The sequence below is a fragment of the Pagrus pagrus genome (genome assembly GCF_965226575.1).
Source record: "Pagrus pagrus genome assembly, chromosome: 12".
In the NCBI taxonomy this organism is placed as follows: Eukaryota; Metazoa; Chordata; class Actinopteri; order Spariformes; family Sparidae; genus Pagrus; species Pagrus pagrus.
The window spans coordinates 20620971-21104590 of record NC_140196.1 but is presented as its reverse complement, the minus strand read 5'-3'; the positions used below and the strand labels follow the sequence as shown (position 1 = coordinate 21104590).

The window sequence follows — 483620 nt, the reverse complement described above, 5'->3', positions numbered from 1 at the left end:
TTATTTTTTTCTAAACGAGAGGTACCGGATCTGCCCAAATAAGTCCCGGAACACAGGCAGGCCAAAACCAAATTAACCCCTGCTTCCAGGATAAGCAAGCCTGCTAACAAGACTAAACAAAATGTTAATTCAACTTTAACTCATCTGTCAACATCTGTGACCAAATCAGGTCAGATAGATCTTTATCAGCAAAGGTTTAATTAATGTTAAATGGTATGTTCCCCACCTGGGAAGCGAGTTTGACTGTGGGATCATTTGGGTTTATTTGAGTGACCTGCCCTGTATTCATTTGCCCTAAACAACCAGATTACTACTCATACTTACTACTTCATCAGCACACACCAAGTGTAAATTCAAGTCAGCTCTCACTAAACTCGCACTCACCTGAGTTCTGTTTTGTTTCCTCCTCCCCTTTCTGTGATATTGTTGGTGTTTGCTCAATTTCTCAATTCAGTCTCTCTCTGTCTGTGTCTGCCTTAATCACACACAGTCAGACACAGTCCTGCAGTCAGAAGGACTCAATTTTCATTATTGCCTCTGAGAGGTGAAGGTAGGCAGCGTTTAATTTCCGTGAAAATGTGTGGAAAAGTGTTGAGCAGTCAGCTGCCATCCTCTCATTCAAAATGACAGTGAGTGTGCACAGTGTTTTCTGAATGTCATCATCACCCAATCTCCGGGATATGTCACCTCTTCACACACAGTGATGCCACTGTGAATCTGGCTGAGGGATGTCAGGTGTTCATATTTCAGGAAGTATACCATCTCTCCTCGGCTTCCAAAATGTCTCAAAGCAGTTTTCGCTCCCTTTTTTTTTATTATCTCTGCTCCTTTTCCTGCCAGCCTTCCCTTCCCTCCACACGATGTCGGCCAGTTTGTCATTGTAAATGGTTGATTGATTAATGGTGCATTTGATTGTAGTATCCTGACAATGCCCGGCATGGACAGGCTTTGTTGTTTTTGTATAAATCACAATGGGAAATGTTTCAAAAAAACGATATAATAATTGGTATCCGTGAACAAATATCTTCATTTAAAAAGCTGAATAAAAGAAGCATTTCCTCTCCTTTTGGAGATGTTTACAAATGGATGTTTACTCAGACTTGGAGGTAAAGGTGTTACAAAGTGTTCGAAAGCTTTGAAGCATGAAGTCTAAATTACTGTACAAATACTTTACTTACTTTTGGAGCACAGATGGCAGAAAGAAAAATATTTCCAAGCATGCAGGAATTGTCAGTATGTAGCTTGTTTATGTAACCGAACAGATATGCAAAATTCACAGGACAACCTCTGGAGGGTTTTTTGTACAAAATTACATCTCACTTTTCTTCTTTTCTTCTGTGTGTTGAAGGCTGTTAATATTTCCATATATCTACATAATTTATTTGAAAACTTGTAAAATTCATCGTACCATTTTATGCAAGTGATACTGTAATCTATTGATCAACACCTTCAGTGGTACAAACTCTTAAATTCAAACACACACACACACATGATTATCCAAAATAATGTCGATTTTAAAATGGCAAGTAGTCACCTTCTAAACCTTGTGAAGCTCTCAACTGTCCGACAGGTTGTCCTGAGTAGTTACTAAGGAACAAGTGAGGAATTAATCAGGAATGATTTGATAATTAATGAATCGTTAATGAGTAATTCCTGTGATTCCTGTGAACTGTGATTTGAGGACTGTCGATCATGATGAGTTACTAGAGAACAGACTGGGAGATACTATATGAATGAATCATTAGGTAATGATTAGTTAATTAATATCTGTGAACAACATGTTTACCACTTTCCTCATGAGTTGTTCCTGATTAACTATTAATGAGAGCACAAACCACTGACAACTGATTAACTACTAATAACTTAATTAAAAGTCACTCTTTTTGTGCACCTTTAAGTTAAGTGAAACATAACGCTGAGTACTCATCAAGCAGAGCTAATACTTATTACCTGATCATTAGTAATTAATAGTTATTCACTGAGTCTACTGTGTCACTCAGGTACTGGTTCATACTTAGTCTTTATTGTTAATGAAAACTTGCATTCAAATCACACAGTGAAAAACTTGCAAGCTGAAATTAAAATTACAGGTGGGATGAGCGATTCTGGGGAAACATAGTCGATTGTTTCCAGAGCTGATGATTGCAGTGGCCAAGAAGTGTGACAGTTGCACATTAGCAGTACTGGTCAGAGAGCTGGCAAAGATTGGGCACTGACAAGAACGACTGACAAAGTGAAGGTGGTTACTTTTTAGATATCTTTAACTTCAGTCTCTCTTTCGTACTTAGCACTGATTGAACAAAGTTTGAGCGCTTAGTACGAAAGAGAAATGAATGGAGCCAGGTGGAAAAGAATTAAAGGATAACTACCGTTTTTTACAACCTGGACCTTTTTTCTAGCAAAATATATGGTCATTTACTCACCCAGATAACTTTGGTGTCATTTGACGTCGTTCGGACGAAATTAGATCCAGTGTAGCGCCGATATATCCTTATAATGCGAGTAACGGGGCAGCGACACACAGCCTCTATATAACGCATTATCTGCCACGAAACTAGTTCATTTCACTAATATTTTGTTACGATATGCTAGCGCTATTCCCCTCTGAGTCCGGGCTCGTCCGTTATCAGCATCCGGGGTCAAACTAGCAGTAGCAGCTACAGGTAAACAAGCCGGGCTGTCGCGGGTGCGCGCGCAGCTCAGAGACGACATCTTCCAGGTCAGAGGTAGTAGCTCAACCTACAGACCCCGGATGTTGACAACAGACGAGCCCGGACTCAGAGGGGAATAGCACTAGCATATCGTAACAAAATATTGGTGAAATGAACTAGTTTCGTGGCAGATAATGTGTTATATAGAGGCTGTGTGTCGATGCCCCGTTACTCGCATTATATGGATATATCGGCGCTACACTGGATCTAATTTCGTCCGAACGACGCCAAATGACACCAAAGTTATCTGGGTGAGTAAATGATCATATCTTTTGCTAGAAAAAAGGTCCAGGTTGTAAAAAACGGTAGTTATCCTTTAACAAGCCAGCTTCCTAGCCAGCACTTCATAGCATTGCACCTCACAAGGTGCAAAAATTAGCATGTCCACCCTGGTGTTGTGTTTCCATCCAGATTAATCTGAGCTGGAGTCGATAAACACCCTGAACTACTGCAGGGTCAATTGACCTGGGCGGGAGTGAATGCCTATTGTGCCAATTTACATTACAAACAAAAGCCAGATGTTAGTGACTGTTAGTGGGTTTGTTGTCCAGCGTGAAAGGGGTATTTGAAAATCATACCTGTTCATGCATCTTGGATTATCGTGATACGTATTCATTTGGATAAGTGCCAGAAAATGATCATCATCATTAGAACGTAGTTTTAGGTTAGAAAAGGACAGAATAGAGAGACAGAGGACGAAGAGAGAGGCCAAGAGGTGGAAATCTCTTCATTTCTCATCTTTGACTTTGATCTAGTCTTTTGAAGTTTGTCCCAGAATGGTATAGGGCAAACATTGCTAAGCATACCAGGCATATTTTCTTTTCTCCCAAGCATCTGAAAACTCATCACGATCTATGCATTAATGCAAAATCCAATAACTACAGCACCTCTGCCCTGGAAAATTCACATTAACACACCAGGATTTACTCTTCTCTCTTGTCTCTCTGGGATTCTTGCCACCAAATATACCTGACCAACAGCGTACACTGACCCCTACCCAGCCAACAGTTTGTGTTTGTGTCCACACTTTGACAAGAAAGTCCTGAAAAACCTGACAAATACTTTCTCCACATGGTTGCTTTGTGAGTACACCCCACTTACAAAACAATCTTTCTCAAAGAATATCTGCTGTATTTTCAAACTTGTATCTGCATTCGACTTGAAACCACATCAAAGTGGCACGACTTGAACAGGTATGACTGAAGCATATTTGTATAGTTCTGAGTGCTGTATCGTAGGCAACTGGACTTGTTTCAGTTTCTTGAAGACGTTTCACCGCTCATCCACTGGACTTAGAATTACCATGACCATGATGACTGAGAACATTCATCAACATTTGTATATTTAGACAAACAAAAATAATTTGAAAAATAACTACATTTCATTCAGGAACACTCTCATCATTGATTAAAACCATTTATTGCAGCAAATGGCATACAGTTAGGCTTGGCACTGAAGGCTCCGCTCCAAAAGCTCCCTGGGTTTGATGAGCAGCATGCTAAGTCACTCCAGGGAGCGCAATGAATGCCCCCCGCAGGAGTAGATCGAAGCAACTAGATAAATTGGAAGCCATTTTAGACTCAGACTAATCAGGTGGAGGCTGGGGTGGTGGTGGCAAGCTTGCCGGCAGCAGAGTTGTGGGTGCAGCAGTGTTGAAGGAGAGATCAGTGTATGACAGCTTAGATTTAAATAGACCGCCTTATTCAAAAGAATGGATATGATTGGTCTGTGACTGATGCTGATCTGATCAGCTGACTACAGCTGGGGCTTATGACTTCCGTGTCCTGCATGAATTTGCGCTATACTTCATTTGTCAACACAATGTAAAAAACAAAAAACACTTATGATGTTATGTCAAAGCTGTCTATGTATTGTGTTACAGAGATATCTAATGTGGTTAGCATACTAACCACCTAGCCCCATGCCTGTTTTTACCTCAAGAGTTGATAATCCGATACAAAACAACACTAACACTCCCACAGTGCTTCAAGCTCCCAGTCCGGGCAGAGTCACCTAATAGAGCTTACTAGCTAACGGCGTTAGTGGTTACTCTGGTGCCATGCTGCGCCCTATTAGGATGACTTTGACGGGTGGCCAATTCTTACATATTGCCTCTTTATGTGCTCTTCAGGGGTGGACTGGGATAATAATTCAGGCTGGGAATCTTGTGTCAGTCTGGATTAAACTCTACTCAGACCCTACTGCGTTTTTGTTAAATTATTATTACTGTTTACTGTTCATGCCAGTCACATATCTTTAAAATCACACACATATTTTAAAACAGCCAGTTGTCTTCAATAGATATCCATATATCTTTTTTGTACACTTTTGGAGTGATTGTTTTGCACCTGACATTTCCTTCAGCTCTGACTGGACATGAATTTATCATCATGACACTCTGGTTACTCTGAGTATTTGGAGGTACTTCCACCTGACAGAAAATAGTTGGCTGTCCTGGTCTCTTCTGCTTTACACAATATGATTATGTTCTTATAACATAGAATCAACCCGGGAAAGGTGGTTGTGATATGACATGATGAGGGTATCCCTCCAGTGTTTTTTCCTCTCTTAAACACCAAACATGTCCTCTTATTGTGATGATATCCGTAATTTACAGAATTTAGTGCCACTTTCCTCCCTGGCTTTTTGCCTTTTTATGCATTCCCTTTCAGATCTACTTTTTCTCTCGTTCTCTCTCTGCTCTCTTCACCACACTGCAGCCACTGGCACTCCACGCATGGACTGAATGATGTGTACACACGTGCAACTAATCACATGTGATGACAGACAGATCAAACCATCAGGTTAAAAGCAGGTGGGGGGCTGATGGTTGACAGTTGTGAAGGACTTATTGGCCTAACACTCCAGGCCAGGACTGTGTGTCACTTGTCTGTCACTCATTGGCTGTTGAAGGCTCTAGGGCGGGCAGAGAAGCTCATATATGCTCAAATGAGCTGTCAATCAAATGGCTGCTATCTCAGGATGTAGCTGGTGTAGAGGGATAATTGTGTCTGCTGTGAAGTGAGAGTCTTTTCACAGATAAAAGCATGAAAAAGCTTCTGCGATCACCATTTAATTTAGTTTTAGACTAAATATGTTACTGAAATGGATCCACTGGACCAAGGAGGAGACTGTTTTTATTTGGGGTTTATTGCACAACAGAAACACCCAGACACTTTATTGGTGAGTTGACAAAGCTTCAAAAATGCTAGTTTGTTAGCTTGTTTGTTTGTTGATTGTACCTTGCTTGATGTGGTTTTATCCTGAAATGGTTTGCATGAATAGAGAAGTGAATGAGAAACTAAGCTTTCTAACTTTAATTGAAGCAGTTGCCTGTTTGCTAAGCTGTGTTTGTAAAGTTTGCCGAACTAGCCGAACGACCCGAGGAGCTTAACGAGTTTAATGAACTCAAAGTAAAAAAAAATATTCCGACGTGACATGAATGTTGAATGGATGGAAGTCCCTGACAAATGAGTATTCAAACAAAAAGAGCCAGCCCTTTAAAATCATAAATACATACACTATGCACTGCACTGTATACCTGTTCATTCAAACCAGGACATTTTTTCCCTTTTTTTCCCTCTCTCCACCGTTCTCTTGCACATACACACCTATAAACCCCCCTGGGATGATACGTTAGGCAGATCTGGTCCAGGCATTAAGGGACACGTGCTTCCATAATCACCTCTTTCATTTACTCTAGAGCTCCATCCTGTAGTGGTGAGGGGGACCATGTGATGAGCTGAGGGCAGATGGCCCCACGTGTGCTTGTGACTGGGATAAGTGGTATTGCCTGTGTGTGTGTGGTTGTCCCTGTGCGTAGGTGGTCTTGTTGAATGTAAGGAAAGGAAATCCATAAAGTCCATCCCTCTCCAGGTTACAATTTTCTCATCCGTTGTTTTCCCACCCCTCCTCCTCCTCCGCCTTTTCTTCTCTGGCTGCAGTTTCTTTGGTTACTGGTGAAATGGCCTTTCGCCGCAATACTATCTGAGTTTATGTCATGGCCCAGTGAACCATACATTCACTCCCAGCTGATGATGGAGAGCCAGACAGAGCGCAATGAGGCCTGAACCGTGTTTCCAGTCTACTGTATACAGTACCAGTCCTTATAGCTGGTCTAAATCGACTATCGATTCACAGCCATCCACCCACACAGTACAGTATTGCTGCCTTCAAACAGGAGTGTGTTTACTGCGATCATGATAATTTGATATGCTGAGCATCACCAGTCCTGATTTGATAGTCATATGCTACTCTGATTGGTCTATCTGCAAGTCCGTCTGGCGGCACACCAAGCTCACAAAACCCAGATCAAACTGTGAAACTAGGCAGCTGATCAAATACTGATATGACACTGCCTGTTGCTTGCTTTAAATGTTTCAGAAACACATTTTAGCATCCTTTTTAGCTGTAATAAGACATTTTTTTTCCTGCTTGAACTCCAACCATCCCAACCTGCATCACTCAGCACTATGTCGACCCATGGAAATCAAAAATGAATTGAGAGGGACCAGACTAATTTGCACTTGTGAAAAATGGTAATTGGCGATGCCAGGCAGGTCATATTGTAAACTTAAGATTTCCTGCATTATGTTACCTGCTCATTAGCTCGCTAAAGTGCAAGCCTCTGTGGCTTCTACATGTAGACTTGATAATAGGACTAGATACTGAAGGCAAAGATGGCGGCCATTCAATCCAAAGGGAATCGCTCACCTGGTGCATACGGCAAAAATGTTCTAGCTTCGGGGTGTAATTTCTGATTATGTGGCTCTCTAAATATGTGTAGTAGAGTTTCTCTCTCAACTTCCTTCTTGGCTCAAAGACTTTACATTGTGATGATGTCACAGCTTTTTAAATCACTCTCCCAGGCTTAAGGAACGTTTTTCTAACATAAAACCTCTAAAAACAATTTAATCAGTGTGGCCAAGGCACCGCCTGGCCACCCCTTGGTGGCACCACTGTCCTTGGTGAAAATGCTTTTGGGCCGTAGGGTAATTGTCACTGCAACTTACCACTTGCCAAAAAAATTGGAAGCAAGACTGAGCAACCCCGCCGTATCCAGGATTAAATAGATTCATGCCTCTTGTCGCCTCGTCATGGTGTTCTCACAACTTGAATGCCGCTTGAACACTAAGCATATGGTGTACACAACTTCCCATGTGGTAACCACAAGCCACCACGTTCCATTCGAAGGCAGCATTTAAACTGTGAAAACAGTGTATACCGTCTTCACATGAAAGCATTCAGCATGTTTTTCATCCAGAAACAGATAAAGTCTGTTTTGAATGTCTTGTGCTGTAGCACGCTGAAAGATGAGGTCAAACAGAAGACAGGAAAATAGAGTGCCATTACCCTCCCTCTGATTTTCATGCTCAGCATCCACGCTCACATGTCCACACATCTTTGGAAAATCATCTTTGAAGCCCTCACTCCGGCTTGATTATGCTATTCAACCTGTCTGCCGATTTCGCACCTTTTTTCCTCCCTGCCTTTTGAGCGTCGCTATTGATTACTTTTGTCCTGCCCGCATGTAACTTCGCCATTAGCAGAGTAATTTTGGCTCCTGCTTTGACAGGCGTGCAAAAAACAAGTCATGGCTAATGTGGGCTGACCAGCTGAATGATTGCTGCAGAATGCAACGCGCACAGACCGCCCCATCCTAACCGAAGCACAATCAATGATAGCAAACATGTCACGCATAAACACAAGCAGAAGAAAAAGCATCTAATCAGTGAAACATGAAGGAATTTGATATTGATTTCCAAAAGAAACCAAGGAGAGAAGAAGGGGATAATGAGGAGAATGACCGGCAGGAGCGAGTAAGGGTTAATAGATGACACCTCACCTCTGTGCTCTGACTAAACACTTTGTATATGCTGTTGTTTATGAAATGTGAAGATAGATGGCTGTTTCTACCATCCTCATCCCTCCTGTCACCAAACTGCTTGGATGAATCTGAACAGCGCATTAAAAACCTATTGTGAAAGCGTCAACTCCTACAGTACAACCCCCCTCTCATTTTCTCCCTGTCTCTCCTGCACCCCCTCTCTCCAAGAAAGATATGTTAAGAGAGAGGGAGGTTGATGAATGGCCGCATGCTTCTCTGATGAACTAGGGAAACGTATACACCACCTGCACTGTCGCCATTATATTTTGAACAGAGCAATTAGCTGACATGCCTGACCTTATCCTCTCTGAGGGACCAAAAAAAAAGTCCCCCCCCTAAGCTGAAGAAAGAGGAGGAGACTCAGAGTCATTTACCTGAGTCGCCTGCCGGTCTTTATCATGCGAAGCCATTTGTTCCAATAGCGTACATAGTGGCCAATTGTTGATGAAGGCTCTCAGTCATCCCGGTCATGGTAGTTCTAGGTGCTGTATCGTAGGCAACTGGACTTGTTTCAGTTTCTTGAAGACGTTTCACCTCTCATCCAAGAGGCTTCTTCAGTTAACTGGAGGGGAGTTGCAGGCTTTTAAACCCTGTGTGGGAGTGTCCTTACAGAGTCGTTTGGGCCACTTGTGAGTCGTTGACCCAACCAGCCTTTATCTGGGATGTTAGGGCTAGGTGAGCCCAGGTGTGAATGATTGTTAAGCTGTACTGAGTTCCCTCCCCTTGTGAATTCTGCTTTAAAGACAATACACTCAGATGTGTCTTTCCAAGTGTCAGTTTTTGGCAATTTTGGCAAGTGGCCACTCACGGTATTGTAGCAGTCTGTTTTCATGTCCTGCCCTGTGTCTGAAGTGCGCCGTAGCTGTTTAAACTGTTTCAACTGATTTCATCATTTACACCAAATCTATTAAAGAATATAACATATCGACTGTAAGTATTCCAAAATGTACAAATACAGTAAACAGTAACTAATAAAGGCTAGTTCTTTGAAACCCAAGGGGAAAAAAAAAAAAAAAAACGCGACTTATTGCGTTCGGAGACAGTTAAACACTATTATTTGGGCCTACTTGTTAATTTGGCAAATGTTATAAATAAAGATATTTCTTTCTTAGTGTAAAACATCCGTTTTTCCAGTGATGTAGGCGTATATTTGCTTATAGAGTGGGGAGGTGAACCATAAAAGAGACAACAGGAAAGTTAAGCACGAAGTTAAGCAGGAATAGACATAGTTTATCTCACAGTTAAAGTTCTGCTTTGACATCACGTCTCTTCCTCTTCTGACCTTCGCTGGACAACGTCACCACTCTTACAATTTGTTCACGCATCAGTGTGATTTCCCTATTGTTGTTCACAATTGCCTGGTTGCCAAAGGGCAATTGGCAAAAATAATTCAGGCACCTGAATCCCCGCACATGACTGAAACATCATTGCTGCTCTGTGCCCAGTAACAGGAGATTTTTTTGCAATCGTTCACTTTAATTGGAGTAAGATCCATGTTAAGACATTCTCCCTCTGTAGCACAGAAATTATAATTACCTCCAGTTTCTGCTAAATTGCTACCATACCATATCACCAGCTATGAAAGAAGAAAAGATTAGCCGCCACTGTGGATTACATACCTTCCCATCATGCCCCATTTTACCTGCTGCCTTCCACACCTTAAATCACCACAGTCCTCAGCCCTCAGCCCAGTGATATGTAGCATAATGTGTTTTTTTCCTTCCTCACCTGCCTATTGAAATGTCTCAACATTTCAGAGTTAATGAGTTGAAACAAGACACAGATCTGCAAGAAAAGAGGAAAGAGGTTGCAGGTGCCCCTGATGATACCCAAACAAATCTCACACTGATGGATGCTGTTTAGAACGGATGGCAATGTCCGAGCAGGCTGCACACATATCGTGGTATTCGACATTGGACCAATGTCCAAAAGGATCACATATCACAATCACTCTGAAAAAGAAAGGTTGTAAAACTAAGACTGACAAATTTGCCATTTTTAATGTCAGTGACTGCCTGTTCTTCCTCTCAGCAGACGTCTCATTAAATCCATGTCTGTAAATGACAACACCCTGCAACAACACAAGTTTGACAAGAATAAATCCAGACATGATGCTTGCTTAATTGGCTGCCAAAAGCATGAATGAATACTTAGAAATTTAGATACGCAGACTCAAACTTCTTGGTTGGACAGATTTTTTTTTTGTTGTTGTTTTTTTTTTTGCTTATGTCATGCAGGGTTCGAGTTATAATCTGAGCTGTGTGGGGGTCTCTAAGATAACAAACCCTTACTAATATTAGGGTGAATATAGATGGAATGAATGAATTGTGGACACCTTCTATTCACATCTGACATTAAATGCGTCTTTAGGGATCACTTGTGATTGGATCTCACTTCCCCGCTGTACAGTATATGCAAATATAGGCCGATACCTACATCATTAGATTTAGATTAGATTTTTGCCCAATGAACAAGTAGGCCCAAATACTTCTGAATGTGTTGTAGACGGCATCACAAAGTTGAATCATTGTCTCCTAATGCTCAAAATTGTTCATTTTTTAAAGGAGTCCGGTCCTTCTGCCTTCTGTACTTCTTCTCTCCAAAGAAGTAACAGGCAAATTGTGACAAATAGACACTTTTTTCAAGTAGAGAAACATCTAAGTGTATTTTACTTTATGCCGAAATTACAAGAAGGCACTAATGAGTTCAAATTTGCTGTAGCCGTTTCACAAAGTTACGTTTCCCCTCAGGTAGCAACTCTTAAAATCACAGGATTTGTCAGGGAGACTGGGATATTGCCATTTAGTGACTTCGCTTCATAACGTAGTCCATATCCATGACTTTCACACACACACACACACACACACACACACACACACACACACACACACACACACACACACACACACACACACACACACACACAGCAGCCCATTTCTTGCAACAGTTGTGTAAAGTAGATCACGTCACCAATTAACTGTTTTAAATATGAAATATGACAGCGCACACCTCAGAGAGAGAGAGACTTACACGGTTATTGTAACAGTCATTCACTGCATAGTTGATCTGGAAAACATGTTTTATATCATTAATATAAAAAATACTCATTATATCAAAAAATTCATGATTTATGATTAAAATAATGGTTGGTAATGTATTACAGACCCCACAGCTGTGTGATTTTACTGTTTCATGGGAGCTCAGACCCGACCTTATGGAAGCTCAGCTCCCATTGGCACCCACATATCTCTGGTGTCCTTCAGTATAAATCCTGCAACCACAAGTTGCATTTCTTTGATCATTTATGCTACAAAATTAAAAAATAAAATAAAATGGTATCTATACATCATATTGCCCACACGTGTTATCAATATTGCAAATATTTAATACAATGTTTCAAATGTACATGAGATATCTTGAATATAGTGATTTCAATGAAGCTTAGCTTTGTTTATCTTTCCTGACAAAAGTGTTCGTCACACATAATTTGTGAATGGGCTGTTGGATATGTGGAAACTGTATGATCATTTCTATAATTACTGTTTTGGGGAATGATAAATTGTGTAATTTTGGTGAGTTTTCTTTTCAAGAAAAACAAACCTTCCAACCTGCTGGTGTCACGCTGAGATTGGAGAAGGTAGACCCAAACAGAAGATAAGTGGCAGACCTTTATTTCCGCAGTTAACATCAGGAACTGATAACAGAACAGGCAAACACAACAGACGACTCCACAAAGGCTGAACTGAAAGACTGAGCTTCAATACAAACTAAACTAGCAAGGGGATGAGGTGCAGGTGGAGAGAGGCGGAGAAACACATGTGAGGCTAATGAGTAAGGGATACAAGAGAGCAGGGGAGGAGCTGAGGAAGAACACTGGGAACAGGACGGCACCATGACAACCTGCGTGTTGTCGGGTCCAGACGGGTAAAGATTAGAACTAATTCAAACCGATTTTGCAAAACAAGAGAAGCTGTTAAATTATTGAAAATTAAAAGGACACAATATATAACAATTAATGTCAAAGCAAAGCAGGTGAGTCTCAGACACATGTGTACTCACACTCACACACTAGCATTAAATGTGCACTGTGTACTACTCTCACACCCTAATGGGCAATAAGGAGAAACCTATACTTTTCCAGCATAGCCAAATCTGTGCATGTGACGATCCAAGCAACACTCACATGCTCTTTAACAGTAACCTCACAGCCAGGGATAATTGTGTTGAGCCTCATTGTTTATGGCTGTTCAGGCCTGATCAGGGCCGACCCACTCAACAAGAGGGAAAGCAATTATTGAAGTCTTTCTGTGTTCAACTCTCAGTGGGTTTGAAGCTAGTCACTGAATCTTTGTGGTTGGACTTTGGCGTCACACCCACATACCTGCTGGTTTCTGTGCTGCGAACTGAAGATTGCCTGCAGCTTTCCACTGACATCGATAACAATGTACCTTGCAATGCATACACAAATCTTAATCCAGCAGAAAAGATCAAATATGAAATGCAGTTGCCTCCCTGACACATGACTGGCATATAAATTCAGCTAAATTCTTGGAATTAACATTCAAACTGCAAAATGACTTGGTGAGGAAGGAGAAAAGAGAGATTCTACATCTTCGTAATGTGTGATTAGCCGACTTCCTGATGAACAAATCATCTTTATTCCAGGACAACATCGTGTTTCCAGCTGGGTAAAGGCCATCAACTTTGAGCAGGTCAGGTCAGATTCAGACGCAGGGTGAGAGAACCCGGCTGGTGGAACAACACCAGCCTGCAGCTCAAAGGCGACCCACTATGAACTTCATTACCCTTTATGGCCCGAGATCCATTGATGTCGAATGGGCTTTTTAATGAGGTCACATGTAATCTCACGTTGTTTCATTGTGATATACAGGTATAACAATGTTACAATCTGGGAGAAATTCCTTCCACAGTTAGCAAGAAGATGTAACCAGGACTCAGTCATATTTAAATGAAGTCTACAGCGACAAACACAGAATGAAACCTGGACTAAATTTTAATCAGAAGCGTAAGAACTGATTTTTATGCCTAAACAAACTAGATAAACAAACTGTCTTTGTTTTCATGACTGAATGAACAAACTGACAACACAATTTCATTCTGTTCTACTTATATTCGGCGGACCCTGCCACCTTTCTAGCTTCAAACAGTGTTCTGGGGACTATATATTCCTTTGAGAACAGCTTGTTTATTCAGTTATGGGAAAAAAAATATTATTACCTCATTAGAGTTTTAAATTATTTCCCAAAACTACATAGTGCCCCTTTAAGAAAACTGGTATCATTGTTTTTGCATTATTTTGCAACCTCTTTGAATTAAAAGCTTTTCGCCATTTAAACTGATGATGACTTGCAACCAACACCGCAAAAGAAAACAGACTAGCTATTACATCTGCCAAGAAGCATATTCCACCTTTCATTTTTGAAATTAAGACTCATGCTTTTTCTTCCCTTTTTCTTTTCTGTCTCCATCAGCAGTGGGGGACGGTGAGGATGAAAATTAGACCAAACATGTGTAGAAGTGGAGTCATCCAGATGGAAAAAATGTAATTATGATTCCTTGGCCATACAAGGCCATGATGATGAGGGAGAAACAAGCGTATTTTTCAGATATTACTGTCTACAACAAAAGACAAAGAGAAGAAAGATGATTAAAGAAGCAGCAGCAAAGGATAGCAAAACATTTAGAAACTACAATAATTGGGATGACTTGCAAGTATAATGTCCTTCAGCCTCGAACCAAGAGGAGTAACGCTATTATGAGCGGATGCCTGACTAGCCAAATTCAATGTTAGAGTTTGAAAAAGCTTTCCTAAAGCCACTGGACACTGTACCTGCCAAACACAGACAGACAGACAAATTAGCAATAAGCTGGTGACAAATGTTGAGGAGCATTTAGCAGCTTAAGAGCCCGATGTTTGATCCAATCCATGAATCCATTTAATCACAACCCTAAGTAAGTGTGTTTACCGTTTGCTCCTGCTGCTCAAAAAGTGGCCACAAGATCAGTTAATACAGGTCGTAGTCCAGGCATGTCCCCTGTATTACCATTCAAGCTAGAAATCATTATCCTGCTACTAGGACATGATCCTAGAGTCTCTGGATTGCCTTAAAGGAACAGTGTAATGTTTTGGTAAATTAATGAACGTTCTTTTGCGAGAACAGAAGATTAATGTCATAACTTTGTACTAAGTAGCCTCCAGTGCTACAATACAGGTGGTGGTCAGCCTGGCTTAGCACAAAGAATATAAACAAGGGATTAAAAATCACACCAAAACCCTTAAAGCTGGTAAATTATTGCACATATTTGTTTTTGATATCAAGACCTACTTATTATTAGCTGTTAGCATTTGTGAAGCTAACACCCCCTGGTGGTCAGAAATTGCTTACTACAGTTTTAGGAAAAGTTACATCATAAAGGTGCTATATGTAAGAAATGGCCTTCAGTCAGACTGGGAGCAGAAAAGGCGTAGGTCTGTCTTTCTCTCAACAAATAGCTAACTTAGCAAACATATTAACACAGTCGGTAACCTTTAACAGCTAGCTACCTTAAGCTATCGCTAAATAACCAGTGTTAGCAGCTGTTTTGGCTACTTAGGAGCATTGCATGTCCGGAGAGCAATGTCAATGTTAACTGTTGTCTTACTTCTATCTCTCTCACTCCTTTCTGTTGCCGCCAAACATGACTGCTTGGCGGGAGTGGGTGGTAACAATATGGCCTCAGGGCAGCCGAGATAGAAAGTGGCGTTAAGAGACAGGACAGACTGAGGCTAGCTGGTTAGCATGCTAACTTATGTAGCTATCTCTTTGACATCACTTAAAAGCTGTTATTTCTTCACATCCTGTTCATTTGTAGTTATTTTTTGGATGTTTTAAAGCAGAATCCTTACATATAGCTCCTTTTATATTATGAAAGACGGACAGGTTCAGGTTGGGAAGAGTGGGGAATACTGAGGTCAATATAAGTGCTGTACCAAGTTTATTCTGCCCCTCTGCTGAAAGCACACCACATCATTGTAATGATGATGACTGGTTTCCAGTCTGACCTCTGGCCTTCAGGAGATTCTCAACTACTGTAATCCTCATTCCACACACTCTCCCACCTCATTACTCATGCTGATCACGGTCCCATCTGGCTGACATAAACACACAGTTGCTCGTACACATACACACCATTGTGAGGACACACACCACACCACTGAAATACATACTGCCAAGAAACAGTGGAGTCATTACTGTAACCTCACTTCATAGTTAAACAGCTGGTGGCAGAACAATGTAATGTAACTTCATTTGAATATTTTTAGAGGAGCTCTTGGGAAGAGTTGTCCAAGGTTATTGTCATTAGTGCTCCTGCAGCAGTCGAGGAAGAAGTTGCTTCTGGCTGGAGTTCTCTTTTTTTATTGTTGCCCCAGAATATAATTTTCTTTTCTAGAGTTGGTCCTTTATTTTACATAATGGACTTAAATCTCATCTGCAGTAATCACACACCAGCAGCACTCCTGAGGAGGTGAACCAGGCAGTCACTATAGCAACCTCCAAGACCTGCAGAGGTACCAGTGGTCTTAGATTTGATCTTAGGACAAAGCCTTGAAGAGTGCTAAATTTCACAGAACAGAAGGTCTTCATTTTCTCAAGGGTGAGAACTCTCACGTCAAGAGTAGCTGTCTAATAATGTGTGTGGCTCGAACAATGGAGCTTCAATTAAACTGGTGGACTGACAATTTCATCTTCTGAAATTCACCTTTTTGTCTGCTTCACCTGCTTGATTGTAGCATAAAAGGAACCTGCATGCATACATGTTTATTAAGGCAGGAGGTCTATACACAATGTCAATAATCAAAACTGATTTTCAAGTGGTTTTAGTTTGTTACAAAGGCCAGACATGTATTTATGATTCAAGATATCTGGTTAAATTAAAGGGCATACACACTGTATCTTATGTAGACAGTAACAGTAATAGTTATATATATATATATATATATATGCATTTTTGCATTGAAAAATGACGTAATTTTATGTATAAAGGGAAATAAATGAGGAGTTAATTAAAGCTCCTGTTGGTAGAAAGTAATACTGACGCTTTGGGAGTGTAGGTTGGATCGGCCACCAACTATCTTACACACAGGAGCTTTAAAAAAGGACTTACTTACAACAAACAGTAAAGTTAAATAAATTCAAGTCACACATTACGTACAAAAGATATATCCAGTATATCAGCAGGGTGGAGTGGAGTTGCAGCGAAACAGCTGCACATTCGGATAAACCAAATCTCACAGTTCGTACAAATGAAAATAAATCACCAGGGCTATGGCTTGAGGATGCATCTTCATACAAGAGTGATGACCAATACAATTACATCAGTATCGTAAAATAACCTTTCACCTGTAAAGTGTTATCCCCTGTTGCTTTGCTTTGGCAATTCTTTCTTTAAAAGCAGCACAAAAGTCTGGAATTATCTTTTGAACAGGAGAGAACACATCTGCAAGATGGTGGCAGCACAGACACATCGCACAAGCCAGACATGGCATCTACTGTTTACTGTATATTGTGGTGGCCAAACAGAACGCCAACATCATAAACATGTTTAAAGCAGAGTCACAGAACACCCAGCTGGGGCAACAGTGAGGACCAAGGCTGGAATCTGTGCTCAAGCAGTAACAGCTGTTTTCAGGGATGCAGTGCAGCACCTGGCAAGTTAACAGAGGACGGAAAGCTTAAATACACCACCTTAAAGCAAGGTGTACCTTAGATACATGTTGTCACCAGCACAGGTTGTCATGTGTTAACTAAGGCACACCAATTATCTCTAGCTTTGCTGATGATTAATATTTTTTAAAGCAACATTATGTAACTTTTTACCTTAACCCCATCACATTGCGTCTGACAAATTACAGGTTACAGACCTGGGATTTGTATTTACAGCAGTGGTGTAGCACAGTGGGGGTTGCCAAATTTTGCTTTACATAGCACACTTAAAAGGAAACAAACAATAAAACAACACAGTAGTGGTAGTAGTAGTAGTGGTATTAAGGAGGAAATATGTGAAATATGTACACTATTATTATATATTTATTGTCACATGCGATCATATTCATTCTCATAAATAAGCCTGGAAGGTAGGAAATCAACCAAAACATTTATGGTATGCTTTGGGAAATGGTCAGCAGTAATGCAGGGTGTATGCAATTTGTAGTTAATGGGCTAAAACATGCAAAATCACTCATACGGTCCATTTTATCAGCATTTTACTGTCACTTTTATTGGCATCAATCCTTTAACCGTGATACAGCCAACATTTTCCACTGAATTATTGCACCAGACCTTGCATGCACACTGGTAGATCTTGATGCTTTGCTTGCGGGAAGAACCAAGTGCTTTTTTAGGGCCAATCAGAGGCAGATTTGACAGCTTAACAATTCTGTCCATCTTCTGAACAAGCACAATATTTGCACAGCCGGTTGTGAAAAAGGCCCCTCGGTCACAAAGTTTACCGAGCTCCATGCTTCCCCACAGTCTCCTCCCGTCAGTCATATGAGCTGTCAGCAGCACACCCAGATACCTAATGAACACGGGGTCCGTTCTGTCACCCCTCCGTCCATCTCTCCGTGTGCCATCTCTTAATCAGGAAGGAACCTGTGGGGGCGTAATGTGGACATAAGTCTTTTTCTAAGCGAGGCACACAGTTTGACAGCGGAGGTCGCCTTTCCCTTCAATCAAAGGAAGTCGACACACAAGACGTACACATCCCATCCACACATTCGCCTCCACCACCAGCCTCCTCCAGAACAGCTTATATTTATATAAATGTGCAGACATGCATGGACACAAATTTAACTTCTTGTGCTTCTGTTCCATCTGTCCTGGCACAGCTGATTGGGAAAGTTAATTAAAGCTGCTCTAGTCTATTTCTTTATACATCTTGATAAAGTAAGACATTTCCTATTGTAACTGGGGCTCTCCACTCTTCTGCCCATCAGATAGAGAAACTACTCGAGGTCCCGGTGAGAATCCACCAAGGTGATACTGAGGCTTCCTCTTCTGTATTCAGCTCGTATATATCTTGTATTCACGTGGTCCTTACTGGACTGTATAATGTGAGGTGATGGGGCGTTCGCACAGACAATAACATTGTCCTAGTTTTCAACCAAGTTTGAACACATCTGTTAAGTGTGACCCCATATGCAGCCATGTTGCGTGTGTGACACATTGCTAAAATTAGCAAAGAAGAAAAGCTGAAGAGACCCTTTATACCAATCAGGTGTCAACACTTTGGAGGTCCCACTTGTAAGTTTATCACATTTCCCGCTTGGCCAACTTAAGCGCCTAATTAATTCAGTGATATCCAACTCTATTAGGGGTTGTGTCCCCGCCTGTTTACCTAATGGGCCTCTTCTTCCTCTTTTTCACCACCTGTCTATTGTTCTTCACCCCATCCCTCTGTCTCCTTGTGTCCCTGAGGATGTGATTAGAAGTGTCGGTGGTCCAGGTGGGAAATCACTCGAGTTGCTGCTGGTATGTCTACAGTGACAGATTTGGCCCAGGACTCTCTAGCTGCTAAATTACTCCGGGTCTGAAGGAAAAGGTAAGATGAACGAGGAGGAAAGGGAGATGGATGAGGAGCCGGAGCAAAGGGAGAAGGAACAAGAGGTTGATGTGTGGAAAGAGGTGTACGGTCAAGAGGGAGTACTGGAGGAATGTGGAAACGGAAAAGCAGAAGGAGACGGCAGAGAAGAGGAAAGGCAGGGGGTGACAGAGAAGAGGGAGATATTGATAAATTGACGTGGAGCCATGGAAGGAGGAAGAAGCGCAAATAGGAAAGGAAAAATTTACCAAGAAGAAAGGGAAGGGGAGATGATAAATGAGAGAAGAAACAAAGAAGAAACAAAATAATTATTAAAGAAAAAGCTCTCACAGCCTGCATACCATACCTGAGGCTGTGCAATCCCCTAAATGTGTTGTTTTAATAATAAAATGGTTAATTTTGTACTCTGACTGGATCATCTGGATCTAAATCTTCACCAAAATAGACATGGCGAGAGACAATGACGATTTTTTAAGTTGATTTTGAGAACCTACAACAAATTGGATTGGCTAGGGAGTATCAAGGTTTTGTACAATACATCGCGATATGATACAAAATTATACAATACGATAAATGATGTTGGAAATTTTGGTGCTGATTTTACTGTTAATACTGCTGATAATTCTGCACTCCTTACAATCTTGAACATATAACATATCACATAATATCCTCAGCTCCAGATCCTATTCAGCAGCAACAGGATATACTTATGTATAAAACAAATCTCAGCCTGTTGTTGCATTTAAAAGGAGTAACTCCAAGGATGGTGTCAAATTTCAGGTAGGTCAGACTTAAACCTCTGAATTCTGACCAAATAGTCATGTAAGATCATAAATGGATGAGATCGCGTCTAATTCTGTAGGATTGCTAAGATCTTATATGTGTAAATGTAAACTTGGATGCATTTGCGGTCTAATGAAAGCTAGCCTTACTGATCTGTTTGTTAATTACTATATAATAGCATTGTGACATTGCAAAAAAAACAAAACAAAATCATATTTTTTCTAGGTCATCCGAGATGTTTCTATTGATATTTTGCACCCTTGTGGAAACAGGTCACATTGGTATCCATTGTAACTGTGTAAGTCCATCCTCACCACAGCCTCTGTGCTCAGGGACACACTACAAGTGCATCACTCAAAAAACATTCATATAGATTTTGTGCAGAATATTCCTTTAACACTCCCCTCTTGGAGTTCCTACAGTGTAAGCATATGCTCCATCCACATATTTCATTTGCACAACAGTGAGCAGGCCCCGATAGCATGAAATTAATTCAAACTTGATAAACAGCTGCTTTTATTGCCATCTGGTTGAGCAACAAGAGCATTAATTCTGGGAGGCAACTGTATTTTTTGTGCAGTTTGTGATGAAAACACTCTGTACTGTAGTAGAAATGATACTGGAGATATTGCAGTCAATAAATGTGTCATGATCTCCCTCTTTTATTATTGATGTGCTGATGGATGGAGGACGGATTGGTCTGCTTTCCATTTTATATTCATTTGTTCATTCCTCCAAAAGTCATTTAAAATGCATAGCCGACAGTGTAGAGAGTAGGAATATTCCCGGATTGACTGGGAAAATGTGGTCTCTGGAAATGATAAGGCGGCCATAGAGGTGAGGCTGAGGTGCTCTGTGACTAAGAGTGAAAATTGTGGTTTACCTGGCTGCTCCCAGAGGCAGAAATGTGTCACACTCACACATACAGCTTTTTGTATCACAGGGTGTGTATGTTGTAATGCATTACACCTTTAGTTTTGAATATTACAAGACTAAAAGAGGGAAAGCACAAACTAGCCCCTTTAGTTAGCCTACTGATACTTTGCCTTAGTTCAGGCCAGGGCACAAGTACAGTTTATGACATTGCAGCTGTTGAAATTGTAGATATAGCAGACCTTTCAAGCTTGACAATATGAAACATGGCAACGCCGGTCGTGTTTAACAGGGTACCGCAGTGTCTTCAAGAAGCCGACAGCAAGGACCACAGTACGCGATGTTAGGTTTTATTTCAACTTGAATTGAGGCCAAGTCATTCCGGTCTCAACGAAAACGAGAGAAGCCTCAATCGGTAATTCATGTCAACTTAAAAACATGTCGGCAACCAACCTATCTGTCCTTTTCCAAGTATTTTTAACGTTGCCACAGAAATAAGGATGCAGAAAATCGGCCCATTATAAGTTTGTTGTTAACTAGTGTTTTGCTCGCATTAGCTATCTAAGATGTGGCTATATACCTGTACAATGTGATGGATCTGTGAAAATTGTGGCATCAATATAATGTGACTTTACATTGTAATGTTACCTTTGAACAAATGAGGTGTCTTTGTTGATATTGCTGATGTTAAGTTGATGGTGATGTATACCACACAGCCTAATCCACTCTTTACATTGGCAAAAAATGTGACTTCGGTTTTGGGGACACAATAAATAAAACACCTGCCACACGATTTTGAAACCAAAGCAGGGATCTGGGGTCAACAAGTGTACTGCAACAGCATTTTTATGTTAAATACAACCCATTTGTCAGCCTTTCGATGGTCACTGATATTGGTGCGACGCCTGTGGCTGACAGAAAAATCGTTGCAGCAGATTTTACAAAATGCACACCCCGGGAATTCTTATTTCCAGGATGTCAGAAATTGCTTGATTTTTTTTCTCTTCTCCATTTCTCTGTCTGTCTGCTATTCACTGAGGATGAGTAGGCGCGACAGTACAGTAGACCACACGCTGTACAGTGCCAGAACTGGGTTTTGCTAACCAAAAGGGGAAATTGTGAAAATATGTAAATCTGGAGAGATACAGGAGGATTTTGACCATGGAGGGCTAAAAGAACATGAGTCTCCAAGGAAGTTTGAGAGGGTTGGCAAGTATGGTTGTGCCTTCTTCAAGTTTCGAAGGTATGACTGGATTGTTTCCGTTTCCACTGTTTACTGTTACTCTACTTTCAAATGATAAAAGGAAATGCGCTTCTCTAAACAGCGACAAATTGATTCATGTTGTATCAAAACCAGAAAACTAAAACCATTTGAAAGAGAAAGTATTCTGCCAAATCAATGTCAAAAGAATAAACAGATTGCATTGTGTATGAACATGTGACGTAAGAAGATATTATTCATATTTCAAATGGTGACATGTTCCCTGGTTTAGGGGTGCTCTCATCAGAGCGCTGTGCACAGTGCTGCTCACTGTGGATTGGTTCATTAAATAGGCGCTGACAGAATTTATTTCTGGCCTTTAACAACAAAGCAGTGCGTACTACTCTGTTATCTTATCACATGACTATTAATCTCAGCACCCAGTTGGATTCACACCTCCCCTGACAAATTGCTTCATTCCTTCACTGCCAAATAACAGCAGCGCTGCTCTGTAATTTCGCACTCCCCAATATCTGTCGTGTTTATCAAAGGGCGAAGGAGCTCCCTCAGGTAAAATGATGAATAATTGCATCACATTGATACATAACAGATCCGTGCTTCCTAAGCTTGTCGCTTCGAAAATGGCTGTTGATCAGTGATGTTGGTGGGCACAAACAGAGGCAGGGCCCTCGCCGCGCTGGCTTCGCTCCTCATATTGCCAGTGACAAAGAGTAATGACTGTCAAATGAAAAGATGATGCTGCAGGAGGGACATCGCTCCCAGGAGGGTGTAACTGAAACACGTGGCCCCTGCATGCCTGGAGACTCACGCACACAAACACACATCCCAGATGAGAAATTGAGAGCTGTGCGGCATTTTCATCGATTCACTGGTTCCATAATAGCAACATTTCATTTAAATGGAAACTATGATTGTCTCATGCAACTGTGATGTGTGCACTGCTGACTTAGCACAGGCATGCAGGCCCTTCTGCTGCCAGGTTATTGATGGAGACAAACAGCATATCCTGCGATCATATTACTCCGCTTTTAACTCATCTGTGTCGGCTTCCTGCGCATTTTAATTTTTGAAAACAAACCGATCATTTCATAATTCAGACTTCTGGCTATGGAAGAGAAATGTACATTTCAGCCTGTTCTCCCTCCTCCTCCTTTCTAATTTCATTCCATCCTCTGAACATTTTCCACAACTCAACAATGGACAAGGCCACCCGGGAACAAACAGGATCACAAGGCCTTTTGTCCTCAAGCAATAAAAGCAAACGACAAAGCGATATTATTGTACAGAGCTACAGCACTCAGAAGGATGATAAATCACCTCTCTGATCTTTATGTCTTCCGCTCGCTGCTGTAATTAGCCAGCTTTGTCGTGAAAAAGTGAACCGTAATGTTTATGTCCCTTCTCTCAGCTTTTCATTTAAGCATCCACCCATGCAGTTTCTAAACCTTTGCCACTGAAGCAAACGCCAGTATGTGCTGCATGATAATCTTTTTTTTGCTTATTTGTTATTCTGTAATAACATTTTTCATACTTGCAAGTTACACAATTATTTGTCCATTTGAATTTTTTGTCCACTGACATCTATCCTCTAGCTTTCTCTCTCTCCCACACACACAACAGAACTATTTAACCTATTGAAAAGATTCAATCCCCGGCCGGACATTGTTTTCTTTCACTGCTCACTGCTTCAGATCCAGTCTCACTGATTTGCTGAAGATTGGTGCTTCGTCAGCCTCGAAAACAAGAGATAGATCATTTGAACTGGAACATATTAATATTCATTGGTCATTAGTTATTTATCATTTTACCTCCCCAACAATTATTAGTAACAATAGAGACAAAAAGAGGTAGCTGTCTTACATGATTTTCAGGAGGAACCCTCCTGGTTGGAAATCTAACAAAACCTGAGTTGATGGATCACATTAGGAGCAGCTTCATATGTCTATAATCTATAATAAATGTACAATGATTAGTTCATGTGATGAGCTATGATTCACATTTCAAACCCTTCTTCAACAGCTAGCACTCACAAGCAATGAGCCTTTAAAGGCCATATTTATATTTTTCACCTTGTCCATGAAAAGTTTAGACACGTCTCATCCAGTTTGTTCAGAAATGATGCACCTGCTTCACGATAAATAAAACAAAAACAAATCCAAATTATGAAGTGCCAAAATTATTGATAAAAAAGTTGAAGCAACAAAGAGGAGGATTCTCAAAGTGCTTCTTTATTTCAGCATCTTAAGGAGTCTTCACATAGATATGAATAATGGATATGGATCCTGTGTGTTACTGATAGGAATTGCAGCTCTTGTACTCTGGTTAATATGCCTGTCAGCTGCAAACAGGTCTTTTTAAAAAGTTTGTTGGAGTCTGTAGAAGATGAGGTAAAAAGGAACTCTATCAGTCCCGAAGGAAATTCTGGTGCTAGAGATTGCTCTGAAATTACAGTCAGAATGAAAACACTTAAGTAGTAAACATATATTGTCTAAGGAGTTAATAAACACAAGTGCCTAATAGAACAACAACAAGAGTAAATGCATGTAGACGCCTAGAGAAGTAGACTCAAATAAACAGAAAAAAAGAAGAAAAATGGCTGAAATATTATTGAAAAGTAGTAAAGAGTAATACTGTGCATAATATTGAAAGAAAAAATCATACTGCACAACATACTGGGAACTAATATTGCACATTATGTTGAAAAAGTAATATTGCACATGTTGTTGAAAAAATATTGTACATGATGTTGAACAATATTATTGCATATAATGTTAAGTATTATTTCCTGGGATGTTGAAAAATAACATTACACCTGATATTGATGAGTAATATTGTATGAATATAGTATGATTTTCAGTTTTTAATGTTTTAACTGTCCTTCCTGCAGAAGTGGGAAGAGTTATGGTCACTTGGAAAAGACCTCCTGTGGTGCACCCTGATTCTCTTCGTCTGAAGGTGCTCTGATGTGACCCCAGTGTCCATGCAGAGGGTGAGAGGCATTTTCCATAATATTAAGTAGACTTCAGTTCCACTGTCAGGACAGAACCAGCCTCCCCAGTGAGCCTATTGAGTCTATTAGCATCAGCTGCCTTCATGCTGCTGCCCCAGGACACTACAATGCAGAGGATGACACTGGCCACCGCCAGGTGATCGAACATCTGCTGCAGAGTTCTGCAGAAGTTAAAAGATCGAAGTCTCTTGAGAAAATTCAGCCGGCTCTGACCTTTCGCTGTGTTTTCAGTTCAGGCAATCTTACTGTCTTAGTGGACGCCCAGGTACTTGTATTCCTTGACATGTCCACCTCTGTTCTCTACAATACTGATGATACTCATGAATTTGCTTCCCATGAGCTCAACATGACTCATTGTTGGAGAATGAATAACACAATTGGATGTCAAATAGAGGACATGAAACGAGCTACTTGGGATTTTAAACTATGGGTGACAAGAAATCTATAAGCATAAGTTATTCAAGATCCTGCATGCTTTGTTTCCCCCAGTGTTGTGGAAGAATCCAATACAGATGGGTGTTTCTACTGCTATTGAAAGATCAATCACCAGACTTCTTGCCATTAAGTTAGATAACAAATAAACTGCTTACAGTGGCCTAAGAAATTGTTTACATGATTCAAACACATACGTCATTTGGAAATACATCACTCTTGTGTTATTTCTTGAACTCTGGTAAAGGATCTGTCATTACAGGGATAAGGGCTCTAACCTGGTGCTAGCTGGCTTCGGTGGTCGCAAGGCTGGTTTGTACATACACTGCTGCGGATGTAAAACTGCACTGCATACTCAGTATCAAATTATTGACACTGCCACTGCTGACATACTGTCTGCCTCCCCAGAGACTCACAACTTTTAATGAAAGGGAAAAACAGTGAGTGGGACTGCACAAAGATGGACCACTGAGGCTGTGCAAAGAGTGAAAGGGTGCTTTGAAAACACACTGATTGGGCAAACACAGTAACACTGCTAGACTCCTCTCCAATTTGCATACAGACACAGCAGAGGAGTAGAGGATGCTTCTCTAACACTACTCAGTTATCTATAAATATCTGGAACTGGATAAAACACATGTCCTCTTTATATTTGAGGATTTTGTTTCCACAGGATTTGCTGCCATTTAGCCTCAAGTTTTAGCCCAAAAAGTTTTAGCCCAAAAAACTTCCTCCTTACAAATATAAAGGTGAATTCATGAGCTATAAAACGCACTATTGCTCAAATCAGTATATTCAGGGGTTTTACTGCTGCAGCCTGCAAAACTGCTGGGTTTTTTCAGGCAGAAAAGTGCTGGTGTGACTGACACTTCACCTTTATCTTTTAACCATCTCTTCATTTTCTATTTGACATCATTTTGTTGGTTGTGTTCTTTTTACCATGCCCACCAAATGAAGGCTGCTTGCCCTCATACTTTGCAGGAACGATGAGGTTAATAATAGTGATTGCCCCGCTGTCATGTCTCCAAGAATACGCTGAAAATCATCGCCTCTTCCAAGAAAAAGACTGGGACGTCACCAGTGCCTCTCTGAAAAGTTCAGAGATTAGCAACTCGAAGCACTTGGAGCAGCTCTGACTTCTCTCGTGTGTTAAATAGTAGTTTATCATTTAGCTAACTCACTTTAGCTAATTGTTTAAGGGGGCAGCCATTGACAGTGTAAAATATGGACGGAGCTTCCAGGTCTGAAAAGTGTGGAAGTTCACTGCTGCCTTCCTTCTAATGGCCAGGTGGGGCCAAAAGAAGTCTGAGTCTATGTAAGCTAATGAGAAAATGACCCTACTTCTTACTTGATATATTACCTAAGTAACAGTTTCCTGATGAGTTTATGGTCTTAGTTGCTAGTTTCAAGTCTTATTCAACAAGGCACGATGCTCAGGATTACAAATAATTTGAGAAAAAAAAAAAAGACATGTCACCCCCTAATGCCTGCAAACACTACAAAGCAAACTTTTCGTTCTTTTCTTCACAAAATGCAAGGCAAGCAGATAGCACCAGAAACTTTAGATCGACCTTTGTCAAAACACAGCAGGTTATAATTACAGTATGAGGAGGAAATAGCATGTTCCTGGCTTTTAATTTGTTCAGTGGTGTCATATTAAACAAAAAGTTTTTGCCATTGTTCTCTTGCTAAAAATGGCACTGCAATTATCCAGCAAAACACCATTAAGAGCTCTTCATGTTCGGGGTTTACTTCAAAGCTGTGCAGTTCTTTCTACATCCAGTCTACTATAGATAGATGCATATGGTTTAGCAGTGTCTATCTGAAAACCCCTGATGCCAACAGACTAAAAGTGCTGTTATTAAAAGACGGCATAGCAGTCTAAATGTGTCTTTGGAACAAAATGTGTTCCCACTGATACCAAAAATGTAACCTCCATCTAACTAGCAGCTACGCATACATAAAGATCTGTTAGGCTTTGACATGGTGCCATATTGTAATGTGATGGAAGCGCTTGAAAAACATTATATTCAACAAATATTTTTTTTGATGTAGTATGAAAAGAGGTTTCTCTACAATTACCAGCCAAAGAGGCACTTCTCATTGCTTAGTGCTTTCAGCACCCCGTCCATCTCAGACTGTACTTATAGCCTTTCTTCATTCAGTGGTTGCTGACCTGAAAAGGGGTTCAGCTGACAAAGATTTTGAGGGTGATCTCTAAAAAGGTTTTAATGATGAGTGGACTGACAGAAAACATAATGTTCCTCCCGGGGTAAGAGGTGAGGATACTTCAATTAAGACACCTGAAAGCACACATTTCTGAAACTGTGAGAAAACTGCACATTTTCTTTTGAATCTGAACGCTGAAAGGCTTAATGTGTGATGTTTAAAGCCTCAACACCCATTCCCACATAATGGATGAGAGTGGATTGAGTCTGGAGTTCTTGAAGTACATCAGAAGTAGTTTAGATGACAGTAATGATTTGATCAAAAAATTCTTTGAAGGCATTTGAACTTCAGTTGGACTTGGGCCAGTAGTCACTCGAGCGTTGACCCAGGTTCATGTCCTTGTGACACTGCCAAACCACCCTCAGAGTTTCTGTTTTCCAGACACCCTGACCTCTTTGTAAAGAGAGACAAATACAAAAGACCAACTCTTTTATTGCTGAGCTCTTTATGGGTGTTAGCATGGCCGCTCATCAGCATAAATGACCAGTCCAATTAACCTGCCAAGTCTGTTGTTAGACTGAATTACAGGTGGACCTTTATCTCTAAAGCCACTCTGGCCTACCTTGTGTTTGTGTCCTTTCAGTTTTTGTAAAGCCTTTGATATTAATCTGTGCCTGGAGTCTCAGTTACATTAGTCATAAAGACTACCACATGCTGCTCTCCCTTTTCCTTCCGTCAAGCGTAGTTAACATTGAAAGGGCTTGTCATATTTCAATAAGAAACTGCCTACAGTATGGTCTGTTTTGCCAAGAGCCATTTACTCTTGGCTCAGTATTAAATCCACTGGACTGGAATTGGCGTGCTGCCCTGCTGCACTGTAGCAACTGAGAATGTTTCAACTCAGAAGTAGTGTTAAGACTGGTCTAAATGTGATAAAATGGTCTTTTAAATGGTTGGGGAATTAAATTAAGCCCATTATTGTAATAGCTCATGGTCCAATGATCTTGTTATTACATTGACAGAGGTCAACATAGTGGCGCAGTGGCCACCTTACAACAAGTAGGTCCTGGCAAACGGTAACATCAAGGCCTGAATAAAGATGCTAACACAGCTGGCTGCTACTAAGATGATGAAATCGGTACCTTATCCCAAGTTTCATCGTTAATTTCAATGTTTAACTCACCCTCCCATGATTGTTTTATCGCTACCTGAGGTTGACCGGTGCCCAGTTCTCAGCTGCGGAGCACCTATCCATCTGTCTCCGGTGAGTGGCAGTTTCTTAATTGGTGTGTTAAAATCAATAAATAATAACTGTGACCAGCAAGTAGACATACACCGAATTAATGATGATGACTTACCACATCGGTATGAACCCAAAACGAAGCAATTTTGCTGTGTTCTGACTGCAATAAACGGATCAAAAAGACGTTGAAAAAACATCAGAATGCTGCCTTGTAAAAAAGCCTGAATCCATGCTTCGTCAGGTCTGTCGGCCAGACGACAACCAAAACATCTTTTAAAATGCTTGTTCCCTGAATGGAGTTCGGGTCGATCAGAGCTTTGCTGTGTTGAGACATAATTCTATAACGTCCATGTCAGCTCCTTTTTTGTCCTGTCTTGGTACGAGTAGATATGTGATCGTACAGGCCGGGGTGTCTGCCAATGGCCATGATTAGTGATAATGAAACCTCTCCTCCATTGTTGTTCATGTTCAATGTCCGGCCATCAGATGACGCCAGCGTCAATGGCGTTAGGCTTTCGCAACACAGCATCAATATTTTCAACTCACGCGAATACATCGTAATTAGTCTGCCAGTGGATTTGCTGGTACGCTTAACCAGGCACTGCTCAGATGGCCACAGGGAGCTTTACAAAGCTCTTCAGAAAGCAATGGGTGGTTTCACAGGGACTATGTCCATGGACGCAAATCTCTGCTCTCTGCGGAGTTCATGTTGTTTCCTCACAGTTGACAAGAATAGGTTGTCTATGGCTTAAATGTGTTTGGTAAGCAGTAGCGTCTATAATGTGAATTCCTGCATATTTAATGTTAATCTGCAATTTTCTGTAGCATTTCCAATAATATTTCATCTCAAAGTGCACTGAAGTAGCGGATCAAATGACATGGTTGAGCTAAGTTTCAGTAATAAAATGTTATAATCGCAGTTGGAAGAACAATACTTTCCACTCATATCTTAAGATGTTTGATTTGAAAGAGAATATATTCAAATTATAATTATACCTTATATGATTTTGTGTTAACTCACCCTGCTCCTTGATCCATTTCTGTTTGCAGGATGTCTCTCATTTTCCTAAGAGTCACTCTGTGTTAAGTGTTTTGTAAGACTCACCATTACTTTGGGTGCTTTAACTGTGTGCTCTCCCTCATGCCTCTCCGAGCAGGGAGAGCTACTTTCTCTCCACGCATTGCCAGAGTATGGACTGGTTATTGATTTCTCATGGGCGAGGCAGGTATTACTTTGGACTTTTGGGTACCTGACAGACCCAGTAAGGCATGGACCACATACTACTTGTTTGTTTTTTATGACAATGGACACAAACTTAGAAAGAAAATGGGACAAGGGTAATTTGTCACATTGCTCTCTGCAAGGACTGACTGCTATATATGTAGGATTTACCCAAACCACAACTAAGTATCCATCTGACTATATACTATATATACTACTATATATCTGGCCTGAAGACAAAACTGCTCACGTGATTATGAACATAAATGTGAGTGTGGCTGTCCACCCTCCACTTATTTAGGGTTTGTCTTAGACTAGGAATTAGCAGGTATGGAAATCAATCAATCATTAAGAGGCAATTACTTCAAGTAGTACAGTAGAGTTACTTTAACACGGCCACTTATTCTGAGTAGTTTTTTGTTTAATGAGACAGTTCCCATTCCAAGAGCCAATTTTTCAGCCACTATGGTCTTGAACTTGCATTAAAATGCTGGGCTTGTGTGAAATACATAGCACTGGTTGTCAGAAATGAAAATTCTCAGTCACTTTCACAGCTCACTCTCCTCAAGAACTCAGTCAGTCTGATAATGATCAGCAACTCTGAGAATGAAGACAACTAATTCACACTGGGAGAAAAGCCATTTCTAACCCTTCCAATAGATCCTTTGGATGGTTTTGGCTGGGTTTTAAAAAAAAAATCCAATCCAGTCTCAACAGAACAATGGCAATAAAAATGAAGAAGAAGAAGAAGAAGAAGAAGAAGAAGAAGTAAAACTTCTAGAGGAAGCAGCTGGAACTGGTCAGACGAGGGATTACACCGATCCTGTTAATATCTGCTGGGCATCTAAAGAAAACTTTTATCCAACACCAAATGGAGGCTGTTAAAAAAGCTTTATTAAAAGACCTGTATCAGAGAATATTGAAAAAATATAGTCCATGCAGCTGATTAGAGACATCGAGACATTTACTTTATTGGATTATTGGTACTATATTGGTATCTTGACTTTCCAAGAGCTAACCCTTTCAACAAGTTTGTGAGCTCATGATTGTTTCCCAGTATGGACTGCATTTCTAGCACTTTCATCCAAAGCCCTTTACAATAGACCGTACTCACACAGCAGCCATTTTGTCACACTTAGGATGGGACGCTTGAATGCTGGGATAATGTTATGCGGCTGTGTTCAACGTTCAAAGTTGTTTAAACATGGGAAATCTGACAAATTGTTAACATTTCACCACTTCCTGATTGATAAGCAATGGAAAATGACCATCAGGAGGATCTGTGGCCATGCAGTGCTTAAGGACACTTCGACGTGAGGACAGGAGGAGCCGGGGTTGGACCGCCAACCCTGTGATTAGTGGACAACCCACTCTGCCCGAACCTGCTCATCAATAAACCCATTAAGGTAGTTATAGCTGGGGAGAATCTGATCAATTGTTCCACTGAGGTGCATGTGTGATGATACCACTTCACTATTCCTGAAGTCCTGATAGTTGTTTTCATTCTGACTGCTGCGGTCAACTGTATACAGAAAGGACAAACACCGCTGATCCTACTTCAACTGACTGTCACCCTTTAAGATATATTGTAATGAGAATGATCCAAAAGTCATCCTGCTAATTTAATCAAGCTTGTCTTATGTTATCTGGGGAGTTATGATAATGAACCATCTGCACAAAAAACATGTTTTCACCTTTAAATCACCTTAGAAAAATAAACATAAAGGCTGCCGTGTATAAATGGATAATCCGTTACAAAAAATCTGCTGTTGTGTGGCTCTTTAGATTAAGACCTCGTCCACATGCATATGGGTATTTTTCCAAACAGATATTTTTGCCCTCTGTTTAAAGAAAATAGTTTTTGTCTGTTTAATCCTTTGTTTAAAGTTATAATATGTATTAATTCTGCATTAAAACGTTTAAAAACAACTAGATGTTTGTTATACATCTTGAGTTGCCATGCAAGAGGCCAACTGCTCATCAGGAGCAATTTGGGGTTCAGTATCTTGCTCAAGGACACTTCGTTATGCAGCTGGGGGAGCCGGGGTTTCAAACCAGCGACCTTCAGATTACTAGACAATCCGCTCTATCTCCTGAGATACAACCGCCCCAGTGGTGGTTGTTTAATGGCGTATACATCAACAGTGAAGCGAGTTTGACGACAGGAACATTTGTGTTACTCATGCAGTGTTAATCTGCTCCAAAAAGCCAGTGGACTTCACTATACACTAGCTGTAAGATAATGTTGATGAGCAATGGTACACGCCAGGTGTGTGTGTCTGTGTGGTTAAATGCAGCACAACTCAGGAATTCCGGTGATCACCAGAGACTCCGCTTTTCTTGTAAAGTACATTTCACTCCAGCTCCAGTCGGCATAAACACCTGAAAACAGAGGTCAGCTCCATGGATCGCTGCTGCAGTCAGGTTGATAAACAGGAGCGAAGATAAATCCACTTTTTCATACCAAAAGTAATCTCTGAGCTCTCCTTCCGTCCGTGAATGGTTCTGGATCAGAGCAGAATCTGAAGTGTCTGACTCTAATCCAGAATCTCTAGCCGGCCCAAGCAGCTGAGCAGCGACTATTGACGCCCTCTCCACCGGGCCCTCCACACACTCTGCAAACATCTCTCTGCTATAAAATATGTAAATAATAATAAAAACAAAATACAGGGGTACATACACAATAGAAACACATTCAGTGGAGGTTTAAGAGAAAAATATAACAAATGTTTCAAAAGTTTATTATATTGTTAAGGTTAAGGTTAATATTTTTTGTTTGGGAATAAAAATTTTTTATACATATAGAAATTTAATTAATCTGATATTCAGAGTACCAGCTTCTCCTCATTATATCATTTCACCTGCAGCTGTCTCTGGAAACCTGTCTATGCCTGGTCTGAAGGATAGCAGATAACACTTTCTTCCTTTATAAATATCACTGTCTGTGTGTATGCCTGGGTTTTGTGCGTGCACATGGTTTATACATCTGTCCCCAGGTGTTTTGGCATTTAACAATTGTCAGACAGTCTGCAGAAGTAGTATCGCAGCAGCTTTCTGCCTTATGATGTTTTACTCCTTCAGGATTCCCTGTTCTTGAAGACCTAAAACAAGTTAAGGGCAATTCACAGTCCAAACATGTTCACTTTAACCTCCTCAACAGCGATGAAAACGGACGCAGGAGCACAGCTGTAATATATAAGGTATGCTCTGCCTCACAGTACACTCTGTTCAGATGATACTGGCTTTAACAGCAACTGTTGATACAATATTTGGAATGTTTTCACTCAGTGTACAGAGCCAGTGCCACTTGTTTGCTCCGTCTGAATATCAGCCTGAAGGCTACACCTCAGGGGTTTACGCCCCTGGCAGGTTTGACCGTGTCTGGACAGTTTTCACACCAGGGAGCGAGATGCACTTTAACAACAGGAGCAGAGGGTCAACTTTCTGTTTAAGTCCATATTTTTCATATATTTATATGCTCCCGTGTGTCTCTCCTGGCTCTCTGTGGAGTGAGTCGACTAACTAATTGTTGGAATATCTATGCACCACAAAGAAACCCAACACAGTGCTGTGTGTGCTGTATGTCCTTGTCTTCCTTGATACAACATGTGAGGTTGTAATGAAAGAGAGGGCGATAACTGCCATTGATTTGAACAGATATCGACTGACCTGCAGAGATTTTTTTTATAATAACAATGAGATAACTGTACAGCATGTTTAATATTCGAGGGGTCACAGTGACAAAATGAACAACTCTGTGGTTCATCTCAGCCCTCTAGCTTATTGTTTCGGTAACGGGCTGCTCTTAAAGTGTCTTTTTTGGTCTAATAATAATAATAATAATTATAATGACAAGGTCTGATAAACCCACCATACACTAGCTGATGAACAAAGTGGAGTTTCAACAGCTTAAGAGTCAGACTTTTCCATTAGGAGTCGGTGGAGACCAAAACCAGAGCTAAACAGAGAGTCTGACTCTGGCAGATATATTCCATCCAAAGTCCATTATGCCAGCGATGGCAGTTGTATGAGATCACTTGAGTGAGTTTGGGCATTCACAGCCACGAACAAATGCTGGTATGTCACAAGAGAAAAACAAAACTTACATTAGGTTGTATTTGAGAAAAAAATACAGTATAAACATATTTGATATTAGAAGTCAAGGTCCAGTAACTAGCGTTCATTGTGGTATGGTTCAGAGCGGATGGATGCGCTAAAGCCAAAGTTGGGGACAGACATGCAGGCACATGCACTTGATGTGACACCTGTCAGCCTGCCACAGGACGCTGTGTTGAATCATGAATCGCCTCTCACATGTCTCTCACAATGAATTCTCCGACAGCTTTTCCTCTCCACCTCTCCCCACCCATCATCCAAGATGTATTTTCCTCTCCTGTATCATGTCATGACAGGCTGTGTGTCAAGCATTTAAAGCATGGGGCTCGAGTGACACAAGTGTCCAGATAAACTATAGGGCTGCGGCGGAGCCGTGTATTAGACCTGTGGACAATAAATCTATATGATCCATGATACTGCACCTCATCCGAGCTTTCCTTAAAGCCTCGGGCATATTAAGTTGCAGAGGAGCAGCGGCCACTCTCCCAAGGTCAATGTCAGGGGGGAGGGCAGCGGTGATGGAGGAGGAGTGGAGGGGGGAGCACAGAAGGAGGGGTGGAGGAGAGGGACGAGGCAGAGCAAAATGCCAATGTGATGGGGCTTAAAACACACTTTCACTGGAGAAGAATGTTGTGTAACAAAAAACATTTGTGTACCAGCTGTAGCTGACTCTTGGACACAGCAGTACGCGACTCACGTTTGACGACCTTTCTCCACATCCGCTCACCAACGTGCTCACTTTGTTCTCTCCCTGTTTCCTCCCCTTGACTCTGTGAGATGTCATCATGTTTTCTGCCCTGACAATATGGCAGTGGTTGGACCACATGCATACAAAGATCTTGTGCATACACCCTGTTTGTGGCCTATTTGAATGCAGGGCGGCGATACCTGGTGACACTTCTACCTTGAGTTGCGCATCCTTTGGGGCCGGCATAATGTCGACACAAAAAAAAAGCACCAAGGCCTCCATAATCTTTTCTGCAAGGCAGGATAAACAAATCAAATGTGCCGATTCCAGGCCTGATATTTAGACAGTCTGGAGGAGAAATTGCAAAGATTTATAGAAATACACAAAGATATGAAACCAAATTGAAGAGACAATTTCCACAATAACCATAAAAACACAAAGAGGAAAACAAACATTACCTGACGTTATGTGTGATCATTAAAGTTAGTGTAGCTCTCAGGTTAGAAGAAATGAATGGGTTTCTGCGTCTGACTTACAACCACCTAACTGTTCCTCCTCAGTTATATAAACACCAATATCAAGAACCGCTATAGAAGGATGAGTAATAGATGCACTGTACATTTTGTCTCTTTTCAAAATGTACTGTGCACTCGGGCGATGATATCTCGGTCTAGCTTCCTGGTCTGGCCCGTCTACAGTTTCTGTGTATTCTTCAGCTGATGGACATTCTTCTAATAATAATCTACAATTATTAGTTGATATGTGTACGTCTGGTTTCTATTCAACTTGTCGTGATTCTGTTTATGTGCCTGTGATTTCCTGTTTTATTTTGAAGCTTTACCCTCATGCGTCGTGTTTTGCTGACATTTCCTCCTATCGTGTCATTTCCCGCCCTTCTTCTGTGTCCACCTGTGTGTTGTCAGTCAATCAGCCCTTGTGTGTATTTAAGCCCGTTCTCCCTGCTGTCTCTGTTGGTTCACCCTGTGTTACTCGGGCGTTATCCTCCTGTGTTTTTCACCTGCGTTATTTCCCTGAGCCTCTTCCAGTGTCCTCTGTGTTTTCCCCACAGTATGTTTCTGGTTTTCCTGTTCCTCGTGTTTTTACTGGTTTGAACTCTGCTTTTGGTTGGACTTTGTTGCGCCTTTTGTGTTGCTACTTTCTGTTTTGGTGTTTGCACTTCTTGGTTTTTGGATTATTTCAGGTTTTGGTAAAATAAAGCACACAATTTTTTTTACACGTGAAAACAAAATGCCACACTGGAACTGGGTATTTTCACAAGTGGCTGTTTTTTTCAGATTAAAATGTCCTTACAAGAAACTCACATGTAAAGAATATGAATTTGTTATTTTCCTTTTTTTTTTGTCCTCCAGCAGATAATTAAGTTAAGAGCAAAAATCCTTTTGCCACATCGTAATGTTTAATGTGCTTTTGAAATGTCTCAACAACTATTAGATGGACTGCTGTGAAATCAGGCCCCAGGTCAATGAGATCACAATATGTATGTCTTTAATACTTTGGTTTATGACCAAATACGTGCATGAATAGTGACATTTCCACTAGGCTCATGTGCTTTGTATTTAGTGCTAATGAGCTAATGTTAGCATGCCACCCCACACAAATAAATCATCAGCATGCGTTGTCATTGTGAGCATGCTAACATGGCTGTAGACTCTTGTTATAATGTTGTTGAAGACTGATAAAAGGCACATAAGGATGCGTTTTTGTCCTTATGTGCCTTTTATCACGCTTCAACAACATTATAACAACAACAAATACGTGAGAGAAGGCGACATTTAGAGCAAGAGGACAACGTGTTGTCCCCAGCAGAGCAACATGACCTGTGTTGCCCTTGGTCTTTTGTGGGACTTAATAAAAATGTCATTAGAAATGTTGAATCTGTGGTTGGTCTAACTCAATTTTGCTTGAAATCTTGATGTATAATTGCATATTTAGCTGCAGAAGGGCACAGGAAACTACATGATCACAATAAACAAGGTCATTAATGCAGAAACATGCACTTTAATGGCACAATTGACGTACCAGCAGTCAGAGAGCCAGTTTATTTCATTATTGCTTAAATGTTAACTCTGGCTACTGTTGAAAGAGGGATTTGGTGCACATGGGATCGCTCTCTGCACATGAAGGCAGCATATGTGGCACTTAAATTCTGGGTAGAACGAGCCAAGACTTTAAGGGGAGGCTGACAATTTACTTAAAAGTCACGCCGGTTATTAGCAAATGAAGCGATTCATCTATCGCAGATCGAGGGTTAAGATAGTGCGGCTCTTTCGGACAACAAGCCTGATTTAATGTGAACAGTCCAGATCAAATCAAATACATGGGATACGAAGCATAAAACAGCATTCTCCACGTTGACCTTCTTGCCCCATTTGTACTTGTTCTTCCTGAACATTTTCCCACAGCGCAGCCACCCAGCTGACCAAGAAATCCAACTAAATACCAACTGCCCAGTCCCACTGAGATGATTAAATAGGGGTGGTATTCACAATAGAACCCAAGTGTCTCAATTCAACCCAATTACAGGTAGGACCGTATATGTGGAAGATGTCAGAGTAAATGTCACTGTGCAGTTTTCTTGGGTAATTACCTTGCTCCAGTGTGACGAGTGGGGAGGGATTAGGACATACCATAAAGGGGAAGAGCAAGTTTCCCCATCTGGTTCTGTCACTGAGTCAAGTGTTGCAGAGGGCACATTCTCACCCCCATAATTAAGAACATTGTCTTAACACCAAATGCCAGCGCTTGACCATGAGGATTTGTTTTTAATTACCAGCTAATTGCTGACATTTTGAACCCCTGCTTGCCTTTTTTTTTTCAAGTGGTGCATCATATTGTGGGTTTCTGTGCCGCATTTTATAGGTGACACAAACACGATAACACAAACAGCCACTCGGCTTCTGTGTTACGTGCTGCCAGATGCAAACTGCTCTCTCAGGAAGCCATTAGAGCGCTTTTGAATCTGCTGTCACATTACTTTTGACAAGATCACAAAATTCTCAACAGGACATGCTGTTCTACAAAAAAAGTGTAAATTTGGCAACACTTAATCCGTCATCGATCCTTGAAAATGCTTGAATTTTAGCACCGTGTTGTCAAAGTCTGAAACGTGCTTGAATTTTTGATAAAGTACTTGAAACTGCTTGGAACTGAAACTGCATTACTTTCATGAAATATTGTGACCCAACTCAATAGTCACATTTGTCGATAAAGAAATAAAAACGCATATAACAGCTACCAACAGACTGGCCCAGCCTCATGCTGCACTTCTGTAATAGGGACAGAAAACTGATCAACGTTTTATCTGCTTTATAGTCTGCCATTCACTGAACATGTTTCTTTAGAAACGTATTTTCTATGAGTGGATTGAACTCAATATAGTACATTAATGCAACTCATTATTTCAAATCAAAAGCAGAATTTGTGTTTATAAGTTCTGAAGTGGTCTGAAAATAAAAAGCTTTAAGTTCAATCAACTTGAAATAAATAAAACTTGTTGATTCACATTAAAGGTGCGATATGTAAGAATTGACCAACTCAAATTCATACTAAAATAAAAAAACAAAAACAGTTACAGCCAGCTGCTGCTAAATGTACCTGTCATTAGCTATTTAGCTCAGTTAGCAGTGCTGCTAACATTCTGGGCTGTGTTCTCAGAGCTCAGGGGACAGTTGGTGTTTACAGCGCTAGCAAGAAACCTTTGGGTCGGGACTCGCGGGTTGGCATGTTAACATTTGCTTGGAGTGAATTCAACAGGACCAGATTCTTACTTACAGCTCCTTTAATATTTAAATGTTGTCAACCAAAACTCTTACATATTGCACCTTTAAGTTAATTAGACAAGTTGATTCCACTAAATTGGGTTTAAGACTCTTTTACAGTGTAGAAAGAGCCGCTGCTTCCCTCAGCCCGTGGTAGAAAATATGGACACCATGACATGGAGATGCCTGACACTCATATTGTTTAAGCATTTCGCGGCTCCTCATTATTCCAGCCCGAAACCTCCATCTCTGGAGTATAGGTTTGCAGACCTGACAGATGGGGGGGTGATGATTAAATTTCACAGATAGAATTAACCATAACAGAAGAGAAAAGGAGCCATCGGACAATGGAAAAATACTTAAATTGATTTCCTCTGTGGAAAACAGCCGCACACTTGGTTGTGTGACAGCTCAACGTCCTGCTGAGTTTAAGTGTTGCATGGGGCCCCAAAGTGACCTCACCACCATCATCAGGTCTAAAATACCCCAAACTTGATTCATCTTTGACATGGGAGTGATTCAGCCTCCTGTGTGTGTCTAGATCTAGACAATGAGTCAAGGCCTCATTTCCTCATGCCAAGACTCCCTTCCATGCCAAAAAAACCCAACAATGTACTTCATCTTAAAAATACACTTAAGGAGGCTGTGGTGGCCGTGATTCAACCCCCTAATTACCAGTCTGACCTCTGAGCAGCTCACCTCGCACTTTTTATAAATGACACTGAGCTGGCACTTGTGTGGTAAATAGTCCCGGATTCATGTTTTTATAACCCCAAATCAGAGAAATAAATGCTCTCAGCTTCTTCGATCATTTTTATTGACAGCAGAAACTGCGATTAAAATGCGCGACGCACCAGAATAAACAGTTTGATCGGTGAGTCCCCCGCTCGCTCCTCGGAGAGCGCGTTCAGCACCACGGACAGAGGACGTGAGAGCAGAGGGTGAGGAGGGTGAGGAGGAGGGGGTGATGAGGCTCGTGAAACTTTAAGGTGGACTTTGAGGAATCGAGCCATGGCGCAGTGTAGTGCTGGAGCCACATGATGACGGTCTGATTGGTCTCCATGCTGCTCTCTTTCCCACCGGAGCGCAGCACAGCTCCTCCTCTCCTCCTCTCCTCCTCCTCCTCCGCCGGACGTCAGCTGCCGAACGCGGGGAACGCTGGTTTAAATACGGCCAGAGAGGGAAGGTGTCCGCATGACAGAGACAGGAGCGTGTCTGGCACCGGGTGAGAGTGTGCGCTACAGTCTGCCACACAGTGCAGCAGGCATCCAAACTTTTCCTTTCTTACTTTCTGTCTGTTTTCTCCTCACACAGCCCTTCTCCCCTCGTCACCCCCTGAACTGAGTCACAAAGTTTCCCAGCAAAGCAAACTTTTTCAACTTCCCCACATTTCTTCACTTTTTCTTCTTCCCTTGTCCTTTCTTGAAGAGCAACAAGTGTTGCTGGAAAAAAACCCAAACCCGACAGCTAGTTTGTATTAGTTTTAACCACACACACTCTCTCACACACACACACTGTGGGAAAAAGAAATGCCAACGACACATTAGCCGCCGTTCGGAGCGCCGTGGCCGCCCGCCGCCGTGACACTGGGCTGCGATGATCGTGTCCAACGTGAGCCTGAGCGGCTGCGCAGGGTTCAACAGCGCGCTGTGCGCCGGAGCCGCGGAGGGGCACCAGTGGGGAGGCTCGCACCGGACCACCCTCACCCCGACGGGGAACCTGGTGGTGGCCGTGTGCCTGGGCTTCATCGGCACTTTCGGACTTCTCAACAACCTGCTGGTGCTCGTGCTCTTCTGCCGCTACAAGATGCTGCGGTCGCCCATCAACCTGCTCCTGATTAACATTTCCATCAGCGACCTGCTGGTGTGCGTACTGGGGACTCCGTTCAGCTTCGCGGCCAGCACGCAGGGACGGTGGCTCATAGGAGATGTGGGCTGCGTGTGGTACGGCTTCGCCAACTCCCTGTTTGGTGAGTAGAAAGAGGAGATTTTCACGTTTTATCTGCTGTAGTGTGCATTTTTATGTGAGATGTGGCTGAGTGACGGTGTGCTGGATGATGTGATGCTTCAGATGGGCTCGAAATCGACGCTGTTGGGAAATCGGTGGTATGTTTGACTGTGTCTCTGCGCACAGCCCGTCGTGATGTGCGAGGTGCGTCTTTATGTCCGTGTAAAACTTTCAGAGAAAAGCCTTGAAAATGCGCGTAGCTCACATGGAGCGATGTGAACATCGATCATCGCTTATGCGCCAAATTACTCAACACCAAGCCTCTTATTCGGCTGTGCGCTGAGGTTTGCATGCCTGTGTGTACTTGAACTTCATCTCCGGCACCTTTTTTCCCCCTTAATTCTGGGTGTGATCGTCCTGCAGTGTGACCGCTGAGGTGCACATTATTTTATCATCTCTCGTTGACTGTGGAGAAGACACGCAAGGTAATGTAGCAGGGCGAGGAGACAGACGCGCACACACACATGCAGATGCGCACACACACATGCAGATGCGCAGGTTGTGTCCAGGTGATGAGTTGTAAAAAGCAGTCCTGTGCGGCTCTTCGCTGGTCATTATCTCCATCTGTGGCAGCATGACAGACTGTTGAATCACTCTCAAAGCTACACGTGCATCCATCGCCGTGGCACGGGAGTATTTGGGGATCATATCTGGTGCTCAGCTCCCTCACAGCTCGGTCATTTGCTCAAATGTCATTAGGAACTCTGAAGCCCTGTCACGCAGGACTGTCAGCGGGTGATTTGGCTGCTGCGCGTCCTGTGTGTGTGTGTGTGTGTGTGTGTGTGTGCAGCCTGCTATTAAATGGCTGCTAAATGCTTGTAACATATAGTTGAGCGGCTGCGCCCCGAGGCAAAGGAAGCCTCATCACCGTTCATATAGCTGCCCGCGCAGGTCCGCGCAGCGGGGACATGGTCCAGGGATGATGCTTCAGCAGCGTTTGTTGCAGAATAAAGTCACCCGGGGGAAATCTGTGTCGTGGACGGGAGGGGTGAGGGGGTGTGGGGGGGAGGGAGGACTCAGGATAGGAGTGCTGATATCGATGCAAATTGGACACAATGATGCAAGTGAGAATAAGGTACTTACTCACTCACCTGGAAGCGGGCCAGGCTGGGATGCTGAGCCAGAACAAAAAGGCTTAATGTTTATTTGTTGGAGGGGCCAGGGGTGCTGTGAAAAAGTTGCAAATAAGTAGTTTTGCAGTAAACCAACATAAACGACAGAATAATATATGTCGTCCCCTAAAGGGGCACTGTGTAGTCCAGGAGAAAAAACTCTACAAACTCAGAAATATTTATTTTTGTCCAGAAAACAATTTAAAAACAGCTGTTCTCAGAGGAAAATAAGGCCTCCAGAACACTGTCTGAAGCTAGAAAGGTGGCAGGGTCCGCCACATATAGGCAAAGCAACACTGAATGAACTTGTGTTGTCCTTTAAGGTCAGTTTGTTTATTCAGTTATGAAAACAAAGACTTTGTTTCGGCATAAAAACAGTCAATTCAGATCTCTATCTCCTCACCTCACAGTTTCTTCTCCAAAACAACACAGTGCCCCTTTAAAACCTGAACATGCTCTGCTATTATCAGGAGTCTTTGAGGCCTGATGTAAAGATCTTTATTGAACAGGGGTCCTCGCTATCAAGTCCCACTAATTGCTTTAAAAGCTTTCGAAGCCATCCAAACAACCGTTGAGGACGAAGCAGGCTGAAATGTTGGGTTTTTGAAATCACCAATTCCCCCACTCTTTGACATCAGCACGGTGTAACTGCTGTGAATTATTACTGTTCTCGCTTTCTGTCCAATAAAAGTGCATATTTCAGAGAATATTTGTCACTTTATGAAACCAACCTTTTACACTAATAGTTGCAGGATACTTGAAGAAAAGGCAGACAGGAGAAGAGATATAGTTGGTAATTTTAGACCTCAAACTGCTGTAATTTTGTGTTTCCAGTCAGAATCAGACGCCCTCAGACTTCTCTGCTTCACACTGAAGGCCTTGATTGACTGACTCTGGTGAAGATTACATGTCAGAAACTTCAGTCTACATGCATATCATATAGAATTCACAGCATTAAAAGTGATAAAAAAAGATGTGTCAAACTACACAAGTGACATCTGTCACTCCTTTAGTCACGTTTAAATAATTGATCATGTTTTCATTACTCTTTTCTCCTCCACCAATACGGCCTACATGAATTAATCAAAGCCTTATATTCATGGTCAGCTTCTTTCTAAAATGACTTCCTGAAGTTCAGTGGATATGGGAATAAAATATACGCCAACTTTGTGAATGGCTTCTCACAGGATAAAATATTTAGAGCTTTTCAGAAATAGAGACTCCCCGCTCCCTTCACAGCTGCACACTGACTGCACATTTCACGCTGGACGTGTCCGCAGTCAGCGGCCGTAGCTTCGGTCTGATGAAGTTTGCTTAAGCGCTCATGATTCTTGCACAAAGGGTTTCCTCTCACTCACTTCAGTGCATGTAATCTCCAGATGTTTAAAGCCTTTCTTAAAGTGGAGCGGCTATTGGTTGCCACCCACGATCTCAGCAGCACACTGGCTAAATGTCATCACTTCTGAGACCTGTTGTAATAAGAGATCTGGGGCATTTGTCCTCGTCTAGAGCAAGATTATCTCCTGCTTAGCCACCTGCCTGAGAGTCCGACTGATGTTAAACAGTTGGTGGAAAAGGTGAAGTAAAAGAAAACTTCTGAGACTAAACATAGAAACTGATTTTGTGCTTGTTGTTTATCTGCACCTTTTCTGACTCGTTGGACTGTGTATTCCAGCATTGACAGCAGAGTGTGGATGGATTGTGAAACAAGTGGCCCCTGAGCAAGCTCTCCTCTGATACTGGGGCAAAACACCCACATCGAATGAGACAAAAAGACGAGAAGAAGTCGATTATGTCTCTTTGAAGTTGTTTCGCGACTCTTTGTGGATCACATTTTGGTGGTTTCATATCTTGTTGTACACATTTTGTGTCTCTCTGGTGTTGTTTTGCATCTCATAGACATTTTGAATATCTTTGTGGTCGTTTTGCATTTTGAAGGCATTTTGTGTCTTCAGAGTCATTTCGGAGCACTTTGTGGCCCTATTGCATCTTTTGTGGTTGTTTCATATCTCTTGCTTGTTGTTGTGCGTCTCCATGTGGTCGTGTTGCATTTAATAGACATTTTGCATCTCCTTGTGATTCTTTTGCATCCCTTAGCAGTTGTTTTGCATCTCTTTGTGGTCATTTTGCATCTTTTTGCTTTCTTTCTGGTCTATTTATAGACTTTTCACACCACTCTGTAGTCGTTTTACATCTGTTTCTACCCGTTTTGCATCTGTTTGTAGTCATACTGCATCTCTTTGTAGTCATAATGCATCTCTTTGTAGTTGTAATGCATCTCTTTGTAGTCATAATGCATCTCTTTGTAGTCGTAATGCATCTCTTTGTAATTGTAATGCATCTCTTTGTAGTCATAATGCATCTCTTTGTAGTTGTAATGCATCTCTTTGTAGTTGTAATGCATCTCTTTGTAGTTGTAATGCATCTTTTTTTAGTCTTTATGCACCACTTTGTTGTCGTCTTTGCACCACCTTGTAGTCACTTTGCATCTCTTTGTGTTCATTTTATATGTTTGTAGTCTTTTTGCTCCCTCTGTCGATGTTTTGTGCCACTTTGCAGTCATTTTGTATCCCTTTGTGGTCGTTTTGCGTCTGTTTGTTGTTTTTCTGGTATGTTTGTAGACTCTTTAGACCACTTTGTGGGCATTCTGTGTCTCTTTGTGGTTGTTTTGCATCAATGGCATTATGCAGGTGAAGTCTAGGGGGCCTACTAACCCCCTACATATGTGCCTGATAGGCTAGATAAGTAATCCATCCATGCAGCAGAGAAACGATCTAAAGATTTAGATATGTTACACTGAGTGAGTCAAATTTAAGCAGTATAAAAGCCCAGCAGGCTTTTCCCTCTCTGGCTGTATCCGGGCCACCCTGCTGATTTCCCTGATCTACTGCTAAAATTTTCACACAGTACGGTTAACTTACCTAAATTGAATTTCCTTCGTTTACGAACCTCTTGAATCTGTCAAACTTTTAAATTGAAAACAGACTCCGGAGCGCTACTTCCTCTTCCTCTGGGATAGGTTGGCACTTTCCAAAACCAGATTACTTTATTTCAGTCATATGGCAGAGAATAGAGCCAGCCAATAGAGCCTGGATGTACTGATTGTATCAACTGTCTCACTAACTCTGGTGTTATGCGGAGATTAAGCACTTTCTGGAGATGTGTAACACTGACATCCACAAGGAGCCAATTTATTAAAAACTGTCTGACAGGACTTTGGCTTCTACAAGCTAAAACAGAGCAGGAAGAGAGACGGAGTGCGAGAGAGGGAGATGGCTCGCAGACATCATTAGAGCCTCCATTGGTTATGGATGAGTAATTCCTCAATGGGCTCATGAAAACAGAGTGAAAGAAAGAATGAGGGAGGGTCAGAGAAAGGAAAAGTGAAATTGATTGTTTAGATGAATAATGCTGGGCGCAGCTTTGACAAAGTGACTGTGTCTGTCTTCACCAAATCTCTATAAAGCTTTCCTGAATGATCGATGTTCCCTCAAATTAGAGGGCATCACTGTCAATGACAAAAGACATTGTTAGCTTGCTGTTAGGAGATTGTATTCCTGCTCCCCTTTCACATCGATTTCTACTTTTTGCTCGCTTGCTTTAAGCCAATAACGTCTTAGATTTTTTGAATGACTGAACAATTGAAGATTTACTGCTTTGACTTTATGCCAGGAGCTCAGACTGAAGACAATTTGTGGAGACATTTGTGTGCGTGCCAATACACACTCACCCTGAACTTTTTCCATTCGCCATCAGGCTCCTGGCACTCATTTAGCCGCTTCACCTCTCCTGCCCACCTCTTTGCATTTTCTTCACTATCTCACAGAACTTTTATTGTCTTCAATTATACTGTGGAGGAACAGGAGACGAGCTTATTTTATTTTATTTATTTGACACCGGGTCTGCGTGTTCCTGCATACTGTCAGCTGCCTCCCTCTGCCTCTGCCTGCACACAGTCACTGGATTAACCTTGCACTGCAGCGTCCACTCCCTGCATACTGAAGTCAGATTGCCCTCCTGCACACACACGTTCACACAGCAACCGGCTCAGAGATGGACGCGAGTGTACAAAGGAGAGGGGGTGCATATGCATGTGCATCACGCAGGAGCAGGCAACACCTGACCTGAGTGATGTTAATTTGCTATGACGGCAAGAAGAAGTCTCAGCAGGGAGAAAGAAAGCAGAACAATGGCGCTAAGCCATAAAGGTCAGAGTGAGTGAGGCAGCTAATGAGCCTGTGTAATAAATAGTGAATTAGGGACTCTTAAAGCAGAGGCAAAAACACATATTGTGGGTGAAGGGTGTCTGCTTTGAGTCAGACATTAGTATGAATAATCGTCTTTGTGCACAGAGAGCAACTTGCAACACATCTGCCTTCTAATAAAAGGTGTTTTTTTTTTTTTTTTTTACCTGTTAGTGGTGTCACAGTAGTTCTGTGCACCTGCGATGACTGAGATGAGACACCGGCATGGGATTTATAGAGCAAACACAGCTTTATTCAGTTCTGTGTTTTTCATTCAAACTGTCTTTTCCTGGATACGCCGAATCAGACAAGTGATACCGAAGAAGATTCTGTTTGTATTTTTTTAACAGACAAATAAGACAGACGCAGAGAGGGAGCATCACGGTGACAGATGCAGAACAAAGGTGCTTCTTTGTTTCATTTCAGATATTATCAGATCATGAGATGTTTCATTTTGGAATATTATATCCAGCTGCTGTCCTGGCGGAGGGCTACGAGATGGTCGGAGGGTGAAGTTTGAGTTCAGATGCTGTGAAGTTGTACAGGTAGATATTTAACTGTGACATTACATTACCTCGAATACAGACTTCCGTGTCACTCATGTACTGAGAGGAAGAGCTATCAGAGACGGTGATGCTTTCATATTAAAAGTGATTAATCACCATCAAATACAACCTTTTTGTAGAGCCTCAGGGATACACAGGTGACTGTAAATTGGTTCAGTAACATGATGGCTGCCTGCATCAAATTCTGGTATGTTAGCCATGGAGGAGAGCTGCTAATTAGCTTCTGCAATTTTCAGAAAGTGTAATTTGATTTGGCTCCTCAATCAAATCTGGTTAATGGACTATGGAGACGTTTGTACTCGATGTTATCATTCTGTCATCCCGCACTTCTTATTGTCAGAGCACCTCCTGCCTCTGCTTTTCCTGTCACTGAGTTTGTACATCAGGAAATCAAGGTGTGTATTGTCTTGCTCATGAAGGGATCCAATACTGACCTTATTAAGCAGTTCAAGTATTGGCCAGATGTGACAGATACACAATAAATGCAGTTGTCTCTGTTAGTTGCTATTTAAAATTGTTTTTGCTGTAATATTATTACAGTCACGCCAGACTGCCGACTATTAGTACAGGTGCAATCCCTGGCTGCATGTTACCGCACACAAAAATGATCCCAGTGAGTTCCAGGTACTGAGGTGTACAGATCAGATTTTAAATTGAACCTCTGTTATTCGATCAGTTCTTGGAATCAGCAGACAGGTTGAGGTATCATAGAGAATCCTTATGTATCATGATAATAACAGGCAAAGACAGAAGCTGTATCCAAAGCATCGTCAAGTTTTAAGCATGAAAAAAGTTGAAAGATGAAAGTCTGTCCTCCTCTGGAGTTGCACTAAACCTGCAGATCTCCAAGGTTAGTGGCCTAATGTAACTGTGCACATAGGGATCGTTGCCTTTTGTTCAAATTGTACTTAACATAATTTTTGCTTAGATTATATATCAACAAACCATATCACAAAAGTAACCTGTTCTGGAAAATGAATGACAAGTCGTTCAAATAGATTAAGGAGTTCAACTCCTTTGCCCAGGGATGACCACATGAGATGTCCCAGTAATGTATCTTTTTAGTGAGTCTCAGAGCTGCGTTGGAGGTGTACTTTTAGGTTGTTTTAGCAAGTCAGAGAAGACTGTTTTCTGAGTGTGGCCAATTTCATTGACCCATTATAACTTATTACATATCCAAAATCAATTCTGCCTCCCTGCTCCAAAACATACTGGGATAAAGGCTACTTCTCTCAGGTTGCACATTGCTGTGCTTACTTATAACACCTGGCTATATATAACACGAATGCAAAAATCTTAGCTGAAAGATGAGATCAGCCAGTACACCTGTTGTGATGAGACACCTCTGCTGTTTCATTTTGAAGACAGAATAACAGAGGAAAATTCAGAAGCCGAATGCAATAGGGCAGCGATGAGGAAATCATTTTTATCAAAATATATGTGAAATCTGTGTGGGATTGGTTGCTATGAGTTGGCGAGCCCAGATCAAACAGAGACACATGTGGGTTGTTGTAAAACTCTGTTGACTTTGTAATATTGCAGTAACAGAGCTAATAAAAACAAGGAGCTAAGAAGTCTTTGCAGGAAAAGCAACATGAGCATAATATCTGGGGGCAACAGACGAGCACGGCACGCTGTGCAGAAGAGCCTTTGCAGTCAGGGGTCCTTTCAATGTGGTCTGTGTATTTGCACAATGTGAGTGCTCACAAAAACATTCAGTGTAACCATCGTCTTCAATCACAGAGCTAAAATTTGTTTCCATCCTGATCTACTGGCCATAACTTTTTCTCCTCCTCACTTTTCACCTTTATTCATTCATCGTGCTGAGTACCCGTGGTGTTGGCACAGCAGTGAAAACCCTGGACCGCCCTCTTAAAGGAGAATCCAGTTCAGGTCCGCTTCACTGAAAATCAATGGGCATGAAGGATGGCCTCTTGGATCATAATGGCTTCAAAACAAATAACGCACAGGATAAAAAGGCTGAGGGGTCAGCAAGAACACTGAACTCCAGGCTCCTGCGGCCCTGCCTCTGACATACTGATATAGAAAGACACATATTGAGGTACAGTGTGTGTGAGAGAGAGACAGAGAGAGAGAGAGAGAGAGAGAGAGAGAGAGAAAGTGAGTGAGTGAGTGAGTGAGTGAGTGTTTAATAATATTATTGGACAAGACCTTAAAAGTATGTTTTCTGCTCTCTTTGTTTTTTCACAAAGACCAGAAACAGAGGTCCACACTTGGCCAGTTTAGAATGAGAGTCCACTGTTAGTATGTGTATGTGCGCGTGTGTGTGTATTAAGTGGTTCGAGCAAGATAAGAAAGATTTTCGGAGTCTTCGTTGTTGTGTTTCACTGCATTGCTGCTAACAAGCACGGACCCTATACAGTAGGTGGGGCCACTGTTTGTGATTTACACCAGTGTTTATCTGTTGCAGGCCCCGGCACGTGATCTGAAAATATAAGATGATTTCTCGACCACCGTCGCTGTAGTTTTATTATGCCACCCTTTTCACTTGAGCAAATATTTTTCGAACTCGTAACTCGCCCTCTCTATGAAGCGCTGAACCATAAAGCTCATTTTAGCTGCACTTTGATTTCAGAAAGAGCCATGAAGCTTTATATCACAGTGACATGTTTTCCTCACTAGACTAGATGAACATTTGGACAGGAGGTGCATTTTCGTCTCTATTAAATTGCCCCATTAAAGGTGAAATACAGTAGTCAGGGTATAAAAAGGAAGAACACGCCTGAACATGCTGTCTACAGTGTTATGCTTCTGTATTGTATTTATGGGCGCAGTTCACCTCCAAATCAAAATACAATGCATATTTTGCCTCTTACTTTTAGTGCTATTAATCCATCTAGATCTGTTTCTCAAACTTTTTACACCAGAAAATATTAGGCTCTCCAAGTAGCACCATTACTATGAAGCCATATAACCTTACTGTCACTTGCTGCTAACAACAGGAAGTGCTGTCAGTGCTGGAAGTGACTAATTACAGCTACTAGAATTACTGTAATTAAGTCATATAATGGAGGTACTTTTTTCAAGTTTGTAATTTTACTTGTACTTAAAGGTCATAGCCTATTGATAACATTTTTATGTAGACAAATCATCTTTTAAAGATAATAAGATCTACAGAGCTTGTAGATAGTATAACATAATAATGTTAAAAGGTTTCTCGGTCCAGAATTATTTTTTTGTTTATGTCTGTGTAAGAATTCTGACCGTTGGTTCCAACTTCTGCCAAGGTTTGTGAGCCAGTAGTAAAACGCTGTTGACATCACTTGCTAACTGTGTTTTGACAACGATCAACAGAATGGCTGATTTCTACCAAGCAATGCTAGCAGATGTTAGCTAGCAACCGTAAGTGGCTGAATGTTATCAGTAACACCTTTAAGTATGCATCACTACGTGTTATCTACTTAGTTACTTTTATATAACTAAGAACTGAGTACCATTTGAATTAATATGTAAACCTTTAATCTGCATTTTTCTATCAAAATCGGGTCAATGAAAATGAAAAACCTGACCTGACATAAAAAGAACTCTACAGTAGGTGTTAGTTTGGACTGGTGACCACAACCGCTGAGCAGGACAGATCAGGAGTTCTGAGTAATTTAGTCTGAAGATCTAGACACCAGAAACCTCTTTGATTGAACGCCTGCTTTTGATAATGCATTAAACATCAATGGTTAGAAAGTAACTAATACTCTAAGTAGTGTTGAGAAGAATACTTTGTAGTTTTACTGCTCAAATCGCCCAAAAAATACATTCGAAAAATGGCCGCCAACCACCTCCTTAGCTGAGCTGTTATGTTAGCTCGCTGAGTTAGCTTGATTAGCTTGTCTCCTGTCCATTGGTAGATGCATGGGATATCTCCTAAATTTGGCCACTCATATAAAACCATCTAGATGGTACAACAGGTCAGACCTTGGGGCAAACTGTCCCTTTCACTCTTTTTGTTCACTGTCAACATGTTATGTTTGCACATGCTGCGTTGTGTTCCTACACTGCGTGCAATGTTACCTGTGTGTGTGTGTGTGTGTGCCCTGTCTACCCTGTAGGCATCGTGTCCCTGATCTCCCTGGCTGTTCTCTCTTACGAGCGCTACAGCACCATGATGACCCCCACTGAGGCAGACTCCTCCAACTACTGTAAAGTCTCGCTGGGCATCACCCTGTCTTGGGTCTACTCCCTCATCTGGACCATGCCTCCACTCTTTGGCTGGAGCAGCTACGGCCCTGAGGGTCCCGGGACCACCTGCTCTGTCGACTGGAAGGCCAAGACAGCGAATAACATATCTTACATCATCTGCCTGTTTGTCTTCTGCCTCATCGTGCCGTTCCTGGTGATTGTGTTCTGCTATGGGAAGCTGCTGTGCGCCATCAGACAGGTGAGGCATTGTGGGGCTTGGGAAGGATTCCACTAAAACTACAGTACATACACAAGTGAGCCTAGGTGCACCTTCAGATACCTTCAAATTTGTTCCAGTTCTTAGAAATTACACTTGTCAGCTGCTCTAATCAGCATGTTTGAATGATGGATCGAATGACTACATGTATGTGAAAGTTGTTGCTTGTACTGACAAACCCATAGATTTATCGCCAAACTCTATAATTCTAGTAAGCTCTATGGGGCGTTTTAGCATCTTGCAGCTCTTTGTTTTGGTGCCCCACAACTTTATTGTTTTGGTTCAATCACCACTCTCATGAACAACAGAAGGCAGCTGTTTTGGGCAAAAATGCTCTAAAAACCCACTGTACACTACCCACCAAACGGCAGACAGACATAGTTAGCAACAATTAAATATAGTGAAATATTTAGCATCTACATTTCCCTCAGGAGTTGTAGGAGTCCGAAACAGAGCTAGAAGGAGAGTCGGTATGAGACTTGAACTGATCAGTTGGCATTCAAATAAATGCCAATGTTGCTCCATGCCTGCTGTAAACTTAAAAAAAGTGAAACCACATTCAAACACATTTATACTTCCATCACTTTTGTGACAATAATGCTACAATAAAACATAAAGCTCTTACATAATGGCATCATTGCTTCCATGCCTGCTGATTCAGCAGGCGCTGAGAATCTCACAATGGCAATCACTTAAGAGGAGAAGCAGCAAACAGTGGAAATAAAACTACATTCTGTAGGCTTTAGACGATACAGCTAGAAATTAAATAACCAAAATAAAAGTCATAGCCACAAAATTGACTCATGCGCTCTCAACATCACAAGAGACAATGTTCTCCTCTTTATTGGTACCGGTGCTCCAGACTGCCTTTGAAACAATGTTTGCTTGTGCGGTGCAGATGTGTTCTGGGTTATGAAACATTTTCATTGAATTCAGGCAGGTCTTACAAGAACAATAAAGTTTTAACAGAGAAGCACGGGGTGTGTCCCAATAAGCCAAATGTAATATGATTATTGAATAAAGTTTAATACATAAGACATGCATCATGATTTCATTCTCACACCTTTACATACCATGTATTGAAACTGTACCAATTCCTTGGCAGCATGCTTCACTATCATTTCCATAGTTGATTATATGCACATCAACACTCTATTTTGTTGTTGGGTAACTAAATCTGTCCTCTAAACACTTCGCCCTCTCTGTTATTTCACTGACGTCCGGCGGTTAAACCAGTTTTTCTCCCAAAGCTGTGAACCAGTGGACCAAAACCTGCAGCTGCTCCACACTCCACGCTGATTTTGGACTATTACGTGTTTTTTACAACCCTTTATTCAGATGCCCGTTTTATAGCCGAGCTAATTATGGCTCTGAATCGTAAATTGTGGTTATATCACACTAAAATTACCATCAGCGCTGTCACCGTGAGTCCATAAAGTCAGAGTCAGGGTCTTTGTCAGTGAAGCTGCTTTTTGATGCTTCACACCACACACACCATTTAGTCTAAATCACCTTAAAAACATAATGAATGCATTCAGTTGTTAAATATACTGGCCTCATATTCAGAATGAGCTCATATTTATCGAGCATGCCAAAGGAAACAAGTCTTAACTCGTTAAAGGTTATGAGTGAAAGCTGCTTGGCAACTTTTGTTACTTAGCAAATCACTTATATCTGTTGCAATGTTTTGGAAAGCTCTGTGTCTTTGCCTGTTAGGAGACCAGGAGATGGTGTTGAAGCAGAGGCATGCGAGCACACGGGATGAGAGATGTTCTCTGCCAGCCACTGTGGTGGAGTTACAGGCGAGAAGGCTGATCTTGGGACAATTCCCAGTCATGATTGTGGCAACAAAAAACAAATATTTTTGAGGGGAAGTCTGGACATTTCCAGCCGTGTTTGTGCGGTCCACAAATTTTAAGCCAAAACATGATCATTTCCAACCCTAATCAAGTGGGTTTTGAGCTCCTCACATTGTGACAGCAACAGGGGAAATGTAGCATTTGAGAAAGTGCTGATTTGAGTCTGTCACTCAACACGTTCTGCTGTCATAAACCAAACTTTTGTGACTCGTACAACTCATCAGATAATGCACAGATTGATTAATTTCCTACCACTCAGCGCTAAAAATATAGAAATAGGCTGCATTCACACAAATCATAGGTTTATTTGTTAAATTACAGATATTTTATTCTGTATTTCCCTACATTAGGTAACACTGCCGATGTTTAAATGGACAGATGAAGAAAATATATTCTATGTTTTTAATAGAGATGTGCTGACTGTCCATTTGCAGATGTAGTGCTAATATAGGCAGTGTAAAATTATGTGGGACGACTCACACAGCTTAATCAAATGATCTGCTATTTCAAGTTATTCATACATTTATTGTTAAAGATATAATATGTAACATTTCTACCTTAAATTCTCACCAAAAAACAACTGTAATTATACTTTTGCAATGCATGATGGGTAATTATTTGGCTTATTACAGTAAGCTGCCATGAATTTGAATTTGAGCGGTATTCTGAAGCAACAAAGCAACAAAAATGGTACATTACAAGAAAATACTGTAATTAGGGTACAGCACCATACAGTAATTAAGTGATAAAATATTGTACTTTTACAACAACAAGCTAACAGGCTAGCATGTCAACAGGCTAGCATGTTAACAGGCTAAAAGTCTTACATGCTAATGGGCTGACATGCTAACAAGCAGCATGGCTGGGTTAATGTGAAAACATATTACATTTATGTAATATTTTACCATAAATTGGTATATTACAGACTACAGATGCTTATTACATAAATCAAAATACTGTGTCAGGTAAACAAATACATTAGCGTGATGTAATGACAGTATACTACTGTGAATTTACTGGAATTATTGCCAAATTATTTACTGTAACATTTACAGTAATCATTTTTACAGTGTATATTATCCCAAATGTTTCCAACAATGTTAAAACCCAGAAATATTTATATAATATACATTTATTCAAGGTAATGGTGTGTTTCATTTGGTCACCTTTTGCTTTAACTTGTGGAAGACAGTCAGAGTGAGCAAGGAACTGTGAACGAGACTAACCTGAACATAAATATATAAAAAAACATAAAAATATTTTTTAAACGGTTTACCACCGTTTAAAAAATCCGACCGCAACAATTAGAAAACTACAACATGTCATTATAATGTAATAAAAACAGGGACGTCACACTATGCCCTTGAAATCAAACCTCTTTTTGATGAAAGTCAGTTTAGGAAGCTTCATAAATCACTCTTAACTTCTACTGAGACGTAGGAGTGTTTTAATCCCTGGCTCACTTTCACCTTCATTCCCACGAGTGATTCTGAGATGCATAATAAATGCAGGCCCAGATTATATGCATCAAATATTCAGCGGTAGATGTCTGCAGTGAGGTGAGGAGGACAACTGATCATCCAGAGGATTTGTCGTGGGATTTGCCTCCCCACTCCCTCACGGCTGTGAACTGTGGCATGAGCTAACCAACGTTACTGATTGACTGGAAGAATATGAGGGGAGACAGTGTGGAAACCCAAAACACACGCATGCACGCACGTGCACACACACACACACACACACACACACACACACACACACATAGCGGCACAGCTTGCAAGAACAGGTCCCAGAGCATTTTTTCCAGGGCTAAAACTCACACTCACACTCTGTGAGCATCATCATGTCTTCTCAGGTAAACAGTATTGTGCGTGTGTGTTTTTCGTCTGTGTGTGCATGAGCACGCTTGTACCCCTCTGATAAACTGCTCAGCAACCGTGTGTGTTTACTGACACAACAATGAGCAAAGATGAATAACAATCAGTCGAGTAACAACCATGTGGCTCTTCCGTCTCCCTCTCTTTATCATTTTGCATCAGTTTCTTTCACTTTGTTCTTATACTGTTGTCCTTTTTCACACTTTATCTATTTGCTGTCTTTCATCTCCAGACAACACACACAGTTCTCTGAATGAATGAAGAAGGTGGCGAGGAGAAGAAATAGTGTTTAGTTCTTTCTCTTTCTTTGTCTTTGTCAGACTTTCCCTCCCCTCTCTTTCTCTTCCTCCCAAACTATTTCTCTCACATATCTATTATATGTCAGCTCCAGCCTCTTTGTCCTGTTTTCTCGTCCTCTGTCCCCTCTTTGTGCAGAGCTGCATCTGAATACTTTATCTTTGCACATTTTAATGGCTCCTCGTGCTGTATAGGGTCATTCTTCTCCTTATTGACACTGCTTTGTACAGCAAGTCTATAAGTTTAATTGTCAGGTCATGTCAGGTATCACCAGCTGGGACAGATAAAAGAAGTTGAGTCAACTGAACTCCCCGATTTAATAATGTGACTATCAGGGGAAGCAGTCCAGATGGGGACGACTGAGTCAACATTGGGGTTTGGTCAAATTGATTCTGCTGCCTCGTCCTCATTCACTGTACACACATCCATCAGAGATGAGGGAAGACACAAAGTTCAGTAGGATGTGGCTCTCTACGTTATACAGTATATTAAAATAATCGACCTATTTTTATCAATTCAAAACTGTTTGGGAACCAGTTCAGTATCATGTTTTACCTCGCCATGGTGTGGTTCTTCAAACACTTGCTGGTGAGATTTTCATAAAGAGAGAACGCAGACAGACAGATAAACAGAGCTCATCTCTTGCTTGCGCATGCTTGTAACTGTCTGTCAGCGTCGTCTTGTTTTCCTGCTCCTCCTCTGTGAGGGGAAATTGAGGTCTCTATCAGTGCAGAGGACAGGAGCTGTGAGAGAAGCGAGTCTGTACTCGCACTTCAGTCAGAGAAGAAGAAAATGAACTCTGTGCCATTTTGCCAGTCTCTGTTTCAGGTTCATGTGATATTAAGTGATCAGAGATGTATTGACTCCAGGATGGTCAACATGTCCCCACTTCCAGCTCGTCAAAAAGGGCCGCTTGGTCAGTTGCCTCATTTGGACCTAATCAGGCACTGAAGTGATTAGTCGCAGGGTTGTGCAACAGTGTGCGAGTGTCTTTCCCTGGCCCGTTTGTGTGATGTAATGCTGTGAACTTCAACCTCGGCTGATCCATAGGGTGATGGTAATGCATCTATGTTGCTTTGCTATGAGCATCCTAGTCCTAGTGACCATTTTGACATATTAAATATTACAATATTAAACAACATAGTAAACAACCAGGCTGTGAGAAGTGTCATTACGGTGTGTTGAAAGTGGGGCCCAAGACCAAACTAAGTGATAACAAGTAAAACATAATGTTACAGAGTAATGTCCACTGTGTTTCCCCTGTAGCATTTAGCCATGCTACTAGCACGCCACGTCATGCGTTCGCCAAAGGAGGATTCGTGCTTTAAGTGTGCCGGGCCTACGGTGATTGTCCACATTAACAAATGAAAAAAGGGGTGTTAATTAGATTAGATTAAATTAGATTAGATTAGATAGGCTTTATTTATCCCACAATGGGGAAATTCACTTGTTACAACAGCTCAAAATGCAACAGTACAGGAAAATGATTCATGTGTCTCTACAGTGGCTCTCATGCCCGTGGGAAAGCAAACCCGTTCTTAAAACGTTTGCAAATCGAACCGACTTTGAACCAGCAGTAGCACCAGCCCAGAACCAGCGCTTGGTTAGCACTTCAAAAAGGGGCATGTGTGAATGGGTCCTTCAGCCTCAAACTATGACGCTTCTAAATATCCAACGTTCGGTTGGACTTTAAAAATAAAGTTTGCTGAAAGACATTTCACATTTAACATGTTATGACTTTTGGACTATCACGGTTTTGTAAGGTTGAGAAAATAATTACCTTCAGTCATGTCTTATTAAACCTTACCCAATTTACATATGTTAACTTACTTAACATAACTTGATGGAAATCAATCTTCACTCTTGGTGACACATGCAGAACCCGGTCTCCTGGTGGGAAAGACCTGTGTCTGACCCATCTAACCACCTTGACCACCCCTGCTCTTTGACTGCACTAGAGGGGCATAGTGCATGATACAATTAAGTTCACATACACATAAAATGTGTAAAAGTTACACCTATACTACATACCATAACAATTTAGGTAGCGCAGGAAGAAAACATCATTAGTAATAAGTAATTGACTTGTTGCTAGCAACTTTCATTGTCTGCATCTTTTGATCAAGGAAATCTGCTGATGACTAAGTCAAATGTAATCAACAAATGCATCAATTTGACACATTTAAAGCATCATTCACCTCATTACACACACAGTGTCATGGTAATTAGGTTTAATACATCTGTGCAATCGACAAACAACACCTGCTGGAAGCGTACATTGTGTCTTTTGGAGATTTCAACAGAAATTAAGCACAATTTGCAGATGTGTTGTTCCTTTTTCTTTACTTAGCACATGTTGTGTTGTGCACACAGAATAATGAGACTGAAGGCATAAAGATCTAAAACAAGCAAATAAATCTTGTACATGCAAATCAAATACAGCATGCTCACGTAATGTTTTACTGTTTGCACGCAACGCTGTCTATTGGCATGAATGTAGCAAACTGTGGCCTTGGCTATAATGCCCTCGCAGGCACTGCTGTGCTCTGTGACCCTTAAACATAAGGCGTTACTCCCACGACGTCAGAAATGTCTTTAACTGATACTGTGCAAGTCACCCACAGCCTCTCAAACAACATTAACCAAAACATCAACACATTAATACGAAAACCGAAGGTGTGAAATCGTGCTTTGAATGTCTCCTGGTATTACAATGAGAACATGTGGGCATTCAAAATGTAAAGCTGTGCTTTGATTTTGATTCAAATGAATATTTTGGAGATTAAAGCTGCAGTTTGATGTTAGAAGCAAACGCTAATCCCCCTGTCTGAAATCCCTAATGGCTCTTTTTGACCTCAACTGCAAATATAGCACCAAAACTGGACTCACCGTCAGCTCCTGACGTAATGACATTTTCAGCCCCAACAGGCATAAACACAATAAAATATAGCTGCAGTGATGACTGCAGTCCGTTGGTGCCACATGCTGTCTGGTTAATTAACCTTGAATTAATTATACAACAGTTGTGTTATCTCCACTAGTTCGGGACATGTAAAATTGGCTAAACCTTGAACGCCTGGATGTTTTTGTGAAACAAGTGAACTGAGCACAAACTGCGGGGCAGTTCCCTGCACCTGGACCGGGTCAGTCAGGGTCGCAGCAGAATGTACCACTTTGTTTTGTGTCTTTTTACACTTCAGTTGAACACAGCGTGCCCAATTAAACCCACTAAAAATACAAAACACACTGTTATGTATATTATACTTGCCTGATCACTCAAACAAACTCACAAAACTGGAATATAAATCTGGATAAGGACACTTTATTATGCATTTGAACAGCCATTACATTTCTCTACTGGAGCTCCAGCGGTATTAAGACACAATTAAGTGTTAAGACCTGCATTACTCATTCCTGAAAGGCTGTCTGATTGAACTCTGTTCTTTACCGGTACCAATTGAATTACGTCAGTACTATTAGAGCACGAGTATCATATAAGTAAAATGTGTCTATCTGTACTCGTGGTGGAGGAAATATATCATCAGCTGTGTCCACATCATTCTGTGCAAACAAGCACTGTGCAAGATCTGCTGCACCACACACACACACTCGCACACACACACACACACAGTCACAGGCAGCCACTCCGTCCGGCGTCCACAGGGATTAACGACTCTCCTCTCTTCTCTGCTTCCACACCAGGTCACCTCTTCTTCCATCAGCGTGCTCCTTCCCCGGGTTTGTAGACTAACCTCAGCTGAACTCCTCTTGGGCAGTGCAGTCGCAAGTTACAGCTGGAAACTCATGCTGCTTCTACCAGTTATATTTTGACCCATAGGCTGCTTTAACTTTGGTTTTTCAAAATACCTCCACTCAGTGCTTTTCACAAGAATACAATCACAGGGCTGAAGGTGTTCTGCACACACACACACTCTCTCTTACACACACCACATAATTAACATAGTGTTTTACTTTGTGTAGAAATAAAAAAGGAAACGCCCTGGCTTCCAGTCTAAAATATCCAGTTTTTGTCACCACAAACACGTCTGAAATTGTCTCGAGGTATCCTTAAAAACATAAAAAGTGTCACGCTTACTAATGTTGAAACAGCTTAGTTTATTCTTACATGTTTATAAAAAACTTAACATAAATACTGAAAATAGTTTTGTATATGTAGCAACGTATCATCAGCCCATATCAGCTGGAGTGACAAGAGCAACATAGCAGAAATGCTGGTGTTTCTTCTTCTCTGGATGAGACAGATTGCTGCACTCTACCGCACCACTCTACTCTATTGTAGTCCAATACTGTGCCGATATTCCATCAGTTTCTACATTTTAGTCCAGGTATCCAGGTTGAGTAAAGTGTACACAGTGAAAACAGTCACAGGAAGCTGCTTCCAATTATGTGAACAGTAATCTCTTTGGAGGATTTCTGGTTGGATTGACTTTCTTATTTTTATGCCTCTGGGAATTTGGTACAAATGTTCACTTGGACTCAAGGAAGAGCTGATTAGATTTTAGTGGCCAAAGGTCAAAGGTCAAGGTCACTGTGACCTCATGGCGCCCCATTATCCTGAACACTGATCTCAAGAATGCACTGAGGGAATTTCTTCAAACTTGGTTCAAATGTTCACTACAACTGACAAACAGATTAGCATTTGGTGTCCAAAGGTCAGAGGTCAAGGTCACTGTGATGTGACAAAACACATGTTTGACCATTACTCAAGAAATGATGAAGTAATGATATTTGATATTGAAAAGGTCAGATGTTCTAACTCAGAACTGAAATTACATTTAGTAAAGTACCTGAATAATGTCTGCGTTCCAAGTCACCAAGATAGCTAACAGGCAAAATGAGGCAAAAAAACATCATGAGGAACAAGGAAAACACCAGCTGTTCACTTCACGGGCTGCACATGTACATGAACACAGATGCCTTTGTGTAAAATTTGAAAAAAAAGAAGAGAAAACCAGATTTTTTTACAGTGATTACCTTTGTCTTATGTAATTTTACATAACTTGGTCACTCACATGATATTTCAGTCAAAATCAAGATGACAGTCACTAAATGAGATGCACATTTGTATTTGGTTGACCAGTAAATCGTTGCTTTGATGACCCTTTTGCTCTGATGGTCCATGATGAACGTATCTCAGTTCATCACAGTTATGAGATCTCCTCACCCGAAGACTTTCTGTCCAGTGTCGTCCATTCAGTTAGCCTTCCCAACAAAGACGCCAGATTAACATTAGAAAGTGGCATCTTGTTGGAATACTGCTTCAAGTGAAGTGAATAAACTTTTCGCTATAATTGAAATAATTTGAATTAAAACAAAAAAGGACAAATTATGCAGATGAACACAAACATACACACACACAGACACACATCAGGCACTCTTTGGTTAGATAACCAGCGGCTCCCTCCCTTGTCTCAACATCTTTACCCTTGGTCTGAATTCATTATGTGACTCATATGTCCCCATGGATATCTAGCGATACTCTCAAGCGCTACAATATTTCTCCAACATGCTGTAGGCGATGTGGCACAGAGGTAAAGCTGGAGAGAGCGTGAGGAGATGGAGATATCAAGAGGAAGTGAAGGAGGCACAGAGATGAAAGGAAGAAAAAGAGGGGGGAGAGTGACAGACTGTGACTGCTGGGGGCCTAATTTTGTGCCGGCCTACATCAGATGGGGTGACCTTGCACTGGTCATGAGGTAATTTCATTGGCCACAAGCGCATTTTTTTCTGCCTCTGCCTTTTTGGTAACTTCGTGACCTGCAATCATATTACGCAAAAAATAGGCATGGAGTGCACCAGAGGGGAATTCAATGCAAATTAGTTGGTGCAGTTTGGATTAATAAATTACACCTGGGCCCCAAACTACTCTGCCGGCATCCATAAAGGTACTGCTACGAAGTATCTCTACCTGTTCTAGAAACGGACTCCATTGCAGCCTGTTGACCACTGTGGGGAAAGTGCATTGGTGGGAAGCCAGTGAGGGATCATCAAGTGATTCGCTGAGTTTTCATACTTGCTTTCAACAACACATTCTCAGGGACAGGTGGCTGTGGTGCAAATAGCGTTGTTATTTTAATACGACTGGAGAATTAAACAGTAGGAGGAACATCAGAGTCGACACCAGACACTTTTTTTTAGGACTTGCAAACATAAATATTAATTTGGCATCACTCAAGAAGGATTAGAAATCAAACCAAATCAATGAATTGGTAAATCAACACAAAGAATTGATAATTTCAGTAATTTTTCAAGCAAAAATGCCAAACGTACATCACTGTCGATGAAATGTCTTTGGTCTTTGGACTGTTGATTGAGGAAAACAAGATATCTAAAGATGTCAGCTTGGGCTTTGTGAAATTGTACCGGGAGTTATGTTTGACTTTTCAGAGATAAAAACAATCAATCGATTAATTGAGAAAAGAATGTTTGATAATGAAGATGACAGACAGCCACAGCCCTAACACTGCTAATAGTAAAAAAAAGTGGCAGCTGTGAAAGACATTGTATAAATACATTATTGGGGACAATTTTTCAAGACTATCCACCGCGATCTGCTGCTGACCTTTCCTCACATTCTCATACACTGACCAGCATCTTGCATATGCTTCATTACATCCTGTGGACGCATAAATCATTATGATCCGAGGATTCACACAAACTCTTTGGAGGAATGTGTGGATTTATTTGTATGCTTGGAAAACATCATGCGCCTGAAAGCAAATGGTAACACTAAAAGCAAGTATGCACTGAGTATCCAGTTTATTAAGGGGTTTTAATGTTCATAGGCACTTTTTCAATTTTATGATGATGAGGCTTTGGTTTGTGGTACTGTTGTTAATGTTTTATTATACTGAGAGATATATGTAATGTTTGTTCCACCTCATTTATATCAGTGAGGGCAGACTAAATATTTGAAACGCCTCCCAGAGGGATTTTTGTATTAGATTGCAGGAACAGATCAGAGTCAAGCAACAGCATAAACCCTCTGCATTTGTTACAAACTTGTTGAAAGTAGATTGCAGCAGGATTGAGTGCTATGACCCAGAAATAAGTTAGCATTTTTGCACTTCCGATTCACCTGTCCTATTGTCAGTGGGTTTTTCTAGTCTTCACTAGTCCGTCTTTACAGGCAAACTATACTGACTCTAACTTTACAGCTCATAGGTTGATCAATTTATAGTACAGTGTCTATAGTGTAGTGTAGTGAGATGGTGAGTGGTGGTGACGTTGAAGTCGTGGTGATAACATTTACACTTCAAAAATGATGGTAGTAGTGGTGTTCCATTATGTTGTTGAACAACAAGTTATCATCAACTTATATAGTATATTTTCTGCAATAATCCAAAATCTTATTGAATTTTTTGTCAAGGGAACCGGGACGATGCTAACTTCTGAGTTAGCCTACACTTCATCTCTACAGCACTCTATAGAAGCTGCTGGTGGCTACATGTGTATCAGGACTTTACACACTGTTTCCACACACTGTACACTGTTGCATGTGTCAAGGCTTATCAAAAGTCCTGGACCAGCACCAAACCTCCAGTGTGACAGCAGCTCTGTGTCACATTCCAAACAATCGTGTCCAAGTGTTCTGCTGCTACACACTGCGTTTATGTTTATGTCCATGTCTTTGGTCACATTAGTGCCCCTGATGCTCCTCAGCACAAAAAGTAGAGTAATTAAAAACTCATCACACACACACACACACACACACACATATACAGTACACACAAACAAGGCAGAAACAGAGTTAGAGAGAAGGGGACACAGCTGTGAAAGCACTTCTTGCCAAACCTTTGGATGACAATTGCCAGCTCTTCTCCCTGATACGAGCTCAGTGGGGAAGTGCACTGGCGAGAAGCTGGAGGGCACGGCTGCCGCACCGCAGAGTGGGCTGCATGCTCGAAACACAAATTAGTTCTCTGTCAGATTGGCTCCAGGATGAAGCTCTTGTTCTCTCTGTATTGAGCCACAAGTGTGGCGTCTTTGCTCATTGTCTTGCTGGGTCCTTGATTTTTTACTTATTTTTTTTTCTCTCTTTGTTCCCTCTGCATCCATATCCAACTCAGTTTCCCTCTTTTGACATGTCTTTGGCTTATCTTGCTTGTGCGTGCTCTTCATTCTCACGTCTGCACACATTCACACCCTGATTGTCCCCGTCAGTGCCTTACTTTCCCGAATCTGTGTGCATGCTCCCCCAGTACAACGGCTCATTTCGTCGTCTGCAGTGACTGCTCCACTCCCTGCTTTCACACTCGCCTTCTCACTCTTTCTCTAATTGTCTTTCTCCATCTCCCAGCCCTCCATGCGCCCTCCTCGCATACTCTTTCCCTTTCACTACACCATTATCATCCATCTTTTTCACCTTGGTTGTCTCGGTTGCCATTATCACTTCCATCCCACATCCACCCCTCATCACTTCAGTAAAAGCAACCCGAAATGTGCTGTTTTTGTTTAACAATTAGACCGATTTTGACTCCTCATAGTAAGTAGTTGCTTGTGAATACAAAACAGCAAAACCATATGAGGTGGGAAGCCTTTGTTTTGAATGATGTGCATATGCCCAGATGCCCTGTTTGGTCGTGCGCTCCCACCTGATACAAACACTGAATACGTTGGGCTTGATTTAGTGGTGGGTTCTTTAGAAGTCGTTTCTTTTTGGAATTAACTTGATCATTTGTACCCTCATGTGTGTCACATTGTTCCTTCTGCTCAGTTGCTTTATGACCTGCTGTCAAGAAATTTTAATTATCTCATGAGGAGGTTTGTCCTGTCCTGTGAAGAAAGAGATGGTAGAATAGATTCAGGAAACGCAATCGCAAGAAATGCATGTTGGCAACGTATGTTTCTGCAAAAACATGTTGAAACGTTACATTTCTTTAGGTTTAATATACAATTTTATCTTGTGACAACGCTGTGCTTATGCTCTGGTAGGCTTAGGCTCAAGAACTACTCAGTTAAATAAATATATCCAAAATATCCAGTGGTTTCACACTTAGAAATATTGAAACTCAGTTATGGACTGTGGTCACTGGCTTGCTAACTCCTGATATGAAAGTTAAGTCACAAACATGAAATGGTAACGTGATATAAAAGGTTTTGTTGAAATGTCAGTAAGGTACGTAGCTTATGACACGGAAAACTGTGAACGTATGAGTGATTCAAAGGAACAACAAGTGCAACATTTTGTCTTGATGACTGGGCTGGATGTAAAACCCAAGCTTTGTTCAACGTTTTTACCGCTGAATGATCATCAAGTTGTCATAATCTTTATAGTCAGTGAGAGACAGAATCATTAAAGTGGTATTTTTGACCTTCCTCTTAATCAGACATCATTAAATACAAGTATGTTTCCACTTTGCACTTAAGAAATATAGACATGAAGATAACTTGCGATTTTAAAATAAATGCATCAAAATTAAAATGTGTTGCATCACACTATGTTTTATCAAAGTCCTTTTCGGGAAGTCTTGCCACTCAGCAGCCATCTTGGCCACACCCATGGGCAGACATTTTGGGCTAACGAGACCAGGCTCCTATCTAAATGTATATTGAGGGGGCTTCACTTTTAATGAAAGTGCATGTATAGAATAAAAAAAGGATAGAAAATAAGGTTCAAAATACCCTTTTCCACAGGCTACACTTCTATACTAGCTATACTATACTAGGTTTTACAAAATACAATGTTTCAGTGACTTGAAGTCTTCACCTCCTCACTTCGCTGTTGAGGCTATAGAAACTCCCAAAAGAACACGTAGAGCAGAGATACTATTGTGTTTCCAATACCAGTATTTAGCACTAATGAAGGGTGCAGATTGCTTTACGTATCAGACTGTCAATAACTGCAGGTACAGCGCTGAACCTTTCAGCTCTGGGATCCCTGACATCTGCCAACCCCTCACTGCCAATCTGTGGACATATCAAGAGCACACGCCGTCTGCACTTACATCCAAGCTGTGAGACGCCATTAACCGCTGATGCTTTAATTGATAACCTCACCGAGGAGCACTTCAAATTATGTTCAAAAGTGCAGCCAACCTCCAAAATCCATTAAGAAACCTGAGAGGAAGATTGGATCTGGCGGGAGGGGGGCTGAAACCTGGTTCGAGCTGTAAAATTGATAATGTGCTCATCAGCAGCCACAGTCCAGTTTATGAATGTTTAAACTAGTCCAGCGTATGTGGCAGTAAAACCACGAGGAGCCTCTGTGCATCAGCAGATGTTAATTGTCGTTCAGAGTCGGGGCGGGCCTCGTGTGGATCAATGGTTCGGTTTATAGTGTCCTCAGAGACAAAAACAGCAGCAGTCAGGTCTCCACCAGCCCATAGTTAGTCCAGTTTTTACAGAGGTCACTGAATTCAGGCCACTCTGTCCAAACCCAGAAGCCACCAGAGTCTGTGTCCATTTTTAGCTTACTAAGCCAAGGAAACCTCTAGCAAGCCCCCCGACCATTTTATCAATATTATACAACATGCTCAGCAAATGTCACAGCCTTGTAGCACAATATCTTGTTCAATGTGGCTCCGTCTTTCCTATTTAGTATGGAAGGTGATACCTCAGGTGTTTTTGGTGTTAGGGTACCTAAGCTATTATGACATTGGAGACAGAGGGCTGAACTGTACACACTAAAACCTGCCAAACAGCCTTAAATTACATTCACAGCAGTAGAAGGTTGTCCAGCTCAGAGCTGAGCTCATAATGTCATTAACTTGTTGTTTTCTCTCCCGGATTTCAATACTAATTAAGTATATGGCTCATAGACATGAATAATTAATATTTTTATCTAATTTAGACTAGTATGAATTATTACAGCTGTATCTTTTATTGAGAGGCACATGCCTACAATCCTGACAATTCAACAGGAGTATGATGCAGAGGGCATGTACGCTTTTTAAAGGAATGGTAAAACATGTTGGAATATACATTTGCCGAGGGTTTCAGTAGCTGAGAAGACTGATAACACTCTCATGTCTGTGAGGCAAATATGAAGCCTTCACCAGCCGTCTGTTAGCCTAGCTCAGCACAAGCTTGTTAATTCATCAGCTTTGAAGATACTTGCAGGTGGATTTTGTTAACTTTTGGCAATGCCAGGGCAAACTCTCAGCTAACTCTCTGCTGGCTGTAGCTTCATATTTAGTACAACAAAATGTAAGTTGTATAGTCCCTTAATGCAACACACAAAAAAAAACGTGATAGAGGAGTGTTGATGAGGATTAGTTCAGGGGTCTCACAGTCTGAGGAAAGAAGCTGCTCCGTAGTCTGGCGGTACAGCCGTGGATACTTCTGGCCAGCAGCAGGCTGAACAGACTGAGGCTGGGGTGGGTGTTGTCTTTTTGTGATCATCAATATCAGCGATGTTCTGGGAGGTTTTACCACCCACTGTACAGCCTGTTCTGGGCAGTGCACCAACCAGTTTGTGATGTTACCAGTCAAAACGCCCTCTAAGCTTTTTTCTTGCCCAAGTGTCAAAAGCGACTGGGCAGTGCAATTACAGGATGCAAACAAAGTCAACTGTTCAACCACCACAGCAAAGCAGTCTCAATGCCTAATTAGCAATATCTAAGACGACCACAGCCATCTCTTAAATCAACACTCGCAAGCGCACAGAGTCCCCTGTGAAAGAAAACCATCGATAGAAAATAGTTTGTCCCCGTTGCCATAAAACGTTGCCATCACTAAGCACTTTTGAAGCAAGCCTGCTGCTGCCTCAGCACACAGCACTATATCTATTTTTCTCATCCAGTCCCCACCATTGAGTACCTGATGTTAATTTGTGTGTAGCTTCTATTGTGTTTCTTGTGTACAGTTCTTGTCTCAGTGTGTACTGTTTGGATGTGATATGTTGTGTTTTTAATGTACTCTTTCCCCGTACATGCGAGTAAAGACAAATGTTATGCCTTTCGTACATACAAGGTAGATAAAGTCTTTTTCTAGAAACAATTGCAAAGAAAACTGCATGACAGCATGTTTTTAACTGTTTTGTTGCACACAGTATTACACAGTATTACATTACTGTTTCTCAACTTGAAATCAATCTATGAAATGTTGTCTGTGTGCAACAAACACTGTAAAGACACTCTTTTCCTGTATTTACGATGAAATATTAATTGATTAAAAATATGAATTAAGACTATGGGGGACTACTACCCCTTTGAAAGGCAGGAGGAGGATGTATCATTAGTTTAATTCATAATTGAGATGTGCTCATTTGATGACAGCCCTGGAGCCATTTATTTTACTCCAGACATTAAAACTGGTTATAGTAGATTTGAAAGCGCTAATGTTTTTAATGGCTGTCAGAATAATGACATACAGAATATTAGAAGGGACAGATAGCTAAATAGAGTGTTATTTGAGATGACGGTATTAAAGTACAGATGTAATATAACATGAGCCTCTTTTATCTCCAATGCGAATGTCTCTCATTCATTTTAATGACCTTCTAATGGAACCTACAGTATGCAAGAACAATCATACCGATAATTGAGAAAACGGCATTATGAAACAAAAACGTTATGTATAATTGAACATGGTTTAAAAGCTTCGACATAAGGAGGAGTTACTTCACTGACTCACAGATTTTGAATGTACAGCTTAAACAAAGGATCCCTGTGCGTATTATTGACCCAGTAATTCAAACCACATCCACCCCATGGGTGAGCATGATTAAATTATTCATTATCACTGAGTTAATTATATAAATTTGACCCATAAGCCTCAGTTAGGACACAACTTTTTGATGGCCTGTCATCAAAATGCCATACACTGTACAGTCAATATGGATCTTGTGGCTCCCGTTGTATTCACTTCCAAAGCAAACTGGGACAGAAAGATCTGAAAATATCAACCCCAGTTTTCCACTTATAAACTTTGATGTTGGCATCTCAAGAGGGAATCGAAGTGCAGGCATCAAAGTTACTGAAAAAATGTAAACTACAGAGGCCACAGTACTCGTGTTGTATCACTGAACGCTGTGCTTTTGGGTAACACTTTATAATAACCATCATTATGAAATGGTTTATTGGTTGATTAATAAAGTTTACAGTTATTTCACTATTAACAAACAATGGAATGCTTTATAAACTATTTATTAAACAATTGCAGAGGTTTATAAACCACAGTCACAACTTTATAATGGCCAACCACATAATGTTTATAGATAAACTACACAGTATTCATTAACCGTTTACAAAATATCATAAACATCACTTGCAACTTTAGCTGGATCATATTTAATTAGAGGGTTGAAGAATTTTCCACAACCTGGGGCCTTATGATTCATGTCCACTGGCAACATTAAGAGCCAGTCTGTCTGTGCTGAAATTCTTCGAATATCTACCCGACATTTTTCCTAATATGTCTAACCAAGTTGCTGACCACTGCATGAACATTTGCACACAGTGTAGAACTGATAGAGATCAAAAGTTACTCTTTTATCAACATTCTTAATTGAAGAACCAGAAAAAAAATGTTGCAACTTTATGTTTCTTTCGGGTACATTTTTTTAATTTTATCTTGTTTCAACACTTTGCTTATGGTCTGGTTTGGGTTAAGCCCCAAAACCACCGATGTTTTGGCCTATAATACCTGGGTTTGTCATCACAAACCCTTGTTCCAGGGTCTCCCTAAAAATATCCAGTGGTGTCATGCTTACAAATGTTGAATCGCCATGTTCCTTTGCCAAAAATATCCATTGATTTGACAAATGTTGACATGCAGTCTTGAACTGCAGTCACTGGCTTGGCAACTCGGTCCTCTGTATACAAAGCAGTTTTCTCCTCAACAACTACAATGGCAAATATTTGTTGACAATGTTTGTTTTCATAATGAAAGCTAGGCTTAACTGAATATGGATTAACCATTTATAATCAAAAACTTAATGATAAAGCACCACAGATTATGTTATCTTATCTAGCGTTATCAGTTCTTGGAAAAACAGATTTATGGACTTAATTAATCAATAATCCACTTAGAATTAGACAACTCAAGACTAAAACATAAGGTTATGGAGGTTGGGGAAGGGAATAGACATGCAGTGTACTTGACTTTACAACAGAAGACCAGAGTTTGCATCCTGTCACGAGCCTTCAATTGATTGCAAATGCTATTGAGAAGAAAGAATTTAAAAAAATGGCATTGAACATAATCCAGAGTTTCGCAGAAGAATGCTTCTTGTGGTGTGACCGGGATCGAATTTAACAGTCGTGACGGTACTGTAACAGATCTCTGCATGTGGAAAGACCTTTGAGATGGGACGCCCGAACTGACCCATTACAATCATGAAACTTTAAAGGAGAAAGCCCTGAATCGGGACACAGCTGAAGGCCGTCTTACCATAGCCACACCAGAAAATGACGTCAAGCGATCTGATCAAATCACAACATGATCACCACTCTGATGCTCTCTCTAAAAACACACAGCTGACTTTTTGTCTTTTGAAAATCAAGTGCTGTTTCCCCTTAAGGGTCTGTCTTTGGTTAACCTAAATGGTACGGACACTGGCATGCCAGGAATGTAATTTGGCCAACTCGAGGAAATAATTGAGTAGAAGATGAAAACCCTGAGGAGATGCTTATCATCTGACAGAACTGTTAGTTCCTAACAGTTGCCTACAAAGTGAGAAGCCTTCATCCATGTTTTTGTTTTGTGTGTGCTTGTAATAAAAGGGACTGCTCTGACAGTATGGTGGCCATTGTTTCTCTCTTTGCTCATATCATGGGCTCTCCGCCTGTCCTGACCCAGTAAGCCATGGCCTAATTGGAGTATCTGAGTGTGAGGCAGCCTCTCGTCTGGCAGTGCCAGCCTCTGCAGCCATCTGTCTGGAGGATGTAGCAGCATTTCACTGCTGGCTCAGACACATAGTTTCATTCATTAAAGTCGGGATGAACAGCAATGCGTTCCTTGAAATACAGCAGTCGTTCTTTGCAATATTTCACAAGCCACAGGTTTATCGAGGATGGCTGCCTGCTGGTAAGACGGCGTGTGCTTGCCCTGGCTCTGCCCCATCTGTGTTTCTCCTAAGGATATAAATCTAACACACCTCTTGAGAATTCTGTATTGGAAATGGAGCAGCAGCAGCAGCAGATATATTACCGCTCTGATTGGGTTCTTCCTGACCCATTTTCAAGTGTTCCCTTGTACCCTGGCCCTCCCCACTCATGCTCATGGATTTGTTGACTTCTACTGGAGAGTTCCCAACAAATTATATTTCCTTTAGAAATCAAAAGGTTTGTAATTGGACACTTTTGTCATCCGCCCTCTGATTTTGTAGTTTCTTATCATCTGCTGTTCGTACCATGTCTGTTTCTCTCTGAATCTTGAAACTCTGTTGCAAGTTGGTCCTTCGAGAGTTGGATCACACCCTTGAGCTTCAGCACAGCTGATTCCCTTTAAGGTTTCACCTTTGAATGCTGGGCAGGAGTAAGGTCCCACATGTGGCTGAGGAGTAGAAGATCCAAAACCTTTGCCTTTAGCCTTGGGGTGGGATTGCAGCAGATCATGATCATGACCATGATCATCAATCATCAGCACTCCCATTTAACTTCTGTTGGCTCCTCTCACTACATCTTCTCTCAAACGTCATGCCTTATTTAAGAAAACCAGAATGTAATCTGTAGCCCTTCAGTTTTATTGTAGTTTTTGTGCATTTCCATGTACGGCAGTAAACAACAGATAATGAAAGAATCTTCTCTGCTCTGTGGGTTACCTTAAAGTTTAGAGTAGGGTCGCCATGGTTTCCAAGGTCATCATCAAGGTTTTTTTTATTGTTCCTTGCCTCAGACTCAAAATTTAAGCAGACTATGGTTTTATTTCTGTTATTTCATCTCTATTTTGTCTTTTATCATTTTACTTACTTGCTTGCTTCTTCTCCTCTCCATTTATGTCTGCTTATACAAAGCTATATGCAAAATTAATCTAGGTAAGCTGATTTGTCATTAATTGTGTTGTTATTAATTAATGTTATTATTGTTATTAAAGGACAAGGCCACCCAAAAATGAAAGTTCAGTCATTATCTACTCACCCCCAAGCCGATGGAAAAGGTGAAGTTTCATTGTCTACAAAACATTTCTGGAGCTTCACGGCAAAACAGTGTGGCAGCATTCTCCTAAACAATGGAAGTTATTTCGGACTTGATTTGAATTAAAAAATTAAAGAAAAAACAGCAAAAAAAAAAAGGTTTGAAAACATGTTATTTACACTCTTTTTTTAAACCCAAATCATTCACTATAGCTGCTCAGCTAATAGTGTTAGCACACACCCCATCTAAATCAAATGCACTAGCTCAACTGTGAATCAAGTGTGTAAATAAAGTATTTTCAAATCAATTAAAAAAAAAAGAAAAGAAATGTAACCAATGTTAGAAGTGAGGGTTCTAGCCACTTGTGTTAGGTCACACTACCATCAAATAAGCCTCCTTTGTTTTTGATCTGAATGCATTTTACAAATCATTTTATCACTAAAACTAGCCCCTTAGGCTGAAAGGAATTAAAGTGTGTTCAGAGGACTCCCAGATCACTAATACATGCTTCGTGTGGGACCTCCATTGATCATGTGTTTTGGCATGTCCCACAGATGGTTGATTGGATTGGGATCTGGGGAATTTGGAAGCCACCTTGAGCTCTGTCACATTCCTGAGGCTATTTCTGTGAAGTTTTTGTGGCATGGAGGGGCATTGCCATGAGGGGGGTGTACTTAGTCTTGGTGTTTGGATAGGTGGTACTTGCGAAAGGACACAACTGCATGTCAGGATTCAAGGTGTCCCAGCAGAATATTGCATTTAAACAAGATGATCAATGTTATTTGCTTCACCTGTTAGTGCTTTTAACATTGTGGCTGATCAGTGTAACAACAGCAGGGTCTGCGTCTTAGTACTCGCAGTTCATTTAGTAAAAGTTACTGTCAAAAGCTTTGTGGACACGACTTCAGAGGAAACTCTTATCAACTTTCAACACTGTTTAGGAGGACTCCTAGTTGAACAAAAGACGGCGCCCTTATTTTTAATACCATCTTGCTGTGATGTGGTTCTCTTTAAATAATTCAACTCTAAAAAGATCCTTCACATTTGTTTTAATCTTAGCAAGTTGTATCACACGACTGATGATAGGAGCAAGGGTTTGCATTCTGAAATAGTGGGGTCGCTTTTGCACTAATGATGACATAATATTAAAATACACCATTTTAAACTACCAACATTGAACCCTGAGGGTGGAGAAAATATAAATCTAAATCTATCTATAATTCACATCTGCAGTGCTGCACCTTGGCTAATTGCTTTTTTTCTTCAACTGTTTCTTCAGACTTAAAATATTCATGTAGATAATTAATTTGCTGTTGGAATTTAATGTCCCCCCAATGTATTAAACCAGAACCACACTGGGACAATCAATAATATTCACACTGAATGTGTTTAAAACCATACAGGGGGGTTCCTCCTGGTAAGGTGTGTGTGTGTGTGTGCTGGTCTTTTAGGCAGTTCTAGGACACGCTGAGCGATGAGCTGTTAGCCCCCTGCTGCTAACTGATGAAACACAAGGACATAACAAACAGTCTTAATCTGCAACTATGTGTGTGTGCTTCTAACATGTAGGTGAGTGTGTGTGAGGGGGTAACATTTTACAGCATATGGCACATGGAAGTATATAATGGTTTAGCTGTACAGGTAGATTAAAATGGAAACAGACAACTTCCACACACTAGTGTTTCCAAGTGGTATTTTTAATGATGCCGCTGTTGCAACTACCAGCAACACGGGACAAAATGTGAGTTTATTAATTCATTTAGCCCATGATGGAAAAGTGAAATAGAAATGGTGCTGAGCTGCCAGCCCTCATTTTCTCAGGAGATTTCATGCCCAGACAGACAAAATAGCATTGTAAAGCAGAACCAATCTAATTGCTTTGCTGAATTATTTTATAGCCATTACATTGCACAATCAACATTTATATCATACTGTTCTCTTTTGCTCTGATGGGACTTTTAGTTTTTTACAATCCAACAAAACAACGGTGATGATATCATCAGGGTTTACCAAAAGACATTGCTGAATTGCAGGTGTCTATACCTAACCATAACTGATCTTTTCCCAAACCTAACCAAGTAGCTTTTGTGCCTAAGCCAATCAAAACTGCAGCTACTGCACACTATTGAAACTACTTAGTCACGTACGTAGGATCATTCTTTCATTTTTCATGTTGTCAGGTACTGTGTTGTTGGCAACAGACATACCTCCTGTTTTCAGTTAACTCATACCACAGACAAAAGTTCAGGAACACCCAGCAGGGTGAACATACTGTGGCTGGGGTAGCCGCAGTATGTTCACCCTGCTGGCATAAGAGATACAGAAGTATCCATTATAGCCTGTGCTGAAGAATGACATATAAACATACTTTAATATCTTGGCCCTGTTGCTTTAATTTGAACATTCATTTTTATTCTGTCTCTTGTTAACCCCGCTCCAGTGTAATTATCTTGCAAGACCAAATCCCTTTTAACATCCTGCTGTGTTTTATAACCACCCTTAAAGAGTATATTTTCAGTTTTAAGTAAAATCCTAATCCTACAAGTGCCCTTCTGCACTTTTGGTTTGGCTGTCATGACACTGGAAATACTGTGTTAATTGGGTTCTAAGGGATATGACCCCTGACCAGGACTCTTTGAAAGCTCTGGCTTTAAAACCCACTGAGGTCATTAAGTCTCCACTGATTGCAAGGTGCTGCCAAATTTCTCTTCAGTGTCTCTTTGGCTTGTTTGTGTTGAATGTAGCACATTATCAAGTTGTCTGCAGTGTCAGAAGAAGCTTGAACCTTCCAGAAATCCTTCCTCAATGGATGCCAGTTTTCTCATTTACCACCACTGTTGTATCACAGATGCCAACATTCAAGTCCATAGATGGATATATATGAACGCTTTAGTTCATTCAATTAACTGGCAAAGCTCTTAGTGAGTGTGTCAATGACCAAATCCATTTTAATCTGTCTTTGTCTGTGAGTCACATCTTGTGTCAGTGAGTGTGATTGAGCGTCTAACTCAGGACAAACCCACCAAATGAGTCAGAATAAAACGTTCACTCAACACAGCCTGTCAAACAAATAAAAGCTTCACTTTAGGCTCACTTTAGTTTCAGTTAAGTTTGTTTCCTCACTGATCTACACGTTATAGCATTTCTTAAATTAAATGCAGGTAGAGGTTGGTACTGAATAGTTTAGGATCAGGATGTGAAGCATTCTTGATGTCAGGGACATCAACTGTGTTTACTAGAAGCAGGCATGTGTAAGGGCTGCTATGAACTCATCTTTGACACTGTGCTCACCCCCAGCGGCTATAGTTCTGTTTTGTTCTCTCTATTTGCTGAACTCTATCAGGGACTTCTGACATCGGGTGAGAACTTTGACCTCTTATATTCTCGTTCTCCCCTCCCTTTCTCAATCTAGAGTCGCTTTAGATCCTCGGGGGGTAAGGCAAGGACAAGAGGCAGGATCTCCAGATGTTACCAAAAGCAAACTAACTGTGAAAAAAGTCCTTCAGGTCTACAATTTAACAAGTCAATTCTACATCCTTTGTACAGAGCTGCTGTCTTCCTTAGATCCTCAGAGTGATGTTAGTCCAAATGAAAATAAATGTCCCGAACCCCCCAAACACACATGCACCTGCACCATCCTTGCATTCACCACATCCCATCAGAGCCTCACCCTCAATTTTATTCCTGATTCCCTCCCTTACAAGTTGTTTGTCTGTAGAAAGCAGCTGCCGATGCTTATTCCCCAGCGATGCACACATTTACTTGACTCTCCACCTCATTCAGTAAAAGTTACAATCATGCCCCTTTTTTTTGCGCGACCTTGCAGACACCTCAATGTGGCGGCTAGGGGGGAAGAGATGGAGGGAAGGAGCGCAGGGATGGGGAGAAGGGGGGGAAGGGGTGACGGAGAAGGAGGACGGTGAGTGTTTGTAAAGCGACTCACTGGAGCGTTGAGGATTCTTGCTGAGAGAGGCCCTTTGATGGGCGACAGGCAGGCGGAGTGTTTGGCAGGCCACAGGAGGCTGGTGGCGTACAGGACTAAAGCAGCAGACACAAATCCTGCGATCAATCATGTTTAGCAGCCAACAACTACGCTGGCACAACATCCGGGACGACTCAGGAGCTGGAATGCTGAGGCAAAACAAACCAGGCGAAAGTGCTGCGCCTATGTCTTTTCCCCTCCAGGGTAATGTGTTTGTTTGTGTTTGTGTGTGTGCACTGCTGACTACTTGTCGGAGCGCCCAGGTGTGTGTTTAGATGTAAAAACTATGTGTTTGACTTGACTGCCTTATGTTTGTCATGTTATATCTGGATGTATCTTGGTGTCTATTTTAACATATGGAAGTTCTAGAGACCATATTTTCAAGCATGGTGGATGTACACATCTGAGGTATATTTCTGTACAGTGTGCGTGTGCAAGTTCCCTCTTGGCAAAATGTAAAAAAAACAAAACACATTTGCAGTCATATTATGGGAAAAGACCCTAAAAGTCTATTCTATTTTTTTTTGAATGACCAGAAACAGGTCCACACTTGGTAAGTGTAGAAATATAGTCCACTGTTGGCAATGTTGACGTGTGTGTGTGTGTGTGTGTGTGGGTGTGCAAGCAGTCTTGGCTTCAATAGCCATCCCCCTTCTCTCTCACACACACTTCAAGCAAGTAATTTCAGAGGAGAGATGTCACCATCATCGTCGATGTCTCTAATGTGACTCTCAGCATTAGTTGAACGTCTTGTCTCTGTGACTGCACTCTTCCCCCCTCTGGCAGAGCGGGGGTGACGATGATGGAAAGGCGAAAAGTGCGATCAGATTGGTGAGGATGTAGCTTTCTGAGGCGTTCATGTTCTGATGTCAGGATTCAACTTAGCTTTGATACCGTGCAGCAGTTTCAGCTGTCACGGCCCTGCAGATGGGAGAGAATATCACTCGGTACAGAGGAATTTTCCAAACAAGGTTTTGATTTGATCAGTTAATACAGCGACGCCTCAAACAGAACGGGACACTTTTATTACATTCACAATCCCTGTACTGTAGTTCTTGAAAAGCCCCAGCGTTCACTCAGAAGCCAGAAGTAGGGAGTGTTTTGAAGTGACACATGGTATGCTTGTGTTTAATAAATGTTTAGAAAAAGAAGCTCCGGCTGTCAGTTGTGAGGCATTTTTATGAGGGTGAGTTGAGTCAAGTGCTGTGGCATTACAAGTTCAGAAGTTTCCTCCTCATTAAATGAACTTTAAGAGAGCGTTGCCCGCCACGATCGTGTATCTCCTATTTTGCTCCTCTCCTCATAACTTTAGTCACATTCAGCAGTCACAAGATAAGTTTTCTGGCTTTCAGCTTTTCAAAGTGAGAGTTACAGACTCGAAAATGGGAAAAAGGTCTGTGTGAAAGATAGAAGGAGATAAGGAGTCAGAATTTACAGTAAAGGCACTCAGAAAATTGCTTCTAATCTTTCCTTCCGGGTTGAGGCGGTGTAGTGTTGCAAAGCTGCTCTGGCTCACCTCTCCCAGGGGTTTCTCAAGTGTTGGTAGTGCATTCACGAAAAAAAAAAAATCTCTAGATACTTATTATGCGGTTTTCCCAAGAGTCTCTGAGAGTATGTGCGCTTAAAAAAGACATACAGAGCAGGTTGTTTGATTTGACTTGCTTTGCTGAGTGCACTAACGTGACAGCCGTCTCTTTTCAGGATCTCCAGGAGCGTGTTCATTTACCTGCCAAGACGAACATGGCTGCAGCCGCCATGCGTTTCCCGAAGCCAAGGTGAACGCCAGCCAAGCTGGAAGCCTCACCTGCTAAATTTGAGCGCCGGGCAAACTCCCACAACAACCTCCCAGAATAAGAATAGAAAGACAAAAGCGGGAGAGGGGGAACATCACACCAGCACTTTTAGTCTCTCTGCTGAATCACCTTGGACCACTGAACAGTTGGACTCACAAGAGTCTCCATCAGCATAGATGACTTATAAATCTGCCTCCTTTGTATTTCACTCTCCCTCCTCTCCTATCTTGCTTCTCTCTGCTGCAGATCCCACTCCTTCCTCCCATTTTACCTCTCGCGAACAACCTCTCCCCACTCCCCCTCCATCTCCCTCTGTCTGTTCTCACCTCCATGTCTGGCTCGCACTGCCTGCTTCCTGTCGCATCGCCACCACCACCAATCTCACAGTCTAATAGCCAGTGTCTGGTTGTGGGTGGGGGGTGTGGTGGGGGGCAGGCAGCAGCTGGGGAATGCACAGGAAGTACCGACTGCCTCCAGCATCCCAGAGCTGAGGTGATTTTTAGCAGCCGGTCTGGCAGCTCCGCTCGCTCCATCCATGTAATCCTGTTAGCCGACCTGAAGACTCCAAATTAACTGATTATGTGGATTAATTAGGAACACTTAGAGTGCACTAATGTGGTTGTGTGTGTGGTGGAGGGGAGAGGAGGAGTTGTGGGCGTGTGTGTGTGGTGTAATCTTGGGTCACAGGCAATATGAACAAGTTTTTTCTGTTACTTTTGTGATGAATGTCATAGTTTTGCTTCAAACTGCGTTTTCATGATACAATTATAGATATGAGCAAATGAACACAGGAGCGTTTGTAGCAGAGCTAATGCAGAAAGAAAAGACGGAGACAGAGGGGGAAATATTCTGATAACGTGAGACAGAGAAGAGATGAGGAACATCTGGATGAAACTGCACGAGTGGAGAGCTGAGAACAAAGCAGAACTATACAGAGCGAGTACTGGAGAACGTGTGGAACCAAAGTGTCGTATGAAAGTGCAGCTTCTGAAATGGAAACATAGTCAGAGTCGTGTGTTGATTTACTTTGCCTGAGCACTGCGTCAACACGGCTGTCAGTCTGTCTGGTCCGTCGACCTGCACACCAGTTTGCTGGAGGTGACTTACCCTCCACACCGGGGATCTCACAGATGCCTGCTGGCCTGATATCAAACACAGATTTACGCTCTCCTGCAAAAAAAACAAAAAAAAACACTCTAAGAAAAGATAACCTCCACCAAGGGCAACAGAGTGAGACTTAAATATCTAAATGATAACCTCTATCATGTAGCCTACTGTTATTTTAATCCAATACAATTTTTATTGTCTTAAACTCCATCCTGGCAGATGTTAGACTACTTGACAGGAAGAATAAATGCAGGTTAAGAGTCTATTTAACCTCAAAGAGCTGCTTGCAGCTCCATTCACTCCATCATTTGATTACACGGATATAAAAAGCAGCTGATCCCACCAGTGTGTCGTAAGGCTTCACGGAGGACTGCCACTGAACAAGAAGGCATATTGAGCCTGAAGTTTCACACTGCTTATTAAATCCAAGCCCATAATTTGAGCTTTTCATGCATGCTTTGAAATAACCTGCTGTTGTTCACCACCTGTCTACAAATAAGGATTATCCAGCCCTCAAACTGAAAGAAGTTGAAGTGGCAGTCAAAATACAAATCTGACAGATTACCAAAAGGTGGTTTTAAAAATGGACATATTGACAGACATTAATACTTCAGATTAAGTGTTGTAGCATTTAAATGAGATGAAGCGTCAATTGTAAATAAATGTAAGCCCTGAAAAGATGTGGATCCCTATTGAAGGGAGTTGAAGTGTTGGTTGACATGGCAATTGATTAAAGGTGCAATATGTAAGAATTGCCCACCTGTCAAATTCATACTGAAATCAAACAGGGTCAGCATATCATTAGTGTAACCACTAACTCCTGCAAACTGTACTGTAGCTACTGCTAACTAGTTAGCTCCGTTAGCCATTCATGTAACAGACTGAACTGCGAGCTCAGAGCACCAGGGGAGTGTTTTTTGTTTACACCGCTGGCAGAGGAGCTTTTGAGTGAGATGGGCTGGGGCTAAGTGTTAGCATGCTAACATTTAGTAGTTATGCCTGCAACACAATACATAGACATCAGAACTTCAAAACTGTTATAGAAATTGAAATTGTGTTATGCATTGCACCAGAGTACGCAATTTCCCCCTCGGGGATCAATTAAGTATTTCTATCTAGTTGTCAAGACTGGGAGCTCAGGGCATTAGAGGAGTGTTGAGTGCTGGTTAGCATGCTAACCTCAGTAGATATCCCTGTAACACAATATATCGGGGAACAGCCTGACATTCCGAAACACCTCCATTGCGAAACCCCTCCATCCCGACACACCCCACTCCGACACACCGCTGTTCCAAATCCGACTTTCAACTTCTGATTACTTCCCAATATGGTTAGGGTTAGGGGTTAGGGGTTACGGTCAGGGGTACCACAATAGCCTTTTCGGAATAGCGGGGTCTTTAGAAAAAATGAGAAACCACGCCATTACGATGAATGGAAGTCTATTTTCAGAACAGCGGGGTTTCGGAAAAGCGGGGTGTAACCAATATATCGAAGTCATAACGTGTATTTCTTCACATTCTGTTGATAAGTTTAGTTAATTTTAAAATGTTCTCAACTAAAATTCTTACTTATTGCACCTTTGATGGAGCGAGAGGGTTCAGTTGAAGTGGAAATTGACTTTTACATAACTGAAAAAGAAGATGCCAGTGAAGTGTCATTTGAAGAGTAATACATGAAAGCAGTTGAACTAATGTGATGTTATAAGGACAGGCTGGTTTGAAGTTTGCGTAAAGTTAAATTGAATTGAATTTTTATAAGACTGCATCTGGACGTAATTTAGAGAAGACAATAATGACCCGCCTTGATTTCCAATAAAAACATAATTCCTTGTGACCCAGTCTGTCCTCATAAACTATCATTTTATGGCCGACTGTACTTGGAATTGGAAAGAACAGCAAGCAGGCAATCTAAATAGAGTCAGCTCTGAGTCCCTCTTGCCAGTTTTCTGTATTTGATTTGTCTTGCATGGCAAATTAGAGCCAATATAAATGTCCGTCTCAGTATTTTTCTTTGTGTGACCCTCTGCTTGAATTCATGAACTGCAAATATTTTCTATAATCTATATATTTCTCTTGAATGAAGCAAGAACCATGGTTTCAGTCAGAGCATTTAATATCCCTTTTTCAACTCTTCAATTCAATATACACAGAATAGGCTGTAGAATATGCCAAATACAGGCTCTGAAACATTCTCCTTGAAATATAACAACATTAAAACTGAAATGGATGGATGTCAGGACTCTGCAGAACTTTCCCCCTCTACTAGACCTTTCAATCATCATTGACAAGACTTTTAACGACCCCTGCCTGAAGCCTGCAGGAGCCCTGACTTCAGTCTAGACGAGGAACTGTTATACAAAGCCCACAATGCAGTCACAACACAAGTATGTGGGTTCACTCTCCCGAAAGAAAAAAACATAAATCTCCCATAAATCAATCAAATCTGATCTTTCCTCACCCAGGACTCTGCTCGGCTCTTTGCTCAAACTTGAATCAGCCCCTCCTTGACCGCTGCAACACCAACAGTAGCCAGGCTGTTCAAATATTCGTTTAAACCGAAACTCATCCATGATTCTCCCAATTCTTGCATGTCCTTCAACTATTCCCTCCACGAAAAAGGCTGATAATAATGGAGCTGCAGTGTGAAACATGCGGCCCATCCAATGCTCTAAATTCTGCCTCTACCTGCTGTGTTACCCTCCATGAGACGACCTGGTCAACCCTTCTTTTGGCTTGGTTTCGATCAGCCTCTCTAGTGTGGAATAACCTTCTGTTTCCATTCAGCAGAGCCAAATAACTTCATTTCTTAAATCTCTCCAAGAAGGACAGCGTGTGCTTACCTCCCAATCTTTCCTCTCTTTAATGTTCGAGGCCTGTACAGGAACTGATTTTAACATTCAGGCACGTGTAAGATCAGCTAAATGCCTTCAGTAAAGTGTAACTGTCAAATCTCTCAAGTGACACAGCACACAATCAGGTTTATCAGACTCCCTCGCTTCACACACCATTATTCATCCTCTTAAATGTGACGCGCTGTGATTAGAATAGATGGCTTTGCCTACAGACAGGAAATTTCTACAGTGGATGTCAGTGTGACATTACGAGTCCACAGAGCGACTGCCTTTTCCCACAGAGGGACGACATGGCTGACACGTATTGAAGGAAGGCTGTTAATGTCAACTTCAGTGTCATCTGGAAGAACAGAGCAGTCTGGCAGAAAACACACATGCACGCAAGCGTTTAGACAGGCAAAGAGACGTCAACTCACTGTCGTGCACTTCTTTCCTGTTCAGGCAGCCACACTCAGCAGTTTTTGGATAATGATAATCCGCACGTACTACGTGTCACGCTTTTTTTTTTTTTTTTAACAATTACTCGGGTGATATGCTGCCTCATGTTTGTTTTTTTCTGTGAATTCAGGAGGTGGCCAATTCTTACATACATGTATTGCACTTTTAAGGTAGATTACTTGTAACAAAGGTATAAATGGCAAATGTAGTGAAGTAGAAAGACGATACTGGCTCAAAAGTATACTCAAGTAAAGAGTAGAAGCACAGTTTTAAAAAGAGGAACAACATGAAAAGTAAAATCTTCTTTGTGCACAAAGAAGATTTTAAGTAACACCTGGGATTTTCCTACTATGACAACCAAAATATCCACGGTAGAAAAAAAGACATTTATTTCTGGTGCATCTCTCTCTCTCTCACACACACACACACACACACACACACACACACACACACACACACACACACACACGTGTATATATGTGGTACATTAGCAGAAAATGTGCTCTTATGTGTGACAGATAAAAGACAAGCAAACTACAAAAGAAGAAGCACACACAGATGTGCACAATGAAAGCGCAAAGCCATTAAATGTAGTGACACCTTTAACTTTATTGTATTTCCAGGCTGTTCCTTTCATTTTGCCTCAGAACTAATTTTAACATCGCAGCACACTGGCCAAATGATCTGTCAAAATAACTGACAGCCCGCCAGGGACTGAAGAGGAGACAATGCTCCTTCTGTCGTCGCAGAGGAAAATTAGCCATTGGATATTTGATTTAATCAGTGAACGCTGCAAAGATATTCTCTCTTGACAAAGATTTCCCGTCAAACAGTTCTTGACAAATTCTTTCCCACATGTCTGTCGACAGTCTGTGAGCATCAGTGCCGCGTTGGACCACTGCCCATAATCTACAACTCTATTTCAGCTTGTCACGATGGTGCGGCTGCTGTTCTCAATTCACTGTCTGCTCAGTGCGACATCATGTCGTCCATCATCGAAAAAAAAAGTCTTGTTATTTTGATGCTCATTACCAGGCCTGTAGTTCTAGTAAAAAGGCTGCAACGGATTTGAGCCGTCACACGGACGCAGCACATAAATTATAATTATTTGGCTCTGGGTTCTGCTGTTTAGCATACAGTATGAAACAGTTTCTCTGTAAGGGCAGTCAATTAGTAAGCTAGCTCCTTTAACCAGCAACCCAGCAATCATTCAGCACTTACTCTCCATCTCCTCAATTTGTCTGTGATCTCTGCCACTTCATTTATTTAATCAGAGCCAAGATTGAAGCTATTAGCCACCTATTCTCCAGAGCTGACAAAGTGAGTCTATCGGGTGGAAACAGAGCCAAACTGGAAGTAAAGCTGAAACTTTCCTGAGCTCAAATGACAGGTGACTCTTTCGGTTTAATGCTGAAAACTTTCAACACACAGGAAGGTAATAAAAGATAAAGATGTGTGTACCTGAAGGCAGGTTAACTAAAGTGTCAGGAGAGCTTTTTTATAGATGGCACTGAACTGTCACCCAGCTCTTGGCAGGAATTCGTTCATGGATATATTGCTGGAATCTAAAGTTATTTTTTAATCGGTTTGAGTTTATACAGGCCTCTTTCAAGCAAACAAGACAAAAATCAAACTGTCTCCTCAGAAGCTTGTTTATCTGACTTTTTGTCCCGCTGGTGTCCCGCCAACTTAGGGATTTGATGTCAGAGTTAGTCAAAACAAATTCATTAAGTCCCAGTGGCTTCAGTGTCACAGTCTCAGCTCTTTGCCATAATTGAGTGTTTACTCAACCCTTACCCCAAACAACAGCTATAGTCAAACCATAGCTTAGTAAACTAGTAATGGCAGGTGTGTTGAGCTTTGGTTTTGTAATAATGTTGAAGCAGGGGGAGGGTTTTTTCACTCTTTCCAAAACCAAAAAGAAAAAAGAAAAAGTGTATTTGCTGCTTCCAACATAATCTGAAAACTTAAGCATGTCTGGCTACCTAGATTACTATTTACAGTGGCCAAGAAAATGTTACTTCCAAGGAAAAGGAGCATTTTAAACTACATAATGTTGTGAGGTTAAATGTTACATTATCAAAGAACTGTTCACAATAACGCACCGATCTTACATTTTCCTTAACAAACTAGTGCGATACCTATACAAGGATCATTAAGTGAAGTCAGCTTGAATTATTAAAGGAGACACACTATGCTCATTTTCAGGTTCATAGTTTCATTTTGGGTTTCTACTTGAATAGGTTTACATGCTTTAGTGCATCAGTTTTCTCCTACTACGCAGTGCTGCAGCTCTGTATCCCCCCTCTGTCTGGAACTCTCTGCTTTACCTCCTGTACCTTTAAGGCCCCCCGTCTTCTCTGATTGGTCAGCTCACACGTGCCTGACCCAGCATCGCTGACATTAACAAAGCAACTGTGCTAAATCAATTCTTATGTGCCAAACTAGCAGCTCTAGGCATTAATGATGCAAATGTATGACTCTGTGACACTGCGATGTCACAAAGTCACAGAATTAATGGCGGGACTACTAACGGGGCGTTTTAGGAGCAGTGTTTCCTGCGGCAGAGAGGAGCTTCTGTTGGTGCAGATTTTGACCTTTTTAACTTTCAAGATCTTTTACAAGCAACATATAAAAGAACAATGAAAGAAAGGAAAAAAATGAAAAAGTGTAATAGGTCTCCTTTAAAAAGACCAGTCGCCAACTCATGGAGTAAATGTTACTGTAGCTTGTCGATGCTTGTTTGTTCATTATGAGGAGCGTTCTTCTGTCCACTTCTGTCTGAAATCTTGGAAACATTGCCCAAAAATGACTAAGGCGGTAGCCTATAAGAAGCTAAACTGAGAGTAAGCACTGACGAGTTTGAATACAGTGGTCTAAACATGCTTTGTATGAACACACCCTAACTTCCCATTTGCAGACTGGTGGGAGTCTCTGAGGGCCTGAAATGAGCCAGAGTCTGTCAATCATGGCTTGATTAGTCTGCCACACTGGAAAATCATGTATTTGCTTTGAGTCATATTATGTCAGTAATGCAAACACTCAGCCCGTCTGGTGAAAGCTGGGTGGCATATTAATGTGTATATTCATGCAAATGCTGCAGCACGAGCGGCAGCATGGGCGCCTACAGGAAAGCAGTCAGTATAACGTGAACTGAACATTGTGGGAAAAGAGCACCTAAACATACTGTATCATTATTTATAAACCCTTACAACACATACATACAACATGTAGACACCATACATGTGGCATCTGCTAAAATGAAACTGTCAACAAATATATATAGAGTAGATTTATGCAAATATGGCAGTTTCATTTGAAAATTTGAAAATAGTACACCTACTATATGTGTACAGTATATCTACCTACTTATAATACCACCATCACTTCACCTCCACCTGAAGTGAATAAAAAGTAAAAGAAAAAGAAAACCTGCCACTGCTGGAGCCTTTCTGAAAGTGGTTCCTGTCAGTGTTTGTCTGCATGCTGGTGAAGTTGAGTGACAGCCACAGACATGTGGCCATCAGGCAGAGATACAAATGGGGACGGCTAAAGTTCATAGAGAGTGTTTTTCAAGTTCAATGTGTGTGTTTGTGTCAAACTTAATTTGATTACATGGATGTTGATGTGTCAGTACATACATGCTTCTGACATTGTTGTTCGTTTTAATTACTTTGCCAAAGATTAATATCAGTTTTTTGCACAATGGGTTTAATTTTCAGTTATAACAGACAGATTGGGGTCAGAAACATGAGCAGTATTACAGGTTGTTATTTTAGCCAAATGTCACTGATCGTTTCACTTCAATGCAATTCTTGTGCAAACATCAGGTTTTCTAGGTGACTCCTGTCATGTCTCATAGAAACATTCATTATGTACAGAAGGTATCAAACTGTTACATAATACAGCGATATCCCTGAAGTCATGGTCTTGACTGGTCTTGAAATAAAATAAAAAAGTAAAAACATGATCGATTCTGAGACAAGACCTTCAACAAGACCAATTTCAAATACTACAGTACTAGCTGAAACAGTAAATTTCTCCCAAGCATCTTTTTCTGCATAATAATCATAAAAAAAACAACTTTTAAAATTGGACAAAATATACAGCAATGCAACTATATCTGTGATAGGCCAATATCGACTGATAATATCGGTCATGCTCTAATTAGGAAAAATTGGAGATGACTGGGTTCATCCATGTGCTTTTGTAAAAGAACCAAAAACAAAGTGTGACCACTTCAAGGGTTTTCACCAGTTAATATTTGTGTCTGAGATCAAAATTCAGTAAATCCAATGATCAACAACAAAGCACTCTCAGTCATTTTCTTCCTCCACTGCCTCTGTCTCCTCTCTGATTAGAGACCTTCTGAGGAAGTTCAGATGAGTTCCTCTGCCCCCATCTTCAGTCCATTTCCTGCTCTCTCTGCCTCGCTGTATGCCTTTCAATCGCTCCCTCCCCCCTGTCTGACCTTATTTATTTTATGTTGCACCTGCATTTTACTTCCTAGACTCCTCTCCCAGCAGCTCTCTCCCATAGGGGAACATTAAGATGTCTCATGGCAGCAAAAGTCAAAAACTTCTAAGTCTGAACTAAGGCTGTCAGTACAACGCATTACATTTTGATTAATTCATTACAGAAAAAGTAAAGCCTTAAAAAAATAACACAGATTAATCGCACTCTTTGACGCCCCATGACCAACATGATGGTGGCAGATGACTAAATGCTGCTGCGCAGAGGCCTACTGAGTGTAAAAGTCCCTCTGCTGCCAGCATTCTTTCTCAAACCAAGAATGGCATGTGTTAATTATTGCATTGAAAATGTTACTACAGCGTCACCTCTGCCTGACATGCACCTCTCCAGAAATGTAACACAAGGAATGTGACTGGTTCACTCAGAAGGATCACTTCTTCCAGCTTCTCCTCCTGATGCTTAGCAGCGGTGCTAATAACGGAGGTCGTGACCTGTAGTTTTCCCAGTAAAGACACTGCACTCCAGACCGGCTGCTGCTCGTCTTGGATTACACTCCTCTTCACATGCCGATGGAGAGTCTCTGGGCTTGAAAGAGCAGACAGGCTGAACGTCTGAACAACTTGCCGGAACCAAGTTGTTCAAGCTGGGTTTGTGTGTAGCCACGGCCACGGTCCTGCTCTCTCTAGCCCAGAGAAAGAGTTTTAACGCCATCGTAGTACTCCAAGTCTGAGATATCACCTCCTCCTCTTAAAGTTTGGAATATCCATTTGTTTATTAACTCACTTACTTATCTACCAAACACATTTGCATTGAAATGTTTTTAAATGCTTATTGTAAATAATGCTGTGTGCAATTAATTTTGATTAATTCATCAGAAGCTTGTTAATTAGATTTTTTTTTTAATCGCTTGACAGCCCTAGTCTGAACACATCATGTTGCTCAATGAAGTCTTATGTCTCATCGTCCTCTTCTCCCTCTTCCCATCGCTGTCTCCAGGTCAGCGGGATCAACGCATCGATGAGCAGGAAGCGTGAGCAGCGGGTGCTGTTCATGGTGGTGGTGATGGTGATCTGCTACCTGTTGTGCTGGCTGCCGTACGGCATCATGGCCCTGCTGGCAACCTTTGGCCCACCGGGCATGGTCACGCCCGAGGCGAGCATCATCCCCTCGGTCTTGGCCAAAACCAGTACGGTCATCAACCCGATCATCTATGTCTTCATGAATAAACAGGTGAGAATAAGAAGGAGGGAGGGAGGGCTGTGGCTGAGGTCAGTGCCTTTCATCATTCGCTGTCACGCAGCAGCAGGTGGAGGTCGTCCTGCCCACTGAGGCCAGTCATCTCTGTTGTTTTCACAGTGGTTTGATGTAATAGAAATGAGCCATTGTTTTATATTCCTATCAGATGTTACTCAGTGTCTTCTTGACACCGAATAATCTAAATGATTTACTTGTGAATAATGAATAAGAAGGTGTTTTTTCACATTTGAATTGAGCTATTTGTTACAGATTTGAGGAGAGACGCTCAAGCTGCATAACGCACATCCACACTAAAAAGATAATCAGTTACTTTTTGACATGCATCTGACGGATATCTACCTTTGTAAATGTACTAAGCATATCACAGGATCCAGTAAGATAATAATCTATCAAATGACTTCAACAACTGAATGAGAAGAGACAGGAGTCACTCCCTGGGTGCACCTTGATCCAAGTTTGCATTTGTTTCTCATGCCATGTTTAACAAATCTAATCTATTCTTAAGTCGCCTTACCCAAGCATTTCACATGACCCTAACCAATTCCTGGCACCTACTCACCTGATTGTTGCTTATTTAGTCACAAAAATTTGAAGGAGTAGTTTTACATTCGGCTTAGCTGAGTAACATGCAGAAAATCCTCTCCCATCCAACCCATAGAGGTTGGATTTCGCCTTTGTATTGATTAAACAAATAAGATATTACATGTTATATAATGAGATTTAAAGAATCTGGTAGGTGGATTTTGAACACAGCCAGGCCGAGTGGTTTTCCCTTTTATGCTAAGCTAAGCTGTAGATAAGCCTTAGATTTACCAGACATCTATAACTCATCTAATCAAATTATCCACAAGAAAGCAAGTAAACATACTTCCCAAAATTCCCTGGTCTGTTCTGTCTAAAAACTCAGCGGGTGTAGTTTAATCAGATTTGGCTGACAGTGAAAAAACCCCCGAACTGTCATGTCTGATCCAGCTGGTACTAAATCCTGATTGGTGCATGTAAATACCTGACATTGGCTTGTTCCCACTGACTTCTAACCAATTGGAGCACAAAAAGACAAAACAAAAACCACAACTGTTAAATATCCTTTTTGGTAAGAATTTTGGTATTCTTAGACCTGGGCCCTAAATGTATTTGAATGAAATCGCTCCAGTAGACCGCCTCAGCCGGCAGTCGCAACATGGCTGTAATAGCTACAATGTAATCCTTTAGGTCAACTGCGACTGTCAAAGTTATGGCCACTAAAAGTGCTTGTTTTTGTCAAGGTCTGTCTCTGAAGGAGTGGTTTCTGTGATGTTGTCAGACACTTATATCAACTTCAGCCTGTCAGTTGCAAAAAACAAGCACTTTCTGTGGACGTGACTTTGAAGGTCGTAGTTGCCCCAAAGGATCACATTGCAGCCACTGCGGTTGGGTGCAGCTGCTGGCTGAGTTGATCTAGTGGACCCATTACAAGACTTTTAGTAAGTATGAATCATAAGATATGCATAAGATGCTCATAATGAAAAGTTGTCAGAGGCTTTGATAACGTTCGATAACGTCAACTGATGATGCTTTCAAGTTTTTTTTCTGAAAATATGGTGTGGCTATAAGTAAAAATAAGTGATACATAATATTATGTGATGGACCTACTGTATGTGGGCTTTATGTCCTGTTGGGCAGGGATTCAGTTTTATTTGTTTCTTAACGCTTTGAATGCAACACAGAGGCTGTTCCTTTCCAGGCGGCAACATTCACTCAGCTCACATCCATTGCGTCAGGCTTGAGTCAAATAAAAAACAGAACAGGTTCAGGACACAACTCTCTTTTGGGTTCGGACAGAAACTCAAGTTTGCAACGCTTTAGAAGTTTGTTGAAAAGAACGTGTACGTACATTTCTCTTTCATACACACACTCTGGCAGTGAATCCACACTACGAGATCTATGAGTCTTGCGCATCTGGCTCCTGAAAGTTCGACACAGCAGTGGAGAAAAAGCTGCAGACACATGACTGTGCATCTGTCACAAGTTGAAAGGAAAGACAGACAAAAACTTTCTGGGCCTGGACAGTGCGGGCCCCACTCGTGCATTTTTGGCTGGAGGGCCAGAGAGACAGGAGACAGGATAAAAGGCAGGGAGTCGGGCAATCAGGGTTGGGAAGTGAACTCCAACATCAGACGTTTCATCAGTCATTCCTCGTGTTATGCCTCTAGAGGCGAACATGTGGAGAACCACATCTGATTATGAACTAGCTGTACATACATACTGAATTATTGATTAAGGACTAAGGAACTCTAAACCTTTGTATTCAAATTATTAATCACAGCAGACCTTAAAAGTGGTGTCGCATTTATCATGCAACTCTCGCCTGTTTGTGTTATTTAATTAAATCCACAGACTGATGGTTGGTTGTTGACTCATTCCACAGGTTCAGCCAAGATGGAGATTAGAGTCCAGAGCGATGCTTGAAATGGATCCGAGATTCTCTCTCCCGAAAATTAGATTTGACTATTTTCAGCAGAGGTCTTTGGTGAATGTAAATCAGATTTAATGAGACACATCGCCTAACCAGGAGGAGTACTGATGCATTTTTGGCTCAAAGGGATAGGCTCAGAGGACAGGTACTGTGTAATGGATGATTCCAGCAGGTTTTAACTTGGCCCTTGTTTCCCGGTGTTTTCTGTCAGCTGATTGCATTTTAGGGTTAGGTTAACCTAGAATCAGTTCACTGATGTGCAGCCACAACTGTTGGGTCCTAAAAGTGATTCAAACATATAATTTCAAAAGATTTTTGTTGATCGCTTTGTTTGATAAATTGAATCTAACAAATTCAAGCTTCAATCATGTATTTAATACCTTTGTAAAACATTGTTTACCAAGGCTGGACTACCAACTGGGCAGAGAGGGAAACTGCCTCGGGGCTCTGAACCCTTACTTGTGGTTCTCGACATGTGGGTCGATAAATGTGAGGGTGCGCCGGTTACTTTTGTTCTCGTTTGTTTGTAAAATTGTGGATGCATTTACAAATTTAGGCTCATTAAAATGATTCAAATAGAACTGTCCATTCAGAGGAAAATGTGTCACAAGTACACGGGCCTAATTAAATATGTCAGAAACTGTGAAGCAAATTGTTTGTGATACTCTGATGAACTCTAAATTTGTTTTGTAACATTGAATGCATCACACAAGTACCACATGAGGCCTTTAAAGGGCTCTGTGAAACTACTGGAAGGTGGGAGGTGGGAGTAATGGAGTGGTCAATAAAGGCCAACAGCAAATGTATTGCCCCGGCGCTCCCCTGTGGGTCAATCCAGCCCTCAAGTTCACACTCCTGTATTTACTTTTCTTGCTGCCATTGTGTTGCATTCAGTTTTGTTTTTTTCTTTAGTTTAAAGAATACATTAATCAACGGGAAACCACTTTCCTAAATCGCTTATGAATATCAAATCAAACACAATTTACTTAGCAGGCAGGCTACTTGTGTGCACAGCCACTTCCCCAGGTGTGTGAAACAGCAGCTGCAAAACTGTCCTCAGATCCTCATCCAGGATGTCGACACAAACGCGTTTTACTCGTCGACAGATTGTGTTTACAGAACAGCTTCCTGCGTGACATCAACGCAGCATCAGCATTCGTAAGCAGCCGACCGGTATATGTCAGATACCTTATGCTCAAACATGCAGGCAATGGGTAATCAAAAATGGGATTCTGGGTTTGAGATTGTCTCGGTACTCTGGGTGTGCGCTGAGCTCTACAGTGAGAGAAGAGACTGAAGTTTGAGTGCATCCACATCTTGGACAAAGTATGGAAATAAGTGCCTGCTTAAATAAAGTCAGCAAAACTTTTCTTTGCTTCCCTCTGAGTGTTTGTGTCTCACTGCATTTGTTTTCGGATTTTTAACATCCAACTTATATAAGAGCACAAAAGCTTATCTCTGTGTTCAGTCAGACAGTAACTATTTGCTGTGTTTTCACCTGGTTTGTTATTTCAGCTCACACAGCTTCAAAGTGTAACACCTCAGTAAAGGAGACCAAAGTTGTTAGATGAAAAACATGAGCTTCCTAAAGCAGATTTGAAGAACTTCAGACAATTTATAAAATGACTTATAGCACAAATCCAAGGATAACTTTTGTCCTTGGTTGAGAGAAGATAACAATACTTACACAGACTGAATACCAAGCAGAACTAGACAGCTTTTCAACTCCCCGCCCCCGCTTTAGCATGTCCCTGTGGTATTACTGTTGTTCCCAAGACAGCATTAGCAACATGGCTACCGCTAGCAGCCTGGCAAGAATTCCAACACCAGTGCTCTCCATCGAATGGATGACTCTCCGTCCAATCTTGTTTTACCTCGGTTTCTCTAACCTTTCCTCGCCGTCTTTTTTGCAGCCTCTATTTTGCAGTGAGTTTCCATGTTAATCCGGTTGTTCCACCCTTACCTGGGGATGGTGACCATGGAAATCAATGACACTTCCTGTTTTGGTTCCAGTTTTTCTGTGAATCTGTATATCAAAGTGAAAACCAGGCTTATAGGGAACAAATCTACATGGGTGGTTCCATTTTTTTCTCAGCCATTAAACTGTGCAATCAGTATTTATTTTAGAGTGATAAGTTATCGCAAAAAAAGTTGTCTATCGCCAGTTTCAAGTTGTTCAATGCGTATGACCATGATTTCGGATTCATAGTTAGGATGTAAGGTGGTCTGGACCTTAACTCAAATTTGACTTTGTGCTTATCAAGTTCTTCTCTCAAGTAAAACTGTTTGTACAGAACAAAACAACCGCACACAAGATTTAAGATGTTTTGTTCCTTTGTGAAGTGCAGTTCATCATGGTGAGGAAAAAATAACAGGAGATAAGATAATCCCTCTGGGGCCGGATGATAAACTTTTCTCCCCAATGTAATCTTTATCATCTCATTCGGTTGTATTAAGTGAAGCACAAACTGCTGTGTAAGGTTTTAAAAAAATATTCCCTTTGGACTCTGGAGAATTATATACTGTACTGTATATTGGAAAGCAAATCTTATCACAGTTTCCAAAGCCATCCAAGTGTAATATTTGCTCTGGAGTTTAAACTTTCCTCACAGAGTTACCGTCAAGAGCTATTTTATTGTGAAGCTGGAAATAAACTCAAAATTACACCCTGTTCCAGATGTTCTCCTGTCATCTGGAGGTACAAGCATGCAGTGCGTTCCCTCTGACACTCCCTTCCTTCTCCAGCCCCCACCACAGCAGCGGCAAACTCATGTTACAGGGATATTTTAGCCCACACATCATCTACTTCATGAGCCACAGCGGGAGAGAGGGACACCGAATGTCCTGTATGTCTTTTTCAGTCTTCAATTCCTCCCAGCCCGTTACTATGGAAACTGTGAGTTGAGGCGAGTTGAAGACTAAAAATGCTGTACAGATACAAGTAGCAGCTGGTGTGTGTTTGTCCCATCAACAATCGGCGGAGCCCATGGCCAGGAGGTCTGAGGTGGAACCTGCACGGACACACCCAGGAATTATGGGTAAGTTTACTCTGACTCACCTGTCTGTCTCTAGTGAATACATGGTGGTTTGTACTGAATGTCTGCTGAGAGCAGACGAGAGACTTGCTGGGAAACTGTTGCAAAAGTGATTCTAAGTGCTGAATCGTAGGCAACTGGACTTGTGTTTCACCTCTCATCCAAGAGACTTCTTCAGTTCTGACTAACTGGAGGGGAGGGTTTCAAGCCTGTAACTCCAAAATGTTGAACTATTGGCTTAAATTAGGTCAAGTACTAGTAAGAAACCTGGTTCCTCCCTCATATTTTGATTCCACTTTTTCAGTTTTGCATGACAAAGTTATGAAATGTTTTCATTTGTCATCGCTGTATGGATTGTCTGAAAACTATTTTTTAGGTACTTTCAAGTTGGATACTTGTTTCCAAATGTTTTATAATTTTCAGTCTTCAGGAATCATCAGATGGTTATCTTTCAAGAAATGTTGTTTCAGACCTGGATAACCACATTCTGGATGTTTGCCATCAGTCCAACTCTGGGAGAGGAGTGGTGGCACAGAGTCTATGTACCATCAGGTCTTAAGTGTGTTTTCATGCTGAACCGACTGCAATTGGGGCATAGTTGACTGCAGCTACTTGTCAGAACTCCAATCATCATTTGACCTAAATGGGAACTGCTTTTGTGACATGATTTTAAGACCCTTTAGGCTGATTTACCTCAAATCTGTAATGCCTTATATTATCTTTATATGATCATCCTTTAATTGGAACATTTAAGTAGAGCTATACTCTAATTGTAACCCTTTGGCATCACACATAACATTGCATATGCACTGTTGTCTGTGTTGTTGCACTACTTTCATGTCCTACTTGAAGTGACTCTCAGACAAAATACATAACATTTTTGTTATGTATCTTGTATACGAGCCTGAGTTTTCCATCAAATTCCATGCATTATTCCCTGAGGAAACAAACACCTTATCTTGCAGTTTTAAATCTGTAAGTGGTTTTTGCGTAATCCTGCTGACGAATCTGGGGAAACATAACCTCCTTGGCGAAGGTAGCAAAGTTTAATCCATTATCTGACACTATAATTTTGTGGGGAACATTTTCTGTTCAAACAAAAGATAACTTATAAAAATCTGACCTATCATTGCAGATGGAGACTGTAGGGATCACTGTGTTGATGAAGTATAGCAATAATGTTGTGATAAAGGTTATGGACTTATTGCTTTTTTTCTGCCCCCTCAGTTCTCATAGCACCGTTGGAAGCTCCCTCTAAGATTTCTGTTTTAATAAGTGAGAAATAAAACAGTGTTTCAAGCCCAGATTGGCTCTTCATCAGGTACAGAGGTATTAAAACAAAGACCAAGATGAGGAGCCGGTACTGACTCAAAACTTTGTACTTTTTCTGATGAAATTAAACAGAATTTCAAAGAGAGTGTCTTGGCAAGCAGAAATAACAAGGGTTTTCTTTCCTCTCCCCTGAGCAATGAAAGCTTATTTAGTTGGCGACCGAGGCTTATATGTTGCTAACTAATATGGCTGCATTTAATCATGGTTTTCCTTGAAAAAGTTGTAGTGGGAAACAGAAACCATCAGCATCGGTGAGGCATTACTCACCATTGGTTCTTCACAATGCAAACCATGGTTTGGACGTTTGTTTGGCTCCTGCTTGTTCAACCGTATCAGTATCCTCTCACTCCTCAGGCCACTTGAAACAGGAGCTTGGATATATTTGTATTCTGAAGAACCATGTTTGAGGCAAGGTACTGATGTATTTTGTCAATGGCTCTCACCATCACAGGAAACAAGATGTTGCACCAAATCTTGACTGTGAGACTTGAGAGTTCCAGCCACTGATTGCAGTGTGCGGAAATAATTGATATACACGATATAAACACACTGCAGCCCTTCACTGAGTTGAGAATGTGCCAGGAAATCCCAAGAGGGTATCAGATGATTGTCATTCCATTCACATGCCCATGTGGCACTCATTGTCTCTGCCGCCTACAGCACTCAGATCTTTTCATATTTTTATTACCTCCAGTGGTCTGCTGGAGATTTCACAACACTGGGGAGTTCATTGTATCAAATTAAGTCTCACACTTTTCAAATTAAGTAATGGGTAATCTGCTGACTCCTATAAAAGAAAGTTAATACTTCCTGCCATTGACTCCGTTCAATTAGATCCCTTGAACTGCATTTTGTATAATGTATTGAAGCGATTGACTGTCCTTGATTAAACTCGTCTTCTACTGTGATGAGAACAATGCAGAGTTTTAGATATTACTGTCATAAAGAAGTTGATTAAAAGAGTATAATCTCTGGACCGAATCACTGTGACGGTCAAAAAGAGTCGCTAAGACAACTGGCGCATGATTCGTATTGCGGAAATATGTGAAATCAGAAAAAAAAGTTTATTTCGTTGTCATTTTCAGCCGAGACTGTAACGTTTATAGGTGTATAGTTAAACACCTGACCTTTCTGCTGTGCTTATTTTACGAACTGTGTCGCTTCGTGTCTTGGATATCTACCCAACGCCCAACGCGTAAATTAGGTTTCCAACTTAATGTTAGTGAAAGTCTTGTTATTAATGAGATATACAAACATCAAACATGCATTTTAGATGAATGAGACTTATTCACTTACGTACTCGACCCGGATGTAATTGTAGACTAACATTAAGGTTGGCTCTACTCCCTTTTTTTTGTACCCAGCTCTGCAGTGCAGATATATATATCCAGAGATTGCATTTGACCCAGATTCCAAAGAAGCCGGTACACTGTGTAAAATGTCAATAAAAACAGAACGCAAACAAACTGTGTCTCATGGCAACGATGTTACAAAGTGTTCCCGAGCTAATAGTATCCTTTAGACGATCACGGTTCCACAAAGTGGTGAACCTCGCCCCATCCTTGCTTGAGAACGACCTTTTGAGGATGTCACTTTCATTCAACAACTTCGTTTCAACTTCTTTTGAGGTCCAACTTGTTTAAAACGTTTATTTTTCAACAATCAATGAATTTGATGAGGTAAAACTTTAAATAAATTGTCTATTGTACTGTTTTTTTTTGACTTCACGTAAACCTGGTTGACAAACAGTTAAAATATTATGACATATTGTGACTTTTGGACTCTTTTTAATGTTGTCAAACAGTCGCAGTTTGGTTAGGTTAGGGTATCAAAAATAATTGGTTAGGTTTAGGAAAAGATGATACTTAAAATTAAAGTGAAAACTGAAGGTTAAAATAACTATGTTCAGTTACGTCACTCACATAATGTAAGTTAAGATATTTCCGTAAGTAAACTTACTCAAGTGACTCAAAACAAATTTCTCTTGACTCTTGGTCTCAAATTGGACGTGAAACCAGTCTACATAGCAAAAGTCCAGAGTATAGTCCATCCAACCACCTTGAACACCCCTGACTTTGACTTTTCTTGCTCTTTATATTACTGCACTGGAGAGGCACTTCAAGAAATGAGGCTAATGGGGCTTTTCCCCTGGTACCTGTGGCTGCTGCTAATCAAACCAAACTGTGCCAATTTGCAGTACCATTACCTGTTTTACTGCACTAAATTGAGCCAAGCCAAGCCCAGGATGGACATTCTCTGTAGTAGGTCCAAAGTGTGCCCGCCATACCCCCAAGCTTGGCTCATGTCGACCCCTTTCTCTCCCTCAAATAAGTCTGTGTAGTGAGAGTAAACCTATCTTAGCACAGGAAACCTGAGAGAAAGACGTTTTTAGTTTAATTTCTCTCCAGTGTACTTTCAGATATCTGCTGTATTTCACCATCACTTGTGCTTTCAGCTGTTTCAAGTTACTGCTGATGAAAACCCAACATTTCCTGATTTTACTGCTTTATAATAGAAGTTAATATATAACCTAATAATGGAGGCGTTTTAATGTGAAGAAGTTATAGGAAATTAAACGTGTTTGCCACCAAATTACTGGAGCTTTGTTGGCGGCTCTTCTCGATAGTGCTGTGGGGAGGAGTGTTTACAGCCACTCCTCTGACCAATAAACCAAGCCAAGCACATCAAGACCAACCAAGCAGGTAACCCTAATAGAGATGCAAGTCTCAGTCCAAGTGCCGAGTCAAACCGAGTAGAGCCAGACCAGCAAGTGTAATGGAAACACACCAATGCAGTGTCAAATTTGGACACTCAGGGTCACTGACCAGGCTGCTATATCTGACACTTGGGAGTGAGAAGGGGCTGCCAGTGCATATTTTTAGACTATGTTGGAATTTTATATAACAAACAAAACTGCAAAGCCAACGTGATTGAACTGCTAATGAGAGTCTCCTTGTGTACAGTCACGTAGAACCAGAAAAATCCTGGATCCCTGCAGACGCCCCATGCTTTAAAATATAGATGAAGGCTTTATTGTTTGAGATGATGCCTGACATTTGACCCTCTTGTTGTCAACCTCTACCCATGCAGCATCAGCCCAGATCACAGAAAGCATCACCCCAGCCTGATGTGAGCAGTCTAAGATGACCCATCCTGAGTCATCCCCCACCCTCTCTCTCCAAAACACTCCCATCTCCCTGTCATGCTTTATCTATTCATCTGTCATTCCCTTCACCTTTCTCTTGACCTTAGCCTGGATGCCTCTGTGTCTTAACTAACTTCATCCTCTACAATTTGTCTGTTGCATCCACCCCCCCCTTTCCTTTTCCTTCTAACACTCTTCAGTGTGTTGTTTGGACAGCTGAGGAGAGCAGGGAGCGTGCATCAGGAGCGCAGAGAGGTGTTGATTGTCTCGTTTCTCTGACGCTACTTGCTAGCCTTCACTCTTAGGTGACCTATAGGTTATTAACAGACTGACAAAGGGGACGAACGTGAAGCACAGAGATACACCGTGAGGAGAATTTTTGTTTATGTCCTGAGGCATTTCTCTCTCGCTCTCGCTCTCTCTCTCTTTCTCCCACTCTCTCTTCGTACCCAGCAAGTATTTGACTGACAGTGATAAGCAGGAGAAGTTCAATGTCGAGTCAAATGAATACAGAATTCTCACCAGATGCGTTCATGGTGCGGTAAAAGATTCATGCTCGAGACAGGTTTTTGAAACGAAAAGAACTTAAGTTAAATGGTAAGTAGCAATGTTCTATATTTTTGTTATTTTTACCAAATCTAACCAACAAGATGCTCATCCATCCATCAGTACTCTGACTTCACCAGCCTGTCAACGTCTCTCAGTCCCAAGCCCATAGTTTATTCATGAAGATGTACATCTTTTAAACCAGGTCGTTGTGTTGCCAGCCTGTCCTCATCAGAAAACCATTTATTGTAGGTCGTCGGTGAAAGCAGTTTATTACGACCCATACCGAGGCTTCTTGTTAGGTGGTTACCTTAAGTGGGGGGTGTCATTATTAGAGCAGCAAAGGGAGGAAGTGTGGCGAAGTAGTATAAAGAGCAAAAAAGTCTGATCAAGGACAAGGTCGGCGATGGATAGCTAATGGCACCGACATAAACAAGCTAATAGCTGTTGCCTTTTCTTTCACGCAGATTAAGCCATTTTTAAGCCAGGGCTCGCCTCCCCACGTGTAAACCAAGTTTCTCCCAACACTATTTTGCAGGGGCATCGCCTCCCAGGATGATTGTGATTGGTTTGAAGACATGCAAACAGGCTAGAGCATTTTTTTCCCCCTCCCAAAATGAGAATTAGTGCCGCCAGACCTTTCTCCCGCACTGACTCAGTGATAGGTCTGACTAAGGAAGACTGTGATGATTGGGGTTGTAAGTGTTGTTCTGGGAGTCACTGGCAATCCACCTTTTCAGTTTTTTAGGTATGAGGACGTGTTGTATATGGAAAGGGTCACAAACCTTTATTGAGACTGAGAGCTACCGGAAAAGTAGAAATTAGTATGGAGGGTTTTTTGCTTTATATAATCTTTGGAATAATCTACATTTTCTCCAGTGTAATGGTTTCTCTGATCTGTCATACATCATCTTTGTGACATCTTTGTACAATTCATCAAAAATTATTTTGAAGCTGTTATTTTAAGGTGAAAAAGTTACATAATGTTGCTTTAGAGTTTGAAGCCAGTTAGTAAATTTGAGTTTTGATGTTTCAAAGGAAATCACCTGACTGGTCTGTAAAGGTCTTTGAAGGAGAGGCTCAGCATTGCGTACTGATCACAAGGTCATTTTTAGAAAAGGCTGATTCACACAGATAGGTTAAACCAGGCAACTGTCATAGATGCTGTGCGTACACCTTTGTTCTGTAGTGGCTCCAAAGGCAACAAAAGTGTGGTGAGCCCTGGTGGGCTTTGCGGTGAATGTCACTTTGCAACATGAGAATTTCCATCTCCACCTCACCAGCATCCGAGCTAAATGCTGCACTCAGATGCTCAGCAATGCATGTCATGTCCACTTACAGTGAAAGGATTTGAAATGAACTACAGAAATGGCTCCAGCTCATTAAAGTCAAAGAACTTGTCTAACTCTTACCCACGTCTATCTATGAGTCGAGAGTACTTTTCTGCAGCCCGTCCAAGGCGCCAGATGCAGCAATGTTGTCATTCAGCACTGACTGCACAGAGGGAGAGTGCAGCAATTTCTTTCTCTGTAAATGCACCTAGAAAAGATTAATATTAGCTTTTGTCAATGACAGTCTTACATTTAGCTTGCAGTTTACAGTTTAAATGGTTTGATTTATTTGATTTTCCCTCAAAAAAAAATTCTAAAAAAATGCTTCAATATCCTTCTCCTGCTAAGCCTTTAGATTTTGTGTGTGTAGTACCAGGTCACCATATTCAGCTGTTTATGATCATCATGACCAGAGTCAGTACATGATGAATGCCCATCATTGCACTTATCGCCTGCCGATGAATGGTGCAGAGGTAAAGTGGAAATTACCGGATGTTTGGGTCACCTTGACATTGTGCGACAAAGCCTGTGTGACGGCCAGTCATCACATCATCTGTTGTTGTAGACACCAGCAGACACCAGGGTTTTCAACAGGGGCAGGAGTGTCAGGAGCTCTCTTTCATGGAGAGATCTTGGAGTACTATTCTTAGAAGCACCATCAGCTACACCGTACTGCTGGGGTCCACTGGCTCGTCGCAGAGGATGCTAAACCACCTGTATGTACTCGGATGTCAGTCCAGCTGCTCTGAGAAGTTCTCAGACTTACCCAACACTCTTCTGACTGTCGCACTGTCAGAGAGAGCGAAGAGGACTTTGGTCCAATTCATGTCATCCTTAAACAAGGTGTTTACGATCACTGTCATTACTTCTTTCAGTACATCGCCTTACAAAAAAGGTTTCTTGTTCTTTGTTGAAAAAAGGTTAGACTAAGGTCTAAATTAAGCTTCTTTTGCTGCTTGAAGTTTGGGCCTAAGGTCACCTTTAATTCTCAGTCTTTTTGCAACATTAATTAGCTTCTTGCTGGGCAGCTAGCACTGAAGCTCTTGCATGTACTGAAGATCTTCTCTATGTTGTGGCGCTCCACCGTCCCCACATTCCTCGCACAAATGACACATACACACATAACTGTTGTGAAGAAGAACTCTTCTTCTCACTGCTCGTGCCATGTTTTTCTCTTCTGATGTAAACCATAAACTTCAACCTAGTTAGCTCAACATCATAGCTACAGTATGCTAGGTAGATGGCAAAGAGTGAATATGTGAGGAAAGGGGGCGTGTTATATAGCATTAAGCTTTGCCCCAGACAGGGTCAAAGTTCTTAAATAATGACAAATTGATTTTTAAATGTTATATCGAATGTTAAACTAGTTATTTTTAGTGTTTTAAAAAAAATTATATTACCACATCGCACTTGTATACCTCCATGCAGCAGTCAAGTTGCTGTTCCGAGCTGTGGTCCAGAGTAATGGCCAGAAGATTTTTTGCAGAATATTATGATGTCAAGGTGCATTTAACCTCTGACCTTTTGGATATCAAATGTCAAAACTTCATAATTTTATATGACATCTGTGTGTCAAAGTTTATTCTAATTATCATATGACTTCATGAGAGACAAAAATGTCTTTTGTGAGGTCCAAGTGACCTTGACCTCTGACCTTAGGCCACCAAAATCTCTCTTGTTAAAAAGGCTAAATAATTTGCCTACAGCTGGGTACTGTAGTACTGTAGTTCTGTAGGCTCGTTTATATATATTTAAATAGATTTTGGACAACAATGAATCTCTACGGCACAGATAAATAAAATATATCAGGCTTCGGCTTCACAAGGAATACTTGTTATTGATATACTGTTGGTTTTGGGATTTGACGAAAATAAAAAATATTGAATACTAACAGACTTCTCCTTTGACAAGAGGATGCTGGTAGGAGCTGTTGCATAAAGGTGCACAAGGCCGCATCAGCATCACATCTCTTTGTTGTTACAATGTTTGCTTCCTGTTAAACTTCCAATTATTTTTATGATTGTATTTTATTCATGTTGTTGTCCTTTTCTCTCTCTGACTAATACAAACATTTTTTCAGATTTTAAATGCTTTCAGTGTGTGTATTTCATGCTTGTGGCATCTCTACCCTTATCAGGTGCTGTGAAAGAGTTGCGTCATATTTTGCACTCATGAGAAAATGTAGTAGACTATAAGTATACATGTAACTGCTGAAGTATACTAAGTATACTACGTTTACTTAAGAGGGGCATCTTCTGAGTCCTAATTAACTGGAGCTGAAGAAGAAAAACTTGAAAATGGTCTAAATTATCGTCCGATGCCTTCCTGTGTTGTGAATGTGTCTTGGATGTGCCTGGAAATGCCTGGAATTTAAAGTATAGCCAAATACCCTGAATGCATTGTTATGCTTTCAACCTGAGGCTGGGGTCCTCAATTATTCAGAATCTTCCTATCTGTCCATCAGCACATACCCGGACTTTGAGCTGGGCAGCACAGGGGCTCTATTATGTGTAGAGGTTGGCATAAAACAGGAAGATCTGCATGAAATCACAATCCAGAGGCTTTCAGATCTGTTTCTTGTATTGAAAAATGTATCCAAGAGTCCATTCACTATTTATTACATGCTGACAGATGATGTATACGTTCCTCTGTACCTCGGAGACGACCTGTCCTTTCTATCCACAAAATATTTTGATTTGTTCTGATTCTTGCTGGTGGTTATAGCACAGTGGAGGTGCAGCCCTGTAACATTTCATGTGAAATCACTGAAACAATTATCAGTTTTTGAGTTGATGTGTCTGAAGGTAACATGTCTTGCCAGTGGTCATGCCTGAAATAATCGACATGTCTTCCACAGTAGATTTTCAAATTAAAGCCTCCCTTTGTGGTTGTTTATCATCATGTGTAAAAGGAAGATGTCAAAGGTTTCTCTTGCGGCTTGCTTATATTCGTACGTTAGTCGAATGTGGCTGCCTTGTTCTCTGGCTGTGATGTGCAGAGAAGCTTGTCCTATTAGGTATAAAAATATGAGGCTCAACTCCTATACTCCAGAAAATAATGGATCAGGGTACAATGGGACAATCTGGCTTTGGATGAATTTCAATTTTAAAGCCGAGAGTAAGTAACACCTGGTTATTGGAGAGAACTTTTGAGGTGCGTGTTGATGCTGGTTGTGTTTACATCCTGACGCCTGTATGATTGTGTGCTATAATATTTATATTTGATTAAAAAGAAATCCAGTTAATTCTTGCTCTTCAGCATATGAGGCGCTTCAGATATTTAAGTAGATGAAGCCCATTTGTCACACGCAGTGGCTGTTACTAATATGCCAGCAAGAACAAGGATCCACGTTAAAGGTTCCTCCAAACATACGTGGAAACTTATCAATCCTTTTCACCTGACAAGAACATTGATACTGAACAATTTGGCAAATTATGTTCAAAGAAAACTATTTTTGCTTTCTGCGATATGGGCACATGGCAACTAGTGTATGGTATAGTTAAAAGTCCAGGGGTTAGGGGTAGGGGTAGCCCGACCCAACCTACAATCCCAAAGCGTCAGTATTTGACGAGTTGGGAATGAGACTCAAAAACTAACTTCTCAGAAACTGGACCTTTAAGGCTAGGTAAGAATTAGGCTATGGCAAGAAAAAAAAGAAAAAAAAAGCTAAGGTGAATCAACTAAACACGTGGTTAGGAAGAGATCAAGATCATGGAGGATAAAAATGTCAAATTCCGGTCTGCTGCAGAGTCTAAGTCAGATGTGCTTCATGCTCAACCACAACCCAGATCTTCACTCACTAAATAAAGGAAAACACTACAGCAATGGAGGTTGGCAATGGCTGTGAATGGTGAGCTGCAGGATCGTCCAAAAGCTTCCGTCAATGCTTTCGTATGAAGCTCCGAATGTCTGTCATCACCCTAAAAAAGATAAATAAATCCTCCGACAATATCCTCAATCTTATTACAGCCATTCATTGGATTAAATGGAGTGCCAAGCAGCGAGCGAATGCAGAGACATAATATGATCTTTTTATTTTGTAACAATTTAAGTAATTTACGATAATAGTGTTAGAGCCAAAATTGATTTTAAGTTACATCATTTATGGTGCTGTCAGATAGCTGCCAGACTGCTCCACTAAAGGTGGAGACTAACAGGCGGGACACACTGGATGCCTGTGTGCTGCGTGGCGGCTGCGTTGCTGAGCTGCTGCTGCAGATAATTCTCACCAGACCCAGCGTGCATAGTCGTCATGTGGAAAGATCGCATGTGGATTTCCTGCACTGCCGCAATGCATTTTGGTATTGCACTTGTGGGAAACGGCTTTAAAGCTTCCAACTATTCAGTACAGCTCTGCCTACATTTTTAAGGATATTGGGCTCCTTTAACAGGCACAATGGGTTTCGCCACTCAGCACACTGGGTGCACGGCTGCAGTCAGAGCAGGTACCAGGGCAGTATCTGTAGACAGCAGCTTACGAGTAATCCGGTCAGCGCACCTGAATGACTGTTAGAGGGGGACATTGAGAACAACTGGAACATTGAGGGTCAAAGTGCTGATCGCCTTTGCCTCTCGCGATGTAAAAAGCGTTTCATCAAGGGGATGGCTGTGGCTGACCACATTTCTAGCGCACCGGAGAGGAAGAAATTGCTGAAGTACACAACTTAGAAGAACGTGACAGGTCCTAATAGGAGTTGGTGGTAAGAGAGAAGTGACTCCAAAGGGCAGGTCAATGGGTTTAAACCTCACACCACTGCTAGAAGCTTAAGTATTTTGCAAGGTCGACTGAGCACACACGCTCTGAAAGTTGGGAAAAGGAACTTTTCTTAAAAACTGGACCTTTAATATAAGTTCATTAATAACTTTAATTAAATATTTCAACTGTAAGTCTACATTTAAAATAAGCACAAAGCAGCATACACAATGAGCTGGTTGTCTCTGCCATTATTATCATTTTAAGTTTATTTGATAGGAAAGGAAATGGGATAAGAGAGAGGGGGGGATGACATTCAGTAAAGGACCACAGGTAGGACTCGGACCCTGGGCCTGCTGCAGGGAGGACGCAGCCTCTGTACATGGGGCTTACACTGTACCAACTGAGCTACTGTGTATACACTGTCCAGCTTACGGTGTCAGCTTTTTCTCCAAACTCTTTGGAACTCGCCTCACAAAAGACTCCTTTGACACATAAAATTGCACAGTGAAAATTGTTCAGCACATAATGAAAATCTTGGGTGGTTAGCGTGCCCAAGAGAAAGTACCAGGGTGAAATTGGCAGTCTCCCATTCTCAGTCTCTCTTTCTCTCACCCTCAACTTGCCACTCTTTATAAGCACACATTAGCAAAATCACTTATCCAATTGAAAAAGCAGCAATTGTTCGCACTCGTGATTGAGACTGTAATTAGTCGAGTATTTAATTTCCTCGAGAAACTTTGCAAATAATTTGAGTCCCTTGGCGTTTTGTTCCACATGAAAAGACGACACAATAACCCCAATGACAAAGGAGCACTGTGGGTACAAAGGAGGGCAAGGAAAGAGAAGGGGGGTCTGATCAGTGGTAATAATTTGTAATTTGCCTTAAGGTTCACTAGAGAGAGAAAGATGGGGAAATTCTGAGGCAAATTAACTTCCCATCAGTAGAAGCAGCAGCTGGAAGGAAATCAGTTGATATCTGTTATGGATGTAGGTTGATGTAGGAACATCTTAGAGGAATGCTCTCCATGGCAAGACATGACTTGATCATGTGTTTGTGTTGTATGCTTGCCCCAGTTTTACAGATGTTTCCAAGCCCTGCTGCAATGTGAGGTTCCCCGACGAGGCTCCAGCTTAAAGAGCTCCTCCAAGGTCCCCACCAAGGCCATGAGAGGTGCTGCAGTCACCGGTCCCCGCCGCACCAACGACTTCCTACTTATGGTGGCCTCCCTGGGTCACCCGGCTGCCACCATGCCCCAACTGGGCCCCTCCTATGAAGCCACCAATGATGTCACCAAAGCCGCCTCTTCAGACGTCAACCAACCGGTCGTAGTATCACTAGTGGCCCACTTTGATGGCTGATGATTGGCTTGAACCATGAAGAGTCCCAAACACCCCATCCAGGAAGTCATTAATAATGAGAGAGGTGGTTTAACTGAGGCTTGGAGAGCAGCAGCATGTCAGTCCAGGTGGATTTAATGCAGCTGTTGCATCAGCTCTGCCCCAGCCAGTACAAATGACGGACCAGTAACAAAGGCAAATCTTGGACTGCCTCTGGACAATATGAGCAGAATTCAGAGGTAGAAAACCTGCAGAAGCTGGCAGTCTGTGTTTCTCTGCAGAGAAAAGGTCTTGCTAGGAATGGGCATTTGAAGAATGTTCTTATCACGGTTTTTGGAGAAAGCACCGTCAGACGGTTATTAAGAGGAATTTTAGGGATCATTTATTTCGTGCAATATCTAATGTTTGGCATTCACTCTCATAAAATGTCACAACAGAAATGTGTTCAGAGCGCAGGGAGAGGGATTACATGTACTTTTGTACTGATAGCTGTGGTTACAAAGTGAGCTAGAAGAACACACATTGTTTATTACCCCAAGCATTTTAAAGTCTTTTGCTGGAGTAGAAAAGATTACAAAGACAAAGTACCCTAGACTAAGAATAGTATGAGAATGTATTGGTAATGACTTTAAAGTTTTTAAGCTGTTATTCCCTGCCAGTCATTTTCATTTAACTCATCACTTGTCATTTTGAAATGCATACGTGGTTTTCCATTAAGTGGTTTAATAAGTGGTTTGTTAGACTTTTAGCATTGCTAGCATGCTAGCTGCATTAATGTTTTTCCAGGTATAGTGACTTTGCGGTCAAACAAATAGGTGCATGTTGGAGAGTTACTGTGTAGGTCCATGCATGTGCACTGTTGCAAATATGCAACACATAATATGCAAATGAGGTCATAGAGATATCTGGTAATGATCAGTGGATATCACTGACTTGGTATTGTAGGAAATTCTGAAAATAAATGCCTCTCTGGAATTATAATTGGCCAATTTCATAAACCTGTGAAATCTGTGTTTTAAAGCTTGGTCAAATTCAAGTGCAGTGTCCTGTGTCCTCAAAAAGGACAGAAGACATAGGTCATTTAATGTAAAAGAGCAATCTCCAAACAACCTAATGAAATTATTAGCAGTTCAGTGCCTTATCCATTGGCACACAGTCAGCAGTGCATGTGCAAAGACATCAGCCTCTACTCATAATTTCTGTAAAAGTCAAAAACTATTTGCTTCCACAACAGTCTGCTGTGTTTAACAGTCTTTGAACGATCGACATCCCCGGAGGAAATCCTAACAACAAACACAAATTCTTTTCCAGTGTTTCCCCGAACATAACAATGTGCTCTACTTGAGGCAACGAGTATCTTTTAGATGGAATAAGTTTGTTCTGTATATATTGTTTGCCATGTGCTTGTCTGCATCTTATTCAATTTTTTGATAACTGATTTGACACAGTTTCCGTCTTGCAGTACAAAGATAAATGTGCAGTTTTCTGAAAGCAGTGCATCAATGCTGTGTTGTCAGTGAATGTCTAAGCTATAAGTGTTGTGGTCCTTTTTCGCCACTGCACATGATTACAGTGTGCAGTTGTTTTGGTATTTCACTTTTAGCGCACTGTTTTCTATGTGCTCTCAAGATCTTGTATGAACTAATGTACATGAGTTGATACCAAAGCTGAAGAAATTTTAATATTTTTTGAGGGGTGTTCAATAAAGGTTTTTTATATGGTTAATCAGTGTGCAATGTTTTTTGTTTTTTTTAACTAGGACCTCTTTGAAAAGTGAGGAGGTCCACATGTAGGAGGTTCAATATGCAATGTACAGAAGATTAAAGATTGCGATATGTAATATCTGCTTTTTGACTCCAGGTATTATTGACTCCCAGTTTTGATTCCAAAATAGTAAAAACTGTCCGTCCTTATCAGAGAGAGGAACAAATAGGTTTATTGTGAAAGCAGCTTATTACAACCCGTATTTACATTTCTTGTTAAGCAGCGGCCTCTAGTGGCCATAGCAATTGTTACGGGAGTAAAGCAGGAAGTCGGGTAAAGTAGTGCATGCACAGGACTTTCATCAGGGAGACCGCTGTTCGTGTCTAGTGTTAACGGTAAGTTGTTTTAACTAACATGGTAAAATTACAACACGCACAACTGAAGTTATATAAGTCACATAGTTATTTTAACTAAAACCACAATTGATAATGTAGTGGGTTTTTTTGGTTTTTTTGGTCAAACTTGCAAACGTTAGCATGTCTGGCTAACTTTGAAACAATGAAACACGAGTCTGATTTAAGACTTTATCCCCCGGATAATACTAGCACTAACCTGACAGGCAGAGAAATAGTATTGAAGGGAAGCGGGTCACAGCAAATGCTTTGTTCAGAATATCACCATTAAGAGTGCAGTTGAACTTTACAAAAAATGTAAATAGAGAACTATTCGATGAGCCAAATGATCTATAAACTGACTGTGTGTACAGGTTATCTAAGGTGAACCTAGCTGCCAGCTGCTAATTCAGTCACTACCTATAATGTAATCAACATTGAATTGAAAAGGACTATATTAAATTTCTGCCTATGCCCAGCTAGTCACAAGATTTTATTTTATTTGTTTAGATCCGCGGTCAAGCTAGAACACGAAGCCGAACCACACTTTAAACTCTCACGAAGAATCAAGGGGGTCCTGTGACTGTCTAAGTGCCTGAACTGAGACACCTGTGTCAGTTTTCCAAATCAAGAAGACATTATCTTCAGTCTCCTGCCTTCAATCTGTCAACATACCTGTATGATTTAAAAACACTTTTTCCATCAACACTGAGATGACAGCAGCCAAGCACAAATAGAGTTAGGTGTTTTTAACCACTGAGTAGTTCCTCAGGGACAGCTGGAGATGGATGGCTAAAGGGGCAACTGGGGGGCAGTCGTTACTGAATCATGTTAATGGACATCTTGAAATGAAACCAGGTGTAATCAGAAACACAGGGAAGAGAGAATTGTTTAAACACATAGTTATATGATCGTCATTAAAGTGAGCAATCAATTATTACTAAAACAGTTACAACGGCTCTAAACTTCTATTTTCCCAATATGTGCAATACTTGGGGCCCCAGTGCTTGTTACTGGTTGTACTGTAAATATTTTGGGAGCAATCTCTGGCACAAGAACTTCCTTTTGGGATTAATACATTTCTATCTTAAATTATAACAGGAAGCTACTATTCTCAAGACTGGACTGGGGTTTTGGCAGCCGTTCCATCTGTAACAAGGAGGTTATATTGTATTATGAACAGCAGATGTAATATTATGTACAATGAGAGAAGTCGCCCTCATGAAACTCGTTTGACACCGAGAGATTTACAAGAAATGCACAAACTCACCTACTGTATAAGCACATCCACTGGAGGCTTGAACTTAAATTGGTCGTGGGCCTACAGGTTTTACAAATCTGTTTTCAGAACTGATTTTAAATCTCTCTGGCTTCAGGGGTGTTATGCTAATTGTTTTTGTGTAATGCTCGGCCCTTTCTCTCCACTGTTTACTATGAAGCCCCTGGCGAGCGGAGATAAGAGAAACACCTCAATAATCAACAAGGCTGCGAGACAGCGTTGTGGGGATGGACTCTGGTTTACCAGAGGCTCCGGGGTGCAATGTCTGATTAACCAGCTGAATGGCCAGAAGACTGGACTAAAGTTGGGATGAGTAGAATCCAAAATGACCTTTTGTTACCAACCCTTTCAGCTTTTTGTCGAAAGTAAGAGCCAGTTAGTTGATAAGGCAGTCGCCCACGAAGGGCCTGCATCAAAATTGATTTCCTTCTCTCTCACCTGCAACACCTCTCCCTGTCTCTGTCTCTGCCTCTGTCTCTCTGACTTTTATCAGTGGATGATGTCAAAGGCCTCTTTATTCAGTGAGCTGAGTGAAAACAGATGGAATGGGATGAAAAGTTGAGCTCTGGCTAAACAGAAGGTTCACCCCTCTTCCAATATGGTGGAAACTACACTGATTGTCTTTCACAGATAACAAAGACTTGCATAAAATCATTTCTACTATGAGAGATGAGAGAAATGGAGGGAACTCAACTGTTCCTGTAGACATCTAAGAGGCACTTCAGAAACATGTTACAGCTCCCCACATCCATTAATCTGTAGACTTTAAACCTGTGAACAATATTTTTTCCTTTGGTTCAAAGACATCACAACACAGCAGACCAACTCCACAGCGCCTGTGATCGCTGCGCCAGCAGCAGCATTGGCAGGGGTTACACAGGAAATATGTTTAATTCTGTTGCTTTTCTCACTGACAATGGAGTCTTTGATTGCAACACAACCTGATTAGGAACAGCTACATGTTGTTGCTGGCTCTTGTTCTCATCATTTATGGTGGAATTAGCTTGTTGTTGCAGTGTTAGGGTGAAAATGAAGCAGCAGGACTAAACATGAGTCATCAGAGAGACTGCAATTCAACTAACAATGTTTTTTATTAGATATAAGTCGATAAACTATTTTCTTGATTCATCTATAAAATGCCGCAAAATAATTTCCTGAAGCTCAGCATGATTTAATTGAATCGCTTGTTTTGTCAAACAATCCAAATCCTGGATGTTCAGTTTGAAAATCAAATAAAAAGAGAAAATTGCATCAGTTGCGTTTGAAACTGATGCAATTTTTGGCATCTTTGCTTCAACTATGACGATAATTTTATTATTCTATCAGCTGCTGAGTAATTTTCTGTCAATCAACTAATGGATTCACGCAGCCCAGTGGCCATGATAACTACCAGCTACTGATACGCTCACATTTGTATGCGTCATAGACTACGTACCATATTGGCATATTGACCAAGTCAGTGACTACTGGTCTAGACTGTGTTTCAACAAGTGCAAAACCAATGGAAATTTTTAAATTGAACTTTGGACAATTTCCATCCAGGTTTCTGCCAACAAAGCAGGGTGTTTTTGATGAAACATCCTCGGCTGTATTTGTGAGAACCAAAACAGGTGTTTTATGCCCGAACACGATCTTTTCCTAACCATAACCCAGTGTTTGTGCCTAAACCTAACCAGACCACAAGCACTCGGCTCTCACAAGATTATAAAGAAAATTGAACACAAAGAAACATAAAGTTTCAACATATCCGAGGTTTGCAAAAACGTCCATCGCTGACAATTATTACGGTGACTGGGTTGATTTAGATTGATTGTTTCAGCTCTAGACTACAGTCTCATTAAGTTTATAAAATGTAAGTGCTCATGGAAGACCTGACCACAACAACGGCATGTTGGCACGCAGCATGGTCCAACAGGGGATGTCCATTTGCACATTTCCACATTGCTCATTCTGACTCTCTAGGTTCGCTCGGACTACGTGCCACTGCATTAAAACACTGACTCCTCTTCCACAACTGCAGCTCAATGTGACAGGATTCACAAAATGGTAAAATGGGATAAACGAGGAGTTTTAGCAGCTGTCGACCCCCTGTGTCTATCTTGAGTGAATTGAGGACCTGTAATCTTCTGCCTGCAGATAGGTTACAACTTTAATCTCTTGTTGAACAGCTGAAGCTGCTGAGAAAGTAAGGACGAGGCAGGGCTTACAGCTCACCTTACCTTTACCTTACAGCTGAAAGAACACTGTACATCGATGGACCTGATTAATGCAGATAAAGACAAGGGAGACACGATATGTCAACACTGACTTTAGCCCTAATCACTCAGAATGATATTACCAGGGAACCTCATGTGATTTAGAAAACTACCACCCCATGGGGAAGGCATTAGAACGGGATAAGCAAAGTCTGTATTTTACTTGTTTAATTTATTCACATTATCCCCCAGATATGATGTCAAGGCAGCAGCGTTACATTATCGTTTCAGAAGCGACGCATCTGTTCTACATCAGCCTCATTAATAATATTGTTCAGAGTTGTTTTGCTCACTTTGTGAATGTGTTAGAAGCACAAATACACACTAACAGATCCTAACCTTCTCATTCATCAGTCAATTTAAATGTCGACACAGCTGATCTCAACAAATTACAAGCTGCAATCAAATTAATTAATTGTTCCGTCGTCTGACAACAGAAAACAGATGTTAAGTAAAAATGCAACCTCAAATCACTACATACTGATTCACATGAGACTGATATAATCGCATGACCTCCGTCATTGGTTTTGGACTTGATGGACTATTGATAGACAAGCACATTATCTTTGGATTTATTAACCAGCAAGATTTGATCACACGATGGCTGATGTTGATAGCTTATCACATTTTAGACAAATTTAATCATCTCATCAAAGTCGTATATGATGAAAGCCATACCCTTCACGCTACGAGACAATGTGTCAGCTCTCCTGTTCTATTTTTCCTCAAACCCGGGCACAGTCCATCTACTTGAAAAACTCCCGTCAAAGGCAAATCAGGATGAGAGTCTTCTTTCTGCGCTTACATCTTAAAAGAGAGCAGAGCTACTTCCGATCTGGAGGCAGATGATAGAGAAAGCCTGAAGAAGAAACGCTTGGCATCCATGGCAGCGTTTCTCTGATGATATGTCCGTCCATACATTAAACAAACTGGACAAACACTTAACTGAGTGATCTATAAGCACAAAGGATATCTGTTTCTTTGATGCTAATGGTGGTGTTTCCTGCAGCACAGGTGGTAAAGTGTTCGTCTGTGACTCCTGCCAAACAAGCCAGACTAAAGCGATTATAATATCTGGCAGGCTGCCCTGTGACCAGTGGGGCTGGCCGGCCGGCACGGTGATGAAAAAACACACAGTAAATGAGCGCAGACAGCACAGGGGGTTCCATGCTTAACTGATGAATAAAACCAATTGCCACAGATGATTATGATTAGGTCATAAGTTCTCATCATTAAAGGTCCAGTGTAATATATTCATGTTATCATTAGTGTTTAATTACCTGAAACAAAGGATCATTCTGTTTATGTTAGCTTAGCTTTTATATCTACGGAGTCCACTATGTTGCATCACCGTGTTTCTACAGTAGCCCAGTGTGTATGTGTGTTTAGCAGCCGCTGTAGGGGAAGTTAAGATGAGGGATGTTCAGTTGGTTGCAATCTGCTACCTTTCTACTATGTTCCACTCAATCCTACACACCGGACCTTGGAAGAATCATGAATTTTCTAAGTATAGTTTCAAGGCAATCAGTCGTGATTTTGATAGATTTAGATATTTCTTGTGCAGAGGAAAAAGTTTTGACTTCAGAGAAAAGGTCAAGGTGATGCTTATCGTTAGGATTGATCTTTTGGGGGATCATGATTAGTCTTCAATAATTTAAAAACCCAATTCCAAAAAAGTTGTGATGCTTAGTAAAAAGAGAATGTGATAATATGCTAATCCTTCTTGACTTATACTCGGTGAAAAATTATTTTAACAAGCAAATCGCCCAAATCTCCTCTGGTTTCAGCCTCTTAAATGTGAGGACTTGCTGTTTTCTTTTCTTTGTATGTAAATTTGGACGGCTAGTCTTGTTTTTATTTAAAGTTTTTTTCTGGTGGTGGTGAGGGGGTTATTGGACGTTGCCTTTGTTTTTTTGTTTTTTTTGCCATTTTACATTACTTTATGACTTTTCTTAAAGCAACAAAATAACTTCCTGACGAAAATATGGCTGCCAACCCAAACCATCACTATTTGAGTATGTGGAGATGAGGAGGTTACATTACATTGCTTTAAACTGACCCATCAATACTCCTTATAATAAGTCATTATTAGTTATTTAGTATGAAGATGTATTTCTAGATGATTTTTCAGATGACAGTTTGTATCCTCCTGCCTGGTTTTCCAGTAAATCTACTGTTATCATCTCACATTTAAAATCCTAAGCCTCACCTTGCTATTCAACCTTTTTTGTCTTGTAAATTTACTGACAACATCGCTGAATTATCCTCCTAAAATAAAAACAAACATGCAGTGCACTTTATAAATAGGGTTTCTGCTGCCTTCAGCTTAGTTATGCGATGCATGTGTCGTCCTTGGGATCCCAGCTTTGTATTCTGAGGATGTGCTGCTCTTGGACGAAGAATGGGTCAAGTGTTCAACAAGCCACTGAGTGAGGTTGAGAGGTGATAGCAATAATAAAAAAAAGTTTCTATAACTAATCACCTCGTACCTCCTGTTCTCAAGCTCCTCTCCAGCTGAGTGCCGCTCTCAACCTTCCCAGTTCTTTCGAAAAGGTTCTCAATTTATTTTCGTCACTAGCCCTCGGCCGGTTCACTTCAAGCCTGCTGATCTTTTCCTTTTGGACCCTGACTTCTCTGCCCTCCAGATGCAAGGTTTGAATTGCTAGTGTATTTTAATTTGTTCAATTGATTTTGTCTATAGAGCTAACCAATGAAGGTTCCCTGTATCATTGTCTTTGATTAATTTTTAAGCAATTCAATAGGATCAGATGAAAAAGGTGTATTTTTCTAATCAGTTACAGTTAGCAGCCATTAGCAGCTACGCTGATGGTATGCTAGCCCCTATTTGTTTGGACTATGAATTTGACAGGTGGCCAATTCTTACATTTTGCACCTTAAATAACAGTTTTAAAAAAATGTATTAAAATTGGTATAGTAGAACCAGAGATTCATTATTCCACACATTCTTCTTCCTTTTCAAAACCTGGCACCTACTTTACCCATAATGCAACTTCTCCACTGGGTGACATCACTGGAGGTGATTTTTCAGATTACATGCAGCTTCCTCTGGTCCACAAAAGGCTTTATACTACTTTTTCACATGTGAAGTAGTTCTCTTCAAAACATGTAAATACACTTAAATGTGTAAAATTGGTGGACTTACCCTTTAATCAAAAAAAGAAGCAACCGTAATGATTAAAACTATTGATATGATGATGGATGTAATGTGTTATCGGAGGTCTCCTGGTCCCTGGTGACACTTTCTGACCTGCTTTTGTCAAAGTTAATTATCATATCCATCTTTGAAACTCAGGTGACACTTGGGCCCAAATGAGATTCATTAATACGATAAAATATTTACTGGGTGGGATTTTCTCTGCCAAGGTGGCCCATGACTGAAGCACACCTCGTTATGGATTGCTGCAGGAAATGCTGAAAGGTGCTGGGTTGTTAGATTTAATAGAAGAGCCTGTCCTGGTTTGGGTGATTGGGAGCTGGCGTCAGGTCATGATGGTTAAAATACTGGCACCATGCTGCAGTGTACATTGAAAGACACTTTACCATATACTAACACGAACACCAATATGTGTCACTAATATGACAACAAAGCATCCCACAGGTTATCTCTTCATGGCTACTCATATTCAGCTAGCCACACAAGCTTTCCCTCTCTCCATTGGTGGAATGCAACTCAAAGTGTGTTGCATTTAGCGTTGAGACCTTTTTCACCACATCTGTCACACACTCGAGGGATCATTTCTCTCTCATGTCCTCTCATCACTTATGGGCCTAACGTGAGCCAGGTTTGGTTACTGCTTTCATTGATAAGAGCGGATTCCCTCTTCAGAGATGCCTTTTCATTCCCTTGTTGCCAAACGCTTTATTCAGAGAACACTGAAGCTTTTAGGTGCCTCTCTGTTGTGAGTCAAGGCCACGAGCAAACATCATCTGTTTGCATTTGTTGCTGCTTGTCAGAGCAACAGTAAGTGGTGTTTCAATGAAAAGGGGCACAAGCTATTTCATACAAAAATCACACATTTCTGTAAAGTATGTGACATTCCACAGCTGCACTGTTTGTCCGAGATGAATAGAGAAAGAAGCTGAGTACAATCTTCTCCTCACAGAAACTATTTTACTGAAGGGTGTAGTACAAAACGTTTGCTGAACAGGAGCAAGGGGGCACTCAGCCAACAAAAAGCTGAACTACAGCATCTACCAACATTAAATATTACGCCTCAACGATATCCTTTAGTGTGATTAACCACAGAGAGGTTTGTGGGTTGGTAATACTTTTTATTGCGATATCACTGCGATATGCTCTCTTCTTCATGTGCACCATGCCAGTCACCAGGATATAGTTTCTGCAAACTGTCACAGGTTATGTACAATGTTAACAAACGTACAAAACATGCCATATCAGGTTCACATTACATGGGTTTTCACATCTGGCAGGTGGAGCGGATGGTGGTGCAGTTACAGGCAACAACGCTGCCAAATGGTCGAACGCAGTTCCCGAAAATAGGTCAATGTGCTCACATCGTTTCAACATTTGTAAGTGTCACACTGCAGGATATTTTTAGGTAGAAATAAAATCAACAAATGGAACAATTTTCCACCTTGTTTGTTGCGGTAAAAAACAGAAGTTTTTTACAGACAGTAGGGCCATCTCTAGCCACGTTAGTGCCGACAAAAGCGGGTGTTTTAAATTTGACATCGGAACACTGCCACCCACATTTGTGGCGACCAAATCAGGTATTTAACGCCGCACCATGATGTTTTTTGTATCTAAACCTACCCAGAGCATAAGCACAGCATCGTGATGAGATAGAGATAGAAAACTGAACCTAAACAAACAAAGCTTTAACTTATCTGTGGTTTTGCAGAAACGTGCTAAGCTAACATTTATTCTGGCGACTGGGTTGTGTACACAGTGATGTTTGAGTCTCCAAAGTACTTTATCTTCATTCATCTTCAGGGAGTGTGTGTGTGCTGGACACACACAGTTTTTTTAAATAACATTCTGTTCAAAGATTTTCGGCAATTCAAACCTTTGCTTTTAAGCCAGAGTCATTTAATGTGTTGGCTTTTATTGTGGCGCAATCACAAAAAATGCAATGGAATTTTTTTTAGCAAGGTTACCACGAGAGCGACGTTTCACCAAAAAGGAATTATCAAAAAAGTCATTTTCATCTTTTTTTTTTTACAGCAGTCAGCATCATTTTAAGATATGGTCGACAGTATTGGAACTAGGAGGACCAGGCACAGTCAGCTGTTAGTCTGTGGCTGCTCGTGGCATTATGGAAAATGGCCAATCATCTTTATTATAACAGTGTCAAGTTGTTTGGCAGCAGCAGTGTAAACAGACACGTCAGTGCTGCCTCCAGAATTTGGCACCTTTAATATTGAACCACACCAACTGTTATAACCAACTGTTGCTCTGTCTTCTTACATATTGTGAAATCATGCTGCGCATTTTCAATATAAACAAATATTCTCGAACATTTTCTGAGGTGAATATTGGAAAGAGTTGACAAAATTCTCCACTGTTTCTAATCCTTATCCCCTACTGACATTATTGATAAACATAGAGCTATTCCTGTTTCTGATAACTGACTCACCATTTGAGTGAGTGAGTGTGGCCAGATGTGCCAGTGCCATCTAAATCTAAAGCTGCCACACCCAGAATAAAGAGGGAGAAACTGCGGTCACCAAATGTGCATCATGGGCTCTACGTTGAACTGATAAAATGAAAAGTAAGTGGGGGTCAGTTCTCTACTCCTGTCCTAAAGACATTTTTTACAGATATTAAATGTTTACTTCAGGTACTCATTACTCTTGGCAGCTCGCTACTCAAGATCAAAACAAACAACAGGGCTGTAATTGTATTATATTCACAGGCCGACTGAACAGAAGCTAACAGACACTCTGGATTATGGTGAAATGTTTTCATTGTTCAACACCGAGCCCAACTGCACTGTGATGCTGTGGTATGTATCTTACATTGCTCCGTCAGTCTGCTGACACATGCAAGTCATACAAACTGTTGTGTGCTTTTTGCATGAATTGTGCTTGATTGAGTTTTTAAATGGCACACGCTGGTGCAGCCTATTGATGGTGCCTTCTCACCTCCACCACCTTATTTCTTGCATAGATATCATATGTTGCTCATGAACAGTAAACAGAAACAATGGCCCCTATAAGCAATGGTGACTCCGGATGTTTGAGGGGAAGAGATGAAAAAAATTTAAGGGAACTTGGGGCAGGATCAAGAAATATGACTCAATAGTGACACGACGGCCGTTGCGGCCGTTAGGGTAACTGCAGCCATCAGCCAAGCTGGCGCGGGAGTGTGCATGAACTCTTCACAGCAGTGCAGCTGATGTCTTATCCCCTACACACGCGAAGCAGCTGGGAAGCCGGCTCACCGTGTGTAGCGACACACAAGCGCGGGGATTTACCGTTACGGTTGATGCAGTCTGACAGGCACAGGCGAAAAGCAAAGACGGCATATTGGGGTACAAAAATATCCTCTTTGATACTTACACACGATTGCTGTGTGTAAGTGGCTAATGTTACTACACAGACACAAACAAACCGTTAGCCTGTGACTACATCCAGCTGCTAACGTCACCTCCCGGGTAACAGGTTGGGCTTTCGGTCCCATATATAAAGGGACATATTTCTAACTATTCGGTTTCAGACTAAAGGACCGTGGAAAATGCGCAGTCTGTAACTATTCAGTGTTACACAGCGGTGGACTAAGTTACATGTTTGCAGCTAACGCTACTTTGCACGTTAGGTCACTCCGAGTCCTCGGTGATCTCATATGATTTTCAAATCAAGCTCTAAACATGACCTGTAATGTTTTCTTACCTGGTTACTAGGAAATGAGTCATGTCAGCATCTGTTCTCAGTCCCAATTCAAGTTGAAGCTGCCTCCATGAGTCAAACGCGTATCCGATGTTTATTCAGGTGCCAGCCCGGCTTTGGTCGTAATTTCGTTTCGACTCACGACATGCCGCTGATAAAACCTTCGTTTTCTTCTTAGTATGACTTTTTAGTGGACTTTGTGTGGTGGTGGGTCGTTTGCTGGCTGTAGCAGTATCCATTACTACCCAAACATTAGCTTGGGTCCACCGTGCTTGTCTTCTTCCCATATCCAAGGACGCGCATTCAGCGTCACCTGACGTCACGTCCGCAGGACTGCGCGGGAAATGCGGACACCGAATTGCAGTACATTATGCAGCACACAGCCTGTTCAAGGCAATAGAGAGATACGTGGGTGGGCTCATTCTTTTTGGTTTTGAATGCTTCATCACCCATTAGCATTAAAAAACTTAAAATGCATGTTTATTTTCTCACAAATCCTGCCCCAAGTTCCTTTAAAGGGGCACCAACACACAGAAAGGGCACTTCACCATATTTTCTCCACTGAAAGGGAACCCAAGAGGGCTCTTCATCACTTTTAGCTCCCTGATAGAGCACCCTAAATAGCACTACACGCTGTTTTCTCCACTGGGAGGGCACCCAAAAGGGCACTTTATCACATTTTGTCCACAGGAAGGGCAGCCTTGAGGGCGTGGGGGGACCAGGGGGAGCGATCACCACCAGGTGAGTCAACCAGTATAACTGTTATTTTTCCTTGGATTTTTTCATGCACACATTAAATCCCACAGGCCCACCTAAATTCATATTTCTGGCGATGCTACTGCTTTTAAGTGCCTGCTGGTCCATTGTGAACTTTTTAGCCCACACCCGACTTTTGACAGATCATCTGTCATTAGACTGTACCATATGCTGTAGTTAGTTTGACAGGCTTGCAGCACACTTAAGCCCAATTATAAGACTCTAATTGGGGCTATGGGAATCATTAAGGAGGCCAAGTGGACAGTATCAGGTCACCTTTCCTCTGAAGTCAAGACGGACTATCTGCAAATAGATCCCACATAAAGATCTCTGCTCTGCAGCGAGCTCTTTGAACACTTGTGCCTTCAGTTCTCTGTGTTAAAAATACAAATGCTCTCCATCAAAACTCATTAAAAGCACAGGCAGTTTCTATTAATTCAAGAAAAAAAATGAATACTAGCATAACAATTCACATAAAGATATAACTTCTCCATCTGCGCTATTTTAAACAACACAGCTTGTGTGACACAAGAATAGGTCTGGCCTTTGAAGACGGGAAACGTCAGAAACAAAATCCATTCAAAATGTGAAAGGAAAATAAGCGAGTCAGCTTCCTTTGTGTGCGTGTCACAGTGATATGTTGAGGTTGCACTGTCTCTGTAATCATCCACGAGCACGGGCCACGCTCCGCTATAGAATTTAATTACTCAGAGAGCGGCTGACGGGGATTAACTGAGGAAAAGTGACAAAAATGGAAGGCTATTACGCACACGGCCGGGTTAATTATCCCAGCTGGCATTATAGAAATCCACGAGTAAATCCAACACGAAGGAGGGAAATGAAGAGCCAAATAAAACTTAGAGGACATATGACTGCTCTCTGCAAGCTCTCCTCCTCCCAATGATAGCATGGTTGGATGGATGGACGCGGTAAATTGTAACATTTACTGTGTAGCTCTCTGTAACAGGAGCAGGCTGAGAAATGAAACTGAGGGTGAAACAGAGTGAGAATGAAACAGCACCTTTTCTCCTCACCCACTGAGAAAAGGTGCTGTTTCTTCTCCATCTGTTCAAGCTCCTCTCAAGACTGACTGAACTCGGGCTGAAAGTGAAACTTCATCACTGAATTTTTTAAAGCAGTTCTGCTTTTTATGAATTCATGTTGCTGGATGATCACAGCTCACATTCAAATTTGTTTGCGCTGTTGTGTGATATGAACTTGGCATCACACAGAAACTCTAGTGATTGTTCAATAACTCTTGTTGTTTTAAAACATCTATTTTCTGTGGCAGTTTTCTTTGTATTTGCAGACTCAATAACTGTGTATGTGTGTGTGTGTGTGTGTGTGTGTGTGTGACTATTTAACTATTAATAACTAGATGAAAGTGAAGATACAAGCCTTTGGTCAATACGCTCACCATTGCATTGAAATTATTACGAATGCACAAACGCATCCGCACATCCACAAACAATCAGAAGCCAAACATTCAGGGGCTCATGAAATTCAATTTCAAACTGAACAGTGTTGCTGTTTGACAACAACTAAAACCTGATGATTGCAAAAGCAATCCAAGCAGTCCGAAAAAGAAAAATATCAGGAAACAAGGAAGGATAAAGCCTTTATTGTAGTGGCTAAATCATTACAAGGGCAATAATTAAAAAAGCCAACACGTTTTGACAATTAGGTCTTCATCAGGGCTACAAACAACCAGACAACATCATGTGGCCTCATATATATATATATATATATATGTATATAGTGGCCACAGCCAACTGGAGACATGACACAGATAATGATCAGTGTTGGGGGTAACGCGCTACAAAGTACTCCGTTAGAGGACTCGGATTACTTATTCTGTTGTAACGAGTAATGTAACGCGTTAGTTCTGTAATTCAAGTAATCTGTTATTTAGTCACTTTTCCATAATAATAAAATTTACTTGGGATAATTGCTCTTTTCCTTTCCTTTTGTCGCCACAAAAAAAAGTCAATCCCTGAAGCATCTGCACTGTTTGTGTTTCTCTCCTGCTGCTCAGCAGGCAGCTGCGTGCCAGCAGAAGGTAAACCTACAGTTGTGGCATGCGTAGCGAGATAATTCAGTGTAGCGAGATGGCAGAGAGGACAGCATTAACTTCATGGAAATATTCCAATTGTTTTGAATTTTTGGGCGAAAAGGACAAGAACAACATCTTGGTGAAATGTAAGTTGTGCCTGGAGGATAAGGGGCTTGTTGTTTTGTTTTCACTGAAACAGCTGTGCCTAAAACTGTTTCCCTCTGCTGTCAGATTGTCAGCAAAATAAAGAGCTGTAAATGTCACATTGCGTCTGTCGTTCCTGTTATTAGGCTGCGGAGTGACCGATTGTGGGCCTGACTGTAGAGTCAATACATTCAAGTTAATAAAGCAATGAAACAACAAGAGATGAGAGGACACAAAAGGTTCACATGCTCACAAAATAGACACCTATACGTATATAATAAAATGTCCCCAAAAAGGCTGCAAAAAAAAAAGATTTGAAGAATAATAAGATTGGTCATCGGAATTATTTTGAATAAGTGCAGTTTGGCATTTAATTCATTTCAAGAATGAAGCTTCTCTTGTACAAACGGCAAAAGGTCAGATTCAAGCCATACTTCACTCCAGACAGCTAAGTTGATTAGAAATTCCTCGAAAACTCAACTAAAGCCCTTTTCCCACAGAAATAATAATTTCTAAATCACTTCATGTGACTTTTGTGTGTCACATTCGCATGGGATAAGTGAAGTCTTTATTTTGATCAAAATTAATGACATTCTACTCGGATATGATAACATCAGCTTTCAGAGGCTGAGTGTCTGTCCTTACGCAGCCTGTCCTTAAAGTACAGAGTTGATTTGCCCACTTTCAGCATGTGTCACAAGCATGTAACAGATGCTTTGTGGCTGCACTTGAACACAACAACCCTTTGTTGTATTCATCACAGCCGATCACAGCACATTTGACGACTCCGATTCAACATAGTTACTATTTATCAAGACATTACTAATCTGCCCAACTCTAACCCAGACAATCATTTTGAAGTCATTGTAAAAATCAGTCCACTGGTCTCGTTTTGAGCTCCCAAAAACACTGTTGAACTCATTATTGACAGTTTAAAAAAAAATACGAGCAAAATGGATACTGCAGAACAACAAGATATAAACTTTTTGGCACTAAAACAATGGTGGGGCTGGGGCTTCATCTGCTGAGTGTTTCAGTTTACTGCCATCAAACTAGAGGCATCTGAGTGTCCCCCTGTGCATGAAATGTGCCATATAAATTAAAGGCTGCCCTGCCTTTTCTTAATTGCCTTGCCTTGCCTGTCGTGGCGACGCACATCCAGAGGAATGAGCCTGCACACCAGATGGTGGTCCCTGCCCTCACTGCCACAGGCCATCCATTGCTCCTACAAACAAGTAAGGAAGACCCTGTTGAAATGCCTCAGTGGGATTTCAAAATTGCACAAACAGCAGGTCACTTTGACAGTGGGGTTTCTGTCTCTTCTCGCTGAAGAAAGAATGTGCAATGTTCTCACCGGACAAGTTTTAAGACTTCACTGCTCTGCAGAAACAAAGAAAAAGGCAAGAAAGGCAGAGAGCTGGAAGACCAAACAACAATCACCCCTGGAAACCTCAGGGTGCAATAAAACAACTGTACTAACTTCTGCTAAATGTGTACGTGACAATTAACTGCTAATTAAGCATTAGTTAATGACTAACTCCTAATCCAATTTTTATAAAGTAGCTAATGATTAGTAAATTAAGAAACAAATGAGGAATTAATCAAGAATGAAAGGGAATAGACTTGTTAAATAATGGAACAATAATGATTCAGTACTCCGTAAGCACTCAGTATGATGCTACACTTCACTTGAATGATCAGGGCCGTTGTCGGGATTTTAGAAATACTGAGGTCAGGAGTCCTAGCTAGTGAGGCTCGAGGGCATGTTCCCCCCAAGAAAAACGTGAAGACTTTGGTATATATCTATGCACTTTAATGCATAATGGAAGTTACAATAATTTCTTAATGTCAGTGCCAACCCACAGAAGGGAATTGGGCTAGAATCCAGCATAAGAAATGTCACAAATATGGTCAATTATCCAGCATACTGCCCAGTTCAATGCATTTTTTTTAGCCAGGCAGCGATGGAAAAGAAATATGTTAAATGTGGTTGTTGCTCCCTCAAGCAAAAATGGTATCTTCAGTCTGAGGAAAGAAAGAGGTGCTGGAAATGTTCTGTCTTAGAAAATTGCACTTTGATTCAAATTCTGTGCAATAAATAGACAGACAAACAAAAAATAATATACTAACATTCGTAAGATCCAAGGAAGTTGTACACAGTTGTTTAGAAGACACATAGGCCTTTTATAGAACGTCTTTGAATTCGAAGTATACCAATACATATCTCCTTTAAATGTTGTAAATGTAATTCTTGTTTGCAATTAAATAAACATGAGGTATTTCTCATCAGTGATCACAGTGATAAATGGCAACTAAGTAGTTTTAGCAATTGAGCGTCATTTTAATTGAACATTTTAAGCAATTTATACATATATTAAAACATTTAAAAGATCCAGAAAATCTACTGAGGACCTGACACAGTGTCCTCAATGGCAGCTTCAGGCCTGTTAATGATTAAGTAATGAGGGACTACTTATAAAACTACTCCATATTATGTAATATACTGTTATCTATTCTGTAGTCCTCCATTAGGAATTATTATTGAGGTACTTATTAATGACGTTCCTCACTCCTTTCTTATTTAAGTAATCATTAACTAATAATTAGCTACTCTATAAAATGTATTCAGAATTACTCATTAACTAATGGTTAGTGAGCAGTTAGTTAGCAATCATTTGTTCCTCATTTGCTCCCTGGTAACTACTCAAAATCCTGTGTCCCTTATTTTAAAGTGCTACAGAGGTGCTACATTATTAGTCTAAACTGTGACGTCATGATAGCCCATGAAGCAAACTGAAAAAGCATAAAATGTATCCTAAGTTTCAAATAAGCTTCAGCCCGGTCAAGCAATGAATTCCTCATGGAATGAAAAGAATATCTGTAGTGGGGCACTGACTTAAAATGAGGTCTTCCACTCGATATCAAGCATCTGTCACATCTCACTTAAGGGCACCAACTGATCTAGTTTTTTTAAATTTTCACTCTCACACATGGTCCAAATTGCATGGCACTTTCATGAACCAGTGCTCCATTTATAGGAGACAGGTTCTGTGTCCCTGAGCTGCAGGAGTTTGATTATATCTAAGAGCAATCCCTGAAGTCAGCTATCCAAATCAAGGGGAAGTAGCTCTCTTTCATTCCCTACAAAATCATGTAAAATATACACAGGGGAGATTAATGGCATGTATTTTGTTTAGATGGAAAAACACTTGCGGCAGCCCATGTGTGTCACATGAGGTTATCCATGCTTATTGTGAGCGAGTCCCTTCCCACAGAGGTCACACATGTCTGGTGGCCGAATGATAAGTTACACGCAGTGATTTGAAGTTCGCACAACAAATTCATTGAAGCTGAGTGTATGCTCCCCCCACCTGTTCGTGTCAGAAGCAACTGACACATTGTCTGTGCAAAATCAATACGTGGTGGCTCTGCATGAAGTCACAGAAGTGTCAAGGCCAGATAAACTGTATACACTTCCAAATAATTGATGTGGGACCGGCTCTGCATGGCTGGCCACATACTGCTCACTCTGCTGGTGCTCTGATGGAACCACCAACAGGATAGTAAACACGTGGGGGGAGCAATGGGCGCTTGAGCCCATCACCAAATAAATGGGCTACTGGGTCTATATTCTACACCGTTTCCTCAGTTAGCCTATATTACTACAATATGCAAGTACTCTACACAAGCAATTGTCTTTTAATGGGAAAATGCTACCAAGGCTGCATTTATAAATATGTAATTTAGCTGACGGTGATTATGTACATTAGACATATTTTATTTTAAATATATTACCAAGGTGATACAAGCCATGGTCATAAGGATTGTCTCGTCTCATTAATGAATATGAGACTATGAGACTATTCTGTAAAACTGCTATATTCACATTCTTTCATTCACTGTGAGCTGAAGGCTTGCAGGTGAAATTGTTTTGCCAGAAAAAAAGACAGCTGGGTCTTTCTCAACTTTGGTGGCTACATGGATTGGCTAAATAGCCACGGACGAGGCTTAAACGAGGCATCATAAAAACCATGTAGCAGTGAAAGAGAGAGCGAGAATGAACGCGTCTACATGAAATTAAAACTGTCTTTGATCATGAAGCCTAATTGTTACTCTACATTTCTATACTGCTCACTGGAGTCTCCGATAAAAGTAGCAATCAGGTGGATCCGCGTTGTACGTCTCAATGAAACATCTTTACACTAACTATGCTGCATCGTCATGAAGTATGCGGCTGTTTATCCCTGGTATTAACGTGTCTGTGGTAATCCATGTGCTTTCACATAATCCTACTCTGGCACTGTACACCCTTAAAAAAATGTGTTTTCAAGTACTGGCCACCTGTCGAATTCATACTCATAACCAATAAGGGGCAATATATAACCACAGTAACCACTAATTACTGCTAACTGTAGCTGCCATTAGCTAGTTAGCTCAGTTAGACGTGCAGCTAGTGGTCCATGTGATGAGCTTGGAGCACCAGGGGAGTGTTGGTGTTTGCACCACTAGCACAGGAGCTTTGGAACAGAACAGGCCGTGGGTTGGTTGTTTAGCATGCTAACTTTCGTATATATCTTCTTAACATAATACATATAACGTAATGTCAAAACTGTTACTTCTTCACATTCTGTTGATAATTTTTGTTACTTTTTGAATGTTTTCACCACAGAATCTTAGGTATTGCACCTTTAACATTAGGGTGTCAATCTGTATAAACACTATCATGGATATAGTTACTGTGAACACAACGAAAGGTAACACTGGCAACTTAATGACTTAACACCACTGACTGGTATTTTATGTCATCTGTGAAGTCTGAAAATCATTTCTGGACTCTAGAAATCTGGTGCAAGGAGTGTATTCTGTTGTTATGTTGTTATCTCCCCCTTAAAGAAAGAATTAATCAAACTAAAACCTTTTGTTTTTGAAACTACAAGTTAATTCCCCAATGGTCTTGATAGTGGAAAATAAAACAAACAGTTCATATTGTTCATCACGGTTCAGTGATTCAGTAATCCCTCTGGATGGAGGTGGCAGTAATGTTTACAAGAGATAGCAATCATCCCAGCTTCTCCCTCGTGTCCCATGGTCCTCAACCTTGTGTGATAACACTTCATCACCTGTCTTCCTTTACCTTAATATCATCTCCACCTCCTCCAACTCTCCCTCTTTTCCGCTCTTTCAGCCAAGTGCCTCCAGTTTCTCTTTTACCATCATGATTGTACCCCAGTATCAGCGGTGAATTGGGATATTCCAAATTACTGCAGCTGCCTGGAAACATGGATTCAGCGAGAGTTCAGGAAGGGCAATCTCTGAGGCTGGAGAAGAGAAGTTCCCAGGGAAAACAGATGGCATTCCACTCTTCATTAATCATCAGACTGGATGGCAGCTAGACTAAATTGGAAAGGCAGGGACCCTGATTCGCTCTCCATCAGGCTCCCTCCTCTTTTTCTTTTACACACCTTCCTCTGTCTTCATCAGCTCTACCTTTCTCCACTTCAATCCCACCTCTCTCCATTTTCTTCATCCCTTCCCACGCCCACTTTGTCATTGCTTGTCTTTACATTGACCCCAGCTTCAAAGACACGAAAAGAAGAAGAAGACATTGACCCCACCAGAGCGTAATAGAGACCTTTTCCCCAAATGGCACGTGTCTTTTGCGACTGTTATTATATTTTTATAACATTGTCAGTACATGCGGCTATTTGTGCACTGAGATCATATGACGATGAGTGTTGTGAGCTGGATCTACTGTTACATTTGCAGTTGTGGACCTGTCCAGTGTTAAACTATTGCTGTCACAATTTGTCTTTGGCAGAAAAATCAATGAGGGTCACCCCATCCCTTCTGGCCACTGTAGTGTCTGTGATTCAATCAAACCCGGCGTTATGGGTAGGTCCCAGGGTGCCGGGCCCGCTCATCCAGGAGTTTGGCCCTGCCTTTAGTTTTGATTTATTATTGTCATCATTGTTTTCATTGTATATATATATATATATATATATATATATATATATATTGTATATATACATATTAGGGGTGTGCAGAGCAGCCGATATTTGTATTTGTATTTTTATTTGTTGAGGGGGGAAAAGTATTTGTATTTGTATTCGAGTAAAATTCAAAATAGGCGTAAAAATATATATTTTTTTGAGTTACACTTCTAATTTTCGTTAAGGTGTGTTCACACCGGACCTTTTATTTTTGTCGCTGACGCTCGTGTCGCTCCAAAAAAGTCACTCTGTTGCTCAGCTGCAGTCGCTTGTTGGCACAATTCAACAGATCGCTCTGATAACGTCATTCAAGCGATTCCAGTGAATTTGACGTCGCTCGGAGGCGCTCATTTCTTCCCGTTTTCAACGGTATACACAGCTGACAACGGCCCAATTTGACGAGCTGTTGGCGAGAATCGGAGGCAGGAATTGCCCGGAACAGCGGTGTTTCGACCCCACCACCCCCACCCCCGACTCCTGAACGTTTGAAGTATTTGTTCAAAATAAGTATTCATAAAAAACACGTTATTTGTGCCTTTCCGAATACCGTATTTGGGTTCGGCTCCACCCCTAATATATATATATATATATATATATATATGTACACACTAGGGCATTAGTGACTTCAGATTTTTTCAAGTCGACTTATCCGTCAATAAAGTCGAAGTCGAGTCGACACGTCGTTTGATGACATCATCACATCCATCACTTCATCCGCGGACGTCAAGATGAGCAACTGGAAAGCCGCCGAGATCCGGGAGATGCTACCATCTCCTCGGTCTCTGCAGCTGACAGCTAGCGGACACAACCAAACAGCTAGTAGCTGCTGTCAGCTTGTTGTGTAGCGGCAAGCTACGAACGGTCGCTACTTTCAAATTAAAAGCCCCCTGCTAAGAACCCAGTTCTAAAATCCAATGGGATGCAATGTAAAGCTCTTATTTTGAAGACAAATTCGTTGTCACTGTTCACGGCCCAAAAAAACCAAAAAAACAAAAACACGGGTTGTCGACCACTCTCAGGGGTCGTCGACGCGTCGACAAATCGGCTTTTCTGTTAATGCCCTAATACACACACACACATATACATATGTATATGTGTGTGTGTGTGTGTTTTATCCAAATATTTATTTTGTATTTAACTATGTTGCAACCTTAATGTATAGAATGTCATGTTTTTATTGTGGGATGAAAGTCAACAAGAATTGGTCCACTGTGAGTACATCATCTGTGGGCGATCTGCTAGACTGAATTTGATTTGGGTGTAACAGAGCGAGTGACGTGAGCCTCCTGAGATTTTTTAAGTCAGCAGATGCTTCACTTCAGCCACCGTCTGGTTAGCTTAGTTTTAGTATCAGCAATCATATTTCTCTGTCTGTCTTTGAAGAAAAGGTGCTGGTGGTTCCTTAGCTGATGAGGAGAGTGTTGTAATCCCAATGTTGAACAGTGCTGTTTTTGCTGTGCAGTGTCCAATGAAAGAAAGTGGATGGAGGGAACTGGTCGCTCCTTTTCTCTGCAGGGATAGCAGCTCGGTGCTTACTTGCTGCGTGTTCCTCGGATTTTGGAGTTAGCTAGCAAGCTTTGTGTCACAGCTGCTGGTGCTAACTGAGCTGGAGTACTAGCAGGACCTCGCGTTTCTGCTGTGGGGAGAAGTTCTGTGGGCCTGCTGGATCTGCAGCTGGCAGCTCTCAGCAGCTGTTTGGCCCAGAAGAATCCAGGAGAAGAGCTGGGGGCAAGGCCCAGTGGGAGCAGAGCTGGAGAAGAGCTCTGAAGAGCGAAGAGGGCAGGCAGCCTGGTGGGATAAGAGATGGAGAAGAGAGAGAACAAATGAAGGAGCTACAGTTTTAATTACCTGGTCAGTGGGAGGTCTGTCACCCTGACCAATAGCTCAAAGCTGGCTCTCCTGGCAGTCTTTGCACCTAGGTGTGAAGACTGGGGAATTCTGGGGAACTGAATTCAGTTCAAAGTCCACTTTGAAATCCAAAATGAACGACTCCATCTGTGCACCTGAACAAAGAGTAACAATACTTTGGCTGCGAGACGCACAAGATACAAAAGTAACAGGCAGAACAAAACAGTCAGACACATCTTTCAGCCCAGTCGCCAGGATACAACTTCAGTAGGTATATTTTATGCTTTAATGGGCTACGTATTGTATTGACATTTCAACAAAACATGTGATCACATTCACATTACATGTTAATTAACCGACTTTCATGTCAGGAGGTGGAAGTGGCAGTGGACATTTTTGACAGGGAACTGTGTTGTTTCAATATTTGTAAACATCAAACCTATAGATATTTTTGAGTAGACCTTCCAGCTGTGATTGTGGCAAAAAACAACAAAACATCAACACTCAGTTGTTAACACACAGTTGGGACATCTACAGCCATGTTTATGAATACCAAAAAAGGCAGCCCAAACAGTTTATTTTCCTTATAGCCAAGTGTTTTTGTGCTTAAACCTGCCTGAGCTTAAGCACAGCTTTATGACAAGAGAAAAATAGCGTCCTTTGTTTTAGATATAGCTAATAGCCGAAGCCACAGCTCTGCTAGAGGACCTCATTGGACCTTATTAGTGAAAACATTTGTACACTAGTCAATAGGGAGAAACAAAAGAAATGTTGATCCCATCTGAGTTGTGCCATGATTTACATATATGTTAATCAATTAAAACAATTTCGTTTCAAGTCAATAAGGTCGCTGTTTGTCGATGTCATCTAGTTTTGTGTGAAACCACTCAGTGAACTACATCCTCTCGCTTAACATACATCACCAACACGGCTGCCATTGAGCATATGTCAATTCCAGATGAGCTTTGGGTGGATAAACCCAAACAGCTACTTCTCGATAATTTTACTATTCATCTCTTTTGCCACTGCATGGTATCAGTGTATCAGTGTATATTTACTGATATTGAGTAGTAAAAATGTCTAATAAAATGTTCCCTGAGCTGCAGGCTGTTGTAGTTTTGCTTGTTTGATGTGTAGTGCTGTCTATGGTACTGATTCAGCTGTCACAATGTTATGACTAACTGCACTAATAACTGACTAAGGCTGTATGTTAGGGTACAGTTTAATAGTAGGATAAGACTACAACTTTAGCAAACTATGCATTTTTTTATAAATAACACAGCAAATGTGGTTACATTAAAACCTTTAAAAGCTTAGTCCATAAAAACAAGTTTTTTTCTGGATTTGACTGGATTCAATTCATAACAGCTATGTATTTAATGACAATAAAGCATGATTATTTACTTTGTTTGACATTACAGCTGAGACCAATTAAAGCCATGAAACAGGTGGAATTGTAGGATTACATAAAGTGAACCTTTTGAATTCATACTCCAAACAAATACAGGGCTGCATATTATAGTAACCTATAGTAAGCTAGCTGCAGGGCTAACTGAGCTAACAGCAGCTACAGTTAGCAGCAGCGGTCTGGACTGGGATCTCAGAATGGTATTACAAGACAGGATGGGCCGAGGCTAGCTGGTTAGCATGCTGACTTAAAGCTGGAGTGTGTAAATTATTTCTGGTGTCATTTGGTCAAAAATCAATAATAACCTTTATATCATTTTTATAAGCTTTTGTAATTCACAGTGTTATGACAGAACACTGGACTTCTGTGTCTCCTCTTGGCTCTGTATTCAGGCTTTAAAAAATCAGTGCCGTGACGGCAGTGTTCAGCCAATCACAGTTCATTTTACAGAGCAAGCTGTTTTGGGCGTTCCTATTGGTTGCTCGACCAAAGTTGATGCGCGTTCACCTTCCATCGGTGGTGAAGATGCAATGGCGGACGTCCCGGCAGGAAAAGCCACTATCCCGGCATTATCAACAAAGGCATACACGGCTAAGCAAGCCAAAAAAAGGAAGACCGATGTAGAGAAACGAGAGTCTAAGAGGGAGAGTGACAATAGACGGAATAAATCGCGTGTAAACACTGGACAAGCATATCTGAGGTGGAGAGAGCTGAGCCATAGCATCGGGCTGAAGTTGGATACTATGCTTGCTGTTCTTCTCCTGGACAGGTGAGCCTCCAATACAAGTTTTACATAGCTGATAATCTAAATGTGTGGTAGTAATTGGCTGTGTAGTTGAAATGACTTTGAATCTAATAAAGCAGGCGGTTTGTGGTCACAATTGATGAGTAATGTTGTAAGTTGATTAGCTTTATGCTAACTGTAGCCAAAGGCTCACGACAGTTACAAGCAAGTCAGAGCCAAAGTCAACGTCAAATGTATTGTCAGTAGCGTTATATATACACGACATACAGAGGACGTGTGTCGTGTAGATATGGATGTGACAGTTATTTATTTATTTTCAGGTTGTGGAGAATTGACAAGTAATGTTGTGAGTTGATTAGCTCTATGCTAACCGTAGCCAAAGGCTCACAACAGCTACAAGCATGTCAGAGCCAAAGTCAACGTCAAATGTATTGTCAGGAGTGTTATATATACACGACATACAGAGGACGTGTGTCGTGTAGATATGGATGTGTCTGAATAAAGTGGTTGTCTCCGATAGTCCGTGCATGCTGGGGTAATTGACGTGAATATTCCTAGCGCTAGCGCGCGTCCGTGAGAATGGAAAGTGAAAGTCTGGACCACGGAGTTGAAACAGGGAGGAGAGGGGGGAGCGCAGTTGTTTCCATCCCAGTCTCATGGGGTTTTTCACATATTCTACAAACTCCAGCTTTAAGTATACATCTCTCTACAGGACATACATAGACATCTCTGATATAATGTCAAAACTATTATTTCTAACATTGTATTGATAATTTTAGTTATTTTTTTATTTTTTTTAACTAAAACTCTCTCCCCTTTAAAAAACCATAAAGGCGGAATGACTGTTGTTATATCTGATTGAAAGATGTAGCCTTGATCCAGGACAGTCATGCTACACCCACACACTGCTGAGCACCATCTTAAATCATTTTCTTGGTTGGAGTAATTCATTCTTGTGATGCCTGTATGATCCCTTCCTCTTAGTTGCTGAGTAGATCCCTACCCTCCAGTGAGGGTTTTGGTGCGTAACAAATTACGGTAACAGGAAATTGGAATTGTGGGTAAGGGATCAGAAATGTTGGACCCTTATTTACATTTTCTGTATAAAAAAAATATTCAAATGTCATTTTTTAACTTAATGTCACAAGTTTGACATAGGAATATATGACTGCTTTGCAATTGCACATGAAAAACAGCACGTTTCTGTCAAACTGCTGCAGCTTCTCATTTCAGCTTTGACATGTGCAGCACACTCTCTTTCTCCTTGTCGTATCTCCCCTTTCGACCCCTGCCTGTAACAAAGATGCACAAATCTCACATACACTGTTTGATAAATTAAGACAGGGCTTTGGGGAGACCCTTGAACCTGAGCTCTTTCATCATCCAGAGATCATTACTCTCGAAGAGACCCAGGAAACTGCATCACCAAGTGTAGTTAGTGGTGGTCATGGATAAGCTGATGTTGACTTTGAACCCTGTCTCCTTGAAATTACATTTCAGCAAACATGTCTTCAGGGAAACATGCTGACCGAATTATGTTTCTAGTCGCATAATGAGGAAATGTAATGTACCTGGCAACTTGCAAAAATGTTGATTGTAAAATGCTTTTTTCAGAACAATAGAGCTCAACTTGTACATTGGCTCGATAGATACTGTTGTCAAATTTTAACTTAACAGATATATCAGCCCTCAAGGAATTGCAGTGCAGAAATGCTAAAGGCTTGCATTTGAATTTAGAAATAGCAGTGTTTTTCCACAGGCTTTTGTGAGACTGGTGTGGGTGGACATCAGATCCTCTAGGGGGAAAATGTTTCCACATTTTAAAGTTACATAATCAGTTACAGCAAGTTAAAGCATCAGTTGCATCAATCTGTTGCACTTTGAGAGCAAAATTAAGAGGCTAGATCCATGAAGAACTTGTTCTTCTTAACAATGTTGTGTTCTACTAAATGATTCAATCATAAACACATTGGTTGTATAGTTATAAATGGTAATGAAATGGCAAAAAAGTCACACCTCGAAAGTATGGTGAACGAGACGGGATTGAACAGAGATCACAAACAGTCAAAACACAAAATGGACTACAGCACATACTGGATGTGAGAAATTAAAGAAGGACCTGTGTGGAGCTGGTTTTTTTAGAATATTAAAAAACATACTCGATAAGGAGGAGCAAGCCAAATTTGGAAAGTAGCCGACCGGGAAAAATATACTGCCTGACTACTGCATCCTAGCTCCTGTGCTGGACAGCTGGGAGATGTAGCCTATTAGCGGCTAGTTCACTACATTCGACACACTCTTTTTGGATTTTTAGACTAATACATACATAAACAAAGAACTATGTTCAATGCTGAAATGCCACACTCACGTGAAGACAAGCAAAATTGCCGTCGTGAACATACCTCAGTTTGAAAAGTCTGCCCAGTGCAACAGTTAGCCTACTCTGGCTAATGCTTGTATAATAATTAACCAACCCTAAATATAAATTGATAAATTTCAAAACTGAACATAGATGTAACAGGATCTTTGATATTATTTATCATATTAATTTATTCCAATTGTCATTTCACCTTACCAATTTATTTAGATTTTACCAATATAAACGTTTGCAATTTCTTATATTATGTCTGCTTTTCCTTTGATTTTGAACAAAAGTGTGACGAGCATCTGATTATATTCATGTCTCAATTCGTGTCTCTTGACAGAGAAGGTTTTCCTCACCATACGAGGGGGAAGTGTAAAGTTCAGAACACGGGGTCACACATTTTGTAATGATCCCATAATGTATCAATTGCCCACTGACATGTTCTCTACTTCCTGACGTCCGATAATGGAAGCATGTGATGTGCCATTATTCCAAGGTCTTCTTGGGGTCACTGCGAGTTAATTAAGAAAACAAATGGTTAATTATATGGTCTGTTTACCCCACAAATTGGGATGTGTTGACGAAGGGCTTTGGCATGTTGTTTAAAATGCTTTTGATGAACGTGGCATACTAGTTTCATTGTGAAAACATCAAAATGGCTGATTAAATTCAATTAGATTTAATGAAAAATGAGTGAGCGTGCACTGAATTTCCATTTGTGCACGGTTCATGTCGGCCTGATACGATTATTTTCCTTGTATCAATTAATGTGTTGAATTTTTCAGATGAATAAATTAAAGGTTTAGTTAAAATTTTGGGGGAAAAAAAGAAACCTCTACATCGACCACAACGATCCTAAAGCTTTTAAAGTCTCGAGAATCCAAATGACAAAATTGTTGAAATTTTCTTTTCTCTCAACTATCTGCTTATTGCTCATTATCAGCCAATCATTTCAGTACAAATCTCACGTACAGTAATGTTTACCATTTTGCTACTTAATTTCTCAGAGTATAAATTTAATTTGTTTCCACTTGTGCTCCAGGAACATAAAACCTTGGTACATCTGAGCTGGGTGCTTGGCCAGGTTGTGCATGTGTGTGTGTGTGAGAGAGAGAGAGAAAGAGAGAGAGAGAGAGATTGAGTGTGTGTTTGTGTGTGTGTGTGTGTGTGTGTGTGTGTGTGTGTGTGTGTGTTAACGCACTTATTCAGAGCAATACTTAGTTGCTTCTGCCAACTCCTGACTGTTTTAGTTCATCTGTCTGTCTATTCACTCAGACTAGAGTTCTCAACGGGTCGGGTCGGCCCGACAAACCCGACGGGACCCGCGGGTTCGGACCGGGTTCGGGTCGAAAATATAAGCAAGTGACTCGGGTCGGGTCGGACCTCGGGCTTAATTTTTTCCGCTCAGTGAAAAAAACAAAAAAACAAAACATTTATTAATCATCGCTGCTGTTCACCGTAAAGAAAGTCTGGCAGCTGTGTGCAACGTGCATCATGTTTGTATTGTTAAAAGGCGTGAACATTAAAGGTTGATTTGAATTCCCGTCTGCTGGTCATGATAATACGTGTATGAGAAGAAAAAAAAGGTGTGGGGGGGTGATCGGCGGCGTCGGGCCGCGGGCCGGGTTCGGGCAGATAATTCATGTTGATGTGTCGGGTTACATCGGGTCCGGGCTTTAAAAGCCACGGGCCGGGTCGGGTCGGGTTGTAATTTTCAGGCCCGTTGAGAACTCTAACTCAGACGTGTGTGTCGGACGGTTGTCAACAGGTGTCCGACCATTAGATAACAGTTTAGTCTGCTGCATAGATCCTTGAAGTAAAAGTTGTATATTCTTGAACAGTGAACCACATAAAAAGATTACCTGTCCCCGAGGTCTTAAATCACTTCTGGTTCTAAAAACTTTGGCCCCTCAACTCATTCCATCAACATGTCATTTATTTTAAACAACGTGTTTATCACACAGGATTTGTCCCAGTTACTACTTTCTGTCCAAGTACTTAAAGTTTTAAAGGTTAATGGTACAAAGCAATGTGAAAATGATGCAAGTGGCTGATAACAAGTAAAAGTTAATGTGAGGTAAACACTCAACACAGTTTAAATAATAAGATCATTTAAATTGAATTAAAATGGTAAAACAATGAATATGAAACAAATATTTACACTGAGGACAGGAGGCTACTGCTGATTTAATGTAGCTGACAAGACACATACATACTTTCATCATCTCTCGAAGTTTAATTATTTTGCTGGCTAGAATGAATTATCATAGTCTTTAAGTCAACAGTTAGTATCGCAAAATAATTAGGTTTCCAGAGCTGCAGTCCCAGAACTGCTGCCTCCTCTCCTGAAGGAACATAAATATTGACAACAGTAAGACAAATAGACAAACAACAAGACAATATAGAAAAGCATAAATCCAACAACAGCTAGCACCAAACTCTAATCAGTTCATCCTTGAGTGTATATAGATTTTTTTGCCAAATATAATGAAATTCCTTCACAGCGTTCTTGAGATATCACATTTACAAGATATGAGGTTCCAGTGACCTTTGACCTCCAAAATCTAATCAGTTCATCCTTGAGTCCAAGTCTGAGTTTGTGCCAAATGTGATGAAAATCCGTTAAGGCATTCTTGAGATATCAGTTCATGAGGCAGGAGGTTGCTGTGACCTTTGACCTATGACCTCCAAAATCTAATTAGTTCATCCTTGAGTCAGAATGGACATTAGTGCAAAGTTTGAAGAAAATTCCTCAAAGCGTTCTTCAGATACCACGTTCACAAGCATGGCCCGGACTAACATGAGCAGTGACCTTGACGTTTGACCTATGACCTCCAAAATCTGATTAGTTCATCCTTGAGTCAGATTGGACATTTGTGCAAAGTTTGAAGAAAGTGCTGCAGTCCTGGAACTGCTAAATACTGACAACAGTAAGACAAATAGACAAACAACAAGACAATATTAAAAACATAAATACAACTAGAACTAACATCAAACTCTACTCAGGTCATCCTTGACTGTATATAGATATTTGAGCCAAATATAACGAAATTCCCATACAGCGTTCTTGAGATATCGTGTTTGCAAGATGTGAGGCTACAGTGACCTTTGACCTCCAAAATCTCCACAGTGGACATTTGTGCAATGTTTGAAGAAAACCCCTCAGAGTGTTCTTGAGATATCGTGTTCACAGGACTGGCCCGGACTAACATGATGTCGCAGTGCCCTTGTCCTTTGACCTTCAGAATTGAATCAGGTCATCCTTGAGTCAGAGTGAACACTGGTTATTCTCCTCTTTATCTACAACCTTGTTTCCTCAGCTCCTTGTAACACACATATCCATTTTTTTTTCTCCATAAAAAGAATGAATGGTACCCATATGGATTAAAAGAAAAACAACATCGAAATAAAATAAGCTATGAGGCATTTAACATGGAGCACGTATACGTTAAGAAGTGCTTCTTTTCTTTTCAGAAAATTAAATGAACAGTTTAGGGTTTAGAAGTGAATATAGCATGCAATACCTCATTACAAAATTTTTGGCATGAATTTATGACTTCATGCCATGTGTCTGGAATATTTTCTTTAAATGGTAAAGTTTAACTGGAGTTATATACTGGTTTTTCACATTAGCCAATTACATTTTCACAGCTTTAACCTTGTATTAACCGTTGGAGTATCGATCTCTAAGACAATAACCCGCTCTTCCAAGGAGACCTCCTCATGCACATCCTCCCTCCAGGCATTCAGCCAGTCTACAGAGGACTGAGAGGCTACAGAGGCTGGAAACCAACATCTTGTACAAAAAGGAAATTTGCCCTTTACAATACCAATAATAAGAAATTGCTCCCCCAGAGGAGACAGAGGGAATATAGTTAACTTTTCACTTTGGGCTGCAGCAATGAAACTTCTCACTTGCTAGTTTTTGTTAGGGAAATCAAATGTTGCTTTAATTTCCTCAACTGTCATCCTAACCTCGACCTTGTACAAATCCCTGATCTTATCTAACACGTAGCTAGCTCCTAAATGAAGTTCCTCATCAGCTCTTCCAAGTTTAAAATGGTCGTTTCCCCAAATGAGGGAAAGCTGAACAGAGGATGTGCGTCTTACCGCAGGAGCGGTTGATTCCAAACCAACCTTTCTTGAAACTCCACTCTATGACTTCTTCTACAAATCCATACAACTGCGAGGAGCCATTTGTTTTGCTCAGTTCTAATGTCCTTAATGGCCAATAGTATACCATCAAATGTTTTAGGGAATTACATCTTTGAGGATATCACCGAAGCTTGGTTAACTACAACAGCGCCAGCCTACTCCTTGGTGCCTCTATGGCGTAGTGTGGTGTCGTTAGCTTCTTTAGTGCCTTCATTTGTCTCAAACCAACATACGACCGCCAGGAAATTCTAGGTTTAGGTAGACCCAGAAGTTTAGGACTCGTAGATGTGACCACTCTGGACCTTCTATGCAGTATCGGACTGCTACGCCGGCTACATCCAGCGGCCTATGAAGCAGCAGAGACTCGCACCAGTGGTGTCCGCCAGCGGAGGAGACAGAAGCGGTGTGACAGGAAGCAGAAGCGAGGATGTCGAGCGGGGCTAACAGCTAAGCTAAAGGCTAACCCACAGAGAACACCACTTCCTTCCATCCTACCTTCTAACGTCCATTCCTTGGAGAACAAACTGGACTACCTGAAGCTGGATTTAACATCAAAACGGGAGACAACATTCTGGTCGGATAGGATCAGCTCTCTCACCGGTAAATCCCAGGGTGGCGGTGTCTGCATATACACCAACAACAACTGGTGCAACAACTGCTCTCCTGATGTAGAACTACTGGCTGTAAAATGCAGGCCTTTCTATCTACCAGGTGAATTCACTGTGATCATCCTCACAGCAGTGTACATTCCCCCCAGTGCCAACACCAGAGAAGCCCTGAATATTCTATACCGCTCCATCAGTGGACTGCAATCTACACACCCAGAGGGAGTTTTCATTGTGGCAGGGGACTTTAATCAGGCCAAAGATGAAAACTGTGTTTCCTCACTTCCATCAGTATGTGGATTTTGCAACCAGGGGAGAGAGCACGCTGGACCTGGCCTACGGTAACATCAAAAAGGCATTCGGGGCTGCACCCTGCCCCCACCATGGCTCCTCAGACCATCTCTCTGTGATGCTAATTCCTGCATACAATCCCCTGCTGATCAGAAAAAAACCCCCACAGTGAAGCAGGTGAGGGTTTGGCCCGCAGGAGCTATGGATGCATTATAGGACTGCTTCAAGCGCACGGACTGGGACATGTTCAAGGCAGCTGCTATGGACAATCAACACATGTGGGTAGAGGAGTATGCTGAGTCTGTCTGCATACATTCAGAAGTGCATGGAGGATGTTAGTGTGGTCAAAAACATCTCCACACAGGCCAACCCTGAGGAGAGTAAACACCCGGAAAGCAGCAGGCCCGGACGACATACCAGGACGGGTGCTCAAGGAATGTGCTGACCAGCTGGCCGGGTTCTCACAGACATCTTTAACAACTCCCTGATCCAGGCTGTGGTACCAACATTATTAAAGACGGCTACAATTATACCGGTGCCTAAAAACCCACAATCTCCTCCCTCAATGATAACCGCTCCATAGCACTCACTCCCATCATGATGAAGTGCTTTGAGAGGCTGGTAAAGGACAACATTGTCTCCAGACTCCCCCCCACATTCAACCCGTACCAGTTTGCTTACCAGCCTAAATGCTCCACAGAGGACGCCATCTCCTCTGCACTCCACCCGAGCTTAGAACACCGAGGAACACACATGTGCGAATGTTGTTTCCTGACTTCAGCTCGGCATTCAATACCATCATCCGGCAGCATCTGGTGAGCAAACTGGCCCCCCTTGGCTTCAGCACCCCCCTGTGTAACTGGTTGCTTGACTTCCTCTCAAACAGACCCCAGTATGTGCGGGTGGGCAACAGCGCCTCCAGTGTCATCTCCCTGAGCACCGGCTCCCCTCAAGGCAATGCCTCTGATTGGAAGTCCCTGCAGAGGGTGGTGAGGACAGCGGAGAAAATCATTGGGACTTTTCTTCCTCCCATCCAAGTCATTGCAAAGAAATGCTGCCTGACCAGGGCTCATAACATCAGGAGTGACACCTCCCACCCCCACCATGGTCTGTTCTCACTGCTGGACCTTCGAAGCAGAACAGCCAGGTTCCATAACAGCCGTGAGACTGCTGAACAGACCCCCATCCTCCCTCACACACCCACTCAGGACTGCTTCACTTGACTATGCAATATAATAATACACATTGTGCAATATATATTTTTATATTTTCTATAGTATTAATGTGTACAGTTTTCATTTTATTTATTAATTGTAAATACTTGCTGCTGTCAATATCCTGTGCTATACTGAGCCAAATGCAACAAAATTTCGTTCTGAACTGCACTGTGAGGTGTACTTTTGAATGACGATAAAGAAAAGTCTAAGTCTAAATCTAAGACTTAATATGCAGCTGACCTGGAAAAGCATGAACTCTGAGCACCCTGCCCCAGCCAGAAGTCCCAATCAACATAGAAAGATCAACACTGAATTCTGTCCATTTACTTACAGGCTGCAGTGACAGACAGTTGGAATCGTCTTCAATTGAGACAGATCTGCTAAGTATTCAGTTCCGTGATTACAGGCACTCAAGTGGAGGCCATTTACGGACTAGACTTCAGCTGCTGTGAACGAGTTTAGAGTTGTAATTTTGTCCTGTCTGCCAAGGAAATCAAACAATTATGCCTGCTGTTAGTGGCATTTCTGTCAGAAAGGAAAGGCAGCTTGTTCAGTGGATGACCTATCTTTCCTGTTCCTGTTGAGTCTTGACTCTGTAAACGTTTTATCACAGCAGCATGATGATCTAACTTATATTTCAAACCCAAAAAAACCTATGTTCAGGTTGAGGCTTAATTCCACAACCTTAAACATATTTGAGATAATCACAGTATTTCCCCTTAATCATCCTTTTTCCTATGTGTGGAAATTTTAATAAATTATGTATTTGCAGAAACATTACATGTTGGTTGGTTTTTAACTTTTTAACACTAACCCAAGTAGAAACTGTATATCTGTGGTGATGTCTTCCCTGAAATATTTTGTCACAGAGGTGGTATGTGGAGTATAATGGGAATACTACAAGCAGCAGTGTGAGAAAATATGATGAAGTTGCTGCTTGTCTGGAGAGTTGAAATGGAGCACTTGTGTTCCTGATGAGTTGAGCTGTGTCACCAGGTGTTTATATGCAAACAAGCAGCTGCTTTTCAGCTTGATGCTGACTGACTCCAAGATTGAAAGCACTGCATTTCAGGTATTGAGAAATATTGATCCATTGAATTACTCATTCATTTTTTTTACATAACTATACTGCATCGTTTATTTATTTTACAGGCTTCTAAAATGAGAATTTGTCACATCTAGTCTTTGAAGAAGGAGAGAACGACAGCCAAACTAGTCAAAACATCACAATGGTATGCTAATGAGGTCTCTGTAGGATGCTTCTCTCCACCGAGTGACCTTCCTCTCTGAGCTGGACACATCCAACACAACACCAAACAGGAAGGAGAGACAGCAATGCAGCACAAAGTTAATGAACAGCCTTCACGACTGACAGAGACTGTTTGTAGAAGCGGACACACGCACATACTGTATATAAATGGATGCACAATCATGCCTGTGCCTGCTGACAGACCCACAAACCATCGACAGGAATGCACTCACAGCATCACCAATGGCCTTTCTGCAGCAGCCCGTGGCCTCCCATCCCATTTTTTTCTCCACTTTTTCCTCCCTGATCACTCAAAAAAAATCCAAGGAAGACATGGCTTGAGAATTAGACAGCGGGGAAATCAATGTGCTGTCCCTGAGGTCCTGAGAAAAAGGGGGGCTGTGGTTGTTACAAGTGGGAGAAAGAGAGCTTGTCATTTTTAGACATTTAATTAATTTCCCAGGTCCCCAAGGCTGAGGGCCGTTGGATTTGGAGGCCTGGCAGTGGTGAGGGAGGGATGGACTGATGTAAGGTGAACAGGTGCCCTGGTGAGATTTTTATGATGCATGCCTCACATCTACTTTATATATACCAAACCTCTGCAGGGCAGGACAGGGCAGGCTGCGTACACTGTTCCATTATTTTCCAATGTGCACTTTTCTTTTTTCTCCTCCTACCTGTCTGAAACTAACGTGAGGTGAAGACAAAGAGTCGGTACTGTGGTGAATTTGGTGGCCATTGATTAACAGCACAATGACGGCAAAGCGCTTCATTTTGGGGTATGTTCATCCGATAATTTAACACACAGCACATACATTACGGAAGTAAAGGTTCGACTCCAAACCAGGCGTTTCAGGCAGTGCAGGAGCAGTGTTTTGACAGAGAGTAACTCCCTTTGGCGTGGACTTTGGGCTTTTTTACTTTGCAGACCTTTTACATGCACAAAAATGCTGCATAACACAACAAAGGAAAGGCAAAAAGCCCAAAAGCAGAATATGACCTCTTTAAGTTTTCTTTTCAGAGCATACGACTGACAGAACTGTGCTACTCAAGTCGACATCATTCCACTGCCTCCTGTTTCTGATCCCCATCACCACCATGGATCTTCGCCTTCATCATCCATCTTCAGTCCTCATCTCCACTACTCATCAGATTCAGCTGCTTTCACCTTCTTCTTCCCTTGGGAGACAGGATGGACAGTCTCCCTTCTGGAGGATGGTGGTAGGCCAGCTGTGGGTGCAATTTTGTTCATGCTCAAGGTGCAGAAAATCTGTGAATACTGTACGAAATGAAAGGTGTAGTGACCTTAAATGAAAGAAGATGTGCAAGGTCATTGTTCTAACTGAAGAGGAATAAGACAGAACAAAAAACAAACCAACAATAATACATTACAGTTGAACCAAAAGAGTCAGAGAGAATCTTTTTGGCCTTCTGTAACTACAAACTGGGCTTGTTTTGCATATTTTTATGTTTAGCACTACATGAATTTCCTACGCTAAAGATTCAGTACATCGCTGTGAATACATTATGTGAACCCATTAACTTTTTTTATACCATTTTTGCTATTAATGCTTAAGAACCATATTTTACTATTTGCAATCGAAACACAGCGAGGTCTCTGGATTATCCCGAGTTACCAGAACATTGCTGCTGAAAGGTCACTTGTTGAGGTTTTCAGATGTGTTTTTGCAATGCTCTGAACCACAAACAAAGTTTCATTTACTTTTGATATGTTGGAATGATGGCAGACGTTTCAGGAAAAGTTAACTTAAAAACTTAAAATGTCAGCAGAGTAAACCAAAACCAGCCGTATGATAGGCAACCAAAGGGGTGACCTGCCCCTTTAATGCTAATACACTTACTAACTTAATGTCAAATGTAGCTAGAAAAAATAATCAGTGTTGTTTATTTATTTTAATAAACAATTTTTTTCTCTTTTCTCCTCATAAAACCTAATCTTCTTGAATATGAAACATGTAATAACTGACGCCTGTACCTCGTAGCTGTCTGACAAACTTTCCTCTCTCTCCAGCAGACACATGTCTGATTTAAGTGTGGGGATTTATTAATTAAAATGACCAGCACCTTCACATCTCATTGTGTCTCACATAATGACATAATGGAAGCTCCTGTCCACTAATTCTTTTTCACGAGACACTGAAAGAAAGTGTGCTGATTGAGGATGTAGCTTGACGGCAAGGCCTGAAATACAGCCACACTGTGTGGACGTGGATCAATAATCCATCTGCATACAGATCAAAGTATCGCACTAGACATGGCCGTATTTTTCCTGTCCACATCACTGTAAATCAATTTCCCCTCACAAGCACCCACCATTGTGCTGCCACAGCCGGGCTGTAGAATCTTGTTAGTACAAAGCTTCATAACTTCACACGTATCGGAAATAAGAGTTATAAAATTTGTTTTACATATTTTAAAAATGCGGTTTATTATAATGGCTCATTTATGTGCATGATTAAGACATTATGATTACAAATGAGTTTAATCTGTGTTGCAGGAGATACAGTAAGTTAATTGTTTTCACTCTTATCCGTCTATCTAATCCAACTTTATGGAGTTAGTTTTCCTCTGGGAGGCTGAATGACTGGCAGTGTGTGAGTGTTATGAATGGACTGAGAAATTGGAAGTAAATAAAAGCTGTGCGCATGCTGTACCTCCGCTCTGTAACCCTGCAGCGGAGGGTGGATGCCTGTGGAGCTGAAATATGGAGCTGTCAGGCAGAGGCACAAAGCAGCAGAGAGAGGACACTGTGACCCAGCCAGCCACTGTGGTGGAGATGTGGCAGAACTGCTTTAGGCTGCCTGATGCCTAGTACCTCTTTGCCTCCACCCCAGTCTAAATTAAAAAGCCTTGATCATTTTCTGGAATAAACAGCCACCATAGCTGAGTAATCAAAGACAGGACTGCCACTGCAGAAACCCCATCACCAGGAAACCTAAGAAAGGATGTTTCAGTACCCACGCTACTGAGAAGTGAACTCTGGGAAGTGAAGTTGCCAAACCGCCGACTGCAAACCCGCTGAAACATGTGGTGACTTCTTGAAAGTCAATATAATAAGCTGTACTCCTATAGCAAATAAACCCTCAGTTGAACTTGTCAATTATGCTCTCTGACTGTATGGCCTCAAATTCAGCTTTCTCCTGTTCCCAAACTTCACTGTGTGCTGGCACTCGGTAGTAACAAGGTCATAAAATATATGCCTTAAAATTTCCGGGTAGTGGTAATGAGATACTTTAACAACTAGGTTTGAGTTGTCCTTAAACAAATTCTGAAGAATGAAGCAGTGATATTGTATGACAGCCCCTAAAAAACAGACCACACACTACAGGTGAAAGTAAAAACAAGAGAAACGCTGCAGATTTATTTTGCTGGTGTTTTGATTTTACAATCACATATTAGTTTTTCATGTTCACTTTAAAATATGTAAGAATTTTAGTTTGAAACATTGAAAATGTAACTGAAATTATCAGAACAATAACAGAATGTGAAGAATGAATAGTTTTGACGTCATGTCAAAGACGTCTATTTATTGTGTTGCAGAGATATCTACTGAGGTTAGCATGCTAACCAGCTAGCCCCAGGCCTGGAAAGCTCTTTTTCCCAGCGGCTCCGAAGCTCCCACGTAACACTCCCCCAGTACTCTGGCAAGCTGCACAGCTAACTGAGCTAACAAGTTAACAATAGCCACAGTCATGGGTGTATAAAGCAATTACTCTGGTGATATGCTGTCCCTATTCATTGGGAGTATGAATTCAGACAGTCTTACATATTGTACTTTTAAAGGAATTGCTTGACATTATGGAAAATATGCTTATTCATGTTTACACCAGATGAGAATATAGATGCCACTTTTAAATATGTAGCCTACTGTACCCTTAATATAAAACTACAGGTACAAGTATCTGGTTAGCTTAGCATGAAGACTGGAAAGTTCATGCTAAGAAGCAAAACGTCTAGCCTGGTTCTGTCAAAAGGTTACAAAACCATCCAGCACCTCTAAAGCTAACCAATCCAAATGTGTTACGACCCAGCTCGTCAAGGGGAAGAGAAGTAACATAAAACCAGATGTATTTGGTCATTTAAAATGATTTAATCAGCAAAAACCGGAATGTAAACAAAATACATACAACAGAGGCAACTCTACAAAGATAAAGGGCCTGAGAGTGCTGTTTAACTCAAATAAACAAATAAAACCAAGAGGACCTGTAAAAGGCGAGTTACTACACTTAACAGAAACAAAAAGGAAAATAAAACTTCCCTGTCTATTTCCAAAACAAAAACAGTCAGAAAACAGCACTCCTGCACCTAAATACAACTGCAGGTGTGCGAGATCAATGTCTAATTACACTTTTACCTGGCCCAGTACCCAGATAATGCTCTAGTGCCTAATTTTAAAACAGTCTAAATCGGTATAGTTTTCACCACAGTTTCTATATCGATTACGAGAGACACAGCTGGCGTGCTGCTCAAGTGAAATCACAGCCGCCGCAACTGACAAACAATCCAGAGATTTAAAGCTCCCTCCACAAATCGCTCCATCCGATTGGTGGGTGATTCCCGGTGCCGCTCCAATCAGGATCTGCAAGAGGTCGGCCAAGAAGTGGGAGGAGCACCCGAGTCCTGATGTCACATCCCCTGCTTGGCAGGAAAAACGTTACACCAACACAAAGAGAGCTGGGATTTGGCGACGGCCGTCACAAAATGTTACATCCTGTTTGTTTAAAGGTGTAGTTTGTAAGAAATGGCCAGATTTCAAGGAAGCTCCAAAACTATAACCGCTTACTGTTGCTCAGTATACTGGACTAACTCTTTGCTGTAGCTATCTTTGGCTGTAGTGTCTAGCTAATGTTAGCAAGTAGCTCAACGCTAAGTGGCCCTACTAACTGTTGGATACCGAGGGAGTCACCGTGGGTGGTGAACACGGCAGGACACCAGACTGGGACTGAACAAACCTCTAGAGAACGACAGATGTCAGTCAGAAGACAGGGGATGTAGTATGGAGGCGATTTACAGGAGGTGTGACAAGGACTATGACTTTGTGGATGAGAAAACACAGCAGTTGGAGACGGGAGAGGTCTGCAGTGTCAGAGGACCAAAACAGAGTCAGACAATCAGTAGTGGCAGACAACGGTGTGTTGATCATGCATATTTTGACATTGATTGACTGAGGATTTGTTTTGACAAAAACAGACAAACCAAGACCGTCTTTAACATGACGTCGACGCTATTGTTTCTTCACACTTTGTTGATAAAGTTAGTTCTTTTTTTGAAGGTTTTACACTCTTTTGGCCATATCTTACAAATTGCCCACTTAATCTAAGGAAAATCAATGTCTAAAAAAACGAAACATGGTTTTATGTTGAGTAATGAGCCAGACGATTGTCCTCCTAGAGCCCTGTTGGTAGATTGCAAGCCTACCAGAAGAGACTCCAGGGACTTACGACGCCCATCTAACTCTCAACAGGAAAGTGATTGAATGTAATTCTCAAAATCTTGAACTGTCACTATATTTTTTCAAAGAGTTGTAGTTCAAGACCAGCATGAGTGCTGGAATGGAAAATGGAAATGAAGATTCAGTCATTACCTACCCACCCCATGCCAGTGCAAAGTCAGTTGAACGTGAAAACAAAAACAAACGTGAATTAATTCAGAAGATAAACAAGAGCACCGACAAATTACAGTCAGGCTGGCTGATTACACACGAGACAAATGTGTTTCATACAGGCTTTGCTTGTGAACAGGCCTTTTGAAGCCCCGACCAGAGACCAAGAAGGGAGCAGCAGTGGTCATTACAAGAGTGAACAGCCATGTTTAATGAGAGTGTCAGGACATGCTTCACGCACTTAATGAAGCCCATTTTCAGGTTTAGCATGCTCCGAGCCGATGGTTTATAGCACGAGCTTGTGCCCTGGAAGGGATTTAAATGAATGCTGAGCGGCGCACCTTAAGTGTTCTTAATTAATCTCCTGATCAGAGTAATGGCTAAATCAAAGTATCGAACCGCTGAAATCAGGTAATGAAACATACCTCTCCAGCGCAGCCAGCACAGGGATTAATCAACACTGAGGTCCAATGGGTCAATGAGCACACTAGTGAGTGTGTATGGGTGGTGGAACTGCCTCGCTGCATGGTACACAGTGAATCCATATCCTACACTGCCTGCTGGCCTCCGCACCTTGAATAATTACTTTAAGAATTGCAGAGGACGTTGCAATCCAGAAATCTGAACTGGAGGATGCAAGATTTCACGGTGCAGATTGAGTTATTAGCAGTGCTGAATGGCCAGTAATGAAACGAAGGTGTTTGCGTGGTGTACAGTAGCTACATGATCGTGTCAACCACAGCACATGAATGTGTAAAAATGCATGCATGTGTGTGTGTGTGTTTGAGGAGTAGGTGGCGGAGCGGGGCACGCTGTGGCCAGGCGATAACAGCAATGAATAGCCCTGCCAAGTATCTAATGAAGCATTAGTGACAGACTGAGGGAGGACGCTCTTCACCTCCTCTGCAGCCGATGCACTCTTTCACATTTTTCATCCAGCGTGCGGAGGGACCGGACTGGAGATAAAGGGATAAATGGAGGTGTGGAGAGCGGCACGGCGGAGGTGCTTTTCACGAGCGCTCACCTTAAGGCGGCGGAATGTCAGCTCAGCGAAAGCTTGGAAAGGCGGCATCTCATTTATTACATTCGTTAGCAAGGAGCGTTTGCTGAATATGCAAAATCCAGTCCGCCTCGATGCATCAGAAGTGACATTATTGGGTGTTGCGCGCGCGTAAGAATGGAGGTTACTGAAAAAGCATGTGTGGATGTCACCAGCTAAATAAACAGTGGAGATCTAGTCAGATATATACAGTGTGAGTGGGGAGGCGGGAGGTGAGCGCTCTTTTCCATTCATTCTCCTCCTCCTCTTCCTCCTCCATCATAACAAACAATGGTGGGACTGTTTTGAAAAGAGGACGTTCTCATCTGCCCCCATAATCTACACTCAGCAAAGATCTTTCTTTTTAAGGAAGCGGGAAAAGTTTAGCATATCACAGAAAAGTGTGATGTTAGTAGTATCTTGGGAAAAACTGTGCGGTGTGGCAAAATGTTGGCTCAAGCATGGGATATTATTGGAAAACTTTTATTATTATTGAGCATTAAAGCATGTAAAGCTCTTCTAGTAGTAACCCAAATACAATTATGAACCTTATAATGAGCACAATATATCTCCTTTAAGCTACAGAAAAAGGGAGAAAAAGAGTCAACAATACTCTACTCACAATGACTACTTTACAATAACTAGTATTACACCTCAGACAGCCATTATCTCAGGCCTGAATAAGACACTGTAATTAATGTACACAGTGGTATACATCATAGTTGGTTCATAGGGCTGATAGCACCCTATGGTAAGGAAGGAATGGTTTTATTTATTTATAGTGTTGTTATTCTTAAACAGTGTCGGGGGTAACAGGTTACAAAATAATCCGTCAGAGTTCCCATTGTATTGAATTTTTGGCTGAAAAGAATAAGAACAACATCTCGGTGAAATGTAAGTTGTGCCTGGAGGATAGGGGGCTTGTTGTTTTGTTTTCACTGAAACAGCTGTGCCTAAAACTGTTTGCCTCTGCTGTCAGATTGTCAGCAAAATAAAGAGCTGTAAATGTCACATTGCGTCTGTCATTCCTGTTATTAGGCTGCGCAGTGACCGATTGTGGGCCGTTAAGCAAAATGACTGTAGAGTCAATACATTCAAAGGTACATGTACAGTTGGCTACACGCTGTCTGGATAATATAACCGACATGCACAACAAGATGCAAAGTATTTTACGAGTTACTTTTAAAAGTAACTTATTTTATTTCTCAGTATACTTGATGTTTGTGGTGTCCTAACATTTCCTGGTTATTTTATTTTCATGAGAGCTCATTTGTATAATATGTGTGTGTTTCACCTGAGCCGGTTCACTCCAGTGTTCTCCAGCATCTCATCGTTTTACCCCGTGGTATGTTTCTGTTTTGTTCGTTCCTCTTGTTTTTCCTCAGTTGTACTTTGTTCTTCTCAGTTGTTACTTTGTCTTAACTTTTGGTTTGCTACTTTGTATTTTTAGTATTACATTGTTTTTTGGGATTTTTGGCTTTTCATTAAAAGCTTATTTTCAGTTCCTAGCCTCCCGCGTGTTTCTGCATTTGTTTCCTCACCTTTTCTCAAATTGCCACAATAGCAATTAATTATTAAATCTTGAGCCTTGATAACAAAGAAGGCTAATATAATGTTGTACACACATAAAACTGATGGATTGCTCCCTTTTTAAAAGCACAGTTGGTCATCCGTTATTTCAGAAGTTAAGTGCTTCTTTTCCATCACGCCCTCAGAATAAAGTAGAGCAGAATTATTACATCAGCCTGTTGCAGACACCATACAGGTGCAATTTGGTACAATTCTTTAATTAATATTCATAATTACAATATTCCCTTTTGATGACCAAAAAGTACATTTTCACCAAAGGTATAATCATTACACAATGTTTTACGCTGTGCACACAAATGATAAACCCACACAGGTGACTTTAATTACTTTAATTAGATCTCTTCTCAGGACTGTGTGGGTGTGTACAAACGATGTGATTAGCACCTTTTGTTGCGCCTGTTGGTGCAGGACAAATTACACCTTCATCATTCTTATTAATACACCGAGTCTGGTGACCTCAGCTCAACTCATCACAGCTCACTTTAAACCTGAGCAGAGGTCTGATCAGTTTTAATAACTCTTAACACTTGTGTGGGTGTGCGGGGCATACAGGAACACCAGAGTGCTCCTTTTTATGAATGTCATTTCTGAATGTTTATATATATATTTTTTTTTTCCAAATGTGGAGTGCCTATTCGCTCCTGTACTACATTCTGTGTTGCTTCTAAATCCCACTTTTGTCTTGCCAAGTTGCAAGTAGAACAGACTAAGCAGTAAGATCACCAATGACATGGCATAGGAAAAATTATGATGAGCCAATGAAGCAAAAAACCCAACTCAGGCTGTACCATTGTTATAATCGTTATTTAAAGGGTGCCCCACCAAAGAGCACAAAAAACACCTGTGCACCCCTGGGCCTGGTGGTCTTAAAGTGAGGTGTGGTCAGGCGCACTGATGGCAGATTGCTATCTTGAGGCAGCAGAAAGCGACAGCACCATAGACCAACAAAAAGCTGGTCTAAAGACAAAGGGCGCAGTCTGTTTCCTGCTATTTAAAGAGAACATTATTCAGACAGCAAGATGCTCCTACACTCTGATTTTATGATTTGAGAGGCTGCTTTCAGATTTTTTAAACCATTTCCATGAATGCAGTAATGTACTGTGACAAATACTGTGGAACATTTAATCAACAAAACTGAAAGCTGCAGAGGAAACTCTCCAGAGAAAACAGATTTACACTTTTAGCTTCTAAAATAATTATCTTTAGACAGAATCTTAGGATTTATCAGGACAGCAGCTTCACTCCAACCTATTTTTCTGGTCTGTGTGTGTGAGTTTTCAATAATCAATTAAGTTGATCGACTGTTCATTGTAAGAGATACACATATCATTTCCGCTGCTGGAGGATCGCTGCAGGTAAGGTTATTAATATTTTTCTCATAAAGGACGATGTCACCCCTCTCATCCCAGCCGTTATTTATCAGGATGATGACCCGTCCCGCCTGATCCACGGACTGAGAATCGTGCACCGGGATGCAGCCGCGCTCCTCCTCCTCCTCCTCAGTTTAATATCAGTGAATTTTTTCATATGCAGTAAACAGAGTTGTTGTGAAACGGTGGGGCAGAGGGTCCACCAGCCGGACACCACATGTCCCTCAGCAAAGACGAGTGCGACTGTTTCTTATTAATTACAAAGTCGGCCTACTATCATCTTAAAAATATATCCAGGATAAAAGGACTTATGTCTCAGCAGGATTTAGAAAAACTTATCCATGCATTTATCTTCAGCAGACTCGACTACTGTAACGGTGTCTTTACAGGACTCTCTAAAAAATCCATCAGACAGCTGCAGCTGATTCAGAACGCTGCTGCTCGAGTCCTAACAAGAACCAAAAAAGTAGATCACATCACTCCAGTTCTCAGATCTTTACACTGGCTTCCTGTCAGTCAAAGAATAGATTTCAAAATCCTGTTGTTGGTTTATAAAGCACTGAATGGTTTCGGGCCAAAATACATTTCTGATCTGCTGCTATGTTATGAACCATCCAGACCTCTGAGGTCATCAGGCTCAGGTCTGCTTTCAGTCCCTAGAGTCAAAACTAGACATGGAGAAGCAGCGTTCAGTTACTATGCGCCACACATCTGGAACAAACTCCCAGAAAACTGCAGGTCTGCTCCAACTCTCACCTCTTTTAAATCAAGGCTGAAGACCTTTCTGTTTGCCACAGCCTTTCACTGAAGCAATTTTAAGTCTTTGAACTGCACTGTGACTTTTATTTTTTCTCTGTGACTTTTGTTTTCCTATTTCTTAACTTGTTTTAATGTTTTGTTTTAATGTCTATTTCTTAACTTGTTTTAATGTTTTGTTTAAATGTCTATTTCTAAACTTGTTTTAATGTTTTGTTTTAATGTATCTTAAATGTTTTACTGTAATTGTATGCGCCTGTAAAGCACTTTGAGTTGCCCTGTGTCTGAATTGTGCTATACAAATAAACTTGCCTTGCCTTGCCTTGCCTTATGTGCCAGGCCCTGGTACACCTGGCTCTTAAAGGGAATGGGAGATGACACAAGGATTGGTTTGATTTAAGTTTCACCCAAAACACACCCATGACTAATTCAGAGTCTAAATGCAACCAATTTTTGCTGTGCACCACACTTTGTACCCTGATTATCAGCCGTTTAACTAGCAAAATGGACTTGGACGTGCCCTGAACACACTAGCGCTTTAGACCGTCTAAATAAGGCCCATTGGATTACATTACATTGGTGTCAGCTATGTTTCTTTTCTCGAAACAGCACACGTTTCATTACAGCTGGCTCATTCACATCAGAATGAATCACTGTATGTGTGAATCTTGGACAAAGTGCCCTTTCTGCACTGCAACCTTTTCCCTCGACTCATCCCGGACCCTGCATGACATATATCAGAAAAAAGCCCACACAGCTCTTGTTTTTTTACTGCCGCAATAATTTATATATATGTAGGTCACAGAAATTATATGTCACATAAACACTTTTCCATCCCCCCTACGCAAGATGCAAACAGATGAGGTAATATATATGTTGTTATATAAGTTAAGACCTGCACAATCCTGGAAAAACAGAGAATTCAAGTTTTTAACATGCTGCTACAACCCTTGAGGTATTTACCTTTCAATTATTGAGTATAGTTTATAAGTACGAATCAGCATTTCCTCTATGTATATTTAATACCAGTTTGTTGCACTTGTCTTGCTAAACAATACTTTTGATGGCAGCTCTGCTGTCCCCCTCAGGAATTGCTTTTGAGAAAATTTCCTGTTTGTTGTCCGCCCCAAGAGTGAGTAAGTAGGAAGTAAGATATCCGCCCTTGGATAGGAGAATGATATGGATATGAAACAAGACCATAATTAGCAGCTGTTAATTAACCACTTATTAAACTGTATTCTGTGACTGTAGTCCTAAAATGGAACGGTAAATAGGAAGGCACCTGTTTCCTGTCAATACACTGATAATGACACTATTGGAAAACGGTTACAATTGTGTCATCTATGAACTATGAGCTAGTCGCTAACAAACCATCACGTTGAAAACTAAAATGATAATTTCCATATATTGAACATTGACACAGTGTTTACCTTTTGCACCATCTGCCGACCACAGGAAACATGAATGCTGAGCTTTATGAGCATGCTTATGCCAAACGGCGAATCCTCAGAATCAATCAATCATCAGATTTCTTACCTGGCTTTTGTCTTTCTTCTGTTATACTTCTGGTAGAGTACACTCTTTGGGTGGTAGAGTGGAAAGAATAGTTCAGGGTGATGATAAATAAATGATTTGAAAGTAAAAAGTAAAACTGCCAACTAATTGACATTAAAAATGTTCAATTCCAAACACCATATTCAAAGGTCGGCCCACTGAACCTTTTCCGAAACAAGTTTGGAGGGGATTGGAGAAATGGTGGGACGTACACTCACACAAGGCATTATATTACACAAACAGCTTAATCCAGGCAGAAAAGGAGCATTATATCACAAAACACCTGCGCAATAATCATATACAGAGGCACAACGCCATGGAGAGAGAGGAGGAGGAAGATGTATTAGAAGCAACACCTACCGGTTTCTGAGGAGGAGGATCCATAGATGTAAACAATGTCCTTAATGGCATCAAGGTGTCAAACAACCACACTCCCTCTGTCACACACACACACACACACACACACACACACACACATATGTATATTTCCCTGTGTGAACTTGTAGTGTTCCCTCTTTTTCTGATGTTACACTGTTTTAAAGAGTATTTCTATCGTAGCTGGGTCTCTAGTCTGATTCTCCATTCAATCCATTAAACACAACTTTGGGATGTTGTTTTGCACCATTACTACTAGCTAACATTGCTACTAGCTAACTAATCACGTACAGTAACTGCCAACATGAGCAACATTAGGAAACTTTGCTATCTCTACTGGTTGTTTGGGAACTTTACGGCTGGCATCTTCACATTTTATGTCCTGACCATTAACAGCTGTACTGTGGAATGAAGCACATGTGATTGGTAAAAACTGACTAGGTCAACATTTATTAAATGTCTAAAAAAATACTGGAACTTTGTTATATATTCTGTTGAGTTGTGTACTTACACTACACCATGTTTCCAACAATGTTCAAACTCACTGAAATCCATAAGTTTACTGACGGTAACGGTGTGTTTCATTTGGTCACTTAAACCTAACAACATAACTTCTGGGAGAGAGTCAGAGGGCGAGGAAGGACGTCGACAAATGTTTAATTTTGTAGGTACTGCTTGTTTCTCATGTTTTACGTCCCACTTCCTGTCTTTGTCTGTTTTCCCACACTTTTCCCAAGTGACCAATTAGTTGGTTGTGGAGCCAAGATCGTCTTTGGTTCACTATAGTTTTTTACCTTTCTTTCAGGCTGAATTTTTACACATTTTTTACCTCATAATATAAGAAAGTACTTGGAAACATACTTACTGTAGAATTAGAAGTATGCATTTGCGGTATCCATGGCCCATTAGTAACATCTATTTTACTAACTCTCTGGTTTGTGGCCAAACAATAGAAAATTGACAACAAAGTATGAATTCTTACTTTTTTGTTTGTTTGTTTGTTTTTTTTTGTTTTTTTCTTTTTTTACCTCTCAAAAAATAAAAATAAAAACATGACAGGATGCCTGTTCCTGGTGCATTACTATTCAGTCTTATGCACACAGAATGGATACTTGCAGTTTGAGACAAAATGCAAAAATTCTGCGTAGACAAGAGAAGGTCACAGCATATAATGGCTGAAAAGACATGAATGTATAACACAAAGCCGGAGTGAAATGATTGCCACTTTTGAAAATGTCACCTTTCAAGAGCTCGGGGTGTTAGTTGTGCTTTGGAGACACTTCTCCCCTAACATTTCAATCCACATCCAGTCAAACATGTGATTGTGCTCCTCTGAACAAATGACCTTTGGATTGGTCAAAGAAGTCAGAGAAAAGCGCCGGCTTTGATGGTGCAGATGAAGGATTTTGCACAGGGGCAGGTTTGAAGGAATAACAGATTCAACGGATTTTGTTCAGCTCTTTGATAAAACAACACAGACAGACTTTTTTTGCTGACATTATCGTCTGCATCTACATTTTATTGATTAAACCTGGCTAATCGTGTCCTGCACTAACCCCTGACCTCACCGATCGAGGAAATAGAAATCATGAACTTGGGGTTTGCTGTACTCTCTACCAAAGCATTTCACACCTTTTCTCAACGTGAAATCCTCATCCTGCTTTTTCAGAGTCCATCTTTGTTGCTGAGGATAGGCAGGTTCACTGGGGAGAGAGCGGAAAAATGGATGGACCATGCTTTGCTACCTTTTCCAACATCTCTCCCCCCTTTTTTTTTAATCTTCTCCCACTCCTGCTTCACCTCTTAAGCTTCTCCTCCAGAATGCAGACCAGTCAGCTGAAATGAGTAACGGCTGGCTGTTTCTGCAAGATCGACATACGTTACCATACCATCCATCAAGCTGCTGACAGCTCTCCTATGCCTTCTCCTGAGGAAGAGTCCATACCCATGTGCACAACACACATGCACACACACATACACACACACACCTACGAACTCCCACTCTTAAAATCTCCCTTCAGCCGTTTTGAGTTCCCTTACCCAGCATTAAGCTGGCAGGGATGGGACTGAGGGAGGGAGAGAGCTGGATAGAGAGCTGTAATGCAAACTGTAAAAGCACAGTTATGGATGGGATGAAGGTGGAGCATATTCTCTGCTGATGCTGTTTTGCCGAGGAATAGAATGGGAGCTGTGTTGTTTTCTCCATCTATGATGATTGGAGAGTAAATCTCATTGTTTCCAGTTTGGCTTAGATGACAGCAGAATTGCAAGGCATCAGCACGCTACGGCCCTTCAGTCCCCTTGTCAGAAACTTCTCCCCAATCACTTTCCCCCTCCCTTATCCGATGTCCCTCAGACAGTCGGATTCATTTTTTACTTGCATGTCTCGCGCAACATGTTCGCTCACATTTTAGGCTCTGTGCAGGCACGTGTCTCAGCTGCATCTCACAGACGTACCTACAACCTGAAGCAATAATTTACTTTTATTTATTTTTTTATCCATGTCAATGCGAGGTAAATGCCTGTTAATGAACAGCCACTGAACAGATTTCATTCTATTCTTTACAGCGCAGTGTCAAATGTGTAATTTGGACACGTGACACCTTCAATATTAACAAATTTCAGCGAACAGCGACACCGCTTTGGCTTCATGGTTCTGCAGAAGAAGCTGGGCTCACACTACAGTACTTTTAGATTTCTAACCGATTTTAAAATCGGGTGTTGTCACAAAACATAAGACAAACTCCAATAATGGCTAAACACACACTTGAGATAACGTTATTGTACCAGAGGACACAATGCACCACCTCATGCGACCCCTTTCATTGGATCTCATGGGGGAAGTAGACGTAAACAAAATGGAGATTAGCTTGGTAGTAACAACAAGAACTGGTGGTGAGAATGAAAGCCTTTGTCAACAGTAGTATGCTAGCAAACGGTAGCCTCATTGGCTAGAATGTTTGCAGTTGCCAATGTTATCATCTAGATTTTAAATAGTCCAAATCAGATATGTTTGATTTTATCAGGGTGGGCACCGATGAGTGTGTGAGCACTTCTGGCGGCTTAAGACTGAACCTGGAAACCTCTCAAATTACCAGATAATCTGTGCTGAACAGCATGTCACATCAGCTGATGTATCAGATGCGTTAAAAACACAGGTTACATTTATAATTTAGACATTTTAATTTGGACTCCTAAAGGCTTTCTTTTCATCATTCTTTCAATCTCTCCCCCAAGGACTTTCACCAATTTGAGGCCACAATAGAGTGTGACGAGGGAGAGCTATTTCAGTTCAATATAGCCTCCAGTTTTGTACTTTCTCAAGCTCCCTCGCTTTTAATTTCTCTGTTTCTCCCTCTCTTTTAAAGCATCATACCTTCCAAGGGCCCAAAGGAAGTGTACCTATTGCATCACCCTGCACCCACCTCTGTGCTTTCTGGGCTCTCGAGCCGTTCATCCAGTATGGTGAGTATTATGTATAGGGATAAATTACAGGTGCTTGAGAAACACTGTAAGCATCTCAGAGTGGTCATTGAACATTAACTCAGTCGAAAAAATTAATCATAATTCAGCAGACCTGAAACATGCTGAACAAGAAAGAGGAAAAATAGACCTCAGACACCACTCGCACATAATTGTTTTACATCATTATATTCTCTATTTTAGTGCATTTTTCCACAAATGACAACAAATATGAGAGTTTAGACAATTTGCCGACACTAATTCAACTCATTATCTCTTCGCTGAGCTTCAAAACATCATCAGCCAATGGTATTTTCTCATTTGTCATGGGGCAATTTTGTGTCCTAGAAATAAGGTCAATGTGGTATGATTTTGGTTTTTTTTTAATCCATTTTCAGGACCACCATTATTGACCATAATTGCTGCCTGGATTTTGTTCCTTGGCAACGGATTCTGTGTTCTGTGGCAATATTTCTTCCCACATGTGATAAGGTTCAGCCAACAAAAGTTGTGTACTTGCAGTATCCCGGATGTTTCCAACAGTGTTAAACCTAGAGAAATCCACAAGTTTACTCAAGGTGTGTTTCATTTGGTCACTTCTGTGATAAGAAATCTGCAAACGAGACTAAACTTCACATGAATGAACCTTTAAAACTTGACATTTATGCTTGTTTAATGGTGTACACAGCCGGATTACTTAACTTTACGTAGCCCTAAATTTATGTTATCAAGCAAAGGTGCACACCAATTCAGCGCTCTGGTTCTTTCCCTTCTCTTCCCCTATCCTTTCTCTAGTGTTACATTCATGAAGTGAATCAGGAAGCAGTGAACTTTGCAGTACATAAACACCCGAAAATGGAGGTCACCTCTGCAGATAGCTGCCTCAGTCAAGGTTGATAAATTAAATCCTGAAACCTTAAAAGTAATCTCTGGGCTCTCCTCCCGTCAGTAAACAGCAAAATCCAATGTAAAGGAGGCTGTTTATTCCTTCAGAAGCTTTGGCTCTTCAGCCACTACTTGATCCATTGTCACTGCATTTTGCACACATGAGAGATCTCCATGACAACTGAGTGTTGAATGAATGAACAACAAAGCATTTTAAAGCCAATTAAGGACTCTTTGGTTCGTCTTGGCTGATTCTGTATATTCCGCTATAGAAATGCCATTTACCATTACCATTTAAAAGGATTTAATACAGTTTTCATCACAAAACATCCAACTAAGACGAAAAAGAAGTCTATTTTTTGTAAAAGCTCTATTTGTATGAAAACTGTAAACCTTTTCATGTTGAGGAAGGCAGGGAGCCGAGACACCATCGAATAATCCCAAATTAATAGAGCTGCAGTTTGTACCTTTCTCACCAGCTGAACAGTTCGGTGAGAGGAGAGTTGTTGGTTCCTTTATTTTTTCCCCACAGCGGTCTAACTCAATCATAATCACTCTTGATATGAAACACTCAACTCTTGCGCAATTAAATAACAACAGAACAGAGGGGAGCGAAATGTTTTGATTGATGTTATTTTAGTTGCATCACTTTGACAGAACCAAATTGAGGATTCATGTCGAGATGAATTGTGTGGCTCCAGCAGTTTTCAAATCCGTGCGGAAATTGCATTTCATGCTGTAATATATGAATAGAAGGGTGGCAGAGAACGCATTAAACTTTCATTCCTCCTTCCCTCACTCTCCTTAAAAACTCTCTCAAAACTCACTTCTCGTTATTTAAATAGCACCTTTAAAACAGAGTCCTTTGACAATCAAGCAAAAGCAACTCGGGAAGACAATATTGCAGAATAAACACTCAATAGTGAAGCCAAACACAAGGCAGTCTAGTCTAAGGCGAGTTAAAACAAGCGGGCAGAACAGTATGTAAATGTAAAAACACAAAAAGTCAATATGAGTCATTACAGGTAAAAGGAATAAAAGTGATGAGACAGGCAAAATCACAGAAAAGGAAGAGCGAGAAAAGAAAAATGCATGAATAAATAAGTTGAAAGAAAGAAATGCAAAAGTAGAAATGAATTAAAGAATAAAAACAATTAGGGACAATCAGAAGACAACATCACATCAACGGAATTAAGAACAGATAAAAAATTACGAGCAAAAAAGGAATAAAGGAAACGATTAAAAAGAAATAAAAGCAGTCAAGCGCGCTAAGAAAAGTGAAGAAGACATAAGGGAGGGATAAAAACAGATAAATAGTCTAAGAGCAGTAAAACGAATGAAAGATGAAAATTCAGTTTTAAAAGGTTGACTTCACATAAAAGCAGGCCTATAAAAGTGGGTTTTTAGAAGTGATTTAAAGAAGTTACTGATTCTGCGAGCCTTATCTCCTCAGGTAGGTCGGTCCACAGTCGAGGGGCCCTGATGGCAAAACATGGTCACCCTTAGTGTTGAGTCTTTACTTAGGAATGACCAGAGGGGTCCCACACGAGGATCTAAGGCTTGCAGCCTAGGCTCATATGGGGTCAGCATTTCTATTACGTAGCTTGGGGCAAGACCCAGACGAGCTTTAAAAGTAATCAGTAAAATCTTAAAATCAATTCTTAAACAGACAGGGAGCCAGTGAAGAGAAGCTAGGATAGAGTGGCGTGATGTTGTCTGTTAAAACCAGTAAGAAGCCTTGCTGCTAGATTATGGACAAGTTGGAGGGAGTTGCAGTAGTCCAGTCGAGAACAGATGAGTGCATGAGTACGTTTTTCCAGGTCGGAGTGTGACAGTATTGCTTTGATTTTGTGATTGTTCTTAAATGCATAAAGCAGGACTGAACAACTTTTTTGATGTGTGGTTCAAATGAAAGATCTGAATCAATTATGACACCTAGATGGCAGCAGGCTTTATGTTTGTCGACAAGGGACAAAGGTATGACAATGACTTGAAGTTTCACCATTCCTTCCAAACCCAGAAGCGGGCTGCCAAAAACATTTAGCTTTCATTTTATTTTCATATGCCGCATCCCTCTTTATACCTAGTATATTAGCGTATCCTTGAAAATGCTTTCTTTTAACTTCTTGGGGTGCCCCTGTGGCCTGGGGGTCTTTGTGGCTTTTTCACTGGCACTTAATATAATTGGATAAATCCAATGCTAAATGTCTTCTGTTATTATTAACCCATTTTCCATGTTGAAAACAACATTACTGTTGTTGTCACCCTCTTCCATGTTAAAGACAGTTGAATGAGGGTTGTTAATTATCACCAGACCAGTGTCGAACCCAAGCTTTCCATAGGAAACATTGCAGTCCCTTACTGAAAAGTGCATCAGTCTTATGAGCTCATTCCAGTTTACTGTTAATTTGGACCCCAAGGTAATAACAAGAGCCCACGTCTGAAGTTCATTTGTGAAAATGGTTTTAGTTTCCTCCTAAAATTCTTTTGGACTGCCCTGACTTCCTCATGGCCCCTTGCCATGAAAGTTTGGTCTCCTTATTAATGGTTTATTGTTTGGGAGGCAGTGAACCTTTTTGGATGGTCCAATGCTGTCCTCACAGAAAGTGCTGTAGTCCACTATGCAATGAGAGAAAACCTCAATGTCATCCCCATGGTCCTCCTGGAATAGTTCCCAGTCTGTGACATGGAAATAATCCTGGAGGGTCTTCACAGTCCTGCTGGCCACTTGTTTCTCCTCCAGTAGTTTGTAGGTGGCTACAAGGTCTGTCAGGTCAGGTTGTGGTCTGATAAAGTACATTTTGAACTTAAATGTATGTATATTATGTTTTGAAACAGCCGTGGCTTGCATTTTGGTCCTGTCATGTTGTGTTGGGGAGCAGTGATCGTATTGAGGTAGAGCTGTAGGGCAGTTACTTGAGTGGAATAATGGCTCTCAGTAAAAAGTTTGCCCACTCTGGTCCCGTATCATCAATATTTCTGGAACTGGTGGTTAGCTGGATGTGCAGGTTCAACAGTAATCCTTCCTCACCATTAGGGTCACCCTGGTGACAACCTCCTCTTTCACTCTCATGCAGAGACAGGAACATCTGAATGTCTGTGCCAGTCATTTAGAAGTACATGTGAAACTTTAGAGTAATCCCTCTCCGTGTCATTTAAGTAATACATCGGCCGATGCAATAGAAGAAAAGAATCGTGTCACGAGACTTTACAGGTGTGTTGTATATCAAAATGAAAATGTCAAAATCCCATTGCAGGATGGTCTGTTTTTTTTGTTTCTGACACAACTGGAGCTTTACCCTGAAACTGTGAACACACAGAATAGAAAGAAAGTGAAGAGTGGATGTGTCTATTTTTCTTGTGTTGTGAATTAACCTGCTGGGGGCCCTGAGGCAAAAATTAATTAGGGGCCCTTTTTTGACCCCCATATTTGTCCCACTCTCTGTGCATTACCTGTATTGTTCAAGGGCCCATCAAATGCAGTTGACACAGGAGACTACACATGGCAGCTTAATTATATTTTGCCTTAAGGCTGAGAAACTGACAAGTACACCTGTGCTGGAGTACTACCTGGCTACGGGTTTGCTATGTGACCATCCATATGATGTAAAAGAAAACATGATTCATTAGACCAGGCCGCATTCTTCCATTGCTCTGTGGTCTAGTTCTGATGCTCACGTGCCTTTCAGAAACCTTCTCAGGCTCAGCGTCCTCCTCACCGAAAGATCTGTTATAGCATCTGAATAACAGCTGACACCACGACAATACATCTGTTGATCCTACACTCTATTTTACCCTCATTCATAAACAAGACCTTGTACAGTGAACACCTTCACTTAGGGCAGTGACTTGCTCCCAATCGTAAGGAGTAATTCACTGTCCTCTGGCAGACTTGGAAGTGGTGATCTTCGCCCCGGCCATGAACCTGCAAACCGTCCCAATGTGCTGTAGAGGCAGCTGAACCGCTTCACCTCAAAAAGCTAAATGAAATCACGAGGTAACCTTGACTCGCCACACCTTGTCTTCACCTTAAGATTCTGTTCATGAAAAGCACAAACAGAATTGGTAAGAAGGCACAACCCTGGCAGAGTCCAACACCCACTGAGAACATGCCTGACTTCTGGACAAGCATGTATATATTAAGGTATCAAAACTAGAGTTTGGAGCAGGTCCCTATGATTCAGTTGACTGTTTTGCTTAATAGTGCATATTTCTGAACAACTTAGCAATGAATCATGATACCAAACCAACCTGTGGCCACTGGACTCCCAGTGGGGTCTGGGGCCAACGCCACTGCCCACTTTGTCCACTTTGTCCACTTGATATTCCAGCCTTGGTTCTGAGAGAATCAAAGAGTTCATGTAAGGGTACCCAGACTATTCAACTTTATCGTCACTTTCGGTATTCAGTCCATGTTCCTGGTGATGCCTGAGGCTGGGTGGTCCTGGAGACCGCCAGTGTAATCAAGAAGCTTTTGGTATTCTTTTATTTCCCCCTCAATTTTGATCCTGGAGGAACCAACCTGATCCCTCCGACTGTCACATTTAAAAGTTATACTTATATTAGTTGTGAAACTTGTCTTTGTTCAGTGTGGGTTCTTTGGAGGATTTAGGAAACCCACAGAGAGGTGTCTGTTTGTCACCCACTGAACGAACCTAAGAGCACATGGTGAGTGTGAGCGTGTTTAAGAAGTGTCGAGCAGTAATATGGCAGCTTGTTTCCTAATGTAGGGGGACAAGCCAGAGTTGCAGCATCAACAATATGCCTCCTTGGAGACAGAAAGAGTGTGTTGGTCATATGGCTTGCATCCAAAACACGCCTCCGTGAGTCTGACAGGTGAGACGTGAGATTAATGATGTCTTTTTACTCTCAAAGAAAGTCATTGAAGGCCGTGGTGATTGGCAGAGAGATTCAAGGTCATAGAAGTCTTTTACATGTTAAAGGTGAAATGAGGTTTGGAGCATAAAGTAAAAATCGATTCTAAGTCGCTTTGAACTGTGTTATCTGAACAGCTACTGTGAATTTGCATTGTAGCAGATTTCACTGCAAAAAGACATTAGAGGGCAACAAACTTAAAGGTGCAATATGTAAGAATGTATGATTAAAACATAAATTAAACATCATAACACAAATGTATAAAAACTATCAACAGAATGTGAAAAAAAATTGTTTTTTGAGTTTTGATGTTATAGACGTCTATGTGTTGTGTTGCAGATACCTACTGACGTCAGCCCTACCACTCCAAGCTGAGCGAACGAGCTAAAAGCAGCTGCATTTAGCAGCAGTTAGCAGTTACTAAGGTGGTATGCTGCCCCCCACTTGCTTGGGGTATGAATTTGAGAGGTGGCCAATTCTTACATAATGCCCCTTTAATGTTACTCCATCATATCTTGGTAATTTTTACTCAACTGTAGCAAAGTCAATCCACATTATACAAGACACAAAGGGGGCAGCTGTGTGACACCGTGTGACCTCACAGCTCATAATACGAGGGTCCATCCTCAGCTCCTGCTGTGCTGAAAGTTAGCATGTTCTCCTCTGGTTCAGAATTACTCCACATGCTTCATGTCACCCTCCTCCCAAAACAAAAAGACAGCCTTGAAATTGGCCAAAGGTGTGATTGTGAGTGTGAGTGATAGTCTGTCCTCCTGTGTTAGCCCTGGAGTGATGTGTGACCTGTCCCGGCAGGTCATTTTGTGAGCTTGTAGGCAACACCTTCTTTCTGAGGAGATTGATTTTCTCGAATAATCATCTTGAATTGTAGTTTACATGTTGTTTCTGATGACATTCATCTAGCTAGACAGACAGACAGATAGATAGATAGATAGATAGATAGATAGATCTGTGTTGAAGGGCAGTTAATGTCATTTAGGTCATTGTCATCAGTATAGTCCTATAAAATTACATTGTTTGAAATATATTTTTCTTTACTATTATTTATGCACATCGCATGGACAGTAAGAGAGACTTTGTCTGGGTATATCTGTCTCATTTATGAAATGTCTGTAACTGTGCTGCATTATTAGCTGTCGCCATCACCCAGATGCCATCTCACTGTCGCACAACTGTAGACTAATTAACAGACTCTTAAAAAACAGCGCTGTTCAAGTGTTCGAAGTGTTGAACTTGATTGTTGTTCCCTTTTCGTTTTCTCTGAATCCTTTGTGTTTTACATGAAATAAACTTCACAGTTTGAAGTCCCTGTACATATCATTGAGACGCCTACTTGTTTTATGAAACACTAGCACTGCGCCGTTCAAAACCCAGCTGACCTGAAACAACCTGAGAGGCAATCTTAGTCAGATTGCCTGCCACCCTCCAAACACTGCCCGTGCCAGGGGAATAATGGCTGTGGCCTTTGGCTGTAGAGAAGGCCTCTCTGGATGTGTGAAGCTCATAGATTCTGCAGCTGATGAGCACATGGGTGTCAGGAGGAGGCAGTTTCCTGGGATTTATATGCCAGGCAGACGAGGGCTAGCTGACACTGGCTGAGGACAGCGGTGTTGTTTTAGATGTCACAGCTGTTTGTTCTCACTGGTTCAAGGCGTGAATCACATGTCTATCCACCTGGGCAAACCTGACTGTGCTGAATAAAGATAGATACAACAACAAAGTCATGAACATCAATCTACCTTTGTTCTCATGAGGACCTATACTCCATACTACCATTAACAATAAAACACAGTTTATCATGAGATTTGTCTGTATTCTGACTGAGTTTAGATGTGTTTGCAATCATTTCATGTTATGCACAGTGTGAGATGAGAATCTGTGTAAGCTCACACTCAATGAAGAATAAATAATGCTCAGTTGCTTTTCTTACAATGGCTAATGGAGTTTATACAGTGTTTTTGACAACTAACAAATATCCACTGACATTTTATTTTTGTTACACATAATAAACATCCCTCATCCATCCCATGTTTGTAGGCAGTTATTCCATGTTTGATAAACACTTGAACAAAGAAAAGCTGTCCGGTTTATGTTTCTGGCATTATTTAAGTTATGACATGCTTGGTTATGTGTGTCTACATGAGAAATATCTCCAACAACTTAAATGTGCAATATGTAAGAATTGGCCACCTGCCAAATTAATACCCAAAACGAATGTAGGGCAGCATGTCACCAGAGTCACCGTTAACTGCTGCTCACTGTAGCTGCCATTAGCAGGTTAGCTCAGTGAGCCGTGCAGCTAGCAGTTCAGACTGGGAGCTCGGACACCCAAGGAAGTGTTGGTGTTTTTTACTGCTAGCACAGGAGCTTTGGCCCAGGACAGGCTAGCTGGTTAGCATGCTAACGTGAGCAAGACTGCAATGCAATAAAAAGTAGTTGTGACGTCAAAACTGTTATTTGTTCACATGCTGTTGATAATTTTAGTTAATTTTTAAATGTTTTTTTTCCTTTTATATAACAACTGATTTAAAGTAGATAGCCTACATCAGGGTTCCCCAATTAGTTTTCCAAGTTAAGGGCCAAAACGACGGGGTTGTCCTTTTTTCATTGTACCAATAACAGTTGTTGCTGCTACTAGTAATTGTAGAAGCATTAACAAACAATATAATTTGTTTTTATTTTTGCATTATTTGAATTAATTTTTATATTTTTTTCATTGTCAACTCATCGTGCGATCCATTTTTGATATCAAAATATTAACTAATGCAGCTTTAAGTCCATTTAGCACAAATTCCTTTGCTCACACACACTGGTGTCACGTTTTAATATAGTAGTGTATTCACACTGTGAGAACGTTGAGTGGACAGACACTCCACCACGAGTCATCATTGCGCTGAAAACATTCATCTGTCAGGAAAGAGACCAGCATTTAAAAGCTGACTGGACGATATGGATGTGATGCCAGATTGGCGACACATGTGGATTCAAGCAGCAGAGGCTGAGCTCAGAAGAAAACCAATAATCCTGTAAAGCGTGACATTTGTTTATTCAGTGATTTCAGTGTAATATCTACGTGCTCGAGCATTTGATGATTCTGTCATTTTCCATTTTTCAGGGTGAAAGCGAGCAGTTACATGGGTCATTTTTCTCTATGCACGGCACAGTTGATGTCAGTCTGTTGTGCGAACGAATCATTCAGCAGCCTGTTGTTGTGGGATATTGTCACGTTGCTTTTAGCTTTTCAGTATTACTTTATGACGACCACAGGAAGGAGGAAAACCTTTTAAGGTGGAGTTTTTTCTCAGAATTTACCTAAATGACACATCAGTATTTTTATTATTCATTTACCTGCTAAATTAAATATCTTTTTCGGATCTATATATATCATGACTCTTATTATTTTATATCATTACGGTCATCACTGATCCATCAACTCAAATACAGCAGTAAACAGCACAAAGGTCAATACAAAGTTTTAAAAGATACAGTTAAACACATATCGCAGTAGGTTGTAGTCTGAGGTAAGGTAAAGTGCATTTAAGTGAAACATTACTACAATAAAGTGCAGGTGTCTATCTATTCAACAAGCTAACAGCTGTTGAAACAAACAAGTGCTTGTATCTATTTGTTTTAATCCTCAGAAACTTTAAAAGTTCCCGAGGGGAGAGCGTGAAACTTGAGTAAAGTGGGTGATCAACATCAACAAGGATGGCACAGACTTTCTGCAGGGCCTGTCAGGAGCCGGTCTGATTCCTGTAACCTTGCCGCAGTGCTTCGCCATATGGCCAAGAGCGTTTCTACTTTTCACACAGTTTTCTGAAATCATCGAAAAATCCAATACTAACTGAATAAAAGATTTGTTAAACATGGTTAGTGTCCTATTGACCCTTCTCGCATTACACATCGTCCTTGATGGTTGAATATATAGGTGCCAGGGGTTTTCAAAATAAAATCAATGGACATCTGCTTGGTTTTGGTGTGCAAAAAGTCCACACTCATTTTATTGTATTGTTGAGAGAGGGCACTTTACCACATTTTGTCCACTAGAAGGGGAAGCTAGAGGGCACTTAATCATGTTTTATTTACTATTTAGGGTATCCATGAGGGCACTTTCACAGCGTTTTTTCGAACATGGGGCGATTCCCGAAAACTGTGGCCTGTGTCCATATTTTACGCACTCTGATGTGAAAGTAACATTGGAAATATGTTACAGAAAAGCTGCTTGGCACATGACTTGAGCGGCCACCCCATCTTGCCCGAGGCTCGTCTTGACTTTGCCACGCTGCAAGGCTAATCACATTTTGTTCATCAACAAAAGGGCCTCCAGACAAATAACAGTTTTATCATTTAATAGCCAGAATCTGTGTCAGTGTGTCTGCACATGTCAACGACAACTCCCGAGACCTACTGGGAAAAAAACGCTTTTCTCATTAAAAAGCAAGCAAGATATGAAATGTTCTCATCAAAAGTGGTGTTTTGTGATTTCTGTAAAAAGTCCATCCTGAGTTCATCCTTTATTGTGTTTGCATTGACGTCGCCAAGTAGTTGCATCAACCCTGTGTAGTCAACAAAGGAAAAAGTATAATTCTATATTTCAACAATATTGTCAGAAGGGATTTTAAATAAATGTTCTTTAGACATATCAATGAACATAACAGCTGGATCTTAAAATAAAATACACAACAGAGAGGTTTAGAGAAATGTTCCTCTTAAAATAAAGTGCTTGATGTTAGAAAAAAGAAATAAACAGTCTCTTGAGTTTCCCGTTTTCTTCTTTTTCGTCAACTCAACTTTCTGAATAAAAACAATCATTACCTGCCATTCCTCCACTTTCTCTTGCTCAGCGAGAGAAGGGAGCTTTAGCTTCTCCTGCCAGGACTTTAAATCTTGGCTGTTTCTCAGATTCTCAATAAACTATTGGTTATTGGTCCGGATAGGATGCGGTCTGGGTTCAGAACTGGACTGCGGTTCGCCTATTAGTGACCAGTGTTCTAGATCATGTTATATTAAGACTAAATTCAGGCCAATAAACTCAACTATTATTTTGCCTTTTTGTGTTTTATCCATAAAGTACTGTAAATACAAACATATACTGTGAGACACTCCGTTTATTATCCATATATACACGGAGCTCAAACATCTGTGGCCGCCCATATCTGGTTCTACATCCAACCTCCTGTTTGTCTGACAGATGTCAAGACAGCAAGGAAAAAACACAGTGTCTGTGTTTCAGTGTAGCGCTCATGAGGATGCTCAAGATATTTTTAAGGTCAGTTGACGGAGGGGCCTTGAAAATCAATGTATGGTGGTTAAATTTCCCCTGGGTGGTGCAGAGGGTGCGCTGCTCATCAAGTAACTAACAGCCACAGAGCCCAAATGAATAACACAGAATTACTTTGAGAAAATGAGAGCTCCCTCCAACCGTGCACGCCGCCCAAACCTGGACCAGTAATGACTACACGGAGGGAAAGTCTGGAGCGCGCTCGATCTCCGGCCTGCAGGGCTTCCAGCAGTGAAAGTGAACGGGATGCGGTGTGAGTCAAATGAAGGTCAGAGGAGTGAGTTCCAGATTCAGCAGCGGCTACGTGTTTCTGTGCACAAGTGGCAATCAGCGCTGATGATTTTTTAAACCTTCAACAGTTTATGTTCAATTACTGACTTCATATCTCTCTCTGTGGTCTCTCATTCGCTCGCTCTTTCTCTCTCTGATTGACTCTCCTTCTCGCTCTCCCTCCCTCCCTCCCTTCCTTCCTGTCCTGTCCGGTCTGTACTGGATAAATGAAAGCCCATCAAGAAGATATCAAGATAAACATAAAAGTAGTCTCGGGTTGACAAGAAAATAAGAGTCATCCATCAAAGGGCTCGGCTACTTACACAACATGTCAGAGAAACCCTTGGGTTCTCAACACACCGCCTGGCTCTCTTAAATTCAGGACACTGAACCGGATCACCACATCAGGCGGCTGAGCAATGAGCCCTGAAGACAGGAGGAAAAAAAATGTGTTTTTTTTTAACATTGCTGACCAGTTCGGGGTCCTGGAGAGTGTCGCACCCTTTCAGGGAGCTACAAGAAAAAGTCTTCGTCTTCATATCACACCTCTGGAATCGGCATCATCCCTCTTTCTCCAGGTTTCCCCTGACACATCTGACGTCAGAGCGCGGCGCTTCTTAAAAACCATCAGCCTAATGTCCCATTTTGCCTGCACAGGTGAATTAAAATTGGTGAGCCACATCATTTCTTGTCACTTCCTTTGTCACAGATAAGCCTGCGTTTATACAGTTTTGCCCTCTCTGCTAATGTACACCACCATCTTGATACGAATGAGACCTCGTCCACGACTTAATCTCACTTTACGCCTGGTTATAAATCATTCCATGTGGCGCACGCTGTTGCAGCACTGGTCACTGGTAGCATCCAGTGGTGCTGGACATGAAAAGGAGGACAATTGTACAAATCAATTTACAGGGTAATGATGCAGTTTATTAGGTTTGGCTACCTGAGAATTCAGTGTGAAATGAGGAGGTCATTAGAGAAGGACGGCTTCGCCCCCGAGCATCTCTGAGTCACATTTACTTATCTTTTCCTTTTAGTCGATACTTCATTATGATAAAGTGTTAATACCGGCGCTGTGGACAAGATCAGCATGTAGCTTCAGTAACCAGCGATGAACTCCAGCTCCTGATTAAATTGGATATTAGACGGAGCAGGTGAAGTGCATCGCAGTGGCTGTTGCTGCCCCGCTGTGCTGCTACTTTCTGACTACGCAAAATTACTTTTCACACACACTGTCAGCAGTCCCCAGAAAACAAATTACATCTGGCCGTGAATTAAAAATATCTGCAAATGAATCATTTTGTTGTGGACTGTGCCTGGCAAAAAAAAAAAAGAGAGAAAAACTCAAACTAAGTTTGTGTACTGAGCACATTTGCTGTGTTGTACTCTATTTGAATATATTACATAATATTAATGACATAGAATAATTTATTACGAAATATAAAACTGCACATTTACTTATATTAAACTATTTAGAGCGTGATAAAGCATAGGAGTGGTGACAAAGTCAATGTTTCTGACCTCTTATACAGGAAACTAGATTGATGGTCTACAGACACTGCAGGTGTTATCTCAGTGCAGTGGTCAGGATAAACTGTTGTTGGCACAGATTTCCTCAATCTGATTGATCTGTCACGGTTAAACAAAGGGGACCCATCGCAGATATACAGGCAGGCAGGTAACTTAACAAAAAGCGACCTTTATTAACAAAAAGCGACAAAAAATTTGGCAACAAAGAGCAGAAAACACAACAGGAAGAAAACCAAGAAACAAAAGCAAACAATGTACTAATCAAAACCAGAGCCAAAAGCCACAAACACAAGACAGGAAGATGTTCCTGCTTTTGTGAAAAGGGCGGGAAAACAGACAAAGGGAGGAAATGAAAAGCAAAACATGACACATGAGGACAGAACTTCAAAATAAAGCAGGAACTAACTGAACCACAAACTCAACCCATGACAGAAATGATTCCAACTAAACTGCTTACATGGATGCTGAAAAAGTAAACTGATAAAGGTTTGAGTTTATACGCCCCAAGCATTTAATCAGAATATAATTTGTTTTTGCCCATTGTGAGGCATCAAATCTGCTGGAAATATGACAGAATAAGTTCTTTCCAACTGTATTGACAATATTCAGTTCCTTCATACATTTGCTTCGTCTATCGATACACTTCTCACGTTCAGTTTTTTTGAACAAATGTAAGCTAATGTTGTGACGTTAGCTGCCAAGATTGAATTTACCAATAATGCTGCCGTCCTGAAGAGCCTCAGACGAGTGCTCCTCAAACCCCACATCCACATCATACTAAGTCATGTTCACCAATCGTGGCTCTCCCATTAGGTCATCCATGAGTCTGTCTGGGTCTGAACCACTTTTGCCGTTATGATTTTTAGCCTTGTAATTTAGTTAGTAGGCAGTTAGTAGGCTGCCTTCAAACTTCTCCGGCGGTTCTTGATTTGGTCAATGGTTTAGTTCTTCTTGTTGTAACTTTTTGTTTTGAGCCTTTCAACCATCTTCAACTCCTTTAATACCTCCAACAAATAAGTTGTATCGGCCACAGAGCAGTTTCGTTTTGCTCCCGCCATGTTTCTCCTGCTGTCCACCCAATAGCTGTTGACTTTTCAACCTGGACAAAGTGCTGGGCTGAGAGCACTGTTGCTAGTGTGCAAGGCAGCGTCCTGTGTCTCATTAATATGGAATCAGATCTAGTCATAATTATTGATTTAATATCCGACACTGCAGCGCCTCAGGTATTCCTTTTGTTTTAGTCCAGACTGTTGAGTCATTAATTTAGTCATTATTTCTGCACAGTCAGTTCTCTAATGAACCTCCACAGCAGTGCCAGAGGTGGTTGCTTGGTAATTTGGTGACATATTTTGTAAGTCTTAATGTCCCCTGTTTTAAAATGGAGATATATGCAAGTGTGCGCAGTCTGAGGCAATATTAGTAGGTAGGTATGTACATTTTGTAACCAGAGAAGTGACTCAGCAGATAACAAACAATGTAAAAGTAATGGTTCTGTTTTCAAAAGCTTATTTAAGCAAACGTATTATCAGCCTGTATTTTAATGCAACAGTACTCATTATGCAACAAAGTGGACCCTGTGCTATCATATATTAACAAATTATTGGCTTGTTGTTACATATTAAAGAAAAATAAAGGGCAGCAGTCCCATCAGACAGTTTGATGGGACTGCTGCCCTTAATTTTTCTTTTGTTTATTCACTATAAGATGGATTCAGCACTAACATAGCCCAAAACCACGACTTACGTACTTACTTAAGCACAGTAAATGCACTAAATTACATTCCACAACTGTAAATATAACAACATTTATGACAAATTAAAGGAAAGCCCTAGGAAAACACAACAAAATAACAATTGAAAATGCTTCCATACAGGGCATGAAGGGTCACTGAATGTTTTGATGAGTATGAAAACGATGTGAGCATCGTGCTCTGCAGTGAGGAGTTGGACATCACTCTCCACCAGCATCATCAAAACACCAAATGAGGCTATATACTGAGAAGAATGAGCTTTGTCCGTGCATGAACTGACCCTTCCCGTAGATGTCTGAGATGTATTATTAATATTATTATTATTTACCCGCAGGAGGCGATTTGAGGGGAGAGGAGAGGAGATGCCACCCCCCCTTTGTTATCCTCTCCATTCCCTGGCATGGGAGAGAGAGTGCAGGGTCAGAGGGGTTGTTCAGTTGAATATGTAACTCTAGGCCAGTCCGACTAACTCATTAATCCTTTATCTGACTGAGGTTTGTGCAAGTCTCTAAGAATCTATGGCTCCGACCAAGATTATTGATAAATCCATGGCGCTGTACCTGGTGCTGAGGAAGTAGATGAATTTGTAAGTGCTCCTTCTTCTTCTTGGCTCTACAATATTAACTAAACTGTTTATTGTAAAGACTCAACTCCTTCCTCAACATATTGTAGCCTATGAGTGGAATCACCTTCATGGTCACAGCAGGAAGCAGCCATGTGTAGTCGCAGAAGAGCGAGAAGATCATAGAGACACGCTGCTGCTAAATAAAATATTCCTAAAATATTTCTGTGATCATTCAGTAGCATTAAAAATTAGACTTCTTGTTTATATTTCCACTGCATCTCAATGAGAGGAGGATCCAGCTGCAGAGTCTTCCTCTTCCTCGGGGATCGTAGTTCTGTGAGCCAATAACAGAACACAGTGCACCCAGGAGGGAGATGAGATCTGCAGCATGTCAATAACATTTAATGAAAGCCCTAATATTGATACTAGTGACACTCAGAGCTTGGTTTTTAGTCTGAGTGTACACAGGCAGCAGCAGGCTCGAGGCTCGGGTAAGTATTACCTTGGGAGCAGAAACTGGTTGGAGGCTCAGGAACAAAAAGTGGAGCCTAGTTAGAGGGCTCAAAACGCACAAAAATGTGGTACCTGAACCTCTCAAAATGTTTTTGGTTTCCTGGAAAACGGCTGGAACGAGTCATTAAGTCCAAGCATAAGCTAACATCATGTCAGCATTGAATGTAATGTCCCAAAGCAAACCCCTCGCATGGCATTCTCTCCTCGGTAGCTCTGATATCCGTTTCTATCTCTCTCCGGGGCAAATGTAAGAAGTTGTGCAGAGTAAAAGTTTCTGAGAAGTGCAACAAAAGGCTGCTTCTCTAATTGGTCTCCTTAAGGTGGCAAATCCTATGACAGACAGGTCAGGATAATGAGCCCAAATAAAGAAGAGACAGAGCAAGGCTATTCGCATCGTGACTCTTTGGCAGTGGACAAAAGGTTTCTGCCACTGGCTGGAAAAGAGATCTTGGCAGAGGCACACGGTCACCTTTTAACCCCCTATCTGCTCTACTCTCCACTACACAGCTCGCCTCTCGTCTCACCCATTCATACGAAATTAAAGTTATGTTAGATAACGCCTAGATCCGTCACACGTGGCACCATAACACACCCTGAGCCCTGATGATAATGAAATTGCCTTGCGGCTGACACTGAGCGGCAATCCTACCATCAGTCACGTGAAGATAACCTGGTCCGTTGCCATGTTTGCCAGCACGTCACACACAGGGCTGAGGAAAAGCCTTCCCCGGCTGAGCGCATGCTTTGAGTGTAGCTCGGCTCACTTCAGCCCTCCGATCCTCCAACTACACTGTGATAATCCTAAAACCACATCGAGGGCCTACAGCAGCATTCATCACTGCCAGGTTGTAGGCCGCAACCCATTAGTTAGGATCCGTTCACCCGTCCACACCAATACTCACCAGTGGGAACAACACAAGCAGCAGGTTATAGTCGCCCAACTGCTGTGCCTGAGGGTACGCGACCTGTAAACAATGCTATAAAAAGGGGAAGAGGTAACAGTTCTGGTCAAAAAGGGAAGTTTGTAAGTCCTCGTCGCAATATAAACTACACGCATTGTTGCAGCACCAGCGTACGGATCACTTGATCACATCCTGCCAGGAGGAACAATTGATTATTGAGCGAGCCGTGCGTTCATGTGTAATTAAATATCCAACATAATTAGTTAAGAGGCAGCTTAGAAGTATAGGGGCCAATTAATCAACCCTTCCCTTATTTGTCCGTCTGCCACAAAAGAGATTTTGGCATTTGAGCTCATTCAGGTTTGCCTCTCTAAGCCTTTTTCTATCTATTTTGCTGTCGACGAGAAAAATCCAGGCGCAGAAGGAATGGAAACAAATGGCTTCTATTAGCTGTTGCGATTTGAGGTAATACATCAAAAAAAAAAAAAGCATGGCACTATGAATGAAGAGGGGTCAAAGGTGGTATTGTGTGACTAAAGCGATCATTAAATGAGGTGGAAGCCGCACTTCTTTTCTCTCCTCGGCGGTGCGAGCAGTGATCCGAGCGTCGGCCAGAAACAGGAGGAGTGGGGGGGAATAAACCTGCAGCACCCTCTTTTCTTCTCTTTTTCAACATAATTAATTATCTTTAGTAAATTGGGTGGAAAAAGGCTGCTTGAGACTGAAACAGAGGGGTGGGATCCCCTCATCTGTCTGCACGAGGAATCTTGATGTCTGTCAACTCTAACTGTGCCAATTAAAACAAACCAAAGCAATTATGGCGAGTAAAATGATTCCGACATTAAAAACTAATTTGCAGTCTTGTTAATGTGTGTGCGTGTGTGTATGTGTGTGTGTGTGTGTGTGTGTGTGTGTGTGTCTGTGCGTGTCTGTCTCTTCATGTCCATAAAACATGTAGCACATGTGTAATAAAATCTGACGACCATGATTGTGATTCACTGTAGACGAGTCCTTCAGGGCTCATGTTTGTGGCGCATGGTGCATGTAAAGATACGTGGGGTAATAAAGGACGAAAAAAAGTTTAATTTTGTATTTTTTTCAAATGAAATATTATTTTCTTTAATTATAAATAATATCAGCTTTACAGTTTGAATAAAAAGTAGATTTTTTGGAAAAATGTCCATGAATTTCAGATTATCTTTTTTATTTGGTATTTCTCCCTTTCGCTTTAATGACAGACTGCACTCGAGCTGGCATGGACTCCACAAGTCGGTCCTTTTCTTGTGATGTCACAGAACGCTTGGCTCTCTCAGTCTTTAATGTTCAGTAGGGTCGAGGTTAGGTGACTGTGGAGGAAAGTCCGTGACATTGAGGACTGCTGGGTCCTCTTTGCTCTGTGTCTGGGTTCATTATCCTGCTGCTGGATGAATCCTCCTCCACAAAGATGCAAATCAGAGGGTAGAGCGGGAATGACGACGGGAGTGAGTTTCCTGCTGAGATGTCACTGCAAGTCGTCCATCCGCAGTGCACTGCATAGTGGCTTCATGGGAGGTTTAAGGACATTTAATGGTCACATGGGCTCCTTTGCCCAAATGTTTTCATTCTCCTGGTTTGCCTCTCCTGACGGTGCGCCTCTGAAAACAGCTTCCAGTGTGTTTCACATGTAATTACATCACATATAATCGACGTCCTTAATTAGTACATAAGTACCTCATAATTGCAGAAATCTTTTTCACTGTTGGTGCCCCATGACGATGTAATATAGGGCTGACATACAATCAATGTAGAGACATCAGCTAAACAAAAATGAAAATGAAAGGGAACCTAAACATAAGGAACGACCACCCCTCCATCTTCTTCTTCTCCATCTTCCTCTCATGTGCACATTTGCTTTGCCAGCTCAGGGGAGATCAATACATAATTGAACATTCAGCCATCTTCAACAGTACAAACTTCATTTGATTATCAGTGATTATCATAAGAACAATGTGACTTCTTGCATTATTTCCACAATTAAGAAGAAGAGGAATCTTGAGGTCCATCAACTCTAAATGTGCTGATTAAAACAAACCCAAGCGATTATGTTGAGTAGGATGACTCGGACATTACAAACTAATTTGCTGACACTCTCTCATGCAGTCTTGGTCACAATTGTGTACAAAGAGCGTGGCATGAAGTCAATGAGGGGAGAATGACTCAAACCTATTTTGATTTTTACTCCTACCCCAAGTTTTCGAGTGCCCCCTGCCCCTCAGAGCAGAGGTACAAGGGGTAGTGGCTGAAATCTCCCCCTATAAAATGAGACACCCCTTTAAGGCCCTCATACGTCTTCAGGAGTCATAGGAAATCACTGACACTTGTAATTTAATCACAACTTCATGATTTCAATCAAGTCATCAAATCAAAAACAACTGCTTCATTACCTGGCCATTAGCAGTGCTAACATAAACAACCCTGCCAGTCTGCAGCGATATTAGAGGAGCGGTGGCAGCCTATTACACCCCCCACCTCCCACAATCAAATCTACTTTAGTGTGCTGTAGATTTCTTACCGGCAGGATTGAACACTATTTAAAGATTCTGGACATCTTTGCAAAAAAAAAAAAGCACCAAGTGCTGTCAGAAAGCCTGCCTGGGTTTTGAGTTTACTCCTGACATTTTGTCGACGTTGCTCTGTGTCTTCACCATGTGTAATTAAGCCACCGCTTGCTCGCATATCAACTTTATAGGGCCGTATAGCGTCGGTGCTGTGCGCACAGTTTGTTGCGTGGCCCCCAAGAGGCCAATGAAAGAAAATCAATCACTGCAGCTTTTAAGTTTTCAGCGGGCTCAATATTACAAGCAAGCTGCCACAGATGAAACGAAAACAAATTAGTGGAGTTATGGTTATGGAATATGAGTAACCGTTCGATTCACATTCTCAAAATGATGTGTTTACTCCACAGATACGTAGCTACAACGAATACAGCTGTCCAATATTGTACTGTGCCATATAATTGATCTAAACCTATTATTCTGAGGTATCCTGTGTGATCTCTACCGTGCTGTCAGTCATAGATGTTTCATAGGTGGCCTGTAACACTAATATTGTAAATCAGGACTGAAATCAGAAGTGTCTAATCAATGTATGTATTCAAACATCCTTATTCCCATCTCAGACATGTGGCTCTTAACAAGCATGTGGAAGCATGTTTTTTTTTTTAAAGGTATCGATGTACGTTTGGCAGAGAGGTGGCCTCCGTGCAATTAAGCCAAGCACAACTAGGATTGTCTTCCATGGACAGCCACTGACAGGATTAGCTATAATGAGGACCTGTAGGGACGCGTACCGAGGTGGACGCAGTAATACATTCCTCGCGATGATGCCCTTTTTATTTATTCAGCACCCCGGCGCCGAGGCTGAGGAGATGAGCCGTATCTCTCCTCAGGTCCATGAGTAAGGGATGTCTAGGAGGGGATATGAAGCGCTGTTTAACACAGTCGTCTTTACAAATCTTGGAAGTTAGCTAAACGTTTTCTCTGGCTGCCCTCAGTTTGTATCACAGTGTGTTTGGCACTATGTTACACAAAGCTGTCGGGGACGATTGTGACTGAATACTGGAATTAAGAATATAGTGTATTTTCTGCACATGCTGCTGTCCATATATCAGAAGCATCTGTTTTGCTCCCTGACTTCCCACAAATGAACAGACCAGGCTGAAGGAGCCAACACCTGCAGGCAGGAGATGATGGGATCTTGAATAAGTACTGCAACTGAGCCGACCACACCATTTTTTATGTGTTGTGCGCACACGCTGATGGCACACGGTGGATTTATAAGAGCGTCCATTCAGGGTTTTCACCTTGAAGTCAGATTCAATTGTTTGTCACATGAGATGAAAACAGAATTAAAGCAGGGCTCAGTTTACTGTGTTGCCTACACTCACTGGATTCTCAAGTGACAGGGGCATCGATGTTTCGTTCCCATTATTCGGGGAAAACTGTGCTGGAAGGGAAAATCCTATTCAGCTGTTTCAAGACAGCTGGGCTCTCCATCTTCAGCTCAGCTCGCATCATGGAAGCAATGTAGCTGACGCCGGAGAGGCGTCAGCTAAACGAGGGAAAAACGAAAAAGAAAGCAAACCTAAACATAAGGGACAGCCTCCTCCTGCTCTTCTTCTTCACCTCCCTTCTCGTGCACGCTTGTTGTGCAGAGCTCCCAGCTCAGGGGAGATCAATACTTAATTTAGTTGAGCATTCAGCCATCTTTAAGAGTACACACTTCATTTGATTATCAGTGATTATCACGACAACAGTGTGACTCCTCGCATCCTGAATTACTCTCACAGAGAAAACATTTTTTTCCAAGTTTAATTTTTGTTCTTTTGTCTCTATCCCTGTCTGTGTCCAATCAACCGAATCACCAGAACAAATGTTGGTGACGTACATTTCTGCACAACCACAGGTAAGTTAAAGGGGCTCTGTATGGGGCTGGAAGCTGATTGATTATGTTGGCAGACTCCTTTTGAGACGAGGCATTAGAGAACGTGCAGAAAGTCAAATCCTTTGGACTGTTGTGGAACCGAACCGAGTCCTTCACCAAGAAATCCACCGTCGAGCAGCTTGTATAGGCAACAGAGAGAGACGGGGAAGGTCTCATTTTTACGTCATATTATCATCCGCTCAAATCTAAAAAGGTTATTAATACACATGAACCATTACAAATTGTTACAAAGAGCCCCTTTAAAAGTTCTGTTTCTTTATGTTTCTATAGGTCAAGTTCTGGATTTGTCTCTTGTCAACGATGTGCCTGTGATCTGGTTAGGATTAGGCACAAAAACCCCTCGGTTAGGGTTAGAAGAGCATCAGGTTTTGGCTTAAAATATCTGTTTTGATCGCCACAAACACAGCTGGAGATTGTCCTGAGATCTACTTTAAAAAATCCAGCGGTGTTGTACTTTCAAATGTTGAAACGCAGTCTTGAACTGTGGTCGCTGGTTTTGCAGCCATGTCGCCTGCAACTCCACCAACAACCCCTCCACTTCACGATGTGAAAGTCAGTAGGAAACATGTTTGATAGAAATGCCAATACCTGTGACATGTACAAACTTGAATGTGATTGCGGTTGTTCGGAAATGTAAAAGGTGTTATTGATAACATTCAGCCACTAAATGTGGCATTTATCTCCCCCTTCAACACTGCTGTTGTTCCAATCATCTGTCCCATCAAGTCGTCGCCCGTTTGTTGCACTAGCTAATGTTGCTAATGCTAATGCTAGCTGGCAAACGTTAATGTTGCTAACGCTAGCTAGCAAACATTCACGTGCTAACAATAGCTAGCTGAAAGTAATGTTGGTAACACTAGCTAAAGTCAACATTGCTAACCCTAGCTAGCTGACGTTAGGGCAGTACAGTAGGTGCAAACTGTAGAACTCAGCCATTTTTAGGTTTTTTTCCACAAATTTGCAAAGTTACAAGGCTGTTGGTCACTGACGAAACATGGATAGCACATGATACCGAAAGGTGTTATACTACTGGCTCACAGACTTTGTCAGAAGCTGGAACCAACCATCAAAATTCTTGCACAGACCGAAATAAAAGAATAATTTAGGACCCAACAATTTTTCTTTATTAATTATTAATTCACAAACATAATAATGTTTTTAGGAAAAGAGATATTTTGACTCTGCACCTTTCTACAAGCTCTTAACTGTTAAAGCGTTTTCCTTGAGACTTGGCTGGTCTAATAGAGCGAGAGAATATTTTGAAAGTATCTCATCACAGTCAGATATCACTGCAAAAGGAAGTAATGGATGCAACATGTCAGCAAGTGTCCAACACATGTAATTATGTGGCTGCAGTATCTAACACTATCTAGAATCAGCGAAAAACAAAAACCATAAATCCAGGCTGACTTTGAATCTAAATCTTTCTTACAATTGGAAGCACAAGTGATCTTATGCCAGCACTGCTGCTCTATGCATTGTGGAAGCAAGCCAGATGCACGGCAAGGCTTTTATTTTGAAGTTAAAAGTTCTTTTAAGCCAGCAGAAGACTCAAAGTTTATTGATAACACATCCACACAGAGACCACAAAGAAGTCTCTCCTCAGTTCTGACGGTCACAGACACAATAGGCCCTGTGAGTCTTCCTTTTTCACTGCCTCAAAGCTTTCCTCCCATTCTCTCAGCTCCATTTTGTCCAGTCGCGCCGACGTAGGCCGGTCAGAGGTCAGGGAGTGTTTCCAAAGTAGCTCCACACTGTGATAAGTGTTTTGTTGTTCTGCTAAGTGTTCCTCGCAATCAAATTGGCTTCATCAGGCTATTGTCGTGCAAACCTGTAATTTGCCATCAGGACTACGTAGTCTGAGTGAGATTGCTGGTGTGGTGGCTCCACAGACACATCACAATGAATCAGCATTTAATGTTTCATTGTCAAACGATCAGAGAGCACACACACACACCAAAAACTCACATTCGAGGGATAATTATTCAGTCCTTTTCTCTGTTTCCCCCGGCGGCCTTGGTTCAATCTTGCCAGAGTACAAATCACAAAGGGACACGTTTGCCATCAGGGCCAATGATTCTCATAACTCGAGAGCAGTGTATCATCAGTACAGCCAACACAGTATCCTGGCTCGCTAACCCTCGCCTGATGCCAAGTTTTTTTAAAAAAAGCTATATTCTCCCCAACAGTTTTTGTTTTTCTCCAAGAAATATATTTATTTATGACAAACAAGGAGGGAAGAAGGAGGTAAAAGGAGGTTTTATATGGGATAGGTCGAGCTGCAATTCCTTTCCAGTGTGAAGTCAGCCAACATTTGTTCAGAGGTAAAGGAGCCATGATGTACGGTCAAAGCAACAGAACTTCTGATTGAGCCGTTAAACAAGCCATCTAGCAGAGATTAAGACAAACCTTTTATATTTGACAATCTTTCATTTTAAAAATCTCTTAAATCATGTTGAACTGCACTGACTGCTGAAGCCTAAATACATGCAACATTTAGGGCCGGCTGTAGGACTTCAATCATACTAGGGTTTGCTGGAAATCAAACCGGCGTAAAGTGGGAGGGGATGTGCTGATTGGACTGCACATTGCACAGCTCATTGATATTTATTTATGTGATGACATAAAGACTTGATGAAAAATCCTTTTTGAAGACATGTAGCATTTATCACAAATAATCACAAAGTTGTGTGGTATAAAAGAGAGACTTTGTACCTTGTAAAAGAGAAATAAGTTGATACCATGTGCAATAAAACGCACTCTTGCTAAAGTTATCGTTGTTAGTTTTCCATTATCACAGCACATATCTGTGACAGATATACCTTTTTTCTGAAACAATGGATCTTTAATTTGAGACAAGGGCAATCAAAACCAGCTCCTCATTTCTAGAAAGAGACGGGTGAATATACTGGCTGAAATGACAACTGCAGCTTTGTTAGCAGCAGTTAGCTCATTAGCCCCAAGTTCCCAAATTGATTTGAAAATATGATATATATATATACACTTGACACTTAGTGGAGAGCTGTCATTTCATTGCTTCCTGATTGAATAGCAACTATAGACAGACAACAGCTACTGTTAGCATTCAGCTACATACTAGCTAATGTTACTGTTTGATGCGACACCATTAGGATTCAGAAATATCAACACACATCTTCGAGATCTTCGTCTAAACCTGGAAGTGAAACACACAGGATGTTATCAAATGGTACTGTTAGCCAGGAAGTTGTTGAATGCTAACATCAGCTAACTAGTTATGAAAGGGAGCATGCGTATGTTCCCTCAGCCCTATGTTCCCTCAACCCTATGTTCCCACAGCCCTATGTTCCTACCCTAACGACTTCCCTTTCCCTAACCACCTCCTCTTCCTTAACCCTAACATCTTCCCCTTCCCTAAACCCAAACCTCTTCCCCTTCCCTAACCCAAAAAGTGTGGGAACATAGGGCTGTGGGACCATTGGGCTGTGGGAACATAGGCATGACCCTTTTATGGGAGATGTTGTTTTACCTTGAAATATGGCCAAATGTGCCTCCAGATTTTCACCTGGAACACAGCAGCATTACCAAGCATTCAAGTTTCCTATCCTGAGCGTGGCGTTGGAGGAAAAGGACTCTGCATCAATATGGTCTATTCAATACACTCAGGGCATGGAGCTATTAGTACTGGACACAGCCCTCACGGCGGAGCCCCATTCATTCCTATGAAAGCTGCTCAGTGGCACCTGTTTCCTATAGATCACCTTTATAACAGATTGTCAGCAAAAGTGTCAACTCAAACTGTGAACACAGTCAGTTTAATTCTTCCTACTATGCACTTGAACACTCATAAACAAACATAATGGACCCATGGGTATGACTACATTGGTGGCTTATTTTAGTAAATGTGGTGGCTTATTTTAGTAAATGTGAAGTAGATTAAGCTTGATATTGCTGTAATTGACATAAATGGGTCAGTTTTATGATGTTTTAGCATTTTCCATTACCCTGTAACTGCCACTTGTGGCCACAGTGCTCCCAGTTCACATTTTAAAGTCAAAGAGGGCCCACTGGTGAGGCAGCAAACTCTTGACTGCTGAAGCACCTAATTATGTTTCTCCCAAAGAAGAACCTTCCTTCGTCACACTAAGCAAGTTCGAGCCCCACGAGCGATACGAAAGTGCTGCAACTATTTTAAATAATAACAGTTTGTGCATTGCAATTATCCCCTAGCTAATTGGCCATTGTTCTCACAAGGCTAATTGGTCCGGTCTAATGCTGCTCCAAGCTGCCTGAGGATTTCCCAGTTGTTTATTGTTATTAGGCATTAACATTCATAGTCCAGCTGTTGGGTACAATGTTGTGGCATTTTCGGTTCCCTCAATGTACCCCTGTCAGCTCGGGGGGGTTTAAAATGACTGAAACACATTCTCATGGTCTAGGTTGGAATGACATTATTGGTCGTCATTGGGTATTGGTTGGGTCAATGGTTACTGAAATTAATCAGCTGTGCATCTGATGTTTTAATCCCTGCACGTAGTTGATTAGGTTGCAGGATTACAGTGATGTTACAATAGAGGAAGTGGACAGAGTTCATGTGGGAATATACGGTCCAGGCAACCTGGAGGTCCATGTAGGAGCAAGAGAAAGTGTTTTTGTTGTTGTTGAACAATTATTAAAAACAAACCACGTATGACCTTCTTATAAAATAAATCCTTTGAAAGGTCAGGAAAATGCCACATATCTTGCCTATAATTAATCACACCAACTATGTGGTGTGTGTGTTCAAAACCTCCTGTTGTTAAGACGGACCACCCTGCAACCAGCACTACTCCTTGAGTAAATGCCTGCCTAACACAGATATGCTCTCAGTGGCTCTTGACTGTATGTACTATACTATATAAAGGTGAAATAGGACAGAATTCTCTAAACTGGCTCTTCTGTCAGTGTTAGACTATTAATGGGTAAGAAAATATGCAAATGTCAATACAAAGGCAGGCAACAGCAGCCTGCAGGAAATCACGTAAATCTATGAAAACTCGACTCCTTCCTGCCTACCTTAGATTTATGCATCAGATAGAAAAAAGTCTTTCCCTTGTTGAAATAAGCTCCAACGAATATGATTAAGCAATGTGATAATCTAACTATAAAGCCAGGAATCTCCGTCTGTGTGTCTGTCTGTGATTCACATATCTCAAGAAACACTCATCTGATCTAATTCACACTTGGCAGGTTTGTTGCTGAGGACACGAGGAGGCGCAGTGTCGAATTAGGTGCAGTCTGGACACATGACACGATCGATATGAATACATTTTGAATAAATAGTGAACACCACTCTCGACAGCTATCACGTCATCTTGTGGGGAAGCAGACATAAACACTTTCTGTAGTAACCAGTTGCAGTGAGAACAAATAAAACAAAGCAGAAGAGTCTGAATGAGTGGGGAGATAGTCAACACAGGTTTTCTATTCTTCAGTGAGAACTGGAAGTGAGATTTGAAGTTGTACTATGTAGTGTTGAGGAAATTCAGACTCAGAATTTTAATATTTACATTATTCATGAGGTTATAATATAAACTCAGAAATATGTATCTTTTCCATAACTGAGTAAACAAGCTGTTCTCAGAGGAAAATAAGCTCCCCAGAACACTGGTGGCAGGGTCCGCCACACGTAAACAAAGTAAAACGGTATGAAATTGTACTAAGTGCTATATTGTAGGCAACTGGACTTGTTTCAGTTTCTTGGAGACCTCTCATCCAAGAGGCTTCTTCAGTTGTAACTAACTGGAGGGGAGTCGCAGGTTTTAAACCCTGTGTGGGAGTGTCCTCACAGAGTCGTTAAGGACACGTCTGAATTCTGAGTTTCAGAGTCGTTAGGGCCACTTGTGAGTCATGAAATTGCGTTGTCCTTTAAGGTAAATTTGTTTATCCAGTTTATCCAATCATGAAAACAAAGAAACTTTGTTTGTTTAGTTTGTTTAGGCATGAAAAAATCAGTCAGTGATGATAGAACAGGACAGAATTCCTTCCTGTTCCTATTAAGACCATTAAGATAATGGAGAGACCCTATTCTGGACACATACATGCATCCCTCTCACTCAGTTACTTCCTCAATGGTCATAATCATAATGTTTGATGGGCCGCCTGCCATAAGCACAAAGCATGAATCCTCCACTGTGAATGAGGTGACAACAGCTGTGATTCAGATCCACTGCACCCTCCTGGGAGCACCTGACTTTCCTGCTTCGCTGTTCAGATCTTTCTGGTTTCATACAAATTCAATCTCTTCCCTTCCACTGTAACATCTTTATAGATTCATGTGAACGTCCAAAGAACATGAAATCGACAATATTGCAATACAGACGAGCCTTGATCTTTCTTTTCATGTATTTTTAACTCCTATGTAAAAACCTTTTGCAATTCTGAGGCTGCCCTCAGGCCAAACACAGACAGAGCGTCTGATAAACGTCTAAATACTTCCATGTTCATTGCTTTTTTCTTTTTATAATGCAGTTTAAGCACTAATTTCCTCTGTGGAACCAGGCCAGACAGTTATTTGCTCTTGGATGTGATCGACTCACACTTGGATCAAAGCAGCCCACGAGGAGGTTTCTGTGGAGCTTCATCAGGAGGTCTGACCACTGACTAACAGCACTCCCCTGTGGTGACTCTGTATTGTTACAGTCACTCATAATGAGACTGACGAGACCAACATCCTGCCAAGCTGCACTGTTCGCACCTTTCTATATATGCCTATGTTTTATTTATATATGCATTATGTGAGCGTATCCTCTATCTTGCACACGATCAGGACTAAGGTAAATGTATAAATAAGCAGGTTTATATCAGCTCATATTTATCTGACTGACAGGTAAAGAAATCCACTGCTGCTCTAAATTGCACAGCACCTCTGCTTTATAGCAGATCTAACTCATTATCCTGAGATGTCATTGCCAAAACATCTTGCCTCTGTTATTTCTGAAAAACTGTATTTTCCGAGAATGGTTACGCAACAGAATCAATCTGTGCAATTGTGGTTTGGGGCCAAAAGTCATCAACTCTCAGAAATAACTGGACATTTTTATACATACTGTGTGCAAGTCATTTAGATAGACAGATTTCAGTGGTCCCCAGGCTGGCAAACGTAGATTAGTCTGGGAAATAAATGAAAGCAAATAAAAGATGCATGCAGACAGTTGCAGAAAGGCAATTCCAACTGCGAGTGCGATCATTGTAATACTTAGGTGCTTCAAAGGCACAGAGGGGATGAGTTGTGATTTGAATATTTTATGAGTCAGTGTTTCCATCTCTCACCTCACTGCAGAGATCACACAGTGCATTAAAAAATGACTTTTCTGGGTGTGAGTAGGTTATGTTGTCACGTGACAATGTACGGCATTGTCATGTATTACTGTTGTGTTACCACTTTCTTGATGCTTTAATGCAACTTATCATTTAATCTTAAACCCTTGAGTATTTGGTTTGTATCTTAAGTAAACCTCTATGAGAGTAATTATTCTTGAAAAATGAATAACATTAGTTTAAGATAATATTGATAATAAAAAAAATATTACATCTACAGAGCTTGTAGAAAGGTGCAGAATACAATGATCTCTTTTCCTTAAAAACATTATTATGAAAGGATGTCAGGTCCAAATGATTGTTTTGTGTGTGTCCGTGCCAGAATTTTGACAGTTGCTTCCAGCTTCTAACAAGGTTTGTGAGGCAATAGTATGAACACGTCGGTATCATGAGCTGTCTGTGTTTTGTCAGCATTAAGAGTGTTGGTAGTCGCCAGTCTGTGGAAAAAAATGTGAATAATGGTTAAGTGCCACATTATGCGCTTAGCATACTGTACTGCCTGACATTAGCTAGCTAGCATTAGCAACGTCAAAATTAGCTAGCATCAGCAATGTTAACTTAAGCTTGCTAGTGTTAGCAACATTAACGTTAGCTGGCAGTAGCAATGTTAACTTTATCTAGCTAGCATTGGCAACATTAGGTACTGCAGCAAACTAGCAACCACTTGAGTTGGCAGATGATTTAACGACATCTGTTGAATGTAATGGAAGGTGAGAATGTTATCAGTAACACCTTTAAGTTGTTGCTTTAAGGTAACGTGAAAAAATGTACACATAGGCCTATTACCTGCTGTCCTCTGCCATGTAAACACATTTTATAAAGGTTTTGCATCATATATACGACGTATACCTCGCAAACATATTTGCATTAAGAGTGTCAACCCCCACCTGCAACCATCAATCCACAAGTTTTAACATTCTTACGAGAAATGATAATCAAAGGTAGCGTAGCCTGCGTAGTGACACACGTCCCACTCTCACCTCACATGTCTCAATGACAGTCTAAACGATGTGAGTTTTAAAAGGCAGTGGCCATCAGGCCTCTCATTTATCAAAAAGTTTCACAAAGTCAACCCAAGCGTACCCCCCTTCGAGGTTGAGTTCAGTTTGAGGGGAGATCGGTCACTTTAATGTAACCCCCTCTGGCAGGGACGATGGGAGAGAGGAGTGGTAGGGAGTCAATGATGTCGGGGGGCGTAAATGGTCGGTGGAAGGGTGAGGAAGATGACAAGGACGGAGGGAAAGAAAGGAGAGATGAGTGAGATGAGGAGAAAAGCCAGGAGGTTGAGACAGAAGAGCGGTGAATAGAGAAACAGGCTAATGGCCGAGCCCACAGCTGGCTCACTTGAATCAAGAGGACCCATAAATAAACATGTGACAGTGATAAATATAGTGTGGCCTCTCATCAGTGCAGTTACCCATGCCCCCCAAGGACACTGCTGGCGTGAGGGGTCATAGGACACGGAGACTGACCGGTGTCGCACTCAGCTTGACTGATGAGCGGCTGATCGAGGGCCAGCAGACATTACACAGATCCCCAAAAGAGGACAAACTTAACACTGAGCACATAAAGATGACCTTCGACCTGCAACCGTGTGGCGCGAGCGCTGAGGGATCGAAGGCTGGAGCGATGGGATCTATCAATCAACGGCTGTGGAGATATATTGGCTGTTATATAAGGTGTCAGTGATCAGGCCGATCAGGGTTTAAGGAATGATGAAGTGGGATGTTTTCTGAGAGGCCTCGTGGGCAACAAGGGTAATATCTTGCAGTACCTGTGACAGGATTTGAAATTCCTGCTGACTTTGGAAAAATAGTTCACCCTGTTAATATAAAGTGATGAAACCGGTCAGGGAGAGTTCACTTAAACAAAAGTGAAAATAAGAAGTGAGATGGTAAAGCACTCGTATGACATACATTACTTTACATTGCGGTAGTTTTTAATTGTTTTTGTATCAACATTAGGTCGCACTTTATAATAACCATCATCACTTTGTAAACGGTTAATTAATGCTGTGTAGTTCATCTATAAACATCACGTGGTTGGACGATATAAAGTCGCATCCGATGTTTATAAGCCTTTACAAAGTGTGATGTTAAGTTTGCTTTGCAAGTGCAGTTGTAGTATAAACTATTAAACTAGTAGTTTAATGAGAGTATACTTGAGAGTATACTTCATTCAACTAAAACATGGGCTAGAAGTATATGTCAGTACAGCTCACAGTATATTTCCAGTTAGTGGCAGACTCAGGATGTGTGAGGGACGGGGGGGTGGGGGATAAAAACGACATCAGCGAAGAGAAAGTGCACTGGAAGGGCTCTCTAGAGGGCACTATATCATGTTTTGTCCACTGGATGCAGACTCTAGAGGGCACTGTAATATGTTTTTTCTGATGGAAGGGCACTCTAGAGGGTACTTCATCACCTTTTGTCCACTGGAAGGGCACCTTGGAGGGCACTTCATCACCTTTTGTCCACTGGAAGGGCACTTAAGAGGGCACTTTATCATGTTTTATTTACCATAGGGGCATCCAAGGGGACACTTTCACATGGGGGCTCCACGAGAATTGATTAGTGGTTGCAGTAAAAAAATCAACTTTGATGTAAACTAGTCGTGTACTCAAAGTTTACTACTCTCACACTTCAAAGTAAACTTTGAAGTATACTTTCATTAACTCAAAAGTGGGCCAATTTACTTCCAAGAAGCATTGAAGTTCTACGCTTATATGTTCACTGCTAGTACACTGATGTTAGTGTACTTATTACATCAAATATACATCTGAAATATACGTGAACTTTATTTAAGTAAACTTTAAGTATTCTTCTTGTTTGTAAGGGTCAAGGACCTTGTGACAGCTTGTATGCAGCACATGCCCATTTCAAAACTACTAACAAATCTGGCTGCACACATTTCTTCACTCTCCACCTCAGTGTTGACCCAGTGTTCAGGAATGACAGAGCTGTGGTAGTTACCTTAGACCAGCACCATCATCAGGCCTCGGCATCAGTGACGGATGAAGCCCGTAGAGAAGCGAGGTTAACTTTCCTTCTGCATTAACACGGGGAAAGAACATTTAGATGTATTGCAAAGCCTGAGATTCATTATCAGCTATGATTTAAGAGGGAAGTATAAATGTACGTGACCTAATATAAATCAGTGAGATTCTACAAACACAATGTGTCACTGTTGTAAATGGTCAGAAAGACAGATACGACGCAAACAGGGAAGAAACAACTGCCTGACTCCTCGTCAGTCGGAGGTTCCCTCCCGGCACATCATCATTTTGTTTGGCCGTCTGATAAGGATAAATAAATGAGATAAGTAAAGTCTTCATTATCCTGGGTCAGAACAATCCCAAAAGTAACGGGTCCCTTCTGAGTCGTAGATCACATAATGAAACAGAGAGATGTGAGTTGTGTTTACTGCTATGCTAATGATGAGGAAGCGGAGAGCGTTGCAGATGGGTTTATAATGAGAGCCGCTCGCTGCTCGCTGCTCGCTGCCCTCTGATAATACTGTATATGAGGACAAATGAAGCAGCGGTAGTCGACACATTTGGTGATCTCTGCATATATAGCTGCTGATGCATCAACTAGAAAAAAGTCTCAGACGTTTTACTCTGATTAAATGATAATAAATGAAGTGGAGGGGAAATTGTGAATACGCTTTGCAGTTTAAGAGATGATAACAAAGATGAATTGGCTCCAACTCTCAGAAGGGGCTGATGCTGACCAGAGCGAAAGTGTAGAAAGGTTTTCATTCGTTGGACGTAGAGTCCGAAACTTTCCCCGCAGCAAAGAAACAAAGTAGGAACATAATATATAATATATAACATATTCTGAGGGACACTGACATGTTGCTCATGCTCGCTCTTGCAAGTCACTGAAACTGAAAAGGGATCAAACATGTGAACATGAGACACAAATTGAATATTTTCAACACATCAACCACTCGAGCTGGTCGACCTTGAAACAAGAATCCTCAAGTGCAGCATTTCATTTGATGTATTAAAACTCTTCTTCACTTCACATGCGGTGTGCATGCTTTTAAGTTGAAAGACATGATTGAATTTATATGCAAATAGAAAAGTAATATTGACATAAAAGCATATCTGCAGTCTGAACGTCTCTAAATGAAATGTACAAAAGGGTTCAAAGGGTCAGTTCACTGAAATTACCCAAACTTTCTCTCAGTTACCCCCTAGTGTCGCTGAGCCGTGTAGGACAACAGTGGGGTGTCACCATCACAGGAAAAGTTCCCTGAAAATGAAAAGTCATTCATAATCTCCTCGACTCCATGCCAGTGAAGTCTCTGGAAGTCCCGAGATCTCGAATTGATTTGAAAAAACTATATTTGCACAATCTTTTAAGCAAAAATCTTCACTGCACCCCGTCTAATTGTATATAAATATTTTGTCTTGGGGCTTTTGGACACTTGGATTACACCGGACAAACTGTATGAAGCCATTTATTTATTTTCATTACAAAACAAGTCCCAAACTACTTCAGTTGTCGTGAAGCTCCATAAATGTTTAATGGACTCCAAAACTTCACCTGACTTTCCATCGGCATGTGGTCCAGCAGACAACGACTGAATTTGAGTTACTACTCAGTCACATTAACGCCCCGAGCTTCTTTCGCCATCTGTTCTCAGCCATTTAAAACTTCCAGAGCTAACTAATACATGAGACAAACATAGGTGACATATTTTCCATCATGGAAAATTAGCGCCATTAGCTGTTTATCTCAATGAACCAACTCCTAATATTTGCAAACAGTAGTGGGAGAAATGTCTTTCATTTTCTTTTGCCAATTTTCTGGAAATTCAGTTCAATTCATAAAGTTTGTGCTACATTTAAAGTTTGCCTTTTATTTGCTATAGTGGTATAGATACGAGCAGATGTACGTTCAGGGGTGACAAAGCAGAGGGCTCACAAGCTCACAGCGGAGCTGTGTGAGCAGGAAAAGCTGCTGATGCGTTCAAACTAAAAGGCCAAATTCAGTGTCATCCTATCCACCACTCTGCTGAAATATTCTGACATTATGAACTCCACATTTACAACAGTTTTTATCAGGCTCTTGTCTTGTCAATCAGCAGCTGTTTTATTATCATACATCATCTGTGTACCTTGTGTGTGTGTGTGTCTGGCTCAGAGTCATATCACGGGTCGCCTCCATCCTGATTTTATCCGGCCGTCTGCTTTGGTTTAAGCTACATTTTAAGCCTGACATGTACAGTAATGGGTTTTTAATCTGATAGAGCAGAAACGCACACATAAGCAGAAACAGATTCAAGGTAAGATTGCTCGCTGTCACCATCTTGTGGCCAGAAATCAAACCGTACTCAAACACTCATACACTCAGCTTAAAGGTGCACCATGTAGTTTTGGGGAAGAAATTTTATTGAATTATTTTTTTATACCTACACAAACTAAAATAACAAACTGTCTTTGTTTTTATAACTGAATAAACAAACTGATGTTAAAGGACAACACAATTTCATATGTGGCGGACCCTGCCACCTTACTAGCTTCAAACAGTGTTCTGGGACCTTATTTTCCTCTGAGAACAGCTTGTTTATTCAGTGATGGGAAAGATGAATATTTCTGTTTGTATTACTCAATTACTCAACCTCATTATTGTAAATATTGAAATTCTGAGTTTTAATTTCTTCTGCAATACTACATAGTGCCCCCTTCAACCTGTTAAAGTTTGAATTGTTTTGGTTATTTCACATCTGATGAATAAAAAACACTCGGGTCAAGGTCAAGGTCAAGACTTGCAGACTACAAAATGCAGTAGGCCTGACAACCCTATTTAGTCAAAATGTAGTTAGTTAATCTGACCCACTGACATTTATTTTCACAGAAAACCTTTTAATGCCATAAAAATCCAGAATTTCAAAGAAAACATGTTTAAAGGCGCAATATGTACGATTTCTTACTCCAAACAAATAGGGGACAGCATATCACCAGAGTAATTGCCAACTGTAGCTGCCGTTAGCCAGTTAGCGGTCGTATTAGCGAAGTCTGCCTGGACTGTGAGCTCAGAGCACTGTAGAAGTGTTGGTGTCGTTTACTATTGGACCATCACTTCTTGAGGTGCAATGTGGCTAGGGGCTAGCTGGTTAGCTTGTCAACTTAAAAAAAATACCCCTGAAACACAAGACGTGTACAGTTTGTCTTTGACATAAATCGAAAAGGTTTTCTTCACATTCTGTTGATAACTGTAGTTAAGTAGTGAATGTTTTAAACTGAAATTCTTACAAATAGCACCTTTAAACAAAACACAGCCATAAACCAAACTGTCAACTACACAGCTAGCTAGCGCAAGACAGCCAAATCCTGCTAAAGCTAGCAAGAGATACACACAGCTAGGTTTGATGACAACCACCCAGCTGGTAAATCAGCTGATAAATATATACATTTTGGTGAACTAATATTTTGTAATCCCACATAAATACCCATGTGCAATTCACAATTTGGTTTGGTCGAGCTACTTTTAAAACAGCCCGTTTCCACGTTTCCAGTGTGTCAGATCGTAAGCTGCTCCAAACTGACGCGAACCCCGGAGACACCTTTACCTGACGAGTTATTGATTAAGTGCAGTCTGATCTCATTGCACACAGCATTTCCCAAAGCTGTCACCCTCACCCTCCTCCAGCTGCATAATTATCCACTTTTAATTTAGCAAAATGACAAAATGCATAATTCATCAGGACATTTACTCAAGGTATACAGCACACACACTTAATCAAAACTGAGCAGTAAGTAAAAGTCAAGCAGTAGTGTGGTATAATATTTTATTCTCATATTTTATGGAATACAAAGCCCCCAACCCCACCGCCCCACCCCTCCCGAAAAAAGTGTGCACATCAGATGTGGTGGAAACTATTCAAGGGCGCGGAAAAGAACAGCCGAGAGACAAAGGAAAGTTGCTTTATGTGTGTAGAAGTGTACGACTGCAGTTTAATGTGATGTTCATAGAAAAAGTAGACCCTCTCGTCATGAACAAACCTTTTTAAAAAAAGTAGCCAAATCCGGCTGAAGTCAGTTTTGATAAAAGGGCCACAACAGCTGAAAGAAAAAAAAACTATGAGATTGAAGGTGGGTTTCCTTTTTGAAAAAATAAATCGTCTTTCCATTGATCTTTTCTGTTATGACTACAAGGACGTAATCAATCATGTACGACAATAATTTAGCTTTTACGTGACTGCAAATTTAGTCACTTTTCTTTTATCTATTGCTAAGCTGCACAAAAGGAATGAAATATTTCCCCAAAGAGACTCGGGGGAGAAACAAAATGTCGACAATCATACCAAAGAAAAAGACAAATAGCAGAAGGAATAAGAAAACGGCCAGCAGGGCTACAAATGAATATAACCTCATATGTACTAGCAGCCAACCTAGGTCCAATAATGTAGGCTTTTTTTTCAAATGGCTTTGAAACATCTGGAGTGTTTTTGACATAACTAGCCATGACTTCCTAGTGACTCTGAACCACTGGAACCAGAACGCAGATTTCCCTCAACTGGGACGAAACAACTGAAGCACATGTGAGTATTTTCTGGCTGAAGGTCTTCAAGGTCTTCGCTAATGTCATGACATGTAAAACCAACCAGCTCGAAGACACACTGGGATGGCGAAAACCACTGACAAGTATAGTGAATAAAAAATAACATTAGTAACATCACTGCCATTGAATCCATACATTTCAATGCATGACAAAGTCCGTTGTCAGAGGCCTGCGGAGCGAATGAGTTCGTCCGAACCCTCCTCACAGCTGCATCACACCAATTATCATGAGATGGTTTTGTTTTAGTTGATTTTTCCCAGGAATGAATTGTAATCTTTTCCTGACCACTACACATCAAAAACACACCAGAAAACAAGTTAACCCAACACAATACACACAATCCAAGGTTCACAGTCCGAAAAAGGTGCTGTTTGAAAAGAGCCTCAGTTCCTCTATGTCCACTAGTTTAAGTGTCCGACTCGGTGAACCGTCAGTTTCACCTTTCAGCGAGAGAAATTCATGTGGTGGACGCTGGAAAAACTGATTTCTTGAAAAAGGGAAAGAAAAAAAGACATGTTCAGGATGATGGAGCTTCACCTCGTCAGCCGCCGTCTCCTTTGTCTTCTAACAGCTTGTCTCGCTTGTTCTACTAGGGAGAATAAACAGGATGTGGCAGCTCGCTGTCCATGTCTATTCCTCTTTTAAATCATTATTTGAATCCATCCCTCCCAGTCCTTTCTTCTCTGCTCGGCTCCTCACACCATGTACGAGTTCTGGTTCTTCAGCTTGTCCAGCTCTTTGCTCTGCTGCCTCAGGAACAGGATTCTGTGATTGAAGAAAGAAAAAAATAGGCGTATGACGGTGTGATGTGAATGTCGTCACTGGTGAACGTGGGTTTCTGTGTAAGTGTAATATTGGCCTCACCTCTGCTCTCTCAGTGTGGCCTGAATTTCACACACTCTGACCAGGGAGCGCAGGTTTTTCATCTCCGTGCAGAGCTCGGACATGTACAAGCTGCCCATGTTGTGGATGTCCTCACGCAACCGAGCCGCCTGACGGAAAGTGACAAATGATTATTGTCGAGTCACGGCTAAATATTTGCACACATTCAAAGTAGTGTATTAAAACAAAGATCAAAATTAGCTTCCTGATTCTGAATTTAAAGGTGTACAGTGCATGTTTGTATCTGGAAAAAAAACAAAATAATCCCTCTCAATCCTCACTTGTGACTGACTAGAAGTACGTGGCAGTGTCTGTATCTGCAGTGTACATATCTTCTTAATATTTTGGCAGGTCGGCTACTTTTCTCACAAATCCAGCAAAGGTTGCCTTTAAAGAAACCTCAAAGTAGAACTGAAGGTAGAAGTTTCACAGAAAGGACCACTTACTTTATATTTCTAAAGCTTTCAACAACAACTAATGGCCTTCTTTTGCAGAAGGAGTTCCTATTCTGGTTCATTTCAACCTGAAACACCAAGTAACCAACCTTGTGATTGAATCTTTTGTCAAAGACTGGCAGCTTCGTGAATGACTAAACCCACCAACGCTCTCAGCTTCTGTAGCTCCATGATGATTCTGACCCGCGGTGAGCAACTCGCATGTAACATCACTGTTTGTTGGCAGTACCTGTTTCTCAGTGTTCTCTGAAGGCCATCCTTGGATATGTCTGATGAGGTTCTCATCAAAATGAGCTGCCAGGGTGGGGGTGTAGGAGCCGGGGTTGTCAGCCTGGGTTTGGCTGGTGCTGCTGGAGGGGACGTGGGGCAACGCAGCACCAGATATGTTTGATCCCGTGCACAGAATCTCCTGGCTGGTGGAGCAAGACAACTGATTTACTGTCTGCGGACAGTGTAACTAAAATCCAACTACATTTTGATGTTTAGTCACAGTTACTGTGGATCGTCCTGTTTATAGCATTTATCATCATCTCAGGATAACTTAACCTTAAGCACTGAACACATGATGAGTTCAAGTAAGGCCCTGTGAAGTAACATACTTTAGTCCAGGGAACTTCATAGTTAGAAGTGGCGACAACTGGATACACATTTATTTAATAGTAGGTCTCCACATTGGATTTATTTAGCAATAAATTGTTTTTCTTATCATTACTCCACACAGGGCTGTTGGAACTACTTTCTACTAATCAAACACTCCCTATTTGCCAAATGTGTTTTTGTAATTCAGGTGGACTGTCCTTTTAGTTTTGAAAAGCCTTCTTGCTGTGGATTTGTTTGCTTTACCTCCAAGCAATCCATCATCACAAACAAAGCAGTGTGTTGAAGTGATTTCTGATGGTGTCTACCTTCTCTGCTGGAGAGTTCTGGGGTCCTCTGGACGCTTCTCTGCGCTCTGAGACAGGGGGACTGGTCCTTGTTTACCTGAAGACATACTGCCCTGAAGAGGGAGAATGGACGGCAAGAGAGGAATGAACACAAAGACAAGAAAGAACGGGTGAGTAACAAACAAGAGGAGATACTCATTTATTCGTCAAATTGTATCTTTCTTTGTTACTTTTGGTTGTGCAACTCACCCTTGATTGCGAGGATGTGATACTGCCGGGGTGCAGGCCCAGGAGAGACTTCTGGTTGCTCTGTGGCGTGCCGTTCCGCGGTGAGACGTACGGTCGCGGTGATGATGCATCCGACGTCAGAGAGACGGGCGACTGACTGGAGTGCTGGGCTGAAACAGGAAGACAGAGTGAGTACGGAGGAAAAGAGGATCGTTACGATGCTATATCTAAATATATATCCGCACAGGAACTACCAGTCCTCAAAGCCTGCAGTAATTGCCTTGATTGTAGCGGAGACTAGTACATGCTTATAGGCAGCAAACAAATTATAAGGAGACAGTTACGGAAGAGGCTTTCAGGTCGAGTATCAACTGTTGTTCCAGCAGAGGAAGCTTATTGAGATACATGTGAGAAGGTATTCTGTCTCTTCCACACAGATGTAGTCAATCTGAAAACTTTTAACTTGATATATGCAGTTAACTTGCATAAAATGCTGGATTTCATTGACTGAAGGTCATCTGCTACACATTGGGCATTACCGCATTTAAAAAAAAAAGATTTATAGGGACAGGGAGAAGAGCATTCTTTATAGAAACAGGAAATGAGTTCGTGGAGCAGATGGTGAGAAACAGCGAGGAGGCCGTACCTTGGTTGGAGTGCTGAGCAGCTGAGAGCAGAGCAGTGACGTTGAAAGCAGGTCCAGCAGTGAGGAGCTTATGAAGCACAGACCGCAAGGAAGCTTGGGTGACAGCAGCTGCCAAGACTGGAGGGAGGAAAGGGGAAAAGTACACACACACAAACACACACACAGGTGAGTGAGCAAGGACACACAACAGGTGAGTGCACAAACACGCACGGTTAAGTCAGAAAACACACAGTTAAGATAAGAAACAAATCAGTGGAAAGATTAATCTCTTCACCAGCCGCAGGAGCCGGTTCACTTCAATGTCATTTCACCCGCAAACAGCTGGAGGAACTTCAACGACAAGCGCACGAGTTGTCAGGTTCACACAGGATAGCAAGAGATTCATCTTAAGTGTTAAGCGAATGCTCAGGTTAGAAACAGCAGAGTCACCCAGTCACCCGTGAATAACACAATCAAAACACACACAGATAAGTGGTGGAAAGATATTGACATTTTGTTGCTGTAAGAGCACGGACCGTATGAGAACACATGGTGTGTGAACACAAGCTAACATATAAGACAACCTCCCTTTTACAAGCATTTGTTTTTGGGAAAAAGACTCGAACACTTTCACAGGAGTCCTGCTAGGAAACCTTCCTTCAGGTAGTATAAATCTGTGAAGAGCAGAGCCCTCGTCCCTGAAGCACTTTCTGTCACATACTGACACATTCTCCTGTCAGACTCTTGGAAGCAGTCAGAATTATTTTCTCCAGCAGTTAGCATTTATCTTTGTCTTTCTCGGCTCCTTGTCGTCTGTGGCAGTGGTAATTCTTCACTGCTCCTCAGACACATCAATTCAGTCCACTTCTGCACTAAAGATATCACATGTCATGTAAGTTAGACTGGGCTTATGAAACTATTTTAGGGCTGAGGGCTGACACTAAATAAACTATGAACAGACTTGAAACCACTTGCCAGCTTAGCAGTAATCAGGCTGCAAGAGTGAGTGTTGTCGTTTCCTGGTTTTGAAGGCTGCATTACAGTAAAGTCAGTGTTTCACACAAACTAACTAGACACTGACGGCCCGCCACAGTGTCATAATAATCCATCACACACACACACACACACACACACACACACACACACACACACACACACACACACACACACCCCCCCAGCTGGAATGTTGAGAAAACATAATTGTGTAGTCGCTTAATATAATAGTAACAATAAATCTCTTAGATTCAAGCAAATAAGGACACTTGATGGCCCCAGTGTGCAGTAGAGCTTCTAACTAGCAGTGTTAAAGTAATGTAGTAGCCACTTGTGTCATTAATTTGTTATACCAAAGCGTAAAAGAACAGTACCAAAGATGTCATTATGTGTGGAAGTGTCATTTCCTCACCCTCGTTGAGCTTCGCCATGTCCATACTGCCGTTGTTCATCTGCAGGGTAGCCTGCAGAGCCGGGAGGAGCTGATGCAGCAGAGCCGGGTCCTGCAGCAGTGCTGGTGAAGGAGACTGGACAGACTGGGGCACCTGCCCCGAGGAGGAGGAGGAAGAGGTGGAGGAGGACATGGTGGAGGGGGTGGAACCTAAAGGCCCAGGAGCAGAGTTCAGGCTCTGAGAAGAAGAGGAAGAGGAGGAATGGCCGGAGTTGGATGCTGTGGACTGGTCCCCTGATGTGGTCTCTGTAAAGACAAACAGACATTACAAAACACAATATGTTGTTGTTTCTCTAAGTAACTGAGCAGCAGACAGATGTAATAAATTATAATAAAAACCCTTCTCTGTATCCAAGATGTTTATCCAAAAAAGGTATCAACAGGAGCTAGCCCCAAAAGGTGTCTACAGGTATCAAACACTCAAATTTGACTAATTCTAAGTTAAGGTTAATCTATATTTTGCCAACAGGTAGGTGCAAATACAAAGTATGAAGACAGTATTTGTTCCAGTCCGTTTAAAGATTTTGGCCATCACAAGTGTGGACTTTGATGCAGAAGTGCTTGACTTACTTTGACACACGGAAAGTAAAAGATGGCTAAATTAAATCACATAAAATTAATACCATACAAGTGTAAACTGAAGAGTATTTAATGACTTTTAAGGCCAAAGAAAATACAACTGAAAAAGAGGCGCAGACACCCTGCTTGTACCACATTGCTTATAATCTTAATTAAGCCACACTTACTCGTTGTGGCTTTGTCCTGCAAGGCCTCTTGTCTGTAGTCCATGTCCCTGGGGAAACTGTTCGCTGCCATCTTGACTGAGTCTTTCTGTCGTTGTTCCCTGAAGCAGAAAAAGCAGAAAGCAACGGTGACTATGTGCGGGATGCGTGCTGCAGTTAGACTCTGGACCCTAAGTTAAAACTATTCTGTTAAGACCGGTGCACTGTGTGATCTTTTAATGTTTGACTCTGCATGAAATTGAGAATCTCGATTACTTGAATTCTTGAACTGAATAGTGTTGCAGAGTTCATATTTAGCATTTAAGTGAGCTTGCCTCTCCAACAGGTCCTTGGGCTTCTCCCACTGGGAGACCTCAGTTCTACAGTTATAGTAGTACTTCTTCCCAGAGGAGCTGATGTGTTCTGTCCAGTCATCTGCTGGGTCCTGGTGCAGAGAGAGACGAGACAAGAGATGTTAGAGAAGGAAATCATGACAAGTTGAAGAGCACCACTGAGAAAGATGAAAGCTGCCTGACAAAACTTAGATTTTCATACTATACGGACGTGAATGTATGTAAAAATTTTGAAACACTGCAGCACAGTTGGAAATAACGTCAGCAGCAGTGTTGGGGAAAGATCTGCATGTAACTGGGCTTCAAAAAGGACACTTAAATGAGACATTACGTCAAAGTACACATAAGTCTATGTTCCTTAAGTGGGTAAGCATCCCTCTCTTATCCAGCCATAATGGCTGAGGGCTTTTCAGTGTGGATGGGAACTGGTGTGTTTATTATTAATGATCATGTATATACCCACAATTCCAGGAAGAGAACGTACTTCGCCTCATCTTGTTTTTTCTATTTACAACTGGACAGATTTCATTACGGACTGACTTTGCAGGAGGTTTGCCCCAGTAACACATTATTTAGTGCTGCTCTCTTGAGGGAAAATAAATTGATAGTCTTAACTGAGACAAATATGGCTGTTAGTAGTAAAAGTAGATAATAGCAGGGTCCTGGAATTACTACCAAAAAACAGGAATATGATTTGACATTTACTCCTGCCACAAAAACAGGTTTTACTTGCACAAATTGCAGTTTAAGATTCAGCATTAACTCCCAACAGAGATCATCTTGGTGCCCATGTTTACAGGCTGGAGCAGCAACATAGCTTGTGTGAGCGGAGCTTCGTCTAAAGATTTGGCATTTCACCTAATTTTTTCCACATCATGTGGAAATACTCGGCAAAAACAGGCAGTGAAAATGATCTGCTGACAGTTGTATTAATATCGTATCTTGGGCGGCTTGATATGGGAAAAAAACTGACACTGTGATGTTTTGATTTTCTGCAATACAGATTGCAATATGAATGATTTGGTTGACCCTATAGGGGAGTGCATTTTATCAAAAAAACAAAGTAGACTCTGCTTAGTTCGCTTAGTATTCAGAGCAGAGCCTGCATGTCACTGATAACAAACAACAAACTCCCATGAATGCAACACTTAAATGGGACTAAATTATGTAATATCAAAGACTTCTCTTGTAGATTAGTCATGGAAAATGAAAACTGTGCAAGTTAACCTTTTGTATCAAGCAGCATAAAAATTGAAGCATAATGTGTTTGAGTTCATTACCGTACTTGACAGTGAACGTCCTGTGAAGCGATTACTTAGCATGCACACATTGCAATGTCGATGCTGAAATAATACACTGTGCAGCCCGAATAACACCAGCGTTCACTACAGTTTCAATGTTATTATCTATAGAATCTGTCACACACGAAAAAAATGTAAACATCCAGTGAAGGGCAGTATTTTTCCAGTCTCTCTGTATGAGAGCTCATGTCATTATCATTATTAAAAGATAAACTCCATGGAGAAAGATAGGGCTGGTATCAGCAGCGCTGTGGACACACACACAAGCCTCAGCAGTTCAGTGAGGTAGCAGTCATACAAAGTAAAGGCAGGCAGTGTGTCCTTGGTGTCACGGTTTAATAATGTTATATACTGTATGATCTGATGCCCGGGGTCTTGAGGACAAGAGATGAGGTGAGTTAGGGCTTTGAGCAAGTAAACAAAATGAGATACTAAGTTATTTTTGACACGTGCAACACACAAAACTTTCAGGCTATAAAAAGGAAAAAGACTCCTGCACACTGTCCACTTCACTTGCAATTAAGTTTTAATGACGACAACGTTTCGGTTGTCATTAAACTTAATTGCAGGTGAAGTGGACAGTGTGCGGGAGTCTTTTTCCTGATTTTGTTGGCCCTCGGTCTTCTCCTATGCACCTGTCGATCTTAAGGTGTGCTGTACTTTGAACAGGAACAGTTTCTGACTTCTGGTCTACAGAAAATGGACAGCTACCTATGCAGCAGCTAATGGCTAACATTTTCCACTGTTCTCTCTCATGATGAATGAAGATGAACAAATGGGGAAAAGGGAAACCCTCTGGTTTGGCTACACATCTGTCATTACAAGTGTTGCATATACACCACTCTCCATTTTCAACTCAAATAAAAAAGATCATAACAGCGTACATCAACACCATCAGTTTAACAATACCATGTTAAATCTGATGATCTGTGTTTATTATGCTCATAAACCAGTGTGTCATGTCAAATATTGAGCTTTACTGCTCAGTCCATCCAGTGAGATATGATAACAAGATGATTAAATCTTGTTAAGAAGGAAGTCTACAATCTATTCAGACCATCTCCTCTCTACAGGCAACCTGTTATTTAAATATGAGGTTTAAATCATGCACCGTTGTGGAGACAAAAATGCCTTCACACAGAGACAAGAGAGATGCCTCCATATAGTATCCCGCATACCATGTTCCAAAGTACAGTGACGGCAATTTGTGCAGGAAATGCTGAGGGAATATAATCAGATATGCTGGAGGACGTCTTACCCTGTCTGCAGGCTTGCTCTGAGTCGCATGTGAGTCGGAGCCATGGTGGGAGCTGTTGTTGTGAGTGTTCTCCTGAGGAGAGCCGCTGGTCCCTGCAACACAGCCATTCATCAAGTCACAGAAAATACACAATGTTCTGCAGAGGACTGAATCCTCTTTGTGAGTGTTCTAACTTTGCATTGTTGACATTTGAGCAATAATAGCTTGATTATGACTTGTTGGCAGTGAGATGACAAAGAAATCTAAAGCTTCACTTTTGTTGATCAGAAGACTTTGCTAGTCATTTAAGAGAATCAGTTACAATAAGTTGAGGCTGAGAGTCATGTGCATCTGATGTTTTTCTGAAACAAGACCTAGAAGACGTGTTTTCCTTATAACAACACTGTTACGTAAAATTTAAAATTGCATGCATGTATAAAACCACCAGATCGGGGCTTACCATTTTTCCCTCTAACTGTGTGAGAGGTTTTTGCTTTGCCGTGTCCTGGGCCGTCTCCGTGTCTGCTGACAGGACTTTCGTCGGAGCGTCGCAGCATCTTGTACGGGGGCGTGGGGTCTGATGAGCCATCACGCACCTTGTCGTAACGGTGAAGGCTGCTGGACTGGCTCTTTGGCTGAGATTTATGGGTCTAGATTGAATAAAGCGCGGCAGAAGGACTTGTTGGGATGTGCTCAAGCTTACACGGATGTCATTGTCTTCACACAGTTCATACCATCATTAGCTTTTCTGGAAAACACACTGGACGAAGCAGGCTTCATTGAGGAAGTGCTAGAGACTGATGACAGTGAAAACAGAATTGATAGTCTCAAAAATAAATTGCAGCTCAGTGTGGGAGTGGTTGAATGTAATATGACTGAGCTCATGGAAGTAGATGTGGTAGTAAAATTTTGCTTCCTGAAACAAACAAATTCCTACTGTAGAAATAGTATCAGTCTGCAGCATCAAACTAGATTCTTTATACAAGGATTTGCTTAACGTGTTTAGATTTTTTAGCAGCCATTGAGTAGCCAGTGGTAGCCTAAACTCAAAAGTTGAAAAGTTGTACTATATCACAACACACATACAGACTCTACATAGCAGCTAGCTAGGTTTGGTGATCTTGTCCTTATTGTGATTGAATAAATATCATCTGTGTTAGATGTTAATGTCTGCAGTCAATGTTAACATTTGAGTGCACAGCTAAGCTTCTCTGTCTTACGGCTCAAATGTTGCCTACAGGAAGTCATTAAGGTGTACACATGTATCCTACTTTGACAAGCCTGATGCTATGTCACTATAAACTGAATTTAAAGGCAAAACTTGCCAAGAACAATAAACTAACTGCCACAGTATGTCCTATGGAAGGTTAAGCCATGTAGAGTAATGGAAATAACATCTTTAATAGCTGTTTAAGTTGTTTGACAGGTTTTTAAAGGGACTATATTATTGGGAGTTTAACTGGAGTTGTGTTAGTGACACCTGCCTCACACCATAGATGTGAGAATCCAGCTATTTCTGAGTACGGTTGGTGCATCTCTGAATAAACAATATATTTGATTTCAGATTATCATTTTGTTGTAAAAACTACATTATTATATCTTGATTAGCTGGATTAGTTGAGAGTAATGACAGATGACTGTTAGCAAATTGACAACATCATACCTGATAGGATTGTGAATCCCTTCTGTCGTTGCACCTGCGGAGACAAACGGGACAAACGGGGTTAGTGGATGTTAATGTAACAGTTAGGACGGTTTTCTGACCGTAGCAACACACTTTCTGCAATATATTTAGCTAATTAGCTGCCGTTAGCTAAGTTAGCTAGCTAGATTTGCCACCATAGCAACAGCCGACTGCTCTTTATGTCACTGGTAGAAAATAACCGAATTTGTTAAAAATATATACACGTCGACAATGTGCCCTATATACGCAGGGTTTAATATTAACACGTTAGCTAACGTTACGTTAACGTCAGTCGGCTAGCTACAGGAAATAACCAGAACCCGTAGCTAACAGCAGGGAAACTGCTAGCTAGCTGCTAGCACTGGTAGCTAACAGATAGACGCAGACATAAATACGCGGCCTACAAATAAAAAAACGCATAGCTTTCAAAATGTTAACGTCGGTGCTTGATTTACCCATCGCTGACTCTTGCTGGTTTCCTTGCATACATCACCATCAAGGCCGTGGTGATGTATGTATGTGTGTGAGGGGGAACCGTGGCCTCCTGTCTGACTGCTCTACCAGTTCTCTTTTCTTCAGCTTCCTGATATCTAGACTCCGTCTATCCTGACAAACAGATACCTACAAGCCGAGCGCCGGGCACCAGCACTGCATAGCGGGTGGTCTTTATTAAAAACCACCCTCAGTGCATCATACGGTATGTAGTTTCGGTATGCGCTTGGCTCGGCCGATGTAGCTCAGCGAAAAGCAGCAGAGTCAGGAGGAAACGGAGAAGACGGACTTCTCGGTAATGTTTAGCTAGGAGGCGAGTTTCCGGGTTTGCCTTTCAAAATAAGAGTGTCTGCTAAACCCTTAATGAGTGAAGAAAACGCCACAGTGAGGAAAAACACATTAGATCAACTTGTAAAAACTTGTGACAGTTATAACTACAGTGTCTTATAAAATACATGCTTATACCTGTGTCAGGTAGGCTCGTGTATTCGTGAGTAGAGCTTTTTTCCGTCTTCTCCTTTATTGAGTATCAGATGTTTACAACCCTTCACAGTGATAAAGAACATTAACTTATATACGAGGCACATTAGATAAGAAAGAAAACATAATATTGCAAAGTAGAACTGCCACACATGGCAAATACAGTCACGTTATTCCTACATAGCTAGTTAAACGACCTTTTCTTTTATATTATATAATCAAAAAACAGTATATTTATCCTGAATGTATATTTAACAATATTTTCTCAATTGTTGTTAATATATCGAAAACATTTTCGCTTTAGCGTGGTGGAGCAGAATAGAAAGATGACTGCACGACAGTCATTTGTTTCTCACAAGTGGCGGAGTTTAAAGTTTGTGCTGTTATTTTGAAGTAAGTAGCATCATTTCCGGTATTAGCCTAGCTGTCTCTGGATAACGTGACGCAGCTGAAACACAGCTCGGTGCTGAGGACTCCTCCTCTCGGTCCACATCCCGTTGGCTGGACGTTTTATGGGACACACCCACGGTCTGTCCGCTGCTTCTGCTCCGTTGTCTTCAGACATTAATGCTCAGAGAAGAATATATTTAATAATGTCTTTTCTATTATTTGAGTATGTTGTGTGTGGATACTAAAGACTCTCCTGTTGCCTGGTCAAGTGTTCAGACGAGCAACAGATGGAGCCTTGTTAGCTCCATCTTTATTAAATAGACCCTGTGCAGTTTAATATAATCTAATATTGAGCCATAAAGTCTACTTTTATGACAGTTAGAAACACCTGTCAGTGTGTGTAGTCCAGAACAAAACCTCCTTTGACTCTGAGCTCGGTAAAAACAAACACAGGCACTGATTTTACATTTCTAACCATGTCAACACAACCTGAACTTCACAGACTGTGCACATGAGCTGGTATCAGACTCTACAGGTGGAGGCTAGAGGAGCCACTTTAGGCTCAGTTATCTTACCCACACAGAGGTCAAAGGTCAGATTGACACTGAACAGCTCACTCAGGATCACGGCCCTCATAGAAAGACTTGAACACCTGTGACAATAGGTGTAACTGGATTGACACTGCGAGCTGCAGCACCCCCAAATCTCACCTGCTGCTCCTATTAACACATATCTTGACACAGTGCACCTTTAAAACCTCTAGGTATTTTTTATCACCGGAGAGAAATCAGTGTTTAAAAGAGAAAAAATAAGGGTGTTGAAAGGATGCATCTGCTGACCTCAGCTTCAGTTAAAACGGTGACAGTCATGTGTGGGAAGTGAGCCGGTGCAGGCTGACATTACGCCCCTCTGCTCTTTGATTGCTGCATTGATTGCCCGCTGGCTTGATTCAGGTCAGACCTGACACATATCGACCCGATAAGAGACAGTCTGTTTTACAATCCGGCCAGTCGAACACTATAGAGCCTCTCTCGACAAGTGGATGTTCAAATGCAGCTCATACTCTTTAGACATTAAGCGATATGGCTCGCCTGAACTGGGCCTAATGGACTGGGCAGTCTGTGGTGAGTGCATTTTAAGCTTTGTTTGTTTGTTTGAGCTGAAGTGGGATTTCCTCTGCTTAAAATGTGCTGGACATAAACTTGTGTGTTACACTTCTGATCTGAGATGAAGCAGTGAATCCAAATTATTTTAACAATAATATCATTTATTATGGGCTATGGAAACATTAAAATTACTTTTAAAAGTGTGGATTTTGTGTTGCATTTATTGTTTACAGGTCTTCATGCTTTTATCTTTCTGTTAAATCAATCCTCATGCTTTTAAATGGAATTCTGCATATTTGCATACAGTGGTTAAATTATTTTAAATGAATAAAACTAAAGAGACAAGAGAGGACAAACAATACATTTTAGCAAAGGATATCCAGTATGTATTCTGTCATATGAGGGTTTTTTAAAATCTTTTGTTTACTGTAATTTTAGTAATACTCAATCAAGAATGCAAAAATGTTAATTTAATTAGTTTAATGTCATAAAGAAAAAGAACTGTGAACCTTATTGATTAAACATTGACTGATTTAATAATTTATTGACCTGCAGGGGTGGACAATGTGCCCCTCTGGCTCCCTGTGGCTTTGACATTTTACATTGAAATGAACCGTTATTGGCCCACAGTGGTTATTACATTCTCCCACAGTAAAAACACACAGACTTGTATCTGTTCTATCAAGTTGTGATTAATTGAATGATCCTGAGCTCATAGTGTGTTTTATGCTCAAGCCCGAGGGTTGAGCAGTATGTGGCTGAGGATTTAAGGAGGAGTAACTCACACTGAAATGGACTTTAGTCTTTTATAGACTTTTTGTTTTTTTTACTTTTACTGTTTTTATACTAGGCTGCAGCTATATGTTTTATTTATGATCAAAGGAGACTACTTTTTATTTTGTACATTTTTACAAACACAGGGAGGACTTAAGCAGGCCTGTGTATATAGTTCTGTATTGCTACTCTATTTCTTTTCATTGTTTTATTGTCTTATTATTGTTTTATTTATTGTCTATTTTTTTATGTATTTATTTATTTCATAAATGCACCAAAACATGGCATCATTGAAATGGAAACGCAAAGTTCAAGTACCTTATAAGCATAAGTAGACACATCATGTGAAAATATTAATGAATGCTCATTCAGGCCTGTTTCCACTTTCCAGGCTGCGTTACCTTCATTATAACACACAAATATGTGTTGCGGCTCCAGATAGATTTTTTTTCTAGTTTTTGCTCGTAAAGGTTGCTGACCTCCCTGACCTGGTGGAAGAGTGTATTACCTTAATGTTGAAATATTGCATATCAGCATTAGGGGGCAGTAATATCTCATAAGAAGCATCTTTAGAAACAAATACATTTCCTTTCTTGCTCTAGTCATTTCTCTGTCTCTGTCTTGGCTGATAAAACCAAAGAAAATCTGAAGCAGATAACTCACTTTGAATATATGAATGGTTTTAATATTTGTTGAAATTGTCTTTTCATTTCTCAGAGTGAGGAGGATGCTGAGCAGAACAGAACACAGAGGTATGTGCAAAGTCCCTTTCCACCTCCCTTGTCTTGGCCCTAATAGATAAAATACTCACACAACTGGAAAATAAAAGCAATGATCCCCGTAACAGTGACTCTTGTAAAGGCTGAACCCAGGGGAGGCTTTTCATCACACCCTCCAGTTAACCTCTGACCTCTCTTCTCTGGCTCTTGACCTCAGCTCATAACCTTCGAAACAGGCACTGTAAATGTGTAACAGGCTCAGGTGGAGTACTTATTGATGTGTGTGTATGTGTGGCCATGTCCTGCACCTCCTCCTCCTCCTCCTCCTCCTCCTCTTCCTCCTTCAGGCGTGTGCAGCCTGCTATCATCAGTGATGTCTGGAACAGAGTCTCACACAGACAGAGAGGAGGACTACAGGTTCCTCCACAGCATGCTGATGGAGAAGAAGCTCCACCTGCTCTTTAAGGTGAAGACACATTCAGGCTTGTTCGCTGCCACTAATTTAAGTTACAGCGTCTAGTTTTTAAACAGCAATATTGTCTGCAGGTGGAAGTGTTACATAAATAAAAGTAATGAAGTATTAACAGCAAAATGTTCATAAATGACCCAAAGTAACCGTACAATACCATGATGTTCAGGAAGAAGAGCTTCTTATGTAATTACTCAGCGCTACTAAGAAGTACTAGTAAAAGTAAAAGTAGAAATACCACAGTGTAGAAATACTGAATACTGAATAAAGTCATGCATTCCAAAACATTCAAAAGTATTATTAACATCAAAATATACTTAAAGTAAGTCAAATTATTCAATATGCAGACAGGCATATGTCAGAATAATATAATATAATACAATACAGTATATAATAATATTATATTATTGCATTATAATTATTGATGCACATAAGGGGCATTATGTAGATTTGGGGAAGAAATTCAAACTCAAAATTCTAATATTTACAATATTAATGAGGTGATAATACAAACTCGGAAATCTTATTTTTTCCATAAGTGAATAAACAAGTTGTTCTCAGAGGAAAATAAGGTCCCAGAACACTGTTTGAAGCTAGAAAGGTGGCAGGGTCCGCCACATATAAACAAAGTGAAACAGTATGAAACTGTGTTGTCCTTTAAGGTCAGTTTGTGTATTCAGTTTATTCAGTCATGGAAACAAAGAGAGTTTGTTTATTTAGTTTGTTTAGGCATAAAAAAATTCCAGTCTAAGTGAAAGTCTTTCTCTGATTTAAATGACTTCCCCAAAACTACATAGTGCTCCTTTAATCACTTAGATATTGAAGGTGGTAAAGATGGTTTAAAGGTGCAGTATGTAAAAATGAGCTCAAATTATCAACAAAGAGTGAAGAAATAACAGTATTGATGTTGTGTTAAATATGCCTCGTATTGTGTTACAGAGATACCTAATGCTAACCAGCTAGTCCTGGATTGTCCTGGTCCAAAGCTCCTGTCAACAGCAGCTAAAGTTAGTCAGCAGTTAGCGGTTATTCTGTTATTATGCACTCCGTTTGTTTTAAGTATAAATTCGGCAGGTGGCCAAGTCTTACATGTTGCATCTTCAACTGTCTTCTGGGTAGCTTGAGAATTTCTTCTCGGGGGTCAGTGAAGTTTTATTTTAATCAATAAACATCAAACTATATCTGCAAAGTAGTAACTAGTATTCATATACATGTAGTAGAGTAGCTCAAATTTGTAATTAGTAGGCCTAGTAGAACAGCAGTAGCAGCTTTGTACTAAGTACTTAGTATTTGCAGTAGAAGTTGCAGTGAGTGCCTTTTTACTGCAGAGAAAACCTTTATTGTGATACTTTCCTGACAGATCCACGAGCGTCTGAAGCGTTTCGAGAAGCGGAGCCCCATCCCCGTCCAAGAGCACGCAGCGAGTCTGGCCTCAGACGTAAGCGACTCCCTCCAAACATCTTTTGCAGATAGACACGCTGCCGAGGATGACAGCTTGACGGCAGAGGGAACGGGGAAGATTTTTCATCGCTCAAACTGTTTCCTCTGATACACAGACGACTTTCCTGTCACACAGAAGCACCAGTGGAACGCGCATTCCTCCCCATGTGTACTGAATTATGAAATGTTATCGCAAAACTCTGTCACCTCGAAGATTATTGCCTGAAAGGCTGTGTTTGACAGCAGATATCATTCTGTGACTGTGTGCCAGGAGTGAGGTCACCGAGGACAGTGCCGAGCAAAGGGCTGCTAAAATCATTTTGTGTGTAGTCTAATGTTTCAGGTTGGAGGAATATAATTAATTTCAGATTTAAGATGAAGTGACAGAGAGTACTCCCACTACTGCTGTGACTGAAAACGGCACGACCGGTCTCTATACCCTTCATATTTCACTTTCCAGTCCTCTTCATTTCTGTTTCCATCTCATCATTCTTATGTTTCCATCTCATCCCACTATCTTCTATCGTCATGTTCCAGCATCATTTCCTCATTTTTCCCCTCTTGTTTCTGGACAAAGTGTTAAACAAGGATGTTCCTTTAACACTTTTCCTTTACGCTGTGCTTCCATCTTTTCCTCTCTCCATCCCCGAACCACCCTCTCCTTCCATTATCCCTTTTCTATATTCTTTCCCCTTTGTCTCCATTTCTTTCCTTTATCTTCTCTCTAATGTAAACCCTACGTAATGTAACTCCTGCCATGTTTCCATACTGTCTATCTACCCCTATCCTCTCCCCCCTCACCCCTCACCTCTCTCCGTCTCCTTCCCTTCACTCCCTTTGCCTCAGATTTGGTTCGACAGCCACTCTCTGCCTGGCTTAAATCATCAGGACCTACTGGAAGGGCCAAACCATAGGTCTGTTTCCCCTCAGAGAGGCTTCTGTTTGCTCACAGTGGAAACTAATGACCTTCATGCATTGTGTCTCTGGAGTGTGCCTCGACATCTTGAAGCAGTAGAAGTCATTACAGTAATATGCTTGACAAGACGGGCGACTGCACACAGTCACCCTCCTCCGCCTCTTCACTTGCCGCTGACAGTCGAGACTGCTCTGTTTTAGCTGTCGCCACAGCTGTCGTGTAGCCTTGAACATTCGGGAGCTTTTTTCCGACAGTGGCTAGAAGACACAAAACCGAAACAGGAACAGGGACAAACGGTCAACACGAGGAAGAGAAAAGCAAAGTCCCAATGAGGTGAATGGGGCCGTAGGACAGTGTAGAAAAAAAGGACAGCACTGATGATGTGTCACTGCACATGAAGTTTCATTTCACGAAACCTTTTTGCCTCTCCGCGCGTTTCTCTGTCTCTCTTGGCTAGCACGATGTAGACTACAGCAAACCTCATTTAGGCCATGATATAAATGTATACCTCTAATTATAAAAAACATATCCTGCCTCTCCTCTTTTCCTCTGCTTCCAGTTGGCCGAGGAGCTGATACACCAAGGCTGGAGAGATGAAGTCAAAGAACTGGTTGCCCTCTTTTCCAAACCCCACTTTAAGGTGAAGCGTATTTCCTCCCTGGTGATGTGATCCTTTAGCTTCAAACACGTGTGTGTCGACCTACAACTCCCTCAGCCGAGTCCTTTGTCCAGTCAAATCACATCATGGCTAACACAGGAGCACACTAACACAAGATCTAGATCATTTTAAGAAACGTGCCTGTTTACTTTGTTGCTTAGAGTTGGCAGAGAAGGTTGATACCACTCCCCTCCGTGTACAATAAGTATGAAGCTACAGCCAACAGCTAGTTAGCTTAGCTTAGCACAAAGACTAGAAATAGAGAGAAGCAACCATAACCTTTTTAAAATACATTATTGTATATATACATTTTTGATCCTTTCGGTAGATAGATAACCGTTAGCAATGTGAGCTAGCCTCACGCTAACGTTAGGCCACTACAGCTCGTCTTTACACTCAGTGCTCAGATGAGCTGCCAAAAATGAAAGTGACTCACGTACACCGTCTTGTGAAAGCAAACAGTAAAGCTCCGACCTCGTTGCTGGATTAGGGATTTAAATCACATATCAGAGAGAAGGAAATTATTATGTGTACACGTTTTTAGGAAGCCAGCTAGGCTAGCTGACAGGCTAACCTTGTTAGTTAAAAACAACTATAAAAACTCTATATACAGAAACAAACAGTAAATTATTAACAATATGTAATGTATGTGCAGAAATCTGTCTCTTTTTCATTTCCTTGCTGAGAGCTAGACAAGAAGATTCTGCTCCCATGCTAGCAGGTGGAACAGCTCGCCATGCTCTGTCCAAAAGTAAAAAAACAGCTTTGGGGCGAAAAAAACACACTCTGTTGTTTTTAATACTTTGCTTTTTGTATGAATTATGGGTTTATATATATCTACTGAGATAATTTTGTTTAAAACATTCAGTGGAGACCTTAATTATCAACAGAATGTGAGCAAACATCAGTTTTGACATTTTGTCAAAGACGTTTATTGTATTGCAGCGATATCTATTGAAGTTAGCATGCTAACCAGCTAGCCCCGGTCCATCCTGTCTCATAATACCACTCTGTATCTCTAGAGGTGATAGTGGCTACTTGAATCCACTTTGGGCAACTAGCTGTGTGTGGCAAATTTTATTATGTTGGACAGAGCCAGGCTAATGTTTCCCCTTTTCCAACCTTTATTCTACGCTTATTAAGCTAACTGGCTGCTAGCAAAAAACAGACATGAGAGTGCTGTCACCCGTCTCTGCTCTTCTCACTCTAAGAAAGCGAATAAGTGTGTTTACCAGCCTGTTGAACGATTCCCTCACATGGCTTCTTAATCTCTGTCATTTTACCCCAAACTGTGCAAGAGTTCAGTTTTTTTTTTATTACTGAAGCATATCCTATAATTGCCATTCACATGGACCATTTATGAAGCAAGAACGTTATTCACTCTGAAGACGCTGTTTTGCTCCCTTCAACTTTAATGCCCCGATGAATCATTAGAAATAAAAGAAACCTACCCATGAATGGTGTGGTTCAGTCATTTCTCTTGACATGGCTGACACTGGAGCCGTAAACTAATTTACCATGCACTCACGCTTCATCCGAGCCATTCTGATGCTGTTCAGGAGACTGAACACACACATCAAACGGCTTGTAGTATTTTGTTTCCTACATTCAGCTCTCATTTGGGTCACACAAATTGACAAATTAATCCGACTGTAAATTTTATTTAAATTGATTTCACCTCATCATCGTTCTGCCCGCTGAGAGGTGCTGACATCCATTAACCACACTGGCATTGAAGCTAATCTACTCCCTGGTTATGTTTATTAGTGTTCGCTCATGCGGAGGCCCAGACTACTCAAATGCATGTTTCCTTATTTTAGATGTGCTGACAGTCATATTTCAGACACACACACACACACACATGCACACACACACACACACACACAGTGTATGGTTTTCCAGTGAGCTGCAGAAGTCGTGGCTTTTCTTAATGAGGAGCCGAAGCCAGCCGAGAACTAACAGGTTTGTTTAAACAGTCTTAATGACCTGTTTGTTCTTGGCCTCGTCGCAGGCGCTCACACATACTTATGAGAAACTCCAGGTTTAATATTCTGTAAATGAATGTTTGTTTTTTGAAAACCTGTCTCTGAAAGTGGCCAGAGACACATTGCTCACGCGTTGGCAGCTTCTGAGCAGAGCGACTGTTGATGGACACGGGGATAACAAGTAGACTAACTGACAGATGGATTGGCTGATTGTTAAAATTGAGTTGATGAGCAGATGTTTCCCCCCCTCTTCTCTTTATTTCTTATTACAGTAAATTCACTTTCTGGGGGGAATTGTACTCACAGCGAGAGATTAACGTTCATCCAGAATATTGTTTTTCTGCAAACAAACCTGTTTTTGCGCTGCCAAAGTTAACAAAGAGTGGACTTAAACGAACTGTCTGGGCATTGATAGTGAGTCATATATCAATTCACAGTCCTGCATTGGAAAAGGGGTTTTGTCATGTTTGAGCAGAGCCAGCGCGGCTGCAGGCGGAGGCACTGTCAGAAGTGTGGGGGGTTGATTTCAGGTGGCCCACAGTCTGGCAGCGTATCACAAATTAAGTCAAATTTGTCATTTTGGCATGGGCAAAGGTGAAGGTTTGCCACCAAGAAGAAAAGGCTGTGTTTGGATTCAGAGTGCAGAAACCACAGACGTGTTGGAATTTAACCCAGTCACCTTTAATCAGTCAACAGGGATCGGTTGCATTGGTTGCATTTGTTGTTTGACCTAACCGGTCACATTTAACCATCTTTAGCCCGACCGGTCGATCTAAAAGTTTGTTTTGAACCTGCTCTGGTAAAACTTGTGACATTCGTTCTTCAATTTGTTCACAATGCCAAACTCGACAGCAGCCTGACAGCCAACACCCCAATTTCCATTTTGTTCCGAGCGTGCTGCCGGCCGCAGCCAGTTTCCATATAAAGTGAGTTGCTTTAGAGAATACTATCCCCAGTGTCACATCTGTTCGCAGCATCTAGGATTTAAAGTGACTTATGGGAATGCAGATTAACACCTTCACTGTATTTGTGTTTCCTTTGCAGAGTCTGCTGTCGGTCCTCGACACTGTGGCTCAGAGAGACTTTGAACCCACTCTGCCACCGATACCTGATGATGTGCTGGACGAGGACGAGGATTCGGTCAAAATTGTCAGTCTGGTCAAAACCAAAGAGCCCCTGGTCAGTACACATGTCTTTTAAAATGTTAAAAACAACAAAAACAAATCTTGATACTACCAGAATGAGATATCGTGTTATAATGTGTAAGCTTTGGTGCATTTGCTAATTCTGTCTTTGAACAGAGCCAGGTTTCCCCCTTTTTCCAAATCATTATTTAAATATTATTATGCTCAGCTAAAATAACCACCTGAGCAGCATATTCATGTTATTGTACAAACAAGTAAGTGTTTTCATCTTATTTCATCTAACTCTTCCAAAAAAAAGCAAATAAGCCTATTTTCCAGTAGATTCATGTGTCAAAAGTTGTTTTCTTCCTTTGTCACAGCTCGTGCAGCAAGTCTAGTTAACCCTCATCAACAGAAAAATGTATTTTCCACTCTCCCAATGCAAATTCTCAAAAATCTTCTTAAAAAACAAGTACAACTGTACTCGACTACGTCAGCCTGTGTCTAATTTGCTCTACGTGGCCTTATAATGCACAAAAAACAAACGCAAATGCTTGCATTTAAGTTAAGACAACCATGTAACAGGGAAAATGGACTTAAATAGTGTAATTTGTCCATCCAAAAGCATCTGACATACACAGGCAGTTCAAAGCAATAAACATACCCCAGGGACTCAGCTGAAGTTTTCTGTAATGACTGAACTTATGTCATGTTGTCAAACAGCGTGACTGCTCGAGCCCTGTATGCCAGCGTGTAGCGGGCCCACGGGCTCTGGAATGACAGGAAACAGAAGTAACGGTTCCTGCAGCAGCCTGGATCACCTTTGGGTCTGGCCCGCTGCTCGACCAGGAATCTACATCGTCAATTCTTCCACATCTTTGTTGCCATATATCTGCTGCGAAGCACAACATAGTTTCAGCATTGTTAGGTGTGTTTCTCTCGGTGTTCGTGCGTATGACGCATGTGTGCGCACTGCAAAACCTGAGTTCTTTAGAGCGACTGAGCATTTAAATGGATTGGGATGATTTCTCTTCTGTTTCTGATGGAAATCAACCCGTTTCAAAGTCTTTAATCATAGCTCATTTTCAGCAGCCTTATTCCAAGCTATTGTCACTTATTTCTGTAGATTTCCTGGATCAAGTGAAACTGGACTGAAAACCAGTCAAAGTACAAAGAGCGCAGAGTTTCGCCAAATGCTGCAAAATCCTCTAAATTTGTTATTTTAATAATAAAAGAAAAGTTTCTGAATTTTTTTTTTTTATCTGCATCTGGATCAAAATCTCCATAAAATTCAAAGAGTGATGGACAGTTGTGGGGAACATCTGCCAGATCTCTTTCCATTCAAGTGGGTCCAGTGGTTCATTAAAATATATCAGAAATGTTCAAAAATGCCCTCGAGCACAAAGTTAGAAATTCCTTTCAAAAATTCCTGGACCCACATCAGAAACGAAGCATTTGTTTCTTCGCCGTTAGTCTTACTTTCCACCAAATTTCACTGAAATCTGTCAACAAGTTTTTGAGATATCCTGCTAACTGAAAGACAAACAGGCAGCAGCCAGAAACACAACCCCTGTGGCGGAGATGAGCCCAATCTGAGGAAGAAAAATGTGTTCTTAGGGGTAAATGTGAGAGTAATTGACTTAATGATGGACTTTTTTTTCAGTGTATGTATGCTGGTGCGTTAGTGGTTGAGCTCTCGGGGGAATGTGCAGAGGACCAATAATAAAGAACACACTTTTGTATTGATCCCAAAACTAGATTGGAAGGGGACTGACCTTTGTCTGACACAGTCTCTTTGATCGATCCAGCATGTTCCCGTTTTCCAGACAACAGGGTTACACCCGAGCGTGAGCTGATTGTAGTCAACTACATAAGATGCTCTTTCCATTGCGATTTGCTCCACATCAACAACATCTGTTGAAAATAATGCTGATTTGGATAACCTTTTCCAGCGCTTTGTGTGTTACATGAAGGCAGCCGGCTAAATGGTCCCGTCTTGATACAAATAGCCTTCAGTGGAATGAAGAAGCTTGTCTGCGCTGTAATCAAACCAACATGTTGTTTTCACTGTCCATGCTTGACCTCTTTGCCTCTGTGCATCATCCTTTTTTTTTTTTTTTTTACCAATCACTATCTTCAAGGGGGCAACAATTAAGAAAGATAAATCCACCGGGGCTATTGTCGTGGCCAGGATCATGAGAGGAGGCGCAGCTGATAAAAGCGGTAAGCTTATGATAAACTTCCTTTACCAACCTGTACCTTCCTGTACCTTCACATCAGGGTGTAGTAACATTGTTATGGTGCATAGTGATTGTACATGGCATAGAGAAGAGCGTGTGGTACATACTTCCATATGTATTTCCAACACTTTGAAGGCCTGATCCATGAAGGAGATGAGCTGAAAGAGGTGAACGGCATCTCCCTGGAGCACAGGAAGCCAAAGGAAATCCTTCCTCTCCTGGTGAGTCTCACCTGTGCTGTTCGGTCACATCGTTTTCTTCAGTGTTGTAAAGATAAGGCTGGCTGTTCTAGATTTTTCCGTATTTTTCTTTTGCTCGAAGCATCAGTCCGTCTGTCAGTACCTTTCAATTTCTCTCGCAAGTCTGTGGCTCTCAGCTCCAACTCCTCTTTTCTTTTTTTTACTGTTGAAGATGTGAAACTTTTTGAAAAAGTCGAATACGTGGACTCTTTTTCTAAAAAAGGAAAGGAAAAGAAAAAAGAAAACAGCTGGCCACTGCAGTTTTTAGCTAATGTTACTTTACATTAGCGTGTTTGTTTGGGACTACTTCCTGTTGTGGACTCATCTACATTTGGTTTATTGTGAGTGTGCAGAGGAGCAGGATGTGTGTTTGTGTTGATTGGGATTGATTCTCAATAAACCACAGTGTCGATGGTAATGATAATGAAGGAACATGTCGCCCTCTGCAACACTGTGGATCATTGATTTTTTGGGACAACAATGGAGCTCTGTGACACAGAGAAATAAGATATATCAGATTTTGGCTGCACAAACAATGTTTGTTAGTGGAGTTTTTTTCATTTATTTTCTGTCTGACAATATCCCCAGTCCTATCCTGGAATGCAATATGAGGGTGGTGATGGTTAGCTTTGGGCCCGTGTCCACACAAGGTGTCCTTCTAGCAGAAGAGCGCTGGCAGTGTGCTGTAAACACTGTGAGTTTTAAAAGTTGACTTGACTTTAAAAAAGTCAGGAAACCAATCACCTCAGAATTACCCAGTAAAGTAGACTAATAAATTGAAGTTGTACAAGCTAAAAAGTTTTATCAGCTCAAAATTATTAGTCCGCTCTAATTGGTCACTTTGTCAGATTTTATTGTGACACACACTATAGAATGTGACTTAGTGACTGTACTTAAAAAACTGCCTTCTTCAAAATTACCAAGTAGGTAGACTAATAATTCCAAGTTGATACATTTTTTTAGCTTGTACAACTTAAATGTATTCGTCTACTTTAGCTGATAATTCTGAGGTTATTGGTTTCCTGATTTTTTAAAGTGCAGTCAACTTTAAAAATTGACACTGCAGCTGACAATGTGTACGTTGAAAAAAGCACAACACTCACCGGCAACATTCAGTGTTTGGACGATCTGCTCCCACAAATGAGCTGCTCTGTCTCAGTTATGATAGTTTCTGTCTGATAAAGCTCAGGAAAGTTCAGAGCAAACTTCTCCTCCAGAAACTAGAAGCGCTTTTGACGAGGCGGCCACATGCTGTTGCAGACGCTTTCTCCTTATTGGTAACAACTGACAAAAAGACACTGATGAAAACATTATGTGGACACGGGCCTTAGCTTAAATATAGACTAGAAATAGGGGGGAATAGTTGGCTCACTACAAATCTGCCAAGAAATAAACTATTTTACTCTCCGTTCTTACTCTTCCATTTTCAAGAAATGATATTAATATGTTGGTTACTAAACTGATCTGTGCTGGTATGCTCTTCCAGCCCTTTCCCCCTGCTTCCATTCTTTATGCCATGCTAAGCTAAGCTAATCGGCTGCTGGGTGTAGCCTAACATTCACCGTATAGATGTGAGAGTTGTATCAGTCTCTTCATATAACTCTCAGCAAGAAAGAACAGGAACGTTTCCCAAAATATCAAGCTCATACTCCTCATTACTGTTCTTTTGCAGGCTTGTTCAAAGGGTGAAGTAAAATTCAAAATCATTCCTGCCTCCTTCAAGGAAGAAATGGCATCAAATAAGAAGAAGGTAAAGTAAATGTTATTAACTACACATATTTCGTGCTGTGAGTACTTTGGTTTAGCATGCAACTTGACTGGATGGAGAAAGCTGCCCACCTGGTTTCAGTAAAAGAGATGAAATCAGCGGTATCTTGTGTGTTTGGTTATATTTTGTGTTTTTGCCACAATGCTGTCAGGACAGCAGCGCGTTGTCAAGAAGTAAATTCAGATCAGACAGTCAAGGTTAAGACACTCACCAACTTCGCCACAATTTACAGCATTTTGTGACACGTCCCAGCGCGTTGAGCCGCATCAATTTAATATTAGCGATGAATCCAAACGCTGTATGTGGAAAAAAGTTCGACTTCCACACGTCCTCTTTGTTTAGGATGAATTCTGGAGCCCTACCAGCACATACATGCAGTGGATGTCCAAGCTGGAAACTGTTAGAGCAGGGAGCATTTGTAAAGGATTAAGACAAATTATTTGTATGATCACCGCCATTCCTCAAAAATGACACCAACACATGATAAAAAGCGCCAGACGAAGTTGTGCGTTCGTCGCCAGGGTACAGAGGAAGTTCACAGAGCTGCGGTAGGAAAATAAGAGAAGAATGAGCAAATACATAGAATAGGACATTTTTTCACCTGTTTGTCTGTTTGAAGGCAAAAAACTAATAAGATTTTCTTTCCCCAGCTGTTTTTGCGAGCTCTCTTTGACTACGATCCCGATGACGATCCCGCCGTTCCGTGCAAGGACGCAGCTGTCGGCTTTAAAAGGGGCGACGTCCTCCAGATTGTCAGCATGGAGGATGACACCTGGTGGCAGGCCCGTCACCTCGGGGACAGCAAGGCTCGGGGAGGGCTCATCCCCTCGCGGCAGCTCCATGAGAGGTGATGTGGTCGTGTCTAGTCTTTCACAAATACTTTCATTTATTTAAATAAACTGCAATAAAATATCTATAATACATTTTTAATTTCTACAGGAGAGTTGCACTACAGCGACCCAAAGCCCTGTTCAGGCCTCGACGAGTCAAACCACCAGGTGATGAACCAACATTTGTTCAATAAAACCACAGCACCTGAAAAGAATAAAACCTTTTAACACGTCCCAATAAACATATCAGAGCTCCTTTAGTGCTGAGCTGTGAGGTGGACAGGTCATGTCTGAGGATCACGGCCAAGGTCACGGGTGGGCTGCGCTGCCCTCCTGTTGTACTCACTGCTTTTGTTTTTCTCCACATGCTCCGCAGATGAGGGCGAAGGTACTGTCTGTTTGAATTTGGCTTTTTAAAACTCACCTTCAGCATAATTTTAGATGATATCATACGCGTGTATATTTGAGGTTTTGGTTTGGGGTTTTTAAAGATTTAAGAGGTGTATTATCCAACAATAATAGTCGTGTAATGCTCCCCGCACCACATTTCCAAAATGGAAAGGATTCTGTTAAATGTTCCTCAGTTGTAAAGAAGCAGGTTTAAAGTGCAGCCCGCTGCAATGTGCTAGTTTTTTTTGACTAACAATCACTTTGTAAGAGTAAAGTTGTTATTAATAGTTCTAAACTGTGGATATCATTTCTACATAAAACTATTATTTGAATTTCCAAAGCAAAATATTAAGACATTTAGGTCAGAACATATGTTAATACTTTGAGTATGAAATTTCAGAGCAACACAGATATCATGCCCCTGTGGTTTGTGTCCAGATTTCCTCACTCTTTCCCTTTTCTCTCTTCCTGTTATTCCAGTCACGGAGGATGTCGACTACAGCGCTATAACAGGGATCCACATCGGTGAGATGTTCGACTGAGTGATACTGGAAAAGGGACGAGTGTGATAAGAGAGTACACAACAACACGTATATATTGAATATCAGTGGTCGAAAAAGTATTCAGATCGTTTACTTAAAGGATAGCTCCAACAATTCTACACACTTGAGTGTGTTTACAGGTCTTGGGGAGTACGACTGCATATGTGAGAAAAGTAATATAAAGCTTTTTGTGGATCCAGAGGACGTTGCCTGGAATAAACTGCCTTCACTGATGTCACTCAGTGGCAAAGTTGCATTGTGGGTAATGTAGGTTTGTAAGTAAGAGGAACGTGTGGAATAAAAAAAAGGGTGATATCTCTGGTTTGTTTTTAAACTGTGTTATGTTACAGACGTACAATGTTAAACCAGCTTTCAAAACCTGGTGCCTACATTAACCGCTGCAACTCAGCCACTGACCATTTTATAATACTTTTTTCACATATGAGTGAAGCAGTACCAAAAACATATAAATATGTTATTAGTAAAGCATTTAAAATTTTACTACAAATGTGGCGTTCGATCTCCCACCTTCCTTTGCATTTGTATCAAAACACAGCTGTTGTTCGAATCATCAGCCCAAGGACATTACATTAAAACATGGACACAGCCATGGATATGGAGCCCCGTTCATTCCTATGAAAGCTGCTCAGTGGCGCCAAAATGGCTCGACTTCCCAGCGATAAACATACCCGGATCTTCAGTGTTGTGGGCCAATAGAGCGAGTGCATCAGAGCCTCCTGCCTACCGAGCCGGCTACCTTTCAGCTTAGTGCCGGCTAACTTGAATGTGGATACAATAATTTAATCGTGCTGAATTTGTACAGCAACTAAGAATTAAAGTTATCAGATAAATATAGTGAAGTAAAAACTACATTACCCTCTGAAATCTACTAGAAGAAAGGAGTGCGTACGAGTAAGACCTCAACTGTACTTGAGTAAATGGACTTTCGCCACTGCTTCAAACTTAGCAATAAAAATAGATGGAGGAAAAACCAGCAACAAAAGGAGCCCTGGTTATATTTTCAGTACAAACCGGTTCATGGGATGATGTAGTTTTGTGGTTTGGAGATTTGTGGGAGACGACTGGAACAGCAAATGTGGTTTTCAGCCTTCCCATTTATCCCATTTGTCTTGATCTCATGGATTGGATATGATGTGCTTGATATAATGTGTGTGCATACGAGCCGTGCAGGATGTTCATATGGGGGCGCACACTTTAGGCTGATTGTAAAAAGGCTCCTCACGTTTGTACAAGGCAAGGTAATTAGAGGCGTTGCATTGTATCAATCCTAAGAGTCATGTGCATTTAATAATCCGCAGTTCATCTTACTGCAGGCCAGGTTCCACCTGAGGACGTGGTTCAGACTCTGTTTCCTCTCTGTCTGGCATGTAAACCCTTATTGATGCCGCACGACCCGATGACTTCATGCAGGGTAATCAGAGGAGAGAGTGAGTGAGAGAGGGGAAATAGTTGAGCGCTATGTGTAGATGCACAAGTGAAGGCAGGAAGAAGAAGAGAAAAACAGACCAACAGCTTGTGTCCTACAGGGTCCTTTTGCAAACTGATTTTTTGTTTTTGATTTTTAATGGTTATCTGGCTGGTCATCAGTAATAATTCGACCCAAATGGGAAATGATTTTATTTTCTCTCTTTATGAGAACTAGATGAGAAGATTGAAACAACTCTTATATCCGCCTGTTGAATATGAAGCTACAAGCAGCAGCCAGTTAGCTTAGCATAAAGAGTGGAAGGAGGGGGGAGTTTTACACATAAGTTGTGCCATGAATTATACATATGAATTTGTCCAAGAGATAGACAGATAATTTTGCAAGTCAAGAAAGTCACAGTTTGTTGTAAAGATAGTAAAATACCATTTAGTTTTGTGTAAGACCACTCGGTGAACTACAGTGTCTTGCACCAACATGGCCGCCACCTGTACAGAAAAGTACTGAAAACAGTGAAAATAACAACAACAGTGGTTTCAGTTAAGTGAGACGTCACTTACGCGACTGTGGGATGCATTGTCGTCCTATTTATGTACTTTTATTGTGTAATTGTGTTTATTGTGCCTTATAATGTCTATTGTATTGTATTGTAATCGTCTATAAAAGCACTGATAGACATTATTTTAAGCCAGCTGCTAGCTGTTTTACCTGCTTCCCAGTCTTTATGCTAAGATAACCAGCTCAAGTTGTAATCCTTTGTCCCTGTGATAAATGTTTAGTTATCTCTTATAGTTAAATGACTGATGAACCTTTCGCTATCTGGCTATGATGTTAGTGGCGCACCGAGTCCTGTTGCTACAGGTGCGTCCGGTGTCTGGGCTAAGTTTGCGTCCACACTTTTCACTGAAAAGTTGAAAAAATGTCAAAACCACCAGAAAAACGTGGCACGCTGAGCAAGAGAGGAGCTCGCTGTACTGAAGGAAAACAATGATTTTACTGGCTACTTATTTGTAGCAACACATCTCGGTGTGATCGACTGCTAACTCCCGTTTCATCGTTACTTTAATGAACAGATAGAGTTGTATCATTTTCTCATCTCACTCTCTTTCTATCTGATAATGGTAGGAGCCCTGAACGGTCTCATGTAAAACTGCAGGCTGCGGCTCGTATCATATAATCTCGACATTATGGCCCATTTTATATGTGCTGCATGTCATCGCTCTCCTCTCAGTCTTATCTCTCCTCTCAGCCTCACTCACTGTCAAGTGGAGCAGAAATATCTTGTAGCATTTCCAAAGAAGAAGTAAGATTTTACGGCTGAGAGCACTTTCAGTAACAGAGGAGAATTTAGCTGCCAGAATTACTTAAGATTGACAATTGCATAATGTTTTCCTCTCGACCTTATTCCGTTGTAGGAACTCAGAATTCTCATTGGCTGTATAACACCGGTTTTAAACACAGTGTGTATCACCTTTCACATTTCTGAGTGAAATCATCAGTTTTAAATTCCACATAAACAAAAAGTTTGAAATCTCTTCTCATAGTGCCGTGTTTCTCAGAATGAAGCCCGGAGTGGAAATGGACGGATATGCTTACAAAGTGAAATTACAGCTGACGTCAAAGAAAGCCTGGCAGCGCTCCATCACTTAGCAGCAGTTAACATCATGAAGGAGAGTGGGTCTGCCAAGCCAGGCCAGACCACAGTCGCATGGCAGACGCTGGCTGTCAGACGGCCTACAAGCGATGCGTTACAGACTGAGTTGCCGTGCCTTGAATATGATTTGTGCTGTTCATGGTCGTGCAGGATATTTGGGTGCCGGTGCTGATGGATTCTCACAGTGTGATGTGCTCTCAAACTGTAGCTCTCCCTTCCGTTATCATCTGGGTATCTCTGGTGGTTGTTACTTTCATCAAACAGCACAGACATAGTTAGCCACTGCTGGTGAGCTTAGCAGCGCATTAAGCAGCTAAAGAGCCAGTTATTTCCCTCAGAAATCAGTGCAGGACAAAAAAAAAAGAAAAAAGATAAAAGCAGAGTTAATAGTAGACTTACATCCGCCAGGTGGCCAGAAATGTGACTAAGTGAATGCTAATGTCGCTCTCCATCTGCTGGATGTTGAAATTGGTAGTGGATTGTTCCCTAAAACATTCGCCTTATCAACTTTATAAGCTGCCAATATGCCAGATGTTGTGTTGTGCTGCATTTTAGTGGCCAAAAAATCAATTAATGCAGGTTTTAGGACTGTCGTAAAGAGAATATCCTCTTGTGAGCTTTTTAATAACACACCTGGGAGGTCTAAAAGTCCATCTCTCTCTTATCCAGCTGGTTTAAGAAGGAGTTTCCGACTTGGAAGAAAGAGCAGTCGGGCAAAAGAAGCGGCGCGGCACAGGAGGTGGAGCACAGGGGTGCACGGCTCCATTCGTCCCCCTACCTACATAGAGGTGATCCCCTACCACAGAGACCCCGAGGAGAGGCACCGTCTGGTCGTTCTGGTTGGTACGTATAAGCTTAATAAAGAGGCGACCTCCCTGTGAGCAGCTAGAGTGGTAAACTCTGTGCATAACATGCTTATAACCTTCATCTTATAACGTGGGAGTTACTGTGGTAACATGTTCAGTATTGCACGTTGTGGTCAGTCGTGTTCTGTTTTATATTATCCCGCTGCCTTTTTTTCCATTAAAAAAAAAAAAATCTAAATAACGTGATCCCATTCACTAAAAGGACAATATTCCTGAAGCTGTTGTTGATCAAAAGAAAACGTAAAGCATTGATGAAGATTTATGTTCCCACTCTTGAGTGCAAGAACAATCCTTTCCCATCAGAACCACGTAAACACTGTCAGAAAACTCCAAGTCAGAATATATTGTGTTCTCTTAAGTTACCTTGTGGCCCACCCCAGATTCACTTCCCTGCCAATCCTGCAGGCCTGCTCTATGTATTTTTTGAGCTATATCTCTCCCCGGGGAATCTTACACTGAGCCCTGCTGCGGGTCTTTTTAATGTCATATTACGATACAACTGTAGGTCATCTGTGACCGGAGAAAGAAGAGGAGAGACGGAGGATGAGGGAAGGAAAATTGCGAGTGAAAGGCAGAGAGGGGAGAAACACAATGAAGGTGCAAAAACAAAACCAGATAGAGAGGAGATAAATGATCGATGAATGGAGAGAAAGGGATGAGTGGATCGTGAATCAGATCCCTCATAATGTCAGCCAAGTGCTCCATCATCAGACTAGAACAGTTAAGACAGCTTGGATTTAGATTTAGACCTCTATAATTGAGTTGGAGCTAAACCCGACCCTGGATTACGTTTTACTGTCTGCTCTGAAGCCTCTTCATTGACCGGAGGTCATCATTAAGAATATATTCTTATTGGCAATGAGAGTTATAGACAGGAAAACCAAAACCTGGATCGTTAAAACAGGACCAGCTGGATAATGTCCTACCAGGTTGAAAATATGTCCTTTTTTTGTTTGCATGGCACACGCACTTTGAAGGAAACAATAGGCCGTTATGCCCCGGGACCGTTGGTGAAAGTGACTGCCAGCCGCTCTAAGCCCTACAGATCGTGTGACTCCTGAAAAAAAAGGTCAGGAGAAAGTATCCACAGAGCCTGATGATGCTCCTCTCCAGTTTGCTCTGTGGCACAGCTGTGAAAGACATCAGCAGTGTAAGAGAGCACAGTCTATAAACTTGATATTTTGTAATGTATCGAGCTCATGCAACGCTGTGATGGAAAAGGCAGGTATGTCAGGAATCCTACTTTCAGACGGCGCTCCATTAGAGGCTGATGCAATCTGGGGCTGCACAGACCTACTTTAGGAGAAAATCCCAGATGCTGCAGCGTGTGTGTGCGTGTGTGTGTGTTTCATCCTGTGCATCCTACACTATAATGACACTGATACTGTGTGACTTTGCAGATGTCACATTTAGATGGGATGCTATGGATTTAACAGAGGGCATACGAGCGTTTAACATAGGAGAGAAAGAGCGAGGCTGGTCGGAGAATCATTTTCAGACTGAAATCAGGATGAAATCAGAGCTCCGTCTGTCTGTCTGTCTGACTCTCTCCTGCTCCCTTTCTCCCTCTCTGATGATAAAGACAGATGTGTCACCAGATTGCTATGCCTGTTTGATGTTGTCGTGAAGAAAACATTAGTGATATTGGGAATGAATACCCCGGTACAGAGCACAGTTCACAGTTTGATCTTTGTCTCCAGGGCCCGACGGCGTTGGCGTTAATGAACTGAAGAGGAGGCTCCTGCTATCCGACCCCGACCACTACGGCGTCACCGTACCACGTAAGACAGACGGCTTAAAGTGTCACCTTTACCTCCCGCGCACACAATGGTTTTTCTCATCTTTGAAAAGCTGTCGTCAGCCTGCCGTCTTGTTCTCCTTCCAGACACCACACGTGAGAAGAGGAGGCAGGAGAAGGAAGGGGTGGATTATCATTTTGTATCAGTTCACATGTTTGAAGAGGACATTCTCAATCATAGGTGCGCTCTTGTGGTTTCCTTTCCCATGGTGTTAAAAATAGTCCCACTTGTGTTTTCACTCACTTTCCCTCTCCCTTTTCATGAGGGTGAAGTCCGCCATCTCTACTGCAGTCTGATTACCGTTTTATACCATCTTTCCTGTCTGTGTCTGCCCGTGTTTCTTTGTAGGTTTATAGAGTATGGGAGATACAATGGACACTACTATGGAACAAGTCTAGACTCTGTGAACAGAGTGATGGCTGAGGGCAAGGTGTGCCTCCTGGATGTGCACCCTAGTGTAAGTAAAGTACGATGACATCAAAAAAGATCATTTTTGGCTAAAGTTGGTGCTTTACACAAACACAAACAATGTTCATTATAAATATTACCTTTCCAGAAATTTTAATATTTTATTATATGACCTGTTGATGTTTAAATAACACAAATAAAGTCTCCAATGGCCGGTGTGTCACCACTACATTGTTTAGTTCCTGGCAGCGGTGCTTCCCTCTTGGCTAGGCCGTCCATCGAACACTGACCGGCAGTCAGGAGGGATCGCCTCAACCTCCACATGTGTTAATCCCTTCCAGTTAAAGTCTTTGCTAACAAAGTTGGCAGTCTTCACCCTCAGGTCAATAGTGGGAATTAGCAGTTATGTAGTAGTAAGTAGTAGGGAGTCAGATATTAACCTTTCAGACATAATCTCCGTCCATTCATATACACCTGAAAAGGTGTTGAAAACATTGCCAGCAGCCATTTTTGTCTTTCTTTCCCACCACTGTATTATCAATCCCCGTCACCGACTACCACGGCTCAGTGATAAAGTAGCCTCTGAAATCCTGCTAGAGGATGTGAATGCAGCACTAAACACCATACCTACTGAATCCACAGCCGAAACCATCAGGCTGATATACACCACAGCAACAGTCATCCTTGAGATGCTCGGCTACAAAATGAACAACAGTAGAAACAGGATCCTCCGGGGTGAAGGTGGCTAGAGGTAAAAATCAAGGCAACATGGAGAGAAGTGAGCCAGTTATCACCGGGTGATACCGGGTAACAACATGGTCAAGTAGGAGATAAGACCTTCAGAAGAGACCAAGACTGATCTCAACTACTACAACACTACCCAGTTCACATTTGCCAGTGATGCTACGTACACTGATAAGACGCAACCAGAAAGCAAACGTGGGTGTGTTCATCATTGTTACCATTGTTATCTCAGTGTCAGCCTGTCCAGACATCAACACTAACAACTGAGTTTGTGATTATCTTGACCCTGCAAGAAGTTTTGCCAAAAGGTCTGTTTTCAGTGACCCAAAACATCAGTTACATGTGTTCGAAAGACCAAAACACACAACAAACCTTTGTTTAAGTGTGCGTGTGGACCGGGCCTTAGCCAATAATGCTATTTAAATCATCAATATTACCAATCCTCTACACAGAGCAACCACAGTCCGTTCCAAAATGAAAGTTCAAAACCTCTTTCAAGTTTAATACTAGTAGATTCAAACCATGCATTGGTCTCAAGGGGCTGATCTTCTCAAATAGTGTTTCTGCATTGTTTAGACAACTAATTATAGGATAAATATTGACTTCTGCCTTCATCTGCCTTCTCTCTTTTCTATCTGTCCGTTACTACAGAAAATAAAGCACGTGTACACATGTGAATACAAACCATACGTGGTGTTTGTGAAGCCGCCGCGTATCGAGGAGCTGCGCCTCACCAGGCGGAGAGCTAAATTCATCTGCGGGGAAGAGGACAAGAGCTCGGTCAGGGTGTTTTCGGTGAGAGAAACTATGACACATCAGGTGCATGTGTGAAGTCAGGTGCTTGTTCCATGTCTTGTAACACGGAGGGCGGCGTGAGGTCGAACATCCACAGACGTACACACACCTAAACCCCCTTACTCATGCGTGCGCCCTGCTTACACATGGTTGACCCTGCGGTGAGCATTTAAGAGACGTTTAAGAGACGGGGGGAGTTACAAGGCTGCTTGGTGGGTGGCGTACAGGTGAGAACATTTTGTCCAGGAGGTGAAGGCTTGCATCTTGTATGTATGTGTGATGAATTGAATGAATGAGTCAATGAGGGGAGGGTTCGTATTTGATGTTGTACTGGAGGATATTAAAGCAAAAGCATCTGTGTTTGATGGCAGATATGTTTTAGACGTGACAAAAAGATGACTTTCATAATCCCCATCTGGCTTCTCACTCACCGTTTGACCCCGGCTGCCCACGTTGCCCTTATTAAACCCACGAGGTCACACACCTGTGTTACAGCCCAGCTGGAGTTTGCCCAGTGCCCGGCGCCGCAGCCCTCAGATAGTTCAGGCATAACTTACAGGACTGTGCTTTCACCTCACCGTAACAGCTGGTGTGAAAAGGCCTCTTATCCTTTACTCTCAGCATGTAACGACGTGTTACGCCTTGGTCTGTATAGCTGAACGGTCATGTGGATCCGTTCCATATCTTGTTACGTTACAGTATGTGCAGTTTATTGTAAAACAACTTCCCAGAGGATGTTTTTTCTCAACACATGGCCGTGTTTCAGCAGGTCCATCAGCATTCCATCAAAAGTATTAACAATGAAATCATCGTTGATCATTAATTGCTGTTACTGTGTGTTTTAGTGCTTATGTGTGTTTATCTTTTGCTTGACGGCCAGTCAAAGGACACACAAATCAAACTATTAAATGTAAGTGTATTATGTGATGCTATGGTGATCTCTCGTCACAGGAGGAGGATTTTGAGGACATGATCAGCTTGGCTGACGACATGGAAAGCCAGTGCGGTCACTTGTTTGAAAAGGTGATCGTCAACGGAGATATCGCCATGGCGTTCAGAGAGCTGAGGGCCGACCTCGAGAGGGTTGAACAGGCAGAGGTCCAGTGGCTTCCTGCAGAGTGGATGTGCTCATCACCAACGAAAGCTCGGAGAAGTTGTGGTCACTTGGATAGCTGGATTTGAACTCTGAAGAAGAACATTTTTGAAAAAGAAAAAAACGTAATTATACGTACGCAATGAAGTTGGAATTTTTGTCATATTTTAGAAATTTTTTCGATTTGTAAACAACTCCTGTGACTGCAACAGTTTTCCATCATGTCCCTCAGCATGTATCTCATTAGGCAAATAGAATCCATCTCTCCCTCTCCCTCCGTCTGTCTCAAAGCCAGTTTTTCTGTTGGCATTTGGCTGAAATAATGTCGGCTCGCAGGACCGACGAGAAGAAGAAGAAGAAGAGGAAGAAGAAGAAGAAGAAGGGAAAAAAAGGAAACTCTCCAGAGCTTGTGGCTGAGTGTAATCCTTCCCTGCCAAGTCGCAAACATCAGCATGTAATTATTCTGACAGCTGCTGCACTTCAATTAACTGTAATGTACACCAGAGAAATATTATTAGTAGCAGTCAGGCAGACACTTTGCCAACAACATGCTCTACAAAATCGGGACACAAACAAGATGACAGTCAATTAGACCCTCGATGAAGGACGAGGAAAACCTGTTTTACACATGCAAGTATCAGAATTATGTATACTGTAGGTGCTTTAACCAGCCTGTGTGTTTCAGTATATAACATAGTCTGTAGAAACTCAGTTGTCAGTATTTTTTAAGACTTATTTTGAAGATATAATTCAGAACATTTCTGCATTAAAATGTCTACAGAAAACAAGACCTTTGTTCTGTATTTTGTTGAGTTGTGCACTTACATTAAAGGCGCAGCACGTAAGAATTGGCCACCTTTAATTGAACAACCAGAGTAACTGCTAACTGTATTATTTTTATAGGCAACATCCATGCGAGTAGCTGCTGTTAGCTTGTTAGCTTAATTAGCCATGCAGCTAGCCAAACTGCCAGGTAGGCTTTGCTGTTAACAACGCTAGCACAGGAGATTTGCTGGGAGAAAGAGGCAGGGGCTAGCTGGTTAGCATGCTAACTTCAGTATACATCTCTTTAACGCAATACATTGACGTCTTCAACATAATGTCAATTCTTTCATTTCTTCACATTCTGTTGAAAATGTTTTAATATATTGAACTAAAATCGTTGCATATCGCTCCTATTGTTCAAGGTAAAACTTGAACACATTACCTCATCCGTGAACATTTCTGCTTGAGTCATTTCGGATTTCATTGACCAAGGTGGTTGTTCGACAGCTCCACGTTAATTCACAACATCATCTTTTGTTTTCACTGTTTTGATTGAGCGGCAGAAATTACATGCACATTTAAGCACCCTATGCTAAGAACTAACTCCATTATGGACCATTAACTGTGAAGATGTTTGACAAGATAAGACAATTAAAAATAATTGGCAGAAACTCACCATTACTGACTCACTCCATTAACAAATACTCAAATTTGAGTGTCACAGCCGTCGGGTGCACTTTCTACTGTTCTCCTTCGCCCAGGCTGCTTAATCTACTTCTTTTTAATGGCCGCATTCCTCTACATTCATGGTGTTTCCTTCCTCTTCTTGGACGCTGTGCTCAATTGGGTGTGAAGGAGTGTTAATGTGTCTATCATGTCGTGTTTGGGAGGAAGAGGGAGCTGCATGATGTGGGGAGACGGTAATGGCTTTCAAGGGACCCGGGCCTTCGCAGACGTACGGAGAGAAAGTTACGACCGCACATAAAAGCTTATTGTAAAAGCACGGTGAGGCTTTACATGGTGGATTAGGCTGCAGGGATAAAGAGCATGGCATTTATTTGACTTTGGCAAGCTCAGAGAAGACACTAACACAAATCGATGAGTGGAGATGAACTCGTTGGTGTGTTTACATGTCTCCCAATCACCAAGACACACAGACTGTCAGGACAACAGTCGCACTTCTGCCAGGCCTGAAGCCAGACCTTGGCAAAAGCGTGGCAGTATAATTATATCACACCACTGAGAATCTGCAGGCACCCTCTGAGATCATAACGATGCCATTTAAGACACCGGAGCGATCCAATGAAAACCCACCGTTTTATGTTCGCAGCAGCGCCCACTTCAAACATTACACAGAAGTATGATGTCAATTGGTCGCGGATAATTTGGCTCAATCATGTTAACTGTCTATTGGAAGTGCGGAAAATAAATACGACGGATGTTAAACAACATCTTCATCCTTGCGTGAGAGATCCATAACTTTTAAACAACCAACACAGCACAGCGCATGCTGAAAGGATGTGGGGGTTGATTATGAAAACCTAAAAGCAGGAAAGGGAAAAGGGTTTTGGTTTGGTGACTGTAAATTAAATCAACTCATCAACTCATTCCTATTTTCTGATTAGCTGACACATTAAAGTCAGACTATGCAACTTTTGAAAGACAAAATAACAATATTCCTCTTTCAAACACATGTTGAATTCATAAGCAATAACACTTCATCGCTGAATTCAATACAGTTTTGAAGCTACAGCCTCGCTTTGTTCAGTACGACCAAAACGTTTGGTCTGTTAGCTAGTTAGTTCAGTTAACCGGATAGCGAGCAGTCATATTAGCTGTGAGCACCGGTGGAGTGTTGGTGTTGTTTACTTAAGGACTAGCCCCTTGAGGTATAAAATGGCAACGGGCTAGCTGGTTAGCATGCTAGCTTCAAATGATATCTCTGCAACACAATACATAGACATCTTTGACATAACATCAACACTCAGTGTTATAAATAAAACAAATCTCACATATTGCACCTTTAAGATGGTGCTGTGTAACTAACAACTGACTGATTTTGCAGCTTTTTGACTCTTCAATAATTGGTTCCTTAATTACTAAGTGTTGAACTAGCTGGTTGCTAGCTTTGTTAGTTAGCTGTGTGGTGTTAGGTAGCATACAGTGAGTTCTTACCAAGCCCCCAGGAAGAGCGCTCGGCTTTGAAGCCAAGTTTTGTCGTGGCCAAACAGTGTAATTACAACGTTACGTGATGCACTGGAGCCTGCTTACATTGTGAAGAAGTGGCTGTAGAGCGGTGTACTTCTTTTTTAGTGTCACAACCCCTGCAAAATGATTCATTTCAATATCATAATTTGAGCCATTCGGTCCATTAAAATATGAAAAGTCTAGAAGAGCCGCAAGATTAAATCATTTTATCTCTATTCAAGTTAGCTGGGTGCTAAACCAAAGGTTAGCTGGCTCGGTCTGCAGAAGTCTCTAGTGCCACACAGCATGGACGATCCAGGTGATGTTAAAGCCAGGAGGTCGAGCTTTTTTGGCTTCATGTGCCACTGAGCAGCTTTCACAGGAACGAATGGGGCTTCACCTCCGAAGATGTAGCCACAGCGAACCAAAACAGTTCTGTTCTAGGCAATAAAACAAAAACAATGAGCTGAAAGACAATAAAACGCTTCATGGAGCTGATGGGAGAGTTGTGGATAATTCTCTCACGTTGCAGCGATTTGATGCATGAAAATATTGATTTGTGCAGCGTTAAGTATTATCAATAATCCTCAGTTTGAATCTACTAAATGGTTAAAGCAATAACACTTCTTCAGGATATTCAAGTTCACAGTCAGTTTCTCCAGCACAGATTTTGGCCCCGTGGACTGGGCCTGCAGTTTGTGAACCTGCGAGACACACACACACAAACACCAACACACACACGAGTGCCAAACTATCCAAACAAAAAGAGATATATGTCCTTCCACTGTGTTTTTTACAGGTCTCCTGGCTGCCGAACGTGGGTGTGTTCCCAGCTAATATCAACAGTGAAGTCGGTGAACACATCACAGAGGGACAGGAGTAAATGGTGTGTGATAGCATGTAGCATTCTCCGACCACGGCCGAGGAATGTGAGCGAGGAATTTACGGCACCTAACGGGGATGCTTCTGGTCCATGTGTTTTTCAGCTTTGAAACCATTGAAACTCAACCTCCCCACTGATACTGCTGAATTATGAGCAGGGATGAGAGTTACGGGGTCCTCTAATATGTTAAACGGTTGAACAAGTGCTGCCATAACCTTCAGAGGCTTCATCAGTTGGCCCATTTTATCACATGTTTGCTTAAAGATGATTAAGTTATGAATGCGCATGGCAAAGTCATTACTGTAGATCCAAACAGTCTTACATAAGAGTGTTTGGATGTCAAGAGGAAAAACATACGTGGTTGACAACTACAGCTGAACCACAGAGTCCTCGAATACTGGGCCCGGTGCCCGCATGTTCTAATATAGTCACACTAATGACGCTGCCGAGCTTCAGTCGGACCCAGTTTTTATAATTGTTCATACACCATGCTGCTGCAAAATGGAGACAAACAGGCAAATCTGAGCATAATGGTTGGATTAACCGAACGCTGACTGTAAGAGATGCACAATTCTGACACTCAGACGCACATGTTAACTCAAGAAACTGTCAAAGACACGTGCAGCGCCGGTTGAGGATTATATAGGCGAGGATCGGTTTCATTTTCCAGTGTTTGTGTTGAATTCATTAGGAGCCAATTTGTACTGAAATCCATTTCGGCTCAGCAGGATTCGCTGCCTAACACGAGGCACAGCTTGGTGGTTTTGCTGGTTATTAGCAACCGTGTAATTACACCCATAAATTTCCAGAATCCCCTCTTAAAACATGTATTATTTGCTGACCCGGTTTTTGGAAAAAACCACAAGAGATTCGCATGCCTCATGTAGAAAATATGATAGCGCGTGGAACTGCTTAGCGCAGGCTGCAGTCACAGCAGACAGAATCTCACTAGTAAATCCGATGACCACATTTGCCGATATTCTTACATGTGCAATATTTTTCATACGGTTTTGCTGAGGTGCTACTGGGGCTGCTGCTGCTCTGCAAGCTTTTTCCTCACACAGCCCTGCAGAGGAGTGATTGGACGGCGGGAGAGCCAATAGGCAGCCGAGCAGCAGGTTATTTGAACTCTCCTCACACAGCTCAACTAAACCAGACAACATCCCCTGACTTTTCAAACATTATTCTCTCAGAAGAGTCTGTCATCAACAAGTGTGCTCAGTCACGGCTGCGGTGGAAAACTTTTTAACCCTTTTCTTTCTACATTTCCTTCACATCAAGTGTATCCAGGATGGGAACCTGCTGTTTCTATTTACATCTGGAAGTCTACTGATGCACCTGTTGATTGAGGAAGACGCTCCGTGTTTAACCATGAACAAAGTCGCTGTGATGAAGTCTGACACGCTGCTTCGTCTGGAGGACAGCAGGAGAGCGGAGGCAGAGAGGAGCAGATTGGACTGCGTAGACTTACCTCAGAGCAGTTTAACAGACGGCGACAACACAGACCTGCTGCGATGCCAGGACGCCAGTGAAAACAGCTCTCCTATCAAGTACAGAAGATATGGGTACGCCCTTGAGCTGGAAAATTTGTTTTTATGGCATGATGAACAGTTAAACAGCTGTTCATGTGTTTTATTAGAGTTGAAATGTGTATTTTAAAGGGGCACTGTGTAGTTTTGGAGAAGAAATTCAATATTATATTATATTTACAATATTAATGAGGCAATAATACACACTCAGAAATGTGATTATTAACTGAATAAACAGGCTGTTCTCAGAGGAAAATAAGGTCCCCAGAACACTGTTTGAAGCTAGAGAGGTGACAGGGTCCGCCACATATAAATAAAGTAAAACAGTATGAAACTGTGTTGTCCTTTAAAGGTCAGTTTGTTTATCCATTTCTCAAAGTTATTTTTATTTTGTTTGTTTTTAGGTATAAAACATCAGTCGATGAAGATCTTTCTCTTCTGATAAGAATTTCTTCCCCAAAACTACAAAGTGCTTCTTTAATGTAGTTCTACTTAGAAAACTGAAGATACTTCAGATCCAACCTGACAGTTTGTCATGCTAAAATGTTTTTTGCTCTGCCTTTAGATGCATGATTGAACAGCAACTCTTAACACTGATAGTGACGTATAATTGTTAGAGTGGATCATCGTTGGTCTTGAATCTATTCGGCTGCCTTCTGCCTCCTCCAGGTCTCGTCTGGGTGGGGTCAAAGTTCGCCACAAGAGACAGGTGCTGCAGGACATGGCCCGACCGCTCAAACATTGGCTGTACAAACACCGGGACAACCCCTATCCCACCAAGACCGAGAAGGTCCTGCTGGCCCTGGGCTCACATATGACTCTAGTGCAGGTGAGAGACCAACTCGAAATTTCGAACACAAAGGTTGTTGTTGTGTTAAAATGAAGCAGATGCTTTAACGAGGTTCACATGTGCAGGTTTCGAACTGGTTTGCGAACGCCCGGCGGAGGCTGAAGAACACCGTGAGACAGCCGGACCTGAGCTGGGCCCTGAGGATCAAACTGTACAATAAATACATCCAGGGAAACGCTGAGCGGCTGAGCGTGTGCAGTGATGACACCGACTCAGATGGTACGAGCCTCAGTCTATATGTTTATAACTCTTTTTATAGATGTGAGTCAAAAGACTTTATTAAAGCAGCACTATGTAGTTTTGGGGAAGAAATTTTAATCTTCATTAACTGATTTTTTTTTTTTTATGCTTTAGCAAACTCTCTTTGTTTTCATGACTGAATAAACAAACTGACCTTAAAGGACAACACTCATACTGTTTTACTTTGTTTATATGTGGGGGACCCTGCCACCTTCCTAGCTTCAAACAGTGTTCTGGGACCTTATTTTCCTCTGAGAACCTCCTCTGTTTATTCAGTGATGGAAAAAATAAATATTTCAGTTTGTATTATTACCTTATTAATATTGTAAATATTACAATTCTAAGTCTGAATTTCTCCTCCAAAACTAGATAATGCCCCTTTAAGATCTAAAAACTGCAGCACTTATCATAGTTAAGTTATGTAACATCTTATATATTCAATCTGAATCATTCGAGTCAAAATGAAACCAGTCTAAGTTTTGTTTCCTGTCCTGCAGATGAAGAGTGTCCCTTACAAACACCCATCAGCCAATCAGATTTTGGCAGGTCATCTTCTCACAAGAGCGTGCTCCAGAAACAGGGCAGCGTCCTCGCCATGGCGGACTCCGCCAACAGTGACGACAGCGCGTCGCCTCCGTCCAAGTACAAGAGCAGCTTACTGAATCGTTATCTGAACGACACCCTGCGGCACATGATGGCGGCGAAGGCCGATGGCGTCACATCGGCCCGCAAGAGGAGGAGCCACTCCGAGTCGTTCAGCTCCAACGAATGTGATCGAGATGTCGTCTCTCCGGCATCGTCCTACGAAACTGAGGCCAACTTCGTCTACCACATGGGTGAGACACGTCAGGTTTTTTTGTCAAAAATAGGTGGAAAACGTTGCGTTAACACCAAAATATGTGTAAATAAAACCACTGACAGCATGTTAGAGTGCAAAAACTGCATAAAATCATGACAAGTTAAGCAAACAGACCAACATAGAGGGCAAACTGGGAGGAAAAGAGATGCTAGCACCCCCTGTCCACAGAAATCATTAAAGCATCTTCCTTGTTAATTGCAGATTTATGTTGAATGCGAGGTAAAATGACACTTTAACAAGCCTGCTTCCCCTCAGTTCAGTTTTAACACACCACAGTGAACAGTAAAATAAGAACAGACCGAACAGAAACTTCCACACGGCTCCTCGGAGCTCCCTGACATTAATAAATCTCTGGCATTCCAGCTGAAAGTCAGAAGCTCTGCGAGATTCAATTATAAAGTTACAGCGAATCTGGGAGGGAGTTTGACACCTGGGTGCCCTTTCAGACCTATAGGGAGCACAGCGCACTGACAACCCTCAAATCCGCTACGGTACAGGAGCCAAAGCCTTTACAAACATCACTAATAAAGACTCATGCAGACGTTGAAATCCCTCATTTTAAAATTGGATGGAGCTCGTGCTGGCCGCTGCTGCACACCGCAAATATCATTTCCATATACTAGAATGTGCCATTTGTTCCGCTTCAGCTTCTTGCCATGGTGGAAATGTCCAGTCCAGTCTCAAGGACAATTACAGAACGTCTGAGACTTTATTCTTCCCAGGGTGAGAAGTGGAAGCCTCGGCCAAATGTAAAAAATGGAGCAGTCTGTCAGTAAAGCGCCGAAGACGTCTCGTAGAGCGACTGTCAGAGCTGCCACTCAGCAAAGCGAGACAACGCAGAGCCAGATCGCTAATATCCACTTGGCTCTCCCCGCCAGTGCTAAGGGTGCAGCTTAGCTTCCTCCACCCGTGTGCTTTGGCGGGCTGCTGCTCCCAAGTGTTACTTTCCGACTCAAAATCAATCTAAATTTACATTATATCATAAGAGCTGTGAAAAGATTTTTGTAACAGTTGTACTTTTTAGCATTTTTCCTGAAATCAAACAAGGCATGCTTTAAGTTCCTTTTTTATTATTTTGGCACCACTCTCCTGGCAAACAATTCATTCTTGTCCCAGTCTAAAGGTTACTGAATGGATATTATCATAGTCTGTGACGGAGCTCCATCTCCATCCAGGAAAACTCAATTCAACCACAAATTGCCCGACAGATTGGTAATTTAACAATAATTAGGACAATTCGTAATGTTGACATGCTCGTACTAATAAAACAATTTGTTAACCAATGAAATGTTATGGGTATACTGTCCCGCTTAAAGATGCATTATGTAAGAATTGGCCACCTCTTGAACAGCATATGACCAGAGTAACCGCTAAGTGCCGCTAATTATAGTTGCCATTAGCTAGTTAGCTCAGCTAGCCATGCTGATAGCAGCCTGGACTGGGAGCTTGAAGTGGTATTAGGCCTATGAGGAAGGACGGGCCGGGGCTAACTGGCTAACATGCTAACTTCACTAGTGACTTCTGCAACACAATATATTACAGTGTTTCTTCAAATACTGTTGATATTTTCGTTATTTTTTACATTCTTCACACTAAATTTCTTACATATTGCACCTTTAAACTATTCAAAAACTATGATACAATTTTACAAACATTTCACTGAGCATTTAAATAGATTAAACGATGGTAATACAGTTATTTTCACTTACCTTAGAGAGTTAGATGAGGAGATAGACACCACTCTCGTGCCTGTACGCTAAATATGAAGCTACGGCTAGCAGACAGTTGAGTAAGCTTAGTATAGAGACTGGAAACAGACGTAAACAACTAGCTTGCCTCTGCACAACGCTAACAAAATCCGGCTGCATCTCAAAAGTTCCCTTTTCACCCCTGACGAAAAAAAAACCCACTAACACCTACAACCATCTGGCTTTTATCTTCAGTGGGAAAGGCTACAACTGGCATTCATTCCTGCGTGTTTATCGTCTGCTCCGACAGGCAGTGATGGAAACATGACAACCTGACATGCTAATGTCCGCAGTGACGAGCGTTGGAGTTCCAGACTTTGGCGCTAAAATAGTTTTCCACCCGTGTTCATTCAAGCAGCGCTCAGCCATTGTTCGTCCACGTTGAGTTTGAAAGACAAACTCAAGTATAAGATATAAAAAAAAAGTAACTACCATAACAAAGTTACTGACCTCCGTGCTGCTAGCCCACTGCTGTCTGCTGTCCAAGCTAGGCACGCTGACTTTCTTCCTTCTCATTTTAAACCGATTAAGCAAATGAAACACTACATATTTATAAGTGAGTTTATACATGTTTGTCTGGTCAGCTGATTTTTGTTAACTTTGGACAGAGCCAGGCGAACCGGGCTGCCCCCTCCTGTTTTCAGTCTTTATGCTATGCTAATTTAAGATAACAGTCTGCTGGCTGTAGCTTGACATATAGTCTACATGAGGGTGATATCAATCTTCTCGGGCCAGACAGCAAATAAGCGTATTTCCCAAAACGTTGAAATATATTCCAAAACATGTTATTACTCTCTCGTCAAATCATATTTCTTTTGGAGTATTTGGGGGTTCTTGATGTCATCACACACTGTGTGAGCAGCGCCGTTGAAATGTTTGTGCAAACTTTTAATGCATCCCTGCTGGTCACATTAAGGGTGTTTGCAACCCAGTACGGCAAGTCTGTGGAGGTGAAGTGGAAAGTCAAGCTGCCAAATTCATGACAGGCACTAACACCATTAACACGTTTATACTCCGCCCAGGAGACGACTAAAACAGTCACTAAACCTCAAGTGATGGGCTAATAAGTGATGCCCACTACACGGTGTCTTATAACTACACTTTAAACATATCAGTCTGAATCCCACAGGCAGTAAAAGTCTAATGGAATAGTTAGTATATGTTAGTGATGTTGCTATTTACTGTGGGCCCGCAGAACTATGAGGATGGCGACATTTTATAATATGGTACTCGCATCAACTTCTATGTTTCCCTTAAGAAAGGCTGGAGAGCCATAAATGTGACCAGCATCATGCTTTATTGGACGCAGAGCGCTGAAAAACATATCTGGACCGACGCCTCGCTGTGTTTTCCACCCATTTCGCTTCAAATAAAAACACGCATGCTGAGAGGGGAGTCTCTTGTTCGCGAACGCACATCCGCGTTGAGGAAGTAAGGTGTGACAGTGTTTTCTTAGTACACAGTTGTTTTCCAGCGTGGCTCCTAATGACACACCTGTGAGATGACTGTGAGCAGGTTAACTGACCGTGGGTCGTCTGGATATGTGGGAGAACATCCAGGAGTTAAATCAACCCGCGCAGACGTTATGTCACTGTGAGGCAATTAGGACGCCATGAGACACAATTTATGGTGGAGGAAGTTGAATACCGTGCATAGCATGCAGGAAAAATTTGGAAATTTCGTACAAATTTGAATACGCTTTCTTGCCGAGCGTTAAATGAGAAAAGGTCTCGTATTGGTTCATTATTTAAGAAGCTGGAGCCAGCTGACGTTAGCTTAGCTTAGCATAAAGCGAGGAAGTAGGGGCACACAGCCAGCCTAGCCTGAGACAGAAGCTAAATGTCTCTAAACCTTGCTAATTAACACGTTATATGTTTGTTCACAGGGGGTTATGTGCTGCTTTTTGACTGTTGGAAATAATTTTTTTTACACTTCAGATTTTAAGAAACAGATTTCCTGCTTAGTGAGAGGTGCTGGTAGCCGTTTCCCCCAGTGTTTATGCTAAGCTAAGCTAACTGGCTGCTTTGCTGTAGCTTACAGCAGTATTGGTTCCCATTTAACTCTCAGCAAGAAAGTTAATACGCCTATTTCCCCCAAATATTGAACCTTTCCTCATCTGTTAATAAATTATGTTCGATGTTAGCGACATTAACAACGCCAGCGTTATTGCACCACTGCAGCACGATGTTATAATAAAGGAGCAGCAGCTTCGTTACCTCTGTAAACTTTTGTTGTAAGTGATCCCTGCTGTAAATTTGAGAATCACCAGAGGTAAAACAATGTTTTTTTTCTTGCTAATAAATACAACAGAGGTACTGTAGTACTTTCTTGGCAAAGCATGTTATGGCTAAAGAGAGAAAAGCTCAGGGACGTTCAGTAGCAAAAAAGCATAAAACAGCAAAATGATTTACTATCAATAAGTAGTTGCTCTTGGCCGAAGCCTGGCTAAAGAAATCAGAGATGGGGATGTTTCGGGCTGTTAGCATTGAAAGACTGTGTTTCACAGTGGGCCTCTAATTTCCCCGTCTATTGCTCTCTGAAGAAAAATGTCGACCAGCTTCTATCTGCTCCAATGAAAAAAGGCAATACTCCAAAACTGAAATGGAAAATATGTTCTACATATCATGCACGCTTATGACCAGACCGCAAACTGAAATTGCACAAGCAATATAACATTTCTCCAAAGTCCTATTTATCCTGCTCAGGCCTCTGAAATAGCCAGAGATACTGAAGTTCAGGGCTTTGTGAAATAAAGACGGATCCTTGCTTAGATTGCGTTTGGGTTCTCAGGTATTCATTCATCAGATACTCCCCTGTCTGTTGGTGAAATTTAATTAACTGCTCAGGCACAAGATTGATGTGCAGGGACGGCTCTTGGAAAAGGGATGGCACACAGTGGTCCGACTCTACAGGTGCTAACAGCAGGGGCGCCCCCAGAATCTTTTCACTTCATTTCTTATTTTCATAATGTATTCACTGTTAATAAATATTACCTAATGTCAAATAACAGAAGCATATTATATGCAACTCACTAGGGGAAGGGCAGGCACTCGCGTTGGGGACGCCCCCTCCTAGCAGACCTGGAAATGTGAAAACACAGCGTCAGTCCTCGTGACACGATGCAGATATCAGATTTTTTTTTCTCCCCCCTTTCAAAAGCTTTAAGAGGAACTCTGCATTGCATTTGTCTTGGCCGGGGTAGCTGAGCGCAGGCGGACATGTGCACTTGACTGAGTCAAACCTTTCTGGCGCCGTAAAACACATCTAGAAAGACAAATAGTGACTGTGAAATGTTCTAATATTCAGACGCACGCACTTGAAGTCTGAAGCACCCTCACATGCACAGACAAACTAAATCACCTACACTCACACACTCTGATGCATTAATACTAACTTTCACTAACATGTGGTCATGAAGCCTAATCTGCCACTGATGGTTTACAGTTTCACTGATATCAGGTAAACTGATTCATGGCATGTTTAACTGACCCTTTTTCTTGTCTCTTGCAGATACGATGGACTATACTTCAACTAAATGTGATAGGTAGGTTTAATTATTCATTTCTCCATCTGCAATCAGATCAGCTCATTGCACTTTTCAACTTTCATCAGTTTGAAAAGTGACCCTCTTTCTATTCTCCCGTGAAGGTTGTTCTTGTAACTGAACCACCACATTTAATTCATCCATATTATTCGGGTTTTCTATCAAGAGGAGATATCCAAGCAAACGAATGCTTTGGATTTCTTTTCCAGGTTAATTAAAGAAAGATGTGAAATAAAATCCAATAACTGACGTCAAAAACAGCTGTTTTTCTTTAATATATTCACAGGGACCAGCAGCAGGGCCGAGGCCAGCCGAGACGAGTCGATCAAGGCTGGAGGGAGATCCACGCCGCCGTGGCTCTGACCAACTTGGCCCAGGGACAGAGCTGCCTGGCAGACCAGAGCAGCGTAATCGTACCCAGCGCTGCCACAGGGCAGAGCTGCACCCGAGAGCCCTACTCGATTACGAGGACCACTATCATAGACAGGATGTGTGTCACAGGACCCACCGCTGCTCTGAGGCAGAGCTGCACCGCGGGGCCCACTCTCACCAGCCGCATCATCCAGAAGTCCTCTCATATCGCTGAGGTCCAGACTGTTAACGTGGCCCTGGCAAACAGCGTGTAGGCATTTAATATGAGCATCTGGTCCAGGCACATGGTTCCATATGGGAATACCAGATGCTTAAGTGCCTTGCATTATATGTACAGCCTCTGTTATTTTGTAATGCTGATAAATTTTGACATTTTCAATCATTTTTACATCGTAAAATGGAAAAACTGACCTAACGCAATTGAATATTTTCTACTGTTTTTGCCATGTTTTTCTAATGTCTTCCTATTGCCATCTGTAGCAGTAAGTTATATTAACTTCATGAGACTGGATTATCATCCAATGCTAAAGTTTGACAGCAGCTATTTGAATAAACCCAATGTGAAATCTTTTGACCAGTCGTTTGCTTTAAATCACCCCTTTGCAGTGGCTGGATATGCATAGCTATGTTTGACTGAGCTGTATTTAGTGGTACTTTTCATGTGTGCAATTGTGGCTCTCGCAGTTTCGTTATATCCTTTCAAATTGCTTTTTAAAAGCTTGTAATATGGGCAGAAGGGTGGCATCCTGGACCAACAGCGAGACAGTTCTTCGAGCAGGGTAGACTGTGGTCGATGTTCTGCTGAAGAGCATCGATCAAGGATTCGCGCTGATAGTTGGACATGAGCGATTTGGGAAATTTTGTGCGACACATGTCAATAAATCAGCATGGAAGTCCATGGAATAAAATGTACGAGGCTGAAACTTGCAGGGGACAAGTTCATAATAGCATCATTATGAGCCACAACAGGCAACTTTGAAGGTGTAATATGGGCAAAATTGTAGTTTTAAATTTAAAATAAATGATCTGACATCATCAACAGAACTGACAGTCTTGAAGGTCAAAGGCGTCAACGTATTGGATTGCAAAGATGTCTACTGAGCTAGGCACGCTAACCAGCTAGCTAGCAGCTAGTTAGGGTTAGAGCTTCAAGCCAGTCTAGCTGACTAGGGTCATACCTGCAGGCTAACTGAGCTAACTAGCTAATGGCAGGTAGTAGATACAGCCAAATTACAGCCTATTTGTTCACGGCCAGGTGGCCTTATGTTAAATGTTTTACCTCAAACTGTTCAGAAAGAAAAGATATAAAAACTTAATGGGCTAATTTTTCAGCACCAAACTGCAACAAAGTTGGTACCTTGTGAACACAGAGCATTTTGAAGCTAGCTATTCCTAGCTAACAAGCTTTTCCTCAAGAGTTAGCTTAGTGGGGTTAGAAAAACAGAGCTAAAAGAAAAGTAAACATTGCACTTATTTAGTTAGGTCACCATAAATGTGACTAAATAATGCTAACATTGCTCAACATGGACTGTGTATGTACATAGCAAGCCAATTTGACAGTGGCCAAACCTACTTTATACTTTATAGCAAATAGGCTAATGCGGGAGCGTACCTATGTTCCCCGGGTCCTATGTTCCCCCATCGGGAACCATAACCCTACCCCTAACCCTAACCCGGTCACATACAAAGTGGGGAAAATAGGACCCGGGGAACATAGGGATGATCCCGGCTAATGCTAGCCAACAAGTTGCCGCATCAACATAAAAGGTGATCAGTGTTGGAATCGTATTGTAATGAAAGAATATTTTTTACTGAGCAAAATCTTTGTTTTCTGTGTTTTCTTCAGCAGCAAACATTTTTACAATACACACAACCATCATCTGTTTTTGATGTTAAATGAGATCTCAGGAATTTCATGACCTCATTATGGGGTCAACTACCAAAAACTAATGTTAGTGGAAATGCAGAGAACACGATAAGCCTCGGGGGAATGTCTGGTCCTCTGGCACTCTGAGGAGAGGCTTGTGGGGAGCATCTTGTTCCATCTGGGGACATCCTAACACCAAACATCAGCTTGTAATCACAATCTGTCCTCCGGGACCGTTCAACTAGACATGATTAACAGGATTTTTCCACTCATGTCCCAGTTTTGGTCTGTTTTTTTTATATTTTGTGCAAGGAATGTTTTCAGTCTTGCATGTGCGACAGGCTAGTCATCAACAAAGTATTATGGAAAGAGCACCTCACTCCTGATCCCACCCTAAACCTGCTTTTGATTAGGTGGGCTTCGACACTACACGGAAACTAAATGGCAGCTCAGAAATGGTACTTAAAAAATGATTAGACTTGAGTGACGGCATCTTGAGGTTGTGGTTTATTTCAGTTTGAAACAATACAAACGTTACTGGACCATAACCCTAATGCAAATGCCATTCAATGTTAAGGCAGATATCATTTTAACATATTGCTCCATGTGATTTAAATAGGTGCACTGCAAAGGCAACAGGGGAAAGTACAGGGATGAAGGGAGGGAAGGGCCGTTATGATTCTCAACAAGAACAAAAGAAGTCAAACAAACAGCAACAATACATCAAACACGTCTTAGGAATGCTCTCATACCGCCATGTGTGAGAAATGCCTTTGATAAGTCAGTGGGACATTATATAGACCACGACTTCACACAGAAACTGCTAAATAAATGGGGAGAAAACAAGCTTACAGGGCCAAGCTGAGACTAAATTACATTTTGCCAGAGCGACTCAAGTTACTAAAAGAGTATATTTTATTGCAAGAGCTGTAAATACTGTAAACCTTAGACTTGTAGCTGTGGGAGTTATGGTCCAGGTCAGACATGCGAGGAAAAAGACAGGTTTGGTTGAAGAAAATCAGGAAAAAAAACAAAAGATGATTACTTGTCTTGGATTTTTACATGGAACGAGGAAAAAGAAAAAAAGGACGTTGGTTTATTCTTCTATACATACAAAGATGGAAACCACCATCAAACAAATAATGATTAGATTAACAGCAGAGATGAGCTCAGTAACGGGTGGGGGGGCTTTGTGAAATGTCTTACTTGGCATTCACAGTGTTCTGGTGCATGTTAACGTTAATGCTAACATAACAAGTCTCCTCCGCCGCTGCCCTCAATCCAATTCATGTGTTATGCCTGAAATAAATCTTTCAAATACACATGAAGTGGAACGTTTTGTACTTTAACTTCGCAGCTACATATAAGCCAACATTTACAGGGAACTAGAGACTTCTGCATTGATTATAATAATTCACTGGGAGTAAAATTTGACAAGCTCTGTACTGTAACCTACAAATTGGTTCATGTTATAGGCACTACGCTATCAACCTGATGCCTTAATGTACAACAGAATCACTGCTGCCATTAAGATAAATTCAGACCAGACATGTACTCCTATGACGCACACTGTGCATGGTTATGTCAATTTAAAACACTATACTTCCTTATAGGCAAGAGGCTGTTTTTTTTCTTCAAGTTCCTTTCATTCATGTTTTAAAAAGAAAGAGGTGACAGGTGATGGTTGAAAAGGAAGTGTGCAAACAGCAAAGTCCTTTTGACTGACAGGACTTCTCCAACTATTTTTTTTTTTTAAAGTTCCACCTCTCCCTCTCTTTCTCTGTTTTCCTCTCTGTTTCTGGTCCGTAGTCGTTCCTTTCAGGTTAGTGCTTTTGTTTGGTTCTGTCCAGTTTCAGGGTATGGAACAGTATCCTCCACACGCCCTGCCGCCGTCCTGCTGCTGCTCCCCCAGACGCAGCTTCTGACCCTGGTGTTCGCTCTCCCAAAGCCCCGGCGTCTGCAGGATCTTCTCCACAAGCTCCTCAAAGGCACACTGGACGCCATCTTTGGTCTTTGCACTGGCCTCTGTACAAAGGAAAAAGGGTTACCAAGATTTATGAGATTAAGAACAAACTGCAGAGCGCTCGCTAAGAACCCTACACGTCAGCTTTTAAATCCAAAACAGAGCAGAACATCTTTCTTTATATAATACATTCAAACTCCATGACAGAGATTTAAAAGTATGTGTTGACAAACATGAAAATAAAGTATGAAATGACTTCATTTCGGAAGCAGCAGACATCCAGTGGGATGAAGACATCCTCGCAGCGGATTCGATCCACGACATCTTCTTGCCCAGCCCTTTTTTTAAAACCCCTTAATTTAGCCGTTCTAAAATGGAAACTCCACAGAAACGTTAACCTAATTTTACAGATTGGAGATGAGAATCAAGAACACGTGTAGACATGGATCCGATAAAATGAAAGCCCGCTAGATTTTAATCATAATGCAGTACTTCTGGAGCGGCCGCATCCTTCAGTGCAGCTCTGACAGCACAGACTCACTAAACGCACGACTTTCTGAGTGATGTCTCGACTCGTTCCAACTGCGCAATTACAGTTTCTGACTTTAGAGCACAGCACGGTATGTTTTAAAGGCTCTAAGTTGCATTTCATGGCTCTATTAGTTTAAATGACCATGTCTGACCACGTCTGATCTCACTGTGACATTCAGACTTACCAATAAAAAGCATTGAGTGTTTCCGAGCAAATTTCAGCCCCTCATTTCTGTCCACCTCTTGGTCGTCCTGAAACAAATAAACGGGCATCCGATGTTATTTTATCTGTATGGAGTACATGTTGTTTGACGTGTACAACACAAGTCTGACACTGTATGCTGGTGAGATTTGTAAAACACTTTTGAGCATTTCTGGTGCTGCATTATTTTACTTTTTTTATTTGTATTTAATATGATGGAGGTACAATATGAAAAGGGGTGACTTGTAGTCTTTGGAAAAGAAATTCAAACTTGTAAACAAAATTTACAATATTAATGAGTTCATAATAAAACTATAACTAAAAAGACATGTTTATTTTTTCTATAACTGAATAAACAAGCTGTCCTCAGAGTAAAATAAGGTCCCCAGAACTCTGTTTGAAGCTAGAAAAGTGGCAGGGTCCGCCACATATAAACAAATAAAACAGTATGAAGTTGTGTCATCCTTTAAGGTCTGTTTGTTTATTAATTCATGAAAAAAGAAAAAAAAATATTTCCCAAAACTACATAGTGCTTCTTTAAAGACATTACTGAGTCTTTATACTTGATAGCCTGAACATGAATGACTTGAAAAATCCAACATCTGTTGAGGAGAACGGTTTAAATTAGTTCTATGTGTCCGACTGGCACAAGCTTCACACTCACCTTATCAATTTTGTTCCCAACGAGCATTTTTACAATGTCATTGCGTGTCGTGTAGGTTTCCAGTTCATTCAGCCAGTTTTCAAGCTTCGTAAATGTGTCACGCTTTGTGACGTCATATACTGTCAAAACCACACAAACAGAAAAAAGGAGTTTAAAGGGAATAACTGATTTAAGGACAATAACATCTTCCTTACAAGCAAAAGGCAAGAAGTGACAAACAGGATGTCCGTGGCCCTGGGAGGATCATGTGGGAAGAAAGTGGAGAGACAACATTGTCTCTAGGTCCAGTTAAACGTGTTGTGTGGCTTTGTAAGCATCAGTGTTTACCAAGTATGACCCCTTGTGCACCGCGGTAGTAGCTGGGCGTCAGGGTGCGAAACCTTTCCTGTCCAGCTGTGTCCTGCAAAAGTAAAGACATTAGAGATCAACAGCAGCAAAAAGACTCCATGATAGCAAAGTTTTAAGACCAACTATAACCCTCACATCTCATTTACACCTGGTGTTGCACTGTGAGCCGTATCCGGACACATTATCTGGATTCATGCAAATTGTAAATGCAGCGTGATCAGAATGTGATCAGATGTGCCGGCCCACATCTGGAGGAAGTCTGGTCTGCATTGTGTTCAGATCTTAGGTAGGTGTTAATGCATTCATACGCAACACATTACGGGCAGCATTAGCTCAGTCCCTGGTGTGCCAGTTAGCCTCCTGAGCACTGCCAAGGTGCCCTTGAGCAAGTCACCGAACCCCTAACTGCTCCTGGTGCCTCATACAGCACAGCGCCCTCACTCTGACACCTCTCCATTAATGCATGCTGGTCCCATATAGGTCCTGTTTTTGCATGTGTGTGTGTTTTGGGCCTGTGTATGTAAAAGATATAACAACAGAGTGGAAAAATAAAGTACTTCTTCTTCCTTCTCCTCTACATAATTTTGATAGACATTTCTTTCTAGCTAAAATAAAATAAAGTTTGTTTCTCAAATTAAGAGAGAGAGCAAGCAAGAAAGCTGAAAGAGACGTGGCTCTAATTACTCAGATAACTGATCTGCTGATGTAAGGATAGGCCATCTGTTGAATTCATACAACAAATACAGGCAGCGCCACCAAAGTAACTGCAAACTGCTGCTTACTGTACTCACTTACTGTAAGCTAACTGGACTACTGTAGTGTGGGTGTTTACAACACTAGCACAAAGAGGTTTACAGGCATGCTCACTTCAGTAGATATCTCTGCAACACAATGGACGTGTGGACAGTGTTTCACAAAGTTTATAAAGTTTCCCCCTAACTCAACAACTCACTCAACTCCAGGTGTAAATGCATAGGCAGGACTGGATCCTTTATTAACCAGATGACACATCCAGATACAGATCCAATTTTAATACAGGTGTTAACAGAGTGAGACAGACTCTGACTTTGACTTGTGCTCCAGATAATGCTGCCTCAGGACTTGTCCTACGAAACTGGCCTTTATCTGAGGAGTTCTTACAGACTACATCCTTCATACTGTTCCAATATTTAAAGAAAAGATGAACAGGGAAGTCTTAGAAAAATCTATTTTTCATTCAGTTGTGTACAAGTAATTTTTATGATGTTATTGATTTGTTTTCATCCAATTACACAGAACAATATAATAATATACATACAACTATTTCATTTAAAAATAAACATCAGATGTGTTGAACTAGACACATTATGAGCAGTGTTTACCTCAGCCCATGTGACTTCACAAATAATAAACTGTATGGTAGTGTTTAGAGCTTAGGTTGTGGCCTCGCTGTGTATGGTGTGTTTTCATTGGACATTTGGACCGGGCCACTTTATGCCCTGTGAAAGGAGGCTTAACCTGTTTTTCAGATTCTTTCAGTGATTCTGGCTGTGCAATGTCACCATCTTGTGGAGAAACACTATAGTTCATCATGTTTTTCCTGACAGCACAAACAAACTGTAGACAATGCCTGAAGTACTTCAGTCTTACCCATATGGCCAGTTTTGCTCTGTTCCCATCGATTGCGAGTGTCTTTACTTTGAAATCCACACCTGATCAGTCATGAAAGAGGGAAGGGGGAAAGAGAAACAGCTTTAAATTATCCATTTAAAAATCTTTCCATTTACCAGTGACTGTGTATTAATGTACGTGTGTATAACCTATTGTTGCTGACTGCTCTGGATCAAAAGTGTCATCTGTGAACCTCAGGAGGAGACTGCAGGGAAATAGAGATAACATGGAAATAAGCAGGGCGGACAGGACAATAGGCTTTTGTGAGTTGACTAAAGGCTGCATCAGCCTCTACCTCTGTAAGTTACACGGAAATGAACACAACTGTACAGTTTTAATGTTGACAACTGTCTGAAGATGAGCAACACCATCTCTAAGCAGCAAACAACACACCAGGAAAAGTTTTACAGCTTCATATGTAACGCTGACGTCATGTGTCACCTTATTGTTATCTCGTTAGCAGTAAGTATTTGGCCTGAACTCAAAGAAAAGGACAACAACAACACCACCAGCTAGCTGTAGCAACAGCTGCTGAGCAGCGGCTAATAAACTTACATAACAAGAAGATATCAACATTCACAACAGGCTAGCTAAAGGCTCGCTACAAACAGGGACACACCTCGACTTCCCGACTCCACTTTCGCCAATTATCAACAGCTTCAGAGTCGTCAGCACGTCGTCGTCCATATTCCTGTAGGAGTTAGTTTGACTTCCACTTGGCGACGGTTTTATTCTTCAGTTTCACTTGTTTTTAGGGCAGCAGGCGGCTAGCAGCTCCGGTGACAGCCTGCTGTTCACGCAACTTCCGGCAAACCTGCGACGCGTGACGTCATGGGGGTCGACAACGCTACATGTCACGAGGTGGAAAATAAAATAAAATCAAAATAAATAAAATAAAATAAAATGAAATAAAATTAAGTGAAGTAGAATAAAACAAAATTAAATAAAATAAAATAAAGTGAAGGTAAATAAAATAAATTCTAATTAAATTAAATTAAGTTAAATCAATTTAAATACCATAAAGTGAAATAAAAATAATTAAAGTTAAATTACGTGAAATAAAATTGAATAAAATAACATCAGTACGTGACCAGTTGTCTATGTTATTACTGTATTCGTATAGACTTGGTTTGGTACCTGTCATTGTTCGGTATCTATTTCTTTATCTAATTGAAAAAATTGAAAAATAAAATAGAAAATAACGAAAACTTACTTTTTTTGAATGTCTTTAGTCAATAATTTCCACACTCTACTTCTTTGTTTAAAACACTGAACACCTCTTGCATCTTAAAACAGATATATTTTTTATTATTACATTTTTTTTTTCTTTTCTCTTTGCTATGTATATTACACCAAACTACCAACGCAAGTTTCTTGTGAAACCAACTTGGCAATAAAATAAGTCTCTTGCTCATGTTGGCCAGTTGACCCTGGAGCAGAAGTGGAGGGAGGGGAAGTCTACTATAGAGAATAACTGTCAGTTGACAGGTAAGACCTCTGAATAGTCTTAAGATCCACATTATAATGCCTCTTTGTTCTGAGTCTTAGCCACATGTCATCAGTCCTCAACAGCCCCAAATTTTAATGTCACCTCAACCATGAGAAGGAATCCCCTGGGGGTGAAGCAGTTTTTAACTAGTGACAGTATTGAAACAGAGCCAGTGAGCCATATTACACCTCCTGTTCTTCAATAGGCTCTTTGACTGGGTCTTTCCTCAAACCTCATCTGCTCTGTTCATTAGAGAGAAGGCCACCCTGTTATTATGCAAATCTCATCTCATGAAGGAGCTGAAAAGAGACTGCAACACAATAAATACAGCTTGTATGGAAAACTTGCAGCTGTCTCTTAGTTAGTCTGCAGTTTGTGAGAAGAGGTGCAGCTCTTTCTTACCTCCCTGAATTAGTTTTTTATTCTAAATGCCGACCATGATGGCCAGACTCCACACAGACTGCATAGAGAGACCACTACGCATCTGTTTTCAGATGACGGGTCATTTTATTGGATCTCATCCCTGGTTGTTCTGCATCACCCCCCTTATTCTCTCAACGTGTCTGGGGAGCGGATTTTATCTCCTAAAGGACAGGATGTCAAACAACATCGAAGAGCAGTTCACACCTGTCGACGGACGAGCCAAGATGGAGAGGAAATACATCCAGGAAACTTTTCCAGGAAATTGTTCCATGTTTTCACCTTTAAGACTGAGCACGGATGGAAACTATGCGGCTCTCATAGCCACAAGTGACAGGAATGTTCTGACTGTGGAGGCACTTCAGGACATCCTCCACTTGGACCTTAGAGTTAAGAGTATGGTTGTGCAGTTTGACAACCAGGAATATGAATATGTGGATGTTTGTGCTGAGGTGATGGGATCCTGCACCTCTAATGACATTTTAGATGTCATTCACTATAATGCCGACAATATAGATGCAGTCAATTTGACATTTCCGTGGTATTACTCAGATTTCAGGAGCTCTGCTTTATATTTAAGTCTGGGGGGTGTGAAGTTGGTCAACGAGAGCTCAGTTGTTGAAAGTGCAAAAGCCATACAGCTCCATTACTATTTACATGAAGACAATAAAACAAAAACTGACCTTTGGTTGGAAAGCTTCATTCATTTGGTCTCAAATGCATCATCAGCTTCCATTCAGGTAAGCAGAATCACATTATACTGTTTAAATGGGAGATATGTCAGAAAATTAGTTAAAAACGTTTTTAAAAATTAACTAAAATTATCCACAGAATGTGTAAAATAGCAGTTTTGTCATTATGATGTAAATGTATTGTGTTTGCTGTGATAGCTAAAGTTAGCATGCTACCCAACTAGCCCCGGCCCTTGCTGGTCTAAAGCTCCCGTGTAAACACAGACACTCTCTTGGTCCCCAAGCTCCCAGTCTAAACCACTAGCTGCATGGCTAGTTGAGCTAAGGCAGCTACAGTTAGCAGCAGTTAGCCATTACTCTGGTGATGTGCTACCACCCGTTTGTTTTAAGCATGAACTTTAGCTTTTCATTCATTAAGTAGCTTCTTCTACTTTCCAGGTGTCGTACTCCACCTCCACGTCAATGCAGTGGGAATTTGAAAAATCTCCAGCTTCGGTCGTCTATTTGTTCTCCATCACTTATGCCATCGCCATTACATTTTCCATCATATCATGTTGGAGGTTTGTTAAACATTCGCAAATCCAAAGAATGTTATACAATGGATTTTGGACGCTCGGCTCTGTTTGATCCCTGATGTTCTTTCAGGTTGGATAATGTGAGGACAAAGGTGTGGGTGGCAGCCTGTGGAGTGCTCTCCACGGGTCTAGCAGTTCTGAGCGGTTTCGGTGTGCTGTTGTTGCTGGATCAACCTTTTGTTATGACGGTTGCCTCCTGTCCTTTCATGATCTTAGGTAAGTCCTGTCTAACATCCAGATCCATGAGATCCCACTGTATTCAAAAAGTACCTGAAACACAATGTTGATGAACACGATACATTTCTTTTCATGTCACATACTGCACCTGTAGATGGATTAAACAATCAGGGGACCTATGGACAAACATTTGCTGTTTGGTCCCACAGAGAGACGTTATAAAGCAGAAAGTGATTAAATAACAGTTTTGACATAATGATGTTTATGTATTATGTTGCAGAGATATCAGAGATATACAGGTTTATGTGACTTTGTTAGATGGCTGATGATGCATCAATGTGTAGCATTTTACTGTTGTAGCTGTTTGTGGAGGAGCTAGTTGGCACTAGTCTGTATACAGTTTTGGATCCCAGCCTGAGGACCGGGCCCCTCCGATGGATCACCAGATAACTTTGAGGGGTCATTGATGAGATGAGAGAAAAGAGCAAGAAGCAACACATTTCTGATGCACAAATCTGTATTAATTTTTAATGTTTCTTATAATTAATAAACGCTGTCAGACAAATGTAGTGCCCTGATTGGATAAAGTGGGCAGGGATACCAAAAAATAACAGAGTGTTCGGACAGAGAGTGAATAGAGGTGCTGCAGCAATGGACAGTATGAGAAAAATATATATTTTTTTTAACATCAAGGCATGCAAACATTTTTTAATAGACACACAAAATAAAAGTATGAACATAAAGTTGAACATAATATGGGCCCTTTAAAATCTCTCTCCTGTGACTGAATGAATTCAAAGGTATTGGACTGGATGACATGTTCATCATGATCTCTTGCTGGCAGAGGACCTGTGTTCTGGACAGCGTCCCCGACCGGCTGGCTGACACCTACAGGGATGCTGCAGTCTCCATCACCATCACCACCCTGACCGATGCCCTGGCTCTCTTCCTGGGCTACAACTCGCCCTTTGGTTCGGTCCAGTCCTTCTGCCTGTATGCTGGGATTTCGATTTGCTTCAGCTATCTGTACAGCATCACTTTCCTGGGGGCGTGCATGGCTTTGAACGGACAGAGGGAAGCAGAGAACAAGCACTGGTTCAGCTGGGCCAAAATCCCAGAGGACTTACCGTCCAGTCACTCTAGAGCTTTCAGCATCTGCTGCGTTGGAGGGAGTTACGATCGAATGACTGAAAAGGAGGAAACTGGGCTCATGAGTCACATTTTTGAGCGGTTCTACGGACCATTTCTGACCCAAAAACTGGTCAAAGCATGTGTGTTTGTCATTTACGCAGGCTATCTGGCTGTTAGCATCTACGGCTGCTTTATCTTAAAAGAAGGACTCGATATCAAGAATCTAGCTTTGGATGACTCCTACATCATCAGTTACTACAACGATCAAAGACAGCACTTCCCAGAATACAGTTGTAACGTGATGGTTGCGGTGAAGCAGCCCTTGCTTTACTGGGATGAGGTCGAACAGAAGAATCTGCGTTCATGCATTTCAAAGTTTGAAAGTTTGAACTTTGTCAACAGCACCTCTGCTTGGTTTCTTTCCTTTCAACGGTACGCTAGTGCGACCAATCTAAACACAAGTTCACGAGAGGCTTTCCAAACACATCTGCGCCGTTTCTTAGAGCTCAACCCCATGTTCAAACAAGACATAAACATGACCACAGACGGTGAGATTCAAGCCTCTCGCTTTTTCATTCAGACGCTCAATAAAACCGCAGTGGAGAACATGATGACCGGACTCAGGAGAACAGCGGAGGATTGTCCAGTAGTGCTCCTGGTGTTCCACCCTGCTTTCATCTACTTTGACCAGTATACTGTCATCGTGGACAACACGGTTCAAACCATCCTGGTGGCTGTTGTAGTGATGTTAGTCGTCTCACTCGTCCTGATACCCAGTCCTCTTTGTTCCCTATGGGTGGCTTTTGCAATTTGTTCAGTCCTTGTTGGCGTGGCGGGCTTCATGGCGCTGTGGGGTGTAAACCTGGACTCCATTTCCATGATCAACCTGGTCATGTGCATCGGTTTTTCTGTCGACTTCTCAGCTCACATTTCTTACTCTTTTGTCTCAAGCCCCAAGAGTGATGTCAACGAGAAGGCCACAGATGCATTGGCCCGTTTAGGCTATCCCATTCTGCAAGGAGCACTGTCCACTATTTTAGGAGTGGTGGTGCTGTCCATATCTGGGAGTTACATCTTCAGGACGTTCTTTAAGATTGTGTTTCTTGTGATCACGTTTGGGCTGCTCCATGGTTTACTGTTTATTCCAGTGTTTCTGACACTGTTTGGGGCCTGTGGGAAGTGTTGTAAAGGACCAATTTAGGGATTTAAACTGAAATTTAAATTATTCACTCTTTCTGTGTACAGAAATGTAAGCTATTGTGCATAATTTACAATTTTCAAATGTTTTTGGACATGTTTGTGGACCCTAACCCTAACAATGAACCAACACTAAGCCTGAACCTTTTAATGGAAAAACGAAAAATAAATCTTCTCCTCCCCCCACAACCCAAAAATCAGTTGTTTTTGTTTTAATGTAGGCTTTTTATTTATTTCAGCTGCACAAACATTCATCAACTATTGCCGTCACATTGTCGAGAGATTTAGTCAATCAACAGCAGAGAGCCATTCAATGTGTTTAGAGCATAAAAGCATTCCTATACATCTATGTACAATGTTCCCACTCCCAGTCATATATACAGCTAAACACAGCTAAAAGGCTAATAAACAGAAGAGATAGTGTTGAATTGAAGCAAAAGTTTACACTATAAAGTTGAACATATGCTGGTGGTAATCTCGACAAGAGCTACACCTTGTTCCAAAATGCTAAAATATGGATTACATACACTGTTGCTGCTGCACTGGAATACTGAGACATTCAACATTTGAACAGAGGCATTACTGCAAGTCTACCCACAACTGTCAGAATCAAGGATGTCAATTTACGATTAGACTTGCTACAGCTTAACCTCCTTTATACACAGAGCAGTGCCTGTGAGCACTGAACACTGGCATCTTTCTCCCTCTGTACTGTGCAAAATGTGTTGAGACAGAAAGGTAAAGAGCACTACATGTGAGACATCCCTCTGCCTTAAAGCGATGAAGAAGGAGACAGCAATGGACAGCTAACAGAAACGGCCTCGTTGTTTGAATAATCTGAAGATTAAGAGTCTTTAATCCACTCGTTTGCAATCATCACAAACTGATATTTTGCTGAAAGGTTTTTTCAGACCATTTAAACAACAGGCCAACGTCGCAACGTTAAAATCCTAAAGATCCCAACGCTCTATCACTACATAAGCACAGCTTGTGTTTGCCGCATGCTTCGTGAGGCTGAGCAGCGGTTTTTTGATCCATCTGTACACGCAGCATACATGAAATAAATTACATGAAGAGTGCATAAGTGCTTTTTTTTTGTACACTTACCCAAAGTGCTGAGACGCTATACACGTCCTACTGTACTTCGAAAAGAAAAAGGTTCACACTCGCAGTACATTCCCCAAAAGGCCACCTTTAAAAATAAGCAACAGGGACATTTGCAGAGGGGTAGAGCAGGACAAGAGAGAGTCGGAGCATGATCTTCAAAGAATCAGCACCCCATCATCACAGTTCTGGGAGCTGGATTGAGAAGCAACAAGCTAAAGTGGAGTATACGACCATAAACACTGGAAGACGAGTGACAAACAGGAGTTGAGGGTTAAAATCTAGTTGTCATGACACAGTAGGGTAAGGATACTAGTGTTTTCCATTGACAGAATAGGAATCCATGAACACCTGGCTGAGCAGAATGTGACCAAATCTAACCTTTTTTTTGCTCATCCGTATTATTTCCTCCCACCAGCCGATTACGTGACCTCACCAACATCCTCATCCTCAGAACTCTGGAGCGTCGTGTTTATGTTTCGTATAACAGAACTACTTATCTGGGAACACTGATGAGATTACACAAAGGTGACAGCATGAAGATACGACACAGTCCCACATGAGAATTTGTCAGTGTAGGCCGTGAATTCATCCTCCTCTGATTCGCTGCTCGTGATTGAGTCCACCCTGAGCTCTTTAAATCTGACCCCTCCCCAAGCCGTAACCCCCGACTGTTGCCGTCCTTGCTGGTTTCATCTGGTTTCCAGGGTCTTGCCCTCCAGCACCAGCTGGATCTCTTTGGCGTCCAGCGTTTCATACATGAGCAGAGCGTCTGCCAGGTTTTTGTGCTCTTTGGCGTGTGACTTCAGCAGGGCTTTGGCTCGCTCGTAAGAATCCTGGAGACAACAAGAGGAAAGTGGTAAGAAGGAGGGTTTATACAGGTTTGTTTTTGTTCAGCTGTCCTAAAGAAGCTGATACAGACCTTCAGTAACACCCTGATTTCATGCTCCACGGCTGCTTGTGTCTCTGGGCTCTGGGCTGTCATGTCAGTATAGGTCATCACACCCAGCTGGGAGATAAGAGGAGGAAACAAATACATGTATAAAATTATAGCAAAGCTGTGGGCAAACATTATGAAAAGGCTTATGCAGTTCCGGAGAAGGAATTCATAGGCAAAATATTAATATTTACCAAATAAATAATAGAAATAGAAATATTTTTTTCCATGACTGAATGAACAAGCTGTTCAGGGTCCAAAGTAAAACAGTATGAAATTGTGTTCTCCTTTAAGGTTCAGTTCGTTTATTTAGCTTATTCAGTCGTGAAAACAAAGACAGTTTGTTTATTTGTTTCAGCATAAAAAGAAGTTACTTTACCTTTTCACACATTCCAAATCTGGTCACCATCATCTTAGCGATCTTTGTGGCACTATCAAAGTCACTTGATGCACCTGGAGAAGAAGAAACGCGGCCTTTGTAAAAATTCCAGCCTGCCAACCACCTTCCCTCGTGTAAGACAATCAAGATTTTTCTACATTCTGCCCCTCATTCATGTTGAAACCAGTTTTGACCTTGTCGTCCATTTTAAGGAACCCTTTCTCACCGGTTGTGATGTCCTCATGACCGAATATGATCTCCTCTGCCACCCGGCCGCCCATACTGACGTCCATCTGGGCGAGCAGCTGAGAGCGAGTCTCACTCCAGCGATCGTTCTCTGGGAGCATTGACACCTGGGAAAAAAAGACAAGGAAGAGGATTGAGAAATGATCAGAGGGAGAACAGAGTTTAAATAAAGACAGCTTAGTTTACAAGCTCTATGTTTCCTTACATGTCCCAGACTGGGGCCTCTGGGCATGATGGTGGCCTTGTTGATCGGCATGGCATCTTTGGTGTAGTAAGCTACAATGGCGTGGCCTGATTCATGGTACGCCGTGATCTGCTTGTTCTTTTTGTCTATTTCTGCACTCCTTCTCTCAGGGCCTTGAGGAACAGAGAGAGGGTGGATGAATTAAAGTAAGAAACATGACGATGGATGGGATTTTAGTCATAAAAATATGCTAGATTAAAACATGAAACCTAGATAAGGATTCTTAGAAAGATAAAGTATACCGTAAACATTGCAGGGAAGTAATGGAGTGGTCTTTCTCATAACTCACCCATGAGGATTTTGTCTTTAGCGAACTCCAGCTCCTTCAGTGTGACCATGTCTTTGCCATCCACTGCTGCCTTCAGGGCCGCCTGGTTCACCAGATTTTCCAGGTCAGCGCCAGAGAAGCCAACCGTGCCCCGGGCAATAATCTTGGCCTCGATAGCTGCAGAGACAACACGCAACATTAACAGTCAGTCTGGGCCTCAGACTGGACTACAGTTAAAGCAGCTTAAAAAGACAACACATACAAAAATTCTTTGGGTCGTGTCCTACAGTGGTTAGAATAACATATACCACATTAATGTGTTTGAGAAACAATTCTCAGACCTGGATCCACTTTAATCTTCTTCAGATACCAGTTGAGGATCTCTGTGCGTCCTTTCACGTCTGGTTTGGGGACAGTCACCTGCATGTCAAAACGTCCCGGGCGGATCAGGGCGCTGAAACAGAAGATCAGTTGGTCAGTAAAATACTGAAAGTGTGTCACTGCAGTTTAAACCCACTTAGTTTGGTCTTTGTTATTGAAAGGGAAAGCAGAGACTCAGAGGCTTGTTGACTTTGACATTTGTGAATGTGTATTGTAAGCACTGACATTTGCACAGGCACGAGACACAGAGGTAAACATACTTATCCAGAGCCTCCGGGAAGTTGGTTGCTCCGATGATGATCACGCCTTCATTTGGTTTGAACCTACAAATAATGTTACAGGGTAAAAGTCAGTGTCTGCAACGCAGTGACTCTTATTTTCTGCCAAGTTTTCTCACCACAGCGTCCTGCAGATATTCATTTATTCTTCTGTTTATTCTGACTGACACTGTACTGTACTGTAAGTGCTTGTGATTAAAGCTGGTTCTTTATTCTCTAAAGTTGCAAACTAAATTATAGGAGTTTTGCGTCATTCATTCATTCAGTAAGTGGATTATCTTAAAAACACATCACAATACAGTTATTTTATCTATGGATAGCTTCTTAATTCAATTTCTTTAAATCTAGTATATCACTATATATAGTGTAATTGCAGTACAGAAGTATACATATCATGACTGAAGATTTCATTCTTTTTATTATATCCAGGGTTCCCACCAATCTTGAACATTAAATTCAAGGACTTTTCAAGGACTCTCCAGGTCTAATTCGCTTTCATAAAAAGGACCCAATGCTGCATAGCTTGAGACATGGATCAAGGTGATTTACTGTTACAACACTAAGAATTTTTCATAATGAGAACTAGCAGACGTTACAAAAGCTCACAGACAACCATTCATTTGTCTTGTTAATTTTTAATCTATTTTTAAAAACTTTCAAGGTCTCAACTGTTTTCCCTAAAACTTTTAAGGATTTCAAGGTCCTGTGAGAAACGTGCCTATCAGCACACGCATGCTGTGCGAACCCACCAGAATACCAGAAGGATTTGCCAGATTTGCTTTAACCTGAATTAAATCAACTCTTCACTCATCAGTTTACTAAAAATGTAAAAACACAACAGATCCTTTTAGAGATTACCCGTCCATCTCAGCAAGTAGTTGGTTAATAGTCTGTCTGGAGTATGGGTGCATGGGAGACTCAATCCTTTTGCCACCCACACTGTCCAGTTCATCAATGAAGATCACACAGGGAGCGTTGGCTTTAGCCTCCCCTAGAAAAAAGACACAACATTTAGAGAGAGAAACGTTACAAGCGTAGATGGACCCAAGGAAGGAAAAGGCTAACAGAAAGGCAACTTTTAATAATAATATTGAAAAAAGTCCCACTGAAAAGGTTCCTGATGCGGCTGGCTCCCACTCCAACAAACATCTCATCGAACTCAGACCCAGAGGCGTAGTAGAACGGAACATCTGCCTCTCCTGCCACTGCTCGGGCCAGTAGAGTCTTTCCAGTACCTGGAGGGCCGACCAGCAGCACACCTACAGTAAAGAGAGTTGAGAAATTGAGAGTGTCATAAAAAAACAGAGCCCTGAAATCATCACATCCTATCCTAACAAACCGAGAAGCTTTTCATGCAGCTCAGAATGCCCTGTGAACGACAGCCCTACCTTTTGGCAGCTTTCCTCCCAACACTGTGAACTTCTGTGGGTTTTTCAGGAACTCCACCACTTCCTGCAGCTCGTTCTTAGCTTCCTCAACCCCTTTGACGTGCTCAAACGTCACGTTTTTCATCTGGACGGGATCAACTCCAGAGTCCAGGCCTGATGTGGTTCGGAACCGCACTATCAAAAATGGTTAGATTAAAGTTCGAAATCACACTGCATGGCACGGTTAATGAACCCCCACACACACATACACTGTCTGTTACTGAGGATTATTGAACGGCCACATCTGATGCATGTCAATGCTTCAATACAGCAGGTTAGAATGAGTTGTCAGGAAATGGTTCAGTTATATCAGGCTTAGTCTTTTTCTTTGAAGGGTCAACACACGTTCAATATGAATTGATTAGTTTAACAGGCAAATGCAGAGCTATATTGTTAACATAAACATTTTTAATATATTAAAATGGAAGTGTGAATGAATGCCATGAAGTCAAAACGCAGGTTTAGAGGAGAAAAGGAGCCTTTACCCGATATGAAGGGGGTCTTGGAGATACCATAGAGCCCGACAAGAAGCAGCACCAGCAGGATGAGACGAGTCCTCCTGAGAGAGTCTGAACAGTTGGAGCAGGAAAATTAGACATCAGTATTGTTTAACGCTTCATCATGGATTCAATAAGATGGTGTTGGTATTAAATCTCGCCTTGTGTGCGTTGTGTCAAGGCTTGAGCTTTCAGGAAACCCTCAGCGAAGCCCCTCTTGAAAGCATCCTGCTGTCCATCAGGCACATTCTTTTTCTTCAAAAGGCTGTCGAGACTTTCAACTTCAACCCCCCTGTCACGTGTCAGGAAGCCCTGCAGTACAAGGTAAGACTGATCAGCAGGAGAATAATACTTCTAGTACTTTATCTCACCTTTACACTTAAGGCGATCACACTGTAGGCCTGAAAAGTTAAGGTACCCTGCCATTATTATTATCAGTAGCTGGAGGCCCCTTTTTGTTATCAGGCAATGGCAAAGGCAGCTGTTGTCAATTGCTTTGTGAACGCAGCTGCATACCTGATAAAATTAGCTTACTTAATAAGAAAAAAACTACCATCTATTTCGGTCATGAAATTATAGGCCTGAACTGACACTTTTCCACCATTTTTCTTGTGTGCAGAGAATCAATTGAAAGCGAGGCTAGTCTGGATTTTTATTTGACCAGACAGCAGAGAAAAAAATGCAGTAATGTGGTGCATTTTCCACTCAAGAGCTGAATATTTTGGTATCTCATCAAGCCTTGTATTTTCCTCAAAAAAATAATGCAATACCCTAGTCATGTGAAAATGTTGTTGCTGTAATGCTACGATTACTGGTAAATAGTTTTAAAAAGGATATGCTTTATGCAATAAGCACATTTAGCATAGCCACTACACGCTCTAGTTACATACCTTCATAAAAGACGGTGTGAACCCTTCAGATTCCAGCGGGCGGTCGGCGGCTAACTGCATTCGTCTGGCTTTCCTTAAAGTTTTAAAGCCTCTGCTCTGGACCAACACTAGAGATATACAGTAAGCACATGATTAAATCAGATAATAAGCTAGCCATGTTTCCGAAGCATTTAACGTAAATATATTAACCAATATGAAAACTGGATTTGTACTGATATCCATTCTGTTTATATTTTCAGACTCATTTTGGCCGCCTGCTGATGCTGATACCGGTATAGGCACATACAGTATTTTCTTCCAAATCAAGTCCTTCCACTGGCAGATGCAGACATGCGTGCTTTTTCAAATGTACAAATTTACTGGCAACAATAAGAAAACTACTTAGTCAATAGTTTGCTTCACTTGTGCATAATCAAAGTGTCGTCTTAATGGCAGGAATTTTAATTTCAGGCCAATGCAGATATTTCGTTTTACAGCCTTCATCAGCAGATATTATTGTACATCCCTAATAACATACATACATTGTTACAGGTAAATTAACAATGTATGTGTAAAAATAGGAAACCAAAGATCATTTTGACAACTGGAATATTTTGTCAGTAATGTTAATCTAAACTGTTTCCAGATAACATACACACCTGCTCTAGTCATTTATTAGTAAGACCCGAATACAAACCGTTGGATCAGTACTAAAACTATCACAGCACTTCTAAATGCTTCTAGTCCATAGTTACCTGGCCAGTGTTGTAGCTCTATGCCGACAGCCTGAAGAGGTGAAGGGTGCTGTCTGGAAAACACCGGGGCTGTTGCACCAGATGAGAAGCCTGGGAACAGAGGACAAGACATAACTCTGTGATACCTTTAGGATAAAGTTGTAGCAGAGGCGCTATTGCTTGTTTAGACGGCCACCTAGTAGCTAAACTGATAAAAAAGATTAAATACATCCAAGTTTCATGATGAAACTCTGTAATTGTATGCAGTGAAAGATGCACATCCTCACCGTGCTTATTGTTGAAAAAGGAGGGCGTAGAAAGATGTGACGTCCTCCAGGCTGTCTGTCCACCCAATGCAAGAGGGGCCTCCTCTGGGCTCAAGCGTGGTAACACACGGCTCACCAGCTCATCCAGCTGCTGCGCTCCCAGGTCTGATAAGCCAAGCTCACGCAGGGTCAACATGGGCTGCACACACAGACATAAATTACAGTTTTGTGTATTAGACTCACTAAAATATCCAGGAATATGTTTTTGTTAAACAAAAGGAGCACAGTGGAAAGAACTGTGCAGCATCACACGCTCTCTGACTTGATGCAGCAATTACAGATTACGTCCAATTGATGTGTACCTCTGTGCAGTGTCGATCTGAGTCTGAGGCATGCTCCTTCTGTTTTCTTGATGTGCAGGTGACACTGCTGCTGCTGCTGCTGCTGCCCACTGAGCTCTTCATAGAGTGGAGGACATTGATGAGGTGGCTCAGAGGTACAGTCACCTGTGACCACATGTGATTAGACAAACATGAGTGAATGGCATGTTTTGAACATTGAAGAATTACCACAATTATAGACAACCCCTACTTTTTAGTAGTAGTAGTAGGCAGTCCAAAGGCTGCTCACATAGGTAGCACAACAGCTAGCTTGTTTTACAAAGCCAACATGATGGACTCTTAGTTCAATCAAAGTAGCTTGTTCTAAATTGTAAAAAGAAAGAAGCCATATACGGATGATAAACATTTAGAATCTGTAGAAAAGTTGGTCAAAGTGCTGATTTATCAGAATATTCAAATCATCAGTGTCAAACATGTCACTCACTGACGCAGTTTCCCAACTGGCAGCTAAGGACACTCAACACAACCGCAGCTAGCTCAAACTTCTCTCAACGGCCCCACACAGTCTTCATTTCAGTTTAATTACGGTTAAACATAAATGTAATAACACTGACACAATGTTCACCGATGTGACTGCAATATACTGGTTCATTCATATCATCAAAACCACAACGAAAGGTCGTCTGGCTCGTAAGAGCACAAGCTAAGGTTAACTTTGCATGCTAGCAGGAACCTTAGAACCAAAACAACAACAATGCTAATGTTAGCTCGGCCTAACGCTTCTTGCTTTCTTACCTGCGGTTGGACGGTCAAGGAAAACATCTTTAATCCTCACTGGTCGTTTAAAATGCGCAAGTTACACCACGGTTCCTGTCTGCTCCGTATTTCTTTCACTTTATCCCTCTGTGGCAGGCATAGCAAGTCAAACAGCGAACTTCAGCGGCAGACTGACAGCTGAAAATAAACCGGATGTAACCGCTGCCGTGGTGTGACACATTTTTGTGTCCCCGTCGAAATCTTCTTTTTAAGCTTTAAGTTCCGTTTATCAGCTGCAGTTAATGTGACATTTTAAAAATATTATTCTGCTAATTTACAGTAGTCTCAAATATTATCTATGCGATATCGTAATTACCACTTACATTTTACAGCTTGTGGTTTCTCATGCTGAAAAAGGAGAAATAACAAATCCCATTTTCACAAGCAGGCACAGCTTTTCACCCATTAAAGGATAAATTCACCAAAAATAAAAAATTTCAGTCAATTACCAGTCACACTCATTCGAACCCTCATGGAAAGTCGGGTGAAGTTTCTAGTCCACAGAACATTTTTGGACCCTTACAGCAAAATAGTGTTGCAGCATTCTTCTAAACAACTGAAGCAGATGGGGACTTGTTTTAAGAAGTTAAAAATCAACTGAAAAAACAAAACATAAAATGGCTCTCTACAGCTCACATGGCTTAATTCAAGTCTCGAGAAGCCCTAAAGTCACAAATTGATTAAAAAAGATGTTTTTACACCTTTTTAAAGCCAAAATCTTCACTTAAGCAGCTTAGCTGAAAGTGTTAGCACGCACCCCGTCTGAAGTAGGTGCACAAGCTCGATCACACGTTGAGGGTGTAAATCACGGTATCTCTCTTCTGGAGACTTGGATTACGCAGGGAGAGCTGTATTATTATTGTTTATGTTACCAACTGAGTGAACTTGTCCTGCATCAAAATCAGAGACTCACAACAATAACTGTTTGTTGCAAGAATGTGTTTATTGCATTTTCAAAATCTGCTTCATATACAGTCGTATTAAGTTTACATACGCTTGCAAAGAAAATGTATATCATGGCAGTCTTCAGTTCTAATGATTTCTACAGCTCTCATTTTTCTGTGATGGAATGAGAGCACAAACTACTTTGTCACAAGAAACATTCAAGTTTGGTTCAAGTCTGAATTTACATACTTGAACAATCAATTCTGCTGATGGCCTCACATCTTCTTCTAAGTGATTATGATTGATAATAGCTGGTGATTTTTCTTGGCCCCTTTTAATAAGGCTTGTTTGATACACTCAGCCACAAACACTACAATGGGAAAATCTAAGAAGCCCAACATTGATTTTAAAGAACATATTAATGATTTGAACAAGTCAGGAAAGCCACTTAGAGCCATTTCAAAGCAGTTACAGGTCAAGATCAACTGTGCAAACAACTGTTTGTAAGTATAAAGTGCATGGCAAAGTTGTGTCACTGCCACGATCAGGAAGAAAAAGCAAACTTTCACCTGCTGCTGAGAGGAAATTGGTCAGGATGGTCAAGAGTCAACCACAAACCACTGTGTCGCAGTGTGTTTTGCATCAACATGAGCTGAGAGGCTGCCATGCAAGAAAGAAGCCCTTGTTCCAGACGCAGCACCTTAAAGCTCGACTGAAGTTTTCTGCTGATCACATGGACAAAGAAAAAACCTGTTTGCTGTGGGGCTGTATTGCTGCCAGTGGATCTGCTGCTCTAAAGACAGTAAATGGAATAATGAAGAAGGAGGATTATCTCCAAATTCTTCAGGAAAACCTAAAAGCGTCAGTCAGAAGATTCGTTCGTGGGTGCAGTTGGGTCCAACAGCACAATGATCCCAAACACACATCAAAAGTGGTAAATGAACGGCTAAATCAGGCTAGAGTTTAGGTTTGACTTGTCCTGACTTGAACCCCAAGAGAACATGTGGACTGTGCTGAAGTTCGTGCCATGAAGCCAACAAATTTAGTTGAACTTCACTGATTCTGTCAAGAGGAGAGGTTAAAAATTCAGCCAGAGGCTTGTGGATGGCTATCAAAAGCACTGAACTGAGGTGAAAATGGCAGGGGGACATTTAACCAAATATCAGAATTGCTGTATTTTTTATATTTGTATGCATGTAAGAAGACCTATAATAAGTTCATTATCGAAGCAAACTTCATGAATGTTTTTTGTGAAGTATTTTGTGTTCCACTCGTTCCATCACAGAAAAATGAGAGCTGTAGAAATCATTGGAACTGAAAACTGCCATGATATACACGTTTGTTACAAGTGTATGTAAACTTCTGACCACGACTGTACTTACATGTATGTTTTACAACAGTATATATTAGAAAGCATTGTACCCTTTGCTGAAACAGAGTATTCTTCTTCTCACTGTACGACTGACAAGACACGAGAATAAATATATGGATTGTCCTACTTTGCATCTCTTTTTTTTTTTAAAGTGCAAACTTTGATACTAATGCACTGAAACCACACAATAAATATACACTTTTACACATAAATAACCATATTTGTCACCATGTCTATTGGGTCTAGAAAGAAATGGCTCTAAAATATTTCTATGTTTCATATAATAAATATAAAATGCTGATGTCCTTAGTTATCGGAACAATGGTGTTGACAAAAACATGATAAGAAAGAAAATAAATAATGCAACATACGATCAATAACATCCCTGACAATGGGTAAAAGTCATTGCTTAAGATCCACAGCTACTGTATGATAGTGAATTTATTTCAATTAAAAGTTACCTCAGCTATGTGAGTTATGTGCATATTGACTTCCTGGTGATCTGTGAGACATGTCATAAATAAGATCACCGGCTAATGCTACGCTAACTGTAACAAAGAAAATGTGCCAGCATTTATAATGCATAAATCTTCCCTTTCTTCAACACCTAGAAAGTATCCATAATGTCAAAAATGCTACACTATATTGCAGAATCTCCCTTTAAAAACATTCCTGACCGTTCGTTTATCTAAGTCACTGCCTTTCCATTTCTACTGCTGCCTCTTTACACTCAGGCTGTGGTGTGGGCTTGAAAAAGCCACGAAGCAACAAAAGTGCAACAATTTCACCCCAGGTTCGCCTTCTTTGATCGATGCCAATGGTTGTCAGACAATTCAGGGGATTTTCCTGTGAGGAGAAAGGTGAAACAGAGCTTAAACAGTCCGTAAGGAATTAGAGTCAATAGACCATTTTAATCAGTATTCTGCTCACCTTCTCTTCCGCTGTAAGTAAACTTGGACGAGCCAATGAGCAATCAGAGGCCAAAGTGCAGTCATTGCCACTGTTAGTGGACAGAAGTCAAAAGGCCACCAGGAAGGTCTCAGGAACTATGGAAACAGAAACTTGCATTGAACTGTTTGTTTCCTGACGTGATACTACTTGGTCATGAAATTACATAATAAAAAACAAAACCAGTTTAATACAAATCGAACAAACCTTAGAACATGTTCTTATGAGGACCTTTTGTGTGAGGGCTAGGGAGTCCTCCTGTCTTGGCGAAGATGATCTCGACTGAAAAATGTAATAAGAATATACAGAAATCGATTAATAAATATATAAATCAATTGTATGGAGACCACTGTTGCATTTCAGTAAAGGAAAATAGGGCAAAAATGATGGAAAACCATAGGCTACATAATGTAGCTGGTCTTTCACCTGCGACAGGGTGAGCGCCTCCAGAGCGTGCAGCCTGTCCAACACAGCAGCCATGTCGTGCTGCAGCCTCAGCAGAGCTGTAGCTATTTGCTCGTTGATGTTTCCCCTGGCGGCACTGACAGGACGGATGCTCCGTGACACACAACAGCAGGAAGCATCGACAGTGACACACCGCTGAGAGCTGCAGGTTGCCCTTGGTGACAGAGAACCTGACACGGGAGTCAGAATGTGACACGTTAATGTGGGAAACTGTCCTGTATCTGAGGGTATCTGATGCCTTTAAATGCTTAGGAATGTTGCAGTGAGTGGACGTCTTAGCAGAAAGGTAAATTAGGGACAAAGTGTCAACATAAGTAAAAGTCGATTACTGTAGTCTCACCTCTCCCTCTTCTTGACAAGGAGCTGTTGTGGCGGCTTGTACTAATCCCTTCTTTAAGGTAGGAATCTCCCATGAGCACTTGATCCTCTCCTCCATTCACAGTAGTGTTGCTCTCAAACCAGAGATCTTTTTGCCTCACTGAGGCAGCTCCCGATCCAGGGGACAGGAGTTTTGATGTAGACATCTTGTCAGGAAAAAAAAGGGTCCATCACAATATGAATAAACTTATGAAAGAGGGCTTTATGCAACAATTTGAAGCAATTCACATGTATTTTATTGGCCATATGTGAGTGGATTGTACCTCGTCCATGGCCAGATGCTCCATTGAGTCACAGAATTCCTCGTTATCCGAGTCTGTGGATCGGTGGTTCCTCTCAGGAGCAGCGTTACTACGATCTGGACGGTGAGAAACACAGAACACCAACAACAATAAACATGGACCACATAGGAAATTACATCATTGTTTACTATTCTCACACTGTAATATTGCTTTGTTTACTAATCTATGTATTTATATATTTTTTTCAACAACAACAGATCAAATGATTGTGTTTGTGAAAGGGTTTGCTCTAAGTGACCATCCCATTGAGTTTTATTATGCCTTAACTCTGCAGTTCCCCTCAGCTATACAGAGCCTTTTAGCATTTTAGCTCATTGTTTTGTTTTTTCCATCCTGCAAGTTTACTGTTTTGGTTGGATCTCACTGCTTTAAAAGCATCATTTTAATCAACATACTCATTAAAAAACAAATGGTGCACCAAACAATAAAGAGACAGAGTGAGTGACTGAACGTATCGAAGCATTTAGCGGCTAATGAGCCAGATAGTTCCTGCAAGAGCTGGTGGAGAACAAAACAGCTAAAAGGAGAGCGAAGCATCATTTATGTTTCACGATAGTTTATTCATATAGTATATTTAACTTTTTTACACAAAAGCAAACTGGACAAGCATAACCATTATTCTATATTATTATGACATATTATGACATATTCTGCCTCGTCACTTCCTGTGCGTTCTGTTACCACTGTTATACATGATATTTTGCATTAATGTGGACACTTACCGTTCAGGTGTCCATTAAAGTGCATATAGGGGTTATACTGCACACCTGGCTCTACAGAACAGGCCAGTTCCTCCTCCTCCATCTCGCTGTTGAGGGAGCTGTGCGTCCCGTTGGTGAAGGAGGACATGCTGGGCTCCATGCTGCTGCCGGACCCCCTGGTGTCAGACCTCCACCTCTTGTCCTCCACCATCAGCAGCCTTGGGTCAGGACTCCAATCTGAGACAATGCAAAAAGAGAAAGAGAGAGAGAGAGAGAAGTAATATGTAGTAAGTAATGTGCCCTTTGTCGAGCCATATCTCAGCCTGCATGTACTTAGTGCAAATTGCTTTTTCTCTCCATCTCCATGAAATACTGTTGTAAGTAATGCATGCACAAAAAAAAGCATAGAATGAGAGAGTGCCCATGTTGTAAATAACTCCTCTGTGCCGAATAGAAACGAAGCATTGTGCGTTTTCTGTTACAAACAAATCACAGATATATGGATCCCTTTTTCCAAAAAAGCTAAGGACTTTGAGAGACACCTGGGCACTGTAGTTTTTAACAAATGTGACTCACACAGGAGTAAACGATGTATCTTTCAGGGACTATTTTCAGCTGCGGACTAATACACATTTAGTACAATAGGGAGTATACAGCAGCAGGACGTTTATAAATAACTACAGTGTCCGTATTCATTGTAGAAGAGATGTTGATGTGCTCTTAGATGGTAGTATCAGATATGTCAGCCATTGTTTTGGTCTTTTCATGAGATCTGTTGACATTAAGAAAAATATAAAACATCACCACTCTTACCTTTAAATCATGTGAATAACAGCTTAGTATGTGAACTCCATAATACATCAAACATCACAGCACGAAACAGCTCACGTCTACAACTACAGATGGTACCTTTCATATACTCCTCTTCCTTCTCCTCGTCTTCATCATCCGTATTGTCTTCTTTATCCGCATTCTCCTCTTCCTCACTTTTCCAATCACTACTTTCCTCCTTTTTCTTGATTTCACTATGTTCTCTGCTTCCCTCTGCCTCCTCACTACTGGCACTCAGGCCATGAACACTGCTGTCTTTGTCATTCTCCTGGAGGTTTTGTATATCATCCCACAGATCCCCATAGCCTGAACAGTAAGGGAAACACTCTTGATTAAGTGGCTGTCAGAGTACATGTTGCACGGCGTACATCTACACAAAGTAGTGACGTACACACAGTCTGTTCACAGCTTCTACACACTACATCTATAAGCCAACAACCAACACACTAACAACAGCACATAGATTACACAAGACACATGACACAATCTAATGTTTTACAGTTACTGCAGATTAAGCCAAGGACAATGTACACGCATCTGTCTTTTGTCACAATAAAAGCAGCTTAATCAGGTCAAAATAAGCTTTCACTGTGGGACCGGCCCATCAACTCTACAGCTGCTACAAACACCAAAGACTTGCCTTCCATCGCTGGTTTCTGAAATGGTATGACCCGCTCATCTAGTGATAAAAACACATGTAAGACAGGCTCAGCAGTCAAAACAATTATTAGTTATTAGAATTAATTAACAGCAGTGCTACATCCCACTTGAGCTGCAGAGCCCTCCCTGGGTTGTATATCTGATGTGCCTTCCAGTGTGGAGTTATTATGGCTCTGCTGATCACGTACAATACCTGTATGTGATGCAAAAGGCCTCGTGAAGGGTCTCTGGTCTGCCTCGTTTTCTTCGGATTCTTCTCCGTCTCTGTCTACCTCCGTGTAGAAGTCGCCGAGCTCGTATACCAGCTCAGACACCTCATCTGAGATCGGCATGGTCTCCAAAATCTGACAACACACATAAGTAATAAAGCTTCAGTGTCGTGTTTTTGTAGAATTGGTGTGGTAAGACTGTCAACAGAACAGCCACCAGAAAACAAGTTAATTAGGTATAATTATACAAGTACAGGCTGACTGATTTATCTGTTGGACCAGTTAATTAAAGCTGATTAAAAACAGCTGGTAACTGGAGACAATGACTATCACGGAAGTGCCGTGAGGTGAAAAATGAATAAGAACGTTTGCAAAAGCAGCCTCTGCTGTTAAAAGAGTCTGTCACAGTTCAACAAGTTTCTTAAAACACACACAAAAAAAGAGTCATTTTTCATTAAAAAGCACAAGAGTCTAGCATTAAGCTAGCAGCTCTGTGAGGCTTGACTTAGACACGGCTACGAGCTAACATTAGTAAGCCAACATGCCCACAATAATGATGAAACATGCTAATGATTGGCAGGTATGATGTTTACCATGTTCACTATCTTAGTTCAGCCTGTCAGCATGCTAACAGTTTGCAATTAGCAGGTGAGCCACTGTCTGGACACTCTGCTGCCGTCTGGCAAAAGATACAGAAGTATCCGCTGCTGTACCACCAGACCACGAAACAGCTTCTTTCCACAGGCTCTGAGAACTTATTCATGATAAACCATTTTTTCTTGTGTAGCGTAAAAGGATTACACCTTGCACTTTGTTGTACAACCCTGTTTTGTAGAATGAGAAATACATGAAACTTGATTACTTGACTTCACTCGGCTATAAGACAGTTTATATTGGAAATAGTTCTGCCTTGTATTATAAATAAACATATATTTACTGTATGTGGTCGGCACACCAATGTCAAAACATTATTGTGAAGAGAGATGCCTGCTCCAAATCTATCAGCTGTTTATTATTCAGTGTGCTGCCTCTATTTAGTTCTATAAATCTATCAACATGCCTCTATTTAGCTTTATTCCCCTTGAAAGGACTTACCAGCTGGATGTTCTCAATATAATTCTTCATGGCTTCCTCCTTTGTCATATTTCCCAAAGAGCTCCATGCGTCCCTGGCAACAGAAAAAAGTCCCAGTTCAACACTTGAGTACTGGGAGGGAAGTGAACACTGAGCAACTGCACAGCTACCGTGGTATTTCAGAAATCATCCCCAAATTTAATCTATTCTGTATTACTGCGGGATTATCAGATGGATTTACCTGCAGCACTGTGCACTGATATTTGGATTATTTAAAATAAGTCGTGGATTTGAAACAATGGTCCTTTATAGCGGGCATGTGAAGGGACTGTGCCTTTGTATGGACACTTAGTCTGATCAGTGTATTGTTTCAGGTTAGTGTGAACTATGCAAGGGCATATTCTACCTTACCATTTAGCTTTGCCACGACTGTCCCAGAAGCCCATCGGTCTGGGGATGTCGCAGGGCCCCAGTGTGGCCTGATTGAAGTAACTGTAGAACATCAGCATCATGTCATCGGATGGCTGGAAAGGACCTAAGAAGTAAAGAAGTATAAAAAAGGTGAAAACATGCATGTGTGGGACCACTTGAAAATATACATGGGAGATGCAGGAGCTGTTATTAGACTTAAGAAATGACTGATTCAGTTAATCAGCTCTTATCCTTACAACAGCTTTATCAATAGAGTGGCAGCTCTGCATCTAGGTCAGTCACCTAGAGTGTTTACACACCAGCAGGCACAGACTTCATACTACAATGCACACGACTGAACACTAAGCCCAGTCACTTTCATTCACAGATTAGGGTGGAGTACAATCACCATCTTCAGGCAAACTCCGGATCACTTTAACTGCTGCAGCAAATTTCGCCTCCAGGCTGTGTTTGTCCTCCTCCTGCGCCATGCTGAGTCCCACCAAGGATGGCATGAAGGAGTCCTCAGATCTTCAACAAGCACATGAAACAGTTAATGGAGAAAAAGATGGAGGCGGTTCACAAAGTGTCCAGTGAGGGACACATTTTCTCATCACTGCAGCTAGTTGCCACCTGTCTTATTATCTAAAGGATGCAGACTGTCTCCTCTTTATTCCAGCATATTTTTGGATATAACTGCTCTATATACTAAGCCCTTGTCAGTTTAGCGCGAACAGACTATATTGTTTAACAGAAAATGTTTAATTTGTTAGAAACTCACCATAAAGTTCATATTCGCCGGTGCAGTGATAATTTTATTAGCCCGGCGTCTGTGTGCAATATGCAGCAGAAAGCCAATCTCGGCTCCGGTCAAGGATGAGCCAAACAGTCAACGCTTCGTAATTAAATATGTCTGGGAAATGTAGTTTTTATCGAGATGAACCGCGGCAGATGGTGGCTAAAGACACTCATATCCCACAAAGCCCTCTCAGCGGGTATTTAAACCGCGGTGAGCTCTGGGAAATGTAGTGCGGTGAATGAGGTAAGTTTTTATGCAGGCTACTATCTTTCTGTTACTACTATCGTTATTGTTCTGAGTCGTTTAGATTATGAAATAGAGTTTTTCTTTTTCTTTCTTTTCTAAATGATGGAATATCTACAATTTCATAATGTTTTTTCATTCATGTTTGGTAACACCAAATGTTTTACACATTTTGTTTTTGTGTATTTTTGTTTAAATTTTTTTAGGGGGAATTATTATTATTATTATTATTATTATTATTATTATTATTATTAATGTATTATTATTATTATTATTATTATTATTATTTAAAGGGAGCAAACGTGTATGTAAATGTGCTTAAATATGAATATAATCAATTTAACCCTTAAATCGTTTTTAATAATTATTACACATTCACAGATTTCTGATAGTAGAAACTCAAACTGTTTATGTTATTGTTGTTTATTATTTGTAATATCATTATTTTAAGTCACATTTAAATTACATACTGGGGGTTTTACGTCAACACAGTGAAAAGTCATTGGTCGACTCCTCTTCTCCTCGGCCTCTTAGCCAATCACCGGCCACCGTTTATTACGTAGCTGCCATTTGTCACGGGCTGTTGTGAATCGGAGGCCAGCGGCCCCACAATGCCAGGCGGGGGAGCCCCTCTCTCAGTAACGCAGCACAGCATCACCGCCTCGCCTCACTGAAAAGGACAGAGAGGAGAGAAATGCAAAGGGATGTAAGATGGCAGAGCTACAAATGCTATTAGAGGAGGAAATCCCTGCCGGCAAAAGAGCTCTTGTGGAAAGCTACCAGAACCTGTCGCGGGTGGCGGAATACTGTGAAAACAATTATGTCCAGGTAAGAGGAGGCTAACGGCCGTTAAATGGGGCGAATTTCCCCGTTATCTCCGTCGTGTCTGCGGTGCTGTAGTAGAAGTGAGTGAAACCACAGGGACAGGAAATGCTGGTCGCAACTGAAAGGGATCCTCAAACCGCTAGCTACACGGAGTGGCCTCCCTTTCTCCCGGTGTTGTGGGTTCAGTCGCGGCTCGGTGCCGTGTGCTTCGTTATTCAGCTCGGTTGGGGCTGGTCGGCCCGCTTTACCGGAGCCATGTTCACATTTAAAGGCTACACTCGCTGTGTAGAAAAGCTTGCTGGGGGCTTTCAGAGGGTGTGTCGGTGTTATGACCCAGTGGTTTGTCACTGACTGCATTCTCTCATAGGTACCTGTGACTGAATAAAATGTCGACCCCCATTTTTATATATATAAATGTTCACATCAGCGTTAATGCTCCTTTTTTTTCACATGGCTTGTGTGGCAGGCGTCACACGTTTGGGCCACATAACAGTGCTGTAGAGGAGGAAATCTCAAATTAAACAATTATTCTAGTGCAAAATTTAAAAGCTAACATTAGCAAAACTATGAGTGCTTACAAAGGAATATTTTATGGATGTTATAATACCAGAAAAATAATTACCACGAAACGCTTAGTCACTATAAACTCACTATAACTCACTTGTACTGTTAAAACGATTTCCATGAGATACTCAGTCCTTCCCATTAGCTGTTAAGGCATCAAGCATCTCATCTGTGAGGTTGCTTATTATTAGTGGATATCCTTATGTAGGCCAGGCCCTTATAGACTTTAAAGGGAAAAACACAAGTCATGACAGAATCAAGGGGTAAGCCTGTCATGATGCAGGTATCATGTGTCTGCTACAGGGGTTTTTAAGCATGTTCATGGATTGAATTTAGCTTGTAATCAAATGCACGGTGCAGGTTTAAAAAAGGTGTGTCTGCTTGTTTTTTTTGCATAGAGACTGAATGTTTGATCAGTGTGAGGAAAAGTATGAATCGGTAGTCACAGACTGGGCACAAACCAGGCGACAGTTTCACTCAGCAGTGCACTCATTTCGATAGTGTGATTCCTCCACCTACAAAATGCTGTGAAATGTGATCCAGTCTGCACATGTTCAACAGCCAGATCTTTTCCCTCGGATTGGGAGTCTCCCTCGGATGAACTCACAATGATCCGTGCCTCAATTTGCATAAAATATTAAAACAATTTTGGGATTTCTAGCCTGAAGAGTTGCTCGCACTAAACCTCATCACCCTGTTACTTTGCCGCAGCGAGAGTGTGCTCGGTAAATGTGTGTGAGAGTGTGAGCTGACTAGGTTGAATGGTCTGGTGTGTGTGAACAGCAGTGTCTGTTGACAGACCGGCACACACCAGACGCCCCGCTGTGCTCCAGCATGGTAATTTTTTGACTGTGGTGCTGAGAAAGCCCACAGTTGTGGCGTAATAACACGTCAGATCACTTTTCCCTGCTTGTCACTAAAACTGCAATTTAGGTTACACCGTTTGAATGCACGTTTGGATACTGATAAGCTGTGTGTGCACCCCAGTATCAGTATGCAGTAAGCTGTATGAGGATTTTGCTTGGGTATGTTTTAAATGCCAATGATTAGTATTATTTTGTGGGCATTAAATGAGGATTCTGCCACACTTACATGTTGTGAGGTGCACCGGGTTGATAGCTTGACCCATCCTTGTCACTACTTGGCAGAAAGGTGTGTGGTTCCGTTCATAAGCTCACGGATAAATCCTAGCAAGGACAGGAATTAAGCCTCCTGCACCCCAACTCCAATTATTTTTGCTGATTGGTGACGCTCATGAATCATCAGTCTAGAATTTGCTTCAAATTTTGATGCATTTAAATTCATCTCAACATGTCACAGCTAAAGGAAATGAAAAACCACATACGTGAGGTGTTGACAACAGGCGCGTTCAGATCTGATTTTGATGTGTGATTGATGTGTCTTTCCCTTTAACGTTGTAGACATTTTGTTGTGTCATACAGCATGAAGAAAGTACGGAAAGGAGCAAAAACAGACAAAGCAGATGTGTATTTGTAGTGGACGATGAGAAAAATATGTCTGGTGAACAGTTGGTGCTGGACAGCTTTTAATTAGAGCTACAACAATAAATTGATTATTTGTCAATGATTAAATTCGTCACATACTATTTTGATAATGGATTTGTCAGTTTGGGTAATGTTAAAGGGAATAAAAGGTAAAACATCCCTGATTGCAGCTTCTTAAATGTGATTTTTTTGTGGTTTCTTTACTCTTCTATGATAGTAAACTGAATATATTTGGATGTGGACAGAACAAGAAATTTAAGGACATCATCTTGGTCTTTGGGAAACACTGATGGACATTTTTCACCATTTTCTGAAATTTTATTGACCAAACAGCAAATCAATAATGGAGAAAATAACTGACAGATTTATTGACGATGAAAGTAGTCATTAGTTGCAGCCCTACCTTCGATCGTAGCTTGTTAAGGCAATGTTCATTCTCAGTGCAGCAACATGTTTGCATCATATTACCTTTTTTTTTTTTTTATGAGTCACTTGAGGCGACTAATTCCCAGAATGCACTGTGATGGTTTATTGGAAATAGCTGGCATCATTCAAACAAGATTTATTACCCTCATTGATGTTGCATCCGTGTGATACTTTCATGCACAATGGACCAAGAGATTTGAATGTAAGTCAGAAGGTTTGTCATTTTAAAGTGTCATTAAAAATGTATAATTATAAGCACTCGGGGCTTTTTTGCTTAGAAAAAATTAAGTATTGCATTTAACACAAATCACAACGGATTTTCAGAACCATGTAACATAGTGTCACTGTCTACTGCAACATCGAGAATTCACGTGTAATATGAAGATGATTGTAAGCAGCTTCTCCTGAATAATGATTTCTTCAGGGACATTAAAAACATTAGCCAGAATCCTGCACGCATATAAACACACTTGACAAACACAACAAGGGAGTTATGGGTAAGGAAGCTGTGCAGGCCATTAAAGCTTATGCTGATATTGTGTGCAGTAACATTGGATGTGAAATATGTTTTTTAAATGTCTTTAGTCAAATGCTGTTATCATATAGGTGAACTAATACTTGGTTGTCTTGATTTAAAATAGATCTGCATAATCCTGTTGGGGAAAACATTTTATAACTGCAGTTTGTGTGTTCACAGTATCAACTGGAACAACAAAATTGCACAAAAGATCATACAGGAAATGCATGCTGGATATTTAAATCCACTCAGGGATGCTGGAGAAAAGAGTTTTATTCTTAGATTTGATGTTTGAAATGAGCCATTTGAAAAAAAAGCTGTCACACACAATGATTGGTGGCTTGAAAGCAGAACTCAGCTTTGTTCCCACCATCTTTAAGGCCTTTGTGTGCTAAAATAGCAACTCTTTGGATGATATCAAAGCTGTTTTTGGGATACTGATGGGTCTTTGCAGCTATTGGTTTGCAGGCTGGTCTTAACATTAAGGTTTGTGAAATGTTCCATCTTAAAATCTACACTACTTTCTTCATTTTGTTCCAGGATGCAGTTTGCACATCGAAACCACAAAGTGTCAGTCAATAGTGTGAGTGGCACTTCTTTGGATGGACCAGTTGGTATCAGTTTTTAGAAGAAGTTAAAGGATAACTTAATGAGTCATTATCTACTCACTCTCATGCCAGTAAAAAGTAGGGTAAGGTTTTGTGTCCACAAAACATTTCTGGAGCTTCACTGTAAAATGTTGCAGTTTCTCCTTAACACCTGAACAACTGTAGATGGAGATGTGTTTAAAACATAAAAATAACAACTTTAAAAAGGACATGAAATGGCTTCATGAAGCTTGTCCACCAAATCCAAGTGTCTGGAAACTTAAGATACCAATTGATTTGAAAAAACAGTATTTGCATCCTTTTTTAAGCTGAAATCTTCACTGTAGCTGCTAAGCTAAAAGGGTTGGGACACACCACATCTGAAGTGGATACACAAGCTCATCTACGCATATTTCTAAATCAATATGGGATCTTGAGGCTTCCGGAGACTTGGATTACTATGAAACTTCACCTGACTTTCCATCGGTATGAGGGGGAATAGATAATGACTATTTTCTAATTTTGGGTGAACTTAAACTTTAAAGAAAAATAGTTTCTACTCTCTTCTAGAGGATGTGTGGAGAAAAGGGTGCTGGGATTGAAGCCCATGAAACTACTTCATTTTTCCCTGATGTTAACCCCCCACCAAAATCCCCCCCTTCAGCTCACATGATACCCCTCTGACTCATGGCTGCTTTGTTCATGACTCATGAGGTTAATGATATTCCAGTGACAGACCTGCTGTTCAGTTTGATGTGACACTCAGAAATTACCTTATTTCAATGCATTGTTCAGGTTGAGTCTGGTGCTTAACAAAAAAAGACATTCCAAGTGGAGCATTTACAAAAAGCCTTTTGTGAGCTTAATTTGAAACATAATATCTCAAAGCAGGAGAGAGAGAGAGATCCATAATGAATAATGTGTATTAGGGAGATGTAGGCTATTATTAACATGGGGTTTTTGTGCATATTATTTTCAGACTTTTTTAATTAGTTTGATACCGCTGAAAGATTTAACCTCTCTTTAAATCCCAGTTCACACACTTTATTCTTTAATCTCTCTCTCATTAATGCACTGCACTCTGTTAAAAACAATTGTCTGTATATGTCTAAGTATGTTTATGTATTCTCTAAATCTTTGAGTGTATGCGACTCATGAGAAAAGCATAATGTGCGCATGTCCTTGGAAACATAAGTCAGCGTTTTCCTAGCTTAGGTGTGAGGACCCGTTCCAGTCTCTGTGATAATGCTGAGTAAGCCAGCAGTGTTTCCTGTGTTTTACAAACTGGCAGTCAAAGATCTGCGGGGGACCAGCCGACCCGCAGGTCCCGCCAGATATCTGCAACAGATACTGGTGCTGCAGGTGGTTTGAGAGGTAGCAGGTGGGCAGGTGGTCCTGTTGTAAAATGGTGTCATCCTGCTGCAGACTGTTAGCCTCCTGCTACCACACACACACACACACACACACACACAACCAAATAGTTGTTTGGTCACAGCTGGGAAATCATAGCTGATGTCTTTTGGTGGCACTGACACTGCATTTATGGGATTGTAGATTAGAGCATTAAAAGTAGGCACAAAATAATCATAGTGACTGAACAGCTTAAGATTGAGCAACTGATCTAACACAGTGGGTATAACCCAATTTTTAAACACACTCATTTACTTTTTTTCTGAGACCTACATGGGAAGACTCATCTCTCTCATATCTGTCTGTTTACTACGAGGCTGTAGTAACTGCTCAGATTAGCATAAAGAGTAGAACCAGGGGGAAACAGGTAGCTTGCTTCAGCATGTAACCCTCCCATAGAGCTGCATTTTATTACATTTCTGTTTTTGCACAGTTCAAACAAGCAAGTTATGTTAATAAGGGAGCACAATTTTTTTTTCTTCTTACTTTGGTTTGGAAAGAGCCAAGCAAGCGGTTTCCCATTTCTTGCACTTTTTCATGATAAACTACATTTATTGTTTTCTGGCCTCTAGCTCTATACGTAATGCAAAGATATGAGAGTGATATTGATCTGATAATTCAACTCTTGGCAAGAAAGCGAATACGATTATTTCCTAAAATATCAATTCCCTTGCACTAACGTACCGAGTCATGCACTCAAGAGGGTGTCGGTTTTTTGGCATTGTGTTGAAAGCTACTATGGAGCAGCAAGATGTCATTTCATTGTTCAGTTCTGAGTGTTGCACGGTGATGTAACTCATTCTTGACTTCCTGTTGCTCAATAAAGCTTCATGAATAAGACAAGTACATAACAATTATATATTATCTAAAATGTTAAGATAGATAATGGTAAGATAGGAATTTTTTTCCCCTTGTCATGTGTGTCTAAATTGAGCAACATTGTGTGGTAAAACGTTAATTAATGATGAATAATACAAACAATTTAAAGTTAATTTAACTTGTGAATGAACAGTGAAGTAACTACTAAATTTAAGTTTAATTATCTCTATCTGTTAAGGTAAGGTAAGGCATTTTTTCAGCTTTGACATTTCCTTCACTAAACAAGGAATTCTTGAATGGAAAAAATGAAATCAATAGAATGATTTATATTGAAGCTAATTGCTTGTTGCAATCCTGCTTCCAGTTTCCTGGCACTTCCCTATTGGACTGGTTCTCTATGTGACTGCATTGTCCCTGTGTTGTTTCCAAGCTATAAATATGTCCATTCAGTCCCGTTGCTATTTAAAGGCATCCAGAAACAGATGGTTTGTGCAGGCTGGTGGAGATTTGGGACCCTATGAAATGTCTTGGCATTCCTGTACACTGGGCTCTACTCCCACCATGCACCTGTCCCATGTTGTCCATCGGAGTTATTCAGAATTTATTGTTGTCCGTTTCCAGCCTGCTTTGCATCCACAAAGTCATTCCCTCAGATCTTAACCGGGCTTTGCAGTTTAAAAACAGTTGAGAATGAATGGTCCTGTCAAATACAAAAGGCTGCCCTCTCACTCACCACTCGCACTGATAGGAGAGTAATAATGAGAGTGCAGCATTTTTTGCTCTTGAGTTTTCGGGAGCTTATATCTTAACTTTCCTCTGCTGACCCTTTCACCCACACATCCTTCCACTAATTTCTCTTCCTCTTTGTCCTTCTGACCCCTCTCTGCTAGGCTCAAGACAAGAAGAAGGCCCTGGAGGAGACCAAGGCCTACACCACCCAGTCTCTGGCCAGTGTGGCCTACCAGATCAATGCCTTAGCTAACAATGTGCTGCAGCTGCTGGACATCCAGGCCTCGCAACTACGACGCATGGAGTCTTCCATCAACCACATCTCCCAGGTACACACCCCAGCACTGGAAGATTAACACAGACACACCTATGCATGAATGAATTTTCTTTATTTTGCCATTGTGCAAAATGGCTTGAGTGCCTGTATTAACCTTATCTGCAGAAAGAAGAGAACCTTATTTGACCCTAACCCTGATTTTGTTTTAGTCTTCATTGGTGACTGTCTGGCTTTATACTATACTGGCTTTTGTTTGAGAATTTATAATACACTATTGCACGATATTCAAGTTTATAAACTGTCCCTGGTTTCTATATCCTGTAGAGGAATTTTAAATCAAGGCGTGGTTTTGAGGATTGTCAATTGAGGATTCAACTTTCTCAAGTATTTATATGTATTCATTTGATAGGGAGGATGCGATTTCACATAGTCCAATACAGACCAGGAAAATGATGTGCTTCACAGAGTTTATAGCTGTCCCTTATTTTCGTTGGGCTTTTACACATACAGTATAAATCAAAATCTACAGCTTTCAGTATCAAAAGGCCAAAAAAAGTCAACATAAGTACAATAGAAAATAAAGTACAAACTATACAAACAAGTGTAAACTTAGACCAGTCTACTAGTCTAAAAGCAAGATAATATTCAGAGAAACAGTCAAAATTGAGCACAGTTGAATTCATGAGTTTAAACATTGTCCGAAAAATATTCTGTATATTATGAGAGCCATTTGAGACTGCATAGCTGAAAAATAAACAGGATGACTTTTATTTAATCCTAATAACGAGTAGTAGTGTTGTAGTAGTGAACTCGGTTTCACTCAAGAACAGAGGGCTGTTGTTTGAGATACATGAAGTGTTGTCATGTGTGCGCATGGGCATGGTTACAGACTAGTATATCAATCTTTATTCTAAAATTGTAATCAGGTTAGTAGTCCCCTTTCTTACTGAATGTAGCTGTAATCTGATAACATCTTTTTATCTGTAACTTTACCGGACTACAGTCACCCTTTTTTGTATCCTGATTACGTAATCCCATTACTCCCCAAGACTGACATTAATACAGTTGTAATAAGTGAAACAGACTGGTATTTCAGGTGACGACTATTGAGGGGGGCAACTAGTCGCATACATCACTGTCACAGACTTGCTGGTACTCTTCTGTGTCAAAGCATCAAAGTGCACAATGACACAGCGGTACATTATAAAAACAGACAGATATGGCAGGGGCATGGATCGTGCTGGAGCTGCCAAACCTCCACAGCCCCTCTTCAGTCCCTCCTGCTTCATCAGCAGTCCTCTCTCTGTCTCTCTGTGCGCTTCATGCGGCCACCCTGCCTGTCAGCCAGTGAATGTCCCCTCGTCCCCTCCCTGTGTGCTTCATTAAGCCTGTCAGGGATGAAGTGAAATCCTGACGCCAGCTCTTTCGCCTGGTTAGCATTTTCAGCTCCCGCTCTACTCCACAGGCAGCAGGATGGAGTACAGTTAGGTGCAGTCTAATGACGAACAACCAAAGTCTTTTATTGATCCTTTTTTAGACGGTCAGTGGTGTTTTATGCACCACCCTTTGATATTTCTGCTCAGATAAAATAGCTCTATAGGGCCGCGTAACCACTCTGATGTAGAAACACTTGACAGCTACCCAGTACAGAAGCTGTTAAGTGAGTATGGTCATTTAACTGGAGGTGGTATTTTTGTCTCCTGCCCCAGTCTGTCCATTATGTTTAATATAGTTCTTTTCACAGCAGCCATTTTGACTTTTCATAGCAGTAAAAGCACATCAATGATGGCTCTGTTCTAAATGAGAATATTGGTCCTTTACATAGAATAAAATGAAAGAGCTGACCACGACCAAAGTTGGCCCATCATAAGGTTCAATTTGGCTCGCCAGTTTAAAAATGTTTAAAAATGAGTCTATAAATCATTGCTTGTGCTGTTTAATTTTTGGTTTGGTAGAAAGTGTAACTGCGCAGGAAGTCAGTAAATTAAGCAAACTTGGGATCCTAGTACCAAATACATCATACATTTTGGCCTGTAGCCCAACATCAAATTTCAGTTTTGACACTCCAAGGCAAAAGATTTGGGCCTACCTGTATTGTTAAATTACCAGCCTTATCCAAGTCAACCAAGCTGACCTCATGCATGTTTTACGAGCAGCATTACAATATAAATGGCTGCATGAATAGTAGATATCTCAGGCACAGATGGGTTGGAGGCAATTCTAAAAAGTTGAATTACTTTTGCATGCATCTCATACAGGTTTGTCTCTGGGGCTTGATTCATTATTATAGTAATGATGTGTCCAAAAAATGTAATTTTAACATGCTTGCTTGTGCCAAGTGTTTTCTGGCTCAGGTTGTGCAAATTGTCTTGACTTGAAAGGGTTAAAATGGGATTAGAGAGAGAAGGTAGCCAAACATTGCTGCCAAATCCAAGTCCCATCTCTGTAGGATTTAAAAACCCACAGCAGAGGAGACAAAATTATACAAGAAATGCTACTACAACAGTGTGTTTAATCAAAACAGAGCTGCTGCAGCTCATGTCTCTTTAGTTTTATTGAATGGTTGTATCTAAAAATGTGTGTGTGTGTGCATTCACTTCTGGTGCCTTAACCCAAACCAGTGATTCTGGTGTGATCCAAAACATGAAGGAGCTTCCCATGAGTCTGCTTACTCCTCTTTTCCATTTCCTTGAGTCCTGCTGTTTGCTTTCAGATTCATCTGTTCCTTTTTCTCATGAGTTGTCATTATCTCAGTGTGCCCACCGTTTCAATTTGTCAGATCCTCTGAAGTTCAGAATAAACCTTTACATACTGATAATGACACATAAACGATACTTGCGATGTTTCAGTCATAACTAGAACTGTCTGAATTTGTTACCAAGCCATATATGAGATCAGCGTATATGAAATCACACGTTGACACGCCTTGGAATCTCGATACAGACTACCTCATGTTTTCCTCTTGCCAGTAACACTTCAACAAGACTAAAAAAAAGTGCAACTTGTCCGACTGCACTGCAGAGACTGATCATTAGCTAAAACACAGATTTATTAGGCTGAAACTACTGTATAGATCCAGTGGTGAAAATCACAGCTGTGCCATCTGCTCTCAGTAGCACACTGCAGAGGTCTAGCAGACAGCCAGATGTTTATTAGAGTAAAGAGATTACAAAAGAAAATGAGATTGAGAGAGTGCAGGAAGGGCAGACTGAGGTCTGTCGTCAATGATTAGGTAACAGTTATTATGTCTAGATGTTCCATAAAGATTACCTCACTTAGATGACTTCCTTTTTAGCGATGGGTGTGTAGAGGAAATGCTGGAATGGAGCTGATGGGGTCCAGTCATCACCTGCAGATGTAGGATACTTGTTGAACTGCTGCAGTTTTGATGGCTGTTGGTGCTATTATTCATAAAGATGCCTTCATTTTGGGGCTAAACATTTTCTTAGCATCTATTCAATCACCATTTCGCTTTCTTCTTCATTTCTTTTTGATCATAACAGCCCACCAGAACTGCTTCTAGTTTAACAAATAATATTCTCTCTCTTTATTTCATCTTGCCTTTCTGTCCTTCTGGGTATTGTTGTTCTCACTTTCTCTAATCTCCACCTCTACTCGCCTATCACTGGCAGGAAATAGGCGGTTCTTTTTTTTTTCTTACTTCCCAGCTGAAGCTGGGTGTGTTGCTTCAGTTTCCTCTCCTAAGAAAAAGAGGGCCCAGCGTTTTCTCTATATATATCTGTCACATGCAGCACACAGACTTCGTGTCAGACACAGGGAGAGCCTTTAACAGCAATAGGCAGCGGCAGTTGCAGGTCCACTTCACACCGGCCATCAGACTTTCAATCTCTCAGTTCTTCCTCTCCAGCACCCAGAGAGAGGCGGTGGCAGGAGTGGAGCTGTCGGGTCGACATGCTGAGATGTCTGAGTGGTGATTGATGCGTGACCTCGTTGATGTGTGGGTCTCATGCACACATACATGCACACATCTACTCACAAAACTCTGCTCTCAAATATACATGCACACACATACACACTTATGGGTTTACTTTACAAAGTCAAATTTGTCTCTTACAGTCTAGTGTCTTGTATGTATGGTAGGATTAACACTAACATTTGTCAGCACTATTCCCCAAGTATGACCTCACATTCCAGTGATGAAGACATCTGTCCGCCCCATCTTCCCCATTTTCCATTCAGCTCTCCTCCCCTCACTCCATCACTCACCCTTCCAGTTTCATCTATCATTCATAAATTGAAGGCCAGTCCATCAGGCGCCCGCTGTGAATGGGTGCTGAGAGCGATGATGTCTGTAATCGCAGAGGAGATGGAGGTCACTGGTATTTCCAATCGCTCCTGGTGCGGGGGCTTAAAGGGGAGCTTCGTTAAATGGGCCCCAGGGTGTAGGGCAATAGAGCAGAATTGTGGGTCAGTAGGAGTTCAAAGGCTGAACCCAGAGTGTGTGTCGAAACAGTGGGAGGGCAGGGGATTTAAAAACCGCGGAGGGATTAACTTGGTGAAATTCAAAAAACGTGATTATCTTTTTGTATAATTACTTGTTTATTTTGCTGCTTTCTGTTGCTAACTGATGTCACACAACATGGACTGCAACTCTCAAGTGCATGCTTGACTGCAATTGTAGAGTATAGCAGGTATTAAATATATATTTGTTGTGAACATTTTTTTTGTGAACAACAATTGCTTCTGCAAATCCTCAAATGAAAGCTGGCATTTATATAATCAGAGTTTCAAGAACAAGTTGATTTGGTTAAAGGTGAATTATACAATATTTTTTGTTTAAAATATTCAGAAATGATCTAGAATTATCAATTAAATGTGAAGAAACACCAGTTTTGATGTCTGTCCATTGTGTTGCGGAGATCTATTGAAGTTAGCATGCTAACCAGCTAACCCCTAGCCACTTCTCAAGAGATGATAGCCTGATAGTAAACAACACCAATGCTCATTACTCCCAAGGAACCAGTCCAGGCAGAGTTATGAGATATGACCGCTAACTGTATGGTTAATTTAGCTTACTAGCTAACGGCCGCTACAGTTAGAAGCAGTTAGCGGTTACTCTGAAAATATGCTAACCCCTGTTTGTTTTGAGTATGCCACTGCATTCGACAGTTGGACAATTCTTAGATATTGCACTTTTAAATAAAAAGAGTTGGAAGAGTGGGCCTTCAAGGCAGCCCTGAGGGACCCCACAAGTGTTCTTCTTTCAAACATGGCCATGTTGTTCCTGCTGCAATCATTTGAACACTTTAAGATGGGTTCATAAAATTCTTAAAAAAAAACAAAACAACAGCTCTATTCTTCTGCAGTATTTAGCCACTTTTATCAAAATCGAAAATGTTGAAATTGAAAAGTATCTTCTAAAAAATCCCTCCATAGAAGCAGAGGGAGGCAATTATGCCCCTTGAGCTCCAGGGAAGCTTTTAACAGGAACCAGATGGAGGAAGTGTCAGGGTTGCATTAAAGGCAAATGACTGTAACAGGCACCGGGGAGGCCTTTTAGTAAAATAAAATCCAATCTCTTTGCAGGGGAAATCAGAAATCGTGCATGTCTCTAATAGAAACCTCTAAAATAAAGGCGACTCTTCAGTTACATTGAATACATTTTGAGAATTCTAAGTATAAACGATACGAGAACTAAAGAGTCTGTTGTAACCCTTCACTCATGTCCCCCTTCATTTCTCCCTCCTGCAGACAGTGGATATTCATAAGGAGAAGGTGGCGCGTCGAGAGATCGGCATCCTGACCACAAACAAGAACACCTCTCGCACCCACAAGATCATCGCCCCGGGCAACATGGAGCGGCCGGTGCGCTACATTCGAAAGCCCATCGACTACACACTGCTGGATGATGTGGGGCACGGTGTCAAAGTAAGAAGGATTTAAGTCATTATCTCCAAATAATTCCTGATAGTTTGCTTGAGTGTGGACAAAACAGACTTAAATCTCACTGCATGTATTTACTCATATCAAAAGCCCCCTAGTTTCTGTTCATTTTATTGCTTCTGGTTTTCAAAAAGCACGTTCACTATTCTAGCTTCACAGCAGCCACTGTTGCAGCTAAATCCCAAAGTCATTACTCGGATATATATCGTATTGATTTCCAGTGTTCATCAATTCTGCCAGACAGAAAAACACATACTTAGTCGAGTTCACAGCTGGCACCTTCATGTGAACAACGTGATGGTCTGCTTTCATGATTAACTGGCTCACATCCACTCACGCTCCCAGCCGATCAATACACTGGTCTTTTAGGTAATAAAGTACAGAAACACCAATAATAAAATGCTCAGTTTGTAGCTGACTGTGGCTTAAAAAGCTTTGCATGTTAGAGGTTTTGTTTGTCATGTCCAGTAACAACCCAGTTAGCTAGAAGTTCATGAAAAAGTTAGTGTGTTGCAAGGACGAGACACTGTGGCCAAGTGGCACTCACACCATCACAATCCTTATTGAATTGTGGGAAAACATTCTTTCAACCATTTTTCCGGCTCATTCTTCAATGTTTTATTCTCTCTCCACATGATCCATCCGGCGTCTCCTCTCCTCTCTCCTCTTCTTCTTCTTCTTTTTCTTCTTCTTCTTCTTCTTCTTCTTCTTTTTCCTCATTCTGTCCATTTTTGCTTGTGTGCGAGTGTGTTATGTGCATTGACCGCTGCTGTCACACATTTCCGCAGCGCGTTTGAGCAGGCCTCCTCATCCATGTCTGTCTCTGTTGAGATAGTGGCCGTCTGCTGATTTTCAAACATCCGCCGATTCAAATTCAAAAGCTAGTGTTTCCTCCTCTGAGAGCTGGCTCACACCGAGACAGATTTGGCCTGGCCCGCTATGCAAATGAAGCATCATTCATGGATGCTGCAGATAATGGATTTCTGCAGAAATCAGTGCAGATCAGTGTAGATGCTAGAAATCAGTCCTTTCAAATGTACCTGCACAGGAAGACGGCAGTTCTTCCTGCCAGCACTTACAAAAGCATGACTCAGACATCTGTAAAATGACACATTTTGGGAGTCAACATTTGCGGAGCACCTTGAATTCAGCTATTTTAAAAAGGGTTAGATCATTATTAAAGTAAGAAAAAAGGGCTTGGCTACCACTTCATTTTGTATTCTCTGTGATTTCTCTGTCTGGTTTGTGTGTGTGTGTGTGTGTGTGTGTGTGTGTGTGTGTGTGTGTGTGTGTGTGTGTGTGTGTGTGTGTGTGTGTGTGTGTGTGTGTGTGTGTGTGTGTGTGTGTGTGTGTGTGTGTGTGTGTGTGTGTGTGTGTGTGTGGCTGCATTTTCGTTCATGGATGTGCATTTGTCTGGCTCGGTGTTGACAGAAATGTATATCTCATTCCATATTTTTTCCCCAGAACACATTTCTCTCTCGCAGATGTCTGTGAATAATTCAGAAGGATTGATGTAATTTCATACTCACCACCGCAAAACACACTAAATAGACATTTACAGAGAGAGAGAGAGAGAGAGAGAGAGAGAGAGAGAGAGGTATATTAATCCACACATTGGTGCAGTTGTGTGTGTTAGAGCTGCAATGATTAGTTTATTAATAAAAAAATAAATCATCATCAACTTAATGATAATCAAGAAATAATTTTTCAAGCAAACATGTCAAACATTTGCAGGTTCCAGCTTCTTAAATGTGATGTATGATAGTTACTAAAGATTCTTCAGGTTTTTAACTGTTGGTTGGACAAAAAAAGCAACTTGAAGACATCCTCTTGGGCTCTGGTAAATTGTGATGATTTTTCACAATTTCTTGACATTTTACAGACTAAATGATTATTAATTGATAATGGAAATGATCGTTAGTTGCAGCCCTAGTAAGTGTGTTTTCATTTCATGTTTATGGTGTGTTCATACTGTGTGGGAAATCAGCTTTTGGGCAGCGCAGCCTTGCAGCCTATTTGCTCCTGGCTGTGTTAGAATCCCTCAAGCACTCAGGGCGTGATCATCACCTCTCTACATTTCATCCACACAACCAGGGGAACTCACCAACCTCTGACTAGATGGGAAGTCAGACCTGTGCATGCAGAGACCCATTCACACATTTACGGATGACTGTGTCACCCCTCAACCATAACAGCCTTTATTGGCATTGCTGGCAGTTACCAGGGTGACATAGTTTCAGCCACTCCGACGGCCTGAACACCTCACTGCTGTTATTTATGACCTCACTGTGCTTTACTGCCCTGGTTTTTCTTCTTAGCGCAACACTTAAATCGTCAGCGCAGCCACATGTAGCTCAGCACTGCTCATTATTTCTAGTGTGTCTAGAGATTTAAGTGATTCTCATTCTGATTACAGTCTGTAGCACAAGTCTAGACGCTGAGGCACACAGAATACACTTACGTATACACACACATACGCACAAACAGGGTTGGGGAGTCGTTTCACTATGCATGTTTGATCCGGGGTGAGGTGGTGGTTTAACTTTTGATTACAAAATGGAACAAAAGGAAGTTATTTCTTCCTCTTTGCGTAAAACCTGTATTGGCTTTTTTTTGGGGGTGTCGGTTTTGTCTCTGGCAGGCTGGTGTCTGTGGGTTTATTCTGACAGATAATAGGCCAAATATTTTGGTATTAGTTTAACAAAATGGTCCAAAAGTTGATCACTTAATTAGTTGAAAATTAATTAACAATGTTAAGTTATTTCAAAACCTTATTGTGATAAATATTGTGACGGACAGCTTTATTTGTTATTCAGTATTAATAAATTATCAGGAGAAAATGTCATTAACATTGATTACTAATTACTGTAATTCAAGGAAAAAAAATTCTAATCAAACATTCAGTCCCACATACAGTAGACTTATTTTGATACTAGCATGTGTTCTTGTATTAGTCTCCTAGATGTTCTACACCCTTTCTCTGATGCCTTCATTGTCTCTCTTTCAACTTTATTTACTGTATGTACAAAATAACTGGATGAAGAGTAGATGTAGTTCATGCTCTCTCTAAACTCTCTTTTTTTTAACCATTAACCAATGAGCGTATCTTGTTTTCTGTCTTCCCTTTTTGCCTGCTTGCACTCAGTGGCTTAAGGCCAAGGTAAGAAATGGTTGTCTTTCTCCTTTTTGTCATTTATTGATAAAATTCCGATCAGTCGAGGTATCCATGCACCCATTAACTGTCAGATTTCAGAGTGATGACATCGAATGACGTTTTCATGGAGAAAATCTTACTCCATGAAAAGCTGATGTATTACAGTGCATCATAGCAGCATCTTTACACAGTTTTTTAATCAGTTGTTGCCTGTTCAATGTAACTACCTGTGTCAATGAGTGACATCCCATTTTAAATGCACAGTCACCTCCTTACTTTCTGTCCTCCTTCTCCCTTTAATATCTTACCTCGTCTCCTGTTTAGTGTCTTTACATCCATCTGTGGACAGAATTTTTTTTGTGCCAGTGTTTCTCCATAAAAAATGATGCCCTGCTAAAACTAAAGATGAGATGCTCATTTGAAAGTAATTCAAGTTTTGCTTAGTCATTCTAAGTGACTCCTCAGCCTTAATATTCATTGGCAGGGGAAACACTGGTGTCAGCGAATCAGATTCTATAAAAGCAGTGTTTTAACTTGTCTCTGCCCCTTTAGCAACATGGGAACAACGCGGCAGGACGAGGAGGGACTCTTTCCAGGACCAACCCACCCACACAGAAACCCCCAAGCCCCCCCATGGCGGGTCGTGGTACCCTGGGGTAAGATCAACAGTGACATTGTAGTAGTTTTAACATCCTTTAAATTCTGGTTATTCTACATCTGTGTAAACCTTTTTATATATTGATACTGTACAGTGTCTCTTAGCCCAAAGTACTTTCTCTGGCATCATGAAAGCCTTGAAACTTACCCGTGTTCTCTTTGGCACTTGTTTTACCTTTATCCAGGCGTAACACTCCCTACAAGACCCTGGAGCCAGTGAAGCCTCCCGTGGTGCCCAATGATTACATGACGAGCCCGGCCCGACTGGGCAGCCAGCACAGCCCCGCACGCACAGCCTCTCTCAACCAGAGGCCCAGGACACACAGGTAGGAGACGTTAACATATTTTCTGTGCTTGGACACATTAATGCTCTACTGATGGAGGCCAAAGCTGATCACTTAAACCACACCAGAGTCGGACCAGTTTGGTTACCTATGAAGTTGGCTTAGAGTGGTCAAATATTGAATGAACAGTGAAGTAGTGTAGCCTGTGCAAATATATGCAAATATATGCCCATATTTTTACCACTTAATTGCAGACAACATCAAGTCTCTTCGGTAGTGGAATTAACATATCATTATTCATACTCTAATCGGGATTGTCCAATGGCTCATGCAGACATACAATCCTCTTCAAAATGAACACATTCACTGGGTGATGAAGGAAAACTTCTTACTGTAGTCAACAGTTTGTGATGCGTGCTTATAATCAAGCGTCATCTTATCAGTCTGCCACATTGGCGATATTTCATTTTAAAGCCGGGATCGGCTGATACTGTCGTGCAGCCCTCGTCCTGTTCAGCCAGTATAAATAAAACAGCCCTTTAATTAAAGTCAGCACTTGATCATCAAGTTCATAGTTTAATTACAGAGCTTCAGAACAGATCCATTAATCCATCCATTATAGTTGTTAATCCACAAATAAAAACCAGTGTCCGCGTGCTAGTGCTTCCTAAAAATAAGGACCATACGTCCTATTAAATCACGGTCTGTTGTGCATAGAGGATGGGTTGCTAACTAAAGCTATTTACAGCTATTTGCCCTTCTTTGCTTTTGATGACCACACCAGTATTTCCAATTCAATGCAATAATTTATTCATGTTCAGATTTACAATTCAGCAGCTGAAGGCAGCGTCTAATTACTCCTTTAGTCTGAGCTGTTGAGATTTGAACGTGATTCTCCTCCTTTTGTATCCCAAACGAGCCTTGGCTTCGTATTGTTTTTGTAACACTGTGTAACTGTAAATGTAACTGTGGCTCGCATGGACAGCGTCCATATGTGAGCGTGCCAGCAGCATTGTCACTGTGAATGTGTTTCCACAGTGATGAGAATATTGTTATGTCGGAATGACACATGAGAGAGTAATGATAGGATGTCAAAAGCAGTCATGTAATTAGGTTTGTCTCACACATGCTCTAATGATCACCACAATGACTCTGTCTCTCTCTCTGTCTGTCTGCAGTGGCAGCAGCGGTGGTAGCGGCGGCAGGGAGAACAGCGGAGGCAGTGGAGTTGGAATCCCTCTCGCAGTTCCCACCCCCTCCCCTCCCAGTATGGGGCAAGGTGAGTCTCAGCAGCTGTGACCTTACTGCTCATCACAGGTGTCCACAGTATGGACTCACTGCTGTTTACACTAATGGATATTTATTGCACCTCCCTCTGTGCCACTTGTCCTCTCTCATTGGTCCAGTGTTATCCTGAGAATCAGCATTATCACATTCACTTAAATGTGTCGGGTCAAACAGAGGATTAGATAACAGTTTGAATATTCATATATAAAGGTACTTTTATCAAATTTGCTAACTAGCTAGCCCCATCCGGTCCAAAGCTCCCGTGCTAGCGGTGCTGTGCAGGCAAGTGTAAGAAGGGAAGGAAGACAGTAGAACGCCTGGCCCTGAGAACTGAGAAAAGAGTGTTTTTGCATAAGAGGAATTTTATCGTGGCATTTTTGACGTTTTTTCTTTTCTTTTTTATGTCGTGGACCTGTAGTGTTGACTAAAGTTAACTGAATTTAGACGTTCTTATTAAACGAACAACGGCTTATGATTTGTACTCACATTCTCTATGTTACATACTGAAAATGAATGTAGAGCTGTCAACTATTCAATTCATTCTTGAATATTTTGATAGTTGAGTCATTTTTAATAACAACAAAGTCAGATTCTCTGATTCCAGCTTCTTAAATGTGAATATTTTCTGGTTTCTTTGCTCCTCTATGAAAGTAAACAGAATATTTTGGGTTGTGGACAAACCGAGACATTTATAACTCATTCTAGCTTTTTGGAAACACTGAACATTGAAACACCCAACATTTTATAGACCAAACAACTAATGAATTAAACAAGAAAAAATCGACAATGAAAATAATTAACTGCAGCCCTAAATGTATGTGTAATATTAATAAAACTGCTGCTAATGTTGAAAGTAAGTCAGCACCTAAAAGTGACTAATCATACTGAGGTGTTAATGTGCTCACGCATCTCTCTCCTCTCCTGCAGTGGCGACCTCCTCTGCCTCAGTGCCTCAGGGCCCGGGACTCGGTCCCATACCCATGTCCCAGTTCGGCACCATCTCCCGCCAGATCTCCCGTCACAACTCCTCCACCACCTCCTCGGCCTCCATGGTGTCGGCCACCGGCACTTACCGCCGCGCGCCCTCCGTCTCCTCCCAGCAGCCACACATCAACGGAGGCCCTGCTTACCCACAGAACTCAGGTTTGATACTTTTATTGATCAGTGATGTAAAGTATGTGTGTCACAAACAATGGTTTACTCAGAAGAGACAGGCAGAGGAGAGGAGGCTAGTGTTTAATTATTGAATTGTCTATTCTGTTCCGTTTTTTGTTCTCCATGATTATGTTAAACTGCTAAACTGTCCTCTGGGACTGAAAGTTATGCATGAACCAGCCCTTTCAGAGGCTAATGAAAATGAATGATGAGCCATAATTACTGAAGTCAGGGTTGTTGAAGCCTTCCCACCTCAGCACTGCCGTGCAGTGTTTCATCAGCATTTCTAATTGAGTTACGACATTATCACTTTAGTCAGCCAGAGAAGGCGTCTTCTTCAGGAGAGACAGGCCGGCAGGCAGGAGGCATTTCAGGGAAGAAAAGACATAAACAGCTGCGAGACAAGGGGAAACCCAGGACATATGCATATTTTCTGTCAGAAGAGTAGAATTTATTTTGGCAGGCGTCACTCTGAGCCATTCTCCTCTAATGGCTCCTCTCTCAAAGGACGAGCATCTTCCTCGGCACAGACGGAGGAGGAGGCTGTCTATCGTGTCTGGGAGGAAAGCGAGAGAGACAATGATGCAGAGCTGCATCCACCAGGGACTTAAACTGGGACATCATATGTAATTAAAGCGAAAGATACGTTTGGATTTCTGCTGCACGTAATAGAAGGTTTGAAAGCACAAAAAGCTAGCGCCGCTACGTGACGGAGCTCATTGATCTCACAGGGTGTAGCTGTGGTGAGAGCAGGGTGGAATAATAAGACATTAGTGCCCAGTGAGATTACAGACGTCCCTCCATTACATGTGATTTATGAGTCAGACCTGGCATTGAGTGTGTGTGACATCATGTCTTTGAGCAAGGACAGCTGTGTTTGTCTGTTCATGCATTTCCCTTTTTAAGGCAATGTTGAAAAAGAGCCTCATTACAGGAGAAGATGGAGATTTTAAAGTGTGTCTGAACTAAATGTTGCACTTTCAGCTATGCAAAAAATAACTTTCTAGGCAGATCAGATACCGATGCTGCAGCTCTACCTGTCAATGCCTCTATTTCTGCTGTGTCATTCCAACCACAAACCATCACTGTCATGTATTTGGGTCCCTTGCAGTGCTTCACAGCTCTTTCACTGTTGCACAAGCCCACTACGAGCCTTTGCTTCTGACTTAAAGCAGATGCTGATGAGGTCGATTCTCAGACCGAGACGAGATGAACACCTCTTTAGCCCAGCTTGAAAAACGCAGCACAAAAGAGCACTGATTGGAAATGTGTCCGTGTATTGCTCAGCAAAGCTTCCTGCACCGTTTCGCTCACTCACAAGCTTTTTGTTTTCTTATTTTCCCCGTCTATTTCATTCTCTTACATCTTTTTTACACTTCTTTTTTCTCTTTCCTTCCTGTCCACCGCTCTGTGTCTCTTTGCTGCTCTGTCTGCTGCCTCTCTCGGTGTTGCTGCTCCAGTGTCTGTGGCTCCTCCGCCTCCTCCTCCAATGGTCCAGCTCACCCCACAGATCCCTTTGACCGGCTTTGTGGCCAGAATGCAGGAGAGCAGTAAGTAGAAAATCCATACAGAGACATGCATATGCACTTACTTAAGCAGAGATATGAATCTAATCAAGTCAGTGGAATAATCAGATTTTACGTCTCTCTATGAAGGAAAAGATGCATAGAGAGCCCTTTGATCATATCTCCTATCAGCACTCTGAAACTGTCCACACACTGCCTCACTGTCTCCTCTGTGGCTTGCTACACTCGGCACACCTTTTCTCGCACTGTATTCGGGGTCGACGGGGAGCCCACACCCCTCGGACGTCTGTCTGTTGCCATGGTGATGGATCACTGAAAGCGTGCGTCCTTTGCTCTGTCCAGTGAAGAGAGAAAATGTGACCTGATGCCGTGTCCTGATTCACCATCCTCCTGTCTGGAGAGATGCAGCTGTGTAGGGATCTAACTGTCTGTACCCCTCTGGTCAAACGTAGCCGTCAAAGTGAACCGAAGCACACTGCTTGATATGCGTCGCACAGCCGGATAAAAAATAGATGATGCTTTAAACCTTAAACCTTTTACCCTTTCTTCCTACAGCCAGATTCTGTTCCGCCTTTTTCAGTTGAGGCACTTTGTCACGAAGGAAGTGATGCGTTTTACATTTCCAGCAGCAGAAACGGGGATTAGTATGTAAATGAGAGAAGAACTGGGTAGTTAGTATGATCAGCAATAGCTACCCTGACAGCACAGACAAAGAAAAGAGTGCCACAGTCAAAAAGAGGTCACAGCGCTGAACACACACTCATTGTTTTATCAAGTAAAAACACTTAAACAATGAGCCGAGAAATACTGGATAACACTTACAAACAGCACCCACACAAACATTTTTTTCTTTTAATAGAGAATGTCTTGATTGTTCCGTCTGCCTGAATCGTAATTTACTCTTGTTTTTATAGGGAATGGTTGATAGACTCCTACAAGCTCTGACTAGATGTCGTCATGTTTGCTCTGTTTACACAGATCTTAAAGCAGTAATGGATCGGGCTAATAAAATCCAAGACAACTATTGTTTTACAGTGAAGGATTTTTCAGCTCTCCGGGCTCAAACTGATTTAAAGTCTGTCGTCAGACCAGTGGAAGAACGCAAGCAGATTGGAATTAAAGGGATGCATTAAATTCAGTCCCCTGGTGCAACATTTGTTTAATTCAAGAGCAGGTTTATAAACTAGATAAGAGGTGCAGCTTTTTCTCTGATCGCCAGACTTGTGCTTATAAGCCTGTAGGGCGAGTTCCTGCATGAGGACAGAAGATGATGTCAGGACTTTTGAAAATAACACTGATCCGCCCAGTTTACCACCTCGCACTTGTGGTAAATGAAAGTACAAATGATGGTGATGGATAAAAAAAATGATAGTTCCATTTCTGCTGAACGTTTAGCCTAACCCTGATTGTAAGTGTAGATACACACAATCTCGCTCTCTCTCTCACACAGTGTTTATTTTTCAAGTGTATGTTTAAAAGGCCACTGCTAATTTCTCAGGGGAATAACCAAAGTAAAAACTAAAATACATATCATGCAAATGAGTGAAGACCTAAAGAAGAGGCTACAGTAAAGGTATATAAGCTTTAAAAAAAATTTCTGGTTCGAAGGCGTCTGCAACAGCGTCACCGGACTCAAAATTTCAAATAAGCAGTAGCAGCAGTAATCGTGGTAGTATTAGTAGTAGTAGTAGTAGTAGTAGTAGTAGATGTTAGGTAGGATGACTGCTTCACTAGAGAGTAAAAAGGACCCTAAGCTGCCCTCTAGTGAACATTTAGATCACTGCACATCCACTGAAGCATTTACTCTCTGCATTGGTCTTCATAGTAAAAGATTCATAAAGTTTTCTGAACTAGTAGTTAGTAGTGATACTAATACTACTACTAATAGTAGTAGTAGCAGTAGCAGTAGTAGCAGCAGTAGTAGCAGCAGTAGCAGTAGTAGCAGCAGTAGCAGCAGTAGCCGAAAATAGTTAAAGATTCAAATATTGTTCTAGGATATTTTGGCAGCACTCCGACCCAATCCATGAGAGAAAATTATAATACAAGAGGTTCTGAAAAAGACTTAAATTTAGAAATGTCATATGTAAACTCACTCTGCAGCAACAGATCGGATCAGAAGAGCAGTCACCTGATCAGTGCACTCCTGCTCTCTTCCTTTTTTCCATCATCTTTTCTGATCCTCTCCTTGTCCTCGTTCAGTAACAGACAGCCCCGCCCCGCCTCCTCCGCCTCCCCCAGAAGACATTGGTGTGTTTGAGGAGCCCTCCCCTCCTCCCCCTCCTCCACCTGTGGATTACGAGGAAGAGGAGGCCGCCGTGGTTCATTACAGCGATCCTTACTCTGACGGAGACCCCCACTGGGCCCCCAAGGTTTATTTAGAGAAAGGTCAGTGACGGGAAGTACGACTGTGTGTTTGCTAGCGATTTTTCAACCCAATACATTTGTGTAATGAGAACTTTCTGTGGTGTCATTGTTTTTCCCAGTTGTGGCCATCTATGACTACAGCAAGGACAAGGAGGATGAGCTGTCCTTCATGGAGGGAGCCATCATCTACATCATCAAGAAAAACGATGACGGCTGGTTCGAAGGCGTCTGCAACGGCGTCACCGGACTCTTCCCAGGAAACTACGTCGAGTCGATCATGCACTATGCTGACTAAAAAAAGAAGAAAACAAAAAAAACACCCAAAACAGCACTGCAGTTTACCGTGAACATGTACAGATGTATGCAGTCCAGCGATTGCAGTTCATAGAGTTCCCATTTTGACTGAAGTGCCATGGTGAATTTACAAATGGTTTTTCTTTTGGGGGGGACTTGTGCTTGCACCGTTTTGTTGTGCTCCCGATAAAATGAAGAAAAAAAATAAGCATTGCACAAAAAAGGGAGGGTGCAGAACCTTTGGAAGACCGTGGGTCTGTTAGTTTACACTGTGGACCAAAGGGTGCAGGAAAAGCTACCGCTGCTCCATCTGCGGTGGCCGGTAGCACTTCTCAAACTTTAACGGTCACATTTTGCCTCACAAGAAATTACATAAAATCAGAATAGATCAAAGGTCCCATATTGTAGAAAACATACTTTTTTTTTTTAGCGTAGTTTTTTAATTATAAAGCACGTCTCGGTGCTGTATACATACTTTGACAGTATCAAAACGCTCAATCCTCAGAGAAATGTACACGGCACGTATTCAGAACTGTCTTCATATGAGCCATCAGGACTTCCGTAACAATGTGATGTCACACTGTACAGCCACCACCCTCAGCCACGCCCCCAGTACGATCGCGGTTGCAACACCGGCAGAGCTGATGTAGCAACATGGTGGGCGGTGCCCTGCTCAGGCCTGTGAAAGCTGACCAATCAGAGCAGACTGGGCTTTTCGAGGGGGGGGCCTTAAAGAGACGGGCACTAAAACAGAAGATGAAAAGTAATGTTTTTTGAACATTAAAGCATGTAAACATTATCTCGTAAACATCCAAATAAAAGTATAACATGGGACCTTTTTAAAGAATGAGTTCATTATGTGTAACCAACATTTCCAGTATTTCCAGTATGCAGTAAATCTAGACAGTGAAGTATTACTGTGAGCTCATGAACATATGAGGCAGAGTAGCATTGTTATGATAAAGTGCTGCACAGTCTCTTGCCCCTTTATTTGCACTGTAGACCAGCAGACCGACCCTTCCCTCCTGTCAAAAACATCCATCTTACCTTATCAAAAACAACAACAAAAAAAAAGGACAAACAAACATCAACAAGTGCATTAGGACACGACTGAATGTTCAATGCCGTCGATGTCCGAATCACACAAGATGTTTAAGAGGGAACAAAAGCTATTTACTATGCTCTGTGTCGGCTGTTAAAAAGGGTGAACCGAGTGTATAGAATGCATTACAAAAAAAAAAAAGACAACAGTTTCTTCTTTCTGGTGGAGTTTCCTTTCTGTTCTCTAACTTGTATATAAAGTGTAACGTGAGAAGCTGCCAGTACAGTACATTTGTCAGTTAGTGTGTTTCACCTGTGAGTCTCCATCAGCGTCAGTGGAGGTGATGCCAAGATCGGATGGTGTTTTTCAAAATGTATTTGTTTTTATTTTTACTTGAATATTAATTTTATTCATCACTCACAGTGCCATTTTAACTTGGGCAAAGTGGCCGTGTATAAACATTTATTTTTCTATGTTGAGTCACGACTATTATCATTTTGATCATGATATGTGGTGATGCTGTCCAGCCACTGTAGCAGAGCTCTGAGATGAAGCAGAGGAAGGACTAACCCGTATGTTTTAATGTTGTTTTCCATTGTGTCGAAAAATAGCTGCACTGATGATTAGTTGTCAACAACTGTGATGACTTTATGAATACCGTCATTGCTTTGATTTGCTATCCAGAAGTACCGACTAACCTTTACACTCGTCGTCTCTTCTCTCAGTGGTTGCTGGTGTGGTGCTTTACATTGGTGCTCAATAACCATAATCACCAAGCCAAACAACCTCAAAACTAGACTGATTTATATACAGTAGTTTTTTTTTAGACTCGTTACTTTGTTCCACAGGGGGAACATCCATCAGATTTGATTGTAATTGTCTGCAATCACATGTGCATTTTAGTGAATGTAGGCAACTCAGCAGTAATGTACTAAAGTTAGATTCAGTCTGCTGCTTACAATATGTTTTTGTCTATTAACACACAGATAAGTCTGTGCTACATATGAATGGCAGCTGCTAGCTGCAGTGAAGGAATGAATTGCAATCCCAAGGTCTTAAATCAGCGCTGACGTGTGAAGACTTCTGTTGTGATTTCTGCAAAATAAGATGCCTGCTCTTACAAAGTTGATTGTTGGTGCAGTAAAAACCTGCTGTCAAATGTTTATCTCGGCATCCATGTTCGTAACAAGCCACAAAAAACAAACATAATCAAATGTACTTGGGGTATAACGGGCATTGAAGATGAACTTTTATTTTGAAAAAGATACAGACTTCCTTGTGTTGTGAGGGGAATGTGATCCAGAGGTGACTAAGAAAAGACTCAAATGAACAGTATTCATTCAGCCTCTGTGCATGAAAGTATCTACACATCATTACAGTGAATGATCTGCCACTACATCCCATTCTTGATTGTATTTTTTCCATCATGACGTCAGTTTTTTGTGAGGAAACTTTTTTCTACCTAACGTATTTCTAGCTTTGCGTTGTTTATGTGTCGGAGACTGCTGAAGGAAGGTTCGCTAGCAGTTTGTATGTAAAGGATTAATTTATACTTTTTTCATAGAGAAATCATGAGACAACCACTGACGTGCAGAAAACTTTGTAATGTTTACCACTTAACGTCTAGCATTTCAGGGCATCACAGGTCAAGGCGCCTTTCTTTGATGTGTGTTTTCTTAATGATGAAACATGGGGGGAGGCGAGGGTGGGGGGGTCAGTAACTTAAATGTTCATGGGAACAGAATCCAATATTTGTCTTCTCCTCTCAGTTTGTACATAGGATGTGTTCATTGAAATTTATGTACAGTCGTTTTGTAATAAACAGCTCATTGAAACAATGAACAGATGTGTGTTTTGTGTGTCGTAAAGCGTAAAAAGTCGAGTTTATGCAAAATAAATATTATGCATCTGAAAATAAATAAAAAAAGCTTTTAAAATATGTGCGTATACATCATATGTCATAGGACATTTGTACAGACGTGTGCACAGTGGAGGCTAAATTGTCAATAGTCACACGCCGGCCATTTTCCTTTTGACAGGGTGGGAAACTCAGATGCTGAGAAATGTTACGCTGCTGTGTTCCAGGCTGGAAGTTGTCTAAATGTAGGGAATCTGATAAACTGTTGTCAACAAACCAATTACCAGATGATCATAAACTGTAAAGATCATAGAACATGGGGACGTCTGGCCATATTTCAAGGTTAAACAACAAATCTGATACCACGTTAGCTAACGTGAGCATTCATAACCTTCCAAGCTAACATTATGGTTTGATTACATCCAGTGTGTTCAATAAGTGAGTCCAAGACATGCGTTCATATTTTAGAATGTGCCTTTCCATTTTTTCCATCCTCTGGATTTTCATAATCCATCATCTTCACAGTTGCTGATCAATGTGAAGTAGTGATGTAGTGAAATTATTGCTATTTGTCACATTTTCTACGTTTAAAACGACTTGCAACCTGGAAAAAAGCAGTATGACATTTGAGCTTCCCGCCCTGAGAGTGATGTCCGAGGAAAGTGGCCACCGTGTGAATATGATCTATGGGCAAATAGATAGTTGAAGTCCAACCTGAAACACAGGAGGAAGCAAAGATGTGTCTCAAACTTGTGAGCGTCCAGGAGGAGGAGGAGGGATGAAGTTAGGTGGAGGCTCATCTGAATAGTCTTCAACACGGCTGTTGGCTGTAAAGACAATCAAATGAGAATTACACTCAGAGGTGGGTTAAAAGGTTTAAACATGCAGTATTTTAGCCACATTAAAACCTATATTAGTAAAAGTTATTGCTGTCCGACAGTATCCTGTCATTGTTCAAGAACAGCAGTAGACATTCAGACATTCATACAGTTTTTTTTTCCTAAGGACCAACTCTGTTCTAATGTGCAGACTTACCTTTGTGTAGAGTTTCCCAAGTGGAGGCTCTCTTCACTGCAGCCTGGTAGTTCTGATACAGGACAGTCCCATACTGAACACAGACAAGGACACACACACTTGCAATTAAATGTCTATATGTGCTAATTTTATCAATTATATTCTTACATTTGAAGCTGAATTCCAATTCTTATTTAACTGCTCACATTAAAGGTCATTCATTGGTCGTAATGGAATATAATATTCAAAATGATGTGTTATTAGTGTATAAAAACCTCAAACTAAGAATCAGCCATTGCGATGCACTGCCACGTTTCTACAGTAGCCCAGAACAGACAAACCAAACACCAGCTCTAGAGAGGGCCTTTTGCATTTTTTGTGTTTTAATGGTAAGGTGAGACGAGGGGTATTCAGTTGGTTACAGTTTTCAACTTCGCTGCTAGATGCCACTAAATCCTACAGACCGGACCTTTGAAGTGATCTGTGTTATGGACGGTTAAATCTCACCTTGGCTATTCTGATGGAGTTGAGCCACAGCAACAGTGTGTGTTCATCGTCACAACACAGGAACTTGATGTAGTGCGACTCCTTCTGGATGCTGGGATGCTGCAGGAAAGAGTACAGGCAGAGAAAGCAGTCATGTTAAAGGGGCACTCCCATGATTCAGCAGTGCACTGCCATTAAGTTCAGGGACTTAAGAGAGGCATATTAAAAAGGGATGGTGAAAAAATATATTAATTGTAGTATGTAGTGTGGGTCAAGCTCCAGAAGCACTGCCTCCTACTTTTCCCATAATGCAACTCAGTAGTGTCTGCTGGCGGACCCTGCCACCCGTCTTCTCCACAGGCCCCAGGCTTTCCTCTATAAATGTGTAGTCTCCAAATCTCACGCTGAGATAACCCTGATGACATCATAAGGGTTATTTTCTCAGACTGACAAACTGGTGGAGTGAATATTTTTAATATTTCTTATTTATTTATTTATTTATTTTATTCTCTTATTCTAACACTAAGTAAATAAAAAAAACTTATGAAAGCTGTATCTCTGTTCTGTTTGTGTATCTGTAGTACACAGAACAGCCAGCAGAGGGCAGCTCATACCAGGCTGTCAGTGCACTGTGGACCAGGAAGCATGAAGAACACAGCTGTTAGATCAGGACCACACATTTGTTTTTCACTGGGACTCTGGCTGTGTCTTGATTAAGTTATTTTAATTAAAAACAAACAGGCAATAACTGAAAATACTTGATGTGGCTGTGACTGTTTGTATTAGCGGAAGAAAAAAAAAAACACATCACAGTTACTGCAAAAATAACACTATATTAACTTGTTGTTCAGCCTGGTTCTCATGGTTGAGAAGCAACTGACCTAACGACAGGCTGACAAAAAACAACAAAAACAAACACAACACACTCACACGTTAAAGTCATCATATTCAGCCTTCCACTCATGTTTAATGTAACCAAACTTAAAAATGACCAAACAGTCAGTAAAAACTTGTCCCTACCAGAGGTGGGAAGTAACAGATACTGTACTTTGTTACCGTACTTTGTCAGGTATCTGTACTTTACTTGAGTATTTTCCTTCCGACAACATTTTAACACAAATATCTGAACTTTCTACGTCTTACATTTTCAGAACAGGCTCGTTACTTCCCTCTGAGCATAAACATATTCAAGAGACGTCAATCCAGCGTCTTTGCCGATGTTGAGAAGACCAACACTGGAGAGCCAGAATAAGTTCTCTGACTTCTTTTTCAGATGTCTGCGTTACATCTATTCTTTTAACAGCGTAAATTCGCAGACATCTTAGGAACGTCTTCTTCAGCTAAAACTCCTCCTCAGTGGCCTGCACGAGGCACGCACTTTACCAGGTGAGCTTTTCATCAGCTTTATTAACTGCCATGTTTTGGTCCTCCAACCTTCATCAGGTTGGCTAATATTCCAACGACGTCCTGCGAATGAGACTCAACAATCAACTATCTTTGTGGTGTGTTTGCGAACAGCTCAGACAAATCCTACTGATTCTACCTTTAAATGTAATTTGAATTATGTTAATATGTTGTGAGGTTCAGTTAGCTTTGCACAGTGATGACCGGAAGAAATGTCATTCAGAGGGATACTTTTATACTTTGAAACTGAATCAGTACTTGGACTTTTACCAGACTCTGAGTACAGAATGTGTGTACTTTTGCCACCTTTGGTTACTACAGTACACACAAGCGTACCACCAGCAGCAGCCTGATCATGTGTAGTATGTGTGGTGTTGAAGTACAGAAAAGTCCCTCAAAAGCTCAAAACAGCTTTATTTAAACACACACACGAGCTGAGACATCTCTGACAGGACTGTGTAAAGGCTTCTTGTCAGAAAGAAAAATCTGGTTTCAGTAATTCCCTCAGTTGTCTACACTCACAACCTGTTCTGCTGATTCTGATTTATTGTTTCAGACTTCAGCCTGCCTTCAGTTTTCTCTCTTCTCCTCTCAAACCAGAACCATTCAGTCCAGTGAAACAGCTGCTAATTTTGTAATATTTACACAGATTTCGAGATGCAGATTTAAGTATTGTAAACAGGGGGAAATCCTTCAATTGATCCTTTGAGCGGTTTAATAATCCATAAAAGAAACATGCACATTGCATAAACTGACCTCATCAAACCTTGTGGTTAGTTTGTTGAGCTTACCTTCAGCACGAAGCAGAAGTCTGTGGGCGCTCTGTATTTCTGTCTGTAGCTGTTGGTGGAGTAGATGCTGACTTTTTCAAAACGGGTGAAGCAGACGAGATCACTGGAGATCTGCTGGACAGAGGAAGAAACAAAGACGGGTGGAAATCTTACAATGTAGGACGTATTTATTGCTTAATGCAAGACCAACTCAGGTGCTCATATGATATGATAACACGTCAAGTATCTTGTAAATGTGTCGTGCACAATAGAGCTCTACAATGTTTGACAGGAATAGTGAAAATATATAGAGTTAGCATAAATCAGAGTCGTCTAAACGTCTCAAGTGTATCATGATGTAGAGGAAATCCATGTTCTCAGTCTGTTATTGTATGCTAGGTATTAAAAATGAAGACGCTTCAAATAAAACGATTCAATGTGAGGCCACTGTTCTTTATTCCACATTCAAAGACAGTCAAGACTCAAGCTCCATGTCAGCGAAAATATGTTTTTCTCTTGAAAGCACTTCGACATTCCTTTTGTTTTGATCGTAAGCAGAAACACATCATGTTTGCACACTCAACCGCTCCGACAAAGATGCTGTTGTTCACAGCGAGCACGACGAAGCGGCGATGACTGTCGTTCTCCTGTTTTTCTTTTTCTACCATCTGATCATCACAGCTTCATAACTCTTACAGGTTACAGGTCAGTGTCACACCGCTGTGGGACATCAGTTGTGCTTTTTTCCGTCTGATCTTGTCCGTTTCTCTTTCCCCCGGCCTGATGCGCTTCTGTATCTTTTCCAGATCTTCCTCTGCTTCATGTGTCCTTGGCCTCAGATGATTCCTGCAGCTCTCTCCTGTTTGCCATTTGCACATCTGCCTCGCATAGTTTCCCCGACATCTATTCCTCCCTCTTGGATGATTTTTAAAAAAAAAAGTTAGCCTACATGGGCGACGTTTTTTCTGCTCTGTCTTAGTGACAGCACGACATGTTTCTTTTATAGAGCAGCGAGGGCTTGATTCACACCATCTGTCTTCATTCTCTTCCTCTTATAAGACATGATAGACTTCACACAGGGAAAACATGTCTCTTTGAGGAACGCTGCCATACCTGTGCCATTTGTTTCATCAGTAAAGCTGTTGTTAATGGTTTGCATGAAAAACTTGACAGAATTTGTCAACGCAGCAAACGTTGTTGTCTCCAGAGCAACAATACATGAGTATCAACAGTGCACCACACACGTGCTTGCGATTAAATTAAAATGTGCTGTGTTAAGGTTTAACGGTTTAAAAACTAATTTGATCTGCCGAACCTTTGTCTTTCCTTTGGGTACATAGTAGATGCCGGAGGCCCTGAGCAGGAAGTAGCGAGGTTTCCAAACCTTTTTCCCATCCTCCTTCAGGTACAGTGTGCCCTCAAGATCAGGAACAATCAGAGCAGAACCTCCAAAATGCTCCTGCAGGGTCGGAGGGCAAAGATTGAATGTGCGAAACAGAAATGATCACAGTTTGTAAAACAATGCAATCTAGAGAGATGAGATTATTAGAATATTCAAAGGAGCAACTTGTGAGAAGTGACCAAAACATACAGGGGAAGCATATTGCTATACTAGCTGCCTTTATCTAGTTAGCTCAGTTAGCCGTGCAGCTAGCAATCCATACTGGGAGTTCAGAGAACAATGGGAGTGTTGGTGTTTAGACTGGGATGGGACGGGGCTAGCTGGGTAGCATGCTAACTTATACCTTTTGCAGCCTAATACGTAGACATCAGAATCGTTTTTCACATTTTGTTGATGATTTTGTTTTTTGTGTGCCTTTAACTAAAAGTCTTACATATTGCACCTAGGTAACAGTACAACAGCAGCAGGTAACGATATTTTATAGATGGAGTCCGCTCAAACAAAGAGCCCCTTTAAATATCACACATAAAGATTTATAAAGAATCACATTGTCAGTGTTGATTTAACCGAACATCACTAATTACAATACAGATTTAATTTATTGTCACACTTCTTCAGCAGGTACATCTGTAGGTTGTAAGGTGAGAGCGTGGTACGGGGACTGACCTTCAGTAACAGCTGTTTGGCTTGCTCGCTAATCCCACTCAAACATGCTTTCTTCTTTTTCCACATGTAAAATAGCTCCAGGGTGAGAAAAGCATACTTCAACTTAGTGACTGAGTTAATCCATGTAATCAAACTTTGGCTCGAACAAACCGCGATGCACAGCTGCTCGCTCACACTCACCTGAGGGTCTTTGAACATCACATACTTCTGAGGTCTGGACACAAAATAGATCTCGTTTTCGCTGTGGCGAGTCCACGCAGACAGCGGCTCCACTAAACATTCATGGTCCTCAAAGCCTCTTTCTGAAATGATAATGTTTATTTATTCATTTTTAAACACAGGCAGTGTTAGCTAGACTGACTGCATGAACAGCATGTGTGTGTGCTCATCTCACCGATCTGCAGCTCGGGGTTGGTCTCACACAGGCTCCAGTCGATGTCGCCGTCACAGTGCGTCTTCTCAAACAGCTTTTCCAAAACCTCTCGGACCGTCTGTCTCTCATCCACCATTATTGTCTTGGAGCTGCCGTCACCCATCAGCACCTTCACTATCAACTACAGGGGAGGCAGAGGGATCGGTTACTTTAATTGTGTAGCTTTGTGGTAAAGAGAGACGCACAAAAAACTGCTGATTTTACCTTCCTCACTTTGGCTTCTTTCAGCTTCTCCAGAGCTAATTTGATTTTGTCAGCTTTTGTCTGGTGTTCACAATGAAAGCATAACATGAAGACATTTATCATTTAGTCATGAAATTACAGCTTCATTTCAATGATCATTGACATATTCTGGATTACCTTCTGCAGCGCTGCAGACGGTTCAGCTGTGTTTGCTGGTGTCAGAGGGGCAGCTGCTGGCTCACACTCCTGAGTCATGGCCGATGTTTGATGATCTGTACCAACGCTGGTCGATTTTGATCCGAGGTCGGCCACCAGAGCATCCAGGTCGTGGTCCTCCAGTTCATTAAGAGACTCTATAAAGAGATTAGGCCTTGAGGTTAGAGAAGGGACCTTTCAATTCAATCCCTGGACTAACAGGATGAATGCGTTTGGGCTCAATTAGACAGCTCTCTTGCTGAGGCCTTTAACTGCTGCTCAGTAGCCGGCAGATCAGACTGTGGATGATCTGTGAAGCTGTCATTAAAGCTTCACTGCAAAAATAAGTTAGAATAATGTTCACCTGTCATTACAAAGACACAACTCACGGAGGACATGTGAAAGAGACAGTTTTTCTTTAAGCAAGACGAAGTCAAACAATATTTCAAGGAAAACATGGGGAAGAAATTGAATTTTTATCTATGTTGCATGCTAGGCAGATGCTAATCAGCTAACAATGTTTCTAACCAACGCAATTTGATGAATTATTTACAAGGGGTTATGTGTCAGACTATTTTCAGTTTCCAGTCTTAATCCCAAGCTAAACTAAGCTAACCGCTAGCTGGCTTTAGCTTCATATATTGTGGTCATGAGACATGAGAGAGATTGCGCTCCTCGTCTGACTCTGCAAGAAAACAAAATAAGTGTGACAACTATTACATTAAATAAAACTATTTCTTTAAATGTGTAATTTGCCTCAGTGCAGCCTACTCTTTGCCGTGGTTGTAGCGACTAGCTGCCGTTAGCGAGTAGCTCAGTTAGCTGTGGAGCTAAGTGGCCCTATTAGCTGACAGGAGAGACGAGAAGTGGCATCAGCAGTGGCTGCAAACTGGGTAGAGCTGAAATATTTAAACATCTTTTTCTGTGAACTGAGGATTTATTCTCGACCAAACCAGAGGACTGTGGACAGACAAACAAGACTGTTTTGTTGAGTTGAGAGTTTGTTGAGAGTTTGAATGAAGCGTGCTTAACTATAATTCAACTTTCTCACTCAATTAAAGCAGATTTTGTCAAAGCAAGAAACTAGCTTGGTTGGTTGGCCCAACTTTTCCTTTATAATTTTATTTATTTAGCCATCTAAATTATTTATATTTATTTATCTCATTTATTTAATTTATATTTGAAGTCCTAATAAATCATAATCCCTATTTATCCCAGAGAATTTGGCATCTTCACAGTTGTGCCACAACAATCAGCTAATCCCTTATTTGCCAAACTGATAATGTCCACCTGGTGTCCAGAGGCTGGCCTGACCTTCTGGCGCAAAGAAAAAGCACTCCCTCCCCATCTCCCCACAGAAGTCTTATCTCCTGAAAGACACGTCTCCTCCGCTTGTATCCGTCTACTTCACACACACACTTCCAGGGCAGTGTGACTCTTTGAATTTGAAGCTTTATCTATCGTTCTGAGACCATCGTGATCTGAGTGACGGTTACCATTCAAGTCTGTGAAGCCAACGGAGAAGGAGCTCTGTCTCTGCAGGGCAGGATCCACATCTGGTTCGTCCGCCGCCTGCACTAAACTCTGTAATGAAGTAATATAAAGTGATAAATTAACAACATCTCACACCACAGGGGTCCCACAACAATAAATGACAGTTGTGTGTTGTGAAAACTTAAATATGCTTCACTTTTACACAGAAGTCATGTCCTCGACAGACGCTGCAGTTTGTGGTTCCTGATAACACTTGTCATCAGAGAGCGGCCTCAAAAATCAAAGCCACATGTGTCCTTGAACTCCTCTGAACTGTTGTTTAATTATGTTACATGAGCCTGTTATTTATCAGTGACACTCTTTGTTTCCTTTCCCTTTATCATGCTCTGTTTTCAAGCTGTAACTGTAATGGAGAACACATTGCTCTCAGCTCACTGTATGCACTGACGATAAGTCATACGTCAGCTCATTAAGAGAAACTAATTTGTCAAAACTGGGATGTTACGATCTGTCTCCCTTTTTTTTTTTGTTTTTGGAACAAGCCCGGTTCTGAACCTGTGTTCCTATTAAAGCATTTGAGTATCACAAAGAGGAGGGCCCGAACTCATAACTGCAATATTTTAATCGTTACCATGAGTCTCCACGGGCACAATCATATTCTGTTAACAAGCCGGGGCAGGCTGCCAACCTGTACACAAAGTGACGCCTGCCAGCGTGCAGTCAGCTCAACCCTCATGACTGCGTCTGAAAACACATGTCATCATCCTGGAGCTGCCGCTGAAATCACACCTCCGAGCTCCACGAGTCCAGCATAAAAATCACTCCTCTCTGCCGTCTGGCTCCGAGGCAGGGAATGGACCCAATCAAGGCAAAGAGTGGAATTACTTTAAATCCTTTTGTTTCTCAGACTCGTCGCTTTAATCAGAATGTTATATTTGCTAACTCTGGTAACAGTCTGCAGTGGTGTTTGACATATAGAGCCTTTGTCTTATACGTGTGATGTAATGTTTAAGATTCCACTCACAGGGCTGCAGCCGTTTAGCAAACATGCAGAAATATGAAATGGACGATAATGAATTAGGCCTCAGGCTGAGGTTGCATCACTCAGAAGTGTGTAATGTTTTTCTTGGCGAGCCGCTCGTTGTATGATGAGCAGCTTATGTGTGCTTAAGGGAATCTGCAGCGGTCGCCCGCGGTCCGATCCAGATGCAATGACTTCACATCTCAGCGTCGCCTTACATTTTTTCTGTCTGATACTCAGTTTCAAAACAAAGACTGCCAGGGGTAATCGGATAATGTCCAGATTAGTGAGGTAAACATCGAGTGATTTGTCAGATTCACTTCTTGTAACCTGCTCCTACTTCAAAAGCACCGATGGGAACGCTCAGCGAGAGTGCAGCTCATCTGGTCGTGTTTTGAGAAAGAATGCGACCAAATATGTTTGATATCACGCTGTTATTTTCAGTAACACTTTATTTGAAGGGGTGTGCATTAGACTGATATGACAAGTGTCATTATCAAGAAGGAATCTGTAAATATTTAGGATTTGTGTTGCTCAGGTCAAAAACCCCTAACCCCCATTAAGTATATAATATGTTAGAGTTATGCATTGAAATGTCTATAAAGGACAAGACCTTTGTGGAGAAGTCCACAAGTTTACTCGAGGGATCACGGATCATTTGTGTTTCACGTTACAGGCTTTGGGTTTATTCACCGCAACAGCCAGTTACTTTACTGTACATTATTCACTGTACATAAGCTGGCAGGCAACGACACGCGGAGAGTGTGTATGTTTGCATTCAGGTCAATCACTGAATTCAGCACTCACCAGACACTCTGTAATGTTATGCTCATGAAGTTAAGTAAAATTTCCCCTCGAGCTCCAGTCGGTAGTCAGTGTTACAGTAAATAAACCTCTGCAGACATGACAAAATATCTACAAACATAATAGCTTTTCCTTCAGCGTCAGCTCTACTTTATGTGTATGATAAATCACAAATATAAGAATGCTAACAGGCTCAACTAAAGGCTAAACTTTGGCATGTTTGAATTTGAACATTTAGATCACAGCGCTGCTGCACAACTCACCTGAGAGAGGTGATCCATCTCTCCGAGCAGGTGACTGAACATGGCGTCTATGTCGTCCATCTGAGAGTCATAGAAGAAAACATTAGATATTGTAGCTGCAGTACAGGATTAAACACAAAGTACGAAGTAGATTATAGAAGACCGCAGCAGGAGCATCAGGAACTGAAAAACATTGTAGAATTTCAGTTCACATTGAATTCAGTTTCTACCAGTACCTGGTCTTGAAAAGTTTCCCATGCAACAAGCGGAAAATTGTCAAATAAACTCCACTGAGAGGCCTGCAGACAGCCTCCACCACACATTTTTGTGGTATGTGGAGTTACAAACACTCTTGGACACATGCAGGCACATTTACAAAGTTTGGATGTGTCTGTCATAGCTGTGAACAATATACAAAGAGGGCTTAATCACTCAACAGGGGGATAAAAAACAGAAATGCCATTTTTATTTTTGAAATATGTTCAAAGTCAGAGCCACGACTCTACAGAGTGACAGAGCAGCATGTGTGAGGGGCTGAAATGGTTTCCACGTTGCTCCGGTGATGAAGTCATACAAATTGTTTTTATCACTTTCCAGGAAAAAGAAAGGAACCCCATCTTGAACTATGTGTGGAGTGAGGTGGTTGAAGAATACAGAGCTGCTTTCATTTAACTAAGATACACTGAGCACAATTTGACACGTCACTAAACACCAAATAATCTGTGAATTGTGGACGATATCTCGAGCCACATTATATCGCATTATATGCATTAATAACTGACCAAAGTTTTTCATCAGGCAGAACTTGGTGGAACTCAGCGTCTGGGTTCGTCCATATGGAGGCGGTGCCTTGCCAGCTTTAGGGTCAAAAATACACTTCGCATGTGGAGCGGCTTTAAAAGCAAACCGAAAAATGAGCCGTCTGCTTCTTGCCAACTCCTTGAGACGGCGTTGCTATGTGCGGTTATCAGACAGAGGAAACAACAAATGTAGAGGCGGTATTGGTGGGGAGATACATTAATACAGCAAGTTTTGTTTTATTGTCACCTGACCAGCAGGAAGCATCTCACTGGTTTCAAAAAGAACTCCGATTGTATGTAAGCTTATGAAGGACTGACCATACTTCTCACTTGATTTATTACCTCATGAAACAGTTTCCTGATGAGTTTATGGTCTCAATCTCTATTTTCAAGAGTTCTTCAACACAGCATGATGTTCATTTAGTAACTTATGGTCCCGTTTAGAGTAAAGATGGCAAAGCAAGGTGTGCTTTAGGGTGTGATTGACAAGTTGCTAGCACCACCTGTTCTCAGGTTCTCAGCTCCACCCTCTTGTCCAAATATGGTCACTTCTGGCTCCAAAAAAAACAAGAGGGCGATGGCCATAATGCCAAGCAGGAGGCTGTAAACTGTAGTCCAAAAGGCAATGGGTGACGTCATGGCAGCTTTTATTATCAAGGCTATGATGCAACTACGTTAATATGAATATGACCCATGTTTGAAGTTCATGCATCCAGTGTGTGTTCCTCCGTGTGCTAACAGCTTCTCACCACTGGTGTTTATTATATTTTATGAAATCACATTTTGCATTGTACATACTGTTTTTTTATTCTTTTCTGCATCTAATTAAGTTGTTGTGTTGTGTTTGAAAGCTTAATCCTGTAATTCATTAACCATGATCCACTTCACATTTCTTAGTATTCAGCTTGCCTCCTGCTCAGTGGATTCTGGGAAAGGCTCCAACCCCCCCTGCAAAGCTTAAAACAACAAAATCTGTATTCAGGCAGTCAGCTGTGAGCCTATGCGCTTTTAGGCCCGTTAAGACAATCTTCATTATCTGTTTTCTTGTTAAACCTACCCAAACAGATTTTTGCCCACAAGCTTTCAACACAACACTGATATTTTATCTCCAGTTGCCGACAGACATGAAGCAACAAAACATTAATTTGGCATCGTGTTTCTGGCCACCTGGCAAATGTCCAATATTCAGTCTCCTCTTAGCTGTTTTGGTCTCTGCCAACTCCTTAGATATCTGGTTCTTTAGCTGCTATATACTCCACATATGTTCACCAGATAGTTGTTAAATCTATCTGTTGCCATTTGGTGAGGGGCAGGTAGTGTTTTTTGTTTTATGTTTTTAGGTTTAGGTATTAATTATGTGAACTCATCAATACAAGTCTCACATACATAGTCACTTGATTATGGCAGCTTTAAACATGCCATTTATGGTTTTTTTTTTGCCCACTTGGGGGCAGCATAAACCATGTGTTGACACAACACCTTTCCAGTTGATAGGGCAAAGTATTTACAGTGAATATCAAGCAGATGCATCGAAACATAATTCATTTGCAGTCATGTTTCTGGTCACCCAAGTAAGGGAATTTACTCTTCTTTGAGCTCTTTTTTGGTCTCCACCAACTCCTGAGGGAAATATCTGACTCTTTAGCTGCTAAATGCTTCACCATGTTCACCAGCTATTTTTTTTAACTGAACTAATGTTTATCTTAGTGTTTTTTGGTGGGTGAAAAACAAGTACTTGCTGAGATGGAAGACAACACTATGAAACCAGTATGAACCAAAACAGTACAGTTGTAAACCAAAACAATTAGCTAAAAAACAATAAAATGCACGTGGGGGCAGCAGAAACCAGCCACGAATAATGTTTCTGGTCAACGTATGAGTGTAATTTACTGTCTTTTAAGCTCCGTTTTGGTCTCCTCCAGCTTTTTAGGGAAATATCTGGACATTTAGCTGCTAAGTGCTTCACTATGTAGCTAGCTGCTAACTGTGTCCGTCTACTGTTTGGTGCTTAGCAGGTAAAGTACAGTGGGTTTGTCAGAACTTTTTCGCTGCTGCTGAAAACAAATATGAGAGCGGTAAGAGTGAACCAAAATGGTAAAGCTGCCAGCTGTATAATCAAAAAAATGAGCTGAAAGAAGTTAAAATGCTCTGTAGAGCTGAGGGGAACTGCTGAGCTAGGTGAAGATTATCTGTGGGCCCGTTGCTACGAGCAACACCTTTTGATACAGGTAACCAGGTGATTCATTGTTAATATAATATATTGTTTTTTACCTATTTCATTACTTTTAATACTTGCTCAGACAATTTTTCAACTAAGACTGGTATCATCTTGTCTTCAACCACAGTTGGATCACACTGTGATAAAGCTGGACATATCTGCTGAGAAAGAGCGAGTAAATTCTTAGAAGTGAACATCAGAGTGAGTCTAAATATTGGACGAGCGCAGCAGACATCTGTTTGGCTCTGTTTAACCTCACATTGATGTATTCTGTACATTAAAGCTGCAGCTTGAGGTATGCAAAGTGCATATACTGTCCCGTATACGGCAACTCGTATGTGGCGTTTGAGGCGTTTATAAATTTAGAGCCTCTTTGTTGCTCTCTGTACCATTTGTTCTTCTTCACACACACATATTTATACGTAGTGTATATATACACGCAGCCTTATGTGCGTATACAGAAACAGAATGACATACACTGCAGAGTCCTGCCGGAGCTGTTCAGTCTCATTCTGTGTTTACGCTGAACAGTAAACAGACCATCCATTAAACTGTAATGAGGTAGAAGGGGAAGAGTGGAGATGATGGTAGCAAACGAAGTATTGTTTCCATATGAAAGTGAGATTTTTGGATCAAGAAAGTGAACTTCACCTTTGCGGCCTCTCAGGACTTCTGCCTCACATATGTGAAAGTCAGTCCGTACTTCTGTTTCTGTAACTCCCGCTCCCATATAAAAAGAAACTGAAGTGTCTATCTACTTTCAATATTAATTCCTTGTACTTCTCAGGCATGCACTCATCAAAGCACATTACAAAACCACATTTGTTTATGAATTCCATGCTCTCATCAGGCATGTCAGATTGCTGCTGCCGTCTCCCACTGTGGTCTCACACATCAACAGAACGAGGAACCCGCCAGCAGACAGACTGACAGACAGACGGAGAGGCAGGCTGAGCGGCTGACGAGCCAAAGCCCGGGTACAAAGAGCGATTTATTGAGACTTATATGCATGACGGGGATCAGAAAGCAATGTCTGCTGACAGTAAAACCAACCTGTTTTCTCTTTTCCTGTGGTTGAGAGCTTCTTACTATTTTCTAATTAGTTGCACAACCATCCATTGGCTGCTCTGGGAGGACATGTGTTTGTCCTAAACAAAGATGATGTGGCTGCTCAAGTATTTAACTCTTCAGGAGACTCACAGAAGCAAGAAATATTTATCACACAAGATGTTACATTAGCATATTTTTATTTTATGTTATTTTATTTTATCACTACACAGCTGACAGACACACTGATATCACTGATAAACTTCTTTAAAACAAACATCCGTTAGTTCTTACCTTTTCTTGTCTCTTTCACACCCTCATAAAACACTCGACGGAATGAGGTACCACTTGTCCTTGTGACACTGTCTCCACTACCTAAGCACATATCATGTGGACTTCCTGTGTAATCAGGAAGTAGATATATCTGCTTCTCTGCTAAAGCAGAGTGAGGTTTTTCTAATTCTGTTGCATGTCTGCGGCGCTGTGCTGCAGATGATAACCATAATTGCCTCTTCATTTCATTTCTCACAGCCTGACACAGTCATGTCAGAGCCTCGCACAGGTGTTCCTGCCTGATTAGACCTGAGCTCAACGCTGAGTGGGCACATACAGAATGTAACTTATGCCTGATTGACAGGTCAATCACTATTCTGTTAGTTTTCTTGATGCATCCCACCTTTGCGATCGAGTGGAGGGAGTTTGGTGACATCCACGAAACAGAAGGAAAACTAAAAAAGAAAAGAAAAGACGGCTTAAAGGTGCAAAATGTAAGAATTTTAGTTAAAAACATAAAAAGCAGTCACTAAATGTATCGACAGAATGTGAACGTATATATTTTGATGTTATTACGACTATGTATTGTGTTGCAAAGATGTAGTATTGCCTTAAGTTTGCATGCTAACCAGCTAGCCCCATCCTGGTCCAACGCTCCTGTGCTAGCAGTGTAAATATCAACATTCCCTACATGCATGGCTAATCAAGCTAACTAGCGAACAGCAGCTACATTTATGAACTCGACAGGTGGACCATTCTTACAAATTGCACCTTTAAAATGTCTTTCTTTGCTTAAGAAAAACATAACTTTCATATATTTTATCGGAACTCCAATGTAATTCTTTCGCTCCTGTTGATTTATTGTGTTTTAATCAGTGAAACTTATCTTACCCTATTGTTATGTTCCTCTTTTTAAATCCTGTGTGTCTTTTTACTTTCGCCTTGTCATTCTGTCTTGTATTAATGCCTTTTTAATGTCTGAACTGCTTTGCCATGTTTTTCTGAGGGTGCCCTCCACACAGACCAGGTCTCCTCCAACGAGGTCTAATCAACCAGAGTAACTGGAAACACCTGTGTGAGCTTCCAGGGCCTGTGAATACATGGGTCACTTGAGGTAATGCAGCATTAAACTAAGTAATGACTTACAGGGTTTGATGAGAGGAACCAAATTACTCCAATATAAATGACTTTCTGGTAGTGAAACAGACAGATGGATCTTGATCAAGTGGAAAGTACTGAAAAGGTACTGTTGTAGTAAATTAAAACCAGAGTGTAACGAGAATAACTGGCTCAAATAGCATACGGTTAAAGCAAGCAGCTCTTACTCACCAACAAATTTATAGAAGACAAAGTTAATTGTTGGCAAATATAAAGACATATTTAAAGCAATATTATGTAGAAATTAGCCTGTTGTGTGATTTGGCGCCCCCCACAGTTTCTGTAACATCACTGCCTCAAATACAATCCCACGTCTGTAACACAGTTGCGCCCCGAATCCATTTATATTTCATTTGTAGGTACAATTTATTTACTGTAAATAAAGAATTACATTAGATGTAAATAAGAAATGCATAGCCAGCCAGTCACTTTATTCTGTAAGAATAACACTTATTAAGATTAGATAAAAGTCATGTTATTGATATTTCTTTTCTCTCGTATACGTTTGGTGTTGAGGTAATCCAAAAGTAACAGAAAGTAATCGAGTCACATTACTTTCACATAACCATCAACTACATTTTTTGACAAGTAATTAGTAACTGTATCGGAAAGTGACCCTCCTGACCTTGATTACAAGACACTGCACCATCAAAATGGTTTTGAAACTGTTATTTTGAGGTAATTTTTTTTCCTTTTGATTATATAATGTTGCTGTAATCAATAACAACAAAGCAGTGCTGTAATAGACATACACTCAGTTGCCAGTTTATTAGGGACACCTATAACTGTCAGGGGGGCACAGTTACTAAATAAATAGTAGTACTTTTATATTTACTGTGTTGTCAGAAATAAAGTAAATTAAAGGTCCAGGTGTATAATGAGGACATGAGTGAGATAGAAGCATATTCACTTGTCCACTTAGAATTAAAATGATGACCCACTCACATGAGACTTTGTTCATGTGTCCTTAAAGTGTGAAAACACAGTTGCTTTGGCAGCACATAGAGTGAGATGGTTGTGAGAATAGCGTCACTATGAATAGAAATGTGTGAAGTCTGATGGTGTGAAAACAGAAGCACAGACAGACACGAACTTATAGTTGTTGTGGGCAGTTTGTCTCTCCATCAGCACGGAGTTGATGTCAGTAGGTACATTCAGACTCATGTGTGGTCTGACTTCAGCCTCGGTGAGTAAATTAGTAACTGTGTCTGTGACCTGGCTATCACCTGCTGCGTATGTGCATGTGTGTGTGCACACATTACAGTAAAATGTTTGTTTTTTTTAGAAAATTCAAACTCAATATATTCATCATGTGACTGTTTATAAGCATTTCTGAATGATTCATAACAAGCTACTGCAAGAAGGCGAATGGAGGATGCATGTACTGACCTTCAGTGTGTATGTGTGTGTGAGGGGAAATGACAAGAGAGGGAATTGTAAGTGTTTCTAATGTGGGTTAAAGCTTTAATCAAAGCCATGTGGGGTCCGGGAGGGGAAATGAGAGTGGTAATAAAGAGTAATAAAGTTTACATTCTGCAGGAGAGGCAGTTTTGGCTCCAGCTTTACATATCACAGAGTTGAGTCTTAAAAGTCCTCCTTCTGCACCCTAATCCAGTTCTACAGAAGAGATCAAAGCGTTGATGCCACATAAAGCAGAGATTTAATTCTGACAGGGCTTATTAAAAGCCCACAGTGCTGATCCTGTCATTACAAAGAATGGCTAAAGAAAAGGAAATACGTCTTTGAATGATATAGTTAAATGCAGAAGAACTCTATAAACTAAATCTCTGAAATTCCCTCGGACCATTTGGAGCTTGTCATGAACTGCTCAAAACTGTGCGTAAAAAAAACTGGTTAGAAACGACCCGCCGGAGTGTGAGAATAAAAATAACATTAGAATAGTCCAAATATCTACCACATGCACAGCTTCAATAGGATTGGAGTGACTCGGCAGAGTGGTATGTCCGGGAAAGCTACGGGTTAATTTAAGACTAGGAGCAAAGCCTGTTGCCAATTAGGAGCAGTGAGCGCCACATGTGGGCTAGACGTAGCTATCTCCAGAAGGGGCAAAGGGGGCAGAAACCGCGCTGCGCGCAATGGAGACAAGCTGACTGTCTGTGCAATCACTTCTTCTAGATCAATTGGCAGTTAAGTGTTTGGACAGTTACTAATTTGTGGGATTTTTTTTTCTCTTGAGGGATGATTAAACAGGATCTGCAGGGCTGAAGAACTGGTGCGTAAAAGGACCACCGCTTACTCGTGGCCTGCTTCCATTTTCACCTTTCAGAATTGCAACATGGCACGCATCTCTGCCATATTTTTACTCTGTGTAACATCTATACTCAGTGGAGCAGAGAGCGTGGCTGAGCCCTGCCAGGGGACGCGCTGCTTCTCTGGCCAGGACTGGAGAAGACCGTGCGTCGGAGCGCACTGCCAGGGGCGCACGGAGGCAGCAGCGCCCCGACGGCAGTTTCACCCCTCTGTGCAGTCCAGACAAGGACAAGTCTACCCGAGTTATCAACAGGATGGTCATTTCAATCATCACCAAGCCCAGAGTGCGCCGTTAGCACCGTACACCATCGTCCAACCTCAGCAGGGGGGCTTCGCGCAACAAGCGGGTACGGATGGCACCAGGAGGACCAACCCGAGAACCATCACTGCGGAGGTGTTCCATCCTGGCTGCGCTGGTGGGACATGTCCGACCACAGTCTCCCATCACCCGACGAGTGATGACAGCGCAGCATGGGACTGCAAAGGGATTGGATGTAAACTTCCCCTCCGGATGCGCCAGAAGTCCAAGTCTTGCGTCGGAGACGGTTGCGGTGCGCACGGAGGAGACGACGGGAGAGGACACTCATCCCCGGTTCATGTGACAGACAGAGCGGCGCAGTTTCTGGATGAGCTTCCAGACTTTGGGTCGGAACGTGGCGCTTGGATACAGTTAACATGTGACATGAAACCAGGTCAGTATCAGCCTGCGAGTGATTAGACACACACTGGAAAGAAAGATGATCTCATTCCAACTGCAACCTTCTCAGTGAGAAAATGATAATTACTTAAATAGCTGTGTAATAGTTTTGTATTTTTGCCACAGGGAACAATGAGGTTCCCGCAGAGGACGCTCTCGTGCTTCAGCTGCAGCTGTCTAAGAGTCAGGACAAACTGGTTGAGGCCCTCAGGGGCCAACAGGACGAGGTCAGGGAGCTGCAGAGGCTCCTCAGTGAGCAGCAGGGGACGCTGGTCAACCAGCAGAGAGAAATACTGGAGCAACAGAGGAGGATGTACGAACAGATGGAACAAGTAAGGCGGCTGTGATTGATGATGATGATTAATAGAGTGTTAATAGCTGGTGGGTTTCTTATTGGCCAGTGATTAGAGGAACATTAAACATTTATTTAGATGAGGTGCATTGAAATCACTTGATGATGTGGCCCGCTGACCTCTCTGTGGAGAATGAGTTCCATATGGAGATCAGAGGATTGAATGTTCTGTAGAAACTGAAATCAGGATCTAAATAAAAGGGACTGCACCTAATAATCATTCATTTTTTAGTTTAATTGTGTATTCATAAAAGTCATGATGATGAATACTATGATCACACTGAAATTTTTGAACATTTTAATTCTGTTCCTCTTCTGCCAGGTCAAAGCCCAGTACAACATAATGATGGACAGCATCAAACAGACATCCTTCCAGGGCCTCCAGGGGGAGCTAGACAGTCACATGGAAACCCTGAGTGGGCAGGTCAGAGCCCACCAAGCTCAGCAGGCTCTCTCTCTGCACAAGGTGGACATGGAGGCCAGCGTGATGGAGGTGAGCTGCAAGTTGAATCAGGAATCAGGAGTGTTCAGAATACAGTGTATCAAACTTTAATTTAATGCAAGCCATCATCTTGCAAGAATATGTTTTATATATATATGTTGTGCATATATTAGAGATAAAGTGATTAAAAGTAACTAAGTACTTTTGATCAATCAGCAAATCAAACACTGTACTTAAGTACAATTTTGAGGTACTTGTATTTTACTTGAGTATTTCCATTTTCTTACAATATACATGCTACACCTTCTATTCTGTACTCAACTACAAATCATAGGGAAATATTATACTTATACATTATTGGATTACTTTAGTTACTAGTTACTTTGCAGACTCAGCATAATGCTACAATATGCAATCAACAAATAAATGTATATATTTATGTATATGTTTCTAAAGTTATTCAAATTAGCCACACCTTTATTAGCTGCAGTTTTATCATAACTCATTATTAATAATGATAATAATCCAATAATATTATATACATTGTTCTACAATGGGCCATACTGCATAATTAACACTTTTACTTTTGGTATTTTAAGTAAAAGTTTGATGCTTATACATTTGTATGTTTACTTAAAGGGGCACTTTGTAGTTTTGGAGAAGAAATTCAAACTCTAACTCACGGAATAAACAAGCTGTTCTCAGAAGAAAATAAGGTCCCAGAACACTGTTTGAAGCTAGAAAGGTGGCAGGGTCCGCCAAATATAAACAAAGTAAAACAGTATGAAATGATGTTGTCCTTTAAGGTCAGTTTGTTTATTCAGTTTGTTAAGGCACACAAATCAGTCAATAAAGATCTTTCTCTTCTGATGAACATTTCTTAGTAAAGTAAAAATGTCAATGCAGGACTTTTACTTATTAAGTAATCCCCCCAGTTCTTACATTCATACCTGCTTGAATCTTGCATATAATAACTTCTGCTCTAATGTCCCATCATTCTTCAACTAACATATTAACTCTCCTGCATATATGACATTTGGTTAACTACTCTGTTTATATTATATGCAGACCTGACTATGGTGTCAGATTATCACATTGACATGTTTGATGTCATTAGGTGGGTCGGTCCCTGATGGCCTGTGGAAGTTGTGGTACTGACGAGTACTGCGGCTTCAGCAGCGGTCATCCTCGCTGTGAGAAGTGTACCATCTGTCCTGCAGGCTTCTTCCTGGTCGCCCAGTGTTCAGTCCACGCAGACAGAATCTGCCAGGTTAGCACTACTTTCTTTTTACAGCATGACTGATGACAAAAATTCAAAGCATGGAAGAAAAATCAAAGTTTGTGCTGGTGGTAAAATGCAAATGTTAAATAAATTTCCACTGTTTCACCATCAAATACTATCAAATGTAGAATTGTCATGACAGACCGAAAAAGACCAAAGGAAACAAGAAGCAGCTGGAGACAGAACAAGAAAGCTACCAGGCTTAAAACTGAACTCCCTACAGATGTCAATGGACTTCTGTGACCTGTTAATCACACAGTCAAACCTGCAATCACAGATTTTTTTGCCGATTGAGAATAGCAGAAACAAGCTGTGAACTCAACACAGTCATGCTATCAACTTTAAGATTGATATCACATACTTCTTCACATACTTCCTCTTCTTGCCTATTTGAAGTAACAGTTACAGGATAACATCAGAATGTCTGAAAGTCCAAGCTTCTCTGTCTTTCAGCTCTTGTTTGTTGTCTACACTCTACACTCACTCCTCTTGCTCTTTAGGTGCTAAATGCTTCACTGCAAACGTTTTGCTGTTAACAACTGCCACCAGCTGCTGCAGGCAGTAGTTGAATATAAAACCAAAACAAAGCTCAAAGGCGCTAAACAGCTCTGTAGAGCTTTCTGTGGGTACCCCACAAGGAGCAATTTTTACTTCAAGTACTCATATTTTACAATTAGTCAAGTATAATTATAGCTCATTTAAAGATATAAGTAATAATTCTGCATTAAAATGTCTATAAATTGGGGCCCACTGGCTCAGTTGGTAGAGCAGGCGTCCCATGTGCAGAGGCCGTGTCCTCGCTACAGTGGCCCAGGGTTGAGTCAAACCTGTGGTCCCTTGCAAAAAAAAAATACTAAAAATTTATATTTTGTTTGCAATGTGTGTGTGTTTCATTTGGTAGCTGTTTCTTCCGGGACAGAGTGAGGAAGTCTGTGAGTGTGATTAAACGTAACGTGAATAAAAGTTAAACACACTAAAACAAACAGCCAAATGAACCCACTGTATGTTAGCAGTAAGTTAGCAAGCAAAGATGCAGAGGGTGCTTACCCGTGTGCTTGCATTCAGGTGAATTAGTAAATTAGTAAACCTTGGCTCTGGGTGTTTATTCCTCCAGAAGGTCTGGCATTGCACCCAACTCTCTCATCCTAAAGCTAGCCAGTTCCGAGCAGTGGCTCCACCAGGCCCTCCCCACACAGCACTCAGCAGAAATAATTTGTTTTGTTTTGTTCTGAAGAAACTATAAATCATTTGTTTAAAATTGATGTTATTTTATTCATCATTCATCATTACAGGACAGAGATGAATGTCTTGAAATAACTGATCTGTGTGGAGATTCACAGAAGTGTCTCAATACTCCAGGTATGAATTTCTGAGATCCTTTCTAAATATTGCCTGCACTGATTACAACTCAACAACTATAATTACCAACACTCCCACACTTTCCCTCTCCTCCATTTGTTGTACTTCTGACTAATTATTTCTAGTAAAAGGCTGTGCTTCAGACACTGAAATACTTTTTACCCCGTCATCAGGTGGATTCAGGTGTCAGGGCATGACAGAACGAGATGCCAACTCTGGAATGTGCAGCCATGGCTACTTCTACAACTCAGACGTGGATGAGTGTCAGGCCTGTAATGAATGCGATGGGGAGCCCATAGCTTCACCTTGTACCTTCACCTCAGACGCCATGTGCACTGGCCCTGCTGCTGCTGGTGACAGTGCCCTCTCTCTTGCCTGGGCTGGAGATGCGAGTCTGCCTGGTGCAAAAGGCCACATCCTGGCTCATGCCTTCCCTAGCGTGCAGCTTCACCTCCAGGGAAAAGGCGATGCAAGTCTGGTGGCCCCTGAAGATGGGCGCCTGGTGCTTCGGCAGCACGGTCTGATCTGGCTGGATGACAATCTCTCGGTGACTCACGGCTGTCGTAGTTTCGTCCAGGTGTGTCTGCGTATGAACAACACGGACGGCTCTGAAAGTCGTGACCTCAGCGGTGTACGGATCGAGCAGCAGGAAGCAAGGTCCCTACAGAGCGTGAGCATCAGTGGGGTAGCAGAGGTAGCACCAGGTCACATCATCTCCCTCTACCTCCGGAGTGCCAACCAGCACTGTAACCAAAGTGGGGAAGGTCTGCAGCTGTACAATCCTTCAGCAGCTTCGCTCAGTCTCCTCTGGCTCTCTCATGACACTGGAGCAGTTGCCATGACAGCTCAGGCCATGGTGTCTGCACACTACCATACGACCTATCGCCCAGTCTTCCGCACCACCTCCACATCTGACCCTTATGTCGTGGGGCTGACTCATGACGGCCGCGGGATCCGTTTTGCGGAGAGTGGCACGATACGTTTTGTATTCCAGCAGGCGTTGTACTCCATGGGCCAGGCATGTGTGAGCGAGGGCTTCCAAATATTGGCATACCTCAACCATAATGGAACCGGCATGGAGCTGTGTCGTACCTTCAAACCAGGCGTGCACTATCGAGACACATCCATATCTCTGTCTGGAGCCTCTAAAGTTGACCCTGGGGACACACTAGCCTTTGAGATCCTCTCTCCTGCTCAGTGCAACGTACGTTTCTTTGGCGATGAGACAGGCATCAGCACCCTCAGCTTGGTTTGGGTCCCGGCTGCAATCTCTTCCTCTTTGTCTGCCTCCATATCTCACGCGGGCCTTCCCTCGGGAGCAGTCCGAAACAAGCCCCTGTTCTTCCGCCAGACCAGCGCCCAGGTGTCCCAGATGGAGCTGCTGGGGAAGGGATCCGCAGATCAGAGACGAGATTTTGTCTTCAAGGAGAGTGGCACGGCCAGTGTGGCTCTGGATCTCAAACTTATTCACTCCTGCAACCTGGTCAAGGTGACCCTTCTAAGGCGAAGTGATCCAGAGGGGTCAGGAGGAGGCCGGGAGGCAGAGGGAGCGCGACCTGTCCCTCTGGCCCAGCAGGTGAGTGGTCAGATGCCTGAGGGCAGCCACTGGGCCAGAGTTAGCCTGCGAGCATCCTTCCAGGTTCATAATGGCACGGCGGTGTTCTTCGTACTTGACTGTGTACGTGGACGGGTAAACCAGATCAGCCACCACTCAGGAAGTGGAGTGTCAGTCCTCTGGGTGGCAGCATAACACAAGAAGACAAAACTTTATTGTGTTGTTCCTTGATATGGTTTCCAGTTCGGTCGACCAGATGTTGAGTGATTTATATGATGGACTCATTTTGTTGGTTTGATTGTAAAGGAATAGTAAGACGGGTTGGAAAAGATGCTTATTTGCTTCCTTGCCAATAATTAGATGAGAAGATTGATACCACTCTCATTCTGTCTGCTCAGTGTTAAGATGCTTAGCTTAGTGTAAAGACTAGAACCAGCTAACCTGGCTCTGTCCAAATATAATATACCACACCTATAGGTTAAGCACCTGTAAAGCTCAATGTTGAACACTTTATATCTTGCTTGTCTAATCTGTGCAAAAACAAAGTGTCAAAGCATCAAGTTGTGGTTATATACCAGGCTAGCCGCTTCCCAGCCTTTGTAGCTACTAAGCAAAACTAAGCTAACCATTTCTGGTCATCATCTTCTCATTCAACTCTAACAAGCATATTTCCCAAACTTTGAACTATTCATTTAAGCTGCTTGATTTAAGTGAGCAGCCTACAGCTAGCCTAAATTGACTTTTGTAAAAAATATTTTAAAAGCTTGAGTATGGACTTTTATTTTTTTAAAAACGTAGCATTATGCATTAATATGAATGCAAGTATTAGTACTGTGTAATGATTTCTGCAAAAGTTCAAATTATGGCCCTAAAGAACCGTCTCCAGCTTCAGATTCTTCTCATGCTTGAGTCGTCTGTTTTTATGTTCAGAAATTCAATGTGCTTTTACTTTGTCTGTCTTTTATTTATGTAATTCATTCACACCAAAGGACTTCATCGTTCCCGCTGTGACTACAGCATTTTCTGCTGTCACCAAAAGCGATTCTCTGGTGCTGGTTTCATTCAGGAGTGTGTTTTTTAAGAGCACATGTTTCATGTTAGCTGCCATTTTCTAATGTGAATATCTACTGCATGCCTTGTTTAATGACCACTTTCTGCATTAGAGAGTCATGTGTTCTTCGCTAAGGCCCTGTTGATTAAACTGTCCTGGGGAGACAGCATGTTATTTTGTTATACAACGCCTTAAGAGTTACTGTTTACTCAAAGTGTAATAAAGTGTATATTTGATGTTTTGTATTAAATGCAATAAAAGTGTTTTGCTTGACTCTTGGCTGTCTCTGAATAGGGACTGCTTGGTGTGACGTGCGCACATTTAAAGGTGCTGTATGAAAGAACTGACCACCAAGGAATATATCAAATTCATACTCAAAACAAATTGAGCAGCATATTACCTAGTTACCTATTTCCTAGTTAGCTCGCTTAGCCACGTATCTAGTGGTCGACTGGCAGCGCGGAGCACCAGGGTACTGTTGGTGTTTACATTACGAGCAAAGGGGCTTTGGAGCTGGTTAGCAGCTACAGCTACTGCTACTGCTGTATGAGCTTAGATCTGGCCTATTGTATGGTGGCTAATGTTAGCTAATGTTAGCAAACATTTAGAGCGATATTGCTGTGAAGGCTAACTGATATTCCTTATTTAGTTAGTTGACTAATGACTCTCTTGGCTAATTGTGCTATCGTTGCTATAACATTTTAGCATTATATCAGGTAGGCCTACTCTAGCCTATCACATATGTCCTTTTTGTAATGGCAGAGATGCACTCTTTATGTGCATATAACCTTGTGTCTGTTAGGCTAATGCTATCACAAGCTTTTCCCTACATGCCGCAGTTAGAAAAATGGAGACTGAATTGTACATGTTTGCTCTTGGCAGAAGCTGCCAGGTGTTTCCTGTTACACATCAAAGAACAGAGGTCCTTTATCATGAATTTAAACAGTTGAAATTATATTAGGCGGGTAGTTAACCTCCTAATGGCCTTCCTACACACGTCCACCAACAACCCCTCTCATTCTCAGAGTGCTGCTCTGCTTTGGCCCAAGATCAAAAAGCATATTACGACCCTGGGCATATGTTCTATGAAAAGCAGTCGACCAGTTGATGTTATTATTTCAGCCTTTGAAGTCATGACCTGGAGGTTAGTGTGTGCTATAGATTATTCAATAAATCGTGACTTTTAGGGGATTAGTGCCATTAATATGCAGGTCTGTGTCTTGAAGGTGCCGGTATGGAGTCTCCAGGATCAAAAGAGTGCCGACTCAACCATTTCCCACTTCAGTCCTCTAATTCTCTCTAGTTCAAGGTTGCTTGACCAGACTGTTACCATGGATAAAACATGGGCACAGTTTATGAACTTTATGTGGAACCTTTGTGAGAAACTAGACAAAAAGAACAAAGACGACAAGCAGACCTGGAAGTTGACAAACAGACCAGAAAGAGAGCATTTCATGAGACAAATTGAAACCACCTCCAGGCTGACAGATGACTGGCTGGGTGAGTTATGGTGGTCTGAGGATGATGAATGCTGGAGGAAAAAGGTCAGAGCCCCACAGTATAGAGAGCGGAGCTCCGTCTGGAAGGACTAGTTGCCCTAACACATTAGCACTGGATGATAGTTAATAGAGTACAGATGGAGGGAAAGACAACCTCAACAGCATCCAGTAGGTATGGGTGTGTCTTTAGCAGCTGGGTTGTATGCACACATGTTCACTTTCAGGAGTTAGTCACTTTTGTGGCCTCCAAAATATTTTAATAAGATTTAAAGAATAACAATCTGATTTATTTATAAGGAGAATTGAATCCACTAATCAGTTTCAGTTTCAGGGCAGTTTCAGAGAAGAAATTCAAACTCAGAAATATTAATTTTTTCCACAACTGAGTAAACAAGCTGTTTTCAGAGGAAAATAAGGTCCCCAGAATAATGTTGGAAGCTAGAAGGATGGCAGGGTCCGCCACATATAAACAAAGTTAAACAGTATGAGTGTTGTCCTTTAAGGTCAGTTTGTTTATTCAGTCATGAAAACAAAGAGAGTTTGTTTATTTAATTTGTTTAGGCATGAAACATATCAGTCAATGAGAACTGTTATCTTCTCATTAAAATGTCTTCCCTAAAAACTACATAGTGCTCCTTTAAGAGACTTCATGAAAGTTATAAGGGAGTGAGGAGAGTCCAAAAAGGGAATGTTAAGTGTTTTATCTTTTTGCTAAAGGGAGAGTATACTGAAGTTTTTGGGGGAACAAACATTTTTTTTCTTCTTCTTTCCAAGGGGAGGGTCCAAATATATATATATATATATATATATATATATATATATATATATATACATAAATAAACCTGTGTATGGTCTTGGTTTTAAAAACACAAAGATCAACCCCCCCAACACCTAATTTTCCTCCAGTCCCTTATATGTTTTTTGTTGTTGTAATAGGATAATTTCTTTAAAAGAATACAATATATTGAGACTTGATACTTCTCACTCAATTCACGGGTCTATGGACAGAGGGTGTCGTACACTCTACAGATTGTAATGCTCCCTAAGGTGCTGTTATTTGTGATTTTGACTTAACCTGTCTTGAAAAGTGATTTGAACACCTCATGCTCGTGTCCATACACTGTATGGAATCTACACTCCCCAACTTTAACAGGCATGTGTGGAGCTCACAGCCTTCTACAGTAGACAGGCTGCCAGATTTAAAGTGTAGCATGAGGTGGATGATGGGACTACTGGGCCACATATGGTGCACAGACTGCATATGTACACGACAGGTAGCAGGAATGTGCAGAGGCCAGGTATGCTCCAAACTTTGCCCTCGATACTGAAACAACCTTAACATCAAGGCAACAGAAAGAGAAAAAGACATGGAGGAAGGAGCGGGAGGAAGAGAAGAAGAAAGCTGTGGGAAAGAAAGTGAGAAATCGGCTGCTCCTGTGTCCGTGCATCTGGAAGCAGTTCACGCTTGTTTTTTTAACTTTTCTTCTCCTCTTATCTGCTTTTAACTCGCCCAGAGGTTTCTGTGCTCTGCAGTAAGACTACATGTTTGGGGCTGGATGTTGTAAAAAAAGCAACTTTTATACGGCGTTGGATTACAGGCCACTGACACAAACATTATGAAATGTTGAGCAACCCAGTAGATTTGTATGTTCACCATCAGAGGAAAAGCTTGATTATAAAGAATATCACAATGTTGGTTACACAGTATGTTAAAGGTACACAACAGGTTGCACATATCAGAAAGTATATAAATACATAATTGTTTATTGTCAAGTCATTTATTCCCAAAAAGCAGTGCAGACATATTCCTACTGGTGCAACACTGCCCTCTACAGGAGATAAAAGGAACACAACATGATTTTTAAATTTTTTTTTTGTTGGGGTTAAATTTATTATCACAGCAAACATATGCCACGTTTTTATACCACAATGTTAACAATGACCTATTTCATATAATTTAGTTCATTAATTTGCTTTTGACAATACAACCGATAGTAGAAGAGTAATATCGATTACTGTAATCTTGGTTATGAATAGATTCAGTTCAGATACAATGTGCCGCACATGATTGCAGACTGTACTTCAGGGGTTACAGAGCAAAATGTTTTTCAGTATTAGCATTATTGCCTAATGATCTCGAAGTTTTACACAATTATCAAGTAGGACTATATTTAGTACAGGTAAAGTTAATTATAACTGGATGATAGCAGACAAACAGCAACTGTCTAATAAAGTGTGTAAACATGAGCTGTGATCGAAGAAAAGACTACAAAGTTAAAAATCCCAGATATCATTTCGGGATGTGACTACAAAAACCTAATACTGTGTACTTTAAGAGTTTAGGCTTTTGATTTTTTAGCCATGTATAATGAATCCCTCACTGCGTTCAGACAACAGAGATCAGACGTGATAATTCGGCACTTAAGTGTTGAGTGTTGCAGCATAAAGGAAATTACATCGCGATCATCTTATGAAAGGCATCTTTGAGGCTTACAGTGGTGAAGTTAATGGATGATGATGAAATGAAACGAACAAAGTGAGGAATGAAAGAGGCTGCGTGGTGAGTGTCGAGCAGCAGCAGCCTCTTGATGTTTACAGCTTTGGGATACGCTCGAAATGGTGAGCTACGGCCGAAATACAAAAAGGCTGTGAAGCTGCTGATTGTGAATGACGACCATCGGTTTGGATAAATGCATTAACGTGATGCTCAGCTGCACGGTTTCCATGTAAGTTACGCAATGCTGCAATAATGCTGTCAACGGGATAACAAATAGTCAATGCACCTCGGTTTTACTGGGTTAAAACAGTAAGGCAATCTCCACTCAGTGTGATGTTACTGGCAAAACTGTGTATTTCAAGCTTATGAGTGTAGGTAAAACACTGTATCTCATGATAATACGTTGATTTTTGGTCCATGCTGCGAATACAACTGACTGTCTCTAAGATGTGAAAGAGAGAGATCAGAAGAAATGTGAGAAGGATGACAGATAGAGTGAATGAGTGAAAAAGAAGAAGAGGAGGAAGGATGAGTGGGTACAGAGGAGAGACTGTGTCGCGTTGGTTAAATAAGGCCTGGAGTCAGACAGTTTCAGTGCAGGATCTCGATGAGGAGGCGTTTGAAGTCTCCACCACACTCTGAATCCAGAGCATCCTTCAGGGTGACATCGTATTTCTCCAGGTACATGTCCTTCACGGTGTCCAGGTCGATCTGTGGGTGGACAACATGACACTGCCGTCAACACAAAAACTCCTTTCATCGCTAGCTTTTGTTTTTGAAATAGACGGTCATGAATTAGAGACAGCCAGGTGCAGAGCTGGACCTTATAGAGGAATAAACACCAGCAGTCACATCGGACTCTGCTCTAATTTGGAGTCATTTACCAACAGGAGGAGAGCACAGAGATTAGTTTTGAACTTTTGGGATTGCAGCAGATGATGTTTATGCACTGTGATGTTGACAGCTGGCTGGAGGCTGAACTGGAGGTTGAACTGAACTGAAATGCATCGTTACCTTGAGGGATTTTACTGCAGAAATCGTACATATTATATCTTTAATATCAAAATTTGGTTTTGAAGATCTGCAATCTCTGTGATTCATGAAATTACTATGTGGTAACTATGTATGATCAGACATTTGGCTGTGTGGTTACAAGGACTTGCCTCAGAACGGCCTACAATGATGCGGATGAGTGTGTCTTCATCGGTGCCCGCTCCCTTCATGGCGGCATTAAGACGTCGGGCAAAATAAAGCTGCGGGTTCTTCGCACACCGGACTACAAAACACAAAAAGGCAGCAGGTGTTATTAAAAGAACGTGTCTTTGATTATGTGTTTCATGGCTTGTGAACAATCCTGTCACAGTGTTACCTACCCAGAGTGATGTAGCAGTCCTTGAGAGTTCCTGTGGCCTCACTGTCAATGGTGTCCAAAATGTCTGTGCCTGAAAGCTGCAAGACAATAAGTTAATGAAAAGAACAGGACAATAAAATAATAAGAACGTATCATATCAACAATGAGGAGAGGTCAGCAGGAAATCATCACAACACAGCTTTTTTGGCATGAAGCAGTGTGTCCTTACCGACTCATAGGCCTTAAATGTGGCCTGAAGCTGCATGTAGTTCCTTTGTGCCAGGATGTAGGTGAAGGTCGACTCATCAGTGCCAAACCTGCCTTCTCCTGCCTGACGGGCACAAAAACAGGAAATAATATGCCAACATTTCTGAGTATATTTCACAGCATTAAAGCAATATTTGCTACTTTTGGTCAGTATGGGCCTGTACTCAAATTCATGGGATCTGGGAACATGGTGAGTACAATGTCATCCTGACTGATGAAAAGTACAGCTAGTACAACGAAAATAAGACTCTGTGTGACTCAGCGTCATTCTTTTATGGAGAGAGATCTAAAGATGATTGTGAAACCTCACGAGGGCAACAACACTAGTCTCATTTCTCTCTACTCCCAAGCCAATTTTTTACAACTTGAAATCTCCCCCTATGACATAGAAGAGGCCTTAAAGACACGATCAGACATTTCCAATATGGCGTCTTCAACTGTGGTGATTTCTCTTGCGTCACTGTGGCAGTCCTGGTATTATCACAAAGCCGTTAGCCTTTTATCTGATGGAGATAGAAAAGCATCACAATTTCACGCTATCAATCAAGTCATCAAATAAAAAAAAGAACACTGCTTCATTACTTTGCCACGAGCGGTGTGTTATAGGCTAACATTGGCTACGTGTACTCTTACCCTGCTAGCCTGCACTGATATTAGAGGAGTGATACCAAGCACAGCAACTTCACTGCTGGACTTTAGTTAAATTTCAGGCGTCAAGTAGCCTAGCATCAAATGGGGGAATGCAACATTGAATTAGGTCAAAATGGAGGACTGTCATGTAGATAACAGCAATAAATGTAACTTTAACCCTCGTCATCTAACCAACCATCTAACCCTCAGCAGGCAACGAACACAAGCCAATAAGGGGGACACTTGGGGGGTCTTTTTGGACATTTGGCCACCACAGAGTACAGCCTTTGACCTTAAATTATGACCTGATGATTGTGCTGGATAAAAAGTTGAGGGATGCTCAAAGTGATGATAACTCCAGCAATCTATCAAAAACATTGCCAGACATTTTCACTAAATCCTCACAATGCTGAATGAACTGACTCAGGATCAGTGATTTTTATAGAAGATGGAATGTTAGAAGTTAGTACAACAATTTTCGCAGACCTCGCCACATTACCGTCGCTGCACACATTTATTGTTGACTGCGAAACCTAAAATATGAAGCTTCACAACATAGTGAAATTCCACAAAGATGTCACAATCCTGTACTGTAATAAATGCCACAGCACAGCATCACCAAAACCAAAACAAGCTTTGATTTAATAAAAACCTGAGATTTTTCCAGTCATCCATCTAAATCTAGGATCAGGTTTCCGTACAAACACTGGTGGTATTTTCGGGGGAGACTATGAATAAGGTCTCTAATTTGAAGGAAGTGTGCGGCGCAGATTTCATCTGTCAAAGTACCTCAAACAAAGATGCGGCATCCTGTTGGGCTAAATCCTCATCCACTTCATAGCCGTCGTCTCTGCTCGCCTGTGAAAAGAAAGCAGGACACAGGAGAGCAGAGGGGAGGAAAGGAGAGGAGAGGTTTAAGAGGATGGATAAAGTATGCGATGTGGTGAGGGAAAAGATTTGGTGAGCGGAGGAAAGGTCAAAAAGATGGATTACAAAATAATCTCAGGCATTTAACAGGATAACAATCATCTGCCACACATTAAAGGGAAATATTTGAAGGCCATTGAAGCTCTCCGGATAAATGTCGCTGTAGAACATGAGTCACAATGTGTTTGTCTTTTCTTCTCTGAGGGAAGGAAAAGAGAGGGGAAGCAGAAAAAAAGGGTGGGAGCGCTGGAAGGCTGGAGAAGGCATGGAGGCCGAGGCATGCCAGACAATGATGTGATGTGTGACGAATGCCTCAGTGGGCGAAACACAGCGTGGAGAACAATTCTGCCAGCTATTATCAAAGGAAGACAAGTACTGTTGTCCTTGTCTTTATGGCTTCCCTCCAGATACAAGACTTCCACCTCAATATTTGACTGTGCTTGAAACTCATGCTGCCGTGTGTACTGCAGCGCCCCTTGTAACTGTCAGAGTATCTGTCATGGTTAGATGAAGCGAAAGATAATGAGTCTTTACCTGCAGCAGTGACATCAGCATGTTCCTCACATCTCCACTGGTGTCATCCTCAATGTCTGCGTCCAACTCGCGCTCATGAACTGGAAGGTAAGAGACAAAAAGTGCTCGAGATATTTTGTAACAAGGGAAATTGGAGCCTGAGGAGGATAAAATCAGTCTGTATTTGTGGTCAGTGATGGATCTTTTCACCATGAATCACTCCTTAAAGTGAAAACACCCACAACATTATGGTAAGTGCAGCGGAGTGTTATTCTGTTCCATGTGCTGCTTAAATGACCACACTTTCCAGCATGAGATGAACATGCCGCCGTTTATCCGTGAGTCAGCACGGAAGGAAGCTCACCCTGGGCGTAAGCCTGCTTGTAGCTCAAGATGTCCTGTTAGAAGTAGAAGAAGATGAGATTTAGACATTAGAGCTGCTGGAACTGGAATAAACTAGAAACATGAAACTTGGCTCAATAGGTGGAAATGATGTCAAAGACCGCCATGATGGTTTTTTTTTTACATCTGCTCCACATTTCTCTACCACATTTCCTGTGGATCATCACTGGACCGAGCGTATTAGAAGTGGCACAAGGCTCGTTGATATCTTATTTAGTTTTCAAGATACTGACCGATAAAGTGGACAGCACTTTACCAATTTCATATATTTCATGTATTAATCAAAATAATAAGTGCCATATTGATTGGTGCAAGTGGGCGTGGCCTATCACACATTTGCTCCCAACTCAAGATGCCTCCGAACAACCCTGATTAAACTCGCTGGAGACATCCTGCGCTATCACTTGTACATGCACCTCAGGTTTAGTTCAATCTGATTCAGGGGGACGAATGACAAAACTTTGAGTGAGCGGTCACTCAACAGCTGCAGGCTTTGTTCTAACGAAACAAGAGTGTGTTTGGTCTCACTCCGTCAAATTCAATTTAAACTAGCTGAAGTGACTTTGCTCACCTGTGCGAAGCCTGAAACCCACTCCATGTGAGTGCAAAAGAGCTTAATATTTGAGATGGATCAAATGACTGTGTGTAATATGAAAGAGGTCTACAGTTCAGATCTTTTGAGCGTTTAGCATCTTTTAGCTTTAGGTTTCACAGCTTAAACTTGACTGTTTTCTGTTTCACCGCTGCCCCTCAGACAGTCCGAGTCCACCACTGCGGATTAGTTTACTGTAGTTAACCTATAGTTAAAGACTGAATGAAACTAGACACATGTTGCACAACAATAGTATCCCATATTGACAGACCTCATTGGTGGCCGTGCACAGGATCTCCACGAGCACAGCTTCGTCTGTGCCCGCCCCCTTCATGGCCTTCCTCAGCTCCTTGGCAAAGTAGATATGAGGAGGGTCCAACATGGCCATGGTGGCGTTCTCAAAACTACCAGTCAGCTCCTTCTTCAGGACCTCCTCCAGCTCCTGGGCAAACACATTTGCTAACTTAAATACACTCATACACACAAACACACATGACAACCAGGCATCATGTTACCTCTGTGTTCACTCACAGGCAGGTACTCACATCATCGTACTTTTCGAAGTAGGCCTGTTTGATCTCCACACGCTGAGCTGCAGAGCGATTGGCCAGGATCTGAATAATGGCCTCTTCATCTGTGCCTGGAGAACACACAGCAGCACACACACGAAGGGTTAACTTCACATTCAAACACAGTAAAAAGCACTTAGCCATCATTGCAATACTACACCACTGCTCGACACCTAAAAAGCATTTTAAAGACTGAGGGCTGTGTAGGAATCGTGCCACTCAACATGTGATAACATACAGTAATGCATACTGGAGCCATTTAAGACTGAAAACTTGTGTCATATTTATGCTCACTATTTTCATAATTGTGACATTTTATTTTATTTGACGTCCCTTTAAATTCAGTGGGTATTTCTGTGTTGGAGCTGCCTCTCATTCATTCATCATTTACCGGTGGTCAGTGGACGAGATGAGACTGAGAGGATTTGACACTGAGCTTTGATGCCTGTCACTGTTAGACTGTCCATTCATCATGATGCAAAGTACACTTAATATGTTTAGTCTGTTTCTGTAACTTGTAATGTCAGTGGTAAATGATAACAGAGATGGAAAATGGAACAGATCAAAAAAGGAGCAAGTATTGGCTACATATTGATAACACAATATTGCTGGTATAAAGCAGCTCCCAGTGAACAGATGTTATTGACAAATTGCCTTAAAATGTTCTGCAAAATGTTCTGCAGGACGTCTGGCACACTTTTATCTTCAGTCACTTTAAAGGGGCACTATGTAGTTTGGGGGGAGAAGAGAAAGATCTTCATTTACTGTTTTTTTATGCCTAAACAAACTAAATAAACAACAAAATAAACAAAACTGACCTTAAAGGACAACACAATTTCATACTGTTTTACTTTGTTTATATTTGGCGGACCCTGCCACCTTTCTAGCTTCAAACAGTGATAAATATGTTTTTAGTTTGTATAATTAAACATAGTGCTCCTTTAAAATTAGGGTAAAAGTGTTTTGCTCTCTGGAGTATTAACAGATAACTAGTTTGATATCAGGTAAATCAGTTGACTTCATCTAATCAGGTGATCATGTCATAGATGCTTTAAAGGTCCTACTTGTAAGAAAAGTTCATTTTTGAATCTCATTCCCAACTCGCTTGTGGGATTGTAGGAGGGGTCGGCCGCCATCCCAAAACAACACTGTTTTTGACTATTTTTGTTACAAATAGGACCTTTAATCACATCCAAATAGAGAAGGACAGAAGATTTAGCCAAACCTCTGTTACTCTATACACTTACCTAAACCTTTACATGCTTTCCTGATGGCCTTGATATCAGCTGTGACATCAAAGTCCTCACATGGGACTATGGTGGGCTAGAGGATAAAAAGTCAATGTGGAAATCATTCATAAAATGTAAGAAAATCTGTAAAAACTACTAAATCATCCACATCCTACAGTGTTCTTCTTGGGTCATGTCACTGACAGACTGTAAGAGTGAAAGCAGCCTGCAGAAAGTAATGTAGCCTATCAGAAAATTGAACAAACACTAGTATAAAGCTGTAATCATGATGCTCTCGGTCAGACAGATGAAAGAGTGTAGAGGATGTATCACAGCAGATCCAGGGCAGAGTCTCCCTGCAGGAAAAGGGTGCAGCCCTGCTGTACTCGCTGAGTCATGGCTCAGCAGCAGCAGCAGTATGCAGCCTCCTCTCCTCTCCTGTCCTCGCCCACCCCCAGTTTAATACAATGCGGCCTTATTGATCAGCGTTTCTGTGAAATTCCTCATCGCTGCTGCTGACTGCTGGGCCTGGCAGGGCACACTGTCTGTGCCCGAGTTAACTGCGCAACTTTCTCAGTGCTCACACTGTTCACACACAGTTTGTACAGAAAGTCTCCTGATGAAGGACATAAAATGATGTTATGATGCTTCAGTGATCCCGCTGCTGATGATTTACAGGCTCACTACGACATCCTATTACATCATCGCGAACCCGACCGTCCAGCACAGTAACGAGAGTTTTCTAAATAAATCCAGCGACACCATTCTGATGCACTTCACACAACAGCTGATGTAGTTTTGGCTGCAGAAGTTGTAGAAAACCCACTTGTCTTACCTGAACGTTGCCCATGATGTTCCGGACAGACTGTGTGCGGCTCTAACAAGGTGACAAATGAAGGCTGAGAGTGTGTATGTGTGTGTGTGTCGGGTGTGTTGTTTGCTCTGCAGCTGATGTGTGATGCGTGTCAGGTCGGATGGGCTGTTCCTGCATGGAGGCAGCCCTGTCCGGTGCTGCAGGGTGACGTCACTGCCGCTTATTAATTTAGCAGGATGGAGCTGGGTCCTAAAACAGGATCATTAACTAGTTGTTGGACTGATTCTAACATTGGCTTGTGAGTTATTTGTTCTTACTTGTGCCCAGTGGTGGATTTTACCGAAGTACATTTACTCAACCTCCATTTTAAAGTACTTCTACTAAACTTAAAGGGGCACTGTGTGACTCTGGAGAAGAAATTCAAACTCTGAATTTTAATATTAATGAGGTAATCATACAAACTCAGAATTTTTAGTTTTTTTTCCATAACTGAATAAACAAGCTGTTCTCAGAGGAAAATAAGGTCCCAGAACACTGTTTGAAGCTGGAAAGGTGGCAGGGTCTGCCACATATAAACAAAGTAATACACTGTAAAATTGTGTTTATTCACTCATGAAAACAAAGACAGTTTTTTATTTAGTTTATTTAAGCATAAAAATATCAGTCGATGAAGATCTTTCTCTTCTGATTAAAAATGTTCCCCAAAACTACAAAGTGCTCCTTTGAAGGGTAATTCAAGCAATTTTACACATTAAAGTATGTTTACAGGTCTTGGGGAGTACTACTGCATATGTGAAGAAAGTAGTATAAAGCCTTTTGTGGCTCCAGAGGAAGCTGCATGTAATCTGATGAACTGCCTCCAGTAAAGTCGCATGGTTGGTAATGTAGGCACCAGTGACATAATTATTATGGCAATTATAAAGTGTTACCCAGTGTAGAAATACTCCTTTAAGTTCCTGCATTCGAAATTTTAGTCAAAATTATCATCAGCAAAATGTGTTAAAGAATCAAAAATTTAAGTACTTATTAGTTGTATGATATCTTCGTTAAAATTGCATTAAAATGTAAGAAGCATTGTAATGTTGACGAGGTGCAGCTAATTTGAACAACTTCAACAACAAGAATAGTTCATCTCTAGCAATACATTGTATTTAATAAGATATGTTTTGTTTGAAAGATCAGAATCCGAAGAGTATCTTAACTAGTTACAACAGCAGAAGAGGCGATGTAGCTGAGCAAAAAAGTACAATATTTCCCTCTGAAATGGAGTCATAAAGGAGAACGTACTGAAGTGAAGCACAATTCCCTCACAAACAGGTTTTCGGTAAATGTAGTAAGTTTCCACCACTGTCTAATCTAGAGCATCAGGAGTCTCCACATGGTGTCAGTGTTGTACAGACTACAAGAAAGACACATAGCTCCTACAGTAGAATTGACAGGGCTGGTTGAATTGGACATGTGGCAGACAGAAGCAGGTATTCAAAGGTTGAAAGACTAACAAATATGTTACTTTGTATGAGACATGTACACACTTGACCTTTTTGGTCACTGATGGTTTAAGAGTAACATTGAAAAGTGGTTGTAATGTTTCATGTTCAAAGTATTTTTTCTAAAAGATGATGATGTTTTGTATACTTGGTATCTTTGGTGATCCATGACTGAGCAATCGACTGTGTATAAGGAAACAGCAAACAGCCTCTGGCACCACCCTCGAGATGTTAAGACAGCCGATTGGTTTCCGTTCTGTGAGGTGATTCAACCTTCGCGGTCTAGAGAAAGCACTGGCAGGTTGATCAAGACATATGGATTATTACTGTAAACCTCACACAAACAATATCGAGCACAACAAAGAAAGTCTTGAAGCAAACTGGGGCTTTATAGAAAGATTTAATCCAGAGTTGAGAACAGGGTATTTACTATATGTACATGCAACACAATATGAATGTACAATATACTGTAAACACTCCCATGTGGACGCTACAACATGTTGTAACTTCTTGGAGCAACACTGTACAGTATAACAAGCATAAAATACATGAAGTGGGCAAGTTACATCATTCCATTTCAAACAGCCTAAAGCCACCAGATAGAAAAAACCATGTGAGAGTTAGAGAGAGTGGTGGGTCATATTTATTTATCAAGCCTTTCACTTTGTGGATGCTCTTTTCTGAATGCTCAATGGGCAAAACAGATTATTTACACCTTCACTCAAAATGCTTGATGAATACATGACAACATCTGACATCTAGATTGAAAATCCCATGTGCTCCCAAGTCCTCTTTAAGTATCTCATAATATGTTATTTTTTTAAGCCTTCTGGTGATTGTATTTTCACTGACATGCACACACAGCCGTAATGAAGCTGAACTGTCTACCGTGTTTGACGCGCTGCATTAGGTGTTGACCGCGCTGCATTAGGTGTCAATGGTGGGTGGCTGATCGCAGGACAGAAAGGCTGACTGTTGTTGTTCTCGACGGATGTGACGTCTAACTGATAAATGACTCACTTTCTATCAGCGAGAGGGTGGCAAAGAAACGCTTTGGTCATGCATAGTCGTGGTTTTAGCGATTGAATATGTGCAAAGATTTGAAGGAAGGTGCATTCAAGCTGATGTAAAACGGGCAACTAAGTGACAGAAAAAAATGCATTATTCACATCATCCACCCTAGTCAGGCTTGGTTTTGGTCCTCCGGCACATTTTTTTTAGACGTGGAAATACTACAGCCTCTGAGAAGGGACATCCAGGGTGAGAATATGGAGTAAACAGTAAATAAATATCAACAGAAGGGAGAGCCTCGTGGATATTTCAGTACTGCTCAACTGTAAGCCGTTTGAATAGGTGTGTAGAGTATTGATGGCGATGCACGTCATTTCAAAAAGCATGTGGTACGTAAGGAGACAAATACCAGAAGCAACAACATCAAAAGTTCCATATTTGAATACAAGTTAACCAATAAACATTCAGTTATTGGATGCTTGACAGTTTGCCACATGCAATGAATTTTTAGAAAAATACACACCGTATATTGAGCATTATTACGGAAACATACAGTTTTTCTTGTTTTGAAATGAAGCCATACTACAATCCTTTGTTATTCCTGTGTTCCACTAATCAAACAGATCATATTATGAATTATGCATTTGGCCTCAAGGTAAGACATCACAGCTGTGTCTGGGGCTTTGGTCCTGCTTCTCAGAGCTGATAGCTCATTTTTTCCTAAGGTCTTTTTTTCCCCCTGCTGCCTGCTGGTTTTCATCATCAGCATCTTTATACAGTCAGTCTCCACTGACTTACCACGTAACGTAGAATATCATCGGCGTAACAAAAGAAAACATTCGTCTGAATTCGATAAGCTCATTCGGTGAAGCATTTACTGTGTGACTAATGATTGTCTGATCTGTTGGTAAATATAGATATGATTCATTTTCTCATTATGTAATCAATGTGATAGAACATACGTACAATGTAACTTTGACAAAATGTGCAAGCAAAAGTGCAGACTGAAAAATTCCTTTAAAGTGACTTCAAGGTTGCATTCAATGCAATGTAACAACGACACGTTTGCTGTTTAGCAAATGTTTGGGTTGCATCGATGGACAGCAGAATAAATGTTCTTTTTCCCATTCAGGTCACCCAGAGAAAAGCTTTCTCATCAACTGCAGTGTTCTGTCTTTATCAATGTGTCCTCTGTGCTGTCCGTCTGTGAATACAAAAAAAGTACAATCATCACACCAGTCATCATGCCTTCCCCCCGGAGTCTTGCTCGTGAAAGTCCCAGGGGCAAACATCCGCCGTGACTGCCGCTTTGTAACTAGAACTCAAAGAGCTCTCTTTCTTCTTCTCTGGTGATTTTTTAGTCTGAGCAAAGCTGGTGTGTGAGGGCTCACCCCCCCTCCTGTTCTCCATGGCCTCCGGGTCTCTGGTGGAGCTCCTCCGCCGCTCAGAAACCGGCCCGCCGCACTCCGACGACTGGCTGACCCGCCTCCTCTCCGACTGTGGCTTGCTGGAGGAGCTCCGCCTCTCTCTGCTTTTCTCCCTCGCTTTCTCCCTCTCTGCCTTGTAGTTGGACGAGCTGGAGCCTTTCCGTTTCTTCTTGTGGGTGGTGGGGCTGTTGCATGTCTTCTCCTGCTTCGGCGAAGGTGGGCTGCTGTAATCCCACGGGCAGATCTCAACCATCAGGGAGGGAGGCTGCAAGAGGCTCCCGGTGGACTTGGAGTAGTCTGAGTGGAGCCCCTTGGGTTTGCCGTCAGTGGGCGTGACGCTTTTCTTACGCCTGATTCGGTCTGGGGAGATGGAATCTGAATCTCCTGCCATCATGGGCTGCTCATCGAACTCCCAGGGACAGACGTCCGGCTTGAGAGGGAGAGGTGACCTGGGTGGCCGAGATTTCCGCGTTTCCCTTCCGTCCTCCCTCTCACTTCCTTTATCTTTGGAGCGGCGTCTGTTGGAAGGGGACTGGCCTGCTTTCTGCCTCTGCTGGGAGCGGCTCCCTTTGCTGATTCCAGAGCTGCTGCTGCCTCTCCGGCCACTGGTGGTTTCTCCAGGAGCGATGGAGACATGTTTCTGGGCCTTTGCTTCAGATGGAGTCTGAGGTTCTTCCAGCTCCCAGGGACAAACCTCGGACACATCGTAGAGGTTCCTGCCGGTTTCGGAGCAAATGGACGGCTGGCTGCCACTTACCTGTTCAAATCAAGTGATAAAAAAACACTGTAAATCAATTACTGCATTAATCAAATGATTTGAGAGCTAAAGAGGGCTGCAACTACCAATTATTTCAAATATATAATATTACGTAATCAGTGAACTGATTATTTGAATCTATGGCAGGTAAATGGAGAACATAGCGGAGCATTTACACTGGCACAGTGTCTGCTGTAAGTGTAAATAGGCAAAGTTTTTTTTTTACAACTTGCTTTGTTGCTGTCAAGTGGCCAAAAAAAAATGTTATTGCCAGTTTAAAGGCCAGATGTTCCAACCACCCAGACACATAATATGGTCCCACTGGGATGCTTTTGGTAGGCCTTGTTGATTTATCAGTGTCCTTCCTGGTCTGAAGTCTGGACAGAATTCAAATGATCCTCTCCTCGTCTGGCCATTGAAACAAACAAAACAGCCTCAGCTCAATCTCTCTATTCTTCTTCTCACTAATAAGATGCTTTATAAGAAAAGGTCTCCATCCACTGACATGTCATTGGTATTTCCAGAATGAGCTGGTAAGTGGAGCGTGAGTTAAGAACTCTGATTTCTGAGGTAAAGAAAAAATCCAACAAAAAAAAAGCAAATCCTTATATTTAAGAAGCTGAAAATAAATTACTTTGAAGTAATTAATCTATTAACACTTCAGCGCTACAGCTCAACAACATCAATCAGGTTGGATTTGAATAAAAAGAGGTTAAAAGTACCTGTTGTTTCATGATGCCCATCTTCAAGGGACTCTTGGAGTACTCCACTGACTGGCTGATGATCATCTTGGGGTAGTGCTCAGGAGTCTCATCCACCTCAGACAGCATCCTCTCCTCCTGCCCCTTCATACCCTTCTTACTGGCGTCCTCCACGCTTTGCGTCTTGTTGGTCAGGCCCGGCATCTTCTCCTTGGCACTCGCGATCACGCTCAGAGACTTCTGCATGATGGAGGTCCGCAGGTGGACTGGTTTCTTCTCGTGCGTTAGGTTATGAGCGCTTGCCGATTTCCAGAACAGTGGGACAGACTCGGTGGACTCGGCTGGTTCCAGTCTCGGAGGGGTTGCAGCTGGTTCCAGCTGCTTCTTAGTGTGTTTCCGGCCAATCAGGGAACCCAGAAGAGATCCTTCCCCGCCATCTCTAACGGGAGTCATTTTGTCTCCTGCAGTCGAGCCAGTCTGGCTTCCAGTTTCCTCGTCCTGGTCACAAACGTGGTCATAGCTGAGTGATTTCTTCAAGCCCATGACTTTGTTCTTCAGAGAGTCATCGCGAGATTTGCCTGAGGTCAGATTAAAGGAGACATCATTTCCTCATTTTCAGGTCCATCACTTTATTTTGGGTTACTACTAGAATAGGTTTACATGCTTTAGTGCTCAAAAAACACATCGGTTTGCTCATACTGTCCAGTGCTGCAGCACTGTGTTCCCCCGTCTGCCTGAAACCTTTATGCTTTAACTCGTTGAAGAACTCACATTTACATGTATTAAAGGTTAAAACTCAGTTAAATCATCCGAACTTACATGCTGCTTCTGTGGCGCTGAGATGAAACAGCTGGAACCATGACCTTACCGTGGTGGCTCGCTTCAAACGGGTTCCTCCTCAGGGTGCTGCGGTTGCTGCCGTGTTCGCTGCCGTCCTCACGGCTGCACTGCCGGTGTATGTGCATGGTCTCTGGGATCTCTGTTATCCGTTTCATCAGGGAGCGGCCCAGACCTTTCTTGGAATTGCGCTTCTTTTGGAGGTGCGGGTTGTTGGCGAGCATCTTCTTCCGTTTGTAGACTTCCAACTGGGCGTACAACTTCTTCAACTCATCCTAGAAAGAAAAGGGACACTGTGAATGTTCAGCGGCTTTGAAAGAACTTCCTACTGTGTAGCTTTTTGATTCATTTTTTCATGATTATAGCTGATTTGGTACTGGTACAAGGGGTGGAGGACTGAAGAGTTTTCCTTTACGCTTATCTTGACTGGCTTCGGTAAGAGTATGATTAAGGGTAGAGCTCGAATACTGTTGATCTGATTGGTTGGAGTTTGCCTGTGATAGATGATGGTTCATGACTGATTGGTTCATCCAATCATCTGTCAAGTAGTTCTTCAAAGTCCCTGCCATTTTACAAACAGTTGTCTTTCCAGATGCTTCTGACAAACCAACCATCTGACCCGTCATGTTATTATATACACTTTTAATGGCTCCGACAATCCGTCTCATGTGTGACACCTTATATAAGGAGTAAAAAAATAATTTGGAAGCATATTCAGATCGCGCCGTGAATGCTCCTTTACCCGTATGTCCTCGGGGTCCAAGCTGTGCTCGCTCCAGGCTGAAGTAATGCTGTTGTTGAGGTAAGAGCCAGATCTTCCCATGTCCAGCTCCTCCTCGTAGGCCTCGGTGGCGATATCATCCCTGGCCTGTGTCCCTTTGGACAGGAACTAAGACAGATGGAGAGCAAGGTCAAAGAATGACATCACTGAGTCAGCGGGAAGGGTGAGAAAAAGATGTAAAATTGTAAATGTAGCTTCTCAAACGAGATAAGCCCGGCCTGTAGGACGCCTCTGATTAGATTAATCTTTTGACAGTATAAATATGTTGGTTAAAGAGGTCAGTTGAGGAGGGCTGTTGGTGAAAATAATTCTACTGCAGCAAAAGATTTACTGATATTCATTTTATTCAACAAATTAGTTACTTTCCTCTCCACGATTTACTTTGTTTAACTTAAATTACTCTTTTCTGCAAAAAAAATATAAACTGCAGAATTTGGAAAAAAGCACGTACATTGATTTATGTTTTTCTATGTTAATCATTTAATACTTTCTAACTCCAAGTTAAGTTTTTCTCAAGTTAATTTCTATCCTTTGACTGTTGGTGCAAATATATATCCATATATATATATATAGATATACTGTATATATAAAAGAAAATCTGTTTTTTCGTTACTGAATAAACAAAACTTAAAGGACAACACAATTCCATACTGTTTTACTTTGTTTATATGTGGCGGACCCTGCCACCTTTCTAGCTTCAAACAGTGACCTTAATTTCCTCTGAGAACAGCTTGTTTATTCAGTGATGGAAAAGATAAATATTTCTAAATTTGTATTATTACCACATTAATATTGTAAATATTAAAATTCTGAGTTTTAATTTCATCTCCAAAACTACAAAATTAACTAAAGTGGCCCTTTAATGGATCTGAAATGGATGTGAAATCACAGTTACTTACATTTAAATAAACTTAAGTTACTATGTTAAGTTGAAAGTTTTTTCTCATTATTTTATTCACTGCAAATATGCAAATTGTGTATAACAAATTCAAATGTATGCAGCTCAGTTTTTGCAGCCACTAATCACGTCCTCACTTGGAAGTACAGAAACAAAAGGTGAGATATGGTTGGATTATTACAATAACAATTATTACAATAACACTTTCTATCGAGAAGAGAATGATCTGCAGTGATCTGTCTGATTTCAACTTTATCTTCAGGGCCAGATAATTTAGATTTGCTTGAATAACAAATCTGTGAACAAAGAAAGACCAAATATTCATTCCATATTCAAGAACAGACGCTGTGTGAGATTAACACCCTCCCATTGTGCTTAATTATCCCAGTGTACCCGACCGACTTCTGAGGTGCCTAATTAAGAAAGAATGAAAGAACAATGAGTGCTGATGGTGTATTGTATTTCTCACACAGCGGGAGAATTAAATGTTTTCCATCAGACTTGAGAGATTGCGCATAAAGACACCCGCGGGAGCGCTCAGCTAAATTACAATAACCACTAGCGCAGTCTGAATGAGTTTAAGGTAATGGTAGCAAATGCGCCTGTGTGCATCTGCGTGTATGTGTGTGTTCCAGATAGCTAATATCAAATTAACTTAAGATGATTAATGCATTGTTTTGCACACAAGCTACAGTACAGCAGCAGCCATTATGGAAATCTCTCAGTACTGAATAGACCCATTACAATCACAGTGTTTTCCATCATTTAAACAAAGAAAAGTTAGACTTCATGCAGCTCTTTAAATGGCAGCTGCTTCTCTTCTGAGGATTGGTTTCCCAAATTCACTGCATCTTTGCTGCCTTCAACATGTGTAGCGCACTATGACAATCTCTTTCACTCAGGTTTACTAGTTTTCCATCTCTCATATTTATTCCCATTTTGTACTCTTTTTTTCTTTTTCTTTAGTCTCATCTTTTTTTGTTAAATACTGAATAATTTTACCTCTTTGGATCTCAAACAGTTATTCAAATTAAACAATGTTAGAGGGTTAAAGGGGCTCTGTGGCACTTCTGTGTTGTGGTAGAAGCTGGTCGTGTGTTTATGTTAGCAGGCTACATTTGAATGCTAACGTTAGCTTCAGTTGCTCTCTGTTAGCGGAGTGGAGAGAGACACTGAGACGAGGCACTCCAGAACGTGCATGAAGTCACATCTTGCTGACATATGGCCAATAAAAAAGTGACATAGGACGCCTTTAAAGGGAAAACATATCTTTCCTTGGTGGAACTACAAACAACTCATAAACATCTGAAACATGAAGTAGTCCCAACCTCATTTTAATTTGTTGTAAAGAGTCACAAGGTAATTGTTTGGGAAGCACTGGTTTAATTTTAACAGTGTGTATTTCTTAAGCTTATCATATGTTTATTATGCAAAATCTTAATCTATAAAGTAACTAGTAAAGCAACATTACGTAGAAATTTGCATGTTGTGCGATTTGGCGCCCCCCACAGGTTCTGAGTGCTACACCACTGTCATAAATGCAAATCCCAGGTCTGTGACAGTTTCTCAGACGTAATGTAGGTGCTAACTACAAACAAAACTCATGACATCATAACAATGTTATGTGTTGAAAACTCGTATGTTGAAGTGAACATGTATGTAACGCTGTGATCCTACCCTCTCACTGAAGTTACATAGTGCAGAAACAAGTGATGGGGGGCGGAGTGGCTGAGACAGACACCATTCACCCTGTTACAAGACACTGTACCGTCAACATGATTTTGAAGCTGTTATTTTGAGGTGAAAAAGTCGCATAATGTTGCTTTAAAGTGTTACCTTTGGGATGAGCAGCAGGCCCAGAGTCACAGTCACAGTCAGATGAGTGTGAGCAAAGAACAACATGAGCATCCAGTCGGGGTGCAGCCCCGGCACCAGAGAGAACCTGCAGAAGAGACAAACATCAACATCATCACATTATCAAAGGTAATATTTGTTGGACCGAGTGCTCGTTGTGTGACTGTGAAAAACACTCAGACACACAAACACACATCAGAAGCAGCCTGTAGTGATGTGAGTCTCTGGATGCGGAGAACAGAATGAAATGTAGGCTAACACCACAACCCTGAAGCCCTCCTCTTCCATAAAACTGTAAACAGAGGCAGGGAAACAAACCTCGGGGAAATTATTAAAGTAGCAGTATTTGGAACCATTTTCTTCCTTTTGAGAGGCTTCTGTAAAGGATATGACTGATCTGTTCACCTGAACTCGAGTGCAGTGAATTTGTGTTGAGGCAAGATACACTTTAAACATGTCACACTACAGTATAGAGCCACAGACAGCCCCACAGATAAACACTTTTTTCCAATAGACTTCGGCTATGTTTAAACCTTAACAATAAGGTATTTAACTGTGTTTTTGCTAACTGGCAAATGCTAGTTTGCTAACATGCTAACTAAAATGTTGAACATGGTAAACTTGATATAGATTTGTCATTGTGAGCATATGAGTAGCCTATGTAGAAGTTAGCATCTAGCTTAATATGCACCAGTGTGTGTGAACACAGCCTCACAGAGCTGCTAGCATGGCCTCTTTAGTCTTACTTTCTTATTTTCTGCTGTTTCATCCCACATTGCAGAGTCTTTCTATGTCTGCCTGTCTGTCTGTCTCTGTGTGTGGCCCTCACCTGGTCTGTAACCTGAATTACCTGGAGCTGCCCTCCAGGGTTTGGCTCATTACCGTTTGCTCGACCATCACAGTTTCCGAAGTAGACCTATTATCAGCATTTATCCTTTTGGCTACAGTGAGATATCGACAGCTCATACAGTGTGTTTTCAGCTTTATGTGTAAAAGAGGAGCTGCAACATTTTCCAAAAGATTCAGTGATTTAAAACTGGCCTTAAATGATATGACATGATACTGCGTTTGGGTTGGTAACCTGCTAAGATTTCGCAGGGCTACCGTCTTCTCTGTATGGACCCTGACTGCGATCTGGACCCTGTACAGTGAAGAAATGAAGGGTGTAAAGTGCAGCAGGAATGAGTCCTAAAACCTAGAAACAAGTTACCAGGTGAATGGGTTGTTTGAATGGATTGTCGTTTAACTGCTGAAAATAAGATCTGTGGTTAACACAAGCTTAAGAGATTTTCTCAATTTCTTCTATGACATAAAATATGCAAATACCCCCTGATCTATTTAAAAAGCATTTAAATGTCTAATTTTAAAAAAGAGTGGTTGCTTACTGGCAGAATGAGACCACAGATGTTGTCAGGGCGTTAAACATCATTAGGGGGGACCGGGTGCAAATGTAACATCTTAAACTGCTCAAAGCAGAAGCAATGCAGAGCCGTGACATTCATCACGCACATGGTCTTTGATCCCTCTCTGCCTGCCAAAGGACAAACTGATGTCTCATACCTGTCTACCTGGTTTTTTTTGCCAAAGCTCATTTTTGAGGTATAAAATAATTTCTTTGGTCCTTAGTATTTTCCTCATACACTGTTAACCTTCAAGGTCCTTGAGTTTAAATGTAATAAAATGTTCTAACAATGTAAGAAAAGTGTTTTGTGCTCAGTTTAAATCCCTGTTCACAGCAACGATCTCTCTGAGCCAACTGATGTCTCACATATACAAGTTCTTCACTATAAACTTGAAACTTAAACTGGAATGAATAATTTATTATATTAAATTGCTTTGCAAATATCTCTATTCTTGAGAGTGTGGGGGCAGATGTAACATTTGACTTCTTGTGCATTAATGAATATTGTGACTTCAGTTGCAAACTATTGAAACTCTAATTTTATAACTTGCAGAATGATCAGTTTATAATAAAGTGTATAGTGTAGTAAGGCTTAGTGGTGTGACGATGAAGCCGTAGTTTGTTTATAGCCTATCCATAGCTTTTTTCTTCAGGTGATGTCATTTACGTGTCATAAAACATTTTGAAAAATGGTGTTCATCTGTGAGGATCAACATCATTTCTTGCGATAATCCAAAATTAAATTAACATAATCCCATAGGCTTCTTTTTTGTTTCGGGAACCAGGGCAATGCTACCTTTTGGGATAGCCTACAAAAAAAAATCCCTACAGCACTCTATAGTTACCTAAAATACCCAGCCTTGATTGTACATGTCGCCAGAGGGCAGCCTGGACAACTAGTCACACCCACATGCAGACTTACTTTATGTAGAAAGTAGACTGATGTGATTTGATTGTCCTTCCTGCCCTTCACTGGCTGAGTGATTACAGTAAAATTGATTTTACTGCTGGTGTTTAAAGTTTGGCACGGTCAGGCTCCTGCTTGTAGTTTTGTTTACCCCCATCAGTCTGCAGAGCCAAGGATAGAGACTGTGCCCCATTTTAAATCCATCCATATTTTCTTTTATCTTTTCATTCTCCTGTTTGTCACTTTGTCGTTTCACCACTTTAATCACTTCTTTTAAATATCTGTTGCTGTTATCTTTATTTTTATACTGTATAGCTATTTGTCACATTGTTTAAAAAGTGCTACATGAAATAAAATAGTTTGCAGCGCAAAGCGGAGACATTGTTTTCTCCCAGCATCAGCATTACACCAAATCAATAATTTTGCACAAAGAAATGGCGTCCCATTTCTGTCACCGCTTCCTCAATCCAGCCACGTGCAGAATCTATGTCAAAGCTCACAGCAGCGATTTTGGTCGCTTGTGGCGTCCTTTAAATGCCTCGTGTCATCATTCCCATCATTGCAGCTGTTTCAAATCATAGTTTGTATTGTTCTCAAGAGCAGCAGTACAGGTAATTGCTCCAATTATTGCTGCAGAATGTTAAAAGTACACAAAAGCCTAAATGGGCTCTAACAAGTGGCTGCAACCCATCAAAGCCAGACACCCTGACGGATAAATCAACACAGTTATTAGACAGTATCAAGCTGAGTAGTGTGCCTTTTGTGTGTGTGTGTGTGTGTGTGTGTGTGTGTGTGCGTGAGAGAGAGAGAGAGAGAGAGAGAGACCTAGAGAATTGTTTTATTGTTGTTCATCAGAGGTCCGCCAAGGTGGCTCAGACGGTGTTGGTCCTTTGTCATCGCTCCCAATTCACATCCATAATTCACATTAGGTATCCAAAAAAGCGTAGTGTGTGTTTTCATCAATGCCACCACACCACACACACACACACACACACACACGCTACATCCCGCACAAGTCCAGCCTTATCTCTGGGCGGCAGCAGCAGACTGACTCTGTCAGCTCCCCAAAAGCACTCTCATGTTTTATTCCCCAGCTAACAGGAACAGCTTGATTTATAACTGTTTCATACCACTGATGAAGGTGTCCCCACCGGACTTTGCGGTTTCTCAACAGATTAAAAGAATGCGATCTTTTCCTTTTTGTCCAGCTGAGCACAATGGACCTCTGCCTAAATGAAAGGATATTCAATCACCAGCGGTTTTTATCTGCAAAAGTGTGACAAATGGAATTTTTTGCCCCGGGCTCCTGCAGGCACACTATAAAAACCACCTGGCCATTTTTTTTATTCCCACTGCAATAGGATTGACAAAATAGTCTTTGCTTTAGGAGTCTTGTAAAAAATGTGGCTGTTACTACTTCTACCATCCACCATCCCAACTCAGACTGTCTAAACCCATAAGAGCATAAAACATATCTTGTCTGTACGTAAGCTCCCAAGAGACACAAGAACGCAGAGTTGCGAGTTTTAATTTACCAAGTTGAATCTGATTTAGCAGCTCGATGAGATGATTCAAGCTTTTACAATATCATCTCTGAGTGGGGCAGTAATGGAGTTTTCCAAACCTCCCACATGGATCTTTTTCAAACAGACTACCTTCAACTGTGTTACTAACAAAATTGTAAAATGAAGAGAGCACGTGGTGTAAAACGGACAAAAAATCTATTATGCTTTTCAATCAAGTGTCTCTGCAAGCTGATTTTCACACAACACAAACATGAATTTGCTGCCTGAAGGGAGAAAATCACATTGATCAAACCAGACTCCAGCCTGCCTTCAAGAACATCGACAACACAATGATGTGTAACTTAGTTTTGAGATAAACTAGCTTATAAAACTAGCCTAAGCTGTTGCTGCACTGTGAAAGAAAAACGACAACTTAAAAGGTGACTCCAATAATTTTGGCTTTTTAGGGGCAGCTAAACAAGTTAGAAACACAACATTAACATATAATCACTTTTTAAAGTTGTTATATCCAACGTAAGCAGACATGTAGCGACATTAGCATTCATTTGGAGTCATGTCTCAAGTCATTTACCCCTTTTCGCTCATTTTTGGTCTCCACCAACCAGGTTCACCAGCTACAGTAGGTGTGAGTGATCTTGACAAAATATAACATCATGATCAATTTAATTGCAATCTTGATCCATAATCCTAATAGCGATCATTTTCTCAATTTTGAAACAACATTGCATTAAAGATAGTTTGGCAGAAACTTCTCATTCACCATGCTGCTAATCGTGTTCATGGATTTAATGGTTTACTTCCTGGTTATGCGGCCCGATGAATATGAGCAGTAGAGTTTGTCCTACCGGAGAGTTCTTGCTCTGCCCATAGAGTGGCAAGAGTTGTGATGTTGTCAAACCTAAATGGATAAAAAAAAGTAATAATTTTCCTTGTTTGCAGTTTCAGGTGGCCTATCAACTGATTTACAAATGTCTCTTCTATAACGGCTGTCAATGGGAAAGTGCTTTTTGGCCCAAAGGGGAATTTTTTGCTGCAATAACGCGAGTGGCCACTGTGCACTGTGGCGCTGCTGTGTCCAGGTCTGTAACACATTCATGCTCACGATGCATTATTCACAATATGTCACCCAAGGAAGAGCCACGTGAAGTAATTTGTCCAATCAGCAAAGCCATCCAGTTAGCTATATCTCTCTGTTGGTTTATTCACGTAGTTCAGCTAGTCATTTAAGTTATGTAAGATTTGCAAACATAAGTGAGACCACAATCTGAAACAGTCAGCTCGGCTGACCCTCCTTAGCCGCTAACTCTGTCTGTCTGCCGTTTGGTTGAGCTGGTGGTGTGCAGTGGGTTTATAACGGCTTCTATGATGAGAACGGTGAGTGTGAATGGAAACAGTGGAGTTGTCGATGATAATTCTCTGTGCGTTCACCTTCACATTACACAAAGTTATTTGTTCCATTGTTAATACTGGGTGAATATTGTCGATGTGAATTAAAGGGGAAAAAAATCAATGAGGTTTTGGTGACATCCAGCTTATTAAATATATGCCGATTACTCAATAAACAGACATTTGAAATCCTCACGTTGTTTAATTGAGTATATTACATAACTTCCCACCTCTAAGTGAGAGTAATAAAATAGACCGCTCCAGGGCAAATAGAGTTTATTTTGGGCTCTGGCACAGTAGATCTATGCTGTGTCTCCGCCGGGGGAAGAGGTTTTTTTATTCACCCCCTTTCAACCGGCTTACCCAGGCGCTGCTGACACCTTTCATTTCCCTGATGAAGCGGGCGGGTGAACCCTGCCTTTCATCTGACATGTTGAACACTTGTTATACTCTTTCAAACAGGCAAAAACCCCTACCATTATATTAAACAACAGCTTGTGCTGCAAGGAGGGGTGAAGTCGTCTAAGTCCTTTGCTTTATTTCATCATTACCATCACAGATATGTTCATCAAGAACGTTTAGATACTTGTTTCATATCCCCTTCTCTCTGTCCTCCCTTTATCTTTGTCTGTCAAACACCTCTTCTCTCAATGACTGTTCCTTCCCGCTCGTGCCTGTTTCAACCCCATTTTCCATACCCACCTGATGATGTGGAAGATGGCTGATATGAGGAGCTCATTGTAGATGGCCACGGCCATGTAACGTGGCTCGTGGAAAGCCGAGGGTACGGTGCGGACGGCGTAGCAGAGGTACACACCCCACAGCAGGAACAGGAACTCCGCTGGGAAGCAAAAAGAACAACAACAAAAAAAGTGTCACAAGGTTGTTAAAATCTTTATTGTCTTTTCATTCCTTTTCTAATTAGGTTTAGTGTCTTTAGGTGAGAGTTTGTATACTCCTCAAGCTGAGACAATATGCAATCTAGAAAGTTGGATTTTCTTAGTAAAATGCCTCTCGTTAGGCTGGAAACTTTTAAAAGAACAAAGTACCAAAATCAATCTAAAGCTTTAAACCTGCAGTGTGAGACATTTACATATAAATCAAGGTCTAAATTCAAGCCTACGGCTAGAAAAGTCTTTGTGTTTCACAGTATACCAGAGCTTTTAGATCTGGAGTCTGTGGCTACGTACCCACACTGGTGCACTGGGAGCAATGTGTTTTATGTCAACCAGTAAAGATTGGTTTGTTTGTGTAATTAGGCGGAGACAATAGTTCTGCACTGCAACAGAAGTTCTCATGCGTTTAGTGCGAAGCTAGGGTCGGGAGGCAATTAGTTTAGCCTTGCTTAAAGGCAGGAAGCAGGGGGAAACAGCTAGCCTGGCTCTCTCTAAAGTTAAAAAATGATATTCTTATATTCAATAATTATATTCTCACCAACTCCTGTAAAGCTCACTGATTAAAAAGCTGCATCTCCACTGTTGAAATGCCGAAAGCGGAAATGTAAAAATGAAAATTTGTGGTCTTCGGATTGTTAATTCATCCACCCAGCTAGCCAAAAACGGCGAGTGACCACAGGTTAAACAGGCTTCTCCAGGCAACTAGTCTGTCACTGTAACTCTTCCTGAACTGGTATTTTTTTTGTACTTTTCAGTTTGTGTATGGATGACACACACGAGAGACAGCATGTTTAAAATCGGGCTTTAAAGGCGATTAACCCTGTTTTTTAGTCTTTGTACTGGAGCTCTGTACTCAACACACAGACATGAAAATGTGATACATCTTCTCATCTAACTCTCAGGGAGAATTTTCCCAACATATATTTTCAAAATGTTCAAACCTTCTCCTTTTGAGCATTGGTTTAGTCTCTGTTTTATCTGCATGTTAAATGCATTCAGTACTGTTCTGTTACTCAGGGCAAAAGAAGTGGATCCTCATCCCTGCTGACACTCTGACAGCATTGACACCAAGAAGTTAACTTCAGATTTAGCAGTTCCTAATTGAGTGAGGATTCCCCGTGTTTGCAGTGTGTCCCCCAAGAGAGACGGCTGCTTCCTTGACAGTGTGTTATATTCCTGCTCTCGTCTCATCTCACAGAGGACACGCAGCGATTCACACGCAAGATGTATTTAGAGAGCTAGCTGTCTTCACAGCTATCAACACATATCAGAATAAATATGTGCACAGATAGCTCATCATCACCTAAATTGTCAATGTAATAGAATTCTAAAGAACATCAGCCGCAAAAAATCAATATTAATTATTTGATACGTGATGGAGAGGACTCATTTTGCAGGGATGAAATTATGTCTCGAAGCAATCTAATAGATATTTGCTGCTCTCTGGTGTAGAACAAAAAGATGATGCTTATTTTACTGCCAGGGGAAAAACCAATACACCACCTCTCTAAAGTTTGGAGTCACTTAGAAAAGCACATTTTTTTCAATCAAAATAACATTAAATTGATCAGTGATTCAGTCTGGCCATTATTAATGTGGTAAATTACCATTTTATTTTTAAATGACTATTTCTTTTCGCCTTTTTCTAATGAAATATGTCAGAAGACCATTTTCAACAACCATCACTCCTGTGGTCCAGTGGCACATTGTGTTAACTAATACCAGTTTCTCACGTTAAAAGGCTAATTGATCATTAAAAAAAAAAACCCTGCAATTATGTCAGCACAGCTGGAAGCCTTTTTGCTGATTAAAGAAGCAATGAAATCGGCCTTAAGTATCTGGAGCATCATCATTTTTTAATTCGATTATAGTCTGAAAATGGCCAGAAAACTTCTGAAACTCGTCAGTCTTTTCTTGCAAGAAATTGCCAAGAAACTGAAGATCTCACAAAACGGCGTGTACTACTCCCTTCAAGGAAAAGCGCCAACTGGCTCGAACCAGAATAGAAAGAAAGTGGGAGGCCCCAGTGCACAACTGAGCAAGAACAAGTACATCCTAGTCTCTAGTCGGAGAAACTGGCGCCTCACAGGTCCTCAACTGGCAGCTTCATTGAATGGAACCTGCAAGATATGACTCCAGGATGCTGGCCCTCTAGGCAGAGCAGAAAAGAAAAGGCCATATCCTAGACCGGCCAATAAAAGATTAAGATGGGTGAAAGAACACAAACATTGGACAGAGAAAGACTGGAAAAAAATGTAATGTGCATTTGAGGTGTTTGGATAGCATAGAAGAATTTGTGAGACGCAGAACAAATGAAAAGATGCTGGAGGAGTGCTTGATGCCATCTGTCCAGCATGGTGGAGGAAATGTGTGTAAAGGGATCTTGAATAAGGAAGGCTATCACCCCCATTTTGCGCGAACGGTACTTGATTGGAGCCAACTTCACCGCACAGCTCGAAACAATACAAGATTTATTCAGGGAAGAAGCAGTCACCAGATCTCAACAATACAGAGTAGTGGTGGGAGGAGTGTCGATCAAGCCAATCCAGCCTGAGGGAGGAAGACCTTTGACAGCTAATACCAAAGGTCTGCAAGGCTGTAATTGTTGGAAGTTCTTTGACGAAAGCAAAAGTTTTACAGGCAAAATTATTATTTCACATACAAGTCATTACTTCAAACCTTGTCCGTGTCTTGACTATATTTTCTATTCATCTGCCAACTCAATTGTAGTTTCAAATAAATAATACTGGTTAAAGTGCACTGTGTAGTTTTGGGGGATATATTTTATTCAGAAGAGAAAGATCTTCACTGACTGATTTGTTTCATGCCTAAACAAAATAAATAAACAAACACTCTTCGTTTTCATGACTGAACAAACTGAATAAACAAACTGACCTTAAATGACAGCACAGTTTCATACCTTTTTACTTTGTTTATATGTGGCAGACCCTGCCACCATTCTAGCTTCAAACAGTGTTCTGGGGACCTTATTTTCCTCTGAGAACAGCTTGTTTATTTGTTTGTTTGTTATGGAAAAGTGAATGAAATGAATATTTCTGAGTTTGTATTATTCTTCTTCTCCAGAACAACATAGTGCCCCTTTAAAATTCTAAATGAGCATCACCAAGTCGGAGGTTTTCCTCCGACACAGGCTTTTATACGAGCGTGTTGTTTTGTTTGCATGCAGCGAAGAGCACGCAGAACTGAGCCAAGGACTGTGTTAGCATATAAGTCCATAAAGTCTTTACAGTGATTATAGTCCATTAATATTCATGAATAGACCTAGGCTATAAATCATCACTAATTACATGGTACTTAGCCTCTGAATCGGGATGCACTTAGAGCTGCTTGCAAGAAGGGAAGGATAACAATTCCCACTAATGCAGATTAATTACGGATTCAAATGAATTCCTTATTGTTGACATTATCAATACTGTTTTGACTCAGCACCATTTCGCTCTGCATTTCATGACAAAATAGGAGGATTTATTCATTTCTGGAAAGACAAGTGTTCCCTTGTCAGCATTATGACTAAACAAGTGAAAACACAGAAAAGCAATTAGTTGAATTTTCACAAGCGTGGCACTGCACCGCCGCTCGCAGTGTTAGAATCCTGCAAGGCAGCTTCGCGGGGTGTTTCCTGTCCTTCAGTGTATCCCCGGCACAACAGTGTGTTCTCACTGGCTGTCAGAGCGAGCAGCAGGGATCCCTTATTTCCTGTGTCGTCTCGAGCGCGCACCCAAATGCGCACCGACACACACAACACAGACAGAGGGATTTTTTTGTGCTCTACGTGTTTTATTCCATCTAAAGTGTTTGTTCCTCTCTCTGAAGATGCTGCGCTCCTCCATCCTGTCTCCTGAGTGTCCTTAGCTGTCCTCCCTTCACCAGCTTCCGCCTCTTCTTCCTTCCCTCTCAAGTTCTCCCCCTCTCCCCAGCTGGTGGAAAACACTCTCTGCATTGCTGCCCACATCCCCTCAAGCTTCATACTTCACAGGCTTCACTCTTCTTTTTCCCTGCCACTCTCTCTCTCTCTCTCTCTCTCTGTGTCTGTCTGTCTGTCAGTTTTCAGAGGCAGACCGAGCATCTCTCAGAGATCCATCCTTTCCTCCTTTCCAAACAGGATTAGTCTCCCCTGCTGTCACACTGGCTTCAGCGTGGTGCCCGTCACTGCCTCCTGCTTCAAGACTCGGTCAGTAGGAAGCTACTGTATCACTTACACAAAGCCATCTGGGAAAGCACAGGAAAACCGATGGGATAGTACCTGCAGCATCTTACCAATACTGTCAGTCTCCATGCTTGATAGGTTGACAGTGAAGGCTGGTTATTTCATGGACTGTCTCCGAGTCTGGAGACACGGGTCAGAATTTTGCTGAAGGTTTTGGGTGGTCATGGTCATTATCTGTGGTCATTTTCAGCCACAACTATGACATTTAAAGATACAGTATGCAGTTAAACACAATGGTCTGACATATCTGACATTTGTACTGTGCTTATTTTATGTACTGTCTTGCTTTTTCTCAGCATCCCTGATAAACAAAATCCACCCAGCAGTGACTTCTCACAGCCAGTCGGACGAACTGCTAGTTTTGAGTAAACTCAAGCTGTGGCTTTCTTCACTCTGCAGCCCAACAGGAGAAAACATTAGTGAATATGTTGGTATTACATGAAAGAATGAGACATACATGTTAGATAAACGAGATCAAAAAATAACATCATACAAAAGGAAATGAAAGTGTATGTATGTGAGCAGAAGCTATGAATGGATATTTATCATTAATATGGATTACACATCATTGCTGCCATGCTTTAGTTTTTTTGGTTTAGTTATTCCCTGTTTTATTTCGATAGATTCATCCTCGTGTGTCATATTTCAGTCCTCGTCTTTCCCTCTCTCTTTGTAAGTTAGTCTGTTCTGTTCCCTTCTTCTGATCTGCACTTCTTTTTTTTTCAGTTTTGCTGCTCACATTTTGAACTTTGGAAAACAGAGAGCGGCTGAGATGCTACGTAAACATAACATTTGATACACGGACGTGGGAACTGGGGCTGCAGCACCTCATAAACCATCAATTGATGAAAAAAGCGTGATGCAGACTCTCAGCAGGGAGAGAGAGAGAGCTCTTGAGGACGAGTGAGACGGAGGGAGCGTGAGAATATGAACTTATCCACGGGCTATAAAAACTGACTTTGATCACGAAGCCTAACGTTGCTTTGTTAGAACCGTACTTCAGACTGGAATCTCTGTGGCATACAGGTAGATCTGCTTTATGGTGTCTCATCTCCTATATTAAACGTCTGTATCCGCACTGCACTTGTGTTAACGTGCCGCTTTGGTGACGGCTTGTCAGTTGTATAATGCGTCTCAACATGCGTGCACTTGTGATCGGATTCAAATACACACATATATCATTAGGACACAACGTTTTAACACAAAGAGAGAACTAATTTAATGTATAACATGTGCCGAATTTACAAGAAGGCCCAAATAGTTCAGAATTTGTCATAGAAAGCGTTAATCCAGAGTTTTAAAGTTTCTAATAACTCAACATCTCACAAAATGGAGCGATTTTATATGGGAGTCTGGGGAATTTCGCTCCCTCTTAATCTTCTTGCTGTTGGCTGTGGTTGATGTGGCTGCTCTGACCTATTATATGCTCACGTTTGCTGTCTGCTGTAGTGCAAAAGTTCTCAAACTGTTGTTATTTACTGTTAAATATCAGTTATTCTGGCCATTCAAACCAATACAAATTATTAATGTTGCGCACTATTTACAATGAGGCAATTCTGGGTCATATGAAAACTGTTGTTCCATTAAATTATTACGCTTGAATCAGAGTTGAATTGAAATATTAAGGAGGGTGTTGCAAATCATCTCAAAGTCATGTGGAGGGCCAAAAGCAATAATTTTTGTACAGTCCCCTAGAGCCTGCTTCTACACTACAGGGAAAAACTGGTATCTTTATTAATTCTCAGAGTTTGGATTATTTGATTCATACTATTTATAAGCTGAATAATAAAAGGTGAAGTTGTGGTAGCAACAATATAACAAATACATATTCAGAGATAATTCAGTGAGGAATGTATTACTCTTCAGTTTCCATAATTGAGGTAGATTTGGGTAAATAGTCTTTTTTATAATGTTCCTTAATGACAGCGTAGCTTTTTATTCTGTGATAGCTCTTCTCTAGTCTTGTTTAAACTAGACAAGCTTATCCTCTGGAAAGTCCTTTGAGACATGCTTGTCATAAAGAGCTGTAAAAATAACAAAGGGACGCGGTGGCACCTCCTGTCCTCTGGAGCTGTTTTGCTTTAAGACACTGTCAGAGAGGCATCCTCCAACTTGTTTATCGGAGCGTCCCGCTGTTAATGCTGCGCACAGCGTCATTCATTAAACTGTTTGTGAGCGAACCCATTAGAGAAAGGTGAATCCAACAATGGACATTATCATCAACATTCATAACTGCATCCATTTAAGAGCAGAGGTCTTTCAAAGTGCTGCCTGGAGGGCACCGCACTCGATAAGCAGTCCTGCTACGGCACAATAACAGCAGGTTTTGGAGCATTTTGTGACTTTGCTTAAAAAGGTGGTTCTGTTCAAATCAGAGACGTTTATCACATTTATACAAGACGGAGATTTCCCAGCATACACCTGTTTATTTCTGTCGCACATGATTTATCACTTGAACAACTATGGATGCATTGTGCTCAAGATTGGCTGGAAATTTCAAGATGCGGTTTAACGACTTCAGACAGTTCCCTCTATTTCTGTGCAATCTATTTGCTGTAGGCACCATCAGCTTCGGTAAAGAGGACCGCACCGTCCACAACAGGTGAGCCAGACACGGTGCGGCTACACCACTGAAAACTCAATTCTGTGAGGTCGGAGAGTGTCTCTTTGCCTTACTGTGCCCATCAGTTTCTGAACCGTCGCAGGCTGTTTACCCTTTGACCACACTTTCATTGGAGCCTCTGGACTTCAAACCACTCGCAGTTGAGCCGGTATGCTGCCATTATTCCTTACAAACTTGTTTTTTTAGAGACGCCACCAGTCCCAGTGAAGGAGTTGCAAAATATGTTTTCTCAAAAAATATCCATCAACAGTACTTTTCTGTATTTCTGTGTTGCGTCATGTAGTCTACTGTAAGAAAACAGTTCAACAGGCCCAATCAATCGCCATAAAGCAGCCTCCGACTGAAATAAAAGGAGGAGAGAAGGATTTTATAACATTTTCAACGAGACTCTGAAGTGTGTTCTTTCATTTTGCAGAGGCGTTTGTTCATCAAAGGTCACGCTGGAGATATTTTAGGTTTAAGTCTGCTTGTCCATGAATCTCCTTTAGTCTACAACAGAGCTGACACCAAGAATGTTGGAATGATGAGGTGATGCCCCGTCCTTCTTTTATAGCTCCTTGCTCAAAAAGAGATGGAAACTGAAAATCGCAAGTTGTTTTTCAATTGAATGCCAAACATGTGGCATGTGTGTCTTTTTAGACCAAGCTTGATTGAAAAAAAAATACCAGGCAAAATAAAAAAAGTTTTTTGCATCTCAGTCGACCCGAAAGAAGAAACTTCGGGTCGATTTTATAATGAATGTGTGATTTGACACGATTCTCTGTTGCTTCCTGAGTCAACATTCAGTCTGACAACATCACAGATCCTTCACTGGTTCAGGCTTCAAAATAAAAACGACATGTCTCACACTTCAGCCCACACAGTAATGTTATAAGAGCAAACAGCAGTAATGTGGTAGTAGGAAATGTCCTTTTCTATTAGAAAGAAATTGCTGAATCCATATGTGGAAAAGTTGCAGCGACTCTGTCAGTCCGTCCTTCCCACTCTTCCCCCCAGGTAAACAGATCCTGCTGTTTACTGATGGTGTTTATATGATTTGGAGCCAAAAACATGAATTCATAATGTCTTTGTTGCTTTCCATGGTACACAGTGGGTCAGGATCTCTCTCACCACACAATATTACAGCACCCGTAACATTATAAGAGGAAACTGGGTGGAAACCAGCTAAAAAAGTGCAGATCTCATTGGTTCACTCTATTTTTATGGTTCCAATCTTTGATGATGACTTGGGGAGTTTTCACACAATTGGTCCAAACTACTGAAGGAAAAAAATGATGCACTGTTGCATTTAAGTTCTGGTCCAGAATCTGGTCACACTGACTTTTAACATGAACATGAAGTTATACAGACTGACAGGTAACTCGCACTTTTATTGGACATGTTTATGCAGCTCTTTAGAAGTGCACTCATATAGTTTTGGAAAAGAAATTAAAACTCAGAAAGGGCAATATTTACAGTATTAATAGGGTAATAAAACAAACTCATAAATATTTATTTGATGAATGTTTTTCCATAACTGAATAAACAAGTTACCCTCAGAGGGAAATTAGGTCCCGAGAACAGTTTCAAGCTTGAAAGGTGGCGACTTATAACGGTCCTGCAAATATAACCGACGTAAAGCTGTATGAAATTGAAATTGCAATAACTTATTATTAGCATTATTAGTAATGCTGGACTGCAATGTAATGAATGATGGCTAAAAAGACTGAAGAGGAGACTTCTTGTACAGTAATGTGTTTGGGGGCTTATTACTGTTGGATCGCTGTCAAACACTTTTAATGGTCTTTGATGAACTGACAAAGTGCACAGGGCAGGATGCAGCAGTTTAACAGATTTGACCTATTAATCAGGGGAAATCCCCGCGCTGACGTGCAGACGTGTTCCCATGAAATGAGTTAACTTAATGACACGGGTTATAAGCTACAGATTGATTTCAGGATTGCTTGCCGAACAGTTCACGCTCAGCAGATTGATTTATAAGGCCAGTAATTTAGCTTTTTATACTGCAATTAAAAAATCCTGTGGTTCGGTCACTCGCTTTCAGACCACAAACGAACCGCACAAGAGTCCTTTTGGAAGCAGACTGAGACCCACGTTTTCAAGCAGTCTCGGTCTAGTTGTTTGGGCTGCACCAGGGCTCAAATGTAAAGTATCTATACAAAGCTCAGGTCTTTATTTAACATGTTTCACTGAGAATGATTTAATATTAACAGGTTTTTCCAAGCCCTTTAGTGAAATATTGAACAGGTGCTCCAGGGTGGGGGGTCCAGAGTGTTAAAAAGAGAAATGTAACATCCCCCAGAAAGCTTGTTTTTGCTGAGCTCCGGTGGTGAAACTTCTCACCTTGCTGGCGTGAACTAGAAGTGTTTTTCAGGGTGTGTGAGTACACTGTGACATCATCTTTGGGTGTGGTTACAGCCTCGAAGCTGAAATTAAAACTTCACTAGATAGGGCTCTGAAACACTTCATTCAGCTGGGTGTCAAGGGAGCCCTGTGGAGCTTTCTGATAAACAAACAAAAGTGATGTTTAACACAAAAACACTGTGTGTAATTTTGAGGACTGCTTCATAAAAAACATTTTGAAAGGCTGTCCCCTGTATGCTCATGCACGAGTGAGGGGCAAAAAGTAAGAACCCAGTCGCCGAAAGTATTGGAGCAAAGAATTCAACTCCAACTCCACAGGGTACCTTTAATTCACTCTTTAATGAGAATCTCTCTCACAGAATATAAATAGAAGATGGCAGCATTCTCAGCAGTTTTTATGAAAATTTAATGAAGACTCAAACAAAAGTTGAGGAAAAACTGTGTCAGAGCAAAGGGTTGGATCGTTATGACATTTTCATGATATGATAACCATCTCAGAAAATGTCACATTGTACAGAATTACACAATTTATATTATTATTATTATTATTATTATTATTATTATTATCAGTTACAAAGAATAATGAAGGAATGAAAGTCCTGACATGAAACTTGATATAAATTTGAAATATAATTTTTTCAATAACACTAATTTGTTAGAATTCAATACCGTAGATAAGCAAATGTAAACATGAAACATGGTATACCTTGAAAACAGTATACTGCTGCAATCCTGACTGGAAAATGAATAGATTTCTAACGTTAACAGCTAAAATGTTCAAGCAGTCTGTTGTGTGCCTGCAGTGTTTTCCAAAAGCAAAGTTTCTAAACTAAACTTAATCTTTTGCCTCACTCGAGCAGCCCAGGCCAAAGCTATAAGCCCAAAAGCTCCTTACGGTGAAGTGAGACCCAAATTTCCTCACTAGTCCTGTAAAGACATCGCTACACACAAGGCACATGTAAGTACAGAAAAAAGAGAAAACACACGCTTACCAACAGCCATCATGTAGTCCCATCGGTCCAGCAGACACATGCTGAACTGCAGACCCTCCGGGGTGAGTCCTGCTGAGATCAGGGCTTGACTCAGCTCAGGGTTCTGGCACACAGCGGAGGTCCAGGCCACCAGGAACCACAGCACCACCAGCAGAATCACCACCAGCAGCCGCAGGACGCGCCAGCTGGTCATGTAAGGCGTCCTCTGGGCGGTGCGGGACAGGAACACCTTTAACACCCTGGGAGAGGGAGCAGAGAGAAGGAAGAGGCTGCTGCTGGGTGAAATCATGACCAGCAGTGAATAAGAGATGCTCTCCCTGCGATTGATAACTCAATGCCTGCGGCTCTTATTAACATGCCCACTTGAATCAAAAGGAGCAGGGGAACAAGGCTGTGATCCTTGAAATCATTCATGTTCATTAAACATATTCCTTTTAGCGTTGTAATATCTCTTGAGCTGAAGGGAAAAGAAATAAACGGTGGGCAGGAAAATGTCTGAGAGGAGAATGAGGGTACAGGAATTTTTACAATCCAAAAATCAAGAAATAATATTTAAAATCTCCTAATTGACCACGTGAAAGCACCATTTTTCATTCACTGGTCAATTATGCGATTTGGGGCACAATCTTATATCACCGTGTTGGTGTTTTTCCTGGAATATCATAGTTAATGTTGCTCCAGGCCCATCATTGAGACTGAGAACATCTCTTGAAGGTGTAATGTCATAGCAACTCAGGGGGAAGACCAGAAAAAATACACACGTGGAAGAAGTTGTCCTTTGAAACACTTGTTATACATTGGGATAGTGCCTGTTTTTAAACCCAAACCATGTTTTCCAAACCAAACCAAGCATTTTAGTTCCCTAAACTTAATCAAGTATATTAGTTCCCTAAACCTAACCAAGTACTTTAGTTCCCTAAACTTAATCAAGTATTTTTGTTACATAAATCTAGCCAAGTATTTTAGTTCCCTAAACCTAACCAAGTACTTTAGTTCCCTAAACTTAATCAAGTATTTAAGTTCCTTAAACCAAACCAAGTATTTTGGATGCCTATAACTAACAACAGCATTTTAGTTCCCTAAATCTTATCAAGTATTTTTGGTGCCTGCATAAGCAAGTATTTTAGTTCCCTAAACCTAGCCAAACAGCATCAGAAACCTGGAAAGAAACGGAAAGTAATGAGTGACCTTAATGTAAAAATAATAGGTGAACCGTATAATAATATATTCCAAATTGGAATGGACCCCCTGTTGGGATTAGATAATCGATAATGCATCATTTGCATGTTTTAACATACAATTTCAGGAAACTTTTAATACAAAAATAATTGTGTTTTAATGTAAGCAATCACCTGGGGAAGTTTCACGGTGATATCTTGTAGTTAAAAACCTTTTTGGTGTGAGTTTGTATTTCTTCAGCTTGGAGGTGGTTGAACAAATGTGATTGGAACCGACACAGTAGACTGAATGCAAGCAGAGGCAGTTTATTTATAAGCTGCACAGTATTTACTACATTCTCTGCATGCACACAAGACAATACCGCCTCTGTAAAGGGAATTAAAAATGCAACACATCAGCCTAAAGTGATCTGACGCTGTGTAAGGGGAATTATATGGAGACAAAGATAGCACATAGTGATGGAATATTACCATTCAGACACAGAAACAGTCAATTCTCTGTTTACTATCTGCGCACCGTGCTCATCTGCTGTCTCCGACCAGACTGTGACAAATCTATCTTATCTCTGATATATTCAGTGGGACTGGGCTGTAAGAGCCTGGCCCCGGGGGCGCACTTCACACCCGGCAAGCTAGGAAAAAAATCTAATTGGTAATTTTGCCACGGGAACACTCTGGCCGGCCTTTGACCCCCTTCTCCCATCACGGCAGCACTCGCTCGGAGCTGAAGAGCAGGAAGTGAGAGTGAGTGTGTGTCTGAATAGATACTTCAACAGGCAGGACGGACCCAACCTGATGTGAAATTCAAATGTGCTTACTGGCAGGACTGCATGTATGTGTGTGTGTTCGTAAGTGTGCAGACTGAGAGGGAGCTGAATTATTGAAACGGAGAAAGGCCAACTCACAGGGCAAGTTAATATCAGGAGTGGAGAGGAGGGACCAGGAGAGGAGAGAGGGAGAGAGGGAGAGAGGAGGGGAAATGATGCGGCGAAGAAGGGAGTAGAGAGAAGATCCGAAGAGAGGAAAGGAGATAGGAAAAGAGGAGAGGAAAGAAAAGAAGACAGGAAAAGAGGAGAGGACGGAGAGGAAAGAGGAGAGAGGCGACAAGGATAGAGGAGGAAGGGAAATGGGGAGGGACGAGAGGATGGAGAGGAGATGAGAAGACAAGAAGAGGAGAAAAAGAAAATACACAAGGAGAGGAGAAGAAGGGAGATAGGAAGAGTGGAGAGGGTGGAGAGGAAAGGATGACAGTACAGAAGTGGGAGGCTGATAGGAAAAGAGGAAATGTCGGAGAGGAAAGGAAAAGAGAAGAGGAGACAAGGAGAACAGATGAAAGGAGGTAGGAAGAGAGAAGGGGATTGAGAAGAGAGGACGAGAAGAAAGTAGGGGAACGAGGAGAGGAGCAGAGACAAAATGAGATGAGGGGAAGAGGTTTGCCTATTTTTATTTTTATCTTCACTTATTCATAGGAACAGGATAAACCATACAGGGAATGTTGTGTCTCACTCTTACGATGATCGCCACCCTTTTGATTCCAGTGCTGTTAGTTTGAGTTGACAGTACCTGTACAGCTTGAGGATGACGGTGCCGTACATGACGGCAAAACCCAGGAGGCGAACCCACCGCAGGAGGATACATCGAAACACACTGGGGTGGAAATACAGGATCATCACCTGTAGAGCGATACAGCAGTGTTAGTGTTAGGGTGCCGTCAATCTTCCTTTATAACTCCATGCTCAAATGTAGCCTATTGTTAATATTTACTATGCATCTATAAACTGTATACAAGGCCTTGTTATACATTGTTTCCACTAGAGGGCACTCCAATATTACAAACTGACCAACATTTGCAATTACCAACAGGTGATAGCTTTCATGGGAAGTTATAATTAAGCCTAGGCACTGGTAAGCTCTGTGACGAGGAGGGAGGCATCGCTCTGTGACTGTACTGTTAAAGGTTAACATTTGCACATTGAACGTGATTCAGAAAAACTTTATTGTTCGTCAGATGTTGCAAAAGCATTTGCACCTTAATGAGACAGCAAACCCAGTTAATGTTGTACTTTTATCACCCATGTGTTGTAAGCTAGTTGTTAGCCACTTAGTCAACACATGAATCTACTATTCAGACCTGGGTAAGACGGAGCCGCTCAGCCTTGCTTCCAGTTTTGCCCGGTGGCAACTCGCATTATTGCAGCAAAAACTTCTTGAATTGCAGACAAGGTCAATCACGAGTCTTTCCATTATGACATTTTGATCCAAGGAGGATTCATATTCATATAACTTTCCTTGAGCTGAGAATTTAATTTCGGTTCAAATCCGTGACGTCCTCACCATGTAAAGTCTATGAGCATAGTGGGAATTCTTCATATAAAAATAATATCACGAGACCTTTAGGCTGTATCGTGATACACAATTTATATCTGGATATTTTGAAATGAAATGAAATGATTGAGCTACAAAATCAGCTATCACGATATTTTGACCGAATATCTCGATATCGATACTGCAACAATATAGTAGTGTTGACTATTAGTACTTTCACAAAACATAAACAATAAGATTTAAATAAATAATCATTAGCAATGTGGATATAATCACTAAGTGGGCAAAGACAAGTGTGAGAACAAGTAAAACAGTCTGATAAGTTCACTTTACTGTAATGCAGCCTTAAAAAACCAGGAAAACACAACACTTAAACCATATCATGACACAACGATATCCAAAATCTAAGATGATATATAGTCTCACATCACGATAACGATATATATCGTATATATTGCCCAGACCTAATCTCACTGCACGGGCACTTCATCCCAAGACTCTGAGCGCCTTACCAGCCCTTTTCTACCAAAGACGGGAACGGCGAGATGGCTCACATTAACCAACACATAATGAAAAAAACCCAGAAAAATACAGATTTAATTTGTAATTTCAGAGTATGATGAGCCATCTTTATTCTTAACTATTCGATTTATATTCAACTCCTGAAATTCATCCCAACAGCCCTATCACACACACACACACACACACACACACACACACACACACAAGCATTAATTACATTTTATCATTTGTGCAAGCAGAGAACCGCACACTTCCATACACACACAGGGAATCAGAATTGAAAATGAGATGAGTCTCCTGCACGTGAGAACCAGAGCTGGAGGCAGATTTGGCCACGCAGAGATATCGTACGCCTCCAGAGCTCCCACTGACATCGCTTCGCTGTATGTAGCTCGTATGTCAGCTGCCAGAACGCATTAGATATGTGAGTTTGAAGGCTTGGTTTCTATCTAATCTTTCACGTGCTAGGCACCGCATCTGTATGATCATTTTCATGTTAATTTGTATTTACATGTCACTGCATGTTCACATGTTTCTCTGTGTGCACGGCTGTCGTGATCTGCCTGTGTGTGATCTGTACAGGAACAGAGAAGTTGCCAGGGGCTCATAAAACGACAGCCTATCATTTTCTGCTCGGTGTGAGTTTTATTCACACCCATTACTGTTAAAGACGAGGCTGTGACATGACAGAGACAAGCCTCACCTGGTGATCCGTACAGACCCGAGCCTCCATTTGCATGCCTATTACAGCTGCGTTTCATTTGGTTAGTGTGTATGTCAGAGAGACGCCACCAAATCTCCAGTGACCCGCGTGAAGCGGAGCAACACTTTCTGCTCTGAAGATCCAGCGCGCTCACTGTGCTCATTTCCACTGAAGCAGAGAAAGCCTGCTTCACTCACCTGCTGGATACACACACTCCCTCCATGATGTTAAAGTACGACTCCTGCCTGACTCAGCCTCGGCTGGCTGTTCAAGTGTCCTCTGCACTGATTCAGACAAAGCGAACGCAGACACTCTAGTTTTAACCTTGATTAATACAGACTGCTGAAAGCCTCACTTGACACCTGATGCATGATGAATAATACCGATCTGTAATCCATTCACATATTATTGCCGTCATGTTGAGCACCTTTATATCAGCTCCCATGGAAACTTGATCTTGAACACTTTAAGCTGCATTAACAGAGTACTCTCAATCAGCAAGTGAGAAGCACCATCATGTCGGTGTCTAACTGGTCGGCCCTACACTGAAGAAAAATAACATTTCCCCTAACTTTTTGTGCAATGACAAAAAATACTCAGCCTGCCTCAAAACACAGTAAAGATGGGATTGTACCCTCCCACCAGCAGAGAGCGCAGGGTTTACATCATGCTTACATTATGCCTACAGATCTCCAGTCACATTCTTTTAAATGGAAGATGAGAAAATAACTTTTTCTCAATGGATGCTTCAGATCGCATCACAAAATTCAAAAAGTGACCATTTTTACTTCAGGAAGCCATCACAAAGCTAAGAGCTGTGGAAGGCACGAGCCAGGAAGAAAAAATTTGCTGGATACTTTTGTTTGTAGGACGAGGGCCAGTACAAAGCTAAGAGCTAAGCACAGGACCTGCTCAGTTATTGGCTGCAAGAATCAACATAAAAGTCTCCATCTACTTCCATCTAAAGATGTCCCAAGGATTAACTTTTTTAATCTATTTTTGATGAAAATGTGACAGAATGTCCTCTAAGAACTGCATTACCAACGAGGGCCAGCAACAGTGCAAGCTCCAGAAAGGATCCACACCAGCTGTCCATGACCCGACTTCTAACTCTGAAGCTGTTAGTTTTGCCATGTTTATCCTGCTCTACTGTTAATTTTGTAGTTCGGTCCGTTAGTTCAGGCGTTAGCATGTTGCCTGGCTAATGTGGCTACTCCCATTGTGGGGCGATGGACTGATGTTGTAATATTGAGAGACATTCAAGAGAAACTGTGTGAACGTTACTTTCTCACTTGAAGTAACAATATATCCATGCATGCTAACACCATACAAAGATCGTTACAAAGCTGGTGGCCTGCTGAGCAGTGAGGTGAGGCTAACGTGGATCATATTCCTTTTCTAACACGTGCGGTGGTTATGATTCGGTTCAGAAGCAGTTCTGCAGAGGTGGCGCAAACAGGAAGCTAAAACCATGAGCGGCGCTAGCACGAGAGATGAGAAAACTGATGCGTTCTTTTGAAGATCGGAGCGTGTAACCCTATTTCACCCAAAATAAAAGTATGAAAATGAGCTTATGAGCCCTCTAAGCCAGTGTACCAGAATGAAACAAGTTTTTCTTTCTTTCCAGTGAATTACAGTATTAAGGTCACCTTCACTGAGAAACATGCCAGACCAGTTTACTATCATATCGTTCCATTTACCTTCCTGCCAAAGAGACAATATGTCATATTGAGATATTTCCTTATTATTTTATTTCTAACTTTATCTTTGTTTGTTACCCTGTTGTCTGAGTAGATCATTAATCAAATGTGTTACCTCTCTCATAGACTGGCAACCTGTTCAAGGCAACACTCCACAACTGGATCGGTCGGTACAGTAAATGGGTGGATGGATTACAGGTGCGGTCGGTATAAACGGATCCCTGAGGTCGAGGAGTACAGCCAGCCTGCGATGCCTTGGCATTCGAGAGACGGCAGCTATTCAGAGTAATTAAGCTTCGGTAACAGCAGCACCTGTAACCTCTCTTCCTCGGAAAAGGAGCTGAACATCTGTGGCAGACAGAACAAAACAACCAGCCGACCCTGAGGCTGTAGCAGTCTGGGTGTAAGATGTGATTAAGGAAAAGGGAAACTAATGGCTAATTGGGAATATCAATAATAGAGCACTCTACAATAGAAAATGCAGAATAAAGAGTCATCAAGAGAATCTGACATCTTACACAGATATTCAGGAAGCTACAGGTAAAACAGTGTCTTGAGATGACAGGTAGTGAAGGGGTTTTGAAGTAATGTCATAGGAACACGAGCGGGGAACTGATCTACAGGCTTTATCACCGCAAGTTTGCCGTGTTTCTCTGTGAGATTGAATACAGGATTAAAAACGGGGAAACTCAGTTTCACCCACTCCACCAAAACGTGTCTCAGTTCGCCATTCAACTGTCATAACGTCCCAGTTTCCAGCCTTCGGTCTGTCACTCTCAGTCCAGCTCTGGCAAACACTCTCTCTCACCTCCTGATTAAGGATGTGACACAAAGCACAGAGCGCACGCAGCGGCGACACTTTCCCTCCATCCACAATCCTCATCAAAAACCTCGCAGCGCCAAAGTCTGTCATTGGTATGCCGTTCACGAGAGAGCGTGGAGCCAAGTCCATTTTATACCCAAGAACAGGAATTATAGCTCTTCCTTTTTAATGCCCCACTACCGAGTCAGTGTTGCAGCTCAGGATCCGATAAATGAGTCGGTGTATGGAAGACAGACGGGTTTGTATCCAAAGGGAGGGTTTCATTTTATGTATCAATTTTCAAAAGAAAAATAATCCCTCCGTATTTCAGACAAAGGCAAAGCTTTGAAATGACGGTGATTTGGTGGAAGACGGCTCTAACATGGCTCCTGACTCTAATATCAGTGATGAGTTTGACTGAAAACGTTCCTATTTTCACACATTTTGGGAACTTTGAAAATGGCTTTTGTTCAAATAGATGAAAAGGCTTTCAGTTTCATGTCGGTGCATTAAGTAAGAAGCTGAAACCAAGGAGCAATTAGCTTAGCATAAAGGATCAGCTAGCTGCCTACCGACTTATTATTTAAATTGTTCTATTTCCATTGTTTCATTCGTACACAAACAATCTAAATATTACAGATTGTTGTATCTGTCATTTCTTCTACATCTTTTATTCCTTCTACTGCTCAAAGTCTGTTTGTATGTTTTTACTTTCTCCCCTGCGATGTCTTTTCTTACCGTCCTTAACTGCTTTTATTTGTTATTTTTAATCTATCTATTGGCCTTTATTCTTTTTACTGTCGGTAATCTTTTCTATCTGTTCTTAATTCATTTGATGTGATGTCGTCTTTTTATTGTCCTTGATTGATTTTATTCTTTTATTTATTTTTTTCTAGTTTTGCATCACTTTTTTATTAGTTTTTTCCCTCTCTCTTTCTTTTTCTCTGACTTTGCCTGTGTTATCGCTTTTATTCTTTTTACTTGTAGATAATTATATTGACTTTTTGTGTTCTTACATTTTCTGTTCTGCCGTCTTGTTTTTACTCGGCTTCCTTGTGTTTGTTCTGTAATGTTGTCTTTCTAAGTTTCCTGCTTTTTCTTGTTTGTCAATGCACTTTGTAAACTCTGTTTTAAAAGGTACTATATAAATTAAGTTTGTTATTATTGTTATTATTATTATTATTATTATTATTATTATTATTATTATTATTGTTATTATTATAGAAGTAGCATACATGCTATATGGCTAACAACAATTAGGCTCAGCGACTGTGTAGCTCCAATAGTCTTGTTGTACTGTATGTGAGGTTGCCAAGTGTTTAGTAGCATCGTGGTAGCAATACGAACTGTATCTGGCAACCCACACTGTGGCCAGAGATGTTGCAGAGAGCCGCTGAGCTGACTGATAGCCTGACTGATAGCGACGCTGCATAACTCCTCATAAAACCACTAATAAGCATTTTTATATCCGTGTTTAAACTTTACAGGTATTGGTAGGCATAATTTAAAAAATTAGACAGAGCCAGGCTAACTTTTTCCCCGTTTGCAGTCTTTATGCAAAGCTAAGCCAATAAGGCTGTGACTCCTGCTCTATACCTAACGCGCGGACATGAGACTGTGGCAATCTTTTCATCTCACTCTCAGAAAGAAGGTGAATACGGATATTTCTTTAAATGTTAAGCTATCTTTTAAAACACGCATTTATTGATTTTGTGGCCACTTGGCTGCAGCAGAGCAAGCTGTATACAGAACATCGACATTTTATCAACGTGTTATAAGTTGACATGGTGAACATGTAAGTGAACAGCGGCTTATTTACACATCAAGTAGACACGGAGCAGCATTTCGAGTCATTATTTTGTCAACCTGACGAACAGAAGTTCAATATTCCCACTCCTTTAGCTCTGTTTTGGTCTTCACTAACTCCTGGTGTAAATATGGCTTTTTAGCTGCTAAATGTTCATCTGTGTTCACCAGCTAGTCGCCATCTTTTATTGTAACTCTTTGTCTCTGTGGGTCCCTCTCTCCAAATGACCTCTTTCACACAAGGGAGCAGGAAGGTGCTGAGGTTGCTGCAGCATCCCCTACTGGGGAGGGGTGGAACACACAGTGTATAAATAGCTGACTATTTTACCATAACTAAAGGGAAATCCGAAATTTTGCTTTGAATTTGCTGCCTGACAGAAGATATATGAAAAAAAGATGTTTAAAATGTGCAAATTTAATTAATAAGTGACGATGTCATCAGGTCAAAGTGCAAAGGTTGGGCGGGTCTGCTGGCTAAACTTGGAGGATGATTTAGCAGAAGCAAGAGCTATCGCGCAGAAAAGAATATTGGCAGCCCAAAAGGTACCAAAAATAATAAATCAGTGTGTCTGCCACACCTGCTGAGTCTTCATCCACCATACCGAGCCACAGCTCCTGCCTTCGCTACTGCTAGAGATAGCAACTCAGGTCGCATCACCCACTGCTGGATTTGAAAAGCCATGACAGTCAAACTCAAGCTTTCCAGGAGGAAGAGTTGAGACAGAAAACTTTTGAATGATCATTTCAGCCTGGCTGGTTTTCAGACTGGCACAGAGGCTGCATGTTTCAGATATAAACTGTGTTTTTGGTTTTATTTGCCGCAAGGCAAGAGAGAAGAGGGATCACGCTGACGGAGAGCTGAGTGACTGGCGTAAGGTGACCATTATGTTTGCCCACCATGACTCTGACAGGCATCTGGAATCGGTAAGAATGCATTTACATTTCATTATTGTGCAGCATCCCTCGGCGAAAATACATTCCCGCACAATGATTCAATGTTAACACACAAATATTGATTAGAGCAGCTCTGGGCATTATGTCTTTTTCACAATCAAATTTAGAGGTTGATTCGACTGGAGATTAGTTTAAAGGCAGAATGAGGATTTGTCGTCTGAAACATTCAGAGCTGGTCCTTCCCTTCCAGCTCTTCCATTTTTATAACTTCCTCTTGGATGCCCGTCTACAATCTGGCATCTGGTCCTATGTTTTTATTGAGTCCCGCCCTACCACCCTGCGCGCTTTTATGGACTTGCACACACAGGCAGAACTGTCTCGACCACAGCTAAATAAGAAAATAAAGGCTGAGGTCTCTGCAGATACCCCCACACACTTGTAGTCGATCAGAGGTAATGATTTTTTCTGTATCCGTCTGTATTTGCGTCAATGAAGTAAAACTGAATCAGCTAACTATTAGGGCTAAATCAAATACTGGAGCAGACAAACTCACAAAGAAATCCTTGAGAGTGCAACAATTCATCGGACACTTGCTCTGCATACTCTGTATTTCTTCCTCCAGCCCTGTGCCTCTTCATGTCTCACTCTAATGCTGACCTGTGGTTAGGATTAGCACCCCGCCTGGCACCTTCATCTCTTTGCCTCCAGAGCAAACATGCAGCCTTCCAGCTCTCTGGACCGAAACAATAAATCACCTCTGCAAAAAAAGAGGTAAAAGTAGGCCACGCCGTTTCTCACGCCCGCACATACATACAGGCATGCAAATCCATGCACAAATGCACACAATCACATGAAAATATGAAGTTTTAAAGCCACTTAAACACACTCATAATCCATCCTCCGTCCTGCCTTTACACACACACGCATATACGCACAAACAGGCTCAGAGATCAGCAGACACAAACAGTGTCACGCCCTTTCTGCAGTGCTACCCATGTGGACTGCAAAGTCTCAGGGGACCGCACGGTAAAAAGCCACATTTTTATACCGCCCAGAAGAGAAGGTGGCCCTCTTGGTTCGCATCCAACCTCCCATGCCTCCTCCATCAATTAATCAGCAGATGTATTTTTAAAACAAGTTGTGCTAGAACTTGATGGACTGTTTAAAAATGCATTGAGCACCAGAGCAGAGCAGCTGCGCCGAGCTCAGCCGAGGAAGGCTTGTGGTGGCAGCAACAAAGAAACAGCAGCGGCAACAAACGCTAAGACTGCAGGAGAGGAGACAGATACAAAGGTGAGACGGAGAGAGAACAAGAAGAGGGGTAATGAAAGGGAAACATGAGGGAAAGGCGGGGCAGGAAAAAGGTGGAGACAGGCAGGCAAGGTGCTAAGAAATGCAGGAAAAAGATGGAGAGACGGCGGAGCAGCGGGAGGGAGGGACCCCTTGAGTGGATCCAAGTGTGTGAACATAAGAGAGTGGCGGGATATTTTTGGGGGGAGCTATTATTGGTGCTTGAGTTATCCTCGGGGTGAACGGAGGAGAGGCTGGATGGATGGATGGATGCAAAACCAAATCCATTTCAGAGTGTCACGCCAGAAATATAAAAAGAGCGTGGTCACATTAGGACGAGCCCACAATACCTGCGGCCCTTTCTCTGCTGCAACAAAACCCCCCAGGCTTCCTATGCAAATGCCGATATCATTCTTATGGTAACACTCCAGTAACTTCAGAATAAGATCAAAACCTTCATCCCAAGAGGCAGCCGAGCGCTCTGAAGCTTTTTCCTCTCAACAGATTTTGTTTTTTTTTCCCTCTTCTGAAAAATGGCTAACATCCAGCCATCAGGCTTTGTGTTTGAGGAGAGCAGCGGCTCACTGTTGGCAGTCTGCGCAGGCATTTGAAGGGAGCAAATTCCCCGGTCGCATCAGATCTCCACGTTACATTGAGCTCAGGTTTCTTCCATCTGTTTCCCTGCTAAAGATGGGTTTCTGACGCTGCACTCCAGGTGCACTGTGGGCTTTGTGCACAAGTGTAAATACACACAAACACAAATGCACGCTGGCACCCACCCGCGTGGACGTGCTCACACACACAGACAATAGAGAGGCTGGCAAAGGCACATGCACAGTAAGTCACGCTGTGATGTCCAACTCTTTGTTTTTGTGCAGACCATGATCAGAAGTACATTATACTATAACGGCGCTTTATTTACATAGTAATGTCTTCTGAACATAAGGAACAGCAATGCCTTTTCAACACGAAGCGCTGGTTTGATTTAATCTGGGCCATATTTAGCTTTTCTCAGAAAAAGAAGTGTTATATCAAAACCGACACCTCCGCACACACACAAGGAGCACTGTGTAGTTTTGGGGAAGAAATTTTGATCAGAAGAGAAAAGATCTTCATTGACTGTTTTTTTTAATGCCTGACCAAACTCAATTAACAAACTCAATTTAAAGGACAACACAACTTCATACTGTTTTACTTTGTTTATATGTGGCGGACCCTGCCACCTTTCTAGCTTCAAACAGTGTTCTGGGACCTTATATTCCTCCGAGAACAGCTTGTTTATACAGTTATGGAAAAATAAATATTTCTGAGTTTGTACCTCTTTAATTAATATTAAAATTCTGAGATTGAACTACGTAGTGCCCCTTTAAAGTCATAATACTTTTATGTCATAAATTGTATTTTTGATGCTGTTTATGATCATGTTTTTTCTGCAATAGCCGCTGAATGTCTCATGTTCTGTAATTACCTCTATACATAGTCGTCGTCATTGTCAGCGGCGGAGTACCAAATTGGATTGGAATTGCCTTCATACACAGGAGGGATTAACAGGAAACAATGCGTGTATTTAATCCAGCATTACCGTGTGTAATTGTTCTCCAACAGCCGGAACAGAGCTGTTGCTGCTAATGCTAATGCCTCTGCCTCATATTCAAAGCTGCTGTAAGTGATATATTTTATCAAAGCAAGTGTTAAATAGCGAGATCGTGACGAGCGTGATCACTGTTACAGAGCGTTCGGTCAGTCAGCCATGTTTCTCCTAAAAGAGAAAATACACTTCCTGGTATCCCTGCCTACTTAATCCAATCAGGACAGAGAACTCCACAAAGAGGCGGTCCTGTCTTGCTCATGAACATGCAGAGAGCAGGATCCTCCTGTTTGCTGCTGATTACAGCTGCATGTTCACGTGGTGACTGAGAGGGAGGGGACAGGACCACTGAACCGATGATACATGGGGTGGCTTTTATTGGGATGCTGCACAGGAAATGTCATGCATTTGTCACCGCGTTAAGCGCTTTGTTCCCTTAAAACAATATGTCTCCAAAATAAGACAACAGATTCATTTTTTTGCCATTTCTTGACAGCGGGTTTGTTATAAGCAGCGAGCTGCACAGGCTGCACACCTCCAGCTCCTCAGCAAGGTAATCAACATCTAGGTAATCAACTCCAGCGAAACTAATTGCGGTTGTCATGGCGTCTGTTGTATTTTTAACAAAGGAGCTGCTCGAGGAGTGTTTTCTGACGGGTAAATTGTGGGTGCTGTTTAATATCAGAACACAGACTCACTGGGAAGTAGAGCAGCAGCGCCCCGCACAAGATGGCTTCCAGCAGAATGAGACCAGATGTACGGATGCTCTGTTAACGAGGAAAGAGAAACAAGAACAAAAACATGAATCAATCATTGGCATGTGATTTGATGTGCTGAGGGAGGTTGAACATTTTTGGCTTCTTCGAGAGGTCCAGCATGAAGGATTTTGTGGCAGCAGATTGGAACCAAAACCAGGAGAAACGATGGTAGCTGCTTGAAAATGCAAAGAAATGCCACCCGTGTTTGATTTGTCCATTCTGGGCTACTGTAGAAAGACATAGTGGTACAATACAGCGGGCCGTGTAGATGTGAAAGGCTCATTCTAATGTAACTGTTAGTTTTCTATTTTTATTTCTGCCCCTAAATCCTTCACACTGGACCGTTATCAGTTTCAGGTCTTGCTCAGCTTTGTTAGTTCGCATCATGTCAACAAGATGTCGAACGTGTCAAAATGATGCATCAGATTCTTGTCGTTGTGATATAAAACATGACACACATGCAGAAGGAGGGCCACGGTTTATTCTTCAAATCCCGTTGCTGTAAATCCCACTTTCTTATTGAGTATTTCGGGGAGTTGTAGCTTCTCTGCCAGCTTTGCAGGCAAATGCAAATGATAAACTGTTGCCTCTTTCAAAGCAAACACAAAGAGGGCTTGAATATATATATATTTTTACGTTTTGCCTCCCCTGAAACAATAATATGAGGGACGACAGCACTTTTCTGGGTTGGATTTAATTACCCACATTACATCGTGGAAGATTTCGTATGTTTTTTATGTAAATCCAGAGGGCTCCAGGGACATTTCTTGTGAACTGAAGAAACGTAGGGAAAATTGAAGCGCTAACGTCTATAAATAGCACACGGGGAGAGATTCAACTCAACTTTGCCTGTGGACTGGTTGTAATTATCCGACACCGCGAGGATCTCATGTTTATTTCCCTTTATTCTATTAGCAGAGCGGAGAATACGCAACGGCTTCACCGTGAAACTGCGCGGTATTCAAATGAAGAGCTCAGGTACATTTGTGGTAAATGGTAATTATGTGTATCAAGAAAAAAAACAGAAATGGATACTTAGATTGCATTTCATTTGGCTTAGATTAAAGAAGGTACCCCCTGTAAAGATGCATGTTTTGTTAATTTATATGCATTTTAAAACAGCTTATTAATGTTTTTGTGTCAGACTTGCTCCTCTTAGTTACTGAAATGCGGTGACAGTGTTAAATCTATTAATAGAACTGCTTAATCATGGACAAGTATCTAATTTCATTCCTGTGTGAGCCTGAGTTCAGAGGGATTGTTTGCCTTTTGTCATAGATCTTAACTTTCACCTCTGACCCTTCACCTTCTTCCATTTACACATTTACAAATATCCTGCAAAGAGACATACAGATATTTCCAGCTAATGTTGGTAAAATAATGAAGGGAGCACTCTGGGGATTTAATATCCCTTGTTTGCATATGATGTCATGTCGTGCAGTTGCGAGGGCAGGAAGTGATTTATGACACAGTGATGCATGTAGAGATACATAAGGTTCCTTGGTATCTCAACAGCTCGCGTCATTCATAGGGATTTTTTTTAATGCCCTGAATCCAAGCAACCGAGGATGGAGTTTCCTGAGTTGCATTAGTTTTCCATTAAATCAAATTGCCCCGTACTCAGCCCTGAATCAGGATATGTCATGGTTACAATGTGGGTTATGAATAAAAAATTGAGCGGAGCGATCAGAAACTGTAAACTCTGTGGGTACACTGCTGCAGTTTGTAGTCTGGTAATGTAATGATGTACTGATGGGAGGGAATTACCTTTAAACTTCCAAACACAGCGCAGTGCAGTTAGTAAGATCTGGCCACCTGTCGAAGTCATCCTCCGAACAAATGGGGGCAGCATTTCACCAGAGTAACTGCTAACTGCTGCAAACTGTAGCTGCCATTAGCTTTTTAGCTTTATTAGCTGTGCAGCTAGCGGTCTGGACTGAGACCACCTAAGTTAGCATGATAACTTCATATTTCTTCACATTCTGTTGTTAAGTTCATTTTCAAATGTTTTCAAGCAAACTTCCTACATATTGCACCCTTAAGTTGTGTTTCCCACCTCACCTTGTTCCTCCTGAAGTGGTAGACCACCACCATGCTGCCCAGGTCCAGCACCATGCACAGACCCTGGATGGAGGCCACAGCGAGCCGCAGAGCGCCGTCCTCCTGTACCAGGCAGGGCGTGTCGTCCCGGCAGTAGGGGCAGCCCTCGCGACACGGCAGGCACTTACTGGACACGTCAGAGGTCTCGTCTCTGTTCGAGCCCTTCTCCTTACCTGAGGGCGGGAGATATCACAATCAGATATTTAAGTGTCGGGTATATTCGCATGCTCAAGTGTTTCAAGTGTGATGAAAAAGAGCCCTTTGAAGACTTCCTATCCAAACACAACTCAGAACCCAGGTCTGCTTCACTGGGTTGTGTTTTCAAGGATTATCATTGTAATTAATTTGCATTTAGCTGTCACACACTGACATCTTATTAAATGCTCAGTTAATCAATTTGAAGGAGTAGAAATCATCAATCCAATAAATCACAAAGCCTCGGGGGTGATAATTACGAGAATACAGCCTTTAATTAGGCAGATGAGGGAATAATGAAGGAGAGAGGGATAAAATATTGTGACACCGCTCGCTTCATCACTGCACTACTGCATTATTGTTGTTCTATCAGCATGTGGCACACTTGGATGTGGTTTATCAAGTCTGGCCCTAGATTACTTTCTCCATCTCATTTGAGAGTTCACATTAGCATGACTGGACGTGTTCTGTTAAGTGCCTTTGAAACCAGAATTGAATCAGTTACATGTAAAGAAACGCCTGCCAGGAATATAATTTCCTCGTTCTGCGACGTGTCTGCTGTGGCAGGATTTGGAGTCAATATTTAGTTTAAATCCTCCGTTTTCACCACACAGACACTGTGCAGCTCTTCTCGGAAATGATGCTTGATAAGCATGTAATTCCTCTGTAAGTCCCGGAGCTCGTACAGTATGCAAACACTGTGCTCGAGTTGTACAGCGCTTCAGTGGATTGCAACAGAATGTGTTAAAAGTTAACAGTTGGACAAGTTAAGAAGGAACTGAGTATAACATTTGGTGGTTTTGCTTTTCCAGACAGTCTCACTAAAGGAAGGGATGGAGGGGACCCTGATAGAACAATGACTTGATCCCCAACTCTCACTGTCTTTTGCCTTTTTGCTGTAGAGTAGCTGTTTATCTTCTCTGCTATTTGTGCATGAATCTACGTTACATCGGTGCCAGAATGTCTTTAGCTATCTGTTATGGGCGACTATCTATATCTGTATCTGTTTATGCAACCCGGTATCACCCCAAGCTGTGTAATAGACTCTCCGGTCCACTGTGTCACAGTTACGTTTGGCCCTCTCCATCTGTGAAAACAACACAGTCACACAGTCTCTTCCGTGGTTAAATTACCTATAACACATTCTGGTTATATTTTCGTTTTCATTTGTTTGGTTTAGTTTATGTAAGAAGGGACGGTGAATATTAATACAACACATAGTAATGCATGAGTACTGTCGCCTGGGTCAAAATCTGACGACTAAACCGTCCCACAATCCCATACCTCCTCCTGATACAGACTTTCTGGCTCTTTCAATTGGGTTCATCCATTGTTCCCGTCATTACGTTAGTACAGCACCTTCATACACGTTTGTACTTTCCTGTGTTTGTAACCATCCTTGGATTTTTACCGAATACCAGTGTGGTTTACACTGGAGGCTGTTAGAAACAGTCTATTCTGCTTGATTTTCTGTAATACATTATTTCCAGCTGCCCTTCATACTCCATACATCCATGAGTTTAGCTGCCAACAAAATAACATTTTAACCACTAAGCTGAATTAATGAAATAATAAAGCATGATTTGTATTGGAAGCCCGCCTTTAAAAAGGTCTGAGTCCAAATGAAAGTCAAGTAACCGTTAAAGGTCGTGATGGAAATCAATAGAAGTAAAACAGAGTACAGGAATAATACAAGTTGGCTTGAATGTGAAGAAAATTAAAAAGCTCTTGACAAAAATCTGAAAACCTCCCTCAGCCCATTTTGCATGCGCTTTAGAGACCGTTGTCAGGTCAAGTTGTGCGAGGTGCATCAGCACACCTGCCATAAGCAGGCTGTGTAAAAGAGGGAGATTTTCTAGGGTATCGGCAAACAGCCCACCCTCAACGCACCCACCATATAATCCTACCCCACACAATAATAGAATAAATTCAAGGATGTGAAAGGGAAATGGCTCGAATTCATAGCTCACGTTAAAATACATTTAAAAGACATACAAAATGTACAAAAAAGCAATCAAAAGTCAACATCTGAAAAAGCAATTATTGCCAGGGGGACCTTCAAAAAGTAGAAGAGGAAGGATAAAATGATGCAGTCTGGTGGTGGCAAGTGACACGGGAGGCTGATGTCAATAAATGGGAAAGACTTGCACCTAGTTGGGTGAAATCTGAAAGATTATTTCTTCTTCTTGGGACCTGTTGCATCCATTTCTAGCTCCAAACTGAGCGGCGTGGAGGGACTGAGCGAGCACAGAGACAAATGACACACTTCATGTACCCTGACACTTATCCCACACAGAAACTGAGTGGAACCCATTTGATTTGCGACACTTTAAAATAAATCGGGAGATTAACAGGAGAAATTACAATTCTGGATGGCAGTAAGAGAAAAATAGGGAGACAATTGGGATACAGCATACCTGTTGGCGTGAGTGCATCAGTCAAACTTTATCCTGTGCTGCAAAACTAATCTGTTGAAAACTAATGAGAGGTTATTGCAAAAAATGTGGTTGTTTTTCATCTCTGTTCAGAGTGTGTTATCTGTGCATATCTAATCACAGTAGTTTACACCTACGTATGTGTGTGTGATCGTTAGAAGACTCATCTGGGACCACAGTCTGTTCTTAGAGCCGACTTTTGAGGGTGAAATCATCGTCACGATGAAAGGAGAGAGATATGAGAAAAGAACAGAAAGCAGGAAAGAGGAGCCCCACTGTGTTGTCTTGAATCAGTTTCACACTTCCAGTCTGGGGCCAGATGTTCATTTTGATTCCACACCTCTCTGTCTGGGGTCAGTTGTCAGGTTCAGGCAGCACCTGCCATCCATCAGATTAACTATCAGGAGTGATCTTTCAGAGGGTTTAAAACTGCAGAAAAGGGTTTTTCAGTCATTGCTGCTGTCGTTTTGTTCTAATTTATTTTTAGCACAGCTGTAGTTACACATTCAGCCTTCATTTTTTAAGCTGCTGCAGAGCTCAGTTTACCTGAACACACTCACAGTAAACGTTTGCATTGAGAGGAGCTGGAAAATTGAAAACTTGTCTTTTTGCTTCGACTGGGAAGGTTTATGGCCGTTATCTAGCTCAAGGGTTTGAAGTCAAAAGTCTTTCAATTAACTCTAACCCTCAAACTGGAATAAGAGGTTGCTAGGAAAAAAAAGTTTTGGTTTAGTATTATTCCAACTTTTGCAACAAAGGTACAAAGGTAACGTGGAAAATGTTAACGCTACAGAATCAGCTCCAGTACTCCGGTCATTGCTGTGGATTTTAATTACGGTGGACAGTGTTGCACAGAACCTGGTGAGGAAGACACACTTGTTTTTAGGTTAGAAAGCTCACGTCGTCGCTGTGAGCTGTCTGACTGGCTGTTTGATGAACGTTCGTCAGACTCTGTGATCAGTGCTCTGCTGGTCAGTTTGACGTGTCAGTGTTGCTCTTGGGCAGAGCTGACAGAGGAGCAGACAGATGGCTCTGGATGGAAGATGCGTCACATTATGATGCTTGTCATTTTTAGAGAAAAAAAATATCAAAACAGGGCTGAGTGCTGATGAATGCAGCTAATTAAATTCTGTTTTGACACAGTTTGTTATAAATGACATTTTTTCAGGATTGCTTTTTCATCAGGAATCCTGGAAGATCTATCTATCTCGTTGTTATAGTCACAGCTATCAGGACAAAATGTCTAAGGTTAGGAGCATAAAAGTAGATCGTGCCATTCAGATCAAATGTCACATTTCTTGAGGTTCAACTGCACATTTCCAAATAATGCATTTGTTATTGCAGGCTGTTTCTCTCTCTCCATCCTTTCTCCCCTTTAATATCTGTCCTTTTGGCCTGTTGCTAGGGAACAATACAAAAATATGTTTCCAGTCTCATCTGTTTTTCGGGGATGCACCAGAAATAACAGACAGGTTCCAGGGGGGGGAAATCAGGGTCGCCAGCTACTGCGACCCAATCTGAGCTGCAGTGATTTTTAATGACGGGTTCGGCGCGAGGTTTGGAAGATGAGGCTCTTCACAGACGGAGCCGTTTGACTACGGGCCTCATCACGCTGCATTACAATAAAGCTCCAGCTTAGCATATCATCCCCCTTGGGGTGCTGTATTGTTGGAGTCAGGAATGAGAACCACCGCCGTTGCTTGATTATCTCGACATCAGGGCCAAGCTCTCTGCCGGAGGACACTGCAGCGCTTTCAGTCAAGGTGTCAGAATACAGGCATTCAAATCCGAAGCACGAGCAGGGAGGTAAAGTTAAGGATACTTGAATATTGCCAGGGTAAAATTAGGTGCATCGGTGGAGAAAATGTGCATTTTACTGCAAGATATCAACCCGTATTCTTTAGTTGTTTTGGGAGCATTAATGCACAAATCTAACCACTTTGTTGCTTGTCTAAGTATTTTCAATAAGCATCCATATCATCAAGTGACAATTTTAATTGGTAACATTTTCATTTATAACATTGTACTATATCACACAGGGGAAATAGCTTTGGTTCCATGTCCTCTACTGGATTCAGCTGGAAACATTAAATAATCGACCAGCATGAGTATGAACATCAGCATTAGCTTACGCTAGCTAGCTACTGACAGCCGACAAAATCCATGGTTATTGGCTAGAAACTGAGGCCGCTTTTGTTAATTTTGGTATCAAATCAAAGCGCCATTGTCGGAAAAATGACTTTCATATGCTGAACCCCCCTTGTGACAATGGACAGCCTCGTGGGCAAAACAACAGGAGGCTAACTAAAGGCTGTTGCGCTCGTTGACGATCAATTAAAGTCTGACTAAAGCTTTATTCAAGTTTATTCCACCAACATGTGTTCTCTGTCTTATAATCCAACAGGTCTGTGATTCATGCCACCTGTGGCTCCCTCCGGAGCTCAGAATAGAAACGTAGTAGGTAGACACTTCCACAGTATGAACAATCACAATCCTTTGACTGGAGATTGAGGTTTCATAACCTCACTAGCCCCAGGATACCTATTCAAAGACATAAGAAGAATTTCAAAGAAAATGTGTGGCTGTCAGCTGAAAAAAAGAGTTTTGTGTTTTTTCATAAATCCCAAAAGCTTGCTTCTGAAAGATTCAAAGTTTTGATCTGACAGCTCACTGCAAAATGTATTTTTATATCACAGAGGGATTTGTAACCTACTTTTAAAGCCATTGAGCGCCACTCGGCTCGGATGGTAGAATCCTCTCCTGCACTGACACTTGTACTTGTCCAGCACAAATCCATGGCCGACGATGGGAGTGCACTGGGGAGAAAAAATGCAGAGAAGGACAAGTGGAGATTAGCAAAATTAGTGTTAACATACTTAACAAATATCAGAGGAGGAAGCTGCATGGGGGCAAAAGAGAGAAGCTGAGGAGGAAAGAAGGTGAAACAATAGGATGGAGAGAGATGCTCGACCAAGATGGTGACTCAGTCAACGCACCTTTGTTTTGCTACTTGAATCAAATAAAAAACCATGGGACTAATAAACAAAAAACATAATCGGATAATTAGCGGTTCCTCCAAAAAGACTTGTTTGTTTATTAGAGTAATAAATGAATATTTGAAGAAGTTGTCACCTTGTACTTTTGTAAATGGTTCATTATTTACTGAAATTTTGCAGGACACATTTGTGCAGATGAATCAAAATGAATTGTTAGCTGCAGCCCTACAGTGAGAAAGAAAGCCAATTATATCATCCAGACATGAAAATGAACCAGAACGGATGTCAAGTTAACATGAGGTCGGAGTCACAGACACAGAAAACACAAACAGCGATCGTGATGATTGTTCTCTTCAGACATTCATTAATATTTCCAGTGTTTCTGGCTCCCCAACATGCCTCTTGAGTAAATATGAATTATCTATTAATGGAGCTTCCAAATATTTGTAGGAAAATATTGTCAAGATCTGGATGATTCATGGCGACTAACAGTGGGATTATTACATCTCCCTGATAAAGCATGCTGTAACATTTATAATGCAAAAGACTAAACATAGACTGCAGCGTTTTATAGACTCCTCTTCTATCAGTGAAATCAAAGGATTTAAATATTATACAGGGTCTCACAAGTTCAAACACAAGCTCAATGAAGAACAGTTCCTATGTGTTTTCACTACCCTGCTTCTCAGGCACACTGAGTTAATGAACTTATTTCAATCATGTTATTGAGTCTCCTACATCGTCGACATGCTTTTCTGCAGCGTGAAGCAGCAGCAGCAGACGCCCCACTTATAAACATGCCTGGCGTCAGGGGAAATCACAGGGCTTTGCCAAGTAACAGGGAAACTAATTAATATCTAAATTAAGAATTAAGGGTTGTTTGCAGAATTAAAGCGCGTCTGCATAAATCCAGCTTTCACTGATAACTGTGGGAGCTACATGGGCTTACACGCCATCTGGAGCGAAAACACACCCGGCGACACGCAACGCACAGGCACCAGTATGGATACTGCACACTCATGTGAATGCACACGCTCCTCCTAATAAATTTGACATGAACGTTCATAAATAGTGTATTACATTGCATGCTAGCAGCAAAAACAGTATAGGCCTGTCTCCTCTGGGACGGCTGCAGTGGAGAGCAGCAGGACTAAATTTATACCTCATGAATCAGTGACAGTCGCTGATAGACTCTTTTTATTTTTCTGGTATTTAAAGCTGAGCATATGTTGAAGAAACAGTTTGACATTTTGAGAAATATGCTTATTCGTTTTCTAATGTCTGAACCCAGCTAGGAAAATCTAAGCTGAGTCGGCATAGTCTTGGTTGTGAGGTAGGGCTGTTGCGTGGACCAAGATCAGCGTGGATAGTTCTGGGCTGAATCTCGCAAAGACTCAGACAAGTTTGGGCTGAGAGATACGGTTGAAGGGTGGCACCACTGGTGGCCCGAGTCCAACAACACACAACTAAGTCTAAAGTACACCACAAGTGCCATATGGCCTTCTGCTGTTGGCCTGAGCCTTTTATTTCTAGACCATTTCTCGGACCACGTAAATTCATACCCAGCTTGGCCAGCTTGAGTTTGGTTACCCAGAACTCACCAGTACTACCCATATGCGGCCCTATAGTACACTACTAGCTGGGAGTGTGGAGCTACATGTCCAGCCAGGAGGCAGATTGCTTAGCAAGGACTGGAAGCAGTGGAAACAGCTAGCCTGGTTCTCTTCAAAGTTCAAAAACAGAACTAACAGCAACTCTAAAGCTCAGAAATCAACATTGTATGATGTTTGGTTGTTACCCCAACTCGAGATGGTGTGTGGTAGGTTTCTTTCTGAACTTTCACATAAGCTGTTTTCCTTTGTCCTGACATGCCAGATGGTTTGTTACATAGAAGCATCCAGCTAGAAACTGTTTGAAAAGGGCAGGGCCTTTCAAAATATGCTTGGCAGGTTATTGGAGGAACCGTCTGTCTATAATCGTCTATCACAAGCTCAATTCTACCAATCGGATCAACAGCAAGAGAGTGGTACCACCAGCAAAGCCAGTTAGAAAATTAAACTTTAACCGAAGCCACTTGAGAGAAGAGAGTGAAAGCATCTTTTTTTTCCATCAGTGCCGTTCTTTCCTCTTCTTTCAATGAAATGCACTCATCAGTTCTGATATAACTGGAACAGTCTCCAGTAGTTCTTCATAGGACGCTGATGGGCACAACCACTGTGTGTTAGGCCACAAGTGCATAGCTTGAAGCTTGAATCCTTCAGCTGCCTCGCAAGGTAAGTTCTCCCAAACTTCCGGTCTTTATGCAAAGTTAAGTTTACCTCCTCCTGAGTCTACCTCTGCCTCCGGCTATATTAATGCTGCATCAGTGGCGCCAACTTGGGTTAAACACTAAGGGGAAAAAAAATGCAGGTAAGGTTTGATGACTTGACGTTGGGAGGAGACTCTGCACACTCCAATTGTCATCTACAGTATAGGTAGGAAAGGGTTTCAGTGTTTCTGCTAGTCAAGTTTTGTCACCACATGCAAAATAAAATCACAAAAAGAATTAAACATTCCGCGATCAATCACTTTTGTTGCACTACACACAGGAGCCAGATTTCTTAATTAGCTTGACTGCATATGTTACATTTCTAGGTAACATAGGTCTTTATTTTCTGAAGTGAAAGCGCTCTGTATGCTAAAGCTTCCCCTGAACTTTTGCTCAGATCAGTTGTTTTATAAGCTGACAAACAGCCCCAAACCTCTAAACTGGGAAGCAGCAGCACGAGGGCAGGGCTGTACAGGGTATAACAGAATAAACAGCAAATCATTGCTCCAGTGTTGCACCAGTGAAGACAAGCAGGCCTGGGAGTTATGATGCACGTTTCTTTCGGATGAAAGAATGCGAGCTTTACACCTCCGAGACTTCTCCTCTTGATTTTTGCATTTTTCTTTTGAGGTATTGGCTGACTGAAGTTGGCAGGTACTGCTCTAACATGTGAACTGTGTCAGACGGGGACCCTTTAAGCTATTTTGGGTTTTTGTTGGAATAAAATTCAACAGCCAAAAAACTAGGTAAAAATACAAGCATAATGATTGTACAATGATCATAATATGAGTGAGGTTTTTGTGTATTTCAGCCGTTTTGTTTCAATAGTGAACATATCTGCCTCATTTTCAGCCCTTCCTTATGTAACAGGAGAAATCCAAGCAGAATGGCCTTTCCAAGGGATAAATGTCATCAGTAGCCCTCTTAATAAAGATCCAGTGTGCCAATTATGTTTTACATTCACAGCCATTGTGAAGCTACTGTACAATATGTCTATATAGATAGAAAGATTCTGCACATCATAATCAAACACAGCAAAAAGAGGATATATAAGGGCCTTTAAAGCAAGGTTTTGAAATATTTGTTGCATTTCCATGACATTAAAAGCACATTATACAAACTTATGGACAGCTGTTACAGTAGCATTGGGTAATTCATGGTTATCTTATCTACCCAGTGACTTTAACTGGCACTGGGAACATTGTAATGTACAAGAAACCATCTTTTGAGCCATAATGAAACAAGACTAAGAGTCTACAGCCACATTAAAAGCTCTGTGAAGCTATAGTAACAGTGGTACTTTGAGCTTAGTGCTAACATTATCATGCTAGCATATTTACGATGACAATGTCACATGGTCATTAGCAGGCAATATTTGCCATGTTTTTCTTATCTTAGTTTAGCAAGTAAGCATTTTACCTAGCATTAAAAATACTAATTAAAACTGCTCATGCTGGCGCTGGAGTCAACTATGTCCCTACTATGTCCCCTACATGTCTCTTGGTCCCTACGAGAGGCAAAGAAAACTGCTATATTTACATAAATTAAGTATACGTATGGTAACTTCTCTCTACGTTATGTTATGCCATGTCATGTCATGTCATGTCATGTTATGTTATGTTATGCCATGTCATGCTATGTCATATTATGTTATGTTATGCTATGTTATGTTATGCTCTGTCATCTTATGTCATATTATTTAATGTCATGTTATGTTATGTTATGTTATGTTATGTTATGTTATGTTATGCCATGCCATGCCATGCCATGTTATGTCATGTTATGTTACGTTATGCTACGTTACATTATGTTATGTTATGTCATGTTATGTCAGGTTATGTTACGTTATGCTACGTTACATTATGTTATGCTATGTTATGCTGCGTTACATTGTTATGTTATGTTATGTTATGTTATGTTATGCCATGCCATGCCATGTTGTTATGTCATGTTATGTTACGTTATGCTGTTACATTATGTTATGTTATGTTATGTTATGTTATGTTATGCCATGCCATGCCATGCTATGTTGTCATGTTATGTTACGTTATGCTACGTTACATTATGTTATGTTATGTCATGTTATGTCATCTTATGTTACTATAGGTCATATTATGTTATGTTACGCTGTGTAATATGTATATGTACATGCCATGTTATGTTATGTTATATCATGTTATGTCATGTTATGTTACGTTATGCTGTTACATTATGTTATGTTATGTTATGTTATGTTATGTTGTGTAATGTAATGTTATGTTATGCCATGCCATGTTATGTCATGTTATGTTACGTTATGCCATGTTATGTTATATCATGTTATGTCATCTTATGTTACTATAGGTCATATTATGTTATGTTACGTTGTGTGATATGTATATGTGATGCTATTACATCAACAAACATTCAGCTTTAAGTGACTAAATCTAGATTTGTTTTCCAAATCTGTGATTTATCCACTAAACTCTACAATTTGCATTCAAAACCTGAATGGTAACAGCAAGTATAAAAAAAAACAGAAAATAAGCCACATCAAGCTGCAGTTCCTCGACTACTGAAGCAAATCTTGGCATGTGTGTGTTTATTTGTGTGCGTATTCTCTCTAAGGAGATAAGCATACCTGTGAAATTAAAGTCTACAAAATACAGGTGGGGGTCACTGCTCTGAGCCGGAGCCTGATCATTTCTAATTCCTCCTACCTAGAATGAATCTGGGTCTTGGCCAGGATGTTTCTACCTCTGACTGGAGGAGCAGGTGGCGAGACGAGGACTCAGGCTCCCTGAGGGCCCCAAACACTGTTGGAGGCCAACTCTGAAACTTTCAACATCTGCTGCGAGGAAAAGATGAGAGGCGTAGATAGATAGATAGATAGATAGATAGATAGATAGATAGATAGACAATAAATACATACATACACACATAATGGCACAAATATGGCAAATTGAAGAACTGGCCGACCACAACCACACACACTCACGCTAATACAGACATAAACATTCCCCACCACCATTTGTTATGAAGTTATTTTCTGCTTACTCCAACGGAAGCGGAGACTCATTAAGATAAGACATACCCAGGGACACCGAGGTGGGCAAGGATGAAATATGATTCTTATTCCAGACCTTTATTGGGCTCTGTGCATCAGAACTGTTGCATTTATTAAACCTGTCCGTGCTATCGCAGCACGAGCAGCTTTGGCTTCCCAGGTGCGTTTAAAGCACAGCAAATAAGATTGTGGAGTAAGTTAGCCCACACGTCTTGAATATCGCCCCTAATTTCAACCTTGTATTAGAGGAGTAACATTGCTGTTTCCAACCTACCAACCTACATCTCTCAAAACTAGTTCAAGTACAGATCCCAATGCGTGTTATACCGAAAAACACGCATGTCGCACAGTAGATTGACAAGGATCATCAGGACAGGATTGATGTCACCCAGTAGCCCTGAACTGCTTCGCTAGCACACAGCTCCATATGTCGTCTATCACCAGCACTGCTTTTTCCAGCAAAATTATACACACCGATGCAGCAAAACACATACACACACACATACACACACACATATCTAGAGGCAGGGAGTATAACGGTGCCAAGGCCAGCCTCGTTTTTCCTCAGCCGCTATGAAAGCGCTATGAAACGGTCGTTTGACGTGTCTCAGTTTGATGAATCACCTTCATCAGACCGCAGGCTCAAAGTGTGAAAGTATTTTATAATTGCACCTTACTTTGGATGCAGCGGGGACGTTTAATTCCACTTCTTTCTTTTTTTTTTTATAACTCTTGATTGACAGGGTTCAAGGTTGCGTTGTCAATCACAGAAAGCGCCGAAAGACTTCTCTTTTCAGAGGGACACCCTGGGAAGGGGATGTTTCATTAAAGAGCCAAGACCTTATCCTTGTATTTTCTCAGACCTTGTATAGTTGATCAATGGCATTTGCTCATTAAAATGCAAATTTTGAGGGAGAGGATAATGTGGCATAAACATAATAATGTGGGTTATGGGTTACGCACGATGGCAGTGGTCTTATAGTTACCTAAAAAGGACACAAGTATCCTGTTTTCCTGAAACACAAATAGAAAACCCACAGAAAACCAGACTGATTAGTCATTTAGTTGTTTTTTGTTCGTTCATTTAGCCCGACATTGTCTGACCTGAGTTTGCACCCCCCAATCACCGGCTGCATTACTGCTCTCTGCTGTGCTTGTGCTTTGTGCTAACATTAGCCACGGGTGTCGTTGTCATCATTAACAGGATGTCACTCGAACTATCATAATGTGGGTAAACAACAAAGATGGCTATGGTTAATATTCACCATTGTCATGCTAGCATATTAGCACTGGGAAATTTTCACTGCACTTTATCCTCCATTCTTGTGCTACTAGCTAGCTCGCTACTAGCATAAGCAATATACCCACCTAGCCTTGTGTGCAATGAGTGCACAGGCAGAGTGCATGCAGGTACACAGGTAAACAGACAGGTAACCTATCCAATCTGTTTATAGGGGCTACATAAAAAGGATTGGATGGGCTTATTAGAGGCCTGCAACAGCCATAGATACTGGATTTGTTTTTTTTATTATTTTATTTGTCAGAGCATTTGATATATTAATTGTTGCCAGGATGAGATTTTCTACAAATATAACAAAAAAATGCTTCCAGAATCACTTTCCGACCCTAGCTTTAAGAGGACTGTCTTTGCAAAACAGCTCTACAGGACCTGTCCAACATTTACAGAGCTCCCAGCAAAACACTACACAACCATATAACATGATACCATCATGCAAAGTTCAAAACATCCCTCTCCTGAGAGTGAATACAATTCCTCCACAGACTGAAAATGAGTTATCTGTAACTTTCACATGGAGGCCGCCTCATGTTTGGACCGCAGCCGGCGGTACCTGTTTCAGTTTTCTCATCAAGCTATTTGATAAAAAGCTGTGAACACGACACCAAGATGGTAGTTGGCAAGAGAGAAAAGGAGAGAGAGAGAGACAGAGAGACAGAGAGAGAGAGAGCACTCTGCGTCCCTCAGAGATCTATAAATACACTGAAAGCATTAAACCCTAAAAGCATTACAATCACTCTGTCCCCTGGGCAGGGAATCTGCCTGCTGCTGTTTCACAAGACTACCAGCCACTGAAACAGTGGATGTCTGAGGAGAGGAGACCTTGGACTTAAGCCTGTCTGGAATTTCTCCATCAATGTAAGAGGCAAAAACAGCGATATATAGTCGGTTATTGATCGGTGGCTTGTTGCGGTTACAGTGCTGTGACTAGAGATAGAGTCACCAGGCTGGCTGAGCTGAGTGGCGCTGTTGGCTTCTCTGCATCCTGAAAGGACATTAGCTGAGAGAGAAGAGGTGATCGGATTGTAAATTCAGAAATTCGGGGCTGTGATTTAATATTTAGGTTTGTCAAAGGGGGAAAATGTTCAAAATGCCATCTCTGATTGTCTGTGGGGCCTTTGGAAATGTGCCAGGAGTGAAATTCAAGTCTCACTCCGCATTTTACGACTTATGAGATGAACCCTCAGCTTCCCCACGCAGGCATCAGGGTGGGTGGTCCCCAGCTCCCTGCATGGACTCGACTGGGAGGCCTCGCTCAATTAAGATCCAACTGCTGCCGCTGACTTGACAGGCTCTTACATTTTGCTGTGGCAGCCGCTGAGCTGCAGGCAACAGATTAGAGAGTGAATGGTGCTTCTCTGTGGAGGATGAATCCTCCCTGACGACTGTCCCTCTCTGCTGTCACTCCCCAGCCCTCCCTCCCTGCCTCGTCCTTCTCTCCATCCTATATGCATCCTTGTCCTTCTGTTCTCCTTCCTCACTTTCTGCTATACTGCATGCGTCATCAAGCTAATTAAAGATCAAAGAAGAAATATGACGGAAATATTGCCAGAAAATACTGCAGAGCCTATGCACTGACTACCTATGGTTTTATTTAAAAAACATTGAAATGTGGTATTATTAGGGCCCGAGCACTGACAGTGCGAAGGGCCCTAATACTAGGGGTACTACTGCATATGTGTAAAAAGTAGTATAGAGCTTTTTATCAGATTAAATGCAGCTTCCTCTGGAGCCACAAAAGGCTTTATACTACTTTTTTTCCCCGTATATGCAGTAGTACTCTGCAAGACGTGTAAACACACTTAATGTGTAAAATTGGTGGAGTTACCCTTTAGGAAAGATAGCCAAAATAGAAGCAGAGGTATCCTATGTTTTAGTGTGTTGTTTGGGTCAAGAAAAAACCTCAACTTTGCTTTATTGAAGAAGCCCAACTGTACCATTCAACAGCAACGCCCATTTCATCCTGTTTCATGGTTCTGAATGCCGGCAGGAAATCAAAGCTGGTAAGAGCAGGATTGAGGCGTTCCACAATGGATGTGCTACGTGCCTGGTTTAACAAGATTACACCCTGAGAATCATACAGAAAATCAAAAGCAAGAACATCATGACGGCAGAGGTGACTGTGACGGCTGTGCCTTGTGCCTCCAGGGGAGGGAGATTGTACCCTGAAGTGCCAAGTTGAACTGTACTAGGGTTGTCAAAGATGGAAGAACAATGGAGGAAGCTCAATGCTGGTTTTATGTTTATATATATTCATACCCCCAGTTTCTGGAGAAAATACACAGATTTCCCTTTGAAGAGTAAGTTCATTTGAATGTCAGATGTCAAAAATGATCCATGCCATTATATACACCTATCAACCAAAACATTAAAACGACTGACAGGTGAAGTAAATAACATCGATCAGTTTGTTACAATCAAACGTTCTGCTGGGAAGTCTTGGGTCCTTTGACACACACCACCCACCCAAACACAGCTGCAGACCAAGTTCGCCCCCTCATGGCAACGCAATTCCCAATGGTGACCCCCTCCAGCAGGACAATGTGCCCTGAAACACCACAAAAACTGCTCATAAATGGCCCAAGGAATGTGACAAAGAGCTCAAGGTGTTTACCTGGCCTCCAACTTCCCTAGATTCCAATCAGATTGAGCATCTGTGGGACCTCCTGGGACGAGTCCAATCAATGGAGGCCCCACAGTGGATCAGACATGGCTCTGACCCGATGAGGCATGTAAACAGGACCTCTAGGGTTGTCCTGGTCTCTGGCACCAGGGTGTTGGCAGTGGATCCTTTGGGTCCTGTGGGGAGCAACATAGGGTCTCCATGGATTGGACTTTTTCCAGCAGGGCCCAAGGATGTTCCTCTGGCCACTGAGCAGTTTTTGTGGTGTGGCAGTGCACATTGTCCTGTTGGATGGACATCTTTCATTGGGGGGTGAACTTGGCTGTATTTCGGTGAATATTCCTGTGAAGTAGGACCCAAGGTTTTCCAACAAAACATTTAATTGTAACAAGATGATAAATGTTAGTCGCCTCATCCATCATTGGTTTTAATGTTGCGGCTGCTTGGTGTATATTCCTCAAACTCTACAATGTGTTAATGTCCAATCAATAGTCTCGACTAATTGTTATTTGTAAAGCAGCATAGTAGTGTCACATTAAAATTCAGGTCAAGAACGTCTTGTCTTCAGAGGGTTGCACCATCAATAAATACTGTAATTTGATTAAAACAGAGATAGAGAAAGCCCTAGACGGTTGCTTACTGTATCTTTCCACTGAATGTTTTATCAAGGCATGATAAGTTATGGCAAAATTCCCTTTTTAATAAAAAAAGGTTGATGGTCAGTGCACTTGTATTGAGAACAACTGAACACTGTGAAACTAATATTTAATAACAGCTTCACAATCATGTTGACGCTACAGTGTCTTGTAATAGGGTGAATGGTGACACTCTGCCCCCCCATCACTTGTTTCTGCACTATGTGTCTTCAGTGAGAGGGTAGGATCACAGCATTACATACATGTTTACTTCAAGTCAACACATAATATTGCTTTGATGTCATGATTTTTGTCTGTAGTTAGCTCCTACATTATGTCTGACAAATGTTGCAGACCTGGGATTTGTATTTACGACAGTGGTGTTGCACTCCAAATCAGACAAAGTGTCAATTTCTACATGATGTTGCTTCAAGAAGTAGTTCCTAACCTGTAGTGAATGCATATAATTTCACCAAAATGATATATAACTGATAATATGAATATCTTGCTATTAATATTAACAAAGGTCAAGCCATGAAATCCGCATTAGCAAACTGTGCTGTGCTGCCTTTTTTTTTTTCAAATCATGCTACATTTTATAACCCGGACTTTGCTTCAGTCCCCATTAACCACCATCTTGTCAAAGTCTGCACACGACCCTCCGCATGTACGGTACAAGGAGAACCTGGCAGGTTGATTTATGCAAAAATAATCTGTGTACGTGAAAACCACAACATACAGATTGCAGTGTTCTACATGTCTTGCATGCGTGGGCCCATCTGAAAAGAAACACCTTAGTGTTACATCTTATGGAGGTGTGCAGGATCGCTCCTGGAGTCACAATGTGAAGTCATGCTCGGTTATGTATGTCCCCTTCAGCTGCCAGAAGAGAAACAGGTTTTTGACTGTAAAGCTTTACACACAAAAAGCCTCTTACATTTCCACAGCTGGAGGGTAAAGCTCCGTTCATCAAATTGAGAATGTTTTTACCTTGCATTGACCTTTTTTTATAATGCATCTTTCAATACAAACACTAACGGTCTCTTTGATGATGAAAAAGAGAAGAAAAATACTTAAACACACACACACACGCATTCTTTGCCAACTGGTGTACAGATGCAGCGAGTCTTGAAACACTTCAACCCAGCTTTAGCTGTAGAGCCTCGAACTCCCAGAGGAGAGACGGAGAGCCTCTGGCAGAACAAAACAGAAACGAGGAGAAGTGAAACAGGAAAAGACAGAGCAGAACAGGTTCTTTTCTGTCTCTTCTGCTCCTCAAGTCGCCTTTTTTTTTTTTTTTTTTTTAAACCAGCAAGAGATAAGGCAGGTAAAAAAAAAACAGGTAGTGCAAGTATCTACTTTCCTGACAAATACAGACCGACACATCTTAGAAGAAAACCCCAAAATCCAGCGTATTCCTTCTACATAAATATCCATTACTGCTAAAATTCTGCAGGCGATGTCCTATTCTGCTGGGTATCCCTTTCCCTATATACTGTATTTAAAGTGACTTTAAGACTTTTGAAGTTTAAATCCTCCTCTTTGCCGCAATGTGCCAGAGACGATAAGGATTGCAAAAGCACAGTAATGCTGGGACAAATATTCAAGTTATGTCCCTTTTTTCACCCCGTATATACAGCCCGAGTCTGCAGAGCCAGCCTGGCTCCTTGCAGCCGGGCCGAGTGGTGCCACATGTGTCCAGGTAATTAATTTTTCAGAATAAAGGGGCTCACACATTACTGTGAACATCAGCCGAGCTGCAGAGAGAAATGCAGCTTTATGTGGTCTGTCAGACGGTGCTTCCTGTGTCTGAATAAAGGTAAATCCACAAATTAGGTGCAACAATAACAGCCGGGTTCACCAATTAATGCCGAGGAGGATGCTGCTACATCATTTAAAGCAGTAGAAGAGGACGAGGAGCATTTCTCAATTATAACTTGGTCAGTTCAAATGATGATTTAACATTTGTGCCTGACAAAAGGAAGAGAATGGCATGTTGACAGATGGAGGTATAATTTCTGGCTTGTCTTCCTGCCATCCTCAGATGAGGTAATTGGTTTCGAGAAGATGGAGACGGCATAGAGTCACGGGTCAGGGTGATGGAAAAGGCGAAACTGGGATAGGAGAGAGTAAACGAGAGGCGAGAAGGGAGTGACAGCCAAAGATAGAGAGAAATTTGGGAGAGTGTGAATAGCCATGGAAACAGAGAGTGTGGAAAAGAGCAGGAAAAGGAGAAGAGGAAGTGTGGCTGATCGAGGAGAGGAGAGACAGAGGGGGTAACCCTCCTTGGCTGTCACAGCAGTTTACACTCATTAGCAGAGCTGTGCCTTTGAAGCTCTTTATCTCCAGCGGCACGTTTCACAGACACACACACACACACACACACACACACACACACACACAGATAGAGAGAGGAGAGAGATGATGCTTACTTAAATTTACAAAACACACAAAGAAAAAAAAACATATAAACATCAGATGAATCCAGTCACAAATCACCCACACTAATTACTCTCCAAGTCCAATTATATAAGCAGCGGTTCCTTTACGTAAGATGCTTCCCCTATGACTGACTATCCATAATGCATTAAGTCTTGTATTTGGTTCACAGTGACACATCCTACCTTCCTCCACAGTCTCGCTGTATCTGGGCAGACCAGGATAAAGGCCAAGAAGAAGAAGAAGAAGAAGAAGCAAAAGGATGCTCAACCATAATACAGCAAAAAAAACAATTAGCTGACCGAAGTTCCCTTAAGATCTAAAAAGGATCACTGATCAACAATTTTTATATTCATGTCAGATCAAATGTCAGTGAATGTGTAAATAATAATGACAAACCCACAGAGAAATAGAATGAGAATGTCCCATCAGCTCTGGAGTTTTTTTTAGCCCTTTAATTTGACTTTGCGTTATCTCAGCAGAACTATAAGAACAGGAAAACCTTCACAAGAAGGTTACCCGCACTGCTAGTCCTGTTATCACACCTTTTAAGTAGCCTTAATTGCAACAAGATACGGTGTATAGTTCCTTTTAAATTAGCTGTATCAATTGCATTAGAGTTAAAGTAACATTATGTTGAAATTGGCATTTTGTGCGATTTGGCGCCCCCCACAGTCTCTGAGTGCAACACTACTGTCGTAAATACAAATCCCAGTAACAATGTTATGTTGAAGTAAACATGTATGTAACGCTGTGATCGTACCCTCTTACTGAAGCTACATAATGCAGAAACAAGTGATGGGGGGCGGAGTGGCTGAGACAGAGACACCATTCACCCTGTTACAAGACACTGAACATCAAAATAATTTGGAAGCTGTTATTATAAGGAGAAAAAGTTACATAATGTTGCTTTAAACATGATTTTTACCACGAGTGAATGTGGCTCTGCAGCCATTTTGCAAAAGTAAAACTCTTATTATAATTATTGCTAATGTTGTTACATGTGCGTCTGATGTGTAAATAGACGACAGTTTGCTAGCATTAGTGTTTAAAGCGTGTAGTGCTGCCCCCAAGTGGCCAAAAAAAAATTCGTGCAGGTTTTGAGGGCAAAAAAGTGATCCTCACTATGTTGGAAGAGCAGTTCCCCTTAGTCCCATAAGTGGATATTTATTATCTTGTGCACACAAGACAGTAACTCGTGTAACTTTAAGCATGTCAGCTGTCTTGGATTGGTCACATCCATACAGCTTTAAAAGATTATGATATACATATTTTTCAGTGTTCAGGAGCAGAATCAGTATCTAAAAGGAAAGAATGGTGTCAGAACATCTCTACTAAAATCACTCTATTCTATTAAAGATGATAAAGACGGAGCGTTGAATAAAACTGACTGATCATCAGAGATACAATGAGAAGGGAGCTGTTGTAGTAATACTCCGTCACATTACTAGACACTGTCTCCTTATTATCTTTCTCTCTGAGACAGAGCCTCAGGGTGCGTTTGTACTTGATGGGGAAAGCAATGAGCCTCACGTCGGCTTTCCACAGCCCATTTCCCAAAAAATATATTTAACGGGATTTAGAAATGAACTGTTTTTTAATAAGGACTTTGGGACAAAAAGCAATTCTTTTCTACTTGGTCCATGATAACAAGCTAAAACAACACTTTCTCTTATTTTTAATAAAGTTTTACCTAGTGTAGTATTGTGTGTGTGTGTGTGTGTGTGTGTGTGTGTGTGTGTGTGTGTGTGTGTGGTGTACTGGGACACTGTTTTGGCACCCAAATCATATTTCATGGAGGCTTTTGACTGCATCGTTTTCAGACCTTAATTTGAAGAAGAAAATTGAGGTTAGGTCCCAAAAGTGTTACACCAAAGTACAGGCAACGGGGGCTGGCTGAAGAACAGCTCAAAACAATTCATTACAGCAAATAGGAACCAGCTGGGAGAAGAAACCAAAAGAGTGAACCATTACGAGAGAAACACCACAAAATAAGAAATGACGGGGGCGGAGAGGAAACAAGACACTGAACATTTCATATCCAAAATATGAAACATAATCAAAAATTCATATGGCACTGTGATCGGGAGTTCAAACAGACTCACTGATAGGGGGATATATACTGTTTATCAATCAATTTTCTGACTAATCCATATAATACTAGTCAAGCAAACTGCTTGTATTTCCACTTGTCTAATGGTATTAAAGTCATTCTTTCCACTCGACACTCATTCTCACCTCCCATTATATTGGATGTGATCACCTTCACAGCATGAATGGCTGAAAAGGTCACATGAGACGTTGGAGCCACATTTTGATCTCCTGATCATGGCTAGAAATTAATTTTAAAAATAATAGTGCAGACTTAAACCAACTACGTAAATCATACAGAGGGCAAAATTATCGTTGCAATAATTGAATTATCGTACATCTGGCAAAGCTGGTGGTCTGTCAGTTAGCCCAGCACTTTGTTTCAAACTTCATGGAGTTTTTATCTGCTATCTTCTCTTTACACATGCAGTGGACATCTGTAATACGTCTAAATTAAATCTACAAGAAAAGTCAATTCCTATTGTTGATTTCATTACAAAATGAAATTACCCCTGGAAGGACCAGATTGATGACGCTGTTAGGAACAGACTTTCATGGTCAATACTTGTCTCCTCTAACAAAACATTTGTGATTAATGTATATAATTCGATGTTGTTTACTGAGTCTTAATTCCTGCTTCCAACATCCCTACATCTGAAACAGCAAGAGACAAACAACACTGATGATTCAAGATGGCACTGAATCACTCACTGCCGCTTGACCAAATATGGTGTTTGTGGAAATTCATCAAAAGAGGAGAGCGATGCGGGATGAGCTCGGTAATGATCTGCTGAAGACGTCCTCTCATCATGTTTCATGTTCAGGGTTCATTTTAATATATTAAGAGCAGAGGGAAAAGTCTTTGCGCATTCACATAAATGAACCCAATATTAACAAACACACACACAGGAGACACCTCGGATAATTCAAAGTATTTCCATGAAAGTGATCTTATATAGAGAGGCTGGAATGGCCTTGGTAACTAAATGGCTGACTGTGCCCACTACTGTGATGATAATAAAAAGCCACCACGCACACCATCTGCACACAGAGCTCATACAGATCTAAGCAGAAGAGCTACAGTACTCTAATCAGCACCATTCAGAGTTTACCAGCGAGCAGTCACAAGAGAGCCTCTTATAAAGCTGGAACAATGCGGAGGAAACAGCGCAACAGATCAAGACGAACAGGGAGACCCCCCGTGTCTCCTCTGTAGTTTCCCCCCCATGACAGACTGAGAAGGGGGAGGAACACAGACAAAGAGCATTGGTCAATTATTCACCACATCTTGCTGCAATCCATTACACTGCATTTATAATACATCATATGGCCAGCGACATGCCACGCAAGCCTGAGCAGCTCCTCTCCCGTGCTGGAGTCAGGGAGGCTTCCTGCAATACATCACATAAAACTAACGCATTGGCACTGACATGAGCAAGGCAGGGAACGCACAGGCGGGACCACACACTGACAAAGACACACACACACACACACACACACACACACACACACACATATACGCATCGGCACAGTAACAGATACAAACATGATGTATGGCTGCTGCCAGTTCCATCACAGCGGTCACACAGGTAAAAACACTGTACCATGGAGAAGACGCTTACAGACGTGTCACCATCGTCACCCCTCACCATCACAGACAAGGAGCCTGCAGCAAACTCAATGACGTCTACAGACTCTGGACTACTGTCTGGGGTTTTGTCTTCTCAGACAATTTATCACGCAATGATGAGAACAATTCTCGAGTGACTTTTGATGAGCTATGCCAGAGTCGTGGCTCTATGCATGACAATGTTAGTCTGTCAGTCCATCACTTTGGTCCAGACTGAAATATCTTTAACTATTGAACGGCTTGCCATGAAATTACTGGGTGGATTGGCACAAAAGGTACAGACAGTAATGGACCAGACTGACGGAGGTTGACAATAACGAAATGTTGTCATGAAATGTGGTTCGGACGGACATTCACATCCTCTAACCCCTAAATTCCACCAGATCCGTGTTCGGTCCATCTCTGGTCCACCACGGCAGCGGAGCTGATAGGTTTCACTCTAATCTATGTGTGTACTTCCACTGGCTCCACTGCATTGTGTATCTACTTCATTGCAGCTCCGGTAGTCCAGACCCTTCCATAGCAGATACGCAAGGCTTCTATTTTTGCCGGATGCTGGAGCACGGCGCATCAATTCAGACAAATTCATCACACAGACTGAAACAACATCATAACGTCCGGTTAATCCTCAGAATATAATGCTCCGTGTTGACACCAGCACAAAAATCTCAAAAAAGAGACAAATCCAAGCAAATCCACCCTTCTTCTAATCCTTGTTTTGGGAACACTAAGCTTTTGTCTGTTTGTTGTTGTGTTTATAACACATACAAATATCATTGCGACTGCATGTGATTCTGTAAATACCGCAGGAACTCCTCGGTCTCGCCACTCCAGCTGTCTGGCAGTGCTGCACCGTGCTGCACTCAAAATGGAACCGGTGGGTGTTGACGGAGCACCGAGCAAAACCGTAGTGGAGCACATGTAACCAGTGGAATTTGTGGGTAAGGGTGAATTTTAGTTACTTCAGTGATTGCTTAACGGTGATGGCTCCAGACTGACTTTTTACACTGGTTGCACTGGTTTGCTTCGCCTTTTCATTTAGGCGCAGCAGCAGGTACATTTACATAATTTCTCCCAATTTCTTTCTCATGTAAATGAAGTGCTTGACAAACTCAAATAAGTCATTCAACCTCAAATAGTATTGTTCAATGACTTGATGTTTGTTAAATGATGTCTTATAGGCCACATACAGCATTTAGCTCCGAGCACTGCTGTGCCCACGTACAGCCTCACAGAGCTGCTATCAAGGCTGTAGACTGTTGAACGTTCCATAGATATTATGTTTCATACAATGTGGCTGAGTGAACCGACTTCAGAGCTTTACTCTTTCAGTTTTGGTCAATTAGCTGATGCTCTCAACCAGAGAGCCTTACAGTGAAGTCAAGGACACTTTGATAGGGAACATGGCTATAAGAGGAAATGGTAAGCAAGAATAATATCCAACAAGAAAGTCTCCTATCAAATGGCTCTAACTCATATATTACACTATTTTGTCAAAGTTTTTGTTTTTTTTCTCAGTTTTTAGCTTGATGCTCCGATTTCCCTTAATCACAGTGTCAAGTTTTAAAGGAAGTAATGAGCAGACTTAAGAGTTTACAGCTGAAACAAATGACAATAAACAGCAATCCAGAATGACAAAATAGACAAGTGAAGTGAAACGAGAGCATTTTGATCATGATCAGAGCAGAGGAGACTCACTTCCATGCTGGTGAGATTACAGCGGTGAGTCCCAGCGAACCAGCCACTGGTGGAGCACTGGTCAATGTCCACGTCCTGCAGGTTCACATCCACACGAACCACACCCCTGTCGGAGAGAGAGGAGGAAGGACATAAATAAGGAGAAGAAGGAGAAGAGGGGTAGGGAGGAAGGAGGAAAGTGGAATTATGTGTGAGGGAGGAGATGGTGCAAAGATAGAGCGGCGAAGAGATAAATGAATGGAAATTATAAGGAAGTAAAATGAAGTGAGAGGGGAAATTAAAGAAAGTGAAAATTGAAAATGCCGATTCAGTAGATTGGAATAAATGATAACAAAGAAAAGAAGTAAATACATTTCATGGGAGTGAAATAGAAGGGAAGGCGAGATTCAGTCAGATAAGGAAAGAGAAGGGGGGAAAAGGTGATAAAATTGTATGAGGTTAACCAAATTGGTTGGAGGAAGCGGAGGTAGAGAAGGCCAGAGTGAAAGTGATGAAAATTAAAAAGAGCAGGAAGAGCGATGCTCAGGGGAAGTAAGGTCAAGGGTGAGAGAAGCAGGGAAATGTGGGTGGTAATTGAGAGGAATGAATGAAATAGATTGAAAGCGGGAAAGAAATTAAGAGTGACGGGAGCGAAAGATAAAGAGAGAGGTGAAGAAGAAAGTAACAGAAGCACGGTTGAAGTTTTAACAAATACCTGCACAACGAGGTTATACTATTTCCTGCTGGAGATGCACTTTAAAGTTGAAGGTTATATTGTTTTGTTCAGAAAAGGACACATAATATCAAGCTGTCTCGTGCTTTCTCCTTACTTCTATATAATAAAGCCTTCACTTGCCCTCATTCTCTTCATTCTTAACTCTCATCCTCTATGCTTAACCCGTTTAATCCCACCGGCAACAATTGTTGCCACTCTTTTTTTTTTACTTCTGGAAGCTCTAAAAAGTGCTGTTTTGCTTTTGGCAGCTAATGCAAGTTTTTAAATGAAAGAATATGTTGTCTCCTCTAATTTGTACCAATGTCATGTAACTAGTGTGAATGGTCACATGACCAGGCCTCTTCACTTCCTGTTTGCACCGCTGGCGGGAAATGTCTGCCTCAAACTTGTACAACAGGAAGTAATTAAAATACCTTAATTAACAGATATAAGTGAAATATTTTGCACATATATTATTTAAAGGGTCTACTACTGATATATAATGAGAATTATATGCCTGCATAAATCTTTTGATCATAAAATGAGTAAATGTAACCACGGCAACATTTGTTGCCGCTAGCATAACACATAGTCATCACGTTATGCTAGGTGTCAAAAGTTTTAGCTGTTTATTCTATTTTTCCTATGTTTTTCTATACACACCTTAAAACTATCGGAGGTTTTGGATCTTCTAGACTTAAAAGAACCCCAAAGTGAGTTGTGCTACATAACAGTCATTCCTACAGTTGAAAAAGATGCAATTGAAAGTGACTGTGATAGTGACTGCTCAGATAGAGAGTACCAAGGCGAAACAGGCCTGCTAGACTGCTGAATGGTGAAGCATCTGGAGGATGAGAAAGCTTTTAACCTGATAAATCCAGAACTACCCCCAGAACCCTCCCTGCCCCCACAACTCCCCCACTCCCTCATCTCTCACTCCGGCAGCATTTGGTGTTGAAGAAAACCCATTGCAGCTTGTTGGTGAATGGGGACTTCCAGTCCGAAACCCCTCCACTCTGAAATAACACTGTTCCGAATCCGACTTTCAAGTTCCAATTACTTCCCAATAGGGTTAGGGTTAGAGTCAGGGGTACTCCAATAGCCTTTTCGGAATAGCGGGCTCTTTAGAAAAAATGGGAAACCACACCATTACGAAGAATGGAAGTCTATTTTCGGAACAGCAGGGTTTCGGAAAGGCAGGGTGTAACCTTGGTGAATCTCCCACAGTGTCCAGCCAGAAACCCAGAACACTAACCAGAAAAAGATGATGCCCTGAGGAAAATGAGATCCCCAATCAAAAAAGAACCCAGAAAAAAAGATCACAACGCCCAGCCACATCCGGTATACCAGATTTTGTGACCTATGGTTCAACTACAGCAGATTGCATAAAACAAACTAAATCTGACCCTGTTGATTTGTTCCTTTTGATATATCCTCCTACTCTGAGGGAGCTCACTGTTGAGATGTCAAACCTCTACTCAAACCAAAGGGAAGGCACTTGATCTGAGCATGGATGAGTTGCTGGTTTTTATGGGGTTCTGCTCGCATATGGCTACAGTTCAGTACCACGGAGGCACATGTATTGGCCATATGACCCTGATGTCTACAATGAAGCCATCTCAAATGCAATAAGAAGGAACCGCTTTGACGAGATAATTGATTTCATTTTTTACAAACTAATATCAGTTCTTATTTTGTAAGTTCAAACACACTTAGCTCTACGGTTATTTAACCGTTTTTATGAGACTATGAAATACAGTAATTGTTTTTTATGTCCTTGGTAGTTCCCTTCAGTATGCATTGAAATGATATCTAAAAGTATCTAATAAAGTTCTAAACACATTTGTAACCATGCCTAGTTATAATATGTTACTCATGTTCATGTTATTTTTATTCTCTACATGTGTAAATAAGTCAAATTGAAGAATTTGTGTAAATTTAGACTATGCGGTTTCCCACCGGCAACAATTGTTGCCGAGTATAAAACCTACATTTTCACTAACATAACCAACATGAAATGAAAAAATTCATACATATTATATGTTAGGGAGGTCTAAGGAGTGAAATGCATGCACTTATTTTGCAGGGAAAAATTTGGGATTAAACGGGTTAAGTACTAACAGTGCTAATTTAACAGAGGATCATTTCTCAAGTCCGATCTGGACAACATTTGGATGCAGTTAGTGGTGTCGGTGTCACGACCGCTGCCCGAGGAGCTGACTCTGGAGCTGTCCCGAGTGTGTGCTAATCATTGTGCCAGCTGGCTGAAACCTCTCTGGCATACCATGCTGTCAGTGAAAAGAGCTCAATTTGGAGCACAGTGGAGCATCAGAGCAGCTAAAGAGACACATATTTTACTCAGGGGGAGGTGGAGACCAAAACAGAGCTGAAGGAGAGATTATTGGGCTCTGCCTCGCCAGGTGCCCAGAAACGCGACCCCATATGAACGCCACTTTGTGCTCCATGTGCTGGACTGTACTGCATAACTCGGAGAGATGTTGGTGAAAGCAAGGCAAGGCAGGTTTATTTGTATAGCACAATTCAGACACAAGGCAACTCAAAGTGCTTTACAGGGGCATAAAATCACATTAAAAGACGTAGGAAGACATCAAGAAACAAAACGTTAAAACAAGTAATAGGTTTAAAAGAGACACGACTAAAGAATAAAAGTCACAGTGCAGTTCAAAGCCTTAAAATGCTTCAATGAAGGTTCTCAGTCATCCAGGTCATGGTAATTCTAGGTGCTGTACCGTAGGCAGCTGGATGTGTTTCAGTTCCTTGAAGATGTTTCATCTCTCATCCAAGAGGCTTCTTCAGCTCTAACTAACTGGAGGGGAGCTGCAGGCTTTTAAACTCTGTGTGGGAGTGTCCTCACAGAGTCGTGACATATGTGAACTCTTGCTAGGTGAGCCCAGGTGTGAATGGTTGTTAAGCTGTGTAGGGAGGGAGCTCAGTACTGCATTGTAGGTGGGTGATAAGTAATGTCGTAGGCCACCTCCTCTGTTCAAAGACGGTTGTTCCGGTCTGACACAGATGGATTCTTTTATTCCTCTTTCAAACCATCTGCCTTCTCTTGCCAATATGTTTACATTGTTGTCCTCAAAGGAATTATTTTTCTCCTTCAGATGTCAGTAATGTAGTTTATGCTGTTCAGTGCAGCCATGACTGCACAGATTTCTACATTGGGGAGACAAAACAACCTCTCCATAAGCGAATGGCACCTATCTCAAACTGGAACGACCGTCTTTGAACAGAGGAGGTGGCGCATGACATTACTTACTTACTGAGTTCCCTCCCCAGACAGCTAGCCTTGATTTACATTGATGTAAATGGGGTGGACAAAATAATAGAAACACTTCCTTTTTTGAAAAGATTTTTCAAAATGATCAGAGAAATTATTGCAGGACTGTTGCATAAGACTGTATTAGTTTTAGCTACAGAACTCGCAGCGGAGTCCAGCATCAGTTTTAGAAAAATGTCAAGTAAATAGTGCATTTCTTGGGGATTATTCTCAGTGAAGATTAAAGGATAAATGTACCCAAAAATAAAGATTCAGTCATTATCTACTCATCCTCAAGCTGATGGAAAGGCAGGTTAAGTTACGTAGCTTCACAGCAACATTTTTGTAGTTTCACAGCAAAACAGCGTTGAAGCATTCTCCTAAACAACTGAAGCAGATGGGGACTTTAAAAAATGACAGAATAAATAATAAAATGGCTCCATGCAGCTAATCCGGCGTAATCCAAGTCTCCAGAAGCCCCGAGATCAGTAATTAATTTGAAAAGGAAACGTTATTTACACCATTTTTTAAGATGAAATCTTCATTCTACTGCAAAGCTAAAAGCTAAAAGTGAGCACCGCGTTTAAAGCTCGTCCATGAGCTTGTCCGCACAATGAGGGATCAATACATTTCGGATCTCAGGACTCCCAGAGTCTTGGATTATGCTGGACGAGCTTCCTGTCAACATTTTTTGGGGGGGGAGAAGGTTTTAAAAATAAGTCCCCATCTACTTCAGTTGTTTAGGAAGAGGCCATTTGCTGTAAAGCTCCAGAAATGATTTGTGGACCACGAAAACTTTCACCAACTTTCCATCAGCATGTTGGTAAATAGATGACTGAATTTGCTTGTTTTGAACTTGTCCTTTAATACAGATTTGGTGAGGCTTAAGTGAGCGACAATGTAGGGTATTTGCGATTGACTCCAAATAAACTATAGTGCCCATGTGATGACAGACCATGTCAGCGAGAGTAACAGCGTGGAACAATGGAGCTCTGTCGACAGCCGAATAAGATGGATGAAGCTTTGGTGAAACAGAAAATACCTCTTTGAAAAATGAATTCATTGTGTTTTCAGGGGATTGGTTGACAATGGGAAATATATAGAAAATCACCACACATACATACCCTGGGCATTGATTTAGCCCAGCTTGTTTAGTTTCTTATGCCTGTGGCATCTGCAGACAGTCCTGGCAGCAGCTTGTCTTGTTTGTGTTTCGATATAAAGTTTTAAAAACAGTTATTGCACATGGAGTGAGCTCTCTGCCTTTGGGTGCTGCTCAGCAACAATGCAGACGTGGTGTTTCTCCTCCAAAGGTGAGAACAAGTCTCATGTTTTCTCTCTGCTCTCTTGTAGACCCAAACATCTCTGCAGGACATTGGTGCAGTTCTCAGTTCAATACATGGAGACTGCTGAGCTATGCAGTAGTGAACCATCACAGATGCACAGTGTGAAGTGAATAAGGTGAAATACTGTTCAGGGATGTGACTGCAGCACAGCACTGGAGGAAAAATGTGAAACCAGTGGAACCAAGTTCACTTGAGCTGTTGCAGTAGAGTCAAGCCAAGCTCGTCTCTCGTTCCCACGCGTAAAGCATGCTTAGTCTTCTCTGATTTATCATTATCATTTATCATTGTACAAGCTGAACATTCACATGCATTCTCCCTCTGTCGTCTTTCTCCCTCTCCTCTGTGGCTCTGTGGATGAGCCTGACACCCGTTACCTCCATCTGCCTGCTGGGAAGTGGAACAAACAAGCAGGGAATGAGAGCGAGGCTTCGGCCACTTCTCTCCTGCAGAACACAACCAGACAGAAAGAGAGGAGGCAAAGGTGCTGATACCTTTGAGCGACAGAGGGTGTGTGTGTGTGTGTGTGTGTGTGTGTGTGTGTGTGTGTGTGAGACTTGGTAGAGACTGAAAGCAGTAGACATAGCAGAAACATGTGATGGAGCGATCTGAGAAGCTCCAAATGCCCATTGTTCTAAAAATACACACTCTACCTGGAGTTTTTTGCCCCTAATATTTTAGTGTCAGGTTATGGTTGGTTAAGGGGGGTAGGGTATGTCATTTGGTGAAAGGCCAGAAAAATAGCTTAATAAGGGCAAAACCTTCAGCACCATGTTGAGGGCCAGCAGTGGCTGAGCCAAATGGACTTTTGGTCCAATGGGACATGTTTTTGGACTACGTGGGTTTGAAATAATAGGCCCAATGTGGATGTTGTGATTTATCCTCCCTCTTCTCTCTAGCAGCCATAGCCATGGCTTTCATGTCCACAGAGTTTTACATTTGACCTGGAAGGACAGTGAGAAAGGAAAAAGAAGTTGCTCCGAGGTAGAAAGTAGAAAATCATCTACACTAGCTTATGCCTTTCTGTCCAGAGCCAACCAACTTCCTATTTTAATAAATGTCATTAGAGGCCTGCGATGAGTGGAAGAATCCACGCAAATCGTTACACTGAATTAGAGTGTGTGTTTGTCCGCGACACACTCTGGTCTTAAACATTATGTTTCCTGCTAACTTGGCTCCCTCTGCTGACATCATAACTGTTGTCTGCTGACAAATGCCAAACTACATTAATTTAAGCCTGATGATCAGCCAGTCAGTTCTTGATAGTGGGGAGAGTAACAAGACAAAATAATTCCACCTTAAAGGGGCACTATGTAGTTTTTGGGGAATAAATTCAAATTCAGAATTTTAATATTTACAATATGAATGAGTTCGATTCGCTCTGTAGTTGTTAAGCTTTCATCCACAGCCTTTTTTAGGATTTTCCACATTTGGCTTTAGATTAGGCAAGACTGCTCCGCAAAAAGAGCTAGTAAGTGGACCTTGAGTAGCAGTTTTGTCAAAACTAGTAATTTCATTAGTAATTGACTTTTCAAGTGTACGTTCAAAGATGCAATATGTAAGAACTGGTCACCTGGTGAATTCAAACTCCAAAACAAAAGGTGACAGCATATCACCAGAGAAACCGCTACCTGCTGCTACCTGTATCCTCTTTATATTCTTCTTATCTGTTACTCTGGTGATATGCTGTCCTAGATTTGTCTGGAGTGACCTTTAACAGGTGGCTAACTCTTACATATTGCACCTTTAAGCCAACATGGCTGTGCTTTGGATAAATCACAACTCTTCTCACATTTCAACGGATCCATAGCTGACGCTGATAAAAACCCTGGAAAAAGCCAGTAAGTGTCAAACTACATTACGTTACACATCCTTGTTTAGGACTGGAAATCAGAAAACCTTTAAGTCTTGGCGGTTTTTATGGTCTAAGAATGAAAAATGACTTGAGTACCATCAAAACCTCTGCCAAGAAAATATGTTGTTTTATAATGCAAAGACAGAGTTTTCTCCTTTTTTAAACCACTGTTTCTTCTTCTATTCACAAATCACTGTCACTTGTAAAATGCCACGGTCGTTTTAACAGTCACTCAAAAAGCATCTTGGCAGAGCTTGAATAGTCATTTGATTGATTGTGAAGTCCATTACTGAATTCATTTGATGAAACTCAACATTAACAGATGCTTGAGGCAACCGTCACGAGCAGCTCTCTCCCATTTCTCTCCACTAGTTAAACATCCTCATCACTGCATGTTGATGGTCGCGTTTTAGACAGGCAACACGTCTTTTTCTTGGAGACGAACGGAGCATCAAAGCCAGAAATGTGTGAGCTGTTACTGCAAATCAAACCGAATTGTAATTTAAATGCGAAGTGTCTGTCTTATTAACTCTTTGTATTGTGTTGAAGACAGTGGTGATGCTGCGGTTACCCCGCAGTCACCTGGATGCTGCGCAGCAACAACAGACACCGCAGTACTTCTCCCAAAAAGTGTCCAGAGCAGCTCCTCCTGGCCACATCACAAGCTCCACAACCCAAGAGTGACTGTCCCTGGAGCAGGTAGTGATGCAGCAATTTGCTCAGGGACACGTCAACAGGGTGGACGCGTGCCAACCTGCGGCCTAAATCACCACACACTGCTGCTGCCTACGAACCGCTGAGCAACATTCATGTGTCATCCAAACAAAATGTCACCCACATCCTTCTCTTCCTGTTTACTCTCTAGTTGCAGTTAAGGTAGATTTTAGTCAACATTTTTTCCTGGAGGTGTAAGAAGACGTGGGCGTGAGTTTGTGGTAGAATTCTGGCTCCAGAAATTGAGAAAGCGTTTGGCACCAAGGACGAACCTTCCTTCTTTTCTTTGCAGGTTTTTCCTGAACATGCACTACCTGAGCTGTGTGATGGGATCAAAGTAGACATGTTTATGTGTGTGTGTGTGTGTGTGTGTGTGTGTGTGTGTGTGTGTGTGTGTGTGTGTGAGAGAGAGATTAATCTCTACTGAGACGGATGTGAAGGTTTAGTGCACCTGAAATTCAGAGTGCAGTTTGTGATCTTTCATTGTTTATTCATGATTTAATTGATCTTTTTTCGAGACACTCTTGGACTGCAGCCTTGAAATATGAGATCCTTGGGTGATTTAGCTGCTGTGTGCATACAGACACACACACACACACACACACACACACACACACACACACACACATATACAGCAGCCAGTATAGATCCCTTCAACCAACAAATCCAGTGTAAAGCCTGCAGTGTTCATTAGATGGCGGGATGCAGCAGTGGAGATGCACAGCTGTGCTTTGACAGGCGAGCATATTAAATGAGAGAAGTCTACCTGTGTCTGTGAAGCCTCTTTTACACCATCTGTTTCCTGCATCACGGCTGCACTTGATCAAGATCCATATTTACATACAAGTCTCACATAACTGTCAATCAAATGTGGGGCACTCGGTTCTGGTTGGCTGTGACGTGACTTTTATAGCTGGAGTTGATTGTTTGATAGAGTACTTCGTATATACTGTATGTTTGTAGCCTCAAATGTGAGGAAAACATTAAAGGAAAAGTTCACCCAAAAATGAAAATTCAGTCATTATGTAGTCATCTTCATGCTGATGGAAAGTCAGGTGAAGTTTCATAGTCCAGAGAGCTTCACAGCAAAACAGCGTTCTCCTAAACAACTGAAGTAGATGGAGACTTGTTTTAAATCGTAAGAAGAACAACAGAAAAAAACAGAAAATGTCTCCATACAGCTCGTCCAGCATTAAGCAAATTCTTTGCATTTTAAATTAAGTTCCCATTAACTTCAGATGTTAAGGAGAATGCTGCAAGCTCCAGAAATGTTTTCTGGACTACAACATTTGACTTCCTTCATCATTTTTGGGTGAACTTTTCCTTTAATATGAAATTAGAGGACAAAAAGTGCTCCCGCAAACCTGAACAATCACAAACTTTTCCACACACTTCCTCTCACCTGAACTCTGGTGCAGAGTTGCTCTTCAGTCCATAGAAGCCGGCAGACAGGGTGAGCAGCCAGTGGGGCACGAACGCGCCGTGCTCACACTCCAGGTACGGCGCCGACCACTTGATCTGGTTCTTGTCCAGCAGGTAACTTCCACTCTTGGTACCGGGCGCCTCCATCACTCTTCTGTGCACATGTGGTCTCCTGCCGTCCCTGAACTCATTAAACCAGTCGGACTCCGGGCTCCTGCTCTTCAGGTGGCGGTGCGCGGAGCTGGACAGGTCCTGCAGCACCACCTCGTTCTCGCTTCTGGTCGCCTGGAGGAAAACCTGGGGGCCCGGCGTCAGCGCGTCTGCGTGGAAGGTCACCACCGCCCTGTGGATTTTGGGGTCCCCCTCGAGGATGCTCTGGACCAGCGCGTGGTACCAGTGGATGTCCCTGTGCAGGGTGTGCTCCCTGGACCTGTTGGCCTGCAGGATCATGTTCAGGAAGTTTGTGGCGTGCGCTACAGTGTCCAGGATGCTGTGCAGGGAGTAGTGGGAGGCGACGTGCAGGCCGCCCCGCAGGCTGCTCAGCTCGTACCTCCGGGAGCAGTTGACCTGCCTCAGCGCGGAGGAGTCCCCGGTGTGCAGGAAAGCGGTCACCACCCTCGGCAGGTCCTCCTCGATTTTGTGCGCCACCACGGCGCGCTCGGTGGTTGGTACCGAGTAGTAGGTCGGGTGGTGGGGCGGCTCCCTGTTGATGTTCTGGGTGCTGAGGACCGGCGGGCTCTTCTCCTCACGGTCACTGTCCGACCACTCCACATAGCCATAGTTCGAGCCCAGAACCAGCCCCGTGTGCAGAAGCAGCGGGACGACCAGCAGAGCCATGTCGCTCCTCTTCACAGGCGCAGAGAAGAAACCGGGGACACTTGGCAAAGTGTGGCGAACATAACCAAAGCCACCCTCCTTCTCCTGCTGCTCCGCGGGACTACAGACACTTTACAGAACCAGAGGACGTCCTCAATCTCACACTCATGGTCGAGCTGGAGACGATGAAGGCTCCTCACTTCTTTGCATCTTTTCTTCCTCGCCGGAGATAAAAACGCACTTTCCCTCCTCTTCTACTCCGTCTTTTCTTGACAGCACCTGTGTCAGACCCAAACAGCTGCGCACACAGACCCCCTCCGGCCTCCCAACTCGTAAAAAACACAACACCGACTCCTCACCGCTCCGCAATCCATTCACATGCAGCGACGTTAGGACCGAGCGCTCACGCTCCCTCCTCACTCCTCCTCGGAGAGATCCATGTGAGAGGAGTGGGATGACGAGGGACGGGGAGAATTGTTCTTGAAGTCCCGTCCCTCCCAATGAAAGCCTAATAGGCCACCTGAAGTGTTGCCCACCGGTGTGTGTGGTTGTTTCCCACTGCCAGTCTGCCGGAGGTGGGCGGAGCGTGGGGAAGGCGGGAGCTGTCCGGTGCTGAAAGTAGCGCCCGTAGGAAGAAAAGCGAGGGTGGTGGTGGTGATGAAGATGAGGATGATGATGATGAGGATGATGCTAATGATGAGGATGTTGATGAGGGTGATGATGAGGATGATGAAGTGCTCCCAGTGACGAGGATGGAGCAGCAGCCTGTCAATTAGAGCAAATCTAAAATTAGAAGACAACATCTGAGTGTGAACGAGACAACCACACACACGTACACACGTTTCATTCTAATGAACGCAGTTTTCTGCTGATGACCAAAAGTATTTGGACACATATTTCAGTGGGCATTAAAGTGTTTTCTCAGCTGCTTACTCACATTTTCTAAAAATAAACCACAAGTTACCAACTGCACAATCACGACTCCTTCAAACTGCACACACACTTTTCTTACCAAACATCATCACGCCTTCCAACCAGAGTGAAGTTCTGGTTTTATAACCATCTAACTAATCTATAACGCTGTCATCCTGATAGTTCATGCATTCATTGCGGCCACGTTGTCTGTTCTGAACACCAACATTTATTTAGTTTGTCCATCCTGCCTTTTCAGACCAACACATCTGTAATAATGTGACGTAGGGAGGACGTGTTGTTGTAGGCTAACCTTCAGTTGTTTTTGTTTTTATATAGCTTTGGTACTTTCAAAACTATCTAATGCAAATATTGTGTTTGTTTTGTTTTTTTACTTTTGACAACCTTATTTCTGACGTTTCCTCCATTTTTTCCCCTCAGTTAAAGGTGCGATATGTAAGATTATTGGCTACCTGTCAAATATTCTTGAACATAGTCGCTAAGTGCTGCTAACTGCCGCTGCCGTTAGCTGGACATCTCTGTTAACCGTGTAGCTATGGGTCGTATGAGCTGACTCTAGCTGGACTGGGAGCTAGAAGCATCGGGGGATTGTTGATGTTGCTCCCTACCGGACTTTCACATCTTGAGGTATAAAATGGCTAGGGGCTAGCTGGTTAGCATGCTAACTTCAACAGGTTTCTATGCAATGCATTACATACAGTAGATGTCCTTGCCATGTGCCTACCCAACACACAATCACAATTAACACCTGTCCCTTGTTTCAGTCTTCCCTCCCTGTTGTATTAAATCTGTGTTTCTCCCTCACTCTTTTCTCAGTTGGTCTGTTTTTAGTCCTCGTGGCGTTTCTGCGATTTTCACGGCTTCTCCCCAACCCCTTTTTTTGCACCTCGTGTCTTCCTGTGTTTGCTCCTCAGTGTTCTTGGTTCTGTTTCCTGTACCTTCACAGGTTTTCTAAGTTTAGTTTATGTGTTTCTCTTTATGTTTTTGGATTTGCCCTTTTTTTTATAAAAACTTGCCTTTGGTTTTTCAACCTGTCTGTCATGGTGCTTTGCAACTGGATCATCTTTTGCTAAATGTAAAAGATAGTAAACACACCTTCCAAAAATTGTGGACGCTTACCAAAATCACACAACATTATCCATAAACAAACACACAACTATATACCATAATGGCAAACATCTTGTGCTGCATAAAGGGAAAACAACGCTACCCCATTGATAGCTGAATGGTGCACACAAGTTCCAAGTACAATATCGCTGGTTCAGTTCCAGCCATTGACCTTTGCATGTCATGTCTCCATTTCTTGTCTACCTCTTCACCTCATTCTGTCTAATCAGGTGAAAAATTCCCCCAAAAACTCTTGAAAAAAGACGTGATCAACTGCTAAGATTAGAAGTAGTAGCTCCAAATTTGGATGGACATTGTTTTCTAAAATATCATCGTATATTGTAGCATTAAAGGAACAGTTCATTCATTCAGCAAAGTCAGTAATTATCTACTTACGTCAGGTGAAGTTTCAAAGTCTACAAAACATTATTGGAGCTTCACAACAACTGAGCATTGCAGCATTCTCCCTAAAAACTGAAGTAGATGGAAAACAACTAGAAAAAATCTTAAAATGGCTCTGTACAGCTCGATCAGCCAAGTCTCCAGAAACCCTGAGATACAAAATTGATTTAAAAGGCGTTATTTACACCCACAACTCGTGGTGGAACTTGTGCAACCACTTCAGACTTCAGGGTGCATGCTAACGCTTTTAACATATCAGCTATGGTGAGGATTTTGGCTTAAAATGGTGTAAATAACGTATTTTAAAACCAACATGGGATATGGAGATTTGCATTAGGACATATACAGGCTGTATGGAGCCATTTTATGTTTAGGTTTTTGTTGTTTTTGTCTACGTTGTAAAACAAGTCCCCATCTACATCAGTTGCTAGGGAGAATGCTTCAACACTGTTTTGCCGTGAAGCTTCAGTTTTGTGGACTATAAAACTTTACCTGACTTTCCTTTCGGCATGGGGGTGAGTTGAAAATGACTAAATTCTCATTTTTGGGTGAACTTATCCTTTAAGCCTTTCTTTAATGGAACAGTGTGGCAAATCCCAAACCACTAAACAGCCCCAGAATCGGCTGAGATTAAAAGCACAAACGTGTCAGGTCAGAGCTGTCCACTTACTTTTGGCTACACGGTATAGAACATGTATATGTGTATATGTGTGTACAAAGGCACAGTTGTGATGTTATATGATGATACATACACAGCAACGACTCTGAGAAAATGTGAACACGGCTTCCCTGTGTTCAGACACTTCACCAGTCGTGTTGTTGTTGTTGCAGTTGTGAGGCTGAACATCGTTTTCATTGTCACGTCCGTGCTCGTGTCCACCTCGGCCTTGTTCTGACATTCTCCAGGGCTCATCAGGAGTCAGCCCAGGACTGTAAATGGGCGTTGCAGTGTGCAGCTCACCCGGGGTGACTCGCAGGCCGTTGCCATGGCAGTGGAAGGTGACGACGGCAGAGATCTCCCCTCGCTGCCCGCTGCTCGCTGCAGCTGGTGACGGGGAAGGTAGCCTTTCTGGCCCTTTGCAGCATCTTATAAGTGCAGGACACACACCTCTCGCACACACTCATCCTTCTGTGCCGAATCAGACTTTGACGTGTAATGCTGCAAACAGCGAGGACGGATATTCATAAATTCTGACAAGAGAGTACCTGTAAATCACATCAATCACCATCATCTCTCTCAATCATTTTGCACACGGGCTTGAAAGACTAAGCGGCCTCCAGGCCCCGTGATAAAAAGGTGTGTATGTAGCACAGACGGTGAATTAGGTGGAAGGAGGAAAAGCGACAGTACCGAGTAGTGAGGGAGCATCAGAGGGAAAGAGACGGGAGACCGAGCGAAGTGACTGTTCCTGCCCCCTCTATTTCATCCTCTTTTACAAGCTGCACTGCCTCCCCTGGCCTGATGAATATTTGATAGGCATTTGCTGCTTCATCTGCATGCTTTACAACTTGAGTCCGTACAACCGCAACAGCGGCAGAGAGGCAGCCGTGCCAGCCCCTCTCTCACCCACGCTCCCCCGTTCTCCCAGAGGTTCCTTTAGGTTTCCTCAGAAGAGAGCAAAGGACGGAGAAGGGGCTGATGAGTGAAAGGGTATTTCCTCTGATGCTGTTAATTTTTCTACAGGTGGGAGTCTGCTTGGCTACGGCATCATTCAGGGACCTGTATTTGATCTACTGAGGTTGTTGTCAGTGGGAAAGTGACCAGGGCTCAATAGAAGACTCTTGAAGGGGTGTGTTTTCAATGAGAGTCTATAATCAAACAGTAAGCGGAGGGGCTCTGGAAAAGCCGTTCCTCACAAGCGTGTGGATGTGTTTTTAACAGCATCTTCTGATATTAAAAGCTTCAGTTTCATCTGTGCTAAAGTGGAAGCTGTCAAAAACATCAAAAGGTGTGTAAGTGAGAACTGTTTGGATGCAGTGCAGCTGCTGGAGGTACAGTGAGGATGTTGAAAAAAATGTAGTTACTGACTTAGTTTAACTGAGTTGGATGTGGTGATGTGTAAAAATCATGTCTCTTCCTCTGACATTTCACCTGAGACTAGAGAGGTAAACAGAGAGCGGTGAGGAATGATGGGAAAATGATGAAACATTTAGTGGTTCAAGTCAAACCAACCAGTTCTGTGGTGGAGGAAAATACAAACAGGCCATCAGGATCCAAAGTAGGAGTTCAAAATAATGATTGTGTTAAATGCCAGCGCTCTGACTGCCACATCAACCGCAGCTGCTTTATGAAGATGAAAGAGGCTGCTGGAAGCTGTAACTATGTTAATTTCCCACGGTACAGTCGGCCAAAGGAGGGACGGTTTATCAACTGATGCTGGTGAAAATTGAATCTCATCTGCGAATGTCAGCGCAGCGTTCCAAATGAACAGCGTGAGTGTGTTGTGTATAAACAATGCACCAAATCTTCTTTACCTATAGACACGTGTCGCCCCGTCCCAGCGCGCTATTGTCAGCACTATCTATTTAGCCAGTCCGATACAAGCCAAAAACAAATAGACAAACACAAAAATTCGCTCCAGTGGGCAAAGTAAAGCCTCTGTGTCACCAAACCTTCAGGTTCCCCCCAACATGAATATTCGGTTATTAGTTCTGTAGTCCACTAAACATTTCTGGAGCTTCACAGCAAAACAGAGTTGCAGCGTTCTAATCAACTGAAGTAGACGAGGCTCCATACAGCTCATCCAGTGTCATCGAGGTCTCCAGAAGCCCAAGCTTTTTTGAAAAGATGTTATTTAACGTGCGGCCTAGCTTATGCACTTGGCACTTAGGCTGTAAATAACTTCCTTTCAAGTCTCCAGAAGCCCTAAGATCTTAAATTGATTTGAAAAGATGTTATTAACTTGAAAACTTCACTGTAGCTACTAGGCTAAAAGCGTTTACATGCACCCTGTCTGAAGTGGGTGAACAAGCTCGACCGTATGTCAAGGGTGTAAATACCATACATTATGTTTAAAGTCCCCAGCTACTTCAGCTGATTAGGAGAATACTGCATCGCTATTTTTACTATGAAGCTCCAGAAATGTTTTGTGGGACTGTAAAGTCCAACTTTCCTTCGGCACAGGTGTGACTGGATAGGTAAACTTTTCCTTTAGCTGATGGGAGGAAAATTAAGGACCCAACATTCAATTTTATGTTGTGACAACGCTGTGCTTACGTTTTGGTTAGGTTTAGGCACAAAACCCACTTGGATAGGTGTGTTTTGGCTAACCTGGTTCTGTCAACACAAAATGAAAATGTCCCGACGTCTCGCTAAAAATATCAAGAAATATTAATTTGCGTGGCTGAATTTGGAGTCAGAAAAGACCTGCGGCCACTTCTGCCTGCATTGTCGTCCGTGCTGCTGCTAACGCTCACTGTTGCCCAGAGAAGGCTGTAGTGTTTCTATGGGAGTTTCTATTTTTTCCCCCATATCTGTGTGGATTTCCCCAGTTTCCTTCTAACCAATGACATGCAGATCGATAGAGCTGACCTCAACTGATTTCGTCCAATGTATCGAAGAAAACGTCCAGTGTTTCTGTAGGTGGTCATGTCCCTTTTCCTACCTGTAAGTCACGCGGGCTCTCTCAGTACCTCGACTGGCCAACAACTGTTCATGCATCTGTTATACTGATAACACCCAGCTGTAAGTAGTGTTTCAGGCACTCCGACAGTCTATGTCTAATGCAACAGCAGGTGAGACTTAATTAAATCACATAATTAATCCAATTACAGCCTTATCGTGCCATCTCTGCTTGAAAAACACTACTGCACAGGTGGGTTATAATAGAGACCAGATGTTTGCACAGGCAGTCTGGGTGGCTTTGTTGAAGTGTCAGGAAATACACTGCCTGGCCAAAAAAAAAATCACCACCCGGATTTAACTAAGCAAATAGGCGTGTAGCCTTAAGAAAACCACCTATCAGTGAAGCTAATCGGGGGAAAAAGGCTTCAATTTGCTAGAGAGCATAAAGATCTGACTCTGGAGCGATGGAAAAAGGTCATGTGGTCTGATGAGTCCAGATTTACCCTGATCCAGAGTGATGGGCGCATCAGGGTAAGAAGAGCGGCAGATGAAGTGATGCACCCATCATGCTTAGTGCCTACCGTACAAGCCTGTGGGGGCAGTGTTATGATCTGGGGTTGATTCAGTTGGTCAGGTCTAGGTTCAGCAACATTATATGCCCAAAAAATGAGGTCAGCTGACAACCTGAATATACTGAATGACCAGGTTTTTTCCATCAATGGATTTTTTATTCCCTGATGGCACAGGCATACTCCAAGATGACAATGCCACATATCACACTTTCTTAGAAACATTTGTTTTCTTTCTCATGGTATCTGGCTTTTAAATTTAATGTGTGTGCTTGTTTCAACTCGCTGGTTGAGAGAAGAGAGAATAAGAAAGCGCAGATGGCACTGCTGTATCGATGCTGCATAACATAAGCATGGAAACCATCTTATATATCCAGAGTCGCTGTGGCCATCTGGCTGTGAGGTTGGAGGACACTATATTAAGGTGCAAGCCGAGTGACACATGCGATCAGGTGTCTTTTTTTATGAACTCTGCTTTTATTAACTTCAATATATGACAGTTATGAGCTACTGAAGGCATCAGTGAGTGTATGTATGCATTAGTTGTCTGTGAATGAGCTTTAAAAGACATCCTGGGCCTCTATCAATGTGAGACACGACAACCTGATCTACATTATACCGTCAAGATGTCTGAAAGCATCATCTGACTGCACACATCACCTCCATACCATCTCCAGGGAATTATGCTGCTGTGTGTGTGAGTGAGTGTGTGTGTGTGCTTGAAGGAGCCTTCACAAGTTGTCTTGCACTATGCGAGTGAAGCAGGCGTGAACAGACAGGTGTGAAATCAGCCTGTCCGCAGGGAGAAGAGAATCTATAACAAATATATGGGTGACGAAATTACACACCATCACGGCCAGACGTCACACGCTCAAACACATCCGTCTCACTGAATGCTACGTTTACTTTCCTGCAATCATTCCCATCAGACAGGATGGGTTGTTTGCACAAGTGTCACACACAACAATATGTCACTGCAGTCAAATAAATGTAATATTTGGTCTTTGCTGCCCTCTAGAGGTTACTTGTGACCCTCAGCCTATCCAGTGATTCAACAGAAAAATCATTTAGTCACACAGTGAATGATGTTGCATGGTTACTCCCAACGACACTGATTCATTTAGGTGTAATGTCTGACTAATAAGGAACATTTATATTCTATGATATCAATATAAGCAAATAAATAGATTGATAAATCTCGATTTTTTTTTTTCTCCGTGGGGCGTTTCTGTGCATTGGATTGATTCCGACAATTCCGACAGCCCACAAAGGCATCATTATTGTATCCGTGCATGACGACGGAGGACGTGAACGTATCAGCTAACATTAGCATTTTTGCTCTGAACAAAAAAACGACTAAGTTACACAACTTCCACACAGTGAGTAAGGTAATGTTTAAAATGATGAGTTTGACAGTCTGTCCGTCTGTTTCCGAGTCGTTTGTAGTGGTTCAGGGTTGCTGTCTGACTGACATACAAGCAGTTGGTTAACGTTAACCAGACACTTGCCTTTCTAAGTAACTGATGCTAGCCAGGCACTGCTAACAACTGTTAGCTAACAATAGCTAACGGTTAGCTGCTAGCAAGGACGTGTTTTAAACCGTATTCTTAGCTTGACGAAACCTTAAAACTGAGGACAAAGAGATGACACAGTGTTTTTTTATTTTAAAGCCCAAAGACTGGATGTTTAGCTTACTAGCAGCCATGTCTACATTTGTTTCTGTTACTGAGCTAACATAAATGATGTAACATGAGTGGACTGCTCGGCAATAAGTCATCCAGCCTCCTGAAGAGTAGCTTTCATTTTCTTTAGAAGAAACAAACTTGTTGTGCGTGTTATGAGTGCACTGATTTGCAAGCATTGTTGCTAATTAAAGTAACCTTGCCTGTAAGTTATGTGTATTGAGTCATGCTTGAATTGTATCATTCACAGTGTGTTTTCTGACTTTTCAGGGACAGCATCTTTGAGGATTGCCCCATGGATTCTCCTCGGGAATCTAAGAAGGCTCACCTGAATCGAGAGCCAAAGCGCACCCACAATCAGCCAGGCATTGCTCCTCAGAAAGATGCCTATGCCAGGCTCCTCAGCCAGCACAGCAGCAGCAAGTTCAGTCTGTATCTGGAGCAATATGCAAAGGATATGTCCTTTCAAAGGGATGGACCTGGGCCGAGCACACTGCTCAAAGCCCAGAGTGACAAGCTCAACATACCACAGCGAAAAAGGGACCAAGTGCCCAATGATTTCTCTGACTCAAGTGACTTCTCCCCATCTTCAATGAAAATTAAAGGAGAGGAGAGTTCACTGTCTCTGTACATGGAGAAACTGAACACCCGCGGTGCTCAGCAGGACGGTGAACGGAAGCAAGGCGTGTCTGACAAGCAGCGCCGGGGACCGAGAAGGGACACCGCCACCAGCCACGATGGAGACATAGACTCTGGCGAGGAACTCAGCTCTTTAAAACCTAACAACCCCAAGAAACACCAGAAGCCGCAGAAGAAAAGCAAGGACCCTAAAGAGGCCGACTCGTTTGTTGGACGTCCCCAGTCCCCAAAGAATGCCAGTGCAAGTGGGCAAGAGCAAGAGAAGATGACAAAGTCAAAGAAAAAAAACCTGCCAAAGCCCCCTGAAGACGAGAACAGTAGAGAAGGGACAGTCAGGTCAGGGGTTGACATGCAGATGTCAAGGCCCAGGTCTCCTCATGGTAAAGACAAAAGACTGCAGCAGCCCAGAGGTAAATTGTAGGTTAGTTTTTGAGATGTTATTTCTCAGCAGGCGATGCGAGAATGTAGTTGTATACTTTTGATGACCTATGCTGATTATATTACGTCATTGGCATAAATCTTTTTCAGCTTCAGGTGCCAATTCTCCTGCTGACAGGAATAAAAACAAAGGAGGCAGAGGATCAAAGAAACAAGTGTTTGAATCCTACATGACGTTGGAGGAGGTTTCTCATGGCCTTAAAAGAGGAGAACTCATTCAGGTACTGAGACACGCCTGTATTAAAATGTATAGCAAGTATAGATGAAATTACTGAAGGTGGTCATACTATTTGGGAATACAAGTTTTATGAATATTTGATCATTTTAAATTGGAGTTTGTGTGACTTCATGGTAAATCCTTTCTGTATATTGAAAAAAAAATCTCAATACCACATACCTGATGTGCCACTGAGTTCAAGGTCAACTTCATACAGTGTGATTCAGCAGTAAATCACAGCATACTGATGAATTAATTTCTAAATTGCACACTTTCTCTGCAGGGACAGTTGAGGATCAACCCAAAGAAATACCATGAAGCTTTCATCCCATCACCTGTAAGTTCAACCCAGAGCGGATCTGACACATTGTTTTGCTGTTTCACAAACTTGTTTCATGGTTTCTATGAATGCATCTCATAGTGAAGGTGTTGCATGTCTAAAGTATCGGGGATGGAAATCAAGAAATGGTTCGACATGCCTTCAAACCTATCATTTCCTTTTATCGATGCTGGCATGGTTTTCTAACAGTTGTGCATTGCAAAACAATGACGCCAAGCTCGTGCATCTATGCTGCTAGAATCTTGACTTGAAACAAGGAGGCATGGCACAGAGGAGGAAATGGTCCAAAGCATGGTTATTTTCATACAGAGACAGCAGTACTCCTTGAAAGGTCTGTAAAATAATAATATCAAGTAAGGGTGGATAAAACTAAGGCAGGTTTAACAGGTTTTTTCTTGTCAAAGGAAACCCAAATGAAAATGAGTGCTGTATAAACACTCCCTCATTTCACCCATCTTAGATTAACAGACAAACTGTTGCTACAGCTAAAACTAATTATCCAACTACTAAAACAGTTACATTCACGCTGAAAACCAGCGTAGGATACTTTTTTCCACACAGAAAATCGATCAGGAAACAGTAAGGAAATTGTTTAAGAATCAGACCGATAAACTGAATGAAGAACGGGATTGATATAAATAAAATCTTATCAGTTCCCATCCCTGTACAGTACAACTGTATATAAATGCAAATATTGTTGTAAACCTTTCAAGACATGTGAAAGGCAGACAGGAGACAAGCAATCTGTGTCTATGTTTGCAGGATGACACAAGGGACATATTTCTTGATGGGATTGTATCTCGCAACAGAGCGCTGAATGGAGACATAGTGGTGGCGCAAATCCTGCCTCGGGACCAGTGGAAGGTAGGCCATACTCCCCTATCTCTGTACAGTATACTTTTATTTTGTAAGCCCCTTGTCTTTATGTGGACATTAGAATTTAAAAGTTATTGATTTAATTGTTATAACATGCTCTATTTTAGCATTTATCGTCCCCAAAGGACATCAGAACACACCAGTAGCAAGTATGTGTCTGTTTCAGGTGGTGAGGTCAGACACTGACTGTGAGGGCTCCAGTGAGTCAGAGACCCAGAGAGAAAACACAGCTCAGAAGAAGACAGCGCGCACCCCCAGGCCTGATGTGATGGTGGAAGACCAGTGCAGCGACCAGGACGAACTCGTCAGAAGAGTTCAGAATACCACCCTCACCGAGACAGGTACCGTGATGATGTGTCACTACAGCAGCTATTTCAGGTCACAATTAATATGGGAACGGTGTTATCAAGTAATAATAATTCAGATAATGTTTGGTATTGGTCAATAAACTCTGTGTTTGAAGGTTTATTTACTGAGTTTCAATGCAGAGAAGCACTACAGTATGTCGGCTAATACCTCTTCATTTGCCCTTTCTTCTCATTGAAATAGGGGTACCTCTGGAGGACCCCTCAACCCCACGATCCAATGGGGAAATACTCCAAAAGACTGCTAAAGTGAGTTTCCAGCCTTTCTCTTGAATTTCTTACTCACACCTTATCTTCTTTTTCCCAATCATTTTTCTGAGAAGAGTCAACAGACTTTAATTAGTTTTTCCTTCCTGCTCAACATGAAACATCGGCTCCGGCCTAAATTGTCAGAAACAACTTAGCAATATATTCTACTACTTCACGATAAAAGCTACTCATTTCCTGTTACTGAAAGTCTTTAACTATACAAAGGAACGACATAAATTTTGTTTGCATAATGATTCACTAAGGGCATGGCACTGTAGTCTTTATGACATGTTCAAGTGCAGGTTTTTGGCCGAGACACAGGCAGACAAACGCGACATAAGCCGACACAACGGTCAGCCTTTGTCGAGGCTAGTTCTTTGAAGTCAGTTCGGTGTGTCTGGGCACAAAAGTTGTCTTTAACTTTTTCTTAAGCAGCTTGTCGTCTTTTGCTCAGGACGTTAAAAAAAACACACAGGTCTTACATCTTACATTCATCACTATATTTCCTTTATCATCTGTCATTCAGGTGGTCTACATTGTTGAGAAGAAACATTCAAGAGCTGTGACAGGCTTCCTGAAGTTCCTACCAGACAAGCCTTTTGCCATGTTCTCCCCCGTGGACCACAGGGTGCCACGGATTAACGTTCTCCTGACTAACTGTCCCGAAGACTTTACATCCCGCCCGGGTGACTACACCAACACCTTGTTCATATGTCGGATCACCAACTGGTCAGCCGACAGCAACTTTGCAGAAGGGTGAGTGTTAGATTCAAACCTTGATGCAGGAAAGCATTTCAACATTGTGTCATCCAACCTGACTCTCTCCTTTATGTTTCCTCCAGTCAACTCCATAAGACTCTGGGTCAAGCTGGAGAGATCGAGCCAGAGACAGAGGGCATCCTGATAGAGTATGACGTGGATTTTTCTGAGTTCTCAGATGAGGTGTTAGACTGCCTACCCAAGAACTTGCCCTGGACCATCCCACCTGAGGAGATGAGCAAGAGGAGAGACCTGAGGTAGGACTCTAAAGCCTGTACATGTTTCTGTAGCTCCACACTTTTTTATGAATATTTTCTTTGAATGGGAACATGCTACATGAGTCAAATCCAGTTTTAGAAAAAATGAGCGATAGGAGATATATAGAGAGATATATATTGCTCATAACTGGGCTACTGATCATTTTAAGTTTTGTAGTCTGATGGCAGCAAGCAGTTGTTCTGTATTAAGACCTCATAATGATTCACAAAGCATTGTCTTATCCTGTGCAGGAGGGAGTGTATCTTCACAATTGACCCTGCTACTGCCAGAGACCTGGACGATGCTCTGTCCTGTAAACAACTCCCCGATGGTAAATTACCTTAACTGTGGAGCTCACTGATAATGGTTTAGGTTAAATTCTGACTATAGATACAGATGCATGTTTTTACTGGGGAATGGGAGGTCATAGACTGTCTTCTTCACACAGGTAACTTTGAGATGGGAGTCCACATCGCTGATGTGAGTTATTTTGTGGGGGAGGACAACACTTTGGATGCTGTCGCCAGCCAAAGAGCAACTAGCGTGTACATGGTTCAAAAGGTGAGTGCTTGTTGAATTTTTTTTTAATTAATCAGCTACTTCAAATGGCATCAATGAAACTGCTGGTTGATCTGACCAGATGTTTTTGCCTTATATGAAGTGTTATTTTTTTTTTAAACATTATCTCTCAGTTGTAGCTTCATAAACACACCTTATTCTTTTCTCTTCAGCCCTCAGTGTGTTCATGTGTTCGTCCTAGAATTGATCCCTTCATGTGTTTGTCGCTGTGCAGGTGATCCCCATGTTGCCTCGGCTGCTGTGTGAGGAGCTGTGCAGTCTGAATCCTCTCACAGACAGACTCACCTTCTCTGTCATTTGGAAAATCACACCAGAGGGAAAGGTATGACCGTTTAAAATTCACAGCTGTTGGAGGTATTTTCTGCTCCCTGGTTTACCTCATTGGTTCCACTTCACCTGCCCACCCTCCAGATCCTGAGCGAGTGGTTCGGCCGCACAGTCATCCGCTCCTGCGTGAAGTTGAGTTACGACCACGCTCAGAGCATGATCGATGCCCCCGAAAAGATGTTCTCTGCTGAGGAGCTGCCACCTGTTGACCCCGAGCACCCCATCGATGAGATCCATCAGGCTGTGCTCAACCTGCACTCCATCGCCAAGAACCTCCGGGCTCAACGCTTCTCAGGAGGAGCCCTCCGACTAGACCAGGTCAGGCCTCGTTGCCTTGTGTTTTGACTATTTTGTGAAATCTGTCCTTTTGTTTTTTCTAAACCATGTACACTGGAGCATGACAGAAACGTCTGAAAGATAGCGCCATCATCAACTCTTGACACAAACTTTTATTTATTTAACTTATTTCAGTCTAAATTGAAAGTTTGAGGTCCTGCAAACTAGAACAAACAAGATGAATGTGAACAAAATGTGATGCAGCTGCAGCTGACCACAGTTTCAGCACTCCACTCATATCCCGCTTATTTCAGAATAAGAGTCCATCAAAGATCGCTCGAAGGTGAAATCTACAAAATTCAGAGCCACACGATTTTGGACTCCAGCACCAGCTCGGACCAAAACAAATGTGTGCTTTGTTCACTCAATAAAGTTGAATATTGTTACTAAAAGGATACTAAAAGACAACATCCATCACAGCAACAGTCTGTTTGACCTGTTGCCAACTTGCAAAATATACACGTATATCTGCTACTGTACCAGTAGAGCAGCTGCCTTCCTCAGCCTGTGAGGAAAAAATCAAAATTCGAATCAATTTTATTTATAAAGCCCAAAATCACAATCACATTGCCTCAGTGGGCTTTATAAACTGTACAGTGAAATGACACCCTCTGTCCTTAGACCCACGATGAGAAAGTTTCTTACAAGGCCACCATGTTAAAATGGACTCGCATGCAATAACATTCATAAGCACATTCATGAGAACAGAGACGATCAGATCACAATACACACAGTGTGTGTGACGCCCTTCTCTCTTCAAGACTTTGTTACTTCACTATATCTTTACATAGCAATTAGTTGAATGCTTTGATATTAATGCTCTAAATGTCATTTATTCAAGTTTTCAAGAGTTCATTGAAGAAATTTAACAGGATTATTTGAACTGGTTAACATGATGTAACCCAGCAGTAACTGTAATTGTAAATGTATGGAAACTCGGATAAGTCAGCTTGTCATTCCATTTTTTTCTTACAGTTGAAACTGTCTTTCACCCTGGACAAAGAGACCATGATGCCTCAGGGCTGCTATATTTACCAGTACAGAGACAGTAACAAGTGAGTAACAAACCCTCCTCAGATACAAATTCCTGTCTGTATCACTTCTGTTTCTCTTTCAAAAGAAATATATATTTTCAGTGACACTTGTATAACTTCTGAATCATTGTTCCCGTTTTAATTTCGCCCATATGGCCATCTAACTCCCATCCATAACTGTGTTGTCTAGGTTGGTGGAGGAGTTCATGTTACTTGCTAACATTGCCACAGCCCACCACATCTACCGCAAATTCCCTGAGCTGGCCCTCCTCAGGTGCCACCCGCCACCCAAGACCAAGATGGTGGATGAGCTCCAGGAGCTGTGCGACCAGTTGGGGATCAACATCGATCTGTCCTCTGCAGGAGCATTGCATGTCAGTAGCCCAGTTTCTAACATCTCAGAAACAATTAGAAAATCTGTTTTTCCTAATCAACTCAGTGTGAGATTTACAGGGTTGTATTTTCTTTCTGTGATCAAATTCAAAATGTCAGCATTACAGGTGTTTTCATATTGTCCATTTTATATCCTAATGTTTGCAAGCTCTTTTGAATGATCACACAAGCAAATGGTGGCTAGCATGAGGCTACCACGATTGCAAGGTGCATTGAACTTTTGACTGTAAAATTATTAGATAGTTATTTAGTATTAATGATTAAAATCTCTTTCCTTTTTGTTCCAACATGCAGAAGAGTCTCAATACTACTCTCGGTGATGATGAGTATACCACTGCCAGAAAAGAAGTCCTCACCCACATGTGCTCCAGACCGATGCAGGTAAGAACTCAGTAACCACTGCTGAAGGCCTTCTTTTCTTTATTTTTTAACTTTTATGATGATGTTTGTGAAGCCTGTGTGGAATACTTTTGCTTTTGTTAGACAAAGAATGAAAAGTTCTTCAAAATGAGAAAAAAAACAAGGTCATAGAAGTTAAACGAAGTCATGCAATAAAGTCATTTTACAAAAAAAACCTCCTTTTGTGAGATTGAATATAGTATTCAATCTGTGTTATTGGTGTTTCCAGATGGCGTTGTACTTCTCTACAGGAGTACGCAAGGATGAGAAGTTATTTAAGCACTACGCCCTCAACGTTCCCCTCTACACTCACTTCACATCACCCATCAGGCGCTACGCTGACATCATTGTCCACCGGCTGCTGGCTGCTTCACTGAGTGAGTACCTTCTCTACTAAACTCTGTCTTTGAAACACAAAAACAAGTAACAGAAGGTCCTGTTTGTTTCCAACAGTGCTGTGGTTGTATTGCAGGACCTGTGTGGTTGATCATGTAGAAGAGAAATGCAGAAAAAGAACAAAGCGGCCTCAGATCTCACTCTGAGTCGATGCATTGTTTATGCCGTTGCCTTTGCAATAGTTTCTGGCCTTCCTGTCTCTGTCAGCTCCTACTGTGTGTTTCTCAGTCAAATATGTGTGTGGTTTTTTTTTTCTTCTTTTCTCATACTCATGTGTGTCTGAATGTTTGCTTGCAGAATGTGGGCCTAGTTTGGGGCTGTCAACACAAGAAGTCCAAAAACAGGCATCACATTGTAACGACAAGAAGACTGTGTCCAAGAGAGTGCAGGAGCTCAGCTCTGAGCTCTTCTTTGGAGTCTTTGTAAAGGTCAGTAACCAAATCACAACATACTGTCAACAAGTTGGACTCAATGGTCAATCTGAAATTTTATTTTGTCTTCTTTGTTGCACTGGCCATGGTTTAACTAGGGTTGAGCAAACTTGCCTTAAATGAGTATCCTGTACAGATAATATATTTTTATTATAAATATTATTATATATATATTTTACAAGTAAAATGTGTCAGTGTCTGATCTCGTGATGAAAGAAAAATCCTCATTAGGTAGTTGATTGAAGTTTATAAAAAAATGTCTTTAGTTCTTTAGGTAGTTTCTTTTACTCTTATAGACAAAGATATTGTTTTGAAGCTCAAATATGAAGCTGTTCTATAAATAGTTTTTTAATAAATAATGATTATAACAACTTCTAATCAACCCATATCAACTTCAGGCTTAAATTAATAATAGTTAGTCCCACCCACTTCTGGTTTCAGCGCCACCTACTTCTGGTTCAAGCCTCACCCGTTCGGGATACGGATACAGATAATTTAGTTGGTTGAACTCTCTCAGGACTCGTTTTAACAAAGTTTAGAGTTTATAATTATGTCAAATACTAGACCAACCAAAACATAATGAGTTGTTTATGAAATACAGTTTTACAAACCTTTTTATTACTTTTCTCTCAAATAGAAAAAGTAAATGTTTCTCTGATATTTATTTATTAATTCTTCAAAACAACCTTCCTGCCATTTAAGCTTTTAATTTCAATAATCCTGTTTCACATTTAATATTCTGTGGTTGTGATTTTGTCAGGGTACTAAGGCTCTGACCCTGGGTGATTATTAAGATGGAGCTTATTGGTTTCCTCCTCAAAAGACAAAGGGGTCAACAATCAGCTAGATGTCATAATTGTAAAATAAGCCGAGGTTTAAAGCAGTTCCTTAATGTCAGGTCAGAATCATACTGTCACTATACTGAAGTCTTTGTTTTTGGTCTGTGCTCCACAGGACTGTGGCCCACTGGACTCTGAGGCCATGGTGATGGGGGTGCTGGATCAGTCCTTCGATGTGCTCGTTCTCAGATACGGAGTTCAGAAACGCATCTACTGCAAGGTCAGCTCAATAACACTCCATCGACGGGGGGCAGTTTTGTTTTCACTTTTATTTAATGTTTTTCATTTTGCTTTTTATGTTCTTAAAAACTCATTCATCTTAACTTTTTGCAGTTTTCTTATGCAGTCGACCATTTAAGAGAAATTCTTTACACTGTGTTCGATGACCTTAATTCAGCTTTGTCAATCATCTTTCACAAGCAAGCACACTGTTAATTACTTAAAAGCTCATTCCAGAGGGAGAAATGAGGCAGTCCAGAGAGTGATGTTGTGACGATACAAAACAAAACCATCCAACAAGTCAACGTCACAGGACTAGTTTTCTTCAATACAGTTTGTTTTCACCTTCAGTCTGTTACGGGCCTGGACTCCTTCCACCATCGTAAGGTGGGAAAGAAGTCTGAGCTGACTCTGGTCTGGACAGCAGAGGACATAGAGAAGCCTCCAGTAGAGCAGGTAAGAACCACACAAGCTGAACCTGCTTATGTCATGGTTTGGCCCACCAATAGGAAAATGAGAATATTCTTTAAAAGAAATTGAGAAATGAACGTCCGGTTTCATGGATTTAAAGTTCTTCAATGGGTGATTTATAGTTTTAAATGAATTGTAAGACAGAGAAAGGCTAAACTTCTAATAATTTAAGTACAGTTGTCAGGTGCTGTGGCCTTTATGCACCTCTGACGGATTATTGAGGTTGTTTTTAAAGACTGAACATAACGTTAAAAAAACTGGAGAAAACGAGACAATTTATTCCATGAACAGGTTGAGTCAGCTAACTGGTGTTAGGATGGTTAGAAAGTGACCTTGAACAAGCAAGTTTTACAATGTGAATTGCAATAATCACATTTCTTCTTTCCACTTGCAGGTAATCTCAATCTTCACATTAGTGGAGGTGCAGCTCAAAGCAGACGGCGCACCCATGAAATACAGCGCAGTGCTCAAGAGGCCCGAGGAGAGCGAATGATTAACACTCAAACACCTGTATGAAAATTTGGAATTGCACATTTTCTTTAGTTGATTGGTAGAAATCGTGTTGTTTAGACGCAGTGTTACTGTGGTAAGCAGGGAGGTCACGGATCAGGTCAGAGTCATACTTCAATTGAAATTCACAGCAAGTTCAAGTGCAGCCTACTTCGTCCAAATCACCCACACAGGTGCATGACTGCTGCTCATTTTCCAAGGTATTATAATGTGCGTCATGCTTTAATGGAATAATTGCTGTGAAAGGGACTTTGCCTCCAGCTTTTCTTTGGTTTCCATTCATTTCTGTAATAATAGGAAGTCAATATTTATAGACGTGCAACATGTATCTATACCAGGCATGAGTATGAGGTATAAAACACAAATTAGTAGAAAAATGGCCGTCTTGAAAGCAGAACAAAAGTTAAAAATCTAACATGTACCGCTTTGACTTCATTATGGATTTCAATTTGAATTGTGACTCAGGTCTGACTGTGAACCCATGCAGCAAAAAGTTTTATTTTGCTGTTGATTTATTGTCCTGACAAGGACCGCTTTGATGTGATATAACTGCTGTTCACAGTCTAACGTGTGAACGCTGAATTTTAACTATTTTCAGTTTATAACAATGACTGGTTTCCTGATTCAGGATGGATGAGGGACCTGTATTTGTGTTTGATTACCACACTACTGAAGCTGGCTGTAATGTACCTTGTTGTGGCCGGATCAGACAGTAAAAATGTAGCAGTAATATTAACATTTGCATAGAAACAAAACAACAGCCACCACATGCCACTTTTTATATAACCCTATGTATTTAAAGTGTTTTATGCAGGAAGAGTTTTGAGATTGTCCTGTGGGCTGAACGAAGGAGCTGAACAGCCTCCTCACGTCTCCTCACGGGACTTTTTATTTGTCCGTTAAAGGAAGGGTCTCATTGATCGAACACATTGTTCCAAGTCTAAACTGTGGTACATTTTCTGTATTTAGTGCGTCAGTCAGTCAGTTTACTAATTTATCAACTCATTTTTATTGTTTTTAATACAAAACATGGGAATGACTTGAATGTGAAATGCTGCTGAAAATGGTTGGTGGCCTTGAGATCTTAATGTATTTTATGTCAGCTCACAGGCTTCAGAGTGCTTCCAACTGTAGTTTGTGTTGTTTTTTAAAAATTTGCTCAGATTTAATTTGTGCAGCCAAAATACTTAATGGACCTTGTGAGAATCAACTGTGAATTTCAGCCTTAATTTAGTCGAGTGAAGACGAAACTACATTTTAGCGCAGCTGCATAGTTAAAAATGGCTGCGGGCCTCCTTTTTTTTCTTTGACTGGATCAATGTGCCTCTTTCAGATTTTAGTTGAACAGTGCCAAGCGGTGTCGTACAAATTAGCTGCTACATCTGCACTTTTTTTGTTGTTGTTTTTCATTGTGTCTAGATTTTTGAAAGGCCACTGGCTAATGGTTTTAAGTTATTTTGTCGGACATGAACTGACAGTTTGTGTCTTGAGCTTTAAATGTATTTTAAACCAGCAAGTGAACTAATGCAAAACAGCTGTACTGATTTAGAGGGGTGTGTTTCTCTGATGAGGGTTGAAAATGTATCACTCACATTCGAAAACCTTAGAAGGCAATATGGTTTAAAAAAAAAAAAAAAACCCTGAAAAACAATAGGACAATTTCTGTGTGTCGTTAACAAAGTTATATTGTGACATGTAACTTTGAGTATGGTCAGTATTGAAAGTGCTAAACCACAATACAGAGCAATAGATAGATGTGTTTGTCTACAGGTAAATAAATACATACAAGAAATCCACTGGAGGAAAAAGTGACTCAAACTGTGTTTTTTTTTCTGAACAGTAGTCAACACTATCAAATATTAGGTGGTGATGCTCTTTGTAGAGGGAAACAAATGATTTTAATTAATTTGTTGCTGGGTAAACCCTGCCACCAGTATGACGCACTGCTGCCTCTGATTACTGTCACTGCCCTCCCTTGTTTAGTTTATATTGCGAATAAATAGATAATCTGCCATCTTTATTACCAGGGAGTGTTTCTTATTAACCCTCCATAAAGTAGTGCGCATGCATATAGAAGACAGTGAAGCAGACAGTTGGTGACATCACCTTCAGAAACTGTGTATTCCCCACCCAGTGAGACGATACGATGTGAAACTGAACGTCTGTCGAGCTTTTTTGTTTTTCAAATCTGGATTAAGGATTTTAAGAATCTCATTTTCTTGTGTGCCACATCTTTAGTAAAATTTCAGGTCTGCTTAATGCTGCTATAATCAATATTTCTATATCAACAATGGATCACATGACTGCTTTAAATTTAAGGGTCATCTGTAGTGATGGAATCACAGACAATTATGACCCAATTTGGATTCATCCCTCAGCTCTTGAGAGCTTTATAGCAACTTTTTAGTTTTTGTTTTTACAGCTCAAAACTGTGTTGGTGTTGGTCATCGCTTTTTGAACACACTGTAGCCTACTGTACACAACATCAGACCAAGTTAGCAACTAGCTCATGAAACAAATGGAGCATTAAGTTCAGTATAATAACTACAGCCACTTGTATATTCCACAATGAATGAAATAACACTTGGTGTAAATTAACGTCTGTAAAGGTTTGGGTTTTTTGGGTTTTTTTTTTTTTTTTTAATTTGTCGTAAAATATTAGGTCTGCTGTAAGCTACAATAATCGATATCTGTATATCAACCATGGATCACAGGATTCGGCTACTTTTAAATGAAAGAGTCATTTTAAGTGATAAACACAGATAATTATGACCTGACTGATTTGTCCCTCAGCTCTTCAGGTGTATAGCAAATGTTTAGTAGTCGTCGTTGTGGTTGAATGTCCCAAAACTGAACCGTTTTGGCTCACTGTCAACACTTTTTGTAGATGTTTACCACAAAAAAGCTCAAATAAACGCACTGTAGTGGCTTTCCTAAGGTAGCAGCTAGCTAGTAATTGGAGCATATAGCTTTCTGCCAGAGTGGCAAGTCTTTCCAGCATGACGGCTAGAAGGAGAGTGAATAGTGGAGTCAAGTGAACACTAAAACTACTCTATAGTAAAGCTAATAGCTTCTCGCTTCTCTGTTACTTTTTGTCTGCAAAATATGTTAATATTATTATGTAGCATTTAGCTAGCTGCCAAAAAGCCAAATATTTTCCACATGACCCAGCTAAAAGGAGAGTAAATAGTAGAATAAACACACAGACAACTCTGAATTACTGCTAATGTTGCTTCTTATCAGCTGGATGTGTGAATTAACGTCCTGTTTGCTAGCAAGTTCAGCAAAGCAACATACAAGGTAATATGTCAGTGTTGTGTTCACGGCTTGTTGTTAATGAATTTATTTTTTTATTCCTTCAAATGGTGGTTTATTTTTCAGACACTGACAATTACCGTTCCTCAGCTCTTTTAAACTAGGCCTCTGTACCTTTTTGTTGAGTAGCAGTCACTATACAACACTGTAAAGTTAAAAACGGTAAATGCTATACGTTTGCTAATGTTAGCCACCGTGAGCTGCTGGTCATATCAGACCACTCAGGGCTGTAGCAGTGACACATTTTTGTGAATTGAATCGAGCTAAGTTGCTTTGTATTGTTACGAATTCAACTTGTCATTTGTCAAAGAAGAAAATGTTTCTTTCAAATGTTACATAGTATCACTTTAAAATAAAAACTGCCTGTTGTCATCCTAACATGTTATAACTCCTCTGGTTCAGTGATGTGATAAAGAGTGTTGTCAAAGATCAGGCTGAGCTAAAACAGAAAGCTTATCTTTGTATCATAAACAGTCATGCGTTGGGAAAATGTCACCACCTTTAGTCGCTACGAGCAGTGATGAACTGAAACACCGGCTGAACAATATACAGGAGCACCTGGTGCTGCGGTGCTCAAGTGTTGTTCATGACAGTCTTTGCAGAGTCCTTATCAGCTGAACACACTGACGCCAGTGAATAACCAGCGGCGACTCCCATGTCTATTCTGTTTTGACTTTAAACCCACATAATCTAATGACGCAGTCGCCTATTAGAGGGAGGGCTCCCTGAAGGTTTGAAGTACAACTCAACCTGACACACTGGAGAAACTGCCAATGAAATTTGTGGTCTAGAAAATGTCATTACGGTTCATTACTAACAGTGACTTTTCCCCGACCACAGAATCAGAATCATGTTATGTATAATCTGTCTAAAATGCTAACCACACGTATAATTAAATCTGTCCGGTCCTCCCTTCAATTGATAATCTAGTTAGTTTAATCTCATATTTAAATCTTTATTGCCCTGATAGGCCTTTAGATGCACAGCAGTGTCTGATTTACATAACCAGGGTCCAAAGGCAGCACATAAATTCATTACGACACTCACTGTGTGACCGTGGTCACTGCACAGCAGGGCCTTTTTATACATTGAACTGTATTGTTTTGTTATATGAATGTGCTGTTATTGCTCTAAAATAGTCTGTGAACATCAACATTTACTGTTCACGTCGTACTGCCTCGGATGACTTCCCGATCAGGGAGATCATTGCCCACCTGCCCCACCCTCCGTGACAAGACTAATACTCACCTCTGCGTGAGAGATCAGTTTTATTTTCCACAGTCGGTTCCAAAGTCAAACTGCCATAAAACCAATCTGTCAAAGGCAGGGGAGATTTTGTTCCTCCTTCCTCATATTGAGACGCACTCAAGAGGGTGTGAAGGCAGACAACAGCTCCACAGCCGGCTCAAACAGTGAGGATTAATGAATATCACTGGATTAATGCAGATCAAGGATTGTTAGGTAAACCTTTTGAATTGTTTTGTGTGTTACATAAATGCTTTGTTGTCCTGTTATGTGTGTTTACACACAGTGTGCTTCGTAATGAGTAATGGTTAAAGCAGCCAAGAGATAATCTGTTCTTCTCATCATAGTTATTTCTTTGTTTAGGGAGTAGAAAAGCTGTAAACTGGTGATGCTGAGAAAGGTAAGTCTTTCCACGCTGACTGTGTGGATTTTATTGATCAGAATACTGCTTCCCAAAAAGCATTAATTCATTCAGTTGTCTTTAGACAGAGCGTCACAATTCCCGGCAGTCATTCATTCAAGGAAATACTGTAAACTGATCGCCCCGTCATAAATTCTGTGTTCTGAAGGGCATTAAAACGCTAAACAATGTCAGGGGCTTCATTAACATATTTACTGTCCTCAGGGGGAGTGGGTTTGGGTGGACTCTGCCATCGGTATACCCATCGGAGCTAAGGTCAAAGAAACACCATCTGGCCGGAGGTTACTGGTGAACGATGAGGGAAAGGTAAACATCCAACGCTGGCTTACATACAGAGCAAAAATAAAGATGCTGACGTTGAGCAGCATAAAAACATTTTCAGCCTTCAAACTGTAGTTTCACCTCTTTCTCCGTCCTCCTCCAGGAGCAGAGTCTGTCCCCGGAGCTGGAGGCCTCCGTCAAGATCATGCACCCGACATCGGTGGAGGGTGTGGACGACATGATCAAACTGGGAGACATGACCGAGGCCGGCATCCTCAGGAACCTGCTGCTCCGACACCGACAAGGCATCATCTACGTATGTGACCCACAAACTGTAGCCTGACTTCGAAAGAGAACAACCTGGTGTTGGATTAAAAAGCGGCAGTGTTGAGGAATCATTGAGAATTGAGTACGAGTATTCATGAGAAAACAGTTAAAACACTGACATTTAGGAGCGGAGCAGATTGTTGTCACTGGTCTGAATGGATCTGTAGGTACAGTTGTGCTGAGTAAGTTTCCACCCGGTCAATTAATGGACCAGTTTAACAAGGAAGTGATCCTGTAAATGATGGCAAGTTGCAATTAAGGGCTTTGTGGTGGAATAGAAACCGATACCTGCTATCTTAGGGCCTGATAACAGAAACTTGTAGAAGTAATGTCAGTAGATTGAAGTACAGTCTCTGAGTAGGCCGTACAGAGTAATCAGCCTTATTGATTTCTGAAGTCCAACAGAGGTGGATGGACTTTTATTTGTGGTCAAAATATCAAAAAGTGACATTTGAAGCACTACATAGTAACATGTCTTTCTGGAGGACTTCCTCCTTTGTTTACTGTGATCAGAACTTGATCAGGTCACATTTATTTACCTCCATCTGTCCATCTGTTAATGGACAATAGCCTTGTCCTTGTAACAGATGTGAACAGTAATCGCTTCCTCCTCTGCTGAACTGTAAGCAAGAGATTCATGTTTGCATCTGTTACAAGGACAAGCCTGTCATCCGTTAATAGATGTTCGCTTCCCTCCGCACACTGATACATTTGGCAGGTGTAGCTCAGTAGAAAGAAAATAGTTCCTACATGAAACTGCTCATAACAAGGTCTGTGGATTATCCTGAATAACTGGGTCATGCCATCTAGCTCCATTATTGATTAACAATCTAGATGAATAATTACCACGTCAGGGGAGAGGAAATAATCTGTATTTTGGATTTTTGGAGGAACTCTTCCTTTTAAAACATTACCAAGGTAAAAAAAAGGCAATCCATACAAATTAAGGTGAGTCTTTGTTATTATAAAAAATACCGCCCCACAGTGTTCCACAGAGCATCCTGAGCACCTCGGACATTTTGTGGTGTTTCATGTTGCTGTTAAAGGTGCAATATGTGAGAATTGGGCAACTATTGATCATACTCCCAACAAATAGGGGCAGCATACCAACAGGGGTAAGCGGAGAAATCTGTTTTTTCTGTTTATTTTAAATGGGTATACTTGCAGAACTCCACACAGTCTGATATTATTTCAACCTGACAGTCCTGAATGTCTCATACAGCCATTTTCTCTGATTGTAGACCTACATAGGCTCTGTGCTGGTGGCAGTGAACCCGTACCAGGATTATCCGATGTACTCAGGTGACCAGGTGAGTCCGTGGGCTGTGGTTGCAGATCATTTATCATGTCATCTCTTTTCCAGAGGTTGTAGTGATGTGCTTTATACGTGTGTCCTTCAGGTGAAGTTGTACCAGAGTCGAAAGCTGGGTGAACGCCCTCCGCACATCTTTGCCATCGCTGAGTCCTGCTACACTAACATGATGCGCCATCTCAAAAACCAGTGCTGCATCATCAGGTCGGAATGAAAAGCTCGCTCACAAAGTCAGTCTGAGTAGAATAATTGCTGTCAGGTTTGACTTTTTGATCACATTTCTTCTGTCTTTTTTCTCAGTGGGGAATCAGGAGCAGGGAAGACAGAAAGCACCAAGCTGATCCTTCAGTACTTCGCAGCAGTCAGTGGAGGGCTCTCTAAACAGCAAATTGAACAGCAGATCCTGGAGTCTAACCCAATACTGGAAGGTACAGCTGCCAAGACATGCAGTCATACTCAACAGACACGCAACGGCTGCCTTTGGAGACACACACATACACAAAATAAGTGGTTGAACACTTGACACTGATTGTTTTCTGACTCTCAAACGTCCCTGTTCTGTCCCACTCAGCGTTTGGAAACGCTAAAACCATCCGCAACGACAACTCCAGTCGCTTCGGGAAATATTTGGAGATCTTCTTCAATAAGGACGGAGTGATCGAAGGTGCTCGGGTGGAGCAGTATCTCCTGGAGAAGTCTCGTGTCTGCCATCAGGTGAGGTCGCTCCGTCCAATCAAACTCAGTTCAACTTATCTCTCCAGAGGGAAATGTTTTCTGTAAACCCATAAAAGGCATTATCTGTCACAGGGCTGGTTGAATAAACATGGTGTTATCATTTTCATCTGGCACTCAATCACCTGTAGAGGAAACAGAATGTGAAATGCTATGAGCTCATTTTTATGCGTGTCCATTTACAACTACTTGACATAAAATTGACGCATTTCAAACACCTTTAGTTGACCTTTTTTCACAATGTAGTTATTTTTTGCTCCACAACCTCAGGCCTTGGAGGAACGAAACTACCACATGTTTTACTGCATGCTGGCAGGAATCACAGCAGAGGAGAAGAGGACTTTGAGCCTCGGAGATGCTAAGGAATACACATTCCTTTCCAAGGTAGAACAATAGCTATCGGCTTAACAAGTCACCTCAACCAAAGCAAATCACAAATCATCCTCCTGCAGTAAATAATATGAAACGTTCCTCTCATGTGTTGCAGGGCAGTTGTATCGTGTGTGATGGCAGGGATGACGCTAAAGACTACAAGCGAGTTCTCTCTGCTATGAAAATCCTGACTTTCTCAGAAAACCAGTGTCAGGAGATCCTCAAGCTGCTGGCAGCCATATTACACCTGGGAAACATCTGCTTCGAGGGTGAGTGTCACAGTTTAAGACTGTCTACATGATAACACAACTATACTGTAATCCTATCTTTACTGTACACTATGCTGCATCCTGACTCAAAACTGGACACAAATAAACACGGGGTTAGTACCCAATGCAAAATGTAATTAAACGTAGCAAAGTAGCAACACCAGAATGTAAAAATACTCCATTATTCCATATTGTAGAAAGCGAGATTTTCCAAAGTGAGTATCAAAATGCTCAATTCTCAGAGGGATGCAGACAGCCTGTTTTCAGAAACTGAGCTGTCAGGACGTCAGTAGGGTTGTGATGTCATAATTACACAGTCAACACCCTCAACAGTGTCCGTAGCATGGTAAAAACACCAGCAGAGCTGATGCAGAAGCACAGTAGTGCCCGTTCAGGCCTGTAGGAGCTGACCAATCAGAAGAGACTGGCCTTTTAGGGAGAGGGGTCTTAAAGAGACAGGAGCAGAAATGGAGCATTCAGACAGAGGGTGAATAGAGGTGCTGCAGCAACGGACAGTATGAGGAAAATCATTTGTTTTTTTCGAACATTAGAGCATGTCAATATGTTCTAGTAGACACCTAAATAAAAATATGAACCTAAAAATCAGTAAGTATTCACTGTGTAAACAAGTGGATACTGTTTTATAATGGCTATATATCAGTATTATATCTTTATTGTGATATGAGACTATATATTGTTATATCATTATATTGTGTTGTCATTTTCTGAACTTACCAACGTACTGTTCTACTTGTTCTTATACTTACTTTCACCCAACTCGTCATTACATCCACATTACTGATGATTATTTATCAAAAATCTCATTGTGTTGATATTTAGTAAAAGTACCAATAGTCATCTCCATATATTGTTGCAATATCAATATTGAGGTATTTGATCTTTTAAGGAGATATTGAGATAATGGGATATAGCCTACAAATACTGCGATATTAATTTAAGGCCATATTGCCCGTCCCTATGGTATCTACATCTCATTAGTTGTGTGCATTAATGTGTAAACAGCTGTTTCTGTTGCAGCTGGTAAAGGCTAAAGCTAATTTTAACTTGTATACAGTTCATCATAGGTTTTTCATAAAACAACACAAGATGAAAAATGGTTACAGCTGTTCAATAAATGTGGTGGATTAAAAAAATCCAATTATTCCCTCTATTATATAGTGTAGTGGATGTACATTGTAGCCTAAAATGGAAGCGCTACAGGAAGTAAAGCATAATAAACTACTGTTTTTGTTTTTTTTTCTTTCCACCAGCCAACACACAAAATAACTTGGAAACCAGTGACGTCAGCAAGTCAGTGCACCACAACATGGCAGCGTCGCTACTGGAGGTGAGCAAGCTGTGAATGTGGACCGAAATCGTGATTTACACGTCACCTTTCTTCAGCATTAAATGATGGAGTCTGTTTCCTGCAGGTCAACAAGTCTTCACTGGCGACCAGTTTGACCCATCGTTCCTTCAGGACCACCAGAGAGAGCGTGACCAAACCCCTCAGCACCGAACAGGCCTCTGACTGCAGAGACGCCTTTGTCAAGGTAATGAAGCTGACTTAGTGACGGTAAATCAGAATGTATTTCCTTATTGGACACGGCCCCAGGACAAAAGGAACTTTAGCCTATTAATGTTGAGTATCGCGTTTTATAAGCGTTCAACAGCATTGAGTGATTTTTAACCTTTGATAACAGAGAGAACATTTGAGTACTGACACTTCAGCCACATTTAAATAGGGAGGGTGAAATCCAGGTTTCCAAATACGGCAGTTGTGGAGAGAGGATGGATTCGGGGATTTGAACAATCAACCATCCAGTCAAAAATACACTTCAGTGCTTGATATTCCTCATTTTACTTGAGCTGACTCATGCTCAGAAGATCAAATTTAACTTGTGTCTGATTTCACAGGCAATCTACAATAAGCTGTTCATATGGATCGTTCGGAAAATCAACAGTGTCATCTATCAGCGGTTGACCATAAACTCCAAATCCTCCTTCTTGTCCATCGGCCTGCTCGATATCTTTGGCTTTGAGAACTTCCACACCAACAGGTCAGGACATGTCTTCACACATCCTTCAGTCTGTCAGAACCGTACCGTTACTTAAAACTGAACAAACGTCACCTTGTTGTATTGCAGCTTTGAGCAGCTGTGCATTAATTTTGCGAACGAGAAGCTGCAGCAGTTCTTCGTGGGCCACATCTTCAAGCTGGAGCAGAAGGAGTACCTGAAGGAGGACATTGTGTGGAATAACATCAAGTTCAGCGACAATCAGAACATCCTGGACCTCCTGGCTGGGAAACCCTGTAACCTGCTGGCTCTGATTGATGAAGAGAGCCATTTTCCAAAGGTGCCATACTGCACCATATTACTTTCTCATCAATTAACAAACAAATGTAGATTTCACTGTAAAATCTGCCAGTTCAGTTACATTTTTGTGCTTGCTTGGTGTGTCACAGGGCTCAGACGCCACCATGCTGAACAAGATGAATAAGCAGCACAAGAAGAACAAAGTCTTTGTTGCCTCCAAAAGTGAATATGACACATACTTTGGGATTCACCACTTCGCAGGCGTGGTTTACTACGACTCCAGAGGTACTAAAGCGCAAAGTCCAACTAAAGTGGAAACGCCTGCTGTGAGGTGCTAAGTAATGTTGTTTTCTTTTCTGTTCAGGGTTCCTGGAGAAGAACAGAGATGGCATCAGCTCTGACATAATCAAGATGGTTGAAATGTCCAAAAATAAGCTGCTCCATCAGATATTTGAGAATGAGCTTTCAACCAATGGGTTGAAGATAAGTAACAACAAGAAGGTCATCATAACACCTAAGAGCTCTCTGCGGGTACGAACGTTCAGTTTTATATTGCTTTATGTATCTCTTACGTAGAATATGATGTAGATATGGAGATCATACTGCTTGTTTCAAATATTTCTAATAGTTTAAGATGCAATTCTAGATAAGAGCACTTATTTTGTTGGATATTTGTTTGCATTTTCTATACACTGGTGTGACACTCTAACATCTGTGCAGGCTCAGAGTGACGGCCGCAAACAAGTGCCAACACTGAGCGGTCAGTTCCGTCAGTCTCTGGACTCCCTCATGAAGACTCTGTCCGCCTGCCATCCTTTCTTCATCCGATGCTTTAAGCCCAACAATGACAAGCAGTCTAAGGTGAGTGACACAAGGGCAACTGCTGCACTATAGACGGAAACAGTGATACACACTATGATTGCTATGTGTAGCCTTTTTAAACACTGCTGCATCATTGAGGATTATGTGTCATAAAGGGCGAGGAGAAGATAAACTACCTTGTGCAATGGTGAAAGTCGTGCTTGTGCAAGTGTTTACTCAAGCTGTGACCTTTCCCCTAAATCCTGTTGTTACCTGAAATAATGAATATGTTGCTGTGAGTGTACGTCCACGGTCTGCGTTTGTTTCTTTCCCCTCCGAAGAGGATGAAATTAATTTTCCGCTCAGTTCCTACCGGATAAACAACAATCTCTTCCTGTTTTGTGTCATAAAGCAAATTAAACTCATTTCCTGGAAAATATAGCCGACAAACAAACACTGGGAAACTTTTTATTTGGTGCAATTTATCTCCCTTCTAGATAATATTTTGCTTTTTTTAATTACATGTACATTTTCCATCAGATTCTATTACAAAAGTTCAATCTAAAGGGTCAGATTCAATGCAAAGTGTTTCTGTCATGTTGAGTGTGTGTGAATTAAATAACTAGATGTGTAATTTATTACATGAGACGGTCGGTGTGGTGAATCCTACTCTGACCACTACACTAATGATTCCCTGAGTTTTCTTAATACGCCAGGAGCACATAAAGTTTGTACTTATTCTGTGACATATTTCAACAATTGCTTGGATTGGCACAACATTTTCTACTGACATTCATGGTCCCCTGACTATGAATCAGAATCACTTTAGATTTTATCTTCAGCCCCGACATTAGATTGACATTTGTCTTTTTGAATAAAACGTTTTGACACATTTTGAAATGATTCCATGAAATTTGGTGAAAACATTCATGTTCCCCAGATGATGAACCATAATAATTTTGATGATCCCTGAACTTTTCATCTGAATCTGGTCTAAATTTCCACTTTGCTTTATGACTCAACACCTACAACACATTTCCATCTGTCATAACTCTACTTTGTGTTTGTATATTATCATGCTAACATGCTAAGCTAAGATGGTAGACATGGTAAACATTTTAGCCCACCTGCTTAATATCAGCACATTAGCATCGTTGTTGTAATTTGATATACTTATTATTTTCTATTTCAACCAATTATTATGTTCTCTTACCCGCAAATAACATAACAATAGTAATAATCCTAACAAAAGAGTACACTAAAAGAAGTAACTGTGCTGTTGCTGTTAAGGAAGAAGACAAAATTGTACTCATAGACAGAATATTGACCACCTGCTCTCCTTTAGGTGTTTGACAGAGAGCTTTGCATGCGTCAGCTGAGATACTCTGGCATGATGGACACCATCCGCATCCGGAGGCTGGGATACCCGATTCGCCACACATTTGTGGAATTCCTGAGGCGTTACAGGGTGCTCCTGAAGACGACCGACTGCAACCCCAAAATTGTTAGTCTTTCTGCTGTTTCTTGAGATTATTGTCATACTTGTGAAATCGAAATTGTTTTTGCTAAATATCGCTCAGGCTAATGATGTATATGTCAGTATGATGCTTCAGAGAAGGTTTACTCCTTTATTGTCTTTCCCCTGGAGGACTTTGTGCTGTCATTAGCATCTCTACACTGTTAAATCAGTACTTTATTGTCTCTCCAGAACGCAGCCGCTGCCTGCTGTGAAGCCATCTGCAAGACAGTGATTCAAGAAGAGGACGAGTGGAAAATAGGCAGAAACAAGATTTTCTTGAGGGTGAAGAAAACTTATAATTCAAACATGTTTCCCTGCAGCTTTTGTCTCTTGTTTTGACAGAACGTCACTGCAGATTAACAGCAAACATGGGACGAGTGAAATAGTATCAGTATTATGAATCATGCGACCCTATAGAAGCTATTGTTGTTTAGTTATTACTGGATGTTGCAGCTGACTACGATTTAGCTGCTGTTTATATGATTTTTGGTGACTTAATCTTTATTTCAGGACGTCCATGACGCTGTCCTGGAACGACTGAGGGAGGAAGAGCTCAACAGGGTGGCACGAGTGATCCAGGGGGTCATGTTGGCACAGAAAGACAGGTACAGTCTCTAAGAGAAGTAAAATCACAAAGAGAGTATGAACTCAGAATTGATTAAGGTCATGGATACATTTTTTTTTTTTTTTTTACAGTATCTCAAAAGAGACAGTGTTGGATAGCGTTTGATCGAGAAATATGTTTCTTTGCTTTACTTTTCTTCTTTTTGTAGAAAGTCTTTCCTGAAGAAGCGCGGGGCAGCTGTGGTGTTGCAGAAGAACTGGAGGACTTACGTGGCGCAGAGAGACCTAAGAAAGGTCGGATGCTTAATAACTTTAACCTATAGGACTCAGAGCATGTAGCTAACATAATGCTCTTTCCTGGACACAAGCTACACAAAGGAAACTCATCTCAAGTCCACTGACCTTGTCCTTTGTTTCCACTCTCGCTCCAACCAGCTCCAGCATGGCTATCGGCGGCTGGTCTCCAAGATCCGCAGTCGGAAGCTCCAGTTACAGTACAGAAGACAGCAGGCAGCAGCACTCACCATACAGAGCCAGGCACGTACTGTAGATACACTGTTAATTAGCCTATAGTGAAGCTTTGTTCATTTTTATGTGTTCAACATTGAAAGGTGGTGTAGGGGGTGTAGCTTTAGATAAACTGTATATGTAGCTGAATTTTCTGCTTCTTATACTTTGTAATATTATGTAAATATATTGCAGTGCATTTTAAATATTGTAGTAAAAGTTAAAGGTGCACTTTTTTTACAGGCCTTTTAACAAAAAAGAAGCAGAGCTCTTGATATGTGGAATACCAGTTACTTTGCTGATCTCATGGTGCTTCAGAGTAAAAGTAACATAGTTTTAAATGAATTTATCTTATTGGCAATCAAATTAAAAAAAAAACACACACTTATTATCGGATATTAAGAAAAATCTGATCCGACCCATAATATACAGTATATAGATACATGTCAATAAATGTATTTACTTTTACTCGTACTAAATTACATTTATTGCCTGAAAATTACTTTTGATACTTATGTACATTTAATATCAGATACTTTTAGACTTTCACTGAAGTACTATTCATACAGGTGACTCACACTTTCACCAAAGAATATTTTAACACGATATCTTTATTTTAACTCAAGTATGACTTTTGGGTACTTTTAAATGCAGGTGCGAGGCTACCATGCGAGGAAGGACTGGAAGCAGAAGAGAGAAGCAGCCATACTGCTGCAGGCTCACTACAGAGGACTGCTGGACAGAAGAGTAGTTAAAAAGATGAGGGCAGATGTAAGAGCTGAAACTGGCAATACATTCATAAATGTCAACAAATAGGATTCATGTTTCATTCTGAATATGGAAACCTCTTCACCTCCTCTCTCTGTCTCCCCACCCAATAGCGGCAACTTGCCTTGGATCTTCAGCGGAAACTCAGTCTTATCGCCCAGTCTGATGAGCCCGATGAACCTGATGAGCCCGATGAGCCTGATGAGCCTGATGAGCCAGACGAGCCCAATGAGGAGCCTGAGCCAATCATTGAACAGGATTCAGGAGAGAGCAGACGTGATCCCTCGCCCCCACCATCAATGAAAGAAGAACACGAATCATCAGATTCAGATGAATCTGAGGTGAGCGCATATTTCTGTTGTGTAATATGTGAACATTAACAAATGCATGACATAATTAATATACTGACTGAACTTCTGCTGTAAAGTCTATGTTGAAGAGGAGCATCACACCAGAGCCGGTGGAGGAAATCATCCCTCCAGTCTCGATCTCAACAACCCCTTGCCAATCGGAGGAGGAGGACGACGAGTTTGATGACGAAACTGACGAGTACTCGTTCTACAAGTTCAGCATCCTTCACTTCCAGAACAGCGCTACGCACACGCACATCTCCAAGAGACTCCAGCAGTCTCTCCTGCATCACGATGACGAGGGCGATTCAGTGGTGAGAGGACATAGAAGAAAGAAAGACCTCTAAGAGATTGTCGTCTTTTCCCTAAATCTCACTCCCAGTTTTCTCCTCTCATTTTCCTTCAGGCATGTGTGTCTGTAAACTGGATCATACTGCGCTACATGGAGGACCTGCCAGAACCAAAATCAGCGGACGCGACATCTGTAGCGTCCAGCACCATCTCTCGCAATGCCCCTGATAGACGAGGCAGGAGGTTGAGCAACCTGGTTGGACTGGACCAGGTAACAAAGTGTCATGATTACATGTCGAGAGTAACAATAACAGGACCGGAATCGAACATGTAGATAATATTGGTTTTAAAGACTGATACCAAAGTAAAAATAATTGTATTGATACTGCAGAAGGTTATTCTTTTGTAGCAGTGTGTTGTCTTTGAAGCAACAATATGTAACTTTCTGCAGAAAACTAGTTGATTGTTGAGTGTTTTTCTCCATCCATCCATCATCTATAAACCCACTTACACTTTGCAGCGTTGCGGAGGGCTGGAGTCGATCCGGGCCAACATTGGCCCGAGTGGCGGGGTACGCCAGTCTTGTGCCCAGATCATCAAATACCCAAAGTACCCAAAACCGTTAACCCAAAGAGTTGGTTTGACTGTCTGGGAATGAGACTCAACAATGAACTACTTTTTTTTCCAGAATAACTGTAAAAGTTACACAGTGTTGCTCTGAGTTTCACTATAAAAAGTACATAATTTCCTGTTCCTGCATACTTTGGTAGAAACCATTCAAAGTCGCATTATAATCACTTGGTAATAGCTGCTTACCAAGTGCAACCGGTGCTTTAGTCGCAAACCAAATGTATCGACCCAGCTGTATTTTCTGCTACAGCGCAACGTAGAAGATCAGCTTCATCGTCAAACATCAGTCGTTCGTCTGACCTCTAATTATCACTTCTTTTCTGAAATAGAAAATACTGAGGAAGAACAAGAAAAAGCTTGGAGGTGGAGGCAGAAAATCTTCTGTTATCCTCGAGGAGGTCAGCACTCATCATTCCTCAGTCCTCATTTCTGATTCATGATGTGTGTCGGATGCTTATTGTTCTTGTCATCTTCACCAGCCGGAGGACTTGACAGAGGACGAGGACGTTTTGATCGGAGAGGGTCCTAGGCTGCAGCGGCCACTTACATCCCAGGAAAAACTTCACATTATCATCGGATATGCACTATCAAGACCGGACATAAGGTAGAAATGTGGTAGCCGTTTACATGATAGGGGAAAAACATACACAGATATAATGTCTGTATACAACAGAGAAACATTGTGCAGCTTTGTAACATTCAAATTATATTATTCCAGAGTTTATCCATTTAGTTTTTCCATTCATTAAGATCTCTTGAATCTTGTCACATCCATTGTTCACTTCTTATTTTGTCTCGTTTGAATTGGTTGTCACTGCTTTTTGCCTCTTTTTCATGTTTCTCTTCCTGTGCAGGGATGAGATTTACTGCCAGATCTGTAAACAGCTGGTAAGAAATAACAACAGGAAGAGCCGTATGCTAGGCTGGACCCTTCTGTCCATGTGTCTCGGGATGTTCCCCCCAACAGACCTCTTCATGAAGGTCAGTCTGCAGCATTCACTAATACACCTTGTAATTCACATCAGTCTGTTTGGTGTAATTTCAAAGAAATTGGCCTCTTTTTTTTTTAAAGCGTATCCCTCCTCTCAAGGATCGCTTCTGCTTTTATCACGAATAATTGTGAAAGGATGATAATTATTTCTCCTGGTAGTTCACGCCCACCCGCTGTGCTGATATGATCAAAGTAGTAAAATTAGATAAGATCAAAAACACTGGATAAACATCGTAAAATGCAGATAAAGAGTCAAATTACGAACAAAATACGATTACGTAAAAAAAAAAAACTGGAAAAATAATGAAGCCTTTACTCACTGTCTTATTATCTGTTGTGGGTTTAATGATGCAGTCAAATGTTCAGGGTCTGGTCCAAGAGTTCACTTTGTTATAATCGTAGGTATTTTCACATCTTTTTGATCATGTATATTAATTGATAAAAGGGTGGAATTCTGTCAATACAGAGGGAATATTGTATTGTGCACGAAAGCTTTTTAATCTATTTAATCTATTTTTTCATGTTTCCCTGGACTATGTCAGAAAGTTCCTTATGTAATGTCTTGTAATCAGCACTAATGTTATTCATTATATTTAAAATTGTTATCAGTCTTACAGGAGAAAATAGTGCTCAGGTTCCTTATTCTGCAGTATATTTGATCTCCCTTGTTCTGCTCTACTATGTTCCACAGTATTTGATGAATTTTGTCCGCAAAGGGCCGAGTGGTTATGGAGAATATTGCACTAAGCGCCTGCAACGTATAAACGCCAATGGTGAAAGGAAAGAGCTGCCCTGTTGGGAGGAGCTGCAGGTAGAAACGCTGCATCACATTTCATTTGTTTGTTGAGTGGCACGGCTCTGAAATTCCAAACAATCGGGTCGTTTTCTTGATTTGAATCCAGTCTCACCTTCCTTTTCCCTACTGCTAGGCTGCAAAATCCAAGGAGCCCATAGATGTGTCTGTGACTCTGATGGACGACCGCGTCGTCAGTCTGAATATAGACTCAGCCTCCACTTCTGCGGAAGTCTGTCAAGCTTTGGCTGACAAGATTGATCTTCGAGACACATACGGATTCTCCCTGTACATCAGCCTCTTTGAGAAGGTGAGCTTTACTTCCATGTCTCTTGTTTCATCACTTTGGCCATCCCATACAGTGAATCCAGTTTCTTCATGATGTTTAATGTGTGCTAAATCTCAGTACAAAAGACTGTAGGGAACCTTGTTGTTCTTCATTTCCAGATGTGGTCTCTGGGCAGCTGTGGAAACCATGTGTTGGATGCAGTGTCTCAGTGCCAGCAGGAGATGGTGAGGCAGGGCAAGAGGGAGAAGGACACCCCCTGGAAGCTCTCCATCCGCAAGGAACTGTTCAGACCCTGGCATGACTGCTCAAAAGACCCGATCAGCACCGATCTAATCTACAGACAGGTCATCAAGGGAATCAAGTCGGGAGATTACACCAGTGAGAAGGTGAGGCTCAGGAGTCCTGTTGTCAACCAACTGAAAATAGCAGCACTTCAAATATAGGAACTTTAATTTTTTATTGATTCAGGTGGCCCCTTGTGACAAAAGAGAGGGGCCAAAAAAGCAAATATAGAATATGTACTTTTGCGTTGATCAAAACAAAGTCTTGTTGTAACTTTTGTTATTTGTTACATTCGCCCTGGTCTCAGTGGTAACATAAAGCTTATTAAACAGCAACAATGATGTCTGATCCAAACTAAACAATGAAAAACAATAAACCTATGAGTGAAAATTGTGTCCAATAACAATTGTTTTGCATCTCTCAGGAGGACGAATATGTCCACATGGCAGCACAGCACTATTACATCCAGTTTGGCTCTGCATTCAGCAAAGACAACGTCCAGAAGGTGGTTGAGGAGTGCATCGCCACCCACCTTATTGAGAACAAGTCTATGTCAAAGTGGATCCAACTCATCAGTGCAGCAGTCTTACAGGTAAAGTGCATTCAGTTCAAACAAAAGGAGCTACTCTGTGTATTTTGTGCAGTGTCGTAAATGGTCTTATTTCTATGTGACATGAGCACCTCAGGATAATCCTTCTATCCTGATCACACAGGGACCTTATACCAACGGGAACCAGAGAAAAGAGAGCGTAAAAGGAGAACTGGTGGACAACGCCCGAGAGAAATGGCCCCTTTTCTTCTCCAAGTTTTATGATGTAACCATGACATCAGGTCTGTCAACAGACTACATCTTTTACATGCAGTATTTGAAGATATAATATGTCAGATTTGTCTAAAAACGGCTAGACGTTTACTCAGGTTTACTCAAGCTAACGCTGTGTTTTACTTGGTCGTCTGTCACTATGAGTTAAGTGATAGAGTCAAAGAGTAAGACAGGAAGTTGGCGAAAAGGAAAAGATTTCCTTGTGCGAGAACATTTGTTCCAGAGTCAAGTAGATAGATTTCTATCAGCAGCGGTGGTTGTTCTGATGTGACTCAGGGAGTTTATTCCTACAGGAAGTGTGGTTCTTCACCCAACTCTCTCCTCCAGAGCTGGCTGGGTCTAAGCTGCTGCAGCTGCTTTCCCCCCGTTTTGCTGAGCATCCCCACTTAATAATTGATTACCAGTGGCAATTTAAGAAATGACAGACCACTTACAACCCTGTATTAAACATGACCAAATCTGTCTACAGGACCTCCTTTGCCCAAAAGCAGGTTTTTTGTGGCTGTCAACTGGAGCGGCGTCCTCTTCATGGATGGAAGAGACAAGAGACTCCTTGAGCTTCCTTACATCGAGATAAAGGAGGTGCACGTGATGAGGCACGGAGAACTTTCAGATTCGTAAACAGTTTTGTATCATTTACTCCTTTGCTCAACATTTTAATTGAGTTTTTGTTATTTTGTGTTTATAACCTTTTATAGTGAAAGCTATTTAGGTTCTCAATCAGTGACTCTGGACACAGTCAGAGGAGAGTTTGCCCTGACATCTGAGGAAGCTGCAAGCATGGCAGCACTTATAGACGAACACCTGGAAGGGCTCAGACAGCACTCGCAGTACGCAATGGCTAAGCAGGATGCCAGCAAACCAGGTAGGATTCCACACAGTAAGGGTCAGTAGACTCAGACACACTTAAACTTATGACATTTATGCACTCTTGCTTCCTCGCTCCGTCTACAGAGGACCCCATGTTCCTGGTTTTTAAACGATGGGACCTGCTGCTGATAGAGAGAGATGGAGACTCAACTGATAAGAACTGGGTCAGAGCGACCAATGAGAGGACCAGTAACAGTGGTGCGGTCTATAAGGACACAGTGAACATTCTGCCAACTCTCAGCAGGCCCGCTGACGACATTCTGGTAGTTACCTTTATGTGTCCTACTTTTTCGGGTCACATATGACATATTGTGTGTTGTATAGAAAATGAATGTAGCTGAACAGGATTAAACTATAAATGCTCTACAAATAGGACATTCGAAGAGACTGAATGTAAAGAAGTTTATATGTCGCTATATGTGATATGTTGTCGTTTCCTGGTGATATAAGTGATATAATTTTCTGAACTCACCAGACTGTTCTCCTTGTTTTAATACTTGACTTAATAATTGACCTGACTCTACAAAGGGATGCATTGCATTGTGAGTTCCCAGGTCTGCAGATGCAGCAGTGGATCCATGAGTCTGATGGCTCACATGAGCCCCCCTTGTGGTGTAACTAATGAACTGTTTGTGACCCATCAGGAACTGCTCAGTCAAAAGAAAAAAATTTCATCAACACAAAACACCACACAGAGAGAGGAAACCTTGGCTCCTCTCTCTTTGAAAGAGTTTGCACTTGAAAACTTCAGGTAATAATATCCTATGAGTCGCTTTATAATATGGCACCTATGAACTATTTAGTTTTCAGCTCAAACACTCAAGAATAAATCAGAAATGTTTTCATGATGTGCCTTTTTCTCCCTGTCACAGGCCTGCAGGCAAAGATGGCGGTCGAACTGGTGTATCCAGAGGGTTCGGCAAAGAGAAGCTGTGGATTCATTCGAGAGAACCCCTCAAGCAGCCACTGATGAGGTACCTGGTCAACAACTCTGAACTCAGCAGCCTGGCCTGCAACGCCTTCACTGATATCCTCAAAACTAATTTTGCAGATGAGGGCGATTTTAGACGCCGCTCCACTCACATCTGTGTTTTAGTAACAGCTGTAAAAGAAAAACAATGTTGGGATCCTTTCCTTTAAATTCTAATCATGTTTCAATGGATCTTCCAGGCTTTATTTTGCTGTTTTATTTATGTAGGGCGTTTTTTTGCAGTTTTACTACTGCCATGTAGGGAAATCTGCACCTAAAGGGACTGTGTGTAAAACAGATTCGAGTCTAGAGTCTATCACTGTCTGTGCGAGTCCTTAACCTTGGCTGCTACCTATCTTGAAGTACATGGGCGACTACCCCATCAAACACGCTCGCAGTCCGATAGAACTGACTGACCAGATCTTTGGCCCAGCCACCAAGCACGAAGCCCTGCAGGACGAGATCTACTGCCAGATTATGAGACAGATGACCGGCAACCAAAGCAGGTGCTCCTTCAGTGTGAACCTCTGTATTTTAAAGGATTTGCACGGAGTCAAGAGCCAACATATCCAATCCTCTGTACATTTTTCCTCCCTCACTCTCAGGATGAGTGTGGATCGTGGGTGGCAGCTGATGTGGCTGTGTACAGGCTTGTTCCCGGCCAGCTACAGTTTGATGGGACACGCACAGCGCTTCATGGAGACACGGCCCAGATATCAGCTGAGTAATGCCTGCCTGCAGAGGCTGCTGGGGATGCGCAGGTCAGAAACCAAAATAATAGATGTTTACAGGTTACTTGGTTGGTTACTGGTGGTTAGTTTAACCAGCAACACCAAAAAAAAGTATATTTGGATTTTGAAAAACTGGTCCGAATTGAACTTATTGAATTTGACCAACTTAAATATAGATTTTTAATATTTGCCTCTGAATTTGTGAACCCTCTATAGATTTGACATTATATTAGATATAAAGAAATCTCTGCTTGACAGGACTGAGCTGTGGTATTGTAGCGACCTTTTTTTTTTAATAAACTGTCTATCGTCTGTATGTGTATGTACAATCAATTGATCTGAATGCTTTGTACCCTCAGTAAGGATCCAAGGAAGTGTCCTCCCCATATGGTAGAAGTGGACGCCATCCTACAGAACAGCGCCCAGATTTTCCATAAAATCCACTTCCCAGATGACAGTGATCATGTACGACACAACACTCTCCTTGAAAGTCTTAGATGAGGTTTCCATTATAGTGCAGACTCTCAGCAGTGTTTTCAGTCTTCGACAGCTGATACTAACTGCCGTTACTTTCCTTCGGATTTTGGATTTATTTTTTTCTGTGTTTAACAACAGTTCTGTCATAATAATTATTATTTATTAATTAATCAGCTGATTATTTTTACAATAATCTATACATCTATAAAATGTCAAAAATTGTGAAAAGTGCTCATCACCAAAAAAAACCCCAGTGAGGATTGTCCAACCGACAGTCCAAAATCCAAACACTCACAAATGACAAAGGAAAGCAGCAAATCTTTACATTTAAGAAGCAAATGTTTGACATTTTTGCTGGAATAACAACTTAAACAATTAATAGGTTATCAAAAAAGTTAGTTAGTAGTTTTTTTTCCTTATGGACAGAGCCAGGCTGGCTGTTGCTAATGGTCCATTGAATGCAGTACAGACGTGAGAGTGGTATCAGTCTTCTCACTCTCACCTAGAAAGTGAAGAAGCATATCTTCAAAAATGTGATACTTTTCCTACAGGCTGCATACCATCACAGCATGCATTCAGATGTCTCCTTGAGTTCCTGTACTCACTGTCCTTGCTGTTGTTCAGATTTTCGAGGTGATGTCGACGACCACAAACAAAGACCTGTGCCAAAGTGTTGCCTCGGAGCTCAAACTGATCTCAGCTGAAGGATATGGCCTGTACCTGAAAACACCAAACAAGGTGGGGTTGTGGAAAGATTCCTGCCCATGGTTGTATGTTGATTCATATGTTTTTGCCATTAATTAAATGTGACAGCGACAATGAGGATGCAGTTAGATATATTTGTGAGCTTAAGGGGATGTTTTGTGGTTTGGTTTGCATCGATACTGCAACTCAATCTGCTGCAGTAAACACAAATAGAGAGATAGTGAGGTCATACATTTTGATCTGGCTCCCTGTTTAACATATAGATGTTATTCTTTATTTTTAGGTTACTAGCTTGGATGAGGAGCTGTATTTCTTTGACAGTCTAAAGCAGACCTCAGACCCCGATTTTGCTAAGAAAGCAAAAAAAGTGAAAGAAGGTAATGCATCACATTGATACCTTGAGTTTTACATGCCAGTGCTTCTCCATATTTTTAATTGAAATCTTGCTTCCCAGTCGACCACGCCAACATACCCTACCAGGTGATATTAAGGAGGAAGCTCTGGTTCAATGTGACCCCAGGGAGAGACCTGGTCGCAGACCTCACCTTCCACTTCCCACAGGTATTCAACCAAACTCACCCTTCATTCTGCTTGATTTTACTCTTTTCTCACGCGCAGAATTGTCATGATACATGCCCTCTGTTGTGCCTCCAAACAGGAGATGCCAAAGTACCTGCGGGGGTACCACACCTGCACCAGAGAGGACATGATCAACCTGGGTGGGCTGCTCTTCAGAGTAGAGGTCGACTCCGACAGGACGCAGTTTGTCATGATCCCCAGAATGTTGAAGCAGCTGGTTCCTGCGGACCAGATAAAAAGCATGTCCCCTGAAGAATGGAAGAAGGTAAATGTACAGAGGCAGGGCAGAAATTATTGAAATGTCTATTTATCTTAGGATCTTTGGGGGAGGCACCAGGAGAGAAGTACATCACTGTTCTCAGTGTGAGGGATGTCCACTGAGTGTTTTTCTCTTTGCTCTGTGATCTACTTGCAGCACATCATCTCCTCCTACAACAAGCAGAGTGGCATCACGGTGCAGGAGGCAAAAGTCGCCTTCCTGAAAGCCATTTCAAGTTGGCCAACCTTCGGCTGTGCCTTCTTTGAAGTCAAAGTGAGTCATCAGGATGAAGTGACAGCCAAATTGGCAGACAACAATTCAATTTGAGGAAACTGTTTTGTCATATTATGATTTAATTTGCCCTTGACTTTGCAGCAAACGTGTGAATCTAGCTACCCGAGTACAGTTTTGATTGCCATCAGCAAGCAAGGTGTCAGCTTCATAGACCCAAAGACAAAGGTAGGCACAATAAGAAGCCTTAGATTTATATTAAAGGAGACATATTATGCTCATTTCCAGGTTAATCACTTTACTACAAGACTAGGTTTACATGCTTTAATGCTAAAAAAAATGCATTTGTTGTCTCACACTGTCCAGCAGCCCTGGATCCCCCCTCTGTCTGAAACGCTCTGTTTTAGCTCCTGTCTCTTTAAGCCCCCCCTGTCCCTGATTGGTCAGCTCACACATGCCTGAGCCAGGACTCACTGACTTAGTGCTCACTGTGTTTCCAGTGGACTCTGTCATGCTTTCATCTCCAGTTAGCTTCACTTCTACCATGAATATGGAATAAATTGTGAAAATGAGTGACATGGTGATGTAGTGTGAAGTCACAGAATTAAAGGCGGGACTAGTAACAGGCATTTCAGGCACTTCAGGAGCATTGTTTTCTGTAGGAAAGAGGAGCTCCCGTTGGTGCAGACTTTGGGCTTTTTTTTTTAACTATCAAGGCCTTTTACATGTACAAGAACCTGAAGGATAGACAAAAATGAAAAAGCATATTAAGTCTCCTTTAACATGCCATGTTGTGTGGTAGTAAAGTATTTCATTTTACTCAAACCAGTACATGTTAATGCAGCTTAATGACTCTGTAAACCTTTCAGGAGCTGCTGGTGATGCACAAGTTCAAACAAATCTCAGATTACTTCAGCAAAGGCAACCGCTTCCAGATGACCGTCGGCACCATGATGAAGAACGACTTCATCTGTGAAACCTCACAGGTGAGAGGCCGGCTTTTCATTTCATTCTGGCTAAACATTTCTTGCAGAAGAAGCCAATACGCATTATTCTGTAAAGAACCCATTTGGCAGTAGTGATTTTGAAATCGATTTCCTTTTGTTTCAGGCCGGAACAATGGAAGACCTTCTTAGCTCGTACATCATCATGTATGAGAAATTGACGAGCTACGTACCAAGGAACAGCATCTTTTTCTGAGGCTTCAGGTGGAGAAGAATATAGCAAAATGCTGTGATTTATGTGATCAATATCTTTACATTAATTTATTTGTATGACAAATTGTCCCTAATAAAGATTCACTTTATGTGAGTGTTTTTTCTCTTTTTTTATTTTGTTCATTGTATTGATTGCATGCCCTAAGTTGTGCCCCTCTGAGAACTGTTGAGTGTGTAGACCTTAAAAGAGATTTACCAGAAACAAACATTTTCCTGCTCCTTCATTATTTTGTCATTTATCTAAGGTGGATTAAACCCTAGCTTTTGCATTTGTGTGATGTTTGCATATTTTTTGATTGAACAAATAACCTCAAGTTTCACCATTAATGGTTTTTACTGAACACTTAAAGCCTCATCGCTCGTAAAATGAAACAAATAAAACTTTCAAGCCAAAGTTTTCAAGAAGTAAATGCATGAAAAAAACAAAGCATAAAAATGTAACTGGCAGTGGCCTTTACCGTTCTCCTTTTATTCTCTAATGATGTTTTTATTTAAATTTGATCATTTACATACTTCTTGTTGTATAATGGACTCACAGTATTCTATTCCCACTATACACATGCAGGCCAAAATATTTGGACAAATTTAATAAGCCTATGACCTTTAAAGATGGCAGATTTGTGTTGGAAAAAATAACATTCAAACTGATCAGATAACAGATTTTAGCTTCATAAATCACATCATTGTTATTAGGGAACTGTGGACAAAGCATTCTTCACTGAGAAAGTGAGTTTATGGTGCTAAAAGGTACGTTTCTGCTCATATATTTATATTATCTATAATTAATGCCTACTGTCTTTTTTAGGGCTCTCAAAGGAAACTTCAAAATAATGTACACATGTTGATATACATTTTAAAAACAAAATAGGCACAGTGCTGTTTGTATGCTTGTTGTCCACAGAGAGTATTATATACTCTCGTACAAGGAGCATAAACAAGTTTTGCTGACAATTAGTGACATCACCAGCTGACAGTTTTGAGGCTCTGATCTGTGTTGTTGGCCAGTGGATGTTAGGGAAGTAGAAAATGGGATATGGTGTACAATTGCGCCAAACTGAATGTCTATTTTACCTGTGCAGAGTTTTCCTGTCCAGCAGGAAAATGCAACAGCCAGCAGCAAATAAAGAAACGAGTCAGGTGGGGCATAAGTTATTTTCACAACAGACATTTGACATGTTATAGCAGCAAACACAGCGCTGCACTTGATGACATTAGTTATGGCTGCAGTCCAGTTTAGTTAAGTGTGACTCTTCTTGTTGTTTTTCTGTACTTGCTTGCATGACTGACTGGGACAACTAAATGGAATGGAGATGGGTTAGTGACACTTGTGCTTTGCAGCTATGACTGGTTAGTTTGCTGTGAAGGTCTGTTTGGATATCTTTAACTCATCATTTTACACATTAAAAAAGTCGTATAAAGCCTTTTGTGGCTCCGGAGGAAGCTGCATGTAATATGATAAATTGCCTGCAATGATGTTACTCAGCAGCTACGTTGCATTGTGGATAATGTAGGTGGCAGGTTTTGAGAAGCACTGGTCTAGCATTGCACTACCATAACACTGTAGGATTCATTATGGACAGTTTGAAAACAAATGACCTGTAAACACACTTTAATGTGTAAAATTGGTGGAGATACCCTCTAGTGTTGAGATGACGGGGTGTAACAATACTAGAAATCATAAAAAAAATTGTCACCTATTATTCTTTCAGCCTTTATAGTAGAAGATTGTTTTCTGATGCAAATTGTGACCATGTGAGCTGTGTTAACTGAGGTCGACTGAGCTAAAAGTTAGGCTGCTATCAGATTCTTCAAAGGCAACGTATTATGATTATCATCAAAAATGTTCACAGTAATTCATCTTTGTGGAAAGGTTGCAACTGCCATCAGATCATCATTAGTTCCTTTCTAATTAGTGCTACATGAATGCATTTCATTGAAGTTAATATGTGTGAGTCAGATACTTTACACTTGCCCATTAATTGTTATTTGATTATCATCAAAATTTGCCAAAATGTAACACCACATCCAGCTATACCCATCATATCAGAGGAAAAGCTGTACATATAAATATGGTGAAATGCATTTCTTTTCCTTTAAAATCCAAAACTTTAGTGCACCATGTCAACTTTGTTTTGTTTTTATATTTCATCTGTGAAGCTGGCAGAGTATACTTAGCTGAAAGCTGATTTAATATTTATTTCTAAACAAAATGTTTAGACAGTTATGAAATATCATAACTTGTGTAAATCTACAGCTACTTCTTTAGCTCTTTACTTCCTTTGTATTTTCAAACTTTTATGATTATTTGAAGGGGTGTGATGGTGTTAGGCCACAGTTTCTGTCTTCTACACAGACTGGAGACAGTTTTCAAAATGTCAGCCAACTCTCCCTGTTTTCCAGCAGACATTTGACGCTCCTGGAATGTCCCGACTGCTGCTCGAGTATCAGTCACCCCTCACCTTTTCTTCATAACACAACTCCAATTTCACACCTGAAATGACATCACAAACTGTGTGTGTGTGTGTTGTGTGTAGTAGAGTAATGTAGTAGACTGCTTATACAACCCTCCTCATTGCCTGTCAAGACTATTGCTCTGTTACCATGGAAACCATGTGACCAAAAATTCAGGTTACTACCGGCAGGTGCATATGAGGTGCAGTATGATCGTTTGTGCCTCGGTGTGTTTCCTGATGCAATCTGACTGCAAGGAGGGCAGGGGTTTGACAGACAAACGAGCCTTTTACAGTGTACTCACTATTACTTTGAATGCTTATCTGAACCAATGATATGACATTTGAATTTACTTTCCAAATAGTAGAGGTTAAACAGCTCTACAGTATCAGGAAAAACACACATTTGCTGACTCTCATCTCACAGTCTGGGCTGCGGTGAATTTATTCTCGTGCAAAATAAATGTTTTACATTGGAATTAACTAGAAAGGAACGTAAGAATAAGATGTAGGCCAAACGGTTGAATGTTAAAGAGCCTGTCAGTGTGTTTGAGTGTGTGAACGAGTGAGTGTGTGCGTACAGGTATGGTTGTGGTCTTGATACGCTGTTTTTCAGTCTTGAAATACAAGTTGGGGTGGGGGGTGCAGGTGGGAGGATAGTGATGTGGTCTGGGCTATAAGGTCTTTTGTTCCAAATTTGGTGCAGTGCATCAAAATGCCTTTGCCTTCTTGTAGGGCAGCGCACACACACACACGCACACGCACACGCACACGCACGTACACACACACACACACACACACACACACACACACACACACACACACGCAAGCACACACATTCTGTGTCACACACAACACATTCTGTAGACTACTGTACATGCATGCTGTACGTGAGGATGCAGATATGTTATTTTATATATATATATATTTATATACATATATTTTTTTACATATGTAAATATATATATATATATATATATATATATATATATATATATATATATATATATATACATATACATGTAAGTGTGTGTGTAAATATATATAAATACACACACACAAACGCACACACACACACACACATATATATGTATGTATGTATACAGTATGCATATGTAGTGTGTGTGTGTGTGTGTGTGTGTGTGTGCGTGCGTGCGTGCGTGCGTGTGTGTGTGTGTGTGTGTGTGTGTGTGTGTTTCTGTTTCCCGTCGTTCTTCTCCAGCAGACAACTTTCGGCCATCTTTTCGGGGTGTTTGTTGTTTTCACCAAAACAAGAGGCTGTTCTCAGGTCGACGCTGAGACGTGCCTCCCAGTCAACCTCGGGCTAGTTTGGAGGAGGGTAAAATGATCCCAGATCAGTGTCTGTTTCGATGTCATGCCATCCCCCATCGCGCTGCCAAGTAAGGTGCGCGCCAGCCTCGCGATAGCCTCGCCTACAAGAATCAGAGCTCCGTTCGCGAACTGGATGCTGACAGGCGCGCGGTGCGGTCATCATGCAAAGGTTACACTGGAAACGTTTCAGCGAGTGTCTAAAGAAGCCGCTCCTCCGCAGGACCCGCACGGCTTACAAAATGCGAGCCGTCTAGCGACCACTAAACGCTCTAACTCTCGTTTACTCGCCTGTTTGGCTACAGCAGGTGTCAAAAGATGGACGCAAGTTTGGGATTTCCGCGAACGGCAGTGTGTACGCTGGCTCCTCTCGGCGGTAAAGTGGCTTCATGAGTGTCCAAAGTAACAGTGGAAGTGGTGGTGGAAGTTTGGAGGCGACGCCATCTTGGTCGCAGCTCTCCTCGTCCCCAACGATTTCTCAACAACATATAACGGCGACCGCAAAGAGCAAGGAAGGTATATTAGCTCGCCAAGTGCACGACCGACTCTTGTTCTCCTTAAAGTGTGTCCTTTGCAGGAGAAGTGGATTATTTTGGCCGTGTCGAGCTAACGTTTGTTCAAGTAAAAATGGATGTCAAGTTCACTGATGCCGTGAATTGGAAGCCAAACGTCAGCTGTCAGTTCAGTTGATGGCCAGTCTAAGTAGCAGCAAGCTATCATGTTTGCACAAAGGCAGCGCTAGCTTGTTGTTTTGCTTGTACGACTGTCAGCTAACACGATTTGTAGCCTCTCGAAGCTGTTGATGCGATTGCAGTTTAGTAGCAGTTTGTAACATTGGCCCCTTATCAGCAGCATCTAGTTGGGATATTAAACAACGTAGCTATGCATGCATCCATTAATGCATTGCAGTGCATGTCCTGACTGCTGTAAACTTGAGCACAGGCCGTGGATTTCACCTTTCTGGACAGTTTGGTTGCATTTGTTTTTCCTCATTGTTGTTATGACCTGCTTGTTTGGACTGTTTACTCCGATATTGCAGAGCTGCTGGATGCGATGTGGCAAAACAGTGTTCACAAGTGGGAGCAATGTGTTATGATCTTCCAGCTAACTATGTTAGTTTTGTAGCAAGGGTTGTGTTAAAAAAAACACAGGCAGCGACGGTAAGAACGAAAATATGCGTTATAATGTGAGTGCTGATATTGTTGACGAATCATTTTTAAACAATAAACTCCTGAGATGCAGAATAATGCAGTAATATGAAGCTGGAGCTATATGGATTAATTAAGCAGCATCGCTCTCTCCCCTGTCCTGAGGTAACCTCACACAGGCCTTGTTGTGTGCTCTGTTTCACTGCCCACCGCTTTCATAATGTCCATTATGCCTTTTAGGGCTTGCCCCTGTGCCAGAAGCTATGTAAAGATGACAGCCAGGAAATGTCCAATAAGGAAACAAACAGTTGCAGCAGCAGCAGTCAGCAGGGAGCACAGGACCTGTGTGGAAACTGGTTGTCATAGATCAAGGCCCGGCCAGGCAGCCTATATGTTTACCCCGCTGCCTGTGTCAGATTCATGCTATGAACAGTGTGGTTCAGAGGTTTACCACTCCGACATCTGCCAATCTGACCAGATTCAGAGGAAATTGAAATGTAAAGCGAGGCCTCGGCAAACCTCAAATGACCTGAAAAGCGGTGTCCCGTTTCACCAGCATAAGGATCCCTGATGCACATGTGTAGCATTTGAATTAGCTACATAACTACTGAGAGGCCCAAACCTGCTCCTCACAGACTGTGCAGCATGTAGAGAGATGAGACTTTGGGATTAAACCTCCCCTCATCTCAGTTTGTATTATGCGCGATCTGCACGATGTGGAGATCCCTGAATATCACAGACCAGTTTAGCACTATGCAATGAGGCCATTGTGACAGTCAGACTAATGAGATGGAAGATTATTGTGTTTTCTCGACGACCTTCCTGTTCAAGTTAGAAATGCAGTGTCACTCATCTACAGTATCTACCCTCATAGCATGAAAGTGCATCTTTTAAAGAGCTACCTGCTGCCCAGTTGAATCAAATCCATTTTTCTATTTTTATCCTCTAATCACTCTAATTTTCTCTAATCCTCCCCCAGATACCGTCCTCTGTTCCTTCTCTTAGCGCTCATTTTTATTCCTCTCCAGTAATTCAGTCGCAGGAAAAAATGTTCAGGGCTCAGTCGCTCTTGTCACCATGGTTTTCTAGCAATGATGTACGCGTCTAATGTTACTCTGTCGATGCCCTCATGCCAGGCCCCATGGAGGAGCTGCACAGCCTGGACCCCAGGAGACAGGAGCTGCTGGAGGCCAGGTTCACAGGAGCTGTCAGTGGCAACACAGTAGGCAGCACTGGGAGCACCAGCGGAGGTGCTAAGGTAACCGCAGCACACACAACACCGAAGCCTTGTTTTTGAGATGCGTCACACACAATCGCAGTTGTCCCAAGAGGTAAAGAGCCTCATGAGTAGGGGCTGTAACTGAGGAGTGTATTCATTGTCGATTAATCTGCCAGTTATTGTCCAGATGAATCAGTTAGATGTTTGGTTTATAAAATATCAACGCAAAGATGATGTCCTCAAATGTCTTGTTTTCTCCACAAGCCAGAGGTATTCAGTTTAATGTCATATGGTAGTAAAGAAACCAAAAAATAGTCACACTTCAGAGGCTTTAATCAGGGAATTCTTACTTTTTACCCTTTTAAAAAAAAAAAAAATCCAAACTGATGAATCATTTATCTAAACAGTTGGCGAATAATTTCCTAATTTACACAAAATCAGTTCATTGTTGTAGCTCTACTCCTGAGCTAAAAGTTCATTCTGTGTAGTCTGGTTTCCTGTTTTTGTTACAATTTTTGCTCACAAGACTACTGTAGAAATTGGCTACATCATGTAGATGTCAACAAGAAATTCCAATCCCAACTTCTAATATCACTACTACCAACAACCGGTGCCCGCTTGCACCGGAAAGAATGCCAAACACAAGTTATATCAGTCTTGAGGCTTGTGTTCACCAGTGACTAACTCCACCATGATAGTTACTGTGCTATAAGAAAGTGCAAACTCAGCAACAGGGGTTTTTTGGTGACAGGAATTAAAAGAACCAAACCAAAGGTTCCCATGGTGGAAAAGCAGGTAAAAGTTCCTGTTTTTCTAAAAACGGATGCAGGCTTCTTGTAAACGGCATGTTTTGGAAAAGAGCCATGTGACACACCTAATAACTGAAGATCTGGATTCCAATGTGACGTAGCGAACCGGAGGCCTGCCTCCAGGCTTTGTTTCACTTGTGTATACATTACGCAAGATTACTGAAGTTGGATAAAATCACTCGCATGTAGAGACTTTTTTCATGTTGTGTGTGTTTGAATTCTCACTGTGTGCAGGGTCTGGCCAACGAGTCCTCTAACCACAGCTATGGCAGTCTGGGCTCATCTAGCGACAAGGAGTCGGAGGTAAAACTCAGAATCATTTACCACTTTTGCAACAGGCGTGGGTGACTCTTACTTATTTTGGGAAGACGTAACAAAAGAAGGAATTAAATATTGCACATTTTGTTACACAGATGCCGACAGTGAATCCTGGTTAGACACAGTTGCATGTTTTTCCTTGCTCTGCCCACTCGTCTTTCTGTCTCTCCCACTGCCTCTACCTCTCCTCTTCTCTTCTCTTCTCTTCCTAGAACTCTGATTTGAAAAGAGGGAGCTCCCCTGCCTACTCAGTATGTACTCTTTCTTCCTGCTGCTCTATCCTGCTCAACACCACCACCACTCGAACCAGCTATGTTAGGTAAACTCACAAAAGCTATACCTTATTTTTTTCTCTTTCTCTTTTATTGCATATCAATTCATAGACCCCGGAGAAGAAGCACTCTGAATCGTCCAGAGGGAGGAAAAGGAAAGCTGACACCTATTCAGAGAGTAGCCAAGGTATGACTGACACCTGTAAGAAATCAGGATTGTATAAGCAGCTAGAGGTTGCATTGAATCTTTAAATCAATTTTCTGTGCAGGGAAGACCTCCACACGTGGGCCCAAGATCAGCGACTACTTTGATGTGAGTGCAAAAGCAACTTCCATCGTTCCATATTGTAACAGTGCTCTTCATTTGGAGACCAATTCTTACAATGTGTTTCCTCTGCAAAGTTCCAGGGTGGAAATGGTTCCAGTCCAGTCAGAGGCCTCCCATCAGCTCGCCGCTCTCCGCAGAACTCCCACTCTGCGCCTGGCTCAATCGTGAGTATTTCACTAACAGTAGGATGTCTTAACACGAGGATTTCTGACGAGTTGTTTGCACATGAGGGGGATGCAATTTTAACAAAAACCTCTTTGTGTGTAGATCCGGCAGAACAGTTCCTCTCCTACGAGTCTGTCTTTTGGGGAACACAATCCCAAAGCCTCCTCAAGCAAGTGTGTCCAGGTAATGTGACACATGCATGCATGCATGAAACACTGGCATGTCACACTTTTCCCAAGCCTTCCTGCAACATACATTGTACTGACTCGTACCTTCTCTGTCTGGTTCTCTTAGACGGAGTTAACAGGCCTGAAACTCGCTGCTCTGGAGAGCAACAAGAGTCTGGACCTGGAGAAGAAAGAGGGGCGAATAGATGACCTGCTCAGGGTGAGTTAGGCATTGATAACCTGAGTTTTGACAGAGAGTGCATGAGAGGACAACTGTTGAACGTTCTCCAGGTTATGTCAGTCGATTTGTAATATGTTTATAACTACACAACCATGTTTAACAATGTCCCTGCCGTCTTTCTTAAACAGGCTAACTGTGACCTGCGGAGACAGATAGATGAACAGCAAAAACTCCTGGAGAAATACAAGGAGAGGCTCAATAAGTGCATTACCATGAGCAAGAAACTGCTTATAGAGAAGGTATCTGTTGTCTCTGCATGCATGTACACACCCCATTTGTCTTCTCACGATACATTCAAATGAAGGAAAACAGCTGCATTATGTGTTTTTGTAAGCAGAAAGAAAAACAACCTAACAGAGACCCTGTATCCTCTTATCATGCTATCATGGCACACCCATGTGTCAGCAACATGTAGAAGACTTGAGACGTATTGCTTGTAAAGATACAATGGTCCAACGTTACACAGCCAACAGAAATGGAGCAACATCTTTTCCAATAATAAGTCCGATATTCTCTGGTGTTTTAGCTCTGCTTTGCTCTACAATTCCTGAGGGACTAATTCTGCCTGTGGGTTGGTAGATCTTTGAATCTCTTCACCAGCCTCCTGTTTTCATGAAGTCTCTACCATTTTGCATGGAGCTGCACAGTGGTGGTGGGATTTAGCGTTTCACAAAACATTAATTTGATTTATATAATGTCTGGAGCATTGGGTTTTGTAATTTTAAAATGAACTTGCCTACCACACTATTCTGATTAGAGATGGTAATCTAGAGACTATAGCTGAGCCATTGTCAACAGAATATTTTGTTTGTCTCACTGTTGCTATTGCAAAGCCTACAGAAATTCTTATTATTTCTATATGTGCAATGGCGTCCTGTTTTTGTGAACAGAGCACCCAGGAGAAGCAGTCGTGTCGTGAGAAGAGCATGCAGGACCGTCTCCGTCTGGGTCACTTCACAACCGTCAGACACGGGGCGTCCTACACCGAGCAGTGGACCGACGGATACGCATTCCAGAACCTGATCAAGTGAGATAATACAGTACACGCACAGCTTTCAATCATTTCACCTTCTAAACTGCATTAAAGGGCCAGAAATACAGTGGCACGAGTAAAAGTTGTGTGCGTGCGTCACTTCACCTCCAGGAGATAACATGTGAAAGTCTGTGTCGTCTTATCTGTACAGGCAGCAGGAGGGCATCAACCAGCAGAGGGAGGACATAGAGCGACAGAGGAAGCTTCTGGCCAAGAGGAAGCCTCCGAACCCTGCGTCACCCTCCCTCTCAGTGGCCTCCACCTCTGAACCCAAGCAGCGCAAAACCAAGGTGGTCAACGGCAACGACTCAGACCCCTTCCTCAAGCCCTCTTTGCCTCAGCTGTGAGTACGCTGTCACTTTGTTTAAAACTGGAGGAGGCTGGACCATAAAGAAAGATTATTGCCCCCAGTTTATATTGATTTGACCGCAGAAGCCATGCATTATAGGCCTCTCTTAGATACATTTATCTAAACTTAGAGTTGACTTCTGTAGATCCAAGTGCAGAATTAGTACAAAGTCTTGAAAGTTTGGAAAACGCTTAATTTTTTCAATGTTAAGAATACGGTTGAATTTGAATATATTCCTTGAACATACTCTGGTGTTTCATCCACACAAGCAGTCATATAAACATATTTTAAATGAAACGATCCCGTCATCATATTTGTTTATTGTCTCCTGGTGTTGAAATTTGCAAGCATTAAATAATCATGATCAAGATATACATTCAAAGGTAATATTAACAGCTGGTAAAATGAACAATTTGATGAAATACATTGATCACTGAGGGTAGAAAGGCATTCTCACTTTTCGCAATCATATTTATAGTAAATATGTATATGATGATAAAGACATCAAGATTCTGGAAATTACTGGTTTATGTATCTTTCATAAGTCCTTGATTTTTACTCGTTAAAGTGTTATGAACCTCGTAAATGAACAGTCAAGCATGTTTTCTGAGACTTTTGCCCTCTGGAGATTTTCACTTGTCTGTATTTTGTCAGACTGACCCTCGCTGAGTACCACGAGCAGGAAGAGATCTTCAAACTTCGCCTTGGACATCTGAAAAAGGTCAGTAGGAAAAAGAAAAGAATGAAATCAAGCAATTTATCAAAGATGACGACATACTGTGACCATAAAACATTGGTATCTAGTGACGTGGTCAAAAGGTTCATTGAAACACTGAAAATCAAATTAAAGCTACACGTAGATGGTCACGCACTCGGTTTTAAAATGGCCGCTGGACTTTCAGATTGTTTAATTGCATTCATGGGTTTTAAGTTCACGAACCATCAAACAGGAAAATAATTAAAATGGTGTGTTTGTGTAGGAGGAAGCGGAGATCCAAGCAGAGCTGGAGCGGTTGGAGCGGGTGAGGAACCTCCATATCAGAGAGCTGAAGAGGATAAACAACGAGGACAGCTCAGCGTAAGTCTGTCCTACAGGAATGTGACCTAATGGTTAAGAGTTTACACTGTCAATACAAAACATTAAAGAAACAGAGAATGTCTTTCATGGTTAAGACGTAGAGTTCAGTATGACCGATGAGCTTAAATAATCTTGTGCGCTCCTCACACAGGTTTAAAGACCATCCTACCCTGAATGAGAGGTACCTGCTGCTGCACTTGCTGGGCAGGGGCGGCTTCAGCGAGGTCTATAAGGTGACATTTGCGTTGTCTTACTATCCCATCCCCTCTCTCTGTAAGGCATGTATGAGTATGAAACGAATTTGTGTGCGTTTTTCTTGTCACACAGGCTTTTGACCTGTTTGAGCAGCGCTATGCAGCTGTTAAAATCCACCAGCTCAACAAGAACTGGAGGGAGGAGAAAAAGGAGAACTACCACAAGTAGGTCTCAAACACACACACTCAACTTCAGATACACAAAAGACAAAATGTTTCTCCACAAATACACGCTACGTTGACATTTATTTCCTTCCAGGCATGCGTGCAGGGAGTACCGGATACACAAGCAGCTGGACCATCCCAGAATAGTCAAACTGTATGACTATTTCTCCCTGGATACTGACACGTGAGTCACCTCTGAACTCTGCCAGCTGCAGCCCTGCTGGGTTGACATATCCTGAAGTCGTTTATCACCCAGTGCTGGGTTCAAACAACACATCAGTAACATTCAAACCTTTTGTAAAGGTCCCAACCAGTAAATATTGAAAGAATGCATGACTTGTTTGTATTCTGCCTCAGGCTTTACGTCAGTCAGAACTGCAAGTAAGAGCACACATCACAGGGCTGGTATCGGATTGGGAAAGAGTAAATCGTAAAAGCAGAATCACAGAAAAATGCATGAATCGGCGTCAACATGCCCTGACAATGGAAGTTATCTCTAAAGGGTTAACACCTGAGCACGTGGGGTGAAGTCACTGCAGCCAGTGTTAACTTCCCAGTCCAACAATACAGCATAGTTATCTCTCTGAGGACAAAGGTTGAGCATGGGCTCCGCTCATATTGTATAATATTGGAAAAGCTTTCCTTGTGTCAGGGAGCAGCTCACATACATGACTGGAAACTTCAGTCGGGCTGATTCTGCAGCAGAAGGTCCTGACGCTGAAATTCCTCCTCTTAGCCCTCAGAGTGTCAATCTTCAGCTGCAGCCCAGTCCTGTATAAGATCCATTTCTTTTAAGAGCTTATTTTCATTGTAGATTAATCTGCTAATCATTTTCACAATTAATTGTTTAGTCTCTAAAATATCAAAACGTCTTCAAATAGACTCATGTATTCGCCGATACCGATATGTGCATTTTTGGCAGTATCGGCGGCATTTCCAGTACTGGTATAGAAATTGTAACAGCTCTAAGTAGTAGTATTAGTTGATCCCTCTACTTGGAGATCAATAAATCAGTGTCAGTAGTTATATTCTTGAACTTGCAAGTTCTGTTGACCTGGATTTGTTGACATTCAGTTGTTGAATCATCTCTTTTTCTCCTGTATGTAACCGTGCGTGTGTCCGTCTCTGTCCTCAGGTTCTGTACTGTCTTGGAGTTCTGCGAAGGCAACGACCTGGACTTCTACCTGAAGCAGAACAAGCTGATGTCAGAGAAAGAGGCTCGCTCCATCGTCATGCAGATCGTCAGCGCCCTGCGCTACCTCAACGAAATCAAACCCCCCATCATCCACTATGACCTCAAACCTGGTGGGTCACATGTACAAAAAGTTGAAACTGAAATCTGTTGAAAACGCAAAACTAACTGATAAGAAGGGGCTAAAGTCGGCTTAAGTCTACGCAGTTATTTTTAATGTTTTATTAACGAGGTGTGAAATTGTTCTGGCTGGATTTTGCATATCTGGCGCACTGCAGTTGGTGATACAGCTGTAGTCCTTTCCAGTTTTTAACCTGATCTTGTGTTGATCAATCTGTCTTACACACTGTACTGAGTCTGACTGTGTGTGTGGTGTGCAGGTAACATCTTGTTAGTGGATGGTACTGCATGTGGAGAAATCAAAATCACAGACTTTGGCCTGTCAAAGATTATGGATGATGACAACTACGGCGTGGACGGGATGGACCTCACATCACAGGGAGCAGGCACCTACTGGTAAGACCATCACACACTAATATTCCTTTCAGACTGACACTGTAACAGTCAACCCCTCGTTACAGTCAATATTGTCTTCTTGTATTCAGATCTAATCTACTATATTGCGATATCATGGGCAGTGAATTGTGACAGTACTTTTTTTAAAGAAATAACCTTAAATGGAAAATTCAAATAGTCAGAGAAAAAATATATTTTTTGACAAATCTATTAAATGGTATGAGATTTATATATATATTTTATATATATATATTACTATATTATATTATAGTATTCTGTATGTGTGTGTTTCAGGTACCTTCCTCCAGAGTGTTTTGTGGTGGGGAAGGAGCCACCGAAAATCTCCAACAAGGTGGACGTCTGGTCTGTGGGAGTGATCTTCTTCCAGTGCCTCTACGGACGCAAGGTACAACACTAAACAGCACCTGCTACACTTTGGAGAAAGCTTTTTTTTTTGTTAGTTGAATTCTTTTTCAGGTCATCGTCACAATAGTTGAAGCAGTGTGAAAGACATGTTTTGTTGGTGATTTTCTGTGTTTTCTTTTGTTTTTTTTCAAGCCGTTTGGTCACAACCAGTCCCAGCAGGACATTCTCCAGGAAAACACCATCCTTAAAGCCACGGAGGTCCAGTTTCCTGCTAAACCACAGGCTAGCACGGAGGCCAAGGTAACACATGCACGCACACATGCACACACACACACACACACACACACACACACATTATCTGTGTATATAAACACAGATACAGTATGCAGTTTCACACAAGGGCTAGTATGTTTTACAAGTTTTACTGTATCCAATTTCCAGCATTAACTCAATAAGTAAAGTATTGAAGTAAAGGCTCATTTATGCCCCCTTTATGTACAAAAATGGAGACATCCATTTCGAACGATGCAACCGTAACTGCCCACATACTTACATGCCTCCTTTTCGTTGGCAGAGATGTGAAGCAATACATCCAGTAGCAGGCAGCTTAGAGTGGAGAGTTTCTGACGGCAACAGTGGAGGAAGTCTGTGATAATGCGCCTCTTATGAAAGAGGCAAAAGCGGAGGCAGCGTTGTAGATGGCGGTGGTCTGTGAGGCCATTAAATACATTGTGATGTGTCGACAAATGTCATTTCCTGCACTTTCAGGTGTCCGTCATTGTTTAAACTTCTGCGTCGTGTTCTGTGGTTGTCTTGCATGAAGTATTAGTCACACTGGCCCCCATGATTTCAGGTGGTACTGCTCTGTCTTCTTTCTCATCCCTAAGCTTTCAGAAAACCCGAAAATATACAGACGGAATTAACCCACAGCCCCATCGAGATACACGTCTTTAGTTAGCCTTTAGGGGTGGACAATATGGAAAAATAGTCTCTTATCTATACTGTATATCTCCTGATATGGTAGATGTTAAAATAGAACCAAATAGAACCATTTATAGATTAAATAATCACACAGGAATATCTGTTTTTCACCCAGTTAATTAAATTTGCACAACCCCAGTAGGCGTAACCATAACTGAGTTGAGACATTGGTGTGTAGCAGTATGAAAGGCATTAACATACTGTACTTCAAGTGTTTATTAATGTCCACCAGAGTTTTCAAACAATTTGGCTGTTCACTGATGAGCTGACACACGCAAACATCTGAATCCACTCTCTTTCTCTGCTGTAGTGTGTCTCTGAGTAAATATTAGTCACACAACACACTCTTCCAGCCTCCGTCTATAATCTGTTTCCTCTCCTCTGTAGGCATTTATCCGCCGCTGTCTGGCCTACCGTAAGGAGGACCGGTTCGATGTCCACCAGCTGTGCTCGGACTCCTACCTCCTCCCTCACATGAGACGCTCAAACTCCTCCGGCTCCCTGCAGCCCTCCGCCTCATCTCTCCCCACCTACTGACTGGCTCGTTCACATTGACTGACAGGACCCTCTGGCCAATCCCAAGGCAGGATTGTTGGAATTGGAGGATAACGGATGTGGATTTTCCTTTCTTTTGTTTTTTTTTTTTTACTTGAGCTGTTCCCAAATGGATCTGTTAGCAACAGAGCAGAATGAAACGAGATGGAAATGGATGAAGATGTAGAAGGGGGATGCTCCCTTAGCATATGTTGTACAGAGTTGTTCCCTTGAACTCAGCTGTATGAGATACAGGAAAGAACAAAACTGGAGAAGAGAAGGGGAATGGAAAGAGAGAGGGCAACAAGAAATGAAAGTGATGATGCTGGTGGATTTGTTTATGGACTTTATTGATTAACCCCTTAGGAGACATTTCAACAGCTACAGGGGCTCGTAGACGGCCTCTCCAAGCCCACCTCTCTGCGCTCCACACCATGATACACCTCACAAGATGGCTTAGAATCTCTTCAACATAAAGTCGCTGTTATAGATGTTCTCTTGTTGTTGTATGAGGGTGGGGCTGGCAGGTGGGAGCAGAAGAAGAGGGTGAACAGGTCCAAGTGTAGGCACGTCAAATATGGACCGCATGTTCTGCGATCCATTTTTAATGAGGCACAAAATGGTGGTTACATGTCATTGAATTTACCCTTGTAGCCCCTTTGCACACAACAGGGGTTAACTTATACCCCCTGAAAAAGAAAAAATGTTCCAGATGAAATTTCTGGGGTCAATTTGCACTTCTGGTCCAGGTCGTCATGGCGATCTGGTCTCACACATTTGGCATGAAGTACTACAGCTAGTTCTGGACTGATCAGTAGCCAAGTCCTCTGTTCTTATTTTTTTGTTTTGTTTTGTTGCAAAAGCAATTCAGATCTACTATTGGGTTTACAGGAAGTGGATCTGTGAATCTGTCTTAATCCATCGTTGTTGTTCTGATAAGATGTTTCAGAGTATTGCAGTACCATGTTGTCATAGACGTCCTCATCGAGCCGCCTGAAGGGACTGAACCGAGGGGCTGGATGAGCTGTTACTGTACTGCAAAGACTCGGGACACACAGTTCAGTGTACATTTCATGTGCAGGAGACATTACTCACTAGCAAATACATAATAATGAGGCTTCTCCTTGCTTCCCAGTGTCTCACTTTGCTCCGTTTCTTTGTGTTTTCCTCCTGAAAGCTGTTCTCAGTTTGCTGCTATAAATGTTGCTTTTAGTTTGTAACGTGTGAATGGTTTCCGCCTGGCATATGTGCGTACTTGAACTGCGATAAGAGGAACCCTCTCCAGAGACCCTTTATACTGAAACAGGACACCCCGCTGCGCTGTTCAGGAAGGGGGCGATGCAACAAGTTCCTCTGCCACCAACATCGATGTCCACATGGGTTTTTGTTTACTTTTATGTTCAAGTCCAACAGACGATATATGGAGCAAAGTCCCAGAGTGGACCGCTCACACCTGTTCGTGCCAGTAGAAGTGGGCACGCTCCAGGTTGGCTGTGTTGCAGCATGATTTACTGCAGCTAGAAATCAAGTGGATATATCCAAATGTTGTCGTCCTGTAAATAAAAAAACACTTACCTGTACGCTGTTGTGACATTTTAAACCCTCTATAACACTGGCAGCCCGGACTCTGACCCAAAGCAGACCCGTGGCAACAAAGAGAAATCTTTCTGGGGGAGAAGTCAGAGAAAAGACAAGTGGGAGCATTTAACAGCAAGTTGTTGGTGTCTCATTTCTGCCCCTGCTTTAAAAATATAAGGACAGGCAGATTAAAATGCAGAAAGTAGCTGCTCCACGGCTTGCTGCTCTCAAATGAAAGCAGGTGATGAAGTGCAATGAAACGGGTAAAGCCTGTGTCCACTTTGATAAATTGTAATTTGATCCACTTGGGTGCAGCAAGGCATAAAACTAACGTACCCCTGCTGTCTATAGTTTTCTCCCCCTACAGTAGAAAATGGGTGCCAGCCAGCGTCGAGTGCGTACACCACACGACTAATGACGGCCGTGTGTTGACGGATCCGAGTACAGCCATTTGTAAACTACGTGTCAGATCACATCAGTGGCGGGGGCGCAGCACTAGGCCCTGTCATTCATGTGCACTAAAGATTGCCTTACCCATCTTAATGTCTACAGTGTGACCCATATTTCCTGTGGAGGATTACGCAACATCACTGGAAGTGTTTCATACAAGATGGAGCACAGAGGGAGGTGATGATATCCGTGTGTGAAAGATAAGGAGACACTGAATATTGAAATTCTTTAAAAATGGCTTCACAGGCGCCTTCAGAGTACAGTCCAATTTTTAGGCTGGATTACGGAGCTGCTGACAAACTAACCTCTAACTATTTGAACTAGAATTCAACCGGTCATGGTTCAATCAGAATATATTGATTAAAATGTACTAAGCTGGATTGGTTCAATTCAGACCTCAGAATGCCAAAACAAATGAGAGTTAAATGATTTAAAGGTGCAATATGCAAGAATTTAGTAAGAATGTGAAGAAAAAGACTTGTTTTAAAGCGATATCTTCTGAAGTTAGCATGCTAACCAGCTAGCTTTGACCAGGCTCTAATACCAGTCTGAACCACTAGCTGGAAAGCTAACTAGCTCACGACAGCTACAGTTAGCAGCAGTTAGAAGTTCCTCTGGTAATTTGCCCCCATTTGTTTGGAGGATGAATTCAAGAGGTGTGCAATTCTTACATATTGCACCTTTAAGTTATTACGACTTACTTGCTTTCAGGCTCTTAATGGCATGAATAGATTATTTGAAATTAGAACTGTCACAATATCAGATTTTCAATACACAATTGTTGTCCCCTTAAGAATCAAAGATGAGGACATAGTGATATCCACAGAGAATTAGAAGAAAAAAAAATCTATCGCTCAAGGTCATCTTACACTTATTATTTATTTATGTCTCTTTTTTGGCAAAAGGAATTACACTCAAAATAGGGTTAGTGTGGAGACTGGAGAGAGGCTCTGCAACCATAAAACTAAAAAGCACTGACACTTAAAGGTCCACTGTGTAATATATGGAGTATTGAATGGCATCTAGTGGTGAGGATGTAGACTGAAACACTCCCTCGCTCACCCCTCCCTCTCCTCAGGGATATATATTACTATATTACTGTCAGTTGTAATCTTTAATGTTACTCTTACCTGTCCAGCTGAAAGCAGCCAATTTCTCTTTCATCAGAGATTTCCATCTTGGAAAGGCAACTCCGACGTTAATGCTTGTTTTATGTTGTCGCTTGTCCCGATTCAGTGATGGTTTGTTGGTTTCAGACTTCTCACAATACAAATTGTTTGGCAGGAAACAGCAGCCACTCGCTCTTCTTCTTCTTCGTATTCGGTGCTTTTCCGGCGGCCACCCACTAAATTTGAAAATGCGAAAGGCCCTCACTAGTGCCAGGTTTGTCCCTGCACATGGCAGAGCGACATGGTGACCTCTGGACGGGGATCCGCTTCCTATTTAGATATAAAGCGCTCATTCAAAGGTAATGAAAACATGACTCTTGTTTTGTGGTGATTATACAATAGGAAAAGAAATACTTCTGCCAAGTCAGCTCTGCTAGATGACACTACATTCTACACACTGGACCTTTAATGAATTTTTCCATTTTATGGCAGCGTGAAGGTGCATAACCGATAACTGCTATGACAAAGCAAGAAAAGAAATGACCGGAAAGCGGTGAAGATGTTATGTATTATTAACAGATGTGTATTATTAACACCATACATATTTAATTTTCAAATATCAGTTGTCAATATTGCGACGCCCCTATCTGAAATATTGATGTCATATACGCGAGCACACAAGTGTGGTCCACTGCTTTCTTTTTGGTGTTTATGAAACCTTTCCATCAGGTTTTTAAAGGCATCTTCCACCTGTTTTATATCTCATTTATTCACACAGTTTACTGCCTTTTTTTTTTTTTTTTTACTTTTCCTCACTTTTATTTTAATTATTTTTCCTCACTTTTTATTTCACTTGTCTATTGTTTATTCCACTTTACTCCTACCTGCTTTTGTCCATCTGTCTTTGCTCATTATGCTGCACTTGCAGGTGACCAGTGTGACCAACACCTGCCTTTTTGACCAGTGTGCGGTGAGGACAGATGCTCGAGCAGATGAATACCAAGGAAGCTGAAAAAGAAGAAAGGGTCATTACATCACCGAATCTTGCTTTGGTGCCAGACTGTCTGGCACCAAAGCAAGATTCGGTGATGTAATGACCCTTCCTTCTTTTTCAAGGTTCCTTGGTGAATGCAACCCTACAACGAGCTCTCACTGCGCTCTCATTCCTCTCCCATTAAACCTTTATCCTCTTGTTTTTTGTCTTCTTCTTAATTTGTTTTTATCCGTAAAAGAGACGACAGAGACTCTAGAAAAGTAGCAAAAACATTAGAAAGACGCACAGAGGCATCATGTAAAATTAATTTGGCTTTTATTGCTCGCACTGTGCATACTGTCAATGTTTTCATAAAGTTCTGTTACAGTGACACCTTGAGGCTGTACTGCCTCACTGCAAGGCTGCCTACCAATTTGCTTCTGCCATGCCAGGGGGGGGGAGACGTGCGGTGTATCTAATCACCCAACAGCAAGCACACACACACACACTCTGCTCAGTAGCTCGTGTAACTGTAAACCTCTGCCCCCTTTGGCATGGCCGTCAGGCTGTCACCGTCCCTGTGTGGTAGAGACGGGTACTGTGGAGTTCTGGGTATACATGGAGACAAACAAAGGGACAGACTAACCATTTCAAAACACAAAAGGTGGTGCAAAATAATGCAGATTCATTCATTGGGTGGACAGTCATACAGCAATTTCAACAAAAAATTAATGTGTGTCATTCAAATTAATCTATTGGTCAGGGGGGGTCTATTAACTAATAATAAAAAGGTTACAAGTTAGGGCTGGACGATAAGACCAAAAATCTGTAACAGGAGGAGTTCATAATTACTATAATATGTTCTAATACAGCAGTGCAAGATATTTATTTTCTCCTGTAAGCCCATACTGACATCTTTATCCTCATTTTCTCCAGTATGACCAGTTAAATGACGTCTGGACTGAACTGTGCGTTGGATGGAAGTTAATTTCCATTTATTCATGGGACTCAAGATGGATGTAGTATCGTCCAGCCCCATTAACATACACTGTTTATATAAAAAAAAAGTAAGTGTGTGAAAGAGAGGATTGCCGGATCAGAAAGGGGAAAATCCTAAGATAGTTCTCTGTCTTGTTGTAACTGCAGAAGTGCGAAACAGACTACGAACCAAAGAATAGACCTCGTCCTCCACATACAGTAGAAAGGCTCCGAGACAATCTGGCAATAAAGACATGTTGGTGAGACCAGTCTACATCTGTCCTCCATTCTTCATATCCATTCATCCTTCATCGCTCCACGCAAGCTTCCTCACCCATAACGGGAGCACGCCGACCTCTGTGTCTGAACTAATGCAGCTGTCTGCCTGCCCCCTCTTGGCCAAATAAATAGAAAAACACAGAGAAAGACAGACGGGAGAAAGAGAGAAACCGGGTGTGTGTTTTGGTTTGATGGCAAGCTGGAGCTTCTTTCCCAGGTTACGACGCTACTGTTGTTTCCGTCGGGGCCAGCGAATCCGTGGCGTTCCTGGAGGCGGCTTCCGTGAGGACTGTGGGCTCGGTGGCGGGCGCCGCTGTGACGGTGACCGAGGCTGGAGGGGCGGTAGTGGAGATGGGCAGGAGGGGGGCCACTCCCTGAGGGAGGAGTGGAGGCAGCTGGGAGGACAGCATGGTGGGGAGAGGGGGTAAGGGGGCCAGGCCGGGGATGTTGAGGGGTGGGAGAGATACCAGACCTGGGACTGGTGGAGGAAAAAAAAAAAAGATGCGTTGACGTTATTTTTTGCAAAGACTCATAGATACATTTAAACTTACTACCACACTACGTACTCTTACTGTAAAAGATACAGTTCCACCTTTCGGGAAATACCCTCATTTGTTTAATGAAAAGTCTTACTCTCATATCTGTGTGGTTAATATAAGACAAAAAGTCAAGGGCAGATTAGCTTAGCTTAGCATTAAGAGTGGAAACAGACAGTCAGGAGCCATGCCTGGCAACCACATGGTGACTACAAGACCTCAGGAAGTCAGTGTGCAGCTGGTACAGATAGTAGGACTGCTTATTTACCTGTGGTTCCTAGCGGCGGTGCTCCCGCTAATGACACGGCACTAAGGTCTGGGAGTGGCAGGTTGAGGTTGGGCAGGTTGGGGAGCGGAGGTAAGCCACCTGGGAGAGGCATCAGACCTACAACCACACACACAAACACAATACCATATGAGGGTGTGCTTTCATTACTCATTCATTTATTATATTAAAATCCTGCTATGGCTTACTGCAGTGAAACCACTTTGGAAAAGGACATTCTTTGTATATTTGACAAAAATCTTCGGCAGTGACACACGTGATGAGGATGACCTTTGACGTGAGCCAAAAGGATCCAATGAAGAGGTGGGAATTCATGTCATAGAGACAGCTGACAGTTAATGACAATACAGACAATAACCAGAATAAAGAGACACCGTGTCATGAGATAGCAGTTTGACAGGAACTCACAGACTGTTTAGGTTTTAGGAAAATGTAACAAACGCCGTAACACACTGAGATTTGACATTTGATAATCAAGCAGACGTTTTCTTTTCACATCTTCATTTCTGACAGTGTGTACACACACTCGTGGTTGGAAATGGGTGGCAGACCCATTACAGCGGTTTATGGAGAGATTTATGTCTGGTGTCAAAAGCTCACTGACTCAGCAGGCCAATGACGTGTGCGTTTGAGAAATCACCCACCTGGTAGCGTGGTGGCGGGGTTGAAGCTAGTAGCGGCGGGGTTGAGTGGAGTGAGGGGGCTGAGGGACGGGCTGGTAGAGGAGGGGAGCAGAGGGACTGTGGGCAAACCTGAAGGAGGGCAACACAAATGACACATTAGATAAAAATATTGAGCAAATAAGCGATGTTTAGAGTTTGTGTCTCTATTACTTAACATGCTGTATGTGTTGGAATTAATATGTGTGTGAGAAAGAAAGGGAGGGCAATATACCTGTCTGCAGCTCACTGGGCATGGTGGGCGGGGCTGTGCTGATTGACAGGCCTGACAGTGAATCTTCAAGGCCAGTGGGGACAATGGGGGCAGTAGGGGGAGGGGTCACTGCTGAGAGTTGGACCTGAAGGGGTTTTTAAAAAAGGAAAAACATGAAGGAGGGAGAGAAAAAGAAGCTGCTGTCAAACAAAGGTCACATTCATCCAAACGTGCAATTAACTGTAATGAGCAACATTGCTCTCTGTCTCTCTACCTGCTTTGCTGCATACATAATGAGGCTTCTTGCATTTAAATTGTGAGAGGCCACAAGACACAAAACTTTAGTCTTTTCAATGTCACACACACACACACACACACACACACACATACATACACGCATTGCATACTGATAAGTAAAACTTTGGCTGGCTTAACAGACCATTACTCTCTGGGATACACAGGGAACAGTGAAGGTAACATTTCATGGTAATACACAACGTAATTACACATGTACGGATAGAAATGATGATTCCTAACAGCATGTCCGTACCTCAGTGAATCCATCCTTCAGCGGACTGAGGGGCTCACTGGGAGAGTTTCCAGGGAAGCTGATCTTCTTCCCCTCCTCAAAAGGCCTGGTGGGAATCCTGTGGAGGTATCCATAACCAATCCCACATCCAAGGCTGGAAAAGGGAGAAAACAAAACAGGAAGAGAGATTAGCCTGGTTCCAGACCACTGAACATCTCTGCTGTTGTACATAATGATGGTTATTTCCTCCAAGTGGGTTGGGAAATCAGAGCTGGGTGGGATTAGACATGAAAATGTAATTTTACTGGGCCAGACGCTGGCAAATATCTACATCCCTCAACAGTAGTACTGCAATAATTAGTTGATTAATTGATAAAATGTCAAACATTTTCTGCTTCCAGTTGCTTACATTTAAGGATTTGCTGCTTTTTTTTAGTATTTTTTGGTTGTAAATGAATGGCTGGTTGGTCAAAAGACGCAATTTGAAGACAGCACTTTTTTCAGCTCTGATATTGAAAATAATCATTCGTGGCAGCCCGACTGCACAAGTTGTTGTAAGTCAGTTTACAGCCTAGCCTTAGAAACCCACATGAAGGCCGGTTTGACCAACGACTCACAAGTGGCCCTAACGATTCTGAAACTCAGAGCTCACGCGTGTCCTTAACGACTCCGTAAGGACACTCCCACACAGAGTTTAAAAGCCTGCAACTCCCCTCCAGTTAGTAAGAGCTGAAGAAGCCTCTTGGATGAGAGGTGGAACGTCTTCAAGAAACTAAAAACAAGTCCAGTTGCCTACGATACAGCACCTAGATTTACCATGACCTGGATGACTGAGAACCTTCATCAACTTCCTAATAAAACATTTGCAAAGCAGAAGAATTTATAATAGGGATGCAAACTTTGAGTAATTTCTTGAATCGATAGTCGACTGCCTTAACGATCGATTATCGATTAATCATAACAATACATAAAAAATGTTGAACATCTTTCCTTTAGTTTTAAACACTAACATGATCCATGTTTGATGTAAAATCAGAGTCAGTTACATCAGGAGGTAAAAGAACAGATATAGTAAACAAGTTACTTGAGAGATGAACCAAATAATGACTTCAATTTAATTACGGAGCTTCTGTCTGTCACTGTTCAACAACTGGCAACAAAATCCAACCAACAATGAAGCGACTAAATGGCTAAAATGTAATAATATCGGTTTGTGTAAAATGTCTTTTTTAAATGACAAATTACTTGCATTTCAATTAAATACAATATCTCATAACAGTATTTTGTGTTTTATTTGGATATATTGAAAAGCAAATATCTGTAGTCTGGTATTGTAAGATACTTTTAGATTTATCTGTGGCCATCTCTTATTGTTGATTAAGACATTTTTAATTGGTTAAATTCTTAACGGCAATTAAGCGATCAATGATTAATTATTAACATCCCTAATTTAGAATCCAGTATCGTTCATTCATGTTTACTTGCTAGCAGTCTTCTCCTACACTGTCTTTGCTGGTGCAATGTTGCATATCTCTGCATTTTACCACCACCTGCTCAGTTACTACCAGTCCACCACAGTGTAATAGTGGCCAACTATTGGCAGGATTGTGCACCATGTCACCTGTGGGAGCCTGTGCATGCTTACATATGCATCCTTGTGCCCAAGATAAACAAAACGGGGGCACACTCACAGAAAAAACAGCTTTAAAGTGCTAGTAGAGGTTAAAAGCTCCACAAGGAGTCGTTAAGTTGATTCAGTGAAATGTCTACCAACAACTACCTGCATTGGTGATACTATGACAGCAGAGAGAGTGAACCAAAATTGTGAAATTAACGGCTGAACTGCTGGACAATGAGCTGAAACTCACTATAAAGCTGAGAGGAACTAAAGATTTTAGAGATAACACTCATCATTACAAGTGACTTCCTTGCAAATTATACAATTGTTTTCACACCATCACTTGATTTTATTGATATTAAAAAATATATAAATTATAGCCACTTTAAATCAGCATATGCAGTTGATCATCAGGAAAAACTTTAAGGTAACTGCTCTAATAAATAAAAAATATATTTAAAAATAAAATACAAAAAACAGAAAATTTGGTCTGATTAACCGACTAACTGCAGAAGTAATCAACTGAAAATCATTCTCTATATTCCATTACAAAGTAAAGTCAACTCTCAAAAGTCTATGAACATCTTTTTATACCTGCAGGTCTAATAGTAAGAGTTAGAAGAGTATAAGTGTGTTAAAGTCAGTGTTACCTGCCCTCTCCTCCCCAGGCACTGTTAGGTGTGATGATCACCTCTCTGCAGTTATCGGTGTCTGTGTTGTATACATACAGCTTCAGGCCTTTCCCCTCGTGGCTCTCTATCAGAGAGAACAGGTCCTCTGACTGCACACAAAGTCACACAGAGGAGGAGAAGACGGAGATACACACTATTATTATCATTATCCGGTGAAGAATGTGCAAGAGTGACAGTTTAGAGAACCTGAAGTGCTGATAAACTACCTCATTCATAACAGTGTCGGCTCCAATGATGTAGTCAGTGTGCGGCCGCAAGCCGGCGAGGGCAGCTGGGGAATTAGACTCCACTTCCTGTCAAGGAGAGAGGGGGAGGACACGTAAACATGCTGCCGCTGGACCACATGAAACAATACAATACAGACCAAACTTTAGGTTACTTACCAGAACATGCCAGACATTCTCATTGGCTCCTTCAAAGCTGCAGAAACGTATGGAAACACCGAGCAACCCCTGGCCCCCCCACAGGTTGCTGGGGGTGACTGTCGACTCCCGCAGCTCCAGTGTCTTCGAGGAGTAAACCAGCATCTTAACTGGTTTCTCCACACTGGCTTTGAGCAAGTCTTTCAAGGTGTCATTGTCCTTGTTCTGCAGGGAAGGGAGGGAGAGCAGAGCGGTGACCATGAGACATACAGTCCCCTGTGGCATGCATTTGGTCCAAAAACATACAGATGCTGGCTTTCCTTACCAGCCTGGTGTTGTTGATGGAGACAATGAAGTCAAAGAAAGGTTCCAGTCCTGCGCGGTGTCCAGGTGAGTTCTCCTGAACCTGCACAAAGATAAGACACAAGCTGAGCTGCTGTTGGGCTGCATTTCATTGAAATAAAAACAAAATGTACAGCATGAACAGGTTGAGCCTGAGCTGGGCCTTCAGTGTGTTTCAAAGCTCCCGGGAAACAGACAGAGTTAGCCATTACAGTGCATGCTGCCAACCCGGTTATATTTGCAGGACGGACCAACCCCCTATAGTCTGTTGTCAAGTTTAGCATGTAGCTACTGCGGCTGAACCATACTGATCATTCAAATAAGATTAAGATGAGACCTCTCACACTAACTGTCAGGTGTTAGCTTGTTAATAAAGGCGCTTACGGTTTATTTACATTCTGTCAAACAGGGAAACGAAGCACTATTTTGTAGCATTAACAGTCTGGCAGCTGTCATTCAATTCAGCTACGTAGCTTTGGCCAGCTCCAACAGTGGTGGTTAGCTTCTAGCAGGTATATTTAATTACCTAACGTAAAAAAAAAACATAAACCATGACGACAAACTATATGTGACTCTGAAAAAACACAAAAAAGCACACAACATTTTTCCTGACAGGGTGTTTTCCAGACGGAGGCCCCAGCAGCCATCCCCGGCCTCTCGTCAACACACAGAGCAGGGAATCCTCCGCCCCTGACCCGATGCTAAGCTAACAGCTAACAGCAGGTTGTAGAAGCTACAGCTCACCCGGAGGACGTGGTAGCCCTCGGAGCCTCCTCCTGGTATCTCCACGCTCTGCGATCCTCCCATAGTATCGCTCTTATAAGGCTTTTTGGGTTTTATGGCAGTTTGTTACCCAGCAGAGGTGAGATACCTAATCACTACCAAACACCGGGTACACGTCGCCAAATGATTAGCTGGGTGGTGCGCATGCGCCGTTACGTGGCAGGAAATAACGCCTTCTCGAAATCTCAATTTCCTAAAAGTCCGCCCTGTTTGTAGTTCAGAGAGCTCAGTGACTGTGGAGGCACGGGAGAGACATACACAAACTTAATCCTGTAAATAAAGATATGTGAGAAAATATAAGGAGAAAAAGATAAAAGATCAAATGGGTAAATAAAAAATGGAAACATATAAATAAATACATGTTGAAAGATAAAGACAAATAACAAAATATAAACTAAACGTGCATTTTATTTTCACATTTGTTCGTTCATTTATTTATTTACTTACTTTACTTATTTATGTGTTTCTGTATGCATTCTTTTTATTATTCATTTTTAATGTAATGACATTTATTTCTATTATTTTCTATTGTTTTTGCTTTTCCCTCAATTATTTTATTCATTTTTTCTTATTCTTTTACAGATTTATACTTTTAAATGGCATGCCTGCAATTCCATATCCTAAGACTGCATAAATTGTCAGTTCATATCCGCATATTAAATTACTGTTTTTGCTGTTACTGTATTACTGTATACTCACAGCAAAAACAGTAATTACTTAGTAGTTACTCATTAACTATTGGTTAACTAGCAATTAGTTCCCTTATTTGTTCCTTGTTAATAACTCAAAACTTTGTGTCCCTTATTGTAAATGGTTAAAATTGTTGGTGTTTTTCAACTATTTCATCTCAGAGTGGCCTTTCAGACGAACGGGCACAATAGTCTCAGCAAAACAGAGAGGGATATTTTATTCCAGCTGAAAAAATGTTAAAAATGCTACATTATTGTATTCCTTTCTGATTTATTGTTACTGTCACTGGGAGCGCTTCCTATTCAATCAGGGATTTTTCCATGTGGGATTGTTGAGTCTACAAAACACCCATTTTAGTTTGAAATGACACAAATGAGACTGGGAGGGGGGACACTGGTGGGTACATGAGGCTGATAAGGGAGGTCTCTGCTTAACTTTTTTATAACAGCTATAAAATAATATTTTAAAGGGTGTTTCTCAGAACAATGTACCACATTATAAGGCTATTCTACTCCCTCAGGGCTTGTTCCTGCTGAAGCAGATTACCAACATTCACATCATGTCTTGAAAAGCACATAAAGGTCTCTAGATATCATCAAAAACATGTTGCTTACATCTGATAATGTATGTTATTTTTACCATTGACATGTTTGACGCCATTTCTTTCCACATTCCCATTCCTGGCCCATCAATATTTCTCTTGTTAAGAGAAATTACACATATATAAATATCTTCATATATATATTTGAAGATATATATATTTTTAAATGGTTCTTTGGAATGCTATATTTCTTTCTTTATATTTCTGAGAAGGACATTAATATTTCATCTTCTCTGTACATATTGTGCATTTTACTTAACCCCTTATCAGCCCACAACTGAAATCCTGGATCACTTTTCCCTAGTTTAACATTGACATTGCCCCAAATAAGGCTAAAATGGGACCAGGGAGGATTGATATTCAAATATATAAAGATGTGTCAAACCAAAAGTTAATCATATTTGATACAATAGGGTTGTCTGTATTTTTGCTTAGGTGTTTACGATCTGCTGAATACAAAGTGCAGTGGTAAACTTGGCATGACAGAACAGGATGCTTTTATTTCTTTTACTTGGACTATATCATATTGTCTTTTTGTGTTTTTACATTCTCTGTTCTGCCTTCTTGTCTTAACACGCTTTAGACTTGGCTTCCTTGTGTTTGGCTCGACTATTGAGTGTTTATTCTGTAACATTGTCTTCCTGCTTGAGCTTTACTGTCAAAGCACTTTGAAAACTCTCTTTTAAAGTTGCTATATAAATAAAGTTTATTATTATTATTATTATTATTATTATCATTATTAGTATTAGAGTACACCATTGAACATGATAAACTTTACTTTGCATTGACATATTAGCCTCCTCCTTCTGAGTGTGTTAGCATGCTGATATTGATAAATGTGTTTAATATACAGCGCTGCCTAAGTACAGCTTCAAGGAGCATAGCTCTAAGAGGTTTTTGTCAATTAGTTTTCATTACTGAATGAATGTTATGTTAGGGTTACGGTCGTCTTTTGGCTGATTGACTCGAAATTGAACACAAATGTTGTCCATACTGGCAAAAGAAAGGCCAGCAGTTTTTATTGGATTTTAGTGAAATTTGTATTTTTGGTGAATATTTTAATGAAAAAAGTTGCCTTTTTCATGAAAACGTCGGCCGATTTTTTCAATAGCTTCCAGGTCTTTGGACCGATTGACTCGAAATTTCTCCCAGATGTGGCCCTATACTGGCTGAACGAGACACAGCAGTCCCCATTGGATTCGGGTGGAATTTGTATTTTTGGTGAATATTTTAATGAAAAAAGTCGCCTTTTTTATGAAAACGTCGGCCGATTTTTTCAATAGCTTCCAGGTCTTTGGACCGATTGATTCGAAATTTCTCCCAGATGTGGCCCTATACTGGCTGAACGAGACACAGCAGTCCCCATTGGATTCGGGTGGAATTTGTATTTTTGGTGAATATTTTAATGAAAAAAGTTGCCTTTTTTATGAAAACGTCGGCCGATTTTTTCAATAGCTTCCAGGTCTTTGGACCGATTGATTCGAAATTTCTCCCAGATGTGGCCCTATACTGGCTGAACGAGACACAGCAGTCCCCATTGGATTCGGGTGGAATTTGTATTTTTGGTGAATATTTTAGTGAGAGGGACAATGTTTCATGAGGCTGGCTTAAGGCTGGGGTTAGGGTTAGGGTTATGGGGCTACGGTTAGGGTTATGGGGCTAGGGTTAGGGCTACAGTCGTCTTTTGACCGATTGACTCGAAATTGAACACAAATGTTGTCCATACTGGCAAAAGAAAGGCCAGCAGTTTTTATTGGATTTTAGTGAAATTTGTATTTTTGGTGAATATTTTAATGAAAAAAGTTGCCTTTTTCATGAAAACGTCGGCCGATTTTTTCAATAGCTTCCAAGTCTTTGGACCGATTGACTCGAAATTTCTCCCAGATGTGGTCCTATACTGGCTGAACGAGACACAGCAGTCCCCATTGGATTCGGGTGGAATTTGTATTTTTGGTGAATATTTTAATGAAAAAAGTCGCCTTCTTTTTGAAAACGTCGGCCGATTTTTTCAATAGCTTCCAGGTCTTTGGACTGATTGACTCAAAATTTCTCCCAGATGTGGTCCTATACTGGCTGAACGAGACACAGCAGTCCCCATTGGATTCGGGTGGAATTTGTATTTTTGGTGAATATTTTAATGAAAAAAGTCGCCTTTTTTATGAAAACGTCGGCCGATTTTTTCAATAGCTTCCAGGTCTTTGGACCGATTGACTCGAAATTTCTCCCAGATGTGGCCCTATACTGACAGAACGAGACACAGCAGTCCCCATTGGATTCGGGTGGAATATGTATTTTTGGTGAATATTTTAGTGAGAGGGACAATGTTTCATGAGGCTGGCTTAAGGCTGGGGTTAGGGTTAGGGTTATGGGGCTAGGGTTAGGGTTACGGTCGTCTTTTGACCGATTAACTCGAAATTGAACACAAATGTTGTCCATACTGGCAAAAGAAAGGCCAGCAGTTTTTATTGGATTTTAGTGAAATTTGTATTTTTGGTGAATATTTTAATGAAAAAAGTTGCCTTTTTCATGAAAACGTCGGCCGATTTTTTCAATAGCTTCCAAGTCTTTGGACTGATTGACTCGAAATTTCTCCCAGATGTGGCCCTATACTGGCTGAACGAGACACAGCAGTCCCCATTGGATTCGGGTGGAATTTGTATTTTTGGTGAATATTTTAATGAAAAAAGTCGCCTTCTTTTTGAAAACGTCGGCCGATTTTTTCAATAGCTTCCAGGTCTTTGGACTGATTGACTCAAAATTTCTCCCAGATGTGGTCCTATACTGGCTGAACGAGACACAGCAGTCCCCATTGGATTCGGGTGGAATTTGTATTTTTGGTGAATATTTTAATGAAAAAAGTCGCCTTTTTTATGAAAACGTCGGCCGATTTTTTCAATAGCTTCCAGGTCTTTGGACCGATTGACTCGAAATTTCTCCCAGATGTGGCCCTATACTGACAGAACGAGACACAGCAGTCCCCATTG

The 483620-nt window shown here is 41.5% G+C and overlaps 17 protein-coding genes across 30 annotated transcripts; 9 read left to right on the top strand and 8 right to left on the bottom strand.

Annotated features, from left to right (window-relative positions):
* Nucleotides 1-40333: 40333 nt before the first annotated feature.
* tmtopsa (teleost multiple tissue opsin a) lies at nucleotides 40334-106631 on the top strand (the record flags this gene model as incomplete). Its single annotated transcript, XM_084370002.1, has 4 exons — nucleotides 40334-40706; nucleotides 50731-51059; nucleotides 86791-87024; nucleotides 104666-106631. The coding sequence occupies 4 exons, from the start codon at nucleotides 40334-40336 to the stop codon at nucleotides 104948-104950; spliced, it is 1221 nt and encodes a 406-aa protein (XP_084226128.1). The 3' UTR covers nucleotides 104951-106631.
* Nucleotides 106632-191359: 84728 nt separating this feature from the next.
* LOC311267073 (WW domain-containing adapter protein with coiled-coil-like) lies at nucleotides 191360-202613 on the bottom strand. Its single transcript, XM_084369912.1, has 13 exons — nucleotides 202281-202613; nucleotides 201805-201838; nucleotides 200602-200791; nucleotides 200163-200254; nucleotides 197586-197695; nucleotides 197275-197372; nucleotides 196490-196774; nucleotides 195106-195222; nucleotides 194481-194629; nucleotides 194253-194344; nucleotides 193577-193760; nucleotides 192875-193002; nucleotides 191360-192775 (listed from the first exon to the last, which is right to left on the bottom strand). The coding sequence occupies exons 1-13, from the start codon at nucleotides 202319-202321 to the stop codon at nucleotides 192706-192708; spliced, it is 1590 nt and encodes a 529-aa protein (XP_084226038.1). The 5' UTR covers nucleotides 202322-202613; the 3' UTR covers nucleotides 191360-192705.
* Nucleotides 202614-203246: 633 nt separating this feature from the next.
* On the top strand, nucleotides 203247-227924 carry LOC311265996 (MAGUK p55 subfamily member 7-like). 3 transcript variants are annotated; one of them, XM_084368184.1, is made up of 18 exons: nucleotides 203247-203325; nucleotides 205785-205819; nucleotides 206134-206252; nucleotides 207616-207693; nucleotides 209171-209251; nucleotides 212299-212433; nucleotides 214520-214601; nucleotides 214754-214839; nucleotides 216530-216607; nucleotides 217276-217472; nucleotides 217565-217623; nucleotides 218326-218370; nucleotides 222155-222328; nucleotides 224052-224132; nucleotides 224237-224330; nucleotides 224499-224607; nucleotides 225954-226097; nucleotides 227049-227924. In XM_084368184.1, exons 2-18 carry the CDS (start codon nucleotides 205795-205797, stop codon nucleotides 227277-227279), a joined length of 1818 nt encoding a protein of 605 aa, XP_084224310.1. In that variant the 5' UTR covers nucleotides 203247-203325; nucleotides 205785-205794; the 3' UTR covers nucleotides 227280-227924. The 3 variants fall into 3 exon arrangements, with proteins under 3 accessions (XP_084224310.1, XP_084224309.1, XP_084224311.1); XM_084368183.1 differs by having other exon boundaries at nucleotides 203262-204311; XM_084368185.1 differs by lacking the exon at nucleotides 207616-207693 and having other exon boundaries at nucleotides 203262-204311.
* Nucleotides 227925-232195: 4271 nt separating this feature from the next.
* LOC311266396 (homeobox protein Mohawk-like) lies at nucleotides 232196-240738 on the top strand. Its single transcript, XM_084368746.1, has 6 exons — nucleotides 232196-232590; nucleotides 233224-233383; nucleotides 233470-233623; nucleotides 234142-234480; nucleotides 239762-239795; nucleotides 240082-240738. Exons 1-6 carry the CDS (start codon nucleotides 232358-232360, stop codon nucleotides 240419-240421), a joined length of 1260 nt encoding a protein of 419 aa, XP_084224872.1. The 5' UTR covers nucleotides 232196-232357; the 3' UTR covers nucleotides 240422-240738.
* Nucleotides 240739-242518: 1780 nt separating this feature from the next.
* LOC311267121 (ras-related protein Rab-18-B) lies at nucleotides 242519-248207 on the bottom strand. The gene is made up of 7 exons (XM_084369989.1): nucleotides 248012-248207; nucleotides 247542-247597; nucleotides 247372-247433; nucleotides 245722-245794; nucleotides 245395-245513; nucleotides 244714-244780; nucleotides 242519-244059 (listed from the first exon to the last, which is right to left on the bottom strand). The coding sequence occupies exons 1-7, from the start codon at nucleotides 248077-248079 to the stop codon at nucleotides 243887-243889; spliced, it is 618 nt and encodes a 205-aa protein (XP_084226115.1). The 5' UTR covers nucleotides 248080-248207; the 3' UTR covers nucleotides 242519-243886.
* Nucleotides 248208-249318: 1111 nt separating this feature from the next.
* Nucleotides 249319-253077, top strand: ptchd3b (patched domain containing 3b; the record flags this gene model as incomplete). Its single annotated transcript, XM_084368258.1, has 4 exons — nucleotides 249319-250041; nucleotides 250432-250553; nucleotides 250639-250784; nucleotides 251546-253077. The coding sequence occupies 4 exons, from the start codon at nucleotides 249319-249321 to the stop codon at nucleotides 253075-253077; spliced, it is 2523 nt and encodes an 840-aa protein (XP_084224384.1).
* Nucleotides 253078-254654: 1577 nt separating this feature from the next.
* On the bottom strand, nucleotides 254655-262038 carry yme1l1b (YME1-like 1b). Of its 2 annotated transcripts, none has more exons than XM_084369679.1 (18): nucleotides 261840-262038; nucleotides 261066-261209; nucleotides 260725-260902; nucleotides 260459-260548; nucleotides 259725-259831; nucleotides 258996-259146; nucleotides 258823-258906; nucleotides 258299-258472; nucleotides 258017-258169; nucleotides 257769-257901; nucleotides 256893-256955; nucleotides 256593-256705; nucleotides 256273-256428; nucleotides 255945-256096; nucleotides 255720-255846; nucleotides 255494-255567; nucleotides 255100-255186; nucleotides 254655-255013 (listed from the first exon to the last, which is right to left on the bottom strand). In XM_084369679.1, exons 1-18 carry the CDS (start codon nucleotides 261864-261866, stop codon nucleotides 254870-254872), a joined length of 2157 nt encoding a protein of 718 aa, XP_084225805.1. In that variant the 5' UTR covers nucleotides 261867-262038; the 3' UTR covers nucleotides 254655-254869. The 2 variants fall into 2 exon arrangements, with proteins under 2 accessions (XP_084225805.1, XP_084225806.1); XM_084369680.1 differs by having other exon boundaries at nucleotides 258299-258451.
* A 744-nt stretch (nucleotides 262039-262782) lies between these two features.
* On the bottom strand, nucleotides 262783-271681 carry LOC311267033 (acyl-CoA-binding domain-containing protein 5-B-like). Of its 3 annotated transcripts, none has more exons than XM_084369827.1 (14): nucleotides 271609-271681; nucleotides 270506-270627; nucleotides 270097-270220; nucleotides 269707-269779; nucleotides 268596-268746; nucleotides 268383-268421; nucleotides 267821-268048; nucleotides 266933-267148; nucleotides 266172-266266; nucleotides 265871-266054; nucleotides 265492-265700; nucleotides 265273-265347; nucleotides 265048-265163; nucleotides 262783-264963 (listed from the first exon to the last, which is right to left on the bottom strand). In XM_084369827.1, the coding sequence occupies exons 2-14, from the start codon at nucleotides 270609-270611 to the stop codon at nucleotides 264951-264953; spliced, it is 1629 nt and encodes a 542-aa protein (XP_084225953.1). In that variant the 5' UTR covers nucleotides 270612-270627; nucleotides 271609-271681; the 3' UTR covers nucleotides 262783-264950. The 3 variants fall into 3 exon arrangements, with proteins under 3 accessions (XP_084225953.1, XP_084225952.1, XP_084225954.1); XM_084369826.1 differs by lacking the exon at nucleotides 271609-271681 and adding an exon at nucleotides 270878-270966; XM_084369828.1 differs by lacking the exons at nucleotides 267821-268048; nucleotides 268383-268421; nucleotides 271609-271681 and adding an exon at nucleotides 270878-270966.
* A 65-nt stretch (nucleotides 271682-271746) lies between these two features.
* LOC311267034 (abl interactor 1-like) lies at nucleotides 271747-298306 on the top strand. Of its 3 annotated transcripts, XM_084369829.1 has the most exons (11): nucleotides 271747-271966; nucleotides 278682-278849; nucleotides 284510-284686; nucleotides 287847-287861; nucleotides 288408-288511; nucleotides 288698-288838; nucleotides 289975-290075; nucleotides 291011-291226; nucleotides 292699-292788; nucleotides 294964-295149; nucleotides 295248-298306. In XM_084369829.1, exons 1-11 carry the CDS (start codon nucleotides 271850-271852, stop codon nucleotides 295421-295423), a joined length of 1491 nt encoding a protein of 496 aa, XP_084225955.1. In that variant the 5' UTR covers nucleotides 271747-271849; the 3' UTR covers nucleotides 295424-298306. The 3 variants fall into 3 exon arrangements, with proteins under 3 accessions (XP_084225955.1, XP_084225956.1, XP_084225957.1); XM_084369830.1 differs by lacking the exon at nucleotides 287847-287861; XM_084369831.1 differs by lacking the exon at nucleotides 292699-292788.
* On the bottom strand, nucleotides 296369-312879 carry LOC311267035 (amyloid beta A4 precursor protein-binding family B member 1-interacting protein-like). Of its 2 annotated transcripts, none has more exons than XM_084369832.1 (13): nucleotides 312796-312879; nucleotides 308458-308517; nucleotides 306372-306459; nucleotides 304858-305033; nucleotides 304702-304761; nucleotides 304459-304618; nucleotides 304245-304366; nucleotides 304065-304139; nucleotides 303312-303455; nucleotides 302018-302131; nucleotides 299844-299942; nucleotides 299358-299430; nucleotides 296369-299149 (listed from the first exon to the last, which is right to left on the bottom strand). In XM_084369832.1, exons 2-13 carry the CDS (start codon nucleotides 308515-308517, stop codon nucleotides 299067-299069), a joined length of 1254 nt encoding a protein of 417 aa, XP_084225958.1. In that variant the 5' UTR covers nucleotides 312796-312879; the 3' UTR covers nucleotides 296369-299066. The 2 variants fall into 2 exon arrangements, with proteins under 2 accessions (XP_084225958.1, XP_084225959.1); XM_084369833.1 differs by having other exon boundaries at nucleotides 302018-302128.
* A 2165-nt stretch (nucleotides 312880-315044) lies between these two features.
* LOC311265998 (uncharacterized protein) lies at nucleotides 315045-323214 on the top strand. 2 transcript variants are annotated; one of them, XM_084368188.1, is made up of 7 exons: nucleotides 315045-315118; nucleotides 316144-316895; nucleotides 317027-317232; nucleotides 317575-317745; nucleotides 318812-318964; nucleotides 320269-320335; nucleotides 320509-323214. In XM_084368188.1, exons 2-7 carry the CDS (start codon nucleotides 316229-316231, stop codon nucleotides 322083-322085), a joined length of 2841 nt encoding a protein of 946 aa, XP_084224314.1. In that variant the 5' UTR covers nucleotides 315045-315118; nucleotides 316144-316228; the 3' UTR covers nucleotides 322086-323214. The 2 variants fall into 2 exon arrangements, with proteins under 2 accessions (XP_084224314.1, XP_084224313.1); XM_084368187.1 differs by lacking the exon at nucleotides 315045-315118 and having other exon boundaries at nucleotides 315968-316895.
* A 2965-nt stretch (nucleotides 323215-326179) lies between these two features.
* LOC311266746 (annexin A13-like) lies at nucleotides 326180-334421 on the bottom strand. Of its 2 annotated transcripts, none has more exons than XM_084369269.1 (11): nucleotides 334253-334421; nucleotides 333436-333511; nucleotides 332165-332259; nucleotides 331891-332058; nucleotides 330990-331023; nucleotides 330647-330726; nucleotides 329975-330043; nucleotides 328518-328619; nucleotides 328311-328386; nucleotides 328101-328213; nucleotides 326180-327648 (listed from the first exon to the last, which is right to left on the bottom strand). In XM_084369269.1, exons 1-11 carry the CDS (start codon nucleotides 334265-334267, stop codon nucleotides 327529-327531), a joined length of 948 nt encoding a protein of 315 aa, XP_084225395.1. In that variant the 5' UTR covers nucleotides 334268-334421; the 3' UTR covers nucleotides 326180-327528. The 2 variants fall into 2 exon arrangements, with proteins under 2 accessions (XP_084225395.1, XP_084225394.1); XM_084369268.1 differs by having other exon boundaries at nucleotides 331891-332061; nucleotides 334253-334419.
* A 1678-nt stretch (nucleotides 334422-336099) lies between these two features.
* On the bottom strand, nucleotides 336100-410083 carry gpr158b (G protein-coupled receptor 158b). Its single transcript, XM_084368655.1, has 13 exons — nucleotides 408656-410083; nucleotides 399368-399473; nucleotides 381318-381420; nucleotides 375936-376147; nucleotides 373815-373883; nucleotides 363050-363159; nucleotides 360309-360547; nucleotides 349908-350046; nucleotides 343967-344072; nucleotides 341194-341340; nucleotides 340483-340726; nucleotides 339636-340192; nucleotides 336100-338913 (listed from the first exon to the last, which is right to left on the bottom strand). The coding sequence occupies exons 1-13, from the start codon at nucleotides 409510-409512 to the stop codon at nucleotides 337972-337974; spliced, it is 3831 nt and encodes a 1276-aa protein (XP_084224781.1). The 5' UTR covers nucleotides 409513-410083; the 3' UTR covers nucleotides 336100-337971.
* A 7257-nt stretch (nucleotides 410084-417340) lies between these two features.
* On the top strand, nucleotides 417341-429636 carry dis3l2 (DIS3 like 3'-5' exoribonuclease 2). 2 transcript variants are annotated; one of them, XM_084369905.1, is made up of 21 exons: nucleotides 417341-417446; nucleotides 418020-418798; nucleotides 418917-419047; nucleotides 419327-419380; nucleotides 420146-420247; nucleotides 420426-420600; nucleotides 420809-420873; nucleotides 421400-421629; nucleotides 421716-421889; nucleotides 422142-422221; nucleotides 422339-422451; nucleotides 422684-422791; nucleotides 422881-423114; nucleotides 424108-424187; nucleotides 424357-424540; nucleotides 424854-424940; nucleotides 425188-425335; nucleotides 425652-425782; nucleotides 426740-426844; nucleotides 427195-427299; nucleotides 427709-429636. In XM_084369905.1, exons 2-21 carry the CDS (start codon nucleotides 418045-418047, stop codon nucleotides 427805-427807), a joined length of 3159 nt encoding a protein of 1052 aa, XP_084226031.1. In that variant the 5' UTR covers nucleotides 417341-417446; nucleotides 418020-418044; the 3' UTR covers nucleotides 427808-429636. The 2 variants fall into 2 exon arrangements, with proteins under 2 accessions (XP_084226031.1, XP_084226030.1); XM_084369904.1 differs by having other exon boundaries at nucleotides 417341-417455.
* Nucleotides 429637-432772: 3136 nt separating this feature from the next.
* On the top strand, nucleotides 432773-453244 carry LOC311266073 (unconventional myosin-VIIa-like; the record flags this gene model as incomplete). Its single annotated transcript, XM_084368257.1, has 49 exons — nucleotides 432773-432784; nucleotides 433010-433111; nucleotides 433230-433382; nucleotides 434635-434703; nucleotides 434794-434909; nucleotides 435006-435133; nucleotides 435277-435419; nucleotides 435708-435821; nucleotides 435925-436078; nucleotides 437350-437426; nucleotides 437512-437631; nucleotides 437996-438138; nucleotides 438226-438436; nucleotides 438546-438681; nucleotides 438761-438927; nucleotides 439117-439257; nucleotides 440543-440701; nucleotides 440906-440998; nucleotides 441227-441321; nucleotides 441490-441574; nucleotides 441716-441817; nucleotides 442442-442558; nucleotides 442669-442896; nucleotides 442983-443219; nucleotides 443312-443467; nucleotides 444156-444224; nucleotides 444306-444430; nucleotides 444681-444807; nucleotides 445509-445628; nucleotides 445747-445920; nucleotides 446058-446285; nucleotides 446606-446773; nucleotides 446895-447012; nucleotides 447474-447621; nucleotides 447703-447869; nucleotides 447959-448137; nucleotides 448519-448625; nucleotides 448747-448969; nucleotides 449202-449350; nucleotides 449450-449605; nucleotides 449935-450040; nucleotides 450677-450790; nucleotides 451041-451134; nucleotides 451212-451318; nucleotides 451416-451601; nucleotides 451752-451868; nucleotides 451971-452054; nucleotides 452696-452812; nucleotides 452937-453244. The coding sequence occupies 49 exons, from the start codon at nucleotides 432773-432775 to the stop codon at nucleotides 453024-453026; spliced, it is 6531 nt and encodes a 2176-aa protein (XP_084224383.1). The 3' UTR covers nucleotides 453027-453244.
* A 3563-nt stretch (nucleotides 453245-456807) lies between these two features.
* Nucleotides 456808-469181, top strand: LOC311265939 (serine/threonine-protein kinase tousled-like 1-B). Of its 3 annotated transcripts, none has more exons than XM_084368069.1 (22): nucleotides 456808-457338; nucleotides 459107-459228; nucleotides 460233-460301; nucleotides 460529-460567; nucleotides 460700-460775; nucleotides 460858-460901; nucleotides 460997-461080; nucleotides 461184-461264; nucleotides 461376-461468; nucleotides 461618-461728; nucleotides 462380-462516; nucleotides 462674-462865; nucleotides 463526-463592; nucleotides 463852-463949; nucleotides 464101-464182; nucleotides 464277-464368; nucleotides 464463-464552; nucleotides 465504-465673; nucleotides 465941-466076; nucleotides 466371-466482; nucleotides 466635-466742; nucleotides 467811-469181. In XM_084368069.1, the coding sequence occupies exons 1-22, from the start codon at nucleotides 457212-457214 to the stop codon at nucleotides 467958-467960; spliced, it is 2280 nt and encodes a 759-aa protein (XP_084224195.1). In that variant the 5' UTR covers nucleotides 456808-457211; the 3' UTR covers nucleotides 467961-469181. The 3 variants fall into 3 exon arrangements, with proteins under 3 accessions (XP_084224195.1, XP_084224194.1, XP_084224196.1); XM_084368068.1 differs by having other exon boundaries at nucleotides 460991-461080; XM_084368070.1 differs by lacking the exon at nucleotides 460529-460567 and having other exon boundaries at nucleotides 456809-457338; nucleotides 460991-461080.
* Nucleotides 469182-472386: 3205 nt separating this feature from the next.
* gorasp2 (golgi reassembly stacking protein 2) lies at nucleotides 472387-479468 on the bottom strand. The gene is made up of 10 exons (XM_084368071.1): nucleotides 479307-479468; nucleotides 478546-478626; nucleotides 478242-478445; nucleotides 478065-478151; nucleotides 477817-477947; nucleotides 475570-475702; nucleotides 475041-475164; nucleotides 474791-474898; nucleotides 474129-474245; nucleotides 472387-473802 (listed from the first exon to the last, which is right to left on the bottom strand). The coding sequence occupies exons 1-10, from the start codon at nucleotides 479367-479369 to the stop codon at nucleotides 473543-473545; spliced, it is 1308 nt and encodes a 435-aa protein (XP_084224197.1). The 5' UTR covers nucleotides 479370-479468; the 3' UTR covers nucleotides 472387-473542.
* Nucleotides 479469-483620: the final 4152 nt, after the last annotated feature.

What these genes read in the sequence shown, in the direction of transcription:
- LOC311267073 (XM_084369912.1), bottom strand. Translation starts at nt 202,321, where the DNA reads ATGGTGATGTATGCAAGGAAACCAGCAAGAGTCAGCGATGG. An exon ending in TCACATCCTCGCAATCAAGG is followed by an intron (nt 194,345 to 194,480) that starts GTGAGTTGCACA and finishes CTCCCTCTTCAG; the next exon opens with GGCAGTATGTCTTCAGGTAA. An exon ending in GCCACACTGAGAGAGCAGAG is followed by an intron (nt 192,776 to 192,874) that starts GTGAGGCCAATA and finishes CTTCAATCACAG; the next exon opens with AATCCTGTTCCTGAGGCAGC.
- LOC311265996 (XM_084368184.1), top strand. Translation starts at nt 205,795, where the DNA reads ATGCTGAGCAGAACAGAACACAGAG. An exon ending in GAGCAGAACAGAACACAGAG is followed by an intron (nt 205,820 to 206,133) that starts GTATGTGCAAAG and finishes TTCCTCCTTCAG; the next exon opens with GCGTGTGCAGCCTGCTATCA. An exon ending in AGGAAATCCTTCCTCTCCTG is followed by an intron (nt 214,840 to 216,529) that starts GTGAGTCTCACC and finishes GTTCTTTTGCAG; the next exon opens with GCTTGTTCAAAGGGTGAAGT.
- LOC311266396 (XM_084368746.1), top strand. Translation starts at nt 232,358, where the DNA reads ATGCACCTGTTGATTGAGGAAGACGCTCCGTGTTTAACCATGAACAAA. An exon ending in CACATATGACTCTAGTGCAG is followed by an intron (nt 233,384 to 233,469) that starts GTGAGAGACCAA and finishes TCACATGTGCAG; the next exon opens with GTTTCGAACTGGTTTGCGAA. An exon ending in TGATGACACCGACTCAGATG is followed by an intron (nt 233,624 to 234,141) that starts GTACGAGCCTCA and finishes CCTGTCCTGCAG; the next exon opens with ATGAAGAGTGTCCCTTACAA.
- LOC311267121 (XM_084369989.1), bottom strand. Translation starts at nt 248,079, where the DNA reads ATGGACGACGACGTGCTGACGACTCTGAAGCTGTTGATAATTGGCGAA. An exon ending in AGAGCAGTCAGCAACAATAG is followed by an intron (nt 247,434 to 247,541) that starts GTTATACACACG and finishes ATGACTGATCAG; the next exon opens with GTGTGGATTTCAAAGTAAAG. An exon ending in TTGGGAACAAAATTGATAAG is followed by an intron (nt 244,781 to 245,394) that starts GTGAGTGTGAAG and finishes TATTTGTTTCAG; the next exon opens with GACGACCAAGAGGTGGACAG.
- yme1l1b (XM_084369679.1), bottom strand. Translation starts at nt 261,866, where the DNA reads ATGTTTTCCTTGACCGTCCAACCGCAG. An exon ending in CCTTGACCGTCCAACCGCAG is followed by an intron (nt 261,210 to 261,839) that starts GTAAGAAAGCAA and finishes ATGTGGTCACAG; the next exon opens with GTGACTGTACCTCTGAGCCA. An exon ending in GGGAGGAAAGCTGCCAAAAG is followed by an intron (nt 258,170 to 258,298) that starts GTAGGGCTGTCG and finishes TCTTTACTGTAG; the next exon opens with GTGTGCTGCTGGTCGGCCCT.
- LOC311267033 (XM_084369827.1), bottom strand. Translation starts at nt 270,611, where the DNA reads ATGCCATCCTTGGTGGGACTCAGCATGGCGCAGGAGGAGGACAAACAC. An exon ending in AGTCGTGGCAAAGCTAAATG is followed by an intron (nt 269,780 to 270,096) that starts GTAAGGTAGAAT and finishes TTCTGTTGCCAG; the next exon opens with GGACGCATGGAGCTCTTTGG. An exon ending in AGCATCTGGCCATGGACGAG is followed by an intron (nt 266,055 to 266,171) that starts GTACAATCCACT and finishes TTTCCTGACAAG; the next exon opens with ATGTCTACATCAAAACTCCT.
- LOC311267034 (XM_084369829.1), top strand. Translation starts at nt 271,850, where the DNA reads ATGGCAGAGCTACAAATGCTATTAGAGGAGGAAATCCCTGCCGGCAAA. An exon ending in GTGAAAACAATTATGTCCAG is followed by an intron (nt 271,967 to 278,681) that starts GTAAGAGGAGGC and finishes CCTCTCTGCTAG; the next exon opens with GCTCAAGACAAGAAGAAGGC. An exon ending in GGCCAGAATGCAGGAGAGCA is followed by an intron (nt 292,789 to 294,963) that starts GTAAGTAGAAAA and finishes GTCCTCGTTCAG; the next exon opens with TAACAGACAGCCCCGCCCCG.
- LOC311267035 (XM_084369832.1), bottom strand. Translation starts at nt 308,517, where the DNA reads ATGGACGACATAGACGCCATGTTCAGTCACCTGCTCGGAGAGATGGAT. An exon ending in CAACCCCGAGCTGCAGATCG is followed by an intron (nt 304,367 to 304,458) that starts GTGAGATGAGCA and finishes TTATCATTTCAG; the next exon opens with AAAGAGGCTTTGAGGACCAT. An exon ending in TTGGGAAACTCTACACAAAG is followed by an intron (nt 299,150 to 299,357) that starts GTAAGTCTGCAC and finishes TTGTCTTTACAG; the next exon opens with CCAACAGCCGTGTTGAAGAC.
- LOC311265998 (XM_084368188.1), top strand. Translation starts at nt 316,229, where the DNA reads ATGGCACGCATCTCTGCCATATTTTTACTCTGTGTAACATCTATACTC. An exon ending in TGGAGGCCAGCGTGATGGAG is followed by an intron (nt 317,746 to 318,811) that starts GTGAGCTGCAAG and finishes TGATGTCATTAG; the next exon opens with GTGGGTCGGTCCCTGATGGC. An exon ending in GAAGTGTCTCAATACTCCAG is followed by an intron (nt 320,336 to 320,508) that starts GTATGAATTTCT and finishes CCCCGTCATCAG; the next exon opens with GTGGATTCAGGTGTCAGGGC.
- LOC311266746 (XM_084369268.1), bottom strand. An exon ending in ATGCCGCATCTTTGTTTGAG is followed by an intron (nt 328,620 to 329,974) that starts GTACTTTGACAG and finishes TGTGCCCGTCAG; the next exon opens with GCAGGAGAAGGCAGGTTTGG. An exon ending in GGACTGCTACATCACTCTGG is followed by an intron (nt 328,214 to 328,310) that starts GTAGGTAACACT and finishes TGTGTTTTGTAG; the next exon opens with TCCGGTGTGCGAAGAACCCG.
- gpr158b (XM_084368655.1), bottom strand. Translation starts at nt 409,512, where the DNA reads ATGGCTCTGCTGGTCGTCCCGCTGCTTCTGCACACGGGGCTGGTTCTG. An exon ending in ACCACTTCAGGAGGAACAAG is followed by an intron (nt 373,884 to 375,935) that starts GTGAGGTGGGAA and finishes CCTCGTTAACAG; the next exon opens with AGCATCCGTACATCTGGTCT. An exon ending in GCCATCTTCCACATCATCAG is followed by an intron (nt 344,073 to 349,907) that starts GTGGGTATGGAA and finishes TCTCTTCTGCAG; the next exon opens with GTTCTCTCTGGTGCCGGGGC.
- dis3l2 (XM_084369905.1), top strand. Translation starts at nt 418,045, where the DNA reads ATGGATTCTCCTCGGGAATCTAAGAAGGCTCACCTGAATCGAGAGCCA. An exon ending in CCTCTGCAGGAGCATTGCAT is followed by an intron (nt 424,541 to 424,853) that starts GTCAGTAGCCCA and finishes TCCAACATGCAG; the next exon opens with AAGAGTCTCAATACTACTCT. An exon ending in TCTTTGGAGTCTTTGTAAAG is followed by an intron (nt 425,783 to 426,739) that starts GTCAGTAACCAA and finishes TGTGCTCCACAG; the next exon opens with GACTGTGGCCCACTGGACTC.
- LOC311265939 (XM_084368068.1), top strand. Translation starts at nt 457,212, where the DNA reads ATGAGTGTCCAAAGTAACAGTGGAAGTGGTGGTGGAAGTTTGGAGGCG. An exon ending in GGAGCTCCCCTGCCTACTCA is followed by an intron (nt 460,568 to 460,699) that starts GTATGTACTCTT and finishes ATCAATTCATAG; the next exon opens with ACCCCGGAGAAGAAGCACTC. An exon ending in AGTGCCTCTACGGACGCAAG is followed by an intron (nt 466,483 to 466,634) that starts GTACAACACTAA and finishes TTTTTTTTCAAG; the next exon opens with CCGTTTGGTCACAACCAGTC.
- gorasp2 (XM_084368071.1), bottom strand. Translation starts at nt 479,369, where the DNA reads ATGGGAGGATCGCAGAGCGTGGAGATACCAGGAGGAGGCTCCGAGGGC. An exon ending in CCGACACTGTTATGAATGAG is followed by an intron (nt 477,948 to 478,064) that starts GTAGTTTATCAG and finishes CTTTGTGTGCAG; the next exon opens with TCAGAGGACCTGTTCTCTCT. An exon ending in GCCTGGGGAGGAGAGGGCAG is followed by an intron (nt 475,703 to 477,816) that starts GTAACACTGACT and finishes TCCCTTTTCCAG; the next exon opens with CCTTGGATGTGGGATTGGTT.